Source organism: Rhamphochromis longiceps, linkage group LG5, assembly GCF_057381845.1.
Source record: "Rhamphochromis longiceps isolate RC_006_pf linkage group LG5, R_longiceps_female_GT1.1, whole genome shotgun sequence".
Classification (NCBI taxonomy): Eukaryota; Metazoa; Chordata; class Actinopteri; order Cichliformes; family Cichlidae; genus Rhamphochromis; species Rhamphochromis longiceps.
This window is the reverse complement of record NC_140561.1, coordinates 29701140-30227236: the sequence shown is the minus strand read 5'-3', so window position 1 is coordinate 30227236 and position 526097 is coordinate 29701140. Positions and strand designations below refer to the sequence as shown.

Sequence of the window (526097 nt, the reverse complement as noted above, 5' to 3'; positions counted from 1 at the left end):
TGTTAGCGCAGTTAGCTCGTTAACGTGTTGGCCGTCTAGCCCCATGCACGGGGCGATCAGGGGTAGCTCGTTAACGGAGATTTGCCGTGTTGTGGCGTTAACGTCATTTCAACGAGATTAACCTGACAGCACTAGTGGGAACACAACGAATACGACTGCACATTTACATCATCCTAGTGCAAAAACAACAAGCATGCATGCTACAAACTTTAGCCGAGTCATTTAGACAGCCGTTAGCACATGAGTCTCCTTATGGGGACCTGATATGTTTAATATGCTGCTGAGAATATAGCCCAGAAGAAGCGTATAGTATAGCTTTTATTTTGGAAAGAGCCATTTCTCTGTAATAAACTCTCTTTTCCAAAGATGCATGATTCCTCAATCAGATACAGGGCTCGCAATATCGCTAGCCCGACGTCCAGGGGCTAGCGATTTTTTCAGTCGGGCTACCAAAATCTATCTCTGCCCTGCCCGTCGGCTATTGTAGGAAGGAAAAATATATGTCAATGCTTTTGCATTCTTTCGGAAATGTAGCTGGGTAATTATGTCATTGGCATCGGTGAGCCACTGTCAATATGTGACATATTGAAATCGTGTTTGAATTTGCGCTTGTTTTTTTGCTTTCACTTTGCAATCGCTCAGACAGCACTGATTGGTGAGTGATGATAATTTGTGCACCAATTCCTCTGACATCGTCTTATTAATCGTTAGCTTACTACACAAACATGACAAGTGAAATCTCCCGCAGCAAGCTTAAACATGTGAGAGGTTGATCGCGCAGAGAATCGCTGAGCGTTATGTGAGTGCGTGTGTAAAAGCAGCAGGATATATATGTCAGTTCTGCTGAGCCAAATAAGACAGGTCAGGGTGAAGAAGTGACAGCCAAAGAAAAGCTTACCACAAAACGGAAAAGTTATGACAAATCAGACTATAAGGCAAAAAGAAAGTGCAGCTTTATGGTTTCATGGACAAAATCATTTCTGTGGCTGCGATATGATGAGCTATATAACCAGGGCTGCACATAAGTGGTCCGCAGGTGCGCATTCGCTGTCAAAATAAAAAACACGCACAAGGGTTAGGGTTAAATTTAAAAACTGTACTTTTGAGTTAAAATATATATTTATAATTTTAATAAATGACAAATTAAAAAGGCATGAACATTTTATTTTGTATCGAAAAAATATCGAACCATGACACCAAAGTATCAAACCGAACCGAACCGTGAATTTTGTGTATCGTTGCACCCCTAATATATATATATATATATATATATATATATATATATATATATATATATATATATATATACATACATACATATATATATATATATATATATATTAGAGATGGCACGATACCACTTTTTTATGTCCGATACCGATATCATAAATTTGGATATCTGCCGATACCGATATGAATCCGATATAGTGTTTTTTAATCAACAAAACTGTTTTTTAAATATCTTGCTGCATTTTGTATAAGTTCATACTCAAGTTTAAAACAACAACTACACTAAAGCTATTCTGTTATACCTGTATGCAAAAAAAAATATTTTATAGTTCAGCAATACTGATCAATCTAATAAACTTAAACCTACACCATCCTCCCTATTCTGGTATTTTAAAGAGTACTTAGCATAAATATTAAGCAACCTAACTAATAGGGTTCCAACTCCCAGCAACAACAAAAATAAATAAATAAAAAATAGGGAACCACCCCTCACGCTCCACCTCATGATGCTTAATCGACGTAATCAACCTTAATTTGATGCAGTGTGAAAAAAAATGCACAGAAATCAATTATTTTTCAAGAAATATTAAATAGATTCAACATCTTTCTTCAACAAAATTGCAGACTACACAGATGGTACCTTCCCAAAGGAAAAAGTACTATAGCTTACTAGGGTATATATATTAGACTTAATAGTTACTATATACAGTAATTGACTTCTATTCATTTTACATCAAATTAAAACTTTGGGTGTCAGATAATTATTTATTAAAAGCTAGACATTTTAAATGAGAATAAGAAAGAAAAGTATGTCTTTGTGCCCCCTTTTCCCTGTTAATGCCCTATCGGCCCCCCTGGCTAAACTTTGCTAGATCCGCCCCTGCACAGTTACCAGCGTCAGCTACGTAGAAAAAGATCCTCGAGTAGAAAGTAATATTAAATACATTCTAACAACAGCTGATCAAGCTTAAACGTGCTGCTGTTGTTCAGCCGCTGGTTTCCTCTTTCTGGTGCAAAGTGGGCCAAAAGCAAACTAGAGACACGGACTAGCGACAGAAAAGCCAATCAGCTGATCGTTAAGCAGTTTCATGATTGAAGTAGCAGCAAGAAGAGGCAGTCGCTCCATATATCGTTTGTTAAGCTTAACGCAGGAATGCTTTACAAACATTCAGAGATGGACTTACACACTTGCTTTACTTCTCTCGGGATAACTTTGTCGGAGATGAAATGCCGGGTTGCTAGCGAAGCTCCAAATGCTATCCAGACCATCGACAGGTCCCGCATGCCACAGCCGCTCTATCACGTGATGCATACTGCTCCGACGTGCTAACGTTCTGAGGTGAGTTACGGCGTGTTGCAAGTTTTGTGAGGTGCTTTCGTGATATTTAATGGATCGGATTACATTTTTTATTTTTCTCCGATATCCGATCCAGTAATTTAGGTCAGTATCGGACCGATACGTAATATCGGATCGGTCCATCTCTAATATATATATATATATATATATATATATATATATACATACATATATACACATATATAAAAAAAAAAAACACCCAGCACGCCCCTGCGGGCGGTTTATCCTTCAAGCTCGGGTCCTCTACCAGAGGCCTGGGAGCTTGAGGGTCCTGCGCAGTATCTTAGCTGTTCCCAGGACTGCGCTCTTCTGGACAGAGATCTCCGATGTTATTCCCGGGATCTGCTGGAGCCACTCGCCTAGCTTGGGAGTCACCGCACCTAGTGCTCCGATTACCACGGGGACCACCGTTACCTTCACCCTCCACATCCTCTCCAGCTCTTCTCTGAGCCCTTGGTATTTCTCCAGCTTCTCGTGTTCCTTCTTCCTGATATTGCTGTCATTCGGAACCGCTACATCGATCACTACGGCCGTCTTCTTCTGTTTGTCTACCACCACTATGTCCGGTTGGTTAGCCACCACCATTTTGTCCGTCTGTATCTGGAAGTCCCACAGGATCTTAGCTCGGTCATTCTCCACCACCCTTGGGGGCATCTCCCATTTTGACCTCGGGACTTCCAGGTTATACTCGGCACAGATGTTCCTGTACACTATGCCGGCCACTTGGTTATGGCGTTCCATGTATGCCTTGCCTGCTAGCATCTTGCACCCTGCTGTTATGTGCTGGATTGTCTCTGGGGCATCTTTACACAGCCTGCACCTGGGGTCTTGCCTGGTGTGATAGACCCCAGCCTCTATGGATCTTGTGCTCAGAGCTTGTTCTTGTGCTGCCATGATTAGTGCCTCTGTGCTGTCTTTCAGTCCAGCTTTGTCCAGCCACTGGTAGGATTTCTGGATATCAGCCACCTCCTCTATCTGCCGGTGGTACATACCGTGCAGGGGCCTGTCCTTCCATGATGGTTCCTCGTCTCCCTCCTCTTTCTTGGGTTTCTGCTGCCTGAGGTATTCACTGAGCACTCGGTCAGTTGGGGCCATCTTCCCAATGTATTCTTGGATGTTCCTTGTCTCATCCTGGACTGTGGTGCTGACACTCACCAGTCCCCGGCCCCCTTCCTTCCGCTTAGCGTACAGCCTCAGGGTGCTGGACTTGGGGTGAAACCCTCCATGCATGGTCAGGAGCTTTCTTGTCTTTATGTCAGTGGCTTCTATCTCCTCCTTTGGCCAGCCTATTATCCCAGCAGGGTACCTGATCACGGGCAGGGCGTATGTGTTGATGGCCCGGATCTTGTTCTTACCATTCAGCTGACTCCTCAGGACTTGCCTGACCCTCTGCAGGTACTTGGTGGTTGCAGCCTTTCTAGCGGCCTCTTCATGGTTCCCATTTGCCTGCGGGATCCCCAGGTACTTGTAACTGTCCTCTATGTCTGCAATGTTGCCTTCTGGTAGTTCAATCCCCTCAGTTCTGACTACCTTCCCTCTCTTTGTTACCATCCGACTACACTTCTCCAGTCCGAACGACATTCCGATGTCATTGCTGTATAGCCTGGTAGTGTGGATCAGTGAATCGATGTCTCGTTCACTCTTGGCATACAGCTTGATGTCATCCATGTACAGGAGGTGGCTGACAACTGCTCCGTTCCGTAGTCGGTATCCGTAGCCAGTCTTGTTAATGATCTCACTGAGGGGGTTCAGGCCTATGCAGAACAGCAGTGGGGACAGAGCATCTCCTTGGTAGATCCCGCACTTGATGGTGACTTGTGCTATGGGCTTGGAGTTGGCCTCTAGTGTTGTACGCCACATCCCCATTGAGTTCCTGATGAAGGCTCTTAGGGTCCCATTGATCTTGTACAATTCTAGGCATTCCAGTATCCAGCTGTGGGGCATTGAGTCATAGGCCTTCTTGTAATCAATCCAGGCAGTGCACAGGTTGGTCAGTCTGGTCTTGCAGTCTCGGCTGATTGTTCTGTCTACCAGTAGCTGGTGTTTTGCGCCTCTGGTATTCTTGCCAATTCCTTTCTGTGTCCCGCTCATGTATTGACCCATGTGCCTGTTCATCTTAGCCGATATGATGCCTGACAGGAGCTTCCATGTAGTACTGAGGCAGGTTATTGGTCGGTAGTTGGAGGGGACCGGTCCCTTCTTGGGGTCCTTGGGGATCAGGACCGTCCGGCCTTCAGTTAGCCATTCCGGGTGTCTCTCGTTAACTAGCAGCTGGTTCATTTGTGCTGCCAGACGCTCGTGGAGTGCAGTCAGCTTCTTCAGCCAGTAGGCGTGAACCATGTCGGGCCCTGGTGCTGTCCAACTCTTCATACTGGAGACCCTTTCTTGGATATCTGCCACTGTGATGGTTACTGGACCCTGTTCAGGGAGGTCGCTGTGGTCTGCCCTCAGATCCACTAGCCACTGAGCATTGCCGTTATGGGTTGCATCCTTCTCCCATATGCTCTTCCAGTATTGCTCCGTCTCCAGCCTTGGTGGTGCTGTTCTCTTATTGTTCCCTTGCCACTGAGAGTACACCTTTGCTGGTTCTGTGGAGAACAGCTGGTTTATTCTCCTGCCTTCTATCTCTCTGGTGTACCTCCTCAAGCGGCTGGCCAAGGCTGTGAGTCTTTGCTTGGCAGTTTCCAAGGCCTCAGGTATGGACAGCTTGCTGTATTTCTTAGGCACCTTATTCGTCGCACCTTTCTGCAACTCCGTTAGTTGGCTAACCTCCCTCCGTGCTACTTTGATCTTGCCCTCTAGCCTCCTTCTCCATGGAGGGTACTGCCCCTTGTGGCTGTTCAACTTGTAGCCAAGCATCTCACTGATCACTGCTGCCGTATTGTAGATCAGCTTGTTAGTGTCGGTAATCGTGGTTGTAGGTATTGCCCGTAGTGCTGCATTAACATCATCTAGCAGACCTTCTGAGGGTACTTCACGTAATCTTGGTAACCGGCTACGGGGGATCCAGGTTTCAAGCTTGGCCATGATCCTATTTTTCAGGTCAGTTCCTCTCGCACTCAACGATCCTTCTCCTATCGCACTTGGGGCTATGTACCCAATCTCGGGTGGGGGTGATGATATCTCCCCCCTGACCTGGCGTCCTGACTCCTCCTTGCCGTAGCATTTGTGTTGTACCTCGTTAATCTCTAGCTGTGAGAGCAGTCCCTTCTTTCGAATGTTGGAACACTGAGCTACTAGTTGTTTCGCCGTCATTGTGGATGTTGGGTATCGAAGAATCCATAGGTCCCTCATCCTATTCATGTAGCCCCTTCCGCCGGGGTTACTTGCGTAGTAGCATTCCAACAACGCCCTGTTTTCGTCCCTTGCCCACCGATGCCTTCTTGTTCCAGTAGCCCACTTTTCGTCAGGGTGCCCTGGTTCCTCAACACCTGACGCGGACCTTGTTGATCCGGGCGACGTCCGAGCCGGCATGCCTTCATATTTATCTGTCTCGCTCATGTCTGCGGTAGGCTTGCTTAGCATAGGGGGTCTAGCCTTAGGACCCTTACTGGATACAGACGCCCCAGGCAGGAATCGAACTTGCGATCCTCTGTTCCAAAGGCGTGTAGTCTAACCACTACGCTATCCAGCTGCTGGAAAAACTTAAACATTTTTATATATATATATATATATATATATATGTGTATATATAAATATATATATACATGTATGTGTATATATAAATATATATATACATGTATGTGTGTATATATGTATATATATATATATATATATATATATATATATATATATATATATATGTATGTGTGTGTGTGTGTGTGTGTGTGTGTGTGTGTGTGTGTGTGTGTGTATATGTGTATGTATTAGGGGTGCAATGATACACAAAAAATGTTTAAGTTTTTTTTTATTTGTCATACATAATATATGTATGTGTGTATATATGTATATATACAAATTAAATGGAGGGAGCTGAGTTTCCTGAGTGTTCTGCTTTAATTACACTTCTGTGTAAGAGCTTCTTACTGACAGTAAGTCACAGATCACCAAAGGGATTGACTGGCCACATGAGGCTGTGGCATTGACTAAATAGGCTTAATGGGCTTGCTGCTATAGTGCTATAGGCTTCTGTATGGCTGAGTTGAGCTTATTTATTTACTCTCATACTGTCAAATGGAAGCAACACAAACACACTGTCTAGTAAACTAGTTCCAACTTTCCACTTTTAGTTTTCACTTTCACTTGCAATGGGCGGTCATTTACTTCTGGCTCTTACAGACACATTGTCAAACAGAGTGTGAGACACACACTCAACACCACAATATTCCAGGTTATTAGGGTAACAAGTGCAGCTATTTCTAAAGCTGATGACACCAGCACACATAATAAAAGTACTTATTCTTCACTCTACTGTAGGTCATCCCATGCACAAGCAATATGTGGGGTTGCATTTTGTGGGAAAGGATAGTCATCTCTGAGTTTTTTCTTTTCTGGACAGTGTTATTAGAAACTCTATACTGTGAACAAGCTAACGTAGTCATGTGCAATGTCACATCACATCAGGGTTCATAAGACAGTAAACACAAACTGGGTTCACTTACATCCCCATTATCAGCAGTTATTACTTATAGATGTAGTTGTAACTTGCAGTAAGTTAGTTTGTCCACCTGGTGAAGTAAACTCCAACATTAACTCTCACTGTAATATCTTTTGGTTTGCACAACTCCTGAAGATAATAATAATAGCTCATTCTTTAGCTTCTAAATGCTACCAGTTGCTAACTTTATCTGTGTGTAGTTTGGTACAGGGATTGTAATAATAACAGCCAGCCGTGATTAGCCAGTTTAAGTAAATTCATGAACAGATAATAGAAAAGAATCTATCCCATTTCTTGAATGAACATTTTTGAGATCACATCTTTTAAGGCAGCTGACTATACCCATTTTTATGCAGAATGCATTGACGTGTAACTTCTAAAAGAAGGCCTTCCTGCTCTGGCCATGTCACAGCAGGTCAATCTCATTAACCTCCAGCCACAGTGTTATGAGAGGTCAGTCCACATTCACCGGACATGAAACATGAATAAGATTCATCATATGGCCCTGATTCTTTCAGTATCTGCTACTGTTACTGTCTGTTTTGTACTTAGATTTCCTTTTAGACAGTTCTTAATTTAGCAATAAACTATTATAACTGTGTCCCAGCTTAGGGGTGATTTAGGAAAAATATAAAAGGACAGAGCTGAGTTAACAAAACCCTCTGACTATCTGACAAGAATTGAACGAATTAAATGTTAACTGTTGAGGTTTTTTAAATAATTACAGCATCCAATAATATAAAAATGAATAATCATTTTTCATATTATTGGATAGTGTAATTATTATGTAATTAATTCTATCTATCTATAGATAGATAGATAGCTATAACTTATGCTGGCTGTAGGACTTATAAGTAAGGCCTACAGGCCCCATGGGGTGTGTTCTGTGTTTCATGGCACTGTTTAAAATGATTTTTTTTTTACATCACTTTAAATATACAAATATTAATACTTTGTAAGATTGCATCTTTGTAGGGTTTATTATGGCTTGTGTTTAAGAAAAAATGCATGTTAATAGAACAACCAGAAGAGGCAGGATTTAAGATTTGATTTGATAGTGGTTGGTGATGACGTAAAAAAAAGCAAAAACACAATGATTCAGCTAGCTACTAAGAAGCCAGTTTTTTTCTCTCTATTTTGGAGACTTTACCAATTTTTTGTTTAAAGTAGGAATGCATGGGTACATTCAAATGTTTAGTGATGTACAATGTTATAGCTTCAAGATTGGATTGCATGTATGTTAGCACTCAGCAACAAAACAAATTTCCCACCTGTGGGACTAATAAAGGTCATCTTATCTTATCTTATTTGGAACAGTGTTTAAAAGGCAGTGCCCGCATTGAGCTATCAGCAAGTTTTGCTAGATTACTAGTTTACTGATTTAGGGCTGAATGCAGATACTACATATTAGAGGACAATAAGAGGGGTTTCAATGAAAAATCAGCACAGTGCTCCAGTGCTCATTTTGAAAATGATATTATGCCACGATTTTCATTTTCCTATTGTTGTTTGAGGACTTCTTTGCATCATTTTGGTGTTCTGCCTTCTTACTTTCCTATCCAATTTACAATACTGGTAGTGGTGAGATGCATGGCATTGACCTATGGTGGTAACAGGACAAAATATCCAGATAGTTACTGTTGAAAGTAAGTACTTACTGTTTTTTTTTATTTTTATTTTATTTGCTTCTTTTAAGATAGTTAAAATGAACACTGAAATGACCATTTACACAATATGATATGAAACTGTGTTTATGGTATCTGATTATTTATTGAGTACAAATGAGCACAGATCCTTCTCAGAATACAAGTGGTTAGATGATTTGTATCCCAGTCCAAAAAATGTACTCATGAAGTGTTTCTCATGAAGTCTGTCTGACTGCAGAAATGCTCTTCTCTCCTGTTTTCACTTTGCTGGAATAAAATGATATTAAAAACAATCCTCGGAGGTTGTGTATATCATTGTTGACTTGTACTGAAACTGCATGTGAAACTAAAAATGAAATGGATCTGTGCAGTGCACTGAGCACTGATAGAGATGAAGAATAGCTCAATGACACAACAAGCAGCACCTGACCCCCATTAACCTCCGTCTATGTATATCATCCTCACTCTGAGTGAGTTGTTTGAAAGTCAAGCAAGAGCAGATCCATCTTCTTTTATATTTCAAATTAGATGGCTACTGCTTCTGAAAAGGAAATAAAAACATTGTTGTATTCATGTCCATGTAATGCTTATAAAACCTCATTGCTAATCTCTTATTATGACAAGCTAAGTCACATTTCACACAAGCCTTTTTATCTAAAGCAACTGTGTGGTGTTGTTACAGAAAAGTACAGCATAAGCACAAAGAATTATTTTCGTGATTTTAAATGGCATATTGTGTTTTTCATATGATTCAGGATCTCCATTTTCTAGTTTCGCTGACATTGTCAACTGTACTTCTGCGCTGAGTTGGAATATAAATGAAGATGTCTCTCCTTTTCTACAATTTCTTTTGTCTCATCTTTGTGTTCCAAAATGAATTAAATACATACACACACATGTAATGCTGTGAAGGTTTTCAGTCATCCAGGTCATCGTAGTCTAAGGAGCTTGGAAAGAAAAGTGTCTGGACTTCTTTGAGTTGCTTGAAGACGTTTCACCTCTCATCCAAGAAGCTTCTTCAGTTCTAAGGGTCAAATGGTGGAGAGTTTCCCCCCAAAGAGGGACAAAGGACCCCTGATGATCCTCTACCTAATCACATGAGCCAAGGTGTGAAAGTGGGTGTGGGTCACAATCAGCCAGGGTTTCGGGTGAGCTCATTGTGAAACCTGGCCCCACTCTATCATGTGATTTCCTGAGGTCAGATGGCCCAGGATGTGAGTTGGCGTTAAGGCCCACTTAACGCCCAAAGGACTCAATTTTGCCATTTCTCCGCAACAGTTGCCCATAGTGGACCTCATCACAGCCACAGAAACCGCCATACGGATTAAGAAATTATCACAGACAGAAGCAGAGCAAATCAGGATGAAAGTCTCAGCCATCCTTTCCAGTGCCAAAGTCCCTCCGTCTAACCTCACATTACAAGAAAAGAAGGCCGTCGCTTCCCTGAGCAAAGACCACAACATCACTATATTACCAGCTGATAAGGGAAGGTGCACCGTGGTCCTAAACACAACAGATTCGGACCATACCACTGAAAAGCTGCCTCTCCGTGAGCATGTGTCCTGACTTTAGGAACAATCAAAAGGCCAGTACCAGAGGACCTCAGGGGCCACGAGGGTTCATATAGTAAAAGCAAATGTGAGAGATAAGAAGGCCCAAGACCATTAAGACATTTAAAAACCAATAAAAGAACTTTAAAATCGATCCTGAAACACACGGGGAGCCAATGCAGCGATTCTAAAACCGGTGTAATGTAGTAAAGAAGTCCAGATGATTTTCTTTCCAAGCTCCTTAGACATGTAATGCTGTACAGTGTGTAATAAGGACATAGTTAATCCAGTTTCACACAAGTGAATCATGTTTTTCTTTGTGTCATAGTTTATTTAAATTTTTTATTTATTTATTTTATGCTGGTGTCCATTTCGCTATAACGTCCATATTCAGTTATTTCTTCCTTACTTTATTTAATTTTCCCTGTAATGATCTACTGTTGCTGCTGCTGAAAGCAGAATATAGTTTATATCAGTGTCAGTCATCTTGTCATTCTGTAATCTAGTTTATGTTGTGAATGTTCTATAAAATAGTAGCTAAATAATCTGTAAAACTTTCTTTGTGGGAAGAGAATGACATTAAGAACTGAAAATTAAACCAGGGCAGTAGCAATTATGCAGGGTCAAGACAGGGTTTCCCTTTGAGTACGGTGAAACAGCTGATGCTCCAGATTAACACACTTTTAAATAGAGAAGGAGCCACCAATATGTTATTCATCTGGTGTAGTGATCCCCGCTTTCCACAGTAATCATGGCTAACTGGTCTCTGGACCGCAGGTGACACTAAGCTACCGGACTATTAATGGATTGGCTTCTCCAACTATGTCAACAGGGTCAAAGTACAAGCAAAAACACAAGCTGGACAGTTTTGTTTAAAGATTTCCACATTAAATGTTCACTATCACTGCTTTTTCTGCTGTTTTTTTAGATACCATGATTTGATTTAGTAGGTCGGCAGGTGTTAGGATCCCATTTAGAACAACATGCGTGCCACTTGGTTGATGGCCACTTAAAGGGATTGACCTTTCCAGCCATGTCAGACTGGTCAGCAAACAGATCCAATAGAGCTTGACCAAAGAGCCCAAGAGAGTTTTAGTGGCCAAACACTTGTTCTTAAATCACGTTGCTTCTGTTACTGACACAAAACCACCTGAATTTAATGATGAAACTTGATGAAAACATATTCATAATTACATATAAATGCATCATATTGCATGTAATCGCTTACTTCTATACATCATATGGTATGCACTTTTTTTCTAGATAGAAACACTGTGCTTAATGTGTTCCCACATACGTAATAAAGTCCAGTCATATTGTGTTTTTATGTTCAGTACAAGTTGTTGGTGTTTGTATTTATCTCTCTCTTTTTTTGCACAATATAATTGCAGCACTCCCTTTTTGTGGTATGACCTGAAAAAAATAAAAGCTAAAGACGAGTGAAAGGGGAAATTGAGGCACTAAGTAATCACTTTTGGCCCTACAACTGTTATTGAGTTGTTCTCTGTGCATGAGAGTGTGGGGATGTGTTTCTGACAGTAAGCATTTTTGCAGGTGTGTGTCTGTGTGTTCACTATTGAAAGAGGTTTTATAAAGGTGAGACATACAATATGTGTTTTCTTTTCCGCTTATAGAGGAGAAAAACTTAATAAAGTGAACTCACTTCATGGTTTAATAATTTATCTGCTGCGTAGACTGCTTCTTGCTGTACTGTGGGTTGTATTTACTGATATGTGGCCAGGTAATGCTAAAAGTGGTCAGCATTCATTTATCAAATGAGGATTATTTCCACAAACCTAATTCAGTTGTAAAATGATGATCCTCAGATGTCCCCTATAGATGGCTATAGGGGACATGAGGACTTCATTAATCAGCAGGACACAACATTTACTAGCAATCCAGTCTCATTTTGGAATTATTTACTTATGTGAGAGCAATAATGCCTTTAGCAAGCTATCTTGTCTTATGAGAAATACTACGACAAAAACCCTTTCTAAAAAGTGTGGTATACTTCAGCTTTATGCTAAGAAAAAACAAATGTGAAAACAATTTACATCACAGTGGTTGCTAAATGGCAGACAATTAAATGTAAATTCTTAAAGCCAGATCTATTGAAAGTACCACAGATTTAAAGTTCCTAAAAGTGAGCCCAATGAAATCCTTATAGTTTCTTGGAGTTAAATTTATCATGATGTTAAATGGGAATACTTATAGATACTTGGTAAAGGGCATAATTACTTTAGTGAAAATGAAACGCTCAAGAATGATTCCTCACTGTTGGCCACAGTCGCCTGTTTAGTGTAGTGTGTACAGTTAGGTCCATGTGTATTTGGACAATGACACATTTTTTTTTAATTTTGACTCTGTTTACCAACACAGTAGGTTTTAAATCAAATAATCAAGATGTGATTGAAGTGCACACTTTCAATCTTTTTTAATTTATAGTGCCAATTTTTTCCAGTACTTAAACATAATTAGATCAAAGTTTTTTTTATGTGAATGAAAAACCAAATAAAAGTTATCAGAGTAAAGGCAAAAACTTGATAAGTGAACAAATCATCAAGCATTTTTGAAAACGGGAACCCACGAGCCAGCTTAGCAATAATAACTGTTACAATTTAAAAATATAATCTGAAAGCTTATCTGCTATTATATTGTTTTCTGGATAAGAGAGGCCCAACTCTTAGTACAGTTTGTGCCGACAGGACTGACAGGAAATTACATGCTTTTGCAGGCGAAAAGTGAAACGAAGCAGAGTGTTTGATCAAAACTTAAAGTGTATGTGATGTCTATATAAATGACTGGGCTTCCTGTTTTGTGCTTCAGACCTTGGGTTGTGTGTTGTGTGCTAAGGTCTCCATATCCAGGATATGTAAAATAAAGATCATTTTTAAAGTAAAAAGACCACTTTTGAGCCGTGTTTTCTTGGCCCTAAAGAATTCAAAAGAACCGTTTTTAACACTTGGTGCCGTGACCCGGATTCTTGTGCGGCTGAGGGGACATGTGGAAGACCAAAGAATTATAGTAGAATGCGGTTTTTGTGTTAAGATGCAACCTTTAGTAGAACCGGGTTCCTGGTATTCATTGATGTGACTGATAAAAGCAACAGGAGGAATTGTAAAGTGCGCAGGGCTATACTCTGTTCAGATTCTGCCAAATGCAGCAAAACTGATGGGACAGGGCTTCACAGTACAAATGGATAATGAGCCAAAATCTCATGCAAAAGGTTTTGGCTCATTATTTAAAATAAAAAAATAAAAAATAAACAAAGGAAAAGAAATAGTATATGATACACTGACTTAGTCAGTTTTTGATAGAGCAATCTTTTCTGTTAATACATACAAAACTTAATCCAGAAAGACCCACAAACAAGCAACAGGAGGTGGCTGCAGTAAATGCATAGTAAAAAATCTCAAGTGATGTAAACTCCAGGCAGTCATTGATTGTGAAAAGTGTTCAATTACTTATTAAAAGACTCCTTTAAAATTATGTTACTTTGTTTGTACTTCGGAGTCTCTGAAATGTTTCTTTTTTTATTTTTTTTAAAGGGCTGTATTTCAAAAACAGTTTTTGCTCTTCAATCGCATTTTGATGATTTTATCCACTGTGGTGTTGTTCAGAGGAAAAATTACAAAATATGTAATTGTCCGAAAACATATGGTGCTAACTGTGTTGCTCACTGCAGAGGCACTGGCCCGTTACAGCTTTGTTTCTAATTCAACTCAAAATTTCCCTGGCTCTAACGCAAACCCCAGACATGAGAGTGAGACTTGCTCTAAGGCAGCATAACTTGTAAATACACCTGGTAATTAAATTCTGGTCAAATGTTGACAGGCTCACAAAGTCCTCCTGAAAAACTGGGTCTTGGTCCCTTTCCAAGAACATTCTGGTGTGGTTAATTTGTGGTGTGAAAACAAAAGGGACCAAGTTCAGGGATTTTCTCAGAAACAACAGAAAGTTTAAGGGAGTTGTCCTATTAAACCATGTTTTTTTTAAGATAAGTTTTACATTATTTATGTTCAATCATGCACACAAACATCCTAATCAATAAATTACTAGTCAGGTGAAATGACTTATGTAAGTGGTCTTGGTTCATTGATAAAATGCCAACGCAAACATCAGCTCACCAAAGGAGAGTACCATTACTCGAGGGTTTATCTTACATGTTAACAGTCCTAAATACTGTATGCCCCGTTCATTTACAGAATAAATTAGTCATTAAAATAAGTTAATCCACTCGTTAGCAGTGGGTTGCACTTTCGAAATTATGTAACAAAATAATTCATCAGCCCATAGTGTTTATCTTTAGCTGAGGTGATAAGTCGTCTTGGGCAAAACTAGCTACACATTTTCCAAGGCACTAAGTACTTGTTTGTTTACACCTTAAGAGTGCTCTCATCGGGATAGAGACCCTGATATAGTGCCTGAAATCCTCTGAAGTCTAGTCTTCCAGTTTGGGTGTTACAGCTCTTATTGATCCTGTTACCACTGGGACCACTTTGGACTTTCCTTCCAAATCTCCTTCAGTTGTACCTTCAGCTCCTGGTACTTCTCAGCTTTCTCTTGCTCCTTCTTCCAGAATTTCCTCTCTGCTGAGATTTCCAGGACTGGTTAAATATCATGTCACAGTGTCCAGTTTTTACTTGACACCAGCTTGTAAAGACCAACATTAAAAAAAAATAGAAACAACCTACAAACTTACTTTCATTACACTACTTTTTGTACTGCCTCTAATAATACAATTTGTGCAGTGTGTCTGTCTGGAGCTTTTCATCGCAGGATGACAACTACTTACACAATTTTTTCAAAGAAATAATTTGGGTTGTTTTTCCGTCATGGTAGCAATTTTCTGATATTTACAGTGGCCTTTTACACACTCAATTATCATACAAAAGCCAGGATGCTGTTATGTTTCAGCACTCAGTACTTGTCTTCCTGGTACTTAATACTGGATGATGGCAAATCTATTTTCAGAAGTTAAGATTCTATATTTCAATAATTATACAGTACATTACAGTACTGTATAACATTAAAGTCCAAACATCATAATTTTATTTCTATATTACCCCTTTTTTGTCTTGAAGTTTCTGTGGTAGTAGAGTTTTATCGCCTTCCAGAAACGCTCATTCGTAGCTTTCAGCCTTTCTAAAATATGATGAGAAAACTCTATGAGATAGAAATGCTGGTCACACTATTTATAAACATTTAATTCAGACAAACCACAAATTCTATTGTTGTGCATTCGGTAGAGTGTTGTCAGAGGACACCTGTGACATCATCAGTCTTATTACCCTGTTTGCTGTGATGGAAACACAGACTTCATGACTCATCGTCATGATGTGTGTGTGTGTGTGTGTGTGTGTGTGTGTGTGTGTGTGTGTGTGTGTGTGTGTGTGTGTGTGTGTGTGTGTGTGCACGCACCTGTCCACTTTTAATCTGAGGAGTAAGAAGCAAGTGTCCGTGTGTGTATACTGTGTCAGTGTCAGGACAGGACGTTTGTGTCATTAAGATTGTCCTCTATTAGGGGAACACGCTTTTAGCTGTTAGTGAATGTGCCTGTGTGCATGTGTCATAAACTATGTCCTTAGCACAGTAGACTATGTGTGTGTGTGTGTGTGCTGCTTATTCTGTATCCATTCTCTGCCCAGTTAATTAATCAGATTCTTTGTTTTGTATCTGTTGTTGCATAAGTTGCATTTGGATACCTTCATGTTGGATAGGTATGTGTTTTTCTCTTGGTGTGTGTGTTTGCATGCATGATGCATGTAACTGCTTGTTCACCTTATTTGTTTCTGTATACATCTGTATGGATGTATGTATATGTGAATTCAGTATACATTTAGTTATATGAATAACTCCTGCAGGCAGCAGTAATAATGTCAGTTCAGCAATGGAAAAGAACTTCTGCTAATTTTGGATGTGGCATGTTTGTTAACAAACCAGTCTTATTACCTACATGTTTGTTCTACATGTGAATGGGAGACTTGTTGGAAAAACTATTTTTGGGGACACATCATGTATTCTATCTAATGAGTCTTACACCGAAGACTATCCCTGTCCTCATTAATTTGGGTGATTCTAACTACACAGTGTTAACGTTTCACTGAGGTTATGCAGTAAGAATAGCCTGTATAAAATGTGGTCGTAATGAGGTTTGTGGATTGTGACGGTGTAATGTTTGTCAAAAGCCTGTCAGTGAAGTCCTTTCACTGCAAAGACAATTATTTCCATCCCCGTTTCATTGTGGTAAGGGGAATAGGTAATATCAAAAATAACAATTACTATATTAGAGCTAAATGACAAGGGTAAATTTAAAAACTATAACAAACTATATAGTTTGTTTTAAGCCAAATAAAAAAAGTTGGCTTTTTGTGGGTTTGTATTTTTTTTTCCTTTCCTGTTTTCTTTTTCTTTTTTTTCAAATGTCAAATAATTTGTATCAACAAAGTAAAAATGGCTCTATTGCAAGGATTGTGGCTGGGCACAAAGTTATAAATACTATTTTGAAGAAAGATAGCCAACATGCAGAGTGGCAGATAAATGTGTATACCAACAGAGAGATACAGGCAGAGACATAAGTAAGAGACATGTCAGAGCCATTGGTATAGATGGATATAAAGTGCCAAAGCCAGCGATAGAGGGGATGATGGAGAGCAGTGGGTGTAGAGCCTCTTAGCCATCACCATGAAAGCAGCTTTTCCACTTGTTTGAGGTCCCAGGCACTGCTCTCTAAATAGCTAAACATCATCTGTGACATCAAGACACCGAGGGCAAGCATGTACTTAAATATCTAAAATTAGGGAATGGAAAAGGCATCTGTTTTTTGACTGTAGCACACAGATGCAGCCAATGTACAAGTACTTCTCAAAACCTGAACTCCTGCTGAACTTTACTGGATTTAATGAACGACTAAAAGGCATTTTTTTTCTTAGTTTTCTGACAATACCAGTTTATTATGTGTTTGTGTGTCTGTATTGGTAGGCTAAAGCAACTTAACGTTTGTCAAATGCTGCTGTTGAATGTAGCAGTTTTTTCCACTGGCAAAAATCATAGAAACTATGGGTAACACTAACCATTAAAAAAGGTTAAAAAAAATTATTTATTTTAATTATTTCCATATTCTCACCTGTTCCATCCATTTCCAGTTTCTTATCAGCTTCTGCTTGCAATAAGCTGCTGGCTTCACAAGGTAGTCCAGACATACATCTATTCAGCTACATTCCAGCAGCTTCTATGAATCACAAGATTAACCTGAAATATAAGATGACATAAGAAATCTCTCCAGCATATCTATATTCCTGAAAGCCCTCCAAAGTCCAGGAAACATCATCATAACATTCCAGAAGCACCTCAGCTGGATCCTTTCAGCAGTACGCATCAATGCTTCTACTATGAGATTCTTTATCTTCTCTATTTATACGATCCACATACACCCCTAAAGTATTTTGGATCCTCGTTTCGGAATTGTTCGGCAACAAAACAAATCTCATTGTAAGTGCCTGTTCTAACAAAAATATACTGCTAAACTGAAAGCTTCACTCCAGCAAACATTGTTTTTTTTTACTAATACAAGAAACTGCAGCACTGATCCAACTGCTGACCTCATGTTGTAGCTGACACTCAGGTCTTGCTCACTTAGACCAGCAAGTTTCCAAGTAGGGAACACATGGGAGATGAACACACTGAACTGCAAACTGTTCCAGTGGGTACTGAATGGTATAAAATGAAGAGTTTCTCCAGAGGATCACATGACACAGAAAGAAGGGGATAATAATTTAAGACCTAATGAATGAAATTTTGATTATTTGCACCTTAAAAATCTACAAAATCTGGTTTCAGCCAGTAAAAGCTTGGAGTGCCTACAGCTTTGCATGCCCCAATATCTTTTTGTGCAAGATATTAAAACCCAAGTTACTCTCCAGTACATGCATTGGAGTGTGAATCTTAGATAGAAAGCACTTAAACATAGAAAACTACTCGTATGAATGAATGTGAATGGGTGAATGAGGTATGTTTGAGTGCTCAAGTAGAAGAAAAGAACTATATAAGAACCATTTAGCACTTAGCCAGAAGTTTAAACTAGACAAGAACTTTGAAACTATAAATTTCTACATCAAGCATACTTTGTGCTGTGCTGCAAACATAAACTGATGTTTCAAGGAGTCACCTGATGCGAAATACACTGTAGAGGCCATTTGTCCTCTCTGCTTCTATCTAATTTGCTCATGACAATCACACTAATGTATCTGCATTAATGTGCTGTTGATTTATTGCCATGCACCATTAACGCACAAAGGGGGACTTGTCCCAGTATGTCTACTGTACAGTGGCATCTAATGTTTCTAACCACATGTTGACCAGGAGAGAAAATTTTGCTCTTCTGCTGGTTATCACTTTGTTCCATGTTGTCCCATTATGCTTGTTTTAGGGCACAGTAATAAAAAGTTCAATGCAAAATGGGGAAGGAAATTCAGTGATTAATTAAGTGATTCCAGTTTCATTATCAATATCACGTATTAATTCCTTTCCCTATGAATTCGCTTATCAATTCTCATTGGCTCCTCTTTCATACTCATCATCATCGTTAAGCAGCATATCAAATACATTACATTCGTTCAAGTTAATTGGATAGTGTGTGGGCAAATCTTAGTGTTGGGTTTATTGCTCAAAAAAGGTAATGTGTTATACATTACTTGTTGCTGTTCTTAAAAATAATTCTATAATTCATTACACAATTCATTACGTCACTTTTAGGTAATTTCTCCATAAAATAGCCTGAAATGTATTGTCTCACAATTACCATTTAACAATACAAACCTCAGGCTACAGCCCCCTACACACTGACACAAATATCTGCCCTAATGAGGACACACATATGATCTTTCCTTTAGTGTTTAGGTATGAGCACAAAGGCCACAGAAGAAAGCAAAGATGAAAGCCAGCATTAAGAAACTTCAAAAGGATTCTCACAGTGATTCTCCTGTAGATACATGAACAGGTGTGTCTCCAAGCATATGGGACGCTGTCTCAACCACTTCAATATTGGATATATTATTGTTATATATTTAATCCTTTGGATATAAATTTTCAAAGTATAGCCGACTAAAATATGTGTCTGTCCTGAGGCCTAGTGGAACTCAAATAGGTTTCAATTAGATTTAACTTACTGAAAGCTCTCATCACCTGCAACAGTCATAGCGAGCGTGCAAAATATATGCAGAGCAATGCATACTTCTCTTCACTCTAGTGTTTATTAACCAAGGTGCCTCCAGCAATTAGGCACATGTTTTGACATAACAGTACTCACCTGCTTCTTCAGATACATCTGAGGTTGGTGCAGTGTCAGGAGTGTGGAGATGGGAGTGGGGCAGCTACACCTGAGAGAGGTTCGATTTGTTTTGCCTGGCACCAGATTGTCAGATCAGTGATGTAGTATACATATAAAGGGTCTGCCTGCACCATTTACATGGCTAAAATAACACAAATGCATTATTTTCTGTTACAAATAAAGTAAGCTAACTAATACTTGGAAAGCAAGTAGTTTCTTTCATGTGGAATTTGCTATGAGTTTAATGTCTCTTTTCTTTTTTCAAGCCCAGATGTCCTTAAATAATCCTTACGCCTCTTGCACTCAGAGGAGCTAGCGCTGGCACCTGGACCAAACCAAATGATTAAATAAGGTGGGGGGAGATGGGTCAGAGGCTGACTGGATTTTATTCTTTGTTGCCAAAAACAAAACTAATGCTATAAAACAAACATGTTCATAAGCAAACAGTATTTTATGGTGATAGGTTAATAACTTAAAAATAAGAAAACAAGACAAACTGACTGTTCTCCTGTTCTGTAGGGCCCTTGGCAGTCATGGACTCACAGGCTTGTCATAATTTTTCTCCCTGCTATGGCATCCTTGAGCATGAACAGGTAGAAATGGAGGCTGCAGCTGCCTGTTGAAAGTCACGGTCTGGCAGCTAGGCTGGGGTCGGCATTCACTCAGCTTTAACATCACTCTGGGTTCTTGGCTAGCTTAGCGTTAGCATGCTGTCTGTGCAGGTGCTGGCAACGAGACGAAGGTCTGTTAGCAGCATAATGCAGCTGTTTCTGTCCTGGATTCAGTTTGCACTTTACCATCGTGCTCTCTTGCTTTTTGTGCAATAAAAATAAAAGTAATGTTGATACCCACACTGCAGACTGCACCGCTATTTTCCTCTTCCTGCACACAAGCTGAAATCAGCTTATTGTGGGGCAGGTGGAAGTGGAACCAACAGTGGAGTCTATAGGTAGGCAGGCGATCAATTCTAAGAAGCTACTGTGAACCGGTTCTCTACAAGAACAGGTTCTCGATTCTCAGATACTCAGATATCAGAAAGAGTGTAAATGATATTCAAAAGTGTAATTGGCCACATTTATTTTTGTCATCTTTATATTAAGAATTGCTAAAAATTGAATTTCTATATTTTAATATTATTACTTCTTGAAAAATGACTGGTGCTGCATGCGCAAAAAGGGGAAAAAATGATGAACACAATCTTCTAAAAGATATTTTATAATTTCTGAGTATTCATTTGAAGCTCCCACATAAACTCTAGTTCAAGGGGATGCATTTCGTTTGTGAATCTGTGCAGATTTTCGTTGCTGTGTGTGAATGAGGTTTGTTTTATGTTGTTTGAGTGCTTGTTCATTTTGAAATGCACATGTAACTACATGCTCTCGCATTTGCATCAAACATCTGACTGTACACGTTTTGTAAGACTGAGTATGTATTTGTGTGTGTGTGTGCCACAGTGGGGAATTAAAATGATCCAACATTAGAGTGTTTCAGATCTATATCAAAGAGGGTCTGAAGGATTCAGATGTGCCCTTCAGCACTGAACACACACACAAACATGCACACTTTGTGAACTTGCTCATATCTCATGTTAATGTCTTTTTTCTTGTATCTCCCATGACATCAGATGTAAGAGACAACACTGTGCAGATAAGTATCACTTGAAAACACACACACACACACACACACACACACACACACACACACACACACACACACACACACACACACACACACACACACACACAGCCCAGAAAAATGTTTTGGTGCTGCATGGCCCCATTAATGCTGTGTATGTGTGACTGTGTGTATGGATTTTGTGTATTTCTAAACATTTGTATGAAGATGAAGTCTTGAGTGTTCACCTCCATGAATGGGATTGGGTCATTTGTGTATTTCTTTGTGCATGTATGTATTCAAATCCTCATGTGTTTATCAAGTACCTGCCTGTGCTTGTGTGCGTGTGTGTGAGTGTGTGTGTCCTTTAACATTCTAGTGGCCCACATGAGCAATGCTGGGTGTGCGGCTACAGTCAGGTAGCTATAAATCACAGAGACAAACACTGGATTTTTGCGTTAGGAAAATGGCTTGTTCCTGCTGAAATGTCGGTGTGTTCACCTCCAGCCACATATCTCTGTCTGCAGCACAACCTACCAATGCCCTTGGGAGAAGACACACAAAAACACAGGCACATAGGCACAGACAACCTGGAACACCCAGGTACAAAATTCTCAGGGTGGATGATGATTTGCAAAGACGCTCTCCTAGATCAGGGAGAAGTTCATGAAGTGGGATGTTATATATTAATATGTGACTCTTTGTATAATTACTTTACATATATTCATTGTGATGTAGTTTAAAATACGTTGACAAGAAATACACTTGTGCTGTATAAAAGAAACTAACAGTAGGAATTAATGTTCTTAGACTGCCTCATGATGTGACCCATCAAGTCCTTACATCTATTTATCAAAAACACCACGTTCTTCTCAAGAGTCCCAGCTGGCATTAGCAGTCAAGGGATCTGATCAACAGATCCCTTGACTGCTAATTTACTCATGCTAATTTACTCATGCAACAATGGTATTAGACATGGAGCAGCAGATCAAAGGCGCAATACGAAAAAGCAACATGAAATTCAAAATTTTCCAGATCCGAATTTGCCGTGGAACGTGTTTACACATCAAACATGTTGCGTTTTTGCAACTGTGTCCTCAATAAAAGCACAGTGAAAACAATGAAGTTAACATCAAGTGATAATAAGGTGAAGTTTCTAAACAAGAAAGCATAAGTGCTGCAAATTCATATTCATATGTTCACACGGATTTTACTCGTCTGGTGTGTTAAGACGTGTGTGTTAGTTTTGCACTTTATTTTAATGTGTTTCTTTCTTGGTTAGGTTCAGGGATAGATTGTGCTTTTTAAGCAATAATTTATGACATGCCCCTTCACAATATTAATCACAATATTAAATCTACATACCAAAAAATGAAGCTTAGCCAGTGGGTTTAAATATGGTTTTAGAAGGCTTCCTTTACAGGTGTTCATTTATGAGAAGCTGGGAGAGACAAACCTGTATCAACAGCTTGTTGGGTCACTGCAAAGTAAGCTTTAGGTCAATCAATACTAAAATAAATCGAGGGAATAGCTAAAACTGGCATTTTGCATCTTTTCAAGATGTTTTGCTGCATTCTGGTGACTAGGGATGGGTATCGTTTAGGTTTTATCCGATACCGGTGCCAAACCGGTACTTTTGAAATGGTGCCGGTGCTTAAAAGGTGCTCAAACCGGTGCTTAAAGAATGGAGAACACAAACTTTGTCCAAAAACCTCTCATGTTCAGCTTTTTTTTTTCTTTGTAAAAAGATAACAATGTTAGCCTTTTCTGCAGCTATGGGGCATATATGGTATCACTCTTGGCTGGAAGCAGTGCTTAAACAATGGAAAAAACACAAACTTTGTCCAAAAACCTCTCATGTTTAACTGTTTTCCACTTTTTCTTTGGTCATTTTAGCCTTTTTGGCCAGGGTGAAGGGAGTATCTGCCATCAAACAAGAAGACAGCTGCATGTAACTACGACGGTGTTTGCTAGTTCACCTTACCTGCATTAATTTAATAACGTGGTTAGCCTACTCAACGTAAATTATACACAAACAACATTAAGCTACTCACGCAGAGAAGAACGGCTGCTGCTGCATCATCATCCTCATCATTTCTGCTACACTGGCAGGGCTAGGGGCCAGGACTCTACTCTTCGGCTTTTTGGGGGATGTTGCTAACTCTGGATCCGATTACAGGCACCACACCCGCAGTAGATGCGCTCGGTGTGAGGTCTCGCAGCAAGCTATCAAATGCAGCGCATTTTTCGGCTTTTTAAAAAAAAAATACGCTATGCGTCGCCAGGTGTTTCATCGGATTTGAGGTGTTACTTCCTTTGACAGTATCACAGTATCAGCTTAAAGCACTTGTTGCAGGCTGCTGAGTTTGCATATTTTTTGCACAATTTGAGTTTTTTGCATTTTTGAGTTTGAAAAAAAAAGCACCGAAATAAAGCTCCGAAATGTGCGCTGCTTTTCGGTCTGGTTACTACCATTTATGTCAGAACTGGTGCCATCATGGCACCGGATACCGGTACCCATCCCTACTGGTGACATTTACTTCCAAACAAGTTGTTTTAACTGGAATAGACAGCAAATTAACAAAATACTATGGGAACCAACAGCACTGATAATAATATAGAGGTTATTCAACAAACACATATTTCACACAAAGTTGTTACTACACTATCTTTGGATTCAGGAATATCTCATACAAGCTGCAAAGCATGTCATAAATGTTGATCATAACATTAATATCACCTGCTGTTGTTTGATCATCTGAGACTCAAAGCCATCCATTACTTCTCACCTTCCTTTGCACCTTTTAAAGGTGTTTATTCCACCCTCGCTTCTACATTAAACGCTCACCAGCAAAGCCAAATTTAGAACAACCATTTACTCATGCAACAATGGTTAAAAAACAAAACAGACGATCAAGTTGGTCTGGATTCATGATCAGATGGTGAAATCTAAAATTTTATTCATCACTTGTGTCATCATCAATTTTTGCATAAAACCAGGCCCACTGCTGCAGATGCATTCTGTATTGAAATGCAAAATATATATTATCATATAAATAAAAGTATATATATTAACATAATCACAAAAGACACTGATCTAATGGTGATACCATTAGATCTTCACATACAAGAAGTCTGTTATGTGAGTGGTTAACCATGCAGAGCAAAATATGTGATATGAGATGGGAAGTGAGTCCTCACTCAGCCTCCTTCTCTCTTCTCCTTCAGTGTCACACACACACACGCACACAGGACATAACAAAGTCAGCTGCAGACAGAGTACTGATGTAGACCTTCATGCTTTATAGCATACTGAACGGGTGTCTGGGAATTAGCAGGGCACTTGTTTGAGTGTGTATATTCACCGTGCAGGGATTGGCTCATTGATACTGTGATCTGTCACATCTTTACTTGGATTGCTTCTGACAAATGATCAATTTAGATAACGTACACTGAAATCATGTGTTGGTGCTTTATGGTTAGGATACTAAAGAGAAAGACTAGACTCCCTCAGGAACTATATGTTCTCATGTGTGTAAAAGCAGTATGGTAAGTTTATATTTGTGGGTCTGCCTGAATATATGAAAATGTCAGAAGTTGTCACAGCATTTTAAAGAGATGTGAGTTCCTGGCTAAGCCAACAAGTCATAAAATTGATTTTTCTGGGTGATCTAAGTACATACAAATGGATGATAATAGCCCAGTAAAAACACTGGTGTCTTGACTATTTGTGAGTGGGACACATTTTTTTCCATTATATGTACTTCTTCATCCTGCCAATTCCAGCAGCAAAGAAGTAGTATTATAACAGTATAAAACTACAGAAATGTGGGTGTACATAATTACATGCATACAGGGTTACAGGTGAATTGTTGTTTTCAGAAATAAGTGAATTAAATGAATTTGTTTACACGTACAGTTTTACATTACAATGGGAGCCAACTGGAGGTCATAGTCCGCATCCCTTTTCATTTAGTGCTGAGGCACTGAAAACGCCCTGCTAGTGCTGTTATATCACTTGCACTCATCTAATACTACACAGGTGGTTTCATCATCTTCCTCTGATTCTTTAAAACGTTCACTCACACAGTCTAGTTGTTTTTTCATCACACCACTCAACTATCACACTGTGGTAAGGTCTTTGTTTTCTATAGTTTTGCTCTTTTCTTTCTACATGTCTTTCGTTTCCTTTTTTCTTTTGCTGTATTTTTCCTATGCTCGCTTCTTTTCTTCTTAACATATTTGTTCAGATGCCACTTTATTTTTGTTCACTTCTTCTTTCTCTCTATTTTAATTTATTAACGATCTTCCTTCAGTTTCTTTTTCCTGCTTTGTTTGACTTGCTCTGTATTTACTTTTTTGCCCTCTGCCTTGCTTTTTTCTTGCCTTCCTTAATGTCAGTCTACTTAACTTCCTTTTGTATCTTTTTTGTGCGCTGTCCTCTCTTTGTCTTGTTGACTACTTTCCGTTTTCTTCCTGTCTTTGCCTCTGCCTATTAGTCACTTTGTCTCTTTTTAACTTGATCTTTTTTCATTGCTTCATTGTCTGTCTTTGTATTCGTTTGGTCTCTTTTTTAACTTGTCTTCTTTCTCATTTGTCTCTTTCCAGCTTTTATTCTTTATTTTCTTTTTCTACCTGGCCGAGCATCTTCTCACTTTTCCTTTTCATGCCAGCACCCGACCCATGTATCTACCTGTCTGTCTGCCTTCTATCTGCCTGTTTTGCCTCCTACCTCCTCTCAGGCTGTGCTAGTTCATTTACTCTGCATGCTGCCTTGATGTGATTTCAATGCAAATAGCAAGTGAAACACAAATGGATCAGGTTCTTTGTGCAGAGAGACGCACGAAGAGAGAGATCTTAAGACGGAGTGAGTGCTAGGAAGCGAGTGACTTCCATTCTTCTGATTTCCCAAATGGAGAAGCATAACAATCTATCACTCCTGCAGAGAAAGTCTGTGTGTATAGATGGATGCCGTCTCTCCTGTAGTGAGCACAGCTGCAAATCACTGTCAATCACATAAAAATCCTGTCTCTGTTTTCTGTGAAACAACACTGGTGAATTTACATTTCTACATATTCTAACCCATTCATACATACGCACACATCATGCATGCACAAACACACACAGAGACCACCTGCATAGGAATTTCAGGCTATCTTCTTTGATGGTGGAAGTAATATCTGACTGGTAAATGGAGAGTCTCAGTTTTCATATCCTGAAAATGGGGCTCCCTGCTGTAATGACTTCACTCTAGCACACGTCACTATGTTCTCTTTTTATCTTTCTCTTTTTTCTTCTTCATGCGTCTCTTTGCTGTTTATTATTGTCTAGTAGGTGCATTCTGATTTGATGGCACTTCATTAGTTGTGACTGTCAAAAATGTATATTAATGATCAAAAATTGTTTATCATACAGGAAAAGTTAGATTGTCCAAATGTAAATCTGCAGATTCCCAGGCACTGGCACAGCTTCCAAGAGACTTGCCAGAGCGCCACATTTTCTGATCAGACACACAATGGTACTGAATTCTCACCTTTTTTCATTCAAATCCTCTTAAGTTAAAAATAAATCAGAGTGTAGTAGCTCTTAAAAACAGTCTTTACTGTCACATCTTCGACAACCTGTAGTCAAGAAAGACAATTTTGAAAGGAGTAAATGGAACAGGAACAAAGACAACATATTTCAGATTAGCAGCATTTACAAACCTCATTTGGATATATTTAGGTGCAGAGAGTAGCTTGAGTTTTCTCTGTACACCTCTAAAAGCAGCACTTTTCTTCAATATTTAGATTTTTAAATCCATGCCAGTGAACTCAGTCAGAAATACTGCTTTGTATACAAGGTGATCTCAGAGGTTTTAAAAACCCTGAACTCAAACCTCAGTCAGTATAGGCTGTGGTTAAAGTGCCCTTAATTGGGACACCGAGTTTGTACTGGAGGTTCCCATCTATTGTGTATGAATTTAACAGATTCAAAGAATAAAATGTTCTTTCCACGTTTTGTCACTGAATATTGTCTGAACATTACTTTGTTGAAACATAAAAGCTATCATTTAATCCTGCCACAAGTAGTACCTGAAATAAAAGACATGGCAAATGAGATTTTTAAAGCAATTTACAAAGTATTATACTAGAATGCCATGCATGTCTCCAGGGAGAACTGGTGTTTTCAAGCACACCTGAAGTGCTGGCTTTGATTTTGAATTACCTACCATCTCCTCAGGCTCTGACTCTCACAGTGAATTGCATATTAGATGTCTTTAATTACAGGTATTTCTGTTGTTAATCTGTTTTCCCTCACTGTTTTTGCATTTCTTTGTAAAGTGTGTTTTTTCAGAATGAATGGTGTAAGGTTGAATGGGAAACAAGTGTGGAAATGAATTGACTGGACATTAGTGGATACCTAGGGAAAGTAATTTTGTGTGTTAAAGTCTGGAAAACACACAAATGCCTTAAAACAAATTCCAACATGAAACAGTTGTCCTGCATTTAGCATTTACTAATCAGACTACCATTATGTGCAACAAAATCTTAAGTATCACAGCTGCTGAGCATATCAGAGAGTAAACATCTAGCTACGTACCAAAAGCAAAAGAGTTTAACAAGTGCTGCGGGCAGAGTGATGCACAGCCTGAAAGCACCAGCCTAAAGTGAACGCAAACAAAAGACCTCTAGACTTGCAAACAACTCCCCGCCACACTAATTTGCAGATCTGCCATAGCTTCTTTGCATTCCCTGGGCTTGGTACAAAATCTTCATCTTACCCTCTGTTCTTATTTTATTATTTCTACCCACATTTATTTTTCATGGTACCAAGGCAGGCATGATTAAAAAAATAATCATTTATTGTCAAGAAACTTGATTTCTGGTGAGTACATTGGATACACTCACCAGCCACACCTGCTCAACTGCTTGTTAATACAGATAACCAGGCATTCATGTGAAAGGAAATAACATGAAGACCTGCTGAAGTTAAAAGCAAACATCAGAGGGAGGAAAGGTGATTTAAGTGACCTTTAATCGGACATGTTTGTTGGAGTATTTCAGTTGATTCAGTAGGATTTTGCTACACAACCATCTCTGACGTTTACAGACAATAACTTGAAAAAGAGAAACTGCCCCATAAGTCACAGTTCTCTGGGTGTAAATGCCTTGTTGATGTCAGAGGTCAGAGGAGAATGGCAAATTGCATCACACTCAAAGGAAGGCAACAGCAACTCCAATGACCATTACACTATGTCCTTATATCCAAGATGTGCAGAAGAGCATCTCTGAACACACATGAGGAACCTTGAAGCAGATGGGCTACAAGTGCAGGAGTCTGTACCAGGATCCACTCTCTGTGAGCTAAGAGCAGGAAACTAAACCACATTTCACGTGAGTTCACTATTTGAAAAACATTGTCCAACCTGATGAGTCTCGATTTCTGTTAGGGTGTTAGGGTCAGACTTTGACATAAATAACATGAAAGCATGGATCCAGACCCATCCTGTCTTGTATCAGTGGTTTAGGATGTTGACGATGTGGGGGTATCTTCATTGCATTGTTTGGAACCTCAATTGAGCATTTAGTCACCACAGCTTACTTAAGTATAGGTGCTGACCATCTCCATCCCTTCGTGTCCATAGGGAACCCATCTTCTGATGGCTGCACACAGCAACATGACAGTGAGTTCACTATACTCTCCAAATACACCAGATCTCAAAACTATTAATAGAGCAGCTTTGGGATGTTGTGGAACAAGAGATTTCAATAAGGACTAATCATCTCTGGGGAAGGTTTCCACCACCATGTTGAATCTATGCCACAAAGAATAAAGGCAGTTCTGGGAATCCAGCTCAGCATAAGCAAGTGTAAATAATAATAGATAAATATGCCATGTATATTTAGTGTACCGTGTAAGTGTACATAGTGAGTGTATATATTTAGTTATAGCCACAAATGCTCAGCATGAGCTAACCTCTACAGTGTTTTTGTCTTACTACCTGCGCAGCTGTACTCAGTGTTACAGGGACTTACTTCAGATAGGTTAAACTCAGTCAAATCAAATCATAATGATATATAAAAATGAGGCTGGAGAGAACCAAGAGAAATATTTTCCTATTTTTAAGTATAAAAATCTGAACTTTGGTAAGTCAAACACCCGTGGATGAAATGAGCTCATACATTATGAATTAAAATCAAAATAGCAGTAGATACAGTTGCTGCACTCAGAACTGGCAGACATCATACCAATATATATTGTGAGTGCTATTACACTCACAATATGTGTGTGTGTGTGTGTGTGTGTGCACGCACGCGCGCGCGCACACACACACACACACACACACACACACACACACACACACACACACACACTATTATTTCTTTTTGCTTCATAAATCCAGTTATGCTTTTCTTACAATTCTCTGTATAACTATCACTTACATTTTTGTCAGTTTGATTTATGCCATCCTTAGTGGGAGGCTATTGGTGCTCAGTAAAAACCACTATTAATAATTTAATCTTGGTATTGCTTGCTGCCTGCCGCTATTGCTCAGTGTGGTTTAGGTTGCATCTTTGTGCTATGGGGATGCTGAGCAGGCATAACAGGGCAGGCCTTTGTTATTAAATTTTTTAACCACAGACAAAAAGAAGAAACGATCAACAAATATCAGAATTGTATTAGTTTGTTTTGAAACCAGTGAATTTCAGCAAGCTCACAGATTTGCACAAAATCTTATTTTTGCTTTATAACATTATGACATTTATGTTTTTACTCTAAATATCTGTCCTTCCAAATAATTTTTGAAAATGTACTATTCAATATTTTTGCAAGGGACCCCTTACAGTGAGGAGGGGGCTATCATAGGGCCAGGGCGAGGTACACCGTGGACAAATCGCCAATCTAATGGAGGGCTTTGAGGTTTTTTTACTAGATGACAATGGCGCAACCTTTATAATGCGATTTTTGTTTTCTTTGTTTTAATTGGTATATGAAAGTAAAAATATATACAAATATTTTATCCCATTTTATGCCAAATCTTGATCTTTCCCTTAATTTGTTTGCACTTTTTGTTTCAGTCACAACATTATCTGCATTCAACTTTTTCACTTTTGGTGACTAAATGCAAGTAGTTGCTGTGACCAATGCCAGTTGCACGGCAATTGAGCATGCACGGCAACTGCACATGTCACGTGGTGGGAGGCAACCTATCTTGGAATAACTGCAATCTGACTGACTGCAGTCACTTTTACACAGACTGGCCAAGGTTTACAAATAATCACTATTTAATTTATACATGCAGACACACACTGCAATCAATCATTTTGCAACGAGAGCAACTTGTCTGCAACATGTCTTCTTTTTACAGTAGGGGACTCTGGTCAGCTTGTTGCCAACTGGCTGTCGTTTGGTTATTTTTCTATATAAAATCAAAGTTGTCCAGCCCCTGGGTCATTTTACAGTTGAATCACCATCCTGCAGCAGCTCTGTAATTACTTGTGGAGGAATTTAATTCATTTATGTTTCAAAACTATGAGGTTCATTCAGCCAACCATGATCTCTATACTTAAATATTCTATAAGGTTCAAGGTTCTCCATTCGCCACATGCATAGTTATAAAAGTATAACACACAGTGAAATGAAATGGGGGGGGGGGAACACAATATATATAACATATACATTAGGTGAATGTGCAGTGGTAGCATGTATGCAGCAAGCAGGTGAATTCTGTACATTAAGTGAATTAAATAAGAATAGACAATCTGAACATTTTACAAAATAAACAATATGAACATATTTATGTACATTGTGCTGGTGGGTTTGGAGTGTCTAGAAGAGAGTCCTGTCTCAGTCACTTATGGATGATGTGAGAGTCCCAGATCCCTCAGCTTTGTGAACCGTCTGCTGGGCACTATTGTGTTAAACACTGAACTGTAATCAACATTCTCCCATAGTTACCCTGTTTCTTGTCTGCGTGGGTGCAGGACGCAGGCGATGGCGTCCTCTGTGGATCTGTTGGGTCGGTAGGCGAACTGGAGCGGACCTGTGGTGTCTGGGAGACAGCTAATAAGGTTGGAGGGCGTTTATGATGAAAAGACAATTGGTACATATCTGGTATCAGTTTACCTAAATTTGTTTTCATTTTAAATGCAGTGATTATGAGCACTACATTCCAGCAAATGCAGAAACCATTGACAAGATTGAAAAATGAAAGGTAATCATGTAAGAAACTATTCCAGGAATAGCTTAAATAAGCAGAAAGAATACTGATGTTTGGTAGGATAAAGAATACTTGGACTGTTATCAGCTGGCTTGTTTCAAAGTGGTACCATACTGAAATGCCTTTTGATATTTGTGCTTCTCTTATCCAAAGCTGGTGATCATAGACAAGGATAGAAATGTATGTCAATTGGCAAATTGAGAATTTGAGGCCTAGCTTTCTTGTAAGTCCAGTACAGTGGCATATCACTCCTGACACCACATCAATCCCCGCACAGATTTTGTTTTATCTTGTGAACAAGCACCTGAGGAACTCAACACACTATTTTCCTGCAGCACTGTTCTGGCTGTTGTGGAGTTTCTGCCAAAACAGTTTACTGAGTAGTCTAAAATAAACAGAACTGTTCAGTGATCAGCATTCCCAAGAATACCTTTCTAGGTGCTGATAAAAGTGGAAATTGTGCACTATGTCAGCACAATCAAAAGTGAACCATAGCACAAAATATTTCTACTTGTTTATTTTATGACAGGCATTTAAACACACACTTAATAAAACCTTTGGAAAAATACACAGTGTAAAGAGCTGAGTTTTTTTTAAATAGAACATTAGCTGTTGTGCATTGTGATTTATGTTATTTGTATAAAGTGTACACTTTCTAGCTACAATTTTATATTCTTACATTATGGCTTTATAATTTATTTATAGTTTTATCCAATGATAAGAGATTAAATTAAGGATCCAAACCTCTGTACTGAGGAAAAATATTGGAGTTAACTCAAGCAAAACAACAAAAAACTAAATCCAGAAAGCAGAATCACCCAATATTCTGGTTCAGTAAGTGGGCAGGAATTAACACTCTTCCAAATACACACAATTACACACCCAGTCACTCCATCTTCACACTATGCATTCCAATTTCCATCCGTACTTAATAACGCTGTTATATATGCCGTGCTGTGGCTAACATCCTCTGATTTCTATCTCCTTCCTTCCATTTTCTTCCATTTATTCAGTGCAGGGTTACGGGGGGCTGGAGCGTATCCCAGCTGCCATACACCCTTGACAGACTGCCAGTCTGTCACAGGGATAACACAGAGAAACAGACAACCATTCAGAAACACCAGTTAACCTAACCCCACTAACTTCATGCCTTTTGACTGTGGGAGGACACGCGAGCACCTGGAAAAAACTCACATAGACATGGGGACAACATGCAGACTGGTAGATTTGAACCTGGGACCTTATTGTGAGGCAACAGTGCTAACCATCCCACCGCTATGCTGCCCTGATTTATATCTCACTAAATGAAAAATGGAACTCTGCACCTCAGTATTATGTGGCTTCATATACATGTAGATGGCTGCATGTGGGTGTGTATGGTGATCCATTTGCATGCATGCTGTTCTTCTCTGCTTATGTGTTGAGTACATCTCAGTGGTGGTTTTTTTTTTGAACCTGCAAATCTAAAACAAATCCTTTACTGCTCACACCCCCCGGCATGTCAGTACATACTCACTGAGCTAATTAATTTTATGTTTTTTCAATAGACACTTAACTATAAATGCTATGCTACTTCACAACAAGAAACCATTGTTAAAATTTGAGTGTCCAGATGATAGATTTCTCTCTAAAAATGAGTTGAATGCTAGTTTGGTTACCTTTTGGGGGGTGTCCAATTTCCAATTTTAAAATATGATATTTTAGTGTTATTAAAAAATAGTAATGACATGAGCAACCCTATTAATTTTGCATAATTGATTTTTTTTTTTACATTTTTTTATTTTTTTTTATTAGTTTTTCTGTTTTCACAAATAGTACATAATTACATAACATAATAAAGTGTACAATTCAAAACCGAAAATAAATAAATAAATAAAAAACAAACAAAAACAAATAAACAAAACAAAAACAAAAAGACTGATAACTAAGCACAGAACACCAGCTCAGTTCCATCTAAAAAAAAATAAATAAATAAAGAGAGAATACAATACAGTACAATACCTGTGGTCCCAGTATTACGTTGCAGTTTGAACACTCAAGAGAATCCTTGTAACATAATATTAGAAACATCAGGTTCCACATAGTTCATGTATGGTTCCCACACCTTAAAGAGTTGATCTGTTTTTGAGTGCAGTACACATGTAAGATATTCCAATGGTACTAGATCCAACACTACTCTTTGCCAACCTTTAATAGTTGGTGCTTTTTCATAAATCCATTGGAGTAGTATATTCTTCCTTGCCGCATAAGTGAGAACACATTACAATCTCCTATTATTCTTGGATATTAATCGCCGGCTGGGGAGGCCCAGTATGAGAGACAGAGGGTCCATCTCCAATTCACAACCGAAAATCTTCTCCATTTCAGATAACACATTAGACCAATATTCTTGCAATTTCAAACATGACCAGAAGCTGTGAGTTAGGGTACCAATTTCTGTCTTACATTTGAGGCACATGGGTGAAAGGGTAGGATTATATTGAAGTCTGCGAAATATGGATATATGCATTCTGTGTATAATTTTTAACTGTATTGCTTTGGTACGATTACAAACTGATATTGATTTGGCATAACTCCAGACTTCATGACTCTCACTAAAGTTAGTACTATGTAAAATATAATGCCTTATCTGTAAGTCACGGAAAAGTCATGTTTGGGGAGAGAATATCTCTCAACCATTTGGTCTGAATAATTGATTTTTAATTAATAAATGATGATGCTGAGTGCTGAGGTGAGGAATATATGGCCTGGATAGACACAATATACTTGTTAATTAGACATTGATTTTTACTTCACCAAACAATGGAAATGATTCATTATTTATAGTCATTATCAGCACACAAATTCAAAATGGAAGAGGAAATTAAAAAGTGAATATATTAGTAAGGCCAAGGAGAATTTAAGACTAAAATGAGACAGAGAGAAAATGCATACCTGACAGATCTGGCATACCGAAACATGTAGCGAGGCTGCATTGGGAGCATCTGACAGAAGCCCCAGTCTACAAGATCCTCACTTTCTACCGCTGGCAGAACTTTGACAGCATTCTGAGGAAGCCAGAGGACATTGAGTCTTAGTGGACAGCAGCTCAGCAGTGGTCTGTTGAAAATGAAGGTTGGTGCCTCTTGTGGCCAGAACCAACAAACCAAATGGTGGGCACCAGAGATGGCTGTGGGTGGCTATAGCTCAGGAGGTAGAACAGGTCATGCACTGATTGGAAGGTTGGTTGGTTCTATCCTTCTCCCTTAAATATCCTTGGGCAAGATACTAACCCTATTGCTCTCCAATGCATCCATTGGAGTATGAATGTGGCATGTTGTATAAAGTGCATTCAATGCTATCTATCAGTCCATTCCAGTCACCAAACTGAAAAAGCGTTCAAGCTTTCAAGCTTGGCTGGCATGAGGCAGCTTAGAGATATCAAAAGGCTAAGCGGAACGTGGCCTTAGGAGTAACTAAACCAAAACTTGGGTATGGGAGGAGGTGGGTGAGGCCATGGAGCCTTTTGGTCAGCCTCAAGGCAATTCTGGCAAACCATCAAGTGACTCAAGGAGAAAAAGCAGTTCCTAATTCACACTGAATACAGTGGAGATGATGTGCTGCTTTTAGTGTTATAACTTGCTCTTTGCTTGACAAGAAAAACTGGAATGAGAGAGTATAAAGGGCATTCAAACTGCAGTTAATATGTATTTGTCAAATCACAAATTATATCATATATTTCAAATATTGATCAGCACTTTAAAAAGGCAAAACTGTAGTGCAACAGGCTGTTTTGTGGTAGCCTATATGTTGGCCTGAGGACCGTGCAAGGGCAAATAGTGTCTAGACCTTCCCAAATGACTGTGTGGAATTTACAAAATTTAATGCATCCTGTCACGCTCACCTGGAAATGGAGGGGAACAAATACCACACAGTCAGTGGGGACCTCTGAAGGGCAGTAGGCCGAAAAAGATTTGACATGGTCTTATAAATGGCAGTTCGGGTGCACCATTTGATATTGAGCAGACATTTCAAAGTTGCCTGAAAACAAGAAAACCTTTCCTTTTTCATTGCTTAATGGTTTACTTCATACATGTTTTGTGTTGTTGTCTTAAATGATCATTGTCATTGATACATAAACAAGCATACCACAGTAACTAATTTGCTACATGAAGAGGACTGCGACAATTTGGTAAGCTACTACATAAAACATCTTTAGAAAACAGACATGGACAGTGCAGTAGTAGATTAAACTTATATATCATGCTGCCTCGAGTTTATGGGAGAGACAGAATGCAATCAAGAGTAAAACATCCATATTCACCACAAAAACTGTCTTCTTTAATATCCACCCATCCATTCTCTTTCACTTATCAGGGTCATGGGGGGAGCTGGAGCCTATCCCAGCTACCATAGGGTGAAAGGTGGTATACACCTTGTGTGAGGCAACAGTGCTAACCACCTCACCACCATGCTTCCCATCTGACATATGAGATTTCTTCGACGATAATAATAATAATAATAATAATAATAATAATAATAATAATAATAATAATGTTAATTTACAGTTTAACTAAAATGAAGATCATTTTCTAGCCTTCTTTTCCAACTAGCTACGGTCACTGATGACATCTAATTCAAAGTGTTAATCTATTTCTACAAGGCGCTGTCAGCACCTGCCCTGTAGCTCAAAAGTATTGACACAGCATAAAACAAATGTAAAGTCAAACTTAGTTACTTTGTAACATTTAAGTTAAAATTTTGAGTTAAAAGTTACACTGTGAAACTGCTTGGTTGTTCTCAACATTATGTTTTTGTGGTGAAACAAGTTTTCTGTTTCCATCTTTAACAGAAACTGTTACCTTTTTTGTCTGTGAAGGTTCTCAGTCATCCAGGTCATCGTAGTCAAAGGAGCTTGCAAAGAAAAGCGTCTGGACTTCTTTAAGTTGCTTGAAGACGTTTCACCTCTCATCCGAGAAGCTTCTTCAGTTCTAAGGTCAAATGGTGGAGAGTCCCAGATATAAACCTAGTGGGAGTGACCCCCCACAGAGGGACAAAAGGACCCCCTGATGATCCTCTAATCGCCTGAGCCAAGGTGGGAAACTGGGCGTGGGTCCCAATCAGCCAGAGTTTCGGGTGTGTTCATTGTGAAACCTGGCCCCACCTTATCATGCGAATTCCTGAGGTCAGATGGCCCAGGATGTGAGTGGGCGTTAAGGCGTCTGGGAAGGGATCTCAAAACTGGATTATAGATGGCAGAGAGTTGGTGTCGTAAACCCCCGCCTCTGTCCTTTCCTGGACTGCGCTGTGCACATTGAAGAGAACGGCAAACTCAACATCGAAGTTTACCGGAAGCCCACACACACGGACCAGTACCTCCTCTTTGACTCCCATCACCCTTTGGAACACAAACTTGGAGTAATCAGGACCCTACACCACCGGGCAGAACATGTTCCCTCTAAGCCTGAAGGGAAAAAGAAGGAACACACACATGTAAAGGAAGCACTCAAAACGTGCGGCTATCCTAAATGGGCGTTCTTAAAGTCAGCAAAGAGGCACAGAAAAGAAGACCAGACACCAGCGAGGGAGGATAAGAAGGACAGACGCAACAACATTGTCATCCCCTATGTAGCCGGTGTATCAGAAAAACACAGGAGAGTTTTCTCCAAGCATGACATCCCAGTGCATTTCAGACCCAGCAACACGCTCAGACAAAAACTGGTTCACCCGAAAGACAAAACGCCAAAACACAAACTTAACAATGTGGTGTATGCTGTACAGTGCAGCGAGGAATGCTCAGACCTCTACATTGGAGAGACCAAACAGCCACTTCACAAGCGCATGGCACAACACAGAAGAGCCACCTCCACAGGACAAGACTCAGCAGTCCATCTGCATCTTAAGGATAAAGGACACTCTTTCGAGGATGCCAATGTTCACATTTTGGACAGAGAGGACAGATGGTTTGAAAGAGGAGTGAAAGAAGCCATCTATGTCCACTGTGAGCGACCATCTTTGAACAGAGGCGGTGGTTTACGACACCAACTGTCTGCCATCTATAATCCAGTTTTGAGATCCCTTCCCAGACGCCTTAACGCCCACTCAAATCCTGGGCCATCTGACCTCAGGAATTCGCATGATAAGGTGGGGCCAGGTTTCACAATGAACACACCTGAAACTCTGGCTGATTGGGACCCACGCCCAGTTTCCCACCTTGGCTCAGGCGATTAGAGGATCATCAGGGGGTCCTTTTGTCCCTCTGCGGGGGGTCACTCCCACTAGGTTTATATCTGGGACTCTCCACCATTTGACCTTAGAACTGAAGAAGCTTCTCGGATGAGAGGTGAAACGTCTTCAAGCAACTTAAAGAAGTCCAGACGCTTTTCTTTGCAAGCTCCTTTGACTGTTACCTTTTTTCTTTTTCTTTTGCATATTTTGCAATAATGCTGTAGTGTGTTTTGTCGAAGGCTGTTAAAGTAGCTCCCTTTTTACTAAATCATCGTTTTAAGCTGGCGTTCAGCCTGGGCTTGTCACGTTGTTGAGCACTGGGGAAAATAAATGCATGTTACTGTATCACTGATATAATGATATGACTTTTTTATATCATATAAAAATGTATGCTTGTATTATCACAGATGATAGATTGCAGAGCCCTAGTTCAAACCCACACAAGAACTAGGTCAGTTTACCACTCAAGTACTCTCTGTGACAAATGTCCATTTAAAAATGTCCCACTATACATGAGGGAACTATGACTTAGAAATCCACTATTGGAAGTGTAGTTATCCTTATATTTTTCTATTTCCCTACAGGCACTGACTGCTTTCCCGATTGGTGTTGTGGGTACTCTAAAAGCTACATCTGGCTCAAGGCCATATAGATACACACAACACGTGGCACACACTGTAAGGCGTATCCAGTGTTACTGAAAGGTCACTTAGTACCAGGGGTGAACTGGCAATCTCGCACTTGTGGGCTAATGGGTCAATGTTATTCTTTCTTTGTCAATATAATTAAAGAGGCTACAGGTGAGCTTGAAGAGTCACTGCGCACTGACCCTACAAGCACTGACAGCAACCCATTGGTTCAATCAAATCTCTCAACATAACACGCACACACACCACCACAACCACCCCCACCCACACACACACACACACACACACACACACACACACACACACACACACACACACACACACACACACACACACACACACACACACACTTTCCTCTGTACTCATGCACCTTGTAGAACAGAGTGTACTGTTGAAGTGGTTGATGAAAGGTGGAGCTGAAAAGCTAAGGGATAAAAAGAAAACGAAACTAGTCAACAGAAGTACCAGCAACAAGTAAAATAAAGCCTTTGCAGTCACAGGATCCTGCTGTTCCTTGCATTAGCCACGAAGAAAAGCGAGAGGAGGAACAGCAGTCCCAGCAAGAGAGTGTGAAAGAGATAAAAGAAGAAGCAATTAACATTGTAAAAAAATAGATGGAGGGATGAAATTAGGAAGGAAGAAATTCAAGGAAACCAAATGGCCCATAGTCTGCTAATAGCTAAGATTAGCTTTTAATTGTCACAAGCATCACCGCAATGCCACTAACATGTCCTAATCCAACAACAACTGTACCAAAATGATTAAAACTTGCTTCAATGTAAATCTATCTATACACACACACACACACACACACACACACACACACACACACACACACACACACACACACACACACACACACATATATGTGTATATATATATGTATATATGCCAGGGGTGATTTTTTTTGTCCCAGTCCAACCCTGCTTACTACCAAAAAGGCAATTCAGCCATGGGATGGGTAAACTCAGCGGACAAAGTGACAATACAGACTCCAAGAAATGAGGGCAGATTGATTGTGTGCTTGTCTGTATGTCTCTGCATCCACAAATGTATTTTTATTGTAAAAAGCTGCTACCTGAACAGTTTTTCTTAAAAAAACAAACACAAAAAGATGGCTAACAGAAGAATAGTCTGGTCTGTGCACAAATAGAAATGCTTATCTTCTTTATGGTGTCTGTCTGTCTCAGCCCAGGAAAGTACCAAAGCCATCAAAACGTGATTCTATAAATGGCTTGATAGTGACAGCTTCAGTGGTCAGACCACCATCAAAAACATCTTCTCAAACATTCTTACTCTTCACTCCTGATGTCAGTAATGTTCACAGTTTTTTTCCTCAGAAAATCTACAAAACTTCTGTGTGAATGTTTGACTTATGATTGATTTGAAATTTAGTTTAATTAGATAGCAGTTCTTTTTTGTTGTTGGTGTAGTCTCTTTAAGGATATCAGGGTGCTTTAAGGCTCTTGTATGGTTAATCAGATGCAGTTGCACTTGAACATATCACAGAGATTGCTGTCACATATATTTTCTCTGCATGCGTTTCTCTCTCGCTGTCTCTCTGACACAGATGCATGTCTGCGCACATTGTAAATGCAAAAATAACGTCATACAAGCATAAGCATTAATATCAATGGCACCATCCCAGCTTTGGGATGGTGCCATTATGATCATGGTCAACAACCAAAGCCAGAAGTGAGAACTGACATATTTATTTAAGCTTACTCTATAAACTCACACTGTTTTCTTCAAGCAGGCTACAAGAAAACAGAAAATAACCTTGATATAATATTATGTCTATTAGCGTGGAACAAAAACGAGAAGCTCGTTCCTCAGAAGGTCCTCAGAGACAGGATGAGGTCACCATATAAAAAAAAACAAACAAAAAAACAAACAAACCCCACATTATTATAGCACCTAGATACAGTATAATCACACAGATATTACAGTACAAGTTCATATTTTCAACATACACTTGGTATCAGTGTTTCGCCCGTTAACAAAAACACATAGCAGCTCATCTGAACTTTATCGTTTCTACCAAAGTCCTTGGTGGCACTGCATCTCTTAAAAATCCTTTAAACAAAAATCTTACTCTTAAAAACACTCACTCGCGTGTTAAAGTCAGATTGTGTTTCAGTGTTTGTGGGCAGAGAGGTAAGACAGACAGCCCTTGAAACAGAAATCCTGTGACAGCAGAATGAGTGGACTGAACGGGATCTCATGACAGAAAAAGACACGCAAAGAAAGAGAATGCGAGGGAGGGAGAAATGAGACTGAATGCGAATCCTATCCTTTGCGGAGCATGCAGGCGATAGGACCCAGGGGGAACCTAGGAACTTAAAACTGCTTTATTGTAGTGAAGCTAGCGGGAATAAAACGAAGCCATTAAAGGAACTTTGACATCTAACCCTTAAAGTTAAAAGCATGTGTTTAATGACGGCGATAGAACAATAAGCAGTAGTGTGCGTGTATGCCTGCAACTTTTTTGCTTAGTGGTTATTTTATTCCAAAGTAAATACAAGCAAATTAACCACGCGGATACTTTAACGTTAACGGACTCCATATTTAATCATTTTTCCAAACTAAAATAATCTATTACCAAACGTCCCAAACTGTTCTCTATAGAATGACCACGGAGACGTATGTTGCCAGTGAGAGAGTAGACTAGATGTTTCCATTTAAGAAGTTCTTTAGGTTTAGAATGATCATAAATGCTTTTTTTTTTTTTAATATTTCCCCAATGCTGATACCCAAGATTACACCTGAGGAAAACCCAGTTTTATTGCACCTTTAGTGAACTCTGCTCCCCTTGTTCATGTTTTTCCCAGTTTGACCAGTTATTGGTTAATTTACAGCTCTTACTTCTTTCAAAACTCGGCCTTGATGGTAAATGGCAATGTCCTGTTTTAGTTTCCATTCAAACGCCACCCTGTTTTATTTTGAAACGTGTCACCGGACATTCAGCACGCGTTAATCCACTCCTCTTTACGCGGGTGCCTGGCACCCGGTGTAATGTGCACTCCTCTCCATTCCTCACCAACTCTAAGTCAGTCTGTCAGAGACCGTCTGAGCGCGCACACATACACAGAGCCCTTCATACAGTCTCTGGGGCACACGCGCGCACTGACGCACACAGACACGTTGGCTCGCTCTGTCGGAACATAGAAGATAGGAGAGGAAAGGGAAGCGGAGAGCTCCCATTTATTTGCCCCCAACTTCCCTCTTTGCGTCTACTTGTGTCTTTCTGATTCTTCTTATCCACCAATGCAAGGATTTTATTACTCTTATTACTGCCACTGCTGTCCCGAACTAAGGGAAACAACTTTAAGGACCAGACGGGAGTATGTAAAATAATTCTTACTGCTGAACAAAACAAGAAGAAAAAGAAGGAAGAGATGGATAAACGGAGTAATTCTGGCGTTTGGCTGGCAGCTTTCTTCTACTTTGTACTTTGGGGACACACTGATGGACAATTCTTTCCAGGTAGTGAAGCAATTTATTCTTGTGTGTGTGTGTGTGTGTGTGTGTGTGTGTGTGTGTGTGTGTGTGTGTGTGTGTGTGTGTGTGTGTGTGTTTTAAATATTTTCAGATTCTTTGTGCATTGGTCGGCTTTGATTCAGTTTGAGTTGAATGTCACAGCGCTGAAGTTGCTCACATAGGGAGGACATGCAGGGTGATCTGAGCGCTTTGTGATTTCCAGGGCATTACAGATGCATATGTGGTACTGCTGGATAATGTGATAGTAAAGCAACTTTAAACTCGGCACGTTAGTCGCAGAATCTAAACCACTGTTCTGTATCCACACAGAAATCTTTGCATATGAGTAAGAATGTCCGAAAAAAGGAAACTGCAATAAATCCCTTGTTTAAGTAATTATTGAGATGGTTTTTTTTTAAATAATAGTGCCAGTTTGACTTATGATGGACACTCGTCTGAGTTTGCGTCAGCATATTCAGTTCAGCTTCACATGGCTCATCGGAGGTTTTGACAAAGTTTTGGAGCTTTAGGAGGTTTTGCTTTACGAAGCTTACTGTAAGGACGGGCTACATGTTGTTGACGGTAGAAATGTGTCTCATTTTCAGTTCAAATTATAGTCTACTTTACTGAAATCACTTGGTTTTAGAAACGGGCAGAACAGTGCGCGCTTGACTCGGTCTGAGCGCAAAACAGTCAATTTACAGCGTCCCCACACTTCTTTACATAACCTAATGATCACAGATATTTTGACATGTACTCCGGCATGCATATAAACGCGCACCTGTACAGCGGTACCATATGAAAAAAAGTGCAAGTGTTATTTAGAAACAAAGTGAAGAATAACTGAAGTTTCCTTTTTAATCTTTGGGCAATGGACTAATTCTAACAGCAGTTCAGATAGCCGAGTAATACTCCGCTTCTCAAACGGCAAATATACCTGACAGTATATTACAGTAAACATACAGATACACAGTTTAATCTCTCGGAGTTTAAAGCTACGGAATCCTCTTGCTGTCCGCAACATCTCCCCTCCGCAGCCCACACTCAGCATCGCTCTGGCACTTGTTACGCACAGGCGAGGTATGGAGAGTTTTCGGAATCCTTTTGGTTTTAGGGATATAATCGAGTCAGTGGTGATTACGATTATCTTTTTTCAGAAGTGGAAGCTCCACAGTTAGATACAAAGACACGAGAGTCGAATTACAACAGCATCGTTATTACTCCCAAACATGGGATATATATCATTTCTTGATAAAACACATCCCGAATGAAAACCAAGAAGCCGTTTAGAAGAGATCAACATGCGATTCCGTAATGGAAACATTTAACGATTCTTCAAAAAAAATATAGTCAATATTTAAAATTATAATGCAAGCACTTTATGCCCTCTGCCTAGGGCTGTTTTGTATGCTCTTTGATCGTTGAATCTCACTTTTTAACGGTCATGATACAATATGAGACTTTCAAAAACGTCCGCTTGTGTCCTCTGCTCAAACTCAGGAAACTGAAGGTAGACGTGAGATGAAAAGAAAATCCGTTAAAGTCAGCGATGTTTCAGCGGACTGCAGCAGCAACCTGTCTACTCTGTGTTCTGCTCTCTCCAAGCATCTTCTGCTTGGTATTCATGACTTGTACGACTGCAAAAAGAGGCTACTTTGAAGGAAAGACTGGCTCTAAACACTGAGTCCTTCCTCGCTTTATCTTGCATTCTGTGTTGCAGAGGTGCAGAGCCGCGAGTAGCCTCTTTCCGTGCGTAATGGTGCAGCGGAGGTAACCTGTACTTTGTGCGTTACGATAAAGGAAGTACATAACTCGTCAAATGTGTGTGTTTATGTCTGAATTCAACTAAAAACTTAAAGCTTTGTGAGATATGAGTCTTCATTTCGACAGGCTAACATTAACAGACACGAGGAGAACAAAAGAAAACAGTTTTAAAGCCACATAAACAAAGGAAAGCCTATCCTTCATACAGATTTAAAGCAACTAATGAAACACAGGTGATCTCATCATCAGGCTGTGATAAATGGACAAAAGGCTCAAAATGTTGCAGAGGCTGAAAATATTTTTAGATTTTTGTTTGTTTGTTCGTTTTTTCTAAAGAACGATTTGGAGTCTTTATAATATAAGAATGCATCATCATTCTGAATTGTTTCACTCACATTTTTCACTTTATTTGCAATTTATTTTATTAGTGTGTGTGTTCCTGTATATGTAACAGAAGAGAGCAAAGGGACAGTTTTTTTGCTTGTTGTTTGATACGTGCCGTTGGGGGGCGATATTGATACATCCTTGCTATCTGTCGGACAGATTCCCCTATCTCTCTCTCTCTCTCGCTCTCTCTCTCTCTCTCTCTCTCTCTCTCTCACACACACACACACACACACACACACACACACACACACACACACACACACACACACACACACACGTTGGACCAGACTTTTTTAAAATGATTGTTTTTTCTTTTTATTCCTCTTACAAAAAAATGTGAAACATATTCAGCTATAATGATAATAGACTGAAATCCAATGATGAAGAAATCAATTTCACCCCACGGCTGTCAGTCACTCTTAATGACATCTTGTAGAGGTTGTAATAACCCTCTAATCCATCCTCATATGGAAGCTGCATTTGTATTTGTCTGTTTGCGGACTTAGTTTTTCTGTGTTTATTTATTTCATACTTGTATTTTTTTTAAACATTCAGCTGTTCTAGTTGGCGTTTTGAAATTGGTTTAAGCTGAAGTTTAAGCTGAAGTCAGTGTATGACTTATTGATAAAGCATTAATAACTTACCTGCTTTCTCCTTACCTTTGCTTTTGTGATTTGGGTGAACTGATCCTTTAAAAAGAGGTTCATTTGTTCTTGTGTTTTGCAACAACATTATGTTCAAGAAAGCAGAGGCATGTGTTACTCAAGGCCGTCCTTTCATTTGGTGTGTGTGTGTGTGTGTGTGTTGGGTGCAGCTGTGCTCCTGATACATGTCTTTGAGCTCCAGTGCCCACTAATTGTTGAATATCCGGTTGAATCTTGAGGTGATGGGCACTTAGGTGTGTGTGTTTTCATGGAAACCAATTTACAATTTATATTCCACTTAATTAGATTTCTTTGGCAGCAAGGACAAAAGGGGGGAAAGTGAGAAAAAGAATGAAAGGAGAAAGGGAGCGACCGTGTACTTACTTACTCTTTCTCCTTGACTTGTTTGCCTGTTGTGTTGACATGATAAAGGGATATAGAGAAGTCTTTGGCTCTGATCAAATAAACATCTCTCAATTCCCCAATTAAAGAGCCATTTGTAAGATTAGTGTAGAGACTGCTATGTGCGTTTTGTAAATGAATGACACATGGAGACCTCTCATATAAGTGAAGTGGAGTAAAAATGTGCAGAGGTGAGGGGAAAAAGAGATTTACATGAGCAGAGGAAGGACGTGTAGAATGAACAATGATGAACTTAGGCGTAAAGAACACGAGAAGGTGCGGTGAAATGAGAAGGTCAAAGAACAATTTGGGAAGAGAATGGAGGAGATGTGTGGAAAGGGTGAACTTAGGAGGGGGAGGGGTAAGAGAGAGAAACTCAGGGTTAAGCGAGCAAAACAAAGGGGTGGGAGTGAGGAAAGAAGAAAGGGGGAGAAAGAGAGATGCAAGGGAAAATATGAGGAGGAGTAAGAAGGAGAGTACTCATCTAGATGGGGTGACGAATGAGGCAGCAGATGATATGACCATCCCTTCTTGTAATCTCATCCTTTTGCCTTTGCCTTCAAGCTGCTCTCTATGAATCTTCTCCATCTCCCCTTCTATTTTGAAAGGAAGTGGAGAAAGAAGAAAATGATGGAAATGAAAGAAAAGACAGAAAGAGTAAGAAGTAGATTAACATTCTGGACATGTAAAACAAAAGGTAGGAGAAACTGAAGTTATAGAGGGGAGAGAAGAGCAGATGCCAAGAACAGGACTGGAGAAGGAAGAGACTGTGAGAGCAGAAGAGAGGACAAGAACAAAAAAAGAGAGGAGCTGTCTAGCTGAGATGTAGAGAGGCAAAGGAGTAAGGACGAGTGGTCGGAGGAAATGACAAAGTATCACAAGACTTCCAGAAAAAAAAAACTGCACTAAGTTGATTATGTCTCACTGTTATCGACTGTCTGAGTGGCTATAATTGTTTCCTTTGCTGTGTGTGTGTATGTGTCTTAAAGAACGACAGAGAGAGAGAGAGAGAGAGAGAGAGAGAGAGAGAGAGAGAGAGAGAGGGATTTATGACAGGATATCTGTCACCTCATGCCCCACTCTGTTTAGTATGCTGTCCATCCTCTGTGTGCGTGTGTGTCTCTGCCTAATCCACACCACTTATTCTATTGGCCCGACTAACTGACAGCCTAATAGCAGGGCATGTTGAGTGCTGGAGCATCGTGCATGTGTGTGTGTGTGTGTCGGAAATAGAAAGAGACGGACAGTTTGGTGTTGAATGAATGGTAGTGCATAGTGGAGCTGAAAGAGACCAAAGGTATAAAGAGTGAGAGCAGCCAGTCTCTCCATTCACTAATGTGCACTTAGAAAAAAGAAGGTGTTAATGCAAATGTGCATGTGGTGCAGTATTAGCGCGCAGTTACATCAGAAATTAATTTGTATACCCTTGGTGCTGAATGCCTGCTGATGCAGGGACCACTCACCACCCTTAGATGGCTTACCACCAATGCTGGCAATAGCCTGAATTGCCAGGCACCAATTAGCTGGAAGACCTATTCTAAGTGCTAACATAAGCTTTGGTTAATGCAAATACATTTTGTGAAATTTCAGCTGATTATAATCTCAGCTGCAGACAAGTTCAGAGGTGGAAAGACAAAATCATTTCCACAGTTTTCATTAACGTCGTGTAAAAGTCTCGTACATCTTCCATTTTTTAAAGTCTAGCGAGGAGTACATACAGAGTGATTGGGAAAAAAATAGTGGGAAAGTCATTTTTTCACCACAGATGTGGTCTGTCTTTTATGATTCTCCAATAAATTTCATTATTAGGATGTCTTTCAAGTTCACCATTTGTCTGAAAGCCCATTCAACATTTGAGGCAATAATCACAAAGCACCTTCAGCACCATTATACCCCTAGTCACAAAAATGCAGATTATATTCCCTTCCTCTGCATGTTTTTACTGAAATGTAATTTTTCTGTAAGCTCATGGCCAATTATCAAAATTATTGCCTGAAAACATTAACAAAGTTACTCCCTTGTGGGAGGCAAACAACCATGAGTTCTCTGTTCTGGAAGATGGTAGCCAGGCTGACAGTTATCTGCGATGAGGATATTTGACAGTTCAAAGCTGAATGAGACACTATGAGCACTCAACGATGACATAGCTGTCAAATGCAACTCTAATGTAAGGACAAGAAAAATGTGTGTTTAATGGGCCTGAGGGCGAATTGCCTGGTGTGTCCACGGAGCCATCAGTGCACATAAAACTCATTCGTAACAAATGTACAGATTTAGCCATCAGAGATGCGGCCAGTTTTCCATTAGAACTACAGATAGCTTTATTAAATGGGCTGAAGATATTTGGTGTAGTGAAACCAAGATGTCTTATAATATGCACAAACTGAGCGTGAAACGGAGAAAAAAAATTTTTCCCACCTGCAGAGGATTTAGAGCATGACTCAGAGGGAGAAACATCTCTCACTTACTCTCAGAGAAAAGTAGAAAGCATGTATAAACATTTTAAAACAAAGAATTCCCTTTATAGTTGAGCATAAACATAAACAGTTAATGCCTTCCCTCATTAAAGTAAACTAAGAACATATGGTGTATATTTCAGTGTATTTTTGTGCACTACTTTTTGAGTACAAAAGTGAGATAGCAATACAAGCTGAAAAGTTAATATCATCCCAGGACATTGTGTTATTGTAAAGTACCGCATTGTTAAATCTGTAGTTTGAACATATGCCATTCAATTCAATTCAATTCAATTCAATTCAATTCAATTCAATTCAATTCAATTTAAATAGCGCCAAAACAACATCAACAAGAACAACAACAGTTGGCAAGATAACCCCAACAATCAAATGACCCCTTTTGAGCAAGTACTTGGTGACAGTGGGAAGGAAAAACTCCCTTTCAACAGGAAGAAGCCTTTGGCAAAACCAGGCTACACTTTTATCACAGCCAAAAGAATTCAGATTGATGATATTGTTGTATCTATAGAAAAAAAATATAATAAGAGACAGCAGTGTAATTTGTAAATGTAAAACAGGTTATAGCTATGTAATGATCGTATTCTTGCAGCTCTAACTTAACACTTTTGCTGACTGACCAGTTGACCAGGCAACTTGTGCAAATTTATTTGTAGAAAAATAGTTTGAAGTTGCTTGCCTTGCTGTACATCTTTGTGTGCCACCCACAGGCCCTGTAGAATGTGGAAAGAGTATACAGTTTTTAGGCAAAAGAGTCATAATACATGGTATTTCTGCAGTATGTCAGCTCATTATTACTTGCTACAATAGTTCTGGTAAAGTTAAATGTGCTGTTAAGATTTCAAATCCAGAACTTAAAAGTTGGATAGCAAAAAGGTATTCTTATTAATATGGTGCCAACATTTTAAACCCACATTATAAACAATAAACAAATTTGGATACAGTGAAAAAAAAGAAGTTTACATTCATTTTATCTGTTTGGGACAAGTGTAGGTTGAGGTATGCAGTCATGTTGACTAAGTATATCATAAATCATGATTAAGAAATCTCACAACGATACTCTCATAATTATAATTACTTTTTGGGTACATGCCAGTTACACTGGAATGATTTTCTTTCCCTACCTGAGTACAGTAGAAAATATCATGACTGTGAGCTTTGAAAAGAGAAGAAAAGAGCATTCATTTCTGTGTTCATTAGTCACCTCAAAGCAGCAGAAGATATCACTAACACTTACCATACAGCCGTCTTTCAAGCAGTAATAGCCTAAATAAAATATATGCCTGGTGGACATTGAACTTTCATTATAACAAATTAAACCATTAATTACAGTTAATTCATGCATTACATAAATTATACAAGGTTACGTTTATAGCAGCCTATAAATTATACAGCCATCATAAGTGATACAACAGTGCATTCAGAAACCTTAACCTTAGAAGGGCATAATGGCATTCCTGATAGAATTCAGCAGCTGGATGGTAGCAGACATAAATGAGCTGGAAAATGTTTTTGTTTTTATCCTTTAGAGGCTGTTAACTTCGGCTTCAGGGCAGGATGGTGCAGATGTTCATCTTCCATGTCTTATTGCACTTTGACTTCACTTTCAGAAGGGAATGCATCAGTAAACATAGCTTTGTGGCACTTTTAAGCTTTCGGGAGTTAGGCGAAAAGAAAATGCAACTCTTAATAAAATTTTGAGTATGAGTGGTTCCTTAAATTTTCAGAAAGCTGGCCCCCTGCCAAAATCGCCTCCACTGTTCATTTGTGAAAGCAGTTTATGGCATGTTAATTAGTTTTAATAATTAAGCATTTTTTAGACACTGTGACACACATGTCATGAAAAAAAAACTTTGGTTTTGTCACCTTTTTGATGGGTCAGATTTAATTGACTGGTAATTTAAAGAATTATGCTTTAGAACACATGTTTCTTGCTGTAAAAGGTTACTTTTTCATCCAAACAATCATCTTTTCCTAATTTGAGGAGTTAGGAAAAGATGTTGGTTAGGCCTGCACCTGACCAACAGGTTTTGGTTGAAATTAATCCATGAATGAAGACAAAACTGAAGTGTTCTCTGACATGAGAACTGGACCTCAGTCTTCTGGTTGAAAGTCAGTAGCTTGCTGAAATATCTTTGACAGGGCTAATAATATAATAACCTCTTACTTTGAAATTATTGGTATGCACAGCACACAAAGTTTAATGAGCAACTACTAAATACACAGTTTTTATTTCTACTGAAACATCGTCTGTTGTACCAGAGCAGGAAATACCTCACAAAATAAGAAAAATTATGTATAAAATAGATTATTCAAACCTTGGATGAACATATCTCTATTTCAACAGTTTCATATAATTGCTGTCTTTATTGATAAAGATATAACAAATTAATCTGTATTTAAATATTCATTAGGTTTCAAAAGTTCTTGTATAGTAAGAATGTGATGTGAAAAATTTCAAAATAAAAGTTCTTTCCTGATTTTGCTCTCTTGGAGTTAAGATTGGTTTAATCTGACAAACCACAACTGTTTACAAGGAATAATTTTGGTCTTATTTAAAGCAACTGCCCAACTAAAATAAGAGCAATACTGAGCATTCAATTAAACTGGTTCTCTGAGGACTTCATAACTCTAGAACAGGGGTCTCGAACGCCAGTCCTTCAGGGGCAGTGTCCTGAAACTTTTCCATGTGTCCCTGTTGCAACACACCTGAATAAAATTAGTCTGTCATTAACAAGAGTATAGAACTTGACTGCATGCTGAAGTGGCAACCCCTAACCCTACTCAAGTAAATGTAAGTGTTTGGAAAAATGTACTTCTAACAGTACTTTTATTGCACCATGTTTATTCACTCATGAGCTGCTGTAACATGAATCAAATGGCTGATTTGCCACCTCAGCATGCAGTCAAGTTCTATACTCTTGCTAATGACCTATTCATTTTATGCAGGTGTGCTGCAACAGGGACACATGGAAAAGTTTGAGGTAACCAGCCCTCCAGGACTGGAGTTTGAGACCCCTGCTCTAGAATGACTTCCTTCTTTGCTTCCAATAGATAAAAGTTGTCCTTAACTACAACCAACCCAGGATTTTGTCTCTTTAATGTGAGGACACTGCTTTTGAGGTTTTGCCAAAATAACTGATGCTTGTGCGATATTCTCACCAATTTTTCTTAATTGGCGTGATGTTTCCTCCAGATTAGTTAAGCTTTTATGAAAAGGCTAGAGTGGCCATTTTCCTGCCATGGTACTCCAACTGGGGTAACTGCTGAAGATGAGGGCACATGTCTAAAATGGCAAAACAAACTTGGAGACAAATCAAGTCGTGATTGAGCTGATTAGAATGTTGGAGGTGTAAAACATACACGGTGCAGCGCATTAAAAACTTCCTTCCCTCTAATTAAAATAACTGCTGATTAATGCAAGAGGTCTTAACGATGCTTAACAAGGTTTTGCGGTAATTAATCCATATTTAATAGAAGATGTTAGGCGAGAGAGACTGCTTCGTCGGCTGAATCAACAAGCTTGGGGGTGTGGATGGCAAAAGGGAAATAAAGGAGGAAATGAGTCAAATAAGTGTGGGTAGCAGTTATAAAGACAGTTATTCAATTTAGCTGAAGGAGAGAGAAGAGAAAGAAAAGATATTAGATGACATCTGAGCATCTCACTGTATTCTCAGAGTGACTAAATTTAATTTATGTCAGACTGTGTGGGAGGTTTTACTCAGAAGATAGATACACAGATGTAGTCAGAGGCACTCTCAACTAGTCTATAAAACATTTCGTATAAAAATCTAAATAACCAAATCAAACTTTAAAGTTCAGGATAAAAGAGCCTTTGTAGAATAATTCCTGTTTATTACAACTCGGGTCTTGGTCTCTATTAGTAGTTATGGCCAGCTTTTCTATCATCATCCTTAACTGTATAAAAAAAAAGAAGCAGGGCAGGAAACACAAGCGGTAGAAATAGAAAAAAACATATTAGGAAGAATAGATAACGGCATTCAATAAAAGTATTACCCGTATAGTGTATTCATGGTTTGAGTCACCTGATTCCTAGCCAATGACTGCGACAGGCTGTGGAGCTCTTTCAACTTTTGCTCTTGAGTCAGTGTCTTTATAGGAATGCATATAAATAACTGAATTCCACTTCTACCACTTTTTTATGCCATGCAAAAATGTTATTAGTTATTAGGTATAAAGTCAAGGTTAAAGCAATGTTCAAAATGTGGAATCATGATATGCCCTTACATGCTATTTATTCACGCTTTCATGATCTGTCTCTAACCTTGTTGTTGAATACTTTATTGAACACCAAAAAGAACTCTGGCAAATCAGCTTTTACTATTCTTAGTTATTGTACTATTCTTAGTTAGCGTATTGTCTGTCTTGTCTTAATGTTGGTTTAAAATGGAGCACTGTAACAAAAAATAATTTCCCCCAGGGATCAATAAAGTATTCTGATTCTGATTCTGATTCTGAATGGCATGTCACTTAAACTAAAATGGTGAGCATGGCAAAACACATTTGCTAAAAATTTGTAGCTAATATTCTCTCTTTCATAACACTGATGTGGAGACTTCTGCTCAAAGGACCACTGTGCTTAAACACAGGCTCACAGGGGACACTACTAGATTCAGAAAACACCTTACTGTGCTTTAATAACAGCTTAGTAACAGGACAATGTGATTGTCCAACCTAGTCTATGGGTAACTTGTTATAGAGTCACAATGCTTAATCAATTGACACATATTTCTGGAAAATAATGCTACATTATTATATGTTCTTCAACATGAATTCCTAACATTATTTTATGCTCCTGAACACAACTCTTTATCAGTGCGCTCTCATTTGTATTGATTTGTGCCCATGTACACAAAATGAATGTTTTCCACTTTTGAGAGTGGTCGGAGGTGAAGCAAATCATTTACAAGTTCATACATATGAACGATTTTCCCATCTTATTGTTTCAGGTTAAGCAATAAAAAATGATTTGGTTAAGGTTATGTATTAAAAAAAACTACAGGGTCAGGAAAAGACCTTTATGGTAAATGGCCTGTATTTGTATAACACTTTACTCAGTCCCTAAGGACCCCAAAGCGCTTTACATTACATTCAGTCATTCACCCATTCACATTCACAAAATACTGCTCTGTCTTTTAAAGCTTAGTTTTCTTGGTTCTCATGGTGACATCTCGCTGCTTTCTCAAGAAAATATAGATGCTTGTGACATGACAGACACACAAATTCATGAGTCATTGTCATGAAAAATGTGAAAACTGGTGTCCTTGAGCAAGAAAGACTGCTTTTTTGTGATTATTTAAAATGTTGTTATGTGACTGGACTGGACTGTACATAGACTGAGGAAAGGCAGAAATAAAAAGAGATATTTCAGAAGAAGTGGTCAGAGATGATAAAAAACGAGATTCAAAGAAACTGAGACTGTAATTCAAAAGTCGAAAAGTATCTTTCTCATGGGGAGAAACTGCACAGAACTAACGGTAGAAAGACAGAAGAAAACTAATTATAAGGGAATATAAAGTTGGCAAAGAAGGAATAAATGAAGATTGACAAAGGTTTGGATAGAGAGGAATGGAGAGAGCGCTAGAGACAGATAAGAGCAAACATCATAATATTTGCCTGGCAGTTTGATTTCCCCTCTCATTATTTACACACACACACACACACACACACACACACACACACACACACACACACACACACACACACACACACACACACACACACACACAAGCACACACAGACGAAGTACACAGGCTGCCCAATATACACACATGTTGTTTTTTTGACAGAACAGTCTGTAGGTGCCAACCATCTTCTAGTTGTTTACAGACTTTCATCTGTACACACTCTTTCACACAAACAGATACACATGTATAGTACACACAAATGCACACACTTGGCTAAAATACTGCCAAGTATACACAACTGTAATCCAGCATCTGCTCTCCTTTATTTATCACTTACTTTTAATCTTTCTCTTCATACTGCATTCTTTATGTGTGATTTTCTTTCTTTCTTTTTTAAACAATTCAGCCTCTTTCTTATTTTTCTCACTCCATATAAGCATCCTCCCATTCATTCATTCATTTTAGCCTCACTTCCACTGATTCGGCAGTCCATCTGCCTGTCAGTCTATCCACTTATGATTTCATCATTTCAGCAATCATCCATCTAACTGTCAGTCAAACCAAACCAAAGCGGTGCACGTGAAGCGAAAGGCAAAACACAGCGGTGTAAGTGTTCATGAGTTCAGTGTGAGCGTACGCGTCCAAAGGTGAGTGTGCGCTCAGATGAAATGCTGATTAATAGATAATTGCTTCTGTCATGGGTAGCTACAGAAAATGCTGCTTGGATAAGTGATACAGACGCACAGAGAGGAAGACAGACAGGAGAATGGACAGATAGACAGAAAACCATTTCCTCAGCCAAGAAGCATGGCAGCCACTGCTTTACCTGTCACTCACAGATAGAGGTTAGAGAAGTAGGGGCGATGGAAAGAAAGAGTAAAATACATAAGTGGGGGAGATCGAGAGGGTAAACGTGAAACCAATGAGGAGGAAGTGGAGGAAGCTGTGAGAGAAAGAGATTTGAGATGAGAGAAAACCATTGAGGATAAAAAGCAGAAATGACAAATGGGAGAATGAGTGGGAGAAAAGAAGGAGAAATAAAGATTGTAGATTGCTGAGGAGGAGGTGCAGGAGGAGGGAAAAGGAAGAGATTAAAAAGTTTAACATGGACAGTGAGAAAACGCCTCATTGATAAACACTTTAATACATAAACGTGCTAGTGTTTTTACATGCCACCCTCATGCTTGAATAAGCTGAATAAGTGAACACCTCACACTCAGACTGTTGGCTTACTTGTGGTAAAATGTTAAGAAGAGCCTTCAGCTTTCAGGCCCCTCTGCTGTGGAACCAGCTCCCAGTTTGGTTTCAGGAGACAGACACCTTCTCTACTTTTAAGATTAGGCTTAAATCTTTCCTTTTTGATAAAGCATATAGTTAAGGCTGGATCAGGTGACCCTACAATAGCCCTGGGCTGCAGGTAGTTTGATTTAATCATTAGTTATTAATCTCTGGCTCTCTTCCAGTGTGTTTTTTATCCTTTCTTGCTCCCCTCACCCACAACACAGCACAGCAGATGGCTGACCATTCCTGAGGTCTGGTTCTGCCAGAGGTTCTTTCCTGTTAAAAGGGAGCTTTTCTTTCCCACTGTTGCCAAAGAATTGCTCAAAGATCATTGTAGGGTATCTGCTTAACAATATAAAGCACTTTGAGGCAACTGCTGCTGTGATTTGGCACTATATACTGTGAATGAAACTGAATTGTTGCTTGTTGCGTAAATTGCAGTGACCTTTTCCATCAGGATAGAGTCTAAATCTAACCTTAGTGCATTTTTATACCATGTCAGCCTGTCTCTAAGCTGCCACTGCTGAACGCTGCCACATTTAAGTGCATATGTTTTCTGCTTTTTGTAAAGTCACGTAAGTATGAGCATTGTGGTCATTACTCAAAAAGTAATTTATTACAAACTGTTACTTTAAAAAAATGTATTCCATGAAGAAAATAATTTGCTACTCTTTAGATCACATTTCTATTAGGCTACATTTCTACACTGGAAATGTAGCCTAATGCCAATGTAACTGACAGCAAAGCTGGTTTTCCCAAAGAAAGCTTAATATAGAAATATACCGAGGTGCATCAATTAATGTTTGAAATCACTGATGATTAAGATGTCAAGTTAATCGGTCAATCATAATCTTGTTGTTTATTTAACTCTGAGGAGACAATTCAGGAAGTTGTAAGTTCTCTATAGGGTCATCTGTGCACCTTTAAATAGAACTGGAAAGAATTTTCTTCCAGGATGTTGTTCTTCCCATCTTCTCTTATCTAGAACACCCACAAATCCCAGTGGTCATATTTTGTATGAACGGAGCCATTATACAACAATTATGAAATAGAAGACTTTGTTTGAAACATAAATAACCTGTTTTTCTAACAGATGAAAATTTGATTGCTTGTGAAAAGCTATAGTGGCACAGAAAAACAAGCAGGAAAAAGGGGGCAGATATATAGGAAGACACATCAACACAAACAGAGTGATGATCTATATTTGATCTGCGCCTTTGTTCTTTGTACTATGTGAGGCAGTTCATGAAGTACGTCTTTGTTTCTAAACATGCTATAAATAAATTCACATCTACTCTGCCCGGTGGACAGTTAGAGAGCAAAAGGCATTTTAACTGTAAAGAACATAGAGCTTTTCTTGCATATTTTTAGATTAAAGCAGTAAAGTTTTTCCCAATAGATAGATGCAGAAAAAACTGAGAAAAAGAAGCAAACAGACAAACACACTAATAAATTCTTGACTTTATAAACGCTCTAGTTCTTCAGTGTTAAACTAGAACAACAAACTAGAGCTTCTTCCTTCCTTCCATGTAGTTTTTATTGTAGATTCTGAACAAAGACAAAAACCTTCAGCAATACAATATGTGTTTATTGCAAGAAAAGGAAATGACAGCTATTTGTCATGTTGTACTACAAGCTGGAAAGGAACTTTCATTACTGTGCAGCCCATTAAATGAATGGCAGAATTTTGAATTGTGATGAAGTGGTGAAAAGTAAGAATAGAGGTTTGTATTACAAACTGCTTTCTCTGTTTCCCACTACAAACTTTGAGACAGGAATAGGCTGCGGCGGGTTTTACTACTAGTTGAGGATAATTGCGGAGCAGATGTTGGATGAGATGAGACTTTGTTGATGACTACTGCTGAGTTATGAGTCATGACTAATTATGAATATACTTTAAGTCCTCCATGGTTGTATGCAATGAGATAATGGCCCATTAAAACACTCTTAACATGCATAGACCTGCATGAAACAGGTGCATGACCCATTTCAGCTTTACAAGTGTAGTTTAAAACAGTCTCATCATTTTAAAGCCCGCACTCAACTCCCCGTCTATAGCATCATCAACAGATTGTGACTCCTATTTGTAAAATATGTCATTCTCAGACTTAGAATTATCCCCTTAATTGTGCACAATACTCGGGGTATATTTAACAGCAGACGTTAAAATAAGTGTTAATGACAAATTTTCCAGAAAAATAAGAGAAAGATCTGTATGTTAAAAAAGAAAACAAATCTAACCAGAGACTAATGTGCAAGCAAGAATAATTCAGTCCTGCCAGTTTGGGCATGAAATTTGAAAATATTTCAAATAGTAATTTTCTAGGATAATACCATGCATATTTTTATTGCTCAGCATGGCATAGCTGTCCATTTTGCAGTCTACCCACAACTAAGTGGTTTGTCAGTGAAGTAATAGTCAGTGGCATGGTATGATGAACCCAAGGTGATGGAGACATGTCATGCCCCCATTACTTGTGATTTTAGCACTTTGTCATTTTTAATTATGTTCATGTAACATTTTCTTTTGATGCAAATAGTAAATGCACATGTAATTATTTCCTATTCTGCCATTTCATAAACATTACTTTGTGTGAATTTGTGTGCAATGGTCAACTTACAGTGTACAATAATAAAACCACCACTGTATGAACATTATAAATGACTTCCATAACTTTTGTTACACTGCTGGAAAGCAGTAGAGGCTGTAGCTATCTGAGCAGTACAGTCTTATTCTATCAGGCTGTCAGTCTGTAGCCCAGAATAGCATGACTCACAAAGGAGCAACAAAACCCAAAGAAATGCAATAAAAGCAGCAGCAGCAGCAGCCAACTGTGTCGACCGTGTCTGTACTTTAGAGCAGATATTAACTGTGCCATAAGAGCAGCCTTTTCCCCTTTCTACAGATTAGAGAGGGAAGAGATAACAAGAGAAAGAAGAAAAGAAGGTGATTAAAAAGAGAGCTTTATAGATACATTGAGTTGGGGTGGCAGGTAAAAAAAAAAATCAAATGACAGTGTAAGATGTAAAATGAGAGCGATGACAGGATTAAATGAAGATGACAGGGTAAGAGGCCAAAGAAGGGAAGTGATGGAGAGTATTTCGAGTGACAGATATGGTTTTGTTTTTAGTAAAAAAAAAAAAAGAAAAAAAAAGAAACTATAACTAGTATTTGATTAATTAATGCAGTTTTCCCAAATCTGCCTTGTACCAGCGATGCATTCCTATTTATTTGCTCATTCAACTTGTTTCACTTTCACTACAGTCCAAAAGCATGATCTTAGCTCGCCTGTCAAAACTGTAATACCAAGCACACATGCCCATTTGTTTCTCAGAGGATCTCTTCATGTCTAGTGTTGACTGCTGTGAGGCAAAGAGAGCAAGAGCAGGGTAGGCTATGGGAGAAGATAAAAAGAGAGAAGAGGAAACTCAAAAGAGCAGCAAAGAAAGGAGGGAGCGATAGAGATAAAGAGAGTATATGATAAGAGGAAAGTGTTGGGTATTAAGAAATAGTAGTGAAAGTGTAAGCCATGGATGGTAATGAACTACCCTGTTGCTCAATAGACCACCAATCTTGGCACTGAGCCTGTGTGAGTGTGTGTGTGTGTGTGTGTGTGTGTGTGTGTGTGTGTGTGTGTGTGTGTGTGTGTGTGTGTGTGTGTGTGTGTGTGTGTGTCATTGGTAGGAGGAGGAGACAGCTCTGGGATAGTAACAACCCCCTTGTCTTATTCCTCTTGAGGTCCTATTAACCTTTACTCAACATTCGCAAGCACACACACACACACACACACACACACACACACACACACACACACACACACACACACACACACACACACACTCTTCTTGACTATCCCACTCAGACACACACCCTCATGTTCTCTTTTGTTTCCCTGTGTCTCACACACACACACGCATCATGTCCTTACTAAGGAGATTTAAGAGCTGAAAGTTAATGCCACCGTCATGCATGGCTCCCTGTGGAGAGAGTCCGACTTGGCTGGCTTTGTGTGTATGTGTGTTTGTGCTTGTATATTATGTGACTGTATTTTTTTAGTTGTGTCCTCCACAAGGGTTGCTAACTGGCATATAAACTCTTATCAGCTCCTATCAAGTTCCCAAACAAAAAGTTGTTGTTGCACTAAGTGGTTGGACAAAAGTAATGTTTCCACTTACATTGCTCAGAGGAAGCAGTAGGGAGGCGTATATTTACTGGGGTGGATGTAATATTAGTCTGACGCAAAGGATCTAGTGCCAAAGACTTTATTTGGAAATGCATTAAGCTCAACCTGCTGGTTTTTTTTCCAAGTTTAAAATCCTCCATATCCACTGCAGCCTGTACAAAAATTATTGTGTATTGTGCCACCTGCCCCAACTTTCACCAGTTCACTGAAGATTTCTGTGACAGTGGGCTCCTATAATTCCACTTTCTCTTCCTTTCATGGTGTTTTAACATTTTTGTCAAATTGGAAACAAAAAACAAAAACAAAAAAAACATGTCTTTGCGGATCAGGTCAGTGTATCAGAGGTGGGATCAAACTCATCCATATCAACTGTCATTCTGTACCTCTTCACATAAAGAAAAAAATATCAAAGAAAGGAGATGATCCTATGAAATGACAGCGAGAGGAGAAATGTCCCTACTAAGTGTTATAATAATAATACATTGCATTTATATAGCGCTTTTCAAGGCCCTCAAAGCGCTTCACAATTCATTCACTCTCGCATTCACACACTGCCCTGGGGCAGACTGACAGAAGCGAGGCTGCCATATCACGCCATCGGCCCCTCTGACCACCACCAGTATACGGTAGGTGAAGTGTCTTGCCCAAGGACACAACAACCGAGACTGTCCGAGCCAGGGCTCGAACCGGAAACCTTCCGATTACAAGGCAAACTCCCAACTGTTGAGCCACGATTGCCACCAATGTCCAAGTGTTGTAGGAGAGTAACATGAAAATATCAAGAAGACTTCTACTTGGGTCAGAAAACGGCTTTGGTGATATTTTACAAATATAGATTCATCTTTTAAAAAAAAAAACATATACTCTCAGTTAACCACGAGGCACTGGCAAATACACAAGAGTACAGTGGAACAATGTACAAAAATAAGTTTGGAGGCAGATGAGAGAACCAAGATGCTTTTGTCAGATGACAGAAATGTAACAGCAGCGTCTTGGTTCTGTCACCAGAGTACTGAAAAGTCAGGCATTTTAAAAGGCACAGTGTTACAGATGAACCAACCACTACCAACCCATTAAACCCATGAATCCAGCCAAGAAGACCTATGGGTGGACACTCAGAGCTCCTCATTGGAACACTACATGCAAAAAAGTGAAATAAAACTAGACTAAGTTCAATCAAAAGGCTGAGGCTGCAACATCTACATTTTCAGTAAACAGAATTAGATAAAACTGAACCATTACAACTACTTTCAACTGTAATTAAGGTCAAGCCTGTCCAATGTGTTGAGAATTTACATTTGATTTTTATTCTACCAACTCCTTTCAACTCTTACCAGGGAGATTATGTCCCAACACAAGGAGGAAACAAAAACATCAGAAAAGCTCTGGCCAGATAGCAGATTCAAACCCAGGACCTTCTCGCAGTGAGGCAACAACGTTAACTACAGTGATATTGTGCTTCCCTCAATCAGAACTACAGCTTTGGGATTCAGAGCTAAAGGTCAGCAGTCATGTGCAGCGCACACACACATACACACACAGAACAGAATATAATTAAAGACTGAACAGAAAGTCTTTCAATAAGTTCCCCATTGTTCCAGATATAACTCATCAGTTTAAGTTGAAGAATCCACACTTTTGAAGCCAAAATGCCATGAAACAGATAATTTTTTCCAACATTCATCAGGTTGTGTTTGTCCCAGTGGTAGTGCACCTTCCTGTTGTAACATCCAGAAGAAATAGTCAGTGGGGACAAACTGAATTATGGCATATGCATCCATCCATTCCGCTGTCTTCCTACAAATAGGTTTTAAAAATGCTATTTTTTTTTTCAACAAATCACAATGCTGACCCATAAGCTGTACCTACCACTGTTTCTTCAAAACAGGTAAACGTGGTAGAAGTATAAGGATGAAAGAATTACTAAGAGATATTCATTCCATACCATCTCTGGACTGGACTTTAATACTTGTAGTTTCACCTTGCAAAGACAGATGTCTTTGAAGTGCACATGCAGACCCTGATGTCCTTTTAGTACGGAATAAGTATCTTACGTAATGGCAAATGCAGAACGTTGTTAATCAGATGGAGGTAAACTATGCAAAAATGCAAATGCAATAAAAATGACATGCAAATGAGATATACCCTTAGTGAAAGACTGGACTGAATGTTTTGACTATTGTTTGTGTTAATGAAGTAATCAGACTGATGTGCTAAAGTGGAGACTAAAGTTAATTGAATTTTTTTGAAGATTTGATTGTGGCTATTATCAGGTGGCTTCTGACAGACAGAACTCACGAGAGTGCAAAGCACCGAGGTGACAAAGGCATAGTTACCGTGATAACATCTGCATACAATGAATATTTGTGAAGACATTTTTAATTTCCTGCTTTTTTGCTTTCTCTATCTTTGCTAAACCTTAGAACAATTAACTCGAAGAATTTCCCTCACTAACCCACTCTCTTTGTTTCTCGCAATGTTGAGTGTGGAAATATTGAATTCAACAGAATTCAAATAAACTATTATACTGCGGTCTTTGGCAAGGTTACAGGCAAGGACAGCAGTGGCTGTATGTTTGTAGATTCATGTGTCTACTTTAATGTGCCTTTGACATGTGAGTGTGTGTTTTTATATATAAAATCCTACAGGTGACTGTGTGTGTGTGTGTGTGTGTGTGTGTGTGTGTGTGTGTGTGTGTGTGTGTGTGTGTGCTTTCCCTCTGGAAAAAGAAAGAAGATCAGAGTGTGTAGTGATGAATAAAGCTGACACCAAGTCTAGAGGGTGTACCAGCGCCTGCCTGTGTGTGTTCATTCCATGACCTCCAGGCAGTGTGTAGGAACACAAGTTCAAAAACTATTTCCCCCTGAAGTCATGGATGTGTATTAAACATCCTCTACAAAATCAAATTTTAAAATTTGGTGTGTACTTGTCCTTTCCAGCAATTTGCTTTGAAACCCCAATGGTTTTTATTAAAACACATTTTTGATTTTCATTTTGTTTACTGACATGTGCTAAGGTTATATTTTGGGTTGTTAATAAATAAATAAATTGAATAAGGTTTGATCTCAGATTTTGGGTGAAAACAGAGAAGCAGGATGCCAGCATAACAGTGCTCATCTGTGAATGTTTATGTAAAGAGGGGGTCGGGTGGTGGTGGTGGGTGATAAATGGCTTTTGTTCACAGTTTCACACACTGGGAGTGATTGAGTGTATGTCTGTGTTTGTGCACGCTTTTCACTTAAAGCTGTAGGTCTGTGTGTGTGTGTGTGTGTGTGTGTGTGTGTGTGTGTGTGTGTGTGTGTGTGTGTGTGTGTGTGTGTGATTGGCAGCAGTAATTGGTGTCTGGTTGGGAGAGGAAAACAGTGAATGCATACAGTCATGGAATACTGATAGATGCTTTCTGGACTGAATATCAAAATGCACACACAAAAATATAAACACTGGACCCTTATACCAAAGAGTCAGCCAATAACATTGATGTATATATATGTTTTATGTGCTCTATATGTGCTTTTTCTTTGTTCTCCTTTCTCTGTGTTGCACTCAACATCATTAAGTGATTTTCTTTTCCTTTCTTTTTGATTCTCTAAAGTAAATGGGGGTTTGTCCGGGATATCCAAACGTGGTGGAAACGGTAAAGCTCTGGGGCCTGTTCTTCGTACCGCGCTAAGTGAGTTAGCTGGATGAGATTGTTGACGATTTCGCGTGATCCTGGATCGTTCGGTTCCCCGAAGCCCATCCGGGACTTGCTGTCATAGCAACAGAGCCGTAAGCGTAAACCTGCTGGGGAGCAGGTTCACTTTATGTAAACAGGATTAGATCGCGGCCACGCAGGTATGCCCGCGTCATTCATACGAAAGCAACAGCGATATTCCACCACTGTTTCACCATAAATAAATAACATCAATGTAACTAAAGACAATGCAGCACTTGATCCATTTATTGATTTCACACAGATAGATACAGGTCATTTCCTTAAAAAGGGAAATGTACTATTAACATTCTATTACATGTATGTGATTATTACAGATGTAATTCATATTTCAGAGTAGTAATTGCAAATTACTTTGTGTAATCAAGATGAGAGACCACGGCTATAAAGGCGAAGGTGGATTTGGGAAGCCTGTCGCAGCCATGTCCTGTCCGTATACGCGAGCCACCCATTGCGGAAGGTGCAAGATTGATAAGGAGAGTTTACAGAATTCAGCGTATATTGCGGGACAGACAGGATCCTTTAGCTCAGCGCGACAGTGTGCTCATAGAGAGATATCGATTTTCCCGTGAGGATATTATTTACTTAACCAACTTGTTGACGAGGGGGTGCAGGACCACCACCTGTCTTTTGTTGCTCTGCCCTTTTCTTGGTTGCTGTTATAAACAAACAGATTATTCCAGGGTCTCTTTCCAAGAGATGAAAAGCAATATAAGTGATAAATATTACCATTCTGTAGAATATTCTTATATTTCACTTTTACCTGTTCCCATGTTCTAGTGGGTCCTGTTGTGGCTCTAATGTGAAAGGGGATATAATATAACATATTATAATATAATATAATGTAATATAATATTGGATAATATAGTGTGATATGATAAATCTACCCTACCGCCTACTGGTGTTGGCCAGAGGGGCCGATGGCGCGATATGGCAGCCTGGCTTCTGTCAGTCTGCCCCAGGGCAGCTGTGGCTACAACTGTAGCTGCCTCCACCAGTGTGTGAATGTGAGAGTGAATGAATAGTGGCATTGTAAAGCGCTTTGGGTGCCTTGAAAAGCGCTATATAAACCCACTCCATTATTATTGTTATTATTAAATTACTTACGAGTTTAATTTGTCAGCAACTTTCTGCCAGCCCTCGCTCCTTGCTTTTGCAGCCTTTGCAGTGTTCCCTTGCGTTCTGATTACACTCTGAAACTCCTGAAATCCCTCACTCAAGAGTTCTTGCTCTGCTGCCGAAAAATACCGAGCGCGCTCCTTCGACATTTTCGCCGACCAATCAAAGGGTTGCCGATCAATGTTTCTACTATCGATGCGTAGCCCCTGTTGGGCCACCCAGTGATCTCACATTACTTCATCCAGCTATACTAATCGTCAACAACAGGTGTGTTCAGGGAACCGGAATAGCGAGCTCAGAGTTAGCGCGATGATTTGGTCTTGGATGTTTCATTTGATCTTGGATGTAGTAAGCGACGTACGAAGCACAGGGCCCTGGTCATTTTTAAGTCAAGCCAAGTTGAACTGCTTTTCAAAACAGTTTAACATACCTTTGTAGTTTAGATTGAACAGCGCTTGTACACACACAGGGTACACAGAGCTATATTAGAGATGCTTACCTTTCCTACTTATTACGCTTCACATCAACGTTTTAATCGATGTTAGATTTTAAAGAAGTATATTTTTACTACTTGATACTGTAATTGAGCTAAGGAAACACAAAGCAAAATTTAGGATACACAACATGCAGAACATTTAGAAACATTCACAATCCACATACAAATAAAAGCTACATTACATTGAAGTTATGTGAGGGACAGAATTACATTTCTAAATTCAGGTAGTGGAATTGCTTTGAGATGAAAATCTCAGCATTGTGCACGCTGAACATGTACAACTTTTATGTGGACCTCATGTTTAGCCTGTCTGAAAAGGGGAAAAAAAGCACAGTAGGACCATACTCATCCCTGCAAAGTCATTGTATCACACATTATCCCCTTTTTTGTTTGTTAAAGCTGATATTTTATGAAGACTTATCATCAGTCATCTCTCTTGCCCTCTCTCTCTCTCTTAATTGCAATGTAGTTTGGCGGCAAAGAGCATGCAACAGCCAAAGCCAATTGTTAGCTTAGCTAGGCTGCATAAAGGTTAGATACTGCATTAGCATTTGGATGAGTGAGAGACTCTGAAAAAAGAGAGCAAGGGAGGAAAGGATAGATAGTAATTATACCTCGCTCTGTGGTTCATTTAAGTGATTGGTGGAAAGTGTGTGTGTGTGTGTGTGTGTGTAGAAATATGATAATTAATTTTCACACATACCTGCTTGTATTTTCTTTATGTGCTATGGAACATTGCTCACCTGTGCGCACGTGTATGTGCTTGTGTGTTTGTGAGCATCCATTTCTCTCTGTATTAATTAGTAACATCAAGTAACTCTACCATTATAAATAAAGTATTGCTGATTACAGACATTTTTTTTTTTTTTTTTTTTTTGTGGTTGAACTATGATTATCCACATAGGAAACTATAAAAAACATATGCATCAGCATATGCACTCTCACTGCAGGCTGTGAAATTCTGCAGTTTCTTTGAATTGCAGGAGTAGCAGAGATGTGAATACAATGGCCTTCATTTACTCAGAGTGTGTAAATTGTATGCACAAGCTTTTCATGCAGAAATCTTTACTTTATCAATATTTCTGAATGTGGATTTGGTCATACTTCTTCTTCATACGCCTCTTACCATGTGCATGAACAAATTGTTATAATGGGGCTGTAAATTACTACTACTACTTTTACTACGCCTAATATCACTAGTGCTACTACTACTGGTTATTGTTTACAGTTTTCAGCCTCAGTGTCGCTTTTTGGTTTTTGACCATCGTTCTGGTGAACCATATTTTACACTTCACTTGGAGATAAACATGTTATGTAATATCGAGGAATGGGAGCATTTAGATGTATGCAAATGACAAATTACACAATATTTTTGATCCCGAATCATCCTGATTTAGTAATGTACATGTGTGCAATAGTTACAACTAAATAGTTTTGTTAATCCAGTGAAAGCTTTGAAAACATGTTGTGTTTTTCCACAGAAAAAGAATTTTCACACACATACTAGTAAAGGAGAGCCGGTATTCTCTGGCTTTGGTGCCTTCAGTCATCAGATTCTCACACTGGTTTGGTTTAGGTGCCAAAACTACTTAGTTAGGTTTAAAAAAGGTTTGTGGTTTGTTGTGTCTCAGTGTTAACCCTGTGTAGACACTAAAGTATACTTAGATACAGACACTAATGGTGTGGCAGAAAAACAGTATTTGATACTCTGTGAATACTACCTGACTGTATCCACTTATGCCATACAGGTTGGACATTAAAAATAAAAAGAAATGGTACAACAAAAGTGTAACAAAATCTGACTATTGGAATGATTGCACAAATAGGAAACACACACACACACACACACACACACAGATCCACAAATAGTTGATAATAAGGTGGTGTCAATAACACCTTGCAGCTACATGACATTTGCAATTAGGGGATTTGATGCACGTTTGTATTTGTGAGCGTGTCATTGAGAGTGCAGGTTAAAGGTTAATTCCCATTAATACAGACTGATAAACTAGACCTGACTTATTGATCGCTCTCTCTTTGCTTCTGGCTTCTACCTGTTCTGCTTCTCTCTTTCTGCGTTTCTCTCAACACCTCACAATACTCCTCCTCCTTTGTATCCTTTGTATCTTTCCTTTGTAGGAAAGAAACAAAAGAGTTATTAAGAGAAAAGGAAAATGAGAACAATGAAAATTTAAAGAGAAATAGCATGGATGTAACAGACTATCGGGTGATGGAAGTAGGGCTGGGAGAAAGAGATGATATAGGCCTGGATTTTAGATAGAGATAGGTGGCTGTCATCTCCCAGTAAGAAGGTTATTGTTTTAAGTTGACTGGATGGCTGAACATTTCAGTTACATAGGCTGTAAATTAAATGTGAGTGTGAATGGTTGTTTGTTTTTTATTTGTCCTTTACTAATGGACTAGTCTGGGTTGTACTCTGCCTAATGCCCTATGTTGGCCGGGACATACTCCACTCTCCCTGGAACCTGCAACCTCTTGAGGTGGATAAACAGTTAAGAAAATGAATGGATAGATTCAATGTGATTATAGTTAGTAAAAATGTATAGTGATACATTCATGTGCTTTCATGTTTTCAGCAAAAAATATTGCTGAAAACTCCCACTAGGTTTATATCTGGGACTCTCCACCATTTGACCTTAGAACTGAAGAAGCTTCTCGGATGAGAGGTGAAACGTCTTCAAGCAACTTAAAGAAGTCCAGACGCTTTTCTTTGCAAGCTCCTTTGACTACGATGACCTGGATGACTGAGAACCTTCACAGACAGCAAAAAATATTGTTTGTACATGCAGGCACTTTTTTGCATTCCTTTAGATACTTTAATGTGTATCTCTGTGTGACGGAAAGATAGATGTAATGCTGCCTACAGTATTTGCAGCTGGCAGTGTGTTGATGGATGACTGCTGTGCCCAGTTCACAGATGATAGATTTAACAGCCCTGATAGTTGAGCCCAATTATGTTGGTAGGGGGTTCTTAGGTTTGTGTGTGCCTGTGTGTGTGTTTGTCATATTGTATCAAATGAGCAAAGGTTAATGGAATGAATTATAAAAATGCGTGGTCAATTCTTTTCTGCTCTTGTTAAATACCTATTTAGTACAAGTGCATATCACAATTTGGCTGCTTAATCTTATTTATTTATGATTGTATTTTTTTCTACACTGTGTAAAATGTGACTTTTTGACATTGTGGGTTGTTTTTCTTCAAGAAGCCTGTGGTCAATGCAATGCTAGTTTACTTTAAATAAATGCGTAGTATTGTGTGTTTTAATGAAAATTAAACTAATTTGAATTTTGATATGATTTTTTTGTGACATAGAAATTTAGATACTTCTTTGATGTATTGTGGTACTATGTAATCAAGCTCTATTTCTGTCACACTCCACCTGATCTGCCAATATATTTACTGAACCCAAAAGCTAAAATAATAAACGTAGAGAATATTTGGCATTCCAGACAGAATATGTTGAGTGATTCAGTCAGCTGTGGTTTGTAAGTAGATAGTTCATTCCAAGTCACATACAGTTTTTTTTTCTCCTTGAAGGGCAAAGCAAGGTTTTTGTGAAATTTTTAATACCTAAATGTACAGTATATAGAAAAACATAAGAGCAGTTTGCTTTCCTGCCAAATACATTATAGAGGTTTATTGAATTTTTGTCGACACAACAGGGAAATGGAAGGACATAGAGAAAGATATGGAGGCAAGAAATGAGATACCTTTCTGATTTATTCCCGCATTATAGAAGCATAATTAATAGAACAGAGTAGATAATTGATGTATGAGGAACAAGATCAATTTAACAAGTTAAATATTAAAAGGATAACAAATCAACAAACCTTGGAGGCTTGGTTCAGAGATTAAAGTTTTTGTACTGCATTCTAAAATACCACTAACCTTACATGTCGTTAGAAACTTCCAAACACAAAAATAATCCATAAATTAAATAAAAGCCAAATAGACATTATGTAGTTTGTTCATTGTATTTGGATAAAGTAACACAATAAAAATGTATCTACATGTTCATGGGAAACAAAACACAAACGAGCAATTAACAAAATCCAGGAAAATAAAAGTAATGATAAGGTGACTACTCTTCTTGCATGATTTTCTTTAAAGAAATTTATTAGGAAAACTATTTTTTGCTTAATTTTATTTTGAGTGCACAAAGATTTAACCAGTCCAATAGTAGTATAATATTACTCGTTCTAGCATAACACTAAAACAACAGTTAATAGTTAAGCTAATAAAAAAGGATGCTACTGAATCACAGCTGATAAAATTCTGAGGTTATAATGCTACACAGAGAACCACAAACCTCTTTTTAATACACTTGAATGACACAATACTGTAATAACTTTGAAATAATAAATTCATTTTGTCATTTTATAGTTAGAAACATGTTGTCTCCAAAAAAAAGATTTAAGATAAATGAGAAAAAAACACTGGAAGACACAATGCTATTCGTAACATCTTGTTAGCTTGTTAGCATAGTTGGATGCTAAACGTTAATGACTGTGAAGACATCTGCTAGAGGGAGGCCATGTTAGTCCATAGCCTTGAAAGGTGATAGTTTAATGGGGCTAAAGATCGGCTGTCAAGCACGTGCACACACACACAAACGTGCATTCACATCAACACACACATCTGTATAAATACACATGCATGCACTCGTCCCCTTTCTTATTCCAACTCAGTGACCATAAGGCTCTAAAATTGGAAGTCGAAATCTGTATGTGTCTGTTTGTTTGTGGATGTATGGTGGAAGGAGTTTGGGCTTTTTTCCCCTAAAATCTGCATCTTGTTTTCAAAGAAGTCAAAGGTTGATTGTTCGCATTCACATAATAAATCAAAATCATATTGATTAGTTTATTGCTTGAAGGAATTACACCTTCAAATTGTATTTGCGGTTCAACTTTTTTCCACACTTGCTTTGAAAAAATGTAATGCCTGTGTTTACTTGTGGGGGTGGTTTCAGTGAGTTGAAAGCCCTGTTCTTGTCCTCCTACCCCTTTTCAAACTCAAAGGAAGGGTTACTTTGCAAAAGCTTCTCAAGGCTTTGGTGCCTTTCTATCATTGATGGATAGTGGAAAATGCTGGCTTTGATTAGCAGCCCAATCATGTTACAGCTGCCCATTTATCCCCTTTTTGATCATTTGTTCTTAATTTATGCATTTCAAGCACCTCCCTTGAGAGACAAACATAGTTTTCTTTGATAAAGAAACTGGAACTTTAAAAAATCACAGACTGACACAAGGTCGTTTTGTTTGCTCTCTCTTTCTTTTTTCCCCACAAGGCCTCATTTCTCATTTCTATTTCATGTTCTTCCACTAGATTGGAAATTATGGCACTTTTCTTTGTTCCAATAAGAGCATAACCTTATCTAAATCAGTCATGTGTAGATTATTTAAAGCCTCTTTTCAAAACCCACAAAACCTGGCAAGAGAATTGAATATACCGTGACCACGTTAGGCTCTGTGATGTAAATGTTTGTGGGGTGCAATGAGGAACTGGAACAGGAGATTCTTTAGGAGAACGAATGAAAATAGGCTAGATGGAGCTATCTATAACTTGAAATTTTCAGTTATGCATCTCAAAATTTTGAGTTTATAAGATACAATTTCAAGAAAATAACATGAAATTTTGGAGTAGGCATTTTAAAATTTCAAGTTAATAATCTGAAATTTTGAGAAATTAACTAGAAAGTTCAAGTTAGTTCTGCCAGTCAGGAAGCTTTGTAAAGGTGTGTCATGTAACTGCTGAACTAACTCAAAATTTCAGATTATTAACTTGAAATTTTGACTTATTAGTTGGAAATTCTGAGTTAATGATGGCTTTCTTTTCAGTGCCAAAAACAAGCTTCTTCCACCTCCACCTCCTCTACTTCTTCTACCACCACCTCTTCCTCCTCCCCTGGACCCCCTTTTTTTCTTCCATATTTACTTTTTGTATATACTTAATCTACTGTACAGAAATCTTAAGCCATCCCTCTATTCTTCATATTTTCCTTCCAAGGACTTCCTGTTTTTAAAGTTTTTCTTCACACATTGGCAGCTTTGTACTGATTTTCAGTCCAACCCTTGTAGTTGACCATTTTTTTATTAAGCCACTTAACACTGACCTATTAGTCATTTAAGTACCAGGCACCTAACCTAAGGGATGGACCAGGGTAGGGTTGTGTCTACACATAGCAGATAACTTTGCTCACACACAGTTTGAACAAATGACAAAGCTTCTATAGGTTACACATTGCACATCCTCCATCTTGCGTGTTATGAAGTTCAAGCTTTTTTGTTACTATAAAAATGATAATGATGAATGAATTTTACAAATATTTGGAAAGAAAAAGGAGGTTAAGGCTCGTTTTTGTGCCGTAGAATGAGCAGCAGGAGAAAAAGAGAGATACTACAGCAGGAGACAAATGAACAGAGTGTGAAGAAAGACTGAAATTATCCTCTGGCTTTTACAAGTTGAGGTGTTTCTGTAGCACGAACCATTGACCTGACCAAGAGCCAAGCTGTCCTTCAGTATGTGTGTATGTGTACGTCCACGCATAGGTAGTGAGGCAGCCAGCACTGTGACAGGGAGGAGAGTGGGAGGATGTATCTGTCAAGAGTTCAGTGTGTTGTTTTTGTGTGTTCTGTATATGTGTGTATGTGTGAATGTGTTGACCACTGTTGAAAGCTGTCAAAGGGAGACAAGTTGAGGTGAGGAGAGGTCCCTGTGGTGTTTGTGTGTGTGTATTTGTACTGAAGGGAAAGTGATTCCATGCTCATGTGCTTAGGCCTGTTATGGGTGTTTTTGTGTGTGAATGTGTGTGTGTGAGGCCATGTCTACTGGGCTGTGCTGAAGCCCTGTTCCAACCGACCACCCTGGTCCAGACCAACTGCCAATCATCTTGCCCCCCCACCCCTGCTTAACCCTCTACCACCTTGCCACACATGCACCAACATGAAGAACCCCCCCCCCCCCCCCCCACCCCCCACCCCACACACACACACACACGCACACACACAAAACTAAAACTAGTTGCATCTCAGTATCATCCACGCATAGGAAGGTGTATACACACACTAGGTTTTCTTAAAATGTTTGCCTATAATTTACAACATTTGTTACCAGCTAGTTTCCTATTTACAGAAATTGCCTTTGTGACTGTATGTCTAGAAAGAAGAAAAGTGATAAGACATTTCTGAATGCTTTAACTATGAAGTCAGGTCACATACAGGTCTTGTTTGGAGTGTGTAGCTGCAAGTGATTAGCATCTCTGACGGAGAGACTCATTAATCACAGTCTTCATTCTGGCCACTGGCCTGCATTTTAGATAAAGGTGCGCACACAAGCTTGTCAATATTATGGCCCCATCTTGGCTTGTATTTCTTAGACCCAACTTTATATCTACACACAGGGGCATAATGAAAGGAATGAAGGAAGAGAGCAAAACTTCTTTTCTGACAAATCCAAGCACCAGCACTCTCAAGGCAAAAACAGCAGTTGGAAGGGATTGGCTCTTTGAAAAACTCTGGGGATGAGAGTTGCCCAGCAGGAGACTGACATGCTGGTTTTGTATTCAGCCACTGCTGAAATCCACACAGCAGAAAGCCTGCGAGGACCATCCCAGTTGAGGCAGTCATTGTTATTGAAATGCATCAGTTATTTCTTCAGAAGCCAATTGACGTATGTTTACATTTAAGTCAGAAAGCCCTTGGGATAATGATTGGCAGGGTCAGAGGAAAAGCAACTACAGTACCCTCAGAGAGACAAGGTCATTTTTCAGTCTATACCTAAAACCAAGAAAGTAGTCATTCTGACCCATCTTTAAGCATTTCCCAATCCCAGGTTTTGGTATTTGTTTTTAAATCCGTGTGATGCAAGATCAAACTGCTTTGTATCACATTGATAGACTGTCATTTACATGGAGCAATGTGACATTAATATTTTGTACTCATATAATATCTAAATCTGAATCTTAATTTTCCTGTGACAGGGAAACACATTTTCATTATTGTAGAAAAAGAGGCCCACTACATCCACATCAGTTCAATGTTAGTGCACCTGCTATGAAAAACTATTTTTGAGTGGTAGGTCCAGCTAGTTTTGTTGGACCAAGGTCATTTACAGGTTAGCTGGACTCTGATCGAGGTAAAAAAAAAAACCATCACTATGTAACATTTCAGTCTGAAATAGGCCAATGGCAGGCTCTGGGGAGAATAAACACACAGGACAGTACACACTTTTAGAGACACAGCAATGCATCCACATATAAAATCAGGACAATGATGAAAAAGCAGAGGGGAGATGTCAGAGAGTTGTGCACCTGTGCATTACTATAAATACACACACACATAACAACACACATAGGAGCCCATGGGTATGCCTGTCCTTGCTCTCTTGTTGGGGTGAAAGGCTGACCTGGTTTCAAAAACATGACCCCAGGTAGTAAAAACTCACACAAAAACAAAAACACACAGTGACATTCAGACAACGAACACTGATTTATGCAGGTGCATGACCACAAATGATGACCTCACAGGCATTTGTATTTATATGTGCTTTCATGCACAATGTAGCTTTTCCCCCCTTTTTGTTGGAATACAGATTGTCGTTTTCATTTTATTCAAATTATAGGGTCTCCCCAGAGTGTGAGGCTATAAACAGATATCAGATATATGTCCCTATAAAATGAGTAAAACAAAATGGGTGTAAGTGTGTGTTTGTGTACTTGAGAGGAGCAAACTTGGCTAATTTTTCCAATAAATCCACTAACTGTAATCAATCTTTGTCATGGAGGGAGAAGGAATACATTCTGCATATAACTGTTTCACGTTAGTCTGCAGAGAGATTGAGTAAGCAAGATAGGTACTCAATATGTGTGTGTCAATATTTTACCATGACCAGTCTTGCAGGTCAATGTGTGTGTGAGCATGTGTGTGTGGAGCTAATCTGCTTTTGATGAAAGAACAGGCCTCAGTTTAAACAGGTTAAACCCCAGGTTACCTGATGAAAAACTGGACAAGTGTGCGTATGTGTGTGTGTGTTTATCATTTCTACAATCAGTACTGCTATCACTATATTAACGGATTGATGTTTTGTAGGTTGACACAGATGAAAATAGGTGGAGATCCTGTAGTCAAAGATTCATATTCTGTATTTTTTTCTTACTTACTACAATAGTATACAGTTATGGTGAGATTTTTTTACAAACACATCATCATACACTCAAAAGTGTGCATACAGGGTCAAAAGGGTACATACACCCCCACTAATATTTGGTAAATGTCCCTTAGCAAGTTTGACCTCGACCAGATGCTTTTAGTAGTCATCAACATGCTTCTGGCATAGTTCTGGCTGGATATTGCTCTTCTTGGCAGAATTGGTAGACTTGGCATAAACTCAGCTTTTAAGCATAGTCCACAAATTTTGAACAGGCTTGATGACAGGGCATTTGGAACTCCATTATAAAAGTTTAACAGATCATTTTTAACCAACTGCAGATTCCAGGATCATCAGTTAAAACAACTCTAAGTACAAGTTATTAAATGTGTCCCCACTTTGCCAGGGTACCAAAGAAGACCCAAACTTTCACCGTCAGATAAAATAAAATGTAGGATGTTCAGAAAAAAACCCCAAGAACCAACAAGGCTCCAGCATGCTGTGAACTGGAAACTGCTGGAATACCAGCATTACTGTCCGCAATGAAATGAGTTTTACATCCTCATTGCCTGAGAGGATGCTGATCAAGAAAGCAGCTCCTGCTCCAAAATCAACACTTTCAAGCTCAACTGGAATTTGCAGCTGCCCACATGGATAAGCCAAATGTATTTTGGAGAAAAGTTTTATGGTCAGCCATGACAAGAACTTTTCTCCAGATATAAAAGTTCTCATCTTGTCCGGCCATAAGGCTTATCTCCAGAAGTCATTTTTAAGAGTTATGTATGATCTTTACATTTTAAGTAACTTACTACGTATGTGGCTGGTCTCTAGTCACACATAAAATGCAATTAGGTGGAACGGCATAGTCAGTCTCGGCCAGTGTATTCAGGATGGTGTGATGACTTTCACAAACCGGCGCCCACTCCAATTTCTTTTAATGGATTCATTCTGAATTTGAAATGCATTAATTTGTTGGAAGACACTAATCAATATATGTTTATGATTCTATCGTTTCTTTTCTGTTAAATTACCTCAAAAATGACTTAGTGTAACTTTAAAATGAATTCTGGATTTAATAGTGAGCCACTGAAGAGAAGCTAATATGAAATAAAGTGTCTGATTTTCCCCAACACTTTTCAAACTTAACTGTCCTGTTTTGCATAAAACAGATCTGTGGACATGCTTCATGGAAATCAGAAGGGGTCAGTGGGCACCAAAAACAAATGTATGCAGAATTTAATAGAAAGAAAAAATCGGGAACCGTAGGTAACGTTGTTGTGGAAATTGGTCTGAATCTACCATCGGTTACTCTAGATTTTGTCCAAGACAGGACAAAAGCTACTGACTGAGATAAAGAGGACCTACACAGCCTCTATCTGCCATTATGTGAGTTTCACAATTTGAAGTGGACTAAATGCTCAGTGATGGCTTAAAGCATTGCTAAGAGGAGCTTTCAGCATTCCAGCTAATTTAAATTAAGTATTAAGCCTGCCAGAGGTGTGAGTGAAGGGCCACTTCAACCTACACATTCCCCGTTATGAATATTTACAGGGATTAAACTGGCTTTTGCTCAAGGGTAAATCATGTGGAGTAGATGTGCTTTGTATTTGCCAGCCATGTGTGGTGAGTGTTACTGTGAAGTGAAAACTGTATCTTTTGTGTCTATGTGTAAGCATTAGAGCAGTTATTTTAATAATAAGTACAGGGCAGTTGCGTTAATGGAAACCTTTAATACTTTTTCAAAGGGATGCGTTTGAGTTGGCATTGACATTCATGTAATTTTAATTATAGGCTCATAACAATTAAAATACAGTGGATATTTGTACCATACTGTTCTGTCTTCTGTTAAATTTCACCAACTGGCAGCGATGCATCAAAGGTCAAGCACAAAAGTGTTAACTAGAATGTATTTTTGTGTATACTAATCTTAATGGTGATCAGACATCCTTTGCCGAGCTCCAGTGTCTGCAAGCAGTTAAAACAACTGGCTTAAAAATAGATATGATCATGAATCACAAACTTAATTTTAGTTTGAAATGTCAAGGTCAGTCACACTATATATTTTTAATCATGCATAAGCAATATTTCCATAATAAATGTAGTTCTTAAATTATTGTGAATCTTAAGACCTGAGGGTCACGTGCTTTCTTTGAAAACCCTGAAATGGGTTTAGCAGTATTCACAAGTGACTTCCAGTTTGAACATAGAGTCATACACAGTAAGATGAATCTGACTGACTCAGTGTTATACGACTGGAAGTTGGAGGGATTATGTGCCAGGTGCTAGAAAGCAAGCTCATCGTGAGTAGTGGGCCAGAGAGGAATGGCAGGGTCTAAAAAAGACTGAAATCATTTGGTAAACACATCAAGAAATTGGAGGGAGACCACGACGGAGCAGATGTCCTTGTCTCAGTGATAATATGAATGTTGACGTTATTTTCAAATTCTTGGATGGGATGTTGATAAACTGACTGATTAGCTCAGCTCTTTCGTCTCCACCTTTCCTTCTGTCACAGCTTTTCTGCCTTATATGTTCGATAAATAATTACCACTTTGATGTTGTGGATTCTCTACTCTACAATATGAAGCGCCTTAAGGTTATTGTTATTGTTAATTGGTGCCAGTTAAAAAAAATGAATTGAACTGAATTCAAAATAGAAAGAGATGCTTCAAAATAAAATGAAAAAAAAAAAGGCAGAAACGTAACACACAGCAACAATAAGAAAGTTCTGTTTACAGTTTAAAGTCAAAGGAGCTTGCAACGAAAAGCGTCTGTACTTCTTTAAGTTGCTTGAAGACGTTTCACCTCTCATCCGAGAAGCTTCTTCCTTTGACTACAATGACCTGGATGACTGAGAACCTTCACAGATATTTTACAGTTTAAAGCATCGAACCAAAGCTTGTTTTCAGACAGTCACAATCTATATTTCAAAAAAGAAAGAAAAGCTGGAAAAACAATGTCACCATCACTTCCCTTTTCTACTGTTTGATTTGACAAACAACAAAATGTTCTAATCATTTGCTAAGAAGTGGTGCAGACTCATCCTCTATGGCTCTTTACAATGTGTTTCTGAATACTGTAATTGCACCCACAATTTAGTTGTCATCAAGACATTTTTCTGTTTCTGTATTGGCGACTCTACATTAGATATTCTGAAAAAGTGACTTGATTGTGGCTCATAAATGTTACATGTTTCCCAAAGAAAATTGTAGCTGACAAACTTCAATGAGAATATGCTTGCAGTTAAACTCGTTCTTCGGCACAAACGCGAGTTCAAATATGTGGCAGCATGAGCACCGTGTGACTGGCTGCATTTGCATTGAAAATGAGTGATCAGAGCAAGTTAGTTATACAAGTATTGCTTTTTTCATATTTATTTTGTTTACACGTCTTTCACTGTGTCAGAGACATGTGTCACAGTTTGTCAGATCCTTTCATGTTGGGTATAAAATGTCTGCTTCCTGTTTAGGAAGACATATATTTCCAAATCTCAGTCTGCTAATATTACTTGAACTGACGCATTCATAGCTTTGGTGTCCAACATCGACAAAAGTTCATAGCAAAATATGGCAAGTCTCCCTCTAACGCTTTACTAATATAAGCAGGAAATCCACTGAATTATGAATATTTACGGACTGCTTAGGCTCACAGTTCACTAATTAATCAAGATGTAACAAAACACATTGAGAAGTGTCAAAAATATTGAATGAACATAGTAAGACATTGCTTTGGTGAGATCTAAATTTCCAGAAACATATATGCAGGTGATCACCTGTCAACTAGTGGTCGCTAGAGAAAAATGTCTATTTCTAAACCAGTTAGTAAGTGGTTGTGAGGTAACCAGGAGCCGCTGTGAAATTGACTGCTAAACTAAAGTTTAGTAATAGCACCTTTCAAACACTATAGTCATTGTAAATGCTTTAAAGATAAAATTAAAACCAAAAATAAAAGAGTAAACAAGGAAAAAAAGACAGAAATAGTATTAATAACAGTAACAACAACAATAAAAAAAATGAAAACAACAGTAATAAAAATGATTGTACAGCTACTCCGTTAAATGAGCTTTTTTTAAAACAGCTAAGGTTGGAGACGATCTGTCCTCAATGGTTAGTTAGCGGTTAGTCCAACGATTGTCAGCATAGCAGCTAAATGCCTTTTACTCTTTTTAGATTCACATTTCTCTACTACAGTACTAACTGATCAGATTTCAGATTATACCTTAATTCATCAAGAATCCTATATATATTTTGGGTACAAGCCATTTAGCGAATTATAATGAGTAAATAATATTTTAAATTGAATCCTGTATTTTATTAGAAGCCACTGTAGGCAGCTGATAGGCTTTGTCTTCCTGGATTTTGTTAAAATTCTTGCAGCATCAAGATCTTTTTATGGAAGCAAATAAAAAGAGCATTGCAGTAGTCAACTCGAGAAATACAGCATGAATGAGCTTCTGTAGATTTTGCTGGGGCATGTATTCTCTCAGTTAAACTATATTTATGAGATGCCAAAAAAGCTGATTTAGTGATAGGCCTAATGTTGGCAGTGAAACTAAGGTCCAGGATAAAAGAATAATAAGACTACGAGATAAGAGAAACAACTTGCTCGAGGGAAGAAAGGAATGAGGTGAGTTGGCATTAAAAAAAGAGAGGTGTAGGACAGGGGTAAGTGGGGCAGTCGAGAAACCACGAGAATGATGAAACAGTAAGCGAGTGTAGTAGTAAGAAGAAAAATCAAAGAAAATGTGGGCAAAATATAATATAAAAGTAAAAAAAATGACAGGAGAGTAAAAAGAAGAGTAAAAAAAATACATGCAGAGAGAGAAAAGGAAAGTGACAGAGTAGTGAAAGAGTAGCAGAGGAACGCTGAAGTTGACAGGAGAAGAGGAGAGGAAGAAGAGAGGAGGACAGGGAGGGAGTTGGTCCACCCTGTAGTTTTGCCAGGAGGAGGGCTGGACCTGCTACCTCTCCTAATGAGCACCACAGAGAGTGTGTGAGAGAGTCTCCAGAGCTGGATTCAGGAGTGTGTGTTTGTGTGTGCACAGATATCAGTCTTTCTGTTGGCCTGCTTCTTTCTCTGTATGTGTTAGAGATGAGTGTGTGTGTGTGTATGAGGGCTTATCCTCATGGCCCTGTGTTTGTGTGCCCTTGAAAGGGCCAGTTGGAGCCGTACAGTCTCGTTAACTTTAAAGTTTGGGTAAAGGCAAGTGCAGACTTTTAAATGATCAAAACTGCATTAGTACCCATTCTGCATGACAGATTTTGCCCCCACGCTGTTGAACTATTGACATTACTAAAGGCACACAACTAATCGCAGATGGAGGTGCACTGATGACAAGCAGTATGACCGCTGACCCTTGGTCAAATGACTTGTGAACCTCACTCTGAAACCTTGTTATTTAATAAAAAGAAACATCTGAAAGTTACTACTCTGATGCCCCATAAGGATTTCAGGGTATTCACAAACTGCCTACAGCACTCTCATATCTCCTGTCAAAGTGCTGCTTATTGTGATGACTCAGAATCTCTTCCTCTCTGTGGCTCTAAATTCCTCCAAAAACATGACAGAGTGTAAATGAGAGTATTAGGATTAAAATTCCTCTGTGCTGCGAGTGCATGTTTGCGACAAAGACATCGTGCACATGTGTGCACTTTTTTGCTTACAGTGAGTGTCAAAAAGCAGAGGAATACGCGTTTGTGCCTGTGCAACCATGAAAGTGAGTTTAAGAGTGAACAGGGTGGAGGTGGAAGTGGTTTATTAATGCAGCGCTCTGACAGCACTGTAATCCAGAGCAGGATTAGCATGCTAATAGCAACAGGACCACATCAGGAATTTCACAAACTCTACAGTACCCCTGTGGAGGTGTGTGTGACAGAGAGAGGCTTTGGGTTCCAGTGAGAGTGAGTGTGACTATCACTGGGTACCATTGTCTCCTGTATGTGTGTCTTTTCTCCAAATGACTCAACTGTGACTCAGATTGTCTAACAATTTTAAAAGTTTAGAAATTTCTGACAATCTGTTATGTCAATGTCACATGCATGACATAAGTGGCTGAGTAACCCACATATGTCTGCTGACACAAAACCAACTGGATGTTTAACAATAATGATGCACTGCTTTGGTTATGGTGATTCAACCAATTGGAAAGTGGTGGAAAGCTCATCATTACATTTATGACTGTGACTCACAAGGTTGCTAATATCTGGCACAGTCAGATCCTCTTTACACCAAGGTTACTGAGAGGGTTATGAGTCAAGATCAGGTATGTTTCTCATTTATATGGATAAACATTGCTTTTTTTAAGCTCTTTTCTTTGATCTAAAAATACTGTAGGTATTACAGTACTTTATGTAATTCCACACAATTTTGTATCCTAGCAGCAACAAATACATTAAAGTCCCACTGAAGTCCTTTTCAAATCAGTAGTCTAAAGAGAACATTAGACCTGTCACTCCCTGACTAATACCAGATATCCAACTTGTTCTAGGCATGTACCAAAAGGATTTCTTCCTGTCCCTTCCTTTCACAGTAAAAGTCCCTGACATATAGACTGGGACTGCTGTAACATAAAATGCTTTACAAAAGAAATTCACACATATATATGTAAATTCTAGGATTAAAATACAATTTAATCAATTTAAGATTCTTTTTTCTTATTAAAATAGTAAATATTTGTTGGTTCACAACGTCTGACATGTGCAACTAACTAAACAGAAAACTACATTTCTTTTAACAAATGAATTAGCTTGTTCTGTAAACAATTCCTGTGAAGCTGATTTTGTGGTACACAAGTGAGTGTCAATTTTAAAAAAAAATGGAAGGATTGTTGACATTTTTTAAAAAGAAATTTACATTTCATACTCTAACTTTAAGGGGAACCAGCGTTTCCCTTCAGAATAAATGTTGGTCAGATGTCAGAGGTGTGTTGAGGCTTGTGGTTGGTACTACTGCCCAGAATCCCTGTATCTGACAACATTCATGTAAGAAAGTGGATGCAGAGAGAGCTTTGGGTGAGTGTCCTGTACTTGGTTACCTTTAGGAAAAAGGGGTTAAAATAGGTTCTTTCATAATACTAACCCTGCATATTGAAAAAAAAAATCATGCTTATGCTAGTACTTTTAAATTTGATGGCTAGGAGTCCTTTAAAAGTATCAATACATAACTGATTATTGCATCAAGCGGGTGCATCAAAAGAACCATTGAGCATGTCTGTGAAATCGCAGAGGCTTTGACAAAAATAGTCAAACCCTATTCCACACATTTGAGTATTCACAGCACCTATTTTAGCTTGATCTTAAATAGCCTAGACCATTTTTAAACCCAAAACAGAGATACCTTGGTTTTCATTCCATGCCAAAATAAGGTTACCTAGTTTCTACAAACCACCATGGCTCTGTCTCAAATGGGATTAAGAGAATTCAGCTCCTGGGTGACTCAGATGGCCTCCTTTCTAATAAACAGGCCTTGTTAATCTGTTGGGTCAAACCATGTTAAACTGAGAACAGACCTGGCTACTTTGGTTGCCAGTCAAGGGCCAAACAGGGTTAACTCAATTTCCAAGTGTGTATATCCATTTTGTTTGTGCTGTAAACATGTCTCTGTGTGTGTTGTGCTTACTTGACTTGGGTGAGGTTAAAGTGTGTTTTGGGAAGTGGAAGAAAATTACTGCAGCTTCATAAAGAACATAAATCAGACAATTTATGTCTATGTGTGAGACAAATAACTACTTATTTTGGTAACTTCTTGTTATCAGATTTAGATTGCTTGTTTCAAACTGTCGTGAAGTGAATGGGTATGGGTGGACAATGCGGATATGGTTGTGGGTATATAAATGTAGTGAATAAAATCTCCTATATGCTCTGATGCTTCCACTTTGACTTTGGAGTTTCCCTTCTGTCCGGTCAAATTCAATACTGACACACAATACATGCAGACGCTGGCTTTTATGTGAGGGCCTTTTTTCATGTGTCATGTGTCGTGTGTGGTCATAAAGCTTGAAGTGTGTGTCTGTGGTTGTGTGTGATAGCCAGTGAAACAGATTGGTGGCGATGTTGCTTTCTGTGTTCTTTCATGCAGAACTTAAGGTTATGAGGCAGGTCTCTTATTGATTCATGTTGCAGACAATTAAAGTCACTATAGGCCCGTCAGGAAAACACTTCCTTTCTCTTAAGACTTTAACACACACGCACACACATGCACATAGACACTGCAAAGAAAGTATGATTGAAAGCAACAACCGTTGATAATCCTCTCACTTATCTGCTTTTCACTAGTTTGCTAAGTCATCTACTCCAGTGGTCCCCAACCCCCCGGCCTCGGACTGGTACCGGTCCGTGAGTCGTTTGGTACCAGGCCGCGAGAGTTGAGGCTCAGGTGTGAAATGTGTGGTTTTCAGGGTTTTTTATCGGTTTTCAGCATTATTTTGTTATCGTTTTTATCGTTAACTTGGTTTTCCTGGGTCTTTTCACGTGTGTTATGAATAAATCGTCTTTTTTTCGGTACCGGTACTAGTTTTATTTTGCTGTATTTATCCGCGACACCTTAAAGGCCGGTCCGTGAAAATATTGTCGGGCATAAACCGGTCCGTGGCGCAAAAAAGGTTGGGGACCGCTGATCTACTCGTTAACTTCTCTCAGTTACTAAATTTATCATTCATCCCTCGTTGCCTACTTCATCATTCACCATTGTTTTACTCACTCAAACATTTGCTTCCTCACTCATGTCCTCACCCTTTCACCAATTCAATTCCTCCCTCTCACATTTGTGTAATATGATACTTAGTTACTCTGTTGCCTGCTTGCTCATTGGCTCACTTGCCCAGCAGCCATTATGCAACTGATGTGCATGTGAGAACGCATATGTCTGAAAAGTTTGATTGGACAGTTAGCGGTGCTTAGTGTGATGTTTGATTGTCTCAGACTGATTCTCCCAATATCATCCAGAATTAATTTGTGAAAACAGCTTCACACACTCATATGTTTACTCCCTCATTTAATTATTTATGGTTACTCAGTTAACATGCTCATACACGTATTTACTTTCCCCTCAATTATTAACTTGCCTGTTTGTAAGTACCTCATTCATTTCCTGACTCTTTTATGCGTTGCTCATGATCTCGATCATTTGCTGTCATTCACTGAGTCTCCTGCTCCCTCAGAGTGGTTTGAGTATTCAATAATTGGCTTAAGCACCTGGCAAGGTACTGCATCTGTGCTATGCAGAGGTTTCCAGATCCATGTTTAAATGCTATTATTATCTGGCGCCAGTGTCAGGAATATGTAGAACAACCAGTCTGTTGGTTACACTTGTTTGTATTTCTGTTGTTGTCAGTCCTTCAGCTTAGCCGCTGCTCCAGAGGAGACAGAAGGTGGAAAATTCACCACAGCACTGCTTGTGCTCATGTTGTTAGCTCAGCTGTCTGTCTCTTTCCAGTTTAAGCCAATTTCCAACCAGTCAGTATTGTAGCTACAGACACTGACATTGCCGTCAGGTTACACGCTGTCGACTTTTTGGAGGACTGCATCCAAGCGCATCTCCGTAGCTCCTATGTTGGCATTAGTTCTACGTAATGCAGACACTAACAAAAATTTCACTGTTTACCTCTTATTTTTTTTGGTCTTTCACTGAACTCAAGAATGCAAAACATGAAAATACCAAAACAATTACATGAAATTCTTTGCATACACCAGTACCTGTTATCATTTGCATGTTACCAGATCATATCTTTAACACCTGCACTCCATCTGTTTTAGGGCTCTATGCTCGTTTCCTTTTCACTTACATTCTGCTCTCATACAAACACTGGAGATCCCTCCTAAAGACCTTTCAGAATCAACTACAACTTGTGACCTTTGGTCTACCAGTATTTTGGTACAAGTTTCAATTTTTTTCTTCTTTACAAATAAATTGGATTTAGCATAGGTTCACTAGGTTCACTGCTTCTTTCACTGGGCTGACTTTCGAACTCCAAGCTTTTCAATTCACAGAGCTACTGTATATAAACATACCAGTATCCTCCGTGTTTTAAATTACTTGACTCCTTTTTAATAAAGTACTTGTAAAAGTAGCACCCGTGTTTATAGTAAACATCCTTTCTCCCTTACCATTCCCTCGTCTCCAGACAAAACCGTTGATGTGACTCGGGCAAAATCCCAAAACGTTTCACTTTGCAACTTTGGCTTTTTTCTTTAAATCAAGTTTTGGTTGCATGAACAGAATTATTTCACCTCTGCCACCACCAAACACTTTGTCTCACACTCACACTTATAAATTGGAACACACACAGACTTCATATCCATCTGTTCCAGTTGTGTGTTACTCTAACAAATCTCTGCCTCCTTTCTCTTATTATCCAAGCGTATTCGGGTGGTAGTAATGGCATTTAGATATCCAGTGAGTTTGTTTGCCTTGGGGTGTGTGTGTGTCTTTGTGTGTGTGTGAAAGGAGACCATGGGAGCAAATAGCATATAATAGCATATGTTTTAAATGACTTAATGGGAATATTTAAAGCTCCTGGCATGTTAGCTGACAGTGGATTTAATTCAAGCTAACTAAGGGATGGGCGTGCGTGAGTAAAGTACACTCACTTTTATTCAGTGAAAGCCTACACATGCAGAGGCATACACACTCATATATTAAGCCATACCTGTGTTTTTCAGACTTTCCTGTTGGATACTTGTATGCCTGGAAATGTGAACTGAGCTCTAAACACACAAAGTACACCAAACTGGAAATATAGGAAAAATAAAAACCATATTAAATATATGTGTGTACAGTTTATACAGTACGTCCTTTGATTTCTTGTTCCTCGGTTATGTTTATGATTCATTTACAGTTTTTAGCTAGATCAAAACTACATTCAGTTTCTGTAGCCACCTCAGGTTACTGTTGAGATTTTAATTTGCATACAACATCTCCCAGTGATATGGTGTAGAAGTACTGAGAAATGGAAATAATCAAGTTCAGCTTCACATAGTAGTTCATTACTATCCACTTTTGGTTTACTAAATGTTTTGCTCAGCACACAACAACTCACATATGAACACAGAGTAACATGACCTGGGTTTGCTCCAGCACACATACTTGAACATACAGTGATGCTCAGGATCAGTTGATGTTATCTAAGTGAGCAGTAAACAGACTCTTTAGAGTCTGACGCCTCTGGGTGCCCTCCTTTGGTTTGTGGCTTCATGGGTCCTGTCCAACTGCGTTAGCTTTTGCTGACATGAAAGGCTTTAATGGCTGCTATTGGTGCCTCTGGGGAATGAAAATTTCAACATAAGAAAGACAGGGAATTCTGTCTAAATAAGTGTTATCATTAGAAGATATGTTCCTGTGTCCGTAAGTGGATATTTTCAGGGCACCAACTTGCTCTTATGGGGATTTGCTTTGCTATATCCTCATGTTTACGAGCGTTTGTGGATGAAAGCTAGGTTGCTTGCGTAATGACTGTGTGTGTTTGTGTGTGTGTGTGTGTGTGTGTGTGTGTGTGTGCATCTATTATGTTGATATAGAGTTGATTTGATCTATGTAATCTAACCAAAAGGCTAAATGAGCTCAAGCAGAGAAATCACTTCTGCATGCATGTTTCCTCAATAACCTACTTCCTTATAAAACATAAATATTCATTAATATTGTTAAGTGACATTGTATCATTTTACAGCATACTTAGACGACACATATTACATTTGGGTAATTACATGCTATCGTGCACTTGTGTTGATAATACATTTTAAATGAATCAGGCCATATTCACTCTGATAAATTGTGGCCTAAAAATACAATCCCATTAGAAATAGACTGAAACCTTTGGGGAGGAAGTAATGCTGTAGTTCTGTTACCTGGATTCCATCTCTCAATAGGTTCTAAATTTATGAGTTTCCACAATTTGCTTTTACCTTTTGAAATGTGTTCACACTTGTCTCTTTAAACCTCATTTGTGCAAACCTTTAGCACTGTAATAAAGTAATTATCATTTTGATTATTAAGCTTTGGTGAGACTGTTTTGTTGACAGCCAAACAACTTACATCTCAACTGCAGTGACAACAATAAGTCCTTGTAATTTCTCTGTTGCCTATTAATTTGTTGACAATAACTGCCGCTGATGAGTTGTAAAAAATAAAAATAAAAAATTAAAGCTTTCATTGGGATATTGGAGTTGTTAAATGCAAAACTGGAATTACTCAACTGAAAAACAAGTTTGCAAAACAGTTTCCAAATTCTGTTGCCAGAAAATCATAGGTTTTACTGCAAGGAGCTGGAGTTAATCTTCTTTTTTTTTTAAATCTTGGTTAAATATTTTTCGCTGGCTGCCAGCAAGGTATAGCATGCAAATAAATGTGACACCATCCAAAAATGAGAGAACACTTACAAGGGAGGAATTAAGTGGCTAAAGTAAGACTGAGATCATTCTTTGTGGTTAAACCACAGCAGACTGAAAGACAAATGATGCTCTGGCACTGAAGACACCAAACCATCTGCTTAAAGACCAATCAGTCACATCAGCATTTAAAATCAGAAAACTTTGCAATAAAATAGTTTTCTCAGAGTCATTGGCATCGGTAAATTCTGTCACAAGAGGTAGCGATATGCAAAGTTGCAGTTATGAACTTTACGTTACAGTGCTCACCTTTGAGGGACGGTAGACAACATTTTTAAAAGTTGTAATGTTTGCTGGTTCTTTGTTTAGTTATTGTCCAGTTTGTTTGTCTTTATCTGTGCAAAATTTTTCACATCACTCTCCTCGCTGTTTACATTATGTTCAAAGCTGAACAAAGCTGAACTTTTTCTGCAAATTTACTGTCACATTGTGCTCTAGCTTAAAACATCCATCCAGCAGTTAGGAACAATCTCCGGTTTTCTCAGATTTGATGATGATGGGTCACTGTAACTGCTCCATACACAGCCATTGCATGCCCATTTCATAATAATGACATTAATTTAATCTATCAATGGGGAAATTACATTAAAAGTTGGCTATCGTCAGTCCCTGACATCATCATCCATCGGCACAACCCTAGCTACCTGGAAGACTTCGTTGTTTTTCCAAATGCATTTTTTAATTTTTTAATTTTTATTTTTAGGAACAAAATGTCAGTGAAGTAAACAGCACAGCATAGAGAAAGGGAACTATTATGACTCACTAACAAAAATGCATGAGATAAGATATTGAGTAGAGTCTGGGTACAATAAATGATACTGTAATAGCGCTATAATACTGAAAAACCTCTTTGATAGAACAATGACTTTATATCAGCCGCTTTTAAAAGCAGCATGCATCAATACACCAGCATTTACTGGAAACCCACAGGAGGAGTCTTGTGCTTTTACAGATACATTTAGAGAGCTGCAGATTGTTGGGTACATGTAGCTCAGTTTTCAATATGAGCCACCTTTCATGTATAGGCTACACTATTCACGAGAGTGTAAGTGAAACATGAATGCTTTTCCTGTTTCCTGCATTTTATTGTAATTCAGAAAAGTGGTTTATTTAATCGAGATGATGGAAACTGAGTTGTTTTCCATTATGCTATGACATAGAAGTTGACAATTTTAGGGAAACACGTTTGCTGACTAACAGAAAACTACAGAGTGCCAAAGAGCAGAGCAAACCAGTGCTGCCAAATTTAAACAATAAGGGAATCACAAACCCATTTTAAGGGAATTTTGATTAATAATCATATAACAGGCATCACATGGGGTGATTGTTCTCTGTGCATGTGTATCTTTATCTGTGCATGTATGCATAGGCTGCAGTATTATTAATTGATTATATATCCTTATATATCCTATACATTAATGCTAAACTTCATACACAAAGAGATTATGCTTGTTTTGGTGTCACACTAATTCACACGTTACCATATGCACAGACGCAAACAATAATGGCTGATGCATAAAAGCAATGACACATACATGAGCCCATACACGTACCATCCCGCCGCAACACATTCTCACCATCGCATCCACTTTCACACAAGAACACACACACGCCTATGCTTCAGATCACACTCGAGTAGCAGTGTTATGTTTTCATTATGGAAATGCATTTTATGACTGAGAACATGTGATTATGTTTGCGTGCAGAGAGGGGAGGAGTCGTGCTGAATTTCAAAACTAGATCAGGGGCATTGACACACACATACTGAATGTTTGGCTACTGCTGTGAGCCAATTCTCTCTCTCTCTCTCGTGCCCTGATTGTGGTCCTTAAAATTGCAGTTCTGATATTGAATATTGATAGATACCCCACAGCCCCCCTTTGCCTGTTTATCCCTCTGTTCTAATGAGTTCACTTTGATTTCTTTTCATTTCTAATGAGATCACTGAACAACGAGGGGGCGATAAAGGCTAATTATCTCTGTATTGATTAATTTATAACAGTTATTTTCATATCTGTGAGAAAAATAGTGTTTTCCTAGTTTTCACCCTTTGCTGGAGGTTATTTTTTTCAAACGGAATGCAGATGGATGAATTTTTTCCCCATGTTTTTCAAATTCATTTCCCAGTTGATGTAAGGCTTGCTTGAAGAAGCATAATCAAAACCATATCATATATTTTAGACCCTATTCAGAGGGTGTGTATTAAAGATATCAATATATGGATATATGGATATGCAATCTGCTGTGCATTTTAAACCTGTGCATGTTTTATGAGTAAACAATGCTCCAGCTCTCTGTATCCTATATCCTCAATAATGGGATTGTGGAAGTCTCACCTGCCTCATAGCTTGGAACTAGCCTTAATTCTCAACACCAAGTCTGTAGTGACGAGAAAAGGCAGAGCCACAGTCACAAGGTGTGACTCAGCCATTGTTTCTTAGTCTTTTTAAGAAAATGGGCACTTGCTTGACACGTCAGCATTATCCACCGACTGTATGTAAAAGATGGATGTAAGATAAGACAAGATAAAACTTTATTAATCCCTCGGGTGGGTTCCTCTGGGAAATTCGGTTATGTAGCATCCAGGTCTGCAAAATGAAGCCAATGCAAAGCCCTTTAAACCTGAATTATTTGCAATTTATAACAGGTGATGATTTGCGGCAATTCCGTGATGATTTGTAACCAAATCATTAGGTTACAATAAAAAGGTAAGAATGCATAGACATCTAAAGGAGAACAGCCTAGCTCACTTGATCTGTAGCCTCAGTAAACACTGTGCAGATGAGTTTATATTGTAGTTTAAGGTCATTTTTTTAATTTAAAACAGTGCAAGCTTTAGGCCAGGTCTACCTACAACATAAACATGCAGTTTCCTAGTCAGATGTCCCCTTATTTGTCATGTCTGGACCAAAATGCTCACTTCAAAGCTAGCTTCAAGATAAGACTTCACAAGCCAGTGGGCGATGTACAGTTTAAGCTCTCATCACAACAGCTATGCTACAACACTACAGAAGGATTTTGCAGTTAAATGCTGCCAATATTCTACAAAGCATCATAAGCCATCTTGATTTGGCCTTGTTGGAATCTAAAAACATGTTTGATGAAGTTTAAACTGGCATTTATTTCCTCGGTGGATGACTGGGACAAAGAGGCAGACAAAAAAAGTAAGCATTAAATGATTTCGTGAATAAAGCAATGACGTTCTCCAATTTCAAATACTTCAAAACAAATTAAAACGGTTGTGTGTCAAAGCATATGTCTAATTAAGGGACTCTGTTGCAGATGTGTGTGTATGCAGTGCTTGAGGCTAAAAGAGAAGGCTAATGCAGTGGAAAATGTGTCTTAGCTGGGCCATGAAATAATGATGAGACACTGTGACTTAATCATGTTGACACACAGAGCTTTCTCTTCATGTGCCCCTCACTCACTCTCTCACTCTCTCTTGCAAAGGCATCCTCTCTCATAAAGTCTGTTTTCTTTCTTTCTCACTCCCCCTGTTCTCTTCACTTCCCTGATAAACTGTGACAGTGTCTGTCTGCACTGGCACTTTCAATTCACGCTGTTAACTTAATTGGTATTATATTGTTAACAGTACCAAGGGAGCTTATAAAGACCGTATTTGTCGTCGCATAAATAGGGAGAAGTTTCAATTATTAAGAATTTCATTAGATCAGACCCTACTGTTAATTCTGTTTATGGTCACCATTAGCTATTACATGATTGTTTTATAACCTCTTTCTACTCTTCAACTATCTCAGTACGAGTTCCCACAATATGGGATTCAAATTGCATTCATTTTAAAGCCTTCTTTGTTAAAGTAATGCAAAAATAATGATTCATCTCATGCCTTTTTTAGTAAACGGATGTAGTGCTGGATCTTAGTTTTTTGCATTTGTGACAGTAATTGCTTAAGGCTTGCTGCTTCCTACAGTTGAAAGACTTTTAACTTTGGGCAAATTGACTTGCTACAACTATCAGCTGTTACCAACTCAAGGCTAAAACTGTAACAATTATAACAATTAAAGTTTTTTTGTTTAATTTTGGTCATTTTTTTTCTTACACATTACATTTCCATCTTTGACTATCATTTGCAGTTCTGAGGTTCAACCACTGCTTCAGTGAATTCATCGTCATGTATAAATGCATGCATCTTTTTCTATTTCTTTGTAGGTGGCTGTACATTTGAGGAGTCATATAGCAGCTGTGGATACAGTGTTTCTCTGGGAACCAATGGTTTTACCTGGGAACAAGTCAACTCCTGGGAAAAGCCCACCATGGATCCTGCCCTACCTACTGGTAAGATTCTACATATGTCTCTCTGTATTGTAGTTCAAGTTTTTGTATGGTGTCTATAATGAGACCCATTATAATTATTGTCATGGTTATGGTTTTGATTTTTGTATCACAACCAAATTAAATTAAATCAAATCCTTTCTAGTCTTGGTCAGTTGTAGTTAACATTAGGTTGATAAAATCAAACATAAAAATCATGTACAATATTACGTGATTTTATAATAGATAAGGAATGATTACCATTTGCTACATTTTTATAACAGGACCGAAAGCATCATGTATGTAGCAGAAAAAATATACTTTTTCTGGATTATAATTTATTTTCATATTTCTGCATTCATTAGAACAGGAAATGACTCTCTTTTATTTCTGTCTTATTTTGGTAAAGAAACAAAAAAAGTTAGTGTTCCTGTGACGTTTCAGAATTACACTAATGTAGCAATACTTATTTTTGTAAGGAGCCCACTATCAGTCATTTTAAAGGACAGTTTTTCATTTTAAGAATAAATCAATTTCACATATCTCTAACATTAAGTCATTGTTGTATATAGTTAAAAAAAAAAACAACAACAAACAAAAAGATCAATGGTAGATACTTCCAGAATTCTGTAGATGTTGTAGTGGTTTATTACCTGATTAAGTAATTGTTTTTACAGGGATTTGGAGGTCTTGGCTTACCAAGAACTACAGCGTTTAATTGTACAGACATTACTTTTAAAGTTGTAGGATAAACACTTTATTAGTCTCCTATTTGCATATGAATTTGTGGTAATTTTTTTCTCTCTATATCTTCATCTCTCCTTCTGTCCTTCTGAGTTGGCACAGTCAGTAGACATATCGTGACATGACCTCAGCTGGGTCACTTTCTACTTATCAAACGCCAAATGGCAATCAGACTGCATGTCTATCCATCTCGTTCTCTCACACAGTTCTGCCCTTATGCTCTCTTTATCTCGCCCACTGTCTCACTTTCTAACACGCCTGCTTTCCCACATGCTCTTTTTCACACACTCTCTCTTACATTTCTCTGTCTATAACTTGAGTCACCTTCTTCTTGTTGCCAAATTTACTTCTTTGACTGACAAGACTGTTTATCAAAAAATCTATTAGCAATGCAGCATTAAAATTCAAAGCTATTCAAATTATTTTAAATGCCAGTAAGGGCATTATTTTTCTCTTTCAAACCTTAATCCTTAATATGTTAATATCCAAATCAGACTGAAACACATTTTCTGTTCTGGGACTATGTTGTAGAGCTGGAAACTTATGAATCATGGTCTTTTATTGAGAAAATATACAACAGTGACAGAATTTTACTTATATTCACTTTATTCCATGTCACTTTGATGTAGATTCTAATGTTACTGTGGAGAAATAATGCTGTCAGATAGTGAGGATTTGAAATGGAAACCAGGTTTGACAAAGCAGAATATGTTTTTGTGTCCCTGCTAGCCAATAAAAAATAATGACTTACTGTAACAGCGATTAATATTATTACAGGAAAGTACATCCCTCTGTTTTGCTCCTTGCCATTTCCCCTCTGTAATTAATTACTATATAATTATCATATTGTAACCAATGGTCTTATTTCTCTCACCATCATTTATTATCTTGTAGTCATGTCAATTATTGCCCCAATATATCATCATCATGTCTCCCTCCATTAATTCTCTGCCTCTGACATGTCAGTTTGGTGCAATAATAGGTCTGTCAGCCACTGCCTCTGCTCACCACAGTAAGATCTTGTACTGAAGATCTGATACGAGTGAATGGGCATGAAGGCTATGCCAGACATCTGGCTCTTAGTATGTATGTCTTATGTCAGTTATCTGTCTCATCTATCCTTGTGGGTGGTGGTTGTCACTGGTGATATCCATCATGGCCTATAAGCCATCCTCATCATAGACTTATCAGCTGCACACTTTGCCCTGATAGCTACAGATCTGATAAGCCAGGACAAGAACAAATTGTCTGTCAAGCTCTTTGTCTGTGTCTCATTTTTTTTCTCATTTTGTTAAGTCTTTTAATGCTTCTGCCCAGATGACTATAATACAATATCAGTATCTTGCTCTTTCAGGGCAAAGCTATCCCTGTTAAACTACTTTTATTAGTGGTAAATGAGACTTCTTAAACATTGGGTAAATATAAAATAGATGAGGTGTATAAATACATCATGTGTCAGGTCTAAAGATGTGGTTTTCGTCAGCTGCTCATCTGCTGTAGATAGTTTTTTTAGGCCTTACATTTTTGTCCTTTTATTGTCTTTCTATTTGGGTTTCCTAAATTTTCTATGGACACACTTCAAACCATTCCACAATACAAGAAGTTTCTTAGCTAATAGCTCTTAGGGTATTTTATATCTGTGAAGATGTGTTAACATTGGTATTTTTCATAGATTCAACTAAAGAGATGGGGACAGATTATGTGTTTGTGCACCAAGCTGCCACAAACAAAGTCTCAAAAGATACCATTTAAAATCTGTGCTCAGATTTTTGTTATTTTTAGACGTAATGCTGGCTCATCACTTGATTTAGGTGCTTTTTTTATGCTTAAACAATTGGTTTAACAAACAAACTACCAACAAAACATTCCTCTGATAAGGGTCAGGTATGATGACTCAACTAAAAATATGTGAACGAGCAGTCAATGTCCAAAGAAAAAAGCCCTCAGGAAGTCTGAAAACCTATTGCTCAAGATCAATTGAAAAAATAGCAAAATGGAAACAAAATGTAAAAAAATGAGGGGTTGCTCAAAACCTTTGCACATTAATGTTCACACTTTAAAAATATCACTGTTTCCAAGCATTTGTCAAGTGTAGGTCTGTGAAGATCTTTTTTTCTTTACATTTGTTAATCACCTGTGGTTATACTTCAGTTAAACATGGATGGACGATTACTTTATGTTGAAATATCTGTATCATCTTTTAGGATTGTCCTAAAAAAATATCATCAAACTTGACATCATATTGAACTACATCTGTAAGAGTAATATCAGATCTAAAAGCGTGTGAAGGAGATGCTACTAAAACATCTTCACATGAATTTCATCAGTAGGTTATTAGATCAAAGCAGGCTATAGCTGGGATGTTAGTTGCAGGCCCTGATGCAACATAAAACTATTACAGCAACACACTTACATGTTCTGAAGTATTTTTGTAATCTCCATTGAGCAGTGGCAATAGATCTGACTGTGAAAAAAAACATGAAAGGAAAATGGACAATAAAAGTGAAAAAAAAGTCATAAGGATATTACCGCTGTGTTTTATTTAGCCCAGAAAAAAGCTGAAAACTCCACCAACTACAGGGCTGTGTCAAGGCAAGTGCATTCTGTGTGCCGGGTCTCTTTGCAATGAGTCAGTAGTGTCAATAATTTAGTCTGAAATGTTGAAAAAAAAGGTTGGTTTCACTGAGCTAAGATATGAAAAAAGACGTTCTTAAAACTATCAAATGTTTTTAAGAATATTTGAATTAACCTCGAACCGCATTTAACCATTTAAACCTCAAAAATAAGCTTAAATGTTTAAAATATTGTAAACCTACAAATGTGTATCTACTGTACATTCACAAAGGTGAGTGTCTAATGTGTTAGATGTTTTCTGCCAGTTTGGGGACAGCATGTAGCCTGCATGAATGCAGAAGCAAACAGCAAACCCTTGCTTTTGTCTCTTCTCCTCCATTATCAACAAAGTCATACATATAAGTCATATAATCCTCTTTCTCGCCTGACCTCCATAATATTGATGTGACTGATATGGTTGTCATAGAGCATAACCCACACTTGACAGTTTGTAGATATGACAAGATTGGATTGGCACCATCGCTCTCTCCATTTCTCTGTCTCCACCGCCATTTAGACATCTTTGTCATATAGTCCATAACCCTGACAGCTCATAGATCTCGTGGTAAGGCACGATTTGAATCAGCGCTTTAACGTCTTCTTTCATCATCTGTACTGACTTGGTGATGATATAATCCACACCTCTGACAACTTAGAGATGTGACGAGATTAGATGGCATGACTGTTTTTCCATCCCTGATAACATATACAAAGACCCAATGATCTAATCCTGAGAGTTCATGAAGTAAATGGTACAATGTATATGACATGTTTATGTATATCACTACAAAACAAAATCGATCCTACAAATATCAAAAACATACTCAGATTCCAGTCTTTGATTTTTTTCTGTACTTTGCACCTTTTATTTTTGATGACTCTTTAGAAGCATAAAACTCATTCATTTATTTACTATTATGCTATTTAATGTTTATTTGCTTGACTTATTGTTTTATTTAGATGGAAGTTTTGGCCAGTAGACTACACTTTGGAAGTATTAGTTGAGCTCTGGCTAGCATTTTTCATAATAATAATAATAATAATAATACATATAGGATAATAATTTTTTTAAAATGCCATTGCAGCAATTCTTTTTTCATTGTCCAAGTTTTGCAAACCTGCAAATCGCCGAAGGAAAACGTTTTTTTTCTGCTTTTTTTCTGTACCCGCTGCCTAGCTCCCCACTCACACTCATATCTCATACCTCTTATTACCTTCAAACCCTAGGCTCAGCGAGACAAACTTACACAAGCAGCAAACATCAAACATCAAAGCAAGTCAATGTTTTCAGCACCCGTCAACACGGCCACAATCTGAAATGTGAAAAATGATCAGAGGGAGAGCATGAAGGGGGGAGTTAAAGTAAGGAAGTGGAAGAGTAAAGATACGGAGACAGAAAAATACAACAAAAGGTGAGCGATTTTAGATGGTGGGCAGCAATGTATTGATAAATAAAGACAGAGAAAAATTACCACCTTCATTATCAACATATACAAACCTAATAAAAAAAAACATTTAAATTTATTCCTGCGTTATTGTATGTGTGAAGAAACAAAAATACATAAATCCAGATGGCAGCATTTCATTCATATAGATAGTAGGAAAAGTTAAATGTGGCAAAATGACTGAAATAATAAAACTAAAATGGAAATCAAGTGATTTTGGAGAGTGAGGATGGAGTGAATGTGAGGTAACGATTGACAGGAGGCTCAAAAGAACTCCACATAATGATGCAAAAACACACAAAAGAGAGTGATGAGGGCAGACAGGCATCTAGAAAAATATATGACAGTGACAGAAAGTAAAGGAAACCAAAAGAAAAATGACACAAAGAGTTGAGACTTCCTTAATGACTCTTACTCCACTGAGTCTTACTTTACTTACTGACTTATCTGCACGAAAAGGCAAATTGGGGAGCATGGAGAACTTTCAGTAGGTTACCATAAAACCACCTATTGTTTTAATTTGGACCTTTCTGTGCTGTAAAATAGTGTGAAGTAGACTTGACATATTTCTTACTGTCAGACACACAGAAACAAGAGATTTAAGGGGCTGAGGGGTTCAGGTGGAAATGGAAAGAGACTTAATTCTGTCACAGAGGAGGACCATTCAAAGAAGAGTATATCCTTTGCTCTTGTTTTCTCTTTGAGTCTCTGTTCAGCACTTACAGAAACCCTCAGCCAGTGTGTGTGTGTTACACTTTTACAGTTGTCATGCATCTGGTATGTCTCATGTGTTTATGGCTGATATTGTCTCTGAAACCTTTATTTCTTAACTCTGGAAAGAGACAGTGTTCATAATAGCACCCAATTGGCTGTTGTTGTTGTGTTTGTGTGTGCTCTGTGTTTTTGAACCCAGATAACAACAGAAACATGTTCATTAATGATTTCAGCATTGACAGACAATGTCTTTCTAGCCTTTCTGTGAATGAGACAAAGTAGATGAAGATTTAATGAGCCCTGAAGGGAAATTGGGTTGTTGTTGCAGCTGAAATACAGATACGAATATTAAAGCAAGTGCAAGATAATACAGAGGGATTAAAAGAGAACAGAGCATGATTAGCATTATCAGAAAGATAAAAAATCTCTTCAAGACAGGTGTACAGTTAATAAGTATGAAACAGTATGTGGGCTTACTCTACACGGTGTTGAAGGTCCATAGAAAAAAAATAGTATGTCATAATAATATAATGAAGTTGCAACATGGAAAAAACAGGATAGTCACCTGTGAAAATCTGGATAGTTAACTCTAACAGTTACTATTATAGTTTCATATATGCTATATAAATATTGTTAGGGGTGTTGGATACTGGTTGCATGTACAGGAATGTTTGTTGTGCAATTGAACAAGGTTTACCAATGTTTATGGTTGTTTAGCATGGTCTTACAAGACCTATACCACCTGTGATGCGCACCTAACTAACCAGTCATAAACACTTGGAATACACTGGCTAATGGTTAGTTCCTGTTATGTTATAACGCCACGATTTTTCAGTTCTAGTGCAATATGTGTACCTGCACCCAAGAAAATAAAAACCTGTATTGGACAGACTCACACAGTTGCACAGTTCTGAAGGCTAAATAGATGCAGTCAATCATTCCAGCTAGTTAAACCTCTGCTCTGGTTGAAGCACAGCTACCCCGTTAATTATATCACCAAAAATAGTCTGACCAGTTGCTGCAAACAAAGATATGTTGTCCAGACAGCTGCAGCTCGAGGGAGATGTCAGTCAATATATACACGCCCCCACAGTCCTGAGAAGTGGTCTAATCAGGCACAAGTGAAAACACCTGTGTGGGGCAACCCATGCTGCACGACGACTATAAATGACAGCAAGCTGCAAGATTGAAATTGTATTTTCCAACTATATTATAGAGTCAAAAATGGCCAACATTGCCAAAAATCAACTTCATCCACATGCCAGCAAAGTGATCGTAGTCATTTGACGTGAGCTACCCGTTCTATTTTCTGCATGCAAGTGTTTGACTTTCACATAGCCCAGTCTTTACTAAGTCTTTTATGTTTTTGGTTTTACACACTGCTAATTTTCTATCCTTTGGCGCTTTACAGGGTTCCAAAAAGTTTGACAGCCAAATGAAATATGCTGCCTTTTTTATTCCTTCTTGAGGGTTTAGGTGATTTTAACAAAGGCTATCCAGAGTTTTGCTAACAGTGCCAGAGGTTTGTGCGAGTGTTTGAATGGGTGCCTTTTTGCTGGTGTACCCTGTCATTTGCAGTGTTGATGTTTGCAGTGACTGTCAATCCAGGGCCCAAACCGTGTTTCACAAAGCTTACAGCTCTGCCTGTCTTTGCTCTTTCTTTTCTTCTTTCTTTTTTCTTCCTCTATTCCTGGACCTTCTTTCTCTGCAATGCATTCATTCCTCCTGAGGCGTCTTTGTCCTAAATGTGGCTCTCGGTTTCTCTCAATCGTTTTTCTTTTTTTTACAATTTGACAGCTTGACAGAAAAGTATGTTTGAACTGTCTCAAACTGTATTTTGACATCCGTGTGTATTTTAATCCTGCCGTGTCTGTCCTCTTGTCAGCGCTGCCTCTTATTTTGTTCTAAGATCATCTGAAAACAAATGGGTGCTAATCAGAGAGTGCCTCACCACTCAGTAGTGACAAAAACTGAACACGCACACACACAAACACACACACATACACGTATTTAGTTAAAAACTAAAACAAGTACAGTCCACAAACAAAGACACTCACATGGTATAGTGTGCTTGAGTATAGTAATGAGAGCATAAAACTGTGTGTGTGCGTGCACAGGCAGGCAAGGGAGTGTTTTTCAAGTGGCTGCTGATGGGTACAGAGGTTAAATATACCGTGAGCTTTTTTAGCCGCTAGTGGTGATTCGAGGGTCCTTGTTGGAGCCAGCTTGATTGCATTTCTGATTTGTGGGTGGGAAGGAAGAAGCAAAGTAGAGCTGAGAAAAGGACAGATGGCGCAAAAGCGACACAAGCAAACTGACAGACACTGCGCAAAGCCCCCAATTTTTTCTGTTACCTGAGAAAAAGCTGTTGCCACTGTTCATTTGCTTTGAACTTTAGTATAAAGAAGACAAACACCCAACTGGCACCTCTAGAATTACATGGACAGTTAGGTTTAAACAGTTGTTATATAGGTGAACCACTTTGTCCCATGTCATTTTAACTGCTACACAGAATTTTACATCAAACAGACTCTTGTTGTGGAAATAAAAGGGCTGCTAAAGGATTAATTTAAGAATTAATTCAATTCAATTGAATTTTATTTATATAGCGCCAAATCACAACAACAGTCGCCTCAAGGCGCTTTATGTTGTACAGTAGATCGTACAATGATAGATACAGAGAACAACCCAACAATCATATGACCCCCTATGAGCAAGCACTTTGGCGACAGTGGGAAGGAAAAACTCCCTTTTAACAGGAAGAAACCTCCGGCAGAACCAGGCTCAGGGAGGGGCGGGGCCATCTGCTGCGACTGGTTGGGGTGAGAGAAGGAAGACAGGATGAAAGACATGCTGTGGAAGAGAGACAGAGATTAATAACAGATATGATTCAATGCAGAGAGGTCTATTAACACATAGTGAGTGAGAAAGGTGACTGGAAAGGAAAATCTCAATGCATCATGGGAATCCCTGGCAGCCTATGTCTATTGCAGCATAACTAAGGGAGGATTCAGGGTCACCTGGTCCAGCCCTAACTATATGCTTTTGCAAAAAGGAAAGTTTTAAGCCTAATCTTGAAAGTAGAGATAGTGTCTGTCTCCCGAATCCAAACTGGAAGCTGGTTCCACAGAAGAGGGGCCTGAAAACTCAGTTGCCTCCCATTCTACTTTTAAAGACTCTAGGAACAACAAGTAAGCCTGCAGTGTGAGAGCGAAGTGCTCTAATAGGGTGATATGGTACTACAAGGTCATTAAGATAAGATGGGGCCTGATTATTTAAGACCTTGTATGTGAGGAATTATATACAATTATTACAGATGGCAGCAAGTGGGTAGTGTGATTGTGTTACATTATTTTCTAGTGTTATTGATTGTTATTGTTACTAAACAGCTGAATTCCCTTACAGTCATGATTGTTGTACTCGCAACAAGATCAGAAAAGTACTCGTGTGTTACATTCAGATAATGTTTTATTCACTACACAGTCATGGCAGGCCACACATAAATGTCCACACATAAATCTGGATGACAAATGTTCCAATTAGTGACTAACAACAAATTAAAATATTTTATTAAAAAGCAACTGCCCTAAGCAAAGAAAGCTTCAAATCTACATACATAATGTTGCCCACGTACAGCACTTGCTTCTGTGAGTGGAAAATAAATTAGATGAGAAAACAAATCAATATAAAGGAATTTTATTCACCGTTAATTTGATTGCAATGAAGTCTGACCTTGTAAATAATATTATATGTAATGATCTATGGGTTATGCACAGCTAACATATACATACACTTTCCCGGGTCAGAAACACACTCAAACACATCAGGGCAGCAAAACAAGAGGAGAGTGTAGCAGAAGTTTACACTCACAAGGCACTTTGTTAGGTACACCTTTTCCTCAGCTGGTTAGTTAACCAATCACAAGGTATCAACTCAATGCATTTAGCCATGAAGACATGGTCACGTCGACCTGCTGAAGTTCAAACTGAGCCTGAGAATGGGGATGAACGGTTTTTAAAGTAACTTTAAACGTAGCATGGTTGTTGGTGCCCTGTGGACTGGTCTGAGTAGTTCTGAATCTACTAACACTTTCATGCACAACCATCTTTATTTTTGACCATAGCAATGAGTTCACTGTACACCAAAGACTTCCAGAATTAAATTCAGTATGCACTTTGGGAACTGAAGATTTGTATCGAGGATGTTTAGCTTCCTAATGTGCAGCAACTGCTTGACGCTTTCATGTCAACATGGAAACAAATTTCTAGAAACTGGCTGAATTTTTGCCACAAAGAATGAAAGCAATAAGGAAGGCAAATTGGGGCGCAACTGAGTACTAGCAATGTACTTAATAAAGAGTTTATACATTCTCATATTTTTGGATAAGAAACAGGAATGTGACTGTCATTAAAAGTGATTATTTACATCTGATTCTGGCAGTCATTATATTCCTTAAGTCATCTAAAAAAATGAAAACTATGGAAGATAATTGCCCATTTTATAGCACAAGATTTGGTCTCCACCTTCAGATTTAGACCTTCAGCATAACCAGTGAGTAGAGTGTGATCACATAACTAAAAGGAACACCTTTTTATAAAACTACGCTCTTCGGCAAGCTTTTTTCCTGGCTAAATACAGAGAAATAAAAAAAAGTCTCCTTCACTTTAAAATGAGCAAGGGAATCGTGGCTTCCAGTGAAATGTCGCTCTGAGAGCTTTTTGGAGCTGTTGGTATCTTTCTGAGTAAAGCCATTAAAGCAGTGGTGTATATTCACAGAGAGCATGGAAGATGAAGATAGATGGATTATCTGACTGGTAAACTTTGAAGCAGTCTCCAGCAATAATATTTATGAATCTCTCTGAATGGAAGACAGAGGGAAAGTGGGCAGGCAGGTGAGGGAGGTCAACAGCTCTCTAGAGCCCGAAGTGCTGAACGTGAAGATGACCAACTGTGCGAAATCTGAAAGTGGAGAAGAAAATGTGATGAGCACAAGAGGCGTTCACTCGGAAATAATCAAGAGAAAGTCTAACTAGTTGTCCATGAGACAGCCAAAGATTCGAACTCGACACGGTGGTTTTATGGGCTGGATGATGAGGTGAGAATAAATAGGTGCCGCTGCCAATCCCATGCCAGCTGTAGCAACACGCCCGAGGAAATCCCCCAAGGTGAGGGAATGCCAGCCATGAGAGAGGGCGCGAGGTAGAATGTGAAAGATGGTGAAGCCAGGCCAGGACCCCCAGGTGCCGTGCCAATTCTGTGTTTTATTACTCTTCACTTTCTGTGTTGAGAAAGTCTAATAGTTCTTTGCTCTTTCTTTCCAGTGGTTTACTATTGACCTCATTGGCACTTTCTTTGACCCTTTCCCAAACTTATACTTCCCACTAACCTTTCACTATGGAGAGTCAGTGCTCATGCAATCACACTACAGCAAAGGGCAAGTAAACAGTGACCCAGCCTTACAGCGAAATGAAAGTATCAAGATGTCCATAGAAACTTCTCAAACTACCTCTGCAGTTCAATCCACTCCTCAACTGTCCTTCTGTAGCCTTGGCATTTTACACACACAGATAAGCTGAGAGTGTATTCACCTACAGTGACTGAACCTCTGTCTTACTTTTCCTTTAGGCAAGTTTGAGTGTTTGTGATTACTTCTTTACACCCTTATTGCTCCTGAAAGAAAACACAATTGGCTTCTTCTCTTTTATTCAGACTTTATAAGCACTATGTTTGCCCTTTCTCTGGTTCTAGAATGAGATCCCTGGGAAGATAGAAATAATAATTTTTGTTTGCAGTCCATTCACGCTGGGGTGTCAGAGAATCTTGTCCATCATCTGTTCAAGTGATAGTCACTGCTTCAACAGTCACACATGACCTTTGCTGTTTTTCATTTCTTGCTTTGACTATCTGTCTTTTCAATACACAATTAAACACACTCATTCTGCAACACAATATGCATTTTCTGTATATATATTTTCCAAAGAAACCCAGTAAACAGCAGATTCAGTAACAAACACACTCACACACACATGCACTATTTATCAGGGGGAGCAATAAATGCCCATTTTTAAGACCAAGCCACCATATAAAAGCCTTGGATCACAGAAGTAATGAGTCCCTGTAGGCCAGTGATAACTCTGTGTTTATATGTGAGTGTGTGGGGGTGACTGTGTGTGGAAGGGGTAGCGAGAGAGAGTGGGGCAGACTGAATGGGACAAACACTAAAAGAAAGGCAATAATGTCTAAAAATGACAGACAAGGAAGGAAAAGAAGGTGATAACCAGAAGGAGAGAGAGAGAGAGGGGGGGAGAACACAAAGCACAAAGACATCATCGATGGCCTCTGTTTCATTTTCCATCTCTGCCAGCTCCATCTAATCTGAGCCCCTGATGTGTTTCTTCATTTGCAGTTAGTGGTTAAATTATATACCCTACACCCAGCTGTGGGCTCTATATTACTGTGCATGTGAGTCAAATGTGCCTTTCAGCACACTGATAGTGTGTGTTTGCGTGTGCCTACCTGTGTGTGTGTGTGTGTGTGTGTGTGTGTGTGTGTGTGTGTGTGTGTGTGTGTGTGTGTCTTTACAAGGCAGCACTCATGTGGGGTTATAAAAATATCCATAATATTCGCTGAGTGATTTTCTCCTTTAGGCGAATGAAGAGGAAATAAGCTCTTATAGGGAAATAGGTGTACATGTCCCATGCAGTGTACATAGAGAGAAAATTATTATCTCTCTTTGAACCTCATTTTTGTCCTCAGTAGTCATGGAGTCTGAAAAAAAACCCTGAACCAACTCCAGCCAACTGTAACTTCACGGCAGCAACCCCAATACACCTCCTGATGGTACAACAACTTCATCTGGAGCAGAAGTTGCCGGATGGCACTATTTCCCGCTTTGTTGCTAAAGTGTTAAAAGTAAAATATGCCCACTGTAATGCAAGTACTTTTTGTTCTGTCCATCATTTTTGCTTATATCCATCAATATATTTTCTTTGCTTTAATAAATTCTTTGCATGGTCTGATCATTGTATTGAAAGTCACTGTTTGCCAGATATTGCTACTATGAGAATAGAGTCTTTTTCTACCACGTCCTAGATCCTCAGAGGTGCTTACTGTTTAAAAAACAAATTAAAACAGACGCTTGACATAATAATTAATAAAACATATCACAAGTGTTTTCTAGAGTTATTCAGCTCAAAGTGAATTTGTGCCACCTGCACTCTGTATTTTGTAGAAAGAAGCAATTGATGATAGTACAAATTATGCTTACTGTATGCATAGGCCATGTTATGCTATGAGAGGAAGAGAGAGAGCATAACAGGAACACAACAAACTTGAGAAATACCAAGGGCTCAGAGGAGAGCTCGAGAAGATGTGGAGGGTGAAGGTAACGGTGGTCCCAGTGTAATCGGAGCACTAAGTGCAGAACAACATTGGAGATCTCTGTCCAGAAGAGCGCAGTCCTAGCAACAGTTAAGATACTGCACAGGACCCTCAAGCTCCCAGGCCTCTGGTAGAGGACCCGAGCTTGAAAGGGCTGCCCCTCTATGAGCTTGATTTCTTCCTGTAGAGAGATTTTCCTTCCCACTGTCGCCAAGTGCTCACCCATAGGAGGTCGTTTGATTGTTAGGGTTTCATTTGTATTATTATTGGGTCTATACCTTAAAATATAAAGTACCTTGAGGCAACTGCTGTTGTGATTTGGTGCAAAATAAATAAAACCAAATTGAACTGAATTTACTGTTCATTCAGACAACTGTTTTTTTCTACTCTGCCTTCTTCTCCAGTTCACCCGTCTTTCCAGTGTGTCATTTGTGCAATTGCTTTTGTAAAAGTCTTAGAAACAAATCAAAGATGAAACCAAGCCACATTTGTGATGGTTGTAGAAAAGATCTAAATGATTACAGGAGTTTTTACTTGAAGTATGCATTTGTTTTTGAAAAGCTGCTGTGGTAGATAAACAAGTATGGCTATTTTTCTTCTCATCAGTTTCAAAGAAATTGGATCTGGCCTAAACAACACTGTGCTATGTAACACTGCATTTCAATAATGAAATATGCAGTTCTGTTTATTCAGGTATTCCGGGCTGTATTTTGCAGACTGTGTTCATTCTCTGAACTTTAATGATGCATTTCAATAACACGGTCTTCAAACATACAATAGATTTTTTTTAAACTCTTGTCAACAGCTGAATTGCAGAATGCATTGATTATGAGAGACAACTGGTGCATGAAATTCTTGTCAATAATTCAAATGTAACCACATCAATTACAGTACAAGTGTGTTCTCTGCAGTCAAATACTTTGAGACGGTTTAAGTTTCTTAAGGTCGTTTTCTTGTCAATTTCATGCACACTAAAAGCTTCAGAAATAATTATACATATGTGACAAACACAGACTGACTCATGTGCATTTGGACACATATGTGAGTACAAGCAAACATTTAAGCAGGAAAGTGTGAAAGTGACACTTATTCACATTGAATTGCAGGAACAATCTCACATATACGTGCAAATGCAATGTTGTTTTTTATTGACATATGTGGGGCAGTGACAGTAAATATGGCATGAATAAATCATGTGACATTAATAATGTCACAACCTTGTTGTTGACATGATGGGTTTTAAATTCTACCTACCTACAGAAAATAACCTGACCATAATAACTACAGTCAGAACTACTACTTACCTGATAATTTTAGTGATCATTTGTCTAACCCTTTTTCCAGATTTTGCATATTTTTAACAAAAACATTAGCAACATATGAAAAAAAACCCAACACTGATTTCCTTCATCAGTGACCTTTATAACATTGTTTATCAAATGCTTACACTGGATATGACTTTAGCGGTTTATTTTAAAGATTTGTCAGATTAAATGCCATCTTGCTCCTGTTATAACGTGTTTTATTCATTCAATGTGAACAGCTTTGGCTAAAACGATCAAACCAACAAGTTAAGTCACTGAACTGCAAACACAAGCCGTTTCTATTTTGGAAATGGTTCCTACGATTAAATGGTGCTTAAATGGTGCTTCATTGGGACTACTTGCAATTAACTTGCAGGACTGAATAAAAGACCTTATTTTTAGTTTGAAAGCCTGACCCTTCTGTCTGTTGACTACTGACTGGCTGACACACCTGCAGCAAAGTTACTTCAAAGCCCTTTTCTGCTTCCTGTGAAGGGAATATCTCGTTTTCAATTCTTTTTTTTTTTTTTTTTGGTGGCCGTTTCTTCCCTCTTTATCCCTCTGAAACAGAATTTTCAGTCATACATCTTAGCTATGCTGCTCACAGTTGTACATATAAATCAAAATGCACTGCAGCTCAAAGAAAAACAAAGATCTACAGACTTACACTAAATAAATTCAAATATGTAATCACTTATGTATACATCACATACTGCATAGAGAGTCCAATGTATATGGATTAGATAAGTCCATATGAAGACAATAATGGTAATATATTAATGTGACATACCAAGCACGTCTTACACTGCACAAGCATAAGTAAAAAAAACAAACAAAAAACAACTAAATATTCAACAGAGACATAAATGGTCCATGTAGTTGTCGTAATGGAATCTTGTAGGGATAGAAATAGTAGTTGTGACATTTCTGAAGGTCATGGTGGGCAGACATTATCCGGACATTTCTTGGAATAGCTTTGCAATGAAATTGTCTCATTCTTCAGGATGATTACCCAGAACTGAAATCCTTGTTTATTTTATAAATGCACTTACTTTGCTACTCTCTGTGTCATTTCAAAAAATTTCCTACTCAATTTTGTGTTCCTTTGCCTTTGCAATTTTTCAGTATGCGTCATAATACATGGATGAAAATTCCACCTTGTCTTCTGCTCTTCTCTTGTGATGTCTACTCTCTTACCTGCCCCCACCCCACCCACACCATCACCCTCTCTGTGTGACTTCTCAGATTAGGCTTGAGAAGGCAAATAACCAATATGGGAAATGTGTGGAAATGCAGAGGTCATTAAAAAGCCAATTACCCACAGGTTCAGTGCTACAGAGAGGAAAGTGGGGAATAGCAGAGAGCAATCGTAAACCCAGTGATATATGGAAGCCAAATAGCTGTGTGTGTGTGTGTGTGTGTGTGTGTGTTTGTTGAAGGGTTCTCATTTGTGCACATGTAAGCTTGTTATAAAAGTCTGCTAATATGCAGAGGCACTTTATGTGTCTTTACATTTCACTGTTTCTTCTTGTTGATCAGTACTTAAGTATGCATGCCCCAAAAAGTAAATGTGTGTGCGGGCTTGTGTGTATTGCATGTATTTTTGTTTGCAAATCAATGTCCCTGTGTGATGCAGGTGTTTATTACACTGTCATACATCAGTATCGCAGGGAACAATATGAAACTTTATTATCATTTTTCACATTCACTTAACAGTCTGAGAGTCATGTATCACACACTCATATGTGCAGGGCTGTATTTTTGAAATAAAGCACACACACATACTTGTGCAATGAAAAGTACACACACACAGAGACACACACAGACACACACACACCTACTCACACGTACACACACACCTACTCACACGTACACACACACCTACTCACACGTACACACACGTACACACACACGTACACACACACACACACACACACACACACGTACACACACACACACACACACACACACACGTACACACACACACACACACACACACACACACACACACACACACACACACATACATATTTGGGGGTCTTGAGGTTGTAAGTTAGAGACCAGTATCTTTGTGCTCTCATCTTTTGTGATTGTACCATACCACACACACTAAATGCATTACATCTTAAAGACTTATGCTTCAGCAGGAAATCTACGTCATCACTTACAACATAGCGGGAAATGCATCGTAACCCTATGCTGTAACCTTCTACATAGCCAGAGAATTACCACCCAAGAAACGTAACTACATGTCGGGTTAGCACAGCCCACAATCAGTGGGTCAGGGTAAAGAGGGGTTTCCAGTCATGTTTTAAAATACAATGTAGATTTCAGACAGGAGCATAAATTAGGTATTTTAGTGCAGCATGTGTTAGCACGATGAAATGGATATGCTGAGATGCAAACTCCTTCATCCTGTAGTCAAACTTAGACACAGAGAATAATCATATAATTATGCTTGTCATATATACACTGGATAACAGTAAAATAGCACTGAACTTCAATAATTTCATTAAACTTGAATAAAAAGGCCAGACTGAGTTTTGACTTGGAGATGAGTGAAATTACTTGAATGAATATAAATCTGCCGCTTATTCAGGTTTGAAAGGAAATTCATTTGGATTCAACAAATGATCTCAGATTTGCTTGATTTGGATTTTGGACCATTTATTGCTAAAATAGACACCTTTATCTATCAAACCACAGTGTGCCCAGGTAAAACCCCAATAAATACATTTGATAGCTGACAACCTATAATGTATAGAAAGACTAAACATGTAAAAGAACTGGACTTCATTAGTGGCACTACCTTTGATGAGTTAACAGTGTTAAAGTATCTTTGGGATTTTGCTGTTTTAAAACAGATGACAGGCTTATGTGACTTAATGTACACAAGAATTTAGTGCAGGTCTAATTTCAGTGAGTGAGAAAAATACTTTAACAGGAAGAGATTTAATTTCTTTCTACATTTTTTTAAGTGGTCAGCCTTTTTAAGCTATCATTTTCATCCATTGTGTCCTTCACGGAAGCTTCAGTTTTCAGTATTTCTCATAAATTGCATCCTTTTTTTTCTTTTCTTCTTGATTTGTAAAAACACCTCAGGGTGGCACACATGATTTTTTGCTGTACTTTGCCTTGAGAGCTCACACGCATACATACAAACACATCTACACATGGATGGAAACATGGGATAAGAGCAAAACAGAAGCACATAAGCCAGCTTCCCTATCCATTGTCTGTGGTGTCAGTAGTCACATGTTCAATTTTCGATCTCCTATAGGTCAACACTCCCATCACCTGTTCAGCAAGGGCTTTTGGGATTTAGAGTTCCCTCAGGTCAACTCAAAATCCTTGCACAAGGTTTTACCATAGCTACTTTTGTGTGTGTGTGTGTGTGTGTGTGTGTGTGTGGGGGGGGGGGGGGGGGGGGGTGTTTGTGAGCAAGTATGAGAGAGAGCGAGAGACTGCATTGATTACGTAAATAGAGAGATTGCTCCAAAAGTCCTGATCAATAATGCCAATCTCCTGTCTTTACCACTTAATCAGGAAAGGATTAAATCACCTTCTCATTGGCCTGCAGGCACATGTATATGTATATGAGATGCCTTATTAATTTTCTACTTAATAGCTAAAAGCTCTGTGCCTCCACATTCTGAATATACATGTGTGGGTATGCATATTTCTACATTTGTCCAACTTTAATTTATAAGGGACAGCATTTTTGCATTAATTAAATAAATTAACTAAAATATGTTTTGTAACGCTCAGTTTCTTCTGAATCATTATTTCTATGATTAGCAGGTGCTTAATTAAGAAGTAAAGTCTTCCTGATTATTAAGGCAATAAAAAAAAAGGACTGAATAGATGCACACACCTCACCTGCCACACAGACATGGATTGATGTCAACACGTGAATATGTAGATGTGAGATTGTGTAAAAATTCAAAGATGCTTCAGAGACGCAGCTGCTAACAACACATTGTGATCCAGATAGTTTCACTTCATGCTTCTTTATCTCAATATACACCTGTGTAGTTACACCACCACAGTCCTCCTCACTGTTATCCAGCTGGCAAGCGTAAATAACAATAAAATATGCAGGGAAATTAACTTCAAATACAAATAAACTTCACTTTACCTAATACAAGAATAAAACAAGGGAACTTACACACAACACCTTATATAGAAAGCAAGCTGTATTTCAATCCAATCAAATTAAGTCATTAGCGTGGTATACCTCAAGCTATTCACATATTGTGGAATAAGGTACAAACCCAGTTCCAAAAAACATTGGGATGCTATATTTGCGAATCTCATAAAGTCATCTTTTATTCACTATTGAAACATTACATTTGAACTGAGAATATGTCTGGATATTGCAAAAGTAAGTGATTCTGAAAAAAAAAAAAGAAACGGCTGGAGAAATATATTGGAACTGGAGCGTTTTGGCAGAACAACAGTAGCACAAATAGGTATTAAAAGAGCATCTTAGAACTACAGTGTTTCTCATGGATGGATAGAGGTTCACCAGTTTGCAAAAAACTACAAACTGTACAAACTGTGGAGCAATTTCAGAATAATGTTCCTCAACATAAAACTGTGAATATCTCAACATCTACAGTATATAATGTCATTAAAAGATTCAGAGAATCTGGCGAAATCTCTGTGTGCAAAGGACCGGGCTAAAAATCTGTATTGGATGTCTGTGTTCATAAGACCCTCAGGAGCCACTGCAGTAAAAACAGGTGAGATTCTGTCATGGACATCACTGAATTGGCTCTGGAGGAACTTCCAAAAATCATTATCTGTGAACAAAGTTCGCTGTCTCATTCACAAATGCAAGTTAAAGCTCTATCGTGCAAACAAGAAGCTATATATGAACACTATCTGAAAGGTAATTTCAAATGCAGCTAGACAAAATGGAAAACTGTTCTATGTTGAAATTTGAACTTCTTTTTGGAAAACATAGACGTCAGACTATAAAGAGAGGAAATTGCCTAAGGAACTGCAATATTGCACAACTGGAAAAAAACATCATCATTACTATAAGTTATATAAAGGTTGTAGAGCAATAAATGCTCCCATCCAGATATTGTCATTTTTAAGGAAGGCCTTGCACGTTTCAGCAAGACAATGCTAAAATACTGCATTTATTACAAAAGCATGGCTTTGTAATAAAAGAGTCCGAGTGCTAAACTGGCCTCAGAATCAGAATCAGAAAGGGTTTTATTGCCAAATGTTGAGCAGGTTTACAACATTAGGAAATTGCTGCGGTACTTGGTGCAAACATACTGTCATATGGCCTGCTTGCAGAGTTTGCACCAATGGCACATCATGAAATGAACATTATTTCAAAGACTGTTAAGCGCATACAATCCTTTATCATACAAGAGTGGGACAACAAATACACCATGTGGTATCTTCAGTTTCCAGATGTTTGTGGTAAACATGGCCCTGTCCTAACTCATCTAAGATGTATTGTGGCCATCAAATTCAACATGACATTTGTTTTTTTCTTTAAATGGTACATTTGAACAAAGTTTAAATTCTGGATGTGTTCTCTATGTTCTGTTTAGAATAAAATATATACTTTTCTTTATATTTTATGTAGCGCCCCAACTTTTGGGGGATTTGAGGTTGTAAGTTAGAGACCAGTATCTTTGTTCTCTCATCTTTTGTGATTGCACTATACCAGCTATATCCGCTGAATTTGATAGTTTTGTAGTGTTTTCTTAAACACACATAAAGGAAAGGACATAATTCTGCAGCTAAAATATACCATTGTTTAAGTTCTGATCACTATATTCAGTGACAATATAATAACAAGTCTTGTAAAGATACAGAAGAGCACAGTAGGTGTATAAAAAAAAGTTGGCAGAATGTTAAGATAAAGTACAAAAACAGCCACAGTAGCTTCCTGACAGACATTTCGAGGCCACATGTGGACATACGCTGTCTCACTACACCATCAAATCAAATCTCTATTGCTGGATTTCAAAAACTCAGTCAAAATTCCAAATGTATACCACACTCTTAGATATTAAAAGAACAGCAAGAGATATCTTGCTCAGAGCTCAGAGCTCGTCTTAATCCAAAAGATGACAGACACAAAACACCCGATAAGAAGAATGAAAGAGAGATTTAAGAGCTACACAGCATGCTTTGAGCAGAGACCCCAGGGAGCCATTTGAGCACATCGTACTGTGAACATCTTGCATCAACGTCATGTTTCAACAGGAAATCTGGGAATGTAACTGATCTATTAAAAAGCGATTTAGTCTGCGCCTCTCTCTGCTTTGTTGCGACTTTTATGTCTCAACCTCAAAACCCCATTGTTTTGTGAAAAAAAAAGTTTGTCATGGAGATTATGTAGATTGAAGTTCTTATCTTTCTTTATGGTACTGAGACTACTTTTTGCCCTTCTTGTTGAGGTGTAGACGACATGAAAATGACATGTTATTGCATCTAAAGGACATGCGTGACCCTATCTGTGCTATTTTACCAAGACTGATAGAACTGGCTGCCCTGGGAATCGTACAGTTACACTCCCAGGTTTTAGAAAGGCACACAATCTCAGCAAGCTCTTGTTTTCTTTTTGAGACAAAGTTGCCAGCATTTGCTTTGTCATCAGGATTTTTCCTGCTCCTTTTGCTTCTACGTATTGGTAAAGTGTCAACGTTGAGCTTTTGTGTTTTGTGCAAATGAAGAGAGCTAGCCAGCCGCAATGTAAACCAATGTAAAAGCATTATGGAAGCTATTTGTGAGGTCTGTGAAGAGTGACAAAATTCCCTAGGCACATACAAACAATTGTGCAAGTACACACACATTCAGACACACCACCTGCTCCATTTGCTATAATAGGTGTAAATGAATTAGATTTTGATGCTTTAAAAGCTTCTTTCGGCCTGGTGTTGAAAGTAAATGTCACTCTAATGGTGAGGCGTCTGTTTGTACAAGCCACTGATGATAGAGAGAGACAGAAAGACTGAAGCTGGGAGCTAGAAGAAAGGCGAATGGATTATAAGTGGATTTCAAAGAAGGTTACAGACAAGGATGGAGTGAAAAAGGTATAGAGGATAAAATGGTAGGAGCACATATTCACTTTTAGATGGATAAATGAGTTGTTTGCATTTATGGCTTAGCCCATTGCCCCAATAATGGCACTTCAATTATTGATTTGCCACTTACCAGATTACTGCAAGGATAAGAGACAGTGAGGAGAGATGTAAGGGTGGGGACAGAGCCATCGCTCATTCTCCAGCAAGGACACAAAGATTTCTAAAAAATTGCATAGAATCTACACTATGCAATCTAAAGTATGCTTCAACTTGCAGTGAATATCCACGTCAATATTTATGAACACAGACAACAGAACAACCCCTTGCAGCCTTTTAAAGACATGTGATTGAAAGATCAATAAATATTAAGACAGTGACAAATATGAGGATATATAAACAATGTTACAAAGACAAAAGGGAACAGTAACAAATGAGGAAAGCAGAGGCATAATTTTATAAGAAAATAACTGAATAAAAAAAATGCACTGAAGATTTGTATAAAGGTGAGGGGAAATAGCTGTAAAGTTATCCTGTTTGAAAGATCAATGAAGTCTGCATAAAGCTTATTTATGATGCTGCATCTGTGTACCATAGATGCACAGATGGTGCATATGCTAAAAAGTGAGTTGGACATGGAAAGGGACAACATCAGCAAACAGGAGCAAAGCTTAAAGTATCAAAAACAATATGAAAAGCATGGAGAGTGGCCACTTCTGCTCTTTAGCTGTGTCCCAAAACGTAGGCTGCATCCTTCGGAGGACCCGGCCTTTGCGGCCTACGTGGGCCGGGTCCTTCGAAGACCAAGAAGGCCGGAAGTGCGAGGCTGTGAAATGGGACAGTCTAACCTTCAGATTTGCGTCACCGCTGTGTCGGTGGAGTTTAACAAACTCGGCCGTCTGCTCATTGCTATCTAAAATATAACAGGACACTGGCGTAAATTCTTGACCGTCAGTTTAATCAGTTTTCTGTTTGACATTTATTCAGCTGTGTGAAAATCCCGGAGGAACCCACCCGATGGATTAATAAAGTTTTATTGAATCTAATAATCTAATAACTTTGATCTCAGCCAAACCGATTTACTCCGGAAGCAATAAAACACCAAAAAAGGCCAAACAATTAAATTTTTAAGTTATCCGAGTGACTTATATATCGTGTTTAACCTGAATAGCGAAAGACGGCAGGGTCTGAAAACAATGAAGCCGGGAGTCCGCTGCTCTCGCAGAGTGACCATTGAACCCCCGGCTAGATATCGAGCGGGTGGGTAACAGACGTCTACGAAATCGTCGGAGCACTTTTGCAAATATGCGATGTCTTGATAAACCAAGCAGATATTTGAAGTTTACACAGCTACTTTCTTGCCTGAAAATATGTTTAAAAAAAGTTTATTTTGTGACCCAGAAAGAGTAATATTAAAACTTAGTAGCGGCCGCCAGTGTTGGAAACTGAAATTGGCTGGGCCGCGCTATGAATTCTGGGATATGGTGGGCCACCAAGGACACACCCGACCCACAAATGTGACAAATGTGTCCTTCAAATTCGGAGAAATGAAGGACACATTTGTCGGCCGCATTTGAAGGAGTCGACGAATTGGGACGGCCTTCGTCGCCTGGCTGTGACGCAATCGGCCTTCAAATGCGGCCTCCGAAGGATGCAGCCTACATTTTGGGACACAGCTTGAAATTGGCTTGGACAGCCTTCATCGTCTGGCTGTGACGTAATGCGGCCCCCGAACGATGCAGCCTACGTTTTGGGACACAGCTTTTGTATGTTGCCATGTCTCTATAGCTAGCAGAAGGACAAACGATAGCACAAGGAGGAGTCTGCCCACAGACAGTTTTTTGTGACACTGCCCCCAAGTGACAGTACACTACCACAACATATTGGTCCGCAAAATCTGTCCATTAGCCCTGCATTGAACCAATGCAAAAACATAGAAATACCTTAAGGAAATATTTGCAACCACTTTCAACTTAAAGATCAGTAAATCACAAAACCATCAAGAAGAAGACAAGATTCATGTCCTTTGTAGAACTTTATTTTTGCTCATAGTCTGGCTTGTTTTCATGAGGCGCTTACTTTTGTTTCCCTCGTTTATTCTTTTTGTTTTTACTTGCTGTTCAGTTAGGTTTGGACATAAAAACTTGGCTGGGTTTAGGAACAGAATATGGCTTGGCTTAGAATAATTTAAAAAGTTAACCTGGCATGTTGAAAGATAATGCTAAAATCTGTCCAGTGCATATGATGCCAAGGTTTCCACCCGAGCGTAGGTGGGAGTGAGTTTGGACTCAGTTATTTCCATGCAGTATCATAATTCTGTGTTTGCAGTTGACAAGAAATTTAAACTTATATGCCTATTTTAAGTTGTTAAAATAATTAAATATATATCAGCCTTTTAAGAAGCAAATAAGCATGAAGAACTGGGGGATTTGAAGGGCAAATGAGGCTTAACCTAAAAGGCCCGGTTGGGACATTGAAGCATTGAACATATGGGTTTGCCTCTTTGTATGTGTGTTCATAGTGTTTTCTTTAAGTGATAAACTTAACAATAATGAAAATTATGCTATTTTATATTGTAGCATATTTTGTCATAACTATAAAGCCTGTCTACATCAAATATTATGTTTTTTTATTGTTTCTTTGCTCATTTCTTTTCTTCTTTCCAGTGTCTCTCACTCTCCATGCAGTCTTACTTAACTCTTAACTCACATATTAAAATACTGCTTTATCTCCCTCCTTACTTAGTTGAAAGGAGAAAGAGGAAACTACAATGATCGCAATGAATAAAGGGTTTCTCTCAGTTTAAAGCTGCTTTTAATGATATGCAGAATCTAACAAGTCTCTAGTAAATGATAACAAGTAAGAGTGTGGGAGGCTTGTGTTCTGAGTATTTTCCTTTGGGCCCCACAGACAACAGAGGTCGCAATTTGTCATTCTACATGTGAGATTGTTTCTTATTTTTAGCCAGCAGCCTACACGCTTCACAACCATTTTTATGCCCTTTTAAAGGAGTGACTCTCTTGTCACCCCTTGCAAACAGTGGAAAGTCAGTGACACATAGAAAGCATATTCTCTCACACATTTGATTTTTTTCTTTTACACATATGCAGTTTGGTGAACAGTGAAACATTGTCCTCTTTTTACACAAGCCAGTTTCTTGTTAAATAAGAGTTGCCCAATAATATCATCGAAGGAAAGTGCTCTACTTCTCTGAAACATGAACTATAATAAAACCTTTGACAATTACAAAACTGTAGCCATTTTATGCAGAAAAATACTGAAGTACTAAAAAAACCATTAAAGAATCTTCTACTGTACACTTGTCACTGTGGTGTATCTCTGTGAGAGTGCAGCAACCTGCATGTTAACTAGCCAGATTTTATTATTGCTGAGCTGTATGACTCACCTTTGATATTTATCTAAGAACCTCCTTGTGTCCCATGTTTTCTCCCTCACACTCATACACATATAGATCACCATATAGGAGCTGCCAAATTCTTAGACCCCACAATCTTAACATTTTGGCAGCTTTTGATTGTACATTGTACTGGAACTGTCGTTTCCCTACACAGGTAAATCATAATCTTTTATTTTATGCCATGACAGGCTGAACTACAAAAAAAGTAACATAAATCATTCAACAAATATGATGTTAAATATGTCAAATATAATTTGAGTCAATCAAATCTTAAGTTAAGCTCCTGTTAAATCAGAATATATCCTTAAAATGATCTTCTATGATATTTTCATACATTAAATACAAATTGTTTTGATTATTTTTTTATACCTGTCATTAATTCATAGACTTAAAATGGCTAACCAATCAGAGTTAATAATATCATTTTTTAGTGTAATTTAGTACAAAAAACAATTAACCACTATATTAAAATAATATAATACTTCTCTTAGTGTTAAGTATCATTATTTACAATATTTTGAATGTGATCACATTACAGTGCAGATGCATAGCAGCACCAGGGGTTAAATACTTTGCTCAAAGGCACTTCAGCCGCTGACAGACACAGTCGCGGCGTCTGCTGCCCTTTGATGTAGACTGCTTTTGAAAAGTAAAAGTGAAATCTCAAACTCTCAGCAGTATTTGTGAAAATAGCTGGTCTCATGCGGCAATATGTGCTGGAACGTTTGTTGCACTGAGTTGACCCAGTTATTTTGATGTACGTGTAAGCGTTCGAGTGTGCTTATGTGTGCGTGTTGACACGGTAGACCGATTCATCAGTTTTTGTCACGTTAACAGATTGACCTCACACCTGGGAAACAATGTGTGAAATGATGGCTGTGTGCACTTGTTTTTGTGTGTCATAGTGTGTCTGTGTTTGCTATGACATTTGTGACCGAATGAAAACATCATTGTCGGTGTCTTAGCGATATTTCATTGTATCAAAATAGCTTTTTATAGGCGTCTGGGGCATCCATTTTGTTTGTGTTTTGTTTGGATGACATTGTTCCATATGTGTGAATATACAACGATAGGTGGATGCCGACCCAACTCTCTGGAGTGGGGCCTCAGGGGTTCTACTTCATTCCTCGGGTGCTCAATTAGATTGGGATAAAGTGTGTTTGGAAGCCAGGTCAACTCTTTGCGTCTAGTGCTTCGTGAGCAGTTTTTTCAGTGTTGTGGGACACACTGGTGCGTCACGTTTCTAACTAATATCCACAAGAAAGTCAGGACACAAGATTTCCCAGCAAAATGTAGTAAAATAATAAATTCGTTTAACCTGTGAAGGTCTTTAATATTGTGCCTTTTGTGTTTGTGGATACATTGTAACACTTCTGCTTCCTTCACACAGAGAGTTGTCATAGTGAGAGAAGTTTCTGGGTAACAGACATCACACGTATTGCTTGAGTGTCAGACTGACTCAAGTCTGCTTTAAAAAACAAACAAACAACAAAAAAAGCAGATAAACAAAAGTACCTGTGGAAGGAGCTTTACAGAGCATCAAAGGACAAAAAAAGGAGTATAGAGAGAGTGTGTTTATGTGTGAGTTTGTGTGAATAAGAAATGTAATCAGAGCCAGTTCGCTGTGGAAAGACCTGTTTAGAAACCCAGGCTAGATTAATTTTGCATGCACGCAGGCAGCGTACACACACAAACCGTCATTTAACTTCAGCAGTGAGACACACACCTCAGCTGTCAGGCAGGCCCACATCAAATTACCGTAACTTCAACAATATCAATACACACAGGCACACATAAACCATCACATTAACCATCATACTCTCAGACTTCCACAGTGCCGGAGTGGATTAGTTCCATTGAGTTGAAATGGATGAAATGTTTTGAGGCATCAGTCGTTTTCAGGCACCTCTGTATGTGTATTTGTGTTATTCAAGATCAGAATTCAGATAAGATTAAGGTTATGGTAATCTTCAAGGAATTAAAGTCAGTGACAGTAAACGTCAGTGTCCTTTGTGTATGGGTTTGCCCTGCCATTACAATCTATTGTCTTCACATCATTTCACTGCCTTTAAAATCAAGTATTTGAGTTATAAAGTATGAATTTCTCTCATGAAAATTATATTTGTGAATTGGAATCTTAGGAGGTGAAATCGAGCAAACAAATCTTTCTAATGGTTCTGTTAGGCTGCTAGAACTAGCTCTCACATTGTGACTGTACTTCAGTCAGCCAAGAGATAGCAAAGCCTTTCAATTTAGACTGTTAGGTCAAATTACACACCGAGCAGAAAGTGGGCAATCACTTTTAAAATAATTCTTTCTTTGCAGTAGAGCTGGGCGATAGAACGATAACGATATGTATCGCGATATAACTTTTACTCGATAGAGAAATTAAGCTATCGCGATAGACCTCGCCGCTCTTGTCCTCTTAAAATAAAAAAATAAAAAATAAAATAAAAAAAAAAGGTCAGCCAATCCAAACTAAGTAGCGCAGAGCCGAACCAATCACAGCCGCAGCGTCACGTCGCGTGACTTGTTACGTACAGCACAAGTGCCAAGCCGCATGTAACGCGGTTAAAGGACCAGGGCGCCTGACTGCAGCCTCATAGACAATGAGCTATCAGAATAAGATTCGACTATGGAGCCTGAGGGTGTGAATAAAACACAGGAAACAAAAGTAGAGCTCAAATATATATATATTATGTTTGTTATGAGAAGTGTATAGACGGACGTACAAAAGAAATAAAAACATATGCATATATATCACAAACAAAAATAATGTTGACAATACAAAACAGCTTAGTAGGTTCCAAAAGGAGGTGGGATGAGGTGTAGTCCAGTATGTGATTTAGTTTAGTTCCATGGACCTGTGATAGGTCATGTGTCAACAATTTGTGATTCAGTCCATAGGTTCACAATTCCTACCGCAACGTAGCGGTGGTCGGGTGGCTCGCCATCTCGCGCTGATCAGGGCTGATCGCGGGAGAACAAAAAAAACCTGACCTAAACAAGGTCAAAAAACAGAAATTATCATTCACAGAAGAAAATGAAACAGCATTCTACTGCTGTGACAAAATAAATACATAAATCCATAAATAACAAAGTCAAGTAATCAATGCCACGTTTCATACAACAATCAATAAACCATCATCTCTTATAATGAATGTCATTCTAAATACTATTATAGAAAGACATTCTCATGGGTCCCATCAAAGTATATCAGCGTTAAAGCTAATAAATATTATCCAAAGTTAATCAAATATATTTACAAAACTCATTTAATCACAGGTGTTGCGCAACAGATTCAATAATGTAAATGGAATTTAACTCAATGCAAAATCTCATAGGCCGTTTCGGCCTTTCATCAGAAAAGTAACAAAAAACATCCAAAACGGACAAAACTACAAGAATCAAATCACTCATTCAACTCTAGATACGTTAAATCAACATTCGGCCATAATGGAATAAACAAAAACAACAATATTCAATAGATGACACTAGTAATTGCACTTACTGTCGCTAGCCTAGCATTAGCTTACCGGCATTGTAGGATGTGCGATCGCGGCTCCGCATGTACATTAATTGTGACAAAACAAAACAAACAAATAACTCACCGTTGAGTCGAGTGTGAGGTAGTGTAAAGATGAATGAATCGGCCGGGTTATTGCACGCTGTCAACTGGCCTGTAGTGCAAAATTTGTCGTGATCTGACAAGTACGCCAACCACAGGGACAACAGCAGCCAGAGGAGCAGGGACATGCAGCTGATTGACCCGGAACTTATACAGGATTCATTCCCGCCACAATAAAGGGACTGGCGGAAGTGGGGTCAGAAGTTACCGTGGTTACACTCTCCCCCCCTAATCTCATGGACGTCCTCGTACATGGACTAGGCTGGCAGCGAATGACTGGTTGGCTGAGGTGTGAAGGCATCGTCTCCTCTTCTTCATCGTCCTGAAGAGCGAAGGAGAAGACAGAACTTAACCCATGCAGGAAGGTCTGAATGCTCTTTAACAGAGGCTTACCAGGCTTGATGTATTGCAGCCGATCAGGAGGATTCCTGGTGCGGGTTGAATGCCTCAAGGGTGGTTCTGCCTCAGGACTGAGAGGCTCTGATTCAGTAGGTGAGTGTTGTGACAAGTTACTTCTGGATGCTTCCGAATCAGAAGACAGACTTTCTTCATCGTGAGAAGTTTCGACAAGATCAACTGGCTCAAAGCCAGCTTCCACGGTTCCGCTAGCAATAACTTGTTCCTCTTCAGCAGGTACAGGTTCCTCTGAGAGGATAGCATTCTCTTCCTCTGTAGCCAATACTACAGGGACATCGGGCTGGTTGATAAGTGGCACAGGTTGCGGAGTATTGGGTAAGTCGATGGTTGTTGTGAAGGTGACAGGTTCAGCAGAGAAGGGAACAGGTAGGTATGAGATTAGTTCCTCTTCGTCATTGTTATCAGCATCATCAGCACGTACAGGAGACACGGGTAAGACAGGCATTTTCCTCTTCTGCTTAGTAAGCATTTCCTTTTCAGGTGGTAAATACCCACAGGGCAGTAGGAGGTCTCGATGTAAAGTTCTCAGGGGCTTGTCTTGGCCTTCGGGTCGAACTGTATACACAGGAAGAGTGCCGGCTTTCTTCACTACAATGTACACAGATGACTCCCATTTATCTGCAAGCTTGTGTTTGCCTCTTAGCCGCACGTTCCTCACAAGAACTCTGTCTCCAACATTCAGCTGTGATGCAGTGACATTTTTATCAAATCTGTTTTTGTTACGTTTCATCACCTTTTCTGAGTTTTCGATGGCCAGCTTGTAACTTTCTTCTAGGTGGGACTTTAGTTTGTCCACATATTGTGTGTGGGATGTTGATCCTTCTTTGGCAAGGGGTAGTCCAAAGGCCAAGTCCACCGGTAAGCGAGGTTGGCGGCCAAACATAAGCTCATATGGTGAAAAACCTGTAACATCGTTTCTTGTGCAATTGTATGCATGCACCAGGGGTTTTACAAAATCTTTCCAATGGGATTTCTGTTGAGCTGTGAGTGTTCCTAGCATATCCAGTAATGTTCGGTTAAACCGTTCAACAGGATTGCCTCTTGGATGGTATGGAGTGGTTCTTATTTTGTGGATCCCAGCCATTTCACAAAGCTCTCGGATGATTCTGGATTCAAAGTCAGGGCCTTGGTCACTGTGCAAACGTTCTGGGATACCATAATGCACAAGAAAGTTGTCCCATAAACATTTGGCAACAGTCCTGGCTTTCTGGTTTGGTGTTGGCACAGCAATGGCATATTTTGTGAAATGGTCAGTTATGACAAGTATGTCTTTGACTCCACGATCTGGTTCCACAGAGAGAAAATCCATGCACACCAGTTCCATGGGATGAGAGGTTTTGATATTGACCAGAGGTGCGGCTCGTTCAGATGGGGATTTGCGTCTCACGCATCTTTCGCACTGTCTTATTTAATTGACCACATCACTTGTCATCTTAGGCCAATAAAACCGGGAACGGACCAAGTCCAGCGTTCTGTCAATTCCCATGTGACCCATTTGATCATGTAGGTGGTTAAGTACAACTGGTCGATATTCCTCAGGTAGCACTAGCTGGTATGCGAAGTCACTTCCCACTTGTCTCTTCCTGACGAGAAGGGTGTTATGGAGCTCCAGTTTATTTACTTCTCGCAGTAATAGAGGTATATCGGGAAGTTCTTCCCTCAGGAATGGCGGTGGTGACTCGCCTCGTTCAACCTGAGCTATGACATGCCGGATGACAGGGTCAAGGCGTTGTTTGGCTGCAAGGTCAGCTGTTGAGATTTGGGGGAGTACCATGGAGGTGAACTGGATGTCGTCCGTGAAACTGTCAGGCAGACTGTTGACATTGACAGACATGGATAACACCAGAGCAAGATCAGGATCCGTGCTTGAACCGTACATCAGATGACGGTCACAAACTGCTTTGATGATATGCTGGTCAATAGAGACATAATCTGGTTCATTGAGATGTTGCCATGCAAATCTCCAGATTCGCTCACGTTCTTTCTGTGACAGAGGATCATCAGACAGTTCACCATGAGGTCGGCGAGACAAACCATCAGCATCCGAGTTCTGCTTTCCTGCTCTGTAGATTAATTTGAAGGTGAAAGTGGACAAAGCTGAAAGCCATCTGTAACCGGTAGCGTCAAGTTTTGCTGATGATAAGAGGTATGTTAATGGGTTGCTGTCTGTCACAACTGTAAACTGAGCACCATAAAGGTAGTCATGGAATTTTTCAGTCACCGCCCACTTCAAAGCAAGAAACTCCAATTTGTGGGCGGGATACTTTGACTCACTCCGGGAAAGACCTCTGCTGGCATATGCTACAGCTCTGTTTTTTCCATCCTGCTCTTGATACAGCACCGCACCAAGACCTGTGGCACTGGCATCAGTGTGGAGTGTGTATGGTTTCTGGGGATCAGCAAATGCCAGAACTGGGGCAGAAGTGAGTTTGTCAATAATGGACTCAAAAGCTTGTTGACACATTTGCGTCCATCGTCCTCCAAATGGCTCTTTGGGGTTGAGGTAATTCTCTGGCTTTACAGTTCGTCTCAGTTTCCTCTGAGAAGGTGGGTAACCAGCAGTGAGTTCATGTAACGGCTTGACAATGGCCGAATATCCCTGGACAAAACGTCTGTAGTACCCAGCAAAACCAAGGAAAGATCTTAATTCCTTCAAGTTTTTTGGCACTGGCCAAGACGTGAGTGTGGAAATCTTGTCCAGATCAGTTTCAACACCAGCCTGGGACACTACATGGCCCAGATACTTCACCGATGTCTGGAAGAACATGCATTTCTCAAGTGAAAGCTTCAAGCCAAAATCTTTGAGTCTGGTGAGAACTTTCATCAGGCGAGCTTCATGTTCCTCAAGAGTTGGTGCAAAGACAATGAGATCGTCAATGAAAACCAAGACTTCTTTTAGATTTAATTCTCCCATGCATTTTTCCATCAGCCGTTGGAAAGTGCTTGGTGCGTTGGTAATCCCTTGTGGCATCCGATTAAATTCCCAAAATCCTACTGGGCAGACAAAGGCAGTCTTTGCCTTATCCTTCTCCTCCATCTCGATTTGGTAGTAACCCGACTTGAGGTCTAGCACCGTGAACCACTTTGATCCTGCAAGTGCGGAGAAGGTGTCTTCCAGTTTAGGCAGAGCATAAGCATCTTTGATTGTTTGCAGATTGAGTTTGCGGTAGTCAATACAAAGACGTATACTGCCGTTCTTTTTGCGTGCAACCACAATTGGAGAGGCAAATGGTGAGTCAGATTCTCTGATAACGCCAGAGTCAAGAAGTTCTTGCAGGTGCTTCCTGACAGCATCAAGATCTTGAGGGTGAATTGGTCGTGGTCTTTGCTTGAAAGGAGTTGGATCGGACAATTTGATTTGGTGTTTAACTTTGTTGGTCCTGCCGAAATCCAGATCGTGTTTGGCAAATACTTCAGGAATAGTGTTGAGTTTTTGAACAATGCGTTCTTTCCAGTCTGGAGTTAAGGGGGAATCTCCAAAGTTGTATGGTGGTTGAGATGGAGGTAACGACTCTATAGACTGGTCTGAATACTGGGTGGGTTGCTCTTTGGAAATGACCTCTTGGAAGGCGCTGATTTCTGCAATAATAGCTCGAGCTGGAATGTGGATTTCATGGTCGGACTCATTACTCACTACAACAGGCAGAGAATATGGCCGACGTTTAGGTAAGTCCACAAGGCAGGTTTTTACTAGGAGTCCACCAGGCAGAGAACTGGAGGTGGGGTGTTCCAGAATAACTGCTTTCTCACCTTGGAATAGCCTTGTGACCAGGCATCCCTCAAGGACAGTGGTTTGGCCGGCAGTAATCGTATGCGGTTGGTCTGACTTTAAGATTACAGGAGCATACTGGTCATTTGAATTCTGGATGTGGCGACACGCACGTGTGTTTGTTTGGGAAGCAGCCAGCGGGTAATGGAGCCAGCGCATAATGGAGGAAATGAGTGTGCCGACTAGAAAAATCAACCGAGCGTGACCGAAGAGAAAACAGATGACGGTTCCAATGCCGGAGAGATTGTCGAACGGAAGAGCCATAGAAGTTCCGTAGTGTGAAGGTGTTTCGGCTATTTCAAGTCTGACAAAAAACAGAGTAGCACGCACTGTAAATTGTGCCGAAAGCAAGTCTGGAAATACAATAAACTGGTGCATGCGTCACACTGCGCCACGTTATTGTTTCGGTGAAATGAATTTCTACAATACTGTTACTGTTAATTCTACTCTCTGCAGTGTTTAAATGCTTACATATACACACAGTTACTGTCCGTCCACACATACGACTCGGTTCTGCTTCTATGCCGCAGCTTTGTTTACTTTTTCCCACCGAGGCTTCTAGACTTCTGATTGGCCAACATTTCTGCACGGTTAGGAATCTAGCTCCACCTGCTGCTTTGGCATGTTCATAGCAGCGTTTTCTTTCATTTCTCCCTTTATGTATGGACGGGATTATTTTTTTAAAACGAAAACGGAAAATCTCCGTTTTCAAAAATACCCGTGTACGTGTGGACGTAGCCTCAGTCTCTGACTGGAAGCGCTAATTCGTCATTCGGCTTTTGTCAGACTAAAGTAACTGTTAAAACTGTTTGAAAAGCTCAGCTATACTACAAGGAGAGATTGAGAATTTCCTTTTAGTTCTCAGTTTATTTGATATTGACAAAAGTTAGTCAGTTTTGTCTGTTCTTCTGTAAAACAAACTAAGATTTATTTTTAGAATTAATATTTTGTTTCTAAGTGGAATTGACAATTTAGTCTGTTTCGTTTGTTCTATTTTGAAACTTAAACGCTTTAGCGGCTGCCTTTTGTGTAGTTTGCAATATTTGCCTTTATTTATCTGAAAAAGTCTCATGTTCCTTAAGTACATCTACCCTGTTGAACTTATTATGGGAAATAAATATTTAAATAAAAACAAGCTGCTGATTATTTCACATTTTACTTGTGAGCAACGGCACATTTAAATCTTACAAATATAGTTATTTGGCTTATATCGTGATAGATATCGTTATCGCCTGAAATGAAAAAAACATATCGTGATATGAAAAAATCTCATATCGCCCAGCTCTACTTTGCAGCTTCTTCAATCTGGGAAGCACTGCTGTGCCAGTACTGACTTTCAGTTTGTCCAGACACCATCACATTTGCCTCTTTCCTTCACATTACTGTTTCTTTTCTTCCTTTTTAGATAAAACATAGATATCATCTTCATATCTTGAGTCTGCATGAGTTTTCTTTTCCCCCACATTTGGGATGCGAATGTATGTGACCGGTCTTTAGCAGCATACATAAAAATGATTAGGTGAAGCGACAACGTCAACTCTGGCCACTATAGTAAAGATGGAGGGGCAACATATTAATTTCCTCAAACTACTTTAAATTCATTGAAGAGAAGGCATCAACTTGTTGGAATACGTAATTAAACACTAATTGATGCATATTTATGAGTACAATATTGTTTTTTTTTCTTCTAAATAACCTAAAGAAATGACTCACTGTATTTTTAAGCTCCCATATTTCTTCGTACTTTGATTCAGAACATTTTCATACATGCACAAGAACTCACGTTAGAAATGCACAGTCACATCTGCTTGATTCAGTATCTCTTCTTTCCCTTTTCTTGCCAGTATCCTAGTCACTTCAAACTCTCAGTCCACCTGATGGCAGTCAGCCAAATGGAGGAGGCCAACCCATAAAAGCTCCATCCTGCTCCATAAAGCATTGACTAAAACACACTTAAACAACGAGCCAACAGAGAAAATGTGTTTTACGTCTTAGTTCAGAACCCCAGGGTGTGGATACATTAAGACATTGATATACAGTTCTGGTGAATTAAAGACCCTGAGGTTTTTGTTTTTTTTTGCTTTATCAAGCATCTGGCGAATGTCACACAAAGCTAGTCAACTGTGTCCCAGCGTTTTAGTATTTAGAAATTAATTGTGTGTTCAACAGAAATTAGCCTACAAAGTCATGTTGCAGCATGTTTCTGTCATTGCTACATTTACAGGATAAATCCATCAAGAAGATGTTTATTTGTGCAGCAAAAGTAATAGTGGTACGACAACTGGGTTGACCTTTTTTATGTGCTTAAACAAAAACAAAACAAGTCTAAATGAATAACCAAGTAATTCTCAGGGTTACAGCTGGTTTACTTTGTGGATATTTGTGCTGCAGCCTAAATGCAGTGGTACACATAACAAGATGTTAATGACACCTTGAAAATTATTTGAATGGTATGGAGCAAAGCAACCAAAAGAACCAGTTATCAGAAGTGGCAGATTAAGTCTGAATTCCGCATACCCTGGAAAATGTCTTTCACACAGTATTGACTTAGGGCTGTTCGATATAACGATATATATCGGATGACGATATAAAAATGTCTATCGTTTCTTTTTACGCTATCGTTTGTTTCGTGGTGTCGCAAAATAAACTGTTTACGGCAATATTTTTTCATCGTTTTGATGGTCACTGTAGTGGCTATATTAATTTCTTAACGTTCTCTCTTTCTCTTTCTCATATATTTTATATAACCACACTATGGAGGGACAAGCGCCTGTTTTTATGCGTTGTGGTTAGCAACAACGACGGTAACAGCATTGGGTGTCCGCTTGTTTATGTTCCACATAAACCTTTCACAATAAAGCTCAAGATCCTGTTGAGACTTTTCAAACTAAACTGAATCACGTGAAAGAGCAGATTATTTACGGATGAGAATTAAATGGCCTTTACAACTTATGTCTAAAAATGTATAGTTTCATGCATCGGTTAAAAAACTCGACTCCAGCTACAGTACATGACGCGCAGCTGGAAACACTTCCCGCAAGACGAGCTGCCCGAGATTCACAGAATTTACAGAAAATGTTACATTTTTGTGATTTATATCGTTATCGGGACGATAGAATTCTTATATCGGGATATGAGATTTTGGTCATATCGCACAGTCCTAATATTGACCAACTTTGTTAGGTTCAATGAAAGACTCATTATTGATAATGGAACAACAGCTATTTCATTAGTGTCATTTTTGTATTTTTGTTTCTGTAGGTTCGTTCATGGTGGTGAACGCTTCAGGCCGGGCATCAGGTCAGAAGGCTCACTTGTACATGCCCACCCTGAAGGAGAATGACACCCACTGCATCGACTTTCTTTACTCTCTATCCAGCCGGGATGGAGCCAGCCCAGGCACACTCAATGTCTATGTCAAGGTGTGTGTTCAGTGTGTGTGTGAATGACAGGGCGGGAGCGGGTAGATTGACATATGAAGGGCTTGATGAAACTTGAACATGTACACAAACAAACACACCTCTGTTCTCTGTTAGGAGGGATGAAGTTAGCCCTCCGGCACTAAATATCTATCTGTGTGTGTGTGTGTGTGTGTGTGTGTGTGTGTGTGTGTGTGTGTGTGTGTGTGTGTGTGTGTGTGTGTGTGTGTGTGGCTGTGTCTGTCTGTTGTCTGTGTGTGTGTCTGAGAGAGAGAAAGTAAGAGAGAGAAAGGGAGAAAGAGAATAAGTGATAGGTAGGTAAACAGAAAGTCATCATCTATTCCCTTTTAGCAGGGATCAAGTTAGCTGTAGTATAGGCTGCTAGATAGCAGAGCTCTTGATTTTTATGTAGTTTGTGGACTTTTAGAAAGAAGGTATTATTTTCAGCTTGCTTCTATTAATGGACTCAAAAGCTGATTACGAATACCAACCATTAAAGTAAGCTAACAGTAAACATTAGGAGTAGCTGCCATGGGATAGAACAGTAGTAGGTATGGACTTGCAAGAATGAATTTTTTATGTTAAAGTACGAATGCACTCATGGGCACCTGAGTAGAATTAAGAAGAAGCTATGGATGGTGAATGGAGATATGAAAAGACAGAGTAAAGAGGGAAACTGGAGAAATATAAAGCTGTGTGGAAGGCATACAAAGAAAAGAAATGGCATGAAGACACTGATGAAGGTATGGAAACGAGTAAGGAAGGTGAAATGCTACAGCTTTATTATACAGAAGCATGGTGAAAAACCCATCAAAAAAATTTGAGGATTTGGCTTTGAAAACAGTTCATGAGTGAAACGACTTTATGAGTAATGTGTCTAAATGTGAAATAAAAATGGAACATCATTGTCAATAATGGTAGATACAGCTGATAAAGTTAGTAATCCTGGAAATTATGTGTTTTCCTTTATACAGCTCTACATATTCAGCTGTCTCCATACTATGACGTCTATAACTTCTATAGTTCTATGACTGCAGACGTTTGTGCAATTGATTCAGACACGGCTTAAAATGCAAAACTATTCACAGTAAAATGTAATATGTCAGGTTATAATGGGAAACAGCATGTTACTGTTGGATTCAGTAGTTTTCTTACTGCAGTTTGTTAGTTTTACCCTTTTCTTCGTTTTATCCACTAACTCTGCTTTAATTAAACCGTGCCTCTTTTTCTCTCCCTGCCTGCAGGTGAATGGAGGTGCTCAGGGTAACCCAGTGTGGAATGCCTCTGATACTGTCACTGAAGGTTGGGTGAAAGCTGAATTGGCTATTTCTACATTCTGGCCCAACTCCTATCAGGTACTACAAATGCACACAAGTCCTCTGGACATACTCTCACAGACATTGTTTAGGTACTGTACTGCTTAGATGCACATAAATAACAACAAATATGTCATCATCCAAAAACACGTGGCTCTAACTGTAGGTTGAGCACAAAAGGTACATTTCATGACAGTCATTCTTTAATGACTTTCTCTGTTGTGTACGTGTGTGTGTGTGTGTATTGGTCGGTTTAAGGTACAGAGACATACCCTGCTGTGTTATTTTATGAGGCTCCACAAAAGCAACTCTGTTGTACCTAATGACTGAGCTGTGCTCAGTAAATGCAGGCACCCCTGTGTCTCACACAGATACAAGGCACAATGGTAATCAAAGTGAATTAAATGTCAGTGTGTCTCTGTGCATGTTTCCTTCCCTAATAAAGAGTCACCACCTGGGGGGGAAATAGCACTCAGTACAGTACAGAGTACTGGAGGCCACTGAGGGCAGAAACAAGTTTTAAAGACAATTTAGTTCCTCTTTTGAATTGTTTAACTGTTCTAGATCAATAATTTGTTTGTTATTGGAATATCATATCAACATAGAGTGCTAGATATTTGAATATTCAGATATTCCCCAGTGGGAATGCATCGAAAAATAAAAAAAAAATTCTGACAAAATCTCACTAGAAAAATATTAGAGACACAAAACTGTAAATAGTGAACAACATGTATGCTTATCAGGGTCAAATCAGCACCAGACTTTGTTTATATAGCGAAACAAATATGTGCAATCAATCAAAGTTGGGAATAGAAATCCCAATTTCACACAGTGACATGCTATTACACAAATCAAAATAATGTTGTAAATGCTTATAATTTCAAATTAAATTCAGTTTACCAACACTGTAAACAACATTGTCAAACTGTTGCTAATACAGCAAAGCTTTAGCAGTGACTGTGACTTTTAGAAACTTGATATGTATGCCAAAAGGGATTTATTTTTGAAGTAACAGAGGAGAGTAAAGACTTCCCAGAAGTCTTAAGTATTCAGAGTGAGTCGCAGCTGATACTGCTGAGAATCCTGACAAGTACAGCACAGAGGTGTGTGTGTGTGTGTAGCGTGCGTAGTGTGTATGAGTCTATATATGTGTGGGTCAGGAGTGCATGGCCCCTTGACAGCCCTGCTGACACCCTGTTCTCATCCTGAGAGTTTGCATAAACTCTGTTGGAAAATATAAGGGACTGTCCTGTTGGGAGAGTAAAATGAGAAAGACACAAAAGAGCAATTAAAAATAGGAAGGAAAAATAGAGGAAAATGCGAAAATATAGAGAAAATATGGGATGGTGGAAAAGTCTGAAAAGTACAACATAGATAAAGCGTGGAAGAAAACAGGAGGAAAAGTAGAGGAGGTTTAAATGAAGAAGAGAGGAAGAAGGCAGAGAGGCAGCATATGTGCTTGGCATAAGGATGGAGACAGAAGGGATGAAGTGAAAAGAGGAATAGTTGCTGACTTTTAGTGGAAAACTCCCCTGGGGTTCCCATATGAGCTTCATAGGGATGTCAAGATGTTCCAGTTTGTGAAAGAAAGTTCTTATTTTTGAATTTCATTATAATGCTTGCATTTCTTTCATTCTTTCTTCCTTTCTTCTGTCTGGTCTAAGGTAATATTTGAAGCCGTTTCAGTCCAAGGCCACCCAGGTTTCATCGCCATTGATGACATACGAGTTCTGGCTCACCCATGCCGTAAGTGGGAGAGATTGTGAATGTGTTGTGATGGTTGACCCTGCACAACTGTAGCCCTGCTGAGCATCATCTGTTTTATAGATGTCGCACACTTACACACACAAAAACACAGCATAAAGGACAGATTGTGAGGGTCGCAGACAGATTGTAGAGAGCAAGGAAGAAGGTCCAGACCCAGGGTCTTCATCACTCAAATGTGACAAAAACACTTTGCTTCACAAAACTCTGGACTGCTTATTGCCACAGTCTGAGGTCTACTTACTGCGCCCTGCCTTCTCAGTATTCTGCAACTCCTGACATTCTCCTTCTGCTCCTATTAACTGTTTATGTTGTTTCAGGAATCAAAGTTTTACACTCAGTTTTACGTCTATTTTATAGATAGGAATCAAATCATACTTAGTCATCATATTAGAGCAGTATAGCTAAATTAATTGATAAATGATATTGCATTCATTTTGAAAGGATTATAAATGAAAATGAAAAGTATTTTATTTTTAATCACTCCACTAGTATTATCTTTGTATTTTATCTATGTTCGGTCTGTCCACCGTGGTTCTCTTGCTGATCCTCTCCTCAGCCCTTCTTTCTATCTGCCTTGTATCTTTCCTTTGAACAGCCGACGCAAAACAATCAGTTCACCTTTGCAAGCCACTAATCGTATTATTCAAAAAGAGAGCAAACATATTTACAGTGTAAGGAAAAACTAAAATCCAATTTAATTTTAAAAAGACTGAGGAAAAAGATGACTATAAAAATAATGAAAGATTTTCAAAAAAAGCAAATCTAAGTTTTTGCCCATGTCATTTGCAACAAGCTGACCATTAATGTCAGGACAAATTATCATTGTTGAGTGATCGATGCATACTCTGTTAGTCTTATCTATGTCTGCAGACAGTCAAAATGAAATTAACCAGTCGCAGGCTGGTCTCAATGGCAGACCAAAGTCACCCAGCTGTCTGTCTCACTGACAGACCTTTGCATCTGTCTCATGGCCACAGAATTTCTCTGCCGTAGTCCAGACAATGTTAAGCTCTCCTAGAACTGAATTAGTATCGTTCATGGTTTCCCTGAAAGTGCTGTTTCTTGTTGCTAGCATGAATCTAGTGTGAACTCTTAAACTGTAACAGTAACACTTTGAGCAGCAAGCAATTTATTTTTTATTAGCATGTTAATTTTGGGTAATTGGGATATTGTTTATCATTTAAATAATTTATTTGTTTTTGCAGACTATATATGCATTTGATGACTTCAACAACATTGAATTCAACGTGTATTAAAAAAAAGACCAAGAAGAATGGATTTATATTTATCCTGACTTTTACACATCTATATCATCAGCACATTGCTGTCTGTGTTGCAGGTAAAGCCCCACACTTTCTACGCCTGCAGAATGTGGAGGTAAATGTGGGTCAGAATGCTACTTTTCAGTGTACTGCTGGAGGGAAGTGGTCTCAGCATGATAAACTCTGGCTGCAGGTGAGTATGTTCACGTTAGTAAAACTGTGCATAAATGGATATATATACATATATGTTTGTTAAAAGGAGGGACAGAATACCACAAACCAAACCATATTTACCCAATTTACCCAACTTGGGGACACAAATATGAATATATAAAAAAAGTGTACTAACAGTATTACTAATGTCAACAACACTGCACATTTATAGACATCAGTACCTACAGTACGTACTGCTGTTTACACCTGGAACTTCTTCCTAGACTTTAATTTTAATGGACATATAGGATAAACGGATATATATTTTTCAATAAACTAAAAGAAACTAAAAGAAAATTTAAACCATTGAAAGGCCAACATAACAGATAAAGTTATTATTCATATATTATTCTTAATTTTATTTTATAGTATTGTTTGGCGAACATCCCAAGTATTACCAGCTCTATTTCAGAATTGATTAAAACTCCTTGTTCTGCTTTGCACCAGTGATTCCATCCTTGCACGTGTGATTTGTTTATGCGCCTGAGTGTATATGCTGTGTGCAGCCATGCCTATGTACTCATTCTGCTTTACATCCATGTGCATTGGCAAGCTTACATGTTTTCACTAAATGAGTATGTACTGCTGAGAATGCTCCAAAGGAGATCAGTGACCCTCCTCACCCAGGGGGTCTATATCTGAGAGTATGATACCACAATCATACGCAAAGCAAAAAAAATGACAGTAAACACTTGGAGTCTTTGTTGAAAACTCTCTGGTCTTTTCCACCATGCAGCAATGGAATGGTAAAGACACAGCCCTGATGGTGACCAGGGTGGTGAACCACAGACGTTTTTCTGCGACCGTTAGCGTTGGCGACACATCTCAGCGCAGCACAAGCCGCTACCGGTGTGTCATCCGATCAGACGGTGGATCTGGGGTGTCCAACTACGCTGACCTCATTGTTAAAGGTACGTTCATCTGTTTAACTTCTTTAAACTACAAAAACAAGATGATTTATCTTTCATTTAAAACCAGAGCATCGGAAAGGAATTTTGATGGATATAAGTAGAGCATTGTTCAACAAATCAGATCAGAAAGGATGCAGTAAAGTGGGACAGTTTCTTTAGAAAGTGAGAAACAAGCCTGGGTTGTGGTTGTGTAGTTGCGTGTGCATTTGGCTGTTGCTCATTAGGGATGTGAGAATGCTGAGGATAGAATACTGAATAGATTTGAGAATAGTGCCTAGAACTCACAATGAGCCCTCATTCACTCAGTTTCTGCCCGTCTTTGTCCATCTTTTAGTTCATTTTCTTCCCAGTATGTTGATTCTTATTCCCTCCCTTTCCCACAATCTTCAAAACTCATACTGCTATTTTGTTTAGTTATTTTAAATATATATGAAAAAAAAGATTTTTTTTATCCTCTGAATGTTCATAGTCACCTAATTAAAAGATGATTTTGTAATAGTTTATAATAGTTTCTTCTTGATTAGGTCAAAGGAAGAGTACAGCAGTACTTCAGCAGGACTGCAGATAAAAGTTGGATAGAAAACCTTTTGGGTCATCTGTTATCATATACAACTCACAGAACTACTCAAGATATCCACATCCCAAAAAGTTGATTCTGTTCACCTGAACGTAGCGTTTTCAGTGGGATGTGTACATCCACTGGGTGATGTGTCCACTGGCCTGTAGGTGTAAATAGACTGCGGAGTCGTGGCCTGACGAGTTAGCTCTTCTGTGTTGTGCCATCCACTTAAGCAGAGGTTGTTTGATGACAAAACGTTTCTCCCACTGAAAACGCTATGTTCAGATGAACAGAATCAACTTTTGGGGATTTCCTTACCTGGATGATTAAGCAGGCATCAAGACAGAGATATCGAAATATTTCAAACCTATAAGAAATGTGTGATATGCACACAGGTGTGATGTAATGGGGTAGCTAAACATGCAATGTAAAATAGAGACAATTTAAACACTAGCATATCAACCATATAAAAGAAATGCAAGAACATGCAGAGAATACATCATGCTGCCAAACATAAAAAAACCTAATTGTCTCAGATAAGCTGAAACTATGCTTATAAAGCAAAAATAGAAGGTAATCATTAATCTGACTAATGCTAAAGAAAGTAGCAATGATTTGCTTACAAAACTGATTCTTTTTTCTGTCTCCTGCCTGCTTCTTCTTTTCTTCTTCAGTGTTTTGCTTTCATCTCTTCTCACCTCCTGTTTCCTCTGCCCCCGTAGTGTACTGTTCTGTGCTGTTCGACAAATCCTCTCACTGAGGACATTCAAATACTCTAATGCAATCTATCAACTCTGTGACAGGGTAAAAATATGAAGGAAAATCTGCCATTTAGCAAGTTATTCCCTCTCCCATGATTCTTGTGAACAACAGGAAATATGGTCCTGTCCTGCTGAGAAGGATATTGATGTACTGAGTAGGCTGGATAATATTGTTGTAAGGACTTTGATAGAATTATAGCATTGCAGCTATCTGTTGTTGTCAGACATAATTACATTCTTTTACCTCTCCCCATCTCCTTCTGTTGCACTGTGTTTTTAATTCTTTTTTTATAACGATCTTTGTCTCCACCTCCAACTTGTGGACTTCATGAAGTTCTGAATAAATAGGAAATAATCATTCATTTTTTTCAATGTTGACCTGATCGACGTAGCGCCTGCTAAAGGGCTTTCTGTCTCTCATGAAGTCTATAAAAGGGTTCAGTTAGTTATTGCTCAACATAGTGAATACTTGTATTTTAGCACTGATACTTAATTATATGTGAAGCAACACGGAAAAAGATGCGAACACCAAGCAATGTATGCTAATATGTTAGCCTATTAGCACTCTACAATTCTCTTAAGCTAGCTTTCTTGCAGCATGGCACACAACAAAAGTAACAGGTATTTTTTCCTGGCATTTATCCTTTAAGAAATAAAGTATAAGACCCCAAGCTCACAACTTTTATTCTCTTTTTAAGTGTCCTTGACCATGACACTGAAGCCCTATGTGTTCAGTCACTGTAGAGCTGAGTTTATGCTTGATCGCTTGACATTCTCCGGGGCTGCCTTTTGACAGCATCTTGTGTTGCATCCTGACCAAAGTTTATAACCAGGGAAAAGGGGTCCAAACACAAAGGAATGGTTTTCTGCAGTTATAGTGTAACATACCCTTCAGTCCATGGGTTCCACTATTTATCATATATAAATAGTATATATCTTGTGTTTATTTAAGAATAGAGTGCTCCCAGTGAAGCTTAAAGTAGATGTCTAGGATGCATTTCCCACAAACACACCTCTCTGCCCTAAAATATTTAGTGTGAAATATATATATTTTTTTATATGTATTAAATATATAATCGTGCGGCGCAAGGGGGATTGAACTGTGTTTGTTTTTAATGGAATTTGAATTGCATCACTGAAATCCGTTTCAGTGCAGAGGCGCTCCGGCCTAAATTATGTTCTCAATGCATATTTGGTTTGAATTATGCTGTTAACCTTATTTGGTGTGAAGGATGTTTTAATCTGAAGGGAGGCTGGAATGTGTAGCCTGTGTGTGTGTGTGAGTGTGCTGTTTTGATTAGATGATAGTCCAGGGACTGAAATTGTCATTACCATCTGTTAGCAGAACGCACAGACTGTACTCCTGAGAACATCCAAATGTGTGCGTATGCGTGCGTGTGTATTGCTTACCTTACTGAATGTGTCTGTGTGCATGCGTGTGTTTCTGTGTCTTACTCCTGTGTGTATGTGTTTGTGTTTGTAGCTCAGGTGCTGTCAGCCATGCATTGTGCCAGGGGAATAGCCCATGCCAACACAGTGAACGAGCGAGAACGGAAAAATTAAACACACGCACATGCATGAACACACCTTCCCGAAGCCCTGTGTGCACAGTGTGTGCTGCTAAATGTGTGTAAATGTGGCATTGTCCTTGATTCACACGTTAGTGTACTTGTGAGTTTTCTAATCTATTCATTCATGTGCTGTAGAAACATCCTGTGTGGCTTAATTTCTCTCTGGGCGTGTGTATCATCATGCCTTTTCATTTGTGTTTTCACATGTAAGGTATCGTAAGGTTTTCAAATTAATTTGTGCAGGTATGTGTGTGTTTGTGTCTTCTTCCAGGCTTTCTAAGTGAAATCAGGGTTAATTAGTGTGTTGTTCAGCCAGGTGTGACAACAGGAATCTGGAGAGACTCTTCTAATCTGACAGCACCCTGTGTGACTGTATGTCTGTCTCCCATACATGCTCATGCATGAATATTCATTTTGTGACACAATAATGCTGACCAGCTGAGCAGATGATTTCTTCCTTGTTGACTAAATTAGAAAAGACAGCTGAAATGAAATGTTCTGAATCAGCCGAGCTACTGCCTGGTGGAGGTAAATTTCTTTATTACTCAGTACAGTTAAACTCATTACAGCTAAACCTATTCCAGGATAAAATGACTGAACTGAGCAAAAATTGGCATGTGTAGCAACTTTCAAGTAACTCTTTTTGCGGTGTTTTGTTTGCAAAAAAATCGGACAATACTGGGGAAGATTTGGGTTCTATAATACTGCCAGAGCCAAAGAAAGACATTTTACCCACTGGTCTTCAGATTTTAACATTCATCTGAAGAACGTGGAGCAAAAGCAGACGGAAGTCAGGCTTTTTAAGTATAATGCACAGCTTTACACCTCTTCTGTCATCTTTCCATCATTCAGTGTCCATATTATTGTTTCACCTTACTTCTTTCTTATTCATGCCTCTGCCTGACTTCACACCTCTCTTGAAGTTAATATACGGCAAGGAAAACATGCAGTGACAGCCGTTAGTTGTCAACAGCACCTCCTCCTCCTCCACCTCCTCGCCTCTTTAAAAGCATTACATCTTTGCATTAAAGATAACCTAGTGTGGTTGTTCTTTTGTGTCATGTATATGTGGTTATAATGGTGCTTGCTCATATTAACACTAAAAATAAGTATATGTAAGTGGAAATGGTGATAAAGTCACTAACATACTCCTCTAGAAGACAAAGGGGACTAGATGGGATTGGAAGAATAACTGGAAACTGTAAATGTAAAATGAATGCACTGTCTCCAATACACTAAGAAAAAATCCAGTTGCAGTTAAAAAAGCATGTCAACAAAATGACTGAAAGCATGCAACGCTTCCACACAAGCCAGGCACAAAGTTTCCCAAACAGACACTCACGGCTATAGAAAGTTTAGCAAAACACATACACACATCTACACCCACACACACACGCACACAGATGTTTTTCAATGCTCCTGTGCGTTTCTCATTTGTATTGCTCTTGTAGAACAGATGCAGTCAAAGCCCCAGGGCAACAAGGTCTCAATCATACCCCCGGCTGTACTTGTGTTTGGGTGTGTGTGTGTGTGTGTTAAAGAGTGAGCAAGCCTACATGCTGACATGTCTCAGGGAGTATGAATTTAGGCTGTATTTGAGTTGTGAATGTGGTGTATTGTGCATGGGCATGGGCATCAGTGTGTATGTGTGTACTGTTCTGTCTGTCATAGATAAGACTCAGTGGGGCGTAGCAGAGATCCAGGAGAGCCACTGACAGCCAGTGCCCTGTGGACACCATGCAGAGTGTGTGTAATGGTTATGTGTGCGAGTTCCCCAGGAATATGGCCACATTTTTCTAAGTCTCCCTCGGTGGTCATAAAGCTGATTGTAGTCCAAGAATTAGACCTAGCAGTGCCACTGCAATGTGTAAGGGTCTCTGAGTGTGTATGTGTGTGTCTGCATACTGTATATGTGTGTTTGTCCATAGAGCTTTCAGTCGCCCAAAGCACATTCCCAGCATCTTCTGTGTGTCTGTTCCTTGATAAGGAAATCAATAGGAGAGTGGACAGCTCAGCTGTATGTGTCAGATCTCTAGAAACTCACTGACGCTCTGAACCCCCACTGGGTGTGAACACAACACAACCTTCAATTTATAAAAATAACTGTTGGAAACTATGTTAGACTTCCAAGTGAGGAGTTTTATTCCAAAATGAGATGTCAAACATTTAAAAGGCAGACAAATGCGATGTCAAACATTCACACGAAAATCAATTTCCAAGTTTTCCAAGCAGTTGTTTGCAATAATATTTGCACAAATGATGCCATCTTCTTAAAGCCTTAACTTATCTACATGCACAGTTCATTCTGTAAACAAACCTGACATTCATTTTAGATGGTTTATGCCCTCAAGATATTAGGGAGGCTTTCATAGTTTGACATAGAACACAAGTGTCAGAACAACCAGCTGTAAATACTTATCAAAACAGCATTTCTGTGAAAAATACAACAAGGTAATGCGAATGTCATGACTGTGTTTTTCCACTGATAGTTTGTGAAAATGTGCATTAAATGTACATCAACATGAAATAAAAACACATCAAGAAAGTGAAAGATATTATTAGTTTTTTGCCCAGATAAATAAAATGATGAAAAACTAAATAGAAATAAAACCCAATCACTGTGATTTATGAAGGTCTTATTATTTAGTCAAATTACCTTTAAGCAAGCATGGGAGGAAGTGTATCCAGTAATTCTGGAAAAGGGAAATCAAAATGTAATAGTTATCTCACCAGCTGTCATGGTAATGTGGCCAAATTTGTTTGTTTTTTTAAAGTCATTACCTGCAAAACCTTTACTCGTGTAATTTGATCTTTTTTTGGCATAAAAACTGATAGATTACTCGAACTTGGATTGCAGAAGAGCTGCACTGCACTGCTGCAGCTCAAGAAAATAAAAAATGGATAACAAATAAATAAAATGTTTATTAGTTTATCATACTTTCATAAGTTTTGTAAAGATGAGCTCCCCGAGGAGAGAGGAAGTGTAAAAAAAGTGTGCAAAGTTGTTTGTTTGGCTACATCGGGGAGTATGTAGGTTTCTGTGTGTGTGTGCATGGAATAAGAAGGGAAGCTTAAGCCAGTGTACACTCCGCCTGCCTCTTTAACCAGGTTCTTAGGGCTTGCCTTAGGGTGTGTGTGTCTTTAAGTGTGTGTGTGTCTGTGTGTCTGTGCATGCGTTGTGTTGTGTTGTGTACACTGAGCAGTTTGTCATGTAATTGGTATTCCATGTCCATTTCTCTTTCATGTGCATCTCCTTCTCTCCTTGTGTGTGTGTGTGTGTGTGTGTGTGTGTGTGTGTGTGTGTGTGTGTGTGTGTGTGTGTGTGTGTGTGTGTGTGTGTGTGTGTGTGTGTTAGTACAAGAGAGTGGACACTTCACACAGAATTTCTGAAGAGAAATATAAGTAATGCATGAACAGGTACGGTGAATAACGGACGAGAAGGACTGCGGGTGAGAAAAGGAACGAATTGGACAGAGAGAGGAAGTAAGAAGAGGGTCAGCAAGGAGTGAGGGAAGCAGGCAGGAGAGGATGCAGTAAAGGTGAAAAGTTGAAATCAGAAACAGGACAGCACAGATGAATGAGTAAAAGAAAAATGTGTTTACAGCAGAGTTCAAAAGAACAAGGGAGAGGACCACAGAAAATGAGGTGAAAAGGGGGGAAAGTAAGAAGAAAGTTTGGGCGAATCAAAAGCAAGAAGATTTAATTTATCACTGCAATGATAACTGGGAAAAAAAACAGAAACGGTAAAAAAACAGAAGTGAGAAGCAAGGAGTAGGGAAGTCAAGCAGGTAGAAGTTGACTGTCATCTTTATGGACACTTTGACGGGACGTAATGTGGCGCAATCCCACAAATTCTAGTGAAAAAAGATTCAGGAGGCTGTGTCTGCACTCATGGTCATAATTACTATGAAAAAATAACACATACCACTGAATTGTTTCCCCGGTGACAGCATTATGTGAAACCTTGTCAGATACACTCCATACAAGACGAAGACCCATCATAGTCTGTCAGACCAACCGCTGTGGTCTGAGAGGTACTGATAACACAATCTATCCTTATTTATTCCATTTCCATAGTTTAATATTTTTCTGCAAAAAGTTTCAACAGTATAAAGACAGCGTATGCAAATGTCGAAAATGCGCAATTATTACTTCTGTTGAAATTTAAGAAAGGCATAAAAACATTTGCATAGGGCATGTTCCTCTGTGTGTTTCATAATGCTCCAATGTTTGCAGTGGGTGAAAACAGACGTTTATACAGGTCTGCAAGACGGGGTTTGGCATTTTCTTGCTGAAATAGACTTCTGGATGGCACCGTGTCACTCCTAAACCCGTATATACCAGCAGCATCAATGTGGTTATCACCAGTATGTCATCCATGGCACTAACACTAACTTTTGCATCAGTCAGTCTCAAGTGAGCTTGAGCATATAAAGGCTGGCAACCTTTCTGGATCTTGTTTATAAATGTTTTATTGTTTGCACGATAGAGCTTTTAACCTCGCCATCTTATGTTCTAAGAGACTAATCCCTCTCTGGGACTTCTGCAGTTGGGAGCATCAATTTCAAAATTTGCTTATATTCTTAGAAAAACAGCCACATTTGATACATTTGTAAGACTGAGTGCAGGATTTTACATTGAAATGAATGTTCAAAACAACTAATCTAACATGTTTACATAGTATTGGTAATGGCAACATTAAACTACCTTAAAGATGGAAACACTGTTCTGTTCCCCGAACACCCCCAAGCTTTCCTCCTGGACCTGCTGCGCATTACATGACTACAACTTAATTTGATATGCATGTTATGATGTAAAATTGCTTTTCTCTATTTGATTTTATTACCATATTTGTACCAGGTAATGTCTTGGTATTTGGTTAAATAATTCCAAATAAGTTTGCCAATACTAAGTCCTGTTTACTATAATTTCACAGTAGTTTTACACTGCACTGCTATGACAGTCATTGCTGACTACTTTAGCTACAGGAGCTGCTATCTGCAGAGGAAAAACAGCTTTTATCAAAAGTAAGTGAAAGCGAGTGGGGCTGTGCCAGGCAGTGGAAACAATGCTAAAACCAGGAGATACTGAGGACAATGGGAGGACAAGTCAGTGGACCGAGTTTACACCAAGTTGATGAGTGAGTCAGAAATTTTCCCTTCAGGTAGAATACATTCACAATAGTGAAAACCCATATTAAATTTGAAGCACACAGGCTGGGCCATCAGAATACAGACATGTATTCTAAATATATAAAATCTTTGTCTCTTAAATGTTGTCCAACCTAAATGAGCAGAAAGGAAACATCATAGTTATGAATTAGATGCTTTTAGGTATGCCTCGGTCTAACAGGTTTGTTTATCTTGCTTGTTCAAAGATTTAAGACAGCACCATTTAAAAATGTGACATCCTTATGAACTTTCTTCTTTTTGGATTGCTGCCTTTTATAACAATGAATTATCTGATATCTTAGTTCACATGACAGGAGCAACAAACAGAGTCCCTTGATATTTCAGCTGCATAGTCTGATAACTGTCATCAGTAAACCCCTGCCTGTTGATCTTTAAATGATAAGGAAAATGAATTGGTGTCTTTGCAGTGTTCTTCAGCTCGCTTAAATTAGAGGTTAGAAGTGACACCAGCTCTTGTGAAATATCTCTGCAATTTGCATAATTACAGTGCTGTTTCAAAGAAAAAAAAGTGTTGGTTGACAAAATTACATCACTTTAAAGAGTGGTGCTCAGTGTTCTAGAAACACTGAACGATGAACCTGGAAATCAGAGATAGAGAAGTTTGAAATACTAAAAAACTATCCAATATAAATTTGTTCCACTCAAAAAGCTGCCATGTGGCAGTTATCATTAACACTTGGCAAATTCTGTTGATCTTATCATATCTGAATTATGCTATTCTGTGCGCATGTGAGTGTGTACGTGTGTCTTATCTTTGCTATGTGAGATGAACTGAGATGAAGTTCAAGGAGCTGCGAAATGGACCTGCAGTGTATTACTGATAAGACAACAATTTACAAGGAGATTAAGCAAAAAGTGAAAAAAAATCACTAATATGGGGAAAGAGAGAAAAGAAAATTGTCTTTTCAAACTTTCACATTGTTCAAAACATATCCTTTAACAACATATTCAGATTTTTGTAAATAAAAGACAACTCCAGCTTATTTAATAGCTACTTGATAAAGTTCATTTTTGGGGATTTTATTCTGCATGGATTATTAAAAGGAAAGAAAACCCATATAAACGGGCCAGATAGAGGGAGAGGAAGCAGTTCATGGACAAAAGAAAAGAAAAGTCTATTATCATCTTGACTGTCATTACTCCTTCTTGCTCCACTGTTGAAATGGGAGAAAAACAGATTTTGGCAGAGTGACTGTCATTTTTGGTCATTTCAACAGATTTTTCCATCTTTTCCGCCACTGGGGTGATATATTTTCTCTCCTCTGGTGGGCTGAAGCCTAATATCACTCAGTCTTTCACCCACTGTACACACACACACGTTTGCAATCTTATAATCTTTCACTTTCCAAGAACATGGCTGAGCAACATATATATACAGTGGGGCAAAAAAGTATTTAGTCAGCCACCGATTGTGCAAGTTCCCCCACTTAAAATGATGACAGAGGTCAGTAATTTGCACCAGAGGTACACTTCAACTGTGAGAGACAGAATGTGAAAAAAAAAAATCCATGAATCCACATGGTAGGATTTGTAAAGAATTTATTCGTAAATCAGGGTGGAAAATAAGTATTTGGTCAATAACAAAAATACAACTCAATACTTTGTAACATAACCTTTGTTGGCAATAACAGAGGTCAAACGTTTACTATAGGTCTTTACCAGGTTTGCACACACAGTAGCTGGTATTTTGGCCCATTCCTCCATGCAGATCTTCTCGAGAGCAGTGATGTTTTGGGGCTGTCGCCGAGCAACACGGACTTTCAACTCCCGCCACAGATTTTCTATGGGGTTGAGGTCTAGAGACTGGCTAGGCCACTCCAGGACTTTCAAATGCTTCTTACGGAGCCACTCCTTTGTTGCCCGGGCGGTGTGTTTTGGATCATTGTCATGTTGGAAGACCCAGCCTCGTTTCATCTTCAAAGTTCTCACTGATGGAAGGAGGTTTTGGCTCAAAATCTCACGATACATGGCCCCATTCATTCTGTCCTTAACACGGATCAGTCGTCCTGTCCCCTTGGCAGAAAAACAGCCCCATAGCATGATGTTTCCACCCCCATGCTTCACAGTAGGTATGGTGTTCTTGGGATGCAACTCAGTATTCTTCTTCCTCCAAACACGACGAGTTGAGTTTATACCAAAAAGTTCTACTTTGGTTTCATCTGACCACATGACATTCTCCCAATCCTCTGCTGTATCATCCATGTGCTCTCTGGCAAACTTCAGACGGGCCTGGACATGCACTGGCTTCAGCAGCGGAACACGTCTGGCACTGCAGGATTTGATTCCCTGCCGTTGTAGTGTGTTACTGATGGTGACCTTTGTTACTTTGGTCCCAGCTCTCTGCAGGTCATTCACCAGGTCCCCCCGTGTGGTCCTGGGATCTTTGCTCACCGTTCTCATGATCATTTTGACCCCACGGGATGAGATCTTGCGTGGAGCCCCAGATCGAGGGAGATTATCAGTGGTCTTGTATGTCTTCCATTTTCTGATGATTGCTCCCACAGTTGATTTTTTCACACCAAGCTGCTTGCCTATTGTAGATTCACTCTTCCCAGTCTGGTGCAGGTCTACAATACTTTTCCTGGTGTCCTTCGAAAGCTCTTTGGTCTTGGCCATGGCGGAGTTTGGAGTCTGACTGTTTGAGGCTGTGGACAGGTGTCTTTTATACAGATGATGAGTTCAAACAGGTGCCATTCATACAGGTAACGAGTGGGGGACAGTGAAGCTTCTTACAGAAGACGTTACAGGTCTGTGAGAGCCAGAGATTTTCCTTGTTTGAGGTGACCAAATACTTATTTTCCACCCTAATTTACGAATAAATTCTTTACAAATCCTACCATGTGAATTCATGGATTTTTTTTTCACATTCTGTCTCTCACAGTTGAAGTGTATCTCTGGTGCAAATTACTGACCTCTGTCATCATTTTAAGTGGGGGAACTTGCACAATCGGTGGCTGACTAAATACTTTGTTGCCCCACTGTATATATATATATATATACGTACGTGTTGAAATGGGAGGGCAGAAAGTGAGCACTTATGTCATTGTCATGCAGGTGCATATGCTGTTTCATGACTGTGGTGCATGCAAATGGAAACTTAATGTGTCTTTTTTTCCTACCTAGCTAAAAGGGTCAAGACCACTATAGACATGAAAAATGTCTACAGTTTTCTCCTTTTATGAAATGTTCACCTAAAGTTTCTCAAAGATTTTATTTTATTTTTTTGCTACCAGCGGGTGTGTCAAAAATTCATCTACTGAAAAATTCAATTTTGAGATTATTTTTCTAAATATCCATTAGTTAAAAGACTAGTAGGGCTAGTATATATGTGTAATCTTTTAATCTCTCTCTTAAAATTAGAAAATAGAAACTATGTAGGCTTTTGATTTTCTGAATACCAATTGGACATTTTGAGAAAGTCTAGTATAAATGACCTTGAGGTCTTAATAATGGAGAGAATCTATTATAGACAGAAAAATCTCTACAATGCAAACACACACACAGAAACAGCCAATGCTTTTTGGTGTGCACACTAATAAAAACTACAATAAGTAAAGCAGACTTAGCACACGCAAGGACATTTTTTTTTCCACTGTACAAAGAACATTACTTAAGGTCTTTTGTTTTTAGCTTATTTGTCTTGACACAGACACATCATGAGCCTTCTTTAAACACCATGCTGGGATTATAATACAGTGTAGTAAAAAGTAGATCCATATACTTTGTTCCCGCAGGGTGTAGTAACATGAGGCACGATGAGTCTTCAGACAACAAGACTCCAGAATACAAAAGATAAAACCTTTTGGGGCTGCGACTGCTGCAAAAACATAGACATAAATACTTACACAGTGGTCTTTATGGGCCCAGAGTTACGCGCTGTTTGCCCGCTGTATCCCAATTTCTGTTTGTTTTTACTACAGTAGGTATGTGGCTTCTGCAGAGGCATAACAGAGCTCTGCAGGAAGAGCTCAGTGGAAACGGCCTATTCTCTCCTCTTGTTTATATTCATATCTAACTTTCAGTAGATGAAAAGCATTTTTAACCATTTAGCATACAGTTTGTGGTGTTAGTGAAACATGTAGGAGAGAATCTGACTCATTATAACACCTGAAAAGCTGTTATTACAATTATTTGTTTACAGTTTCAGTGAGCTTTCTGCATTTTTCAAATATCAAGATTTGGTTATAAGATCAACTTTTTGGTAACTTAACCTGCAGGAAATAATAATAATAAAAAAAGATTCCGTCAGGTTAAATATACTGTTAGTTTCTCTATGTATTTTTGAGTCTTGTAGGCATTCAGAGTGCCTTAGACACGTTCTGTTTCCCGTATGAATGACAGAATTATTGTTGGCTGCTGCATTTTTTTTCTTTGTAATGCAATGTTTTATGTCTTGGGAGTTTTTTAAAAGGCTAAAACGATGAATGTGAAAAGCAAAGCAGAAGAGGAGGGCCTTCAAATCCAGAGACAAAGAGGAGTTGAAAAGGGTGCAGAGAGAGCTGAGGGGACTGATAAGGAATGGGAAGGAGAGCTACAGGCAGAAGATGGAGAACCAGCTTCAGCAAAACAACGTTGGTGAAGTCTGGAGAGGCCTCAGAACCATCTCAGGCCACAAACAGCAGAACTCTCTGCCTGGGAGGGATGTGAGGTGGGCAAATGAACTGAATCATTTCTTCAACAGATTTGATTCAACCATGAGACAGTCTACAACATCGGCTGCAGACTCACCCACCCCCACTGCTGCTGTTCCACCTCTGACACCTCAGACACTTCACACCTCCTCTATTCACCCTGCTCACTCCTCCCCACCCCCAACAACAGCATCCAATACACACTCAACACAAGGCTCCAGCCTGTCTCTCTCAACCACCCAGGTTAGGAGGGAACTGAGGAGGATTAATGGCAAGAAGGCAGCGGGCCCAGATGGCATCAGCTCGAGGGTCGTCAGGTCCTGCGCGGACCAACTGTGTGGGGTGATGGAGCACCTCTTCAACCTGAGCCTGAGGTTGGGAAGAGTCCCACAGCTCTGGAAAACCTCCTGTGTTGTACCAGTGCCAAAGACTTCACGCCCCAAGGACCTCAACAGCTACAGGCCGGTGGCTCTGACATCCCACCTGATGAAGACCCTGGAGCGGTTGGTCCTGGCTCAGCTTCGGCGCCTAACAAGCTCATCACTGGACCCACTTCAGTTTGCCTACCAGCCTGGCATTGGAGCGGATGATGCCGTCATTCACCTCCTACATCGTTCCCTCGCTCACCTGGAGGCCGCTGGAAGCACTGTGAGAATCATGTTCTTTGATTTCTCCAGTGCCTTCAACACTATTCTTCCCTCGGTTCTGAAGGACAAGCTGGAGAACTCTGGAGTGGACCATCACCTCACTACCTGGATTTTGGACTACCTCACCGACCGACCACAGTATGTGAGGACTCAGGGCTGTGTGTCGGACAGGGTCGTCTGCAGTACGGGGGCCCCACAGGGAACGGTTCTGGCTCCGTTCCTCTTCACCATCTACACTGCAGACTTCTCCCACAATTCCACCCAGTGCTTCCTGCAGAAGTTCTCTGATGACTCTGCAATAGTCGGCCTCATCACTGATGGGGACGACAAGGAGTACAGAGGACTGACTCAAGACTTTGTGGACTGGTGCCAGCTGAACTACCTCCAGATCAACGCCAGTAAAACCAAGGAGCTGGTGGTAGACTTCCACAGGCACAAGCATTCTCCACTGCAACCACTGAACATCCAAGGTATGGACATTGAGGCTGTGGACAGCTACAGGTACCTTGGTGTTCATCTGAACAACAGACTGGACTGGACTCATAACTCAGACGCCCTCTACAGGAAAGGGCAGAGCAGGCTGTACCTGCTGCGGAGACTCAGGTCGTTTGGGGTGGAGGGCCCACTCCTGAAGACCTTCTATGACTCTGTGGTGGCTTCTGCTATCTTTTATGGTGTGGTCTGCTGGGGCGGCAACATCTCTGCTGGGGACAGGAAGAGACTGAACAGGGTGATCCGAAGGGCCAGCTCTGTTCTAGGATGCCCTCTGGACCCAGTGGAGGTGGTGAGTGACAGGAGAATGGCGGCTAAGCTGTCATCCCTGTTGGACAACGTCTCCCACCCCATGCAGCAGACTGTGACAGCACTGAGCAGCTCCTTCAGTGGGAGACTGCGGCACCCACGGTGTGGGACGGAGAGATTTCGCAGGTCTTTCCTCCCCACTGCTGTCAGACTCCACAACAAAGACTTTAACTGAACAAACACACACATCCACACATGTGCAATAACACTAAGTGCAATAATCTTTTCTGGCATCGTTGTATTTTTACTCAGTTGTATATAGCATTCGTATTCTATTTTTATCTTATTGTATATTTTTATTCTATTTTATTCTACTGTATATAGTATATTATTTTATTCTATTCTGTACAGCTGTGTACTGTATTTATTCTTATTGTATTCTAATTTTTGCGTCATAACTTTTGCACTGTCCACTTCCTGCTGTGACAAAACAAATTTCCCACGTGTGGGACTAATAAAGGTTATCTTATCTTATCTTATCTTATATGCAAATATAATTTGTGCAGGTTTAGAGAAGTCATTTAACTAACAAGAGCTACATTTGAAGTCTGTTGTAACACAATTTTAACAAGGGCCTGTCTGCCAATCATAAAAAAAACTCAATGTCAAATATTTCTTCAGAGTACTGATTGCACAAGAGTGATTTTCAGCTCGCTGGTGCAGCATTTGTCCTGCTACTTTTTAAAAGCATTGTTCACTCTCACCATTTTGGCAACATTCATTCATTGTGTTTCTTTCCTCGCTTTCTCTCTTTTTTACTTTCATTTAAATATATGATAAAATCTCTCACCAGTCATGGTTTGCGGTTCTACCTATTTGCTCCCTGTCTCCCTTACTCTCAAAAAACCTTTCTGCTTTCTTCTGCCCTCCACTCGCCCTCCTATCACAGTTCATTAACATCACTGTTTGAATTCAAGTTTGAAGGCTAAAGCTGATTAGCGATCAGAATATGTTTGTAGTTTTTCTTATTCATTAGAGATCCCCGCATATGCTTGCAATACATAGTCTACATGTACTGAAATGCTTGTGTGTGCTTCTTACAAGTTATTGTGTTTGTATCTCCGGTTTATCATTCAGTTCCAGTTGCGGTATGTGTAAGTACAGTCATGTATTTGTTTGTATTTACATGCAGGCCCATGCTTTGATTTGTGTGGGTGCATTTGCATGCATATGTACAAGAGGTACTAGAGTCAATTTTTTATCAGCAAACGTCTGTGTCTGAGTTTCTGAAAATGTGTGTTCGCTCCATATCATCGTGGGTACCAGGTTGCATGTCACCGGGTGGACTCTGTAACTCTCTGCTGCAAATGAGCTGGCAGAGGGAGAAATGGAGAGATGGTGGGTGAAAACAGAAGGAGCAGGGAGTGATTGATTGATTTTGCCTTTCTTCCAGTGGAGTAACATCAGGAGAAGTTGTTGAATATAAATGATGTTAATGAACAGTTAGGTCTGTGTTAAAGCACTTGTAGCAAAGGTCGACAAGCTTCTTTTAGAGGTAGTTGTCAGTGATTTGGCGTGTTTACCTTATTTAGTGCAATACTCCCAAAAATTTTCGCATTATTTGTCTAGCCTTTCAAGTAGATGCGACCATTTTCCTACTGTGAGTTACGCTTAAAAATGTTCTGGGAAAAGTAACATCCAGTTTTGTATGACTACTGCAACTGGACACAGCTGTAGTACCTTGAACGTTACCTATACTTCCTCAGTATATTTTCTAGCTAGAAAAAGCTTGTCCACATCATTGTTTTACATGACCTGTTGATAAAAAGGCAATATCCTAAAAACAGAACTGATAGATTAGTAAGAAAGCCAAGAGGAAATAAAACTAACTAGCCAGCAAGGGCAGCTTAAACTGACTGATGACTTCTCATTCTGGAGCCCATTTTTTATCGTACTGAACTAACTAACTAACCTAGAAACCAATTTTCACTGCACCATATATTATAATGCTGACATCAAGGGGCAGAGAGATAATGGTTGTGATCAGACAAAAATCCGACAGACTTTAGACACAGATAGTGTTTTTCTTGAAAAAATGTTGGGTGGCTGTTTCAGACCATTTGGTAACCAAAATTCAGGCAGTCAAATGACACTGGATGAGAAAAGGAAACATGCATTTGGTTACTTCATTACAATAATGTGATGACTGTTTCTTACTTTGCAAAAGATGGTTTGAATGGACCTCTATTGTTTGCAGAAACATCATCAATGGCACATTTTTCCCTTCATATTGAGACCAGTTTTGAGTGGGGGAAATGACATTTAAACTGTGTTCATTGGACAAAAGACTGTAACAAAACTCTTATGTATTTTTTGGGATTTATACAGTAGTGATGATTGGTTTTATTTCACTGTATCACTATTTTGTGAAGGAAAATATTATTATTTTTTTATCCCAAGAATCAAAGTTTCTGTTTGCCAAGAAGGGGAATATTTTGACAGAAGCACATGCATTCAAATACATGCAAAGCACACTAAACCTCTCTTAGGCATACACAGAGATGCTTATTGTCTGTCACTCTCTCCTACACTCACAAATGCACACACACACAGACTCAGACACACACACTTAGCCTCCATATAGTTGAGATGGATGAGTATGCAGTAACTGACAGTTGATTCATCGGCCCCGCAGCCACCATACATATTCTAATGCAGCCTTGAGGAAAGTAAAAAACTTGGAGAGGGAAATCAGGACTTTTGCTTTTAGACTGCAGGAGTAAAGGGACCATTATTCTTACCCAGCATAACAGAGCTGTCAACTGACGAAGCACCTGCCATCGCAAAGAGATTCATTCTCAGAGACCACAAACTTCAATCTTTAAATGACTCTTTTAGTTGCAAGTGTTTTCAGAAGATTACTGTGTAGCGTAAGGAAGCTTCATTTTGAAAAGACCTTTAATTGGTTGGTCCTCTATTTGCACGTGTGTGTTTCTGAGCATCATTGCCTCCATCTTAATAATCATTGATCAACTTTCAAGCTGATCCATGTTTAGATGCCCCAACAATTCTGTATCACAACAAAGCTCCAGGAAACTGATTTTTATTTTTATTGTTTTACCTAAAAGAATATTACAGTGTGATTATGACTCACATTTTAAGGACACAAGAAGTTAATCCACACTTGGACAGCATTCTCTTGTTTCTAGTGCAGCTCAGGCACATCATATCCTTCCGTTAAAAAGTGGGTCATGACCGCTGTTCAATGTGCTGATATAGAGGTCTTCTAAGAAGTGGGAGCTGCCCATACTAATTACCATAGTTCATAATGATGAACAGAATTCTCACCGGCACTGTCTGAGGGCCAGTAAAAAATACTCCATTTAATTTCCATGCCATTGTTTCCATCTGCTCCTGTTGCTCTTTAACTGAGCCAGTTGTTGAGTCACACTACTGTGCCTTCACATTTTGTTTTGAAAGTTAATATTACTATGTAATTTGTCTTTCTCAAATAATTAAATTTCCAGTAGATTGCATATACCTAATGTCTTCTTCCTGAAAACAGAAGATCATTTACGTGGTCTCATACTCACCATGTATTACACATTCATATGTGATAGTGGGGAGTATGAAAAATCCCTTGTGGCATTGGTGTTTAGCAGCACTTTAGCACTTTATATGCTTTTAGTGAAAGTCGTTTTGTCAAATATTTAAATTTCCCCATTATATATAGTATTTTCCAAGTAAAGCAAATGGTCTGCTTTTAGTTAGACTTCTTTCCATATGGGTTAGAACTTTTCTTGCATGTGTCATTTCAGAGGTTACTTTCATTTTGAAAAGATATTGCCTATAAAATGTGAACTTGGTTTGGACAAGAAGAAAAAAAAAAGGAAAGAGCAATAAAACTTCATGCTTTTAGGCTTGACAGATGCCATTATTTCAAAGTAGCTGTCAGCAGTGTGTCAACAAAGTGATGGATTAATGCTACAAGTAAAGAATTTGACATCTCAAATGTCTCCTTTAGCTTTAATGGTATCTATTTTCACTGCAAAAGGTAAAGTGCACGTTAGCAGCAGAGTAATTCTTAAATATTACATTAAAAGTTGATGGATTTGTACACTTAAAGGTACAACATGTGTCTGTGAAAGGATGTGAGAAGTTGAGTCTCAGATAATGGATGGATGGATGGATGGATGGATGGATGGATGGATGGATGGACCAAATAGTCTGTAGTTGCTACTGAAGTGTGAAAAAAGTACTTGCCTATATAATGAAAATATAAGTCTTAGATTGTTATTTCTGAAAATTACACCTCAAACCCAAAGAGAAGATTGGAGACATTCAGTTTTTTTTGTACTAAATACTGGAACACAGCTGGAATTCTTGGCAGCAGTAAATCCTGTAATTCTGCATTACAAATGATAAGGCCACCCATATGGAAAAGAAATAGTAAAAACATATATGATTTACTCATGAAAGTGGCCATTTTCTCATTACTTTCATCTATTTTTTTAGTAAGTATACAGTACAAAACATACAAGTTTCATTATATAATTTTTCAAGGGATCTTATATGTGTTTTCACTCTTGTATGCTTTTCATACAAGTTTCATACAAGACAGATACAAACTTTATAAGATTTATATATATCTTTTCCATATGGGCAGCTGCAGATATAGTTAAAGTGAAAAGAAAGTGATGTATTTTTTTCCTGTTTGCTGTGTGACTTATCAGGGACTGTGTAATTTTTCAGGTTACAAAACCTTTTATTGATGTATTCAGAAGAATATTTATTGATTATTTTATTTAAAAAAAGAGAAAGATTTTACACTCAAATAAACATTTTTGTCTTTATTTCACAGCTCCACCCACTCCCATTGCACCTCCTGAGCTTCTTTCTGTTGGTGCTACTTACCTTTGGATCAAACCCAATGCCAACAGCATCATTGGTGATGGGCCAATAATCCTGAAGGAAGTGGAGTACCGGACCACTTCAGGGAACTGGGTAGAGACCCATGTGGTTGACTCCCCTACATATAAACTGTGGCATCTGGACCCAGATGTAGAATATGAGATCAAGGTCCTGCTTTCCAGACCTGGAGAGGGAGGAACAGGACCCCCAGGTCCACCACTGGTAACCAGGACCAAATGTGCGGGTAAGTAAGCACTTTTTTCTTTGTTATTGCTTTAATTATTTGTTTAATTATTTTCCCATTTATGTTGCCTTTTTACCTATTTCTCAATTATTTTTAAAAATTTAGATTTCATTTAGAAATCTCTCTTTGCAGTTGCTTGATCCTGTTTTGTCTTATTTCTGTTGGACAACTGTACTGTGATCCACTGATATACTCAGCTCATTAATCCTTGGGTAGCACTAATATAATAAGAATGATTTACTATGGTCTGAATATGATGACAGCATGATTTGGAGCCAGAGAGGTAAAAAAGGCTGATGAGAAAGATAACAAAGAAGGAAAAAATGAGGAAAAAAGTGTTTCCTTTTACGTCTTCTTGGGAAGAGAACGCAAATCAAAGCTGATGATAATTGACATGTTAAGAAGAAGCCCCAGAGATGAAGAAATGTTGGAGTGCATAGTTTGCAGGGAAGAAGGTAGGAGAGGTTAGGTGGGGGCAATCATGGCCAATAATGAGTATCCCAGCGGGGGTGTAAGGACGCAATAAGTGGCAGTTCATTTGATAAAATGACAGCCCATCAGATCTCTGATGGCCTCTTATGTGTGTGTAGGTGTGTGTCAGTGTGTATGTGTTAAGTGTGTTCTTACTTAACAAGTAGGAAGCCATCATTCTCCATTCCAGCATTCCCTATGGACTTCTCTGTGTTTGCATTTTGCCATGCAACTAATTGTCTTTGTTCTATCTTGGCCTTTTGACCTTTTTTGTTGCTTTCACTGTACTACTTTAGTCTTCTGATTTTCTGACGCTATTCTTGCTTCCCACTCTCTTTCATTCTTAAATTCATTTTCCCACTTCTAACTTTTTTCTGTCCTTTTCATTTCCTTTTCTCTGCAATGTTTTCCACTCTTTTGTCCTGACTTCATTTCCTTCTTGTCTTCCTTTCTCCCATTTTAGAGTTTTTTCACCCTTTCTCCTTTTTCATCACTTGGGTTTTACTTTATGGTGTCGTTTTTTTGAACTCTTCTTCCCTTCTGTCCTTTAATGTTTACTTCTTCTGTTTTTGACACTTTCCCCTTTTATTCACGCCTCCCCCTTTCTTCTCTGCCATGTCCTTCTTCCTTCTGCCATTCTGTCTCAGTTGTTTTTCTCAAGGGCTTCATTTTATGAGAATTAGAGAGAACAAGACAAAATGATGATGAAGAGTGAGAGGAGATCAAAAAGATGAAGGTGTTATTCTGTAAAGACAGTGGGCTCGATCTGGATCTAACCTTGCATTCAAAGAGGGGAGAGAGAGAGAAAGAGAAAATGCTTTAATAATGCTTCTACTTTTTTTTGATGGAATATACATAGCTAGTGTGTGTGCCTTGGGGCATTCGTTGTTTATGCTACAAGTTCTGTCAAAACTTTGGAGCATTAACTTGGCAGATGCTTAAATTTAATTGGAATGGGAATTTTGTGTATTTGCGGTTGCTGTGTTATGTGTGAGTGAGAACGTGTGAACTCTACTGTGTGCATATCTTTCTGTGTTTGTGTGTGTGAGTATGTCTGCATTGTGTACATGCTTGTGTGTCTACCACAATGTGTTTGTGTTTGTGCATTTGTGGTCTTCAGTCCACCCCATGTTTTTTCTTTTTTTCTTAACTCTGTGGTAATCAGCAGGTGAAAATTATGTGTTAACACTACAGTCTCTGTTTTGGTCTCTCTCCCTGCTTCCTTGCTTTATCTATCTCTCACTTTCAATCTCTCACTCTTACTTTCTGTCTCCCATATTGAAACACAAGTAGCTGGTGAGGCACTGGGGTCTTATGGGCCCTACACATAAATGTTTTCTCATAAAGAACTCATTGTGCAAACCTGCTAGCTAAATAGCTTACTAGCTTGTAGAATATGAGCCTAACCAATTCTTTAAACGAGGCATAGACCTTACCTTCTATCCTTCTATCTACAGAGAAAATGCTTATTCAACGTATCATCCAGATTTTTTCAGGTTTGTGAATCAACAGCTACAATACTCAGTGATGATGCAGAGAGATGACTTTGCTAATATTAAATTACAGTTTGAAGAGTGCTTTTACAAATTGATATATACAGCAGATGCCAGTTTGCAGAATTACTAGTAAAAATGTTAACTCTTTCTTTTGCTTTTGGATGTTGTAATAAATAAAATTCTCTACCTATACCAGTTAGAAAATGCACAACAGACAATGTTTATGAACGTTTTTACACAGCCAGAGTGAAATTTATTCATCTATAGGGAGTGCAGAATTATTAGGCAAGTTGTATTTTTGAGGAATAATGTTATTATTGAACAACAACCATGTTCTAAATGAACCCAAAAAACTCATTAATATCAAAGCTGAATGTTTTTGGAAGTAGTTTTTAGTTTGTTTTTAGTTTTAGCTATTTTAGGGGGATATCTGTGTGTGCAGGTGACTATTACTGTGCATAATTATTAGGCAACTTAACAAAAAACAAATATATACCCATTTCAATTATTTATTTTTACCAGTGACACCAATATAACATCTCCACATTCACAAATATACATTTCTGACATTCAAAAACAAAACAAAAACAAATCAGCGACCAATATAGCCACCTTTCTTTGCAAGGACACTCAAAAGCCTGCTATCCATGGATTCTGTCAGTGTTTTGATCTGTTCACCATCAACATTGCGTGCAGCAGCAACCACAGCCTCCCAGACACTGTTCAGAGAGGTGTACTGTTTTCCCTCCTTGTAAATCTCACATTTGATGATGGACCACTGCTTGAAGAAGGTGTCTTGGCAGTAGGACTGGGAGTTGAGCTTGACTCCATCCTCAACCCGAAAAGGCCCCACAAGCTCATCTTTGATGATACCAGCCCAAACCAGTACTCCACCTCCACCTTGCTGGCGTCTGAGTCGGACTGGAGCTCTCTGCCCTTTACCAATCCAGCCACGGGCCCATCCATCTGGCCCATCGAGACTCACTCTCATTTCATCAGTCCATAAAACCTTAGAAAAACCAGTCTTGAGATATTTCTTGGCCCGGTCTTGACGTTTCAGCTTGTGTGTCTTGTTCAGTGGTGGTCGTCTTTCAGCCTTTCTTACCTTGGCCATGTCTCTGAGTATTGCACACCTTGTGCTTTTGGGCACTCCAGTGATGTTGCAGCTCTGAAATATGGCCAAACTGGTGGCAAGTGGCATCTTGGCAGCTGCACGCTTGACTTTTCTCAGTTCATGGGCAGTTATTTTGCGCCTTGGTTTTTCCACACGCTTCTTGCGACCCTGTTGACTATTTTGAATGAAACGCTTGATTGTTCGATGATCACGCTTCAGAAGCTTTGCAATTTTGAGACTGCTGCATCCCTCTGCAAGATATCTCACTATTTTTGACTTTTCTGAGCCCGTCAAGTCCTTCTTTTGACCCATTTTGCCAAAGGAAAGGAAGTTGCCTAATAATTATGCACACCTGATATAGGGTGTTGATGTCATTAGACCACACCCCTTCTCATTACAGAGAAGCACATCACCTAATATGCTTAATTGGTAGTAGGCTTTCGAGCCTATACAGCTTGGAGTAAGACAACATGCATGAAGAAGATGATGTGGACAAAATACTCATTTGCCTAATAATTCTGCACTCCCTGTAGTGGAAGAACAATTAGAAACAGCATAAGTTGCAATGAAATACACCAAAATGAATCTTCTAATTTTAAAGTGAGTTTCACATGGTTGAAGTAGCGGCATAACAACAGCATTGCTGCAGCGGCTCCAGACATGCTCCCAATAGTATGGGACAAGTTTGACTATCGTATGGAGGAGGACACAAGTTTTGTGTAAAATTTTATTTTCAGAAGATATTTTAAAATTTACCACAAGCTTCTATGTCTATTACTTAAAAAAACAAAAAACTATGGCCTTTTGAATTCGGATGATTCTTTTTGATACACCCTGTTTTGTTCTCCTGTATTATCTTTTTTTCTAGCTGTTTATAGATTCTTATGTCACATGGCTATAAAATTAGTTCACATAGCTGCTCTAAATATGGGAGAAATAAATCTCCCTGAGGGACCAGGGGGCAAAGCAGTGAATGTTTACAATGTTTAAGTCCACCTATAATCTGGCTCTTTGAAATATCTTTGAAAAGAAAAAAATGAATGCATTAGTTTATGTTATAGTTCCTTATTTCATTCTAGGAACATATCACTCAGCAGTAAGAGTTGCTTGCGGATGTAATTATTTGGACAATAATGAGGTTCTGTGGCACAGAGGGATATAATATATGGACTTTGAAGTGAGTATTTGTTTTATTGACTTTTGTTGACAATAAGAACTGTAGAAAATGATTATTATTATTATTTTGCTTCTCTTTCCCTTTTAGCATCCTTTACAAATCCAGCTCTACACCTCTAATAGATCTGTATTCTTTCTTTGCCTTGGAGTAGAGCAGGGCAATATGGCCAAAAATATTTATCACGATATATATATTTGAAAATTTGCGATAACGATATAACCAACGATATAATTGATGTGAGACAAAATACAACTCCACAACATTACTAGCGCAAAAAGACAACCTTCCATTTATTTTCACTTAAACAAGAAGCTGGTTTTTATGTACATTAAAACCTTTATAAAAATGTAACAGTGCAAATGCAAATTCCTTGCTTAAAGTTTAACCAAAAGGCATTTCCAGTAGAAATGGGCTGACATATCCTGAGCATAACCATGTATAATATCCACTGAAGTTAAAAAGAGGTGCTTTGCAACATTAAACTGCAGTGTGCAGTACGTATTTTTCGGACCATAAGGTGCACGGGATTATAAGGCACATTAAGCGAAACAAAGCAGTCAGATAAATCAAACTTTATTAAACTCATTCTTCTTGCTTCCTCCACTTCTGTACCATTGATTCATTAATGTTGAATTCTCTGGCAGCTGCTCTATTCCCATGTTGTTGCAGTATATTAATGACTAACCTTGTATTGTGGATGGATTATCTCAGTTGTTCTCCTGACTGAAGTTTGGTCCGTTTACAGCATCCTGCCATGCGATTGCATTTGTCTCTAACTATCAGGAACTTTAACGTTAACTTTTATAAGTGGAAAAGTGTTAGTGTTCGTCCTCCAGCACTGTTTATGTTATGCTAACATAGCTGTGTCGCTAGCGATCAGGTAGCACATCATTATATACCAGCTAGCCCAACTTCAGTAACCCTACAAACGTCACTGCTGTTTAGTTTCCTGTCTTCATTTATGTTGGACGTGATAGCAGAGCTGTGCGTTTGAATTTTTCCAGAAATCTCTCAGTCAGAACATGCAATATCATGCTTAGGTAACTAGCGAAACTAGCGAGCTAACTTCCGCTAGCTTCCTGCTAACTTCTAACTCCGTTAAATGTAATACATTTTGTTTTCATGGATGCTTGGAAGTTAAACTTCATAGTTTCACCTGGTTAAGCAGCAATGCTGATCGTTTTATTAAAGATGAAAGAATTGAGACAGTTTTTAACTCTCAGTGATGCTGCAGTGTTGTTTGACCTGAAGAATACAGAGTTTAGGACCCAGATTACTCCCAGATTTAAGAGCATCTTAGTCCGACAAATACGACAATAACGACGGCCGCTTGCATGTTCTGCAAAAAAATGTGCTTTGTCGTGTATCTGACGGACAAACACCAAACCAGTTCCACATCACGGAAGTTGCACCATTTTTACAAACCAATTCTGGTTCATCTGTTTCACTCAACAATCGGCCATGTGCGTATGAAAACAAAGGCACTGCGCATGCGCGTTTTACTCATTCTATCGCGATATTTCATTTTCCTATCGTTGCCTAACATTATACCGGTATTACTGTGAACGGTATAATATGGCCCAGCCCTACCTTGGAGTACATCATCACACAGGTTACCTGAATTTCCTGGTCTCTACTGTGTTTATTCTTGTGAACACAAAGAGACACCCTCAGCCCACCTATCGTCTACATACACACACATACACACCTGTCCTGTCTCAAACTTCCTGGTATGCACATCTAAAGCTCTCTGCCCTTTCGCAGACATGCCACATACACACTCTTCAAATTTTTATTTTGCTATTTTGCTCAAACAAAACTTCAGATTGAACAGAGGCTCAAATCTCAGAACAGTTTGTCTGTGTGTACTTGCAGTACATTTAGAAGTAGCCACTTGTTTTCAGCAGGTGTACAGCTGCGAGGTGAAAAGGGATAACTATTTCTCACGTAGGAATAAGATGAGGCACAAGAGGAATTGGAGACAGTGAGATAGGATTAGGTGGAAAAATGTTGCGTGTGAAATAAAAATAGCTGCAGTGAGACAGTGGCAAATCAACAAAGCGGGGGGGGGGACAACAGAAACTAGAAAATGTGCTAAAGGATGAGAAGAGAGGGTGAGAGTTAAAGAAAGAAAACAAGAAAAAAAGGATAATAAAAAAAAATATGGAGCACAGAAGAAATGGAGAGGAGGAGAAGAAAGAGACAGAAGAAGGATGCAGTGTAAGGGAAAGAGAAGCCAGTGACGTGAAGTGAAATGGAACAGAGCCGGTGGTCACTCTTTTTGTGTTTGTGTGGAAAGCATAGTAGAAAGGAACATGTGTTTCTGGGCTAGTGGCGCAGTGTTTAGCTGTCACAACCATTCATGGGGTGCTCCATGTGTGCTCATTTGTGTGTGTTGTGCGTGACAGGATTGAAACAGGCAGGCACCTGCTGGCTGCTGGAATGCATGTGTGTGTTTGTCGCCACACCTCCTGTGTTCACCTTTCTCTTCTTGTTATCATCTACAGCCATTCAAATTAGGATTCACCAACAGGTAGAACCTGGGACCATTTCGTGGCCTTTGCGTTTTTTAATTCCACGCCATTTCCACTGTGTTTAATGGAGTATAGCCAAATTTTCAAACATGTATTTTTTTCCCATTTTATTTTAAAATTCCAGTCTGAGTTTTTTAAATGAGCTTAAATGGCTGAATAAAAGGCATACATCCACTATCGAACCTCGTGGCCGATTTCTGCCCCTTGAAACCCATTATAAACGCTATTTTTCACTGCAAATTAATTACGGTCAAAGGGATCGTCGATGTTTTTAAGTTTCATTTTCATTTTGGAGGAGGCCTTAGAGTTGTAATTTTTTTATTTGTCCACCGAGTGGCGCCCTTGCTTCACATTTGACCCCTGCTGGAAAACAGCGGGCTGCTTAGACAGACCTGCGGAAAATGAAGCCTGATTCCCGGCGTGCAGCAGCGGCTTCGCCCGCTGATCGGGCGGGACCATTTTCGGTCCCTAGGACCGTGAGAGGGTGCTTTTTTTTTTTTAGTCAACAGGAAATGACATATTTGTTGTCACGTGGTATCGGACGTGTGTGCTGGAAAAAGCAGTCCCCGGTGATCGTGCCCCGGTCATTGTCGCGACTTACCCCGGGAAGATGCACTTTTTTCGGCCTAGAGGAGCAGCATTTGCCGCCTGGAGACCATTTTCTGGTCCTGAAAAAAAAAAAAAAGGCGATCGAAATGACTGTTGGTGCCAATCTTTAGTCCATCTAAAGGCCTAATTATAATAACAATTGAATATTACCTCAAATGTTTTTTTTGGAAAATATTCAAGTTTTATGTTTTTTGGGGCAAAAAAAGCAGTGCGCTCATGTGACGAAACTGGGATATAAAGGGTTAAAATCCGCGAAATGTAATTAAAACTTGACATGAATATTTCAAGGAGAAGTAGGTCTAAAAGATTGGCTAATTTAAAGTGGAATAAAATATTAATATATAAAATTTTTATAGCACTTTTTTGGGCGTGGTCGATTAGGACCGATAGTGTGTGCATTTTATGAAATGCGCTCCTGCAAAAAAAATAAAAGTGGATCGAAATGAATGTTGGTGCCAATCTTTGGTCCATCTAAAGGCCTAATTATAATAACAAACAAATATTACTTCAAATGTTTTTTTTGGAAAATATTTAGTTTTTTGGGGCTAAAAAAACAGGGCGCTCATGTAATAAAACTGGGATTTAAAGGGTTAAAACAATGAAAATATAATTAAAACTTGACATGGATATTTTAAGCAGAAGTAGTTTTAAAAGATTGACTAATTTAAAGTAGAAAAAAATATTGATATATAACATTTTTAGAGCACTTTTGGGGCGGGACAATTTTTGGTCCCGAGGTTCACGAAAGGATGGGATTTTGAGGTTCTACCAAGGTTAAAGTCATTCTCCTGGCATTTATTACACACCTTCAAGATCATGTCTTTTCATTAAAATGATATATTTTAGATTTTCCCATCACCATTAAAATTCTTCCTTCATGGTTTCAAATGGCTTATGGGTGATTACACTTTTGTATTATTTGTGCAACCTCTCTACCTGCAGCCTGCCCCTCACTCTTCCTCTGCATCTCTAAATGGAGACACAGTGCTGGTCCACGCAACCCAGGTATTTAACTGGTAAATCAGAGGGCAATAGGAAAGGGTTTAGTTGAACTTTTAATTAAGAAGTAGATGTGGATTACAAAAAAGAGGTGCTATAGGAGATGAGTTGTTTAAGGATGTTTGGAGAGTATGTTGTGATTCTATGAACATTAAAGTCCTGGGATTGATTGGTGACCTGCTTGTTGTGTATCTTGCCTCTTCCCCTTTAAAAGCCGGGATAGTTAAAAACAAAGAGATTTGATCCCTGAAGCAACTGATCACTCCATAAATGCAGTAGATAATGTTATTCTGTTTCAGTTTTCAGTAAAATACCAAATGGGAATTATTAGAATGAAATAGGGTGAAGCTATTTATTGCACAGATGTTGCTACACAGATGGACTATTCCATAACAGTTATACCAGTGCAGATAAAGAAAACTGCTAACAATAAAAATAATAACTACCAATATTTCTCACATAAGCAAGTAGGAAAAGGAGCAGAATGGAGAAAAAACTGGAGGGCAACTTGAAAAACTGTCATAGACTCATAAAATTATGTCGAAGTTCCTGCAAAAACTACCCAAACATGACTCAGTAAAGTGACTCACTATTAACTGACAATCTGACAGGTTATGCCTGTTAAGTTAAGCCATATATAGGCGATGTCAGTGGAAAACAAAAGACTGTCAGACCAGAAACCTTAAATAATTCAGAAAAAAATGACAAGGCAAACACACACACGCGCACACAAATATATATACATACATATAATTTGGACCAACTGGCATCACATTTTAGCCCGATGGGTACCCTTTAGCTTCATTTCAACAGTCTTCATAGTTTCAGGGTCTAAACCCAATAAAACAGCAAGTGAAAATGAAAACAGAAAGCATGTGAAAGCATAACTAATTAAAAGTGAACAGCAAGTGAAAGTAAAAATAATGAGCGAGTTACAAAAAAGTAGACCAAATACAAAGACGAAGCTCCTTTTTATGTACACTTATGGCTCTTTCCAGTAAAAGCATTTCCTTTGTCCAACTAGTATTGCTTGAACTTGTGCATCATGGCACCAACAGCAAAGAGCACTGTCTGACATGCTAGCGAGTTTGACAAAACTGCAGCGTTTGATACCCTGGGAAGGAGAACCGGCTGGGTTCAGTGAGGACATGGCCTTGATCATGATTGATTTCACTGTGCACTCTCCTCTACAACTTCTCCTCTCTTTCCTCTTTTTTTTCTTGGTCCTATTCCCCCATCTTCCTTATCATCATTCTTTATACATTTCAGGGCTTTCAAATGGTTCCTCAACTTTTTCCATTTGAATAATTTGTTTTTATGCCTATAAATTGTGCTCTTGATCTGATTTCAAAATGAGCCTCTATCATTTCATTTCATCCCTGTTGATCTTTCTTACTTAAGTCAGTGACACTGCTTAGCTGCAGAGAGCCTGTCAACACACACAAACACACTCCTGACATTTTCTCTTCCCCTTACTTGTCGTTCATCTTTGTATCTCTGTCCTTTTCCCTCTCCTTTATCCTTCCCTGATCCTCTGTCTTCTTGCCTCTACTCTTGCTTGAAATTCAAAGTTCCCAAGCATAAAATGTGAACATTGGCTGTGATCCTTGTCTCTATAAATATCAGCTTTTAACTTAAACATTACCTCTTCAAAGTGTAAGTGTATCCTCCTGTAGTCCCTTACTTATAAATTAATATTTTTTATGTGCGGCGATAATGTAAGTGTTGGCTAATTTGTTACCCAATAAAGACTTTTTATTCACCTACGGTCTTTAAATCTTCCCTTAGTATATTTTCTTTGCCTTTTACTCCCATACAATTTCCATTCCGCGTCTCTTCTTTATAGAAGGCAGGTGCTAATGTGAATGTTGGCTAATATGCAGCACTCTATAAAGACTCAATTCATCTGAGGTTATATACTGCATCTGAGCATCTTCTTTCCTTTCCCTCTCTTGGCCGTTTCTTATAAAGTAGATCTTTATGTGAAGGATGGTAATGTGAGTGTTGGCTAATGTGTTACTCCATAAAAATGGATTTTTAATTCACCTGCTGGGTATATACTGATTTGGCTGACACCACTGCTCTATCGTTTTGCCGAGCCAAGCAGTATAGATGCAGTTAAGGGAGTGCATCCGTTTTACATCAAACATTACCAGAATGAAACAGTTCAGAGCTCAGATTTTTGCAGGTGCACTGGTATTGAATCAAAGCCTGGATCCATATTTTTTGTGAAATAAGCACATTGTGCTGAAAAGGAAATGGAATGTCACAAATGTACGCTGCTCTTTTCAGCTACCGGTTGATGAGCTGTAGCCCTCAGTCAGAAGTGGATGTCATCAGAAGGTTCCTAGTGGCTGCCAAATCACTGGACATCTGCATGGAACTTTCAGCTAGTCTCCTCTCACCTACAAATTGAGCACTTTATGCTTCCACCCCCATTTGCTGAGCCCAGTCTTTCTTCTCTTATTACCCAAAGCGTTCAGATGTTGCCAAATCAGCCTCTGCAATACAGCTATAAAAGCTTATATTTTAAACTTTTTAGCAGTGTTCCTCTAATGACAGATAATACTCTTATGTATTATTATTCAGAAAAGCCACAGTGATGTTGAAGATGTGGCTTATAGTTTTTCTGTAGCGTTAACTCTCACCTCCAATGTTTAGTTCTGTGTGCTATCCCTGACTTGTTTTGCTTCTAATTAAGACAATTACCGTATTTTCCGGACTGAAAAGCGCACCTGAATATTAGCCGCACAAGCTAAAATCAGGGGAAAATCCTGTTTTGTACATACATTAGCCGCACCTGACTAAAAGCCGCAGGTGTTTCAATGTTGACTCATCATATGTAAGAGAATATGCACAAAGGGAATTGTCAGGAAAGAGATGGCTGTTTGGAGACACCCCCCTTTTATTAATATTTTGAAAAACAAGTTATGGGTACATATTTGCATAACTTTTTAGGTATATGTACAAGAACCGGTAATTACAAGTACGAAACATGTACTGTGCTTCATAAACGAGTAACAAATGTAGTACATAACAATAACCTACAGCACACCAGAAAAATAGATTCGGACTACCTTTTAGGCTCAGGTGCAGTGACACGGCTTTAACAAGAAGAAAAGTCAGTCATTCACCACCATCTTTCTCTTCTTCCGGCGCACTAAAACCACCAAAGTCCTCTTCTCCAGTGTTGGATACGAACAGGCTCAGGATGGCTACTTCATCCACTCTCAGCTTCTTTCCTTTGTTGTCACTTTCAAAACCAAACAAATCCTCGTTGTCAGTGTCAGAGTTGAACACCCTAAGAAGGGCCGTGGCGGTGTCCTCCTCTCCATCATGCAGCAGTCCAGCCCTTCGAAATCCGTTGGTGTTCGTGGATATTTTCACACTTTTCCACGCTGTCAGAATCCACTGGTGGAGTTGAGCATAACTTGCTTTTCGCAAGGTTATCGGCGCTCGTCATCCACGCCTCCCGCTGAACGCGTAGCGCTACTTTGAAGTTTGTTTTTCGCGCTACTTTGTACGGCACTACGTTGCCTGGCGGACGGACATGTGACCAACATACCACTCTTGAACCCCGATACTGTATGTCTGATCACATGCCCTTCCGCCAGGCAACGTAGTGCCGTACAACAGCGGAACAAACAAAACAAATCCTCATACAATATCACAAAAATCATGGACAATCCATAGAAAAGCCGCACCTGACAAAAAGCCGCAGGGTTCAAAGCTTGTGCAAAAAGTAGCGGCTTATAGCCTGACAATTATGGTACATCCTTTTTATTGGCAATTTATCCATGGCTTCCCCTTTAATTTTACTTCTAAAGCCATCAAAAACAACACGTATAGTATGCAGCCAGCCAGCCAGCCAGCCAATTCAGGTTCTTGGGGCGCTTGAGGTTTTTGCAGCTCTTACATGGTGAGAACCAGAATTTAGGGCTAACACAATGAGACAGACAACCATTCACATTCACACCTACGGGCAGAACATCCAAACTTCTGGTCAGATGGTGGAGGTTGGTTCGTAGGACCTTCCTTCTCTGAGACAATGGAGCTAACCATTTGAATTAATTTAACTAAGTCCTGATTTACTGGCAGACCGGGGTGGTGGTCCCCATCTTTAAGAAGGGGGACTGGAGGGTGTGTTCCAACTACAGGGGGATCACACTCCTCAGCCTCCCTGGGAAAGTCTATTCCAGGGTGCTGGAAAGGAGAGTTCGTCCGTTAGTCGAACCTCGGATACAGGAGGAACAATGCGGTTTTCGTCCTGGTCGCGGAACACTGGACCAGCTCTTTATCCTCTCCAGGATACTTGAGGGTGCATGGGAGTTTGCCCAACCAGTCTACATGTGTTTTGTGGACTTGGAGAAGGCATTCGACCGTGTCCCTCGGGGTGTCCTGTGGGAGGTGTTGCGGGAATATGGGGTGTCTGGCCCATTGCTACGGGCCATTCGATCCCTATACAACCGTTGCAAGAGCTTGGTTCGCATTGCCGGCAATAAGTCGGACTCGTTCCTGGTGGGTGATGGGCTCCGCCAGGGCTGCCCTTTGTCTCCGGTTCTGTTCATAATTTTTATGGACAGAATTTCTAGGCGCAGCCAAGTGGCGGAGGGCTTTCGCTTTGGTGGCCTCAGAATCTCATCTCTGATTTTTGCAGATGATGTGGTTCTGTTGGCTTCATCGGGTGAGGGCCTCCAGCTCGCACTGGAACGGTTCGCAGCCGAGTGTGAAGCAGCGGGAATGAGGATCAGCACCTCCAAATCTGAGGCCATGGTTCTCAGCCGGAAAAGGGTGGAGTGCCCACTCCGGGTCGGGGATGAGTTCCTGCCCCAAGTGGAGGAGTTCAAGTATCTCGGGGTCTTGTTCGCGAGTGATGGGAGAAGGGAGCCGGAGATCGACAGACGGATTGGGGCTGCAGCTGCAGTAATGCGGACGCTGCACCGGTCCGTCGTGGTGAAGAGGGAGCTGAGTGTAAAAGCGAAGCTCTCAATTTACCAGTCGATCTACGTCCCTACCCTCACCTATGGCCACGAGCTGTGGGTAGTGACCGAAAGAACGGGATTGCGGATACAGGCGGCAGAAATGAGCTTCCTCCGAAGGGTGGCTGGCCTCTCCCTTAGAGATAGGGTGAGAAGTTCGGCCATCCGGGAGGGGCTCAGAGTAGAGCAGCTGCTGCTCCACATCGAAAGGAGCCAGCTGAGGTGGTTCGGGCATCTGACAAGGATGCCCCCTGGGCGCCTCCTGGGTGAGGTGTTCCAGGCATGTCCCACCGGGAGGAGGCCCCGGGGCAGACCCAGGACATGCTGGAGAGATTATATCTCTGCTGGCCTGGGAACGCCTTGGTGTTCCCCCGGATAAGCTGGAGGAGGTGGCTGGGGAGAGGGAGGTCCGGGCCTCTTTGCTTAGGCTGCTGCCCCCGCGACCCGGCCGGATAAAGCGGATGAAGATGGATGGATGGATGGATGGAAGTCCTTGATTTATAATAATAATAATATTATTTCTCAACCACTCAACGTTCTAGCATTTCCCTTAGTTGTTAATATGATGGTATCACACAAATGTATTTTAATAAACAATAATATCTTTAGAAAAAGAGATGTTCTACGAGTATCACTATGTGTAAAGTGGTGTATTTGCCACTGTGTCAGTGTATAGCTGTATCATTAAAATTATATTGATGAATACAAGGCTGTTTATTGCTAAAAAAATATTTTTAACAAACACATCCATCCTGTGTGCTTTAAAACTTTGTAAGCCACAATGCCTCATTACCAAGTGTAAATGAGTTTGTAGGTGGCATTTTTAAAATGTGCTTATGTAGAAAATTAGTATGACACTGGCATTTGAACTTTAATATTTGATTTCTGAAACTGCTGCAGTGAAACAAGTTAGTTTTGCTGTTTAGAAATCTGTGCTATTCTGATACCACATTGAAGACCAATTTATTAGACTGGTTTTCCAAGGCAAAATGCAAAGTCTGTTTAAGTGCTCTATAAAGTCTCTGTTGCCATATAAACTTATCACAATAACACTGACATGTTGATTTTAGAGTTTGATGCAGTTGAATGTATTTACAGTGGACGGCAGGTGCTTTTGAAAGCAGACAGTCGACATATATTCCAAGTTTTAAAAATGTAACTGCCATTTTAATGAAACCGGTTTTCCCCTTGTCTTTATTCTCATTGCTCTGTCTTTATTTGGCCGATTCCAGACCTCGTAAATGCTCTCTGACAAAACGATAAAACAAGACTAACTTGAACCAGAACATGATTTTTTCATCACAGTGCTACTTGATATGAAGGGGCCTTTCATATGTCAAGGAACTTGTCTCCACCATGCTATGAGATATAGTAAACATGGTAGTACAAAGTGACTGTTCCACTGGCAGTGTCTGGTAGTCAAATGAAGGGTTTCCTGTGTTGTAGCACAGATGGAAGCCTCCTTTTTTATTAAGTATTGTAGAAATGAGCCAGTTCTTTCTTACAGTGCTTGCTCAGTAGGAAGCAAATCATAATTTGCCTCCTGCTACTTTTAGACATAATATAATATAATATAAAGATGAGGCTATTAAAAATAGAAGTGAACCCAGAAGCACATTTCTGTTTGTTATATTTCATGAAGATTGTCAATATTGTCATCGCTTGAGGCATGACTATGTTGTCACCTCAGGGAAGAAGTTAACCATTTAACCAACTCAGACCAGGGCCTCGTTCTCTGGATCTCTTCGCTTTTGTAGTTTTTCCTTTTCTTATCATCCTACTTTATGTAAAATTCCCTGTTCATCTGTGTTTTTTTCAGGCCCTTTAGGTTTCCATAATGGCTTATTTCTTTATTACTTAATCTTTGAATGCCTGTCATGTCCTTGTCAGTTCTCCCCTCCTGTCATTTAAGGTCAGCACACATGTGCGTTGGCTCTCTGCAATCTGACGTTCCCTCATTCATGCGCTGAAGCCGACAACCACCCACAGAGTGCCTTAGTGCCTTATACTTTCTTGTGAATTCCTCTTTTGAATTTCCTCTGATGTCTTGTCACCCTTTCAGCATAGTCTCTTTGTCACTGGTGTTACTGTTTTAATGCACTAAGTTGAAATCCTGCTTCCTTGAGTGCTCTTTTAAGCTAACTTAACCACGTCAGTTAGAATGACATGTACCACTTTTGTAGCATTCTCTCTCACTGAAACACATAGCATGGCTATTTCTTATGCTGGATTTAGCTTTCATAGCATTGGTTAAATCCAAATGGAAGCTTTTGACACCAACTCTCCATAAAATCATTTCCAGTATAAAATACCACGAAGAACACTTGCGGAAATGAGATTATCTCTAAACTTCTGCACAACGTTAAAAAAAAATCTATTATAGGGGAGACCGGGGATAGTTGTAACGTGGGTCAGTTGTAACACTTCCAATTTCTCCAATCAGGGCTAAGTTTCAAATGATGTGACTCATCCTGTGCATGCCCAATTCAGTTCTGCTATCACATGTGAAAAATCAGCACATTTTGTCAAACACAGACAATTTAACACGAAAAAAAGTAATTTGTTTGCCAAAAAGTAAGTTTTTCTACTTTATTTCAATTCCTAATAGCATTATCTGCTTTGCAGTTAAACTCATCAAACTTAAATTATGTTATTTGTATGTCTATGGGGATATATTCTGTGTAGGTCTTTAGTGCTAGTGTTTTAGCCGTTGGCTGTAATGTTAGCTAGTTCATGGCTATAGGAGTCTGGGTCAGTTGTAACAATAATGCAGATGTTACAACTTGCCACACTATTACTTTAACTTATATTAAACAAGTTGGGGCAACAACATCAGCAGAGAGAGGTTCACTGGTCGCATTTGTATATGCGGTTAATGCCATTGGCAACACAATTCCTCCACTGTTTGTGTTCCCACACATACATTATGCAGACCACTGTGTCAGAGATGGACCAGTAGGAAGTACTGGTAGTGGAAATAAATCAGGATGGGTGCAAGAAACAGATTTCCTCATCTTTCTGAAGCACTTTGCAAACCACACCAAGGTAAGCCATGATAAAAAGTAATGGAATTGCGATGCTGGTGAACAACTACATTTTTTCAGCTTCATTGTTATGTTCAAATTTGGTGCAAGAGTTGTAGGTTATAATGCCCACTGAGCCAATGAGGCCAAACTCAAGGAAGACCAATCAAAATTAATGAAATATTCAGTTGCAGAAATTTCCATAATTTGTCTTTTTTGGGGGGTTGGAATATGTTCAAAAGCTGGATTTCTGCATTCTGTCACACACACACACAGCTACATAAATGGCTCTAAGTGCATTCATGTGTTGAATAAACAAAGATTACATGTTAATGTTTTGTTAGTACCCTTATTTCATTGTGTTACATTTTACCCCAGGATATGTTACAACTAACCCAGACTATGGGGTTAATTGTAACATTTCACTCTTCGTGTTTGAGACCATACCATGCAATGGGTAATTGTGCTGCAGAGAAAATAGCTGCACTATTTAATAGCAGAGACGTGTAAATACTTTGCATTACAATTTGAATCCACTACCTTAAAAGAGCTCCAGTTTACAGACAGAAATGTCAAAAATGTTACAACTATCCCCGGTCTCCCCTACCTTTAATATATCCAGTCCCACTGATATTACAGTAACTGGCTTAAACTGATGCATAAAAAACTCTACTAAATTAAAATCAAAATTACATTTTTTCTTAAAAATCATTAGACGTTAAATGACCTGACAAGCGCACTCTGCAGGGTAAATTGCTGCACATATCAGGAATGTCCCCTGAGCGGGGATGCTGCCTTTCATTTAGCCCACATTTCAATTAGGAAATAATAAGGCATAAGGATATTAAATTTAAATCAGTTGCTATATTAAATGTACTCCTTAAGTGCTTCACAGTTTACATCCAACCTGAAAACGTTTTAGAAAACTAACATTGTTTTTTTGGGGGGGGTTTGTATCCACGTGTGTTTTTAGCATGTGTGTCTCAGAGCACTCAAGGAAGAGATAGTTTGTTAAGTTTTAATGCTGCTCAAGCAGATGATGCCTATCTATTGTATTTCCCACAAGCACATAGACTGTATTTCTTTATTCTTTGAAAGGATTTTTGTTTTTTATGTTCATGTACATGCATATCTTTGAGTCGTTCTTAACGCACATACACACAGTCACACAGGCAAATTATGTCCTGAGGTACATATAACATAATCCCATGAGGACATTATGAAGGCACAGCTGCATCTTCATAACTTGCCAGACTCTCTATTTAAGATAGAAAAGACTTCCATTGTTGGGTTTAGACTCCCTCGACAGTCTACTCCATCTGCCTCATCTGCCACATCTAATTTGATAATGGCTGAGAAATTTCAGAAATTATCCACTTACTGTGTTAATGCACTACATAGATAGATAGTCGTTTCCTAATTCCTTTAAATTTGCTGTTTCTCCTGGTTTCTGAAGGGGTTGTAATTGAGTCTTAAAGCAATCGAGGTTCAACATCTTGATCACTTGCTTTCAACTCACTGAGATGCCTCTGAGTATTGCATATACATCCTTTTTATACCAACGACATTTTTAAGGAAATGGGGAATACTAAGACACGTTGTGCAGTGTTTCGATATTTGTTTTAAAAACATATGTGCCCAAGACAATCTTTTCTCACTTGTAGCTGTTTGCAGTCACACAGGCTGATAAGGGAATAAAATCACACAGTAATATGTGTGCTGTGAAAATGTGTCATGATATAAAACATTTTATATCTTATTTTAAATCTTATTAATCAGAAATGAATCTAAACCCAAATAGCTGAGCCTAAAAGGAGAAATGTATTTTATATTTAAAATGTTAATGTTGTGTTCATTGTACTCTTCCTACTGGAATATAAGAGTATCAGTTTGTGTGACTCTTTCTGTGCCTCAGTAATTTCTTCTTCTAATTAGTAAGAGTAATAGCACACGGGACAGACTATTAATCATCATCAAACTACGGACAATGCTCTTCTGCTCTTCTTGCACTTTCCCCAGCGGGTGTTTATTATTCTACAAACAGTCTATGGAAACAATGGACAATATTTGGTTTCATCGTATTGGAGCTGGAGTTGATTAACTATGACGTCAACTTTTAAAAACATTTAAAAACAGAGCACCTAACACTGATTTACAACAAACAAACACATAAGAAAACACTAAAAATCATACAGATGAGGTTCACCAGCTAGCTGTTATTATTCAATCAGGAACAGTGAAAGGGTCCATTATTCACTGATCTAAGTGGCATAATTGGTTCCAAAAATAACAGAAACGCAGAGAAATCTACCTAGATACTCTCACAACACTTTAAATCTTCCTAGTCACAGGCCTCTATTCTGAGGGTGTGTTACATGCTTGTCATGGTGGCGCAGAAGGGAGTAGAGGGGTGCGAAGTTTGTCTGTCTGACAGATGAAGCGAGAACTGCTTAAAAACCGGTGTCAGACGTGAGAACACGAAGGAAAAGTCATTATATTAAGTACAAGATACAGGCGTGCACGCGGCATTCGAATGAACACACAAAAACAAACCTGCAAACTTCATTTATACCTCCTAATGATGTGAACGTGTGGACACGTACACTCGCACACAGGTCTGCAGGTGATGCAGTGCACGAGACACACAAACATTAATGTACAACACTTTTTTTTTTCTTTTTTTTTTGCTCTCACAGCAGTGTAGCGATTGTAATCAACACTTGAGAAAGCTGCAAGCAAGCAGGATGAGTAACACCAGGGGTGAGAGTGTGTGTGTGTGTGTGTGTGTTGGAGAGAAAGCTGTAAGTGAGAGAGTGTGCTGAATGCAGGGGAACAAAGAAGTTACCACAACACTTTCTTGAATGACAGAAAAATTACAAATACAAAATACAAAACAGACTTATGAATACCCACAATGCAGGTAGTCTCTTTTCCCATAATTCTGTTGGGTCCTTCAGTCGGGTCATGCATTCATGTTTACTGTGTTTCAGCTCTTTTCTATGATTACAAGATCTCTTAAAACAAAGCACCATGATTTCTGAGTAATAAGTAACCATCCAAGGCTGAGATGTACATAAAAACAAAAACAAAAAACTTATAATCATAGATGCAGTTCTACACAGGTGTGCGCACACACGAGCTTTCAGCACTAGTGTTAGACACACATACACACACACTAACATACAAGGCCAGTCCAGCAGAGTTTGAGGAGGAAGCCAGGCAAGCGCAAAAGAAATAGAGGCTCTTTATTAGAAGAAAATGTTTCCCATTTTGCCCGCAAATAAGTTGCTCACACACATAGATGCACCCTTACACACACCCACACCCACACACACAATGCCGCAGGGCTGTCCTTTGTTGTGAAGCCATCAGGATCCAATTTCTCCTTCATTAAGTCTTGGTAGGAGGCAGTATACAGCCACTAGGTAGCTAGCCTTCTCCCCGCTACCACACACTAGCCTCCTCGCTCCACGTACACACAACACACATATAGAGAGTATAAATGCCCTTATCTTCCTCCAAACCAAAAATATCATTAAAGGCTTGTAACAACAAAGCAGGCACACATAAACACAACCACACGCTCGTGCAAGAATAATTTTCGTTAGAGCAAGATGAGAAGGCCACTACAAGCACATACACGGTTGCAAAGTACACACATGAACAAGAGTTCAGTAATAAAATCTCTGGTTCGCTTGGAAGAGAAATAACAAGGTCTCAGCTGAGTGAAAGAGAGTCATCATTTGTAGCTTTAATTGTCCTGAGCAATTACCAAATGGGCACACCGGTACACACTCCTTCCTTCTGTAAGCACTTACTGCTGGTCCTTCTTTCTCCACGGGGTCAGATTGTACTAGATTTTGGTTGCAGGGAACATAACCAACCATTTTGGTGTGTTACAGTTCAGTGGGTGATGGATGATGAACTCTGGTTTAGTTGTAAGCATGATATAATAGACACAAGCACAACTCATGCAAAATAATAAAAGAACTCGAACACTGCATACATTTATGACACAAAGCAACTCTTACTTTTACTACGTTAACAATTGCTCGTTGGTGAGGAAGAGGTGGCTACGTGTGTGTGCGTGTGTGTCTGCGCCTGGTGTATCCAAAGGGCAGCCTAGATAAAATGCATTAAACGGAACAGGTCTGGCTTTAATTGGTGCTCTTTGGTAATTGGCCTGTTGGGGCTGATTTGCATTGTTTCCAGGGCAACAAGCTTGTTTCTCTATATCTAAGCACAGCAGGAGGGTCGGGGAAAGCGAGGGAAGAATAGAGATGTCGAGAGGTGGTGCAGAGAAAGAGAGGGGTCAGAGAGAAGGAGGGAGGAAAGAAGTTTTGTGGAAATTGCTTTTTCTCTGAGGAATTTCCACAGAATTAAAAGGACACAGCAGCAGTAGCTTTTTTTTTTCTAGAGAGGACGTTTTGAGGACATACCTTTACAATTGTTTGATGAGAATAGTGATACAGTTCTTTTGTACTTACTTCAAGTTAAAAATGTTATTCAGCACAGATATGTAGACAGAAAGTCTGCTACTGGATTCCTGTGCAAAAACGTCGAGTTTCTCAGTATTTCTCTTTGTAACTAAACATTCAATCCTTCAAAGATACACAGCATTAACACACTATTACATTATTTATTAGATTCAATAAGGTAATTTTCCACAGCAGAAGAGTAAATGGGGTAAAGCAGATAAAGGGAAGGCTAGAGTGAGCATAAAGAGTGGAATAGAAGTGGAAAGGCATGCAACTGTGGAACAGATGACAGGGCAAAGAAGGCATGATAGTGCAGGACAGATAAAAGGACAGATAAATTGAGGACAATTTTACTCGTTTAGTGACCAGGGATGCTGGCAGCAGCTTCGATTTTCTGTGGCTCTCTTTATGGTTTCTTGTAGAAGCAGTGGAGGTGAACAGAGTGGATTAGAGCTGAAAGCTGCATTTTCTGACACAGGAAGTCAACAGCTCCACACTCTGAATTGGACAAGTGATGAAAAGTGGGCCAATTTTCATCACCTCACTCAGTGAGGCTGTTTAATTTTCTGTGTGTGTGACTGACTGTGTGTGGTCGAGTAACTAAAGTCAAATTTCTTTGAAAAACTTTCTCAGATAGATTGCCTCAAAATACATTACAAAGCAATCAGTGATGTTCTTCAGACGCTGATATAAACCAGCCCAGTGATTATAAAACAAAAAGAGACTTCAGAAAATCAGTTTTTCCAAGCCAAGATCATTAGCTAAAAAAATCTTCATTCCATCGGCTATTTTTATTAGTTATGTATTTAGTTGCAACAGTCCAGATTTGGACTTCTTATGCAACCATATTTAAAATTAAAATAGGTCTTCATATTTGTTCAGTTTAAAAGCAACCTATAGAAAATAGTTTAAGTAAAAAAAACAACAACACAAATACTAATTATTGAATGTTACCAGTCATTTCTTGAAATACCATTTGATTTATTCACTGTTGCTAATTTTCACTGGTTGGTTTCTCTTATTTACTCAAGCTAACGTTTGACAAACAACTAGATTATTTGTGTTAGGCTTCACTGGAGTACTAATTAGTTGAATTTTTCAAGTTTGGTGTTTTAAGGGCAGCTTGTTATAAAGCTCAGAGATGGGCTTATTTTACCTAAAAGTTTCCTGTAGTATAGTCAAATGAGAAAATGTGCTTGCATTCACCAATTTAACTTTATATTCAAATTGCAACAACGGCCCAGTCTTCTTTTCGTTATTGCACCGCAGCAGTTGTTATAATTTCTTCAGTCATTTCCTGGCCTCCTTGGGGAATTGAATCAAAGACTGTCCGATGGTCTGGAGCCTCTTCAGTGAAAGATCTTTGGCAGTTTTTAAAGCAGGGTTACGGGCTCTTTGCTGTTTGAGTGAATTGAATGTGAAAGAAACAATCTCCTTTCAAACTACAGAAGCAGAACTGTTGTGACAGAGAAGAGGGTCCACTTCAGAAGATTTTAAAGATCATCTGACAGGGGCGAAGCCTCACCAGGAGATCAAAGGGCAGTATGTGCTGTCTTTGACCCTTTACATCTTTGATCAGCTGTGCCAGGCTGTACTTTGATACTTTGATGACCATAGACGAAGTGGGTAAAGGTCTGTGTATATATGCATCTGCTGTTTATTCTTATTAGGTTTTTCTTTCTTGATGTCCGAGCATAAAGACACACTGAATGTAACAGCTTACAGCAAACATTTCTATTTTACTTAAATTTGAACACTATATTTAGTCTTTTCTCTCCGTTCTCAAGAGTAGCAACAGCTACAAAGATGACAAGTGAGCACACACCGACACCTATTTAACGGAAGTGGGAACAAAAAGCATCAGCATTGGTCATTCATAAAGGCCCCCCCCCCCCCCCCCCCCATGTTCCTGAGACGTGACCTTTATCAAAAACAAGCTGATTGCAGCCATCTTGACATCGGCACATCACACTCATTAGCACCGCTACACAACAAATAACTGCTGAGAGGTTTCGAAAAAAAGAAGAAAAGATACAATCAAACAATGACGCTAACAATAATCAGATTGGCAGAGGCTTGAACATTTGTTTCTTGCAGCGGCAGGTCAAGGTGGTAATGAGTTGCTATGGTGATTGTGAGTTTGCCGGCTTGTTGATTGGTGCTTAATGATGCCCTACTTGATCATCTCATTGAGTGAGAGGAATCTGAGGAGGGTGTGCAGAGAGCGAAGAGAAGGGGAGCAATAAAAAGAGTGTGCAACAAAAAAACAAAAAACAGAAACAAGAGTGATTTAGATAGATAACAGAAAGGGGAGGCAAATAAAGAGACGATTAGATGAACAAATGAGGGTAGAGGAGGAACAGATGAAGAGAGAGGCCACTTGGTTTGTAGTGCCAAATTTAAAAAAAAAACCAACTCATTAACTTTGCAGTGTTTCATTAACTTGTCAGTTAAACAATGGTTAAGGTTTATACTCATTTATCTCGCCAAGACTTGAGTATTTACAAAAACATAGCATACCTTGCCGTATGACTTAGCTATAGGGTGGTATGTACATATTGCACCTTCTACTCCAAACACTCCTTCTCACCTGATTTGATGCACGACATTCCCTCTGATCAGTGGTGGGAAATGATGCGCCCGGCAACATGATGTGATGTATTAGAGGTGTGACATCAGAAATCATCCAGTGGAACTGTTGGGATTAAATCATGCAGTTTATAGACGTGGCCTTCGAGCCATACTTCACATACACACAATTGTCCTTTATGACTTCTCATCTCCACAGTCAAGACCTTCGGTTCTGAGTTTGGAGACAGTTTGGGAACACATGCTGATGTTCATGTGTTGAAATGCAAAAAAAAAAGTGATATGAAAGAAACTTCCCTGCTTACTGCTCAATATTAGCAGTTTTTTCCCTACATTTTCCTATTGAAAACCCTTTGAGATAGGTTTGGACTGGATAAAGTTAGTTGTGTTCATTTTTCTCTTCTCTTCTCTTATCTTGTCTTGTCTAGAGGACAAACCCCTAATTGATCTATTCACAATCAAAGGTATACTATGTGGACAACGTACTCCAATAAGAACACTACTGTATACGTCCACCTACACATTGCACTTACAGGACCTGCTTGCCCATGGAGACCCATGCCATGAAGCTCTCAGCACACAGTTTTTGTGCCAATGAGGAACTCTGCAGTTATTGAGTCAGCAGAGTGTTGGAGACGTTCATACTCTATGCTCATCAGTTCTTGGTGACCCTGCTCTGTTACTGTGGTTCCTAAACACTTGCATTTTGCAATAATACTACTTATAGTAGATGGAATCTTGGTATCCAATCAGAGAACCACATTTAAATTTAGTGAGTTCTGAAGGCGGTCAGAATGACCAGTTTTATTCATTCATTGTTTTTTACATATATGGCAAGAGGACTGAAAACACCTCAATTAAAATATTAAGTGACGTGGCAAAATTCTTTTGTACATGTAGCGTGCCAGTAGGGCTGTTCGATATAACGATATATATCGGATGACGATATAAAAACGTCTATCGTTTCATTTTACGCTATCGTTTGTTTCGTGGTGTCGCAAAATAAACTGCTTACAGTAATATTTTTTCACCGTTTCGATGGTCACTGTAGTGGCTATATTAATTTCTTAAAGTTCTCTCTTTCTCTTATATTTAATATAACCACACTATGGACGTACAAGCGCCTGTTTTTATGCATTGTCGTTAGCAACAACGGTAAAACCATTGCGTGTCCTCTTGTTTATGTTCCACATAAACCTTTCACAATAAAGCTCAAGGTCCTGTTGAGACTTTTCAAAATAAACTGAATCACGTGAAATAGTATGCAGAGTGTTTACGGATGAGAAGAAATAAAGAGCTGTCAGGTGCTAAAAAATAAACCTTAGACTCAAACGTTAGAACAGGCTTTTCCTGGCAGCACGCTGTGTAATAAATACTCACAAAGAAAACGGCGGCCGTTACAACTTATGTCTAAAAATGTATTGTTTCATGCATCGGTTAAAACACTCGACTCCAGCTACACGACGCCCAGCTGGAAACACTTCACACAAGTCGAGCTGCCCGAGATTCACAGAATTTACAGAAAATGTAAAATTTTTGTGATTTATATGGACGATAGATGTCTTATATCGGGATATGAGATTTTGGTCATATCGCACAGCCCTAGATGTCAGTATCAGTTTCTCTCTCACTCGCTCTCATTTCCCATTATAAGTTCTCCCTTGGGCCACAACTTTAATGAAAAAGGAAAGAAAGGAATTTAGACTACATGAGCTCTGGTAAAGGGTTAAAGTATTACTGGAAAATTTCAAGTTCCTTTAATTTTGTGGTTCCCACATGCTAGGCAGTCTACATGATGCAGACAGCTATCTTTGAACCTCTATCTATCGCAGCAGCTGTGGCCAAGGTCACGCTGGGGAGTCCCAGCGAGGGTGCAGGTAGGTCGGTGAACAGAGCCAAAGAAGAGAGAAAAGTAATAGAAAAAGAAAAAGCAGACTGTGGGCTCTTTTTCTTTCCACAGTTGGAAATGCAGACAGAAACTCAAGCGATATGCAGAGTCAATACTAGAGATGGCACGATACCACTTTTTTATGTCCGATACCGATACCGATATCATAAATTTGGATATCTGCCGATACCGATATGAATCCGATATAGTGTTTTTTAATCAACAAAACTGTTTTTTAAATATCTTGCTGCATTTTGCAAGTCTGCAAGTTCATACTCAAGTTTAAAACAACAACTACACTAAAGCTATTCTGTTACACCTGTATACAAAAAAATATTTCATAGTTCAGCAATACTGATCAATCTAATAAACTTAGACCTACACCATCCTCCCTATTCTGGTATTTTAAAGAGTACTTAGCATAAATATTAAGCAACCTAACTAATAGGGTTCCAACTCCCAGCAACAACAAAAATAAATAAATAAAAAATAGGGAACCACCCCTCACGCTCCACCTCATGATGCTTAATCGACGTAATCAACCTTAATTTGATGCAGTGTGAAAAAAAATGCACAGAAATCAATTATTTTTCAAGAAATATTAAATAGATTCAACATCTTTCTTCAACAAAATTGCAGACTGCACAGATGGTACCTTCACAAAGGAAAAAGTACTATAGCTTACTAGGGTATATATATATATTAGACTTAATCACTATATACAGTAATTGACTTCTATTCATTTTACATCAAATTAAAACTTTGGGTGTCAGATAATTATTTATTAAAAGCTAGACATTTTAAATGAGAATAAGAAAGAAAAGTATGTCTTTGTGCCCCCTTTTCCCAGTTAATGCCCTATCGGCCCCCCTGGCTAAACTTTGCTAGATCCGCCCCTGCACAGTTACCAGCCGTCAGCTACGTAGAAAAAGATCCTGGCGTAGAAAGTAATATTTAAATAAATTGTAACAACAGCTTATCAAGCTTAAACATGCTGCTGTTGTTCAGCCGCTGGTTTCCTCTTTCTGGCGCAAAGTGGGCCAAAAACAAATGAGAGACGGACTCGCAACAGAAAAGCCGATCAGCTGATCATTAAGCAGTTTCACGATTGAAGTAGCAGCAAGAAGAGGCAGTCGCTCGTTAAGCTTAACGTGGGAATGCTTTACAAACATTCAGAGATGGACTTACACACTTGCTTTACTTCTCTCGGGGATAACTTTGTCGGAGATGAAATGCCAGGTTGCTAGCAAAGCTCCACATGCTATCCAGACCACCGACAGGTCCCGCATGCCACAGCCGCTCTATCACGTGATGCATACTGCTCCGACGTGCTAACGTTCTGAGGCGAGTTACGGCTTGTTGCAAGTTTTGTGAGGTGCTTTCGTGATATTTAATGGATCGGATTACATTTTTTATTTTTCTCCGATATCCGATCCAGTAATTTAGGTCAGTATCGGACCGATACCGATACGTAATATCGGATCGGTCCATCTCTAGTCAATACTCCCAGCTGAATAAAGGTTTTTAAACACTCATTTATGATTAATTATTTATATGTATTCAAGTATTCTGCGCACAAAGGAGTTTTCTGAAGCTGTTTAGACAAGGGGATGATTTTATGGTAATTTTCAAGGCCGTCGTTTGTGATGCTATTGAACTGTTATACTGACAGGTGTTTCTAAGATTCATTTTGCTGTAATGAAAAGAATTAGGATGTCTAAACCTCTGAGTCTGAAATAATAAGCTCTAAGATGTCAGATTTTTATACATCTTCTTTTTTGCTTCATATTCTTTTTCTCTTTCTTACCCCTCCTGTGTCTCTCTGCCTCTCCCTCGCTTTGTCTCGTTCTTGCTTTCTCTCACTCCACCAAGTTTACTTTTTTTACAGTGTGATTTATCTCTATCAGTGTCAAACAAATTAACAATATTGCCAAAGTGGTTTGCAGTATATTACAATAAACTGAGAAGCACATCAAAATAATAGAGAAAAATGATTTGGCTGTGCATTCTTCCTTTCTCGAAAGCCCACTGCTTCAATATCTGGGCTAATAAATGTGCTCGCATGGGGTTTGCACACACACACCACCCACAACCACATTAAGGTGGAGGTGGCAGGCAGGAATTCATGCTGTCTGATCCCCTGTGAGAGCAGTCATTACTGCATGACAGTTTTCAGCAGAAGACACACAACCATTTGCTTTCTCGTTGAAGCTTGTAAACCAACAAAAATTCCAATTACACTCAAAACGCTAATATTTATACACACTTACGTAGTTGGTGCGTTCAGCAGCAGAATGCTGATTGCATTCTCAGCTTCCTTTTTCCCAAGAAAAGGACAAGTAATAATGGTCATAAAGTCGCCACTGAGGGCAGCTGTTCTTGTGCGGAGGTTAGAAGTTAGTGAATGTTGCAGCACTTACTTGTAGTAGTGCTGAGTGTCCTGGTTGAGAGACTGGATAGTGTGGAAGAACTTGAGTAGTCTGCATAGAACACTGACCTGTGGTTTGCAAACAAGCCAGTGTTTTTGTGTCAAGCTTTTAATGGACACACACAGACACACATAAACATATTGGCAGTTAGGCAAAGATGCATCTTTGCTAGGTGATACTGACCAGTTTCGCTAATGCACTTCATGCTTGACTGCCTCTGTCTATCTTTTTTAATTACTCTGAGCTTGTAGTTGAACACAAACGCACACACACATGCTCTCTCTCCCTTTCTCCAATCAAGTCAAAGTGAACGGAGCTCACTCACCAGAGCGAATAACAAGAGCCAATAGAGGACAGATTGTTTATGTGTGTGTGCGTGCCAGTGATCATCTTGTTGTGTAAAAATGTGTAGTATGTCATCCCACAAATGTCTATCTGTCTGTGTGCTTGTAGGTTTGGGTGTATATGTTGAGCTCATTAAGAGTACCCAGCAGACTTCACTGACCTCTCTGTTCTTTGTCCAGTTTCTAACTACTGATGAGAGCTGGAGGGGAAGGAGGAAGGCAGTAGAGGCGCATGCAAATTAGGGGGAAAAGAAACAAGAAGATGATTAGAGACTAAGATAAAGAATAGAGAGGAAGAGAGGATAGAAATTGATATAATAAGAAAACATAAAAGATAAAAATAGATGCGAGAAAACAGTGGCGGATGGTGGGATACAAAAGCATGATAATAATATTGCGGTATAAAGCATGAAAATGACACAGGAACTGAGGAAGGGTGAGGAAAAAAAGAGAGACTGAGGTGGAAAGAGCCAGAGAAACAATGAGGATAAAGCTGGATACACAGGGAAGGACTGACATTATTATTGCCTCATTGCTATTGCTGCTCTCTGTATCTGCTCATATTGTGTTTGCTTTGACTATAAGTGCTTCTTTATTCCTCTTTGGTAAAGCACCTTTTCAAATGAACTGAAAGAAACCAGTGTGTTGTAGTATCTGCCCACAGAGTTCTTTGCCTGTCCCAAAGTCAATCTTGTGTTTCTGCTCCTATTTCTGATTTGTGAATGATAAATTGAGTCTGTCCTTTTCTTTCTGCGGCATGGCGATGGATGGGGGCCCGACATTTCGGCTGGGATAAAAGCCATGCTGATGAGAACTTTGTTGAGCCTTTATGAAAGCTGGCCTGCTGCTTCACGAAGGCGTTCAATCATATAAACACGCCATATTCATTTATCAGCCCTCACAACAGGGTTCAAAATTTGCATTTAGCATAGACCTCCTTCAAAATTGCCAGTCTTTCCGATTGAGATATAATCTCAAGAAAACCTTCATCAAGCCAACGTTTTCTGCATGTCAGAATGACAAGCATGTGTTTGTGCAAAGTTTCACGCATCATTATTTTCCCCCACCTTCTACCTCCTGCTTGTACATACCGTTACACATCAGCAGTAAATGTGATCGCACAGATACTACTGGGTATTTCTCCCAAAAGTATTAACATAATATTTGTTACATTCTGTCCCTTAACTTCTCCATGTCTTTCTTAAACACAAATTGGATTCAATAAATGTTACACTCCTGTCTGCGTTCCCAATAGAGGGTTCCATTTTAATGGGACACCGGTCAATACCCCCCCCCATTACGCTCACAGACAAGACAAAAATCATTGACACTTAGCACTCATATGCACAAACAAAGACAAACACCCAGAAAGGGACAAAGAATTTAATGATTTGTGTAGCTTTGGTTTTAAAACCTACACACACACATATACACAGGTGTACATTGACAACTGCACTGCTGCAAGAGAGTCATTAACACAAAAACACAGTGGGTGCATGGCGAGATGCTCGCTCGATGTGCTTTCAGCGTCGTGGCATTTAGAAAGGGCCGTCTTGGCACATAGTCAAACAAATCACCCTCTTGTCTCGTCAATGTGAAGATGGACAAAGCGAAAACTGAATAACTCATTAACAGAAAAATGAAAACAACCCAGTAACTTTAACTTTGATGATACTTTTCAGTCTTTTTTTCTTCCAAACTGAAGGAAATTGCCTTCCCGGGTTTCCTCCGTGGCGTGAGCGATAAGCAGAGTTTGTCCTTTCCTTATAAGACTCCTAATTATTCAAAGTAACACTCAGGTATGCCGTTCAGCGGGGTTAGTTACGATATCGGGAGCAGCTAGGAGAACAAAGTGATACAGAAACTGTTCAGATTGCTTTCCCAGAATCAACTCAAAGGTTTATTTGATACACAGCAGTTTATATAGAGAAAAAAGGTTCGTGTGTCAGCTTTCCCAGTTCAAACCGGTACAGACTAAATAAGGAAACGTCTTCCTGCCTTCTGAGCAAAGTATCCCTTGTGTAGTTTATCAGTTCAGCTATAATTTATGATCATCCCAGCAAAATACACTCCTAGACATAAAATACAGAGTTCTTTCATTAGTGAATTCTGAGACAAACCACCTAGCCTTTAACGAGCCTTTTTCTAAGAGATAAGGAAGGGAGGATGGGAGTAAGGAAGTGGTCTCATCTCTGTGGTGTTTTCGACCTTGGGGTACCAGCTTGTGAGTCCTACACATTAATTCTTGGGTCACAGAGAAAGAGAAAAACAACTAGTAGATGAGCCTTATTGAGTAACAGTTTTCCTGTATAAAACAATATCCCGTAAATGCTTACCGTGGTATCAAAATATCATAACACAAACTATAGTCAGAGATTAAAAGATACGCATTACCGCTCTACCACAACAATTTGTCTGGTTTTGGTTTGTGTGTAAGTATCAAATGTCATCTTCAGGAAGGAAAGTCCAATCACATTAGCATTTTTTTGGTAGTTATCATTAAAATTGACTTCAATAATCAAAAGTTGCGATTTAAGAAGCGTTTTGCAGCCTTCATTACACTGACCAGCTGAGGAGTTCAGATAAGTTCTGTTATTTTTTCTGCTGTGTTTTGAGTCCTGCAAAGGGCCCTTTCCCTGACACTGTCCTGTCATGTGACAAGACATTATTAATTAACATGTGAGATAGACTTTGAGCTTGTATTAAAACATATTTAAGATCACAATCTTAATTAAATTCCAATGTAAAGTAAATATTTTAGTGTTCACCTCCTTTCCCATTCCCAACTCTGAACCTTTTATTAAAATAATATGAGTTTTTTTTTTTTTTCATTTTCTTTAATAAAAAGGAAAAAATCTAAAACTTCACATCCAGATCTTTGCCTGTGACCTCTCTTTTTCCTGACATGACCTCACTGGTTCAATTTAAACTCATTACCTTTTCAGTTCTCGGTTTAAACCATTCTCCATATCAAATTTTCTACCTGCCTTTTACTGCGCTTACTTAAGTGGTTTGGTGTATTAACTATTTGCTTTCAAGTTCAAGTCTGTGCAGTCCTGTGACTACAATGATCTGAGCAAATAAGGACTCCATTCTGGCCTTATGCGTAATACCTGCTTTGTACACTCATTAGTGTTTGTTTGGGACTGAAATGGTCACTGCACGCAATGGTCTACAAAACTCTCACATAGCGTGTGCTGTATTGGTACTTGCCAATAATGTAAATCAGGTCAGACTAAAATGTGTTTGAAATAATGACAACAAATTACAGCTCAATCGCAGTGGCAGCCCCGGAGGCTGAAAAATGAAGTGCCAGTAAATGCAGTTCCTCTAATGACCACTTGTTCTGCCTTCAAAAGCAAATGACTTCCCCACAGGCCACTGGATTTTTGTCATTCTTCTTGGAATTGTTACCTGTAAGCTTTAACGTTTGGATAGGGGCTGCCTTGATTGACAGATGTGCTAAAACCGGCTGCTGAAGACTTCATTTCTGCAAATTTGAGTCATTGAATTGGATCTCTCTACCATATTGCTTAAAATTTGGAGCACTACTTTTAGTGAAATGATATTACAAATGGCGTTGTTGTGTAGCAAAGGTCATCCAGCAGATTTTGCTTCAGTTCGCTGAGTGAAATTGTGTTCTTTTATTAGTCTGTTAGCAGTAAATGTGTGTTTGTGGCATTTCAGTTTAGGAGAACGTCTTGCTACTGAACAAATGCGAGAATTAGCAAATATCTTAACACCCCATCCTCTGGGCTAATCACGGTCACTTCTGGATCCACTCGCCAAAATACTAAAAAAGAATCTTCAGAATGCCGAGTCCAAAACAAGTGAGTGATGTCACTAGAGCTGTTCATATAATGATATATATATCGTTTCATTTTACGCTATCGTTTGTTTCGTGGTGTCGCAAGATAAACTGTTTACGGCAATATTTTTTCATCGTTTTGATGGTCACTGTAGTGGCTATATTAATTTCTTAAAGTTCTCTCTTTCTCTTATATTTTATATAACCACACTACAGACAGACAAGCGACTGTTTTCATGCATTGTTGTTAGCAACAACAAACCATCGCGTGTCCGCTTGTTTATTTTCCACATAAACCTTTCACAATAAAGCTCAAGGTCCTGTTGAGACTTTTCAAAATAAACGGAATCACGTGAAAGAGCAGATTATTTACGAATGAGAAGCAAAAAAGAGCCGCCAGGTGCTAAAAAAAAAACAACCTTAGACTCAAACGTTAGAACAGGCTTTTCCCGGCAGCACGCCGTGTAATAAATACTCACAAAGAAAACGGCGGCCGTTACAACTTATGTCTAAAAATGTATAGTTTCATGCATCGGTTAAAACACTCGACTCCAGCTACACGACGCCCAGCTAGAAACACTTCACGCAAGTTGAGCTGCCCGAGATTCACAGAATTTACAGAAAATGTTAAATTTTTGTGATTTATATCGTTATCAGGACGATACATGTCTTATATCGGGATATGAGATTTTGGTCATATCGCACAGCCCTAGATGTCACAGTTTATATGATACAGGTGGTGATCAGGGATCAAGATCTGCAATACCAGATGTGGCTAGCATGGCATGGGACTGTTTGTAATGTAGTTCACTGTATATCCTGACATGTAATTGAATATTTTTCTCGGTATCTACCCCCAGCCACACACACCTTACAGGTTTCCAGGGCTGTCACAAGCTGTCCTGACTATATATTGGATAACTTGGAAAGAGGTTTGGCTTTTACTCCAGCAGTCTAGACATCTTCCTGAGAAAGGTCATTCAGATACTCCTATCATTAGCTGTGTGTATTTTTGTCATTGTAAAATAGCACATGATAAACTTTTTAAATTATATCCCCCCTCACTTTACACTCAAACGTCCCACCTCTCTAGTCCTCCTTTAAAACACAGCTCTAAAAGCCTGCAGGGGATCTTTCTTTAGTGATCAAGGGAAAGAATTTTTTAAAATAATAATAAAAAGAAGATCCATCTTCAAAGGGAAGTTACAACACACGACCCACTGGAGGTATCACCACAGTATCTCAAACTCTCCTGAGGAGTTGAAGTAAAAGACATTTTCTTTTATAATTTAATCTGATATAATTGGCTGAGTGACATTATTGTAACGAGTAGCTGTATTCATGCTTTTATTATAGGCCCCCGAGGATTTCCCAGCCTTTCCTCCTCTTTTTCCAGCCAAAATCAAATTAAAAAAAAAAATGATGGGAGGAGCTGTTGAACGTATTCATCTTACATTCAACAGCTACCCCCATCTCTCTGCTTCCATCTTTCTCTCTCCTTCCAGGTCACAGCCTATATCTCTCTGCTTGTCACTCTGTCATTCTCAGCCAATTACTTGCTGGCTTCAGGTGCTTAACCTCAGGCCTCACTATCAACTGGCTCATTATGTCGCTGCTTTAAATCTCTTTCTCGTCCCCTCTAGCTCATTCTGTCTTTTCCTCTGTATCACTTTCTTTGTTTTGGGTCTTTCCTTTTTCAGTCCCTTTATTTTTTGACTTCGCATTTCTCTCATTTAACTCGACTTATTTCATTTTGTTTATTTAGTGTCTTCCTATTAAATTTTCAGTTTTTTTCTTGCTCTTTCCATCTGTTCACAGTCTCTTTTTTTGGTCTCTTTCTCAGTCTCAGCACCCCTCCTTCTTATTCCTCTCTTTCTCCCTCCGCTCTCTGGCCCCCTCATTCTGCAAATTGCTACAACTCAATTGTCCCTTTCCTGGCTGTAGGCAGCAATGGTATTAATAAAGCGGGATTCGAAATAGATTTTCTTTCTGCTCCATTTTGAATTACATTACTGCGTAGTGTTGGCTCCGAGCATTCTTCTTCTTGTGGCTTTTGATATCATAATAATATACATTCATCCTGTATCTGTCCTGCTGAAGGATTACAATGCTTACAGTGAAAGATGCCGCAGTAGTGCTCATTCCACGGCTACCGTATCATGTGATGCTTTTTGACTTCAAGAACATTTTGTTCTCATTTGTTCTCATCTTAAACCTCTTTATATTTGCTAAGAAAATGGGAGTGATTTATTGGAACATCTGTAAACATAAATGGAAATACAATATATAAGGCAAAAGCAGGTTTTGTCCAATTTGAGCACCTTTATTTTTCAACACAGCCTGAACTCTAGACATCCTTTATTGCAACTTGTTCTTCAGGAATAGTTCACCAGGCATCTTAAAACCCTTCTTTGAATGCTGGCTGCCTTTTGTTCCATTCTCTTTTAAGATGATTCCACACTGCTTCAATAATGTTGATGTCTGGACTCTGGGGAGACCAGTCCATGACTGGTTCCCCTTGCGTGTTCTTTTACTGTATTGGCTGTGTGTTCTGACAGTTCATGATTAGGATTCATTCATTCTATAAGACTTGGCGCCACTGATTTAAATGACTTTCGGGACACTTCTTCTTTTGTCCTCCACTTTTCCAGTTTCAGATTTTTTTAAGGACACACATCACACCAAGACCTCGAGTAAGTCTTGATCCGTAGCAGCAATATGTGTAGAAATGAGTGGTGGCTCAAGACTTTTTGAACAGTTGAGGTCACATTTGTTGTACATTTAAAGGTTAAAGACTTTAAAGACTTGAAAAAAGTCTTTCTTTTGCTCAGCGGAGAATGGGATAAAATGGGGGATTGCACTGGTTCCTTGGTAGAAGTGTGCAACAATCCTGTATCAGTCATTTATGATTGTCTGCTAATTTTTCAGAAGTAGTAGGAAGCACAGAAAAGAGGACTTGGCAGCAACGAGGAGAACACAAACAGTTATTGATTTTCAGCATAAAACTGAAATGATGTTATCTTAAACTTAACTTTAACCTCTTATGTAACCATTTGCACCCGAATCCATCTTTAAAATTAATTGCGCTATTGAGTTATTTTTGACTTGTAATAGTTGCAGATGACTTTTGAGACATGAAAAGTTTCTTTATATCTTTTAAAAAGAAAATCTTTGTGAATTCGCTGTGCTGCAAGTTTAATTCAGATATTATGAGTTATGGTTTAAATTTCAGTAGTTGGTTTCATGCAGGGAGGCGTAATTAAAATCCACTAAAAGGCATCTGCTACTAGTGAATTTAATCCAATTTATCAAAGACAAAGAGCTACAGGGTGTCATGTTGTCTGCTGCTGCTATTGTGTGTGCTCGGGTTGAGTTGGATCTGTCTTTATATATGTTTGAGTTTCCCCAGCATCTAAATTGTACATTAATTGTACCTGTGTAGAGTAATTTCCTTCACTGATTAGAGGGTCTGCTTAAGACAGTGCATGTGTCAGATGTCAGATGTTTTTTGAGCACCAGACTGAGTTTAAGATCATCAGATTACAGAAATTTTGACAGGTCCATGTAAAAGAGCAGTTTATGGCTTAAGACATAATGGTTAAACTTAGAATTTAAGGGTTCAAAGGTATGTGGGATTAAATGCCCTCAGATGGTCATACAAATGTGTGTGTGTGTGTGTGTGTGTGTGTGTGTGTGTGTGTGTGTGTGTGTGTGTGTGTGTGTGTGTGTGTGTGTGTGTGTGTGTGTGTGTTGAGGCAATGAGCCAGTTTAATGTCATTCCTAAAGCTGGCATGATTAAGAGGTCGATAATTTTATGATGTGCTATTGAGGTACTTCACTGCTGAAATATTGCATACTTCATTTTTGCTTTTTATCAATGAGGTGAATCAAAGTATGTCCTTAAGTGCTTGGGTAAAGATGTTTCTGTGTGTGTGTGTGTGTGTGTGTGTGTGTGTGTGTGTGTGTGCGTGTGTGTGTGTGTGTGTGTCCGTATGAGTGGCCATATATGCTATTTATATGAATAGGTACTTTATTTTTGACAGCTCAGTAAACACTTCACACAAATGCACACAAAAAGAGGTGGGCTTTTGCTATATACTATAAAATGTACTATAATAAACAGCATTATTTTCATACACATGATTACACAGTACATACCGACACACACACGCGCATGTTAGATTTGAGGAGGGTGAAAGCCTCCATGTTTTCTTCTGATCTTGTTTGTTTGCCTTAAGGGGTCATAGTAAAGCTTGGCTCTCTCACTGTGTGTGTGTGTGTGTGTGTGTGTGTGCGTGTGTGTGTGTGTGTGTGTGTGTGTGTGTGTGTGTGTGTGTGTGTGTGTGTGTGTGTGTGTGTGTGTGTGTGTGTACGTAGAGGTTAGGTTCTTATTTCTTTGGTGTGAGGATGCAGATTAAAGGTGCAGCCTCTGCAACATATCACTGGTCACAAATAATGCTGAAGCTATAAGAGCCTCAGGGGTGCTCCACTGTGTGCGTGTGCATGTGTGTGAGTGTGTGCATGCACATGTGAGTTTGTAGTGGTTTGAGGTGTTTAGAATCAGCTGTATTAATTGATTTTCTAGCCTTTGGCTAGTGTGCTCAACATGATATGTCATTTTGCTTCACCCACACTTTGACTGCACATAGAACACATGCATGTGAAGTATGGCACAGAAAAGTGTCCCTTCCATGCTTTTCTCAGTGGGAAGCTCTCTATGATTTTACTTTCACACTGACTCTTCTTTCACTCTCATTTGTCATTTTTTAACCTTTTAGGTGTGAATATAGAAGAGGATCAAAAACACAAAATGAAGTAAAAATTCAAACCGCATCGAAGGCATAAGAGGCCATAGAGAGAGTCAGAGACATACAGGTCCTTTCTAACAGCACATATACAAATACCAGCAGAAATCTTTAGGTCGTTCCAGCAAAGCCAATTAGTAAAAGCTTTTCTTTATGAAATATACAAAATTAATTGCAGTACCCATTTCAACTACAGTATAGCATCTTCTAGCATGACACAGTTGCTGTTTACTGGCTGTTTGTACTTTTAAGGAAATGTGTGTAGCCCATATGTGATGAAAATAAAAGATGTGTATGGTTTTCTTAGTCTGCACTGCCCCATCTTCATTTCTTCGGATGCCTGATTTTTGACTTTGGGGAACAAATTAATGTAGGAAGACTGATTAGAAGAAAGTACAGTAGAGCTGCAACAAGAACATGTTCCTTTAGAAGCTCAGAATTATACACTTTTTTGTAGTGAGCTGTGCTAAACTTCAAGCAGTCCTCCTCAACTCACTATCCAGAGACTTTGTACTGGAGGAATGTATACTTGCCAGTTTTTTCAATGCCAATATTGATATGTTAAATTACAATTGTTACACCTTATCACATAAAAGTTACTATAATCATAGAAGTTGGCATGGACAAGAACGTAAGTGTCTAACTAAATGTATTTAATAGAGGTACACAAACTTCAGATATAGAAGGAACTATATTTATTTGAATCAGGCATATGATTATACCTGAATGGTATGCCAAGTTTAAGTTTAAGATCAGCTGAAGTACCTGTTTAGCATTTCACTAGTCCTCACCCTACCTATAACTTGACTAAAGTTTGTTCTGCACCGTGATCTTTCCCTAACCTTTGTCATAGGGGATGCATAGTTTTGCATTTTTCACTACACTTATTTCCCTTGGACCTTGAAGACAGCAGATTTCTGAATAAGAATTTTTATAACCAAGTGCAAAAGTGGTCGAACAAACAGGGAAGTGACTATAAAAAATATACAGAACGAAAAGCAGAAGTGGCAAATGGAAGAAAATCTTGGAGAAAAGATGAAAAAAGTTATTATTGATCGATTATAGATTCTATGCAGAAAAAAATAACTGGTCGAGGTACAACTAGGAGTAAACAGTTAATTAAAGGAAAATCCTCAAAAGGTGGAAAAGGAATGATACAAAAACAAAAGGAAAAGGAGAACAAGAGAGGAGGACAGGAAGCATGGGGGGCAGTAAGATTGATTTCCATTCCTTCTCTTCTTTTTCTCTCCTCTTCTCCCTGGAACGGCTCCCTAAAGTCTTTGGATTAATGGCTCTATTTCTGCTGCTCATTCATCAGATTCAGAAAGGCACTCCAAAACACAATGCCTCACTAGGCTCTTGCCTGAACTAGATATCTACCTGCCAAAACATCCAATGGGCCCTTAAGTACTTTCAAAGACAGGCAAAACAACTTTATCTCTACCTCCAGTTAAGTCAGCTGGGCATTAGCATTATCCATTGGCTTGCGTGCTTGTTAGTCCTTCTTGTGTAGATGATCACAGACAGTTCAGGCTGGGGTTGTAGAAAAGTCAAAGAAAAGTAAAAGTGCTAAACAGCTTGAGTTTGGTGATCCTGCATTTAACCTCTGGCATTATTGTAGGCTAGAACTGTCATGGGGACAAGCTTCTATTTGCATTTCACATATTCCAAGTTTCCACACTATCCAGTTTCCAGCACAGCTAAAAGAAATGAATTACAGCTGAATTGTCTCATTTTTGGACAGTCAACAACACCTTGAAATATAGTTTACTCAATATCAGCATCAGAGGACTTTTTGATAGTTGTTGTATTCAATGTATTTAAACTCTTCATTATGCAAGTCATATAGTAGATGTGTTATGATATGGGAGTCAAATTTTCTTTATAAAGTAGATGTATTTTTTTGTAGTGCTAAGCTAAAAGAAAAATGCTAAAGGTAGCTTCTGTAGTCCTTTTAATATTAAGAACTACTTCTCTGGTCCACCATAGGGAAAGAGGCTCCATGTCTGGCTGCAACATGGCCCACTGTTTGGCCTTGTCACATTGTGTGCCAGCTGTGCCATCTACAATGCCCTTCCACAGTGTGTGATGGCTAACATGCCAACCCTTGACCAGCCCTGATTAATGAGGGTGGAAACATTGCCCAGTACAGGGTTTGTCTCCCTGTGGAGTGATACAATTGTTCTTCTTGCGTGTAACTGACCTCTATTTTTATCCCATATGTCAATTTGTGCTTTATTTTCCTCTTTCAGCGGTTACTGTACACATCTTTTTTTTTTGTCTTTATTTTTTTGTTTATACTTTGGATTCTTAGTGATTCTTTTCATCCTGCATCACTATCATCCTTTGACACAGAGGTGATTTCAGAAACATCGACAAGAGATGCAAAGCCGATGTTAAAGAGAAGAATATATAAGTAGTGTGATTGTAAAGAAAGAGTGGAGAAGAGGGCAGAAGGAGAGAATAAATCAGATGGATGATGTGGCAAATCTGGCATTTGTCATGACCAAGGGCAGCCTGGGAGACACCATCATCAACTTAACGATGTAAACAAAGTAATAATTCAAATAAGCTCTCCTACTTGTTTCCTCCCAGTCTTCCCTGCATTCCTTCTCCACAACTTTACAGCACACGTCTTTACTTTGGTTTATAAAGAGAAGAAATAGAGCTGGATGATAATCTAAAGTAAAATTTGAGCATAATCACTGTATACAGCAGTAAAGAAAAACAAAATATATAATAAATATATAATACAATGTAAGATTTCATAAAGCAGTGAAGTGGTCACTGGTGGAATCTTTGATCTAATTTTCTGTTTCCATTCTATTACAATCTAATTCTCTCTCTTTTATAAATAGAAGTTAAGAATCTGTTTATCCGGGTCCAACTAGGAATGAGACGGATAATCTGAAAGATTAGTTCAGATCATACCAAACTGAAAGACTGCTGGATTAAGTGGTCAGGGCTGGTAGTTGGTGAGGGGGGATTTGTGGAGCTGTTTTTGGTTTGTTTTTTTAGCTGTTTCTGTGCTGTATTCTTGGTGCATTTAGAAACAATAGGCGTTGCAGTAAGGGAAGCTTTGATGTATTGCTTTTCTTGGGGAAACCTGATTACTTAATTCTCTCTGAATGAGTGAGTGATTATGCCTTTGAAATTGAGGAATTACATTGTGCGTTTCCTGTAGGTACGCTACTTGATCTGCTTAAGCACGCATATTTAAAGGTTAGTTCAAATGTGTTCTCTATAGAAAAGTTTAAATCTAAAACAGCATCTTTCTTTGTTTTGTCTCCAACTGGCGGCTACTTTTCAGAAAAGATTTTACTACCTAATCATTTCGAGGAAATTTTGTCTGTTGTTACTGTTTACATTGTTGCAGTCGTATATGGTTATATGGCATAGAGAACAATTCAGCAGTGGAAATGAATATTTAAATTACACTGCATGAGAAGAAAATTTTGAAAAAAATAAAAGTAAAGTAATGGGCACCTGTGATTTATAAACGGCACCCACAGCAGCATTTCAGTAACTAAAAACAGTGATGTCTTTGACAGAGCACCAGTTTGATATTGTGTAGTTACTTGATATTGAATGAAAAGTAGAAAGAGAGGAGAAAATTACAGACTGTTTTAGGCATTCTCGGTCTGAATGGATCATAAGACTGTTGTTTGAAAACAGCAAGTCATACAATTAAGTCCTTTGTTTCTTTCCATCATCTGAAACCACTCGTGTAATTCAGTAAGTTCTGGTTTCCCGGCACCCACATCTCCACTGATCTCACCTGAACCCCCAACACCAACGCCCTGGTAAAGCAGGCCCAACAGCGGCTGCACTTCCTCTGTGTCCTGGGGAAGAATATCCTGGACCTCTGATCGGGCCTCCGGTCAATCAGGTCCAACACCTCCAGGATCATAAACAGGTTCTTCCCCTGGGGCATTCACACTGTTAACAAACACTATCAACCCACACCCCTGCCCACCCCACCCCACCTATCTGAGCCATTGTCTGAGTTACCCCAATCACTCAGGCCACTCAGTCTTTCCCACTCAAGTCTTTGCACTGCTTCCAAGCAGTTTTCAGCTATTCTATAATGTGTGCCTTTCCCTTATTTTTGTATATATTTCTCCTGTTTTCCATTTATTCCTGCCGTCTACTATTTGTATTTTATTCTGACACAGTTGGTGAGGAGCACCTACAATTTAATTGTACATCTACAATGACAATAAAGGGCTATTATATTCTATGGCGCAAAAAACTGCTTGTTTGGGGCAATCTCATTAAAATGTGAGGGACAAGAAGACATTTAATTATCTAATATTGGCTAGCTGCGTGGAAACAGGGCAGTATTACCTTTGTTGGAAAAATATCTTAAGCATGAATCAGATCAAAACTTAATTTCAGGGCAAGTAAACATACCTTCATTTTAAAAGGCAGATCATTCGACCAGTGATGTGGTCACTGCACTGTGGAGCAGACTTAGGAAAAGTGTGTTTGCAGTCCTGTATGCTTCTAGCAGATGTCAGCAACCTGAGTGGCTGTTTGAATGAACAACTATCCAGGATTTTGATCAACCTGTTCCGCAAACAAAAGCTAATTATGTAGTATATTTGTCACTTAAATGTGTTCTATTTTAAATTTAGGCTTATTTGACCATAGAATGAGAAACTTCAAGTAATGATAGAGATGAAGCCCAAGGATTAATTATACTTTTTGCATCTGCGACTCTGCCAGGTCCAAGTAAATATATGTAAATTCGTCATCACAGTCAGTATGGACATTTGTGTGTCTGACAATTTTTTGTGACTGTGCAAACTTGTTTGTGGAGACTTTACATTATAAACCATGCACGCACCCCAGGTGATGGACATCAAAGAAGTAGAACAGGAAGGACTACTCGGCCATCACGCCTCCAGCTGTCCATGTCTGTAACAGACTATAATAAAAGCTTTAATCTTCCCACAGGGGTTGAGCGATTTACTCCATAGCTCATGATCATATTGGCGCCCTGTGGCATTGGTGATAATGCACAATATCTGGCCGAAACACAAAAAAACAAAAACAAATATAGCACACAATAGCATGTGGGTGAGAGAGCAACACAGGTGGACAGATCAGCTGAACAATTAAAATACTTTTAAGTCATTACATTTACACAGCTCTGCACATAGCTTGGCTACTTCTGTTTTTATCTGTGTTCAAACTGGCTCACCTGTGTCTATTCTGCTCCCCACCATGCCCTCTCCATACATACAGAGTTCTTCACAGATCAGTTTGGGGGGAAAAAGGATGGAGATGGGATAAACATGTGTGTTTCTAAGTGGACAGTCATTGTGCTTTAGTTTAAAAATCATTCTCAGACAGCTTGTGACATGAAGCCATGAGGAGGCAGATTCAACTTATCATCAACCTCATAATAAAGATAATATTGATTTAATGCAGTGGAAAATAGGGAAATAAGGTGAGCATCACTGTTCACTTTTGATCTGACTTTGTCATCACACTACATTTCAAAACACATTTGAAGAAAATTCACATGAAATTTTGCCAAATGTCTTGCTGCTGACAAATAGACAAGTGATTATCACCTGTTGGGTAAAAAGCAAGTTATCTTTAAGTGGGCGGCCCTTGTATCCCAAATGCTGCACGTTGACCTGCAAATTTTTTTTTCTTCAATAAAATACAAATACAGCACGAGTAGCCCATCAGCCCATCTGCATTAGTCTCAGTCAGATGTAGCAAAGTCCCATTTTCTGCAGACAGTATGTGGGCTGTGTGAAAGCATATTGCCTGCTGTGCTGACCTGAAGATTGGGCTATAAGTTGGTTATATTACTTCCCCCTGCTGCTTTCTTGGCTGCCAAATGTCAGTCTGCCACAGTTTTATCCAGGAATAGTAGATTACTTCATAGGCTTTGGTCTTTTAAGTAGAAACAGAGACTCTTTAAACCATAAAGCATCCCAGGGAGCCTAAAGTCTCACCCAAAGTCACAAAAACAACAGTAATAAAACGTCATCAACAAGAAGTCCTGTAACATATGTTTCATGTCTAAGATGGTCTCTAAGATGGCTTATCCATGCTGCTGTGGTCTAATCTTGTCCCATTATACTAAGAAGCTTGTTTGAACAATCTTCTAATGCGCTCAGATGCATTCATGCAGTCGTTTGGTATCAGACCAAAGGTTATTACCTTAGCCTTCACTTTGATAGGCTTTTCTAAATTAAACAAGTAAGCAGAGTTTTAATAAGATGTTTTGTGGAAAAACCTGAAAAGTCAAAAAAAATATTTTTTTCTTCTTTTTTAAGTCTGACTCAATTACACTTAAGTATCCATTCTAATTTTCAAAAAGTAAAATGTTTTGACCTTACATCTTTAAAGTCTGAGGGTAAAATCCTTGGTTATAATAGTTAAGGATATTCAAATACCAAAAATTCATTAGCTGTGTTTCTTTCTTCTGACAAGTATCTGAAATAATCAATTTGATTATTCATTATTTCTCCAATATGTGTATTTTTAGAGATAACCTCACCTAGAATAATGGTTTTCATTTTGATTGGAGAAATATGCTTAATAGCTTCACTAATTATACAGTGACCTGTTTTGGATGCCATCGTTAGCTGATAGAAACTAATTAGGCAGAAAGAAAGATTGGTTTGAACAAGCTTGTTAGTGTGCAGTCAGTTGTGAAAGACAAACCTGGGGATGAGAGCCCAACATATGGCTAGAACAAAACTGTGAGGGGATATGTTGTTGTGTGTAGCTGTTTTGCTGCATGGGTGTAGGTGGGCCAATTTGAGCTTGTTGCTTGTTGTTCGTGTAAGCTTGTGATTTTACACGTGTTTGTTTGAATATTTCTTTCACATTTTACAGGTTTGCCACGTTGTGCTTATGGAAGGTCTACAAGTAATTAATGCAAAAGTAATCAATTAAATGCCCTTTATAGTGACACTCTGGATGTGTGTGTGAGTGAGAGAGAGCGAGAGACTGAGTATCACATATGGCAAAGGAAGTAATGCAACTCCTAATGTCTGCAGATTAAGACTTGTGTCATTATACCCTGAATCTGAACTTTGTAATGTCGTAGCACTGCCTAGTGGTGAGGCAGAATGTCTGTTATTTAACAGATGAGAGGTGAGGACCTGTGAACCTTTTAAAAGCCTTTTATGGCCTGTCATAATTTCCTTGCCATTATTGTCAGTGAATAAATTGACTAACTGAATCTGGTAAATGCCAGAGCTTGCAAGCTTGATTTAAAAAAAAAAAAATACTTGGTTGAAATCAGCAGCATTGAGTTGACCTGCAAACTGTAGTTTAGAAGCCAACAAAATCTTCCAGGGAGTGTATTTTACCCCCTTTTTAAGTCAAATAGATGGAACTGTAGTACTATGGAATTAGTACCCATACACTCTTTCCTTGCTTGAGGCTGCTGTTCCTCCAGCTCACTCTAAGAACAAGCTATTGTTTCTGTCCATCTCTGTTTCATTCAGATCCAGTTCACGGTCCTCAAAATGTCAATGTGGTGGATGTCAGAGCCCGCCAGCTGACAGTACAATGGGAGACTTTTGGGTATGCTGTGACACGCTGCCACAGCTACAATCTGACGGTAAGCACAACCATTATTTATTCTCCACCTTTAGGGTATTATGTGGAATTAATAAGGACCGGGAGCAGAGTTTATGGAAAAAAAATCAACTGCCAGTTAACTTTATTATTTTTCATATCTTTCTGTTTTTTATGATAGTTTGATGATAGATGGGAAATGTGGGAACGAGAGCAGGGGAATGCATGTTGTAACTGGCCGAAAGCTGACCTGAGGACTTGTCACAGTTTTTGTCCATGCTTTGGATAGAACATTCTTTCAAGAGATATGACCTTATCTAATGTTTTGATGATTGCGGTGGAAAGTGGTGTCAAACACAGGACGTCCCAGAGGCGATTCGCACATTACTCACGGAATCACTCAGTAGCTCCTTTTCCCCTATGGATAGCCGTCCTGATAGAGACCACATAGAAATAAATGTTTTACCATTGAAACATTTACATTGACATTGATTTACATTGACCCTTCCCCTAGTAGACTCAAACTGTGAGTCTCCAGATCCTCTTATTGTATGCTACAAAGATCAGACCCCTGAGTCTAAGGAGCTTGGGAAGAAAAGCGTCTGGACTTCTTGAAGTTGCTTGAAGATGTTTCACCTCTCATCTGAGAAGCTTCCTCAGTTCTAGGGTCAAATGGTGGAGAGTCCCAGATTTAAGCCCTGTGAAGGTACCTCCTAATGGAGCCCCTAATGATCCTCTACCTAATCACATGAGCCAAGGTGTGAAAACGGGTGTAGGTCACAATCAGCCAAGGTTTCGGGTGAGCTTAACATTTGCTAATGTGAACACGATGACTACGATGACCTGGATGACCTGGATGACTGAGAACCTTCACAGACATCAGACTCCTGACTTTTTTTTACTATATTGTTATCATTTTATTAATATTTCCCAAGCATATTACATGAGGGCAGCTCTGGATTTGTCACTATTATTGTTAACCAAAAAGCAAAATCTCCCATGTTTCTTCTTGTGCTTTCCAGGTGCAGTACCAGTACGTGTTCAACCAGCAGGAGTTTGTAGCTGAAGAATTAATCCAAACATCATCACATTACACTTTGAGGGGACTGAGGCCATTTGTGACCGTTAGGCTGCGGCTTGTCCTGGCCAACCCTGAGGGCAGCAAGGAGAGTGAAGAGATAGTCAAACAGACGGAGGAGGATGGTGAGTGAAAGCCCCGATTGGAAAAATGTATAAGCATGTTTATTAGCATACTTTATAATGTAATATTGAGCCAACATATTACCAGACAGCAGGGCTGGACGGGGACAAGAAATGGGCACTGGCATTTAACCAGGTTGGTACAGTTGTTGTTGGGTTATTTCTTAGTTGCACTGCAGCATGTGACATTAATTAAAAGCAGCATGAATATAAGTTAGAAATTAGCAACGGCTCATGGTCATAGCCATTCATTTTACCTGAATGGTGCTAGCAGCAGCAACCTCCTGTGTCTGTGAGGCCTGCTTACTACTTGTTGTTGGTACTACTGTTCATGGTGCAATTTGACACATTTTGCTGCATTCATTGTAGTTTCTTTTTATTGTTTTCTCTCAGCTTTCCAGCTCCACCTTCTCGCCCCTTCTTCCTGACAAAATGTTTTCTACATGGTGCATGAGTGCACAGCAAATGTAGGGGAGTGGCCTGTCGCATTAAGAGATGGGACAATCCAGTGTCAGTAATGAAAATGAACGAATGGGCTGCTGTCAGTTCTTGTATAGCCAGTACGAAGCCTATTGGTCCAAAAGTGCGTTAGCCTGCCGGGAAAGTGTTCGGTGTGCTAGATTACCAGTCCAGGCCTGAAGTCAGCTATTCCTGGGACAAATCCTCTGACTTTGTCCTGGGAGAAATAAGCATGATTTTATTTCAAGGAAAATTTGAACCTTAAGTTAGATAAATGGTTGACAATAGGTCTGTTAATAGGACAGCCTATTAACAGGAAGAGACCAGGTGCATTCTGTAAAGACAAATAAAACATGATCCCAGATTGTTTGTTTCCCGGGTTATAAATCGCAAATGTAAAACAGTTGTTTCAAACAAAAGTTATTAATGTGGTTGCTTATAATAAGACTCACAAACGTCACACAGAATTTTTATATCAGCAATAATCAGAAAGTAAAGTAATCCATGAGACTGCATTAAGGAAACAGAACAACAATTACAAATAAAGTAAAAATACACTCACACAGGTTTGATCTTTGCCATGTTCAAATTACACAATAAACATGGATGTCTTAGCAGTAGACTTTTGAACAGGATTTTTTTTATAGTACATACTTTGGAGCCTAAAAGCATGCATTATTTGGTAGGAGTTATTTCTAAACAACCACATTTTAAACTTGTTCCTTCCTTTTCTTTCTAGAGGGCTCCATGTTCTACTAATTCAGAACATAGTGTATACCCTCGCCACAGCTAGTAATAATTCATTGATGCTTCACATTTCTCTCAACAACATGCCTGCGATAAAGTGGAATAGCATTAGAGCAGTGCCTGATAAGCAGGATAAAAACATTGTTCTAATGATCCCAAATCTCTTATCTCTTTCCCGCCCTCCTCAGGGCTCACTGTTCTTCTCCTGATCTCATAACTAATATTCTCTGAATTTAGCTTCTGGGGAACATCACATCTCAGTCTGAAATTCCTACCTTTGCTAGACGAGCACACGGATAATATAAGTTGCCTGAACCCTTAAAATAAAAAAAACTAACATGACTGGGGAGTACCAATGGCTTCGAGGGGGTAGGGGAAAAAGGCTTAATTGTTTTGTTCTTAATTGTTTTTTATTTAACCATCGTTAATCTCCTGGTTGTAATTCAGTAATTAGGGAACAGAACAGCAATTGTTCACATGGAGGCTAATTACTGTTTGTATGGTAATAGCTTTATAGAGCTGGGGCTCCTGTGAGTGAAGCTTTTGCTCTCTCACATGCACATGCATAAACATATATGGTTTTCCATTTTTTTATTGTGCTCATACTATAAAATGGAAATAAACTTGAGCCTGTGTTTGGGGATTTGCAATTAAGACATGAAATTACTTTTCGCTTACTCACAAGGACCATGCTCTCCTAGTTTGTGAAAGTAATCTCAGGATAAGAGCAATTTTAATAATGCCCTCTTTAATTGTTTTACCTTTCAGATTATAGCATATTAACATGCACATACACACAGTCTATCAAATCATATTAAGTCATGAATGTTTTAGCTTTAGCTCACTGTGAGGAGACCACCACTATTAGGCTGACACACCTATTAGTGTAGAAAAAGAAAAACAGTTTCTTACTGTCGTGCTGCTAAGAAGATAAAGGTTTTTCATGTTTACTCTCTTTGATTATATTTGGCTTGAATGCTGATTTTCTCATAAACTGGCTGGACTACCATTTATAAGCACTTTGCAAAATGTGCCTTTCTAACCTAAAGTTGTCTACAAATTATAATAACAATTACAGAAGAAGCAACAACAAGACTGCTGAGGCAACTTGTGAAGCTTTCTTTAAAAATAGCTAATATGACATTGCTACCTTTCAAAGAGAGTTACGATCCAGTATTGTATATGCTATTTGATAAGCATTGCTTATCAAAGCCATTGCTCCTTGATAAAAGGATCGGCAGAAAGAGGTTCTGTACAATGACCGGAGTAATGAAGTAATACTAATGTTTTCCATCATCTCACTTAACAAGAATGATGCCTATAACTACAGCCACTGTACACAAGATGTAAATCACTTCTTAAAATTCTCTATATAGATAAAACTATTAAAAGCTACATAAGACTAAAGCAGATAAAAATTAGGACCTTGCCTTTCACTGTCAAACAGAGGCAGGTTCCCACTACATCACATCATGCCAGGGCAGTAACTTAATCACTACTATGTTTGTGTTCCTCAAGCTCGGTTCCTAAAGTGCCTGTTGTTTTTGACCACCTCACATCGGGACTTCTAATCCATATTCAGTCCTGTTGGCTGTGGCCTCTATCAATCTGGTGTTTAGGGAGCGTTCACGTGTTTCCATGATCAGAGTTTCTGTGTCATTTTGCTTTTGCTTTTCTAGTTCCTGGTTAGTTTTCTTAATGTCTGTTACTTTCTTAGGTACTTGTAACTGTCCTGCATGTCCACTAACCTGCCCTCCGGAAACCTAATGACCTACAGATGAAGGACTCAACTGGCTGAGTTGTAGCTTGTCTTGTAGTCAATTCAGGTGGTCCTCAGATTGACTCCCTGGTCTTAAGAGAGGTATATTACTGTATCAACTAGTAGCTGGTACTTTGACCCTCTGGTGCTGTTTCCAGTTTCTTTCTTAGCTGTGCTTGCCTACTGGTTACTGTGATGCCCAGGAGAAAAAAAAACATGTTGTAAAGAGGGAAGAATTCTGTTGACCCTTGCCTTTCTGGTATATCTCTTTGGCCTGGTGGCCAGAGACGTGATCCTTTGTTTGGCACTCTCTATAGCATCACTTATGGAAATCTTGTTGTTCTTGTTAAGTGGATCTGTGAGTCTGCATGGGTCCCCCTTGGGTCCCAGTGACATAATGCTGTCATAATGCTCTTCGGCTCCTCTCTTAATGTTCTAATGTCTTTGCAGGATTCCTTGATTTCAGTGTCCAGATGTCTTCTATATGGGGAGCTGTTTGTGCACACATTCTTGATCTTTATACCCCGGTGTTTCTTGGATTACTGTGACAGTGGTAGTTATTACTCATTGATTTCTGTAATATTAGTAGAAGGGCTTGTGAGTAGAGCTCTGTTAATATCTCTAAGCATCTCTTATGGACTTTGTTTGTAAGTGTATTCGTGGGTGTGTGGCTGTCTTTAGTATAGCCATAATTTTCATCCTCAACTCAGTAATGCATAGGAGTCAAAGGCGATCATAGAAGGCATTTGGGCATCATATTATGGCGGCTCTGACATCCACCACATTTACAGTTTGAGGACTGTGAACTGGATCTGAATGAAAGAGAGATGGACAGAAACAATATGTTGTTTTTAGAGTGAGGAAGAGTGTATGGGTACTAATTCTATAGTACTACAGTTATAATGATAATAATAATGGATTGCATTTATATAGCGCTTTTCGGGACCCCTCAAAGCGCTTTACAATACCGCTATTCATTCACTCTCACATTCACACACTGGTGAAGGCAAGCTACAGTTGTAGCCACAGCTGCCCTGGGGCAGACTGACAGAGGCGAGGCTGCCATATCGCGCCATCGGCCCCTCTGGCCAACACCAGTAGGCAGTAGGTGAAGTGTCTTGCCCAAGGACACAACGACCGAGACTGTCTGAGCTGGGGCTCGAACCGGCAACCTTCCGATTACAAGAGGAACACCCAACTCTTGAGCCAGGATCACCCCTGACAGTTCCATCTATTCGGGTGTTGTGCCAATGACTACACGACAAACGGGTAATAAATATGGTAACCTTAAATCCCTTTGTTTATATGTGCACAAATATCCAAACCACTGTTAAAGAGAAAGATCTCCTCACACAGACTATAATGACAGCAATTGAGATGACATCATCCTGTTACCATCACAGTACGGTTCTTGTTTAAGATCAGAGTAGAAGGGAAAAAAAGATAGCAGCTCTGTTTTTTGTTTGTTTTCTTCAGAGCTTCACTTTTCAGGAAGGCAGTTTATCAGAGCACGTTTAAAGTTGTAGAAGTGCATTTACATTAATGTGCTTTTAATCATTCTTATACTTTTATTTGATGTAAAAGTCAAATTTTCTAATCCTACAGGACAAAATCTTTACATGACAATAGAACGAGTATTTTGGCATAATCGTATTTACCATTATTGACAACTTTAGATCAGGTTAAAAAATTAACGAGACGCTACTGTGTATATAAAATGTTAACGGAATCATTTAACATTTAATATTCCATAGATTAGATGCATACAGTGGAGGAAATATTGATTTGATTCCCTGCTAAGTTTGTTTACCTCCAAAGGATTGAACTGATTTTAATTTTATGCTGGTTTGTTCTTAAAAGAAATGTATTAATTCAGTTCAGATTATCATGCATGAAATAAATCTCTGCATTTCATCCCTGGCTCTCATTTGTTTTGGGCTTTTTATTACATAACAGACCTGATTGTTTATATGGCAATAATGACTTTTAGTCATTGTTAGTGTCTGGGTTTGTAGCTGCTATTTTGAAGTAAGAGAAAATAAAAAATAAAAAAAATTTCGGTCATTATTCTGCTTCTTTCCTCTAAAATGAAACTACCATAAAAACAGAGTTAAATAAAGAGTTAATTTCTTTGTAAGTGAGAAAACTTCAGGATGGAATCAAATAATTATTTTTCCCACTGTATACATAGGAATAGGAATTTTCACATGGATAAAACATTGGCTTTAATGAAGGGGATTATTTGTGGTCTGATTGCCAAAAAGAAGTTTTTCAAATGATTCAAATCTTGCCCTTGTACTTTCTGAGGGGTTTCTAATTATAACTGCAAATATGTATCTGTCCTAAATCCTTGTATCACAATGAAAACTGAATCCTGCACTACTGCTAGTAAACCTTGCTTGTTTGCCATTTGTCAAGATGAGTTTATTTGTTCCCCTGGAAGCTAAGCATCTGTGTTGAACAACATGTAAAAAAACACACTACATAACACTAAATAATTCCCCCCCCCCCTCCCTGCAAGAAAAAAAATGTAGTTGTTTATGTTAAAAACAAAAAGAAAGCACTGTTATGGAAAAAATAGCTCAAAGTGAATAGTGACTACAAGAGTATTTACTTCACTCTTACATAGTTATAGTTGAGATAATCACAAAATCACTTAGAGGGATTTTTAAAATTAGTTTTTTCTTGCAAACAGCTGCTACAAGATGAAACACTGACAAAGATTAAAAGTCAAAATTTTCATATAAACAATCAGGTCTGTTGCATAATAAAGGGCGCAAGACAAATGAAAGCCAGGGATAAAATGCAGAGATTTATTTCATGCCAATAAAGATAATTTGAGCCAAACTTAGAAAGCAAGAGAGGGTTAAGAGACAAAAAATGTGAATACAAAAGAAAGATTGAGAGAGATGGCAAGACAGGGGCACACACAGAAGAGAGAGCTGCTGGCGTAATAAAGCAGGCCATTCATCTTGCAGCATGATGGGACTTAATCAAGTTATGATTAATGTGTTACAGCTGCCATTATCTTTTCAATGAAGTCTGTATTCTTCTGTCCAAGCCCCCGAGGTACACAGGAACACACAAACACATGCAAACCACAGCAGATACGGGGGTTTGTCATGTGAGTCATGCACACACTGGAAAGCAGCATACACAGATGTCATGGTACACACTGTGAGTAACAGAAGGCTCCTCACGTGCATTCACACACACAGTTGTGTTTTCATATCTTTGTGGGGACATCTAATTGACATAACGCTTTCCATAGTCGCTTACCCCTAACAAAAACCATCAAAAATGAATGCCTGACCCTGACCCAAACCTAACTGTAACTTTGACACTAAAACTACATTTTGAGTTTCCAAAAATTCCTTCAAACCTGTGGGGATGGGGATTTTGTCTTCATAAAGGCTGTTGGTCCCCACAAGTATAGTGAACTTTCAATTGTGGTCCCCACACAGATATGCAAACCTGGTATACACACGTGCACATACACAGACCGCAGAGACAACACACAGAAGTACCACACAAACATCCAACGATTTTCAGGTAGACACTGTGCATCATAAAAGATGAGAGTGCACACACAGACACAGAAGTGAGTGATAAGGTGTTGAATAAAAATGGCAGCAATTAATTGCATTTCTTTGTTAGGGTAATTTGATATGCTCCACAGGCTGGGCCCTTAATCAACACCTCAGAATTACTAATCAAAATATTCCTGTCAGACTTGTCTGATAGTTTACTAGTCTGTGTGCTTTCTGTTGTGCATCTCAGTAGCTGTGAGTCAGAATACTTTGTGAATGAATTTTAGTCAAAAAGTAGTTTCCAATAATCTTTGTTATTTTTCCATGTGCCATTGTTGTGCTCTGATCTTTGGGGGTTTTGAGCCCCAAATTATGAGCCATAATTTTTAATGTAACCGATAAATGGTCATACTTTTGTTACATTATCCTCTAACCTGTTATTTTCTCATATAAGAAATAATAACACAAATATCTGTATTTAATAACCTATAGGTGTGAGCAGCTGTGTTGCAATAAATTTCATTTATTGCAACACAGCCACCCTTTCATTTAAGTATATTTTTAGGAAATGTTTTGTAGGAAATGTAGGAAATTCTTTTAATCTTCTAACAGCCAAAAAGGGGCCAAAACAACAAAATAACTTTAATATTTTTAAATATTGGGCATTGAAATGTGGATAAGTGTGGAGTTTTTAAATATAACCCTTTCAACCTCAGAAGGACTGGTCTTTGTTGTGTTTGTCATGTCACTGTTTTATGGCTTTAAAAATAGCAGAAAAGGTTGGAAACTTCCCATACTGTGGGTTTTCCTTAAACTGTTGGATGTTATAGAGAGAGATGGATAATGGCAGCCAATTCTCAAGTGTAAAAGAACTAGCTGTGGCACATCCATCTTTGTTAGATTCAATTTGTGGCTGTAAATGGTGGAACTTTGCAGAATTTTTTTTCCAAAATGCTTTTTTTCAGTTGAGGGGCATCAGACTGAGGCAACTGTAAAAGAGTCCTGCAGTTGTCAGACTCATTTCTGCCTTACCGCACAGGCATTTACCCAACACTGCTATTCACAATGACTTACAGTGAGTCCAAAACCAACACAAGCTTAACTTTTATGTAAGCCAACATTATGTTCATCCAAGATCAATCAGAATTAAGGTCAACATACAATAAATGATCAGAATCAGATTCAGAATACTTTAATAATCCCTAAGAAAACGTTGTAGTGTCAGTTGCTCCAAGACCATAAGAACGGTAACAGACTGGACTAAAATAAATAATACAATATATTACAAAGTTACAAAATTTAAGAAATGACTCTAATATATACAAAAAGCTCAATTATAAATATCCAGAATATTACAAATATATATGACATTTTACTCTAAACTGTAAAACTCTACTCATATATGTACGTAAATAGTAAGTAGCCATGAAGTAAAAATGAAAGGTGGAAAGAAAAATCTGAAGTTAAAGGCCTTATCCTGTCCTTGACCTAAACAAAAGCAGGACTTGGCAGCAAAGCTTACTGATTTATGTTTTGGGAACTAGCTTCCTAAAATGAGACTAGAGAAAGAGATTAAAGTCTCCAAACCAAGAGTAACAAGTATGCACACAGACACAAATGCACACATAGAAGCACACATGAATTCTTGCACATTGCAGTTGGTTGTCCCTTCTGGCACACTGTCTCTTTCTTCTTATCATTTAGAGCAATTCACACCCCTCAGTGTATGTACGTGCAACTGTGTGTAAGTATTGTGTTCAAGGGTCTAGTGCATGTGTCTGTGTGTAACTGCGTGTTTCTGCTTTTATGTGTAACGCATTGTGTGAATTGGTGAGTTCGACTGTTTGACAGCTTCACTCCCAGATGAGATGTCTGACACCTCTTCTCTGTCTGTGTACCTCCATGAAGACATGTGAAAGCCTGCCTCATCCTGAAAACCCCACTGATACACTCACACTCTTGTTACTAGGTAGATTTTAATGAGTCAACTGTCTTTGTACACAAGTAGTCCTGTCTGCGCTTTCCTGTACAGACAGGATCCTCATTGCTCAGTATCTTTTGACCCCACAGTTTATAATTTGATTAACAACCTTTTACACCGATAACCATTCACTTCACTCCAACTCATTGGATTTGAAATGCAGTGTACTCAAGCTGTTCGGAAACACAGTTTTTATTTTTCAAAAAAAAAAAAACTGCAGTCCATAATAAAATATTTGTGATCAGTGGTCAGATTTAGTCCATCAGTTATTCAAATATTCCATTGGCAGAATTTCTTAATTCACAACACAATCATTAAACAGTTTTGATTAATTAAAAACTAAAGCATTGAGGACATTGCTTTATAATAGACTAACAGATAGTAAAGTAATTCACCTTGAGATTAATAAATCCAGAAGAAATCACATCTTCTGAGCAAGTGTCAATACAGTCAACTGATCTTAGTTGAACTTAAGGGTTGAAAGTAAAGATGTGTTCATCACAATCAAAGAACAGGATGGATACCAAATGTCTGGAAGAAGAGATCATTTACTGTAAAATATCCTTAAATGATAAATACACAAAATGCGCGTCTTGCTGAACTTTGAATCAAATCATTAACACAGATAAAAGTTTCTCCCTTACTAGAGACAGTTGGTCCATTGACATTGAATTGGTAATTGACTTTGTAAGCTAATAAAATTTTATGTTTGAGGCTTTTCATTCCAGTGAGTTTGATTTGGATGTAGCGTTCCCAGCAGTGAGCCAGAAAATCTGCCCATAGCCCAAGAAAATCTCAGTGGCTGCTGTCTTTTTTTTAATCTCAGCAGTTGTTCCATTATTCACTGACTACAGGGTGCTTCAAGATGTATCTCTACATGACATTATTACAGCTTGTCTGTCTCCCATTCATCTTAGGATGACACTGGGTTCATTTTACAAATTACCGCTGAGCTGCACAATAATATGGCAATACCTAAAAGTCGTAGGTTGTCGTTAAACTTTCAATATGCGTAGTTGATGTTGAACTGCTAATTAAGACACATTTCTCAGGAAATCACATTACGTATGACGTTATGTCCTCATTTTCATGTGATAAAATATCAATATCCGCTGGACGAGACTATATCTATGTTAAAAGAATAATTCTTTTAAAATAAGAATTCTTTTAACATAGACTGGTATTGCTGCATGTCAGCAAAATATTTCATTCTTTCACACTATAAGAAATATTGTGAAATATCCTATCATACCTAATAGTTGCAAATGTCCTCCATTTATCAAGTTTTCCAGATCAAACAGTGTTTCTCACACTGCCTCAAAGGGAGAAAAAAGCCTATAATTAAATTTCAGGTAATTGAATATTTTTACCTTCTGAGACATTTGAAACTTTTGGACTCAAGAAATTTAATTAAATCATGAGAAGCTGAACTGTAATTTAGTGTAATTTAATATACCTCTCTTTACTTCTGATTCTGATTCCATAGTTCTTTTTACTCCCTCCCTTTAATATTTAGAGTCACTGAACCCGAGATGTGCTATTTAGTTATTACATTGCACATCGGCCTTTTTGCTTATGTCTATCTCAATTTGTGTTTTTCAACTGGTACTCTGTATTCGAGTGCTAACTGCTCTTTTGGGGATTATTAGAAATGGACTCAATGATTGTGTGGATTCATTTTCTGGAAAGTTGACTTTCTTTACAACCTAAGACATTTTAGTGAGATTGACAATTAGATGGTAATGTCAGAAAACAATGAACATTTTTATTTTATTGTAATATTGTAATATAATTACTATAAATACATTTCATACTTCTAAAATAGTTTATAATCTCTGCTGTAATACCTATACTTTATTAATACTTTTGTCACATACATATGTTTGTGAACCAGTTATTTGAATATAATTTTATGTACATTCTTCAGATATGAGTACATATTTGTGTTGTAATGTATTATTATACTTTATGTACTTGGTGTCTTTTCAGTTCCTGGATCAGTGCCTATGGAATCTCTGCAGAATACGCCATATGAAGAAAAGATCTTCATGCAGTGGAAAGCTCCCAACGAGACCAATGGAATCATCAAATTGTATGAGGTCAGTGAAAGACTTCAAAGAACATCAATGGGAGTTATAAAAATGAGCAGATGCACGGGTAGATAGATTGAAGGAAGGACGAAAGCAAGGGAGGGAGGAAGGAAACATCCAGTTGCTTACAAAACATCAAACACAAAAAATAACAAATACAGATGTAATTGGGCACACCACAGTAATATTGTAACAGAATTATGGAAAGGTGAAAAACTTGTAGTGATGTAACAGTTTCAAATTATTCTAACCACTGTGCATAGTGTATACTGAAGTACAAGGTACTGCACAAAAGTACCCCAAAAGAAGAGTAAATGTGTAGGGATCAGTGGCTTAGTGCTGGTTTGCAGAGTCCTGCTGAAATACCACTATATGTCTTTCCCTGTCTCCTATATTAAGATGCTTTAATGATTAAACGTATGAAACACAGCAATTAGTAAAAAAGCAATTCTTTTTTTTAATGCATGACAACATTTTCTAGAGTATCGGATCTTTACAAAAATCATGCAGGCACGTTCTGAGTCTGTGGTTGTGCTTTTGTGTTTTATAGTGACAGAGGGGTGCATGATTGTGCATTAGGCAAACTTGTCAGTACGTATTTGTTCATTTGCCTTTAAACTTATATGAACTTCAGTGACACTCCAGTCTAAATACAAAGGGTTTAATGTGATATCAGCCCACCTTTTGCAGCTATAGAAGCTTCAACCTTTCTGGGGAGGCTTTCCACAAAGTTAAGGAGTATGTTTATGGAAATTTTTGACCATTCTTCCAGAAGCGCATTTGTGAGGTCAGACACTGATGTCGGACAAGATGGCCTGGCTCACAGTCTCTGCTCTGTTGGGTTGAGGTCAGGACTCTGTGCAGTGCCCTCTCCACCAAATTTTATACTTGTCACAATACAGTCAAACAAGTACCATTCTCCTGGCATTTAGTTCCACTTTGTCGTAATCCCAGCAGTTTATGTAGTTTTGAAAATCAAGCGTCTAAAGCCTAGGTGCCTGTTATTGTTTTATAAACACGCTGGAGCCTTAAATGTCAGGATACTGATAAATGAAATGACTTAAATGTAAGATACCTAAATTATATACATATAAAGAAAAATCAATCCTCATTATGCTTTCTAAGATGTTTGTTAAATTTGCCAAATTCAGCCTGTAGCACATTGACGCTTGCTAACAGGCACAACATTCAAGAGCTTTTACTCCCTAAATGGATATCTTTCTGGAATTAAACCACTGAATTGTGACTACTGTAAAGCAGAGGGTTGCAAGCATGATCCCAGTTTGAGTCTGATCTTGTGTCTCATTTCACCTTGGCTGACCTTTTTTGCAGCTTTCTCTCTTACTATAGCTACAGAAACAATATTTGACTTGTTTGTTTCGGACCGAGATAGATAGAGAATGTGGTTTAAGGAAAGAGAGGAACTCTTTAAAACACATTAATTTGTAAAACTAATTAGATGCATGATGTTTAACGATATGAAATAAGACAAGTTAAGATGAACTGAGAATGAAATATATAATATATATATATATATAATATAAAAAATGATGTTCAGATTAATGTGGTGTTTAACTGAGGCACTCTTCACAATGCAGCTACAGCTGATTCAGATTTGTCATTCGTGGCATCCCATTTCTATCTGTCTGAGACTGGCTTGTTGTGATGGGTTTATTTCAGTGCTTGTTTTGTGTTGTGTTGTATATACTAATTCCACCAAAAGGAAAGTATAAACACTTGGGCAATAAGCCCCATCTCATACTGCATCTCAGAGTTTGTGGATGGGGTTGAAGTCCCTAAACGAGGGCTTGAAACCAGTCTAGAAAATGTTGTTTTCTGTAGCATTACGATTCTCTTCATTTGTACTAAGGGGCTATCCCAAACCAAGGAACACCGCCCCAAAGGAGGCTGTCATTATGCTTTTGGACCCACGTGCATACAGTGTATACTGTATGTACGTTTGTACATAAGAATGTATATTATCCATTAAACCGTTGTCTTCAGCTGGATTGGGCTGGAGTATATACCAGCTAAGATGGGGCGAGAAAAGCGATATACCCTAGATAGGTTACTTATCACAGGGCTAACACAAACAACCATTCACAACCCACATTCACACATTTTGGCTTCTGGACTTTTGTAGCCAATTTCAAATCACCAGTTTAACTAATATTAATGTCTTTGGACTGTGGGAGGAAGCTGGTGTACCTGGAACGTTCTAACTCCGCAAATGGATTCAAAACCAGGACTTTATTGCTACAAGGCAATGGTACTAACCATCACACCTGTGCCTTGTGCATTCTTCTGCTCCCAAGTGCCATATAGGAGAAAAAAATGCAATAATTAAAAAAAAACTTTTTAGCCGGATGTCTTGTTTGTTTTTCATTCATATGGTCTTATTTTTAAAACTAGGTGATACAGGGAAACACAAGAACAGTGTTTTCTCTCTAACCACTGACAGTTCATATTTATATCAAATATAGTTTCATCCACGAATAATTGACATATATGACCATAAATTCAGGATTAAATGTAAATTATCATAAAGGGAAAGTAGAAAGTCTAAGTCGCAAGACAAAGTGGGAGAAAGACTTATTCTTTGACAGTCTTTTATACAGTGGTTGGAACTGAGTGAGATAGGTGTGCGTGCGTGTGTGTGTGTGTGTGTGTGTGTGTGTGTGTGTACGTTTATTTGGGTTGAAGTTGAGTCCTCTATCTAATGAATTATTGACCCGTTCTTGGTCTGTTGTCTGCCTCTTATATCACTGCATCAAGGAGCTACCTCACATCAAGACCTGGAAGGGCGCTTGTGTGCGCGTCTGAAAGAGGGAGAGAATGAGCTACCAAGGAAAGAGATGTTGCTTTAAAAAAGACCAACTAGTCTCCACATGTGTGTATTAAGTGTATGAGGACTTTAAAGTGTATAATCCATAAACTGTGAATAAAGGATAGATGTAACGACTGTTACATAGCCCGCCAATTAGTGAAGGTCCACATTTAAATGACTGATCCACGTGTGTTCAGACCGTCAGTCTTTTAAAAATATATATTTAGAAGAGATGTGGGATAATACTGACTGAGAAACTGAGAAAAGTATAGCCTGACTTATTGTCTCCTTAACTATAATTAATAAAGACTATAAATCCATCAGAAAAGGTAGTTATTTCATCCATAAATCTAGTAACCAGGAGCTTTGTTCTGCCACAGACAACAACACTGGCTTTTGTCTTTATAACCTATACAGAATTTATTTTCACAGATAGTTACAATTTTTTTTCACTAAAAAAGGTAGAATATTTGCTGTGCAAGTTAGAAAGTCATCTTTCAAGCTGCATCCGGAACAGCTTAATTTTTGTAGTTAGTTGTAAAATCTGTAAATATTAAGCACACACTAAACAGATGTTACAGTTATAAAGCTGGGTTGCTGTAGGTTAGATTAGTAACTAACGTATTGTATATTTTAGCTGTAGATTATTCCTCTTGTCTTGCAGATTTACACATCTTGTAACACAGAAGGCAAATCTTATTTTGAGAGCATCTTCCAAAGATATAATTATCCCTATTTTCTCTCAAACCCCTTATATTTACTACCATCAATCTCCAGTCTCTTCTCTCATTCTACACCTCTAAAAGACCCCTTAGTACCATGTCTGACACTTCCATTAGACCTCAACCCAGAGCCTGAAAAAACAAAACAAAACAAAAATGTCCTCAGTCTATGAACCTCCTTGGGACCATCATCAGTTTCACCTTGTTTGATATTAATGAAATCAACACCAATCTAAGCTCTCTGCCCTCTCTGCCTGGTAGAGGCGGCACGACTCAGCATCATCTGTTAAACATATCAGAGCCTCAACATAATGCGCTGCTATTAGAGATAATTACTATAATTGCAGCTATTGACAGGATTAAAGGCATCATCTGCAACATCTAAAGGGCCTCTTGTTGTGTCCTATTCTGTTCTGTTGTCTCTTGTGTGTTCCTTTTTTCCCCTCTGCGTCCTTTTCAGGATAGAAACCAGATGAATTACACCTAGGACAAAGAGGGGATTGAGGAGTATGGAGAAAAACTGGGGGGTGGGCTCAGGGTAGCTTTGTGGAGGTGGGAAATGGTGCAGAGAGATAAGGAGAATGGGAAGAAGGAAGGCAGAAGTGTGAGAGAGAGATAAAGCATTCAGTGAGCAAGTTGAAATCTGACCAGAAGACATAGTTCTTACCATACAGCAAGATTACAGAAATTAATCAGTGTGCAAATATGATCACTCCATCTCTTGTATCTATTACCGTAATTGCAGCTAATTACAGGATTAAAGGACACATCTGGGTAAGATCTAAAGGGATCCCCCACTCCTCCCCCACTCTCTCTGGTGCTCCATTCATTTGAGAAAATGAGAATAATGTCTGGAGAAAAAGGGATGCAAAAAGAAGTGTAATGTTTGGTTGCAGGTGAGGTAGGAAAGGCAAAAATGAAACAGCATATAATTTATTAATATATATTGCTCAAAAAAAGAGAAGATGACATACAATCAAGTGAAAAAAAAGTTTTTACAGGATTAATTCAAAAACCCTTAAAAAACTCTGTACACCCTGTGATTCAGTAGCTTATAGAACCATCTTCCTCTTTAGCAGCAATAACCAACTAAGAAGTAGTTGGTGTGAGGTACTTTTTAATAAAGGTTGTTGTTGTTGCTAATCATTTTATCAAATGCATTTGATTACCAGCAATTGGCTGCAATCATCATCAGTAAAGATGTACATAGTTTTTCACAGGACTACAAAAAGTCCTAATACAAGGTATTATCCTAATCTTCTTAGATTAGTATGGTGCATTTAATTAGCTCTTAATCTGACTATGGTGCTTGTATTAGCTGATATTTATCCCCAGTAAGAGTACAAATTTTCATCAGTCTTTCCAACCATCCCCATGCACTAAGCACAAGAAAAATCCAGTTAATTGCTTATATGTAACCTCCTTTTTTCTAAAATTAAAAAATCAATAAGCAATTTTTGAGCAAGTCGTTTATTTAAGGTCTTTTCTTCTCCTCCTTGGAAGTTTACAGTGAGTTCAAAGCTGAAATATTTATTTTATTTTATTTTTTAACATTAATATTCTGGAATTTGCATGGTAAATTTTAATTGGTACTCAGTTTGGTCGGTAGATGTCAGGCAGTTAGATTTTTTTCTGCAATTAGGTTAAATGTTGGAGTCGTGAATATTGGCTTAAAACTGTTAATTTGAGAACTCTTGATGGATTTTTATTTTTAATGTTCTGCTGGGCATGGGAAAAGGCCAACTTAAATACCTTTGAAAAAGAAAGCCAGTGAACAACTAAAGGCTTCCACTGGTTTATATGAATCTATATTTTCCCTGCAACTTTACCAGGCCTCTGTGAGACCTCAGATAATACACAGTTATTGATGGTTACTGAACTGAGCAGAGGTGCACTCAAAAACACACTTGCACACACACAGATCATGGCCCTGTCAATCCCTTCTTTGATTGCCTCATCAGACCATTCAAGCATCACTGGTCCTCTCTGCTAGTCCTCACCTCCCTGCTGGTCTCTGCAGAGTTATTTCTGAACCCCTGCTTGTTAAACAGATGCTGGTGCTAACATTGATTAGAATCAAGCAGAGTAGCAAATCATGGTTTGACCAACTAGCAAGTGAGAGCATTTTATATTTAGGTCTAATATGAAATGGAATATATATATATTCCATCAGTAGTGAAGAAACAGTTTGTGTTTCAGAATTATAACCTCCTAGAAAATGCTTCAGGTATATGGATAATAAAAGTTAATATGGTTCCATTTCATTTTCTTAAAATTAATGTCAAGCATTAATTGAAAAGCTACTAATTAATAAATTTAATTAGTCCTTAACAACAGAAACTGTAGATCAGAAATCAGTCATTATGCATTCTTTTAAAGGCAACAATAACTGTATCATGACTGCCCAACTCCATGCAATGATGCATTTCAGGTCTGACCCACATTCCCAAAATCCATCTGCAAGATTGGGGTAAGAATATGAGTGTTTCCTGACAAACCTCTGAGTTGTTTAATCCAACACACCGAAGAAATTGGTGACTAGTATGGTATGTAGTTATTCTTGTCTGGTCCTGTGTGCAAATAACTTTACCTTCCAACTCTCTGCGGATAGAGGTTTTAATCAATCACAGAAATAAATACTGGCAACCAGTCTGGCATTTAATTCAGTTAGTTACTCTGTTCCAAGCTGTGGATTTCTCTAGATACAGCTGACCATGTAGTACAGTAACATTCTCTCCCCATATTGCTGTTTTCTGAACAAAGAAATGATTCCTTCTCATTAGGAGAACATCAGTTGCATAGCATAATCTTGGTATTCGTTCTCTCTACTATTTACTGAGGAACAGAAGTGGCTCACCTCACCTACATAACCTCAAAATTCTAATGGTGCAAGCAAGGTTATTATCGCATGATTGAAATTGAAAACTAATACTTGAGCCATGCTATAGTCATGCTACAGGTTGGGAAAACTAGCTTCTAAAAGAGGCCTTTAATTCCTTTCAGATAATTAATAAACTGATTATTGACCAGTTGATGCCATATCAATAAGTGCATGTAAATTCTCCATTGGTGTTATCCTCCCCAGTATCGCACCAAAGCATGTGACAGATCTGCCACTCCCCTATGATGTCAGTGTTGTGTTTTTTCCTCAAACAAGTTTAAAAAAATGGACGTAATACAAACAATGGATGTAATATACTTAACAATTAAACACATGGCAAAGACCCAAGTCTCCTGTAAAAGTCCAACAAACCCCATGACCTTTAAGTACGGGTTTTATATTAATTCAGCAAACTTTCATGCGTATTGTTGAAGCCACCACCCTCAGTTATTGAAGCGAGAGTGGCCTCCCACTGACCCACCAAAGTCTTCATAGAGGGTATCTACCTGGAGTATCTAATGAGTTATAATAGCTATTTCTGCTTAACGTTAATAATATTCAAAGCAGCCTATAAATGAATTCAAGAAAGAAATGAGTGTTCTGACATAAATGACTAAATTCTGAAAAGCATATACAAAATTACAGATTTTGTATAAGAAATACAAAAGCAAAAATCTGTTCCTTTTGCAGCAAAATTCATTGAAGTCATAGTTGCCTAGTAATTCTAGACTTTGAGTTATGACTTATGCCATAGAGCATTTAATATAGGAGATGAAAAGACAGGTTAAGGGAAACTGTTCACACACATAAATGCCCCAGGGCTGCCTTGCATTCTTCTTTTTTCCACACGATCTGAAGTATTTCAGAAGGCGAGAAGTATGGGAAGGAAGGGAGAAAGAAAAATGACAAATAAATTGAACAAGCATGCAGATCTTTAATTCCCCCCCCCCCCCCCCCCCCCTCCACTTTCACAGTGTAAACAGAGCCAGAATCAAGACATAAATGCTAAAGAAGCAATCTCATCTAAGCCATTAACTTCTATCCATCTTGTGTTTTACCCTTCTCTTTTCTCTCTCTCTCTGTGTATTGTTTTTCTTTTTTGTCAATAATGGGCTATATTTAGTGTAGCTTGAAAGTCCTTAAGCTGATGACCCCATTTACTCTGTCACACTGCCTGTCTGGCCTGTAGGGGTATGGCCTAGTATCACTTACACCTTTTTCAGTCTATGTGCCCTTCACTACACTGCATGCAGCCTCTTTTCTTTTGCATGTGTGTGTGTTTGAAATATTTATTATTTTTATGATTTTACTTTATCATGGTGATATCCACACCATAACACTATATTATAAAAACAATTCACTAACAATAGAATCTCTTTTTGATTTTTAACATTTTACAATATGCTACGAGAACATATATCCCAATTTGTCACAGTTTTTCAACTGCATATTCATGCCCTCAAACTTTAACTTTGTCGGTATCTGATTTATCCTGTAAGATAAAGTTATCTCACTAAAAGCTGCCATAAATGTTGCAATGATGGAATCAGACATATCGGTCTGCAACTGAATGGGGTCATCTTTGCAATTAAAAGCAATCTATTTATGATAATAGAGCAATTTACTGTATTATCAGATAAATGTGCTGTCTACATAGACAGAAATGCACATTTAACCATTGTTTTTCTGTCCAGCAACCTTCCTGCACTAACCAGAACACAACCAGCTTGTAGCCACTTGAGTCAAATGCCCTTGAGTTAAGACTCATTCTGACTGATGTCAACATATTGGCAGGTCTTTTTATTTATAGATTAGATAGCAATTATTCGCAAACCTCACTCTCTCTGGGAGTGATTGCAGTTTGCCCAAATCAGACTGACTGTTTGCATCAGTTTGCATTCTGTTGTGCAACCTATGCAATTACTTTGTGATCAAAAGTGATTGTGAGCATGCAACACCCTCAGGCTCTGAGCAAACTTTTAGTCACCACAATATACAAGAATATGAAACAGAACCCCCACAATCACTAAGCCACTGCTTTTATTTTATTTATTTATTTTTTGGTTCATACACGAAGGTTATTGTCCTATAATTACTCATGTGAGTATTTCTACACTAGGTGTGTGTTCGGTGTTGGATTGTTTTTTGGTTGAACTGAGTTAATGTGTGTTTGTTTGGCTAATGTTATCTCAAGATGGTGTTACATGAAATGAGCCCTATAATTGATAGTATTCTCAAAGCATTTAAATTATTTTATTATTATGATATTTCATGTCCCTGTATCAATACAATATCCCCATGCAAAATATTGCAATATTATCCTGTACTATCCATGAAAATAAGCAACTTGAACTTTTGCACTGATAACTAATTCGTATATAACAGCAGTATAGGAGAGTTTTCCGGTTTAACTCTTTTTTTTTTTTAGTAACTAAAAATCCATGTTTTGTTTATTGAAAGACTTGAGTTTTCACTTTTAGACAAGTGGTTTTTTTTGTTTTGTTTTGTTTTTTAAATTTAAATCTATCTATTCAGGATAGTCAGCATCAGTTTGAACTGCAGTGTTCTGAAGAAGTGCTACATTAAAAATGTAGGGGTCATTGAGCTCCAAAGCCAGTGGAATAATTTTATCATCATGTCAAAACAATATGTCTAGTAAAAAATGAACCAAGAAACTTTAGCATTAAAACTAACTGAGCAAAAAACACATTAACGTCAGGCAACACAGTAAGCCTATCTAAGCGTACCATGCAGGCCTTGTTGCTACACAACTACTCCTTTAATACTTGCACACTTCCAAGATAAATGAAAGTAAATGTCCCAAAACCAAAGTCTAAGTAATTATAAGTAAAACAGTAAACTTTGTTGGAAGTAGAGAAAAACTTTAGATAAAACCAAAAAAAAAAAATCCTGTTAGGCTTTGAGTGAGGTTATTGGCAACGCAATGAAGCAATGTTGTGTGCTATTTTCAACTTTGGGGAATTTTTTTTCATGTTTATATGCCCCTAAATAATACAATTACAGGTGTTGGTGATAACGTGTAATTACAATAATTATTATTATTAACCTTTATTTAACCAGGAAAAGTCCCATTGAAATTAAAAACCTCTTTTGCAAGGGAGTCCTGGCCAAGAGGCGACAACACGTTGAAATTACAAAGTTACATACATATTATAAATAACAATTACATTTTAAAAACATTTTTCTCTGGCTCTCTCAATCTGGACTTAAAAGCATTTAATGAAATAAGATCTGCTATCTTCCAGTCTTTTAAGGTTGTCGTGATATACCAGGACTTTTGATAACCAATAAATTTATATTACATTCAATGTTAAAATACTATAAACAATCCACCCACAGCACAGACTGTTTATCATGGCTCTCTTTTTTCCAGCAACTCCACTTGAGCCTCAGCTTATCAACACATTTTATGGCATCAATTATCTGTTGCTGCTGTAACTTCTGTCATACATTGGGAGATGGGTGGATTGGATAGGTTGGATGGGTTGTTGTCCCACAATAGCCTACCCAAGTTAGACAAGAGTCACTGACACGAATGAAGTTAAGCACTATAGACTGTTCATTTTATTACTCTTTTCTTTCTGTTATTTGCTGCCACTCCTCCCCTTTTTGTCTCCTTTCCAAGGATTTAACATGAAAACCCGTAATACTAAACTACTGTGTTCTGTGTTAAAAAATTTTCTTTGCATAATTAAGGATAATTTTAATTGAGCAAAAAACCATTTTAATTGTTTCAACTATATAACAAAAAGATTCAGAAAAAATGTGTTACAACAGAAATAGGTGTGATTCCAAAATTAATTCTGTATATATTTTAATTAATTCAGTTATGTCACACTAAGTTAATTAAAAAGTTGAAAAAAGTAAATTAAGTAAAGTATAATTGAACCTTTTATTTAAAAAAAATATAATATGTTATAGAGAACACAGTTCTTTTTTTTTGCACTTTTAAGCTGTCTCAAATGATTTGTGTCAGACTCGCTCCACAATGTTGACCTCAGGGCATTTGCAACCATACCATCTGCTGCCAAACTCTTTGTTCTTCCAATTGATAACAGTGGTTCTTTGGGATCTTGTATTCTCTATGTTTGTATTTTGCATGTTATCACAATAAGATGCTACAGTTTAACATCTTACGATTATAAACAATAAAAAAAATACATCACAAAAATAAATGTGAAATAAAGGAGTATCAGTAAATGTAGATCTATAAAAATATACTGAAACTGTGAAGTAAGATCACTTTAATCTGTCTCCCTGTAGTCAAAAAGAAGAGGATTATATATTTAGTCGCAGTAATACAAACACACACAGGCATACTGTCTCATACACACACACAGGCCTTGCACAAGGGGGTAATAGTCAGAGAGGATTATCCATCCCCCATCGCTACGCAGGATTAGATGCAACCTTCTAATCTCTCAAGCATTACGACTTCTTGATGTACAGCCAATGAGGGCTACAGTCCCATTTCTCTAGCCAATCACATGCTCCTCAAGAACCCCACAAGTCAACTCAAACCAGCTCCTCAGTTGGCAATTACAAGTGTTTTGGCTCCCGTACTTATGAAAATTTTATTCTCACTTTTTAATATTTTACTTATTTTTTCTCACATATTAGCTCAGCTGTGCACACCTTTGCTATAAATGTAATGTTTTATGAATGTTACTGTAGGCAGTGTTTACTAAAAATTCACAGTGATCACATTTAATAATTTTAACAAAGATAGTCTGTATTTTTAAATTAAGTTCATATTTGGATGGACCTGAACTGCGAGGTGTAACAACCAATAGCTGTCCAAATCTAATGGGGAAAATTGCCAGACTTTAGAAGCAGTTGCAAGATAAAGTGACTGATAAATGAATCCAGAATTGAAATTGGTATTTTTGCGTTATATTATACCAGACAGTGTTGTGTAAGACAGTGTACAAGAATTTGCCATGTTGTTGATGTAAATAAATTTGTTAATTTTATCAGACAGTTTGTACTTTTGTAGACCAAATATGGTGACATAGGCTACCACACAGCTATCAGGTGGGCAAAGGACTTACACCTTTGAGTATAGGGCTAAAAGCAGGACGTTTTTTGTGACGCTCTCAGATGCAGAATGGATGGAAGATCTTGCATTTGCTGTTGATGTGACTGCATTAATGAATGAACCACATCCCAAACTGCAACTGTCAAAGGTCTGTTTGCACATGAAATGTAAAGCCTGGTGAAAACATTCATGAGACAGTGGCAGTTTCTTTAAAGCCAAATGTGAGGTCACATTTTTACTGACCTGCCAACACTCAACATGTTAGTTCTCTTTGGATCTAAATTGATATATAAACAAACATTCTCAGTGATGTAATATGCCAAATCCAGACACAGATTCCCTCTCAGTGATGATCATGTCTATTGTACATTTCATTACCTAATTGTAATTACAAGTAGCATTTTATAAAGAGACAAAATTAAAACTGAACAGATTTGAGGTCAGCTTGGAACAACCCAATGTGTCAAAAACATGATTTTAGTTCAGTTTATCCACACACTTAGTTTCTCATGTGACCCCTTGGGGAAATTAATTGCCCTCCTTCGATCCAAAAGAAGAAAAACTAAACTTGAAAAAAAATGATGAGCTTATCACTAGTCTGTTTTTCACAGTTAAACTTCTGGTGTTTAAAAAAAAAAAATAGCACAGCACACAACACATTTCACACTTCAGTCATAAATCACTGTCAATCTGTGGTGAATATCGTGTCAGCAAATGATTTTTAATGTAGGAATGAGAGCAGAAAAAGCATTTGTTGTCTACATTAACATCTAGAGGGAGAGTGCTCGCTCTGTCACTTATCTTATCTCGGCTGGCGGGAAGTTGCTGTGTGGCTGTCAAACAGGCATTAGTGGGATGCCGATTCAGGCCGTTTCCTGTCAAACTGTCACCACTGGCTGATTTTAATGCTCCATCTCTGATTGCTTCTTCTAGAGTGAACAGAATTCTGCTCTTTGATACTTTTGTGGAGCTGGTAGTATTGATTTTCATGTGAACTTTTGGTCGACAAATGAGAGGATAAAAGAACATTTCAAGGCTCTTGTATCCTGTCATGTGTTAAATTATATACTCCCAGAACTTTTCACTCTTGCCTTCTGCCTCTTGACTGATTGAGCAACCCGATTAAGCCATTCAGACCTTTTTAGTGATTAACAGTTCAGGTCATTTAATGTTTTATTTTTGTCTACTGTTTATCTCTCATATAGTTCTCGGTAAGACCTGCTAGATGGAAGATTTATCAAGCTATATTTTGCCCTCAGCTTGGTCTATTCCGCTTATCTTTCTCTCTCTCACTTGTGTTATCAAGAGCCAGTGACAAAAATAGAGATAACACAGCTAGGAAATATTATCGGACTATTGTCTGTAGCTATTTCTATCTCCAGTTAGCTTATCTATTTGGGCACAATTGTAAAATAGGACAAGGAAAACAGCAAGCATCTCATTCCTATTTGTGTTTTTTATTCATGCATACATATTAGGATGTGTTCATCCCGCTGTGTGCAGGCATTCATTTGTGGATTATATAAGTCTTTGAATTTGTACATCTTTGTGTGTGTGTGTGTGTGTGTGTGTGTGTGTGTGTGTGTGTGTGTGTGTGTGTGTGTGTGTGTGTGTGTGTGTGTGTGTGTGTGTGTGTGTGTGTATCTTTGTATTAGCATTTGTATTGCTTCTGTGTGTGTAGTGACCCAGAATGTCTTGACAATATAAAGTCATGAGCTGGAGATGAAGGTCCCAAATGAAAACTTCAAAAAGCAGAGATGCTGAATCTTAAAACAATAGGTGCTGCCTAACTCTCAGACTGACGCAGGGTGTGTCAAGTTACACACTAAGGAGACGACGTAAAGAATTTTTTAAAAAAGTGTTAATCTATTACAACCATAGGGAAATCTACTAATTGTTTTCTTGTTATAACTTCACATTGAGAAGGTGTATAGCTTGGAAGAGTTTTTGAAGGCTTTACTATTTCGGCAAACCTCTTTGAATTTTAGAGATCAAACGCCAAGTGTGGGATGGATTTGTTTTTAAACTAAAACATATTTTTTCCTTTCTTCATTCATTCTTAACAGATTTTAAAATTATACTGAATTTCCACGCAAACCATTAGACACTGTTACTTAACGTTCAAGCATCAGCTAACGGAATGAGGCACCTGAATACGCTTTTTTTGTGACCTGCATGAACTGCAGGAGTAAGGTCACTGACTAAGGTTTTAGACAGTATCTTGGAAATTAATGTTTCAGATTATAATTAAGTGAATGGAAACTGTTTGTTGCATGTATGTTAAGTTATCTTAAAAGTCAAAATTATGGTTCAGTCATTGATCGGTAGGGCTTCATAGATTGGGTCCAAGCAAGGAAGAGTTGTGATTCACTTCAGTCATTGTCCTTTAAGGTCCAAGCCCACAGAAAGCTGTATTGCCTTTGTTCTCTTTGTTATCTGAGTTAACACTCTGCACTAACATGCTCTGCTGTGACTAACTTCAACCTTTTAACTTGGTTAGTGGTAGGTACCAGCTAACGGTGGATCTTCTGCGGGATGTCGCCTTGTTGCGAACAGAATTTATTTTGGTGTGTCTATTTGCAGAGCAAACGGCCTCTGCCAGTAAAGTCAGAGCAGTAAAGAGCAGTCTTCTCACCTCAGAAGTGAGAGCGGAAAAGAAACCCGGAACAATGGCCAGCTGTGATTTTGTCAAGCTGGTAAAAGGTGTCACTTTACAGATGCAGGAGGTGGCCTTTCACCTCCTAGGGCCACAAGGTAGTATTTATAGCAGACAAATAAATGGAGCCATTGCCTTCGTCATAGCTCCTACGAGCGACAGAAAAGAATCAGCAAATGGCAAGAACAGGTGCATTGCGTGCCATCAAAATGTTTGTTAATGTGTAAAGCTGCAGTGTAGATAAAACAGAGTTTTACTGCTGCAATCCATGGATCTGTATAAATAAGTCCTAACAAAGCAGTGGAGGGGGGGAGGTAGATCTAGGCTTACCAGTTTAGAAGAAACCAGGAATGTTCAAGTGAATTGTTCATGACTATATCAAAAAGGGAAAAAAAGAAATGAAATACTTAAAGGATACAAGGTTTATTTATGTATACAAAATGCTTGTAGCAGAGATGTGAAAATCCATTAAAGTAAATAAACCGGAGCAGAAAGAGCAAATACCTCACATAGTCTGTTCTTAATTCAACAGGACAGAGAACACTGACTCTAAGATGGTGAAGAATGAAGACACTGCATGTTCTCTAATAAAAAAAAAACAGGAGCACAGAGAACAAGAATGGAAAATAGCAAAACTCAATAGAAATAGCATTCTAGATTACACAAAGGCTCTTCAATAAACGTCCTTTATTTTCATAAACCTTGGCCGTGATTCCAAAAGCTGCAGCGAGGCATCATACACCCACAGTGTGTTTGTAATAGGCTTGACTTCTGGGTGGAAGTTATGACTTTTAGTATTCACAAGCATTTGTCTTCTGTGTTTGTTTGGACAAAATAAATACAGTATTATGTTACCATGCAGTGCACAGACACACAAACACCTGCACAAATCTAAAATTACAGGGAGTGATTTCAATATAAGATGCTCTTTTAAATGGTTTTAGACAAGTTGGTGACAAGTTGTAAAAAAAAAACTTTTTACTTTGTGATATAAACGTAATATCAAATGTTAAAAACTCATAAATAAATATTTAAAGCATACAATCTTTAGCTACAATTAATAAGCAGTTTAAAAAGAGTGTTTCTCACTTTAGAGTATTAAGATGGGTATTTATAAATAAAAAGCCATACTGCTCCTTATGACTACAGATTACAATGTTATTCTCAAATTATTAGCACCCAGAGGGACATTTGCTAATGCGCCGCTTGGGTAAAGAGCTGTGGTAATCTCTTACAAGTAGTAAACACGAGCACATAGATCTGGATGAGTTCAAACTTTGGCTAACAATTGCCAGTTATTGCTATGTAAGTGATTAGCTAGCAACCTAAAACAGCTCAATTGACCAACTTTAAGCAGCGGGTATGAAGTGTATGAGCTTGATTGGGATGTCTAACCTGAGCGTATGACTTAGTGGAATAATGATAACAAGCGTTCCCTTGAACTGACTAAATTGAGGCAGTTATATTACCAGCCAATCCCATTTGCATCGGAGCCATTCAAGTTTACCAGAGCTTGCCGTGCTGCGATTAATTCACAATTCTCTTGCATACAATGCATTGCGTTTTGGTAAATGTAGCATAGTAAGCCCACAGCTTCGAACATTCTGCTCTGACTGTATAGCACAGAATGTAAATGCACAGTAATTTCAATGTTAATCTGTTTACACTGGTAGCTTCATCAGTATTTGGGGTTAGTTAGGAATTTGAAAAGGTCACAAAGAATAAATCTTTCAGAAATCCTGATAGCAGAACTATAGTTATCAATATTTCTATGTTGATCAGTCTGGAACTGATACCAATGTAAAACCCACCCCTATTTATATGTTCCTGTTCTATTTTCCTCACCTTTCACTTTTCCCTTCTCCTGTTCCTTTGATCATTTCCTTCCATTTCTACTTCATCATCTATTTACCATTCTCACTTTCTCCTTTCCTACCCACTAATTCAATCACGCACTAACTCACACATATGTCTGCCTTCCCTCTGGTAAGTTATCCCTCAAAGACACACACTCTATTACCCAAGATGCACTGCCCCGCTGCGCGCCTGCCTTTTCATTGGCCAATAAAACAACCTGAGCTTTATAGCTCTACCAATTCCAAGTACATCAACTATAAAGGGAGAAAGAGAGAGAGAGAGAGAGAGAAGAAAGATGAGGAAAAACAAGGAAATTGTGAAGAAAAGGGAGGAAGAGAAAAAGAAAAGAGTGGCTAGAAAGAGGAAATACCCTGTAAAGGGTAGAAGACGGAGAGAAAGCAAGAGTCTACTGCTCAATATGGAAAGAAATGTGAGTGGGTAAGATGAGAGAAAAAGAGAGACGGAGCATAAAGCCTATAAAAATATAGAGAGCCATTCATGACTTATAAAATAACAGCCATCGATGTGCAAACCAAAACTGCAGCGTAGATGAAAGAGATGATATTTTATTGTTCCAGCCCCCAAGTCCCAGCCTGTATAAATAGCTATTGATTCACCATGTTTTATTCAGCCAGCCAGGCGAACTTTCAGGCCTGGGAGACGTCAGCCGGTTGTTGAAGGCAAAGCTGCTGCTCTGTCTAGGCTTTTTCTGCTGCGTTTTAGACTGTTATCTTCTATTGGCTAAAGGTTTTGTCCCAGGTTCCTCAATCTGAGAGGCACTTTAGTCATCTGTCTGGTTTGTAGCAGGGGAGTAATGTGTCGGGAAAGTGGAGGAGAAAACTTCTTATCATTTTACCATCTCAGGTCACTGGCAATAAAACTGACGAAAAAACAAAAAAAGAAGGAAGACTGGTAGAAGCATTGTTTGTGGCTTTAGGCTCTTATTTCAACTTTGGTGGGTTTTGAGGTAGTTCGATTTTAGCCAGAAAAGAGCAGCGGCCTCCAAATATCTAGACAAGGTAGAGTTTCAGTCTCGCATTAAATTCACAATAGAAGCAAAGAGCTACTGAACATAATGGGAACATTCATTCATGTCAGACCTTCTGATCTCTTTTCTAACTATTGCTATCCATAGGAACAGCTTTTCACTAGGGGACAGTGGCAATCCCAATGCATCAAATAATGCAGACAAATGAGCTCAAACTAATTATGAATCTTTTTTTCTGCTTATTAATAACATGAATGTACTGTAGCTTCTGCACCATCATATATCCGAGTCTGGGGCAGCCATTCTATTTTCTCACATATTTACATGGGCTGTGTCCCAATTCAGGGTCTGCACGCTTGAAGTACGCAATTCAAGTGCGGTTACGTCAACGCCACGTGCCGACGGCTGTCCCAATTCGAAGTGTGCTTCAAATGCATACTCCAAATGTGCCGTCAATTTCCCCAAATATTAAGCGTGGTCCGGTGCACGCTTCGTGGCCCCATATATCCCACAATTCATAGCGCGGTGGTGGGTGTGGAGAATTTTGCCGCAAAATACGGCAGAAGGGAGCGGCCGAAGAGTTTTTTTTTTTTTCCAAACTTTATTGAACTTATAAAGTGAACAGTCAGTCATTCCAGTTCAGTTTGTACAGTAGACATACAAGGCAAATAAGAGTAACAATACACAGTACAATGAAATAAGAAGGATAAATAAAGGATAAAAAAAGAAAAAAAGGGGGGGGGAATGTGACAGACTTCATAACAACTTTGTACTTGAAAGTTGTGACAGCTCATTCGTTAAACATTTCTGAATGAATTTCAATCAATGATAAACCTTTTTTATTGGAAGTTAATTTAAGAGAGTTTAAGTAATATTCAATTTCAGTCAAAAACAAATTAAATGATGGGGTTGAGTTTTGAAATTTACATTTATGTATGTGGAATTTCCCTAATAAGATGGAGCGGCCGAAGAGTGAACTGTCAAAAGTACTGAATATGACGTCACTTATTTATGTGCGAATGTTTAATAATTAAAGTCGGTCATATATCCACAAACAAGCTGAAAGTCAGTGATATATATATATATATATATATATATATATATATATATATATATATATATATATATATATATATATATATATATAGTTATTTACTAACTAATCTTAAATGACTGTTCATCACAGAAATGAAGCCCAACAATCATGTTTTACAGTCCCGTGGTGTCAGCCTCAGATACTCAACTAATCAAAGTGATGTCATGACAAAAATGAATGACCAACAAAACATTTTTCTCCTTCATTTCTGTCAAACAATGCTGTATATAACCTGTCTTGCGATTATTATCATGGTTGCTAGGCAACCTGAACAGCGCGGCGAAGCGTATACAGTCCCATTTCACAAGCCTCTCACTTCCGCACGTCTCGTACTTATAGTACGCACCGTACGTAGTACGCGTAGTGCGCGTACTTCAAGCGTGCAGACCCTGAATTGGGACACAGCCATGGTCTCCCTTACTTTGCGTCTTTCCTTTCTTCTGCTCTGTCCTGTCGTATGTCCTCACTCTTTGCATTTGTATTTGCTCCAGCACATCCATCCAAAGTCACGTATTCACACATCAGTACTACAGCCTGGGGCCTAGTTGAAGTGATGCACCCAGCTATCAATGCCTTTGATTTGACTGTTAATGGGCTGACGTGGACCACCCAACGTCCATGATTTTGAATTCCTGAATTCGTCCTCCAACAAATGTGCTATTTCACTCTAACACACTCCCATGCACACTCGAAGCTACCCATTTTCCCTTTGTGTCTATCCACATCACTTGTTTCTTTTCATGTCCTTGCTTTCTTTTCCTTATTCATTCTTGTTCAGTCTTGTTTTTATCTTCCTCTTTATCACCGTTATTATTTTCCTCGTTGTCTTCTTTTTTACTCACTCCCACTAATCTGCTTTGAGTGTATATCAATGCAGTATTCTCATTTTAAATTGAGAGTAATGGTGCAAAAGATTATCAATACATTAAATTAAAACCCTTCCTGGAATCCATAATCATCACTGTTTGATTGCACAAATGTGTTTGTGTCTAAATTAGCCTATCATCTATTCATTGCATTTCTGTTCCAAAACTTTATGCTGTTTTCAGTTTGTTTGTCCACCTTTTTCTTTCTTTTCCACCTTACCTTATAACCCCTTTGTGTCATTCTGTGCTGTTCATTCTGAAATATGACATATTGTCTTTAGTCCTGAATGCAAACTGGAGAGGTCATAGTCATGTTGTTCCTCCAGAACAGTTCTGTTGTTTTTTCCCCCTGTCTCCCTCAAAATGTTTTTATTCTTACTCAGTTATTTCTGTGTATTATGCATCTCTTAAGGAACTTTCTCCTTGTTAGTTAATGTATTTGGTAACTTTTCAGTTGATGTGAGTCATTTAGACATTTAGTGATGTGATCTTTCTAGGTGAGGTAGCTCTGCAAGTTGGCAAAAGACTTATGGCTCACTCGTTTTGTTGTTTCTGTCTCTCTGGTTCAGTCTCCTGCTCTACCTGCCTCTTTGTTTTCACTTTCACACTTTATCCAGTACGTTTTTTCACACTTTGTGGCTAAAGGACAAACAGATATGTACTCGGACAAGCACTTACACGCAACCACAAAGTGCTGAAATGTGTTTGGAGTTGATTTGCTTTTAATGTGTTTTTTCCCACCACTCAATAATCTTTTGTACTGACTGTCATTCACAATGACAGCTGTCCTCCTGTGTTTTATCGTGCGTGTTTGTGTGTGCCCATGTGTGCAGTCATTGATGGTTTCACAGTGTGGAAACTTGCCAGTAGCAACACCACGACAGACATTGACAGTTCTTTTAACAGAAGAACTATTTTAGTGTTTCTGCCAGTTTAATGGTTACGGGTCAATTTGCTCAATTTGTTCCAGTCTCAAAGTGGAGATCGTGGAGAGACACACAGACCTATTGTAAAGAGCCATCATCTCTTGAACTCCAAAAATTGATTTGTACTGCATTTAGCAGACAATTTAATAACTGATGATTGATTTACTGGATCTTTTAGATGTGTCAGTGGAGGTGTTTGGAAGACGGTGACTCCGAATTTAAAGCTTACTTTCTTTTGTTTTGTTTTTTGTTTTTTTCTGATTTGAAGATTAAAAAATAGAAGAAAGAAAATCAGTCTATTTTGATATTCTTTACAGGTTGAAATTACTGTTTATACCATAACATATTTTACCCTCTAAGACTGCACTTAAGCTGGCATTTTTGAAATTGAATCAAATCAAATGAAATGTCTAATGGGAAAATTGAACATTCATGTTGACAAAAGAAAGATCACTGATTGGAATTCCCCTCAGGCCATGCAGCATTTATAGCATTTTTCATTTTATTGGTTGGTTGTACAGCCAACTGTACACCAGCTGTACATCAGTGAATCCAAAGGATGCTGTTGCATGCCTGCGTGTACAATTAGATGAACGCATAAATGTGTTCTTTTTAAATTTTGAAGCATTATTCAACCGAACCAAACTACTTATGGATAAAAAAACGAAAACAGATATTATTGATTGAAATCAAGCATTACAAAAATTGGTTTAAACAAATTGATATCTAAAACCTCAAGTGCAACGTTAAACCAAACCTGCTTGTTCCTTCCTTTAAAAAATAAATAAATAAAAGATATTTCAGTCATGTTAAAATTAAATGAGCTATCACTTGTTTATTTAAATTGCGTGAGTGAAACAAATGTAAACAGATGAATAAATAAAGCTGAATTATGTAAGTGCATTTAAATGTAAAATTTTCCCATCTACCTCTAGATTACCTATAAGGCACTGAGCTCCTTGGACCCCAGTGCTGATCTGACAACCCAGCGGGGACAAGTTTTCAAGCAGAGGAATGAGACCCACCATCTGTTTGTTGGGCTGTACCCAGGAACCACCTACTTCTTCACCCTTAAAGCATCTACCAACAAGGGCTTTGGTCCGCCTGTCACTACCCGCATAACCACCAAGATTGCAGGTAAACAATACTGTTAGGTGTTATTTGCTTCTTAAAACATTAATACCACATACAGACAGTAAAAGCGTGTTTATTAGACAGCCTGTGTGCTGACATGTCAGTCAGTTGCACTATAAATAAGCGTTTTAATTTGTGTCTCTCTTTGTCTGAATGACCATTTGGTTGTTCTCCCATCTGGCTTTGTATCCCCCTGTTTGTGTCACCAGCCTTGGTCCACAGAAAATGTCAGTCGCTGCACAAAAAAAGGAAAAACAATCAACTTTTGTGGCAAGAATTGTGAAGTGCCCTCATATGTTAATACAGCTCTTTATTCTTGAATGAGAGAACATTATCATTTCAACTGTTTAGAGAAGGCTATGCTGTGATGCCCAAATGACAGAATGACTGATGCTAAATAAAACCCTTCAGCTCATTCTTTGTTATCTAAATCTCTCTGTGTGCCTTTCTGATTTCACATTTTGCCTTTTTTTTTTCCAACAATTCTCCTGTAAGCCCTTTACAAATCTTTTACTGGATTGTCTCTCCTTTGTGGTTTGTTTAGCTAGTTAGACCTCATTGAGGCAGTTGTGACCTTTGAAAAAACAAAAGAAAACAGAAAGCTCTGAGGAGACACTCCCTGTAAGTTTGTGCTAAACCGATAAACTCTTATGGTTACAAGTCAACTTTATAGAGAAGGAACTCTGAATAAGTATCGCATTACTGAGAATAATTTAAATTTAGGAATGAATACAAAAGCTGCAGAGTAAAATATGAACATTTAGAAATATAAACCACTCGGTATTTCACTGAAAGCTTGTCACTTCCACATTTGTCAGTCTCATTACATAGTTGACTAGCATACATAGATCTTGTGCTTTCACTTTGTTTCAAAAGAGGCTCTGTATTCAAACCACTTCACTTATCTGTATTCAGTCCTGGAGTCTGTTAAGTGCCACAACAAGTGTCCACTCTTTTACTAAAAAAAGCAGTGTGGTTTATAAAAAATGTGGCCTGAAATTGTTTTCTGTTAACGACACTATTCAACTTAGTTCAATTCCATTCGGTTTTATTGATATAGCGCCAAATCACAACAGCAGTTGCTTTAAGCTCTTTATATTGTGTAGTAAAAACCCTACAATAATACAACCCAACAATAATACAGTAAACTACAATATACGCTACCATGTGTTGACAGTATACACGTCACTTCTATTCCCTATAATATAAAAAACAAAACAAAATGTGGGTTTGTGGCTTAAAGTCAAATGCGAATATACCACTGAATCCTTGTCACAGTGCTGCTGTACACGATGAAGTCCTGACTGATCTAGAAGATGAATGCGTAATGTGTTAACAGTATGTTTTAAGTGTTGTCCTATCTGTCAACACCTACAGTGATTTTTAGTGTGACCTTTCCACCGAGCCTCTGTTCTTCCATCATCCTTTCAAAACTTAACAACACATTGCCAAGAGGAACAAAAAGGAAATGTGGTGCCTCCACACATAACAGATGTGTCTTCTTTCAAATGTCACGCCATCACCAATCTTTATTATCTCGTTCAGGAGCTACATGATGTAGAGATTTAAATTAAATGCTGCAGACACATAGAGATGGATGGACAGAGTGGCGGGGGTAGGATTCATGCTAATAACCTGAATGCCATACCAATCAGGGAAAAAAGTGTTGATGTTCTACTCAGACATTTATATGCTGCACCTCCAGTATGAGGGCATGACAGATGTGAAATTAAAATTTGAGTGTAATAGAATAGCTGTGAAGCCCTCGGCGGTGAAGCTTACATCTACTTCTTCTTTACCTTTATACATCCTGATAATGTCATTCTGGTTGAGATATACTGTGATGTTAAAAAAACAGAACATTTCATAGCAATTTAGCATTTACATGTTTTAAATCAGGGATTCGACATACACATGGGAGGGTGCGTTTTTTCTTCCATTGTTGACTCAGAGGAAACATAGCTGGCTTTGCCATATGCCCGTCCGTCTTTGTCAGTGACGAAGAAGTAGACCTCAAAGGTTGGGTTTTTTTAGACTTCTTTTTTTATTCAAGTTACATTTAATAGTTACATAAACCCTTTAAAGGCGAGACCATAAAAAAAATGTATTTGTATACTACCACAAAGGTACTAGAATGCCTTTCTGGTAATATCTTGCAAAGCACTGTTGGTGTGCATGTAAGTCAAGAAACATATTGTATTTCTGTGATTTTATACCTTTACAAACCCTTTGTACAGAGTTACTTTTGGGATTGGTTTTGGGATGTATCGCTATTTCTAAAACATGTGTCATTAGAAGGAGGATGATTGTTGGTCAGCTAGCATGTTCACTTGTTTCAAATTGCAGTCAAACCCTTTTGAGATATTGGTTTCTTGTTCAATAGGGCACAGTCTCTCGTACAGACAATCCATCAGTCTGAGATGCATAGGTCAAAGATATATCCAAACAGGGATATATCTTCTTTGCTAGGGTCTTGTACATGTGTATGAGCATGCTACAAAGATCAGTGTCTCCAATATGTTCACTGCAGGCATGAATGAGTCAAGGGCAAAGGTCATCTGTCTTTGTGTGGGCATCATTATTCCAATGTTCGATAGTCGAAAGAGGATTGATCCCACAGGCATCAGATTGCATGGCCTTGCCCCATAAAGTTAGATGCTCCGTCTATTATTTATTAAACAGGAAGAAAAACCCAAAAATGACAAATCATGCACTGTCACAATGCTTGTAACATCTCGGTATACAAATATATGTCAGTATAGTAGAATTACACATCCTTGTACTTTTTTCTTGACATTTATCATATTTACAGTTTTTAAAAGATCTCATATTTTATTCATCATGTGTAAGAACTGTACCTCCTATGTGCTGGCTCTGGGCGTGAATCGTTGATGGGCAAAGCACATGTATCTTTATGTGGACCTCTTTGCTCCATTGTTTGACAGTCCAAAGAGACATGATCCCACAGGCATCAGATTGCATGATTGCTTTGGCCTTGTCACATAAAGTTTTACAGTCCAAAACAAAAACCATGTACTGTTACAATTCATGTAAAATGTCAGTATACTAATGTATAGTATGCTAAAGTTACCAGAATTCACGTACAATGCTAATAAATCTGCATATTTTGTTCTAGACATTTACTATATTTATACTTGTGAAATTGTTTTAGCCTTAATTTCATCTGATAGATAAATAAAAGTGTTATATAAACACCAATGATCAGAAAAGTTTTCATTTGTTTTGTAACGAGACATTTTGAGTTGCATTAGCTTCAGGTCACAACTTTTACCACGAAGGGACAAATCAGCCATGTTTTTAGAAAATTATTTAAACCTTATAAAACTGTCTTATTTTGAACTTGTCATGTTACTTAATTATTTTCATTAAAGGCTTCCTGGAGGGCAGCTAATTAAAAAGGTCTTTCATTTCAAGACAGATTAACATCCGGTGGGTTTTTTTCTGAGAATAACAAAACTATGACATGGCTCAAACAGGTTAACTTAATTTCAGTGTCTTTTTAAGAAAGGTATAAGGACTCAAAATGTGCTCTACCAAATGACTGACCACAACCCAGAGCTTTTTAAATTATGCTGGCCAATAAAATTGTCCGTGTACGGTAACCTGTTTTAAAATTTAAATTTGTTAAACCTTTTCAGCCCCCATGATGCCAGAGTATGAGTCAGAGTCTCCACTTAATGAGACCGAGACAACCATCACTATCCTGCTGAAACCTGCCCAGTCCCGCGGAGCACCTATCAGGTAATTTCTTAACATTCCTTAACAAAATTTTAGTTTCTTTTTCATAGAGTTTCTTTTACTATCCTCTGCTGTCCTACTCACATTTTTCCTCCCAGCATCCCATCTACCTCCTTTTCATTACCCCCCCTACTTTTTTCCATCCATGTTCTTTTGGTCTTCCTTCAGGGCCCTTTTAGAGCCATTGCAGTTACTCACACATATAAGTCTAATTTGTATGCAAAGGAATTCAGAGAATGATTTTTTTTTTTTAATTTGTCAGTGAAACATTTTGTCATTACTCATTTTGCTTTTTGTAACTTTTTGGCTATTCACTAGTGGAATTGCAACTTCTACTGGACATTGCAGGCCCAAGTGTCTGATACTTTAGCTGGTTACTTGAAACTTTGCTTTAATTTAAGGTTTCAGCCATCAAATTCTTAACATAAGGAAATGGAAATTTGGATTTTATTGAGCATATTGTACAGAAAACACTGTATTCATAGTCGTATACATAGATATTGATGGTGTTATTAATTCATACCATACATGTGAAAACAAGGACTAAACAGTATAAAAGAAAAAAGCCTCAGCATAAACTAACACTTGGAGTGGGTTTTTAGCTTGGCTCACAAAGTGTGTCTGTACTTTGCTGACACTACCAGTTTTGGTTAACTAAAAGACACATTTAACACAAAATGTAATTAATGCTAATTCTTAGTTTTATCAACATTCAACAAAAAGTCAAACAGGACAAACAGCACCCACATGTCTCTTAAGGCCCCGGATAAACAGGCCTTGTGACCAGTCAGTGGCAACCATGAGACACAAGGGAAAAAGTGTGTAATCTGGTGGCTGCAAGTTGCTAACTGTCAGTGAAATTGACTATATGAGCCTCATTCAGACAGGCCAGTGGCACCTGCTGATCACTAAGGAAGAGTGAATGCTGCAGTGGTTGCTGGAGGTTGCTGACAGTCACTGGTCATTGGTTGCAAAGAGGTATCCAATCAAAAATCTTTTGATTGCTTTGGTCTCTAGCAGGTTGCCATAGTCAGCAGCAGATTGTGCGGCTTGTCTAGCAACCGGAGAAATCACAACATTTGTGGTGCAAGAACATCTTTGCAAATGACTTCTCCAATAAATAGATTGTATTTGCATGTTCTGTAAAATCCCTTAGAATGCTTTTATCAGGCACACACAGGTTTTATTTTCCCAGTCACCAGTCCACTGTATTCACTTCAAAACAAAGCAGCGAGTAAAGGCACCCAGCTAATTTATTTCTTTTCCTTTTCTCATTTTTTCAGCCAGCATGTTTTTAATTAAAAGATCACTTTGAACATGTGATCTCATCCATTTAATTGGTGCAGGGGAGAACATTATTCTCGCTCGCCTTTAGGGAAATAGAGCTTCGACAATGCTGTGTGGAGAATATATATCACTTCAATTTAGACTTTGGGAAATGGATTTGTGAAATGTGAGTGTAGGTCAGTGGTTTAGCATTAATTTTTGTAAATCCCTTATCATATCTCATCATTAATCACCCGCAGATGGCAAATATATCTCATGTTGAATTAGGCCGCACCCTCATCGCTACCATCTTCATGTGTTTATCAACTAGAGAAAAGCCCATTAATGTGTTTGCTTATTATGTGTGTTTGGTGCAAGTATTACATATTTTAAGTGCCAACAGATGTACGTGTGGAAGCAGGAAAAAAAGGCATCTGTTTGTTAATGTGCACACAAATGTTTTTGCTGCAATTGTTTTCTTATTCATCCTGCAGATCAGAGCATCTGAAATTTAGGAGGTTAGATAAGATTTTTTTTTTCTCGAAAAGGCTCTGTAAAGCGAAGCAGCTGTTGAGACACACACTCATAAGACACACACATCAGGCTGCATGCTCAGGTGCCTACAAGTTCACTTTCACATAAATGCACACAAACGTAAACCATTGTAAATGTTTACAGTGACTGTCAGTGCAGATATGCACCAGTTGATTAAAATCCAGTGCTTAATATTGTGTAGGTCTCCTTCATGCAGCTAAAACAGCTGCTGGGCCTGTCATGGAATCTCTGAGGTTGTCCTGTGGTATATGACAGTAGCACATTACAGATTATTTGAGCCCAGCGGGTTAAGATTTAGACTTCTATGGATCTGGCTTGTTCTCGGGCATCCTGAGTCTCGAGGTTGGCTAAGCATCATGGATTCTGTTACATTCCTTCAACATGTCTTGATGAGATTTTGCAAAGTGAACAGTGCATTGTCCTGCTGTGCAAAACCACTGACATTGGTGGGTGGTGTTGCCATGATAGAGTGGCTTGGCTGGAAGGAATATTACTTCAGTGTGACACAAAATGACATCCACATAATATAGTTGCTCCAAAACAGGAACATGAAGAAAATAACTCTCAAAAATCTCTCAGTTTTACTTGCCAATATATTCATACATACATGCTCCATTCATCAGAGTGCATGACAAAAAACATGTCTGCAAGCCTCAGCAAAACACTTTCTAGAAGTATACAGTACCAGTGGAAGGTCTGAACAAACTTTTCATTGGTACTGATGAGATATATTTATTTCAAGCCTTAACTGTAAACTTCAACTTTAAAGCTTAAAACCAAGTTTTAACAGTGACAGTAACAGCTGTCTATTTGAGGAAAAAAAACAAACAAAAAACCCCCAAAGAACACACATACACACACAGTGATTTCTTCACTTTTCGAATTCACTCGCTTTATGTTGCCTAATAATCACACAGCCATCCACCAGTCTCAGAAAATCCCCTTACTCTAAATGTTCAAGCTGTAAAGGTGTAACATCTCACAAACAGAGTAAAGGTACAATAACACACGTACACACACCTATGGATATGTATTCAAAGACATGGATAGTTACAACAGAAGCACACACACATATAAGGGCTCCCAAGCGCTCGACACAGACCCACACATACACAATTCCCTATCCGCTCCTTGTGCTAGGCCCCTGCTTCATCCCTTGTGCAGTCTCTGAAAGCCATTAGTTTGAAATGGATATTTTACCAGAAAGGCAGAAACAGCAAAGAGAGTGACAGTAAGGGAGAGAGAGAGGGACTCATCTTTGGTCATCAGCAATTATCTTTTATGAAAGCTGCCAAACGGGAACAGGGGATAATTGGCCGCGGCCCCCTTCACAGAAACATACATTTCCCTAATTGCGTATAATTGTGAAGTGAGTTCTTGGCGTGGAGGACGGAGGTAATTGCGGAGGGCCGCTGCGTTTGTCCTGACCGCTAAAGGAGCCCTCAGCCATTCATGAAGCCTCTCAGAGTGTAATGGAAACACACATACACATGAAAGCAGCTCCACTGCACAAAGATAGATGTTCATTCAAGTATATAAACACCCCACTACACATGTGTTAAAATACACACAAGCACAAGCACACCTGCCAAAGCACATACAGGTAAATGCGCACCTGTTAGAGAGCATGCACACACACACGTGCTATTGATGTACACATAAAGAATATAAGGCAAGAGGAGACACATTTGGACTTTGAAAAAGATCCATTCATTTCTACCCTCACCGTTCTCTTATATACACACACACACACACACACACACACACACACACACACACACACACACACACACACACACACACACACACACGTATTTTCTTCCTTTAAGCTGTACTGGGGTGCTGAATCAGCACAGGAAATGATTTGCCAGGAACTTTGTTTGAAGTTTAGCTTCTAAAGTATATCTGTCGTTCAGAAATAAGTGACCCTTATAACAAATTATACGCCTTTTTAATGGTTAGTTTGGGATTTTGTGAATTTTTTTCCCCCTCATAGCAGACCTCGGGCCTCTTCTGCTAATGCTTTCATTGTAATAATGAATTTAAAGCACTCTGTGAGCTACAGGGGATAGTAAAGTTGAAGTAGAGTTGTCAGTTTTATGTGTTATGTCCCTATTTCAAAACAAAGTCTGTCTCTACTGTACTAACTGGACAAATAACAGTTGAAATATTGTCAGTTTATTGTGATTAATTTTTTATTCTTTTCAAAAACTCTGGCTGTTGTCGTTGCCACGTAAACCATCTCCTCATAAGTATTGCTTTAGCTAGTGATAAGTAGATTTGTTCCTGTTTCAGTAAACAACATAAGACACTACTTTTAAAGACATCATTTATTTTTCCAGCTCCTACCAGCTTGTTGTGAAGGAGGTGCGCAAGTCCAAGACCCGCCGTGCCGCTTCTGAAGCCCCCGAGTGTTTTTCTGTCCCAGTGAGCTTCCGCAATGCCTCCATCTTGGACTCACCCTATTACATTGCTGCTGAATTACCACCGTCCAGCCTCACGGTGGTACAGCCCTTCACTGTGGGGGACAACAAGAGCTATGGTGGTTTCTGGAACCCTCCGCTGTCACCTGCCAAGAGCTACAGCATCTACTACCAGGCAATGAGCAGAGCCAATGGGGTGAGTCTCAACTCTCCAGAAGTACCCATTGTAACAGGAAGTGGCATGTTCATATTTCCCATTTGGCCATATTAGATTTTATTTAAAAGTAATTAGACAAATTAGATTAGTTTACATTGTGGGTTTATTGTCATGTCATTAATAACGGGAATAATAGTGACTTTTGAGGCACACAACACATGGTGTAACAAATTTGATATGAAGCTTTACCAGGATTATCTTATTTTTATTTGTCATAAAAAATAATTTTAAAAAACAGCAACTTTAAAACCATTCTTTGGCAAGCAAAAGCAAAAGTAAAAACAAAAATATTATTTCTCCATCTCAGCAGATTATTTAAAAAAAGGGCCAACAATTCTGTTCCTAAGTCATTAATGTGACAGCAAGTGATTGAAGTTAGAATACATTATGTTATGGGCGTCTTGCGTGACTTCTCAAGCCTGTAGTTTAATATACTGAAGGTTATGTGTTTGCTTATCAGAATAAATAAATAATTAATATAAAAGAACACAATTACAACTCCCTCTGGGAATCCCCACTCCTAGCATTCAGCTGTTGATGTCTGTTTGCTGCCCTTTTTGTCTGGTAATTATACTGTCTGCGAATACAACAACACCTCGCCCACCTCCCGCCACCCGTGTCCTTCTCATAACTCATTCACAACTTCAACTTGGCTTTTGAATTTCCATAATACTCTGAACTCCTGTGGGGGTTATTTTAATTTTCCAACGCCGTAACCACGGTAACTCAGTCTGGAGAGCGAAGCCAGGTGAGCTGGCTGACTGTTGTGATGTAATATCCTCCTCCAGAAAGCAGATTTCCCACAATGCAGTCATATGGAGAAAGGCTGTGTGCAAGCGGGTGTGTGTAGGGGGGGAATTCTTGCATGACTGAACAAGTGTGACTGTGAGCAGATGAGTATTCATTTAAAAGTGTAAATACTCGCTCGTGTGCCCCACTTTTGTGTATCGTGTGTGCTTTGCACACCTGTATGTACAGACCCCAAATCCAGTCAAATCAGAGTTCCTTATTTGATTGGATTTCAGTCAATCCAATCAGTTTCAGGTTTGTTTAGATGATGAATTGGGGCATTGTGTGGGTGCTTAGTGGTTAAAACGGAAATAAAAATGCAAGCGCACCTGTGTAGTCGCCTTAAACAAGATGATTTGATAAGGAAATCAGGCATAGAAATAGACACGTGTTCATAAAGCATGATTTTTTTGTTTTTTACCTGATTATACTTCTCTTTTAAATTTCAAGTGATTGCAACAACCAGGGTGGTCTATCGATTTTACTTTCCCAGACAGAAAAATGTCAGATAAATGTTAAATAAGTAAGATTTAAAATGATGGACTTTACTGCAGTCTGATCAAACCATTTGAATTACATGTCAAAAGGAAAAGTCAGTCGTTATTACTACATTACTACATACACTATATAATACATGAGTCGACTTTTGTTGTGATTTGGCATCATACAATTAAAAATTAATTGAATTAAAACATTTTAATTTCAGGCACAAATCTTTGATATTTTGTGACTGCATTGCTGTGCAACAGTCTCTTTTTAACTAACCAGGGTTACATACAGTATATTTCAGGGATCTGAGGTGAGTAAAATCAAGGAGTCAAAACCTCCAAAGATAATTATTAATGTGGATAATAGTGAAATCCTAAAGTGGCAAGAGTAATCATATTGTTCCACAACATACATTACATATAGGACACAGGACTCCTGAACACGGTGAATGAAAATAGGTTGAACACAACTGGACTTTTTGAAGGGCACATCACCTTTCTCACACACCCACGCACACAGGGTCATGTGCAGACAGACATCACACACACACACAAAAATCCAGGTCTTGAGTCAGTTGTTATTTTTTTTGGAGCCATGCTTGCTACTCAGATCTAGCCAGCAGATTCACTGTGGACATTTTCATCCGCTCTGAAATGACTGCAGAGCCACATTGGTGCAGAAAGAAGACAGTCAGTATTTATTTAATGTATTCTGTAAATTGCATTTAGTAATAATATGTGAAAGTGATAGTTTGTCAATCAAGGATTTAAGTTATCTGTAGTCCTCACAAAGTCCTGTGATTTGTTTAATTTTTTTGCTGTCAGTCATTTCGTAGTGTAGGTGTCACTTTTTTTCTGCAGCAGTAGATGTCTCATATTGGAAAGAAACTCCTCATTTACATTTTAGAGGACTTGGCTCATTTGTCGTAGTTTGATCCCATGGATGAAAGTCTGTTTCTCATTCTCTGCCTGCCTTGGATAATCCTACTACTTTTTTCTCCCCCTCTGAGCTCCACCTGTCTATCAAGGAGAATGTCTATCCGCAATCGTTTTCCTTCTTTTTTTTCTACCATATCTCTTGAGGACATTTAGAAGAAATTGTTCTCTCAATCCACCCACTCTCCATCTCTTCATTGCTCACTGCTGTTTTTTTTCTCTTTCATCTAATAAAAACAATCAAATTCTTTTTTTAATCTTCTTCCTCCCTTTCCTAAATTCTCTCCATCTCCATCTGACTTCCTCTATGCTTATGACAAATGTTTTCTCTGATTTAACCCTTCATGCTCATCTGTTGCTCACCCCCTTATCCCCACTGCTTTTCCTCCTTCTCTTCAGCAACCACCTGTTTCCCTGCTTTCTTTTGGGCTTGATTCTCCCAGAGGTAACATCAGTCTGATGCCAGTCTCTCATCTCCTGTCACTGTGCCAGTTAGCTCTGCACACTAAAGCTACTAGGCAATCTCGACGTCTCCATGTTGTGCGTTGCCACACGAGCACACGCGTCGCCCACCCACCCATACACACACACAAGAATAAATGCCTAGGGCAATAAGTAAGAGAAGTAAGAGCAAGAGTGGTTTGGGAGTAGGGAAAGAGAGAGAATTGTGGGAGGGGTAATAGCAATCTAAAAAGAGTAAAAGAGACATTAAACAAGATATAATACTAGAGGCAAAGATGGAAGTCAATAAAGATAAAAACTGATATGAGCGGAACTGTCATGAGTTTGGTTACTGGAAAAAAATACTTTTGACCCAGTGTGTTCATTAGCATTTAACCAAAACCACAATCTATACTTAACCAAGTTTTCTTTTTAAAGATGTACACAAGCAGAAACGAGAATGTGAGCACGGTTATCCATTTTGATCACCTCCCTGTGACCCAAATGAAATCCTTAAGTGGGGTATTTTATTAATTGAGTATGCACGTTGCCTCTGAGCAAATAACAACCAACAATATATTAAAGTTTCTAGTTGCAAATGAAAAGTAACTAAAGAGATTAAGGAGAGGTTTAGAAAGGTTGAAAGATCACACCTAGTGTTGTTAATTTTTTAATATAGAAGCAGGACAAAAGTCTGAAAAAAGATTAAATGTGTCTGAAAGATAATATACACAGAGCTACCTGAAGTAATAGGTTTAAAGAAGGGCGACTGAGAAAGGTCTAACCAAGATTTACTTGTCAACATACATAAAATGATCCGTGGATAAAATGGATAAAAAACAGGATGGGAAATTTGGAAGAAATTCATGGGAGGACAAAAGGAGGTGAAGGATTTTGGAGATTCTGGAGTCAGGGAAGGTGGAAGTATTTGAAGAAAATGGTAAAGGAGGAGGAAGTAGAATGCAAGGAGAAATGGGGTGGGAAATGGCACAAAACAAAAGGAAAGTGTGACAAACATGGAAAAACATGCCCTTCTGCAGTGTGAGAAATGCAGCCAGACACCTTTCTTGACAAGTAAAAAGCCTCAGGGGTTGGCCAAGATGCTCTGACAATCAACGTCGCACACGCACACGCACCAAGCAAGCCTCAGAGTGCAGTTTTTGGAGCGTGTAGGAGAGAGACAGAGGAAGATTTTACCAACTGACAGTCAGTGTCAATCAAGATGCACTCAGATGACTCAGAAATCCCTAAATGCATTTTTTCTGTGTGCTGGTGTATGACTAAGGCTCACACACTTTCGTACGTTTGGCTTGTGGGTAAGTGTGTAGGAATTTTTGCACGTACATATGTCTAAGTTTGCATTTGTGATAGACTTATTAAGATTCTATTCATTAAACAGCCATTTTTCAAATTAAACAATGGAAGCATATACTGTGCATGAGCAGTTCATGCCCATGCGTTTGCCTGCTCATCTGAGTATCAAGAGTTTTTGGTAAAAGAATGAGCTTCAGGAAAAAGAAAAAGAAACAAAGTGTCAAAGACAGGGTAACATTATTATTATTTTTTTTAAAGTTGTTACCCTGGCTACATGGGGTTGCCTGGGAACTCCAACAGCTAATCACAGTATCCAGAAGTCACAGAAAAAACATACATGATTGAAAATCCTACCAGTCGGTTAGAACACTGAGCCAACCAACTGTGATTGAATTGGGGAAAAAAGGAGAGGAAAAGACTGGCAAAGATGGAACGATAGATGGATGGAGAGAGAGCTCACCCACACAGCAGCTGCATCTCTCTTGCACTTTTAGTATTCCTGTCAGGCTCTACAACGTTAACTACTACACACAGAAATGAATGCTGTGTTCCATTGTAAACACCTCAACCCCCTTCTGGTCTCCAAATGCTCTGTATAGAGTCAGGGCAATAAATCCTTATATTTATTAGCTTCGCTTCTGCCTTTAGGTCAGGAGATGCACACGCCTACAGTACAGCCAGGGCTAATCTAAAGAAGGGCATCAAAAAAGCCAAACACCATTACAAAAGAAGGTAGAAGAACACTTCTCCAACTCCAACCCCCGACGCATGTGGCAAGGACTCCAGACCATCACAGACTACAGGACCACCAAACCCTCCCCCGCATCCTCTGATGTCTCCTTCCTCAACGAGCTCAACAACTTTTATGCTCGTTTTGAGCGAGGGAACCCCACAACCACAACCAAAGCAGACATGACGCCAGACCACCAACCTATGACTCTCTCCCCCACCGATGTAGGAGCGGTGCTGAGCAGGATCAATGTCCACAAGGCTGCAGGCCCTGATGGCATCCCCGGGCGTGTTCTCAGAGCGTGTTCTGGGGAGCTTGCAGGAGTGCTCACAGACATATTCAATCTGTCCTTGGCCCACGCTGTGGTACCGGCCTGCTTCAAATCCACCTCCATCGTCCCGATACCCAAAAACTCCAACCCATCTTGCCTCAATGATTACCGCCCAGTAGCACTCACCCCCATCATCACTAAGTGCTTAGAGCGACTGGTCCTAGCACACTTCAAATCCTGTCTCCCCCCCCCCACCCTGGACCCCCACCAATTCGCATACCGCCGGAACAGGAGCACAGAGGATGCAGTCTCCATCGCAATGCACTCTGTCCTCTCACACCTGGACAACAACAACACCTACGCCAGAATGCTGTTTATAGACTTCAGTTCAGCATTCAATACAATCCACCCGTCACAACTCATCAGGAAACTGACAGACCTGGGTATCAGTTCCCTCATCTGCAAATGGTTACTGGACTTCCTGACCAACCGCCCCCAACATGTCCGGCTGGATAACCGCTGCTCATCTACCATCACAATGAACACCGGTGTACCACAAGGCTGTGTGATGAGCCCTTTCCTCTACTCCCTCTTCACCCACGACTGCAGACCTGCTGATGGTTCCAACACCATCATTAAGTTTGCAGATGACACCACGGTGATTGGCCTCATCAGTGACAACGATGAGGCCGCCTACAGGGAGGAGGTGGATCGTCTGGCTGAGTGGTGCGACAGAAACAACCTGCTGCTTAACACCGAGAAGACCAAGGAGCTCATCGTGGACTACAGGAGGAATGCTGACCCACATCCACCCATCCACATTAAGGGGACGGCTGTGGAGCGTGTGAGCAGCTTCAAGTTCCTGGGAGTCCACATCTCCGAGGATCTCACCTGGACGACCAACTGCTCCAAGCTGGTCAAGAAGGCTCACCAGCGCCTCTTCTTCTTGAGGACTCTGAGGAAGAACCACCTGTCCTCAGACATCCTGGTGAACTTCTATCGCTGCACCATCGAGAGCATCCTGACCAACTGTATAACAGTCTGGTACGGGAACTGCTCTGCCTCGGACCGGAAGGCGTTGCAGAGGGTCGTGAAAACTGCCCAGCGCATCGCCGGAGCACCACTTCCTGCCATAAAAGACATCTACAGGAAGCGGTGTCTGAAAAGGGCTGGGAAAATCATCAAAGACCCCAGTCACCCATCACATGGACTCTTCACCCTCCTGCCCTCTGGGAGGTGCCACAGGAGCCTCCGGACTAAGACCACCAGGTACCAGAACAGCTTCTTCCCCACAGCTGTCAGACTCCTGAACTCTGCCTCCTGACATCTGACCCACGTTAACTCATGGACTGAACATACACACACCCACAATGGACAACTGTACCCTCAAACACAATAATAACATGGACTGAACCACCACTCACAACCACTAGCACTTTATATAGCCTCTGTAGGAATTATATCTCACTTATCTTAACTGCACTACTGTATAGCTCTGTGTAAATAATCATTCTGTACATTCGATAATCTTTAATCCTACAACTGTTTACAACTTGCATAGTTCCCATTTCTGTATAGCTGTATATCCCAGATTCTGTAAAGTTATTTATTTCATATTCTGTATAGTTTTTCATATTTATATCCTGTTCATATCCTGTACATAGCTTGTACTCACTACAGCCTGTACATACTTATAGTTATAGAATATTCACAACATACTTCATACCGTGTACATTATAACATACCATAATAGACCCATTTCTGTAATATACTCACATATCTATATTATTGCTAATATATATTGTAATATATCTATATCACTAAAGCACTTCTGGATGGATGCAAACTGCATTTCGTTGCCCTGTACCTGTGCATGTGCAATGACAATAAAGTTGAATTCTATTCTATTCTATTCTATTCTATTCTTATAACCCCCTGAGGCTTAGTCCATTAGCATGAGCCAAGTGGAGGCCGTGTTTCTGTTCACAGTGACTGTGAATCCAAAACAACCACGCCTCTAAATGGACCATAAATGGGTACAATAGGGTCAGTTTATAAAGAAACACAATTCATTGGTCCTCATGAAACTGATCGTATTCCAACTGTGTCCATTCATATGATACATTTCACTCTTAGAGGAGTAGGCATATGAAAGAAAGTATTTTGAAACATTTGTTACTTTTTAGGCCTAATCAGACAGTTAAAAAAACGATGTTTGAAACCCCCAGGATGTCACCCATTGACTTTTGAAGCCTTAGAAGTAGCGTTTTTGGATGGTTATTTCTTATGCTTCGTCTTATGCTTTTACTGCCCCTTGTCTGCGGACCCAAGGTGCAAACTCTTGGGAACCAGTCTGGACTGTGCGTACCTCAGGTTATAGCAGAAGTGATTCCTATATCCTGTTAGTTCCCTTACATATAAATCCTTCTAAAGTGCAAGGCAATAGGTATGTGTAGGTTCTCACATATGTCCTTGTAAGTTGCAAACCTTCAAAAACATAATAACTCATATGCCAAGCAAATAAAGGGGTCACACAATACTAGAATCTTGGTAGTCAGTAGCAGTACTACTAATATATTTTTGTGGTGTAATTACAGTATCATAGAAATGAGCAGCATTGAGCTCTTTTTTTGAGGAGCCATGTTAATGTGTTACAAGTACAAAGTTATGTTACCTTTGTGAATATTTTATGTTGAGCATTGCTGCGACGCAGCTGTAAATTCAGTATTCATTATATTCTGTATAAATGAAATTATGTTTTGACAAGTTTAGTGTCCCATATCATGAATCAAAATATCTTCAAAAACAAGTCTCGTTTTGTTTTCCCCCACTGAGGAATTTGTTCAGTCTCTAGTAGATACAGCATCCATTTTTTTTAGAAATAGCAAGTGGCATGATTTTTGTCATTAGCACACATGTATTGGCCTGGTGAAATCCCTTTTTTAGTCTTACGAATCAGTTTTTCTTGCCCTCTATTTTACATATTAACTGAAGAGTACATTAATTGCTCTTGAAAGCCATGTGTGTACATGTGACTCTTATCATACATTCACTCTCAGTTTTCTACAGGTTCCTTCAGTCAAATTATGCACAGAGACAAATGAGGGAAACGGATAAATAAGACAACAAAGCAGTTGAACAGCCAGGGATTGAGAGAGTCATTATTCAGACAGACAGATGGACAGATGGAAAGCAGACAGAGATTTAGTAGAAGCAGGTGTGTTTGAAGATGCTCATAGGATCTATCATTTGCTTGCATGTATCCTTTCATAAATCTTTGTAAACATGACAATAAAATGAACAATATAAGTTAATGGTGTTAAATCCTCAAATACCAAACTGTAGTTTGAATAGAGCTGGACTTACTTTTGGCCCCTGACCACATAATTAAATCTAAAAAGCCAATCTAGTGGAATATATAAATGATGTTTTTGAGTAGGGGTCAGATGAGGTGCAGGCTGCTACCATTTGTTCTCTTATGTTTAACTTTGTTATGTTATGTTTTGGAGTGTTTATGAATTAAAACTTGTCACATTCAGTGCGGTGGGCTTTTTGTTTGCTTTTGAACTCCACTGCTAAGAGCAACCTTGAAGAAAGAGTTTTTCTTCTGTATTTAAGCACAGAAATTAGCTTAACTTTAGGCTTTGCAAAGCATCTCTTCTTCTTAAATTATTTTGTTTCTTCCTACAGGAAGACCGTTTACAGTAATCTAAGTAAGACCCAAAATGGCACAATTAAAATGAAAATGAGTGTACAGAAGCATGTACATTAGGACTGATTTTAATGCTGAGGTAACACATTTCCGTGTTGGTAGCTGCTGTAGTCTTTATATTTGATGAAGACAAATGGGCCAAAACATGAAAGAGGCCAAGTGGGTGAGATAGGTGCACGCACTGATGACAGCACATCATAAAAGAAAGAAAAGAGGAAAAGGCACGGGCAGCAAAGGAATGAAACGTGCTGGTTTAAAAGACAGAGGCTGAGAGACATCTTCTACCCTATTTTCTGTAAATATCAAGATATGTATACTGTAGTTTTATATTGTACTATGTATGTATTTTTTATAGGGTCACATTTAAATTCATTGGAGAATCATATAAGAGTATTCCTTCAGTACATTCTGTTGTCATCTGGCTCAAGAGCTATGACAAATAATGGGAGAGACATAATTTGGACAAAAGTTTACAAAAGGCAATTAATTAATTAATGTGGTGTTTTGTAGTGTAAAACCTAACAAACCAAAATGGCCAAGCCCAAGCCAAACAAACAAATATCAAGTTTCACATTACTATAGTTAGTTGGATTTTTCCCCATAATAAAAAGTGTCCCATTAAAACGACTGTGTACAACTGAAAGTCTGCTGATTATCACACGTTTCTCGTTAGTGCCCTAGCTCCTTATCTATCCTACCTTTCTTTGTATCATGCATGACTGACTCCCTTTACTTCCACCATCCCAGTTTTTTTGCCAGTTTATTTCCCCGCTCTGTTTTTCCCTGACTTGGATGGTTTGATTTGAATATCTACCTTGTTTGTCTTCCTTTTTATTGCTATTAATTCTTGTGTGTGCTGGTACCCAATGTTGTACTTTTGCCCTGTTCATTTAAGCAAGAATTAACTGATAGAATCTCACAGATCATATCCAAGTCCTTACTGGCTGTCACTGTATCAAACACTGAATATAAGCATCTTACTATCTCTCAAACCCTCTGCCCACTGCAGTGCAAGCACTACTGCACACAGTTCCGCTGCATATAGACTTAAATAATGGATGTTCTTCTACTTATGCCCATCTTATGGGAATGATGACTGCCCCTGATGACTCTGTGAGTCTGTTGACCCATTTATGAGATCAAAATATTAATCTGCAGCTTTATTCCAGTTCTTAATATTCAACAACAATAGGCTTCTGTAACCCGAGGACTGATGTAAGAAAGTCAAACCTGAGACAGACAACTCTTAAATGCTCAAGCAAGACTAGCCAGGTGCTCCCAGTTACACTAATTAACTCCACCTACTAGGAACCTAGAAGACAACACAGAGGGGCAAAGGGGAAAATACAGTAGGCCCTGGCCAAAGCTTAGGGCCATCACAATGCTGAGAAAAATGAGTGTTTAATACCAATGAAGGTACTTTTGTACTTTTTTCACTTATTTATATATGATGTGTGGAAAACCATTCGAATCAACACCAAGAATTGTACAGCATATTGATCCTGGTATGATTGATGTGTCAATCATGTGTGTTTGGACAAAATGAGAAGCCAGTGGCATGGTTTTGTGATCTTACTGATGATTAAGACCAATGATTACGTGGTGTATGCAATATATGCACTGTCAGGCAAGTGGTTACTGTATACAGTCAACCCATATATTAAAGAGGGTACCTTGTTTTAGTCTGTTAACTATGATTTAAATACATTTTTTAAAACTGTTGTGGACAAATTTCCAAAGCATGATTCCTGATTGATTTTCTGGTTCCTGTTTCAGATTTAACACTTTTCTTTGTCAGTTGTTTCAACGTTTTCTAAAAGTTTTCTAAAACATGGTGCTGAGTTTGCAATTCAAGATATACTGCAGCCTCTGGACATCAGCTGATCTCAATGCCTGCCAATGTCATCGGATGGCTGATACATGCGGCATTTATGTTGTTTTAGCTTGACCACAGTTGCTGTGTATCTGGAGGCCAGTTTACAGCCCAACTATAGCTCAGCTTTTCTTTTTCAAGCTTTGTCTGACTTAATGTCTCTGTCTCTGCAATCATTGTTGTCTGCTCTGTTTTTGGGGGTGGGTGTAGCTCAGGAGGTAGAGTAGGTTGTCTACTAATTGGAAGGTGGGTGGTTTGATCCTTGTATAAAGCACTTTGAGTGCTCAGTTGTATAGTATAAAAGTGCTAAATAAGAACCAGTCCATTGATCATTCTGTACAGAATAGAGCTAGTGCCAATGATTTTTCAATACTGCAACAAACGAAACTTGACTTATGCCTTGGAGAATACTCAGAAAAAAGTCAGATTTCAAAGGGTTTTCCACCATTTTCCTATGTGTTCAACAAAGCCTTACCCTCATGATTCAAAACACTAGTATCTGAAAAATTAACTGTATATTTTACCACAAGGTAATTAGTTAACCTGTCTGTCTCTCTCCACAGGAAACCAAAATCAACTGTGTCCGCTTGGCTAACAAAGGTATGAGCAGCCTTCCATTGATAGTCAACATGCACATTAATTATGATAAGATATTTGTAATTTTAATTTGAAATTTGTTAGTAGTTCATTTTAAAGAAAAAATGGTGCGAATACACAACCCCCTAGAATTGTGTTGTGCTACAAGTGTATCAGCCAAGATGAGAAGATTGCACACTATTCTGGAAAAGGTGAACTCACAACCATCAGCCCGGGCAAACCTATACCACATCCACGTTATCTTGCATGATTTTGTCGCATAGCATTCTCTCTCCATCTCTTCTATCCTTATAGCCCTTTTCACACTCACCTTTTCTGTGACTTTCCTCCATCATGCTATTCTTTTTGCATCTCACACCACATCCATGTTGGTCATCAATGTTCAATGTTCAAATTGTATTCGCAGTATAAAGGGTATAAAGTGGAACATTGGGGCCATTATAATACCAATTGACCACCTTCATTAAACCCAGTGAATGAAGGCTAAAGTGTTAGCTCCAAAACCCATTTCATCTTCTTCTGTTTTGCTTTCCCCATGTCTCCCATTTTTATTTGCTGCTCATCTCTGGCAAATACACCCATTTATGTGCCAGGCAATATGCTTTAAAAGCTTTTCAGCTTGCTATTGATTTTTTCTCTCACCTCGTCTCCTTTATCTGTTTTAGTTTTTCATCTGCATCAGGCATTGATTTGATTTTTCCACATCTCCTTTGTCTGTTTCTGTATCTCTAACTCTCTTATTATTTTTTTGTCTACATAAAACATTTATTGCTCTTTTATGAACATTCTTATCTTTTTTACCATTCTTTTTTTTTTAATCCATTTTCATTTTTTTCTTTTCTTTTTTGAGTGAGATGTACTCTGGTAGGATGTCTACAGTGTCTAAACACTGCGCTCTGTCTGTCTGCATGTATGTGTGCTTGGAAAAAGACATGCTTTTAACTTTGTGGCCGTCTTTCATATATTTAAAAATAATACAAATCTATTTTGAGTATGTGAAATTATATGTAATCCAAAAAAAAAAGATTTTTATACATGAAGTATCATTAATATGCTGTTATTTGGTGTTCTGAGGCAATGCAGATGGCTGATTTTGCAAATAATTATGATTATATTTGCTGCATTACCTAATATCCAATATATGTGCACTTATCATGCACTATTGCATATTTACAATAAGTACGTGACATCACTTGCTTTCTTTCTGTTGTTTCTGAATTGCAAAAAATAAAATTGTGAGGCCTTAATCTACCACATTGTGAGCTATTAAGCATTTAAAGGTAACAAAGCAATAATAGCTCAAGTGACTTTTGAGAACAAAAGGAGGGACAACTAGAGCCGCATACCTGCCTCAGTTTTACTCTTCCAAAACAAATATTCTACCATTAAACTTTTAGTAGTTTTACAGTATTTGTATTAGAATGCTGTATAAAGGAAAGTATTAACTAGAGTCAGATGCCAAAATTGGTCTCTCCACCAACTTTCCCATGCCACAAAGTTCATAATTTATTTTCTTTTAACCATCACTTTGTTTCTTCCGTCTTACATTTCCCACTCCCCTGTTTTTATTAACCCTTCAAACCAGGCTAACAGACATAACAAGCTCCAGTGATAACCGCCAACACCATATCTGCATTCACTGACAACTACTTTGTAATAAACATCCTCACCAGCATCACCTCTTTCTGGCCTTTTCCTGGTAATGGGCCAGTCAAGATGCTCATTGAGGGTTATTTCCTAGAAATAAGACCAGTCATATCCCAGCTGAGTGGTATTGATCTCATGGTTCTAGTGCTATCTCTCACCACTGCAGTTTCTCTCCTCCAAGACAGATTGTGCAATTGAAAACCAGGGAGATCTAAAACTTGATGAATTGAAGAAAGACAACTATACATCTTTTTTTCTTAGACTTTTTCTTATTTCTTTTCCTTTTTTGTTGTTGTTTGTTTTCTCTCTTCCCTTTCTTTCTCATGCTTTCCGGTGGGGACGTGCGACCCTTGGCCTTAGTGGTAATAGGTAGGGGACAAATAACAACGCCGTACATTCTAGTCATCCCAAGCGAAGGTGATTATTGCTTTATAGGCAGAATATTTTCTTCCCAATGTTATGTCACAGTACAACCATAAACACGACGCAAACACTGTTTCATTTTGGTTGTCCCCTGCCCTACACCCTCCCTTTTTTCTTCCCTTTGTTAATTTTTTGGCGTTACCTTTCCTTCTCATCACCATCTTAATACATTTGTTTGCATGTCTGCTCTGCTTCAAGCGTTGCTGGCTGTGCTTGAACGTCCTCTCTGTCTTGCATGCACACATACACACACATTTTTCACACACACACTTAAGTGAAACCATGCTGCTTTTGTGCATGGTCAGTAGCGCAGCTGTTGCACCATTACGCTGATTGTAGGCTTTGATTTTTTTTTAATCTTTTATTCTTTAATAAAGTATAGTTTAATATTAAAAAGAAAACTGACTAGACTATGAATAAATACATTTTTTCCCCTGTTCCCCCAACTTTATTAACAATGCATATACTATTCTGAAAGTATAGTTTCCATTTTTGCAAGTATGATTATCTGATTGAAAAAAGGGATGGTAACAATTTTCATTTGATAATCTTTGACCGTTGTCTCATCCACAATATCCACCTCTTTGCTTATTCTAAAGCCTTCGTATATAGGTCCATGACATTTGTTGTATAATATCAAATCAGTGAAGATGCTTAATTCAGTTGTACTACATGCTCAAACACCTAGCAGAGTACTAAAAATGTTGAATAATAACAACTAAGTGGTCAAAACATCAATTAATATGCAAAAGCCACCAAACAGAGCATGGTGTGGTTTCAGCAGAACCATTATGTTAATTTATGTCTCATATGATTTGTATCCTTGTATTTGGAAAGAAAAGAAATTCATTTCTGAATTTGTCAACCATGTCAAGTTTTGGAGCTTTGCCACCAAGGCTGAATAAATTTGTGTAATTCTTTAGTGAGAGATCCAGCCTTTGAATGTGACACAATTACTGTATATTAACTTCTGAAAAAGAAGATATCTCCTATTAGTTAGTTATTATTAGACACTGGAAGAATTATAGTTCAGTAATGTGTTTTGTCAGCTGTTTACTGCTATTAGTGTGTTTAGTGCAGTGAACAACCTTAAATCGACAGAGCTGGTTACTGTGGAATATTTAAGTAAATTTTCAATGACAAACACAAAATAATAATAATAATAATAATACCAGCACAGTTCTTTGAAATCCAATCATCCATCTGTAATAAATACACAGCAGCTAAACATTGTTTATTAAATTGTGTCAAAACCATAGCAATTCTAATCCTCTTAGTATTTGTTTTTCCAATTCAGAGATGTGACAGTAGAATATGAATGTCATTGAGTGATACAACAGTCAAAATGTTGACTTTAACAATGTGGACACAACAGGGAAGCAGTCAGCAAAAAGCATTATTATAAACTGCTGTCACAGTTATTTGTCAAGACTATGAGTTTATTGCACAAGAATACCATAACACTTATTGTCCTGGGGGAAATTCAGTTTGCAAGCTCTCGCAGAAAGAATTATGCATATCATGCACAAGTCTGAAACTATAAACAAATAAAACTCTCAATTGAATAAAAACTGATTATATTTATACGAATGCAGAAGATCTCTGGGTACATTAAAAACCACATCGTTTTAAAACAGAACTTACTTTTGCAATGTAGCAATTCATGTATTATATTTAATATCATATTCAGAGGACCATTTAGGCAGACATCCTAAATTGAAAAAGTGGTGCATAAAATGCAGCTTTTTCTCTTTCTTTGTACTCCACTTAGTAGAAGTCACACTTTATTAATCTATCCTGCTTGAGAAATGCTAAACGACTCGACTTATTTATCTAAAGCTGAGTCTATATGGAACGTAAAATTTGTCCACTTATTATAATCCTTATACTCACAAACCTTTTTTTAAGTAGTAATAATATAACATACTTGAAATTACTTACTTGCGTCTTCCAGAAAGAATACTCTGCAGTCTCTCTTCATGTGTACAAATAAACTCTCACTTAAAGCTGTATTTGTTCAGTTGCTTTGGCAAATACATAAGAGACCACTGTGATAAACTGTCAATATGGCTGAGAACAAATCAGTTAAATAAATAAAATAAATAATTCCCTGACTTCATATGCAGCCCACCACGTGAAGCAGATAAATACCATTGCTACTCTGTGCATGCATGTCTCTCAGACATGGTTGTGGATTGCATCATTCACGTCACATATTAGTAATGCAGAACTAAAAGACAGCCTGCAATTTGAAAAAAGCTTTTGTACCTCTTAGCCAAAACACTGTTGTTTTTGTTTTTTCTCTTTTTTTTTTGTAAAATAGAAATTAATTTCCAAATCATACGTTTTTGCTTACCGAGGACAAAATAAACCAGAAGGTATACATTGCTAGGTGGGACTTTTACACTGGCAGGGTTTGAATGCCCAGCATGTTCTCAGCTACCATGGCTCATAGGAGCATCAAACCCACCCCTTGTCATTCACACATTGGTATTATATGTCAGTTTTAATTCCCATTCCCATTAGTCCTGAGGTCGATTATAATTGGTGGTGTTCAGAGTCGTGTTGTAACTCACACAGACACTGTGCAATACTGACGCAACATGTGGCTTGCTATCTGAGTATGTGTGTGCATGTGTTTGTGTGATATGGGTGTGCATGAGAACACTGTAAAAGTAACATTTTGAGGGAGTCGTGTCTGAATTATACTTGTCGTTGAACCCAACTACCTCAGACAAACAAACATACTTTTATTTGTAACTGCTGCTGTTTTTCCATCATTGCCAAGTGCTTACTTGTTGCTGCTTCGTCAGTCAGTTTTCTGTCTGAATTTGCAACACATTGAGTCAGAATGTTTAAAAAAAACTCTCATAAGGAGCATTTGTAGGTAAGTATCTAGGGATGATGTGACATTTATGGCACAATACCATAAGGAATGGATGAAGTTCTTTTCAGGCTGCACAGTGAGCGTGCAGGCTTCAACTGCATTTAGACCTGGCAGAAACAAAAAATGGGGTGGGTGGATAGTGGACTTTTTTTGTCAAGAAAAAAAAAGGCCTGGAGGAACATGAAACACTGAGAAAGAGACATGACAAAAGTCAGAGACTGACTCTAAAGATTTTTTCCCTCTTCTTACTGTAGCATTGTGCATGCGGACAGGTGTACTTGCTTACCTCTTCACCAGAAAGACATTGTTGTGAATTGTTGTATTATGCTAAATCCGCCCTTCTGTCTCTGGCTTGAATTTTCCACCTGCTCCAGTGAGTTTTCACCTGCCCCTGCATAAATCTTAGAAGGCTCTTTGGAAAGATGTCATCAGCATCAGGGGAGGGAGACAGTAAAAGTAGAGAGAGGAACAGAGTGGAAAGGAAGGGAGAACAAAATACGCAATGCCGAGAACTGCAAGATCTTCCATAGAGCTGCAGACCAAGGGCAGCTGATGGTCATTTTATAGTTTTTCCATTTCTGATGAGTTACACCAAGACCAAGCTTCTTGCTGATGGTCTTGTTGGCCATTCTAGCCTTGTGCCAGGTCTCTTTTGGAAATTAGATTTTTACTCTCAGTGAGATTTTTTCCAAGATTAAATAAAAGATTAATAATCGTGTATGTCTACAATCTTGCCCCTGATGTCCTTAAACAGCTCTTTGTTCTTGCCCATGGTGATCAGGTGAGGTTTGAATGGAAGAAAAATATTGGTGTGATTTATACAAATAAGGAGTTGAGATCAGGAGTAAGAGTGACAGATTGACTGGTTTGCTATCTGTGTGACACATAGGCACATAGGAGCCAGAATTCTGACTGGGTCATAGGGGATGAAATAGTTATTTCACTCTGTGACACGTAGATCAATTTTAAAAAAAAAGAAAAAAGTTTTTTTTCTCAATTTTTGCTTTATTGCTTTGCAAGTCACTGAGAATGAGCTAGTGTTACGTGATTTATCACTTTTTTAAAATTCTAATTTAATTTGTTTTCTTTTAACAAGCTTGAAGGATCAGGTTCTTGAAAGAATTTTTTTTTTCTTTGTACCTGTAAGATTTCAGCAACTGCATCTGACATGAAAATCACTTCAGCCTTTACCTTGGCACACATTAATCTAATGTCTTCTATTACTAGAAGATGTATTATCTTCTATTCTGCCAAATCAAACATGTGGTGATACTTCAGCTGGCCACCACAGCAAGTAGCACCACATGTTTGATTTGGCAGTTTTACGCTTGTCTACAGCCAACCCGTTCTCACTCCCAAAGCGTAACATTTTACGCTAGGTGACAAATCGTCACCATATTACGTTTTCGGCTACCCACCACGTTCCTAAATGACGACCTCGGAAAAAGAGGGAATATGAGAACCGTCTGGACTGAACCTACACATGTTCGCTCTTTTTCTTCAAATCGCTTAGAAACACGCTATTTAACATCATTAAAGTCCTGGTTAAGGTCAGGAATAAGGTTATGGTCAGGGCTAGGGATAAGGTTAGGTTTAGGGCTGGAATACAGGGCTGGAACGTCTATTACCGCGGGAGCGTCATTGCACTGGATTCCAGCCATAACCCGCCGCGTACCATAAGAACGCCGAAGGTCTCCTTTCGCGTTCCTCAGGAACGCCGCGGGACGTGACAAAACGTCGACATGTTACGCCTCGGGAGTGAGAACGCTCTGCTACAGCTGGAATCAAACTTGCAACCTTTCACTTGTCAATCAAATGTGTAAACCGTTACAATATAGAACCACAATAAATCGTACATAGAGCACATGACCTGTCTCATAAAGATGTCATAAATCATAAGTCCAGAAATACACACATGCATACAATCACTCAGAACGTGATTTAAGTATTTAGTAAACAGTATCCTGCTTTATTTAACATCAGTGGAAACTGGCGTATGTGTGTGTGTGTCTGTAAGACAGAGCTAATGGCCAATCACTACCATTGTTAATGTTCACAGAGACAGCTATCTTAACCAAGGTACCATTGGGCCACAGATACATTCAGTATATACATACACAAAACTGGACAGAGACACATTTCCAAAGTAATGCAGGTAGATCCATTCACGCAGAGGTAACTTGTTACATATGCAGATATAGTTACATATACACAAACATGGACCTAAATGTTCAGAAACGCAGCAAAAGGCAGATTTAAAAGTATACATGCAAACACTGACATGGAGCGCTGTGGTAGCATAGTTCAGATTAGTAATCCTGTTAAACGTACTCAGCCATGGTAACACTAATCCACAGAGGATAAGCCCTGCAGCTGCTGACAAAACAGTACCGGAAAACTAAACCTTCAGGTCATTTAAGATATTTTTGCATTTATACATGCACCAGTAAAGCCTACATACTGTAACACCCTGCATCACCTATATATATTTTTTTAATCAAACAAAAATATTGCAGCAAATTCCCATTATACTCTGTTCAACTTTCCATTTAAGCGTGTTAGACAACCGATATCCTATAACGTGAACAAGTAAGTCAAACTCAGTGCACATGCACAGTGATCCATGCCACTCAAACACACAAAGAAAAGTACATTTGTGAAGACACACAAAATACACCCACCTTCAAACAGTGATCTGCACCTGACACACATACACACATCCACGCTGAAAAGAACCATTTAATATGCCATTCAGGGGTGCAGGAGTGCGTTGGAAGCTAGGAGAATCAATCTTCTCTCCATTTGGATGAGATTATGTTTTTAATATCTCAGGTTTTACTCGTAATTCCTCCCTGATAATTTTATCATGTTCTCCAAGTAGGGGAAATAAAAAAAGGGGAGAAATGGTATAAATGGGGGGAAAAAAACACCCTCAAAAAACATTATACCCAGTTGCACGTGTGCACACTTACACATCCTATGTGCATTCAGGAACACAAGATATTCAAGGGATTAATGCCTTTTGGAAGTAATCAGTATCATCACCAACCCAGTGTTGTCACAATTACAGTGGCAAACATTGAAGCGGTTCCCTTTAATGTTTTCTGTCTTTACTCCATTCTGCGTTAATACAGAAGTCAACTTTTATAAATTAAAATATTCCATGACATCCTTTTATTTTTTTATATTTTATCCCGAGCCAATTATTTATTTTCGCTCAAGTTCATATTTAAAGTTTTTGTGAAGTAATTCTCACCCTGTAGATATTTTTAGGAATTTCTGACAGTATTTGACAGTATAGGTGCGTATATTTAGTTCTGCACTATAGTTTATATATTTTAGCATAGCTTCTGTTGAGGAAAACATTGAATCATATTTTTCCAGTACTTCAACATTTTGGTGCACAGTTGCACCAAAATGTTCAGTTCATTCTTCTTTTCTAATTGAATGTTCTTCCAATTAAAAGGTTTGTTGTTTCCAATAGCTTTTAAGATATATCACTTTTGCAGCAATTTACCCTATATACACGATCTAAAGTATTTATGCTTTGTGTTAGTGTTACCACAGTAACCCCTTTCCAAACCTTACAGTATAGTCCTGACAACCTATTATTGTGAAAACTAGGTGGTGTGAATTCAGGCACCTAGACAGCCATCCAGCTACTGGTAGAACAGTTGGATCTTTCTTTCTGATATTCCATGTCTTTCTGTTGAGTTAACATTACATAATAATAACAAAAAATTACTGTGGCCATCGCCATGTAGGCTCAATTCAGTCCATTCTCTATGAGACCACAGATGAGTGATTTAATGTTGTAAATATTCAGGTTGCAGACATAAGTATATGTGAGAATTTCCAGATTTCTTTCTTTCTTTTGTTTCTTTTTTGAGGTAGTGCACATTTTAGGATACTCATTAATAGAAAGTTACAGTTTGTGAAAAGATGAGGACATTCACACACTATGACACGATGCAAAGCTCTTCACTGTTCCAACTCTCTTTTTTAGCAACCTGGTATCTGCCAAGAAAATAATACCTACACCACCTGCCAGTACCTGTGGCAAGAAAGCAAGATGGATGCATCTATTTTATGTACTTACAGGCCACCTGTTACCTTAAACTGACAATACAGAAATAAATGAGGCCATAGTCTGCTCCATATTGTATTTGCACCAGTTGGAAATTAGTCTTATTTTGCTGTTCCAATTTGCTTCATCTCAACTTTTACCCTCATGTAATGGACAAAGTCACATTAGATCACTTCTTCTATGCCCTGGTCAGAACTCTGTTTAAGTGTGCCTGATTGGCTCCCAAACTGGCCAATCACAATGTTAAATGGAGCTGAACTCATCACCAGATGGGGTCCTCTCCTGTTACATCATGAACTGTTGAACCCAATCATCACATGGGCTGGTGAAGTGTGAACAAATGGGGTCACACTGAAATGTGTCAGGTGATACATATTGTGGATCACTCAGGGGGGAAATTGAGGTTTGATACACCTGTGGGGTGATTACCAGGGCACAGACTACAGGGAAATGTGTGAACTTGTCTCTTGCATGATCGCTCAAGACTTTGGTTTAACTATAACGTGCTTGACAGACACAGAAAAGTTGAACCTTGAACTCTTAAGCCTTTGCTGTTTACAGGGCTATAAGCTATTCGATAGTGTACCATGAACACTATTTTATGATGTTGTTCATTTGATATAAAAGAGTAAGTAAGATTTCACAGTTCATTCGTTAACAGTACAATGAATATCCTGAAATCCACAACATTATGTTGTTTGTGTTTTCTTTATTATTGCCATATGCAACATAGTGAATATAACAAACACTTCCAAAATATTGAACGATCCCAACAAAGATTTAAAAACGTTAAAAAATTACTACATTGTATTATTACTAAAAGCAATTTCAAGTAAAACGTCCTTGCAAAGTCCCTTAGTTCTTAAAAGCACCTTTCCAATATCTGGAAAAGCACCTTTTCTTTTTAGAACCACTATCCTCTGTACAGTGATTGCTTGGGGTGGCACAAGTGTAAAAATAATCACAGGTCCATGTCTTTTAAAATTACACTTTGCATTTTGTGCCTTTATGATTTTTCTGTTTCTCTAGGAAGAAAAAAGTCAAAAATCTAGTATATAAGATTAAAAATGTTAAGAGGAAGCAAAAACAAAAAGAAAGGAATATAAAAAAATTGTCTTTCTTTTTAGGGGGACACTATTGTCTCTGGAAGGGCATGTTATTCTTTGCCCAAGATGCTTTAATTTCCTAAATAACTGTTGTTTATGTCAGCAGTATTAGCTTGTTGCATAAACCACCCCAGTATTGTAACTCAGAGTTGCATCTTGGAGTGGGGGCGGTATTACACATGATGTACTAGGGGTTAGCATGCTAACACTGGTGTAGATCGAACACAATTCAGTCTTGACATGTTGTATTTATAAGACCTTCAAAATCTCTTCATTTTTTTTCTTCATAAAACAGATCTGCCGATATGGGGTACAAGTTTTGAAAACTCAAAGTGTTCAAAAAGCAGAACATAATAATGTGTTATTAAACTTACACAAAGAAATCTTTTTAGCAATAAATTGTCAGAGAATAACTGATGCATTCTTCTTTTTTTTTCTTCAAAGATGATACAGCTACACGACAGGTAGACTGTCAATGATTGAGCTATAAAGACTGAGAATATGTTGTCATTGAAGGCATTCGGGGTTTTTAAAAGAACATCTCCTCACCACGGCAATTGAGGACTGCAGCAGCTATTACTGAGTGTGCCAAGGTTAGGTGCTTAAGCCGTTAGCTCAGTGCATTCCACTGCCAACCTTGTGTTGTTATTGCAGAGGGGGCGAAGATGAGAGAGACGGGGGATTAAACTGAACTCCTACGCAGCAGTATTACTTTATTAATCGGCTGTCTTTGTCTATCAAGGTTATAACAAGAATCTGTTTGGCATATGTCTCCACGAGGACAGGGGCATTCATGTGCACGATCACAAGCTTGGGGATTCTTGTCTTTGTCTTTCCAGTGTATTTTTTATTATGAACTGTCAGTTTTTAAGTAATACATTTTACCAGTCCTTTGTTTTATGTCTGATTTTACCTTTTGACATTCAGTCTGTTGAAAGTTATTGACAGTTACCTTTTGGTTTCTATACAAAATATCCTAGGAACTTATCTTTGACTTTTATAATTTTTAGCAACCAGTTACCAGTTGAGAAAAGCACTGACAATGAGAGTGCATTTGTGTCACTGTCTTAAAGGACAGACCAAAAACACTAAGCAGTTTTTTTTTGTTTTTTTTTTTTTTGTTTTTTTTTTAGATATTTCTGTGGTTCAGCACAGACGGTATTTGAAAACATTTTACAAAATAAATTCTAGATATAAATTTCATATATATGAATGAAACATCAGAAGAAATTTTCTTTATATGCCTTTAACACACTTCATTGGCCTCTCTGTGACCTTCTGTGACATCAGTGTTGATCAGATTCAGTGGTATTATCATTAATGGAAACTATGGTTAAGCTGTAACTCATATTACATACCATTCTTTTATTATAAAAATAATATATTTTATTTGGCTTCACACAATGAGAGCAGCGCTTTATATATTTGAATATGTTTTCTTGTTTAGTAAAATCAACAATATACACAAACCATTTATCCCCCTTCCCCAAGTTTCCCCATTTGTTTCCCCATAATTTGCCAAATTATTTAATCCTTACGTAACTCAAAGTGATGCAAATCCAGTCTGTACTGTGTTTTCTATGTACATTTCTGGACCATGAACCTGGATGTCGTTTACTGACTTACACATTTGTGCATTGTCCTTTGACTGTTTTTGTCCTTTGAAATGAAGTCAGTAATGGTTTAAGAAAAACAATTTTCTTTAAAACGTTATTCCACTATTCTTCACCTATATTTTAGGAGTGCAACGATATTCGTATCGATATTGAACCGTTCGATACAGTGCTTTCGGTTCGGTACGCATATGTATCGAACAATACAACATTTGTAATTTATTTTATCAACTTTCCTTCTGACGATGCTGTCTGTGTTGAGCGCTCAGTGAATCTGCGTTCGACTACTCCGCCTAGGCTGCACTGTCGAGCGCAGATCCACTGAGCGCTCAACACAGACAGCATAGTCAGGAGGAAGAGCGCAGGGCAAGCTAGCCAGACAGAAGTTAAGCTCTCCTTGCAAGATGGACCTCCCCCACCCTCATTCAGATCTGGCGTTTGGAATTATTTTGGTTTTCATGTGACGTATGACCCTGAAGGTAAGCGAGTCATGGACTAAAGTAAAACAGTATGTTGGATGTGCCATGCAATGCTTAATTACATTGGTGTGAACTAGTGTGTTAGCGCAGTTAGCTGTGTTGGCCGTCTAGCCCCATGCACGGGGCGATCGGCGGTAGCTCGTTAACGGAGATTTGCCGTGTTGTGGCGTTAAGGTCATTTCAACGAGATTAACCTGAAAGCACTAGTGGGAACACAACGAATATGACTGCACATTTACGCCGACATCATCCTAGTGCAAAGACAAAAACAACAAGCATGCTACTAACTTTAGCCGAGTCATTTAGACAGCTGTTAGCACGTGATTCTCCTTATGCTGCTGAGAATATAGCCCAGAAGAAGCGGATAGTATAGCTTTTATTTTGGAAAGAGCCATTTCTCTGTAATAAACTCTCTTTTCCAAAGATGAGTGATTCCTCAATCAGATACAGGGCTTGCAAAATCGCTAGCCCGACGTCCCGGAGCTAGCGATCTTTCCAGTCGGGCTACAAAAATCTCTCTGCCCTGCCCGTCGGGCTGTTGTAGGAAAAATATATGTCAATGCTTTTGCATTCTTTCAGAAATGTAGCTGGGTAATTATGTCATTGGCATCGGTGAGCCACTGTCAATATGTGACATATTGAAATCGCGTTTGAATTTGCGCTTGTTTTTTTGCTTTCACTTTGCAATGACAGCACTGATCTGTGAGTGATGATAATTTGTGCACCAATTCCTCTGACATCGTCTTATTAATCGTTAGCTTACTATGCAAACATGACAAGTGAAATCTCCCGCAGCTTAAACATGTGAGAGGTTGATCGCGCAGAGAATCGCTGAGCTTATGTGAGTGCGTGTGTAAAAGTAGCAGTATATATATTTTAGTTCTGCTGAGCCAAATAAGACAGGTCAGGGTGAAGAAGTGACAGCCAAAGAAAAGCTCACCACAAAACGGAGAAGTTATGACAAATGAGACTATAAGGCAAAAAGAAAGTGCAGCTTTATGGTTTCATGGACAAAAGAATTTCTGTGGCTGCAATATGATGAGCTAAATAACCAGGGCTGCACATAAGTGGCCCGCAGGTGCGCATTCGCTGTCAAAATAAAAAACGCGCACAAGGGTTAGGGTTAAATTTAAATACTGTACTTTTGAGTTAAAATATATATTTATAATTTTAATAAATGACAAATTAAAAAGGCATGAACATTTTTTTGTATCGAAAAAATATCGAACCGTGACACCAAAGTATCGAACCGAACCGAACCGTGAATTTTGTGTATCGTTGCACCCCTACTATATTTCCCTTTATTCTTTGGCTTTATATATTTACCTGTAAGAGGCATTACTAAATTTAAAACTGCATTACATTTGAAAGAGACTGTCAAACACTCAGAAAGGGTAGTAAATTTGAGAGTAATTAGTTATTGATTATTAACAGTTCATGAAGCACCACTTTTTTGCCAATGAAATGCTTTCTTCATCCACTGTTTGTCATCTTCATTACACTGTGTATGGTTGTATGCCATTGTTTATCACTTATTACTTTTTAAGAACACAAAGCCTTTTAACAGTTATCACTCAAAGTATGTCTAATCATTTTGTTCTAGAATGAAATATAAACATTTGTGAAAATAATGTTTGCTTTCAAAATGACATACTGAAAATTCACACATTTTAGTGTGAGCTTTGTCATTACAAATTCTTGTCTAATATTGTCAAATAATGCTAAATTTCAAATTTCTCCTTTAAATTTTCATTTTTGAACAAAAATGATCACATTTCATCCAATGCCTATTACTTTTTTGTTTTTGTGTTTTGTTACCATGATTTTATGGGTTATATTCTCTTTTAATGTGGATGCAGTGTTAAGAATTTATCTTCACCTTGGGATACAGTGTTTCCAGTATTCCTTCATTGCCAACATATATATGTTTTGTCTTTGAGCATATGTACGACTGTGTACACATTTTATATCTAGATATATGGGTCCATCAATAAAGATGTCTTTGTATACATATAGATCTAGTAGTGGTCAGAGGTTTACATACACTCATCATGAGGCAAAACCACTCAAGAGCATAATGCTACCACCACCTTGCATGACAACTGGTAAAGTGTTATTAGGGTTGAAAGCCTCCAAAAAATACCTCTTTCATTATTGACAACAGTGCAATCTTATCTGACAAAAAATGTTTCTCCAGAAGACAATTGGCTTGTTTGTGTTGGCTACAAATTTCAATTGAGCTTGAATGTCTCAATTTTTGAACAGGGGCTTATTTCTTGGTCAACAGTCTCTCAGTCCATCCAACAGAGTGACTAGCTTCACTGTGGGTTGTGACATCTGAGCAGTTTTTCATGGCTGGTTTGAACCTTGATTCCTGTGCTGTTTCTGAACATCTTAACTGATTTCCAAGACAGCTGTGTCTTTTTCCGCACCTTGGCAAAGTAGTGGCACATCTAAATAACTTTTTCTTCCATATAGATGCTTAAACTGGTGAACTTATTATCTGCAGTTATTTAGAAATTGCTCCAAGGGACCTTAAAGAAAACATTAAAGCTATACAAACATGAGGAAAATTTAAAAAATGAACAGTTCAAAGAATAATAGCCCCAAATGATTAATCGACGACTCATGATGAGTTTGTGTAAACTTCTGACCACAATGGTGTGAGTGAATGTGTGTGCCTGCAAAACCTGCTCACCGTATTGAACTTCCAATGCTGTATGCAAATGAATATGTCCATCCGCACATTAGCATTTCTGTGTGAATGTATATGCCAAGCAAATATGTTTAAGGTTCCCTACCAATGTGACTATCTGCATACCTGTTTGTTTGTGTGTGCATATGTGTGCTTTTAGGTGCATCAACGCAGGACTCTGATGCTATGGAGCCAGAGAAACAGGTGGACAGCACAGTTAAAATGGCTGGCGTGATTGCTGGGATTCTTATGTTCATCATCATCCTTCTTGGAGTTGTTCTCACCTTCAAACGCAGGTAGGTATTGAACTAACCAACAGGACAGAGTAGCAGCTTAAAGGTATTAAATGTAGCATTTTCACAATGAGTCATTATTAACACATTTTTTTGTAACTTCAGTGCCATTATCTTAACCCTTAGACAAGGCAGTGTGTAGTTTGTTTTATACTAGTAAGTAGCACTGCAGTTTTATGATTATAGTAATGCACCTTTAATGCAAATTAGTAAACTAAAAGAAAGCGAGGTTAATGCATAGGCTGTATTCTTAAGTTTCAAGTGTCCTCATTAGCATATATACGCAGGTGGATAGTTTTAAGTGTGCAGGGAGTGACAGATTAATTTGACCCTAATGATCTATCAAGAAAAAAATATGTTCAGTTAAAGAGATTTGACCACATTTAGAAATAAAACTGAATCAGAATTTACAATGTTTTTTTCCCCTTTAGGTTTTGTTTCTTGCAACAACAACAAAAAAAGTCTAAGATTTAAAATTTTTAACAAACATTTCAGGTTAAAAACATATCCGCAAAACCTACAGATTTATAGACATTTCTTCTGGCGATATAAAAGGTCAAAATTTTGTATTAAACCTGGCGACATATTTAATCTTATAATCCTTAAAGACAAATAAATGAGAATTATACTATTCCCCAGAGACTTATATATATATACACTCAACAAAAATATAAACGCAACACCTTTGTTACTGCTCCCATTCCCCATGGGATGGACGTAGAGACCTAAAATTCATTCCAAATACACAATATAACCATCCCTCCCAAACAGTGGTCACAAATCAGTCCAAATGTGTGGTAGTGGGCACATCTGCTATATTGAGATAATCCATCCCACCTCACAGGTGTGCCACATCAGGATGCTGATCTGACATCATGAGTAGTGCACAGGTGTACCTCAGACTGCCCACAACAAAAGGCCACCCTGGAATGTGCAGTTTTGTCTCACAGCAAAATGCCACAGATGCCACAAGCAATGAGGGAGCGTGCAATTGGCATGCTGACAGCAGGAATGTCAACCAGATCTGTCGCCCGTGCATTGAATGTTCATTTCTCAACCATAAGCCGTCTCCACAGGCATTTCAGAGAATATGGCAGCACATCCAACCGGCCTCACAACCGCAGACCTCGTGTAACCACACCAGCCCAGGACCTCCACATCCAGCAGGTTCACCTCCAAGATCGTCTGAGACCAGCCACCCAGACAGCTGCTGGAACAATTGGTTTGCACAACCAAACAACTTCTGCACAAACTGTCAGAAACCGTCTCAGGGACGCTCAACTGCATGCCCGTTGTCCTCATCGGGGTCTTGACCTGACTCCAGCTCGTCGCCGTAACAGACTTGTGTGGGCAAATGCTCACATTCGATGGCGTCTGGCACGTTGGAGAGGTGTGCGCTTCACGGATGAATCATGATTCACATTGTTCAGGGCAGATGGCAGCTGAGAATGTCCCAGTTCTTGCATGGCCAGCATACTCACCGGACATGTCACCCATTGAGCATGTTCGGGATGTGCTTGACCGGTGTATACGACAGCGTGTACCAGTTCCCACGAATATCCAACAACCTCGCACAGCCATTGAAGTGGAGTGGACCAACATTCCACAGGCCACAATTGACAATCTGATAGACTCCATGCGACGATGTGTTGCACTGCATGAGGCAAATGGTGGTCACACCAGATACTGACTGGTTCTGGGTCCCCAGACCCCCAATAGCGCAAAAAACTGCACATTCCAGGGTGGCCTTTTGTTGTGGGCAGTCTGAGGTACACCTGTGCACTACTCATGATGTCAGATCAGCATCCTGATGTGGCACACCTGTGAGGTGGGATGGGTTATCTCAATATAGCAGATGTGCCCACTACCACACATTTGGACTGATTTATGACCACTGTTTGGGAGGGATGGTTATATTGTGTATCTGGAATGAATTTTAGGTCTCTACGTCCATCCCATGGGGAATGGGAGCAGTAACAAAGGTGTTGCGTTTATATTTTTGTTGAGTGTATATAAAACTGTATTATATAACCCATTTAGCAGATATAAAAAGCTTTCTGTATCGTTGTTTACTTGCACACTGGCTTGCACCATCACCAGCCTTTCTTTCTGTTACTTTCTCTAGTTTTCTATACTGTTCCATCAATTATCCCATTCCTCTCTAATCTTCATATCCTTCATATTGCTTTTACATTTGTGATTTTTGTGTCACAGGTTGTTTTTTATTTTCCCAAAAAGTTGGTTTTGCTTTAAAACATACATTAACTTGGCAGCAAAATTAGAGAAAAAACTAAATAGTGTGAGGATTATTTTCTGTTACCAGTCAAATTAGAAAATAATGACACACTTGCAAATGCATTCCAGTAACCACTTTATAGTGCGTTAAGAGATCAGTAATTATCAGTATTTATTATAAACTGCGTACACTTCAAAACTAAACGCTGCACGGGAGTGTGATGAAATACATTTAGACAATATGTTCACTTGGTCCTTCTGTTTTAGACATTAAAAACTGAGATTTTCTTTTTTTCTTTACAAAACGTAATACTGTGTTTGGAAGGAATATATAGCTACTGGAGATTGTTTGATGCTTTACAAATCTGTACTGTCTCCATTCCTAAAATAAAAAGTTGTGTTTTAATATCGACCAAACATCCACTAAAATGAAATACCATAGCACTGAACAAGGTCAGGTTCTCAGGTAGATTACTTGCTTGTGTAAAACTAAAATTATTTGTTGTCTGTGAAGCTTCTCAGCCATCCAGGTCATAGTAGTCTAAGGAGCTTGGAATTAAAAGAGCCTGGACTTCTTTGACTTTCTTGAAGACATTTCACCTCTAGCTTCTTCAGATCTAAGAGCAATCGATGGAGAGTCCCAGATTTTTAAGCCCTATTGGGAATGTTCCTAAGAGGGTCGTGGAAGACCATCTTTGAACAGAGGGGCTGTCTTACAACACCAGCTGTCTGCAATCTATAATTCAGTTTTGAGATCCCGTCCCAGATGCCTCAGTGCTCACTCATATCTAGGGTCATTTGATCTCAGTAAGTCACATGATATGGTGGGGCATGGTCTCAAAATGAGTTCACCTAAAACCTTGGCTGATAGTGACCCACACCCATTTTCACACTTTGGCTCGTGTGATTAGGTAGAGGATCAATAGGGGGTCCATGACCCTCTTGGGGACACTCCCATAGGGCTTAAAATCTGGGATTCTCCATCAATTGTGCTTAGAACTGAAGAAGCTTCTCGGATCAGAGGTGAAACATCTTCAAGGAAACTTAAAGAAGTCCAGGTGTTTTTCTTTCCAAGCTCCTTAGACTAAAAACATTAGTTAGCAAAAAGCTTGAATCAAGCACAATGTCATGTAAAATCATACTGTTCCACAGAGAGAGAGAGAAAAAGGACAAAATATTGTCTAAATGCAACAAGGATGCTCTCAACTTGCATTTGCTAAATTAAAGAATTGTTCATAACCTGTTACTATTGAACAGCTGTTGAATTTTGAACATTAAGCTTGATGAACAGATAAAAATGCCCTGAGGGAAAACTGGCAGATACCTTATTGCTAGTGAAATATAACGTTGTAACCATTTTAAGCAAGCAAAAGAGTACTCAGGCAAAAATATAAAGTCAGGCAGGGCACTGGGTCAGTTTGAAATGCTAATTAGAGGCTAACCCAGGCTAACAGAAAATATACCAAATAAGAGGATTACAAATCCAGTAGAGCCAAAGGAGGATAATACATTATATAACAAAAAAGGTAAAGGTGGAGAAATCAGAAGAAGGCACAAATGGGGAATATAGAAGTTAAACAAAATAAAAGTGGGAAAGGATGAGAGTAACAGAAGGAAGGGACAAATGTATAAGATTGGAAGGAATATGGTAATTGAAAACCAGGCAGCACTGGTTAACCCTGGGGTCAAGTGGATATGCTAATGAGATGCTAACCAGACTGGGGGGGGCATAATATACATAAAAAGCCAATTAGAGGGCAAACATTGCAACAGTAGATATAGACAAAAAAAGCAATGACACTGTAGAGAAAAAGATAGAGAAAAGAAGGAGCAGTTGGGATGCTTCTCGTGAACCGGAGCTGACCGAGGCCATCAGTCAGAATTAAAGGGCACATATATGTCAAATGAAATCATGGAGTACATATCAAGATAGGAAAAACGTGAGAAAAGGGAAATTATTAAATTGTACCAAGACATAGTGGGGAGTCATGGAGACACAAGAAAGAAAAACAATCGATAACATGAGTCCAACTGAATGGATTCAGACAGTGATGGTTTTACCATATATCTGGGATCATCTATATTTTACACTGCATACTTCAGCCAGTCCCAGTGGCAGATTTTTTTTAAACAGAAAGTGTTTTACATGCCTTTTAAACCTCATAAATTACTCTGCACCAAAACTTTGTTGGGAAGTACGCTCATAGCTGTCCAATTAATCTTTTAGACCACTTTTACATGTGTTCCAAATGGACTTTATTTTCTGAAGAAAGCCAGGACATGTTGCTGATAATGTATGTGAAAGTGAATAACACTGAACAAGGCTGAAGGCTTAATGGGGATTCAGTGTTTCTACAGCCAGGTAGCCCTGAGGGCTCAAAGAACCAGCACCAGAAGACACACTTTTCATAGAAAGGTTAAGAGGAGAATCAATGAATAATTAATGTTGCAGAAGCTCCCTGTACACCGGCTGATTTCTGTTTGTAATGCCAGAGAAGCAGACCTAAACAAAGTAATTGAGAAAAGGTGACATCTTTGGAACTGCAAATTGATGGAAAATATGTTAAACTTATTTCACCCCTTTTTTCCTTTTATCCAAGCTATTTCAAATTCTGGCTCAATAACTGCCTTTTGTGATTGTATTTTATCTGAAGCTTTCATACGCCTTTCATGCCCACAACAACTTTAAAAGGAGGTGTGAATTAAATTCTCATTCTAAATAAAAACTAATTATATAAACATCTAAAAAGAAGGAACACAGAAGTGAGTTTAGTCAGGCAAACAAGCAAATTTACTGAAGTTGTTAACCCTTGTCTGTTTCATGGTTTTACCACGGTGTATAACTTTAAGTAAATACTATACACATATGTAGAAGTGCACAAACTCTAAGTTAAAGTCATATATGCAATTGTTTCTGTCTGTTTGTCTAAAAAAAAACCTACTACTGGAGCTTTGTTTATGCATCCATTACACAGAAAGAAAATCTGAAATCCTAGAGATGAGATGTTTTTATAGAATCCTCATACAGTGGGGCAAAAAAGTATTTAGTCAGCCACCGATTGTGCAAGTTCTCCCACTTAAAATGATGACAGAGGTCAGTAATTTCCACCAATGGTACACTTCAACTGTGAGAGACAGAATGTGAAAAAAAATCCATGAATTCACATGGTAGGATTTGTAAAGAATTTATTTGTAAATTAGGGTGGAAAATAAGTATTTAGTCACCTCAAACAAGGAAAATCTCTGGCTCTCAGAGACCTGTAACGTCTTCTGTAAGAAGCTTTTCTGTCCCCCACTCGTTACCTGTATGAATGGCACCTGTTTGAACTCATCATCTGTATAAAAGACACCTGTCCACAGCCTCAAACAGTCAGACTCCAAACTCCGCCATGGCCAAGACCAAAGAGCTTTCGAAGGACACCAGGAAAAGTATTGTAGACCTGCACCAGACTGGGAAGAGTGAATCTACAATAGGCAAGCAGCTTGGTGTGAAAAAATCAACTGTGGGAGCAATCATCAGAAAATGGAAGACATACAAGACCACTGATAATCTCCCACGATCTGGGGCTCCACGCAAGATCTCATCCCGTGGGGTCAAAATGATCATGAGAACGGTGAGCAAAGATCCCAGAACCACACGGGGGGACCTGGTGAATGACCTGCAGAGAGCTGGGACCAAAGTAACAAAGGTCACCATCAGTAACACACTACAACGGCAGGGAATCAAATCCCGCAGTGCCAGACGTGTTCCGCTGCTGAAGCCAGTGCATGTCCAGGCCCGTCTGAAGTTTGCCAGAGAGCACATGGATGATACAGCAGAGGATTGGGAGAATGTCATGTGGTCAGATGAAACCAAAGTAGAACTTTTTGGTATAAACTCAACTCGTCGTGTTTGGAGGAAGAAGAATACTGAGTTGCATCCCAAGAACACCATACCTACTGTGAAGCATGGGGGTGGAAACATCATGCTATGGGGCTGTTTTTCTGCCAAGGGGACAGGACGACTGATCCGTGTTAAGGACAGAATGAATGGGGCCATGTATCGTGAGATTTTGAGCCAAAACCTCCTTCCATCAGTGAGAACTTTGAAGATGAAACGAGGCTGGGTCTTCCAACATGACAATGATCCAAAACACACCACCCGGGCAACAAAGGAGTGGCTCCGTAAGAAGCATTTGAAAGTCCTGGAGTGGCCTAGCTAGTCTCCAGACCTCAACCCCATAGAAAATCTGTGGCGGGAGTTGAAAGTCCGTGTTGCTCGGCGACAGCCCCAAAACATCACTGCTCTCGAGAAGCTCTGCATGGAGGAATGGGCCAAAATACCAGCTACTGTGTGTGCAAACCTGGTAAAGACCTATAGTAAATGTTTGCCCTCTGTTATTGCCAACAAAGGTTATGTTACAAAGTATTGAGTTGTATTTTTGTTATTGACCAAATACTTATTTTCCACCCTGATTTACGAATAAATTCTTTACAAATCCTACCATGTGGATTCATGGATTTTTTTTTTCACATTCTGTCTCTCACAGTTGAAGTGTACCTCTGGTGCAAATTACTGACCTCTGTCATCATTTTAAGTGGGGGAACTTGCACAGTCGGTGGCTGACTAAATACTTTTTTGCCCCACTGTATTTGACTACACACCCACTGCCCAAACACAGCAAAATGACATAAAAATATGACACACAATAGGTGTTTGATGGGGTATCTACACACAGTAACCCTACTACTCACTTCTACATAATCATAAGTGATTAAGTTTAGTTTTGTATTAGTCTGTACATTGTGTTGCTTCTATATATCTGAATGCAAAATACCAGTATTGCACAATTTTCCTGTGATTGTGATGATGGTGATAACGATAATCATTTGCTTTGTTAGTTCAAAAAAAGCACCAAAAGAACAACTACAAACAATAGTTTTGATCAAATTTATGTTAAATACAGATCTTTTTACAAAGTCCATGAAGTGTCCTTACAGAGTTTTTTATTTCCCCTTAAAAAAAGGCTAATACCTTTTTGGTACTTAAAAAACAAGGTTATTTGAATCCACTTTAATAGGGCTGAAGCAATGCCGTGAATTGTTATGATGTTAGTTTGGCCAAAGCTTTTCAGTGTTATGTGCACTGGTGAAGGCTAGCACAATGGTACACTTCAAGATGTAAAAAAAATAAAATAAAATCACAATTTACAGCCCAATGATTTTTGAATCCTGTGAATGTTAAAAATGCATGGAGAGTGTTCATGGTACCACTGACACACTTAAACATAAAAGCTGTGTCAATTTGACAAACAAGTGTTTGAAGACCAAACACATAATTTCAGTAGGAAGGATAGAACTTCCCAGGAGTTTAAGGAGTGTAAAAGTAGTAGGTACACAGGAATTGGCACAGAGTTCACAGGGACGCGACCTTGAAATTTAAATGGTGTAGACTGAAAGCTGCTTTCAGACTGAAGTTTTTATTTGTTCTAGGCTTGTATCGGAGCCATACCTTATGCTTAACAACAATGTATTGCACCTGCAAACTTATTCACATTTGCCTTAATGAAGTTATTGACTCACACTCTTAGTCTTGTGGTGACTCACTCTTGAGAGAGATCGTAAACCTAGTCTGGGTTTACTGCACAACTTTCTAAATGGCTAGCAGTGCAGTACTCATCTCCCGAAATGTAGGGGTCTTGAAAAGCTCTCAAGATTAATTGCTACCAAACAATTTGAAGAATCACATCTGCAGGCTGGAGCTTTTTACTTTCTCATAGAGGAATTTGGGCTCTGATCCTCAACTTTGATTTGAAAAGTGACTTTTTTATATTGTATTCAGTGAAGTTTGACATTTTAGATTTTCACCAATGGTGATGATGGTCCAAAATGGTCCAAAAAGCAAATGGTTAAACTAGATCTTCTTAGCAAAAATAAACTTCATATACTATGCTTCATATATTCAATGAACTTCTCACTTCTCGTAATATCACAAAATGTATCTTCTGAAAGAGTTAATGTAACTTTGCTTGTCACTATGCACTATACAATATTAACAATTTAATAATAATTGGTAGTTTCTTAATAAAAAATACAGTGAGTCACAGGAATGTAAGCTAGAGCTAGTTCACATATTTGCCTCCTATTTGACCATATATACAAGACAAATAAGGTGCTTCAAAGAGTCCCAGCCCTATTATGTTAGTTCTGAACTTTGGTGTCAAATGCTTAGCATAAATTGAAAAAAGTAATGAATGTGAGGGAATGAAAGGAATGCATTACAAATGATTAAAAAAACAAACAAACAGATGTCTTGCTCAACTCATCCTCTTTGAATCAAGTCTCACGCCCTTTTATGTTTCTCTCTATCTTCCTGCTTCCTGTCTTTGGCTCCACCCCTTCCTGTCCCGTCCTGTACCTGCCTTGCCCTTGCTCCGATAGAGAGATTCACACATGGAGAACTCTGAGCGTGGGGTATTGTATGTTTGCTTCTAGACATGACCACATCCACTCCGCACTGTTCTTCAATGTGATTTTCACCTCAGCATTTAGTAGTTTCCAAATACATCTTGTCACTGTCATTGAATATTAAGTTGCTGAGAATTATTCTTCTCATATTTGACAAACTCATTAGCTATAACACCTACAAAAAATCTCATTAATGATATAATTGAACGTTCCTCCATATATTTCTTGAAAGACTTTCCAGTTGTCCATCTTTCACCTTGAATTGGGATAACCTAAAAATCAGATGTACCTTTTGGGGGAAAACAAACAAACAAACCAAACAAAAAAGCTTGGGATACATGGTGTGTACCTTTCAATATAATAAGTGTGCAGACAGTGTGTAATCACCTTGGTTCTGAATCTTAGTATTGGTGAAAAGGACCATAGAATGTTATGGCCTAAGCAACATGTAAAGGTATTTGGGGGTCACATATTCGTTTTCTTTCATACAATGAAAATCTAACGCCTAATATTGTGGTATGCAATTTCCTCTCAGCAGTTTTACCACTGAGACTTAAAACGCCTCTGATTGCCTTTTTACTGCCCGATTTATGCCACTAAATAGATGAAATTTAGATTTTAATGTTACTTTGCAAGTTCCATTGTTAGACATTAGAAGTCATTTAGGCAGTTGTTGGCACCCTACCTGTAATAGTATCATTAGTCTGTATACTTATCTCTCTTCCTTGCTGACTGAAAGTCTAACTTGGGGAATACGTTTTAGCAAAGTTTTAGTAGCAAACTGAAGTGTGAATGGAATTTTTTAATGGCTGCTTTGGCTGTTACTATTAGCTAGGTAGAAAAGTTAAGTTAATCTAAGATGCTTTTGGAAAACTTTCTAACATATTTTGTCACTTTGTCAGTACTTTAATTTATTTAATGTGAACATTTACACATTGTTGCACACCATCTGTCCTTTTTGGTACTTTATTGTCCTGTCAAAAGTGCACATCTAAAACTATTATAATTTCTGAGGACGTTCAATGCATCAAAGTATACTTATCATTTCCTCTGATATGAGATTTATCTGCCCAACACTCTACCAGTCATTTGCTTTGACAAACTGATAAACATTGTTAACTGTTTCATTATTTGCAAGAAATCTGCAGTTAATTTTCCATCAACAGAATTTCAGACAGAGAAAAAAAAATCTTCCCACATTATGGTGCTTTCTACATTGATAGCAGGTTGGTGTAATTAATTATATGTAGGTATAATGCAGTAATGCAGGAATCAAGCCAGCCTGCCCTAAAATTAGCTAAAAAAGTTAAATAATTAATCAAACTTTAGGAGAGAAATTATGTTTTTGGCTTCAACAAAAACATAGGTGGGTGATTAGGATTTGTGGTATGTCTTGCCGAATGAAATGCGATGCTTCACAAATATCTCCACCTACACTGTTCTGGGCTCAAAGACAATCCATTCTGTTACTGTCATGGTAGTTATCTGTTTCTCAAATAAATCCCCTTCCTGCATCTTAAGGTTATATATGGATAACCCTATATACATATAACATAAAATTAAACTATTGATTAGACAACCTGGGTTATATTTAGTGCAGTGCTACAATGACTTTGCAATAAAGTACAGTTTTTTCTTTTTACCTTAGATTAAATATTTCATTTAGTATTCTGGGGGATTGTAAAGTATTTAGAGTCAAAAATTACTTACCAAAGATTTTTTGGCCAAAGACAAGTAGTAGCATATAAAGATTAAATTGCCAGTGGCTTGAACTTGGAATTCTATAACATAGTTCTTCATATATTTAAAGCCGACCCAAATCTGGTAATTTTAGGAAGTTTATTGACATTGATGCAGTGCTAGATGTTAAAGGTTGTGACAGTCCTTGTGGATGGTGCACAGTCACTCAGAGAAAGTAGGAACTTTGCCAAAACTGTTGGTTTATTTTCTTGAAACTTTTAGATTAATCATAATCCTGATTTAGCAGTTGTAATCATTGCGCAAAGAGCAGCAGTTCATTTTTTTATTAAAAAAATGCGGAAATTAATTAATTTTGTGATTAGTACTGTTGACCTGCAGCAAAGAGTTCTTTGATTTGAAATCTCCTTTCCGTTTGCTTGACCTTTATGCATAACTGTACAGGTTTTTTCCCCCCATGTTTTCTGGTTTCCTCTGACATTCAAAACATACATATTAAGTTAAGCGGTATGTCCGAATTGGCCTTAGGTGTGGATGTGAGATAGATATAGTGCTAAATGAATGTGTGTGAGGAAAAGAGCTTTTGTATTAATTCCTTTAGAAAATTGTGAGGATGCCAAGATTAACAGTTGTTTGGTAAAAAAAAAAAAAAACACAATATAAATGATGACTCTCAACTTTGAGACAACAAAAGGACACATCTTCTTTCTAGATTGTATATGACACCCTGGGGTTCTCATCTATAACAAGAGGAATGAGGCGATTAGAAACTGGTGTCAGCCAAGGGAATGGACTCAGGCTGAATCCACTGCAAATGGCAGGCTCTTGTGAAGCCAAGTGGTGTGTGTGTGTGTGTGTGTGTGTGTGTGTGTGTGTGTGTGTGTGTGTGTGTGTGTGTGTTTGTGTCTGTACCCGTGTATGCAAGTGCGTACACACATGCAATACATTGGTGGACTGAAACTCTGTCTCTAAACTAGAAGATGTACAAAAACACACAGAGAAACATTAAGAAGCACACAAATTTGAAAGTACCGAATTCTTTCATGCTAAACTTGGACGTATCAGTAGATAAATTGGAGGTGTTAACACAGACACACTTACACACACATGCACTCACAACAGAGCTGGACTTGACCCCTATTCTGCAGATGTGACACATGGTTGAATAATGGACTCTGCAGCTTGCTGAGATAAATGCTTGATGGTCCACTTACAGCACATTTAAAATTGGTGATGACAAACCATTTACACACTCACACAAATGTACAAACTCATACTGTGTGATCACCACGGATATTCTGTGGCTAATTTACTAGTTGTTTAAATAAGAGAAAAAGAATCAGAGTAGTCGACTGGCCTAAAAGCTGAAAACACATAATCTAATAGACAAGGTTAAACATAGGCCATGCAAATACTGTGTGTGTATTCTACTGCCATATGAAACAGTTATTTGCATTTCTCGATAATCAAATCGTAGTTGGCATAGCATTGCACAGAAAGAATTTCGGTTTAGTTTTCGAGTGTGGGTGATATGAGCAGTGTTTCTATGTTTGTGTGGTCTCATACTGTTTTATGCAACCAAAGCCATAATGATCAAATCTATAGATAAAAACTACAGAACTTGTGTGTGGACATGCAGTCTTTAAAAGGCTTCCTTTTCCACCCTTCATTTGTCAAATAACTTATTTATTTTGACATTTATGCATGCATATGTAAGTACTTTTCTCTTGTCATTTTTTCCACTATGTCTCAGTGTTGTTGTGTGTCCATATGCGTATTCCATCGTAGCGTCCTCCTTCCGTACATGTCAAGTAAGCGGTGTTCTGTCAAACCTCAAATTAACTTGGCTGTAGACGTGAGCACTCTGAAGAGATTTCACTTTCATTGATACCCTGTGTTTCTTAACTTTCTGTCCTTCAAACACGGAATTTACTTTCATAGTCGCATATTAAAAGGTTTAACTAACATGCTTTTACTGCTACACACGGAGACCTTAGGTGTAACTTGTTAACAAAAAGTTCAGATTTTTCCCCATTTCTCATCCAAGCTAGTCTCTTCTCATTCTCTCTCTGCCCCATTTAATCAGTCTCAAACACGGTACCCTGAATAACTTGGTTGAGTGTTTTTTCTACACTATATTAATATTTATGACCAGTTTTAACGACTATGACTTTTACAGCTGGGCTCCCAGTGCTCTGCATTTTATTAATATCATAAGGACAATGTCAGCAGAGCTCTTAAAGATGGTTATGGGTGTGACTATGTGCACATAGTCACTTGTTCAGCTATCTTAATGAGGACCAGTATTTGTTTATGGCCATTTCAGTGAGGACATTTGGACCTTTTTCCACATTTTTGCAAAGCTCTGCTTAAGGACAGTTCTTTGTTTGGGGAATGACATTAGAATTAGGTGTAGATATTGATTTGTGGTTTGATGTAATACCAGTTTCATCAACATTTGTCTCAGTTGCACTAATGTTTCCACAACAAAGCTATGAAGCGCTGGTTTAAAACAAACTACATTTCTTTTCAAAGGCTCTGGCAGATTTATTCTATCTTCATGTAAAAATATGTGTAAGCATTGAGTAAAACATTATTTTGCCTCACCTCGTTGCCTTACAATAGTGTTGCTGTGTGCACCCAGAACTCAAAAATAACTCTTCTGTTACAAATGATTTTTCATTCCATCTCTGCTGCCTTCGCTATATCTACTATACTTTTTTACTGCCCTTAAATATAGCAAAGTAGCCCTTCCAGGCTGGTAACTGTTATTATATCTGGCTAGCTAACCCATTTTATCCAACCATGCCATTTTATAAATGTGTTATTAGTGTTAGAAATATATTTTTTTCGGGGGGAGGGGTAGGAAGTACTATAGAGTCTCTATGCTTCTCTTGTTAGTCTTTTTTTGTCTTATTTATTTATTTAGTTTATCATTCACATTATTATCAGAAGATGGAAAAACAGAAGCAGAAGGAGAAGAATAGAACAATAAAACAGACAGAATGAGAACAAAAAAAGGGGGCTGGATGAAAAAAGTGAAGGAGTATAAAGTATAGAAGTCATTTACTAAAAACATCAAGCCTGTAAAAAGTTAATACAGTTAATAACATTTCGCTTTTCACATGTATATCAGCCCTACTAACGGCCAGTAACTTCTCTGTCACATGAAAAGCTATAGTAGGTATTTTGTCAGCATTTACAAAATTCATATTATGTAAGTAATTAAGATGGCATATCAGATAGATTGACTGATTGAAGCAGTCTGCAGTAGTTGTGTAAGGTGTGCTCCTCTGTGAAGTGGAATGGAAGTATTGATCCTTCTGAACTGTGCTTGACTTTCCCGTGCTATAACAACTCAGTCTGATGAAGTATGAGTGTGTATGTTTGTGTGTGTTGTGTGTCCAGACATATTATGAAATCCCAATCTCTGGCCACTCATAGATGAAGGATGTATGCTGGGGGGCAAAGTTACCAACAAACCATTGAGGAAGTAGCAGAACAAGCACACACACGTACACACACACGCACACACACACACTGATACACATGTCATATTAGTCAAGTACAGTGCAGTGGAATAAACCTGTGGCTTTATTATCAAAAACAGGATAAAGGAGAAGGAAAAATGTAAAAGGTTAAAGATTTTCTTGGCTTAGCTTTAACATGTTGGTCCTTATAATATTAATTTGATTTTTATTATTACTTTCACTAGTCTTGCAATTCATTAAATTTCAGACATAATTAGTACGTTTTCTGTGATTAACGATTTTAAACACAATCCAGAGTAAAATTATGGCCTTGTACAGATATTATTGCTACAAACCACACTCATTCAACCTTTACCTCCTTGCTTCTGTGTGTTACTCTTCCAGCTTCCATCCTCTCCCTTTGGGTTTGTTTTGTCACTTCTCATTCGATCTATCTCATTTACTTACCTGCCAAATGGTGATGGAGGCATCAGTGGTGTATTTATATTTACTTTTCTCTTCACCTGTAAACCAAAATTAAGTATTCATGCCGTATTGAAAAACCTACAGGTTAAAAAATATATTTCAGGGCAAGCCATTCAGTTATATATAACATAATGACAGCATAGACCATGAAATACCCCTGAGTCCCTGTTAAATTAATGGAGACCAGAGCCCATTGCTAGCACATTAGCATATGCTACATTGAATAAAAGTTGTAGGTCATTAATGCTTTAACATTTAAAAATACATCTAATTAAGTACTGGACATGCATCTGTTTTTGTTTACTGTAGAATGTGTACTACAACACAAAATGAATGTACTTCTTTCTGAAGTACCATGCTTCTTCTTTCAACTACCCACAAATCATACACCTTGGTCAGATTCTAATATTGCTCAGTAGTTCCTTAACTGGAGTTGTCGAAAGTCCAATGCGACTATTTCAAATCCTATTAATAGAATGATTTGTATATTGAAACTGTTTTGTTTTATTTCTTTCATCTAATTTTCAAATTTTATGAAGAAAAAGTCATTCAGTTAATAATTTGATAGTGTGGGTGAAAGTTAAAGTTTTAACATCAGGGTACAAGACTGAATGATGGATTAATAAATGTGTTTTTATCTTCTAAAGTTAATGACCTGGTAAAGCTCTTATGAAAAAAGTATAATTTTTTGGGTGAGTGAAGTAATCATTTCACAAGTCATAGATCTTCTTATCCAATTTATTTGATTGACTGCTGGCCGGTTCACAGCTGACTTACAATGAAGCTTTTTTTTAACCAAATATATCTTTGGACATCACTCTAGAATATTCCTTGGATGTTCTGTTATGCCTCAGCATGAACTTTTTCTTGAGATTTTGCGAAGGCAAAATATATTAATCCAACATGCAGTAGAGAAAAATTAATTAAATTCATCAGCAACTAGATGTACTAATATATACTTCATAGCAAAAAATTAGGGGTGCAACGATATTCGTATCGATATTGAACCGTTCGATACAGTGCTTTCGGTTCGGTACGCATATGTATCGAACAATACAACATTTGTAATTTATTTTATCAATTTTCCTTCTGACGATGCTGTCTGTGTTGAGCGCTCAGTGAATCTGTGTTCGACTACTCCGCCTAGGCTGCACTGTCGAGCGCAGATCCACTGAGCGCTCAACACAGACAGCATAGTCAGAAGGAAGAGCGCAGGGCAAGCTAGCGAGACAGAAGTTAAGCTCTACTTGCAACAGGCAAATTGAACCTCATTCAGATCTGGCGTTTGGAATTATTTTGGTTTTCATGTGACGTATGACCCTGAAGGTAAGCGAGTCATGGACTAAAGTAAAACAGTATGTTGGATGTGCCATGCAATGCTCAATTACATTGGTGTGAACTAGTGTGTTAGCGCAGTTAGCTCGTTAACGTGTTGGCCGTCTAGCCCCATGCACGGAGCGATCGGCGGTAGCTCGTTAACGGAGATTTGCCGTGTTGTGGCGTTAAGGTCATTTCAACGAGATTAACCTGAAAGCACTAGTGGGAACACAACGAATATGACTGCACATTTACGCCGACATCATCCTAGTGCAAAGACAAGTGGAAGCAGGCAAAAAAAAGCAAGCATGCTACTAACTTTAGCCGAGTCATTTAGACAGCTGTTAGCACATGATTCTCCTTATGCTGCTGAGAATATAGCCCAGAAGAAGCGGATAGTATAGCTTTTATTTTGGAAAGAGCCATTTCTCTGTAATAAACTCTCTTTTCCAAAGATGAGTGATTCCTCAATCAGATACAGGGCTTGCAATATCGCTAGCCCGACGTCCCGGAGCTAGCGATTTTTTTCAGTCAGGCTACCAAAATCTTTCTCTTCCCTGCCCGTCGGGCTATTGTAGGAAAAATATATGTCAATGCTTTTGCATTCTTTCAGAAATGTAGCTGGGTAATTATGTCATTGGCATCGGTGAGCCACTGTCAATATGTGACATATTGAAGTCGCGTTTGAATTTGCGCTTGTTTTTTTGCTTTCACTTTGCAATCGTGCGAACTGTGTATAGAGAGCGACAGCACTGATCTGTGAGTGATGATAATTTGTGCACCAATTCCTCTGACATCGTCTTATTAATCGTTAGCTTACTATGCAAACATGACAAGTGAAATCTCCCGCAGCTTACACATGTGAGAGGTTGATCGCGCAGAGAATCGCTGAGCTTATGTGAGTGAGCGTGTAAAAGCATTTCAGTTCTGCTGAGCCAAATAAGACAGGTCAGGGTGAAGAAGTGACAGCCAAAGAAAAGCTTACCACAAAACGGAGAAGTTATGACAAATCAGACTATAAGGCAAAAAGAAAGTGCAGCTTTATGGTTTCATGGACAAAAGAATTTCTGTGGCTGCGATATGATGAGCTAAATAACCAGGGCTGCACATAAGTGGTCCGCAGGTGCGCATTCGCTGTCAAAATAAAAAACACGCACAAGGGTTAGGGTTAAATTTAAAAACTGTACTTTTGAGTTAAAATATATATTTATAATTTTAATAAATGACAAATTAAAAATGCATGAACATTTTTTTGTATCGAAAAAATATCGAACCGTGACACCAAAGTATCGAACCGAACTGTGAATTTTGTGTATCGTTGCACCCCTACAAAAAATAACCCATTCAGCATCTGTAAAAACAAAGTTAAATGACAACAAATGTTTTCAGATGAGGACACATAGAAAAGCAAATTTAGGATTCAGACAGGCAGGTTGTACAGGTAGGTTGGGGAAAACAGTTGAAAGAAAAACAGGTAGTTTATCAATTTAAAATAAATACAGTCAGAATTACATTTTCATTTAACTCATGAACTAATCCAATGTGTTTGTCCTTCTTCTGGGTTTTGCTCTGTTGTCATCATCGGCCTCACCTCACCATGCTTCAGAAGACATGCTTATTCCTACTCTTATTACCTGTAAGTAGAGATTTCACATCAGAAAAATTCCTTTCTCAGTCCAATACTCTTTTTTTTATCGCTACCTTTTGAGTTGTTACATTTTTGTCCTTTTTCATGTATACTGTTAAAGTATTTAATTATCAAAACAATTAAATCCTCTATGCCATCACAGCTTTCAGAAAAATGGTTATAGTAGAATCAATCTTTCTTATTTATTTATTTTTAAGAGCCAGCTTGTCATTTGCACTGCATGATAAAATGTCTACTTTATTACCTGCCAAAGACAAATTCTTATTTGATGGTTGGTACACAAACACTGCAGCGTGCAGTCACAATAATGTTATTTGGCTTGAACATAAGTCTAGAGCAAGATAAAAGCAGGCACTTGGTATCTTGCCAATAAAATTGCTCAACACAGGAGAGATACAACATTGTTTGCAGTGTTATGCTGCCATATTAGAAATACTGACCCTCTTTAGCTGCTAGGAAAAACAAATGTTTGGTAAAATGTATTCATTCATTTAATCTTTACTACATGTGACATAAACTGCATGTGACATATTAGAAAAGAATTGGGGAAAGTGTGTAATATCAATATTAAGTTCACTTAAAGGAGATATATACATATTAACCTCAATTTACTGCGTATGTACATTTTGCATAGTAACTGCCCTCAAATAGCTTTGCTATTAAATATTAGTCTTAAGTCTAATACTTCTGACCATTCTGCTTTACATTCACAAGTTATATTCACCTGCTATACTGACTAACCAAATGTAATAGTGTAATTAATGTAATAGTAACACTATACAAAATATGTACTCCTTATACAGGGAGTGCAGAATTATTAGGCAAATGAGTATTTTGTCCACATCATCCTCTTCATGCATGTTGTCTTACCCCAAGCTTTATAGGCTCGAAAGCCTACTACCAATTAAGCATATTAGGTGATGTGCATCTCTGTAATGAGAAGGGGTGTGGTCTAATGACATCAACACCCTATATCAAGTGTGCATAATTATTAGGCAACTTCCTTTCCTTTGGCAAAATGGGTCAAAAGAAGGACTTGACAGGCTCAGAAAAGTAAAAAATAATGAGATATCATGCAGAGGGATGCAGCAGTCTCAAAATTGCAAAGCTTCTGAAGCGTGATCATCGAACAATCAAGCGTTTCATTCAAAATAGTCAACAGGGTCGCAAGAAGCGTGTGGAAAAACCAAGGCGCAAAATAACTGCCCATGAACTGAGAAAAGTCAAGCGTGCAGCTGCCAAGATGCCACTTGCCACCAGTTTGGCCATATTTCAGAGCTGCAACATCACTGGAGTGCCCAAAAGCACAAGGTGTGCAATACTCAGAGACATGGCCAAGGTAAGAAAGGCTGAAAGACGACCACCACTGAACAAGACACACAAGCTGAAACGTCAAGACCGGGCCAAGAAATATCTCAAGACTGGTTTTTCTAAGGTTTTATGGACTGATGAAATGAGAGTGAGTCTTGATGGGCCAGATGGATGGGCCCGTGGCTGGATTGGTAAAGGGCAGAGAGCTCCAGTCCGACTCAGACGCCAGCAAGGTGGAGTACTGGTTTGGACTGGTATCATCAAAGATGAGCTTGTGGGGCCTTTTCGGGTTGAGGATGGAGTCAAGCTCAACTCCCAGTCCTACTGCCAGTTTCTGGAAGACACCTTCTTCAAGCAGTGGTACAGGAAGAAGTCCGCATCCTTCAAGAAAAACATGATTTTCATGCAGGACAATGCTCCATCACACGCGTCCAAGTACTCCACAGCGTGGCTGGCAAGAAAGGGTATAAAAGAAGAAAAACTAATGACATGGCCTCCTTGTTCACCTGATTTGAACCCCCTTGAGAACCTGTGATCCATCATCAAATGTGAGATTTACAAGGAGGGAAAACAGTACACCTCTCTGAACAGTGTCTGGGAGGCTGTGGTTGCTGCTGCACGCAATGTTGATGGTGAACAGATCAAAACACTGACAGAATCCATGGATGGCAGGCTTTTGAGTGTCCTTGCAAAGAAAGGTGGCTATATTGGTCGCTGATTTGTTTTTGTTTTGTTTTTGAATGTCAGAAATGTATATTTGTGAATGTGGAGATGTTATATTGGTTTCACTGGTAAAAAAAAAAAATTGAAATGGGTATATATTTGTTTTTTGTTAAGTTGCCTAATAATTATGCACAGTAATAGTCACCTGCACACACAGATATCCCCCTAAAATAGCTAAAACTAAAAACAAACTAAAAACTACTTCCAAAAACATTCAGCTTTGATATTAATGAGTTTTTTGGGTTCATTGAGAACATGGTTGTTGTTCAATAATAACATTATTCCTCAGAAATACAACTTGCCTAATAATTCTGCACTCCCCTGTATAATCAACAATGAGATATTTTGATATTTTTGGGTGGCTGAACTAACTAGAGCGTGAGTTTGGCAGTGAGGGTAAATTTCAGCCAAACTTCATCTGCATTGTTTTCACGGTCCGTCTCTTAAAGTGTTTTCATCCTAAAAGGTCAATGTAATTCACTATTATCTTCTCTACCAAGTGGCTATTTCCTTATTAACTAGTTCTAATGAGGCACTATTATAGCTGTCTGTTCATACACGCAGAAACACGTACAGGCGTGCACACACACACACACCAGTATACCTGCACAGTCACATGCACGGTGTTGCCCCGAGCTCCTGCACAAATCCTTGCTGAGAATTTTTAAAACTCTTCACTTCTGCAGCTGTCTTCAAAGCATTTGAAAATTTCCTCCAGATCTCCAGCAGGCTCCTTACTGAGTAGAATAGTCATCATATACCAACACTTCTTTTTAAAACAGCCCCCCTGAGGCTTGTTGACCCACTGGAAATTGCTTTTTTATAATATGAAACTGGCACAATTAGAAAGACAGCAGCCATCACTGTGGTTTTCCTGCTTTTGCACACTCGTGACAGTGTTTAATTTGTCTCGGCATAGAAAAAATGAGCATGACCTGCCATGCTGAATCTCATATAAATATGTCAGTGGAGACACAAGCAGACATCTTAAGAATAATCCTTGTAACAATAGTCAAAATCATACACCAACACACCACAATAACAGCCTTGGACAAATGTACAGCTCACACACAGACTGACAGAGTAAGCTTGAACTCAAGGAATGTCCTTAGATGACAGTTTGGATTATTACACATAGACACAAATGCATGAAGATCTTGATTTATATGAAATATTTGAATTTGATAAAAGTCTCTCTCAAACCAACCTAATATAGTTCTTGTCATTTTTATTATGACTATAACTATCAGTATCTCTAAAGACCAAAACTCCATAATTGAAATACAATTATAAGCAGAAAAGATATGATGGAAACTAGGGGTGGGCGGTATAAACGGTATATGGTAGAAACGATATGAATTTGGCCAACGGTAGACATTTTGACTATACCGCTCTACTGCGATAGCTCGTGTTGATGGTGTCATCAAGCTGCGCCTGTTTTGGTCAAAAGCATCGCAGCAGCTGCAAGCAATATCATCTGCAAATTATGCCAGACGACAGTAATAGCAAAGAGACAAAGCATGTTTTGGAATATGAGGAAAGCCAGAAACTGTGCTTCATCCACTTCCGTAACATTGATTCGTTAATGTTGAATTCTGTCGCAGCTGCTCTGTTCCCATGTTGTTGCAGTATATTAATGACTAACCTCGTATTGTGGATGGATTATCTCAGTTGTTCTCCTGACTGAAGTTTGGTCCTTTCACAGCATCCTGCCATGCGGTTGCATTTGTCCCTAACCATCAGGAACCCTCCCGTAGAGTTTGATCGAGTGGAAAAAAGTTAGCGTTCATCCTCCAGCTTCACTGTTTATGTTATGCTAACATCACGTAGCACATCATTATATATCAACTAGCCCAACTTCAGTAACCCTAAAAAAGTCACTGCTGTTTAGTTTTCTGTCTTCCTTTATGTTGGAAGTGACAGCAGAGCTGTATGTTTAAATTTTTTCAGAAATCTCTCTCATGTTCAGGTGGAAACTAGCGAGCTAACTTCCTGCTAACTTCCAACTCCATTAGATTCAATAAATTCTGTTTTCATGGATGCCTGGGTGTTAAACTTAACTGGTAAAGTAGCAACTAGGGATGCACCGATACCACTTTTTTGGAAACGAGTACGAGTACGAGTACTTGCATTTCAGTACTCGCCGATACCGATACCGAGTACTTAATAAAAAGATGATTTAAATTTGCAGGTAACAGCTTTAGTCCTATAATTTAACAAAAAACAAACAAACAAGGGACTAGTTTGGAATTAAGAACATTTATTTAAAATGAAAAGCATGTTGTATGCAACACATTACAGAATAAATAATTATAAAAAAACAAAATTTAATTTTAAATTTGTTCGTCTGTTTCTCTGTTTAGAAGTCTCACTAGCACAGTCACAGCTGGGATGACATTAGAGGCTAGTGCGTTGTAGCTGCTCACTTTTTTTAGTTAGTTCCTCAAAGGGGGTGAGGATGGCAACAGTCGTCTCCATAAGAGCCCATTGGTGAGCGGTGAGATAGTCAGTGAGTTCGTGCACTCGCTTTTGCTCAATGAGGGACTGGAGCATGTAATACGTGCTGTTCCAGCGCGTCTGTACATCCTGCTGCAGTCTCTTTATTGCAGGGGTCACCAACCTTTTTGAAAGTGAGAGCTACTTCTTGGGTACCGATTAATGTGAAGGGCTACCAGTTTGACACACACTTCTCAAATAACAAATTTCCTCAGTTTAACTTAATTATGTGTTATCATTAATAATTAATGATATTCATCTATGTACGGACACTAATTATGTTAATTATTTTTCACCATAATTATAAAGAATGCAATTAGGAAACAAGGTAGGAAACATAAATATCAATATGCAACGCTTTATTTCTATATATCTCTGCAAGTATTTACATTTTGAAGTGATCACTTCTACAACATTTTCACTTACCACTAACAAATTTTAACAAATCATGCACTGTTACATACATTATTTTTGTATGTATGTAACATACAAAAAATCAACTTTCAAATTTTACAGAACTTTTCACCAAATTGGCAGCATTTTAAAGCAAATTGTCACATGTTACACTTAACAAACACATTTGTTTTTCAATAATTAAATTCAACTTTGACATGACACTGTAATGTTGCCACTGAGAACATCTAATATGGCTTTCTTTGTCTGTTAGTGGGAAACCTGGCATTGCATGCTGTTCACCAGTGTGTTGTAATCTGGGGTATAACTTGACACTGCAACTCTGAGTGAGTCTTGCAGATGTGCATCGGAGAGGCGTGTTCTGTGTTTGTTCTTGATGAAGTTCATGTCAGAAAAGGCTGATTCACAAAGATAGGTTGAACCAAACAGGCTGGCAACCTTCATAGCTGCTGTGCACACACCACTGTACTTTTCTGTGTCAACAAGGCACCAAAAGTTTGGTGCACCCAGATAGGCTTTGAGGTGGACGTCATTTTGCAATGTTACAATTTCGATTTCCACCTGTCCAGCATCCAAGCTGAACATTGAACTTAGTTGCTCAGCAATGCATGTTGTGTCCACATTCATGAAAGGATTGGAAACAAATGAGACACATGGCTCAAGCTGATCAAGGTCACAAAACCTGTTCTCAAACTCTTGACCAAGTCGGTTTATGACTTGAGTGTACTTTTCTGCAACTTTGTCAAAAGTCTCAGATGCAGAAGCATTGTCTTTCAGCACCATCTGCACAGAGGGAAAGTGCAGCACCTTTTTTCTCTGTAAATGCACAGAGAAAATGTTCATCTGGGCTTTAAATCCATTTAAAGCACTTATCATGTCAGCAACAGTCTTACCTTTGCCTTGCAGCTCACAGTTCAAATAGTTCAGTTTCCCAGTAATGTCTGTTAAAAACGCAAGGTCAAGTGTCCACTCAGTGTCCTCCAGCAGAGATGTGTCTTCCCCTTTGGATTGCATGAACTCCTTGATTTCACCCAAAAGTGACAAAAAACGAAGCAAAATCCGTCCCCTGCTGAGCCATCGGATTTCCGTATGTAGTAGCAGGTCACCATATTCAGCTGACAGCTCCTCCAATAGCACCTTGAATGTTCTGTGCTGTTTAGCTCTGGAGCGGATGCTGTTTATGATCTTCACGACGGGAGTCATGACGTGCTCGAAGCCGATCACGTTTGGGCATAACGCCTGCTGGTGAATGATGCAGTGGTAATGCATGAAGTTTGGGAACTCTGTGTCACCTTTACAGTGAGCGATGAATCCCGTATGTCGGCCGATCATAGCAGGAGCCCCGTCGGTAGTCACTGATACCAGCTTTTCCAACGGTACCTTTTTCTTCGCGAAAAACTCCTTCACCGCGTTATAGATGTCAACTCCCTTCGTTGTTGTCTTTAGCGGCAGTAGTGTCAGAAGTTCTTCTTTTGTGGAGAAACCATCAAATACCATCCGGATAAAGACCATCAGCTGTGCTGTACTGCTGCTGTCGACGGACTCGTCACACTGGATGCTAAACCAACTGCACTTTGCCAGATCCTGATCCAACTGATCGGCCAAGTTCCCGGACATAGCCGACACTCTTCTAACAATTGTAGTTGCCCCCAGCTGGACATCAGAGAGAGTGGAGATTACATCGTTTCCATATTTCTCGTCTTTAAGCACAGTTTTTGCAATTATCATCATTGCTTCTTTGAAATACTCCCCGTCTAAAAATGCCTTCTTTTTCTTAATCATGAAATGTGTAGCTCTAAATGAGGCTTCGGTTGCTTTTTGAGAGTTTTTCACCGGTCTCGTGAAAAAAGACTGCTGTTTGCTCAAACCTGCCTTTAATTCGCGGGCCTTTTCCGCTCGCAGTGTTCTGCCCTTTGGGTAGTTAGCATGGTAGCTTGTGTGACACGTTCGGAAATGTCTCTCCACGTTGTGCCGCTTTGCCGTTGCCACAGTTGCCCCGCAAATGAGACACACGCATGAATCTTTCACAGTGGTAAAAAAGAACTCTTCCTCCCATTCACTGTGAAAATTATATGTTTTCTTCCTTTTTTCCGCCATGTTTTCCTCATCTCCTCACCTTTGCCTTTGCTGGTCTTCACGGCAACTGTTTCCGTGGAGACCAGCTAGCACTAAATATTAGATCATGATCTAATATTTAATAATAAACATTTTTTTTTATATATTATCTCTAACAAATTAACGCCAATGCAATTGTGATTAAAAAAATAGCAAGAAAAAATAAAAATAGATGCAGCTTACTGGTAAGTTGTTATGGTGAGCTATTTTTAGAACAGGCCCGCGGGCGACTCATGTGGTCCTTGCGGGCGACCTGGTGCCCGCGGGCACCGTGTTGGTGACCCCTGCTTTATTGGCTGGTTGAGCTGTCCCTGAATGTCCTCGAGGCGGGAGTAGGCTAAGGCGGAATGTTTAAAATGCCCAACTATTTTCCGTCCCACTGCTATAGCATCAGCTATGCTCCTCTGTGCTAATAAGCGTGGGTAAACTCTTTGTATTTGTTGTTGTGTTGGGATTTTAGGTGCTTGATTAAATTGCTTGTGTTAAATGCGCTACCTTTAGAGCCTCCTCTGGACAATTTCGCTGAGGACAATTTGCAGTCCGCCTTTGTTTTCGCGTAATCGTTCACTTTAAAATAGTTCCACACAGCTGATATGTCTCGCTTCGCTTTCTCCCCGCTCTGAGCTGCAGCCGGGGCCTGGGGGCGGGCACTCGGCGCCTGTGATTAACCCCTTACATGCCGCTCAAACATAGACAGGTCTCAGACCGTGGTATCGGTCCTTGGTATCGGGGGACTTTTAACGAGTACGAGTACTTTAGAAAATGTGGTATCGAGGCCGATACCCGATACCGGTATCGGTATCGGTGCATCCCTAGTAGCAACGCTGATGAATTTATTAAAGATGAAAGAATTTAGACAGTTTTTAACTCTCAGTGATGCTGCAGTGTTTGTTTGACTTTGGGACCTGAAGCAGACAGAGTTTTGGACCTAGATTACTTCACGAGGCTCCTGACTACGATAGCCGTAATGCTCCGACAAGCCATCAAGTGGTGCAGCTTCGTACCTTACCAAAGTTGTACTAAACCATTTTTTGACAGATTTTGAGCCCCATGTAGTCAGGGTCAGGTCAGTAAGAACAACCAGAATTCATACATAAGGCGCACCGGATTATAAGGTGCACTGTCGATTTTTGAGAAAATTAAAGGCCTTATAGTGTGTAAAATACGGTATACAGAAGAAAAGAATATAACGTGATATATATCGTTACGACACATGCTTCAAATTATACCACGATATGGATTCGAGGCCATATACCCCAGCCCTAATGGAAACATACAAATAAACATAACATGACAACTAAATATGTAGAAAATGTGAAATTAATAATTAAGAAGCTGAAAATACACATACATTTTTCCCACTTTTAAAAATTGGTTGTAATGCACAGCCAGTCTCACCCATATATACATAGATGCACAGTTATAGCCCAAGGAGGTTTACTGTTAGATGAGAAGGGGATTTAAATTTGCACAAGACTCCTGCAATCCTGTAGTGTGTGTTTGTGTGTTTTGGTTCACTCTGTCTTTTCAACCTCTATCTCTCTCTTCACCTCTCTTTATATCCCTCAATCTCTCCCTCCCTTGTTGGGTCTGTCTCTAAATCCTGTGATACGCAGATGAAAGTTTGTTTGGGCTTCGCCTGCAGCCTCCTCTGGAGCTACTGCTGTCATCCTGAAGTGACTGACTGCCTGTCTGACTTCAGCACTGGCTGGGGATGGCTCGAGGATATTTGAGCTATCTAGTTGCCAACCAAATGGCTGACGCCATTCTAGCCATAATACAGAAGTTCTCACTCAACAAAAGAAACAAATGGCCTCTCCCATGACTGGACGCCTTGAGGTTGCCGTGATCACTTGCCAAGCTTCAACTAAAATGAATGCAATTCTCTTGGCATGAGTTTGTATCAACAAGCCATACTTGCTGCCATGAAATAAATTCAGTTCAGAGTTTGCTTTCTGAAAATTGAAGAATCAATCATTTCCACAAAAACTTGAATAAGAATGGACAAGGTGATTTTAAAATTTTTTGGCCATTATCTTTCTATATGTCAGCAATCTCCTCCATGGAGTCAAAACAGTAACTCTGCTACTGAAATATAGACATGGATGTCTAGAAGGTGAAGGAAGGAAGGAAACAGCTGTACTGCATTACCATTTTGATGTCAAATTAATGATCCTACTTATCTTGAAAACAATATACTGGTAAATGGACTGATTCTTAGATCTTAGAGCATTACTACTGTCCTGGAGCACTTAGAGTGCTTTATACAAATTGCCACATTCACCCATTTACACAAGCATTTTACACGCATTCATACTCCGATGGATGCATCGAAGAGCAACTTGGGGCTAGTATCTTGCCCAAGGATATTTGGCATGCACAGTGGGGGAGCCAGGGATCAAACCACACACCTTCCTATCAGTACATGACCTGCTCTACCTCCTGAGCTTCAGATAAACTTTAACTCCCTGGATAGCAACTTTTGTATTTTATTATATTATTTGGTAATGAATTTTACATATACAGCATTTTGGAAATGGACCCATCAAGTGCTCAGGTTAATACATCAAATAAGAAAGAATTAAATTTTTTCCTGACCATATCTACTGATGCATTGATTCACCTCATTTCATCTCATCTCATGTCTCTCTATTATAATGTATCTTTTCTCACACTCATACACAAAAAAAGACATTTCTGCCAAAAATCTCTCATTATCAACCTACCAAACAGCCTACAATTAATGTCGCTCTGGCCACAAAGAAGTCCATGATTTTTGCCGTGGTTGCACCCGGCAGGGTAACCTTAGTACTTAATGAACTGCCGCCGTGACATTCATTAAAGAAGGATTAAGTCGTGCTCAGTGCCACTTAGAATATGCAAGGAATTTGTCATTTAAATGAGTCCATTATTGGTATGAATGTGTGCTAGGTCGAGGTTTGGTGAAAGAGCGGGGAGGAGAGTGGGGAAGCCTTTCACACACTACAAGTTGCAGGTTTTTGTCCTTTGCTTTTACTTCTTCCACTCTATGCCTGCTTTTGCTGCATTGTTTCTACTTCTGTCACTTTCTTCATCTGCCACCTCTATTTCCTAATGAAAGGAAAAATTATTTTCCTTTCATTTTTCTCCTCAACTTCCCGTTTTTTATTTTTTTTCTCCTTCTTTTCAGTTTTTTTTATTTGACTTTCCTTTCTTTGCTCTCCTCTTCCTCTTCCTCTTCATCTCTGCCCACTTTTCTGTCAAAGTGCAGTCAGATAGTCAGGAATAGGCCACTCTAAGCTCCAATCACACAGGAGGTTTTGAGGTTCTGTCGCCTATAAATTGGCGACAGAACCTGGGGTTGATGGAAGGAAATGATTATATTATGGGAGAAACTTTGTAAGGTCATTCCTTCTTGTCTCTTGTAGTTTTCCTGAAAATGTTCTTTCTAACATCGTTCATCTCACTCTTTCTTTGTTTTTATGTTGTTGTTTTTTATTTATTGCCTCTTTATTGATGAGCTGTTTCATTTGTCTTCCTCCTTTCTCATGTTCACTTTTCACATCTGCTCTGTCTCTGTCTTATCATCTGTCTTTGATTTTTACTTATGTCTTTTCTCGCCCTGGCTTAAGTGCTTAAGGGCAACTACAGCTCATCATCTGATCCCAGGCTTTTAAACACACACACACACACACACACACACACACACACACACACACACACACACACACACACACACACACACACAGCAAAATTGGTGTGGCCTGGATCTTTCCCACACAATGTGCTTACACATGGCCCACATACTGCAAAGAATGGCCCTTTGGTGGCCCAGATCTGGTTTGCCAGATGTGGCCCATACATAGGCCAGCACAAGGCCAGTTGCAGACACACTGGTGGTCCTGTGCTGGCCCATGTGTGGACCGTCATTCTTTGCGGTATGTGGGCCATGTGTAAGTTGGGTGCAGCCACGGGCCAGTTGTAGACACACTGCTGGCCCTGTGCTGAGCCAGAACAGTTTCAACTCTGGCCCCAGATGTCAGCCTAATGTGTACCTTAATCAAGCCATGTAATAACAACATGTGCCAGAACATGCAAAAGTAACATGACGAAACTCAGTGAATGGACTGACTCTTTTATAGCGATTTCTAGTCTCCCAGATTACTTAACCCTCCTGCCATCCTTTAAAAAACTCACACCCATCACCCTAGGGACCATTCTCAGCCACGCCATAAAAAGACCATATATCCATATTTTATTCCACTTTAAATTAGCCAACCTTGTAAAACTACTTCTCCCTGAAATATTCATGTAAAGTTTTAATTATATTTTCGTTGTTTTAACCCTTCAAATCCCAGTGTTATTACATGAGCGCCCTGTGTTATAAGCCCCAAAAACCAAAAAACGAAACTAAATATTTCCACAAAAAACCAGTTGAAGTAATATGTGATTGTCATTATAAGTAGGCCTTTAGATGGACCAAAGATTGGCACCAACATACATTTTGACCTGCCATTATTTTTTTTGCATTTTTTTTGCAATTTAAAAATTAAAACTTCAAGGCCCTGAGTCTTCATTGACATCCAAGAAAAGAAGAAAAAATAAAATCATATGATGATAATTTGGGGTTGAAAAATAGCGTTTATAATGGAAGTCAATGGGCAGAAAATGGTCCCCAGGGTGATGGGTGTGGGGATTTCTGCTGCTCAGCCATTTTAGGCTGATTTAAGGAATTCACACTGGAATATTAACATTGACAGGTAAAAACTATCCTGTGGCAAGTTTGGTTATATTCCACTGAACACAGTGGAAATGGCAGCCATTTAACACATAGCAGTGGCACAAAAAGGTCCCAAGAAGGCAGGAGGGTTAAAGTGCTCTATACAATATGCCACATTCACACACTTTCTCTAAATTGAGTGCTTCCTAACTACATTCATACACATTCACACTCTTGACATGCAGACTGGAGGAGCCAGGGATCAAACTACTAGCCTTCTGATCAGTAGTTGACCTGCTCTGTCTCCTGAGCTACAGCCACCCACTGGCAAAGATGAGTAAACCGTCACTAGGTTTTGGATAAAGTGTACATTCACAAACCTGTCAAACCTGCATTTGAAACATTGGCTACCATAGCAGTATAGTATTGAAACATGGCATTTGGGTCTTCTAACTAAAATAGGAAAATAGGAACATAAATAGTGCCATCATTGCCAGACCTGGCCCACATCTGGCTGACATACACTCTGCCATGACACCAGTCAGTCAGAAGTGCCAGCTTGATGCCAGATCCGGGCCAGACCTGTTATCTATGGGCCTGGGCCACATGAACCAAACCACAATCGAGCCAGATATGGCATGCCATCGCATAAACAGTGTCATCTATGCCAGGCCTGGCCCATATCTGGATGACATACGTCTTATCATGCCAGAAGTCAGCCAGCAGTACTGGCTTGATACCAGATCCGGGCCAGACCTGCCTGCTATGTGGACACACACACACACACACACACACACACACACACACACACACACACACACACACACACACACACACACACACTATAATGGGTTTACTGCTTTAATTTCATATCTCTACATATCTCTCTCAGTCACAAACAAACATTATTGTTAGTATTATTCTGTCAGCCAATGGAATCATGGGGATCAAAAGGGATCTTGCTTTCGCTTTTGACCTCACACTTATTGCTTCCTGACCCTTAGTGGGCTTAACAAGTGCAACACACACACACAACATTTTCTTTTTAAATTCATGTTTTCTAGATGCTGTTTAGCCAAGAAACAGATTCAGTGTGTCCTTTGGATGTTTATTGACTTTTTTGTGGAGTACATAGTTTTAATTTCATGTCTCACTAACAACATATAGTAGTGAAACAATCCTGTAGCAAGTAAGTGTTAAGAGACTCACGATTATTCAATATAGGTATGAGTGACATTGTGTTTTCTCTATTTGCCTTTTAGAGTGACTGTGCAAGACACTGCAGGTTTTCCAGAGACACGTGTAAGCAGGCGTATTAGGCGGATTCGTGATAAGTCACTTAGGAACACACCCACTCACTGCCCAGTGTACACCAACAGTCCAATACAACAGACACATGTAACACTTAGACACAGCCAAAAACACTGAATGTCCAGCACCTGCAGTGCATACACAGATATCAAGGAGATCAAGTGTTTACTCATAGAAACAACAACACACATACACATCGAACTATTATAACCATTTCTTGTACACAGCCCACTGTATACCATTCGTGACTAGATGTCAGATACTTAAAGTAAGCAGAAAGTTGTGTTGGTGGATTCTGGAGGAGGCTTTTCTCCTCAAAAACTCAGAGAAAGAAGTATGACGAATTTTATAGGACAAATCTGCAAAATGTATTTATATTTACTCTATTTTGAAATACATATTAATGATAGGGTTTGTTGATCATTTGCAAACTAAGGTGCCAATTAGAAAACACTGAGGAAATATATGAGGGGAAATGTATGAAGAGGGAAAGTAATGGCTCATGATCTGAAGCATACAATATCATCTGACAGCCATGCTGGAAGCAATGACATGGCATGGAGTCATTTCTGCTGTCTTTTTAAGACACTATTGGAAAAAAGAATATGCTAAAAAAAAAAGTATCCTTTTTAGGATCTAAAATCAAACAGTGTGGTAAGTCTGTGGTTCAGGTGGTAGACTTGGTCGTCCAGTAATTACAGGGTGGGGTGTATGATCCCTGGTCCCTCTTCATGGCAAAGTGTCCTTGGATATGACTCCTGACTGCAGGTGAACACCTCATGTAGCAGCTTCTTCAGTAAGTATTTGACGTGAGTAGTTTAATAAATATCACACTCTGTAAGTGTTTTTGCAAGATTAAATGGTTCTTTTACGAGTGTAGACAATTTACAGGTTTCCCTTAGTAGATCACTTGGGCCTATGATTTCAAAGTAAATTCCATTAAATGGTGGTTTAAAGCGCATCCACAAGGTTATTTTTTATATCAAAAGAATATAAAAAGGTATACTTCTACATTAAAGGGCTGCTATTCTGCTGAGCCTATTGGCATCCAAGTTCTATTATCATCCAAATCAAGCAGGTAATAAAGACCTGGCTACTCTCCCATGAATAGACTGTTCTCAGTTTATACAGATTGACCCATGTACCATTTAGTTATTCAATTTAATTATAAGTACTTCCAGTAATATACAGTGCATTAATTGAAATGCACAATGAGCATTTAACATCAACAAAATGCACTTGTTTGTTTTTTGTTTTAAAAAACGGTATTATTGTTTTACTTCATGTGAACCGATTGTTCATGGGCATTTAAAGGCAAATGCTTGCAAAATGTAACATATACTGCGAAATACATATTTTCTGATTTTATAATTTAATGTTCTGTAGCTTTTGGTATCCAATTATTCCGATAGTAAAGCTCTTGTCTTTTAAATCCAGGCAAAATGAGACTACATGTTTTTAGCCTTTTTCACGCTTTAAAATTTGACAAGCCTTGTGGGCCCCTAATGACACACAAAGTCTGGCGAGTGGTCAGGATTTGGACACATCTGTCTAGTCAAGGTGATGTCCAAGCCCAGAGTTTCCTCATATCGAGATGAGTCAAACTGCAAAGCTTATTTAAGTCACACTGTCGAATTGTTCTGTATCTAGAGGACAATATGTCACATTGATATTTAAAAGTAGCACGTTAATTATCACTTCTGTGTTTGTCGGTCATTTTTTGAAAACAGGTTTAGAAGATAAACGTAATGGACTGGCATTCATATCACTTTTCTTGTCTTACTGACTAGTCAAAACATTTAGGCAATAAGCCGCATTTAACCGTACAGTTATATACTTTACTTTTACTTTATTTATATAGCAAATTTAATAACAACAAAATGTTGGCCAAAGTACTGTAAAAAGATGATAAAAACAATTACACAGTAACAAATAACATCAATAACAAATATCTGGTAACAGGTGACCAAGTAGATAGATAGGTAACTCTCATGCGATGTTGAAAGCTAATGAGTGAAAATGTGTTTTAAAATGGGATTTGAAAAGACTGACAGTTGGGGCCTTGCTAATCTGGAGAGGTAAATAATTCCACATTTTCAGTGCCACAACCACAAATGCCCGGTCACCTCTGTGAACCAGCCTCGACTTAGAAGTGGCCAAGAGCAAGAGGTCACTTGATCTTAGAGTTCTAGGGTGCATATAAGACTGCAGTAAGTCAGACAGATATTCTGGAGCCTGACCGTTCTGCGATTTATAAGTCATCAAGAAAATTTTGTATTTAATTCTGTATTTAATTTTGTATTAAATTTTATATAGTGCTTTATTCTGTGAATTTAAGCAGTTTTTGGACTGTGGCAGTAAGCCGGCATAACAGGAGGAAACTCACACAACAAACTCCACACAACAAGGTCCAAGCTTGGGTTCAAACCAGAAACCTTCTTGCTTTGAGGTTACAGTACTAACCACTATATTATCGCGCCCTCCTCCTTGTATAGAATATGATAGTAAAAATATGCTTTGTCTTGATATTTCCGTTAGTTCTGGTGAATCTATTGGACAATGTCAGATTGTAATGGTTTTCTGTCTCTTCTACCATCTGGTCTCTCAGCTGAAGGTTCAGGCAAAACTCAAAATAGTCTATGCAAAATGGCCAACAGATGGGCGTTGTGGCAGATAAGTGGAAAAAATATCAAAGGATACATTCACACTCAAGGGGCATCTCATCAGCAGTCACTGCATAACTACCCTTACCATTATATATAGTCAGTTTAGAAGCCCCACATGTTCTGGAAGTACTGAATGTCAGCCTCTCCATATTGAATCATATCACCTGTATTTTCCCCCTTGCTGTAGTAATATAAGAGGGGACAAAATAACAGCTTACCCTGTAATTTCTAAGGCTTTTCTATACATACATAGGCCATTTTTAAAAAATACTTTTTTATGCAGTTTGCTCATTTTTCAACAGGAAACAGCCCCTTAGAATGATGATATGGAGAAACTTTTTTTTATTGTTGGTAAAACACACCTTTTAAAAAGATGATGCAAATGCACATGTTTACTTCCTGATTGGGTTTAACTACTCATTATACATCATCAAAATCATATTCCTTGTCATTTTGACATAAAGTAAAAAGTAAAATATATGTTTCATATAATATTTGCTGTGAAATGTGTCTCTGCCTACACTATTGCGCACAGAACTCACTGTTCATTCTTATATTGCCATTTATTCTCTTTTGTTTCAAGTCACTGCATATAATAAAGAAAATGTTCTCTTTTCTTAGTGTTCTCACCATAACTCATCTTCCAAAGAGTATTGTTGTTCCGTAAAGAATATTTCTTTGTATATGTGCCTTTGTGTTTACGCGCTGCATGTGGATGTAAGGAATTGCATGCATTTCTGTATGTGAATAATTCATCTTTGTGTATCCTTGTTTTTATGTTTTTGAACCTCTATAGAAAGTTGGCAAAAAAGCAGAAGGAAACTGCTAGCAGCTCCACTCAGCAGAGGGAGATGGGTCCAGTCACCACAGCTGATAAGAGCACCACTAAAGTCAGCACCTTACACAAAGATGACCCCTTTTCCACCTCCAACCAGGACCTCAATGGGTTCAGTAAGTCAAAATGCTCTGCAGTTCTAGCCCTAAGGTGCATCCAGAAGATATCAGCTGTAAATGGCACCATAATGTTTTTGTTTTGTTTTTTTTACAAGAAAATATAATACTACATTGTCCTTTCCACATTGTATTCTTTCTGGAAAGTGTTAAGAAAAAATAACAAAAACCCCACAGATTTAATTAATTTGCTGTTTCTCTGAAAGTTAACTTTCAAGTTTCTTTTCCCCTTGTCACTCCCTAAAATATGCATATGCTAGGACTCTGTACCATTAATCATTTTGTCACATTCATTTATTCAAATAGTGGACATTTCATTTTTATAATAAAACTCTCCATATGGCCGTCTTTCACCCATAGTGTGTTGTGCTGCTTCACTAGCCTCCATCGTACTTAGTGCTGTTTTAACAATTTTCAGCTGAGCTCTCTATTTTTTCCCTTTATGTGGTGCTTTATACAAGTACAATATAAGTGTGCATATCCTCTTTCACAGCATATTCCACACATTTCAACTAGGCCTTGATTTGTTGGGGAGTAGTCCCAGCTTTTTGTAAAACTGTGTGTGATTCTGATGTAATTAGACAAGACCTCTCAGGAGGGCATTTTCACTTGAAAATGTCATGCTGGCCTTTTGGGAGTGCTTGACCACTGAAAGCCAGGGATGGTGAAGAGGGACTAAGTACCAAGCTAATGCTGGACGTAATTGCCTGCACTCTTTTTCTAACTGTCCGTGCTGCAGTTTTGACGTAAAATAATGTTTTTGTACTGAAAATACTTAAAGCAGACCACTTTTATCTGGAGCGTAGGACCTATATATACTGTAAAATTAGCAATTAGTTGCAATTAGTTTTTGCATTTGCAACATATAGAAAAAGGAGCTAACCTTCAACTTGACATTTAATGTTTTATCAGCCATAAGTCCACAAGTCTTTGGACAATGACAATGATTTTTTTTTTTGTAATTTTGCCAGTTCACTGACACCTTAAAACAATTCATCAGATGTCATTGAAGGGCAGCTTTAATTCAAGGGATTAAACACATGCCTTGGATTAATTGTTTAAGAATTGCAGCCATTCGTACACAGTCTCACTTTTTCAAAGTCTCAAAAGTAATTTGACAATTGACTTAAATGTTTTTATGGCCAGGTGAGGCTTGTTCCCTGATTACTTTATAACAAGTTAAGATATATAATATATAAGAGAAAGAGAAAAATATATTAAAAAAAAACTTTTACAGTTGATTCCAACTTTTTAACTTGCATTTAGTAGCTGTTTCAGTATAATGTCCAAAGAGATGTTGATGCAAATGAAGAAGCCCATCATTAGAGTGAAAAACCCAATAACAGAGTAGAATCATACCAACCCAATGCATAGCACAATATCTGGTGGGTGGAGGCATGCTGTGGTATGTATGGGTGTCACTGGAACCGTGTTATTAGTATTCATTGATAATCTAACTGGTGATGAAAGTAGCACGATGAATTCTAAAGTCTACGTACATGGCTATACTCTGCTCAGATTCAGCCAAATGCTGAAAAAGCGATCGGAGAGCACCTCAGTGTAAACAGATAATGACCTAAACCATAATGCAAATACAACCAAAGATTTTCTCAAGGAAGAGAAATGGGATACTGAGTGGCCTGGAAACTGAAGGCAAAAAAGACCCATAAAAAAGCAGCATCTGATGGTGGATGCACTAAAGACCAATCGGAGAATCTCAAAGGCAGAAATAGCATTTGGTAATGTCTATCTGGCAGTCATTGCACAGAGTCAATAAATACAAAGAAATTTGTTATTAAACAAAAACTTATGGACCAAACTGTAATTCCCTTTCTTCAATTAGAAACAACTACCCCAGGTCTATAAATATGTTTATGTTTTTTGAATGTATAAGACAGACGCTTGACATCCTGTGCTTCTTGAGAACTTACTAGACCTTCCCTGTAGCCAAACAAACGTTCAGCATTGAAACTGAATTTCTTTATGCAATTTTTCAGTAAATGTGAAATGAAGATTTGGATATGTAAAAGAGACTTGACTTTGCCCATTGTGAGCTTTGGAAAAATGGTACAAAACTTTGTCAAGGTTACACGTATAAAAATATGACTCATTCTCTTTTTTGTTGTGTGCTTACAGTGTCTTGTGAATATTTGAAAAAGAAATAAAGAAATTGGAAACACACACACACACACACACACACACACCCACACACACACACCATAGTCACCAATTCAAGCTCAGTCTTAATGAGACAGAGAAAAATGCTGACACAAGATAGGGGACCCAATAATATTTGCGGAAATGGACCCTCACAGGGCAAATAACCTTTTTGTGTTATTGTGTTTTCACCCAGTCACCAGCTTACTTCACAGGACATTGCTGCCAAAGCAGATTTCTTTTTGTATGCAGGTACACTCCTCACTGTATTAAAGTTGAGCTTCTTTCTCCGGCACATTAGCATACAGTGCCGGTACACATGAGACGTGAGGGATTTTATCATAGAAGAGGAGAAAATATGTTGTGTGGGGGTATTAGGAGAGGAGAGCAGAGGGAAGAGACTAGGGAATAGGCAGAGGAAAGAGGACAATGGAGAGAGAAGACGAAAATTAAATAATCAGCAGTAGAGAAATTGGGCCATTGTATCAGAAAACGTTACACAAACAGAGTATCATAGTTTGAATAACAATTAGGCGGGACGGGTGAATGGATGTTTGGTGGGTGTGTGTGTGTGTGTATTCCTTTTTATTTGGGAAGAGAGAATATCATACATTGGTTATAGAATCTGTTCTTGGTGTTTCACAAGGACTTTCATTATTACATAGTAATCTGGTTATCAGCAATATTCCTAAAGTAAGAGACGATTCCTGAAACCACCTTACCCATTTGAAACCGCAAAATGACAGCAGAGGTTTTTGTTGTTGTTGTTGTTGTTGTGTTTAAAAAAAAACTTTGTGGAGTTCTTCTTGTGTCTCTGTAGGTTTGCTATCCCAGGTTTCTTCCATAGTCCAAAGACATGCCATTAGTGGGCTCAGGTGATTCTAAATATCCTCTAGGTGTGTATGTGAGTGTGAATGTTTGTCTGTCTCTTTGTGTGAGCCCAGACCCTGCCTCTCGCTCTACTCACTCCGGCCCTCTGGAAGATGGATGGAATCTGACACTAGCACTAATTACAAATATAATATATAACTACTATATGCTTAAGTAAACAATACAAATGGAATGTATGTGGAAAACCAAATCAAAATCAGAGAAACTGCAACAAAGTAGAGATTTAAAAAAAAAAAAAAAGGCATGAGAGAGGAAAAGATGGAAAACAAATGCACATTATCTTATGATCTGCTCAGTGAACATAAAAGGAACCTTTTCACTTTAGACCATCAAAATTCACAGATAGTAAAAAACAAACACATAAGTGATTTCTATGCTAACATGTAAACATGTAAATGAGCCAAGAACAGTTACCTTCAAGTGGGCGTAAACATGTGCATCCATATGCATACAGGTCTTAAGAGATAAATATGTGTAGGTTAGCTCTGTCATATAATGTGGATTATTGAACAGGCTAGGTAGCATATAATATGAAACTCAGTTTCCCAGCACTCCCCTTAGGTTTTGTCTTATTGTATTTGTTTATATGTGGGCTTCTGTATCCCAGATATCATTTATTTATAGACCCCTAGAGCTATGTGTATATGTGAGAGGTAAAGTGTATGTGCAAGGACTTATAGCTTTTAGTCACTGTTTAATAAACCAAGTCCGTCAGTCACATTTATTACCAATGACATATCTCCTAAATTACTTTCAGCTTTGGTACATTGACCTTATTGCCATGGTGGCCAGTTTGAACTGGCAATAGCAATTTAGACTAACCACCTTGATGAGACAGAATGTTACAGAACTTCAGTAAACTAAAACTCAGTAAACTAAAAAAGTACACTGTAATGCTTTTGTTCCATCTGTATCTCCGATAACCATAAAAGTGACGATAGATGCAAGCTTAAGTCACTTCAACAAATGCTCATGGTTGTTGTTTTGTTCTGGAGTCCTACTTTCAGCTAATTTATCATTTCAAGGGCATTAAATACTGAAGTTTTGTCAGTGCTGCTGGCATCTCACATAAAGGCATAAAATGTTTGGCACTGGGCTGTTATGCACTGGATTTAAGGGTATACTGAGACAGATCTGTCACTCTCATTTGGAGTTAAACTGTGTGTCCAGAGCTCACCGTTCATATTTCTGTGTATTTCTAGGAGACATATGTAATTGTCAACTAATAAGTGACAAATTACATGAATAATATTGTTACTTTCCAAGGGATGTGTGAAAGTAACAAAACGTGTCCAGGTTGAAAAAAAAATGAGACAGGGAGGCAAAATTGTTAAATTAAAGGCTTTTATTAATTTCTATTACTAATTAAACTAAAAGAGACAGAGAAGTGGCTGTCACCTTTAAAAAAAAAAGAAGAAAAAAACCCCCAGGAGTTGTTCACTAAACTGAAAAGAAAAGCCAAAAGCTAAATGACCAAAACACACTGCTTTCAACAAAGCAGGAATACACAGCCACCGCAGATACAGCTCACAATCTGTAAAACCAACAAGGATCTAGACCAGGGGTGGGGAAACTCGAGGCCTCAAGGGCCGGTGTCCCGCAGGTTTTAGATGTGTCCTTGATCCAACACAGCTGATTTATATGGCTAAATGATGTCCTCAGCATCTGTTGAAGTTCTTCAGAGACCTGGTAATGAACTAATTGGTTGATTCAGGTGTGTTGACCAGGTTGATATCTAAAATCTGCAGGACACTGGCCCTTGAGGCCTGGAGCTTCCCACCCCTGCTCTAGACCTTACCGTTATCTCTCACCTTAAGTACTCTCTTAATTGCTGATTAGAGTCAGCTCTACAAAAAGGGTGGCACCTAAGGCAGGAAGGGTCAAATTAGCACATGCAAGTACTGTGTTTACAATTTGCCTGACTTCTCATCAATGACCTCTTTAAAAATGTTGTTTTAATCAAAACTGACATATCATTGGTATGGTATTATAAATCCTACAGAATGCTTATATTGTGTTTTCTAAAACAAATTGTGATCTTCCTATCCATTGGTCTTTTTCGGTTTCGTTTTTACACCAGATTTTAGTGCACAATTGTTGGAATATAAGCCCTGTTATCCTCAAAATTCAATATAATGGTGCCATTAGTTTTATTGAGTTGCCCCCTGAACTGCTGAATATAGCATACTGATCTGTCTTTATGTAGGTGTTTTTTTTAGATTTCATGTCCTATGATATTTTGTTTTTCCTTTTCTTTTCTTATCAAACCTGACCCTCTTATTTTTCAACCTCCTGATTCCTGTACCTCTTCTCTTTCTCATGTTGCATGTTTCACTTTCTTACTCTTATGCTTGTTTCATTTAAAACTTTCACTGTACAACTTTTCATTTTATATATATTTTTTCTCTTTCCTGTCTACATTTACTTCTCCTTGTCCACCCTAACCTCCTTCTTTCTCTCTCGCATCCTCCTTTTTCACCTTCCTCCGTTTTTATTGTTTTGAATCCTTTTTTTCACCTTCTTTTCACCTTTCTGTCTCCTTCCCAGCTTCTCCTTCTCCCTGCTCCTTCTCAGTGCAAGGAAGCAAGATGCTGCAGAGCAAATCCCTGCTGAATTCCTACTACTCAGGTACACACACATCCTCACACACTATCTGTCTTTTAATTTTACATTGAATTCCTCTTCATAACTGAACACTTTTTTTTCATTTATGACTGTGAATATCTTTGCAGTGTCCAAAGAGCCAGTTCCAGCCACAACTTCTATAGGTAAGAATTTGGATTTCTATGAGTTTCCTTTCTCAAGGCATAAATCTGATGTACTAATGTTTGCAATACACAATTTATTGCTAATTGCACTGATACATGAAGCAGAAAAAATGCATGTCTTATTTTTTGTGCTTGATCTTGAAATGAACTTGAGTCCCCTCGTACTCACACGCTAGGAGAAATGTGTCCACACACAATCACATCATTTACACAAGGACAGAATGAAATTGCAAAACCATTTTCCTGTACCTTCTTTCTGTTTTTTTCTCTTCATTTCCTCCCTCTCTTCCCTTCTGTTGGCCAGATTGACACATTCTTTGCCAAGAAGGTTGGCTCAAGCCACTGCCAAAGTGTGACGTCTGTGTATAGCTTGTCTTTGCATAAGTGAACTATTTCACACAGTCTCACACATTCTGCACATGCAAAGGATTTTACAGGAAAGTTTGTTTTATGTGATTATAGTTATCAGTCAGCTCCTAGCTCATCCTCTTCTTGCCACACCTCCTCTCGCCAGTGTTCGCGTTTTTCTCCAAATGTTCTGCTTCCACTTTCCGCTCTTTCTTTTGATTGTGGAGTTTCTCCGTTCTTTTTCACTGTTTCTATTTTTCATTTTTCACAGTGCTGTCCAAAAGCCTCCCCCATTTCTTTATAGTTTGCTAGGTACAGTAGATTGCAAATGGGTGCAGTGATTTATTGAAATGTCCGAAGATAAACATATACATGCCAAAACCAATTCTGTACAATTTTTAATAAAGAAGTCGCTTAAAAGTCAGTATTTGGCATAAGCACCTTTATTCCACCACAAAGGCAAGCCTTCTTCTAATTTCGCAAAGTAGTCTTAAAGAGTAGACTTCTTGAAGGGTTTTGTTTTGTTTTGTGTTTTTTTGTCTGCCTTGTGATCCAATCTATGTCAAGATGGTCCCACAATTCTTCCATATTAGTGAAGTCTGGGTTCTGGGGAAGCCAATCTATGACTGATGTTGTTCCATTATATGCCTTTCTATCACTCCAAAACCTTTTGCCACTTTTGAGCCCAGTTTTTGTGTAATTTGCCATTGACACCCACCATTCCATTGAGACCATTTCTGATGAGGCTTCAGCAAACTGTAGATTGATCAAGGATGATGTCAGTTCTTTGATTGCCGAGGGTGGGGGTCAAACCCCCACCCTCATTTCTTAAGGACATGAGTTTCAGATACATCTGTGTAGACAGTTTTTATGCCTGTCGTAAAATCACTGTCATAAACACCCATTTTTGAGTTGTTCCTGCCCTAAAAAAACTCACCAAAGTAGACAGTTGTAGAAAAATACAACTTTTATTCTATAGCAGTGATCCAACTTTAATATATTTGAGCTTCTTTTCTGCAGTTCATGCAGTTGGTACAGAGGTTTCTGTGCCATTTGCTGATGAACATCAAGGCATGATGAAGCCGAATGCAAAGAAATGCTTGAGCGATTTGTGCAATGGCACAAATTTGCTGTCATACATCTTCATGCTATGACATTAGTGTTTTATGGAACCATCTGTTCTTACTACAGTTCGAAAATCAAGGAATGTAAAATGAAACTTTGATCATTACTCAAAGAAAAATCCGCTACAATTAATACACAAAATATAGAAAAAAAATAGATTTCATCCAGTGAAAAAATAAATAGCAGAACTTACATATTTTTAAGGTCTAAGAAATGGAAAAAAAAAAAAGGTTTCCTGGATTTTATAAAGTTTTATCTCTTCCTGCATAAATGTCATCTGTAGTCATCATATAGCAGCAGTCTAGGTGTTGGTTGCACATCATCCTAAGCATAACAATTTAGGTTATTATCATCAACATCATTATCCAAGGTAACAAGGCAGAGTGTAGAAGAGAAAAAAGAGGAAAGAGAGAGGAATAGGAAATACAGATGTTAAAAATGGAAATAAACCAGACAATATGCAATAATAATAACCTCAATGTATTTATACATTGTAAGCATAGTGGTCAGAAGACTTCCATCATTTTACTAACTTTCTAAGATAGTTTTAAATATATTTAAAATGGCAGTGTTTTCATTATTTTCAGTCTGTAATACCCTAACTTAACTTAAAGAAATCCACATACTTTTGATGTCTTCTATCAACCATAAATTTAAAGTACAAACCAAGCAGCCTCTGTTGCAAGACAGGAAAACAATGTGAAATGTACGCTTGAACCAACCTGGCCAAGCAGACAACAAATAGTACATATCAATCGCTGAAAGACTGAATGTTAAAATACCCTTTTAATAATTGTCCTCTAGTCATACATTATCATTTTAACACTTTAATTTCTAATGAGTCCAAGAGTTCTTTTTTTCTAGGTGACTTCTAAAGGCAGCTGAACTTCAATCTATAATAAATGGATAAAAAATCATATTACTTCAAAAGTAAGATTCCCACATTTAAATACATTTCAATGCCATTCAGGCTTTTCAAAATGGATAATAGTAGCAGGAGCCTCAATGACGCTAGTGAGGATCATTTTTCAATAGCTTTCAGGAAGAGCTGAGATAGGTGCAAAGAGAGAAAGAGAAAGTTATTAAGAAGACAGTAAAAGAGACATACAGATTGAAGGATCAAAGGGAAGTAAAAGGAGCTTGAATAAATCCACTATGCAAAGAAAAGCTTTTTTTCTTTCTTTTCTTTTTTTTTTTTGCTGTGTTTTGTTTTTTTCTGGGGCAGCAGGAGGGCATGTGTGTTTAGACTCAGGCGTTTTTTTGGCTCCGCAAAGGGTATTCCATAGAAATGCACACACAACCTTGCTGTTTTTCTCCCTAAGTTTTTGTTGCAGAATATAGACAAAAATGCAAATATATAGATCAAGACTCAAGAACACATGACAAAGTTACAAATACACAGAGTACACACTCACAAATATCCATATGCACATACACCCAGCACAGTGTTAACACTGATGCGACATAAATCCTGTGGATCAGTACAAAGCCACAGCGGCATAGTGTGCATTTTATGTGCAAACACGTTTGTCTAAAAATCAATTTGTCAGACACTGATGTATGTTAAGAGGTTACGCAACACTATTCTCTGTCAGTTCACAAAGGAAGTGTCAGCCTTTTATACCCTGCCAAGGACAATCCTTTGCTGCTGTTAACACAGAAGTCGTGTTTTTTTATGGATCAGGAGCTTTCTGCGGTTAATTAGGTACACACAGTTGCACAAATACTATGACAAACACAGACGCATAGGAGCTCGAGAAAAAGACAATAAAAATCTGTATTTTAAATTCCCCTCTGCATATTCCTGCTTGCCTTTAAAAACCTTAAAGTTGGGGAAACTCAAATCAACAGAAGGTTACAGCTTCAAAATTTCAAGGCTTTGACTAAATTTGACTGAAGGCAGAACTGCATTAAAAGGGATCATTTGTTCAGTATATTAATTTGCTCCCTAAATCATGATCAGGGTCCACTTTTTTTATGTGATCAGTGTTATCAGTACAGCACAGCCTTAGTGGTTAAAAGATGACCAGAGGACACCTTTTTGGCCCTGGTAGAAGTAGCACATTACTATAGGTAACTGTAAATATGTCAGGTTTTGGGGTATTTTTATTAGTACCTTTTCTACTCTTACTATATATATATATATATATATATATATATATATATATATATATATATATATATATATATATATATACTACTGCTAAAACATTTGCTAATAAGGACACGATATAAGTTGCAGGCGATCCAAGTGCCAGTGTCCTATGACAACCATTATTGGTTAAAAAGTTTTACATGCATGTAAGTGCATGCATGGGATCTATAGGATTATAATTGTTTTAATTGATATCTAATTAATTCCATGGTCAAATAGCTGAGGGTTAATTCCTTTTTGAGACTGATTTTTGACTATAAGACTGATTGAAATGGACTGGTATCATCTGCATCCTTTGTTGTAGTATATATCTCTGTTTTTGACTGAATTCATAAGTGGAACACTATTACTAATAATACTTTCAAGATCCATACGTTATGGCGTTTAAGTTTAGAGCTAGGTTCTTCCATTTTAATGAACAATTTAAAGTCCCTTAAAAAGCTGCTGTGATTGAAAAGGGCCAATACATACGAGTGAAGGATATCTTTGTTCAAAAAAAGATACACAGGAAAAGTGATGAAAAGATTTTGAGCAAACTAACATAATGAAAAGATGAGAATCCTTGATTTTTTTTTCAGTGCATATTTTACTGAAAGAAACGATTCAGTCCAAAGACCTTGTTGACGTGACATTTTCCAAAAAAATATTTTGCAGTGCAAGTAAGTAGAACACTTAACAGCAACTGTGCTGCTGGCACAATGAAAGTTGATGATCGTCCAGAGTTACCACCTGTGCAAAGAGCACATATTTTCTATCTACAGCCCTGCTCGTATTGGTAATATCTCTTCTTTTTTTTTTCCAACCATATTACTGAGGGCCAATTATTTTCCCAGTCCAGTTCAGCATAGCATCAGGCTGCATGTAAGGTGATTATGGCTAATGGTAGTCATTTTGTTTGGCCATAATGTGGCACTGCTGGGTAATTGAAGGTGAGTGCAGGGTTGAGAGAAGGCTTTTCTAAACCTTATGCTCTTAAGGCAGATTGAACCTCTGTGCTCTTTTTCAGCCACATCTTGACTGCCTGCTTACACAGCTTATATTCAAGTCTACTGGTCTCTCAGACATACTTCCTTTTGACTGAGGAGCCACAGCTAAACCCAGCATACCAGACCTTTTCGGCAGTTAGTTGGCTCAGTTTGCTTTAATGACTGGGATCCTTTTCAGTTTTTTATTTTCTTCATTCAGTAAGGCTTAGTGTGAAAGGGTATAGGAACATACTAAAAATACCAATATAAAAAAAAAAAATGGTTTCAGATGAAAATGCAATGAGCAAATGAAAATGCATAGTAGGAATATCTCCAGGATTTATTTTATTTTATTTTATTTATTTTTCTTGGCATTCTGAAGAAACTAGGTTGAGGTGTCTGGAGCCCTTATCCTTATCAGGATCAGGGGGTACATCATGGACAGGTCACCAATGATGGTACATGTCTAACACAGATACAGACAACCATTCGCACTCACATTCACAGCTATGGGCAATTTATAGTCACCAATAACCTAACCCCACTAATTGCATGTCTGGACTGTGGGAGGAAACTGGAGTACCTGGAGAGAATCCACGCAAACATGTGGAGAACGTGCAAACTCCACAGAGAAAGGGCCTAGTGAGATTAAATCTGTATTTTTTTCTTATATTAACAAAACCCCCAACAAACCTCTTTGCTACCATATTGCATTTTCAGATTCGTAGGTTGGATTCAAGAATGTGTTGGCTTATTATTTTTAGTAATAATATTATTAGTAGTAGTGGTTTCTTATATCAGGAGTAACTGACAAACATGTGATTTTTGACAGCTTTGAAATGGAGACATTTAACTAGTATAACTCACATATTATTAGCTTTAATTTTTATTTCAATGCATCAGGCAAAAGTCATCAATACTAACAAACTGAATAACAGTACACAGCAAACTGGCAAACAAGGATCTGAAGTTGATGCTCCTTTTTCTGGAAAGAGAAGTAGGAGAAGCTTTCTGGCCACCTGTTTCTTTCTCTCTCAGTTGCTAACTTGCTAAGATAAGACTCAATTTTTGTTAAATAAGAAATTCTCATGAAGCAAAATATTCTGTGTGCTGACTTCACAGATCACAGTTTAAGTAACTCATGTACAAACAAACACCCACCCACACACAGTTATCTCTGTTTGACTATGGTGTCTCTATGTTACAAAGAGGCAGGCTTTCGTGCACATACACACACAGTTATGAGGAGTTTGTGAATAAGTGATTTCTGGCCTTGTGTCATGAGAAGGGAGGTGAAATGAGGTAAACCGCTGGGATACTGTCTAGACCAGATGATCTCTGTGACCCGCAGTAGATATACATTCTGCTGGTGCTCTTTCTCTTCCGTCATTTATCGCCCTTTATTTCCCTTTCCTTCTCCATTTTTGTTTTTTTGTCATTCTTTTCATCTCTTCTTTTCTGGATTTCAAAGTCTTCTAAGCTGATTTTGTAATCACAATCAGCGAACTGCACTTTAATTAATGACATGATGCTTATATAAGAAATATATTCAATTTTTTTCTCCCCTGTCATTTTTATCCTTTGTCGCTCATCACTCAGACCCACTAAGGCTTTAAAAAAGTATGCATCCACGCACTTGGCATGTCATAAGGTGATAGACATGGAAATACTGCCAGTCCATCACAGGGCTAACATACAGAGGCAGGCAACCACATACTCTCGCATGCATGCCAAGAGCCAGTTTGGAAGGAGGACTGTGGCAGGAGGAAACCTGCACAGGGTGTTACACCCCGGCCTAGGCAACCGGAGTGCAACACGAAAAAAGTAAAAATAAAGAAAAAAAAAAAACACACACACACAAAAAAACCCCACTAAAGCTCACCACCAAAATCCCAAAACGAAAGTATCGACAAATCTATTTACAACAAACTATTTATTTACAACAAAACACCAAACTATTTACAACACGGGGGAGCTCGCGACCATGACACACTGAAACACAGGGTTTAAATACCTAGAGGGAGCAATCAGGAAAATGGACAACAAGAGGGAAACACAGCTGGGGCAACTCAGAACTGACGAGACAGGGAAACGTAATCTGAAAAGACTAAGATAACACAGACTTTCAAAGTAAAACAGGAAACACATAACAGTCACGCCAAAAACAACACACTGACAACACCGAAACGTAACAGTTCCCCCCACCCAAAAATCAAACATTTAACACCAAGTGAAAAGTTTGATCCAGACAGACGAAGCCGACGAAGGCTGGAGCGGTCCCTCGGACCCTCCAGCGAAGGCGGATGAAGGCTGGAGCGGTCCCACGGACCCTCCAGCGACGACAAAGGCTGGGGCGGTCCCCGGACCCCCCAGCGAAGGCAATCCCGGACGAGCCCCCATATGTTACACCCCGGCCTAGGCAACTGGAGTGCAACACGAAAAAAGTAAAAATAAAGAAAAAAAAAAACCACACACAAAAAACCCCCACTAAAGCTCACCACCAAAATCCCGAAACGAAAGTATCGACAAATCTATTTACAACAAACTATTTATTTACAACAAAACACCAAACTATTTACAACACGGGGGAGATCGCGACCATGACACACTGAAACACAGGGTTTAAATACCTAGAGGGAGCAATCAGGAAAATGGACAACAAGAGGGAAACACAGCTGGGGCAACTCAGAACTGACGAGACAGGGAAACGTAAACTGAAAAGACTAAGATAACACAGACTTTCAAAGTAAAACAGGAAACACATAACAGTCACGCCAAAAACAACACACTGACAACACCGAAACGTAACAAGGGGCACATGTAAACTACATAACAACAGTGCTAACCCCTCTGTCATCAGAATCAGAAAGGGTTTTATTGCCAAATGTTGAGCAGGTTTACAACATTAGGAAATTGCTGTGGTGCGTAGTGCAAACATACTGTCATAAACGCTTAAATAGATATAAAAATAAGAATAAGAATAAGAATTAAAAGTGCTAAGTAGATAGATATATACATGAGTGCAGGTGGTGATCAATGCCAAACATGGTTTGAAAACTGCTATTCACAAACGCTGTCCATCTAATCTGACTGAGCTGGAGCTGTTTTGCAAAGAAGAATGGGCAAGAATTTCAGTCTCTAGATGTGCAAAGCTGGTAGAGACAGACCCTAAAAGACTGGCAGCTGTAATTGCAGCAAAAGGTGGTTCTACAAAGTATTGACTCAGAGGGCTGAATAATTACGCACATCCCACTTTTCAGTTATTTATTTGTAAAAAATGTTTGGAATCATGTATGATTTTCGTTCCACTTCTCACGTCTACACCACTTTGTGTTAGTCTTTCACGTGGAATTCCAATAAAATTGATTCATGTTTGTGGCTTTAATGTGACAAAATGTGGAAAAGTTCAAGTGAGCCGAATACTTTTGCAAGCCACTGTATGTGTACCCTCTTCCCTTCAAGGCCAATTTTACTATACATCGTTTGTTGACTGGCAGACATATTAGGGCTCAAGGGATCTCTTTATTTCTTTTCATTTTCCACTCTTTCATCCGCTGATTGCTGTCTGCATTTCTATCATTTTTTTTGCTTTCCATTTCATCCCTCCTCCCCTGGACAGCTCAGTTGCACTTGTATTTTCCATCTTTTATGTTAACGGCTTACTGTTCTTCTGCCGGCTATAATGTGTTTCAAATATCTGAGCAATTTTTCATCCATACCGAAGAGAATTTCACTGGCCAGGCTGTGCAGCAGTGAAATAGAGTTGAACTTGACCTTGTGCTTCATTGAAAGAAATAAAGAGGAAGAGAACTAAAGAGATAAACTTACCAGCCACAGCTTTCTCGCTTTTTTAAAATGCTCGCTGCTAAGATTTCTGTCTCCAAACTGCATGAGAGTGTTTCCAGCTCTTAAACTTTAGTGCTGTAATGTTTGCAGAATGTGTTATTTGCATTTTAAGAACCTGTGCATTTACAAAGACATGCCTGATTTAACAGATGTTTCTTCATGCTAGGATGTGTAGCTAGAAGAAAACGATTGAATCATGGTAGGCATATTTAAAATGAAATGCTGTATTTAATGAATGTAAAATGAGTTGCATCATTACGTTGTAACGCGGAACAGTGGACTACGATAGGGATAGAATAAAGCAAGAATGGCATGTCTGCTACTTATTTCCAACTACAAATGTCCAAGTAGAAAATAATGGTTATATTTTATAGTGTGTATTGTTTAGCATAATTTCAATTTCCGTTTGAATAATAGTTTGCCTACTCTAATTACAGTGACTGTGCCTGTGTTGGCCGATGCATGCCCAGTGAATAAAAGCAGAATTAGATTTTTTATTTCTCTGTAAATACAGATATTCGGTTGCTGCTAATAAAGCCACTTCTTTCATATTACTTGGAAAAAAATATTGTGGATGACAGTCATTTTTGTGAGGCCAAACCACGGGCATACAAAAAATCCTAACTGACTGTGAGATATAATTTAAAGCAATCTAAATTTATAATATGCAGTATATAATGAACATAGTGGTGGTCATGCCTGTGATATTTAATTGCACATACTGTAACAAAAAGGCCAAGCTTTTAATCCTGGAAGACTACAGCGCTAAATGGGAACATTTTGCCTCTCTTTGAAAAAGGGTATACAATATAGATTTAAAGGCAGAAAGATGGGCACACTAGTTTTGAAGATGGAGTTAAGTGCTAACACAGTGATACTTTGACTCGAAGTCATCCATAACTGAGTCTTAATAAAGTCACAGGGTGGGAGGAGGGAACTTTATATAGCACACTGCCAAGCATGAAGGACTGCATTAACATACACACTCACCGACAGCATAAACGGCCTTCACACACACGCATTCACACACACCTCACTCAAATCAATCCCTCTCTCTCACACTGTCAACACACACTAGCTGTGCACACCCAGCTCCGTCCTTATATCTGTCTGTCACACACATACAACCTTGTGCCTGTGGGGTCAATAAATCTCCCCATTAGCATTGAGATGTCTTCATCAATAGTCAGTGTTGTGGAGCTACTGCTATGACTCTATTTCATGCCTGGCTTAATGCATATTTGACCTTGGTGAGTTTAACATGTACGCACACGTGCATGCGCCTACAGACGCGCACGCATGCACACACACACACACACACATGCAAAACAGCGAGTACTGAAAGGTACATACACATCCATTTACAGTATATAAAATTAAAATTATTTTGTCCTGAGCACGCATACCCAAATACGACCTTGTGAAAGACCTGCCCAGCAGCTTCAGTCTTCATTATTTAGTTTCTGGAAAACCTTAAAACTATTATTAAATTTAAAGTGAAACATTAACATGCACATAGTTATTTCAAGAAAACATATTCAAAACATGGCCATAAAAAACATAACGGAACACAGCCGACAAATCATTAAGTGCAAAAGATTCGTAAGGTGGGACTGAAGACAGCTATGAAGAGGGGAAAGGCAGTTGGTATAGATGACATACCTGTGGAGGCACAGAGATGTCTAGGAAAGAAGGCAGTGACTGTTTTGCCTGTCTGAAATAGAGATGTGGTGTTTTATTTGATAGTGTTGATAGAGAAATACAGAGAAAGTCAGATGGAGTTGCACTGTGTCTTTGAGGATCTAGAGAAAGTATATGATAGGGAAGAGAGGAACTGTGAGGAAGTGAGCAATGGCAGAGTATGTGAGGGTCGTGCAGGACACGTATGAGGACAGCAAGACAGTGGTGAGGTGTGTGGTTGGAGTAACAGATAGGTGTAAGGTGGGGGTGGGATAACATGGCTCTGCTCTGAGTCCCTTCTTGTTTGCTACGGTGATGGACAAGTTGACAGATGAGGTCAGGAAAGAGTCTCCATGGACTTTGATGTTTGCAGATGACACTGTGGTCTGTAATTAGAGTAGGGCACAGGTGGAAAAGGGTGGAGGTATGCACCTACGAAGAGGAATGAAATAGGGCTGGGCAAAACAATTATTTTCCTAATTGATGAATCTAGCGAATAATTTTTCAGTCCAATTCTATTTTGATTTGATTATCGATTATCTCCCCATTATTTGACTTGTATAGCAATTTCACATTTACTAACTTATGTATCTCAATGAAAAACACAAATTTCTTCATTTGAATACCTTTTAATAAAAACATTGCAAAATAAAGTTGTAGTAGTAGTACAATCTTATATTAGAGATAGCATTTAACAAGAAATGAAATGTGCAAACATATATAAAATTAGAAAAATTAAAAGCATCCATCCATCTTCATCCGCTTTATCCGAGGCCAGGTCGCGGGGGCAGCAGCCTAAGCAAAGAGGCCCAGACCTCCCTCTCCCCAGCCACCTCCTCCAGCTTATCCGGGGGAATACCAAGGCATTCCCAGGCCAGCCGAGAGATATAATCTCTCCAGCGCGAACCAAGCTCTTGCAACGGTTGTATAGGGATCGAATGGCCCGTAACAATGGGCCAGACACCCCATACTCCCGCAACACCTCCCACAGGACACCCCGAGGGACACGGTCGAATGCCTTCTCCAAGTCCACAAAACACATGTAGACTGGTTGGGCAAACTCCCATGCACCCTCAAGTATCCTCGAGAGGATAAAGAGCTGGTCCAGTGTTCCGCGACCAGGACGAAAACCGCATTGTTCCTCCTGTATCCGAGGTTCGACTAGCGGATGAACTCTTCTTTCCAGCACCCTGGCATAGACTTTCCCAGGGAGGCTGAGGAGTGTGATCCCCCTGTAGTTGGAACAAACCCTCCGGTCCCCCTTCTTAAAGATGGGGACCACCACCCCGGTCTGCCAGTCCACAGGTACTGCCCCTGATCTCCACGCAACATTGCAGAGGCGTGTCAACCAGGACAGCCCTACAACGTCCAGAGCCTTCAGGAACTCGGGGCGGACCTCATCAACACCAGGGGCTCTGCCACCAAGGAGTTGTTTAACTGCCTCAGTGACCTCGTCCCCGGAAATTGGCGGGTCATTCCCCTCATCCCCAGACTCTGCTTCCTCCTCGGAAGACGTGTCAGTGGGATTAAGGATGTCCTCGAAGTATTCCTTCCACCGCCTGACAATTTTCTCAGTCGACGTCAGCAGCGCTCTGCCAGCACTATACAATGTGCAGGTAGAGCACCGCTTTCCCCTCCTGAGACGCCTGACGGTTTGCCAGAATCTCTTCGAGGCAGTCCGAAAATCTTTTTCCATGGCCTCTCCAAACTCCTCCCACACCCGAGTTTTTGCTTCAGCCACTGCCCGAGCCGCATTCCGCTTGGCCTGTCGATACCTGTCGGCTGCCTCCGGAGTCCCACAGGCTAACCAAGCCCGATAGGACTCCTTCTTCAGCCTGGTGGCTCCCTTCACCTCTGGTGTCCACCATTTGGTTCGGGGATTACCACCACGGCAGGCACCAACCACCTTGCGGCCGCAGCTCAATGCAGCAGCTTCGGCAATGGAGTGGCTGAACATGGTCCATTCGGACTCAATGTCCCCAGTCTCCCTCGGAATGCTGTTGAAGCTCTGCCGGAGGTGTGCGTTGAAGATCTCTCGGACTGGGGCCTCTGCTAGACGTTCCCAGCACACCCTCACTACGCGTTTAGGTGCACCAGGTCTGTCCAGCGTCCTCCCCCGCCACCTGATCCAACTCACCACCAGGTGGTGATCAGTTGACAGCTCAGCCCCTCTCTTTACCTGAGTGTCCAGAACATATGGTCGCAGGTCTGGTGATACGATTACAAAATCGATCATCGACCTACGGCCTAGAGTGTCCTGGTGCCACGTGCACTTATGGACACTTTTATGTTCGAACAGGGTGTTCGTTATGGCCAAATTGTGATTAGCACAGAAGTCCAATAACAAAGCACCGCTCGGGTTCAGATCAGGGAGGCCGTTCCTCCCAATCACGCCCCTCCAGGTCTCGCTGTCGTTACCCACGTGAGCATTGAAGTCTCCCAGCAGGACAACAGAGTCTCCACCTTCCACCTTCCTGCACCCCCCCCCCCCCCCCCCCCCCCCAGGGACTCTAAGAAGGCTGGGTACTCCGAACTGCCACTCGGCGCATAAGCGCAGATGACAGTCAGGACCCATTCCCCGACCCTAGGGCGCAGGGAACAAACCCTCTCGTCCACCGGGAAAAACCCCAACGTACCGGCAGCAAGCCGAGGAGATATTAGAATATCCACCCCAGCCCGCCGCCTCTCACCAGGGGCAACTCCAGACTGAGACAGAGTCCAGCCCCTCTCCAGGAGACTGGTTCCAGAGCCCGAGCCATGCATAGAGGTGAGCCCGACTATTTCTAGCCGGTACCTCTCAACCTCACGCACTAACTCAGGCTCCTTCCCCACCAGAGAGGTGACATTCCATGTCCCTATTGCCAGTCCGCCAGGGCCTCCGCTCCTGGCCGCCACCCGGCACACAATGCACCCAACCCCTATGGCGCCTCCTGCGGGTGGTGGGCCTGCGGGAGGATGGGCCCATGTCTCCTGTTCGGGCTGTGCTCCTCTTCGGGCTGTGCCCGGCCGGGCCCCATGGACTAAGGCCCGGCCACCAGACGCTCGCCCTCGGGTACCCTCCCCGGGCCTGGCTCCAGGGCGGGGCCCCGGTAACCCTATCCCGGACAGGGTAAACTGTTCCCTCGATATTCTTTTCATAAGGGTCTTCTGAATCGCTCTTTGTCTGGTCCCTCACCCAGGACCAATTTGCCATGGGAGACCCTACCAGGGGGCAAAAGTCCCCAGACAACATAGCCCCTGGGATCCCTGGGACACACAAACCCCTCCACCACGATAAGGTAGCGATTCAAGGAGGAGCAAAACATTTAAAATAATTAGCAGCAATGGTGTCTTTAAACAAACAAAATGTAACATTCACTTTGCTTTCTGAAAAAAAGTGCTCTTCATTCACAAACAAAATCCATTTTGTTGCAGTTTTTCACGTTTGTTTCGTGTTGCCGCTACTCGCTGCCGCCATGTCTGTTTTGAAAGTGACGACGCATCGACGCACATTTTTTTACGTCGACGTATTTTACGTGTCGACGTAATCGATTACATTGACGCGTCGTCCCAGCCCTAGAATGAAAGTCAATAGAAGGAAAGAGCAAGAAAGAATATATGTGTGTGAATGGGAAAGAGACGAGTGGAAATGTGCACATGCAAAAAATAAAGTCAAGGCAAATGAGTGTCAATACTTGGGGTCAACCGTCCAAAGCAACTGACAAGAGAGGTGAAGAAGGTTGCTAGGCAGGATGGAGTAGGTAGAGAGGTTATTTGGGGTTATTTTGGGGTTGAGAGTGAAAGTGAAGTTTTACAAGATGGTAGAGAGACACGTAATCATTTATGGTTTTGGGACAGTGGCACTAATAGAGTTGAAAACTTAGTATATCAGACCGAGATGGGTTGTACATGTGCAGAGAAGGGAAAGTGGATATAATGAACAAAAATGTTGCATATGGAGCTGCCAGGTAGGACAAGAAGAGCAAGGCTTCAAAGCAGGCTGCTGGTTGTAGAGGATATGCAGAGGGCTGGTGTGACAGAGAGGATGGTAGGGATAGGATGATGGAGGAAGATGAGCTGCTGTGTTGACCCCTAAAGGGAGCAGCCAGAAAAAGAAGAGTCATGCCGTTTCACATTACAACCCACAAAAGTGAGACAGAACAGTTGAGACTGAAAGTATCGGCATATAAGCCATGTTACCCCATCACTCAACAAAATGTTTATTTATTAAAGCTATGGTGAGAAGATATCACAGCTCAGATAATCTGACACAGACGTCACACAACAAATTCAGTTTCTTTCTTCTCTTTTTTTCATACTGTCCTTTACTCCTCTCACTATTGCTTTTTACTCAGTATACATGCAACCCCAATTCCAAAAAATCAGGACAGTGGGAAACATAAATCGAGATGTGTTGTTACCATCAAATTTACAATGAGCAAGTACTTTTCACGAAATAGTAAAATGCCACAGTTGAAACATCTGATACGTTTTGTGTATTTATGAAATTTGCTGATTTTTACGTTCTGTTTTTATTCAACCATCCAAACGTTTCCTGAGTTGGGTTTGCAGATAGTCTTCTCTCTTTGCTCCCTCTTTTGGTGTCTTTCTGTTTTGTCCATTTGTAAATTTTCCCTTAGAGAAAATATCACGTTTTACTTGGTTGGCTGAGGTGCAAAAGGTGACTTGTACAGCTCTAAAAAGAGGAAGTAACTGCTGAAAACAAATAAAGGTTCTATTAAGTAGTCACACCGGAGCATTCTGCTTGTTTATTCTAGTGAAAAATGAATACAACAGCTATGTTTTAGGTTCCCACATCCTTGCAGATGTATTATGCCCAACCTGAAAATATAAATTGTTTGTTTTTTTGTTCCAGTCACAGCTCAGTCCCCTGAACTCTCATTTATCCCTCCACCTGTGCTCACTATTAGACACCACACATTCATCCAATGAATTCTGTCATTACCCCTAATGAGAACAGATGTTTAATTTAAGTGTCCTAGCATTCTGTTCACCAATTAGGGATAAGTTACTTAACACCTTTACTTCATAACATGTCACTTAAAGGAGGAATGATTGTTTTTTTAAGTGTCTACATATGGTACAGGGCAGAATGTCTGTACTTGGTGTAAATGTTGCTAATATCTCTGCCCGTCTCACTTCCATCTATGGCTCTCTCTCTCTAACAGATAGTAGCCAGCCTTCCCTTTCCCAGCCCTCTTTGACCCTGCAGAGTTTTCCCTATGGAGGATGCGAGTCGGTGGAGATCTCCTACCAGAGTGGTATGTGGACTGTTTTAAATAGTCCCTCAGTTAGGTGGTCCCTTTCTTTGTTTGGAGGTATAACATTGACATATCAGGTAAATACAGAAAAAAAATGTTTTCACAGCCACCTACATATTTGACAATTTGTAAAACGTACTATATATCTCAGATTTGAAAAAGAAAAAAGGAGGAAAAAACATTGCAGTCATGTAGTCGTCTAGGAGTTAAAGAGTTCTGTGTGTTCTGTTTAGTTTTTTTGAGTAAGTTTTTGTTCATTGAGCAAATTTAGGGTAATTTAGAGAATGGATCGGAATTTCTCAGAATCAGAATGAATGAACTTCATAAAGAGGGAAATGCAATTTGGTAGAACAAGTTTCAGGATCCTTGCATTAATCCATTCATCCACCCACCCACTCACCTTCCCACGTACTTGTTATTCATCTTTGTGTTTATGCACTCATTTTTCTCTCTCTCTGTAAAACGTTTCTGTTCCTGCAGGTCAGTTCCAAGCAGGCCAGTTTCAACCAGCTATTCGAGTAGCAGACCTCCTCCAACACATCACCCAGATGAAATGTGGCCAAGGCTATGGTTTTAAGGAGGAATATGAGGTGAACACACATACGCACAGGAACTTACTGAGAGTGACAGTAATGCTTCTAGTAGTAATAATGTCAAAGGTCATAGCTATAGCTTAGCAGTAGCAGTTTAGCAGTAAATTGGAAATATGAGTGGCCTCATTTGCAAAAGTAGTCTGAAATGTTCTCTCACTGTTGTTGCTGCCAAGTTGTGTGACAACTGTGTGTTGGTCTTTTTTTGTTCCTGAATAAGAGTGTGAGATTGAATTTAGTTTAATGCAAAGGCAAGTTATCAATTATTAACTCTTCATCTCATCAATATTTGAAAATTGAACAAGCAGACGCTGTAGTAAACTTTTTTCTTTGCATTTGCTGCTGCTTTTCTTTTTAATTAGTTTTTTCTGTTTTTTTTACTTAGCGAAAACCAATGCCTAATCTTTTCTCTTACATTTTCAGCAAGTTTTTCTTTAGTTTTCTTTTACTCAAACTATCAGTCTTTCCTTTATTGCTCTGCTTTGAAATACCATCCATGCTTTAATTTTTAGCATTTTCTTTCACTTCTGTTCCTCACTTTTTGCCATCAATTCTCTTTTAATGACATTCTGTTGTGCGGTCTCTTCATACACGAGTGGAGCATTATCTGTCTGTCTCTGCCGACTGTTTGTTTAGAGCACAGTTTATCACATATAGACATTTTCATAATCATTCTTTGTCACTGGCGCTCTGCCATACCCTCATTTTACTCCCAAATCCAGATTCTCAGATTTCATTCATTTATTCCACTACCAATCTATTCTTCCTTACTGTCTTTATTTTATTTTCCCTTCATTTGCCTCATCTCTGTCACTAGAAATAAATCTTTGAAAAGGCATGAGAGAGACTCTATTTTTCCTCTATCTCCTTCAACCTCCCACTCTCATAAGAATGAATATTTTCTATTACTGACTCTGCTTGCGTGTTGAAAATTGTCCCTCCGTGATACCGTACGTTATATTTTCATTTGCTTCCTGTCATTTTGGTTTAAACCCACTGATACGTTTCAGGGGAGAGCAAATGTGATTTATTGTTGAATGTGTGTATGCCTCTGTGTGTGTGCATTAGAGCGAGAGAGAGGGAGAGAGAGAAAAAGAGCTGATAGCTACCAGGTCTATCTATTTAATCTCAGAGATTAAAAGGAGACACTAGACAGCATAGAGGGCCCTAGGGCTGCTCGATTATGGCAAAAATGATAATCACGATTATTTTCACTGAAATTGAGATCACGATTATTTGACGATATTTATTTAACCCTTTAAGACCTACCATAGAACCAAGTCCACCAGAGCTTATATTATTATTTTTTTTACATGTTGTAGTGCCATTTGTGGGAGCATTTCAAGTTGCTATACATCAATACAACTGTTATAGCCCATATTTTAATAATATGTATGCATTAAGTCCATAGTAATTACATAAATTGCAAAAAAGTGCAATAAACTACAAAAAAAATTGAAAATCGCTTTTGTTTTGTTTACATATATTTCTACTTGGAGAAATTTAAGAGGTTTATCCCTCAAAACTTTAAATACAATAAAGTTGCAAAAAAATAGTTTCCCACCACAGGAAATTTATTTTGAGTGTCTTCATAGTTTTATTTTGGAGATACAGCAATTTTTATATACTGCAGGAAAAACAAAAAACAATCCTATGATGCAAATTTGCAAAGAAAACAGCATGTGCATCATTTTACTGTGGGAAGTGTTACGAACAGCTGATAGGAACGGCAAAGCGTGTTTCTGGAATATTATGTTTTTGTTCCTGCAAGCGCTTTTTATGCAATTTTTGCAAAGCTATATGTGGAACGAAACCGTGACCGAGGACAAGCTGATGGCATAAGATGTAAGTACAACTCCTCCGGTTTCATATGCAAAACAAATTATTGCGCTAGCTTACACGGTTCAGGTTCTACAGGGATTTAAAAATAGTTACGCAAAACGGAGCGTGCAGCTCTGACCGGCTTTAAAGGGTTAACAATAACTTTAAAAAAATAATATAAAATAGTGTGCAACACCACTGAAGTTTTTTTTTTTTTTTTAAACTCTCTTTTCAACCAACAGCAGTCACTCTCCAAATAACTTCTGCTTAGCTTTCCGAGCTTCCCTCGGGTCCTCTTAATCAGCGGTCTCCACCCTTTTTTGCGCCACGGACCAGTTTATGCCCGACAATATTTTCACGGACCGGCCTTTAAGGTGTCGCGGATAAATGAGGGAGGGGCTAATAATCGGCTCAGTCATTTTTAATGATCGTTGAAAGCCCAGATCGTAATCGTGATTAAAATTCGATTAATTGAGCAGCCCTAGAGGGCCCCACCTCTAACTTTTTCAGTCATTTCATCAGATTTTGAGGTAGTTTTAAAAGACAATGTACCATTTAATGTATGTTTCATGTTATTTAAATGTCACAACAACTTTAGTCCTGTCAATCCTATGGTTAATCAAAACTTATATATAAGTAACGTCAACACCCTCTTCTATCATTCCCTGTCCTTTCACCCGCAACCGTATAGTGTCTATAGCAAATTGAGTTTTCTAGAGGAAGCTACTAAACCCAGACAATTTCTCTCCAGCTGTCTCCAGTATTTTGGGTGTGCGTGTGTTTGTGTGTGTGTCCGTGTACGCGTGTGTCTTCATCTGTCACCGCAACCCATATGGAGCTTTCCTGTCCTTGTCTCTGCATGCGGTGTGACCTCCATTGTTGAAACCCATTAACCCCACTAACACCAACAGAAGCCACACTGTCAACATTTAGCTCCTCACTGGGATTACACCTTTTACTTCTAAAGTAATATTCCACATTGTTTGACACCTCATAGGGTGGACGAGTTAAGTAGCCATTATATCATTACCCTTCATGTGATGCAGTCCAAAAATATATAGTGCCCCTATTTCGGTGGAGAGTTTTTGGATGATGCAGATCAAAAGTGTAAATAATTAATTCCACCGTAATTATATTGTAAATGGAATATTTTATTTAATTGAACTCTTACTGCAGAAAAACCTAAAGCACCCACTCAGCAGTGCAAAGAGACTGTGTGTGTGGTCCACCCACTCAGTGATTTTATACAAAATGCTAATAATCCCAATCAGCAATATAATTCAAATAAGAAGAGTCTGATTAAAACTGTGTTATGTTTTCAGGTCAAGAAAATACAGCCAACCCACACCTCATGCAAATGTTCTCTCTCTCTTACACAGGCACACACGCACAATCTCACTCTCTTGCTCTCACATGGTATCACACATGGAGCTTCTAACTAACATTAGGACGACACAATTTTCTGTCTTTTTGGTAAATAAACATGAACTATGCAACAGTGGAAAGTCCTACTTACAGTCCACACACACACGCATTCTCACACGCATGCACAGACACACATATTGGACTCAGACGCATATGCCACTTGAAACAATCCATTTTCTGCTTGACTGAGCAACAAGTTTAGGTGTTTGTCTTTCTGTCACAATGTGTTTGTATTGTCTAGTTTGTGTGTGTGTGTGTGTGTGTGTGTGTGTGTGTGTGTGTGTGTGTGTGTGTGTGTGTGTGTGTGTGTGTGTGTGTGTATGTGCATGTCTGTGTATATAGGTCATAACGCTGTTCAAAAGTGAATGCTGTTGTCTGTTCTTAAGCTGTTAATGGACTAAAAAAGGACTGTCCTCTTGTCCCTGTAGTGAGAATGTGTGTTTGTGTGCCCATATGAATGAGCAGTACTAAAATAGTTCAGTGTCCATATGGCAGCCTTTGGGAGTTGGGGTTTGGTTGCTTAATGCAAACTTGAGAGTGATCTTATACATGTGCACGCACAGACACAGGCACACACACACACATTTTCAATAAATCATAGTACACATTCACACATACAAATATTTCAACGAATCTGTGCATAGACAAATGAGTAATGAGAATGCACAAATGCAATGACAAGCACACCCACACACACATACACATTTTGTCCTTGCCATGTTTGTAAGGTTTGTCACATAGGCCAGTATCACAGCAGGGAGTAAGAACAATCTGTCTTCTCTCCTCCAGCAAAGGGCTGAAAGGATAATGTCTTTCAGACCAAAGCAGCAGAACAATGAACTCAAAGTTTTTGTCTTTTTCAGCTTTTCTTCTATTTACCTGTGCATTTTGATTTCAAATATTTAAAAGAAAAATCCAAAAACAAATAAAAAAAACATCTTCCCTCTTCTGTAAAGTTGAAGCTTGCTGGTAGTTGCCTTTTTAAATTCAGTGTAGGAATTTAAGCAGATTACCCCTGCCAGTAAAGCTGGAATGAGGTTATGTTTTCAATCCTGTCTGTTGGTCTGTTGATTAGATATCTCATATTTAGCTGAAATTTGGCAGAACAGTTACCTGGCTAAAGTAGTGATCCAGTTGGGATGGATAAATCTGGTATTATGCCATTAGAAAATATCTAACCAGAAGTTCTGTGGAAAGTCTAACTTTTTACATCCAGGTTGACAAATAATAATCACTGCCTTTATCCTTTTTTTCTGTGAGAGTGTAGTTATGTTTAAGCCACGGACTGTTGATTGTCTTTTCATTCATATTCATATTCATTTTACTGTTTCAACTTCTGCCAGCCCATGTGTCAGTATACAAGCTCTAGGCATCAGACCATATGTGCTTGCATATTTCTGTGTGTTCATACTCGAATATGAAACTGTGTGTGTGTGTGTGTGTGTGTGTGTCTGTCTGTCTGTCTGTCTGTCTGCACATGCATGTGGACATGTGTATGTTTAGGCCCTGGCAGAGGGACAGACAGCACCCTGGGAAACAGCCAAGAAGGATGAGAACCGCAACAAGAATCGCTATGGCAACATCATCGCTTGTGAGTACTGCAATGACAGGAATGAATACTCCTGCAGTACTTTTTGCTGAATGTGGCTGTGTTACGCATTTAGTAAAGTTTGAACTGTAATCTGGCCTTGTGAGGTTTAGTGTGGTTTATTTTAGTCTTTATTTGATACTGCTTATTTTAATTTATTTATTTTAGCCATTTTTACCTTGGTGTTTGTTTTGACTGACTAATTTGGTTTGAATATTGGCTTAAATATGTAACCGTCTCTTCAGTTGGATTTTTCTACAGTACAAATATGTTTCTCCGTTAACTGTCCAGCCTGAAGCTTCACATTAGTTTGGTGTGCTGTGTTTCATTTGTAACCACAGGATTTCATTTATGAACCATTTGGTAAAATACAAATATCAAGCATTCAACCTTGCGGCTCCACCTCACACACCTTGCTCACACTCATACACGTGTCCTCCAGTGCATTTCAGAGCAGATCTCTGCTACTTGCGCACTTGTAAAGTGTATAATAATAATAATAATAATAATAATAATAATAATAATAATAATAATGATCATAATAAATTCTGCATGATGGCATTTTGGTTTCGGTTTGTTTAATAAGCAAGCATATGTATTGCTTTGTTTTTTTGCATTCCATCAATTTTTCTCTCTGCTCGCCCACCAGAACCCTCTCTGTGGTATAAGAGCACCTGATTTATAAATTAAGCCCTGAGTAATAATATGAATTCTATGAAATCAGATAAAAAAAAGTACACACTGCTGTACATACAGCACCACAGTGACTTGTGACAGAGAGTTTTACAATACCAATTACAATACCAGTTAGATACCAGTAAATATAAATACATGGTGATGAAGGAGACTATTGTTAATATTTATATTTCCCAGAACTTCATAAGTCATATTTTCAGGGGTAACTTGCAGAGGAGCCAGGTTTCTATGGGCCCCCTGTAGTTCCCACTTTGGGAAGTGGTCTCCTGTGATTGCTTTTGGATTGGCTCATATGCACGCATTAAACAAAAATAGAAACAAAACATCTGAACAAATAGTTGTCTCTGTGAAACTAATTGCATTGAGTGTGCTTGATGTATTAAAGCATTGCCACAAAATTCTCTTCCCTCTATGGCTGCTGTGAGGTTCTGTTTGTAGCTGAAATGCATCATCATCAAAACTGTTTGAATAACATCAATAGCAAGTTTTCATTATATTTAAAATTATTAGGAAGACAAACAGGTACAAAAATATGCTGCAGCATGAAGGAGGACACCCTCCTTTAGCTGCAGAACTCAAGTCCATATTTATGGGGCTCCATATGCCCTTAAAGTGTCCTTTACCTTTTTTGAAATTCAATTCAGTTTTATTTTCATTGTGCCAACTCACAACAACAGTCATCTCACGGAGCTTTATATTTTAAAGACGCTACAATAATATAAAGAAACCTCAACAATCAGAAAATCAGACCTATGAACAAGTATTCCTCACTCCACCAAACTTTGGGTATGTCATCGATGGAATGGATGATAATGGATGGAATTATCTGGTGACTTGGTTTTGAACTGGGCTTTGAAAGATGTCCACTTGGGACAACACACTGACCAGACCACTTTTAAGAAATGCTACTTATGATACGCTACTGCAATTATACTGAAACATTGATCTCTGACAGCAGAACCATTTAAATTAATGGGGGAATGAAGACAAAAACAAAAAACTCAAGACTGCATGTTAATATAGGACTTCAACTTTATTTTTTTTATTTTTTTTTCAGCATCTGCTTCGCCAAAAAAAAAAAGATTTGGAAAAAAAAGATGGTTTTTTGTGTAAACCAATATCAGATTTATCAGTCACATACTTAGTTTCTCTGGTCAGGCAGAACAATCTTCTTGGATTCTTAGCATGTCTTTTTTAAACTCAACATTTATGATAGCTTTTTTATTTTTTTATTATATTTTTTTGGTCACCTTTGTCAGTGTCTGGATGCGACATAGCTTGATTATAAATGAAAGCGCTTGCTAGCCTTGCAACATTTATGCCTTTCTAACACTATTAAGATCAATCTCTTGGAAGAAGGCAGTGTTACACTGGCACTTTCACCATTTTAAAATATATGATATTGTAAGCATGTCCCTTATTTTACTTGTGTCATTTTGTTTTGTTCAGAATTTCCAAATAACACAACATGAAACCATTGCAAGTGCTGCTATCTTGTTATCATTGCAATAATAAAGCGAAAGGATAATAAACTCACTATTGGTGCTTTTCTTTTGTTGGATGCTCTTGCTCATGTATGCTAAATTATTGGGGAAAGGCTTATAATCTTTAAAAGAAAAAAAATTAATTTAGAATTTTGATTTTAAGTTTATGCAGAAAGAAAACCATCTTTTGGCATATCGCGCCCCCCCCCCCCCCCCCCCCCCCCCCCTTTTTTTTTTTTTTTTATAACACAATATCAAAGTCGACTAAAACTCATATCCCCGTCTTTGGTAAGTCTGATACACATGTAAAAAATAACTCTGAATTTGCAGAGGGATTTATTTCAATCCTTGATGATCAAAGCCACCAGCCCCTATTTTATTCAGAGAGAAGGTTTTTTTTTTCTTAACATTCATTTTGGAGCGTAGACATAGTGCTGTAATGATATTCAGATTGGGGACCATACGATATGTAACGTAAATGTGATTGTGTTTGGTCATTAGAGTTAGCATGTGAATGTGTGTGCATGAATGATGTTTGTCTGATTGGATGTTCTGTAGAGGAGTGTTTGTGTGCTTGCTGGTTAAATTGTACATTGCAACCTCAGACCTCTATTAGGTTTGAACAAGAGAAGCATATTGTTTGGCTAAAGTTTTAATAAGCTCCTTATGGGTGTGTATCTACATGTTTTAGCATGTGTGGCTTTGCCTTACCCACATGGCCAGTATGATCCAGAAGATTATTTTTGAAAATCTAAGTGTGTGTGTGTGTGTGTGTGTGTGTGTGTGTGTGTGTGTGTGTGTGTGTGTGTGTGTGTGTGTGTGTGTGTGTGTGTTGGCCACTCAGATCAGTGTGCACGTACATATCTCATTACAGGGGTTTAGATGTCAAGGCAAAGACACTGTTGTAACCTGAAGGCTTTAAAATGAAACACTGTGCTGAAATGAAATAGCCTGTCAAGGACTTGATAGCCAACAGGAATTATGATAAATTTGCTATTAGTATAAATCCTTTAATTACAAGGACCTAGTAATGGAAACTGTCCATCTTGCTTTCTGTGATTATACAAAGGCTCATTTTCTTGGGAAAATGTTTCAAAAGGCCGTAGGGGAAATGACTTTTTTCTGTATCTTTATGAGAACAAGGAATGTGTTGAGAGACAGAATAACTGGCTAACGATCAAACTTTAAAAACGAGTAAAAGGTTCTTCCATAATTTTAAACTTTGACTTGCCTTCTGAAACCAATTATTTGCATTTTGCTTTGAAGCTCACAAGTTTAACAAAGTTCATAAACACATATAGTTCTGCTTGTTGGACTTTGATTAAATTTGAATCCATTCAAGCTTAAACATAGTTTATATTACACATGATGCTGAGACCACAAGACAGCTTTTTAGCACAGTTGTGCAGCGCTGCATCCCATTCACCACTCCAAACTCAATCAGCAATCAGTTTTCAGTGAAGCCCTATAAGTGGCAGCAGGAAGGGGTTTATGTTAAGACTCACCAAATTAGGAGTTCAAGTGACATCTATGTTTATCAGTTAACATCTGATCTCATTGTCTCAGAGGTCGTTTCGGTGTCATCACGGTGACAGCATCTCTAACCCAAACAAATGCCCATTGAACCTTCACAGATCACTGTGAATGGAGCCTAAGTTTGTGGTCTGGCTTTGTGAGATTTAAGCCAACATTCTAGTTCTAAGCTTTTAAATCTCTTCTGAGGCAGCTGTGATAATTGTTCCATCCTTGTGAGGACGTTTCCTTATGTGTGACTTCTCAGCAGCACTCTCTCTCCTTTCCACATACACACACTAATGCGTACTTTTACCACCTCTTTTTTCCTCTCTCGTTCTCTCTCTGGAACAGTTTGGAAAGGGCTGATTCGAGTTGAAGTGTTAACACACTCTTCCTCCGGCCATCTGCCAACGCAAACGGTTGATGCCATGTTTGAAATCCCTTCAGCACACTAAATAAATGTTAATCTACCAGCCTCCTGTCCTCCTATCTACTCAACACTTTCCCTCCTCTCCCCACTTGTTCTCATAACTTCCTTTCCTCAACACTCGGTTTTTGCAATTCCTTTTTCTCTCTTCCCAATCCCTTTTCATCTGTCTTCTACAATCTCATTTTTCCTTTCTTCCCTTTTCTCACCAATCAACCTCTTTTCACCTCCTTGTTCTTCATTTTACTTTTTCTTTACTCCTTTCCCTCCGTCTATCACCTCCCACTGCACTTTTCTCGACATGTCGTCTCCTTTCACCTCACCCTTTCTCCCTTTTTTGGAAATTTTAACCATATTTTTATCTCCAATTTAAATTCACTTCCCCTTTTCTCTCCCTTCTCTCTTCAATCCAGTCATGTTTTTCTCATTTCATCTTTTTTCACCTTTCCTTTCTTCCTCTCTTTTTCCGTGATTCTATCCAATCTGTTCACCCTCTCTGATCAACATTGACAGTTTATGGGTTGAGGCAAGGCGCAGTAGTGTTTCCTCATTATAGGCATCTGTCTGCTTCTATTTCCTCCTCCCTCCTTTGCATCCTTCTCCTCCGCTTTGCTTCTTTTTCCTTTCTTTTCCCTCTTAGCTCTCAGTTCTACCCATATGGTCATTCATAATTCAACAGAGGCCTTTCTTTAAACTAAAATGCATATGTGCAAAAAGGAGTTGTGTGTACTAGTGCATTATGCAGTGCAGCCTTGCACAGCTTCATTAACAGACCTTAAAATAAAGAGTTATATTTTTTTAAGCTTTTTGTAACTTTCAGACAAACCTTTAGAGGCTATTTGATGATCAGAATGTGGTTTTAGGGTTAAGGTTAGTTTACAGTTAGGATTAGGCATTTAGCTGTGATAGTGGAGCTTATGGTAAGAGTCTAAGGAATGCATAATATCATTGAGCATCCTTCCTTTGTTTTGAGGTCTTTGTGTTCTCTAAGAGAAAAAAAAGGAAAGCAGGAGGTGATGCATTCTCAAGTCTGTTGTACGGCAAAGGCCATGATAGATTTCCTTTTGACTGCTATTATTAGTCTTCATGCACACTCCTGCATCATATTTGGAGTGTTTATTTCTCCTCTGTATGGCATTTTGCCAGGCAGTTTGTGCTTGTGTATTCCCTGGATTACATTTAAAGGTAATTTTAGTACATTTTAATGAATTGATTTTGCTACAAATGTTACTGTTTATAAATCTTGGTCTGTCTAGGTTTTCACACTGCTTCATAATTTAAAATTAATCTCACTGCCTGACAAAAAAAAATAAATAGTGTTGTATATTAAACTGATTAGTTAAGTTAGACAGTCCCAGGAGGGAAATGTATTGGTGTTTCCACAAGAGTTGAGTTCGAGCATTAGAAATGCCACCATTGCTATAAACTCAGAGAAATATAGAGTCAGGTATCTGTGGATTCAGTTTATATTTTGCAAGACAGCCTCTCAGTATTTTACCTGACTGCTGAGAAAATGTATTTTCTCACCAACTGCATCGAATTAATAACGAAGTCAGAAGTCAGTGTGGTGTTTCTTTAATATATTTCAGAAACCATCTGTTTAACCTACACATCAATGATCATTGATTTGCTTATTGATTTCTTCATATTGCTTTTTGCATCACTGGGAATTCTGTATTATAAACCTCAAAAACGAAAACCAGTTTGACGCAAAAAACAAAACTGAATAAAACAAAAACCTGTTGCTGTAATAAGTCATTTAACTTTATAGAGAGTTTACTCAGTGTGTAATACTGAGTAAGAACTCTCTAACAGTTTGTAATATACAAATATAGACGTACACACACATCTATACTCTCTTTGTTCAGCTCCTTCTGCACTTCGTTTTCCCCAAGAGGATTGCTGAAAATAAAACATTTTTTAGGTAACTCATTAGTGATATGTGTTCTGTTGGAAGCAGATTTATGTGTTGTATCTGTCTCATTTTTTTTGTACCAGGAAACTTTATTTTCCCAGTTCTTTCTCTTCTCAACTACATTCATGTTTTTTTCCTGAATCTCATTATTTCCATTTTATGTTTATTGTGAAAAAGACAAAAAGGCACAGTTTAGCTCCTTAACTTTGAAAACTGACTCAAGTTACATCTAAAAGCTTTGTGACTGTTTCCTCACTGTAGACAAAATGCTTAAAAATTTTAAATTGCCAAAGTGAGAATGTGCCACTCCATAGTCTGTCATTTTCTTTTCTTGCTTTTCCTTTTATCTTCCTTCATCCGACTTCCTTTTTCTATTTTTTTCCCCACATTTTGGTCTTTTTTTCCCCCTCTTCCTGTCTTCTCTTTCTTTCTGAAATGTAACTGATTCTCCCCTCTGTCGCTAACTACTTGTCTAAACTTAATCTATTCGTGTTGCATCAGTCATTCTATCCTACCTCAGCCTTTCTCACATTTTCTTTCATTTCGTTTAACCTAACCTCACTACTTCTTGTTCTTGTCTTTTGAATCTCTTTCTGACTCCTTCTGTTCACTAATGTATTGTCCGTAAGGTGAATAAGAATCATTTCACAGGCTGGTAGTCTTTTCCAAGACACTGTTACTATGCACAGACACCCTTCACCTGGTTTTACACCTCCAAGCATCACTGGCATAATCAGGATCCCCTCCTGCATCATGTTGCTTCTCATTACAGCAGAGGTGACGTAAGTGTGTGTGTGTATGAAAGGGAAAATGAATGCAAGAGAAGATAAGGGCATTGTGTGTACGGGGTTCTGCGCGGAGAAAAAAACAAAGTGAACAGGCAAAGAAGGTTTTAAAAACAAGCACAACTGTGTATGTGTGTGAGAGAGAGTGACTGTGTGCGTGTTAGTTTTATATGCAGCTGTACACAGTGTTTCTCCCCTCTTCCTATCCTCTCTGGCTCAGATTCGCAACACGTCTGTTGAGCTGCTCTGAACTCAGAACGCCAACAACTCCTCTGAAGTGTTTGACCAAAGAACCACAACAAATATTAGCATCCTCCAAGCTGTCACAAATACTCACACACACACACAGTTATACAAATAAACACACGCTCTGAACAAATGAGAGAGAGTCCCACACCTGCAGTCTATACACACGCACACGCATGCACGCACACATATATATTACTCAGGTTTGTACAGATCACAGCAGTCTGGTTTGTGCTTGATTGCTTGTAGCAGTGCAGTACTGCTGCAGTATTATTCCACCCACAGACGTACAGTAAGATTTGTGTTTTTCAGAAACTCTTTCTTTTCTCACGATGAGCATTCTTATTTCAAAAGTAACCTGTGATGTTTTTAAAAAAGTCATATTTAGAAACAGATGTTAGAATATATGATGGAATAGACCTAAACAACTTTAAATAAATTCACTAATAATAACAATAATGGATTGCATTTATATAGCGCTTTTCGGGGCCCTCAAAGCACTTTACAATTCCACTATTCATTCACTCTCACATTCACACACTGGTGGAGGCAGCTACAGTTGTAGCCACAGCTGCCCTGGGGCAGACTGACAGAAGCGAGGCTGCCATATCGCGCCATCGGCCCCTCTGGCCAACACCAGTAGGCGGCAGGTGAAGTGTCTTGCCCAAGGACACAACGACCGAGACTGTCCGAGCCGGGGCTCGAACGGCAACCTTCCGGTTACAAGACGAACTGTCAACTCTTTGAGCCACGAGTGCGGTCCTTTACAAAGTTCTTTACAGTAGCCAGTGTTAACCACTGGTGTTAATGTGCTACTTAAAACCAGCTTCAGCTTATCCCAGAGCTACCAAAGAATGAAATGGTTTGCAACTCCCACCAGGAGGGATGCGCACAAATAACGTTAATAACTAGAAAGTGCATTTTCTGAAGAAACTGCAGTGTGAATGCTTGAATCTGAATGTATGCACTGAAATGAATTAATTGCTGAATTTTGAGTTAAAAATATTGAATGAGATTTAAAAAAAAAACCAAATTTAACCTGAAAACAAAAGTGCTGAACTGCTAAAAGCTGAAGGTTACACAGAAGAAGAAGTTGGAAAAAAGCTGAAAATGTTTTAATTGTAAATTAGAAAAACCTAAGAAATGAGAAAAGAACATTTAGAGTCAGAAAACATCTGAAAGAATATTAAAAGGTCATATTCTTTGAATCACTGAATGACTAAAATGTGATCCCTCCACTTGGACCCACACAGTTTAAAAAGTTTACATCTCTGAGCTTTGAAAGACAAGATGTTGGAAAAAGAACAACGATGGCGACGTTTTGAGGGTAAAATGATGGCTTTAACACTGTGGACACAGCAGCAGTTGAAAGAGAAGTGTTTAAGATGAATCTTGGCAGAGTGGCAGAGAGAGCTCGTTAAGCAGGCAGGTGTGAGCCTGGTTGCTATAGTGACCGCACCCAATGGCTCCATACACACGGACACAGACATGCACCTCACTTTTGCTGCTTAAAATGAACAGAAAAGTCAGGCCGAAACAAATCGTTCCCAAATGAAAAGTAAAAGTTGTATTGACAAAATTCTTTCACTGTGAGCGACAGCAATGTCTAGTCTACCAAATTCTCAGTTTTCATGTCTGTGGAGTTTATTATATGGACGTGGTGACAGTGGAAAGACACCATGCTCTTCTGATTTTCAAACGAACCTTCTGAGCCATTTTAACATTAGAGTCTATGGAAGAGTTGGAGGGAGGAGGCTGTGCATTGGTGACATTTATGAAAGAACCATAACATCTAGTACAATAGTAAACACATTGGATGAAAGAGGACAGCCATGGCTACGTTTTGAGGGTAAAATCATACCTGTAGAGCAAACGCTGCGGACACAGCAGCAGTTTTAAAAAAGATTTTAAGATTATTTTTTTTGCTCCTCTCACTCTAGCAGTTGAGCTGCCTCACTCTAGCCCCAACATTCCGTCCCATACACACCCATTATAAACTCTGAAACGGGTGAAAAAACATCATGAAACTTAAACTGGAACTGAAGAAAAAGTATAATAGATATTGAAAAGATAAATACAAGTTGAATAGTTGAATGTCTTGTCTTCGTTTTAAAGTTTGAATGGTGGCTCTATGTGAACGTATGTTGAAGTAGTAAGAGTTTAAAAATGAGTAAGTTGAATGAGAATTTGAAGGGTCTCCCCATTGAAATACATGGGAAATTTTTGTTGAATAAAGTTGAATAAAATTAAAAATATAAATGTTAAAAATGAGAAAAATACAAGCAATCATGTCCAAAAGAATAGGAATCTAATGGTGTTTGAATGGTTTTTCTAAGTTGAACGGTTTTGAAGGAGTAGGCTTTCAAAAAACGTACGGAATAGATAATAATAAAATGGAATAATAAAGATTAGAAGAACAATACTGTGAATGCTTTTCAAGCATTCACACTAATTAGTCTGATTTTTAATGCCAGCGGCAGTATTATTGACACTGTTGAAGATGATTGCTATTAATCATTGTTCCTCTTCAGACACAGTGGGGGGTAAGAATGACATGGTAATCACAAAACATGTAGAAATGTGATGCCGATTTTTAATGATTGCTGTTTATCCCCCAAAATCATCAGGTAGTGGAAAGAGATGCTGAAGTAATGGTTTCACCAATGATTGTATTTTTAATTAGAAGGTGGAGGATTATGAGTGATTATATTTCATCATTCCAAAACGTCAGGGGGTTGGCAGTTTGATACTCGTTGATAGCTAACAACGATGAGCTGTGATCATTGACAGTGTGTGATAATTGATTGTTGATGAATGAATCAGATTTAATGAGATGTGCTGCTGTCTAGACAGCCATACAAGTGCATCTCACAAAATTGTTAAACTTGGTAAACTTTCATATTTTCTATATTTACTACTTGTAAAGTGAAATATTTCAAACCTTTATTGTTGATCGTTTATGGTGTATAGAAAATCATAAAAACAGTTCCACAAATTATCAAATATTTCATTTCAGGTTTTAGTAAATTTGCTAAGCAAAAATTGTAAATACCATTTATCTCTTGGTTTCCTTCAGCACACATAACCATAATCATGGGGAAGACTGCTGACTTGACAGCTGTTCAGATGATGATCATTGGCACCCTCCACAGAGGGTCATTGTTTAAATGGGTGGCGTGAGTGTTGTATCAAAGCATATTAAACTGGAATGAACTGGAACTGGAATGGAAAAGTGTGGCAGGAAAAACTGTACAAGCATCAGGGATGATCACTGCCTTGAGAGGTTTATAGGAAAAGTTGTTTTTTTTAAAGAACTTGAGAGAATCAAACAAGGATTGGACAGAGGCTGGTGTCAGTGCATCAAGAGCCACGATACACTGATGTCTTCAGGGATTAATCTACAACTACTGCATTCCTAATATCAAGTCACACCTGAACCAGAGACTACATCAGAAGTGTCTTTCCTGGGCAAAGGAGAAAATGAAATATTCAGTTGTCCAAAGTCCTCTTTTCAGATTAAGGTAAAATTTGCATTTCTTTTTTTCTTTTGAAATCAATGTCCTAGAGTTTGGAGCATGAGTGGAGTGGCATAGAATCCAAGGTGTTTGAAATCTACTGTGAGGTTACAGTTTTACATTTTGTGCTGATTTGGGGTGCCATGTCATGTGCTGGTGTTGGTGGCAGTTGGTCCACCTGCTTTTATTAAGCCCAAAATCAGTGGAGCCATCTACCAGGCATGTTTCAATCTGCTGACAAGCCTTATGTAGCTGTTGATTAGTGCCAAAGCTACTACCAGAAGAGGAAGGAACAACATTGGGTGAAAAGGGGTGATTCAGGGAGGAGTTGAGACAGGCTGTGGGTGGTAGGGAAGAGTTAGTTACCAGATGACTGGGAAAGTACAGCTGTACTGCTGAGTAAAAGTTTGGTTATCATCTGGCCAGAGGGAAGAGGAGAAGAGACTTGGTGTTGGAATGAGGCCATATAGGAAAGTATTCAAAAGAACATGTTAGAAAAGAAAACGCGGGATAGTCGGGGAGATTAAAAAAGTAGTCTGAGTAAATGGAAACTAGGCTTTCAGCAAAGAGAGAGGTCACAAAGGAAAAGACTTACAGTGTTTTGTAAGGCTAGATATCAAGGAAGGAGAAACAGACTTGTAAAGTTGGCAAGGCAGAGAGATGTGCACTAGATAAGAGTGATTAAGGACAGAAATGGAAATGTGCTAACAAGTGAAGGGAGCATGCTGAGAAGATGGAGTACTTTGAGCATCTGATGAATGAAGAAAATATGAGAGGACAGATGGAGGAAAGTTAGTGATTCAGGGAGTGCGGTGCATTAGTAGGGAGAACGTGAGAGAAGTTGAGAAAAGAATGAAGACTGGAACGGTGGTTGATCCAGATGACATTGCTGTGGAGGTATAGAGATGTCTAGGGGGGGGGACTGCATTTGGCTTTTTGACCAGATTGTTTAACACAATCTCTTACTCGAGAGAGGATGCCTGAGGAATGGAAAAAAAGTGTACTGGTGGCAATTTTCAAGAACAAGGCTCATGTGCCGAGCTGCAGTAACTATGGTGGGATGTAGTTGATTAGCCATACCATGAAGCTATGAGAAAGAGTTGTAGGTAGGTAGAGGTGACAGTTAGTGAGCAGCAGTACGCCTTGAGAAAGTGAGAAAGCACTACAGGTATCGATCGGAATGACAGATGGGTTAAGGTGTGAATGGGATTACATTAGGGACCAGCTCTGATCAGATCCCCCTGTTGTTTGCCATGATGATGGGCAAGGTGACAGATGAGGTCAGGCTGGAGTCTCTGTGGATGACAATATTTGCAGATGACACTGTAATCTATAACAAGAGTAAGGAGCAGGTGGAAGTCTGAAGAAGATGGAGGTATGCATTGGAGAGAAGAGGAATGAAAGTATAAGCAACACGGAATAAATGGGTGGGAATGAGAAGGAGAAAGGTGGAAATGCAAGGAGCAGAGGTAGTGAAGGTGAGTTTAAATTAGGTCAATTGTCCAAAGGGATGAACAGTACACAAAGAGAGGTGATGAAAAGAGCCAGGGGTGGTGGAGTGGGTGGAAATGAGTGTCAGGGGTGATTTGTTATGGAAAGATAGCAATGAGAGTAAAAGGGAAGGTTTAGAAGATGGTAGTGAGACCTGATGGACGGCTTGGAGATGGTGCCACTTACAAAAAAGATGGTAGGCTGAGCTTGAGATGGAAAAGTTGCAGAAGTTAAGATTTTCATTGGGAGTGACCAGGATGAACAGGATCATTGGCACCATTCAGTTTCAGTGGTTTCAAGATGATGTTTGAGAGACTTGTTTGCGTATATGCAGAGGAGAGAGCGTGAATATACTGGACATAGAGCTATGCCAGGCATGAGGAAAAGAGGGCGACCGCAGAGAAGATTCATGCATGTAGTGAAGGAAGACTTGCAAAAGAGTCTGTCTGTGTTTGTGTGTATACACATCCAGCATGCATTGCAGAAAACATGACTCTCAGGGAGCAGTTTAAACATACCAGCCAATCTTAAAGCAGCCTTGAAGGGAAGTTGGAGAATCAAATCTTCAGGTATGGTTCTTAAATTTTAAAATGTATTTATTTATTTTTAATAGCAGAGATGCAGAACTTAAGAAATTGCCAAATACTAAATTCTCTAAATTAAAATATACAGTGTTTGATTTCTTGCTAGCTTATTTACTGAACTAGCTAAACCGTTATTGACTGGTGCAATTTTTATGTTTCCCATGGACAACATGGTTGCAAGATATATTTCTTCCACATCTGACGTATCATCTGTTGTATCACTCTTTATTGAACCATGTCCAACTTTAAAGCTGATTTTCCTTCCTCCATCGTTCTCTCCTCTATCTTTTTTGCACCTGACAGCCTTCAAACAGCTGGAAACAGCATCTCAAGGCTTGTGTTTGTGTGTATTTGTGTAAGTCGACAGCATTCTGTGTTGTTTGACACATCAGCTGCAGGGAGCTCTGGTCTTAATAGGCTATTACACACTATAATACCCCCCAACACACTCACACACTTTTCCATCCATGCTGAGGTACACACATGCATAAGTTGCTGACAGTGGAACAAATACATAATTTAAGCACAAAAAAGCCTATTGAAATTTGCTTTTCAAAATGCTCATGCACAAACCTGTCAGGATACATCCCAAAACAATTTACCAGAACATAGAACATTTAAGGAAGAAAGGGGAGACGGATGTTCACACACTTAGAAGCTGCTCAGTCTCTCTCTAACCCATATACACACTTACACTCAATCACACATGCTATTAAATTCCCTAATGCCTTGAGCCGGTCTGACAGCGGAGTGTATTCCGTGAGTGAGTTGAGCTCCATAGGGAGTTAACTGATTAAGTATATCTGTGACAGACACAATCCCTGCTTAGTAGCTACTGAAAAGAGCAGGAGGAAGAGAAGAGAGGAAAGGGAAGGGAAGGAAGGAGAGGACAGAAGAGTAAAACATCTTGTTCAGCAGTTTCAACTTGCTACTGTGAGCATGTTTGTATTTTTCTCAGTTCAATATGTTAAAGAGGACATAATTCCTAACAGGTTTCCCTGTTTTCAACTGTGTAATTAACAAGTAACTTGTTGTGTTAAAGTGTTAGACTTTGTTTTAAACCATTTGTTTGATTTGCTTTTTATGAAAATGTAATATCACTAAATAATCTTAAGGCTTCTCTTTAATTCTCTTTTAAGTATTTGAGTGTCAAACAGGTAAAGCAATTACAGGAAGTAGAAGAATCAAAGGGAAAAGGGGATATTTTTTATAAAGAGGTTATGGAATGTAGCATAAGTTTCCATGCTTTCATGCTTCTTGTCTGTAATAGTGCCACTTTATCTCTCCAGCATTGAAAAATATAACCTAATGGGCATACTGAAGCGTAACGCTCTTTATTCTCAAACAGCAAGATCTTTTATATTTTTTAGCTGTCTTCAGGCAGCTGGAGAGACACTGGAATATTAAAGAGCCAGTATAGAGGCTTTTACTAACTCATATGCTCAAATGACCGTAATGTAATATCTGCCGGAGGTGAATAAAGTTTTGTTCAATATGAATAACTCAGTAATTACTATGTTGTCCTGTCTTTAAAACAAAAACAAACCCACAAGAAAGAAGAGTCTCATCTGTTTTAACTGAATTAATTTTCCCAAATTAATCACACAGCTATTCAGTCCAAGATTGTGCGTTTTGATTGGCATTTAATTAAATTGTAATTTTGAACCAAATTATATCATGGTCAAATTATGTGTGATGCCTTGTTTCAGAGTTAGTGAAGGTAAAAAACAAACAAACATAAAAAACTCACTTATTGGATACAAATACCAGAAGCAAATGTTCCATTCTTTTGTACAATGCAATGTTCTCAGGGTTATCTGTGAGAGCTGCTGTTTTAAAACACAAAAGAGCTTTGAAAGTTTAAATAAAATATCTTCATAAGCGATGATGTGTGATCTTGATACGTGTTTATTCTAGTTTCCAAATGTGCTCCAGGTTAGACCATGCAAAGCAGAGGTACTGTTTTCAGTGGTGGGTGGCCTTATATAACCTGAATAATTTTTTTTTGCCTCATCAAGCCTGAACAATTTAGGGTGGTCACTGGCCTTTTAAAGCAATAAAAGGGCAATATATTCATGAAACTGGAAAATAATGACTTCATAGATTATCCCCTGCTGATATTTGCAGTATATTTCATGGGTCTTACTTTTGGTGGTAAGTAATAAAAAAATGCATCTTGACCTTTGATTTATAGAAGAGAGCAAAAAACAGCTGCTTGTGTTTGCTGTGGTACAATAGCAGTCATTAGGGCTGGTGGCTCCTGCTCATTTTATTTGTGTACAGCCCTCATGTGCAGTGCATACCATCTGATGTCTCCAAATTGCAGGTCTCTCCTGCCCTGGTAAATTTGCTAGAGATAAAAAAAACAAGAAGTCTATATTGTTTGGCCTTTTCCTTACCCCCTCAAGTTAACAAGTCCTCCCCAACAAAACTTTGGCAGTGGCTGCTGGAATAATGGCAAGATTTTGAAAATAGAAGACAGAAATGAGACAGAGAATGGAACCAAACTAAAAGCAGAGAGTAGAGAGAAGATGAGAAGAGAGGAAAGTAGAGGGGGGAGTTGCAAGGTTATGAAGATAGGGCGACTCAGCAGAAGAGTGGAGCTCATTAATGAGTAATGGGTTCGTGACACTTTGCCCTTGGACACCACAGTGTCTGATGGCTTTGTTGTTACTCCAGTGCTACAGACACCAACATGAGGCTGAGTGCACATATCTTCTCTATATTTTATGTCTCCATCCATATCTGGATGTAAGTTACAAAGACTTGATCAACTACACATTTTTATATTGGGGTTAAGACTTTGTATAATACTGGATTTAGTATTAGGTTCTTATTGCCTGAGTTGCCTGAGCGTGAGGTTTTAATTTTACAGTTAAAGTTCACATATTTTTCACAATTTCATTATTTTATTTTGCGCATCTAAAGCTTCTGTCATTCTAGTAGTGTACATTAACACCATCATCCTTCTGTCTGAAAACTTTTACCTCCTTCTTCAGAAAAGCACAGTCTGGTCTGATGCTAGAAGTGCTGCCTTAGAGGTGTCAATTGCTTACAAAATCTGGAGTTCACCCACAAAAGTATCGCTATGTGATAGAGGCATTCTTATTTGAGAACAATAGCAAATTAGCCACTAGTTGGTTATTATGCTAGCATAATAGAAATTAATGTAGATTTGGTAAAGAAGCGAAGCCTAAATTATAAACAGGGCATTTCATCTAATAAAATGTGTTGTTGTTGGGTGAAAATGACTTCCTTCGCCTAGTTGATGGGTTTTATAATTGTGCAAACCTTTTACGTGAATGAAAAGAGAAAAAACTACAAATATCTGTAATATCTGTGCCTGCAAATGTAATCATTGAAGTGTGTATTTGAGGTTGGCTTGGTTCTAACAAAAGACTTTCTTTTGCTTTCAGAATCAGTTGCTCCTGCATGTATGCGCACACAGTATATATCATACTAACAAAAAGATGTCTACAGTTCTCTTTCTCCCACTCACTCACTCATACACTCAATGATACACACCCCATCAGCCTTTTCAAGCCTGTGCCCCATGTCCACATCTGTAGCGTTTTCAAGCCAGTACCTCCTGCTATTTGAGCCCAATTAGAAGCTCCCCTCCCCGTGCAGGCTAGTGGGAAGGGCCCCTCCCTTCTTTCCTCCAGCCTCATATCAGTGGCTTCTGTGTTATGACAGCCTCTGACACTAGCCCTGCGTAATTAAGATAAGATAAGATAAGATAAGATAGAACTTTATTAATCCCTCGGGTGGGTTCCTCTGGGAAATTCGACAATTACTGCTGCCTGAAGCAGCAAGATGGCATGGGGAATGAGAGGGGGGGGGGAGGAGAGACAGGTAGCTGAAAGAAGACCATGGAGGGGGAGAAGTGAGGAGAGGAGGAGGTAGACAGAAATGGACAGGATTAGCAGAGAAAAGGAATAGAAATTGAAGAGGCAGATGAGAAACGGAGTAAAAGACGGAGAAGGGAAGGAAGAAAAAGACAGAGAGGGAACGAGCAGACGGCTGGCAGACTACCTCCTGTTGTGTTTGTTTTTACATGCTGTGTATTTTTGTGTGTGCACATGTGTGTGTTTGACTGAGTGACTGAGAGAGTGAGAGAGTTGAGAGCGTGAGTGTGATTGCGCTGATAGCTGATGATAGAATCTTGTACCAGCAGAGTGGCGTCATGCTGCCATCATTGTTGCTGCCCAGCCAGAGCTGCAACATTACTCTGATAGCAGTTATACAAATAATTCTCCTCAAGGTGATCCTAAAAGTGATAATCAAGGTGTTATATGTTGTTATTCTAAGAATTTGTACTGTATTCTGTGCTTTAACTCACCTGACCGTGTGGATGAATAGTCTGCAGTTGAGGCTTGTCATACTTGCACTGGCTGTTTTAATGCAGTCCTGGGGTAATCCCTACTGACGGTCATGACCTTTCTATGCAGTCGTCTTTTCATATTAAGTGATCGTGAAACCCTTGGTTCTGTAATTTGGCCAAGAGATGCAACAGAATTCTGGGATAACCCCGAGTGCAGCATTTTGTAGATGTTTACACAAGATGTCACTTAGTTTATTAAGTTTATGTTGTTCAGTCACCACATGTTATACGCACAGGCTAAATAGTACATATAAACTTCACAGTCTAATGTACAATATAATCAATGAACAGGCTCAGTCTAAAGCAATGTTTACGTACGCCGAGCCCACATTCTTCTCCCTAATTTCTGGAAAAAAAATACAAAATAAATAACAAATCAGCAAAAGCATGTACAGTCAAAGATGTCTTTGCTTTTATACTTACATTTATTTTCATTTTTACTCTTCTGCACTGAAACAAATGTCTGCAAGAGTCTACATGAAAGGTTTAAACTCCAAAGTTTCAGCTTCTGAACATTACTGAGACTGCACTAAGCTTACAGATAAACAGCTTATCACAGATGTAAAGGTTGGCCAGCAACTGATTCCATTTGAGAGCTAAGAACTTGAGCTAAATACATCTACACCATGGTCTGGCTATTAAAAGCACCATTTTTGAGAGATGTTTTACCAAAAAAATGTGCTTGGAGTAACATAGCTCATCTGCACATTTGAGCCTTATAATAAAGCCTATTAAGTATGAATCACATACTTAATAGGCTGTGTGACCATTCTGCAATGGGCCATTTGTGATGGGTTTTTTTTTTTTTGGTACTTGAACCTTGAATCACCATTAAAATTATCGAATGATTTTGTTCCATGTAAAAATTATATAAAATGACTGTCCATGTGATGTCAAATTTTCTATTCTACTCTGTGACAAAATAAACAAAATAAGGTGTTAGGTGATAGATATGAGCTATGACACATTTTAGTTGCTGAAATATTAACGTTTTTCTCAAATTCAGCATACAGACTGCATATTTTTTACATTTTGGAGACTGTAGAGAATTATTTACAGCAATGATTAATGAAACAATGAAATATTAAAAACTTTGATGGTGTAGGCTCAAACCTGGACATGGACACGTATGTTAAGCAGTGTTTCTGAGAACTTGTCTCTCTCTGTTTGACCTGCAATAGATTGGCCACTTGCCGAATCAGAGATGGGTTTGGCTCATTCGAATTGTAATTGAATAGGAATTTAAGAAAAATGTACGGATCTTTATTTTCCTGTTTTTTTTTTTCTTTTGTCAGAACCACTAGAAATGTCCTAGCTCTCACTGAAGATTTGGACCCATTTTATGGTCTTTATCAACAAATGGTGTTTGTTACCTTCTTAATATAAAAAGTAGTTAAAAAAAATCATATCACCTTTAACGTCATCTAAATAAATAGTACACTCTTATGCTTTCCAGGATATTGTTCAGCTGCTTGGCAACATCCTTATTATAGAAAATCCAAATACATGCTGTATGTTCTAAATGATTTTGCTTGTTAAAAAAAGTTAACGGTCTCTGCAATTTTATCCTACTTCTGAGTATGTTTACTCCGCTGAAGGCCTCATTTTGTGCCAGCTATGAATGGAAATGAATTCACACATCAATTCTAAGATAGTCATCAAAACAAAAAAAATGTTAACGCCTTTTTAACATAATGATTGCTCCCATGCAACTCTATAAACCCAGAGAAAATGGTTTCCATTGAATGCATGAGTCATGAACCACACAGTAGATCTGCTAACATAAAAGCTCTGTTTCTGAAGCAGTTTAACAATTTACAATTTGAATTAACAACTCAATTCAAAATGAGTAAAAAATAAATCCTGCAGAAATACTAGAAGTTTAATTCATGGTTTCAGTTGTTACGTTGTTACGTTGTTCCATCCCAAGCATTCTCAATTGCTACCACAGTTCAGAGGTCTAGGCTGCTCAACAACCAAAGATGTGCGTCCTTTTATACTAGGATGATGACCAGGATGACAGAAATATTTATGAGATGCCATTTCAGAGACTGAAAGGTAACAACATTCCACATTTCTCCTAGCCTCTTATGTTATTTATCTTTATCTTATACTTGCCAACTACACGTGACATAATTTTTACCTCTCTTCTGCTCTTGTCTTCTTGTTTTCTTTGTAATATCTCACATTTACCGACCTGCTCTTTTCCATTTAGTCTGTATTCGCTTTCTTTCTTTCTTTTTCAAAAAATTAAAAACTTTCAAGAAGCAGTGCAATCATTCTTATTTGTCCCCATCATCTGCAATTACCTGCTGTTGCTATGTTACAACTAAGTTTAACCTTCCTCTCGTGTTAGCTTTCTGTTATCATCTCTTATTATTGACCCGTGAATTAAATCAGCTATAAAATATACTAAAAACAATAAGTTATCATCCAATTTGTTTCTCATCTCTTGGTTACCTTGTTAGACTTCCTTATCCATGAAAATGTTGGTTTTAATACCTTTGGCGTGGGCCTCTGGGTCTTTTTTTGTCACTATACCCCTCGATTTCAATAAAAATAAATTGTAAAATTAACCTCAAGAGAATCATATTAATAAATAAAAGTTTTCTGTGTTACCTGAGTATTACTGAGGGGTATAGGACACATCTCTTAAATAAATCTGTTTTATTGATTTTTTTCATTTTAAGATTAATAACTAAAATGACATCTATGGTGTTACGGGTCAATTCTGACCCATAGACATTTACATCAAGAAAAGACAAAAAAAGTTTGTTTTTTTCAGCAGTAGACCTTTAATATAAACTGAAAAAAAGAAAAAGTCCACTCCTCCTTTGTTTTGGTTATAGCCGTGGGTAATTGTGGGCTTTTTATCACTTCCCAATGATACAGCTTCACCTCAGTTTCCTTTGTGAAGTTCTTGTCCGAGGTCATATCTGGTAAAAAATAAAATAAAATATCACAGCTGATATTGTGATCCTGCAGTCCAGTGGTCATATGGAGGACCACACATTTTCATTGTTTCTTCTCAGGGGTGCCACTCACAGCTTTGACTGTGAAAATCTGTACATTCCAGGCATAGCTGGTTTTGGCATCACAGGCTTCCTAGATTTTTCTGCCGTTTTTCCCTGGCTTACTGGGTATATATTGCCGGAAGGGGCATTTTCCTCAAAAAGTGGACAAGACGTTCATCCACTGTCACTGGCCCTGGGATGAACATCAGTGGAAGAAGCTGCACCCATCTCTCCCAGACATCCCTGATGGGAGCAAGTTTGTCAGACCTCGGTCTGGTCTCTCTGTTGTCAAATCTGAGGACTCTTGAATCAAAATGATATCAAATGTGTGACGTGACATCGTTGCCCAGAAAATGTTTCTGCCTGTCGATGCATCCCATAGACGATCAGTGGCCTCATTGCAGCATCTGTACACTCCAGCAAGAAGAACACCAATGAAACCATCCAGGTATTCCTCATCATGTCGCCATGGACTTTTTTTCCCTTCAAGGTTTATCATAGTAATGATGATTCTTTCTAGTGACAATGGCATAAATATCTCAAAACATCTCTTGATGTCACTGACTTTGGTCAGAGCAAACCTTGTGATTCCAGGGGTCATTTTGATGACATTTGCAGAAGCTGCCCTGCCATGTACATCATGAGGTACTGAGCTCCAAAAGATCTTACCATTTTTGGACTTGAATCTTTCAGCCGGAGTAGCTTCAGCACCAGCGACCTCCACCTCTGATCAGATGTGTCTGTGTCTTCTGGATGATAGTCCACATTGCCTTCCTCCGTAGAAACCTGCCCATCTGAATCACTATGCTGCTCTGTGTCCTCTCCTTCATTTTCACCAAAAGTATGATCCTGAACTTAGCTCACTGTGAATCTTCTTCTCATTTTTTGTATGCTGCAAATTGTAAATGTGCACTCTGGAAGTCAAATAGTGAATTCACCTCACATGCCCGTGTTTATTTTGTTTTGTTTTTGTGTAGGTATACTGCAAAAAACATCCAAAATAAGAATCCCCTAAAGCTCATATGATTAGGAGAGTCGCTTGCTGTAAGCGTTTTAGCTGACAGTGCACTTATGATTTCAGTTTTGGCTTTAATTATTGCTTTATACTCATAATATTATACCTGGGTCGAAACCGACCCTAACAACACAAATGTCATAATTTCAACTAGGGCATTTTATAATTTAGTGAAAATATTTTTTTTTGTTTTATTTTGTAGAAATAGAGGTTCCTGACAAAGTCAAAAAGCCTTGATACAATAAACAAATGTATGTGATTTTTTTATGCATTTGAAATTTAAAATGGGTCGGTGCCGACCCTAACACAAGAGGAGGGTTAAAAAGAAAAAAAAATCACTGCCTCCCATTACACTTAATAACTCATATGTGTCCCAATGCTATAGATAGCTATTATACAGCCAAGAACAAAATAATTGACACTCAAAAAGAAAAAGAAAAAAAAATTCATCATGGTGACATGGATAATGAGGGTGAACAGTGAGTGAGGTGAGAGGTTCTGCTGTTATGATTATTACAGATAATCTGAGATTCAAAGATATATTAAAATTCTTATAGATTGTAAAAATAGTCTTGTGATTATCAATTTATTTATTTATAATTTTATTTATTATTATTAGGTTTTTGGGACTTATAGGTCTGGTGTGTTCAACTTCATAAACTCCTTGAGATGTAACAACTTGTGTTTGTATATGTGCTTGTGCTATTTGAATATGTGATACTTCTCTACCTGGATTTATTTTAACTCTTTTTAAAACTGTGCCATCTCTGGACACTTACTGTCATTGTCCAAAAAAATGGACATACCTGCAGAAAACAGGAGATGCTGACATGCTAAAGAAGCAGGAAGAACAAAGTTCCATTCTAACAACCGTGACTGAGAGAGAAGAGGAGATATAAGTCTCATGGGACACAAAAACAGATACGCTAATAGTAAGGAATTGGAAATAAAAATGTCCTATCAGCAGCCACCCATGGACTAATCCATGGGTGGCTGCTGATGGGATGAAAGTTGGAAATTGATCTGTGCGAGGGCGTCTGATGTTGAAAAACCCAAAACATCTCATGACTTCAGAAACATCACTGGAGATGCATCCCAGCGAGAGCAACAAAGATGTATCTTACACACATTACATGTGAGAAATTGCCAAAGAAATGACTCTGGATCCCACTGTTACCATTAGCGATCTTCAGACAGTCGTGGATAAAATCCAAGCGGTTATAGAAAAAGAGGACGGATTGCGGCTTTTATTGACAAATGGTGCCTACTGGGTCATATTACTATGAAGAAGTACTGTTGCTGCTTGCACTTTGAACTATTAGCTTTGGATTATGTCCACAATTTCTCTTGATTTTGCTATTCCAGCAACTATTTCAAAGCAGAAGAGAAGTCCAAAGCCATCTTTTTTTCTCATTCGGTGATCACATGTCACTGTTTGCAAATGGTACAGTAGACATTTCATTTGAACAATTTGTTCAACAGCTTTTACAGCTAAAAGGAATCATTGCATAGTACCCGAAAAAGCCTGTGAGACAAACAAATCTGTGTTGCTTGTCATTTGGTAGTAAATGCAATAGCATTTGCTGACAGAGGCAGCAAGTAATGGAAACAGAATTTGTCCCATCATCCTGACTTATGCAAATGATATTTGTCATAAATCTGCACTGGGGAGTTATGCACAAAATGTTACTTTAATACTTTTATGTGTTTGCTTCTGTCATACCCATTCAGATCATCTGAATGGAACTGCTCTGAGACCAAATGAACTAAAGTGGGGGAAAAAAACATTTGAAATGAAGTGTCGAAATAAAACTATACCAAGGGAACTGAGGATGTTTGGTGTTTCTGGGTGACACAATTTAACTTTTTAACTTTAACTATCTTGCTTAGTCAAGATTAACTAAAGGTTATCTACTCAGGTAAAAGATGCCAATGCTGACTATTAACAGGAGACAGGACTTGATCCATCAACAATTACAAAGAACAGGCAACAGCAGCAGGAAAAGTGCACTTACATTTGTTGTTTGGACTCATAACCTTGGGCCTGGTTAGCTAGTTCCCCCTCCAGTCAGTTAGTTTTTCCGATCTGTGGGTAAATGTAACTTTAGGCCTGTTGTATTTTTGTGCTATCTGATCCCACAGACGATCACACCAGAGTCCGACTGCAGTTGCTGGATGGAGACCCCCACTCTGACTACATCAATGCCAATTATATTGACGTGAGTGTTTACACAACTACACTCGAACACACACACATGCACACATACACTGTAGTGATGATCCAAACAATGAGTCTTGTGTAGGAAACCCTCTACTGTATTTACAACTTCATCATATGCCAACTGTAGTATTTGCTCCTGTTGGTAGCTGCTTACATCACTTGGTTGAAACTTGAGAGACGTCTAACTTGGAAAGCACACCCTTTGCCTCACAAATAGTTATTATTTTATGTGAGTTTCACTGACATGTCCTCACAGGTTGTAATAGTCTCTTTCTGCATGGATGCCCTGAATATCAAATAGTATGGATGTCAGTCAGTCAGTCAATAGTATGGATGATGTCATATTCTCAGTTTCAAATCAGATGCAGACACCTGCCTCTGCACACAAACAATATTGCTTTAAATTTGTACCAGTGAATCAGGTCCTTAGTTAAGGTTACCACAGCAGATAAAACCATCAGTGTTGTTTTTTTCCCCCCTTTGAACTCCATTCCTTCACCAACGGGCACATAAAAAAAATTAAAAGGGGGAAAACATACCCCCCTCCTTGTTTACCCTTTCCTCCTTTAATTACATCAGTCATTCCATCACCTCCCACTGTGTGTCCCTCTTATTACCTTTCCTTATCCATCCATCCATCGTTCGTTTTTACTCCCTTCCTCTCTCCCCTGCAGGTATTGTGCTTCACTTATTGATTTAATCTCCTGCTCACAGCTTACTGTTGTAATGGTAGTCTTAATAAATCTGGTACAAAATCAGTCTCACAGACTAGATTGTTTCTTAAGAAGAAAAGAAAAGAATTGAAAAAGTAAAACACATCCCCCCGTGAAGATAACGTCATGCTCACAAAGTGATTCTAATGGCAAAGTGAAAAAGATAAATGCTTTTATCTCAACAAGGTTATCCATCTTATAGGGAATCGTGATGGGACAAGAGAGAGAAATAATCGCTGGTTGGAGACCGGTGTCTTTTTATCCAACAGAGGGAAAATTTAGTGACTGGGAAAAAATGAAGGATAAAACATGGAAAAAACTGAACGTGAAGACAAGACAGAGAAGGAGAGTGAGAGATGATGAATGAATGAGAAGATGACTAACAACGAGGACAAATGAAGTGAAGAAAAGGCAACACAATTGGGAAAAACTGAATGAAAGAATAGGGCAGGAATGTTTTAGTATATTTTGGTTAAAAATGCAAAATGTAACACTTTATCTAACTTTGGGGAGTGAAAAGGAAAACAGCCGAAATAGCGGGAGATGGGTGAAGACTGATTCCCTGGAAAAAATAGTGAGTAGGAATGAGAATTCTTGAAAAACAATGTGCTAAAAATAGAGGAAATTTAGATGTTGGATAGGAAAAATAAAGAATATAAAGAGAAAAATGGATATGACAAAAGTGTGGCGATACATATTTTTTTATTGCTTCCTTTTTTCTGTCTCGCAGGGGTACCATAGACCCAGACATTACATCGCCACACAAGGTAATTAAACTGACGTGATAAGTGTGTGTGAGAAGCACTAATGCGTGCTTCCACATTTGTGTAGATACGAATGTGTGCATGTGATGCTATTTGTGTGCGTGTGTGTGTATGCGTGTAGGACCCACCTGGTAAATGTCGTCCTCTCGGACTGGAAGGCTATTACCACAACCTCCTAAATCTAAACTGCCGTATAAAACCCCCCTGACAAATTTAAGACCCCATTACCTCAAACCCCCAAACTACTATCTGGGATTGATGGTGTTCAAATACATGTGTGTGTCTGTATGGGTGTGTTTGTGCAAGTCTGTACTACCAGTGCTGACATTTTTACGTGGCATTGGAATGAACATATGCTTATTTACACACCTATGTCTGTATGCTTGTTTATGTGTATCAAAATGTTTACACTGTGTGTGTTTGTGTGTTTGTCTGTCAGGGCCCATGCAAGAGACGGTGAGGGATTTCTGGAGAATGGTGTGGCAGGAGAATTCGGCCTCTATCGTCATGGTTACAAACCTTGTGGAAGTGGGAAGGGTGAGTTTATCATCCAAGCAGCTCCAAAAATGTGTGTATTAGAAGTAAATAAAGTATATGTATATCTCTGTGTGTGTCTATATGTATATATGTATGATCTAGTTATATGTGCTGTTGTTTTACCTGGAGCTTTAGTTTTCCTCCAGTCACACTACTGAATTACTTTGCGATGCCGTCTAGTAAATTCTAATCAGTATCATCTCTGCCTCTTGATGCTCATGGGGAGATAATCAACACCACGTAAGGCATATTTTAAAACACAATGACAATAAAAACGATCTTTTCCAGGTGAAGTGTGTTCGTTACTGGCCTGATGAGACAGAGGTGTACGGAGACATCAAGGTGACCCTCATAGAGACTGAACCACTGGCGGAATATGTCATACGGACGTTCACTGTTCAAAAGGTAAACAAGTAAACTTTATATTTAATGGCAAGAGTATATTTTTAATTCTTTATTCTATAATTCAGGAATCAAGTATGCCATGGTCAATTCCACTGAGAATGTAGTGAAAATGAAAACAATAGTTGTTAAAAAAAGTGAGAATTATTCCACATTCAGGACTTCAAATACCAGTTCTACCAGCAGCTTTAATTGGAAATATGAAGATTTAACTTTCCTGCTCTGAAAAAGGCAAAAGCTGTTGATGTCTTTGTCATAGTATTTATCCTGCATTTTAACATTGAGTCATGATGTCACACCAATTTTCTTTGCCCCACAAGGCCTGTGATGGGATTTGAACCCACTCATGCTCTCTAGCAGCGTATTTACACCCTATCGTAGCTTGTATTGCTTCCATATTTTGTAAAGCCCAGACCTAGATTACCATTACAGCCAATATGTGATTGGGGATTTATGGCGAGTGAGCTCTGTTACTTGTTTGCTTCTCACTGTTTAAGAGGAATCTTGAAAGCATAATCTTGGCACTTGTAATCAGGCAGGAGGGATTTGAGAGGAGAATAGATGATCGACGAATGTAGTTTCATTGTTGTGATGTTGTTCTCCAGGGCTCTGCACACTGAATGCAAAAACTGCAGAAATGCACATTACAACAAGACACAGGCTGTGATCCAAAATCCTTTATCTTTCGAGCGACTTTCAGTCTTGTTTTTTTATTCTCAGTCTCTGTTTGCCTGTTCCATTGTTTTTCCTTTTCTCCTCCATTTTACTTTCTACCTCTTTTTGCTTGTTTGAGTATAGAAAGTATTTACAACACTCAAATCTTGCTTATATAAATATTTTACTTGGGAGTCAAGGGACAGAGGTTGATCTTTAGGTCTGTTACCATTTTAATACTATTTATTTTTTAGAATAGGTACCTATCTTCTACAGTTATTACACATTATAATACATGTTCCTGACTACTCTTGTGTGTTTTCCATTCGTTTTTCTTCTTTTTATACCTCAGTGTCATTTTTCCTCTATCCTCTATTTCCTTCCCCCCTCAGTCGTGCAAAATCAGCTTATAAAGACAAGTCTTGAAGTGTTTGCTGTCAGCTCATTTAGCAAGCCATTAATCCATACCACCTCTGAGTGCGTGCGCGTTAAAATTCAAAGGAAAGCTGATCTCTAAACGCCTGTCGTTTGACAGTATGCATAAATACTTACAAACACACATCAGACACTTGCTAATTCAAATTCTCCATCTTTAAAATTCAGTGGGTTTTTTCCACTGTGTGTGAGTGTGAAAAACAAAGAGAAAGCAAGACAGAGGGTATGTGGGTTCTGTGTAGCAACTAAATAGCCTCAGTTGCAGTGAATAATGAGAATAAGAGCTTAATGAAAAGGTTTATTAATGGCACATCCAAAGAGATTAACTGAGCACTGAGGAATAGAGGGTGACTAAGTAAGACTAAAAGAAAATGTGTGCAAATGTGTGCGTGTGAGTGGGAGAGAAAAAGAGCTAAAGATGCAGGATGACAAAAGGTAGCTCATCTTTGAATGTCAGAATGATAGCAGCTGTGAGAGAAAGAAGCAGCATATGTGAGTATAAAACTTTCTTAAGTAGCATTCATTTCATGTGTTGATGTTTTATGTGAAGTTCAAAATTTTGCTATAAGTGAAGTGGACTGTAAAGTAGTTTTACTGTCTCTGTTCTTAACTGTGCAGCCTTGACGTTAGCAAGAAAGTTTCCAGAGGTAGTCACAGCTGCAGCTGGAATGAAAGAGTACTACAGATAGTACTGTATGTACACACGTCGATTTTTTATTTTATTTTATTTATTTTTTATTAGTTTTTTCAAGCCAACAAGGGCTTGTTCGCCAATGTGCTAACACCCAAAATATGATTAATGACACTCATGTCAGGAGACTGCAGTAAACTGAAGGCTACAGTAGAGGCCAAACTCAACAGGACAAAACATTGCTTTGAAGACCAGCATACACATATCAGACAGGACATATGAGTCATTTTTCAACTGAAACTATAGTCCAGTGTAATGAATTGTAGGCAGTTGACATCTGTGTAGCAGCCGTTCAGAGTGAAAACAGCAGTTTGACAAAAAAATCAAGGGTAGCAAGGGCTTGTACTGGTCTGCGAGATTAAACACAGTCCAGACATGTTGGAGTAGTACAACAAAGTGTTCTTCCTCAAATGAATGAGAAGATGCTTCTCAAGTGGCTCTCGACAATCAATATTTTGCCCAGAATGTTTTTTTCCAGCTTCTGCGTAGCTTAGCTGAGAAAAACGGATCGGCACTTCAAATCTGCCAAATAAATTAAATCCATTCTTATTTCTTCCCTATCAGTTATGGTACTTTTTGATCATTTGCCATCCTGTATAACATTAATCAATTTCCAAGTTTTTTTTCATGAAAAATAACCCAGTATTTGTAATTAATTTAATTCGAACTTTTTTCTCACCGGTATTTTGTTGTTACAGTACTGTACAAAAGTCACTCCTTATTTCTTGAATTTTGCTTTCAAGGGATCAGACCTTGTCATTTTTAAAGTGTCTTGAGCAATAGTTCTCTAGACTTTTCTCAGGCCAGTGCTGTGTCTACACATATTGTTCTTACTACAAGCCTGTTACAACAACATTTCTTGAGTTAAAAAATTCAAAGGAAGACACAACTTGACAGGCATTTGGCAGGTATTTTGCACCAACAAGGTGATTTCCAAAGACCTGTTAGCTGAAAATTTGAGGAAACTGTTCAAGCGTAGGACAAACCGGAAGGCCTAAAAACAATCTTCAGTAGATCAAAAGCATCTGAAAGTCATGTCCTTAAGAAATGGGAAAATAGGAGAAATACAGAAGCTTTTAGTTGATTAATTTTCTGTTCGCCAGGGACAAAAGCCATTCAGGGGAGAAAGGGGTATTACACAAGAACGGAAAGTTTCACTTTCAGTTTGCAGTGAATGTCTACGACCGTCTGGAAAACACAGTGGGGGCTCTGTCAGAGTTTGGGAGTGCGTTTTAGCCAGTTGTGTTGGAGATTTTATCAAAACTGAATTATCTGATAAAGTATCCGATTTTAATTTAGAATACAATACTATCACTCTATACAATAGAGTATATGGAAAGCATCTGATTGGCACCAGCTTCATATTTCAGCATGATAACCATCCCAAACACACAGTCAATGCAGTCAATGCTTACCAGGACAGAAGAACAGATAATGAAACATTATCAGTCATAGACTAGCCTTCCCAGTCCTCAACATTATTGAATCAGCGCAGAATAATCTTGACAGAGAATGGAACAAACAGCAGCCAACATCCAAAGAAGAGCTTTGGAATGTTCTTTAAGAAGACTGGAAAACTATTCCTGAACACTACGTCAAGAAATTATTAGAAGCATGCCTAAACGAGTTCAGAAAACGGTGGATATACTGAATACTGACTCTCAAACTTGTTAGAATTATATTAAATCTGTTTTTCCTTATATACTAGCAAAATATAAAGAAATGATGGCTGAATCAAGACATTTCCACAGTACTGGTATGTCGCCATGACATTTAACCTCAACTTTTGAGGCTAAACATACAGTCTCTTTTTTATTTTCTATGGAGGGTTTGAAGTGCTGGACTCATATTTAAGTGATTATAAGGAGGACATGACAGCATAAGGGATTGTTGTGGACAACAAATTCCAGTGTCAGGATGAACTCCCCCTTACGGTGATTCTAGGCTGTTCCAGACACCAAAACAAATTCTAACAATAAAAGATATGTAAGGATTGTTGATGTCAAATAAACCTTTCTAAAATGTTGTCACACAGATTTATATATGTGTTTCTTACAGAGCAGAGGATTTGCAAAGTATAAACTTGCTAAGACAAGTAACGTGAGTACCAGTGAAACTGAGACTGGATTTAAAACGCATTTGAAAATGAGGGATAATTTCAATCCATTAAAACATTTATTTTTTATGTATCTATTGCAAGTGAGGGTTAGAGGAATAGGGAGAGCTTTTAAAGTGTTCTGAGTTCCTCATCACCAATTTCCAACATTTCAATACCAGTGTTTTATTTTTGTTTTCTTTTACCCGTCTCTGTGTCTCTAGCTCTGTTGGACTGTTGTCTATTGATTTAGAGAAGTAATTTTAACATTACAGGAGTGCAAATCAATGGAAAGTCCAGTTATCAAATCGCCTTGCGGTCTTCAGTTTTTTTCCTTCTTTCTCACTTCAAGTCTCTGTCACATACGTCGCGTGTCCATGTTTCTCTCCTTGATCTTTTCCTTCCTCCTTTTTTCATCATATTTTTCCCCACTCCTTCCTCAGCCCACCACTTCCTACTCTCTTCCTTAACCTCTGCTCTTTCCCACTCAGTCTCAGGTTCTGAACACCAACCCCACTTCCTATGTTACCCGTGCTTCTTGGGTTATTATCAGATAGTCTGTCACAACAAATAATTCAATACAACCTTGTATATTACAGAGCCAGAATGGAAGACGCAGTTTCATTTCAACTCTATTCTTAGAGAGTAACTGAACTGGGGAGGACGTGACTGAGCCCCGTTTAGTTTAGAATAATATAATAGAATCGATCGGTTTGAATTATTAGAGCAGAAGAGTGCAGTATTATAGAAAAAAAACTGAACTGATGGAAGCTGAAGAAAGGATTTAAAAAATACATTTCTATATCCAGTGAGGAGAGATTCAGTTGAACCACCAGGATATGCAGGTCAGACCTCAAAATAGGAAACTTGAGGCAAGATCCCTCTTAGCCTTCTGATTGCCTCGTGCAGGTGGCATACACTTTCAAAGTTATACACTGTCAGAATACATTATGCCTTCAGAGGAGTCCTGAAGCTTTAGTATAAGGTGTGTGATTCCTTGGAATCATATTCCTAAATTAAAAAACAAAAAACAAAAAAACTTTTCACTCGAATTCATATTGATGAAAGAATTGCCGTGTTGGCTCTGTAACAATGACACAAAGGTTTCATTTCCAATAACCCCTGACTGTAGGATTCCAATGTGTTCTTTGTCATCAGATGATAACATTTCAAAAGAAATGGGCGGAAAAGAGAAAAATGTATAATGCTATTCCGAATTGTTCGGATAGGATTGGCTTCTGTGGATGTGGCCTTACTTTTTGCTTAATACGCAGTTTTCTTTCATAACTCAATATTGGAGACGATATATAGAGTCATAACAGATTTTTTTGACTTCCAGCCCTCAAATGCAGCCTGTCTGGGGATCCAGACTTAAAGTAATTCTGTTTCTTTATCTGATAAGCATGAACCTACTGCACACCACAGTCCTGAGACTGTATGTCCATGTTTCAAGGAAGCAATGTTATGTGAGACTTCACTGCTATCTATTAAGTATCATATGTCATTGTTAGCATCCTAATACTCCAATTGTAAGATGAGGAGATATTCTGTAGCTTATGTGTTTCTGGAAAGCACATCATGAAAATGTCAGGATCCTGTCACACACATGTTTTGTCATTTTGTTATTTTGTAATCTACACTTTTATATAGCAGATTGTTTCTCTTTATATCTAAGAAGTGGATTTTCCAAATTATGTTTTATCTTAATCCTTTTTATAAGCAACGGTATCTTGTTTATACATTTGAAACTTATTTGGTCTGTCATGCAGCAAAACTTTTCTCAGAAACAAATGTTGTTTAATTAAAACACATTCCATATTTAAATGTTTTCTGTTATCGCTGAGCACTTCATACAATAACAAGCAGTCGGATAATTGCTAGATATTCAAAATCTCCTTGTAAATTGGGCAGCTGAACTGAACCGTGGCATTTCTTCCTGCAAGTCTTTCCCAAAAGGGCCATCATGAGATTTGTGAAATCAATTAATCTTTTTGTAGAGCGAGATGGCCTTCAGTTTCCTCAAATCTCCCCTGTAAATTAGGCAAATGAGCCACAATAAGTCTTCCTGCCTCTCATTCCCCGAAGTGGCCCAAAGTGCCATCTTGACATCCACGATGAGATTGATTTATTTTTCATCTGAAGAGGCATCAAGGCCCCCATATTCCTGAAATCCCTGCTGTAAATTAGGGTCCTGAACCATGATATGTCTTCTTGTCAGTCTTCCCCAAAAGAGCAATGAAACAGTTTGTAAGATTCAGCCATTTGTCATCATCAAGAGGCAAAATGGCCAACACTTTTCATGAAGAGACAGACTCTTTTCGTGAAACTGCCATTATGAAATATGCTACTTAGCATAACATCTCCCTCTGTGCATGTTTTTCAGAAGGGCCATCATGAGATCCGTGAACTCCGTCAGTTTCATTTCACCAGCTGGCCCGACCACGGCGTTCCGTGTTACGCCACAGGACTGCTTGGCTTCATACGACAGGTCAAGTTCCTCAACCCTCCAGATGCCGGACCCATAGTGGTACACTGCAGGTAAGTGTACTTACATAGAGGACACAGAGGTTTTGTACTGAAGATAAACTTAATTCCCTGCCGCTGCTGGTCAGTGGCTGCACGGGCAAGACAAGGACAAACAAACAGCCATTCAGATGCATAGCTCACATTTCTTGCTTATCACAGGGGAAGGCTCTGGGTAAACAGTAATGATCAAATGACTACTGGTATTTCTGTTACAAAATCATCTTTATAAACCTTGGATTGTTTTACAGCATTGGCCTAATTGTGATTTGGCAGATCTGAAAATATCCATGTTTTATTTTTGTGGTCTTATGAGTCATTTTAAAAGGCTTCTGACTAAACAATCAGTTTGGATAGTTCGTCAGAAGCCCCAAAATATAAGACTTTATCTCAACCTAAATCTAAGAAGCAGTTCTTTCCACAGGCTTTTCTTCCAGTACTTTTTTAAAAAAAACTTTTTTATGGGTTCCCCTTTTCCTTGTCAATTAAGACAATAGGGCAAGGTATGATTACTGTTGTAATCTCTCAAACACGTCACCCTTTCTTTTCCGTAGCTTAGATCAATAGTGCTAACTTTTAGAAAGTGAATAAAAAGTTTTAGGTTAAAAAAGAATTTCATCTCCTATCTTCTTTCACCCATACACCGCCATGAAGAGTAGGAGGGGGAAAAAGTGATAGTATTAGGATCCCCATGGTGATACTATATTTAACCTCAATGTTCTGTTCTTTATGGGATGTAACAGTTCACTTCTGGAGCCAGGTGCTCAGCTGGCACAGGCATTAAAAGGTCAGCATTCTGACAAGCTATGAAAAAAAGGTTTTGAGTAGATTCCTCATCTTGTCTCAAGCATTGAAATTTAATTATTCATTTCATGGCCCACCTTGATACAACACATAGCTTTAGAGTTTTATTCCCACAAAGGGAATAAAATGACTAACCTTGCCATGGTTAGTGCTTGATGGAATCAAAGGACCATCATACTATATAGCACTTTTTCTAATCTCGCAGACCTCACAGAGTGCTTTAGACTACAAGTCACATTTAATCATGCATCCATACAGTGATTTATTCTTTGCACTTTAGCTATCACACATAGCTGCCCAATTTAGAATGACCAGTTAACCTAAACATGCATGTCTTTGGACTGTGGGAACAAGCTGGAGTACCAGGAGGAAACTCAGAAGATGCAGACTCCACACAGAAAGTCCTATACAGTCACCATTGTGATTCAGAGATGAATGGGTACAATTTAACCAGAAATTGTATGTGGAGTACAATATAGATTTTTTTTTTTTTTTGCTGGAATGAAAGATGCTTTTGTTCAGTTAACTAAAACTAACCATTTGGATAAGTCTTTGGAGCTTCCCACTAACAAACAGCAAACCTGGTTGCTTGGCAGTCCCTTGCCAAATTAGCCATTAGACAGTAAAATGATGCATGAATATTGCTTTATCTGTATATACTCAAGTTGCCATCTTTTTAGCAAATACTATAAATCAGCGTGTCTAAGGTTTGGGAAAGATGTGTGTTACAACTAAAAAAACACTTGGGATTATTAATAATGGAAAAGTCAAAAGAGACACACACTCAAAGAACAAAATTGGACACACAAACAGAGAATGAAAAAAAAACTGGATGGACAAATGAGGCGAGCAGACACATAAAAGACAGCCAGTAAAAGTATGTGGACAGACAGGCAGGAAGTTATGGCAGTCACTTCCAATTTCCGGGGGCACTCTGATGCTATTGGCCTGTGTCATGAGGCTTTCAAACACGCACAAACACACATATAGAGGCACAGCAGTATTCTGGTCTCAACATTAATCACAGAGGTTGACAGGTAATCTGCCGAGGCGCCCCCTCCTCTTCTCTCTTCAACTTTCTATCTTTCCATCCCTCACATCTTATCTCTCTCTCTCTCTCTTTCTTTCTTTTCTGTTTCTTCTCTTGCACGCTCTCTCGCTCTCTCTCTTTTAGCTGTCTCTGAAAACTGTCAGCGGAATTGTAAATTGAAAGATGGGTTTTTCCCCTCCCTCTACACCTCATTCTCTCAGTTTCCGCTACATCCCTCCATCCGTGCCTCCTTTCCTCCCTTGATATCTCCCCCGTGACGGCCACTTCTATCACTCCCAGTCGCTAAACTCGTCCAACCATTCCCTTTCCATCCCTCTTCCCCTCGCTCTTTCAGTCCATCCATCTGTTGGTTTGCTTGTCTGTCCATATCTTCCCTCCAGGCATTGGTGTTCAGAATGTGTCGCCTCAACACCTGACATGGGCTACTAAAGTCTCCACATACTTATGCTTGTCAGTTAGAAAGTAAAAGAGAGCAATAGAGAAAGACTCTGCCTTCATACTAAACTCCATTAACATTGCTGAGATTGCAAAGTTAATAGGTTTTTCTGAGTTACAAAACTCAGAGGTTTCACAGTGTATTTCTAAAACATAGTAATAAGATATATGATACCTAATTTTAATTTTATCAGCCATTTAAGTGAGCATTTACTGATCTGATAAGAACACAATAGCCCAGAGTATTCATTCATTGGAAACAACTTAGAGTATTTTTTATTTATTTTACTATTTATTTTACTTTTCTTCTGAAAAGAGTTTAAAACATCAATTTATTACAATTACTGGCAATTATATACAATTAATTTAGGCATAGGCTCCAGCCTATTCCACTATTGGATTAGTGGAAGAAAATGGATCTTTCTCATACTAATATCATCCTGTACTACTACATATAAATATGCTTTTTTTACCTGGCTGATGCTAATTTCCATCTTGAGGTGAGAGAACTCAGAATTTAAGGTGAGGTTCTGAGTGTGTTATACCTGCTGGAACAGACCCCAGGTGTGGCTTAGCTTAGACTCTGTGAAGTCACTGTATCTAGCAAAGAAATGAATCCACCATGCCATATTTTTTTTCATTTGTCTTTATAATTGACTTGATAACAGTTGTATTTACTAAACTACAAGATACTCCCCCCCCCCCCCCCCCCCCCCAGTTTGTCAGTGTTCTTAGGGACACATTTACAGAGAAAAGAAAATTAGCATAATGCTGCAATAAAATAAAAAAAAGAACTTTGACGCGGAGCGGAAAGTTGTGCAGGTGAATTAATATCAGTGCAGCAATTTATAAACACAGATGGACTCATTTCTTTAAAAAAAAAAATGATCAAAGCAACCTATCAAGACTAATGAGATGCCTGGGATGGGAGACTGCTAACTTCACAAACGTACAGCACAGAAACACTTTATAACTTTAACACCTTACGTTTTAGCATACATTTCGCTGCCAAAACAAAAGAGATATTCAGACCAGGGAGAGAAGCAGGAAGACAAAATGATATTCTCTGATACAAGGGCAAAATCTTCAGTCAGATTCTGACCTCACTCAGGGAGTGCTCAGTAAAACTGGGAAGCCGTTCTCTGGATGACTCCAGACAGCTCAGACAGAGTGCGGGATTCATCTTTTCCACTGCATAAATCTGTGTGTAACAGCCCATCACCAATTTTTGTGCCGTGAAAGGGAAGCTCCTACAAATACCTATGCAATATGGCTGCCCAGAGATCTGACTGCATCGTTTAAAAAAAACAAAAGAAAAAGAAAAACACTACAAATTATTAGAAATAAGTCTGTATGTTAGTTGCATTACCCAAAATGTCAGTGTTGAAGGGTTAAAAGTGATTGGTCTTACTGAAGGATATGAACAGGTCTCTGTTGTAAATGAGACATTGTGTCTCAGTGGGACTATCTGTATAAATAAAGGTTAAGAATAAAACAATTAAGTTGTTCATTATTACAATTTTGTTAGATTGAGAGTATCATGTTTGTTTATGATTGTCTCCAGTGCCGGTGCAGGGAGAACAGGCTGTTTCATTGCAGTGGACATCATGTTAGACATGGCGGAGAATGAAGGCGTGGTGGACATTTTCAACTGCATCCGAGAACTAAGGTCACAACGAGTCAACATGGTTCAGACAGAGGTAAGTGTAATTATGGAAAATAGATATAAATCATAGGCAAAATATCAATGACCATGACAATTTGCATATTAATGATCAAGCAACTGACCTCACAGCCCATTGTTCATTCAGTGCGCTGGTTTCAGTTATTGTGCAAATGTACTGTTTATAAGATTGGGGAAACCTGCAGTCAGCTGAGACTGAAGAAGTCACTTGGATGAGTGACGAAATATTGAAGATGCTACGTCCACATGAACAGAATCAACCTTTTGGGGCATAGGCAAAATAATATCTAAACACAGATGATGTTGAGTCTAGTTGGTCAAAACAAGTGGGTGTTCAGGTACGGCAGGCTGCTGGCTTAGACAATCATGAAAAGTTATGCATTATGGATTTTTAATTTTTCAAATAAAGTGTGGAGATTTTTGGTTCATGTTAAAATAAATCACCAGCACCTATTGTAATTATTACTGACTTGAGTTCTACAGAGGCTTTCCATCAAATTTTGATGAGCACATACTGGATACATTAACAAAGCATCTAGATACATTGCACTGAAGAAAAAACAACATTAACGTTTATTCCCTTTCAGTACCATACGTCATTTTGACTGCAGTTGTAAGTTTGAGATGTAGCATCGCAAAAAGTAAGACAGTATGGAGTATCCCAGGACTTCTAGCAGTCATCTATGATTTAATGCAGTTAGATTATTATATATTGAACATTAAACATTAAACATTCCCTGAATATCAGATGAAAACTAGTACAAAAACTCACACAGATATGGTATGCACCCAAACAAACACAAATTCAGACATAGACAATTTTAGGAGAGTTTTGTGTCAATATGTGTATGCAATAGCTGGTAAGGAATATCAGAGATGAGATGTGACACCCCAGTCAAATGGATTGTATTAATTTATTATTTCTATAACAGATGACACGGGAGAGATTTGGTATATTGTCTGGTACTAGGGTAGTCACAACTATACAACAAGTTAAGATTTGAAGTGGCCAAGCATAAATCAGCACTGTTCAGTATTCCCAAAATACGGATGATGTTTCCTAAAACGTTCTGTCTTTGCTAGCTGGGTACTTGGGTTACTATCCTTTACATGGTGTCGTAATTTGTTCTAATTTAGTACTATCAAACGTTTTAAAGAGTCTGCATTTTCAAATGTTGGGTATTCCATTTTGGAACAGCAGCGTTCATTTCTTTTCTAAAGCTACCTTAAGCCGACCTAATCCGTTCCGCCTCTGCATTCCATTTGTGTTACTGATGAAAACCTTGCATATCCAAAAAGTCAACTTTTCCAGGAATAAAGAAAAACAGCCTCATTTTCAGACTGACAGCTCAAGCTCAGAGTATGAAATTGACTTTTGAATGGGTTTTAGAAGTGCCAGGTTCAGAAAAGTTACCTAGGGCATCACGTTGAGTGTTTTCAAATGACAGCAGTGGTATAAAAGCTAGTTTTGTGTATGTGTGTCTGTCTGTGCACATTCACGTGTGTTTTTATGCCTCTTGATACCAAGTTAAATGCATCCTGCCCTGTCTTTTGAATATGTGTGGGAGCAATTTGTGTCAGTGTTGAAGCTGCTTGATGCTATTATAATCCTGCTCCACACAACACAAAGCAATTAATCTTTTAAAAGGCACAGGGGAAAGAAGAGTGTGCGTAAATGTTTCAGTGAGTATGTGACGTGCATGTGTGTATACATGTGTTTTTGCGCGCAAATGTGTCTGTGCATGTCACTGGCATAGGTAATGGCCAGGAGAGGTCATTTCAGTGATGCTTTTAAAGCCTCTTCTCTGCTCCAAGGGCAACAATTAACATTCAACAGAGAGAGACCGAGAGATAAAGCGAGAAGCAAATTGAAAAAGCGAGAGGCAGCAGACAAACACAAGTGTGAGAGGAAACAAGCAACAGAGAAATAAAAACGGAGCCAACCCCAGATAAAAATGCACCGATAGGGGGACAGAAAGAGAGATAGAGGTAAATTAGCATGCACGGTGGCTGCTGTAGCTCATGGTAGCTGATGCATTTAGCGCAAGCTAGTGATTTGGAAGACAAAGAACATACTTGAGCCAGACCACAGAGGCACCACTAGCAAAGCACTGTGCCCTTTTAAATCACTTTCAGGCTCCCACAAAAGCACAAGCATGCAAATAATATTCATACACAAAGCAAACAAAAGTTGTGTTCACATTGGAATGTTTGAGTTTGTTGTCAGCTTGAAAAGACTTAATGCAGCTTTGCCCGACTGCATCATCTATTCCAGAGCTGTCATTGCTTACAGCTACTGTGAGGCACTGTGGTCCAGTCCAAGGGCTACAGGCAGGTTCAGTGCTGTTTGCTTGCATAAGCCAGTTTTGTATTTCAGTGAAAGAAATTTTGACTCCAGAACTCATTTTGCTTTGGTGCAGGAGCAGTATGTGTTTGTTCACGATGCCATCTTGGAAGCATGTCTGTGTGGAAACACAGCCATACCAGTGTGTGAGTTCAGAGCCATTTACTACAACATCAGCAGGTTGGACCCACAGACCAACTCCAGCCAGATCAAAGATGAGTTCCAGGTGAGCACGCACATTCACACCCGTTTGTCTTTTGTCATTTTTGGGAACACTCGCCACACGTGCATTTGAACAACACCCTAGCTGATAATGTGAATGTGTGGGTTCAAGTTAGATTGAAGGTTCAAATCATTGCTTTTCTGCCCGTCAGACTCTAAACATAGTGACCCCTAGAGTTCGTCCAGAGGACTGCAGTGTGGGTTTGCTACCCAGAAACCACGACAAGAACCGCAGTATGGATGTTCTACCAGCAGACCGATGCCTTCCTTTTCTGATTTCTGTGGATGGAGAGAGCTCCAATTACATTAATGCTGCATTAATGGATGTAAGTTTTTGTTTAAATGTCTGATTATGTATGTGTAAGCTTATCATACTTTGTATTGTGCTTTTTGATTGTTATTCGTTTCACCATTCTAGAGCCACAAACAGCCAGCGGCCTTCATAGTTACTCAGCATCCTTTGCCCAACACCATGGGTGACTTCTGGAGGTTGGTGTTTGACTACAACTGCTCCTCCATTGTAATGCTCAATGAAATGGATGCAGCACAGGTACAGGTACACACACAAAAAAAATCTACAAACATGTTCTGTACTTATTTTTGTCTAACTAACAAAAATACACTAGACATCAGCACCTGAAACTGACTGTACTATCAGATAGCCTGATGAATGTATCAGAGTTGATTTTTTTATTTACTCTATCACTTGTCTCTCCCATTTATTTCTATTTATTGCCATTTGTAACTGATTTGTAACATGGGCTACAGCAAGGATTCTTAGCTCATGGATCTGGCCAAGAAGTAAAACCTGTCCCACTTACTGGAAAGAAATGTCATGTGAATGTACTTGTTCTAACTGGTGGACTTCATTTTCTCCAACCCATTCTTATTTTCTGCATTTTGTCTTTTTCTTCCAACCTTTGTGTTTGTTTTCTAAAGTTATGTATGCAGTACTGGCCAGAAAAAAATTCATGTTGCTACGGCCCTATTCAAGTGGAGTTCATATCTGCAGACATCGACGAGGATATCATCAACCGAATCTTCAGGATCTGCAACATGGCTAGGGTACTAAACGTTTACATATTTAATACAGTACTTCTTTTATTTTATAGTTAAGTTATAAAAAATTTTATGAGATTAGATGTTTTGCATGTAGAACATCTAAACAGCTTCAGTTTGTCTTTAGTCGGTGTCCTGGAACACACTTTGATAATTTCTCTTTTTTTGTCTTCTCTTCTCCTCCTTGACAGTTTTCAAATTACGAGTTCATGGCTAGATTTTGTGGCGCATTGCTTAATTCAAAGTCATGGAGCGCCTTTGTGTTTTAAGGCCTCTTCTTAATAAAATATGTGTTGTGGATTTCAAGGGACTCTATTATTTGACAAATGAAGCACTACTTTCCTGACACTTACTAGGAATACAAAATGTGTTTAAAGTTCAAGTAAAAGCAATAGATAGTGAAACAGTATACCGTGGAACACACCATAACAATACAGCAAAGACATTTTTTCATTGCATGCGACCTTTACTACGCAGTAGGCAGTTGGCAAAAGGATATGCAGCAAGGCTACCTGAGTCCTGGTTTGGTGACTACATAGAAAAAATGATAGTGATGTTGAATGTGGTACAATAATGACAGTTGTTTTCTTTTTAACTCTACCTTTTTATCCTCCTCTTCCTTTTCTTGTCTTCTCCAACCTCTATGCACCTCTGTTCCCCTTTCACTTCTATTTCTCCTTTTCTTTTCCTTCCTATCTTCCTGCCTCTTCTTGTTACCCTCTTTTCATCTCATTTTCTAACTCATCCATGACCGCTCAACTCTAGTGGTGCCTTATCATCTGCATGTTCCTATGTATAGCACTTGGAGAACTCCCCGCTACCCTGCTATCTATATTCTCTCTCTCTTTCTCTCAAACACATCAGCGGTCTAGTGTGAAATGGCTCATATCATTGCCATAACAGCACATCCCACACTGCGAGTGCAGCTCCAGCCTAGCCGAGTCTCTATCGCCAATCACTTAGCCATCAAATGAGCAGAGAACAGTGAAAAAGTGGAAGGGAGAAAATGTTCGCAAGAAATACATGACAATACAAAGAAATAGGGGGAACAGACAAGTAGAATGAAGACACATAAATGCAGGGTACAGAAAATATTTTAGATTAGTGTTAATTGGTATAAGAGACTGGGTAATTTAGAGAAAGATGGACGTAGAGTAAAGGAGAGATGGAAGGGGAGAAAGTACATGGCAGGTGTACTGAAAAGACAAGGAAGGAAAAGTGGTATAAAAAATGATACTGCTGAATTTGTTTGGTTTGTGTGTAAATGTCAATGTGCATATGCATTTGTGACAAACATCAGTAAATCAGTCTGACAGTGATGGTGGATTTTGGTATTTTACTTGGTGCATGCCACTTGCCTTGGGCTAGACGACTGAAAATGTGCCATGTCTGCCATGAAATTGAATTAAACATAACAAGCTAAGGTCTTTGTTGAATCCAAGCCTATTTCTTTTGAAAAGACATTTGTTCAAAACCAGGAACTAATTGGAGCACAAAAGCCTGATTACATACAAAATGTGTTTTATGTATCAGTTTAACAAAATACTTACTTGGGTGGCATGAATGGCAGTGTCTCACTGGAATAAGGTCCTGGGTTTGGATCCAACGACTCGTTTTGTGTCCATCTCTCTGTATTGGTATTATGACTAGCAACCTGTGCAGGGTATGCTGCTTTTTGCCCTTTGCCCAGTGGGATAGGCTCTAGCCTCCTCATAGTCTGTAACCAAAAAAGTGGCTAAGAAAATGAATGGATGGATAATATTACCAAATAAGACCACAACTGAAAAACCAACTCTGTATTTGTTATAGTTGACCAGCTTTTCATCCAACTTTCCATATCATTTAAGCACAAACAGACCTGTTAGATGCAGATATATTTTCTAAAGTGAGCCAATGGGTTTCATTGGCCAACTTTGGTCTTAATTCTGAAAAACGGTAGCTTTAGCAATATCGCTGTGCATGAAATTGAAATGGTTCCATGGAATTACAGCATGATGTTGATTGTTGTGATAACAGCTATGTCAGCAGTGATCAAAACCCTAATCTTCACGTTTCTCTTCTTAGCCACAAGATGGTTACCGCCTGGTGCAGCACTTCCAGTTTATTGGCTGGCCAGCCTACAGGGACACACCTCTCTCCAAGCGCTCCATCCTGCAGTTGGTCAGGAGATTGGCTAAGTGGCAGGAACAATATGACGGAGGAGACGGGAGGACTGTGGTACACTGCCTGTAAGTATAGTCACACAGACACATGCAGACACAAATAATAGAAAACGTGATGAAATAGTAGACTGGAACAGTCACTGCTCAGTGAGATAACAGATCAACATAAATGGCAAGACAAATCTTCCCTTAGAGTGTATGTTTGTGACAGACAGAGAGGGAAGATGATTATAAAGTAAGCTGTGCACTTCTATAAAAGAACACATACACACTTTTAAGACAGATATTCACACACAAAAACACACTTTTTGTAGTTTTTGTACATGTTGAGTACCATTTCATGCTTTATGTTGTTCCACTTATCTGTCAAATATACACATGCCTCAGACTCAGCATTAACCTTGTGCTTGAAAGCCATATATATTCACTATTGATGTCAAAACGTCTGAAATGTCGGTTTATAAATGCTGTGAGACTTGTTATGAATTATCTTCGTTAAATATAAATGAGGCTCATGGCTTAAAAAGCCTGGAATGTGTCAAGTTTTAAAGAGGTCATCATTCATCTCTATTGTTATGTTTGGCTGTGCTGATGCATTATGGATCACCCACACGTCTGCTTGTGCATGCTACATTCAGATGTCCAGGTTTATTCAGTGTTTGGTACGGTGCTACTACTACTTCTGTTTGTACCAAATATATTTTAAACAACACTACACAATGTTTATTATACTACATAGATGAATGTGTGTTGGTATAGAAGTATAAAAACATAGCTCAGCTCGATACGAATTCACCCTATTTGAGCAGAGCAAATGAAGCTGATAATGAGGGAAGGAAACAGAAGCTGTAAAATCTATAGAAGAGAGAACTGCTAACAGTAACGTGTGTACACAGACACTGCCTATCTGTGGTGCTCATCCAATCAGCTCTCTGTGTAACAGCTCATTGGACCAATGAGGTATTGATGTGGGGTTTTTTGTTTTTGTTTTTTTAACAGTTTTTTGCTTATTAGCCTTTTCTTTCTTCACGTAACATAAAAAGAGGCAGACGTAAAAAAGAATAATTTTCATATCCTAGTTCTGAATTAAATTTACAGATTGTAAGTTATTTTTGAACATTTAAAAATAAATGTCCGTTATAAAATAATCTGTCACTGTCAAATATTTTGTAAAGCTCTCAGTACATGGCTATGACTGTCATCCTTTTTCTGCCTGAAAGCCTAAATGGTTTAAGGCTGAAGCTTGTAACAGTCTACACTGCTACAGAACAATGTGCAATTCAGCTATTAGCCCTTATATGGAGAATAAAAGTTTAATAACTGGTGTCATATATGTTAGTAATCACATGCTTTGACCTTCATTTCAAATAACCCTGTCACCTATAGATATAGATATGATATTAATTTGAGTAAACTCTGTCAATCACTATAAATTAAATGCTCAAACTGGTATTTTAATGTTTTGGATTTTGGTTTTGGCCGCTTTAAATATTTCACCTGAAACTGTGGATGAAGTAAACGCTAAAAGTAACCAATAAACAGGGGATGGCATCTAAACAATTTGGACTCCAATATATTAAAATGATTTTTTCAAAGCTCAAATCACATACCATACACAAAGGCGAACAAGCAAATATCAACCATTTATAAATACCTTTAAAAGAAGTGCTAACCCACCCACTATAGTAACCCATCTCTTCAGAGAAACTGGATGCACAGCTAGGTCACTTTCTTCCTAATATGTTCATCAATTCAGTTTGTTTTAAACTTTAAGAAGATGTAGTTTGCCTGTTGCCAAAGAGTGACGCTACAATTTTAAACTTGTAGTTTGGAAAAATTTAAAATTAAAACATCTATGGGAAAAATTAATGCTTGTTGGTGTTTGTTAGTCAAAATGAGTATTTTCCTTGCCCCCTGATTGGCCAGACTTTGGGCAATTTAATTAAAACAAAAGTAAAATTTTCTAATTGCCTAGGGTTAGAGTTGTAGTTAGCCATCACTGATGATGGCTTATCACCTTAGGGAGTTGGACCATCACAGTTATAGTCAATACTATTATTATTATTATTATTATTATTATTATTATTATTATTATCATTATTATTATTATTATTATTATTATTATTATTATTATTATGACACCCCTCTTCTCATCTATCATATCAAATTTAGTGCAGTGTTATATTAACCAAGAGTGATGAGCCAAAATAGTGTTTTATCCATTTACTGATCTGAACACTAGCATTAGTCTAGAAACAAATTACAGCAAATATTCTTTTTAAATCAGCCATATTCACACAAGGCTCCTGTAGTCTAGCTAACACAATATAAGGTGACTGCAGTTGAAGTGGCTTTTTAATTTTGTTTGACGTCAGAGATCTGGTATGTTTCTATGAAGATGTAAAGGTTACTCACTTTCCTTGACTGTTACTGCTACTTGAGTCCTGACAAGTCTGAAAAGTTTCATTTTCTGGTTGTTGTTCAGTACTTCATAATGTTCATGTATTTTAGCCCTAAGATGTATTTGACAGGACTAATGTAAAATGTATTTGCTTTCATTTTTTCACCATTACCCTAGAAATTAGTTTCTGACACTGAAGCAACTGTCTGAAATTTTAATCTAACATGAAATCAAGAAGTGCATGAGCAATACTTTTGCTTTTTAGTTGACTAATAACCAAAGAAATTCAAACTAATGGGTGTATGTATGAAAAGGAAGAATTGCAAGCTTGCAGTCTGATATTATTGTATAAGTGGTTCTGAGACAGCAACAAAAACTTTCCATATTTATTTTTAACCTTCTGAAGTGCTTCTAAAAAGCTTAGATTATAGACTTTCTATAAAAAATTCAGTCACTATCACTAACAAAGGTATTCCGAGTAGACTGCAAGCTGTAGCCGCCTTGGCATTCCTAATGCAGAATAGGTAGGCAGTGGATGATTTTTCTGATGGCTGTCACTCCACCTCGCAGTACCTAAATGTTTTATTCAGTCTCAATACTGAAGGAATTCAGCTGGAACCAAGTGAGATGGGAAAGTCTGGAGCTGTTTTCATGGTGGGTGGTCTGACTTTTCACTGGCAGAGCACTGACTGCTGATTGGGGCATATAGCCAGTAAACACACAATATATATATATAAATATATATATATATATATATATATATATATATACATAAATATGTTTGTGTTGCTGGATCACTTTATACAGATGGCCCTTTGTCATCTATATAAAATGTTCATAAAGGCTTTTATTATTATTTTGATTTAAGTCAAACACATTTATTCAAATTTCTAAAATCCATTAGTGGCCTCTTTCTGCATACAGTGGCAGGTTTCTTTGTACTGAATTCTCGCTCTGTCACTTGCTGTCACTCTCTGTCCCTTAAAGCCTTTTTTCTCAACTCACATTGTCATACTTGTCACTTTTAATGCTAAAGAAACATCTAATATCTCCAACTTGGCTTTCAGGATCCTATTTACTCTCTACAGTGACTTGTTTTTCTGAGAGCTAATTAAACATTGTTTAGCTTTGTAAATCTGCTTTTTTCCACATTCTGTCATCTATACAGGCTACAAGAAGGAATATAACAACATATATCACCAAACCTAATAATTTTTCCTTATATCCCCTTAAAATGTTACAGGTTACTAAACAGAAACCATTCGTTAAATACGTCACAACAAGCAAACTAATTTAACCTCTATAGCCTGTTTTATAAGCTTTATTAAATTTCCAACTAGTGTTTAGGGTCCATACAATTTCAGGACATTATCCAATGACTGTCCTGGATAAGCAGTTAGGAGAATACCCCACAAAACTTTTCTAATATTCTCTCTACACCTGTATCTTTCCTTCATCTCATTCCATCCTGCTTTCTTTTTGACCTCACTATGATTTTCTTGACCTCCAGCTATGTTTCCAAAATGGTGATGATGTTTAATACTGAAGAGCCTCTGTCTCCCTTTCTCTCTTCATTTCTTGGTTCTACTCCTTTGTTCCTCCTCCTTTACAGAACTGGTGGTGGACGTTCTGGAACTTTCTGTGCCATCTGCAGCATCAATGAGATGATCCAGCAGCAGAATATTGTAGATGTTTTCCACACTGTTAAAACCCTGAGGAACAACAAGACCAACATGGTGGAGACTATGGTAAGAAATCACAATACATACGTTTTTGTCTCTGTGGTAGCAAACATGCAAGTATTCCCACACTACCAAAAATTTGTATTCACATACAGACAGGTCACAGCTGTTTCAGTGCTTTTCTCATCTCCTTTGTAAAGAATTTCTCAATTTGTTACTCACACCCATGAACTAAAGCACACCTGCTCACAGATGCAAGGTAAATGGATTATAACAGGCAATGTTCAGTATTTGCCAAAGCTTTAGTCCTTTAGTGGTATAAGTGAAGATTTAATTGTGATTGGCTATGTTTTTTGGGGTTTTATTTGTTTTTTTTGTCACCATAAAGCAAAGATGTGGGTAAAAAGTGCTGGTGACCCTAAACTTTTTAAAAACTGGCTTTAAATTCCTAAAGGAGAAAAAGGTAAAACTGAGATGTCTTTGAGGTGATACCTCATGGTGTCATGGTGTTCTGGAGTGGCATAATATTCAGAGATATGTCAGAGAGTTGCCTATGGCACCCATATGATCTAGCTCCTCCAATCATGTGATTACCCAAAACATATTTAATGTATGAGAAGAATGAACCAGTCGGACAACTTGAGCAGGAAGAAAAAAGTTGTACAGAAGTCTTATTTACAGCTATGAAATTTGCAATGTTTTTATGATTTCTTTCTTTTTTATTGCCCAATTACCCCATCGATTCCCTTGGATTACTGTTTAAGAATAGCATTTATGTAAATAGTACCGGAAATGTTCAAATGTTTTTAGTTTGTTATCAGCAGCTACTTAATCTTGGTAGTAAGCAGAACAGCTTCGCACAAAGTGTTTTACCATTCAGTGAAATTAACAACAAATAATGTAAAGAATTCAAATAAGTATGGATTTATTTGACTCTTTGTTTCTTGTCAGTCAAAGATTAAAAGTGTTTCATTGTTCTTAATTCTTTGCCAAACATCCCAAACCATGAAACCATCTGGACATCGCACGTCATCACAGCTAGAGAATGATGACAGAATTGTTCATAAAGATGTGGCATTGGATTAGTTCACCCACATACTGCAGGCCAGCCAATCCAATCCTTTGCTGTCTGGCTGAGGCCAATATTATCTGCTATGCTGATAATGTTATGATTCTCAGTTCATGAATTATGACTCATTTTCATTGGTAAATATATGGAAATTGTGTTACTGTGTTCTATACTCGTCATCGTCGGTTGCATATTATGTTGTGAATTATATGTCACGAAATTTCATTTTTTGGTTTTGATTACAGTGCTCCAGTACTTTTTTTTTTATTTATAAATAAGTCAATATTTAGTAAATAGTTATGAGCGTAGAGTTTGGTTTTATTATACATGTTTGAAGTTTAAAGCCAAGCTGGGAGTGCAGCTATACATTTATATTGAGAGTTTGAGGGAAACAAAGCCAAATTTCAAGAATTTTCTGACTTAGCTTTGCTCGTTGTTTTATTTCTACACAGGAACAGTATAAATTCTGCTATGAAGTGGCTCTGGAAGCGCTCAACTCCTTCTGATTGGGTGTGGGCTAAACATCATATTCCCAATCGGCCATTTGTCGATGCCTGCCATTCTCAACGCAACACTGGGAAACACAGAGGGCAATACTGCTTTGTGTTGACCTGAATCCGACTGACTGAGCGTGCCTGTGTGTGTGGGTGTGTGCACGCACGTGTGTGTGCTTGTATTTGAGTGCATATGCACGTGGCTGTGTGTGAAGAGAGGGCATGCTTGCATATTTGAGGAAGTCTTTATCTATATGCGTGCCTGCAACAACACACACAACAAACCTGTACAGAAGAGGGAAAAGGCAACAAACATGCACACTGGTGATTTTAATGTCTGTTTGCTTCAGCAAGACTGGGGACTTTATATGCTTGTACAAAGAAAAAAAAAATATGGTAAACAAAAGACAAATGTTTAAAAGACGCACCACTTTTACTCCTCTATTTCTCTGTCCTCTCTGCTGGGCTGTGATGTGACTATTGTACAGTATTTCCTTTTTAGATATATTCTACGCCTTGAATGTTGTCTCCCTCTGAAGGCTGGATGCCCACTGGAAGATTTTTTTTGGTAACTCTCAAAGGGAACGGAAATGTACGTTTTTTTTGACCATGACTCACTCAGCTTAGTTAACTCTTTTTTTTTTCTTCAAATTACATGCTGATTCCCTTTTGCCAAGTTAAAAGTTCGTTTGAATTATACTCGTAATTCTGTAATTGGCCTGAAAAGAAAATATGTTAGCATGGTTGTATCTTTTTTATAGTTTTATTTTCACGGAGTTCAAATGTCAGAAAAACACAAGAACAAAAAAATATATATAACCTACAATAAGTGGAGTCAGGGACACTGTGAAAAAAAATAACAGTAGAAAAAAAGGAAAAAAAAGAAACCTGCCTTAGATTTAAGGCCAAGTCATGTCTCTGTTCTAGCTTTTTTTCACTGGGACAGTGGTGGTTTCATAAATGCTTTTGGAAGGCTTAAAAAAGACAAAATTAAAATCTTATTGTGTGCATCCACCCTTGCTGTAAATAGGATAAGACAACCACAATCAAACAAACAAACAAACAGGCAAACATCAGCAACTGGTACGTTACAAATTAATGTGATTTCAAAACACTATAACTCTAAAAAGTTAATGTCACTGTGTTACCATACCACAGACCGTCTCCACAGAAATGTCAAAAAAGCCGACATATTGTTCGCATATTGCACATTTAGCTAATGCCGCCGCATTCAGAATAACTTTTATAAAATTTGACTTTTTTATTATTTATTTATTGTGACACTTTTGGTACAGAATATGAAACAACCAGATAATACTTTGTCTCTAATATGATAACAGCACTACTATAATTTATTGAAAATGAGTCCCCAAATTCCCCATAAAGAAGTCAAAAATGTCCCCCCTCTAAAAACTACATAAACTATAACTTGCACTTTTGCATGTTTGTCCATTTTGGAACATTTAGACTTGGAATTCCTGACATTGAACAGCCTGGGGTAAATTCAAAACTGAAATCAGTGTTTGGTCATTTTATAGCAATTTGCTTAAATGTGAAATTGTTCAATAACTGAGTGTAGCTTACAGACGAATTAATCTACTTTAGTGTTGATGACTTGATTTTAACCTGGTCTACAGTGTTGTGAGTAGTCATTGATATTGGGCCACTATTTGGGTCTAAAAAATAATCATTCAAATGATAAGAAATGAGTTAAACCTGCTGAGATTAAGAAAGGATTTAAGAATCCTTGATACTTAGAGCAGACTGGTAAAGAGTTCAGTAATTCTATGTATAATTCTACCTATAATAAATATCCAAGCTAAGGGATTGGGCCCATGTTTCCCCTATAACCTATGATTTAAAAAGAACATCACAAAACAAAGAGACAGGCCACATTTACATTTCTTTTATAATTAACGAATGCTTTACGTCAAGCCCGCTGAAATATACAGATATTAAAAATACATTTGAGAAAATCACTAACAGGAAATGATTTCAGTTAGTGTTTGACCCCAGGTTGAAAGGCAGTTAACATGGCTAATAGTTTAGATGCCTCTGCACCTTAAAGAACGTGTGGGAGTGTGGGAATTAATGAGAATTATGCATGGCATTGACCTCAGCTTCTCATTATCTCCTACTCATCTGGTCAGACTCTTCTATGCTATCCCATTTTCCCCTTATCCCAAAAGACTAAACCAGAATCTCATGTTATAGATACACCACCTGTATTTATATGAACAGCCTCTGAAATGTGTTGAATCTAAAGGTGATACTATTTTCAGATCTGTTTTACCTCTCTCTAAAACACTGTCATTCTAATAAAAAGGACCAGACTGATGGCTTAATTTTCAAACACTCAAAAAATCAGACTACTGAAGTGAATTATCTTAAATCCCAATGCATTAAAAATACATAATTGTCACCAATTACCTGATTTACTTTTTTCCCATGCGAGAAAGTACGAACATTTTTAGATGCATTAGATTTTTTAGAATGATTTCATATAAAGTTCAGCTTCTGATGAACTTTTCTTTTGTTAGGAAACATTTCAGTGCTTATGGCAAGAGCTGACATACTTGTAGTTAAATGTTGTAGCAAACTATTCAATCTGTGCTTGCGTTGATTTATTTTTATTCTTATTTTTCGCTGGAGTCCAGTCAGGCTCGTTAATGGACCTATCAAAATAGTGAGAGTGCTGTATTGAAGACAATGTGAATGCTGGATATCTTGATCCTTTTGTTCACTGATGCTTTATTTTATTGACTTGAATCATGGCCCTTCATATGTATTATATATTTTTTAACGTTCTTTTAGATTATTTTTGTCTTGAATTTGTACATTTCTTTTGTATAATTATTATTCTGATGATTATTTGTCTAGCAAAGTGCTGTTTAGATCTGGTGATGCCATTACCATTGGTTGTTTAGTTGTTTGAAATGTGGTTAACATGAAATAAAGGGACCAAAATGTTGAATGTGATGTCGTCTCTGTCTTCACAGCCTCTAATTTTGATGTATGAAATAATTACGCTAAAGCTTTCAGAGACATTCTTAATGTTTGAGGGACTTCACTTCACTAGATCATTTTCTCTCTCTTCCTAGGTGATCAGTCAATTTGGCAAGTAGGAACTAACCGTTAACTGTCAAAAGAATTAAGGATATTAAACCTACCAATTTTTAAATTTCCACCTTTAAAGTCCATATTGTGATGCTTATTTCTGATAAATTATAAAACACAGCCAATATCCACAAACAGGGACTAGATGCATAAAACCTTGTGCATAATCAAAAGCAGACTTTGAGGTTAGAAATTTGTTTAAATCTCTGTTTGGCATAAAAACAAAAACCTGCCTATGCCTATGAGTGATTGACAAAACAGAAAGAAAGAGCAAAAAACAGGAAATAAAATATATGAGTAAATGTAAAAGTCACCCTATAACATCTATAAAGGATCTGACCTTGAGGTCTCCACTGTTTCATCTCATACATGCCACAAGCTCTCACTGTGACCCCAGAACTGAGGCTGATGGAAAAGTAAGAAAAACCACAGGTCTTTACTGGCTGTTCCCCCCCCCCCTTCTAATCAATCAGATTCCGTGATGAACGGAGCTCCAAGCCAACAGCCTCATCCTTTATTTAGCTAGTTGATTCCCAAGGAGCTCATAAATATGCATGAGCTTGAGATTAGCATAGGCACCAAGGACAGGGCCTGTACCTTGGCATTATGACGATCAATCAGAAACACTAAGGGGCTCCTCAGAGGGAAGCTGTCTGTCAGCTTGGCTTTGGGCTGAGGTGATGTATGCACACACACATAAAAACGGTACGCTCAAAGCATACATAACACACACATAAGTCTGCATGCATCTACACACACCCAGGAAGAGCAACACAAACAGAAACAAACACAAAGCATATGCACACCTAAAGGGAGAAGCAAAGCACAAAATGCACACACAGTCTCTCACAAACACACAAACATGGATACATAATCAGTGTTAATGTCTATTATTAATCTGATGTTCCTTACACCCTTAGTCTCTCTTCTGATTCATATTTTTTAAACTCCTTTTCAGAACAGACTTCATAATGAGGTTGAAAATTGGCCCATTTCATTTGCTCTCACAGAAATGTCATTATCTGCGGGAAGAAGGAGGGGTGTTGTTGGCACAGTATGTTGGTACAGTAATATACTGTTCTTCCATTCTGTGTGTGTGTGTGTGTGTGTGTGTGTGTGTGTGTGTGTGTGTGTGTGTGTGTGTGTGTGTGTGTGTGTGTGTGCATATATCCCCTTTGTTTACCGTGGTCAACACTGCTGTATTTATTCTGTGTATGTAATACAACTAGTGACAGCTGTGGTAAGATTCCCTTTAGGCTTTTAACATGCTTAAATTATTTCTCTGTGCTGAATGCTAGAGTCTTATTCATTCCAACATAAATTTCAGTGCAAATATTTCTTTCCTCGATAGGTTTAGACTTGTTCGGCACATGGCAAGCACTTTGACGATTTTTCTGAACATAACTTTTGTTCTTTTTTTAACAGTGCAATGACACAGAAACTATGCTGGCAGGAGCTCATCCAATAAAAAGTTTGTAAAATGTCTCAACAAACTCCAAAGTAGCATACTGCTCCCTCCCTTTTCTCATTATGCTCAAGCACAAATGCAAAACGTGTGTCTTTCCACTCCAGTAAGTGTACTGGTGAATGAGAGACACTACATGACTGAACAGCCAATTGGGAAAATGACACTCGCATCTCCATCTATCCATCCCTCCATCCATCCATCCTTATCCGGGTACAGGTCGCGGGGACAGCAGTCTTAGCAGAGAAGCCCAGACTTCCCTCACCCCAGCCACGTCCTTCAGCTCATCCTGGGGGTCAAAATGACATTCCTAAGCCAGCCAAGAAATATAATCTCTCCAGTGATTCCTGGGTTTGCCCTGGGGCCTTTTTGTATGAGTGTCATTTTCCACAAAAGCTCTGATCCCAGCACAAACATTTGGCTCATTTACCATTTCTTTCCTCTGTATAAAGTGAGCGATTGTTCCATTCTCTTTGCTAGTGGGAAGCTAACGAGATGCTAAGTCATGCATGACTTAAGGTGCAATCTATTAGCTCCACACTTGTTCACTTCTGCTGGATTTCTGTGAAACACAACCCAAAATGAAGACGTTTGGGAAATCTTTTTTTCTGTGAAACAAAATAGGTCAATTCTGAGACTGTCACAATACGTCTGTAAAGGTTCAACCTTTAAAATGCTGGTTTTCATTTGTAGATTTATATTATGCTGCTGATCACTACATTTGACGAATAGAGTATGCTTACAAATGAAGGGAAAGGGTTAAGCTGAAACACTGATTTAATTGTTCAAATCTATTAAGTAGGCTCATGTTACAAAAGCTTGTAAGTTTTCTTTTAATGCAGCCCCAAGATTTACAAATAGACTAATAATTTTTTTAAATAATCATCACACAAACGCAAATTATGGTAAATATTTAGGGGTAATGCTGTTTACTTAGTGTATTACCTATTGGTTAAATTTCATGTGTTTTCCTCACGCTGTATCCTCCTACGTTGCTTGCTGCAGGGAGTGTTATTTTCATACATCATTTAACAATATTTTTATGGAATTTTAAAGCACAACGTACCGACTAATCTTAAATTTAAAACTGAGCTCCTCTCATCTTATGCTCCTCACAGACATCCTCTTATTTTCGAGGCTGTTGACTGAACTGCACATGGATTGTTACTATGTACCTACAACATTGTAATGCTGTCAATATGTGATTGATGAGTTGACTTTCATCTTGAATTCGAGGTCTTTATAAAAATTGTTAAATATGTGTTTATGAATTAGAACCATCTTTATACATTATACCATTTTCAGAGACTCAAAACTAAACAGAGAATACTTTGGCAAGCAGTTTCATGGCAATGCGAGTCCTGTACCCACGTTATTTCATGCCAAATGAAGCATACACAATAACCAAAGCTTAAGTAAAGTGTTTTGCTTTCTTTGTTATTTTAAATACGCTGCCCAAATATGCCATTATTAGGCTGAAAAAAAAAGAATAAATAAATAAATGATAACCTTATCAGAGCAAAAGCAAAAAACTTTAACAGTGTCCATGTTCCCAATCGGATTCTTTATAAAGAAAGAATGCACTGACCAGCTCAGTAATGTTAAAAGGCCATAAAGACCATAGAAGACAGCTACAGTGAATGATGACAGGTAATTTGACTGAACTTTTTGGGTGCCTAACACAATGAGGGTGTCTAGGTCAGTGGGTTCAGGATCATGTGTTTGCTGTTGTGTATGATCCTAACGCCTTAACCTTGTAACTTTCATTTTATACTGGGATGGTTTGAAGCCAGAACAAATTGGAAGTGGATTAGCAACTAAAACTTTGCAACCATCGTTCTTACCTCAAAAATGGGCTTAAAGCCTCCGGGGTCTTATCATGACTAGGGGGAGGCAGACGCAGTAGACTGACATGGAGTTCAACGCTGCATCTGCAATAGTCGAAGTCCAGTCTGTTATGAAGAACAGGGAGTTGAGCCTAAAGGCAAAACTGTCAATTTACTGGTCTCCCTGTATTTCTACTGTCACCTCAGGTCATGAGCTGTGGGTTGTGATGAAAAGAATAAGATCTAGGGTATATTCCATGAGCTTCCTTTGACGGACATATGAACTCACTTTCAAATTTTAGGTTTAGATTTTAGGAAAACAAAGTAAAGTTTTATTCATCTGAGATGCCTTCTGGTCACCAGGTGAGGTGTTCTAGGAATTACCAGCTACTTATGCCCAGAGCATAACTAAATCAGACTTAGCACACCCTGCAGAGATCATGTGTGATATCTGACTTGTGAATGACCTCGGAAGATGAGCTAGAAGATATTTCAGCGAAGAGGGACATTTGAACAGCTCTGCTTAGCTGTCAGTTTTGCTTGGACAGGAGCAAATAGTAGAGGATGGATGTCATTCTGAATAGTCTATTTTTTATCTGCTGTCATTAACAGCAACAACAACAATAATAATAATAATAATAATAGTTTGAATTTATGCATTTCAATTTTTTTGACAAATAAAAAGCAAACAAACAAAACTTAAATTTACCAAAACAAGACATTAACAAAGGTCAATAAAAATGATCTATGAAGAAGATCAAATAAAATGAAATATAATATAATAAAATAGAATTATTTGCTACTCAAGACAGCAATTGAGTTCCACTCCCCTCTGAAATTTAATGAAGGACACAGCACATAATTGGATGTAATGAATTTGAAGTGGAGGCAACGTTTCTGCTGACTAGCCTCTAAAAATTACAAAGGCAGTTAAAAAGAAAGGAGGTAAGGGCAGCTATGGAAAAGAGAGTAATGGGGGATTAGAGAGGATTATGTAGTAGAGTAGTAGAGCACCGTACTTGATTATTGAACAGAGACATAGTAAAATTATACAGGAAATTACTACTTCACTAAGATAAGATGCTATTCAGTCATGTTTACCATAACACTGACTGGGAAAGGAAATTAACTGAACTTGAGTAAAAAAAACCAAACACATAAAAAAATAAAATAAAATCTAACATTTTCTTAAATTGTCATGGGAAATTTGTGTGGCAGGCAGGGAGTGGAGCCAAATGGGGGACTCCACAGACAAACATGAATGCAAAGCACAGTTTTATTGGCTGGCAAATGGCAGATTTTAACAAAATATAAGGCAGAGCAGAGCTGGAGCAAACTGACTAAAAATTAACATTGACAGAACATGAGGGGAGATCACAACAAGGGAAGAAGGAAACTAAGGGCTTAAGCACACACATGAGGTAACAAGGGAGATGGAACACAGTACAAAACACAGGTGAACTAAATCTGACTAACGAGACAGATAAAGCAAAACTGATCATAACAAAATAAAGCAGGAAGTAGCACACACTGCAACACAGAATAAGACATGTGAACTTGACACTGGGACTGGGGAACAACAGACATGGAGACAAGGAGAGAAAAGGATGACACACAGAGATGAAACTAAGATAAACACACAAAGGCACTGAAGACAGAAACAAAGAGATGAAATGAGGACACACTGGACACGAAAGAAGAACTAAAATAAAACAAGAAATCAAGACCAATAAATAAGAAACTCAGAGGTACTAGAACATAACATCTTCGGAAACTAGAACCCAAATTATCTAATAGCTTTCCAAGAAATACACAAGTCCAGAATAAAACTCTAAATACTGGGACCATGATATAAATGCTAATGTCATTTCATTTCTTTTCTTTTTTTAAAGCAAAAATGCTTTGTTTATCATGATCATATGTAAATAACAGTAATTATATGTTTAAACACACGCAAGCAGCCACACACACATTCATGTGACATAATGCTTTCCTCTAGCCACTTAAGTGGCAGTTGGTCATGTATAGTGGCATGCCAATTTTCTGTCCTCACAAAGTTGTGTAAACATGTACACACGGACACACACACACACACACACACACACACAAAGCTTCCTTTTTACATTTTGATATAAAATTGGGTTTATTAATATTCTTTTGCAAAGTGCACCTGACTGTTTTAGGTACTTTGTGAATCATTTTTATCTGACTTTAAATTTGCTTTGCCTTTTTGCTGCCACTAGCCATCCAGAAAAAAACATGAGCTTGTTAATGGAATAACAATAATTAAATAGCAAACCAGCATCTGATGCTTTGACTACACACTCTAATGACACTGGAACTGAAAAAAGAACAAAAAAAAAAAAAAAGACATAGTGGTCAAGGGTATCTATTTTTGTACCCCACATCATGCCAATTAATTAAAACAGAAATGAACTCAAAATGACCTTAAGGTTTGCTTTGTGTGTGTGTGTGTGTGTGTGTGTGTGTGTGTGTGTGTGTGTGTGTGTGTGTGTGTGTGTGTGCATGCACATTTCTGAAATGCTGTAGTCTCTCTTTGGTAAGACAACACAAGACAATAATATCGATATGTCAATAATATCTACAAAGTTTTCCTTAAAGATTTTTTTTACCTGTTGAAAAAAATAACATTGCAGAGAATTTTTACTTACCACGTCATGATATATGTTCAAGTACTTCACACGTGTGCAAAAAGGTTCTCCCCCATAAAACAACATATGTTTATGCAGGCTGTAATTAAGACTTACAGTGTGTAAAACCTCCCCACTTGATTCTTTAAAAAGTGGACTGTTGAACTTGGAATCTTACGATGTGAGAATGTGATGCAGTTTATTGTCTTATGTAGTCTGGAAGATGAGTGGATGGTGGGGTGGGTGCAGTTTTCTCTGTGGTGGGGTTGGGTGGACTGTCCCGGGCTCTGTGGGGCCGGGCGGCGCTGCTGCACTGGGCCCGGTCTGGATGGGCCTGGGCCCCCTTTCCCTGGCGGGTCGCGGAGTATGGGGGTGCCTACTGGGGTCAGCAGGGGAGCTGGCCCCAGGGAGAGGTCACTTGCCCCTCCCTTCCTTCCCTCCCCATCTCCAGCTGCCTCCCTCTTCCCGCTCCACCACAACCACCCACACATGCAGGGCCTTGGAGTAGGGGTATGTCACCAGGGTGCAGAGGAGGCTACCCCCCCCTCTGTCCCCTTCTGGCTGCCTCTGCCTCAATTTTATCCCACAACTTAGACATTCACATTACTCACACTCTCATTACACATACATATAGGATCTTGGGGGTGGGCACGATACACGGAGTCCAAAGTACCATCAGGGTGTACACCCCACCCCTGGCATCGTTGCCCACCTCTCAATTTTAAATACACGTAGACATTGAGGGCTAGCAGGAGGGACCATGCGCTTACCTGCTGCTCTCTGGCAGGTAGCTCCAAGCCCTCCTGGGTTTTAAATGCACCTTAAAACACACATGCATCAACACTACAATGAGCGGGTGGAGGGAGGTTTGGAGTCTTCTCTCACCCCCGTTCTCTGCGACCTGCTGGAGCAGGGGGGCTAGGAGGAGGAGTTGGCCGTCCGACTGCGGTCTGGAGTGTGGAGCCTTCCTGCTGCTGCGGAGTCGGGGCGGTCTGCCTCCCCCCACCGCAGGGAAAAGGGAAACACCACCTGGGTCTGGGTGCAGTTCCCCCCTCCAGGGGCGGGGGCACCTAGACCCGGTTTGTAGAGTACGCTTGGGGAGTGTGATCGTGTGTACAACGTCTCTTTATGTCTGTCTCCACGTTGGTTGAGTGTGGAGTAAGTGCATATGAGAGCATGAGGGTGGGAATGGATGTTTGTATCTGTGTGTGCCTGTATGTCTGTGTCTATATGTCAGGTTGGGTGTCAGGCGCCACCTCTCTGGGGACATCTCAGGCCCTCCAAGGTTTGGAGGCCTATCTCCCCCTACCACCACTTCCCCTGCCAGTGGCGGACCCCCTCAGACATCGGTGCGTTGGTGGTTCTTTGTGTCCGGGGATGGGCGTCCAGGTACACACCGGCTCACTCCTTGGCGGCCGCTTATTGGGGCCTGGAGCCTGGGGCTCGCTCGGGCCACTTCGGAGGTGGGGTGCCCCCGGCCTCTCGGCCTGGGGCTCGGTCACTCAGGCGCAGCTGGCTGCCGGCGGAGCTCACGGGCGCGTCACTGCAACTCCCCCTGGCTTCTGCTCCGCGGCTGCTGAGTGAGCCCTCATCTGGGACTCTCCTCAGCTCTTTCCGGGACAGTGGCGCAGCTGCCCCTCTGTTGGTCTTCCTTGGTCTCTTGTGTTCTGGGGGCCTCTGGATGTCTGGAGTTTTGATCTCCTCCACACCTGCTTCAAGCCCTGGAGGACGGGGCTGTGGCCCCCCCACACCCTCTAGCAGATTATTACATGAAGGAACCTTTTAAAAAAACAAAAAACAAGCGCGTCCATGCTCACAGGTGTACACACGGGTGATCACACCCACAAACTACACCCTTTTTGGCTCCTACCTCAAAGCACACTGTGTTCTGTTGATCTTATGTGCTGCACAATAATGTTTAACATTTAGTATTTACTGTCATATTCCCATATATCATTGTGATGTTGTTTATTCTATTACTCTTGTTCTCTTCTGCTTGCTTTCTTTTTTCTTTCTCAGCAGGTGATCCAGGTGATTGATATATGCATTTTTTTTTCTCTGCCCGTTCTGTTGGTTTTTGTCTTTTGCCCTTCTCCCCCGTCCCTCTTCTCAGCTGTTTCTCTTTCCCTCTTTCTTTCTCCCCTTCTTTCCCCCAGTCAAGTCTGTCCCGTATTCAGTAAGTGAAAATAAAATAAACAATAAAAGGTGAATCAAATGGACCATTACGGCAAGGCTGGGATGGTCAGTTTGGTAAAGTAAATCCGTTGGGCATCTTTGTTTGCCTTTAGACAACAATTCTGAGGGCAAAAGAGCCAAACGGGACAGGCCCAAAAAAAAAAAAAAAAAAAAAAAAGAGAATGTGATGCAGTTTATCAGAGAACAGCGTGATTTTTAGGACACTGGCATAATGTTAGCTTAAAATAACCTGATGTTGTTTAGTTGGCTCATTGTCAGCTGTCTGGAGAAGGGACTGTTGCATTTCTATGTTATTTGCCATCAATCAAAATCAAGATGAAAATCAATTACATGTATGGATTACAATAACGTGTTAACGTTACTGTAATCCGATTACTTTTTTCAAGCAACGAGTAAAGTTAGGGTTAACTTTTGCAAAAGACGTAATTGGATAACTGTTGCTTTCCCTTAAGCACGTTTAGTTACTGAGTTACTAAACTGGGATTTTGCTTGTGAGAGTGTCTCATGAGCGTGTGACGTCCGTGGCAGCAACACATGTGTGTAGATTAACAACGTATAATATGGAGTGCAAGAGAGAGTACGACCATGCAGCATTTAAAGCTTGGAAGTACTGACATTACGTTGAGTTTGATTTCGCAAAAAGTGGCAAAACATTAACTCTGCGTGGGAGGAAAACTTCATTTGACAGTGAAAAATGTCATTTCAAATCTTAGCAAGCACCTGGCACGCTGCCACAGGAATGTGGAGAGAAACCCCCGGACCCCCCATGGCATGGGCTCAAAGGTCTATTGCTTTATTAGGTATTCAGGTTGTGTATCATGTTTTTAAAAAGTAACCAAGTAATAAGCAACTAATTACTTTTGAAAATAAATAATCAGTAAAGTAACTGGATTACTTTCTTGGAGAAGTAACTAATTACTATTTTCAAGTAACTTGACCAACACTGGTAACAAATATAGTAACAAATACATAGCAAAAGGTGGAGTAAGCACTTTACAGTTAGTAATTGTATATACATTTATGTAGAGATCTATTAGTCTAGTGTTACTTTAGACATCTGGACAAGAGCCAATAAAGAGATGCAAATATGGGGGAGATATGGTCTGACTTTCAAGTCCCTGTTAGTATTCTTCCTGCAGCATTCTGGATCAAATGAAAACTTTCCAAGAGTTTTTAGGATAACTAGATAATAATGAATTACATTAGTTCAACCTAGAAGTAATAAATGCTTGAACACATTTTTGAGCATCAGCCATGAGGTGCCAGTGCCATTTACAAAGAAGAGGATAACTGCTGCCACCCAGCTCAGCTAGTTTCATAAATATAATAAGAGCCAGCAGGTGAGTCTGCAAATAATCAATTAAATGTGATCATTTTCTAATCTCAACCTAATGGTTCATTGCCCTCCTCCATCCTTGCTTTGAGACTGAGGGTCCAGAGGGTCCACTTTGCAATTACTTCCTTAAGACTCTTTCTTCATTTTCTTATCTGTCAGAATGCATCACTTTAAAATTGTGTGCAATGAATGTGCATCCACAACTAATACTTTCACATACTTTAATCTTGGATAGAAAAGGACGGTTCTAGTTGCCAATGGCACATTGGTTTAAAGGTCAGTAGTTGAAAGACCATATATTTTGTAATGTAAATTCATAGAAAAATGTATCTGTTGACAAGTCTAAAGGTCAAGGTCAAAGTGCTTTTTTATATAGCACAATTAAGACAACAGAATAAGAGACAAGCAAGAAAACTTTCTATAATGAACAAACAAAGACAGTGCAAAAGGAGGGGAGATGGACAAGTATCCAGGGTAATATAATTGTCCTTTTTCATTGTTGCTTCTATAGAAAAAGGAGACATAAGCAGTTTTCACAAATTGACTGCACAACTGATTTACACATTACCTGGGGAAACTGCATAGGAAAATGCAAACATTCACATGATTATGATATGACAGTCTTCACCCTACCAATTTCCTATTACTGTTTATAGAAAACAGACAGCAAGCAAGTGGGTGTCATGTGTCCTGTGTCCTGCATGCTCTATGCAGGGGCTACTCTTAGTAGTAGTTCCAACGAACTGCCATGTTCACGTTATTTATGTTATTTGTATCTTTAAGCATTATCCTGAAGTCATAGGTCAAACCATGCCCACAGAAATATTTCCTTGCACAAGAAAAGAAGTACAAAGATATTTTGCACGGGTTACATATTTTTTAGAGGGATTGTAGAAGTAGCTGAAAATAAAATACAATTGGCCTATAACTTTGGGTTTGGGTAAACATTAAATTCAATTTCTATAGGGCCAGTTCATAGCAATAGTTGCCTTATGGCACAATGGCTAGTACAGGCTAATCAACAGGGTTTCACTCATTTGTAGTATTCGTCAACTAGTGTAGTAACATGTTAATGCTATTAATACAGGGTCTCTTAAATGCATTTTTACCAGATTTCAACAATTTTTTTTGTATTTGATCTTTTGCTTTTTTGAAAGTCGCATTATGTAGATTTTGACTTCCCGACTCTGCTCTCAGTCTACGTGAGAGCTCTTATTGAAAGTGTTGAAATGCATTAAAAGTTCTTGAAACTGTTAGGGTCGTTGACCCAGTGTTTTGTGTTTTTGGTTCTTTGATTTTGTTATTTCATTATATTCTAGCTTTGCTTTACGGGTTTTAGGATTGTTCTTAGTTAAGGTTCTCTGTGTGGGGTTTGGTTAGAGTTTTAGTGTTCTGGTTTTCTGTCTGTGTTCCATAGTTGCTGTCTCCCCTGTCTGCTGTATCCCCATATCCAGTCAGTGTCTGTGTCTGCCTTGGTCCCACGTCTCTGTTCCCTTTGTTATAGTGCCTGCCTGTGAGTCTGTGTTATGTTTCCTGTTTTACTTTGAAAGTCCATGTCTGATGTTAATGTGTCTGGTTTTGCTTCCCCTTGTCTCGTTAGGCCTGATTTGCCCCAGCTGTGTTTCCCTCCTGTTACCCATTCCCTGATTGCTCCCTCTATGTATTTAAACCCTGTGTTTCTTTGTGTCTGTGTCGTGATCTACTCTCATTTATGCTGTGTGTTCTGTCTGCCTGGTCATGTAAGTTTATTTGGATTTTTGTTACTTTTTGCCATCCAGCAATAAAAGCTGAGTTTTGAGCTGTTTCCCGCCTCAGAGTGTCTGTACTTTGGGTCCTTCTATTTCCACTCCTGCCTGCACACAGCCTTAACCTGACAGAAACCCTGCTAAGGAGAGCTGTGCATGTACAAAACTGTTCATATAGCGTAGCTCTAGCGATAATACGTTATCTCGAATATTTCTCCTGGTTAAAAAAAACAAAAACAAAAAAAAAACACACACTTTAGCTGCAAGATGACTCCTAATCCTGTTTTGCATTTAAAAAACAGTGCAGATTTTGATTCAGTATGAAAACACACATCAGACTGACTGCGCTGCATGCTAAATTTTTTGTTATTCACCGTGCAAAACACAGTTCATTTCAGGAGACCACACAGAATCCCTGTCTCAATTTTGATTGCAAATTTTAGCATCTCACTTCTATGGCACTTTTAAACAAGAAAAAAATGATACAATGACAGTTCTTTCTTATTTTTAACTTTCCATTCAATCATGGTATACTATATCAACATGGTGTTTAATTAATAAATTGAATTTGTAGATTTTATTTGACGACTCAAGAATCACATTAAACTTAATAGGCTTCAGCCCAAATCCTTAATATGTGTAATATGAACAAAGCTTGAGGAAGTAACTATAGTAAGTATACTAGCACTAATTGAGTTGTAGTGTAACTGCGGGTGTAGTGAATAGTGGTTGTGCTATCATCAGTCAAATTGTATCTACTCTCTAGTTATCTGCATTGTTAGAGTCTGACAGCAATAATGATTACTATTCAGGCAAAACGTCTGAAAATGAAGTTCCGTGACAGGGCTTTGGGCAGAGTTCATTGACTCCTATTACGGCGCTCAGTATCACAGAGCACATAGAGCCAGAGTTATTCAGTGTCAGAGAACTGACAGTGAAGCCATTGTGTGGTGTATATGTGTGTGTGTGTGACTGACTTGAACACTAATTTCAGAGTGCTTACTTGGGCTTGCCAAGCTTAACAGAGCATATTAGCCTATAGAGGAATCTTTCTGTGGTAATTGTGGCTTTGGAAGACTATGTGTGTCTATCTGTGTGTGTTTTCAAGCATCAGAACGGGTCTGAGTAGGTAGAAGTTATGAAAGAAAGAGAACAATTGGAAAGAAAGAAACTGCATTAAAACAACATGTATATGATAAGAAAAATACAACCTGGCTGAAAATATGGTTTTGCAGCAAAACTCTGTCACTACAATATGCCGGCTTAACCAGGAATCATTCCCTTATATGAAAGATTTTTTTTCTTTTTTTTTTTTTTAACAGTACAGCTTTCAAATTATTCATTTGCTGCACTGTTGTCAGGAGTTCACTCAGGGGAACAGAATTGTCCTTCAAGATGTCAAAGCTCAGTTGCTTATTTCCATGTCTCATTTCTCTATCTCTTCATTAATAGACATACAGTGAGTTTTCAGTTTGATAGTGTAGCGAGGTTTGCATAAAGTGATCGGAATGTCATTAGTCACTTATCATTCACTTAAGAGATACAGTGGGGCAAAAAAGTATTTAGTCAGCCACCGATTGTGCAAGTTCCCCCACCTAAAATGATGACAGAGGTCAGTAATTTGCACCAGAGGTACACTTCAACTGTGAGAGACAGAATGTGAAAAAAAAATCCATGAATCCACATGGTAGGATTTGTAAAGAATTTATTTGTAAATCAGGGTGGAAAATAAGTATTTGGTCAATAACAAAAATACAACTCAATACTTTGTAACATAACCTTTGTTGGCAATAACAGAGGTCAAACGTTTACTATAGGTCTTTACCAGGTTTGCACACACAGTAGCTGGTATTTTGGCCCATTCCTCCATGCAGATCTTCTCGAGACCAGTGATGTTTTGGGGCTGTCGCCGAGCAACATGGACTTTCAAATCCCGCCACAGATTTTCTATGAGGTTGAGGTCTGGAGACTGGCTAGGCCACTCCAGGACTTTCAAATGCTTCTTACGGAGCCACTCCTTTGTTGCCCGGGCGGTGTGTTTTGGATCAAATCAGTATTCTTCGTCCTCCAAACACGACGAGTTGAGTTTATACCAAAAAGTTCTACTTTGGTTTCATCTGACCACATGACATTCTCCCAATCCTCTGCTGTATCATCCATGTGCTCTCTGGCAAACTTCAGACGGGCATGGACATGCACTGGCTTCAGCAGCGGAACACGTCTGGCACTGCGGGATTTGATTCCCTGCCGTTGTAGTGTGTTACTGATGGTGACCTTTGTTACTTTGGTCCCAGCTCTCTGCAGGTCATTCACCAGGTCCCCCCGTGTGGTTCTGGGATCTTTGCTCACCGTTCTCATGATCATTTTGACCCCACGGGATGAGATCTTGCGTGGAGCCCCAGATCGAGGGAGATTATCAGTGGTCTTGTATGTCTTCCATTTTCTGATGATTGCTCCCACAGTTGATTTTTTCACACCAAGCTGCTTGCCTATTGTAGATTCACTCTTCCCAGTCTGGTGCAGGTCTACAATACTTTTCCTGGTGTCCTTCGAAAGCTCTTTGGTCTTGGCCATGGCGGAGTTTGGAGTCTGACTGTTTGAGGCTGTGGACAGGTGTCTTTTATACAGATGTTGAGTTCAAACAGGTGCCATTCATACAGGTAACGAGTGGGGGACAGAAAAGCTTCTTACAGAAGACGTTACAGGTCTGTGAGAGCCAGAGATTTTCCTTGTTTGAGGTGACCAAATACTTATTTTCCACCCTGATTTACGAATAAATTCTTTACAAATCCTACCATGTGGATTCATGGATTTTTTTTTTTCACATTCTGTCTCTCACAGTTGAAGTGTACCTCTGGTGCAAATTACTGACCTCTGTCATCATTTTAAGTGGGGGAACTTGCACAATCGGTGGCTGACTAAATACTTTTTTGCCCCACTGTATAGGAGACCAACGGTTTTAATTATACCAGGATACTATGATCCTATAATCCCCTTGGCTTGCTGCCTGTACGTTGGGGTTTCCCCCAGTGGATGAGAGGGTTTGTTCCCTGCGCCTGTGGGTTGGGGAAGGGGCCCTGACTGTCGTCTGCGCTTATGCGGCAAGTGGCGGTTCAGAGTACCCAGCCTTCTTAGAGTCCCTGGGTGGGGTGCTGGAGGGTGCTCCGCCTGGGGACTGTTGTCCTGCTGGGAGACTTCAATGTTCATGTGGGCAATGACAGTAAGACCTGGAGGGGCGTGACTGGGAGGAACGGCCTCCTGGATCTGAACATGAGAGGTGTTTTGTTGTCTGACTTCTGTGCAAACCACAGTCTGGCCATAACGAACACCACGTTCGAACATAAGAGTGTCCATAAGTACACGTGGCAACAGGACGCTCTAGGCCGCAGGTCGATGATCAGTTTTGTAATTGCTTCACCAGACCTGCAGCCATAAATTCTGGACACTCGGGTAAAGAGAGGGGCTGAGCTGTCAGCTGATCACCACCTGGTGGGGAGTTGGATCAGGTGGCGGGGGAGGACGCTGAACAGACCTGGTTTTCCTAAAAGTATAAGGAGGGTGCACTTGGAACACCTGGCAGAGGCCCCAGTCCACCAGATCTTCAACACACACCTCTGGCAGAGCTTCAACAGCATTCCGAGGGAGACTGAGGACATTGAGTCCGAATTGACCATGTTCAGCACCTCCATTGCTCAAGGTGGTTGGTGCCTGTCGTGGTTGTAACCCCCAAACCAGACATGGGAATTGAAGATATAGCATGCTAGTGCACCCTAACAAGACTTTTGTGTACAGCAGGTCTGTCTAGCATCTTACAGGGACATTGACCACATGAGTATTAAAGTCCCTAATGGACTCCCCAGATGGAGCACTCTCCAGCACTCCACCCCGTTCCTCCAAGAAGGTTGACTACTCTGAACTGTCGTTTAGCACACACAGAAATGACCAAGCTTATGCTTCTTCCTGCTCCTTTTTGAACATGGACGTTATTTGGAGTTGTGGTTGCTCGTTTTCCTTTTGTTTGCTTTGTTCATCTGTCTCTTTTAATTCTATTTTTTTTTTATACTTTTTCAACATGTTCAAAATAAAGATTCAATCAATCAATCAATCAAACCATTTCTGTATACTGTAAACTGTTCTATCGCTATTCATTGACAATGAGTTCACTCACTCATATAAACACACACACACACACACACACACACACACACACACACACACACACACACACACACACACACACACACACACACACACACACACACACACACACAAAAGAAAAGAAGGCAGAAAGTGTATACTGACTGTAGAGCAATGAATGCGTTATAGGGAACCAAACATCAGAGGGCCTGTTAATGCACCATGGAGCATTTTGTCTCCTTAAACGACTTGAAGAATGCCAGACAAAATGACACTGACTTGCTTCAAAAGCAGCAAGAGAAAAGATGCACAGCGCTGCTATCACTTTAGAGAGAATTTTTTATCAGACAATCCTAATCTAATGCTCTGCACTTGTTTGAAATCTTCACTCTAGACAGCAACTCTTTCTGATGAAGCTGGATTTGAGAGAGGCATGGGAATGAGACAGACAATAAAGAAAAGAAATTTGCAGAAGCTTATTTTCTTTGGCTGAGTGCCTCCATATTTAATGGAAATCTGTGTGTAAAAATAATGAATACGTAGCAGGATGACAAGCTGCAAGACAGGTAGATTCTGATATGATTAACATATCAAGAGTTAATTTGGATATGCAATAGCTAACTGTGCATTTAGATTTAAGCTTTTTCAAACTTTTTTCTTTGTTTTTATTGCTTGTTGAATAATGCAACAACATTTTACATATAGTTTGATCTTATCACTCTACTCATCACTGAAGCCAGGAGTTGAAATAATGCACATGCATGTACATATGATTTGAAAATAACTGAGATTTCAAACATAGGACCATATATCCGTACAGTTTTGAGAAAAATAATCTGTATGGATATTTTTGGATGCACAGTTTTCAACAGAAATTTTTTGCCTCTGGCCCTTGACTACACATAGCACAAGCTGCAACTACTTTGCATCAAAGCTGCACCCTTAATGAATACCTTCCTGCATCCCAGCATACTTTTGAACTATGTTGTTCTTGTTCAGTTCTAAAAAATATAAAATCTCCAGTTCATCTGGAGAGACAGTTGGTGTTAGAGATGGCACGATACCACTTTTTTATGTCCGATACCGATATCATAAATTTGGATATCTGCCGATACCGATATGAATCCGATATAGTGTTTTTTAATCAACAAAACTGTTTTTTAAATATCTTGCTGCATTTTGTATAAGTTCATACTCAAGTTTAAAACAACAACTACACTAAAGCTATTCTGTTATACCTGTATGCAAAAAAAAATATTTCATAGTTCAGCAATACTGATCAATCTAATAAACTTAAACCTACACCATCCTCCCTATTCTGGTATTTTAAAGAGTACTTAGCATAAATATTAAGCAACCTAACTAATAGGGTTCCAACTCCCAGCAACAACAAAAATAAATAAATAAAAAATAGGGAACCACCCCTCACGCTCCACCTCATGATGCTTAATCGACGTAATCAACCTTAATTTGATGCAGTGTGAAAAAAAATGGACAGAAATCAATTATTTTTCAAGAAATATTAAATAGATTCAACATCTTTCTTCAACAAAATTGCAGACTGCACAGATGGTACCTTCCCAAAGGAAAAAGTACTATAGCTTACTAGGGTATGTATATTAGACTTAATAGTTACTATATACAGTAATTGACTTCTATTCATTTTACATCAAATTAAAACTTTGGGTGTCAGATAATTAATTATTAAAAACAAGACATTTTAAATGAGAATAAGAAAGAAAAGTATGTCTTTGTGCCCCCTTTTCCCTGTTAATGCCCTATCGGCCCCCCTGGCTAAACTTTGCTAGATCCGCCCCTGCACAGTTACCAGCGTCAGCTACGTAGAAAAAGATCCTGGTGTAGGAAGTAATATTAAATAAATTCTAACAACAGATTATCAAGCTTAAACGTGCTGCTGTTGTTCAGCCGCTGGTTTCCTCTTTCTGGTGCAAAGTGGGCCAAAAGCAAACTAGAGACAGGACTCGCGACAGAAAAGCCGATCAGCTGATCGTTAAGCAGTTTCATGATTGAAGTAGCAGGAGAGGCAGTCGCTTGTTAAGCTTAACGCAGGAATGCTTTACAAACATTCAGAGATGGACTTACACACTTGCTTTACTTCTCTCGGGATAACTTTGTCGGAGATGAAATGCCGGGTTGCTAGCGAAGCTCCACATGCTATCCAGACCACTGACAGGTCCCGCATGCCACAGCCGCTCTATCACGTGATGCATACTGCTCCGACGTGCTAACGTTCTGAGGTGAGTTACGGCGTGTTGCAAGTTTTGTGAGGTGCTTTCGTGATATTTAATGGATCGGATTACATTTTTTATTTTTCTCCGATATCCGATCCAGTAATTTAGGTCAGTATCGGACCGATACCGATACGTAATATCGGATCGGTCCATCTCTAGTTGGTGTGCAGGCTTTTAAGCCAATAATCTTTTGGTTTCCAATTCAAAACAATCAGCAACAAATGTCATTCTTGTCATGTTAATGAATTGTAGGATATTGAAAAAGCAAATACCAAACATAGTTGTTTGATGTAGTTTATAGGAGACACATATACATGTATTGATAGCCTGTAACAAGCCTTCTTGATCAAAACAGGTGATGCTAATTTTGCTTCCAAAATCAACAATTTTGTGCGGACAAAAAATATGAATAAATCGTAAGGACTGAAGATGTTATAGACAAAAAGAGAGATAAAAGTGTGAGCAGTGATGCCAATTTGACAACATCAAAAACAGTTTACTTCACAGAAGGCTAGCTGGGGACAAAGATATGAAAAAAAGACAGAAAACAAGGAGAAAACACTGAGTGGTTGCAGTGTAACAACCTCCCTTCTTCAAATGACAGACAGAGAGGCAATTACAAAATAAACTAGAGACTGGACCAATGCAGAAAGGCAAAGAAAAAGGGTCTCTCACTGTCAGAACAGAACAAGTTTGTCTACTTCCGTAAATAGACAAACTGATTGGGAGACATGTCAGTTTAATAAAACACAATAAACCACCTGCCAATATGTATCAAGGGGAGGGAGTAGTGAGAAGCTCAATATTCTGAAAAAGTTTGCAAATCCTGGTGGAGATGGGTGAGACTGGAGGAAGCTTTGCAATATTTATCTCCAAATTCACATCAGTTTAATCCAGAATGCATCAATGAAATTTTTAATATGTAGATGTTTATGGTGTTACTTTTTTGTTCCCTACCTTTTTGTTCCTTTTGTTTTCATTTTTTTGTGTTTTGGTTTTATTTAAACGGTTTTGTTTGTTTATTTATTAAGAAGATAATAGCGAAGGAAGCAATTCCTATTTTTGATTAATAGCTGTTTGGGAATCATCTTGGTGCAAAAATACTTTTGTGTTTTTGCAACAGGCTGCTAGTAACAAAGCACTTAAGGATACAATTTAAAATGGGTTCTTTGCTAACTTGTCTGTTATGTGTGGAAACAACACTGGTTCATCCCTTGAATTAGGTGCTTTTTTTATAATTGAATGTCAGTGTTATGTTAGTGTTAAGAGGCTTATCAAACCAACAAACTGACAAAATTATTTTGAAACTGTTCAGGTACAAGTACTATGCTAAAGATGAATGAAACAACAGGCAATAAAACTTGGAAAGACTTCAGGAAGCCTAGAGGAGTACTGTTCAAGGCGACTTTAAAAAAAAATTACAAAACAAAACCGACTCCTTGGAAGTAACATGTAAAGCCATGAGAGATGCCTCAATTGTCACGGCGAGTGAGATAAGCCGTGTGAAAATAATAAATGAGGATCCAATCGCAGGCAGTCGTGAAGATGCGAAGGTGGTTTATTGAACACGAAATAAGGACAAACAGCAAATGGAGCTCGAACTAAACTATACTGGGAAAAAACGAGCAGAGGCAGACGATGGTAGACAGCAGGGTGAACACACGAGCGAGACACGGTGGTTACACAGACGGACCAGCAACTACAATGACGGAGGACACGACTTAAATACACACAGAGAAACACGGGAATTACACACAGGTGGTGGACACAACTGGGAACAATCAGTAAGATGAGACAGAGGTAAAACTGAACACACTCACATGAGACGCAGACCTTCACAATAAAACATCACACGCAGGCTCGACATCGAGAGACAGACAGGAAATGACATATGAAACTAAACCCACATCTTAAACCCAGATAAACAGAAACATGGAACTCTAATAATAGACATCATAATCATCACCATAACACGACAAGAGAACAAGAAAACAATCCCTGATGCAAACTTAAATCAAAACACAATAAACTCAAAATACTGGGTCCCACGGACCCAGAACTGTGACAGTACCCCCCCTCTAAGGGCTGGCTCCCGACAGCCCCAAACAAAAAAGCACAAAGCACCAGGCCAGGGTGGGCGGAGGGGGTCCAGGACGGAAGAACAGAAACCAAGCAAAAAGCAAGGAGCCAGAGTCCACGAAAAGTCCAGGGGACCGACCGTGCACACGGCGACGGGCAAACAGTTCCGGAGGCCGACCGTGCACACGGCCACGGCGGCCACTGAGCAGTTCCGGAAGTCGGCCGCGATGCCAGCGGCGGCGACGAACTCCTTCCGGAGGCCGTCCCCGAAGGCCATGATGCCAACTTAGCGGCCTGGAAAACGGCTGGCAGAGGCGAGGCGGAACAGGTCGAGCTGGCTCTGACGGCGGTGTGGCAACCGCAGGACTAGGCGAGGCCGGGCCAGACGAAGACGAAGGCGGAGCTGAGGCCGGGCCAGGCGTGGATGAAGACACCGAGGCCGGACCAGGCGTGGATGAAGGGACGGCTGCGGAACCTGACGGCAGCGGGACGGCTGCAGGTGATGATGCTGCAGGCGATGATGTAAAAGTCGCGGGGGACGATTCAGCAGGTGACGGCTGAACCAATTTCCCCGAACCATCAGCGGGTGTGAGGATGTGCTGGCTGGGTCCTCCAGGACCCTCAGCTAACGAGGCGTGGTGCTGGGTGGGCTCCTCGGACCCTCCAGCAGACGAGGCTTGAGGCTGGACGGGCTCCTCGGGCCCTCCAGCAGACGTGGCTTGAGGCTGGACGGGCTCCTCAGGCCCTCCAGCAGACGTGGCTTGAGGCTGGATAAAATATAAAATAAATAAAATATAATTATTAACTGGCAAATGCAAACAAAACCACATATCCCCCATATTAGCAACTCTATACTGGTTGCCACTCAGTTTTTGAATTGACTTTAAAATGTGAACGTTATTTGTTTTTAAGGTATTGTGTGGGTTTGGACCTTCTTACCTCTCTGATATTTTAAGTTTGATCGTTCCCTATAGATTACTGAGGTCTGTTGAGCAAATGGTCCTAGCTGTCCCAAAGTCCAGATTAAAGCAGAGAGGGGATTGGGCCTTTGCAATTGCTGCTTTGAAACTGTGGAACAAACTGTCACTTCACATCAGGACCTCCCCAACAGAGACACTTTTAAAACCCATTTGAAAACCCATTTTCTTTCTCTATGACCTTTAAATCAGAATGAGTTCAGAGCACTCCTTTTTTGTGTTGTTTTTACTCAGGTTATCCCAATGTGTGTTTCCATTCTTAAACTGTCATTTTATCCTATGTTTTATGTTATTTGGTTAGCTATACAAAATTTTGGTCAACCGCTGTTGTTTTTAAGTGTGCTATAGAAATAAACTTAACATGATGGTCATAACTGGGCAAGAAACTCATACAGTAAAACAAAATGTTACAAAATGTTACAAAAGTAACTATATAATTATTATTTAACTTAATGTAACTTTAACTTTTCCTGACCCAATTTATCATACGCAGTTTGCAAAAACGATTTTTTTATTGCCTTCTTCTGCAGACTTGCGTGCATTCAAAATGACACAAACAGTCAGATAACCTTATGTCGTCAGTACAAACAAAGTTTTAACAGAGAGGTACCTTCTAACTAAGCCCACTCCCAAACTGCACAGGTTTACTGTCTGAAAAAAACAGTAGACTGCTCTGCAGCTCTGGAGTAGCGATGGATTGGTTTACTGACAGGCTGACCATTACAGCATCAGCACTGACCACTTTTACCAAGCAAACACCTTGAAGCTACTTTTCCCAAGAGGTTAACCACTGCACCTTCAGCACATACCATAATTTGGGAACAGCACACTGTATCTTGGGGTCTCTTGTCTCTTGCTGACTTTTGGTATTGTAAGTGCACTGTATAAACCCTGAGCTTCAGCTAATAAATATCCTTGGTCATTTATAGGTAGCCAGTAAAATAAAAACAAGCTAAGCAATGTGAAAAACAACATGCAATGCAATTAATTTTGTCTGTGATTTATAAACACATTTAAAAACTGCATTCCCAAGAGAAAATTAATGTTTTTCAATATCCCCGTAATATTGTAAAAACACCACTCTTCCTGTACCCAAACCTGCTACTGAATTTGTTTTCTAATTGCACTGTGTGTGCAATCTGCATGTGTGTGTGGTAGCAACTAAGTCTCCATGATATAAACCCTTAAAACCTTAAATGATATCATCGAGAGCTGGTTTAAGGTTGGGATATGTCCACTGAAAGTGATGAAAACACTATGAGTGTGTGTGCATCAATCGACATGTGGGTCTCCTGGCTGTAATGTGTTAGCTTGACACTTGGAAGACCTGATCAAATTGTTGAGGCTGATTGCCAGCAATCATATCTCTGCTTACTTTCTCCCTCTGTGCCCCCCTCACACAAACGCGAATGCTTTCACACATGCTGTTCTGTCTCAGTGGGCTCATCATCTTCTATCTCTTGTTTCTCTCTCTCTAACTTCTGTGGACTGTCTTACTCTTTATTGCCCAGACCAGTGCAACCCTGTGTCTCTCACTCCTGCTCTACCACTTTTTCACATTCACACAAGCACATACGCGCACATAATGGTGTTCATTTCACAGCACATTGCCGCCATTATTTGCCATTTCTACCGATGGCCGTAATCATGAAGACTGAGATGAGTATATGGTGAAATCATTCCCTCTCCAGTCAGATCAGCCTGCCCTCATTCTGTCTTTCTCTATGTCGCATTATCCACAATGTATGTTTCTTGTATGCTCGTAAATGAGTTTGTATGTGGATGCATTTCATTTTTGAAGTCATGCAACTTTTAGTCAGTGTAATAATTTCATTTGTTGTGTACTTGTGAAGTATTATGTTTTACATGTAAGTGATAAAGGAAATGTACTCTGTGTAAGCATACCAGGACTACAGCAATCTGGCTTCAGAATAATTATCCCATTTTTTCAGGTGCCCTACAGCTTCTTTTTGAGAAGCCATGGGTGGGATCTATTATAGCTGTTATAATAGCTGTATTAAATAACAGGAGTTTATTTTTGTTTGCCAATGTCAAAATGTTGGGAGAAAAAGAAAGTGCAACACATTTCATGGTACATAAGGGTAGGAGAAGGAAAGGAGGACAAGACAGCGTTTGTAAAAATAAATAAATAAATCCATCAGAGATTAGACGAGGAAAGAAAAAGTCAACCAAATGAGACATCATCAGTCAAAGATATCGTGATAGATGTGATGAACAAGGTGAGAAAAAAATGGAATATTCACAGAACGAGCAGAGAGAGTTATACAAAATCAAGAGCAAAGGAGAGGAACGTGAATACAAGAAAGAGGGTAGAGGAGGTACACAAGGAGGAACAATAGGACCGCAAAAAGACCCCCTTTTATAAAACCATGTTTAGGTGGAATAGAGGGATTCTTCCCTTGGGCTTTCTTGCTGTGTTATTGTAGGACTAAATAGAGATACAATTTTCAAGGAGAGACAATTTTCTCTCCAATGCTCTTTGCTCCATGTGAAGGTTGCTGTAATTTAGCTCTTTGCCTGGGGAGGAACATGGTGCCACAGCTAGGTCATCAGAAAGCATCAGTTCACCAAAATGCCAAGGAGATTATTTCTCTCTTTTAAGTAGACGGCCAGGAGAGATATAAAAGAAGTTGTTAGTATGAGGGGGAAAAAGAGAAAAGAGGTGACAAAAGCAGGAACAGAGAAGGGTTGTGGAAATAAGACAAGAAACAGTTAAATGATAATAAAAAAAAAGCAAAAAAAAGTCAGAAGTAAACATGAGGTACAAAACCAGGTAGACCTTAGTGGACGAGGCAAGTGAGCATGAGAGGACAAGAGTCAGAAGTAGAAACTTAAGCACAGATAAGACAAAGGAAAGAGAGAAAAGAGAGATGATTGAAATGGGGTGTGGTTTCAGGAGCAGAAAGAAGAAATAAGTCTTTACCAAACAGGTGTAATTTGCAGGAATACGGTTTTAGTCTGATCTTCAATATTCCTTCTGCTGTCTACCCATCCATGCTCCTAGACTACTTGTCTCCCTACGCTTTCCTTTTTTTGATCTTTCCTCTTTTCCCTCAGCCCCAACTTGATTGATAGATGTCTGTTCTTCCCTGAGACTGGTTCTGCTGGAGATTTCTCTTTGTTAAAATAAAGTTCTTCCTCACCACTGTCACCACTTGCTCGTAGAGGATCGTCTGATTGTTGGGGATTCCCTTCTAATATTGGAGTCTTTTTTAGTATAAATCCACCTAAGGTGATTGCCTTTATTGCACTTCCTTGAAGTTAGGGCCCTGCAAGTATTAAAGATGGCCCTAACTGTATAACTCTCATGATCTAATTTAACCGCACCTTTCATTTATCCTGTGTGAGGAATGTGTGTTTGTATAGTGGAGTGGTGGAAAACACTGGAAAACTGCTGTATGTAACATCAACTACTAACTAACATACACAGACTCAAAAAGCTATGAAATGGTTCCTTTGCTTTTTATTTATTGTTATTGCCATCTAAGTAGTCAGCTAACCTTTAGATAGATAGGCACAGGCCAATAACACCACTAATCTAAATCATCTATTTCATTAAAGAAATAATTACAAATTTAAGAATTTAAGAATAGTGTCTATTCAGAAAGCGACTAATGGGGATCCAATCAACCAGTGCATAAAGATACAGATGCTGATTGAAACCAGTGTCTGTTAAAATTTAAATTTACTTTTAAAAAGAAAACTAAAGTTATTGAAAAACATTATTAACATTCAGTAAAATAGAATGTTGCACTCATAACTTTAAATACATGTTTTGGCTAACACAAAAAGGTTAACTTTTACTGGCCATGACTGACACTTATTAAAAAGCAGATTTTTCAGTATCCCTCCATTAGATTAGCAGGCATGCAGAATAACACAAATACACATATAACCTTGGATCCTCTGTACAAATAAAGTGCTGGCCAAATACTACAATCCAGGAGTGGCATACCACTGTTCCACTTTTATTGAGTGGCTTTCCAGGTGACCATTGCAGTGTCAGTCAGCACTGACTACCTTTTGAAAGTGGTGAATGCTGACCTGGCAAAACTTTTTGAATAAAATCCCTCCTATGAAAGATTTAGTAGAAGTCCAGAAAAAACTACAACTTCAGTAACATGATGGGCCAACTACAATAGTTTTATTGGTGTGTGTATTTAGGTTCTGTGTTTTACAGTAAAGATGCAGCTGTAGAAGGATGGAGGGTGTCCGTCAGGGAACTGGAACAGAGCAGCATCATTATAATTCTAGGTATATGGCTGACTTATCACCTTCTGGTCCCCTGCCTTGTGCTTTGTGGCCCATACTAATGCACACACACCCACACACATTTCCTCAGCAGCATCACACTGGGTGGGAACATGACCCCTGATCCTACTGCATGAATCACAACACACAACGAGTACACAAATATGCTAATATATGTATAACCCTGCACATATGCACATATGTCACTACACCAATGATAACTCAGTTCTACAATGGTGAGCTCTGTCTCTCTCACACACACACACACACACACACACACACACACACACACACACACACACACACACACACACACACACACACACACACACACACACACACACACACATAATTTACTTTTGACTTTGTGCTGATTTCCGGATGCTGGCCACCCTCTGGTTGCTTGGTGGTAGGTCACACATGCCCATACACAGATGCAGTGTTATCGTCTTTTACTCACATTTGGCTCTTTTGTGCAACACTTTCTCTTCCTGCAACATGAAACTACACACATTAGTTCCTCCATATACTGATGTGAGTACTCTCAGACACATGTCTGGGGAATGACAATATGGTAGACCTCTGCTGTCCTTGGTGAGGTTCGTCTATACAGCTCTCATTGAAAGAAAAATAAGACCACTGAATAGACTGCTGAATACCCAGTAGGATTGGCAAGTTCTCAGGTATTTCCAAAGTGTGGAAGGTTTAATTCAGCAGCAGCGCGCTGTTGTGCTGACATTTTATCACACTTCTGATATCACCCAGATTGTCCACTCTATTTGTAAGCCTGAGTTTTTGAAAATTGACTTCTACATAAGGATGAACAAATGGGAAGTTCAAACATACCAGTCCAATCAGAAAGAAATGATAGGATAGTAGGACAGTGCACGATTTTTTTTGTCTCAGATGTCTCATATTTTTAAAGTTTATGTTTGCACAAGATGCATTCTTACACTGGGTAAGAAAAAAAGAGAAAAAAGTTAATAAGTGCAAAAAACACATTGCATTTGCATCTGTAAACACTCATTAGAAGCATGTTGGATCCCTGAGTTGGCGAAGTGAAAAACCCTGTGGGAAAGCCTTTTTTGTAGATAACCTAACAACCAGGATAACAAGTCATGTGTCAAAACCAGACCCAGCACAGCTCAGTACTGTTCAGTTTTGTAAAATAATATAGATGATGTCTTACGAATTATGCATTTTAAAAATTTTCTGCCATTACAACTGTCACTGCTTGGTAAGCTGGGTTTTGCAGAGATGGAACACTTTTCGTTGAAGCTCTGCCCCATGCAGGAAATGTATTGCTTGGTGTAAGTGATGTTTTGAGAATTGTTTGCCTTTTGATTACACTTTTAACGTCTTAAATGCTGCTCTCAGTCAATAACCTGGAACTGCTCAGCTGAAGAGCTTTCTGTCAAGAGGGGGTGGGCTGCTGATTGCATTTTAATGTTGGACAAAAATATAGTGATGGAGGCATTATGTGTCAGTCTTATCTATATGGTAACGAGCAGTGTTGAAAAAACATTGATATTCTGAACACAGCTCACTTTGTAACCTCTGATTATATGGCTCAGTCTGTTAAGGAGGCCTTTCCAGTTGTTTTTCCATCTGACTGCAATCAACCAACACTCAGACAAGTTTGCACCCACACAAATTCACATATACACACACACACAGATCCAGGTTTTAACTGAAACAACAAATATAACAAGATACAAAACTTGATGCACGTACACTAGCCTGTGCCTGCATGCACTGGAAAGGTAAATTGCAAATACACAAACATGTATAGTTAGGTCCATACGTTTTTGGACCCAAAAGATCTTTCTTTTTGCAACACAGCATCATTATATAATCAATTTCTTGAAAAAGTACAAGCAAGCAGAACACTTTATGCAACCCACATTTTTATTATTCTGAAGTTGTTTTTTTAATGGTTTACTGGAGTCTGAAAAGCTGCCAAAACAAAAATATTATTAAAAATGCAGGATGTGTACCTATTTGTTCCGAGTTTGTTTTTACAGAACTAGACTTTTTACACAGTTCATCCGATGTCTATATGGACATCTTAATATTTTAACTTAAGAATGCAGTGTTTGCTCTATGTAACTGACTTATAGTGATATAAATTGCATGGACAAAATATCTATTTATAAAGTAACGCTCTGTGTTACTTTACAAAACACAAACTGTGATATTTTAAAGTAAGGTATAAATATCCACCCATAAACATCTTTTGCACATACTGATGCACTGGCAAGAACTTGTAGCTCAATGAACTGACTCAGTGGTAGCAAAATACAACCTAATTTTCTCAGGAACTTGTTTAATTTCAGCTGTTGTTATCTAAATTAATGTAAAAATTATTATATTTTCAGTTTTTAACAACAGCCCCCCCCCCCCCCCCCCCCCCCCCCCAAAAGCATAATTTTGGAAATACAGTTATATAAACTAATAAACATCGATTTGTTTTAGCTTCCTAGAATATATTTTTTTAACTTCAGAATGACTGAAACAGCAGTTATCCTAATAGATAAATTCCCATTCAACAGTTTTCCAAACAATAACACTTTTTTTTGGTATAAGTTCCAGAAGATTGTGCGCAATGCAAACTTAGCATATTTATATGTGTTGGGGATTACTGACTCCATATTTACTGTGACCATGACTAAAAATGCTGCCACCTTACCAGCACTAATGGATTATCTGATTGCCTATATTTTTGACGGTGTGACTACTATGAAAATGACCAAGCAATTTGGTGAATCTAGCTGTTAAAACCAGATGAAAGTCTAAATACTTACTGACATAGTGAAGGACACTAGACGTGAGGTTATTCTTCACCCAGGGATATCTGTCTTTTCCATTAAAAAGGAAATTTAAAAATATGTTATTATAACCAAGATTATTACACACTTCTTTTTATCCTTTTGTTGGATGACGTCTTGAGCTGTATTGTAGGAGTTGTCAGTATCTTGCTCACAAAAACTAAGCAAAAGTAACAAATAAGATAACAATGTAAGTTTTCTGGAAAAATATGTGATCTGCAAGAGAGCATTACAAGGAGAACATACTGAGGTCTCTCAGATACAGAGAGACCTCACCAAAAACACCCTATTATGTAGAATACTTCCACAGGCAACAGTCTCTGCTAACTTTGATTATCATGCTCTTTTTATTTATGTACTATTTATTTACTGGTCATATGTCGTTCTGCATATATAGCAATAATATTAAATAATATTAATCAACCTACAGTCAGTGCCCATATTGATCCTAGGACAGGATGTTGCAGGTGGATTGAAAACAGGCTGAAAGGGAAGAACAACAAGTGTCATAACTAATAGTACAGGCCAGACTCAAATGTAGGACCAAATTCTGTGAGTTTATTCACAGTGCAAGTAAGACAAGGAGCTATTTACAAAATCTTGAGGCTGGGAAATGTCATTAGTGAATCCAAGAGACCCCAGCTCCAATCACTCAAGGGTCCAAAACAGAATCTTTCACACCAGAAAAAAATCAGACTTTTGCACAGAGGAAAGAACAGGTAAGGAGATGGCATTAGTTTCACTAATGCAGTTTGTTCAGTGCTCAGGTCGACTGAAGGATCTCTCTCAGCATAAGTAGTGGTGGGTTGATCAGCAAATGACAAACAGATGAGCCTGATAACTTCAGGTGTACAGAAATGGAGGGCGGGAAACCCTGAGGGAGTATCCTGTGGATGCCTATGGATTCAGGGGCAAGAGTTAGCAATACACACACACACACGTCCGCGATTGTAATGCATTTGATGATGAGGGTCAGTGGCCTTTCAGATCTTCACTGAGGCAAAAGGGAAATGAATACAGCAAGAGGGGGGAATGTGAAAAAAGAAATAAAATGAATTCTAGAGTAAAAACAAAAGTTTAAGAAGGTAAAAGATAGATTGCCTCTCCCTCTATTATATATGTATATATGTGTGTGTGTGTGTGTGTGTGTGTGTGTGTGTGTGTGTGTGTGTGTGTGTGTGTGTGTGTGTGTGTGTGTGTGTAATAATCTGTCATTGGTTGCATCACTTCAGTGACAGACCGGTGACCTGCCCAGGGTGTACTCCAGCTCTTGCCCTATGGTGCTCAAACCGCCGAAGAAGTTGATATTGGTTTTGATAGAAAGGTGTCAGTATACACATTGCATCAGTTTGTTGCATATAGGGATGCATAGCTGTACCAGTCAGACTGCCAATGCTGACCCGTGTCGATAAATGAAAGCACCAACATACGCAGGTGAGACTATGGTCCATGGAGCAATGGACGGAGGTACCGTGGCCTGATGAGTCACATTTTATGTTACACTACATGGATGACTGGGGACATGGGTGTCGGTTATCTGGGGAACATCAGACTTCAGTATGCACTATGGGAAGAAGCCACACCAATATAGGCAGTGTAATGATTTGGGCAATGTTCTGCTGGGAAACCTTGGGTCCTGCCAAAGTAACATGTAACATCTCATTAGCATTGTGGCAGACTATGTACACAATTTCATGGAAACTGTATTTTGATGCCTGTGGCCTCTTTCTTCAGGATAATGTGTCCTGCCACAAAGCAAAACTAATTCAGGAATGGTTTAAAGAGGACAACAATGAATTTGAGGTGTTAACTTGGCCTTCAAACTTCCCAGATCTCAATCCAATCTAGCATTTGTGGAATGTGTTGGAGAAAAATGGAAGCCTCACCTCACAGCTTACAGGACTTAAAAGATCTGTTGGTAACAGCTTGGTGCTCAGCTTGAGGGGTCTATGGGAGTACATGCCTTGATGGGTCATGGCTGTTTTGAAGACATGTAACATAACTGGTTAAAAGACTTTTTCTTTCTTGCACTTTATAATGACATGAAATAACATCACATATTATCCTATCTTCTTCTGTAATGTTTTATTGTAGTTCAGAAATTATTTTAAATACCTTCACGTATATGAAAAACAGCTTGAGGAAGAGCCCATGTGTTGAACCAACTTACAAATCTACCTGTAGGTGAATTCTAAATGTTCATGTTTCTATGACTGTGGTGATTGCTTTGAAATCTCTGGTTTTCATCTTTGCATTTTGCTGTTAGGTTTGTGTCCGTACATAAACACTAAAAGAAAGATTCTATGTCTGTCCTAATCAGGATAACGATTTGTGTTGTGCTTATCTGTACCCTATTAGTCTATATTACCTGGTAATTATGAGACAGTGTGTTTCAGGTAATTTTGCAGAGTTATGAAAAAGTAATGCAACATTTTGCATTACTTTTAAGAAAATTAATGAGTAATGTGTAATACAGTACTTTTCTGTAGTAATGACGCCAACACGGCCTATGCCAAACACCAAGTCACGATGGCTCAAAGCAGTTGGTTTTAGTCTTTGTGGCTGATTGGTCTAGATCTCTGACCCTCTACTGTCTGCAGATGACAGTGTGCAGATCAAACAGATTGTCTTTGTGATGGACCCCTTTGAAAAACTGCAGCTGAAAGAATATTAAAAACCCATGGATGAGATATCAGGCACCAGCCAGATACCTGCCTGTAAGTGTGTATGCATGTGTGTGTGCTGGGATGTGAAGAGCTCCTTTAAAAAATAGATGAAAAGTGCTGACATTGCCAGTCATTCTGGCTTTCTGCACTCTTCTACACATACTTAAATATGCAATGCAGACACACAGTCACATAGACTGCTCTCTCCATCTTCTAGCTGTTGTTGCTTGATGTTCAGTCATATCAGTTCATGACTCTCACTGTGTCCTGTCTAATCCTGTCTATCATTCACATACTTTATAAACTTTTGTTCTCACCCACAAATATTACAAACACTGGTGAAAATGTTGTTAATGCAACACTTTTGCATATTTTCCTCTTTCTCTCTCTCACACACACAAAAATACACATTGATTAGAATCTGATCAGAGCTGTGCTAATCATTTTTCTGGTTTACTGAATATATTCTGAGGAGGTACAGACAGAGAGGAGCTTATCATCTTATACCACCAAAGCTTATTTAGTCACAGTATTCACTACTGGGCATTAGACAAGTGTCAGTTATTTATTTATTTTTAATGTCCTCATTTAAACTTGGAAAAAGGTACTAATGCCACTAATGTTAACTATTATTGAACATTAAATTTCATAATTTCAACACATACACCTGTTTTTGTACACAAAGGGCAAACAAAGGCTGGTAATGAATTAGCCTTACGGATAAAATTGCTGACTTGATAGAATAGATCTGATTCATATGTATCCTGGTGGAATTAGAACATTAGAAAGGAAATAAAAAAGCTCTCACAAAGTGCATTATTTACTATTACACATAATTACCATGTGAACACTGCTAATGGTAACAAAGCACAGGAGCCAATGTCATAACATGTTGCAAACATATCAAAAAATAAGCTCAAAGTTAGCCTAATATTTTAGCATGCTAACAAAGCTTTGTTTGTACTCTTCCAACTAAAAGATAATACTTATAAATTGCATCATTGTTTACAACATGTAAATGTGTAAAATGCAATGAATAGTGTTGGTTACAGTGATTTAAGTGTGGAATTGTTCTATTCTGATTACTTGCAGCTGTCATGGATACAGTTCAATATAGCTTAGCTTTGTTGCACAGCACTTGCTAAGCCATATATTATTCAAAAACAGAGTTACATCACCAATATTGTCTTTTTTTTTTTGCCGCCTGTCCCGTTTGGCTCTTTTGCCATCAGAATTGTTGTCTAAAGGCAAAGAAAGATGCCCAACGGATTTACTTTACCAAATTGACCATCCCAGCCTTGCCATAATGGTCCATTTGATTCACCTTTTATTGTTTATTTTATTTTCACTTACTGAACATGGGACAGACTTGACTGGGGGAAAGAAGGGGAGAAAGAAAGAGGGAAAGAGAAACAGCTGAGAAGAGGGACGGGGGAGAAGGGCAAAAACCAAAAACCAACAGAATGGGCAGAAAAAGAAAAAAAAGAAGAAAAAAAGAAAAAAAATGCATATATCAATCACCTGGGTCACCTGCTGAGAAAGAAAAAAGAAAACAAGCAGAAGAGAACAAGAGTAATAGAATAAACAACATCACAATGATATATGGGAATATGACAGTAAATACTAAATATTAAACATTATTGTGCAGCACATAAGATCAACAGAACACAGTGTGCTTTGAGGTAGGAGCCAAAAAGGGTGTAGTTTGTGGGTGTGATCACCCGTGTGTAGACCTGTGAGCATGGACGCGCTTGTTTTTTTGTTTTTTTTTAAAGGTTCCTTCATGTAATGATCTGCTAGAGGGTGTGGGGGGGCCACAGCCCCGTCCTCCAGGGCATGAAGCAGGTATGGAGGAGATCAAAACTCCAGACATCCAGAGGCCCCCAGAACATAAGAGACCAAGGAAGACCAACAGAGGGGCAGCCGCGCCACTGTCCCAGAAAGAGCTGAGGAGAGTCCCAGATGAGCAGAAGCCAGGGGGAGTTGCAGTGACGCGCCCGTGAGCTCCGCCGGCAGCCAGCCTGAGGGACCGAGCCCCAGGCCGAGAGGCCGGGGGCACCCCACCTCCGAAGTGGCCCGAGCGAGCCCCAGGCTCCAGGCCCCGATAAGCGGCCGCCAAGGAGTGAGCCGGTGTGTACCTGGACGCCCATCCCCGGACACAAAGAACCACCAACGCACCGACGTCTGAGGGAGTCCGCCACTGGCAGGGGAAGTGGTGGTAGGGGGAGATAGGCCTCCATACCTTGGAGGGCCTAAGATGTCCCCAGAGAGGTGGCGCCTGACACCCAACCTGACATATAGACACAGACATACAGGCACACACAGATACAAACATCCATTCCCACCCTCATGCTCTCATATACACTTACTCCACACTCAACCAACGTGGAGACAGACATAAAGAGACGCTGTACACACGATCACACTCCCCAAGCGTACTCTAAGCCCTGGGTCTAGGTACCCTTGCCCCTGGAGGGGGGGGAACTGCACCCAGACCCAGGTGGTGTTACCCTTTTCCCTGCGGTGGGGGGAGGCAGACCGCCCCGACTCCGCAGCAGCAGGGAGGCCCCACACTCCAGACCGCAGTCGGACGGCCAACTCCTCCTCCTAGCCCCCCCGCTCCAGCAGGTCGCAGAGAATGGGGGTGAGAGAAGACTCCAAACCTCCCTCCACCCGCTCATTGTAGTGTTGATGCATGTGTGTTCTAAGGTGCATTTAAAACCCAGGAGGGCATGGAGCTACCTGCCATCACCAATATTGTCATATCAGCAACTCCAGGCAGTCAGCTCAGACAAGAAATGTAACAACAGCAGCAATTTACAGTTATACAGGCTATACAAGTATGCCTATATTCACCATCTACAGGGATCAGCTGCAGCAGGCTGATCATGTGCACAGACAATAAACAATTAATGCTACGCTTTCATAACTGATAAATTTCTTTCTTTTTTTTTAATGCAGGCACACACACAAAAAGCTTCAGACACAATATTTACTGGGAATAGCAACACATTCACTGTTTGATGTGCATAACACATACCATGCACAAGACAAAGTCTAGACAGTCACTGAGTATGGAATGTGCTGAATAACATAAGATGATAGGTATTTGGATGTGTTATAAGCTTGATAAATTGCTTTTCCAGCAACATTGTCATTACTGTTAGAAAAGAGGACTTTTATTATCTAAAGAGTAACCAGTTAACCCAGCAGATGCAATATATTATTGTTTAACACTTGCTGGAAATTAGTCTCTCAGTCAATGTTTCATCTTAGAAACATTTTTAGGTTAATTTCTTTTTTAAGAAGCAGTTGGTTTTTGATGTGTTGGTGTACACACCAACAACAGTTAAAAGAGTAGCATATGGCAGATGTCACTGTGATGAATGAGTTGTGGACAGACCTTTGGCCAGTGTCATTTCTGGTAGGTAAGGGCTTTTCTTCATCTAATACACTGACTTCTCTTTTTTTAATCCTACCTTCCTTACAGTCACAGCTCTTCTGCACATTACTCCTCATAATCTCATTTTCTAAGTGTATTTTTTCCCTTGATGTCTTTTTTCTGACTTATAGCCCATACTCCAGTGTGATTCTCTCTTATAGTATGTCATCTCTTTTCCTGCTAGAGCTGGGATTTTCTTTTCCGCTGCTTTGCAGAGATTTAATCAATTCCTCAGTTGCTGTGACTTCCATGCGATGCCAGGCCAGCTAATTTAAATGTGAAGCATTTAAAATGTCAATTACAAGCTAATTAAATTAATGGCACAATGTGATTTAGCCATTTCACTCCTCTCGCCCTGAGCGATGGATAAATTGTCTCAGCTCAGGAGTGGAAAAGGGCTAAGTGTTTAATACAGCTGCGGCTTTACTTGCATAAACATGTGCACACACACAAAGAGAACCCATGTGACCTATTGGGAAATTGGTTTTAGAGAGGAGAGGAGAGGAAAGGAGAGAAGAGGAAAGGAGAGTAGAGTAGAGAAAGAGAAATGCAGATGAAAAATGAAGAGAAAAAAGGGATGAAAAAGGGTGTTGAATTTAACAAGATAAAAAGAATTTTAATTTGATTTGATAACAAATTGAAAAATCAGTTAAATAAAAAGGAAAAAGTGGGAAATAAAAGATCAATAGAAGAGAATGAAAATGAAAAGAGAAAAGCAGAATGGGAAGAAATAAAAATCTTTTTAAGAAGTACCGATCACATAGAGAGAATCAAAAGAGGGCAGCCTTTTGTGAGTACAAGAAAATAATTATTACAATATAATGTTTTAAATTTGCTTAGATCAGAGGAATAGGGAAGGATTTGTCTGTGTTTCAGTTTGGCTTAGCTGTAGGCTTGCGAGTGTGTGTATTTGTTTAGAGGGAGAGGAATTTATTGACACTGGGGGTCTGCCTGTCATAAAAGGAGACAGGAAGCTACAGTTGGGGGATGCTGATGCTGATGCTTGTACCTTTAATAAAAACTCATAATTGTTATAAACTTAGAAGTAGGTTTGCAGGAGACTCTCCACCTTAAATGTAAATGTAAATGTAAGACAATAAGAGGCCAATGGCCCAGTGGATGCAGAGTGGGGGTCTCAGTGTTTGTAATATGTTAACTCTGTTTTGTATGTTGTCTAAAGGAATTTGGTGTAGCTTGGGTGAGGAGATTACTTTTATGACCGGCAGGAAGTCACGTACACAGAGACACACACACAGTGCTTTGACTGTTACGACGCACCCACACCTACATGCACACTCACTCACGTGCACTCACATAGACACACGGGTATGCGCACACACAGGCACTCACGTGTTCGTGCATATACACACACAGACACAGAGTTTGCAGCACAACATGGGGGTTTTATGATGGGGTCGCTTCTATAAAGCTGACTGTAACAAACAAAGGAGTGGAAGATTTGCAGAGGGACACCGGCCTTGGACATCTCCCCTTCTAGAAGATGCATGCTTAAATGAAGATGAATAAAGGTTTTGTGAAAATGACTACTGAGTCCGGTGCCGTCTCTGAGGAATAAAAAAAGAACCGGGGTGAAACTGATTTCTTAACAGTTTACATGCTGGAAGTATTCACATTATGTTGAAATTGTGGCTGAAAAGGACAAGAACAACATCATGATCATAGTAATTATCATTGTCTTTCAGCTGCAAAGAGAGCTATTTCAGATTTGAAGAAGTACCTGCGAGCTATGAACAACTCCACAACAATGACAATGAGGCCCATTGAGGAGTAGAATGGCAGTAATCTTGAAATGTAAGAAGCACTTTGCTTTCAGACTCCTGGCTTACTTGTGGTTTCTGGAGTTTCCAAAAGTAGAACGCTAATCAGAGGCTTCAGCTATCAGACTCCTGGCCTGAGAAACCAGGTTCTGGCTTAAGCATATAATTGGTGTGTAAAGTAGTAGATACTTTTGACTCTTAATCCTTTTTTTTTTTTTTTGCCAATAATGCATATCATTAACTTTTTCTTCTCTCTCACCCATTATGTTCTGTCGACTGATCGTCCTCCCCAGTCCTGCTAGAAGTTTTCTTTTTCGTTTTCTTTCTTTCTTTCTTTTTTTAACTTTACAGTTTACAGAGGTTTTCTTTTCCTTCTGGACTGTCAAAATAAATAAAAAGAGGAAATTAAGCAATTCCCTATGATCTCAGTACGGTGTTTATCATTTGAATGAACATCCCTGAGATACTGTTGCAATGAATTTTATTACGCTGATTTTGGTCAAGCTAAGATAAGTGACTTTGGTGCTACTGCTAGCACAACAGTTAGCCTTTAGTTCTGTTAAAGTCATTAATGGCAGCATGGTGGTGTTGTAGCCAGCACCATTGTGTCACAGCAGAAAGGTCAATGGCTTAAATCTGCTGGCTGGGGGTCAATCTGTCTGGAGTTTGCATCTTTTCCCCATGTCTGTGTGGGTTATCTCCATGTACTCTGACTTCCTCCCAAAGACAGGCACCTTCAGTTTATTAGCGATTCTAAATTTGCTATGAGTCTGAATGGTTGTCTATCTCTCTGTGTTAGCCCTGCAATAGATTGCTGGCCTGTTCATAGCATACCGCACCTCTCCTCTTGTGACAGATGGGATTGGCTCTAGCCCAACTGTGACCCTGAATGGGATAAGTGAAAGAAAAGAAATGGATGGGATAGAAAGTTAACATAGAGTTTTACAATATTGTTGCTCCTTATGCAGTCCAAGAGATGCTACAGTAGGCCACATTCCATCTGGACAAGGAAATGCAAGGAGTTTTAATTTTTGGTACCACAAAAGTACTCTAACAAGTAACTTTTTATGGTAGTTATCACTGTAATGGTTCAAGTTACTTTTAAAAATAACATCACCCAGCACTGTAGAAGAGGAACTAAGGACTAACGATTTAAAGAAATAGAATAGATGGAAAGGGAGATAGGGGGCAAAAGAAAAAAAAGAGGGGTAAAAGAAAAGAGGAAAAAGAAGAACTGTGAACAGATGCAAAAGAGGAAGAAGAGACACAAAAACAACAGCACTTTCAAGCAGGTGAGAAGGAATGTAGAGAAATGGGAGAGCAAAAGGACAGAGGAGCACAGTGTGAGCTTGTGGTAAATGGAGTATTGATTCAGAGGAGATGAGATTTTCAGAGTAAACACATAACCAAACTCTGTGCTCTGATGTGGGCAGACTACACTCACTGGAGACTTACAGTCAATGTAGAAAACATTACCAACGCCACTCTCATATGGGGCTACTCCACTTCTGCACACACATTTCAATTGTATTGAGGCTCAAAAATATTTTTTAATTTGCTCCTACTCTATAGCTTCAGCTCTCCTGTGTGAGTGCTATGAAGGATGGGCTGAGAGACTAAATTAAACAATATGTTTCAGTATCTAAAGCACTAAAAAATACACAAAAAATGACATTAAAAACAGTCCCTTATCTGGTGATGACCTGCCACCTCACAATTTTGAGGGTAGGGTCACTATTTACAGGTTTTTATAACAATATTCAAAGGCCAATTAAGAGAGAGAGAGAGAGAGAGAGAGAGAGAGAGAGAGAGAGAGAGAGAGAGAGAGAGAGAGTTCAAATTGGGGATGGACACAAGAGAGAAACCACAATAACAACACTGGTCCGGCCGGGTTGAGTCAAACGATGATTTTAATGCACACACGCGTGGGAGATGGACACTGTATGCAGACAGCCTCAGATCTCAAAATGGTGGAGCATTGCTCAAACTCTTATAGCCTCTGGTGCCTCCACCTTATCATAAAAAGCCTAAACACTCACATGCTTTTCTCTCACACGGCGCCTAAGCTACAACCTTGGCTCCCTGTTTATCTGCTCCTGCTGAGATGGGGCAGAAAACTCCAGTATACTCTCCCTTCTAATCAGACAAACAAGGCGATGACTTTCTGCGAACAGTATTTCTTATAACTCAGCAGTATAATGCATCATAAAACAATATCATTCATTCACAATAAATCAGCAGTCTAATGTAATGCAAATCAGTTTAACAAATGCAACAGTTATCAGCTTCTTCTACTTCAGGAGAATAATGCAAACTAAAACTACATAATAATTCACAATCTTTAATTAGGGGTATAACATGGCATAAAATAATATTATAATCTAACAATTCCCCCTGATGAGGTCATTAGAATAATGACCTCACCAACACCCTTCAAGTCAGTGTGGCCGGGTTCACTTCTTCTCACTCCGGAGGTCCTTTGTCCCCCTGATGGGCGAACCATATGTGAGATGACCTCTGTGTTTGCGCAGTTCAGATGCAAGAAAAACTATTATTCCAACAATAGCAGGTACAGATGACACTCCCCAGTTCTCCCACAGCTTTATTTGGTGCTACCTTATACCCTTCAGACGTACTCAGACTAGAACCTCTGTCCAAGGAGCTTTTAACCTTTATTTTATTGCTGCAGCTACCAGTGTCGTCCAGTTGGGTGATCCTCTGCTCTTCTTTCTTCAACCTCAGGGGTTAGACAACCCTTCAGTCGTGGCACAGATCAGGGGATTATTCTGCCCCGGTTTCAAACAACGATCTGTGCATCCTCGGTTCCTGTGTGTCCTCCAGAAAAGACCAGGATCGCGTCCCCCTTTTGCCCAAGAGCCTCTCGAACCTCGTTGGTCTGGTGTTCCCGGATTTCCGCCAACCCCTTCATGGTCATTGCTGCGTTTATGGGATCCATCCTTTCGAGGTGACTACCCGGAGCCCAAACGCCATCACCCTTGGACCCAGTTAGTGTCTCGGCAGTCACCGTATCTATCTCTGCTGCCAAGGATCCTCGCATATCTGTGACCTCGTCTGGTGTCTGTTCCTTTTCTCTGTGAGAGACAAAAAACCAAAACACCTCTCTTCCTAACCCTAATAATCTAATGTTGTTATCTACTGACCTTCTAGTGATTCAGAATTGGTTTAAAACATTCAAAATGTTTCAGGGACCTATTCTAATCATATCCTATGTGTGTGTAAGCATGTTTGCATTTAGCCCTCTGCACTCAAGGCGTTTCCTACACTTTATCAGTCCGGACAGTCACGCCGAACGAAGCTTCTGACCTTCAAAAGGCCGAGTGCCAACTCATTATAAGCACATTATAACCACTCTTTTTAACAAAAGGCAAATAAATTAACGAATCTTCTAAACGCTATCCAGTTCATTTCAATGATTGATGCTTAAACGTGGAAATAATGATTTATGCTTCTCACTGATTCTCTAAAAAAGTCCGGAAACTTCTCGGGCCACTATTAGCTTAAGCTTTACCACACCTAAGGTATTCAAGACACAAATGAAATTATAAAATGTTCAAATAATCCTTGTTTTATGTTAAAACTCAACTTCCCCCTTTTTGGCACACTCCAATGTGTCAAATCAACAGAGTTAGAAAATTAAAAGAAAAGGTTAGGCAGCTACAAGGTTTCCCAGATTATTAAGTTAACCTGCGTGTAATGTTCTGACTCAGGTATTTAATATTTTAATAAATGTCATTTAATCAACTACCACTACTTAAGCTTAGCAAAAGACATAATTGAATAAAAGATCACAAAGAATAATATGATATCAGTGGTGTGTAAGAGAGATGTGATTATTAGAAGTATCCCATTGCACTTTAAGATTCCCCTTTCCTCCACTAGAACTAAGACTCCATGTTCAGACCAAGAAAAACATCCCAGACCACAATGAGATTTTATCTAGGTGTTAATGCTCCCTGCTAACCAGGGTGTTTCAATTGTTTTCCCATTGAATGATTTACATTCACACTTATAGATTTGTCAGAATATGGTACAATTGCTTTTATATGCTCTGTAGTCACATGTTTCCAGAGAATGGATGACATGTTTTCTATAAGCCAATAGATAATTTTTCTGTAGCTTTATTTACACTTTTGTATGCATCTCCGGCTGAGATAGTCCAGTTCAAACATACACACTTTCACAAACCTCTTTGCTTTTCCAAGAACTTCTCTCACAGAAGGCTAACGATCACGACCACATTCACTTCCTCTTAAAAAGCTCTTCACAATAAAACAGGATACTTGTAAAAATGAATGCAAATGCTGTCATGGTCTGGTTGGGCACCTGCAGGTCTCAGACAGCGGCTCCTCCTCCTTTAGGCGGAGTCCGGTTGCCCCTCCCTGGCTGACCACCTGTGAGCAATCGTGCCAGCGGTATATCAGACCTGCGCTCTCAACCATTCATCGCCTGAGTATCTGCTATCCCCATGTTAGTTCAGTGGAGCATCATAAACCTTGTCCTGACGCCGTGTGATGACTCACCTGTTTTTTCTTGTCCTCAGAGATAGCACCCGGAGTGGAGATCTCGTTCCCCTCGCTCCCGTCCTCCTGGACCTGGTCCGCCTGCTGCTTACACAACGTGGCCTGCCGGCCCACCGCTCACCTGCCTGCCTCCCCACGCCTCGACCGCTTCCGGGCTTTCCGCTCCACCTGTCCCCTCCATCTGAAACCAAGTAAGGCAATTCAATTCAACTGTGGAGGATTGTTGGTTGTCTGCTGGATCCCTCTGATCGTGATCTCCTCTTATTCCAGTGCCCCCGGTCCCTACCTAGTCCTGTTTCTACCTACCCGCTGCCCCCGCTGTTCAGCCGTCTCCTAGAGGTGTCTAGGTCGCCCTCATTATTCACCGACGAATCCTACGCGCCACTAGTGTGGTGGCGTCGCTTTGTTTTTTACCTTTGTTTACCTGTGGGCGGAAATAAATCATTTGTTCTCTGTCACCTCGCTTCCGGGTTGGTTTCTGCACCTGTGTCCATCCCTGTTCCCTCGTGCTGCTGGGCCGTGACAAATGCTTTTTAAACTTCCTACTTTTTAAACTTTACTACCTTTAAAGAAATTCAATTTTTTAAAATACTTTACTCATTATTATTTTACATTTTAACATTGATGTCAGTGTCTTTAATATGTCAACACATTTTAATAAATGACAGTTTTACCCTGGTTGCAAACAAATAAGTTGAATAATTGAAATAAATAAACTAGTTAGAGAAAAACTGGAAAATGTAAAATAAAAAAAGAAACCACATGTACTCAATAAATGAATAGGCATGGACATAATAACTCAGTTTTTAAAACCTTACAATGTAACTACAGCTCAGCCCATGCAGCAGTATATTAATAACTAACCTCATATTGTGGATGGATTATCTCAGTTGTTCTCCCAACTGAGGTTTGGTCCTTTTACAGCAGCCTGCCATGTGATTGCATTTCTCCCAAACCTTCGGGAACCCTCACGTTAACTTTTAATGAGTGGAAAAAAGTTAGCATTCATCCTCCAGCTTCACTGTTTATATTATGCTAACATCAAGTAGCACATCATTATATACCAGCCAGCCCAACTTCAGTAACTCTACAAATGTCACTGCTGTTTACTTTCCTGTCTTCATTTATGTCAGAAATGATAGCAGAGCTGTACGTCTTAATTTGTTTCGGAAATCCCTCAGTCAGAACATGGTATATAATATTTAGATGGAAACTAGCGAGCTAACTTAAATTTCATAAATTCGGTTTTCGTGGATGCCTGCATGTTAAACTTAATTGTTACACCTGGTAGAGCAGCAACGCTGATCATTTTATTACAGATGAAAGGATTTAGACAGTTTTTAACTCTCAGTGATGCCGCAGTGATCGTGTGACTTGCAGCGGAGTTTGGGCCCAGGCACAGCTAATGAGGTCAGACTTAACCTCCTAGGACCTGGCGTCCATATATGTGGACATCACATTTTGGGTTATTTAGATCAAAATACTCAATTTTGCTCTACAAGGGCCTGATATCCACGTACGAGGACATTATATTGCTACTGTTCTATTGAAATTTTAAACGAATATCCTCATATGTGGCTCTCATTTTTCTTAGAAACAAAAAATAGGTAAAAAAAAATAAATCTGGCAATTCTTTGTTTTTACATTCATCAGGTCCCAATATGCCCAAATATCAAAGAGAAATTAAAAATGCATGTCGTGGAAGTGTTCGGGGATTAGAGAGCCTTTTGTGATGGATAACAAGGGAAGTTTAAAAAAATGGACAACGGTTCCAGACAGTAGATGCCCTTTTTTTGGTTGTCTTCACCAGTGGGAAATGTTCCTACCCATCTCATGGAAATGCTTGCTTCAAGCATGATGCAAAGAATTTTTGAAGTGATCAACAATAACGGTGAAAAAGTTTTCTGTTTTGGTGGGGTTTACGGGTTTTTTGGGGTTTTTTTTGGAGGTTTGGTCCTAAACTTTTGATCAGCTATAAAGCAGCCTGTTTCAATGTAAGCATTGTTTTCAATAAATTGCATGCTCAAAGAAATGTTTTGTCTCACTCACATTTCTTCTTGTTGTATGCTAAGGCTCTACTTGAAACCTTGCTAAGATCCAACCATGCAAAATAGGGTTTTTTTTTGCCATTTTTCAAGGGGTCTTCAACTTTTGATCTGGACTGTCTTTTGTGCATTTAAATATAGTTATTGTCATCTCACAAAATAAAGACTGTGTATTGTTATTTTTCCATGACAACACTTAGCATGTGACATTTGCTCTCAGTATGCGCAAAGGCCTTATCTGATATTATTTAACTAAGCCAAATAGTCCACCATTGCACTTTAGACATCTTACTTAATGATGAAGCTTCTAACGTTTTTATTTTCTAATGACTTTGTTTGTTTGTTTGTTTTGAATAACACAACATGTAATTTGCTTGATTGCTTAAACAATGTATGGTTTTTCCTGGCACTCAGTGTTGGGAAGGCAAAACACTGCAGTGATCAATATACAAAAATAATTAAGTGAAACAGTAGCTGTATGATCAAAATGAGGTATGGCCTTTGGCAGATGGATAATTATCAGAAGCTATAATCGCTGGAGAAAGGGAGTTTTTATCAACATTCCTCAATAAATAAATAAATACATTCTAAAAATTTATCAGTAACTGTAAAACCTCGATATAATATGAACTTGCACCCAAACAAGCTAACTTCTGCATTTTTGAAACATACATATATTTTTGAAACAAATGGACATATATACTTAGATTACATACATAATTTAATAAAGTCCATGTAATTGTAACTAAATGATTTTATTAATGAACGTATTTTGTTCATACTAGATGGGCTTAAATCGTGCCAATCTATTGGATTTTTTTCTCTTTTTCTTTCCCCCAAAGAACAGAAAGAAAAAAAATATTTTTTTAGGTTTATTTATAAAGATATTTTAAAGAATGAAGGCAGAATTAAGGTACATCTGAGCCAGTTGTTTTCAGGGACATGTAAGTAGTTAAACAATGTCACCTGTGTGCAAACCATGTTAGGCCAGTAATAGCTGAGGTCAGAGGTTTTCAAATTCAATAGGTAATTGAAAAATAATTGGGATTTCAATGACCATTTAAAATACTGTGTTAATTAGTGGACAAAAAACTGCTGACAGAATTATGTTAATAGTCACAAAAATTGCTATCTTTAATTATCTAAAACATTTGCTTTTGCAGATTTTCTTTTTAACCTTCAGTAAAAGATTTTAATTTCAATTTTATAACTATGAAAGATCAGGATATGGAAAGTTTGGGCTATGAGTAGGTGACCAGTTATACAGCACACACTACATTTGATTTTACCATAGTTAAAAGCATGCTAATATATGATGAGAAAGATTAAACATGTATAAAAAGCAGACTTTTTTGTAACGGAAATGAAAAACTGTATTTTTCCACAAAATGGACAGTACAATATTGGATGGCAATACAACAAACCAAATAGGAACAAAAACAGGTTCCAGTGGAACAAATACACTAATGGTTCTTACACTTGACTTAGTACCTCTGGGGTGCCATTGACAAAAGGAGCTATAACATTCCTTTTTTTAAAAGTCTCTTTTGTCTAGATCTCCCACCAAAGTACTCCCAAACCATGACCATACGATGCTAAAAGCAGTTGGCATCTTTTTAATTTATTCTGTTTATATTAATCTGTCCGTGATTCAATTTTTCAGTCTTTCTCTGTCCATTGTGTCTTTTCTTATGCTTTGCTCTAAGTCACAGATATTTTTCTTCTTCTCTTCCAGGTCAGCTTCCAGGACTCTATGCTTAACTATCGACCATACTACCTTTGTTGTAACCCTTAGTATGTCTGTATATGAACACAGATATTTAACTGAAATTGTTAATATTTATAATGAATGTCGTCATGAAATGGAATTCTAAATATTTCTCATCAGTTTATTGTTCCTTTAATTTAACAAAAGTGTTTTCTGTATAAAAATTGTTTTTAGTATTGTTCCTCTCCCTAATGGCTACAAACAATTCTGGTTTTAGGTAATTCTCCTCTTGTTTGTTGATGTGTGTTCATCATTCCTGTCACCATGAACAGGAATTGAAGTCATTAATGAATTCAAACATAAAAATTGAAATCACACGATGAAAGAAAACTAATGCTGACTGCTACCGCACGAAGTTTGAGTAAGGACTATATATTGTCTTCTGCTTCCCAAGAACAGAATATTTGAATGTAGACCTAGGTTCATATCTGCACAGACCAAAATTCAGAACTTAATTTAAATACTGGTACACAACAGCAACAAGTTGCTTGACATATCTAAGTGTATGATCTGGGTTTAAATTATAAAAGAGATTAGTGTTTGTGTCTGAGATGAAACAGAAACAGAAAGATCCGCACGTCAAACACTGAATTTCCATCTCATGTGAGTGCACAGTACATATATGCTTTAAACACACATCAAAAATACACATATACTGTATGCAAACTCATTCTCATCAGATGAACTCATCTACATGAACACATGGAGACAAACATACCTTGTGGCTTTACACTGATGCTCTCACACTAACACATAACATAAAGAAAAATGTGTGTGACAAATAACATATCTTTTCAAGCCAAAGACAAGACAGTAATTACCACCATTTTCAATCATTCTGTTTTCAGTATTCAGCTGCTGCTGTTCCCTTATCACACTGAAACACTGTGATTCCCCAACACCACCAGCAGAAGCAATCGTATACTAAAGCACCAGCCAGTGACACATGCAAACAAAAATGAAGCTTCATCTCTGAAAAATATTAGAGAAATGTCTCCATTCTAAATGAGTTAAGCTGAGGATTTGGCATGTGTTTAATGTGTTTACAGGACTAATTCTGACAAATTGACAGTTAGTATGTTTTATTTTTTTAATGGAAATTACTGCTCCTAATAGTGGGTTTTATGTGTGTATTTAGTTTGTTATATTTATTTATTTATTTTTTACAATTATTTTGTCTAGAGCTCACTTTGTTTTTCTGAGGATGAATTCCCCAACCACTGTTTTCTTATAGCGTTTACTATCAAAACATATATCATATATAGTCATTATCCTTTTCTGGGAGTCTGAGTATATTTTTCCAATAAAGAGATAATACATAATACAGTGACAGTAGTCTCGTTCTCAACATAAAGTTTACTGTAAAAAGTTACTTGTTAGAGTACTTTTGTGATAATCCAATATGCAAAAGAACACATCTGGTGCACCTATTCTGTCAAGGAATTAAGATATAATAGTAGTAATACAGGATAAATGCCAAGAATTTATTTTGCATGTATATTAGGTGGTACGTTATTAGGCCATCTCTCCTGTTTTAAAGATGGCCAACACTGTTTAACATTATAGTGCCATCTCTGTCCAAAATCGGATCATATTGATGCACACAAAGGAGTGTCTCTTGTCCTTTAGATGTAACTGTATAGTTGATTCTTGACCTGAGGAGCTGACTCTCTTAAGACCTTGTACCAGTGAAATTGTTCTTTTTTGTCCATTACATACAGATCTGTGCAGTCCTTGCAGTGCTGGATTGCATATACAATAGTGGCTTTCCATTAGGACAAGCAAAGCAAGCAGTTCTTGCCCTGTCAAATCTAAAACTACACATAGATTAAAATGTTAGCTTTCATATTAGAAACAAGAGGACATGAGATAAGAGATACTGTATGTGGTCCTCAGCAAATGCAAACATAGGGTTTATAGTGATGCTATGCGAATATGATGCTTGACATTAAAAAATATAAAGTATTTAAAATGGGCTCAGTCTTAAACATGTGCAGCAGTAACAACAATCCGTTTGACACTGATGGACAATATTTTTTCTGCAGAACAATCATTCCTGTACAGCTTTATGTCTAATGAGATGATTTCATGGTATTTTATTGCTTCTTTTCCTAAAGTAATGGTTTGAAAAATTCCTCCACCACTTGTCATTTTCAATTTATAGCAAATACATTTTGATAATATAGTAGATATATTTAACTATAGAAGTAATAATATTTTACATTTTCTTTCAGTCTGAAAGCTGAAAACCTTTCATCTAATCCAAAAGAAAAGAGCAAGAAATAACAGGAACTTTAGTCATGAAGTTAACAATCTGTCCCATTCTTACATAGGATAAGCGCATAGGTTACTTCAGCAACACCAAGGTGGTTGACTACAGAATTCATTCCCTTTTTAAGAAAAGCACCTTTATAACATCTGACCTACTCAAATCACTCTTAAAGAGATACATATATAATTGTTTAATCTGGCCTTCTTTTTGTTCAGTACAACCCCTATGGCGTCTTTTGACTGTGGACTTTGGCAGTGAGAAGTCTTCCCAGTTTTAGAAACAAAATAGACATATGAACTAAGATTAACTTTTATCAGAATGAAGAGAACAGAAAAGTATAGAGCAGGAAAGGAACAGCTGATTATCCAAAGGATACCATATCACCTGCTGTAATTCACAATACACCTTAAGGGAAAATGCCCTATTGTGCTGAAGCAACCCATGACTTTCTCAAAAAAAAAGGGAAAATAGGATATTCTTTATTATATTTTTTTGGTCTCAACCCAATAGAGAATGAAGACATCAGACAAATGATTTTCACTAAAACCCTTTTCATTGTATTAAAAATTGCCCTCATATTTAGAATGGTTACTTTATACAATTACTTTTGAATCTCTGAAGATGAGGTATCATATCTAAAAATGTCTGAAATTCCAAAACTGTCAATGCAGTACTTTTGTTAACCCCCTTAAATTAAAGCTGAAACAGCACTTCAATAGCATCTTGTTTGATTTCAAATACACCACTGATATACAGAGGCAGAATTACCACAAAAAAAGGTGTAACTGTCCAAATTTGTCAGTGGAACTAACTGTATTATCTCAATAGAGCACTTCAGTCTCAGTTGCCAGGCTTACTTGTTGTTCCTAGAGTGTAGAACGCGAGCCTCCTTATGGCCTTCAGCTATCAGGCTTCTTTCCTGTAGAACCATTTCCCAGTGTGGGTTCAGAGAAACAGACACCCTCTTTTAAAATGAGGCCTAAAATTTTCCCTTTTTTTTTATAAAGCTTATAGTTCAGGCTAGATAAGAAGACTGCTGAGGGACTTCACATGATGCACTGAGCACTTCTTTTTTACCCCTGTCTGTTCATATACCGCTATATGTCAGTATTTTTGTTTTCTGTCTTGCATAGTTTGCATTTTGTCCTTCATCTCTCCATGTTTGCTGTTTTTATCTTCTCTTCTCCTCATTCTCCAACTGGACACAGTAGTTTGAGCCTGATTATGTCAGAGGTCTCTTGCCAAAAGAAAGTTCTTCATTTCCATCACTGCCTAGGTTCTTGCTAAGGAGAGTGGTAAGGTGACTGTTGTTGCGAATTGGTAATATATAAATAAAACTGAATTTAACATATCAAATTATACTGTTTTCATGCCAGCTGGAATAGCAGGAGCAGAAAGAAAAAATGTGTACACATGTACAAATAAAGATCACTATGATAATTATTAATAATAATTAATATTAATATTATTAATATTGATTTTATTATAAATTACATTCCATCTCTCTTGCCTTCTCATTAAATTACATCTCCAACAGCAATTTCTTACTGTGAGGATAACCAATAAAATATTTGATTCAGTGGAAACATATAACAGTGCTCACCCAGGAGAAAGAGAGCAAAACATACAGCCACTTCTCTGCTAATTTCTGACCTTTTGTTTGCCAATACAAAGCCCTTGTAGTTTCATTATTTAAATAAATAGTGATAATGATCAGTAATTGCTGTTTCCTTGTACCCTGGAGCCTAATGCTAATCAGCCAGGCAGCAGCTAATGAGGCTAAGACAGTCCCACCAGTAAACAATGTGTTGATTTAAGAGAACATACACCCCAAACCACAACTGAGTCATCTAAGTTCAGTCCCATTGTTTATTTCTCGTAAGTTGGAAAGTTAAAAAGGTCACCCATGGAAACAAACTGGAAGTGATTAAAATTATCTCTAAATACATTGTTATTTATGACTGAGAAACTTTTTCAATACTATATCACGGCACATTTTTCTCTCACAATGTCTCACAATGTCTATTCATTTTATCTCATATTTACTCAATGAAAATACAACTCCAGTGTCCTTTCAGTACTCATTCTTTTAGCACTCATCTCCTGTTCTACACATCTCATATTTTCCAATGCATTAGTCTAAATAAATAAATCCTTCTTACTACCTTAAAATTGCATTAAATGTGTACTATTCTAGCATAACTGATGGTAACATGCATCCCTATTACACAGTTTTGTGTGCATTAGGATTCAAAATAGTGAGGAAACAATTAGTGCTGCTGTTAGTTTACCTAAAAAACTGTGGATTTTGGACTTGTTTGTTAAACTTTTGGCATAAATGAAAATTAATTCTATAAACATTGCTATCTCACTCATATATCATTACAGCATTTTTGCCACATTGATATCAATTTACTATCATTATGTCAATTTTCAGTTACTGAATTATTGATGCACATGCTTTCTAAATACCACTGATATTTACTTAAAAATAAGTTTGATCTATAAGTTCATATGTCAACTTCAACTGCCAATGTTTAAATTATTTCCACTAAATATCTAACAGCCTGTGAAGGTCTGGCTCCTGTGATCATTTTCTATTTGTGTGTATGCTTTCAGGTACACAAGTCTGTATATTTACATGCATGCACTATAAAGTGTGTGTGTGTGTGTGTGTGTGTGTGTGTGTGTGTGTGTGTGTGTGTGTGTGTGTGTGTGTGTGTGTGTGTGTGTGTTGCTGTGATTTATTTCCTGTTTAATCACGTTTGGCAGAGCAGACTGAGCTTAAGCTCAGCGACAAAGTGTATTTATGGTGTGTGTGTGTGCACGCCTGTCTCAGAGAGAGTATTTATAGGTCTGGTCCAATCTGTGTTCTATCCAGCTGCAGTAAAGAGATAGTTGTTTTAAACCACCTATATAGCATCTCTCTCTTTCTCAAACATGTGGACACACACACACACACACACACACACACACACACACCTGTGTATACAAAGAAAAATGTTCAGATGTTCTGATAGAATTTCAATAGAAACAGATTCCTGAAAAGCAATGTAATGTAACAACTGCCACTGATAGTAATAAAAAATGTTTTTAAAAAAAATCAACCAAGGTATAAAGAATGCACATCTGAATGCAGAAGACCACACTGGATTCTCTCTAGGAAAAGGAAAACTGAGGCTACAATTTGCAAGGGTTCACCGATATATATGTTTATATATATGTATATATTAGGGGTGCAACGATACTCGTATCGATATTGAACCGTTCGATACAGTGCTTTCGGTTTGGTACGCATATGTATCAAACAATACAAAATTTTTAATTTACTTTAACAACTTTTCTTCTGACGATGCTGTCTGTGTTGAGAGCTCAGTGGATCTGCGTTCGACTACTCCGCCTAGGCTGCACTGTCGAGCGCAGATCCACTAAGGGCAGCGCAAGCTAGCAAGACAGAAGCTAAGCTCGTTGCAACATGGCAAATTGAACCTCCCCCACCCTCATTCAGATCTGGCCTTTGGAACTATTTTGGTCTTCATGTGAAGTATGACCCTGAAGGTAAGCGCGTCATGGACAAAAGTAAAACAGTATGTCGGATGTGCCACGCAATGCTCAATTACATGGGTGGGAACTACTGCGTTAGCGCAGTTTGCTCGTTAACGTGTTGACGCCGTCCAGCCCCACGCATATTTTGGAAAGAGCCATTTCTCTGTAATAAACTCTCCTTTCCAAAGATGAGTGATTTCTCGATCAGATAGACTTATTTTTTTATTACTTTGTTGTTTCAGCAACATTAAATATAAAAACTGTACTTTTGAGTTAAAATATATATTTATTATTTTAATAAATGACAAATTAAAAAAGCATAAACTTTTTTTGTATCGAAAAAATATTGAACCGTGTCACCAAAGTATCGAACCGAACCGTGAATTTTGTGTATCGTTGCACCCCTAATATATATATATATATATATTAGGGGTGCAACGATATTCGTATCGATATTGAACCGTTCGATACAGTGCTTTCGGTTCGGTACGCATATGTATCGAACAATACAACATTTGTAATTTATTTTATCAACTTTCCTTCTGACGATGCTGTCTGTGTTGAGCGCTCAGTGAATCTGCGTTCGACTACTCCGCCTAGGCTGCACTGTCGAGCGCAGATCCACTGAGCGCTCAACACAGACAGCATAGTCAGAAGGAAGAGCGCAGGGCAAGCTAGCAAGACAGAAGCTAAGCTCTCCTTGCAACATGGCAAATTGAACCTCCCCCACCCTCATTCAGATCTGGCGTTTGGAATTATTTTGGTTTTCATGTGACGTATGACCCTGAAGGTAAGCGAGTCATGGACTAAAGTAAAACAGTATGTTGGATGTGCCATGCAATGCTCAATTACATGGGTGGGAGCTAGTGTGTTAGCGCAGTTAGCTCGTTAACGTGTTGGCCGTCTAGCCCCATGCACGGGGCGATCGGCGGTAACTCGTTAACGGAGATTTGCCGCGTTGTGGTGTTAAGGTCATTTCAACAAGATTAACCTGAAAGCACTAGTGGGAACACAACGAATATGACTGCACATTTACGCCGACATCATCCTAGTGCAAAGACAAAAACAACAAGCATGCTACTAACTTTAGCCGAGTCATTTAGACAGCTGTTAGCACATGATTCTCCTTATGCTGCTGAGAATATAGCCCAGAAGAAGCGGATAGTATAGCTTTTATTTTGGAAAGAGACATTTCTCTGTAATAAACTCTCTTTTCCAAAGATGAGTGATTCCTCAATCAGATACAGGGCTTGCAATATCGCTAGCCCGACGTCCTGGGGCTAGCGATTTTTCCAGTCGGGCTACCAAAATCTATCTCTTCCCTGCCCGTCGGGCTATTGTAGGAAGGAAAAATATATGTCAATGCTTTTGCATTCTTTCAGAAATGTAGCTGGGTAATTATGTCATTGGTATCGGTGAGCCACTGTCAATATGTGACATATTGAAATCGCGTTTGAATTTGCGCTTGTTTTTTTTGCTTTCACTTTGCAATCGTGCGAACTGTGTATAGAGAGCGACAGCACTGATCTGTGAGTGATGATAATTTGTGCACCAATTCCTCTGACATTGTCTTATCAATCGTTAGCTTACTATGCAAACATGACAAGTGAAATCTCCCGCAGCAAGCTTAAACATGTGAGAGGTTGATCGCGCAGAGAATCGCTGAGCTTATGTGAGTGCGTGTGTAAAAGCAGCAGGATATATATTTTAGTTCTGCTGAGCCAAATAAGACAGGTCAGGGTGAAGAAGTGACAGCCAAAGAAAAGCTTACCACAAAACAGAGAAGTTATGACAAATCAGACTATAAGGTAAAAAGAAAGTGCAGCTTTATGGTTTCATGGACAAAAGAATTTCTGTGGCTGCAATATGATGAGCTATATAACCAGGGCTGCACATAAGTGGTCCGCAGGTGCGCATTCGCTGTCAAAATAAAAAACACGCACAAGGGTTACACTGTAAAACCTAATAAGTTCACAGAACTCAAAAATTGTTGTGTAACAGATTACACAACAATTTTTTAGTGATGTTTTTAAAAGTTTTAAGTTTAACTAAAATAAAAATTATAGTTGCAGTTGCCTTAAATTACCTCAATGTTAACTCATAAATGTTGATATTCCTCAACTTATAATTAGGGAGTAATAAACTCAAAATGTTCAATTTTTTCAACTTAATTAAGGTGGGAAATACACTCAAAATATTTTACATATTGCAACTCATACGATGTGGGAAATAAACTCAAACTTTTTCATATTTTCTAACTTATAATTTGGGAAATAACACTTAAAATCTTCAATATTTTTTAAAATACTGTGGGAAATACACTTACAAATAATTCTAAACTGTTTACCCAGTAAATTATAATCAGCTAAAAGTGTTAGAAAACATGAAAGTAACAACACTAACAATTTAACAACTTTTTATTAAACACAATGTGCTTTTAAAAAGGCACAAACAACAGAGCTCACTCATAAAAAAGTGCTTCATAAATAAAACAAGAGAAAAAGACTCCAAGGGTCTCCATCTCAATTCTAAAATTCAATAACATTTTCAGTATTAACAGCAATTGCAGCTATTAGAACATTGATGCATTTAACACTTACTGTACCTTGACAGCTGCAGCTCACTTTCTTTTTTAAAAATACATAAAAAAAACAGTACTGGTTTCCACTGCTGTACTTATAGGGAACAAACATCAAGGCAGTGCATTTACGTATTAGGCAACAGAACATTAAACATGAATAGTGAACTGAACAGTCATTCATCTTAAATGTGAGGTAGAAGAGGCAAATGATTAGGAAAAAAACAAACAAAAAAGCTTCCTCAATACTCAGCTTAACAAGTAGTCCATTCTGAGTGATTCACTCATTGAACAAATCATTCTTCAGCATCAGTAGACGCCCTTTCAGTGGTTTGTTGTCCTCAAAGCACATCACAACCTTCTGGATAAATGTGAATGTAAGCTCAAGTTTCTTTGGGTATTGTAGGTCTAATGCATAGATGTACTCAAAGAGCAGGAGAAATGACTCAGCCAGATTTGTGGGACCATTCACAAGTATTTCATCCTCAACGACAATGCAGATGCTTTCGGGACTGAAGAGGGCCGAATCAGTAGTGTCATCCGTGACAACTGTCAGCAGAGCCACAGGAGTGTCAGTGAGGTCTGGACCATCTGCTGACTGCAAAACAAAAATAATACAAGAATGAGTTCAGCCCCACAAGGACACAAATCATGCTATTGATTAGAGGTGTGAATCTTCATAAGTCGCACGTTTCTTTTAGGATTATAATGTCAACGATTTAATTTGATATTGCGATACATCATGATGCATTACAATAATCTTAATTTGGGTTTGGTTTCAAAACATATGTGTAAATAAATGTTTTCAATAATAAATATATGCCAAGATATTTGTTTTTGTTATTTACCAAACATTTCTCTGACCACAACATGGCACCTCCAAAAAAATAGAACACTTGAATTTTAAAAAGGGAGATAGTTTTTATCTGCAGATTTTTTTTGTATAATAATCTTTCAACTATTTTCATGTTTTCTGGTTTATGCGTAACAATCTTCTTGCAATCTTATTCAACAATAGTTGATATATGGGAGAAAACAAGTCAGATGAGGACTGTGTTGAACATCCTTCCTGATATACACCCTGGTTCTCCTTGAGTTCTGAGCGATGTCATATGGTTGATGCTGAGGCCAGTACACTTACATCACAAGTCCTGAATAACGTGGAGGCATCTTCACGCAGGTACACAGGAAGTGCACGAAGGACGAGGGCCCGTCTTGTATTTACATCATGCTGTTCCTAGATGAACACACAATATCTATTAGAATAGTATTTACACAAATGCAGAGTAAAAACAAAGTGTTGGATAGCCATGTTCTGATTGTCATTGTTATAGATCAGGGGTGTCCAAACTTTTTGTGTAACGGGCTAAACCTGTCAATCTAGAAGGGTAACCCAAAAAAAATCTAAAAATTTTGAATAATTCAAGGCAAAATTCTCTAGTTTCTTTGTATTTATTTTTTATTTAAATTGGGACACAAATTATAAAACTCACCCACTGACAACTGGTGAAATGTTGACTCTCTGTAGCGCTCTTTGCAGTCTGATATCTGTAAACAATATGTGCACAAAGACGACTTATTAATGTTCAAAAACATTTTTTGCACAGCACACACACACAAGTAGTCAGCTGATCTCATCTGATGCAGATCTGCTCCTTGATCAAGTGACATTTGTCCGGATTTTTGGCACGAGTGACGTCGAATCAGCACCGCAGCTGGATGGCCCGATTTACATACCCAGCGCAGCTGATACTCACTACAATAATTTACTAAGATTATATGCACTCCTGTTATTAAGTCCAGTTCAGTCTGTTAATGTTAACCGTTTCAAACTAATGTTGATAGGTGTGTTGCTAAGCTTAATAACTTAAATAACAAACTTGAAATTTACCCGTCCTATTTTCCCTTTTATTGTTTTTTCTCTGTGCTGTAAATCTTCTGTCTAAGAAGAAATCTGAGGCTGCTGTTCTGAAAATAAGCTACCAAAGCTTTTTCTGAATGAATCAATAAAGATCCATTTATGGAAAGCTGTGATGAAAGCAGTTTTGTCTTTAATTATATTCAACAATATAACATATTCGACCACTTTTAAGTGATTTTGTGATCTTTAATACACTTTAATACACTAAAGTTAAGGTTATTTACCTAATTTCTAGTAAGTAGCCCTCAGTGAAAAAAGTTTGGACACCCCAGCCTTACAGGTTAGGGAGTATTTGTGATCCGCACAGTCTGCATCAATGATTCTTTCTTAGCCTGGGAGCAGAACGCGGCTCTTTATTTTCATTTCATTTCAATTTATCTAGCAAAGATCGATAGGGTCTGGCTTAAAGGTGTCAAGGAGGCGCCTCAGTCTGGCTGGTTGAGCCTTGTCGAATTAGCGCGAACAATTTAGCTGAACTTCGTTCGTAGCACCGAGTTCGACCAGTGTATAATGTTAGGCTGAATCAGGCGATGCATTTTTCCGCAAGCCTTGACTTGTAGAGCTCGCTTAGTGGAATACCACTCTAAACTGTTAAAAGGATTTCGAGATTATCTCACAACCACACATTTGAGACTACGAAAAAATACAAACGTGTCTAATTACCATCATGATAACACACTCATGTTGTTTATTATTGTTCGCTTCATGCTAGCACACACACACAGCTCAACAGCGTAAACTACTGACTGTGTAACACGGACACTTATTGAAATAAGTATACTCACAATACGCACGTACATTACCGGCGAATACGACAACCAGTGGAAAGTTTTAGTAGAAAGTTCAAATGCATGGAGCTAGAACTGCCACCGTCAACTTCCCGGGCAAGAATACAATGCATTATGGGAAATGTTGTCCCCCACGGAAAACCGCCAAAACGTTACATCATTCTAATTTGAAATAACATTACGTATTTGTCACATTAGAAAACTTCTAAAATTACAATTACTTGGATTCGAATTCATTTATAACAAACATTCACTGTGCACAAAGTACGAATATATTTCCAGTAAAAAATAAAAAAGAATGTTTATCGAAATTAAATTTAAACAAAACAAAAACACGTTAGACTTACCAAATTTAGGGCAGTTGATGAAAAAAAATAAGGTGGTGGTCGTGGTGGGTTGAAGTTGGGGACTCTTAATCCACACGGGCTGGCCAAAACTTCCCCGTATCAAGGTAAATTCAAGATGGCTGACTAAGCTTTCCTGAGGGAGCGACAAGACTCCACCCACCAGAACGTCACTAATATATGCTTCTTAAACTTTTTGAGCGTTCCAAAAAATTTAGCTAAAAAATATTGAGCCCTATTCAATTAAAGCTGCATAAAAGCCAACAGAGCTCAATACTTTATAGTTTGCTCAACTACAAAACGACATTTGAGTGTTATGAGCTTATTAGTTATGAGCTAGAACAACTGTTAGGGATTACAGTGTAGGGTTAAATTTAAAAACTGTACTTTTGAGTTAAAATATATATTTATAATTTTAATAAATGACAAATTAAAAAGGCATGAACATTTTTTTGTATCGAAAAAATATCGAACCGTGACACCAAAGTATCGAACCGAACCGTGAATTTTGTGTATCGTTGCACCCCTAATATATATATATATATATTCTCTTCTGCCTCTCTTTCTGTCTCACTCACTCCATCACACTAACTGAGCGTTACCCACCATGATCCTTCAATTACAATCACTAATCAAAAGAATTCATAATAAAACCAAACCTGCGCATGAGTATTTCCAGCCTTCATTTACGATTAGCAGACTTCATTAAGCTACAAGGTGTTGTCAGCGCTTTGCTCCTCGTTAGCAGCAGATGCATTTCCCTAGTTAGCTGGCAACACATCTGAGTGCACGAGTGTGTATGTGTGTGTGTGTGTGTCCATGTGTTCATTAATTTATACATGCTTCTTTGTGTGTAGTTAGCTGGCTAATTCAGCATGAAGCCTGCAAGGCCTTGGGAATCTGCATACTGTCATTGTAAGAGTCCAGATTATAAAAGCTAAAGAGAATGTGAAGCAAGGTGGGGATAAATAGAGAAGAGGTAGACAAGAAAGACTGAAGTAAAAAGAGGAGACAAATGAGGAGGAGTGTGAGGGAAAGAGGAAGGAAAGAAGCAGATGAAAAGGGAACATGATAAAGAAGGTTAGTGTCATAGCAAAAGGGTGAAAAGGAAATGAGGAGAGAAGAGGGAGGCAAAGGATGACAACAAAGGATAACAAAAGAGATCAAAAGGGTGAAGATGAAGAAAGAAGGGAACAAAGAAAAATAGAAGGGAAGAATAGAAAAAGACAAACTAGGGAGAAGATGAGGATGAGGCAAGGGTGCAGACACATTTATACAGGTTGGGAGATGTGAAAAGAACAAAAGATAGAGCTAAAAGGGACATAAGGAAGGAGATAAACAGAGAAAAGATAATGAGAGGAGTTAGGAGATTTGCTCTCTTGGTCCTCTATGTCTTCCCTTTGTTGCTCTTCCTGTACAGGTCAAAGACTTAAAATTCTTTAAAATATCTTGAATTTATAGTGAACCATGTGATACTAGTTTCCCTGTTCTTGATTCTCTCTTCATGAGTAGCAGGACAGAAAACTCCTTCTAAACTTTATTCCACCCTTTCTTTGTCTTTACTTCTCTCAAGGTAGGCTCCTTTTCTTTTCTAACATTCTCAATTTTCTCATCTTGTTTGTTTGGCAGCTCTTTTCTGTCTTTTTTCATATCTCATCTTTCCTGCATGAGTTCCTTTGTAAGTATCACTATCATTGCTTCCATGCTTTCTTTTGTGGCCCTTCTGTTTTTCCTCTTTTCATGTTGCTTCATTTCCTTTCTGGGAGGAGCAGAAAGCAGGAGGTATTCAAGGAATCCATTATTTCTCTGTTTTAGAGTAAGCCTTTCCCCCTTCTGCTTCTGCTTTGGTTTGATCTTTGCTTCTCCTCAAGATACTTGGAGACAGGCAGGACTTTTTGTGTCTGTCTCTATTCCCATGTGAGGGTGATTTTTTAGGGTTGTCAGTGCTTGTAAAAATCAATTATGTAGGATCTTTTGACTAAAAAGGAAGAATTTCAAATATATTATGTTGAAATGTAAAAAAAAACAAAAACAAAAAAAACTTAAATAAAATGGTAATAAGTTGCTTATTGGTGTATTCCTTTAATAGTGCCAAGTTTTTGGCATACCAAATAATATTTCATTTTTAATAACCTCAAAATAAAAAGCTTATTTCATATTATAATGTCAGCGTTAGAACTGGGCCATGTTACCTTGAAATTAAATAGATATTTCGGGGCCGATATTTTCGGGGATAGCGGGGCGACCGTGGCTCAGGGGGTTGGAAAGCGCATCTGTAACCGGAAGGTCACTGGTTCGATCCCCGGGCTCTCTGTCCTGGTCGTTGTGTCCTTGGGCAAGACACTCTACCCTCCTGCCTACTGGTGATGGCCAGAGGGGCCGATGGCGTGATATGGCAGCCTCGCTTCTGTCAGTGGCTACAACTGTAGCTTGCCTCCACCAGTGTGTGAATGAATAGTGGCATTGTAAAGCGCTTTGGGTGCCTTGAAAAGCGCTATATAAATCCAATCCATTATTATTATTTCTTTTTTAACACTGTCCATCAGTAACAAATGTAAAATTTTACAAAATGTAAAAATAAAAAAATAAGGTTTATTTAAACACACATCCAGTATCTGCTTCTTACCCCTTATTATTAATTAAATTTCAGTCATAAACGTTTATGTACTTTTATACTATTAACGAATCACAAGAGGGCAATGTAAGCAGTGCTAGCATAAGTAGCTTTATTTTCTTGCATTGATTTCTGGGCAGCACTGCTCCAACTGTGAAGTTATGTCTCTGTTTTACATATAATAGAGCATGCATGCAACCATATTTTCATCTTCTAAGCTGTGTCACCAGATATGATCTGTCTAGCTTTGATTCGAGCATTAGCATTGAGTGCAGCCACAGCTAGTGACAGATAACTGAGAAATCTAGTATTTAACTAACTAACTAACTATCTAACCCTGCACAAAAAACAGTTTGCAAATAAAATCACAAGTCAGATTAATGACACGTGCACACTAGCCAATTTTGTTTTTACTGCAGCTTACATGTTATTGAATCAGACTACACAAGCTTGTGTTTTGCATACAATATCCCCATTTCTCTAAAAAAAGAGAAACTTTTACCTCAAGGTTAAGTAGAGAAAGCAATGCTAGAGCCTAAACTACTGGTTTCCTAAATATTGTGTTCCCAGCTACTTTGGTAACCTTAAAAATGTTTGGAGAAGTTAGGATATCAAAGTTCATGTGAAAGAAGACAGAGAAAAAAGCAGTGACAAAATCCAGCAAGCATGGAAGCCCTTTTAGCATGAATGATAAAAATAAGACAAGACAATATCAGTTCAGATAAGGTCAGCAATATGCTTAAATAAAAAGGGTTAAAGACTTTAGCTTTAACCTAATAATAATTTATTAGTAGTAGTATTAGTCATAGTAGTAGTAATAGTAGTCATAGTATTCAACTTGGATCGTCTGAGATTCAGTTTTAAAGTAGTACAAATAAAATTAGGTATGAAAATATTATTCAAACGCTGATTTGTGTGTCGAACATTTGTACACACTGTTGGTCTTCTTTTTAAATTCCAGGCTTCCTAAAATTTTACAGTAAATTTCAGTCATGAATCTTTACGTAACATCTATAACAGTGTTCATGATAGCTCCTTAATATACCCAACAAGCTGCTTGGCAGCAGCTCGCGTATGCAGAATGTCTTTTTCTTTAAGCAGCAACACCACAAATTTCATCCCAGTAAATCAGACATGTAAACAAAACCGTTTTTTTTTCATAACTGATTTTCGGAGGCAAAACAAAAGAGCCAACAAAACTCTTTAAGCAGCAGGATTTTGTCTTCCCTGAGGGGGGTACTTTGAACAGAGCTCAGATGAATTGGGCGAGCTTATGTTCTCATTAAAATAATTGGTAGAACAGCCAACTCGCTCGCACGCTGCTCTAAAGAGTGATTTATCTAAAGGCTGTCAACTCAACTGAAGAGGAGAAGAGGAAGTCTGCAGGGATGCACTGGCAAGTGAGTGTGTATGTGCATTAGTAGGAATGTGTATATGCATCCATACAGCGCATTTTGTGCGGGTGTGTATGTTTGTAGTTTCTATTTTCTTTAAATTATTGGTTTATCTTTTAAATAATTCTTCAGTATTCTTTACAATATGCAGTATGTATACAGTTTATTCTTTGTGTGCATGTATGAGAATGCAGAGTGCATCTTATACATGAATGTTCCCAGTGTTTGAACCAAGCATCCACCAGCTGTTTGACATTACAGATTTGTTATTACTTCTTTTCTTCTCTTTCCTTCCTAATTTCTCATTTCTCACAAATTGTATTCATTCTCTGCGATCCCCACCTGGCTTATCAGCTACTGAAACACATTTCTTCACATTTATCATCAGATCCTTCATTTCTTTGTCTTACAGAGTATGTCAGCATTATTGCCATTGATCAGATCTCGAGAAATCAGAATGAGACCTGCTGCATTTACAGAGGGAATTGTGAGATGCAGCACCACCTGGCAAACCTCAAATGTACTATATAATCAAATGTAATAATTTCAAGCTTGTGTCCTAGTGTAAGTTTTTAACATAAAAACAATAAAAAAAGAAAAAAAGAATAAAATATTCTACACCCAAGTCCAAGTTCTACTAAAATTCTTTAGTGAAATTATTTGTCAGCAATCTGAAAAAAATATTTTAACTAAAATATGTATTTAACGTACTGAAAAAAGTAATTCTGGGGCAAACAACAGAAAGTAGACAAAAGCACAAAAAACCCAGAAACAAATTAAGAAATAAAAAGATATTTGAAGTAAAAGTATTTGTGACAAGAAAGCGCTAACAACGCTAAAGGCATTTTGGACAACTGTTTGTATTAAACGAGACTTTCATGAAGGCAAATGACTTTTATCTGCGTGTATTTAGATTCCATAATTTTATTTCTAAAACTGCTATTTTCAGAATTTTTTACCATCTATTATGTCAATATTACACATCAGTAATGATTAATTACTGATGTGTAATTTACCTCATCTTGTCCTTCCATTTCGACAGCCTTATGTATCATTTACTTTTTTGGTTTATATCAAACTATTTTACATTTCACTTCTTACCCTTAAATTACAGTATTCCGTTAATCTCTCCTTCATTCCATCAATTGTTGCTCCACCTAACTACATTTCCACATTTCTACTTATCTTGTTTGATTAATGCAATACAGAAAAATAATTTTCTGCAGTATGTCAAATGTGTGAACACATTAGCAAATATCCTGTGTTTGTAAACATATGTGAGGTTAACATTACACTTCACAGATAAAGAAGTGAGATTAATTGTCAGTTGTTAAAATGTTAGAATGTTAATTGTTATAATGTATCTGTTACAATCCGATTGTTCAGTCTGACGTCACTAGCTGTGTCTGGACCTAAACTCCGCTGCAGGTCCATATATCAAACGATAACTATGGCATTACTGAGAGTTGAAAAACTGTCTAAAGTCTTTCATCTTTAATAAAATAATCAGCGTTCTGCTCTACCAGGTGTAACAATTGAGTTTAACATCCAGGCATCCATGAAAACGGAATTTATGACATTTAACAGAGTTAGAAGTTAGCAGGAAGTTAGCTAGCTAGCTTCTATCTAAATACAATATAGCATGTCCTGACTGCGGGGTTTTGGAAACAAATTAAAACGTACAGCTCTGTTATCACTTCCAACATAAATGAAGACAGGAAACTAAACAGCAGTGACGTTTGTAGGGTTACTGAAGTTTGGCTAGCTGGTATATAATGATGTGCTACGTGACTGCTAGCGACACAGCTATGTTAGCATAATATAAACAAGGTAACTTTTTTTCCACTCGATAAAAGTTAACTTGAGTGTTCTCGGTGGTCAGGAACAAATGTAATCGCATGGCAGGATGCTGTAAAACATAGGTGTCAAACTCTGGCCCACAGGCCAAATTTGGCCTGCAGCCTACTTACATTTGGCCCGCGAAGCCATACAAGATTACTATCAGAGCTGGCCTACTGGTATTATACAGCTAATATATATATTGTTTAGTATTAAGCTTTGCTTGTTCCATATTCAGTTTTTCAGCAAGACGTGTTTGAGTCCATAAGAAAAGATTCATTCTTATATCTGGAGGAATAAATATATTTCAATAAATATTAACGTTAGCCCGCGACTTTGTTCCAGTTTTGAATTTTGGCCCACTGTGTATTTGAGTTTGACACCCCTGCTGTAAAAGGACCAAACTTCAGCCAGGAGAACAACTGAGATAATCCATCCACAATACGAGGTTAGTCATTCATATACTGCTGCATGGGATGGGCTGTAGCTACATCCTAAGGTTTTAAAAACTGAGCTTAAATAAATGATTAGCGGTAATAAAAGCCGAGGGAGGTCAACAGTGATCACTGACTGTTTTAGGAGCTTTTTGAGATCAAATAGAAGAAAATACACAACATTAAACATGTTAACAACACAAAAGCCATATTAAACACAGACTACTTTAGGCCCGGAAGTAGGATTCGTCGCGTCATCACTGAACAACCGGATAACCCAATAATCCCTTCCACAAGAGAAGAATCTAGAACCAATCACAATCAACATATTGTCTACTGACAACAACAAAGTAAATATTTATACATGTACAGCCTCAAAGTCAGTAAAGACTTAAGTGGAACAAATAGCATTTTTGAAATGTATATGACTGTCAGAATAAATAAAACAGAAAATGTTTGAGGTTTAACTACGAAAAGAATGAGGTTTTACGGCAAACAGCAAATTAGTCGAAAAAAATTTGAATGTTTGGATAAAATGCCATTCAGCTTTTATGAGGCTCAGTGATTTCATTTTTAGCACAGGTGTAGGTCACAATCAGCCAAGGTTTCGGGTGAGCTCATTGTGAAACCTAACTCCACCCTATCATGTGATTTCCTGAGGTCAGATGGCCCAGGATGTGAGTGGGCGTTAAGACGTCTGGGAAGCGGTCTCAGTCCTGGATTATAGATGGCAGACATTTGGTGTTGTAAGCCACCGCCTCTGTTCAAAGATGGTCATTCACAGTGGACATCGATGGCTTCTTTCACTCCTCTTTCAAACCATCTGTCCTCTCTGTCCAAAATGTGAACATTGGCATCCTTGAAAGAGTGACCTTTGTCCTTGAGATGCAGATGGACCACCGAGTCTTGTCCTGTGGAGGTGGCTCTTCTATGTTATGCCATGCGTTTATGAAGTGGCTGTATGGTCTCTCCAATGTAGAGGTCTGGGCATTCCTTGCTATACTGTACAGCATACACTACATTGAGATGACAATGTTTTTGCGTTTGTCTTTCTGATCCTCCCTAGTTGATGTCTGAGCTCACCCGAAATCTTGGCTGATTGTGACCTACACCTGTCTTCACACCTTCATTAGGGGGTCCATTGTCCCTCTTGGTGCGTTACTCCCAGAGGGCTTAAATCTGGGACTCTCTACCATTTGACTCTAGAACTGAAGAAGCTTCTCGGATGAGAGGTGAAACGTCTTCAAGCAACTTAAAAAAGTCCAGACGTTTTTTTCTTTCCAAGCTCCTTAGACTACGATGACCTGGATGACTGAGAACCTTCACAGACATTACAACAAGTAGAGATGGACAAAACCTTAAAGTATGTCTAGTCGGAAAACTAGAAGAAGTTGATGCATTCTGTTGGTAATTCATTTTGTTTTGATTCTACTCTCTCAGTGAATAACATATATTAACTATACAGGTATCATAATTTTCACTCATAATTACATCCCATGCTGACACAGTCAAGAAATGCAGATATGACCAAGCCCAGTATATTGAATTTCACAGTACCGTTAGCTTGCCGTTTAAATACTGTGTGTGTAATATTTATTATTTAATAAATGACACTCAACGCAAAAACAGTTGGATTGCATTCATTCTGTCCAATGATCTCCATTTAAATGATGTACAAACAAGAGCCATGAGGCATCTCTGTCAACAACAATAAGTATCTTAAAAACATGATGACTCATCACTTCAATCTTGACCTTTATCTCCTTATGCACAGTTTGTATTCAAGCCTTTTCAGCACAACATGTGGGAGTAGGTGGGGGTGGGGTAAACAATAGCAGGGATTGTCTCGTGTGTCATTTGAAAAAAACAAAATAAAACAAACAAAAAAACCAGAAAAAAAAACACCAGCAGAATCCCCATAAGGGTATGCAGTGACATTTACAACCACAACCTCCTGAATAATTTTAGCTGAGCTCATTGCACTGGAATTCACTTTAAAACCCAGGCATGGGATCAACTGAGTATTAAGAGAAAGACAAAGTAAACTGCAAAGTGGATAAATATGCAAACAAAGAAAGAGTAAACTGAGGAGAGAAAAGGGGGCAAAGAGAGATAGAGAAAGTGAAAATCCTCCACTTAGCATTGTTTAAAGTGCGTCAAAAACCTTATGACCATCTAATCTTTTAAGCGTGTGGCTATTGTCTGGCTATCATCTAAAGAGGATGGTGTAATCTCCCCCTCCTTTTTTACTCCATACTGTTCCTTTGGAATGCCACAAAGGAGCTTAGTCTAAGCAGTTAAAAAGGCCGCTCTAAGCTGTAAAGTGTGTTTCTAGTATCCATTCTGTGATGTCGTTAGAGGGATATTGTGTCACTGAAGCCTCCGTCCACCACTCTAAGGGACATCTGACCCAAAAACATTCCTTTTGTGTTAAGCTGTATTTAAAGTCATCTGTTTGGAGTAAGCATCATTATTTATGTACTGTTGGGTTTGTGTGTGTGTGTGTGTGTGTGTGTGCAGGACTGTACGGTTGTCTTTAAGCTATTCTGAAAGATTTAGTTTCATTTATTTATCTACTTTAAAAATAAGCAGAAAAAGTATATCATATCAGTTTATTTGCATATGTATGTGAGAAGCTTAGTACTAAAACCATCTCATTTGTAATCTCATAATGCTTTTGTAACAAGCATTATGGCATATATCAGAAGATTCAAAATTCAGAGATGCAGCATGCAGTCAGGTTGTCGTAGTGTTACACCCTTAGTGCAACATTAACAGTATAAAGTGCAAAAAAACAGACTCAGTGTTTGTATTTAACCCTCCCAAGGCAGGCGTTGCAGATTTGCAACAGTTACTAACAAAACTAACAACCTGATTACCCCACATACATATTTTGTGATTTTTTTTTACTCAGAAGTACCACTGCAGGACTTGGTTGTGCATTAGCAACAAAAAGTTTAATTTGAGCCTGAGAGGGTTAAAATAGACATAACACAATATAGTTTAAACAAACTTTACAGTAGTACAAAAATACTTTAATAGTACCAGTAGCTGTCAAACAGTAGGCAGAATGATAACTAACCCAATGTAAATGTAAAATGTATGTAGCATACATCATTATAAGAATGTAAAGTGCCTTGCTGTGCTGAGCAGGAGAGGAATAAACAATCCATAGGAGAGTTATGAGGGGTCTGCAACAATGCTGCACATACATACAAATAAATAAAAAGATATTATAATGAACCTATGTGACATTAAGGGCCCTTAATTATTCTGTGTAGTCCAAATGGCTAACTAAATATTTAAATACTGTCCTCCACATACAATAATTATTATTACTCTTTAGTGACAAATTTGTTCACCAGTGACAGGGCAAAACTGCCTTTGAAAGTCTGCCAAAATAAATAGGCCTAATCTCTTGGGCAAAGTGGGACATTAGCAAACACTACTGGTTTGCTGTAATTTAGCATAATACATCACACCCTGAGTGAAATGGATAACTTGTAGAAAAAACACATACCTATCTCACCCCTTCAGGAGACCTTCAGTAATGAGTGTCCTTTGATTTTATTATGCCATTGCTCTTTCTCTTCACCTCGGTTCTACTCATTTTACTCTTGTGAGACAGGAGGGATATCAGGGAAGAAAAACAAGTGAGGGGGCTGGGTAAGATAAAGAGACATAAAGGAGACTGGCAGAAAGAGAGGGAGGACTTGCAGTAGTGAGTGTTTTTGAATATTGGAGCAACTTAAGTTGTAAATAAGTTGGTGGAGAAAAGCATCAGCACTAGCATGGCATTAACAGTATAATTATTTTACTGTATTCAGCAATGGATAAAAACATATGCAGAATGCACAAGTTTTAACCCTACACGCTACCACCTAAGGGCACAGGGTTATAAAGTGGTTGCATCTAACCCGTGAAGACTATTCAAATCAAACCCAAATCATCAACACTCCACTATCATGTTTCATAGTTGATACGAGTTGTTTGTGTAGATTTCTTGTATTTGTTTTTCACTTGTGGCACTGTGCATTATGGCTAGAAATTTTGGTCTCGCCTGTCCAATAAGCATTGTTAAAGATGCAGCTTTTATGCAATTCCCCAGTACTTGTTGGTCCCAGAACCACATTTTTTACATCATATTGACTTAAGTAGGGGTGAGCTATATCATACCGTTCACAGTAATACCGGTGTAATTTTGGGCAACAATAGGAAAATTTAATATCGCGATAGAATATGGGTAAAACGCGCATGCGCAGTGCCTATGTTTACATACGCACATGGCGGTGATGCAGAATGAGAAGAGTGAAAGTGGATCGTTAAATTGAAACCAGAATTTGTTTGTAAAAATGCTGCGACTTGAGTGGTGTGGAACTGGTTTAGCTTTCGTCTGTCAGATACACAACAAAGCACTATTTTTGGTAGAGCATGCTAGAGCACGGCCACAGGTATATAAAATCAACCACCTAGTCATGCAGTCTACCTGTACAAACATTTGTGAAGGAAAGTGTCATTCTAAAGAGATCACTGAATTTGAGCGTACTACTCTAACACATTGCCACCATTGCAACACGTGAGTTCTTGAAAAATCTTCACTGTAGATATTCCACAATTAACTGTAAGTGGTATTATCATAAAGTGGAAACATTTAGGAACTAAATGGGTACAGCAACAGATGTGTTTTGTAAGTGGCCAACAAATGCTGAGATGCACAGTGATTCTAAAAAGACACACAAACAGACTGAAATCACCAGATTTTCTGATGTTGTGACATAAAACCAGGAACTCTGCTTGTTGTTTATCCAAAACTTTAAAGATGGTTAGAAAAGTGAACTGATAAGTGTTATACAGAACCTATAGACCTGACGTAAGAAAGTGATCTTGTCACTCAGAAACCGCAGAGGATTACCTTTTAAGAAGTAAGGCACAAGCGTACAACAAAGACACACTCTGAGCAGATTGAGGAGGGATCTATGCATAAACCACTGAGCATTTCCTTTCTATTTTAATGCTTCCATCAGACATGATGCAATATATGTGCAATGCTCAAGTGAATGTAATAAGTAGTCCCTTAATGACTGACGGCCATACCTGATGACTAAGATTTCACACAGTGTGAATTTTTTCTTTAAAGACCATATCCGACCATATTAATGTTAATCTTGGGAATTCTAATGAGTTTGAATATGCCCAGAAAGATAAAATTTTAGTAAATGAATAATTAGTAAATGGTTGTTAATCGAGAGAAAAAAGAACCAAATCTTGCCAAACCCTTTAAAAACTAGACTTAATTCTTAAAACTCAACACCAGGCAAAAAAACAAATTAAGGCTTAGGTTGCAAAAAGAAAGAAATGAGAAGAACTGATGACAAATATCTGTAAAAAGTATATTTTCTGTGCACTTCATTAACAAGTAAAAAGAAGCAGATTTAAAGAATAATACATGTTACCAGTGCACATTTTTCTTTGTTATGCCAATGACATAGACCTAGATTACACACTAATGTTTGAAGACATGCCAAGGAATAGTGAAGGTACAAAGAAGCCCAATTTTCATTCACACACATACGTGCACACTCAAACAGAAATTTTTGGCATTTATTCATTTTGGCTTGGATCCTCTTAGAGGGAGAAAAGCCAAACCTTTCATCTCAGTCAACATTTGCTATTTTAGAAGTCAGCTATTTGCATACTGGTTGCATGCATGTGAATATGCGTTTGTGTGCTAGAAAGCATATTGTGTCAGGAGGTTTAAAGAGAATGATATTCTGGGTGGAAAAGTTAATCCCAAACTCAAAAGCATTAGTCACAGTCTTTGCTTTTTACCAAGAGATGCACATGCAAAATGTATTGCTCAGGTGACTGTTGGTTGCCCTCTCCTGATCATCTCAGTGGTATTTTAACAATGCTATAATGTGACAGGAACAACTTGCTCTCTCTCTCTCTCTCTCTCTCTCTCTCTCCATATATATATATATATATATATATATATATATATATATATATATATATATATATATCAGTGATCTCGCTTTCTGTATAATATATAGTATGTAATAAAGTCAGAATCTCTGGTTTATGTTTAACAAAAATAGTACCAACAAACAAACAGGTGCAGATCATGCAAATTATTTAGTTCCCATTGATATTTTGAGAGGTATTCATACAACACAGTGCCCAAGCCTTGTTATTTAGCTAGTTTTTGTTGTTAATATATTGTTATATTTGTTGGTTTAAGTCCTGGGTTTTCCACTGCTTTAAAAATGTCCACATACAAGTCAAAATTGCAAAATAAAAAATAATAACCTCGTTAATGGGGCTCGGGCTAATGCAGACACTCACACAGAATAAAGATTCACACACAGTATTGGCTGATGCTGGGTGAAAATAATTATTTTGTTTCTTTGATAATTGTACCATCAGATTGCCTGTTTGAAATCCACTGATCTGCAATTGGTATTAAGTCATGGGTTTGCGTTTGTAAGTACAAAAATGTCAGTGAGTGTGTTTATTTGCGAGTCCATGTTGAGTTATCAGTTGGCCTGGCAGTGCTGCAGGCTAACAGATAAGAAAGCATTCCTTCATTCTCTTTCCTTTTAAACTCACTGTTCCACACTGCTGTTACCCCTGTATAGGTGTGAAAATGGATTTTGTAGGTGATAACCTGGTTGAAAAATAGTTGAACTATAATAACAACATGTCATAAAAATGGCAAACATATTTCAGCTGTTTTCATGAGGTAATGATTTGTTTGTTTTTTTTCTTTGATTGGTAAGTGATCTTTGAATTTTCTTCTTTTGGGATCCACAATCCCTTATCACACCTCCACTGGTCAGCAATTTCCCCCCTTCTCCCTGTCATGTTCTCCAGAGGTGCCAGCGGAGCAGAGCAGAAGTTGAGCGTGTTGCCTTAATTACATCCTCTATTTCTTTCAGGCTTGGCTCTCTCAGATTGAACATTATTGTTGGAGGGGCTGGGTTGATGAGGGCTCTGTTGGGTTTAAGCTCCTGTTCTGAGTGTCTAATCGAAATAAATAAAATACAAATTAAATTTTCACAATTGTTACAAATACAAATCATTACTGAAATTAAAATTGGAATATAATAATCTCACATTAATAACCAGACACCAAAGCATGTAACTTACATGTTTACACCATGAGGAATGACCCACGGAAGGGATTAAAAAAAAGAGTCAACAACTGTCAACTAATGCCAATATCATTAACATAACTGCAGTTTCCATCACTCCAGCAAAGCATAATGTAAGGGTGGAAAAGTCTGGTACAATAATGGTTTGGACCTTCCAAAATGGCTTCACAAATTCAGGTGAATAATGCAGTAAATCTTTTAAAATCACACTCAAACAAATGTCTAAATCAAAGCAGTCTCAATTCTGTACTTTCTACCATGTGCCAGTGATTGGAAGGCCCAAAATAATGACCTCCAGCTCAGAGCAGTTTCACTTCACCCCACTTCTCTCTACATATGAGTGGTCAATAATCACCCACTTCCTCTCAAGGCCTACAATAAGCAGGCGGCAACATCAATTAGCCCCCTTTTAGTGCAGATGCCATTGGGGACACTAACAATAGCAAGTGCTGGGAGATTAGTGCTTTTGCAGCTTAGCTTTCTCAGTCAATCCTATTGGGAAGCTACTAACTCAATGCTAAAAGGCAGAAAGCCCCAGATGGCTGATCATATAAGGGTGAAGCGAACCCCCATTACAGTAATCCAAATGCTGAGACCATTGTGGTCAGGCAGTGAAGGGCATGCTATTAGAGACAGTTTAGGAAGAAAAAAAGAAAAGAAAAACTTGGGAGTTAAATTGAAAAAATAATTAGAAGACAAGAAAATGGATGGGAGAAGATCACAGAATAATGGATAGGGGACAGATAAAGGATCTCTGCGTGTTAGAGATGCACAAAAATGCAACGAATCTATAATTTTACTCCAGGGGTCACAATCTGTAGAATTTTTTTTTTTTAATTCAATGCAAATTTTCTAATACCCAAATTTCAATGCGTAGAGAAATTTTAACTCTCTACATTTATTCATTCATCTTTTTCCATTCTCTGAGTTTATAGACCACTTTGCATCAAATTATTATTATTATTATTATTATTATTATTATTATTATACATTTTTAATCTCTGGCTCCTTTCTCTTCGTCCTGGAGAGGAGCTGGCCTCTGCTCCAATCTGGAGTTGCCCCTCAGTCAGAGGTGGCTGGCTAACCCTAACCCTGCACGTTGGGGTTTCCCCAGCGGATGAGAGCGTTACCTCCCTGCATCAGGGAATGGGTTCTGGCCATTGCTGTGCCTATGCACAGTACTCAGCCTTCTTGGATTCACTGGGTACGATGCTTAATTGTGCAACTCCTTTGTCCTACTGGGAGCTTCAGTTCTCACATGGTCAATAACAGTGAGATCTGTAATGGCACAATTGGGAAGAATGGCCTGCCTGATTTGAACCTGAGAGGTGTTAGTTATTGGACTTCTTTGCAAATCACAGTTTGTCCATAATGGACACCATGTTTGAGCAAAAGTTTGTTCATAAGTGCATGTGGCACTAGGACACTCTCGGTCGCAGGTTGATGATCAGTTCATCATTCTGAGGCCATTTATCTTAGACATTAGGGCCTTAGAGAGGAGCTGAGCTGTCAACCGATTACCACCTGGTGGTTACTTGGATCAGGTGGTGTAGGGTAAGATGCTGGACTGGCCTGGCATGCCTATATACCAATACAAAATGTATTGTGAGCCTGTGCTCGGGATACCTAGCAGAGGCCCCAGTAGGTGAGATCTTCGACTCTCACTTCTGGCAGAACGTCTACAGCATTCCCAGAGAGGCTGGTGTTAGGTTTATATGGTTGATTGTCATTTATGCTTAGAAATATTTACTCATATATGCTTAGAGTTTTATAATCAATCGCATGTTGATAGAGGTTTGATCCTTAGCAGTCTGTAAAGACTCTGTGTGTCTTCCAGAGTGTTCTGGCATACACACTCACATCCTGGGGTCACGAGGAGAGGTCGTACCTTCTTTTATTGTTTTATGGTATAGCAAACACAAGTATATCTGTTTTAATATTGCTTTTGTTTAGATGAACTGCCAGACTTCCAGACCAGCAGGTTTAGGGAAGTCGTTTATGGGGTCACATACACGCACACACACACATACCTACACACACACACAGGTAGTACTCTTTGTTCATGTGTATACCTATGTAAGACGTCATGTGTTAATGAGCCTATGCATATTCATGTAACCTCAATAAAAGAGCAGTGTTACGAGGGAGCAGACGTGAGCGACTGGGGTCAAGCGAAGGAACGGCGCTTGTCGTGGTTCTCTCCCTCATATATGGGTAACACAAAGAACTTTGCCTGCTTGGTGTTCAATGCTCTTGCTGTGTAGTAGAATTGTCTTGAACGTTCCAGCGAATAGGTTTATGCTACGAACCTATCAGCTGGGGACACTGAGCCTGTTGAGCGTGCATTGTGAGAATTAGCATCTCCAATTTTGAGGTCATGGGCCTCAGCCAGAGTATATGGAGTTCCCACTCTGCTACCCGGAGTGGAGGGGTTTAAGTATCTCGAGGTCTTGCTCATAAGTGAGGAGAGAGGAAAGTGGGAGATAGACAGATTGGACCAACAAATGCAGTGATGTGGACATTGTATCGATCTGATGTGTGAGTGGACTATTAATTTACCTCACCAATGGTCAGCTTTAGGTAGTGACCAAAAGGATGGGACTGTGGATAAAAGCAAAAGAAAACAGCTGTCTTTGAAGGGTTTCTGGCTTAGAGGTATTGTTAGGAGATCAGTCATTCAAGTGGGGCTCAGAGTAGAGCGGTTTTTCCACACTGACAGGTGGTTCATCCATCCGACAAGGATGGTGCCTCCTGTAAGGTGTTCCAGGTCTGTCCTACCCAGGGTAGACCGAGATTTTATCTCTCAGCTGCCAAAAATTGTTACTTAAGTTTCTTTAGCCAACTGGGACTAATGTTAAAATTATTATAAATAATATTAAAAAGAGAGATGACAAGAATATGGATTGGCAGAGCTATGGAAAAGAGGAAGTAACAGATGACTTCACAGCTGATCAATCAATCCTTTTTTTCTGTTACAGAAATCTCAAAGACATAAAGTGACAGAATCCTGTTTGCTTTGTTACCTCTTTTTTTTTTTTTTTTTCGCCTGTCCCATTTGGTTCTTTAGCCATCAGAATTGTTGTCTGAAGACCAACAAGGATACCCAATGGATTTACATTGCCAAATGGATCATCGTGGCATTGCCGTATTGGTCCATTTGGTCGATCTTTGTTTTTATTATTTATTATATTTTATTTTCAGATGTTACAGACGGGACAGACATGAGTGAGGGATAGGAAAGGGAGAAAGATAGAGGAAGGAAAGGAAAAACAGAAGGGGAGAGGGACAGTGAGAAAGGGGGGGAGAAAAAAATAAAAATCTCCTGGATCACCTGTTGAGAGAAGAATAGAAAACAAGCAGAAAAAGACAAAAAAACAAAACAAAACAAAGCAACATACTAAACACAACACCATCGCATTAATCTAGCTAGGTGTAAACAGCAGTAAATACTAAATATTCAATGTTGTTATGCAGCACGCAGGACAGATGTGCTTCGAAGTAGCAGCCAAGAAAGGTGTAATTTGGGTCTACGAGCAGTGAACACCCGTGTGCATACCTGTGTGGATCAGCGCGCTTGTATTCCAAAGGTTTCTCCATGTAACGATCTGCTAGGGAGTGTGGGGGGGCCACAGCCCCGTCCTCCAGGGTGTGAAGCAGGTATGGAGGAGATCAAAACTCCAGACATCCAGAGGCCCCCCAACACAAGAGACCATGGAAGACCAACAGAGGGGCAGCCGCGCCACTGTTCCAGTAAGAGCTGAGGAGAGTCCCAGATGAGGGTTCACTCAGCAGCAGCGGAGCAGAAGCCAGGGGGAGTTGCAGTGACGCGCCCATGAGCTCCGCCGGCCGCCAGCTGTGCCTGAGTGACCGAGCCCCAGGCCGAGAGGCCGGGGGCACCCCACCCCCGAAGGGGCCCGAGCGAGCCCCAGGCTCCAGGCCCCGATAAGCGGCCGCCAAGGAGTGAGCCGGTGTGTACCTGGACGCCCATCCCCAGACACAAAGAACCACCAACGCACCGACACCTGAGGGAGTCCGCCACCGGCAGGGGAAGTGGTGGTAGGTGGAGATAGACCTCCAAACCTTGGAGGGCCTGAGGTGTCCCCAGAGAGGTGGCGTCTGATACCCAGCCTGACATATGGACACAGACATACAGGCACACACAGACACAAACATCCATTCCCCCCCTCATGCTCTCATATGCACTCACTCCACACTCAACCAACGTGGAGACAGACATAAAGAGACGCTGTACACACGATCACACTCCCCAAGCGTACTCTACAAACCGGGTCTAGGTACCCTTGCCCCTGGAGTGGGGAACTGCACCCAGACCCAGGTGGTGTTACCCTTTTCCCTGCGGTGGGGAGAGGCAGACCACCCCGACTCTGTAGCAGCAGGGAGGCCCCACACTCCAGACCGCAGTCGGACGGCCAACTCCACCTAGCCCTCCCGCTCCAGCAGGCCGCAGAGAATGGGGGTGGGAGAAGACTCCAAACCTCCCTCCACCCGCTCATTGTAGTGTTGATGCATGTGTGTTCTAAGGTGCAATTAAAACCCAGGAGGGCATGGAGCTACCTGCCAAGGAGCAGCAGGTAAGCGCATAGTCCCTCCTGATAGCCCTCAATGTCTAAGTGTATTTAAAATTGAGAGGTGGGCAACGACGCCAGGGGTGAGGTGTACACCCTGATGGTAATTTGGACTCCGTGATTGTGCCCACCCCCAAGATCCTATATGTATGTGTAATGAGAGTGTGAATAATGTGAATGTCTAAGTTGTGGGATAAATGCTTTGTTACCTCTTAAAACAAAACTAGCGTGTGCTGTGATGCATCTGTATGAAACGGATACAGTGTAAACAAGAAATGCATTAATTAGAAGAAACCTGAATATCCATTTCAAATTATTTTTTGTGTGTGATCTAAGAGTCTTTATATGTATGAAGGTGATCATATCTACCAATAGGCCTCCCCTTCATTCAGGTTGAACTCAACCACTCAATATAGTGTGACTAACGCAGAATGTAGGGAAGAAAAGAGAAAATGGCGCTTCTCTTGTCAGGATAAAAATGTACGTTCCACCAATTAGATGCAGACAGATGTGAACAATCACTGAGACGAATCACAGAAAATCTGCCCTGTGAGCTCTTTCACTTACCACACACACACACACACACACACACACACACACACACACACACACACACACACACTTTATCTCTCTCTAACTATTTAATTCATACACAAACTCGATTTATCTTTGGGGTGATCGTGGCTCAAGAGTTGGGAGTTCACCTTGTAATCGGAAGATTGCTGGTTCGAGCCCCAGCTTGGACAGTCTCGGTCATTGTGTCCTTGGGCAAGACACTTCACCCGTTGCCTACTGGTGGTGGTCAGAGGGCCCGGTGGCGCCAGTGTCCGGCAGCCTCGCCTCTGTCAGTGCGCCCCAGGGTGGCTGTGGCTACAATGTAGCTTGCCATCACCAGTGTGTGAATGGGTGGATGACTGGTTGTGTAAAGCGCTTTGGGGTCCTTAGGGACTAGAAAAGCGCTATATAAATACAGGCCATTTACCATTTATATTTACCTCGATTTCTCTTAGTCACAGAATCTCTTCGTTTTGCTTCATTTAGGTGGTTTGGAGACTATAATAGTATAAACTCAAAGTTTAACTGCTCTGTTCCCATCTGTTCCTAGATATATATATACCAAAACCACATATGAAAAAGCAAAATACACATATCTATATGTACCTCTTGTTCCTAATAAAGTTTGTAGTTGTGCTCCACTTCCAATAAGACGAAAAGAGCTCATGCCATGTACAGAGTTACCCTTGCCATTCGCACACACATGCCTTGTAATTGGGATGGAATTAGTAAGGGGAAGTAGTAACGCAATTAAATTCTAATTTTAAATACTCTAGAAACTAAAAGTTAACCTGCAGTCCAGGCTCATAAGCCAGTATGAGGTCTTTAAGATAGGATGGACCCTGATTAGTCAAGATCTTGTATGTAATGGGAAGGATTTTAAATTTGATTCTAGAATGAGCAGGAAATGAGGCCAATGAAGAGAAGCCACTATAAGAGAAATATGCTTTCTCTTTTTAATCCCTGTCAGTATACTTGCTGCAGCATTGTGACTCAACTGAAGGCTTTTCAGGGACTTTTTCAGGACATCCTGATAATAGTGAATTACAGTAGTCCAGCATATGTAATAAATGCATGAACTAGTTTTTCAGCATCACTCTGAGACGGGATGTTTCTAATTTAGGAGATATTGTGCAAATGGAAAAAAAAGAAGCCCTAGATATTTGTTTAATTTGCAGACTGAAGGACATATCCTAGTCAAAAACGACTTCAAATTTCCTCAGTGTTACTGAAGCATCTGGTTAGATACCATATTTCTAAGAATCTTAGGGCCGGAAAAAATAGTTTCAGTTTTACCTGAATTTAGATGCCGAAAATAAGTCTTTAAGACATTCCAGCAGTTTATCTAATTGGTGTGTGTTATTGGCTTCATGGATAGATAAAGCTGTGTGCTATTCCTTCTAATGATACTGCCTAGTGGGAGCATGTATAATGTAAACAGAATTGGTCCTAGCACTGAACCCTGTGGAACTCCACAATTAACGTTAGTGTGTGAAGAGGACTCTCCATTTACATGAACAAATTATACTCTGCTAGATAGATATGATTCAAACCAATGCAGCAAAGTGCCTTCAATTCCTATGGTATGCTCTAATTGCTGTAATAAAATACTGTGGTCAACAGTATGGCATGTTGCACTTAGGTCTAGCAAGACAAGCACAGAGATGAGTCCACTGTCAGAGGCCATAAGAAGATCATTTATAACTGTTACTAAAACAGTTTCTGTACTGTGATGAGAAGATATCTGGTGTACAACTACTCTTTCAAAAAAAATTTCTGAGATAAAAGGAAGGTTGGAGATTGGCTTATAATTAGCCAAGACAACCTGGGTCAAGGAATGGCTATTTAAGTAACAGCTTAAGTGCTGCCTGTGGTGGGCAACCCATTAATGGAGATAGGTTGGTCACATTTAAGAATGAGTCATTCATTAATGGTAGGACTTCTTTGAGAAGTCTTATTGGAAGGAGGCCTAAAAAATGTTGATGGTTTAGAAGAAGTAATTATTAGTTAACTCAGAAAGATCAATAGGAGAAGAAGTGTTTAAGAATGTTCAGCAAATTTTATTATTATATAAAGATAATTTGTGAACATGTCAAATGTAGTTTTTAAACTATTACTTGCCAAAAATGGCATCCCCTATCTTTGTCTATGACAAGGATGCATGTGAATGAGACAGGTACTGTATGTAAAAAACAAAAAAAAAGAGGACTTAAGCTTTTTTTGTGGCACTGCATATCTTGAACAAATTAGGTATTATTACACAAAATTAATGTTGCATATATAATAAAAAATTTAATTTCCCTTATTAATTAAATTAAAATTACAATCATTTGATGATACATAGGAAATATGACTCGAAGCACATTTGTAACTGTTAAAAGCTAGTGGAATTGTAATTAGAAATGTGAAATTAGATTCAAAAAGGTTAAACTATAACTCTTATGACTAATGATAACAAAATATTTATGAGGCCCTTGTTTGCAATATAGATGCCTCCTTTTTTAAAGCTGTTTTCTGCAGACAGTCACCTTAAATAGAACTATAACTATAGTTGACAGAGAAATAGGAAAAAAAACACAACACACAATTGAAAAGGACATTCTATTACATCCAGGATAAAAAGCGGTGAGTGTTAGCTAGTTAGGAACCTTGATCTGTTTGTAATATTTTCAAAGGCCTTGGTTTTGAGTCGACTTTGACTGACAGTGCAAATCACTGACAAGACGACTGAGACATGTTCATCTTGTCTTTTATCCTCTCTGGTCTTTTATGAGTGATATATTCCCTGTATTATCTGTGCTGTTCTTTCGGCTGTCTCTTTTAATCTCTGCTTTCTCCCTGCTACTTTCTCACCATTTTTAAACACTCATATCTTTTTGTCTCTTGATCACATTCCAACATTCGGTCAATTTCACTTCCTTTTTCTTTAAACTACAAAATATTTTGTAACATTATCGTTGTCTTATTTACATACAGAAAACAGAAATGGCAACTATTTCAAGTATAGTTGTCCTAGCAATAACAAACCATGGTGTTGTAGAAAAGGAAGACGATTCGACACACCGTTCTGTGTTTATTTGTCAGTTATTATTTGGTGAAAACACTGTTTGCTGTTCTTTCAGGTAAGGCTTTTCAGCTGGACTCCAGCACACACACCTCCCTCTGGGCTCCGGCTTCACAACGTATAAGGGAGAAACCTCATTAGTTAATTATGTGCACCTGTCCCACCAACCTCCCTGGCACTGCCCCTTGAAAACACTGCAGCTGAGCCAAGGACCCCACTTCCGCCGCAGGTGTTTATATACTTATCATGATCAATATAACTATCTGTGTTATTTTCTGTAAATCATCTTTTTTTTTAAAGTAACAGATTTTTTTTAAGTTCAACTACTTTATATTAGATGAACTTAAATGCACATTTCAAATTGCACTTAAGGGAAAATTTTAAAGCTTGACAGAGAGACAGAGGGCATATTGATGGAATGCTTCAGGAGTTGGCACAAAAGCCGTTGTTGTTATTATGCTGATGATTACAAAGCCATATTTTGAGTTTTCAGTGAGAAATATTAAAAAAGAGATAAGTAGTTGTGGTATGTGGTTTAGTCAGAGTAAGTACAACCTTGATATTAGAGATGGACCGATCCGATATTACGTATCGGTATCGGTCCGATACTGACCTAAATTACTGGATCGGATATCGGAGAAAAATAAAAAATGTAATCCGATCCATTAAATATCACGAAAGCACCTCACAAAACTTGCAACACGCCGTAACTCACCTCAGAACGTTAGCACGTCGGAGCAGTATGCATCACGTGACAGAGCGGCTGTGGCATGCGGGACCTGTCGGTGCTCTGGATAGCATTTGGAGCTTCGCTAGCAACCCGGCATTTCATCTCCGACAAAGTTATCCCCGAGAGAAGTAAAGCAAGTGTGTAAGTCCATCTCTGAATGTTTGTAAAGCATTCCTGCGTTAAGCTTAACAAACGATATATGGAGCGACTGCCTCTTCTTGCTGCTACTTCAATCATGAAACTGCTTAACGATCAGCTGATCAGCTTTTCTGTAGCGAGTCCGTGTCTCTAGTTTGCTTTTGGCCCACTTTGCACCAGAAAGAGGAAACCAGCGGCTGAACAACAGAAGCACGTTTAAGCTTGATCAGCTGTTGTTAGAATGTATTTAATATTACTTTCTACTCCAGGATCTTTTTCTACGTAGCTGACGCTGGTAACTGTGCAGGGGCGGATCTAGCAAAGTTTAGCCAGGGGGGCCGATAGGGCATTAACAGGGAAAAGGGGGCACAAAGACATACTTTTCTTTCTTATTCTCATTTAAAATGTCAAGCTTTTAATAAATAATTATCTGACACCCAAAGTTTTAATTTGATGCAAAATGAATAGAAGTCAATTACTGTATATAGTAACTATTAAGTCTAATATATATACCCTAGTAAGCTATAGTACTTTTTCCTTTGGGAAGGTACCATCTGTGTAGTCTGCAATTTTGTTGAAGAAAGATGTTGAATCTATTTAATATTTCTTGAAAAATAATTGATTTCTGTGCATTTTTTTCACACTGCATCAAATTAAGGTTGATTACGTCGATTAAGCATCATGAGGTGGAGCGTGAGGGGTGGTTCCCTATTTTTTATTTATTTATTTTTGTTGTTGCTGGGAGTTGGAACCCTATTAGTTAGGTTGCTTAATATTTATGCTAAGTACTCTTTAAAATACCAGAATAGGGAGGATGGTGTAGGTTTAAGTTTATTAGATTGATCAGTATTGCTGAACTATGAAACATTTTTTTTGCATACAGGTATAACAGAATAGCTTTAGTGTAGTTGTTGTTTTAAACTTGAGTATGAACTTATACAAAATGCAGCAAGATATTTAAAAAACAGTTTTGTTGATTAAAAAACACTATATCGGATTCATATCGGTATCGGCAGGTATCCAAATTTATGATATCGGTATCGGTATCGGACATAAAAAAGTGGTATCGTGCCATCTCTACTTGATATAAAATAAAAGTGTCCGTGTGCGTGTGTGTGTGTAGGTGTGTGTGAGAGAGAGAGAGAGGGAGCAACAAAGAGAGAGAGAAAGCAGAATATGTTATCAGTGTTGACAGGTGAAGCTGAAATGGAGATGCATTTATTTTGAAAGTATCAGTTCTGCAATACCAAATTTCAGTGGTCTAAAAATTATCTCAAAATTAAAATGAGTCCTAGGCAAGGTTATTATACTAAAACTAGATATGAAAAAATATTTTAGTTAAGTAAAATAAAAATAAAATTAATTAATTAAAATGATTTTAGAAAACAGAGGACGTAGTCTTATTTTTAGTGTTTGTCAGTTTGGTAAAAACTTTATTACAACGTGCCTGATGAATCATTGATGGAAATATTTATTAATACTCTACAAGGCTGTGAGTCAACTGATTTCAAAAAGTTCTGTGCATTTATTGTAATAACTTTACTAATTTTTCTTAACTCTTACTTTGGCAATATTGTTTTTAGAAATTATTATGCCAGTAAAGCACCTTTATATTTGACTTTGAGAGACAGAAACAGAGAGAGATAGAAAGAGAGATATTAGTAAGCATATGTAGTTTTCTACCTCACTGCTTTCTCATTAAGCATTAAGAACCCATTCCACACTTGCAAAAAGTCCTCAGGGTAGACATGCACACAGCACACACACGCACACACTGGGAAAAATGGTTTTACACATGCTCACAGGGGGATTCAAAGGCAAACATCCACAATGAAATTCAGACAAAGGCATATACATACATGCTGAAAATTGACATTGTGATATGTTTTTTGCACATAAAAAGAACGAAAGGGCAATTGTCATGCAGCAAGTGAGGAAGGAAGAGAAAGTAAAAGGGAAAAGGGAAAAGATCTATTCCTGTGTTGTCTCAGCGGGAGGACCCCAAAGTAGAAACTCATTAACTACTCTCCCTCTCCGAGAGCAATATTACAATTGGCGTGACTAAAAAGGCAAACAATTTAAATTGTTAATGCCCAGCAATCAGCCAGAAGGAGGAGTAGGGTGGGAGGGTGAACAAATAATGAGAGGAAGGAAGGGATAGAGACGTGTTCTATTGGGGAAAAAAACTGATCAGCAAGAAGACTATTTACAGGAATTTTTTATATTGCATATGTGGTACAAAACTATTATTTCCTCATAGTCTAAGGAGCTTGGAACCACGATGACCTGGATGACTGAGAACCTTTACAGACATATTTCCTCATACTTTTAGTAAAAATAAAAACATCAACAACAACAAGAAAAAAAAATCCTGGCAACTGCTTGACAAGCTATTGCATTCATAAACTTGGATCTCTACAATACCTGCCTGCTTTTTGGAGTGACGACAATACCCGATCAGCCTTTTACGTCTGAGGGGGGAAAAGGAAACAAAGTTAAATTGTGCATTGCACTCACATCAGCATATGAGCCTTCATCTTTCTCATATCAAAGACCCCAGAACATTTTTGGTAGTTTTAGGTCATAATGTTGTGAGAGGGTATAATTTAATCCAAACCACAATATACAATCAAAATTACAAACTTCAATCAAAGGTAAATAACAAGTGAAAGTGAAATTAATGAGCGAGTGAAAAAAAAGGAAACTACGTGCAAAACACAATGTTCCCAAACGGGACTTTACAGCTTCACAACTGAGAAAATTATGATCACCTTTTACAGTGACCAGCCAACTTCACACCTATGTACCAATCATTCTGTTTAGTCTACATCCAGATATACCACTTCTGTCAAGGTTGGGTGTTTTTGCTAGCATATATCATAAACTCACCCCACAAAAAACAACAAACAAAACAAAAGAAATAAATCCCCAAAAAGCATAGCAGTCATAGGGAGACGTCTTCAAAAAACTTAAAGTCACTCCAGTCACTTTCTTTTCAAGCTCCTTAAACCAGCATAACCTGGATGACCGAGAACTTACACAGACATAATTATGTTGCACAAGCTTGTTATCGCTAGAGAGGCTAGACAATTCTCACATATGCAAACAATAAACAATCATAATATTTCTCTTTTAGCTTTGATAGCTGTCATTCTTAAATGAAAGATAACAACCTTAAAAGCATATTAAAATTGATAAATATTTTCTTAATTTAATCTAATATATTCTTGCATAAATTAGGTCAGATCCAGCATAATTTGGAGTGTTTGGATCCACAGCAAACTGAAATAATGGGGAAACCTTAAAGCCTACTAATTTTGGCATCAAAGTCCAAAGTTCATGTATTCATTGTAAACTTCAAGTCAACATGTTTACGTAACACATGAACTTCCTTTTTTGGTGTATGTAAGAGTTTTGTTTGGTTTTTGTTTTCACTAATGAATAAATTAAAGCATGCAAAATGGAAATTCAGACCTGTCACCTTGTAAGCCCTGGGCTTACGGCATTAACTAGAAATGACATGCTCATTTTTTAAAGGACGTACTTCAAGTCCTGAGAAATCACAATTCCACCAGCCACAGGAGCCTTGGTTTTCATTTTTTATAAAAGTCCTCAAGGGTATCCTTCAATTACACTGCAGTACTTGGTCCACTCCTAGGTCTTCTATCCTCAGAAATGATTCATACAGCTAGAAAATACTTATTTTACAAGCATTATTCCAGAGCTTTGTATTAAAACTCCCCTGAAAGGCCTACAATGGCTGTGTTCAGAGCTTGCAGAGACAATCGTGGAGTGAAAGAAGGTCATGTTGGTAGGAAGACAGAAAACCCTCTACATTCTCCACACTAGAGAGGGGAAATAAATAATTGGTTTTCTGACTCATGGAATGAAATTTCAAGTTGGGGGAAGAAAAGGGAAACTGAGCATATTGTCAATCATTTTTTCGTCTTCAGAAAGGAAGTAATGAGTTAAAACACACAAACACACACACATGCAAAATGACAAATGAAGGAGTTGCAGTCAAATTATATTGGTATCTATAATTCAACAGTCTGGGAGGAAGTATTTTTTAAATTTTGAACCAAGAACAGAGGAAATTGGTGAGATAATGAAGGATTATTCTTAATGTGTTTCAAGAGTGTTGTAGTACTTTTTTTTTTTTTCTTGCCTTGGGAACCATTTTAGAATCAGGATAGTAAATACATATTTCAGTCATAGCAAAACTTATTTGAAGATTTTATACCTTCCCCCTCTCACACCCAAAATGACCTAATAATCACAAGAGAAGAGACATTCAGTTTCTGTATTCATTATATTTCTGCCAGATTCTTTCATCACTCCTGTAAATCGTGACCCCCTTACACATCCTAAGACCCTTAATTAGATGCTGGAAGAAAGGCAGCAAAAACAGATACAGAGCTAGATAGATGTTACAAAGACTTTATTTAATGTAAGGAATTCAAAGAGAAGTCTTGGAGGACAATGCTGAGAAGTGTGAAGTGACAAATGAAGACTACAGAAGAGGCAGCATAAGCAGAGGACAGAAACTCAGGAAGTGTGGCTGTGTGCATGTTCACTTGGTATGAGAAAACATTAGCGATACTTAAGCATACAAATACAAGAAAGGTTGCAACAGCACAGCAATACAAATAATATAAAACAAAGACCTTTTTCAGAAAATCCACCCAACCATCCATTTATTCTGATTTGCAACAGTAGTCTCACAGAGGAGCCCAGATACATCCCTCTCCTCAGCCACCTCCTCCAGCTTATCCAGGGGAACACTGAGGTATTCCTAGGCCAGCCGTGAGATGGAATCGCTCCATTGTGTCATGAATCTTCCCTAGAGCCTCTTCCCAGTGTGAAGTGCCCAGAAAACCTCACCCAAGTGGCATCCTTGTCAGATGGTCAAACCACCTCAACAGGCTTCTTTAAATATGGATTCTTTCAATATGAAGGACAGGTCAGCCTCCCTACAGAGAAAGCTAATTTCCACTGCTTGTATCCCATTCTTTTGGTTACTATCCAAAGCTAGTAGGTGAACGTAGTATGGAATTCTGTCTATAAATATTATGGAAAGACTTTGTGACAAAGTGCAGCCCTGGCAGAGTCCAATACCCACCAAGAATAAGTGTGACTTATTGCCAGCAGGGTGGACCAAGCTCTTACAGTGGCTGTGCAGGGGAATGCCCAGATGTATATGCATTTGACCAGTATGGTTAAATGCATATACAGTGGGGCAAAAAAGTATTTAGTCAGCCACCGATTGTGCAAGTTCCCCCACCTAAAATGATGACAGAGGTCAGTAATTTGCACCAGAGGTACACTTCAACTGTGAGAGACAGAATGTGAAAAAAAAATCCATGAATCCACATGGTAGGATTTGTAAAGAATTTATTCGTAAATCAGGGTGGAAAATAAGTATTTGGTCAATAACAAAAATACAACTCAATACTTTGTAAAATAACCTTTGTTGGCAATAACAGAGGTCAAACATTTACTATAGGTCTCTACCAGGTTTGCACACACAGTAGCTGGTATTTTGGCCCATTCCTCCATGCAGATCTTCTCGAGAGCAGTGATGTTTTGGGGCTGTCGCCGAGAAACACGGACTTTCAACTCCCGCCACAGATTTTCTATGGGGTTGAGGTCTGGAGACTGGCTAGGCCACTCCAGGACTTTCAAATGCTTCTTACGGAGCCACTCCTTTGTTGCCCGGGCAGTGTGTTTTGGATCATTGTCATGTTGCAAGACCCAGCCTCGTTTCATCTTCAAAGTTCTCACTGATGGAAGGAGGTTTTGGCTCAAAATCTCACGATACATGGCCCCATTCATTCTGTCCTTAACACGGATCAGTCGTCCTGTCCCCTTGGCAGAAAAACAGCCCCATAGCATGATGTTTCCACCCCCATGCTTCACAGTAGGTATGGTGTTCTTGGGATGCAACTCAGTATTCGTCTTCCTCCAAACACGACGAGTTGAGTTTATACCAAAAAGTTCTACTTTGGTTTCATCTGACCACATGACATTCTCCCAATCCTCTGCTGTATCATCCATGTGCTCTCTGGCAAACTTCAGACGGGCCTGGACATGCACTGGCTTCAGCAGCGGAACACGTCTGGCACTGCAGGATTTGATTCCCTGCCGTTGTAGTGTGTTACTGATGGTGACCTTTGTTACTTTGGTCCCAGCTCTCTGCAGGTCATTCACCAGGTCCCCCCGTGTGGTCCTGGGATCTTTGCTCACCGTTCTCATGATCATTTTGACCCCACGGGATGAGATCTTGCGTGGAGCCCCAGATCGAGGGAGATTATCAGTGGTCTTGTATGTCTTCCATTTTCTGATGATTGCTCCCACAGTTGATTTTTTCACACCAAGCTGCTTGCCTATTGTAGATTCACTCTTCCCAGTCTGGTGCAGGTCTACAATACTTTTCCTGGTGTCCTTCGAAAGCTCTTTGGTCTTGGCCATGGCGGAGTTTGGAGTCTGACTGTTTGAGGCTGTGGACAGGTGTCTTTTATACAGATGATGAGTTCAAACAGGTGCCATTCATACAGGTAACGAGTGGGGGACAGAAAAGCTTCTTACAGAAGATGTTACAGGTCTGTGAGAGCCAGAGATTTTCCTTGTTTGAGGTGACCAAATACTTATTTTCCACCCTAATTTACGAATAAATTCTTTACAAATCTTACCATGTGGATTCATGGATTTTTTTTTCACATTCTGTCTCTCACAGTTGAAGTGTACCTCTGGTGCAAATTACTGACCTCTGTCATCATTTTAGGTGGGGGAACTTGCACAATCGGTGGCTGACTAAATACTTTTTTGCCCCACTGTACATCTGGTCAAATACAAAAAGTAAGCCAGTAAGAATCATCAGTGATTGAAAGTATTTTACTTGTTTGTTTGCAATTTGCCAAGTAGAGGACTTCTAATGATGTATTCATTTAGCACTATGGCCTTACTTAATAAGTGCTCATCACTTCATGGTCATGATTTACTAAGAAAAAAACATAAATTGGTTTTATTCTAAGATCCCTCATCATAATTTAATTGATTTATTTTTCTTACAGTGATTCTGTGTTTTACTATATATTTGGACTTCTATGTTTTGGCATATCCATAATACTGTGACTGGTGAGCTGAAAAAGGGTGACAATATTTCACAAGGCTGAACATGGCCTACTAGAAAGTTATACAAAAATGTGTTTTTATTGCAATTTATTGTCAGATACATTTGAAATTTAAAATAGCTTTATGTTGAATTGGTAAGATAATTCTGGAGTTGCAGAAACAATTTGGGACCTTAAAGATATCCTTATTTTAGTCCCCATTTAGTAAGTTAAAAAAAGCATCTTGTATTGACCTTGTATATCTTGTAAGCTGAGTTAACTTTCCTTTGACTGGTGACCTTAACTGATTGATTGACAAATTCAGAAACAAGTGAATTAAAAAAAAATACGCTAGACAACTAAAAGGAAAAAATATGTATCAGCCAAAGCATAATGGGACTTTAAGGAAGGACAGAGTTGGGGTGAGGTGGGTAAGGGGATCCAATCATTGCTGGATTGATTTTTCTTTTTTTTTTTTACAAAACAGAGAGAAACAATTATGGGCCTGAAAGCAACGCAGGGAGTCTGGTGTTAAAAGATGTTTAGAGAAACAGCAATGTGCTATCGATCTAGGCTCATTCCTACACATTGGTAAACACTTTGCATTAAAAGGTGCTAAATGGCTCTTGCTCACACTGGAGTGTTGCCTTGTGGGTAGATAATAATGGACACAACAATGTTAAGAAACTATCTCGTGGAACATGGCACTGAAAGGACAATCAGTGGCCTAAATGGACTGTTTGTAATTAAACAGAGGTAGAAAGAGGTAACAGTGGGGAGAGAGAGAGAGAGAGAGAGAGAGCGAGAGAGAGAGAGAGAGAGAGAGAGAGAGAGAGAGAGATAGATAGATAGATAGATAGATAGATAGATAGATAGATAGATAGATAGAGAGAGAGAGAGAGAGAGAGAGAGAGAGAGAGAGAGATCAGGGATTAAAAACAAAGTTAATACAGACATCAGATCTATTCTATTTTCCATTTTTCCTCAATATTTTTGCATTTCGGAGACTAAAAACATTTCAGGATTTGTTGGATTCTTCTCTCTTTTGGCTCCTTTGATGTTTTTCAACAACCATCATTTTTCTGTTCATACTTTCTGTAGCCTGCTTCCCCTCCCCTCTTATTTCTCAACTTTTAACACTGCATTTTTTCCTGTTCATTTCATGCTCCCCATTAGTTGACTCATCCGAGACCTGTTTTGACTCTATAAATATGCTACAGTTGCTAGTGTTGTTCCTAAAAACTGAGCTCATAGGATCAACAGTAAAGAACATATCTGTCTGTTGCAATTAGACTTACATTGTTTGGATACGATCACAGGGTCATATTCCATATCCTTACCTTGGCGCTGTGGTCATTTGCTTTTCCAGTTTCTTCTCCATCAGCTCCTAGCTTTCTTTTTCTGTCAGTCTCATTGTGCCTTGTATTTTCTCCATTCCCAAAGCTGAATTTGAAATGACTGACTGGGGTTATTACTTTTAGCATTTTTTGTATGTGCCAGCTGAAAAGTGGTGGGTTCAGTGATTTTTTTAATGAATATTCAAATCAATTCATTTTTATTTATATCACAACAGTCAGCTCGAGGCATTTTATACTGTATCACAAAGTGGTAAAATACTGACCACAGATTCTGTTTAATTCATGAGAACACAAGAACACATGCCTCATGGCGCTTTGTACTGTAAGGTACAGACCCTACAATAAAACAGAGAAAACCCCAACATTCAGATGACCCTCTATAAGCAAGTACTTGGCAAAAGTGTAAGTAGACAACAAGAAGAAATCTTCAGCAGAACCAGGCTCAGGGAGGGACAGCTATCTGCCACAATAGACTGGGGGTGAAGGGAGGAAGACAGGACAAATACACACTGTGGAAGAGAGCGGGACAATACATACATAGTCAGTGTAAAGAAATGTCACTGAGTGCATCATGGGAAGCTCTCAGAACCCTTTTTATGTGTAACTAAGGGAAGATTCAGGGTCTCCTAATCCAGCCCTAACTATAAGTTTTTAGGCCTAAAAGCTGAAGGCCTTGCCTTCCATTGTACTTTTAAATATCCTACGAACTACAAGTTGAGAGTGAAGTGCTCTGTTGGGGTGATATGGTATTATGATGTCAAATTATTCAAAACCTTGTATATGAGAACAATTTCAGATTTCATTGTGGATTTAACAGGGTTCAAATGAAGAGGAGCCAATATAGGAAAAATGTGCTTTTTCTCTGTATGTGGTGCATGTGTGTCTGTGAAGGTCGAGGGGTGTGTGCAGAGGGTGTTTGGGGTATCGGGCTAACGGAGAGTGACTGGGGTTCAAGCGGCAGGAACAACGCTCGTCTCAGGCATCTCCCTCGTGCACGAGATCACACAAAGAGTTCTGCCTGGTGTCCAATGCTTTTTGCCACTGTGGTAGAATTGTCTCTGATTGTTCCAGCGAGGGGTTTGTGCTAGACAGACCCATCAACTCACTTTCATTGAACAGAAGAGATGTTAAGAGACAGAGAAATACCAAAATAGTAAGACAAATGCGAGCAGGAGTCGCAAAGGAGGAAAACTCAAAGACAAGCAAGAACTAAAAGTGAAAGAGAGGAGAATGTCAGGAAAGAGAATTGGATTGTAAGGGCTAATTAAACTCTTTCCTTACCTGTGCTTCACTTCATTTCTCAGTCCTTGTCATCTACCCTAAACCACACTTTTCCCCATGTCATCTTTCTGTCTTGCCAATATGCACCTAGTGAGCAGCCTTCAATAAATGAGCTGGATATTGGAACACAATTATGCCACACATGTTGGGTTCCAGGAGTCAACTCTAGGTTTGATCTTTTGGGCAGTCACAAAATTACTAGATTCACTATACTTGAAAACAAAAAACTTATCTAAGAAACTCTTATTTCCCAAGACTGCCACTTTGTCATTAACAAATATTAATGAAAATTAATTAGAATGTCTTGTTATTGTTTAGGAAAATAAGACGTTGGGCAAGTTGGATATGGTTAAATTATGTTTTGGGACCTCCAACAATACATATGATCTTTGCTGAAGCCTAATTCCTTGTTTCTGTACACATACTTAGTCAATAAAGTTGATTCAGATAGTTAACAGTAAAGCCCTTTACACACCAGACACATAAAATCCATGCAAATATTTTCTGCGTTAAAAATATTTTTACGATTCACCTATTTTTAATGCAGTCATTCATGCCGACCACATAATTTCTCTGGACGAATTTGCAGCATTTATTATTTATAAACGAGTTTGATTTTTCTGATCCAAATAAACAGATATGACCAATCACAGTACTGCATTTGGCAACAAGTGTGCTTATAGCTCAAAATAGGCACCCGTACTGAATATACATGGATATGGTAAAAGTAAAATATTACCCCAGACACATAGCTAGACACTCCTCCAGGTCATTCAGCTTTCTGAAATGATTTCTCTGTCTCTTCAGATTTGCTGCCAACTCTGCCAACAAGAGCTCAAACTGTACCACTCATATCCTGAAATATGTCGATATACAGCTTAAAACTTCTGGATCAAGCCACAAAATTTTCCCTGTTGCTGCCTTCTCTTGAGAATTGCATGAACCTAAAATCTCACTTTGTTTCCTTTTCTTATTTGGAACCATCAGAACCAGCTCATCATTGCTTGACATCAAGTTAATTTTTTCCTCAGAGGATGTTTTTTTGAGGACAAATTTTCAAAAAAAAAAAAAAAAAATGTGGAAGTTGGAATGGCTGCCCATTGCCTCTGGTTCTCTAGGACTCTTGCCCTGTGGCCTTGGGTGTCCCATCTGGGGCCTTCCTTCTTCTCCTCCTGGGATGGATGCACAGATGTTACTCAGATGTGTGGCCTTAGGTCTTCAGTACTCTTGGGTATCTGCAGATGGCCCGAATCACCTGGGTCTGCCTTTGGCTCCGGGGGGGGGGGGGGGGGTGTTATTGCGCTTCCCACCATCATCAAGTACATGTTGTGACAAAGACACATACACTCTTTCTCTCTCTCTCTCTCTCTCTCTCTCTCTCTCTCTCTCTCTCACACACACACACACACACACACACACACACACACACACACACACACACACACACACACACCACAGTAAGATTGTTCCAGGTGCTGTATGTTTTGGTTTTTCTTGCAGGTGCAGTAGTTGGTGATACACTGCACATTTCTATTTGTGCTCTATCCTTTTATTATATTTTCTGCTCTTCCCTTTCCCCCTGCCTGACAGCTTAGACATTGTCATGCTATACTGCATATAATGTCTGCAGTGTGTAACTGAAAAATAAAACACAAATAGAAATGAATGAATAAACAGATAAAACTCATGAACAAGTGGAACCTATACAGAATTTGTAGAGCTGATCTTGGAAAAGCAAAAAGTGTTTGGCACAACAGTGCATTCAGATCATAGTTCTGATTGCATAAAAGAAAAAGGTGGTAAAGCAAACCAGTGGTGTGTAATGGCCTTGATGTTTGGCAAACAAAAAAAGAAAACCAAAAAAAAGACAACTACTTTCCTATGGGTGACTTCTAATCTCGACTGAAGAGTTATACTTCATCTTACAAATTTTTTAAGTGTCCACATCTATCCCTCTCATTTCTGGCTCCCCTCTTTTCTACAGTTCTGCTCCCTGTCTCCTCAGATCTTTTTCAAGCTTATTACTTTCTAAATCACGTGCCCTTTTCTCTCCATCTCCTCTTCTGTTTTTGTAATGTTTTCTTTTTATTTCTCCTTCATTCTCCTTGTCCTCTTATTTCCTCTGGCACCTCCAGTGTCCCTCAACACCGTGTGAACCAATCAGAGTTTGTTCATTTGCACAGCAATCTTGGCTGAACCAATGACAGTCTGCATTAGACTGGGCCAAGAATTTGAACTTCCCAAGAGGTGCTTGTGGCAACGGGCAGGTTCAAGGTTATGAGAATTGTGCGTACGCACATACATACACACACAGACAGACACACCCTTAAGCATGAGATGCAGGATACTCTGGGTTTGTGACCAAATAAACTAGCAAATTTCATTTGAGGGAGAGTGGCTGAAAGGATGGGAGAGAAAAAGACAGGGTATCCCACGGTGGAGGACGTCCGGTATATTTGTCCGTATCTTGAGAAGGAGATGTACAGTGAAGTGGTGTATTATTCCCACCTAGTGAGAACATCCAAATGCATACATCTGTTCAACCAGTGTGCTTTAAAATAAGCTGGTTTTTAAATGTCATTGCATATTCATCCACAAGTCTGAATTTGGAATCAATGAATACTAAAGTTTCACTTTAGGATTACAGAGTAAAAAAGACTTAAAGATTAATTAAAATTTTGTTTTTGCTTTCATCATATAGTTATAACTATAGTCCAAATGACTATATGTCATTTGGACAAATACAGGAAATCTTTGACATCTCATACGATATCTATCTACAATACATCAACAGCAACACCACAGATTGCCATCTCTTATTTTTTGCCATTTTAAAATTGGTTTGTTGATTTCAAAATCGTCTTCTTTGCATGATTATTACCATAAAAATATCGATAATGTTTTTTAATAAAATTATATTAACTGATATAACAAATCAATTTCTCAAATAACGGATAAATACGTATACCTTGTCTCATCTGAATCAGGTAACTCGACACTGACTGACTGATACACTGAAGCTTAACAAAATCACATAGCATAGCAGACGCTGCACAGTCAGAAATGATGAATAGATCATTTTGTAGATTGATGATTACACTTCAAAAGATCTCAGTTGTATTGCTCATTTAGATATATTCTCTATATATTAACCCTAAACAATGTCAAAAGTCTTTGAAGACATGGATTTTTAACTTCTCTATGTATCTGTGGGTTAATATTTGTGTCTCCCTTTGTATCTTTGCAGCCTAAAAGCCATTGTAATTTGTCGTAGGCTTACTTTTACTCCAAATTGCACTTTACTGTCTGACCAAGCCGTTTCCTGTGTTTGTCAGAACTTTAAAATAACTGAACATAGAACTTTTCTACACCATTTTACTCTCATTGCCTTTGATAAATTCATTTCCAATGTTTTTTTTTCTATTAATAATAGAAAAAGGTTTCAAAAAGTCTCACTTAACACTCTCAATGCTATTTTCCCCATTCAACTTTTCCATTAGAGAAGAAAGCATGACATGACTGTAAATGGGGAAAGCATTACAAAGATAATTTATTCCCCAAGTCAGTCTTTAAGATAGATGTCTGACTGCTGATCCAGAAGCTTTCCATTTCATTTTAAATACATTATGTAAATGGCACAAGCTCATCAGAAGCTGTTTTAGTTGAAAAAGATAGACTATCTGTGGGTGAAAATAATGTCATGTTTGTTTTTTAAATGGACTGAACTACTTTTAAGTGAACATGTTTGCCTTAAAACTGTGTCAATAAAATATAAAATAGAATTTATATTGATCGTGTTAACACTGGATATTAGCAAGTGGGAAACATTTTCTTCTACTGGACTAAGGGCAGAGGAGATACCACATTTTTTTATCTTCTAGTACAAATTGATATTGCATCATATTCCCTCCTGCACATTTAGGGATTTATGAATATGTATATTTCATTAATTTATTTTGCATTAAGATGATTTAATATAATGCTAGAAATATTTTTTGGACATAAAATCATAATGGTTGTGTTTTTTGCATTCTGTAGCTAGCTGTGATCAGTTCACGTAAACCATTTTAATGTAAAATTATTACCGTTAATCTTTGTTCCTAAGATATTTTTTATATTTTTTATTTAAGAGACTTTTTTTACGGTAGCCTTATGATAATCACAAAGTGGTAAAATACTGACCACACTTTATTTTAATTTATAAGAACTTCAAGACACTTTATACGATCAGTTAAAAACCGTACAATAACACAGAGAAAACCCCAACAATCATAGGAGAGTGCTCACTCTCCTATGAGTGAGCAATTAATGAGAGTGGGGAGATAAAATTGCCTAACAGGAACAAAGGGACCTTATTAAAACAAAAACGTTTTTAATAAGGTCTCCAAACAGCCAAACCAAAATGATTACAAATAGACATGGAAGAGATATATATAAATCTTATAAAGTTTGTATCTGTCTTGTGTGAAACTTGTATGAAAAGTATAAAAGAGTGAAAACAGATATAAGATCCCTAGAAAAAATATATAAATGAAACTTGTATGTTTTGGATACTTACAAAAACAATATATGAAAGTGGCCACTTTCATGAGTAAATCATATAAGTCTTATATGATTCACTACATAAAGTAGGCCACATTTGATGCAAGTCTTTTATAAGTTTTTTCTATTTCTTTTCCATATAGGTAGCCATTCACTGATGCAACAATGGGATACAATAAAAGCTGGTGATGGAGGAGAATGCTGACGCTGAGAATGAGGGACCATACTCCACCTTCTCTAGCTTTATTTGCATGCAGGTTAGCCTCTACAATTCATCAGCACCGGGGATTAATCGGAGAGGAGAGATCAGGTTAATAGGAATGAGAGAAAAAACAATCACTGGATGGCGATAAAACAACTGGTTTCTGAAGTTTCTTATAACATTTGTTGGGTTTCCCTCTATTCTATTGTAAGGTTACAATAGAATAGAATATGACCAATAAGACTAAATGTGAATTGCTTGCATGCTATAACATTTTTAGCCACGCTTTCAAGCAGCAGTTTTTTCAAACTGAAATAATGGGGTCCCAGTAGAATGCCATGTTAGGATTTGATATGGCTTTTAATGTGAGCCATATATATTACTCACTATGTTCTCCAACTGTAATTCACACTGATAAACCCTTTGTATAACAAAGTATTTTTTTTTATTTTGTTTACTTGGCTCAAGTTGTACACATTAGTTTGCATGGCACCAGGGCTGTTTCATTGCTACTTCAAACATCAATCAGTTACCATTACCATAGCCAGGCACTCATATTTACCCAATTGCTCTGCAGTTATTCAAACTGACACAGTCCATATGAGTGACTGATTGAGGGTGTCCTTCATATTTTTTACCTTGTCATTTTGTGAAGAGAAAATCTCTAAACCCGGCTGTCTCATTAGTGGAGACTGTAATCAATCTGAGAGCAGAAAGAGTATGAGTTTTCTGAGAAAAAAAGTCAAACAATCAATGGGATGGAAACAAGTTTTGAAACCAATTTTTCATGTTGTTCATGTTTTTTTTGTCTGTGTTTTGTTTTTAAAAGAACAGTTTCATCCAGTCAGCGTTGCTAAATACAGCTGCATAGATTCTTATCTACCTGTGTTCCCTTTTACTGCCCTGAATTATAACATTTTGGAACAAGTCAAGGTATAACACCGTGGGATGAATACACTGTGTCATGTCAGATCAGTGGTAGATATATAAATCATCTTGTTGGAATTAAATAATTTGCAGTGCCTTAATAATGCTATGCTTTTTATTAATAATAAGTGTTGTAAAGTTATATAGTGCAGTATTAAGTGGACACAGCCCTGAAAAATAAAGGCATGAGACCTTGTGTCCCTGGTTGAGTAGAAAGCTGAAGACTCTCGCTCATGCTTGCCTGGGAAAATGCAGATAAGGGGGGACCATCTCTAGTGGAAAGTTACTGAGACACTGTTGCTTAGACTATTGTGGCTCAAGAGTTAGCAGTTCGTCTTGTAATCGGAAGGTTGCCGGTTCGAGCCCCGGCTCCGACAGTCTCGGTCGTTGTGTCTTTGGGCAAGACACTTCACCCGTTTCCTACTGGTGGTGGTCAGAGGGCCCGGTGGTGCCAGTGTCTGGCAGCCTCGCCTCTGTCAGTGCGCCCCAGAGCAATTGTGGCTACAATGTAGCTTGCCATCACCAGTGTGTGAATAACTGAATGCAGTGTAAAGCGCCTTGGGGTCCTTAGGGACTAAGTAAAGCGCTATACAAATTCAGGCCATTTACCATTAGAATGAGAGAGCATCTCTAATAAAACTGTTAGGGGCACACCACCATTTTGAGATCGGCGGCAACGTGTCATGCAGGACGCATCTCCCTTCTAGAAGTAATGAGAAAGAGAAATAAAGTGTTAAATGGTCAACTGAGCAGTGTTTTGTCTTCCATCGAATGCCTCTGAGGAATCAAAAGAACTCGGTGAAGTGTTGATATTTACAATCTCTTATGGAACATGATTTGGAATTAATCTAAACTTAATGCATGCAGTTACCAGCTCCATTGAATGGTTACAGTCTTGTAAGACTTAAAAGTATGGAGCAGCAAATGCTTTTCTGCCAACAGCTCTTATTAAAGACCATTTCTATATTCATATTATGAACGTCTTGTGGTTTTCTTTTTATTTATACCATAGCTCATGCTATCCGAGGCAGAAATAAAGCTTCAAGGATCCCTAAATATTTCTTGTCAGTGAATTATTAACCTTTTTCTATTGCAGTAAAGAAATAAGAGCTGTTTTTTTTTAAATAAAGTTAGGTTTAAAGTTAAAGTAAAAAAGCAAGAACATATATTGCCAATATTTGAGACAGTAACGAAGATGGATGAGAGACTTCTAACATTAAAGGTCATGTCAGTTCTTGAAAATGACCAAAGACTTGATGTTTGAGTCCTGAACTCCATCACAGGTGAAGACATTTTTCTTTTCTTCTACTATTACTAAAAGTCTTGTCTGTTTAGATCTTCATCCTAGACACAAAAACACATTTGATTTTCTTAAAAATGCTGTAACTTGGTCAATTACAACTCACCTGAATCCACTTACTCAAAATTGACAGTTTATCAGAATCTCTGATGGCAGAATTACCCGTACATCTGAGGGCTCTCCCCAAAGGGCACCAAAAAAGTTAGACAACTCTGAGCAGTGGTTATAAAGGTTTATGCTGGCAATATGTCAATATGAGAAATATTCCACAAAACTGTGCATGTTTGCAAAGTCAGAAATAAAGCCATTCATACTTTTCCACTGTACTGCTGTATTTGAAGTTTTGAAGTGTGTTTGAGGTTTCTGAGTGACTGAGTCTCCTTGGAGTGAAGCTTTTCTGGGTTACAGACAATGAGGGATTACGTTTCCCTGGTGCCAAGATGTTAAAATCCTAGTTATTATTAATAAACCCCCGAGACCCATGGGATATCTCCAACCCCCCCACCTGCCTGTTCTTCTATAATTGACTCATTAATTGACTAATTTAAAGCTGTCTAATTATTTAATCAATTAAATTCAATTTAGCTGATTGCACACTTCCCGTTTAGCGTCACGTATGGTCTTGATAAGGAAAGTGATGGAGGTTGAGAAGGAGAGCAGAAAAACTGATGAATAAATGTGTTTCTTGGTAATAACCACTAATGCATGGGCTAATTACTGAGGTAAATTGATCATTTTGTCTTAATTGATTTAAGCTTGTTAAAAGGGCACTGCGCCAGTTTCGTTGGCGTGCCGTAAGCGATTTATCTGGATGACAGTAATTTGAGGTGAATGCTCTCGTTTCTTCTCTTTCTCTGCCATTACTAGGAATCCAAGACGTTCATCATAGCTAATGGGCAAGGACAGCATTGTATATTAAAACTGTAATAGAAAGAACTCTAGAAAGAAATGTGACTACTTGGTTTTCCGACTGCAAGACAATACTTTATTAATATTTAATACATTTATTAAATGTATTAAATAGTTTTTAAAGTCATGTCATGTTGTCAGCCAGTTAGGTCTTGTTAACTGGTCTCAGAAAAATGCAGTTTTAGGGAATTCAGTTCATAAGACTAGCTACCAAGCTTTCTATAAAATGAGAAGACAAGGAAGACTAAGAAGAAGAGGCACAAGATGAAAAAGAAAGAGGGAGAACAAACAAAAAAGGTTATCACCCCAGCAGAAAATTCTGTAATTTTAGAAACTATGTGCATGGAATCTGGTATGTATAAGATTTGAACTAATTTATTATGAAACAAATAACAAAAGAAATGAAACTACTTTAAACTCCTGCTGACAGTTCAAAACAGAACCTAAGCAAAAATATCACTCACTTTACAATGACATAGTACAAATACAACAACAACTGCACGTCTGCAAAGTTCATATGAATCGTGCTGAGGTGAAACTTAATGAACAAAGTGTCATCTTTGCCTTCAGTGAAAGCCCTGAAAAGGCCCTTCAGGCAAAGCTGGAGGATTTGTTCCACATCTACTTTGAAATTCAAGACAGCAGGTCCTGTAAAAAGCTATTTTAGAGAGCACTTAGGATTAGATTGGCCCTATGGTGGCAGTCAACCTATTTCCTCACAAAGGAAAGGGGCAGGAAAGTGCTGTTTTCAAAAGTTTCCGGGAACTTTTTTTCTCTGACTACAGCATTTGGTCCAGATTCTCTGCCAGATTGCCATCCTTCCATTTAGCTTTACCATTTATTTCCAGAAATTGATCTTTGGGGGCAAATGTGTGATACACAGAAGAGAGAGAGAAGGATCACACGTTGAAGATGATGACACTGTGTGTGTGTGTGTGTGTGTGTGTGTGTGTGTGTGTGTGTGTGTGTGTGTGTGTGTGTGTGTGTGTGTGTGTGTAGCTTTCTGCCCATCCAGCCATAGAATGTCAGATACAGAAGAAGATATAGCTCGGTGGGGGATAGCTGCTACCTAATGTGTGTGTGTGTGTGTGTGTGTGTGTGTGTGTGTGTGTGTGTGTGTGTGTGTGTGTGGTATAGAATATTGCACTGCAGGGGACAAGCCGTAACTTCAGTATCTATCTTTAAATCCTTTTCGAGTCTCTACACACACAAAAACCCCACTCCCCGCACACACCAACATGCACTCCTTTTAAACTTTCATAGTCTTTGCTGAAAGACTGAAACTTCGCCCTGGACTTTAAAACTTTCCAGGTAAAGTTTTTAAATCAGAAAGTTGTATTGAATTTCATAGTGTTTTTAAATTAATTAATTAATGTTATTTTGGCAATTTGAAACATTACTTCATCCTGAGATAATCTGTGAGACCCAAAATGACACAGATGACACATGACATACAACACTGAAGACACAGGCCATTTCTTAATTTCACTGTACACATCAATTTAAAAAGAAGATGCAAATACATATTTGCCCACAAAATTTATGGAATAATTACTGTTGTTAAAAAGAAACTTTTTAAAAAGAGGCGTAACTTCTACTGTCACCTCCTGTATGGTCCTCAGTGTACTAAAAAGTGTCTTTTTGCCCATTTAAAAAAATATTTCTAATAACATGAAATGAAGCAAGTCACATTTTTTCTGATATTTATATATGTAAATCCTGGGCTACACTCCAGAATGTTCAAGTAATCAGGCCAATGTTTCCTCCTATGTTTCCTCAGCAAGTCCCTGAGGTTTTCTTTCTTTATTAAACTTTAATAAAGCTAAAAAAAAAACAAAAAACAAAGATCTGTGAATTGAATATTGTCAAATGTTAACCGGATGTTTATCATTTACTGGTTTCACTGAAAAAAACCCAACTAAAAATAAAATCAGCCTTTATTTTAAAGTGAATTTCCTGGTCATTTCCTCAGCCTCACTAACTTACACACCTTTACCGGTGGAGCTGTGCACTTGCACATTCAGTCTCATGAGAGCAACACAGCACACATATACAAGTTCAATCATCCAACATGACGGGTTCCAGAAGGAAACACACACTCCAAATCCCCCCAGGACTGAGCCTGCGGCTATACAACCCAGAGGCAACAGCTGATTTTGATTCAACTCCTCTTTATTTAAATCCTCAGAGATTCTTACCTGCATCTCTGCTGGAAACAGAAAGGCTTCGTCTTCACTACAAAGACTTCACTGCAAAGAGCTTGTGGAAGAACTAGAGTGAATAATCCAATATGTAGTATGCTGTGGATGCATCTATCTATCTATCTATCTATCTATCTATCTATCTATCTATATATATATATATCTATATATCTATATATATATATATATATATATATATATATATATATATATATATATATATATATATATATATATATATATATATATATATATATATATATATATGAACATAGAGGTGTGAACCCCTCTGTGACTCATCTTATGTGCCAGTAGCACAGCTCAGTCTTGCTCAAGGGCAGTGCTTCAAGACAAAGGGTGTTGGATACTGTATTTTTTTGGGGGGGACAAAGTTTTGGTAACCAGAGATTTAAAAAATTTTTGACCTTAAAGTTGACCATTTCTGTTATACTTCTCTGGCCCTGCTTGAAATTTTTATACTATGTATCTGAACAATTTATTTTGTAAATGTCAGTTTATTAAAACTATGACTAGGAATAATCATTATTTCCATGTTACATTTGTTTACATCATTATTATGATGGCCAAGATGCCAGACTTTGCAAAAAAACATTTTACCTAAATTTTCTAAAGGGTGTATTTTCACTTTGCGGAAAACTTTAGCACACCATTCCTGAGATAGTAAGGGCAGAGAGTATTTGATGGTTTGCTGCTTACTTAACTAATACCTGATTCCAAAGTGAGCCACAACATCTCAACAACACAATATAATTGAAGTTGAAATTAATTTCCCCCCCCCTAACTTTTAAATGAGCATGTTGTCCTTACTTTATTTCAAAAAGATTTGGAAGAAATGAACACGATATTTTGATATATTGATCAATATATTAATCACTGCATTTGGTGATTAGACTCTGATGACCGGTCATGGGAGAACAGAATCCTAGTGGTGTTAGGGTTGAAGATGAAAGTGGTAAAATTGAAGATTGAGGCTTGGATAGAGCCCTGAGTGACTTGGATTAGGTGGATTATTGCAGTGTCTTTTTATTATTGTAGGGTTTTTACTTTACAATATAAACCACCTTGAGGCGACTGCTGTTGTGATTTGGCAATAAAACTGAACTGAATTGAAAATTAAGGTGGTGATCTGAAAGTGAGAATGATGGAGATCACTGAGATTTACCAATGTGGTGTTGGAAGGATGAAAGAGGTTTTGGAACCAGCTTGGTTCCACTCCTGTGCACCTGGCCTGGGCCGAAAGTGAGGACAAACAGACTTTGGATGTGCCTCTCTGTATGTGCTGCATACGTGGAGGAAGCTTTACATTCATTCATTAAAGTTATTGCAAACCAGCTTATTGAGAAAAAAAAAATTCTGCCATCCATGGTCATCAGCCTGATCAGATTTGGAGAAAAGCAGAAGGAGAACACCCAGACTGAACTGAGCCTGAAATTCAAAGTCTGGGGCATAAGTAAGCAGGGTGCCCAGTGGTGCTCCAGGTGGAACAAGAGATAAATTCCTGTCTGCCTACTAACAGAATGAGTAGCTTCTAGCTTTATAGAACAGACCAAGTTACGCAAGTGCTGAACTGAGAAATGTAGAGGACAGATTGGAGATAGCTTTGTGATATTGATAAAACAGAATTTTGCTTTATTTGAGATTGAGATCCCATATCAGTGGTAACTTTTAGCTCTGCTCTGGGTAAACTGAGCAGATGATGTCTCAAAAAATGCCAAAGCCAACCAGAAATTCACCATTTGGTAGGTCTCTGAATAGGCATGGATAGGAGTACTTGAGGACATACTAAGCTGGCATTAGCAGTGACCTTCTTGTCGCATTTCAGGGAAGGCAGCAGAAAACGAATTAAATTAATGTATTTAGCTTGAAGAAGCTTAGAGCGTAGGCTAATAGAGAAACTGTGGCTGCTTGAATGTAGTGGTGGCCCACTACAAAAGGTGTAAGAAGCGAATGCCAAAAAGAACCGCTGTGAGGATGAGCATGCAAGATCAGAAGGCCCAGGGAGCATTGCCTGATGAGCGGGAGAGATCACAGTCAAGTGCGTGCATTTTGCATTTTCCAGCTCTTGCAGGCAAGAGGCTTGTCACATATTTGTTGCTGGTAGATGGGCTTGGGAATTCCAGATTCCATGGAGATTTTATGCTTTTCCAAGGGGAAGGAATTCTGGTTGGCAGATTTCCTGGTTCTTGTGAATGTTTGTTTTGGGATGCACAGAATTGGCAAGAATGGGGTTTCGAGGAGATGGACAGACTAGCCTCTTGTACTAAGTCATGTCTGATGCAGCTTCCAGCTCTTGTAATTCCTCTGCTCTCAGGGCTGCATTGATGTTGGATACAGAAGAAAGGTGCAGAGTGGAGGTCTGATTGGATGGGATGTGAAATCTCCGTCTCGTAAAGTGGCACTCAGGAGAGGAGCCAAACGACTCTCGCTGAACTTGGACGGGGACAGCGTTGAGCATGTCACATGCAGTGTTAGACATGATCAAACAGGTAAGCGTTAACACGGGAAACAAAAAAAATGAAGATACCATTGCACGAATGAGAGTCTGAAAGGGAGAATGATACAGAGCACTGAGATTTAAACCAATCAGAATGGAGGCTGACTGATCAAAGAAGGCAGGCAAGAAGATGATTGCGCTAGTGCAGCGGTTCCCAAACTTTTTTTGCGAGGCCCCCCTTTGTTTTACAAGATAAATGTTCATGCCCCCCCCCCCCCCCCACATAAACAACTGTGAGATACTGTTTGTCCGTGATTTGAACCGGGGGAACAAATCGTGGCAGGAATGACCTGATGTTATTTGTATCGCGCTGTAACTTTACTGTATATAGAGCTAACATCTCCAAAATGTCAGGAGTAGTTAGTCATTACACGTGTTTGTGAACTAAAAATCAAGAATGTGGGATACTGTTTGTCTGTGATTTGAACAGCCCAGCGCTGCTCCCGATGAAGGGAAAAGCAATTCTGCAGGGGAGATCTACCTCGGTATTTGTGCAGGTGAAACCAAAGGGAAGATTTGCTTCACCAGATTTTCTAGTCTTTGGCTTAGAATGAAGTTGGTTTGGAAACATATTCAGCAATGCTTCATCTCCTGCTTTACGTTTGTGTGGGCGCCCGTGCTAGCAGTGTCCAAGTGGGGTTTTTTTCTCCCTTTTTCATACCGCGCCCCCCCTGAAATGGCTATGCGCCCCTCTAGGGGGCGGGACCCACACTTTGGGAAGCTCTGCACTAGTGTAAAGATGTGGAAGGTGGTAGTGATATACAAAACAGACTAGCTAAACACCCAGGAAAGCAGGCAGGTGAGTGACTATAGATCTTCTTTATTTAACTTATTTGTAAGCTTCATGAAAATACAGTGATGAATCAAAAGTAGCCTTGAACACCAAGCAAGATCATTGATATGACAACATGGTTCAGTGACATGAAGGTGAATAAATTAAATTGGATACTGTAAAGCGAGTGAATTGATTCTAGGTCTATAAAATCCTGAACTTAATTTACATCAGCATGTTCCTGTCAAAGGTAATTGTTTGGAAACAGCAGTAGTGTAAATGCAGCCTCCGTACAAGATGCCCGAATTCCACCTGCCAATTAGATTCTACCCAGTCTGATCAAAGAACATGAATGAAATATTTATTACAAGGTTGTACAAAAAAAGAGGCTGAACTGAGAGCCAAGCCCAGAAAATCAAATGATCAAAGAGATAGAGGAAGACAGGCCAAGAAAGAAAGAGGGCAGATAAAGGTTAAAAAAGAGAGAATATATATTTTTTTTTAATAATGTAGATATTTTTCACAAAAGAAACCAGTTCAGAAAAGATGGACCAAAACCAGAAAGGAAAAAAAGAGCACCAAAGCAAGAAAAAAAAAACAGGAAAGGAGGAAGAGAAATAACATGGTGGGTCATCACAAAGGAATTAAAGGTGTGGGAGCAAATACAGTGTTAAAGACAAATGTAGCACTGACATAGAGTAAATCCAGTGTAATTGCTGGAGTTGAAAGAGTACTTACAGAGACAAATATGGGACAGATTTATTGAGACAATGCCATATGCCTGTTATATCAATACATAAAAAAATGTGTTAGTATGTTCTTAGTTAAGCGTCAACTAAATACTAGTATTACTGATAGCCAGAAATGTGATGACGTTGCCATTAGAAGTTTGTGTTAAGCTTACAACTTTGAGCCGTCCGGCTATGCCACCTTCACACCAGTTCTGATAACATCTTCCACTGGCATTCCACATAAATAAAAGCTCCTAGCAGAAAATTTTTTTCAGTGTTAAATTTGACACAATTTGCAGTAATTTGTCTGCTGCAAACTTCAGTGCATGATATTTGTAGGATTCACTTTAATACTCTCCTCCCAAAATTTCAAGCTTTGAAAGCAATTCTCATAAAACAAAAAAAGTACAGAACCATTGTAAATATCTTTTAGTTTTTAGTAGATATCTTTCAGAATTGACCCTTTTAGTAAACCCTGAAAGTATTTTTTTTAAAAGGCAAAATAGAATTTTGGATTGGCATGAACCAGAAGTTAATACAAATTCAGAAAAATATACAAACGGGCAACCAAAATGTAATTGTATAGTGGTTTTTACAAACGAGAGACACAAAGTGCTACACAAAGCAAATACACAGCTTACATGAGAGGATTTATGCATATTGATTACACAAATGCACAAAATGCTCCATAGTTTGGGGCAGGCCCAGTCTTGCACATGCATGTGCATATCTCTCCTGCATAAGTTAGTCAACCTGCATGTGCACACATGGCGACATACACATGCAGAGCCTATAGGTTCTGCTGGGGCTGAGAGGTAGCTCCTGACAGAGTTCACATCTAGTTCAGGTGATGTATCAGAGTAATTACACACACACATGCAGAGCTCATATGATACATCTAAGTGATGAGGTGTACCACCGGGCACTGGAGGATGATTCTTTTTTCCCCCCCCATCTCATCCCACATCCCTTGCTTGCCATCTCTCTGTATTTCACACACACCAAGTTCACTTGCTGCAACAGTGTAATGACTTCAACCTCAGGTGGGAGTCGTACACAAACAACACACACACAAATAGAGATCAAGTAAAGTTAGATTTATTATGACTTTGCTGTGTTTGCTCTCCCCCTCTCGTACACATACACACAACACGCATATTCATTTCAAATATGGGTATAATTACTCCTTGCTTTTCTCTCATTGGTCACAGGTGTTGGCTCCAAATGAGCGAAAATGAAACCCATTAATCGTTGCTGGAGGCGAAGCTGAAAGAGAGTGATTAGCAGCAACACAGTCGGCGCACTGCAACAGAAAAGTCACTGCAGGTAGGAGATGGATGGATGAAAGAAAAATATAGTTGGAAAGGCAGACAGAGGGACTTATCCAAGCAGTTGGGCTGATAAAAATGTCTGAAGGACTACTGAAGACTGAAGGATGTGTTAAAATACTGGTTGCACTGTAAAACACATATTTTATTGAAAAAAAAAGATGGGTAATATTTGGTATAGCAAGCCCATAAAAAAGAAAAAAAGAAACTCTCAGATGCTTACTAACAATTATTTAAGAACAGTTCAGTGGCTTATGGCGAAGTTTAAAAATGTATTTTTTTAACTTCTGCAAAAATACTTTTGACTTCTGCAGGATGTAATTATAAGCAATAGGAGTTTTTCACCTGGCATTAGAAGGTTGGAAAACAGCTGGCAGGACACTGGCATCCTGTGCTTTATTCCCTGCTGTGTCAGTATCACACGTCCACTCCACTTACCACCCTCCTTCATCATTAAGCAACCATCACCAAGGTGACACTGTGAAGTTGTCACTGCCATACCCTTGGAGACTGTCAGTACAGTAACACACTGCTGTATATGCCATTCCAAAAAGCCAAGCTGCATAAAATGATGAGTGGATCAATACAAAGTTTTGCATTTTAGTGAGAGAAAAAAAAGACACAGTAAAAGACTCAAACACCCCCTCCCCCCACCCCACGCCACCCCCACTCTCTCTCTCACACACACACACACACACACACACACACACACACACACACACACACACACACACACACACACACACAAAAGTCTTCCAGACATCAAATATTTATCTTTGATTTTCTAGTGATGGTAGGATGGCGCACTGGCATCAGGCCCAAATTCTCCAAAGTTGATGAGTGCTGCAGAGGCTTTAATTCTGCTTGTGTCAACAACAGATATCTCTGTCTATGTTTAAATCTTTCCTAGTGTGTATGTGCGTATTTAAGAGAGTGTAACTGATTGAGTGATAGAGAAGACAGATGCTATTTGCCAGTCTATCAGTCAACAGTAACAGATCAGCTCTCTCTTTATGGGGCACTGCTGAGGCTACACAAGCACGTTAGCAATATGGCAGTGGTCCTGACCCTACTTATTAAATACAAGTCATAAAATGTACGTTTATTGCTAAATGCACTCTTCAGTATAAGGAATGAAGTGGATCATCTATGTTTGTTTTACATATATAACATAGAAACCATCTTCTGACACTTCAGAATGCAAATGATCTGATTGCATGTAACAATAATAATTATAAGAAGAATAATACATTTACTAAAAGTAATGCAGGAGATCACTGTTAGTGTTACAATTCCTTTTAAACAAGTTTAGGCAACTGCACAAAGTTATAATCTCCAGGGTCAAACTATTTAACCCTGAAGAATAAAAGAAGTCACAATTACCGGAACAACTCCTTTACTAAGTCGACTTGAAATATTATAAGGCAGTAAAACTGGCAAAAGGAACATTAAGTTAGACGTATGCGTTACAAAATCTTAATTGCACAAAATTGTGTTTAAATTGTTCCACTATATGGCTCACTGTTTACTGGGCAATTTTATCTGCCACTTGGGTGATAAATCTCCTGGGAAATTAATGGAGGTAACTGAAATGGTGCACACTGAAAAAAAGTGACTGAGGAAAACCTACTAAACAAAAAGACCAGTTTTCAAAGAAGGTGGGGGGAGCTCTTGGACTTCAGAGATTTAAAAGTGACATGGGGGGAAATCAATATTATTTTACTAGGATAAATAAGTAACAAAACATTCCTATTTATTAGCTTTATCAAAACAAGTATTAAGAGATGACCAATTGAAGCTTTCCTCAAGTTAATGTTAAAATCTAGCCCCCACGGTAATATATCTAAACTTGAAATATAACTGAAATAAATGACTTTATATACTACTGCAATTAGCAATAATGGGCAATATAACCGGCTTCTTTCCCCCCTTAAACTGTACAACAACACAGATAACATAAAACCTGTAAATGACAACAACAACAAAATCTAACACAAGCAACTTTCTCTTAAAGTAGGAAATGTGCATTTGTTCAGTACAGCCTTCAGTGTATTTAAGAGAGAATGAGAGATAAAGAAATTAACACCTGCCTATCCACCTCACTCATTTGAATTGATCATTAAATATGAAACAGTGTTGATACCAATAAACAAATATTCAGTCCTAGCCAGTTAGATTCATTTGGAATCCTTTTCCTAAATCATCCAAATTCACCAGTATAACATGACATGTCTTAACAGTGAAATAATTCATTTGCATTCTGTTTTGCCTAAAACTCATTTATCAAAATACAACGAAGGTCAGATTTACTACTGATATGCTACAAAAACATAGAGCAGTCATTAGGTATAAAGTTTGAAAACCAGAAAGCAGTAATTTCATTTTGAAACAAGTGGTTAATTCAAGCCTTGCTTGCAGGTCGGAAACTAACTCTACTTTAGTGTATTACCTTCAAGCCCCAAACAATTTTCTTACTTTGACCTACCTGCTACCGAGCTGACCTCTTTTGTTGCTTTCAGTGACTCTCTGATGCTTCTCTAGTGGTGGAAAGACTTTATGTAGAAACATGTAAGATTGCTGGGTCTTTCTGAAGAAGAAGGAGAAGAACAGGATGATCATGAACAGACATGGATGTTCATATTTTCATGAGTTCCATTCCAATACCATTTCCTGGATTTAATCAGACATGTGATTAACTTAACCAATCAGAAGCTAGAATAGCACTACTAAATTAAAGGCAAAGTAGGCAAAAGCCATAAGGTTTGGCATTTACTTGAATTAAATATACATTTAAATAAGTAAGGTGAGCACAATAAATTTGAACTCTGTGTATACAGTACTTCCGAGTACTGCAGAATCCATGTTATTCAATGTATTTATATACTTTGCTTTTTACCATAAATGATAAGTAAAAGTTATCACACATCTGCAACTATTGATGGTTGACCCCTCCACTATTTAAAGTTTGTACTGTTCATGAAATAATTTTCAGTTATTACAGGAAAATGTGCTCCTAAATAGCTCAAATGTGTATCATTATTATATCTCTGCTACATTACATATATATGCCAGTCAGCCATCAATCACAATCTTCAATATCAATATCAATATCAGTCAAATTTAAAGCGTTCCAAAATGTAAAAGAAAGATGAGATATTGCTTACATTTACACTGTGTTGACAGATAAACTTTGGAAGACAGATGGACTTGACACAAGGATAAAAAGTTATGAAAGAGCCCCCTATTGTTGCCAGGGAGTAAATAGGCCAAGAGAAAAACATTGTTTGATATTTGCCCTGTCAATATGGCTTCTGCTTGAAATCCGCACAGGCAAAGCAGGAGACATTCAGCTGTAATGCTCCAATGGGATTGGAGGAAACAAAGTATACCAGGAAGAGCTCGTGCTGTGCCGGTGATGACAGGTAGCTATGAGACGATGGTGAACATTTTTACTATGGTAAACCAGGTCAGTTACTTCTAAAACATGTAAGCCAGCACATACAAAAACAGTAGACAATAACATGGTGAGTTAGAGGTACTGGTTAGTTGAGTTTGCTCAAGCCTTTTGTCACAAACTGACATAATCTTCAGGAACAAAAGACTAAAAGGGTCAAAATCAGTATAAATCCCAAACTACCCTGCAATATCTTACTAGCATTTTAGCACATATGCGTACATAGGCAAGGAAGACGGAACAAAAGACACACTGTAGAGATTAATAATAACTGATTAAATCCAGAGTGGTGTATGAGCACACAGAGAGTGAAAGGAGGTGAGTGAAAAATAAATACTCTTGAAATACTCATAGAAACCTCCCAGCAGTCAAAGTCTATTGGAGAGTAACTAAGGCAGGATTGAAGGTTGATCTAGCCCTAACTATACACTATAACTATAAAACAAAAAACAAAACAAAAAAACCTTTAAGCCTAATCTTAAAAGTAGTGAGTGTATCTGTCTCCCGAATCCAAATTGGGAGCTGAAGAGGGGCCATTCTACTTTTAAATACCCTAGGAACAACAAATAACCCTGCAGTCTGATAGTGAAGTACTCGATTGGGGTGATCTTTAAGACAAGATGGGTCCTCATTATTCAAGAGTTTGTATGTGAGGAGAAGGATTTTAAATTAAATTCTTGATTTAAAAGGGAACCAAAGAGGAGAAGGCAATATAAAACTCTCTCTTTCTAGTCCCTGTCAATACTTTTGCTGTGGCAGTTTAGATCAACTGAAGGCTTTTCAGGGAGTTTTTTTTAGGACAGCCCGATAATGATTAATTACAATAGTCAGTCAGTCTAGAAGTTTTAAATGCATGAACTAGTTTTTCAGCATCTCATCTAAGTCAGGACATTCTTGGGTGCAGGACATTCTAATTCTAGAGATATGTTGAAATGCAAGATAGCAGTACTACATTTGTTAAATATGCACACTGAAGGACATATCTTGGTCCCCGTGTTTATGTCTATTTAAGGTGACATTTCCAGATGTTCACTTTAGAAAAGGCAAAGTCTCATGCAAATAGTAGCCTAAAGATAAAAAAGATTTTTAAATCAAAACACAAAGACCTCATCAACATGCAAATTCTTCAAAATGGCTTGACATATTGATAAATGCTCAAAAGGCTGTGAAAATAGCTTATCAAAACTTTGGGCAACAGCTCTAAGAACACATTTAAGAAAGTACAAAGCTCCAAAAGGTTAATAGAATTCCTAAAATCCTTGCTAAAATATAAATAAATAAATTGAAGTAAATGAATGAAAATAAAAACTTGAGTTTGTTAAAGAAAGCCACTGGGGTGTGGCACAACGCACTGACGAACCCCCTGGATCCTCAGTGTGTGCCGTCAAAGGATGTAACATACTGACAAAGGCTTTAACAGCTTGACATAAGTGTGGCAGTGTAAGCTGTCTATTCAAACAGCAGTATGTTATATCTCATATTTTGGACTTAGATTTGTATTGTATATATATATATATATATATATATATATATATATATATATATATATATATATATATATATATATATATATATATATATATATATATATATATATATATATATATATATATATATATATATATATTAGGGGTGCAACAATACTCGTATTGGTATTGAACCGTTCATACAGTGCTTTCGGTTCGGTACGCATATGTATCGAACAATATAAAATTTTCAATTTAGTTAATCAACTTTTCTTCTTACGATGCTGTCTGTGTTGAGAGCTCAGTGGATCCTGATATGTTTAATATGCTGCTGAGAATATACCCCAGAAGAAGTGTATAGTATAGCTTTTATTTTGGAAAGAGCCATTTCTCTGTAATAAACTCTCTTTTCCAAAGATGAGTGATTTCTCGATCAGATAGATTTATTTTTCTTTAAATTATTTAAAAACTGTACTTTTGAGTTAAAATATATATTTATAATTTTAATAAATGACAAATTAAAAAGGCATGAACATTTTTTTGTATCGAAAAAATATCGAACCGTGACACCAAAATATCGAACCGAACCAAATTTTGTGTATCATTGCACCCCTAATATATATATATATATATATATATATATATATATATATATATATATATATATATATATATATATATTGATCTGTTATTGTATATTTTACACATGTTTGTATGGGATATTGTATTTGTTTTAAATGTTATATACCTATGTGGTATGTGACTTTTGTTGCTATGATGCCAGGTCTCTCTTGGAAATGAGATTTTTAATCTCAATGAGATTTTTTACCTGGATAAATAAAGGATTAAAAATAAAAATATGTATAAATAAATGCCTGGGAGATTTAGATACTTAAATATATAAATCCAAATCAGTAAAAAGTGCATGGATGAAGGAGATGCTTAGAGATACTTACTTTAGGCTATGTCATCTCACCTCTTGTTAAGATGATCAGTCATGTCTATATGGAGTGATGCAGCTAAACTCATGAAACTGTTTTCATCTGCCTTGTATACCTGCTCCCTGTTTAAAAATTTATGCTGATTAGCACAGCCAGATCCCCCTGCTGGGAATGTAATCACAAATATTCCACATCTCCATATTATCAAGTTAGCGTTCAGTGGTTAGTGTTCTTCACACAGCTCTCTGAAAGTTTTAACTTAATTCTTAAGTAGGGAAACAAGAATTACCCCTGTTTACATTCTAGTTTCTCCTTCATCTCTTGTCATCTCATTTTTACATCCTGGCCCCTAGCCCTGCCAGTGTAGCAGAAATGATGACGAATGATGATGGCAGCAGCAGCCGTTCTTCTCTGCGCGAGTGGCTTAATGATGTTCGTGTGTAATTTACGTTGAGTAGGCTAACCACGTTATTAAATTAATGCATGTAAGGTGAACTAGCAAACACCGTCGTAGTTACATGCGTCTGTCTTCTTGTTTGATGGCAGATACTCCCTTCACCCTGGCCAAAAAGGCTAAAATGACCAAAGAAAAAGTGGAAAACAGCTAAACATGAGAGGTTTTTGGACAAAGTTGGTGTTTTTTCCATTGTTTAAGCACTGCTTCCAGCCAAGAGTGATACCATAAATCCCCTATAGCTGCAGAAAAGGCTAACATTGTTATCTTTTTACAAAAAAACAGCTGAACATGAGAGGTTTTTGGACCAATTTTGTGTTCTCAATTCTTTAAGCACCGGTTCGAGCACCGTTTAAGCACAGGCACCGTTTCAAAAGTACCGGTTTGGTACTGGTATCGGATAAAACCTAAACAATACCCAACCCTATTCACAAGCAACTTCTCTTTGTTTTAATTCTTAAATCTGAGTAAGTTTAAACTTGTCTCCTTTCTTTCTCATGTGATACTCTCTAGAGTTAACCTTCTAAAACCCGAACTCTTCCACAGCATGCATTTTTAATTTCTCTTTGATATTTGGGCATATTGGGGTAATATGAATGTAAAAACAAAGAATTACCTGAATTTTTTTTTTACCTTATTTTTGTTATTAAGAAAAATGAGAGCCACATATGAGGATATTCATTTAAAATTTTGATAGAACAGTAGCAGTATAATGTCCTCGTAAGTGGATATCAGGCCCTTGTAGAGCAAAATTGAATATTTTGGTCTAAATAACCCAAAATATGATGTCCACGTATGTGGATGCCAGGTCCTAGGAGGTTAAGGAAAAAACCCAAACCTGCTCCTTTCACAAACATTATCTAGACGTAAATACACCAAATTTCTTCCAGGAGACGTTGTAATTGTGCTGCCTTACAGCCTATAATTTGTGGAGAATTATTCTGTTTTGTCCTTTAAGTGGCATGCTGCATCTCTCTAGGGCCTTAGATGTGATAATAGCTGTCACTTAATAACTATCGTTTTTCTCTTTGGTTGGGTTTATTTTGACAAACGGTGCATCTGAAAGATGCAAACAGATGTGACCTTAAACAAGCTTTCGGCAGATTCGAGCAATCAATTAGGTTTGAAGAGAAAAGTTATTCATGCATATTTTAAAAAGAATGGGATTAAAAGCATCTCTTGTTTTCATTTTAAAGACACTACATACATATATGGGGCACTCGGGGAAAAATACATTATATACCTACTTACATAATATATTTACGTTTAACTTGGTTTGTGTTAAAACTAGTATTTATGGCAATACTTGGGATCCTAGCATTATGTATGTGCCATGTATGAAGACCCTTTGTGGATCACCACCTCAAAGTGGTGAAAGGGTTTTGTGACCCAGTGTATCTGGGCAATTCACCCCCTGACAGGGTGTCACAAGGGCAATTGGTCCTGGGAAATGTTCCAGACTAAGAATGATTCAGCACAAGATTTAGGAACAAGTTAATCTGCCCAGGACAGGGCCTTAAAAAACTAAGCCAAGCCTAAAAAATGTTCATGTGTCAATCTTCCCACGAGCGCAGAATCTGCATGATGGGCTCTAGGGGCAGTCAACTGGTTACTGTAGATGGAGTATCTGAGCCTGAGCTAGTGCTTTGTTCTAGTACCTGTCCAACTCTAGCGAGGGCTTGGTTCAAATTAAGTCAACAAGGGCTGCCCTTTCTCAGTTAATCTACCCCATCAATCTGGTTATGGACAGAATTTCTAGGTTTGGGCATCGAGGCCAAGAGATAGTGGGGTCTGGGTTCAGTTCTGTTCTGTTGGATAAAGCCAACAGCTTGGAGAGGCAGGATAAAACTGAGTGTGAAATGGCACATTATGTTTCAAAAACACTGATAATATCATACCTGAAAATCACTAGCAACCTTACCACAATATTGATGGGATGATCTGGTGATCAATGAGACAAAAGCCGATCGTATTATAATAGCTGTTGAGTAATCAATTAATTGGCTGTATGTGTGCCACCAAGGACTTACAAACACAGGGGGATTCAGAAAGAGTAAAAAAGAGAGATGAGCAGGGCACAAAAAGATAAAAATGGTCAGCTTTGAAGGACAGAAGGAACCATATCATGCTGGGATTAGAGCATCTCCAAGTCTCCAAGCTTTGTGGCCATAAAGGGGTAGAGTGCCCACTTCAGCTTGGGCAAGAGTTACTGCCCCAAGTGGAGGAATTCAAGTATCTTGGAGTTTTGTTCATCAGTGAAGTGAGAGATTGACAGACTTATTGGTGCAGCATTGGCAGTGATGCAGACGCTGATTGATCTGCAGTGGTGAAGAGAGATTTGAGCATGAAAGCATAGCTGTCGATTTACTGGTTGATCTACATTACTATTCTCACCTATGGTCACAAGCTGTGGGTAGTGACCAAAAAAATAACATCACTGAAGCATGACGGCAGTTAGCAGGTTTCTCTGTTCAGCCAGGCTTTCTACTTCAGGCTTTCATCAGATGAGTCTACTTCCACACAAAATGAGTGCAGCCTACTCCATCAGAATTGTTATCAGGTGATTATCATCATAAAATCTATAAAAGACATTAAAAAACAAACATTAATATGCAACATTGCTGCAAATAAGACAAGAAAAAATACTACAGGAAATCATTAAGCTTGAAATTTTAAAATTGCTGCACATCAATGCTAAATGGACTGGTTCTTATATAACACTTTTCAACTCAACCCGAGCCCTCATTAAGCAAACACTTTTACTGTATAAGCGATGTCAGAACGGAGGCATCACAGAGCAATTTAGGGTTGGGTTTTTTGCCCAGCGATTTTCGGAATGCAGACTCGAACAGCCAGGGATCAAACCACAAACCTACCAATTAGTAGATCTACCTCCTGAGCTACAGCCACCCCCACTCTTCTATTCACGACAGCTGTTGTGATCTACATGATGATCATGTATGTGTCCTGTTCATTTCTAGTGCAGTATTTCTTCCAATAAGCTGCAGTTATGACATTCACACATACAACAGTTAATAGAACAAAATGTGCTGGAACACACAGAATTTTTCCATGAATAGTTTAAAATTATTTTGTGGATTAGAATGCACATAGACTGTTTGTGTGACCCAGTGTGCTATAGTTTGATGACCAACTCCCTTCCAACTGTGAGTCTTTGAGGAAAGACCAATGAATATTTAAACATCTAATATAATTTACGCTTGCTTACTCACACCCACAAATGATAGGGTACATCGATACTGACTTAGGTCATTACACTAACAAGAACCCCAATATAGTGAGTAATTTATAATGCATGTATGTGTGTCTGTGCTCATGCATGTCTGTGTCTGTTTCTGTGTGAGAACAGGTGACAGCTAAGGTCACTGCACAAGATTTGATATATGCAGTCTGCTGAAAAATGACAAAAGTAATTCATTGCCTATATCCGTAACACACACACACACACACACACACACACACACACACACACACACACACACACACACACACACACAGACACAGAAAATCAAGCCTTACACTGTCATGTTTTTATCATTAAAAGATGACCAGAAAAATACAAACACACAGTTGTACTTAATATTTGATGAACATGAACTGGAACCGCTGACAAAAGAACAACTCACAGAATTCCCACAAATAGTCATTGTGCAGAATTCAACAAAACATTCAAGAAAATCAACAAAGTTCAAGACATTTAATGATCCAATTCATTTTACCGGGATCACCGTATGTTCATTTAATGGATATTATGCTGGAAAATAAATACACAGGACAATCAGATGATGGAATTTCTGACACAAATTTAAATATAGAGTAAATTACAAACATAACTTTGGATGAGTAATATATCTACCACTTTCCTTAACAATTACTTTTTTCAGATTATGCAGTAGATTTTAAAGTGAAGTAAAATAGTAAGAAAGTACAGATTTTTTTTTTTTTTTTTAGTGTCAAATTTTGTTTTTTATAATTTATTTTTAATTCCGCACTCACATGCACACTCACACACTTACACATACAGACACTCTTGGTAATGAGAACTAGATGAAAAACTATTTCTCCACTGTCCTCTATGCTTGGGTGCAAATAGGATAAACACAGACTTAACCACAACCCTCAGAGGATCCTGATGACCTTTACTAACTTTACAGAGCTGTGTGTGTGTGTGTGTGTGTGTGTGTGTGTGTGTGTGTGTGTGTGTGTGTGTGTGTGTGTGTGAAACATAAAATGTCACAAAACAGCATACAGGAAATAATAAAGACGAACAGGAAGAACAAATAAGAAAGTAACTATTTTTGTTTAGAACTTAGTAGTGTATTACAGGCACACATGCAATGTACATGCAGTGACACTTCCTCTTGGACTGTCAAATATACGTTTCACAATATCAAAAAGGTCAAACTAAGAAACATGCTTTTCTAAAGACTAGCTGCTAAAGCTAGTAGCTACTAATGCTAGTAGCTAGTTTCAGGCTACATGCTTCACATGACAACCTAGTTTTCAATACATAGTATATATACATTTTTCCCTTATAATGTATGAAAAACAGATCAATCTGTTTTTCCGAAAACCCAAGAAATTCCCCAAATTCTGTTCGCTAATGAAGCTCCTGCTTTACTGTAACCACATACCCACATGAAACTGACAAGAACATCCAGCACAGATATCACTAATGTGCAGATGGATCAGTTTTTCTTTTAGATGAAAACAACAACAAAAGCAATGAGTAAACTGTTTTGAACCACTTCACAAGTTCAGGAATACAAATATGTATTTGCAACGTTTTTCAGTTGTAGTAAGCGATGAGAATTTTTTGGGTGTGGCAGGACAATCACAGCCAAGTAATCATTTATCTTTTCTGGTGTATGTGTGTTTGTGTGTGTCCACTCTGCCAACCTTGAGCTGAGGAATGACTCCATAATCATTGCTCTGCTCTGCACCCATCTAGCCTGCAAGCATTAGTTATTACGTGCTCACACATGAGAACCATAAGTCAGAAATTCACATTAGTAATTACACACACACACATTTTAGTTCCCTGCTCTCTACAGCAATCTATAATATGCAGAGACAGACCAACACACACACATACCTCTATTTTGCTCTCACCACATGCACCAACTAATCATAATTCAGATACACACACAGTCACTGGCATCCAATATATTACTACTGCTATGGTCTCAGCTGTAATGTGTCACTCAGCTATGCCCAGATGACCGTTTTATGCTAAGTGCATGTATGTATGAGCGCACATGTCCATGTGGGGTGGTATTTGACCCTGTCATGTTGCAGTGCTAAAGGTTAAACTGATTAGGCAGTGACTGATTGTGTCTCTCCTGATCAATTTGAACTTAATGATAGATGAGTCAACATTGTGATACCTCACCGATGGTCAACTGGCTATTACTGCATGCAGTGTAAGCTATACATTTATTGTTTCCAGTGACTGGTGAATTGCCCCAGTTCCATTTAAGGAATATACACAAGCTTTCATATATAAGCAGTATGCTGAGCAGCTTGGAATTCATGTAATGATTCTGGGATGGACTACCCCCTCTGGACAGCAAGGAATATCTAACTAGTACCTGTCAGGTAATCACAGCCATGTATGACAGGCAGTCGCTCAATCAGATACATTTATGACAGCTTATTTAAACCAGACACCCACTCATGCCCTGTGGCTGCGCATCTTATGTGTATATGTGTGTGTGTGTGTGTCTGTGTGTAAAAGAGAGAGAGAGAGAAAGAGAGAGAGAGAAAGAGAAGCTGTGGAACATGTGTGTATGGGTTTCATTAATAGTTTTGATGTTATGGGTGTATTTACACCCCACCAAACACATATAACAGACGCTTAGAGATACACAACCAGTTGCTGGTAAATTTACATGAGAATATTTTAAAATATGTTTTTGCCAAAAAAAAAAAAAAAAAAAACCTAAACAAAACCAGTTTCAAACACCTTTCAAGCTATGTACTCTTGCCAAACAAATGGATTTAACAGCAGCATCCACTGTGGCAAGGCTTGTTACAGCAGTCTTTTATGTGTGTGCAGACCTTAGCTTTTATTTTCTCTTGGATGTAGGTCCATGTAACATTTTGTGTGTAAATGTTTTGAGACCAGCATGAACTTTAAACACTCTGTCCTTCTTATGCTTCTGATGATTTTTTTTTTTTGTCTGTTTGTTTATTTGTTTTCATTTTATTCAGCAGTTGACTTTCTAAAATTAAATACTATGACCAAATTGAGTTGGTTATTGAATCTTGTCTGCAAGTTTTTCTGGACAGTGAACCAAGCCAGGACCTAAATTGGGCATGGCATGTTTTCTACTTAATGGCATATCACTGATATTAGATATGTTACAAAAACTTTAATGAGATATCTAGATATTTTTTCATTCAAAGAATAAACTTTCTGGACTCAGAAAGGCCTCTATTGGATAGTTGGAGTGCCTTGTTTTGGCTGCATGATTCCTAATTAGCATTTCGTTATTAACACATGGTTAAACACGTTTTGAAATTGTGTAATTATTAATATTTTTGTCGATATACGCAGCAGTATGCAATCAAAGTGTCCATAATCTCGTGTCCTCTGTATGTTTTCACTGCCTAATGGATTCAAAAAAGCATTTAAATTCACCGTGTATAACTGTAGACGCTTTCTGGGAGAAAAAAAAAGATTGAAGCACAAGAGAAAGGAGAGAGTGTCAAGCTAATAGTGACAGTGACTGGTATCATTTTTAATTTTTATGGATCATTCATTTGAAGACCTTAATGAATGTCCCAGTGTTGTCAACATCCATTTGATGTAATTACTTCTTCAATGCACTCAAAAATGAGTATTTTTAATGGCTGATTTTAATGACTTCTGTAATTAACACAAGCAGGTGTATTTCTGAAGAAATAGCGCAATTTTATTCAAACGATGCTCATTTGAGCTTTTTTCTTCTTCTCTACTTGCCTTTGTTTTGTCCTCTCTATTAATAACTTTAAATCATTTCTGTCTCCATTTCTGTCTCTCTCCCTGCCTCCCACTCTCTCCCACTCCTCTCTCTGCCTCACTCTCTCTGCCACTCCTTCTCTTTCTTGCAGCATGTCTTGCAGGCTTTTCATAAGTCTGTCTGTCGATCTGTCAACCAGTCACACTTTTGTGTGACAATGAATTGTCCAGTGAGACTAGTTGGTGACAGCTTCCACCACAGTGCAGTGCCGTACCAAACAGGCAGGGTGACTGCAAGGCGTTTGTGGAAGCGTGTGTGTGTGTGTGACTGAGAAATGCTGTGCATCATCTGAAAGGCTGAGCATGAGAATAATTGTGTGACAATACATGTTTTGTGTTTGCGCTTATAAACAGCATGTGAGATTAAGTTGTTTTCCAGTGGCAGTGTTCGCATTAATGCAAAAACAAAATATTGCAGAACTGCCAGTGTGTAAAATGTCAAACACTGTGTCCATTAGTGTACATTCCTGCTATATAACAAAATGGGTCACAGGCTGAGCTTTATATCAGGTATTTTCTCATATGACAGCAATACTGGCATGTTTTAATGAACCTGGCTCCAGAGAGAGACTAAATCTGGATCCTGCACTGGTAACCTCAAAGTGATAATCCTCATGATCCTTTTTATTCCTGTCTTTCTTTCTCTTTTGGGGGGGCTGGGCAGGCGTTTTTTTCTGGCTTCCACGTGTGCTGCTAAGTGCTCATTACTGTTTTACTCTGGTTTCATTGCAGTATATTTATCAGATTTATCAGAAATCATCTGTCAATGAAAGATTGCATGTAGTACAGTTAACCTATAACTTTACTTTGAATTATGGCTCTTGCTGTTTTTCTTTCTTTTATATTTTTATATCAGTCCAATTCTTGTGTAATAAGATAACATAAAAACAGCTAATATCTAGTATGTTTCAGTCCCAATTATTTGCTTTTCGAACGAATGGTCTTTACATTACATGTACGTTGAGTTTTTGACTATTTGATTTTACGTCCACGACATTAATAAATTATAACAATGAAAACTAAAGAAGCGAGAAGTATTGTGGTCATGTAGCATAGGAACACAAAGTGGATGGGCTAACAGTTTGCTTGAAATCACTACAGGATTGTTAAGTAACCAACAATCATTAATATGGAGGTATGAGCTGACATGTACATACAGTATGTGGAAAGACAGAAGTCACTAAGTGCAGAAGCAGGACCTCCTCACAGAACAGAGTAGGCACCACTGACAATGAACATGGCATTGACTAAGTCAGAAAAAGCCTGGAATTGAAGAGCTTGGTTGGAGGTGGATTTGCAAAACAGCTTGCAAAGGCCGCAGCCACTGTATGCAGGCTGAAGCACCTTAAATAGCGTAGAGTATCAGTTGATTTTATATATATATATATATATATATATATATATATATATATATATATATATATATATATATATATATATATATAAAATTCAAAGATTAAGACTTTTCTATACGTATCCATTCAACAATAAAAAAAACAAATACACACAAAAAAAAACTGCCACAATTTCCTCCTTCTCTACTGATGTTCTTCTTGGGATGCAGAAAGTCCACCAGGAGTTTCTGCATGCATTATCATATAGTGCATGTTTATAGTAGGCTGAGTAAATCTACATTCACCACACTCTGTTACATCTGCAACAGATTCAGGCAGTGGAAATAAGTTCTCAAATGTGAAATGAATGAACTGTTGTGGAATTAAAAGATAACACATTCAGCACATTAAGCATTGCGAAGGCATAAGCTGATCTTCACAGAACCGACAAGATATTTACTTAAAATGTTCCATATATTCATTTTGGATTTGAAAGTAAAACCACCGCCTCTAAGTCATCATTTCTTATTTCCACATTACAGAAAATCCACACCATAAAAGGTACATTTTGCTTGATAAATCATTGTGATTTTCCTTCCTTTCCTCTATATTTAAACAGAGATAGTCCAGTACCCATGTTTGGGTAGCATCATTTTTTCCAATTTTCGCTCATTATGTCATTATAAGAAATTTGGATGTTCTCCCCATGCCTGCATGGGTTCATTCTGGATACTCTGGCTTGATCCCACAGGGGACATAGGTTAAGTGGTGATTCTAAATTGTCTGTAGGTGTTAATGTGAGCATGGTTGTCTGTGTCAACCCTGTGACAGACTGGTAACTTGTCCAAACAGTGCCATAGCTGGGATAGGATCCAGCTCCCCTGTGACCCTGAAATGGACAGTGTTGGTCAAGTTACTTGAAAAAAGTAATCAGTAACTAATTACCAAAGAAGTAATCCCGTTACTTTACTGATTACTTATTTTCAAAAGTAATTAATTACTTAGTTACTTAGTTACTTTTTAAAAACACGATCTACAACCTGAATAGGTGATAAAGCGATAGATCTTTCAGCCCAATTCTACTTTTTCTACATAATCCATCATACAAGATGTAATCAAATGGAAAAGTCTCTTTTTAAAACTTGTTTTATTAGTTTTAACCTTTTAACTTTATGCATCAAGCAAAAATTTCATTATATGCAACATTCTCTGACTGGAAGAAATTTGTTTAATATTTAAACCTATTTTCTGCACATTGCAGCACATAAAATTTAATATTTTTTGTGTTTACACTCACTCTTTCAAATAGATGCAAGTAAAACACAGCAGAAAATAAATAACATCAAAGACTAGCGGTCCTTTTGCTCTATTTTCACCTGTAAAGCAGGAATAGGGTAGGCGGAGGTTTACTCTGGTGCAGGTGTGCCACAGCGGTCAGTGGAAGAATCCGCGAGTTCCTCTGTGAGTTTCCAATTATGTCGTAGCGCACTCGGTGCTTGCTCGGAAGTTTAGGGGTTTTTCTTCGGTGTAAAAAGAAGTTTTCTTCCCACACACAATGGACACTAATGTTTTTGTCACTTTTTATGGACTCAAACTCAAAGTAAGGTCAGTACTTCCACGCTTTAAACGCCGCATGCTCATACTCTCTCCCGCACTCAATATATTATCCATTATTGATCAGCACACAGCTGTTGTCACCAACGTCGCACTCGCTTACGTCACTGTCATGAGATGTTCTTGCAAAAAAATCACGGTTTTAGTAACGCAGTAGCGCAGCGTTACTGCCCATCCCTGGAAATGGATAAGCGTAATTAAATGGACTGATGTCAAATCACAACAAATTGGAAATGAAACCCTTTTAATACAACAGAAGTGCCTGCTCTTTGCTTTAATTCAAGGGTTGAACTCATATTTTGAGTTGCCTAGTTACCATAAAGTCTGACTCTCAGTCCATGGTCTATGCTAATATCCCATACTGACATCTGTGCTGTCTTATTCATTATACAGTCACTAAGGAAAATATAAATACAAAGCATGATGTGCATCGAGAAAATAGTTCAGCTTAGCCAATTACAGTCGTAGTTTAAATTTGTCTTGAGGTAATTGTGAGTCTGAAAAGTTCTGCTTGATGGACAGATTAAATGTGTTTATGGGTTTTGGGATGAAACTATCCCTGAGCCAGTGATTTAGTCAGTGCATGAAAAGCTCTGTAGAATTTGCTGGATGGCAGAAGTTCAAATAGATTGTGGCATGGGTGTGTAGTGTCCTTGCAGTTGGAGACTTTCCTGAGGCAGTGACTGCTGTAAACATCTTGTAGGGTTCAAAGTTGCAACCTAGTGATCTTCTGGACTCTTGACACAACCCACTGTAAAGTTTTCTGATTAGCTACTGTCCAGCTGAAATACCAAACATAAATATAATATATTAAAACTCTCTGTTTAGTACAGAAGGAATAGTTCAGCAGCACCTGTTGGGGATGCCAGCTTTTCTCAGTATTCTTAGAAAAAAAAAAAACAGCCATAGCCGTGTCTTTTCCACCAGTGCCATGTGCCAGTTTTAGCTGTTCAGAAATACTTTTAATCAGAATCAGAGAAACTTTATTAATCCCAGAGGGAAATTGAATTGTCATAGTAACAAATATAAAACAAACAAAGTTTTAAACCGACCAATTTCTATGTGCCACTATGTAAGAGGAATGATGGAACAGCAGCATTAATTAAATCTATACAACTTGTATGACACTTTCTAGGTTCCTCAAAATGATACCTATCAATCATTTAATGTCTTGGTACAAAAAAGAAGAATGACCAGGAAGAAAGTTTGGAAAAAGACATGCAAACAGAAAAGAAAGAACAAAATCCAAGGAAGCTGGAGGAAGCATGGTAAGCGCTCCTTCTCCCTCCTCTCTGTCTCCTTATTTTCCCATCTCTTCATCGAGGGAACATGGCAAGCTGTCCCCATGTAAGTAGCATTAGGAAGCAGATAACTTGCTGCAATCTGTCACTCCTCTCATTACTGTCTACCTCCAGCGCTCTGAGAAAGTGGGTTTGCAGGAAGGCGAAAAGAGGACGATTGAAAAGGCATGAAAAAAGAGGAAGAAAGTCAATGAAAACGTGTGAAGAAAAGGGGAAGAGGAGAGGATGAGATAAAGGGAATGTGGGAAAAGAGAAAGCAAGCGAAGAAATGGAGCTGAAAACAAAGGAGGGAGGAGAGAAACAAGGAGAAAAGGTTAACCTCATCATCTTTAAAGATTTATGATCTCTAATTTTCCTTCATTATTTCTCAAAGTTTATGTTTTTAAGTTCTTCTCTTTCTCTGAATCCCTATTTTGTCTTACATCTCCAACATTATCCTACTTATTGTATTCCCCCATTTCTTAATTTCACCTACCCTATGTATATATGTCATTCCTCTCACCATTTCCACTTTAGCATCACTTCCCGATGTTTTTCCTCCCCCCTCTCTAGTTTTCTTCCCTATTAGATGCCTAATCCCTCTCTTTTTCCTCCTTTCACCCAACCTCCTCCTCCATCCACTCCAGTCAAAACCAGTTTGTGTGTATTCCAACAGAAAGTACCGGACTGAGTCTGGTGTATTCCCTTATCAGTCTGAGCCGTAGCTGAGTGTGTGCCATCCAGCCGCTCTGTGCTGGCTTTCAACACTTAGCAGATGCCAGCGCAGAAAACTTATAGCTTGATGTAACAATGCTGGCACCTATTGGTAATGGTAAACACAGCAACCTTTATGCACACAGAATAAAGTGAAAGGGAAATCAACCTGAAAAAAAAAATTCTGTGATGGGTTTTGAATCAAAGAAGAGTACTGTAAATCTGATGCACTATAATGATGATTTTTCATTTTTTAGGAATTTGGTCTCCTTGACAAATCATTTCTATATGTTTTGACTTTTATCAAAAATAACTATACATAAAATAAATAAACAAATAAAATAAAAAGTAAGTTAATTGAGCCTTACTTTTCTGGGATTTGATCTTTCATATGATCATCTCTTGCTAGAATCACTGGCTTCAGCTTCCAGAGTATAAGAAAGAAAAAAGGAAGGTTTAGAAAGCTGTTTCTTCTTTGAATGATATACGTACTTCTACTTAACTAATTAACAGTTCATTCCAAAATCCAAACATAATCATTGCCTTCGGCGTATTTCACCTGAGCACTAAACAAATGAAAAAATGACAAAGAAAAAAAGGGCTAATTCACATTTCCCTTTAGTTAACCAAGGGTGAAAATAAACATACTTGTCGTGGAAGAAGGGTCATTTAAGTGACTTTGAATGTGTCATGGTTGCTGGACTGACTGGTCTGAATAATCGAGAATCTACTAAAGATCTACTGAGATTTTCCAACACCAAAGGAAAAAATAGAAAGGGCAGCAGTTCTCTCATGAACATACTTTGATGATGTCAAAGGTCAGATGAGAATGGCCAGACTGCTTAAAGCTAGTATAGTGTAACTCAAAAAAACACCTTTTACAACCAAGGTCAAATTCAAATTCAAATTTTATTTGTCACATACACAGTCATACACAGTATGATATGCAGTGCAATGCTTAGACAACTGCTCGTGACCTAAAAAAAAAAAAAGACTATGAATAGGATAGGAAATAAATATGAAAATTAAAATGAAGGGTAAATTTAACTAGGAAGGAATAAAATAAAATATAAAAATTAAAGTTAAAAATAAAAATAAAATAACTGTACAACAACAAATTAAAATGAAGGGTAAATTTAACTAGGAAAGAATAAAATAAAATATAAAAAGTTAAAGTTAAAAATACAATAACTGTACAACAAAATACACAATACACAAATACACAATATAGAAATATATAAGAATATATGAAGAAATATAGAACAATAACAGCAGCTGTACAAGTACTAAATGGTAACGAAGAAATATAATGTCCAGGGTTGTGCAATCCACATGTGTAAGTGTCTTGTGCAGTGCAAATATGCTTAAAGTGATTTATTTAAGTGACTTGTGATAGAGTGATTCGATTTGATGACCACGCAGTGTAGTTGTGCAGTGGCCACTAGTGTAAACAAATGTCCAGAATGTCCAGTGTGTGTGTAAAAACCATATGTGTGGGTCAGTATCCCACACATATGGGGAAGAAGCTCCTCCTCAGTCTCTCTGTGTTGGTCTTCAGGCAGCGGAATCGCTTTCCTGACCTCAACAGAGAGAACAGTCCATTGTTGGGATGGCTTAATGTACGCAGAAAAGCATCTGTCATGATTTGGGTGAGTATCCAGTGTTTTTTAATGCTGGCTCAGCTTCTCTGCATCCACCCAACTGGAGCAGAGCCCTGGTGCCACACCTAGACCTCACCACCTGTTCTTCATCTCTGGCAATCACCAGGATGGTACTTAAAACCAGTGTCACTCCCACTTCCCCGACCAGATTTTAACCATCCTCTCCCTTGGTTTTCAGTTCCCATGTCAAAGATTCCCCCACCACGTATCCATGCATTGCCATTGTTTATTCTGTAAACTTGTGAGATCTTATTGCGACTCTGTATTGTGTCTGCACTTGGTACCACTCCCACTTACCAGTCTCCTGGCTTTGACAATCTCTGAATGAGCCATCATTTTCAGCAGTTTGTAGCATTGTTAATTTGTCTTTGTTAACCAAGGCTTTCTGCTTAAAAAGGTGAATTTTATACATCACTTGATTCTTTTTCGGCATAAAATGGTTCAGCCAGCCTTGTCCAGTTTGAAATGTTCTCTGAGGAACACATCTGTTTAGATCACAGTTTAGTATCAGATTAGGACCAGTAAAAAAGCATTAAAACATTTCTACAATTCTGCACCAAGTGTATAAATATAAATTGTCTGTACAATGGATTATACCATTTGTGTGACTGTAACTTTACATGGAGCATCAATTGGTGATATTGATCAATATGTATTGCTTAAGCAGATGATCTATATTGAACATCTTATTTTGAACCAAAACTACAGGTCCAATTCTGGTTGTATATTCATCACAAGCTGCTATGTTGTATAAGTTGCTAAAAGAGATGTACCTTTATGACAATGAAAACTTTGACCTTCTCCTAGATATACCTCCCAAACCCATTAGTTTTGCTTTGCAGTCCACCCCTCAGGGAATTTATTCAAGCTATTTTGGTATCTTATTAAAAAACATTTTCAATCCAAGAGTCCAACAATTTTGAGCCTGGATGATGGTGTTCATACCCATTTACAAATGGAGTGGGGTGCTTTAATATAATGGGTTGTCAGCGCAGGTTTTTGTGTGAAATGTTTTAACTTCATCTAAATATGCAGACAAATTAGACAAGCAATAAACTGCAATAAAACAACAGAGAGAGGAGAGTAGAAATCCAGGAGGCAGAGGTCAATATTACAAGCCGCTTCTGCAAGGGTTTCTTTTTAAATTCTTTCTCACTTCGTGTGCTTTGAAAGAAGAAAAAAAACACCACTACCGCACAAACAATACAGATACAGAAGGAAAAGCAGTAAGCAGCCTGAGGTGTAAGTTTTTTGTTATGAAAAGAGCAGAAAACTCAGAATTAAAGATCAAAATCTAGAGCAAGACAGTGCAAGATTAGACTTTTGATTACTTTGGTGACCCCCACCTACATGCCCCTGTTCCCTACTTTGATAACCCTGCCTCCACCTACTTCTCCTTTTGTGTCTTTGGTTTTCATTGTTGTGAAGCCCTTGCACATCAGTTCCAACTGGATCACATATGAGAGAGGGGATCGGGAAGTATAGAGGAGAGGTAGCATGTTTCTTTCTGCAACTCTTGTTGCCTTTGTGTCATGCCAGCTTGCTCATGTCGGCTGTCATGTCTCTCATCTGACACAGAAGCTTGATGCGTCTTATTACCACTCATAAACAGAACACAAGCAGAACTGATAAGAAGGGAAGAGGCAGTTGTCTGTGTACCTGTCCCCGTACATGTGTTTGCAATCTATTTTCATGAATCAAGTTGAGGAGAGAAAGAAAGTTGGAATGTGCCTTGACTATTGTTCTGAGTATGCCAATGGAGTTTTGGCATTCTGGTTATCATACAGTAGGTGATTAGAAAAGAAATATTAGCATCAACTGTAAGTGGCAGTTGTAGCCAAGAACATCTATTCATGTTCATGATCATTTTCGTATTCCATTCTGCATCCTGCACTGTTACAATCCTGAAGTGGATATAAAGCCTCAAATAATAATAATAATAATAATAATAATAATAATACATTTATCACAGATCGTACTTAGATAGCTTGACCTCCTTACAAACCACAACATATACCACATTCGAAGATAAGTGACATGTTGTCCATAAAAGCAGAATCACTAAATGCTAATACACAGCAACATAAGAAATAAGAAAAGTGTTACTGTTACACTGAAAACCAACAGCCAATAAAAAGTGCACACATTCATGCAAGATGGACTAAATTACAAACATACATTGAAGAATGGAATAAAATAAAGAAGGAAATACATTTGACAAATGAAGGGGATGTAATAAAGATCAAGGGAATAATAGAAATTGCCTGCAAAAAACGGAGCAAAAAAGAAAGGGAAACAGTGGCGTAATGATGAAAGAAAAGGAGAAAATTGGAAAAGGAACAAATGGATGAAAGAGGAGATAAAGATTAAATATTAAAGGGAAAAACAAAAGCAAATCAGATAACTGAAGCAAGGTATAAAAGAAAAAAAAGAAAAATAGCAAAAGCGACGAGTAAGAGAAAAAAGAAAATGTTTTGGCCACAAGCACCAGAGTTCTAAATCTTCCTAAGGGAGTCATGAATGTTTGTATTAATGGAATTGCATCCAGGGTTGTATGGCATTGCACTGGTTAGCAATGTTGCATTACAGCAAAAGCATCCTGGGTCCCTTTCGGGGCATACTTTGCTTTGTCAGTGGGCTGGCTATAGCTCAGGAGGTAGAACAGGCCATTTACTAATCAGAAGGTTTGTGGTTTGATCCCTGACTTTTCCAGTCTGTGTAGGATAGATGGATGGATGGCAGCACATTAAATAGTTAGATAAAGATAAACACTGTAGGAATGCTAGGTTAAATCAGTCATTATTTTCTAAGAACCAGTGATGTCTGTAGCAAATTTTATTCCAAACCTGAATCTGAATTTTGAAGAAATGCTTCAATCTCAGACTGAGATAGCTCAGACAAAGTTTTTAAAATATGGAGAAAATATTAGAAAAAGGGAAAGCACAAAAAAGCAAGATGTAATAAGCTGATTAAGAAGAACACTGTAATAGTATTAATCACAAGAAAACAAGAACAGGTGTGGAAATGTAAGAAATAACAGGGAACTTCAACTGTAAACTCATCCAGAAACTCCAGAGTTAGGTCTCACTATCAAATATTAACGGTGATATTTAATATTTAATGGTGAAAATCAGAAAAGCTTCGTACACGCACTCACAGACACAGGCACCCGTACACTTTCTTCTAATGCATATGCTCCACATTTTCAGGGTTATACACCTAATTCTTCATTATAGCTGAATTTTTTGAAGAAACCACACAAAATAATTCAAATGATTCAGGCCATATTACTAACACCAGAGCAGAGATGTGCTGAAATAATCGAGATTCAGCTGTAAATTACACCTAACAATGTTTATGCGGCTAAAGATGGCTGGATCAGTCGCAGCTGTTGTACAGTTTTAAGCTATTCCTAGTTTACAATAACATAGCCACCTTTGTTCCCAGCTACTGTTACTATTTATTTAAAAAGCATATATATACTATATACATATAATTTTATCCGTTTATTATTATACTCCATTCATAACATACGTGGAATGCTAAATGAAACATTGAGTTATACGAGTCTATAAGACATACCATGGCTGGAATCTGATCCAGTGTCACTGCCAGCCATCGCAGTGGTGTCTGTATGCACAAACTCATTAACCAGTCTTTCAGGATGTGAAGAGTACCTCTGCTCAGGAGACTTGTCATCTGCAAAGATTCCATCCTCACTAGAAATCGGTGCCTAATCTCGTCAGAAACCTGATGGCAGAAGCATATCGCAGAGCTGCATGCAGAACTGGATAGAGTGGGACATGTAAGGACGGTGGGTATGTGAAATAGAGATTAAAAAAAAAAAATACACCTTGCAATGAAATGCTCTTACGCCTTCTTTCCCATGTATCTGCATTCTATCCAAAATGATTAGGATTTTGAGACTACTGCCATCAGAAAACAAAGGAGAAACTGGCATATGAAGAGACTTTTTGAAATGCGTACTGTAGTTAGAAAATGTTTTAATTTTGATTCAGTTATGAATGTCCAAACCTTCAGCACACATGCAGTTGCTTTTTCAAGCAGTGAAATATGATTTATGTTATAATCCCTAAGAATTCAATTATGGGCAGGATTTTGAGCAAAAAAGAATTTGTCCCTGTATGTAGTAGCAGACATACTTTGAATTTGGATTATGTTCCCACGCACAAGAAAAGCAGTGAGAAACAGCACATTTAATGACGTGATGTGAAAACTAGTAGACTAACTCTAGGGTTGCAATCTTGAAGCCACAAGTTCCTGTGAAAAGCTGTCAGTATACAGTACAATAAATACTCATGCAGGTTTACATTTCTACTTAAATAGCCAATGGCAGCTTGAGTCCTGTCCCCATTGATCAATACATATAGCAGGGACTTAAAATGGATAATATAATGAAACAATTACATAAAGGAGATACTGATATAACATAGCAGTTTCCAACCCTCGATAAGTGTTTAGAAGTGATAATCCCAACTTCTATAGCTCAGAAAGCAAAATGTTTCCAGTTACATGAGATTACTCATTACTTGAGATCATTTTCAGCTGTGCAAAAATATGATGTCTTCTTTATTGTAGTTTTTGTTTCATAAAGTACAGGATTTTCAATGGATGAAATATCTGGACTTTAGTCTTTGTTGTTTTGTTTCTTGTTGCTGAGCGTTCACTCATATTTCCAGATGTTAAATAGTGTCCCTGAGCCCATTTTTACTAGATGTCCGTTATTATTGCGTACCCCTAGTTGAAATGGCCCAAAGATCACATCCATTCAATCTTATTTTTCAATCTTGTCCCTGCCCTGCAGAGATTTTGCAATAATTATTTTAATGATAGATATATATCTTTTAATGATATATATATATATCTACTGTAGATGCTGAAGTCTATAAACAAACATAGTCATTCACAAAGCTATTTACTTTGTGAATAACGGGGTGGACAAATAATCCAACAATGTTGTCGTAATGTGTGTGGATGCATACTCAAACACAGACTCAGAGTACAGGATTGATGTAGAAAAAGTTAAACTTTATTTAGGCACAGAAGTTGCCCCAACAGCAGCAGATCACAAAGTCCAAGTATCTAAACAGAAAATATGACAGGGACTTTAATAGGAACATGATGGGAGGGCGATGGGACAACTTCAGATGGTACAGCACAGAAAAGAACAATACCAGGGGAACACAGCTGAAACTAATCACAGAAAACAGGACAAGGAAAGTAAAACTATATACAAAGCACAAAAGAGAAAGTGATACCAAAGTAAAACTTTTTTTTGATGTATAGGATTTAAACAATTTCCCAATCATTGCAATGTTTTTATTAACATCTGTAAAGAGGTCCAGAGAGGTATAAATAGGTTCCTGGATCAACTTTCCTTTCAGTTTCTTCTCCAACCCTTCAGTTCCTTTCCTTCTATTTCTTTAAACTTTTCTCTTCTCAACCCCATCATCCCCCACTGACACTGCCTTTTCATATCCTTGCTGATTTTGTTTAGTTCTCTTTTCTAGCTTCCTTTTTTCCTCCCAAACTTCCTCTCATTTCTTCTTATCCCAATCCATCCCCTTTCCTCCACAGATTTTCTGCCACCGGAGACCACAGAAGCTAATCCCAAAAAGCTGTTTTGCATTGCAGGAAAGAAGCAGCAGGCCTCCTCCTCAAAACCGACACACAACCACCAGCCTCACAGCATCTCTTCTTTTTTCTTCACTACTGTTTGATTACATGCTTCTTTCTCATTAAATGCACAAATAAAAAAACACACAAATTCTTTAAATGCTTTAAATTTTTGAAGAGCTGTTTTAGTATAGACCACTGATTTTAATAAAGCCACTCCTTGCGATGTCAAGCATATAGGAACGAGTGGTTGGAGAAGAAAACTCAAGGCAAGAGCTATAATGGACACTTATAATAAATAGATAATGCTTTCCAGTTCTAGTTGCCCATTCTTCTCAATTCTCTAAGGATCCCTTATTCTATTTTAACTGCAACAGCCCAGTTGCAAATTTGCCCATTTTCTTTACAAAATTATCAGCAGCAGACAAAAGAAAGCAAAATCCAATTTTTGGATTATCTTAAATTTGATGCATTAATAAACTCTTAAAATGAAATATTAAGAGTTTACTTAAAGTGACCAAACCTGCCTCTGATTCTGGAGATGGAAATAAAAAGAAATTCTGCCAGAAGAGATTAATTATTATGTATGATGGCTTGTGGAAAACTCTTTGGTGTCACAGTGAAATTTGCTGGATACTTTTTCTCATGCTGATTTAATGTTGTCAAGCGGCATATTCAAACCAAAAGTGCTCTATTTTCCATAGGCTAACCATTTAACAATTAACCCAAAAGCTAACCAAGTAATTTTCTGGTTTCTAAACCTAATCATTGTATCACAGCAGAACATTTGCGCCAAGCAAAAGTGACTGATGAAAAATTGTCATAGAATATAAAGAATTAGCATTTATGAGAAAGGGTTGCAACAATTTTACTTCATGGAGAAGCCAAGACTGCCAAGATGTTGGGCTCCTAGTAAGTCAATTCAATTTAATTCAATTCGGTATATATAAAAGAAGAAGAAAGAAAACTTTACTGGTCCCCATGGGGAAATTCCTCTCTGCATTTAACCCACTCACTCAGTGAAGCAGTGGGCAGCCATTGGGCGCCTGAGGAGCAGTGTGTAGAGACGGTACCTTACTCAGGGATACCTCAGGGTAGCCATTCAGTGGGTTCAAACTACCGACCTTCCGATCATGGGGCCACCACTCTACCTACTGTGCTATCCCTGTCCCTGTATAGCACCAAATCACAACAACAATCAACTCAAAGTGCCTCATATTGTAACGTAAAGCCTCTAAAACATTACAAAAAATAACCCAACAATTACACCACCTTTGTGAGCAGGCACTTGGTGACAGTGGGAAGGAAAAACTCTACTTTAACAGGAAGAAAACTCCAGCAGAACCAGGGTCAGGGAGGGGCAGCCATCTGCTGCTACTGGTTGGGGGAGAGGGGAAGAAGACAGAACAAAAGACACAGAGTTAGAGATTAATATTAGCTAATGATTAAAGAGAGAGTGCAGAGATTTAAAAAAATTTAAGTGCAGAAGAAACACTCATGGGAGTCCTCATGGGAGGCGTCCAGCAGCCAAGGCCTATTGCAGTGTGACTAAGGGAGGGTTCAGGGTCACCTAACCCAGTCCTAACTATAAGTGTTGTCAAAAAGGAAAGTTTTACGCCCAATTAGAGATGGCTCCAAACTGGGAGCTGGTTCCACAGAAGAGGGCCCTAAAAGCTGATGGCTTTTCTATTTAAGGCCATTCTATTTTAACTACTCTAGAGACCACAAGGAAGCCTGAGAGTGAAGTACTCTATTAGGGTCTTATAGTACTGTGAGGTCTTTAAGATAAGATGGGGCCTGATTATTCAAGATATTTCTTCCTGCTTTATTTTTTTTAGTCAGTTTACACTGTTGGCATTTTTACTTCTTTTCTTTATTAGTTTTCTCTCCTTCATGATTGCTCAACCAATATTAGTGTCACTTGTTTCCATTTCAACCATCACTCTCAGTGAAAATGACTCCACTTGTTCACTTCTACTTGTCATATTGCACTGTTCCTCCGACAGTAAAGCCACCCAGGCCTTTCTTATATTTCTAGTCTTCTTTGTTTTGCTCATGTTTTTCTTGTTTTTATCCCTTGCGTGTTTATTTCTTTGTATGTGACCATCAGGGTGTTTTATGGACCTTGACTTTGGCCTACTTCTCATTGGAACTGTTTATCATCACTGTTCTCCGTGTATGACTATCACCGGTTTTTAGTAGCAAAGGCTGAATTATGGTCTTTTATGTGTATCTTGTGTTTGAATTCTCTTCCTTCACTGACTGTCATAATAACACTTTGACATGGAGAGACACACATTTCTAGAGAGTTTCAACAACGATTGTAAATATATCCAGGAACATTAAAGATCAACAGGAACAAACCTTGATACATCTTTGTGAGCCCTGAGCAGTAAGAAAAGGGCAAGCACTCCTCACTAAAATATCGCACCCTCTCTGTGGTGAATATGCCTCAAAATCTTTACCTTCTAACTCTTTTGAACAAAACCAGGTGATATGAGATGTGTGTTGCTTATAAATTATGGTGCTTTGATTCTTGTGGTTATTGTTATCATTTTTTTTGAGATAACGTAAATAACATCTGTGTAATAGTGATGCATGCTAACTTAACCATGACACATGCTAACACTAAGTTAGCGAAGAACCCAGAGTGGTGTTAAAGCAGAGTAAATTCATTTAAACGCACGTTGTCTTTGATATGCTGCTTATCGATGGTGGTGGCTCCCAAAGCGGACCCAATGAGAATTAACAAGAAACTGAATTGATAAGTGATGCTGATCATGGAATCTAAATCATTAGACGCTCATCAATTCTGATCCCTCTGATCTGACAGAACAGCATTTTATTCCCTGGCACAAGAAAATAATGAAATTGGGAGGGTGTAAAAGATACAGGAAACAAGAAATTAAGCAAATATTAGTAGGATGAGGAGGGACAATAAATAAATATAATTAAATAAATAAGGAGATGATAATAAAAGTTAAGATCAGGTAGAAGAAGTAATGATGAGGGGGAAAAAAAGTAGAAATACAGACAGTGAGAAAATCAGAAGGGAAAAAAATGAGACAAGAATAATCATGTGAGAGATGTGATCAGGTAAATTAAGGAATAGTGATGCTAGGTAGGAGAAAAAAAACAAATAAGATGGACAAAGGATAAAAAAAATTGGCAGAGATGAGATCTGGGCGATCTTGGCTCAAAGAGTTGGCAGTTCATCATGTAACCGGAAGGTTGCCGGTTCGAGCCCCGGCTCGGACAGTCTTGGTTGTTGTGTCCTTGGGCAAGACACTTCACCTACCGCCTACTGGTGAAGGCCAGAGGGGCTGGTGGTGCGATATGGCAGCCTCGCCTCTGTCAGTCTGCCCCAGGGCAGCTGTGGCTACAACTGTAGTTTGCCTCCACCAGTGTGTATGAATGAATAGTGGAATTGTACAGTGCTTTGAGGGCCCCGAAAAGCACTTTATAAATGTGATTATTATTATCTGGGGAGAAGAAAAGAAGAAGGAACTAGAGAAAGTCTGAGGAGAAATGAAGAGTAGGGAGGCATGAGAAGAAGCAGAGGAGATACAGGAGGACTGAAGGAGAGTGTATGGCAAATACAATGGATTTGGATGGCAGAGTTAGAGACCTCCAAATCCCCTAAAGAAAACAAAACACAGTGAGGCTGAGAAAGACAGAGCCCTGCATGAGGGGAGATAGAGGTAAACCACAGTGGATTCCACTCGCAGCCAGAACCAGCCTACATTTTCTGCACTCTTCTGGCCCCCAAACCAACAACATATCCAATATTGCTTCCAAAAGCACACACCATGCAGCCACTGTGCAATCCAAATTCCAAAGGCATGTAATTATAAGAGTTAAATTGGGAGCAGGAACTGTTGCACGTTGTACAGGCGGGTACTTATTTCAAAATGCCAAATTGCCTCATGTTGTAAAGCTGCAAAACAGATTTTTGCAGAGCTCATTTCCATTACTGCTTGTGAAATCCAAGAAGACAAACACATTGAGTATATTTCAGCTTATAATTCAATGTTATTATGAGCTTAAGGATAATTTTGGTTTATTTCAGTCTGGCACAACACATAAGCGTGGCTACTGTGTCAATATGGGTCGTGCTTTGCACTTACTAATTCAAATATAAATAAAAGGACCCCCCTAAAACAACATATGCAAGCAGCCGAAGCTTCACAAAATTTATTTCATTTATTGTTTTAGAAATGTTCACAATGGACTGCAAAGAGCGTTTTTGTTATATTAAGGTCAGCCTGCATACTCTTTACATGTAGCTCTAAAATCTCTAAATGTTTTTCTCAGTCTTATTGTTTCACAGCTTATCTTTGGCAGACATTATTTTTTGATTCACCTGATTTTGTTGAGCTGCAACACTCTCACTTGATACCCATGTTGATACTGTTACAAATTCATTTGTTGTAATTACACAGCTGGAATCGGTCCCCCATCTCTGACATCTATTTTTTTCCCTCTCTGCAGCAGATTTTTAATCCTCACTGCAGACAACAGTGGCAGCAGGAACACTTTCACTTGTGTGAAACAGTCTATTAATTGAAAGCTACATATATTGCATTTTCTTGTTGTTTAAAAAAAAAAAGTGGAAAAAACATTCATACACACATGTCATCAAGACAATGCTAACCTACATATTGCATCTATTACAACAGCATGGCTTCAGAGTAGATGAATGTGGGTGCTGAACTGGCTTGCCCATGGTATAGCCTTTCACTAATTGAAAACACTCGGCATATCATAAAACTAAAAATATGACAAAGAACCAAGACTGTTGTGGAGCTAGAACCCTATATAAAACAAAAATAAGATATTTCTCTTCTAAAAGTCCAGCAACTGATCGTCTCAATTCCCAAAACATTTATAAAATGAACTTTATGTGTAAGCTCAACAAGGGCCATTGCAGCAGGCTTTACATCACTTCCACTTTCCCACACTGTCAAGCTCATTGCTGACATCACTTGTCTAGTCCAGTCATCTTTCTCCCTGCTTTTCTGCCTCAACTTTGTGTGCTTCAAATCTCACAGCACATCTGTTATTCTCCCTTGCAGACACCTTTGTGCAACCCACCTCCTCCCCATCTCCACCTCTCCCATGTTACTCTCCTTCATTTCCTTATTGAACTGTTGTTAAAAAGAAGGGATGCTAAAATTAATGGTAAACATGGCCCTGTCCCAACTTTATTTGATAATTTTTTGTGCTGCCATCAAATTCAAAATGACCTTTTTTTTGTTTTTTTTCTTAAAATAATACATTCAGACCAACACGGTGATATGGTGGTTAGTGCTGTTGCCTTAGAGCAAAAAGGTAGTAGCAAGAACGGATTTGAATCCACACAATTTTCTGTGTGGTGTTTACATGTTCTCCCCAAGTCTGCGTGGGTTCTCTTCATGAACAAGGCTTCTTCAGTCCAAAGACATGCAGTTAGTGGGGTTAGATTAATTCAGTGGTTCCCAAACTTTTTTTGCTAGGCCCCTCTTTGTTTTACAAGAAAATCGTTGCGTGCACCCCCTCCCGCACAAACACATCCTCCAACCACACACACCCATATTTTGTTTTCAAACTCCATTGGAGTTTATTCCACACCTCAAACCTTTTGTAAACAAATACAACTGCAATAAATTACAGGTTGCAATTAAATAAACCACTCGCTTTAAAAAAAACAACAAAAAAAACAGAAAAACAAACCATCTTTAATTATTTTTTGGAGATTATGTATCGGAATTTTAGGAGCAACCATGCCTCCAAACACGCTCCTTCCGGTTGTCATCTATATAGGTTCCCCCAGTTCTTCAAGCTGTTCATTCTCGTTTACGTGCCCCACCCTCCCTCCCTCCTTGTTTTAAATTCTTTAACTTCTTGACTCCTATTTAGTACATGGGGATCTGCCAGGCCCGGGAGCCGTTGCCAGTCCCCTTCGAGGCCTTCCCCAAACCACAGCTCAATTCATGTCCAAGCATTCACCTTTACCTACTAAAATGCTATCAAACCTAAAAAAAAAAAATTGGGGGGGGGGGAGGTTCAACACTGCTATCAGTACATTTTTCAAAAAATGTCTCTCTGTGCAAAATGGGTGTAAAAACATAAACAACTGTGGGATACTGTGGCAGGATCAGTGTTGTACCAAGATAGGTGTTGCAAGCATTCGCTGGGCACAGAGTGCAGATCCAGTTTACTCCACCTCCATTACAGTTACAATTAGACGTGGAAGGAGTGATGTTTTAGTTTTGTGAAAAAGTGAAAAATAAGTGTTGTTACATTTCCATTCAGTTTGAGGGTTACAACGGAAAATTGGCATGACAGCTGTTGTGCAGGTGAAGAACAAAGGCAAGATATGCTTCATCATATGTTCTAGTCTTTGGCTTGGAAGCATATCTGGCGATGCTTCAACCGCTGCTTTCCATTTGTGTGGGAGCCCGTGAAAAAACCTGTCCATTATGCTAGCAGTGTCCACTTTGGGAACACTGGATCAATTAATGATTCTAAATTGCCCGTAAGTGTGAGTCTAAATGGTTTTCTTTATCTCTGTGTTAACCCTGCAACAGGCTGGCTAGCTGTCCAGAGTGTACCCCTGCCACTTGGATATGGAAACAGGATAGACCGATGGATGAATTATACATTCCCTTAAGGTAAAAACTTGATATGCTTCCTATATTTTATTGTAGGGTTACCTACCATTTGGGAATTCAGATTGTAAACACAATGACATGGTAAAGTGGGTTAATTGTAATGCTAACTTACCAAGATGTTATATTTTTCGTTATATTATGGGTGTCAGCTGATTCAAGCTAAGCCTATCCCAGCTGCAACTTGAAGGAGGATTAATCAGTAAGAGCAACTGAAAACACCAGCCTAGACAGATAGATAGATCTATATACGTATGCATATAAATTAGCATAAGATTTTTAATCAAGAGACATGTAAACATTACTTATAAAGTCATACTTTAAAAAAAAGTGCAATCTAGAGGTGGAAATATGTTAATGCTCTACACAGATATACACATGCATGAACACTCACTAATACACACTTGGCTTACAGCAAATCTCATACATATGAAGGAGTTTTGGCATGAGCAGCCCTGTGGGAAAATGTTAGCTCCTTATGCCCATGTCTCATTCTGATCCCCCAGAGTGCAGAAACAACTAACTGGTAGCAGTACATACAGAGATGCATGTGTGCATGCAAAGAGAGTGAGGGAGAGAAAACAACAACAGCAGACAGAGAACAGTAAGAGAGGAGTACAATCCTTAAGATGACCTAATGCCTAATTTCTACATGTCTTGGTGTTTTGATGGGTCAGCACCCATCATCCTTTTTCTGGTAGGGTTTACATCAACACTAGTAACAGGTTTTCAGACAATATCTTGCAGTGGAAGTACTGTGGAAAAGTAGTGCCTGGCCAACCATTACCTCGAGGGCCACCCTTTCACTCTCAGGTCATGCCCCACTGCAGTGACTCCAACATATGAAGGATGCCAACACCCGGATCACCCATTGCTATCTGACTCTCCAGCCTTTTAAGGTGAAGGTGTTCCACAGGCCCAATGCGCATATGGTTGTGCAGGGCTCTAGAGTGCGACCAATTTGGTCGCAAATGCGACCAAATTTTTCAGTGGTGCGACTAAAAATAAATATTTGGTCGCACCTGTGCGACCAACTGTTCGGGTAACAAAAAAAAAAAATCTCTGCAACTCTCTGTGTGGTCAACAACAGACACACATTATGCCCCTATTGTGGACTAAACCAATCAGAGGTAGTGCAGGTGGAAGAGAGAAGTGAGTAGCTTGAATAAAGCGATATCAATTCATTAACGGATTCCACACAAAGACCTAAACACAGAGCGGACCTGACACATCAGAATCAGCTTCGTCTTTCTCGGCTTTCTCACCCGACGGCCCGAACACGGACACGCTGTCGGAGCTTAGTGATTCTGATGCGTCGGGTCCACTCTGTGTTTACGTCTTTTTTGCGCTGATTCTGAGCTGCAGGTTTTGTCTCTCTCCAACCAAAATTTGCCGAGCCAGCAGCAAAAGAAGCAGCAAACTGCGCTTCACATTTGATCAATGTCGTCATGAATTCCCTCTGACTTTTGCTGTTTTGCTTCCACCACGATAAAAATCACACTTCCTGCACAGCTCTCTCTCTCTCTGTACTTCAGGAACAGTTTCCCGTCTCAAATCTCTGTTTTCTGCATTATTCATTCTCTTATTACCCACCAGTCTAGCGTTGTTTACAGCGCTTTTTCTTTTTTCACTTAAATGACCTCGACAAGAAAGCCTAATTTCTGCTGTTCAATACTGAAGAAATTTAAACTTCTTAGAATTATGCAAAATTTCAGAATATTGCAGAATATTTTTAAGGTTATTTGCTATAAAAAGCCAGACCAGGAAAATCTCCTTCATGTTTTCCTGTGTTTTATTCTCAGTTACTTTAAAACAAAGGCATCTGCTGTGATGTTCACAATTCTGATGAAGTCTCATGTGTATCAGTACTGATAAATGATCAGAATTATAATATTTCTGACTGTCTGAGGCTAAATTGAATGAAATCAGGACTTTGAGAACCGGAATCGAATGGATTATAGAAATCAGTGATGATACCCAGCCCTAGTGAGCAGTCTAGGCCTGAGAGAAGTGGATGTAGCTGTGGGTAATAAGAAAAGATGAAAAGAACTATTGATAACTTTTTTGTTAAGTTAAGGCCTGATCTGTCTGAAATTCATAGCCAGTGCTCTGACATGGTGCCATCAATATTTGAATGCTGAAAAAGCACAGTGTATCCAGAAAACACATTATATGCTGCAAGAAATGCACTGCCCAAGTGTCCCCTCTCCCCACGGCCTTTCAGCAGCAGACAGCAGCAAACAGGTCGTCAGAGGAGGCCAAGATGATGATTAAGTTTAACATTTTCTACAATATTGACTGTATTTACTTCCATACAGTGCAAGTGCACATGTAAAACTGCGGTGTTAAGCAATGCGGTTGAAAAATTTGAGTGCGCCTAACTTTTGTGCCGGTACACCTACATTTTTAAAGTTAGGCGTACCGGTGCGCCCATGTCAAAAAGTTAGTCTAGAGCCCTGTTGTGGCTGATTTCCTCTCCTCGGGTGCCAGGGGTGTGATTTGCGGCTCAGCTGCAGGGGAGCAGTGGGTTCAGGGTATGGTGTAAGGTGAGGCTGACCCACAAAGCTGACCTCCATCATCTAATCCCACATTCCCTATTTGAGTAGCCGTGTGTGATATCCATCCATCCATCCATCCATCCATCTTCTTCCGCTTTATCCAGGGCCGGGTCGCGGGGGCAGCAGCCTGAGCAGAGAAGCCCAGACCTCCCTCTCCCCAGCCACCGCCTCTAGCTTATCCGGGGGAACACCAAGGTGTTCCCAGGCCAGCCGAGAGCTATAATCTCTGGAACACCTCACCCAGGAGGCATCCTTGTCAGATGCCCGAACCACCTCAGCTGGCTCCTTTCGATATGGAGGAGCAGCGGCTCTACTCTGAGCCCCTCCTGGATGGCTGAACTTCTCACCCTATCTCTAAGGGAGAATCCAGCCACCCTTCAGAGGAAGCTAATTTCCGCCACTTGTATCCGTGATCTCGTTCTTTCGGTCACTACCCACAGCTTGTGGATATAGGTGAGGGTAGGGACGTAGATCGACCGGTAAATTGAGAGCTTCGCTTTTACACTCAACTCTCTCTTCATCATGACGGACCGTTGCAGGGTGCGCATCACTGCGGCCGCAGCACCAATCCGTCTGTCGATCTCCAGTTCCCTTCTCCTATTACCTATCGCGAACAAGACCTTGAGATACTTAAACTCCTCCACTTGGGGCAGGAACTCGTACCCGACCCGGTGTGTGATATAACAATATAAAATATGACGCAAAAAATTATTAAATATGAAACTGCATAGACATGTCTTCCAGAATGTGACATAGGCTGTTCTATGATATTAACAGAACACTGTAGCAATTGTTCTTTTAACAAAAGCCTTGTTTTAAGATTGATAACACTATCTATAAATGCTCATTCCAACAACAAAGAAATATTATGCATTAACCTGAGTTGGTGATAAAATAATTATTGTGGGTGATTTTAACATCCATGTAGATGCTAAAAATGACAGCCTCAACATGGCATTTAATCTGTTATTAGACTCAACTGGCTTCGCAGAAAATGTAAAAGAACCCACCCACCACTTTAATCACACTCTACGTAGATCTTGTTTTAACATATGGCATAGAAACATAAAACTTTCCTTTTTGCTAAAGCATATAGTTAGGGCTGGACCAGGTGACCCTGAATCCTCCCTTAGCTATGCTGCAATAGGTGTAGGCTGCCGGGGATTCCCATGAAGCATTGAGTTTTTCCTTTCCAGTCACCTTTCTCACTCACTATGTGTTAACAGACCTCTCTGCATTGAATCATATCTGTTATTAACATCTGTCTCTCTTCCACAGCATGTCTTTATCCTGTCTTCCTTCTCTCACCCCAACCGGTCACAGCAGATGGCCCCGCCCCTCCCTGAGCCTGGTTCTGCCGGAGGTTTCTTCCTGTTAAAATGGAGTTTTTCCTTCCCACTGTCGCCAAAGTGCTTGCTCATAGGGGGTCATATGATTGTTGGGTTTTTCTCTGTATCTATGAAGCGCCTTGAGGCAACTTTTGTTGTGATTTGGCGCTATATAAATAAAATTGAATTGAATTGAGCAGGCAAACGTCTCATGCGGAGCAGGGCAAACCCAGTGTTTTAATCTCTACTAACCTCAAGAGACTATTCCATGTCCCTAAACTGTTATATAAAAAACATCTTTTAACACTGAGACAACAGTATAGAGACTACTGCTGTTGCAGTGTGGAATATTAAAGAAAGCCATCGCTTTCACTGGTGGGTGAGGCAACTGCAAACACTTAATCATGGAGTCCCAAAGAGGGTTAAAAAGATTCTCAGGCAAGTAGAGGAGGACAAAGAAAATTTCTTAGCAAATACTTCTGGAGAGAGAAAAATGACCTTAGTTTAAATTAAAATGCAACGTTAAATTGCTTCATATGCCTTCCCTAAACAACATAAGTTACTTTAAAGGGAAAAAAGTTGCCATAATGCGATTATGCCCGTACAACATCAGCAACACAAGTAAACATAGGAATAACTCCTCATCCTGAATTAATTATATTACTGAAAGTGGTAAAGGTGAGGGGCACAAACTTTGCTGTCTTCTGCCTTTTTACTAAGCTAATTATGTCCATGTAGCACAAATACACAGTAAGCAAAGTTACACATACTCATACGCACTTGTGCACAGAAGCCTAACATCTTTTCCACCCGGCATGCCATTCCAGAGTTAGAGAAACAAATCTTGTGGAGATGTTTTTCTTTACTTGTGTTTTTACAGATGTTACTCACACAACACACATCTTCATCTGTGTGTCTGTGTGTGCAAACAGCACTTCTTGCTGGCAGTGTTTCTCAGGGTCAGAGCAGCAGTATACTGTGACCTCTAACCTCTCTGTCTCTCTGTAAATCATAACAGCTCTCAGCCACCATATAATGAGAACTACATGCACACACATTTACAGCTGACCCCATTCATTATATGTGATTCCCACAAGCTGTACAATTACACACAGAGAAGCACGCACTCACATAAATTGCACTGTCCACCTTAGAAATCTAAGTTTTGTGAACTTTCACTTTTTTCGTTGTTTATTTACTTTTTTCCAAGTTTCAATTTAAACAAATATCTGATTTTTTCTATCTGACTGCAGAGTAGTGTATGATAACATAGTGAGGGAAAAAAGATGAGTGAAGAAGAAACACTCCATGTGTAATATTAAAAGTAGAGTGGGTGTCTATCTCCCGAATCCAATCTGGTTGGTAAGAGAAGCATAATGTAAACAGAATAAGTTCTAGCACAGAACCCTGTGGAACTCCATAATTAACATGAGAATATGAGGAATACGCCACATTTACACGGTATGAATAAATTGTTGTCATGTAGATAGATATGATTTAAACCACTGCAGCATAGTACCTTCAGTGCCTATTCCATGCTCTAATGTCTGTAATATATTGGAAGCAATTATTGAAAAACATCCAAAGACTATAAACTGAACTTTGGTTTCTCCTTGCGTTTTTTTCTTCCAAGCAATGTTTCTGTCTTTGTTTTGTCTCCCAGCTGAATATGTCAAAACTCTCAGTGTTCCACTGTCTTCTTCTTCCAAAAACAAGCTTACCATTCACTGTGCTAATTAGAGTGTTCAGTCTCAGTGTCTCTACCCCATACCGCTACACTGCTGAATGGGAGATATTTGTTTTAAATAATGGATGAGCAAAAGTGAAGGACGTGTGTGTGTGTGTGTGTGTGTGTGTGTGTGTGTGTGTGTGTGTGTGTGTGTGTGTGTGTGTGTGTGGAGGGGGTGGGGGATTCTAGTATGTGTAATTATAAAGTATTCTGATTCTGATCTCTCATATTTTTGTTATTCAACTGCTCTTCAAAGTACTGCTTCCACCTTCTCAACATGTTGTTTTCACTTGTGTTTATATTTTTCTCTATTAATAGTTCGCTTTCTCCACAATCACCATAACCTGCTGCACATCCTTTCAAGCTTGACCTCTCTGTCTAGCCAATTAAAGCAAGTCTTTTTGTCAGTCCTTAGTGCCTCAAATTCAACTCGTCATAACCGTTTTCTTTCCTCTTCCTTTGTAGTACACCTAACTTTCCAGTAGTCCTATCTACTATCTTTATCTCCCGTGCTATTGCATTTTTTCTTTGTCACCATCTTTAAATACTTTTCTGTACTTGCTCATTCCACCACCAAGTGACCTACCCTTCATTCCTCTTTCCAAAGGATTAACCAAATACCTCCTTGATAGTTTCCTTCACTTCTTTAGTTGTACTTTCTCAGTCATCTAACTTCCCTACCTCCCCTGCCCTAGCCTTCTAATGTCTGTAACTTCCACCATTCTCTACTTCATCCAACTTACTCCATAATTCATCTTTCTCTTCTGACATCCAACATCTGGTGTATAAGCAGTGACAACATTAAACATCACCCCATTCAATTTCCAGCTCCAAACTTCAAATCCACCTTTGATGCTGCCATACTTGCTTCTCTTCCACCTGGTCTTCCACTTTCCTTCTCTCAATCATTTCAGTCAGCTTTCTTAATTTACCAGTCATAGTTCCTACACTATAAGTCCACGAATTCCCCCTCTCCTCTTTGTCTTTGACTAACAGTAGCACAGTTTCCACTACCACCCTGAGGGACAATGTTGATGTTAACCTGAGCCCTGACCCAGTTATTAGAGAAATCTTACTGGTTATCTGCATGTTTGATTTGGAAAATTTTCAATGCAATATGCCCTCCCTGATGCAACCCTTCCCCATTTATCAGGCTTTGGAACTGGCACTAGGCACACTACAAGGAGTTCACTGGATTGTGGACTTTCAATGCTGGTTTTAATCAAACTCCAAAACTAACCCATAATTATAATTCAACAGAAAAAAAGAACTCGGAATGTTAGCATAATTAGAAACAAACAATAAGAAAACTTAGTCTAACAATAGTAATTCAAACTAGACCACTATAAAAACTGTGAAAAGCAAACTAACCAGAAAACCAACAAAATTTATAAGACATAGCCCAGCTGTCATGGGACAAGACACAGCCTACACCCTGGATATGTCACCAGTCTTTCACAGAACTAACATGCATAACCATTCAGACTCATATTCACACCAGTTAACCTAACCTAAATGTCTTTCAACTGTAGGAGGAAGCTGGAGCATCCAGAACATAGCAGAGAAACACTGGCCATTAAATATAGATAAAGTAATTCCACAGATCAAAACAGAGAAACAAGCTTAGGCCAAAAACTGTATTGGAGACGAGAGAGAGACAAATCTCTTGAAAACTTGCGTGGTTAAATTCACATTACGGTATGTCCTCTTCTGCCTGGATTCAAAGTCCCAGAAAAGATTTCTGCAAGTCAATATTTGTGTGGATGCCACAGTAGCTGCAAACTGGGTTTATAATATTTGCTTTAATTTTCCCGTTTCTTGATTATGTTTTCCACTTTAACATTGATTGCAGCTTTTTGCAACTCTCGCTGCAACCTCAGATGTGTGAGCTTGTGCACCGCAGTGCACATAATGTCATTCTGTATATGATGTGGGAAACACATACTCACATAAACTTACACAAAACCTTTTACAAATGTTTAAGCAAACACACGCACACATACACATGCACAAGGCTGTCTGAAAGCTGATGAGGAGGTGACTTTAGTTTGACTGTTCTGTCTGGATCTGGAAGGACATACTGTCATACCCAATGATACACATGTGTATACACACACTGTCTCTTAGTGTGCCTTGGCAAACTGAAAAGTGTCAACCCTGAATGCCAGTAACAAAGACGCATGTTGTTCATTTCATTTTAAAATGTACTATACTTAATACATTAATGTTAGATGACCAAAAAGAAAAACTCTGAGTCAATATTAATTTTAGACAAGGGATGACTTATTTGTTGCAAGGCAAATTACATCCATTATAATTAATGTAATCTCTGAATACTTTGGGACTGATATATTTCTTATAAACTCATTAAATTCATTACATTCATTGTGTGGTGCAGCATGGAAAGTATTGAAAATACTGAATAGAATGTGATAAGGCACTGCCATGTCACTTTTTTGGATAGTGATTGTTAGATAAAAGCATTGGGAATAGAAATTATTTAAATTATTTAACTAAATAAGAAGAAATGAAGAACAGCTCATGGTATGTATTGAGCTGTCATCACACTATGTCCAAAGTGCCACAAATGGAGAAAAATAACAATAACAGAAAAGGTTTAACATTCTTTTATTCATTCTCAATATAATACTGAGTTTTAAAAACACATACTGTGCTTTCACCAGTCTGTCCAACCATTCATTCAATCATTCTATGTGTTAATGTAATGTTTTATACCTTGTCTCTCACTTAGTGCAGTGGGTCATTTCATATTGTTAATGTCGTATTGTTTGTTTGGTTATTTTATTTATTTATTTATTTATTTGTAAAGATTGGTTTTAAAAAAACAAAAAGTGGTTTGACTGAATCTTTCAGGTCTTCTATGGTGTTCAATTTGTGATGACTTTTGGAGTCTGGCTTATTCAAAGACTTTAAAAGACTCTTCTTTAACTTTAAGCAAGCTTGAATTTCTTTCTGTTCGGTCTCACTTTTATCACCTTTTCTCTCTCTTTTCATCATTCACTCAATCTCATGACTTTTTATGGATGTATCCTTCTCTGCATCCCCATCATAAACAAACTTACCTCTTTGTGTTTGTTCTTCTCCCTCTACTCCCCTAATCCCTGTATCATCCATTCTCCTCTTCCTGTCTGACCTCTTGTCAGTCAGCTATTTCCTCAGCCAGCTGGCTTGTCAGCACTAATGAAAATCTTTTACACTTTAATAACCAGGAATAATGAGGCACCCTACCACTCACAATGTGTGTGCATGTGTTTGTGTGCGTTCCTGTAAAATTCAACTATGTTGATATTTGCATTATCTGTATGTTTATGTTTATGTTGACAAGGTGATTATATATGTTCTTTTGAGGGGCAACGTCCCAGGTTGCATGATGTTTTCTCTGGAAAACATTTCAAAGCATGCTTATAATTTAGGTTTTAAGTTTGTATTCCTGTCTGTCTAGGACCCAAGGATCTGTTATTTTTGAGAGTAACCTGTGAGTAACCTGTGAGTAACCTATGATCTTATAATAATACACATGGTTTTATAAAGGGTTAAAAGGGGAATCTCCACAAAGAACTTTTAAATGCAGGATATTGGAGTAAAGCAATTTAGAAAAAGAATAGTAAATTCTATCTTTTCATTATCAGCACCATCTCTAAAACACAGTGCAGACTCTGTCATGGTTGGGGGGTAGTTTTACCAGTGTTCGGGATCATGTCTAAATTGATGAACTAATTAATGAAAACAGAAAAGTACAGTCAGATTATACAAACTTCCGGTGTATATCTGGATAGAAAAACATAAAATGGAACACTATTAGTCATGGTCTCAACATCATTGATTACTTAAATAAATTGAAAGAAGAAAGCTTCCCTAAGAGAGTTCAGGCTGTTGAAGAATAAAGGCAGTCATACTAAATACAGATATTCAAGGTTATTACAATTCCAATTTTTGGAATTTACCTATTTCCATGTTTTCCTAGCAAAAACTGACCTCAGTCTGTAATCCTGGAAATCCTGAGCTGGTATCACTGCCAACAGATGGCAAATGTAACATAGGATATGCACTTTAACTTGTTTAGATTGACTGAAATTGCTCCACATTTGCAAGCTGATTTGCAATCCACGCCCACCCCAGTTCCTTATGAGTGTCACGTTGCATGTGTTATCACTGATAGCTACTTTCTTTGTTTTGCTGTTCTGTCTCTCTCTGGTTTTCCATGTAAGCACACTCCAGGATGAAGAACGGGACAACCTATTGTTGGATCCTGGTTTAAACTCCATATGATTTTTGTGGTGCTATCATAACCATAAATAGAACTCCCATGATTTGTTAAACATTCAGTATTAGGTGGGATTGCAAAGGTATTTTGGGTCATGAGCTCAAGAGAATGAGTCATGCTGAACTGAATCAGCTTCTAGTTTAGATCAGATGGAATAAATGTGAGTTTCAGTGTCCTAAGGATGCACTGTCATTTTTGAAATACTCTAACTTTTAAGCCAAAACTGCACTTTGTCCTTAAGAAAACATATCATTAAATTGCAAGTATTTACCTCTAAACGTGCTAAAATAAGATACTGAGCATACACATTATAGCTGGTAAGCATAATGACAACCACTGTTAAAACACACAGATATACAGACAAGCACCACTGTCCATTATTGCTTTAGGCTTTAAACATGTTGCTGAACAATCCAACAGAAGAGTTTGTCACTGGAATTTATTTATTATTATATTCAAGACTCTAAGGAAATTAACCAACTATAAACTTCAATTTTACAACTTGTTTCTTGACTCATCACAGAGTTTGAGTGACAAAGATATTGAGTCTACAGATACAGGTCATTAATGTTCAGCCATACACACAACACATTTTTCATGAAAAATAGCATTTTGTAAAAGTTTCCACCCTTTGGTTTTTCAGTCAGGGTTGCTTACATACTGTTGTAGCCTTGGGCTGAAAGGGGCTGAGAGATAAAAGCAAGTTGGAAAGGGAAAATTTAAAAAAAGACTCAAGGAGAAAATTAGATGGTACTCATTGTATTGTTAATGGGCTTGTAAAGTTTCCATTAAACTAGATATTGTAAAGTGTGATTATTCCATGTTTGTTTTTTTTTAATTAGAAATTTCTGGGCCCTCAGACCCTAAATGATAATTAATTACTTTTGCTGAGTTCTCAACAGAAACACAGCTTTATGCCCTGTATCCACCATTGTTAATGGATGTGCACCACCACACATGTACACTGGTCATAGGCCTCACAAATATAATAGACATAAATTTGTCTTTCTACCCTGCAAATACCCACATAAGCTTAGACTTTGTGGGGAAATTTGGCGCAATCGACAAGTGTTTGTAGGAGTAACAAAAACATGAAACCCACAAGGCCATATGAGTGTGTGTGTATTGTACAAATTGTTGAGAAGTGTCCGATCACTGTCAGAGGTCTTTCTCCATCCTGCCTGTTAGGCTTTCAGGCTGGCATGGACATAAAAACACATGCACATTGCCAGCCAAGGTTCTGTCAGACAATGTATGTATTCAATAGTCACAAGGCACCGAGCCAGGTGGGCACCAACCTTTGCATCCTCCAGACTGCCTGGATGATGTCTACACTGCAAGAATCAGGTACAGGAGGGAAAGAAGGAAAAAGGCACAGATGGAAAGCTTAAACTGCTCGAACAGGTGTTATTGGTGAAAGTTTACGTGCATGCGTTTGTGTATGTGTGTATGGTTATAGACAAACAATTACTACAGTCTACAGAGATATAAGTAACAACATATCTACATGTACAGGGGTTTACATGGAAGAACATGGAATAGAGACAGTAAAAAATCAAATCCCTAAACTATAGCATAAGATGAGAAGTTATTTGCTGGAAGTCTGTCTTTGTGAAAAAGAAAGAATGAAATAAAATGAAGCTGGAGGCAAAAATCTCAAAACAGGCAAAAAGCCACAGAGAAGGAATGTAATGAGGAAACAATGGAAAACCAAGAAAATAAAACAGACAATGTGGCAGGCAATAAAGGGAAGCAGGGTAGTATAGTATAGTATAGTATAGTATAGTATAGTATAGTATAGTATAGTATAGTATAGTATAGTATAAACAGTATATAATGGGGTGATTGATTACATAACTGAAGACAGTTTATAGTAGCCGAGGAGGCAACCCGAAAACACGGCAAAGTGTGCATTGGACACATCGCTCCAAACATGCAGAAGTTGCAGTAAGTTGCAGTTACAGGAGAGGGAGACATTTTATTTTAAGCCAGCAGGAAAATAATCACAGAAAAGCGTTTAAACAGACATTATGGACACATTTACATGTTGGGTTGGAAGAGGGGTGGATGATGACAGAAGAAGGAAATTAAAGAAACACTGTGTTTATGGCTGAGTCCCTCAATCAATACAATGTGTTTTTTGTATACATATTTTTTTTACATGCATATGAAATATGCCTAGTCAGTCACTGGTCAGTCCATTTTTCTAAAAGTGAAAAGACCAAACTTATTTTGGTATCATTGGGTATGACAGTATGTCCTTCCAGATCCAGACAGAACAGTCAAACTAAAGTCACCTCACCTCCAAGAGCCTGTTTGGCCTTATTGCTACATTATCAGACATCATGCATTATTAATGCATTAACTTTTTTGTCACATGAGAGCAATTGTATAATGGTGTTAGGGGACTATTTATTTAATTAACATATATAATCTCCAGTGGTCACTCCACCAGACACACATTACACAAGCACTAACAACAAGTTTTGTTTTACAAAAATCAGCTCATTATTTTAGCTGGTTGAGCATATGTATTGATGGCTTAAATTTTGTTTTGTTTTTACACACAAAATGTAATCATTTGACCGCACATATCTACTCCGAATGACAGTGTCTCAGTGGCCTCAATGTAGATCCTGGTGGATCAGTGAGTCAATGTCTAGCTCACTCCTGGCATACAGCTTACTAAAAAAAAAATCTCCCTCTCACCCCACCCGGTGGGATTTGGTATGTTTATTTTCCTTAACCTGTAAGTTGCCAGCGACAAAAGCTTCATTTTAAGGCCAGCTTTGCTTCCCAAGTCCTGAATTCTGGGTCCTAATCCTGCTTGTCGCATGGCTTTTCAGTACACAAGTATAACCCATAACATTCGTCCACATGTTCAGGTCCCAGTGCACATGTTGCCAACACCAATGCAAGTGGGCCTGCCAGTGAAGGGCAGATATGATAGGCATCCTTTCAGTCCAGTCTGTTCCAGATTGTCTGTCTATGTCAGTGCAGGTGCTGGTAATCAGCTGCAGAAGCTGAAAATAAGAGTCAACAGCAGAAGCTGTTTGGCCTTGGCAGAGGAGATTAGTGCAACCTACATGCTCAACTTTGCTACTCAACTAACAAATACATTTTCATTACAAATGTGGCACCACTTAAGAAGAAATGAACAGTCTCTCCCACAGAATAAGATTTATTGCCAAGATGCATCTTTACAACAAATAGATAATTGACCAAACATAAATTTCCTTATCTTTCCTAGTTTTTTGTGCTAATTACATTTCCTCTTTTAATCTAAATAGATGGCTGCCTACAAGCTCCCGAAAGCTCTTGAAAGATTCCAGCTCAGCTCCTTTGCTTTACATATTTCGTGCTAGATGCATTTTCTTTTCAGTACACTTTTACAAGAGCCAGCATAATCTGGACCTCCTTGTGTGTTTCATTCTCTAACTCTGTCATTCCTAACACTGTGACACACAGAAGAGGATATATACAATTAACCTCCTACTCATTCATATTTGGTGTAACATAATTCCTTTTGGTACACCTACATCACCCTTTGAGATTATTAAAGGATCACACAATATCACATTTGGGTTCAGTGCCCAGAATAAATATTATTTGCATTTACTTCATGTTTACAAAAAAAGCTGATGGGAGCCAAAAATGTATTTATAGAACAAAAAAAAAAAAAACACATGCACATTGCCAGAGAATTTAGTTATTCTCTTGTCTAAATACAGGGTGGGCAATAAGTTTGATGTGTCACATGGCCCTCTTCCTATTGAAAAAACAAAAGTTGTATCCAAGATGTCCGACTTCTAAATGGCCACCATGGTCACCACCCATCTTGAGGAGTTTGCCCCTTCACATATACTAATGTGACTTTAATATCACCAACCATTCCCATTTTTTTACGGTGTATCCATATAAATGGCCCACCCTGTAGAATTAAGCTTCTCGGAAAGAATGTGAAAAAGAGAATGTGTCCTCGTCACACCTAAGCGTAGATAACGCACATGAATGACACAACAGACACACAAATGCCCGAAACCTTACAAAGCCTTGCAATATCCAAGCAAGTTTCAGGGTGTTTCTGTGAAAGCTGTTCTGATCTGTCCTTCTTTTCCAGCACCTCTGGCAGGAATACCTGCCATACTACATTCAGGTCCATCAAAAAGGTACACACATATACACTAGTGGAGATACACACATTTCCCTTCAGACATGGTCACAAGGCTGAGTCAGTCGTTTACCTTGAAGTTTTACAGCACATGCTGTTTCAAAGAGACTGAGGTAGGTGTTCATTAATAGCGAGACTGTGGAGGCATGTTGCAAGAACAAACATGTTTTTAATATATTTTAAGATTTTAATTCTAATTACAGTTGTAAAACATTACAAATTTACTTGCTGTTACTCCCAGGGAAAAGACCATAAGCTTATTGCTATGCAGTGCAGTCTACAGTAACAATCAAGCTTATTCCTGTGCTGCCATGATTAGTGTCTCTGTGCTGTCTTGCAATCTAGCTTTGTCCAGCCTCAGCCACTAGTAGAATTTGGCTCCTGGCTCTGATGGTTCCCATCCTTACTGCTCTTCCTTCTCAGGTTTCTGATGCCTGAGCTATTCGCTGAGCACATGATCGGTTGTGGCCATCTTCCTGATATATATACATCTTATCTTGTTTAAAACTATTAAGCTTCAAACCTAATAAACTTTACCTATCGTTGTTTGACCTGTGACTTAGTGATTCTGTCCATGTAAACAATACTAAAAACTTCATTTTAAAACATCTCAATAATGTTTGGGTACTTAATATCAGCTTCTCAGCTTCAGTTTTATGTGAGATCACACTGTATGCCCAAAATGAAAAACCTAGCACAAACATCATTCTATTATATTGTAAGACAATTAAACTCAGTTTTTGCTCCAGCTAATTACAAAGTATTAACTGCTGACAAATATGAAAAGCTGTCCCTACTGCTGTGTGCTTTTGTGTGAACCTGCAGTTCAGAGAGGAAACATAACAAATTTGAGCAACAACAGGAGGCCTGTCAGTAATTGTGTGTTTATGTTTTATATGAAAGCTCAGTGTGATGCAAATGTGTGGGAATACATGCATTTGTGTAAATAGAACATGCTGTGTCAGACAGAAAATAACTTTTTATTGTGTGTGTGGATGTGTGTGCATTACAATGGATATGTGAGGTCATGCCCAGCTTGAAGCCAACATGTTTTGAACCCACATGTCAAAAGCTTTCATACTGCACTACTGGATGGGGTGTGTCCTGCGTTGTTAGTACTACACTACAATACATAGACACATGCTAGGCAAATGCAAAGTATATTGGTGCGTTGTAAATAGCTGGGGTATTTACACTATATCTTGCTTTTTGGGTGCCTTTTTTCAAGAGTGACAGTGTAGAGACACAGAAAAGTGGAGGGAGAGAGAAAGACAGGCAGTACACCGGCCATATGGCATTTGTTCACCCGCTCATCCCAGTGAGTCAAACCGATGCCCTAGCTCGCTTTGCAAAAAGAATTGGAACTGCACTAATTGGGGGCAGACACAGAATTAAGGGAGGTTTAAGGGAGGGGGTACTGATCAAGCATAATTCTGGGTGACGTGAATAATACTGATTATCTGCATAGTCATAGTCAGGGTGCACATGCTGACCCCTATCTACCACCAAAAGCACCAACAATGGGCTGTGAGTATTAGAACTAGACCACGGAGCAGTGAGAGAAGTTGGCATGGACTGAAGAATCATATTTTCCTAATATAATGTCTTATATAATGACTTTTAAAGAAGTAAGTCAAATCAATCGATTGAAGCCCAGAGGCAGGTGAATCCCCACAGTCCTCGGGGTATCAGCACCCTGATCGAAGTTCATTGTTGTACCGACCCTTATGGCGTTATTTTTGTGCCACTATTCTGAGCGCACGTAAAAAAAAATTGCAGGTGCAAGTGTTGCATTTTGAGGAGAAATTTATTTTGAGCTTACAAAAGCTGAATTTGAGTGAACAAAATTCATTGCTGCGTGCAAAAAACGTATTTCAGTGTTTGCGCTTATCCATATACACACACAATAGCACCCCCTCTCGCTCAGTTTTTTCATTTGCGCTTGCTCGCAATGTGTTGCTTGCGCTCACAACATTCTCTGCTTCGTACGCTCAACTCTCTGTACATCGTTATAAGTGTGCCACAAAACCAACCAATCACAGACTTGGTTTCAAAAATTCTGATTGGCTCTTACGGTCTCCAATCAGCTCACTAGCTACTGCTTTCCGGACACCGGAAACACTGTCCACTCAGCCTCGCTTCTTGCAGATAGAGGGATTTTTGATTTACTCTGCAGCTAAAGAAGAGATGGCAGAATCAAACAATGGCTCCAATAATACTACACCACAGTATCAGGTGAGTTTAATTTTTTTTGTGTGAATTTAGTAATTTGCTGTCCTTTCTGTTTAATATGCTGTGAAATTGTAGTTACAGATGCAGCTGTAGAGTTTAAGCTATCCTTATGGGTAATTACCAGCGTAGTTGTCTTACTGAGGCAGTGTATCGTAATCATGTTTTTTAGGGTAATGGTGCAGTTGAGTCAGCAGTAAGAAATCTGGTGTCTTTGCTGCTTAACAACATATCCACAAATCCTTCAGGGAGGCCAACAGAGAGTGGGCAGCCGGAGCCTAGAAATCTGACTATCCAGCAAGAGATGACAAGGTTTTTGCTTTTTTTGTGTGTTTTTTTTATTTTAACTTTTTGCAATCTTTTCTGTTAAAGTTATTTGGTTTGTGGATTTATCAACATTGATTTTTAAATTAAAATGTGCTATTAAGGACTGATGTCATATTTAATAACTTTATTAAACAATAACCCTTATGTTATGCAACACTGCATTTTTTAAACTCATGCATTTTCATCCCACAGATCATTTCCAGGATATTTCAAATCACACTTGAGCCGTGGTAAAAAGAGATGTTTAACATCTACTAAGCAGCTTGTTAAGGCAGGCAGTAAGACCACAGGCCTCAGTTTTTATTTGCTGTCAAAAAACACATCCTACACACCTTTGCCAGCTGAGGAGCTTGAACTCCTACAAGCTGGCATGGGGAGACAAACAGTGTCTCTTCCAGAAGATGGTGACTAGGGCTGCTCAATTAATCGAATTTTAATCACGATTACGATCTGGGCTTTCAACGATCATTAAAAATGACTGAGCCGATTATTAGCCCCTCCCTCATTTATCCGCGACACCTTAAAGGCCGGTCCGTGAAAATATTGTCGGGCATAAACTGGTCCGTGGCGCAAAAAAGGTTGGAGACCGCTGATTAAGAGGACCCGAGGGAAGCTCGGAAAGCTAAGCAGAAGTTATTTGGAGAGTGACTGCCGTTGGTTGAAAAGAGAGTTTAAAAAAAAAAAAACTTCAGTGGTGTTGCACACTATTTTATATTATTTTTTTAAAGTCATTGTTAACCCTTTAAAGCCGGTCAGAGCAGCACGCTC

The 526097-nt window shown here is 38.7% G+C and overlaps 1 protein-coding gene, 1 long non-coding RNA gene and 1 pseudogene across 6 annotated transcripts; 2 read left to right on the top strand and 1 right to left on the bottom strand.

Moving 5' to 3' along the window:
* Positions 1 to 41447: 41447 nt before the first annotated feature.
* ptprt (protein tyrosine phosphatase receptor type T) lies at positions 41448 to 373169 on the top strand. Of its 5 annotated transcripts, XM_085407123.1 has the most exons (37): positions 41448 to 41866; positions 89688 to 89813; positions 125538 to 125698; positions 126940 to 127050; positions 128676 to 128757; positions 130118 to 130233; positions 130990 to 131164; positions 150128 to 150421; positions 194646 to 194761; positions 195741 to 195921; positions 206384 to 206493; positions 227298 to 227499; positions 231156 to 231258; positions 235419 to 235695; positions 246834 to 246870; positions 248875 to 248931; positions 261965 to 262100; positions 270753 to 270785; positions 295930 to 296084; positions 301680 to 301760; positions 301865 to 301900; positions 317188 to 317280; positions 317761 to 317870; positions 322620 to 322707; positions 345918 to 345994; positions 347440 to 347476; positions 347913 to 348010; positions 348299 to 348415; positions 354671 to 354825; positions 358665 to 358800; positions 361205 to 361354; positions 361503 to 361676; positions 361769 to 361900; positions 362290 to 362415; positions 364474 to 364637; positions 368585 to 368720; positions 370176 to 373169. In XM_085407123.1, the coding sequence occupies exons 1-37, from the start codon at positions 41779 to 41781 to the stop codon at positions 370227 to 370229; spliced, it is 4524 nt and encodes a 1507-aa protein (XP_085263249.1). In that variant the 5' UTR covers positions 41448 to 41778; the 3' UTR covers positions 370230 to 373169. The 5 variants fall into 5 exon arrangements, with proteins under 5 accessions (XP_085263249.1, XP_085263247.1, XP_085263246.1 ...); XM_085407121.1 differs by lacking the exons at positions 248875 to 248931; positions 270753 to 270785 and adding an exon at positions 279360 to 279386; XM_085407120.1 differs by lacking the exons at positions 248875 to 248931; positions 270753 to 270785 and adding an exon at positions 279357 to 279386.
* A 39208-nt stretch (positions 373170 to 412377) lies between these two features.
* LOC146670297 (uncharacterized) lies at positions 412378 to 438701 on the bottom strand. Its single transcript, XR_014911877.1, has 3 exons — positions 438589 to 438701; positions 413526 to 413706; positions 412378 to 413396 (listed from the first exon to the last, which is right to left on the bottom strand). It is a non-coding gene; the product is annotated as an uncharacterized LOC146670297 (long non-coding RNA).
* An 86023-nt stretch (positions 438702 to 524724) lies between these two features.
* Positions 524725 to 526097, top strand: part of LOC146670296 (uncharacterized) — a 5305-nt pseudogene continuing 3932 nt past the window's right edge.

Coding starts and splice junctions, on each gene's coding strand:
- ptprt (XM_085407123.1), top strand. CDS start 41,779: ATGGATAAACGGAGTAATTCTGGCGTTTGGCTGGCAGCTTTCTTCTAC. Junction 262,101..270,752: donor GTTCTCACCTTCAAACGCAG/GTAGGTATTGAA, acceptor TTGCTCCGATAG/AGAGATTCACACATGGAGAA. Junction 364,638..368,584: donor AGGACTGTGGTACACTGCCT/GTAAGTATAGTC, acceptor CCTCCTTTACAG/AACTGGTGGTGGACGTTCTG.